Raw genomic sequence first — 576,716 nt, 5'->3', positions numbered from 1 at the left:
GTAGAAGCCTCCTCCAGTGATGAAATGCCCCATGCAGCCAGCCACCCCCTACTGATGAAATGCTTCATGCAGCCAGCCCCCTCCCAGTTATCTAATGCCCCATGCACCAGCCACCCCCCTACTGATGAAATGCCTCATGCAGCCAGCCCCCTCACAGTTATCTAATGCCCCATGCAGCCAGCCACCCCCCTACTGATGAAATGCCCCATGCAGCCAGCCACCCCCCTACTGATGAAATGCCCCATGCAGTCAGCACCCCAGTTATGAAATGCCCCATGCAGCCAGCCACCCCTCTACTGATGAAATGCCTCATGCAGCCAGCCCCCTCCCATCTATCTAATGCCCCATTCAGGCAGCCACCCCCCTACTGATGAAATGCCCCATGCAGCCAGCCACCCCCTACTGATGAAATGCCCCATGCAGCCTGCCCCTCCACTGATAATGAAATGGGGACATCGCTGCATTATAGTGTGCACCGGCAGAGCGCATGGATGTGCCTCTTCCCACTGTTACATGCAGAGAGAAGAAAGAAGAAGAGCCGCAGAGAGCATTGGGAGCTGCGCGGAGAATCAGGAGCACCGAAAGGTGAGTATGTAAGCTATGTAGGCCCCATGAAGAGTAGCAGTATAACAATGTGGCCCTTGGACCAAAAAAGTTTTTGCAACTCTGCATTAACTGGTAAATATTTTCATATACTCATACATACATAATGTCACGGGCACCCCCGTGATCCATGTCACAGATTGCGGGTGCACCGTGCCCCCCATGCTGGCCCTGCTTCTCCGGCAATGGACTTACCTCTCCACGCTCCAGCTCCCATCTGGACTAGGCCTCGCTTGCGTCCCTGCTCCCTAGGGCGTGCGCCGGCAGTGCTCAGAGATTTGAAGTGCCAGCACACAGGTGATTGGCGCTGGCCACTTCCGGGTCTGCATTTATTCCAGCGTCTTCCATCATTCCCCGACGGATCTTCAAGCTATTCCTCTGAAGAGAAAGCCCTCCTGTGTATCCAAGTGTCCATGTGTATCCAAGCGTTCCTGTGTATTCCAAGCGTTCCTGTGTGTCTCCACCGTTCCTTAGTGTCTCCAGCAGTCCTGTGTGTCTCCAGCGGTCCTGTGTGTCTCCAGCATTATTCACTTTAAGTTTATACATACATACACATGTGCAAATACTAACATATACATCAGGTCAGTTAATATTGACCTACAAATATACTGACCTTGAATTGTTGTGCAGACTTCCATCGTATGAAACTTCTGCAGAAAGTAAGGAGAATAGGAAGCAATGCCTACATTGAGAGAAGGATGAGAGAGGAGAGCACACTTTAGCATTCACTGTACATGCTGCTTCTAGCTCCTCATTTGTGTAACTCGGTGTTTGCGCTGTGACCTTTCCCCCTCCAGATGCATGTGCAACATCCCCCACGGGGCCTAGCCTTTCTTCGGTTGCGGTAGACAGCCAGGGCCCATAATATCGGAGTGGCTGCTTTAACCGTTTAAGGACCGGGCCCTTTCCTGTTTTTTCATTTCCATTTTTCACTCCCCACCTTCAAAAATCTATAACTTTTTTTATTTTTACACGTAAAGAGCTCTGTGATGGCTTGTTTTCTTCGTAACAAATTGCACTTCATAGTGATGGCATTGAATATTCCATGCCATGTACTGGGAAAAAAATTCCAAATGCAGTAAAAATGGTGAAAAAACACATTTTTGCCATTTTCTTGTGGGCTTGGATATTAGGGCTTTCACTGTGTGCCTCAAATGACATGTCTACTTTATTCTTTGGGTTGGTACGATTACGGGAATACCAAATTTGTATAGGTTTTATAATGTTTTCATACATTTACAAAAATTAAAACCTCCTGTACAAATTCATGTGTATCCAAGCGTTCCTGTGTATTCCAAGCGTTCCTGTGTGTCTCCACCGGTCCTGTGTGTCTCCAGCGGTCCTGTGTGTCTCCAGCGGTCCTGTGTGTCTCCAGCGGTCCTGTGTGTCTCCAGGGGTCCTGTGTGTCTCCAGCGGTCCTGTGCGTCTCCAGCGGTCCTGTGCGTCTCCAGCGGTCCTGTGCGTCTCCAGCGGTCCTGTGCGTCTCTAGGGGTCCTGTGTGTTCTCGTGGTCCTGCTCCTGCGATCCTGATCTGTGTGCCAGTCTGTTCCTGTGTTCCTGATCCATGTGCCAGCTCCTGTGTTCCTGACGTGAGTCCTAGTGTGCCTTCCTGTGCTGTTCTCCCGCTGTCACCCCGGGTACGGACTGTCTCCTGTATTGCTACCTTGGCTGCCACTGCGGGCTAGTCACACCTGTGGAACGGCCTGGTGATACCCCACCGTAACAAGACCATCCCGCTTTGCGGCGGGCTTTGGTAAAGACTAGGTGCCACTTAGACTCCAGTCCCAGGTGTAGGCTAGTACCATCTCCCACGGTGGCCCAGAGGGTCCACAGACTCTGAATCCTGACACATATATACACACATACATACATAGACACACATCATGCACATACAGTTTACACATACATATGGTAAAACATACATATACACACATACATTGGGGCAGATTAACTTACCTTGTCCCATCGCGATGCCGCGGTGCATTGTCCGACGAGGATTCGGGTCCGGCGCGATTCACTAACATCGTGCGTCCAAGTTCCTGCATGTGTAGCTGCTGCACCGAGGTCCACCGGAGTTCACCTGCTTCTTCCTGGTGCATGTGAGTTCTTGATCTTGCGATTGATTCTGCGGTTTGTCCGAATCCGTCCTGTTGTCCGATGGCCACGCCCCCAGATTTATGTCACGTCGCGCCGATCCCGTGGGCAATTTGGCATTAAACCGAAATATTCATGTCTACTTTATTCTTTGGGTTGGTACGATTACGGGGATACCAAATTTGTATAGGTTGTATAATGTTTTCATACATTTACAAAAATTAAAACCTCCTGTACGAATTTTTTTTTTTTATTTTGCCATCTTCTTGCGCTAATAACTTTTTTATACATTGTTGTACAGAGGTGTGGGTAGTGTCATTTTTGGTGACATTTAATATTATTTTCAATTATATCATTTTTAGGACTGTACGACCTTTTCATCACTTAAAAAAAATGCCATTTTCGAATTTGGCCGCTATTTTCCGTTACGGGGTTATACGCATTGAAAAATTGTTAGTATATTTTGATAGATCGGGCATTTTCGAATGATTTGAATTTTTAGGTTTTTTAATATAATTTCTTTTTTTACTTTTTTTTATTTTTATTTTTACTATTTTTCAGACTTTAACCCTAGGTTGTCTGATCAATCCTATCATATACTGAAATACTACAGTATGGCAGTATATGGGGATTTTCCTCCTCATTCATTACAATGTCCTATCAGCACATTGTAATGAAGGGGTTAAAACGAAATAGCCTCGGTTCTTCGGAAGAACCGAGGCTACCATGGAGACGGATCGTCGCTCCCCGATGACGTCACGGGGAGTGACGATCCTAGGCAAGATGGCGACGCCAATGCGCCGCTATCTGTTTGAGGCTGCCAGCAGCTTTGCCGGCAGCGATCGCTGTTACTGGTAAGTCTTTGCTGCAATATGCAGCAAAGACTTACCGGCTATGGAGAGGGCTCAGCCCGTGAGCCCTCTCCATGCAGCAGGACCTGACCGCCGCTTGAATACACGGCGGGTGGTCGTGAACCAGTTAAACGGCCTTGGGCACACTGGACATGTTTCTCACACTGCTGACTAAGATCCAAGACCATGTGCTCCAGCCCACCAGGAATTTTTATACTCCCCTGGTCAGGTGGCAGCACCCTCCAACCAGCTTCCAGCTTGCTTTACAATAGTACAAGGTATATCATTGGATAACAACATTTCACAGGCTAAACTCACATGCCTACCAGGCAGTGGCTACGGCTGCAATTACTAAGTTTACCCAGCAGCATCTTCTGATTGAGTTGCGCAGGCTCACCAGGTAGATCCTGACAAGGAGAGGGCGCTATTCGTCTATGTATTGACAGGGGTGTAGCACATGTAAGTGGATTGAAGGGTGCAAAGCGACTGGGCAACTCAGATAAAAGCATGAGGATTAGCCCCCAAGCCAAAATACTGGGGCACATTTACTAAGAATGTAGGAAACTGTACTAAAAGTGCTCTGACCGTGTATAATGTTTGGTGCGCCAAATTCATTAAGAACGTGTGCCAGAAATCATGAATCTGTCGGTTCCCTGCATTGGCCCGATGGAGTTCACCAACTTTTTTGTGGTGCACCTTTAACATACGTCATGCAACAGACTTTGCATGTTAAATCAAGCGGATGGTCCGAAAGAGCAGCGGAACGCCCCTAATTTGTGTCGCATGTTGCCTAGTGCAGCGCACCGCACAATTGTGTCACATGCGCCACAAATGTTCTCAGACACTTCTTAAATACCCGTGCAAGCAGTTTGCACTGAAAAGAACAGCAAAGTCAGACAGTAAACTGGAGCACAGCCCTTAATAAACGTGGGCCACTGTCTTTTATGGTGCTTAAAAGAAGCAGGGGCAATGCTACTCAGTTTCCTTGCAATCTTACCAGACTACATTATTGCATTGAGAGCACCCATTGGAATTTGTGACAATTGTTTTCTGTCAGATTTCTAAAACTTCTGCCACTGCCTGAAATACAATTTATACAGTTTCATACAGCTTTTACATTATAGCTCTTCTCAGAAAATAACAAGCCGTTTGTGAATGCTGTCACATTCCTTCTTCGGGGCTTAAGGCCAATTTTGTTTCTGACCACTGAGCTGAATCAGCCCACAAAGAGCTGATTTGCTAGGCAACTCATATATGTGGATTATTATTTCTTCTTTCAGCTTGTCAGTGACTTATCACTGGAACAAAATGTAGAATCATGAGGTTGCCTGGCACTGAACCTCTCAAGGGGAAGGTATAGGGTATATTGGTGCATTGTATATTGGTACATGGTATATTCTTAGGCCCCTTTCACACTTGCATTGCAGATCACGTCAGAGTTAGATCATGGTGCGATCAGGGTTCAGTCAGTGAAAAACGCACATTTTGCATCAGAGTGCAATCAGTTTTCAGTCAGAATTTGTTCAGTGTCTCAGTTTTTCACACGCGTTTTTGATGCAATTTCAATGCGTTTTTCACGCGCAGAAAATGCGCGTGAAATGGACTCAGGACTGAGCTCTATCTTTTCTATGGCAATTGATGCGTGAAAAACGCATTGGATTTGCATTGCACTTGCATGTGTCTCAGAGTGCAATGCGTTTTTGATGCATCTCCATAGACTTGTATGGTGCGTTTTTCACGCGCTTGACTTGCAAAAATAGAGCATGTCGAGATTTAAACGCGCATTTAAAAAAAACACGTGTGTGTGCGTGAAAAAGAATGCAAGTCATTGATTACAATGGGTCAGAGTGCAATGCAAGTTCTGCGCGTCAAAAGCACGTGCAGAAAACGGGCGTGAAAAACGCAAGTGTGAAAGGGGCCTTAACCACAACAACATTGGAGTCGATTTATAAATTTGCCTATGAGCTGAAAAACTGTCTGTATCACGTTTATAAAGGATTTTCTTTTTAAAGTTTTCTGGAACTCCTATGACTTGTTTGACAAAAGGTGTGTATCCTATAAAATGGGTGCCAAAAATAATACTGATCCGACATTTTTCATAAATCCACCCCTATGTGGTGAATTTATTAATGCACTTGAGCAAACAATTCTAGTGGTTTTGTGCCTAAAATGCCTTGCACCACATCTATCAAGGCTTTCAGACCTTTTTTGGCACTTTTCTGACTTGGCATATTAAGGGGGCATGGACTTCGGAAAATGTGCGTGGCCCAATTGAGTAAGGGGCGTGGCTTGCGGAAAATTTCCCAAGCATCCAAAACTCTGGCACACAGTTTAGACCAACTAAAAGTATGTCTAAAGTAGAAACCAACAGTCTTACATTGTACCAGAATTCATGATCACAGTGATTAATCTGGCGCAGCAAAAGACTAGTGATTTCCAGTTAGAGACTGCATGAAGGAAACCATGACGTTTTGGACCTCTGAAGGGTACGCAAAGTCACTTAGTTGTCCTTTTTAGACACTTTCAGAACAGAGAGAGGCACAGGAAGTGATTTAAAAATTTCCACACAACTTCCGAATATGGCACAACAATAAATCACAACCCTGAACCCAAGCAGCTGCCACCAGTTCTCCTTTAATATAAGCCCAGAGCATAACGGGATTATATAGGGTGAGGAACCAACCCGGTAGACTGTATAGAAGCGAGAAACCCGTGTTAGGATCAGTGGATCCTCTGGACCACCGCGGGAGATGGAACTAGCCAACACCCAGAAACGGAGCTAAGGTACCTTAGCGGATGACAATCTTATAAACAGGTCCAGGCACAGGGTCAGGGAAGGCGGCAGAGATGCAACATCAGGTCCAAGTCCGGGGTCAGCAACAGGAGGTCCAGGCAGGTGGGAACGGGCACACGGAACACAGCAACACGGAGGAACTCAGGTAACACGGCAACACAGGACTCAGGAGCGGGAACACACAGGAATGCAGGAATACAGGAATACGCAGGAATACACAGGAACACAGGAATACTCGCTTGGAAGCTTTCTCTAAGGCTATGAGGCACAAAGACCCGGCAGGGGACACAGGAAGAGGCAGGATTCTTAAAGGTGAGGTGTTCAGCCAGTGCACCAATTAGCGGTGCGCTGGCCCTTTAAATTTTCGGCAGGAGCCGCGCGCGCACCCTAGGAGGCGGGGACACGCACGCACGGCAGTCCGGGGAAGAGCAAGAGCCGGGAGAGGTGAGTGAGGAGACCGGGCTGCAGCGGGGGCACGCGGGGGAGCACGGATGCGCCCGCGATCCGAGACAGGGATCGCGGGAGCACCCGTGAGAACCCGGACTTGAGATCCGTGATAAAAGAGCAACATAGGTTAAATTTTATATTTTATACATTAATCAATACAGTACACACAATAGATATATACAGTAAACAGAGTACAAAATACACAATTAGTTACCTTGTGTTTGGGCCTAATGAGGATGGATAGTCCACACTTTAAGAAACTCCCTGCGCTTGGTGATGGTAAGATTTCGCCCAGGTTAAAGACAAGCAGCATCAGGGCTTTTTCTATATCAGGTGCAGACACACCTCTGTCCACCTCAAGGAGGGGTCATGGGTCCCTCCCACCTGGTATTCCATCCAGAACCCTGGAGGAATCATAGCTTCTCAAGGGGAAGTTGTAGGGTCATGGTTCTGGTACCGGGTGAATCTCTTGATAACATTTATACCAAACCTTTTTTCTATGGTCCTACCCAGATATATTTATGTCTCAGAACTCGAGGATGCGAGAGCCCCAGGTATTGGACCACTGCGATCTCCTGAAGATAAGAAATTCAAAAATGTAGTTGCCCTTGGGCTGAGATGGACCATAACTCCATAACTGTCCCTATTCAACTTATTGGTCTTATGAGTTTTATGGCTCTTTGTCTGTTGGAAAATTGGAGGGAAAATTAGCTCAAGTCTTCAGGGACAATGTGGCGGGGAAATTCTTTGAAGCTCAACACCCTACCGAGCCAGATAACACTCTGCTAGCTCCATTAGGTTAATTAAGCGGAGGCTGGGGGAAAGTGGGGAATTTGAGTAGGATAAGGCCCCATTTCCCTGGTCACATTTATCACAGACTGGGGTAACCTGGGACACATTGTTAAATCCCCCCCATTGTGCTTTTAGATGAACCTGCACAACTGAAACGTTTCTCTTTTCTATGACTTAGAGTTTTACTTAACGAACATTTATCATCAAATTGACTGATTGACTACTCACATGCTCCTTTAGATTTCTTCTTCTAGTAATTTATTTTATAACAATATAGAATGTTGAGTTTTTGGCAAAAATTAGTTTTAAAAATTATGCAAATTAGTCTGAGGCACTCTGGCATACGTCACCAGAGCAGCTCTCAGCACCTTGGCTTATAATTTATTCACTCGCCCTCACTCGTCTAGTCCTAAATGAGGGGGAAAACTAAAAATTCATTAAATAGACTATAGCAGGGAGTCTGCCTGATGATAAATAACCCCCACAGTCTTTATAGTCCAGCAGTTCTTATCTATGAAGCCTCAGCCTATATTTGCAGAGAACTTTTAGCTACAGGTGGAAATTTGGCTGCCTTGAATGTTACTATATTGGCTACTGTGAGGACACTGTGACAATATTGTGCAGCACTGTGACCATACTGGCTACTGTGGGGGACTGTTACTACATTGGTTACTGTGAGGGCATTGTTATTATTGGGTTCTGTGGTGGCACATTACTATACTGTTTTAAGAACATTTTCTCACTGCAGCTTTGAATATAAGAAGGCTGTCCTCATTTTAAAGACATTCATCCTGGCTTTCTAATACATAAATTTGACTGTATGAAATTATTTCTGTCATGGTGGTAGAACAATCCTTTTCTTCTTGTATACTACAAATTACAACCTGTTCTCATATTCCCTTAGCTCATTGACCCACATTTATTAAAGTGCTTACACCAGTTTTCGGTCTGACTTTGCACTAGAAAGAACGGGCAAACTACTTGCACATGTATCTATAAAATGTCTGCGCCAGTTTTGTGTTCTGTTCCCAACAAGTGTGCGCCACAAGGGGCATGTTAGTTGGACTCTGCTCCACAATTCTGCAGCATGAACAAAGTGCACCAAAAACAATAATAATGGTGCATTTTGGTGGAGCAGTGCACGGGGCGCCAGATTCGTGAAGAACGGGCATCACAATTCATGAATATGGCGCACTCTGCACACGCAAACAGGCAAACTGCATGTAGTGCAGTTTGCAATGTTTTGATGAATATGGGACAATGTGTAATTAGGTTGATTCCCAAGCCAAAGGTAACTGGTTTAAATCAAGGTGCAACCAAGAAAAGAGAAGTGGCATCAGCAAGCTCATTGATAGTTATCTATTGGCCAAGAAAATTACCAAATCACAATGATGTGATTGTAACCATTTAAAATTGAATGGCGCAGCAGGATGCAAGCTCCATAATACTAGTCCCATGCTCATAGCTGTAGTACGTGCTTAGATATAGACCCTGAAAGGCAAATCTTCGAAACATTGTCACCACTTTGCTTGTGCTGGGGGGGTACTGTGACTATATTAGCTAAAGTGTGGGACTGTTTCTACATTTGGTTATTGAAGGGGGACACTCTTACTTTATTTACTTCTGTGGGGGAATTGTGACTATATTGCAACCTGAAGGGGGCAGTGTTACTATACCCCACATGGGTGTAAAATAAATTAAACCTTCTACTGACCCTTGGAGATGAAATATCATGCATTATATTTCGTACAAGCCATGAATAAGTTTTCTCCCCTTGCACCACATCCATGACAAGTTGATGGGCGGGGGCAGAGATGTTACCACGCCTCTCACTCTGTACAAGCTTCGGCGGCTTCTCCGGTCCTGTCCCTTAGAAGCCCCGCCCCTGCACTCTCTAAGCTCCGCCTCTTCACTCTGTACACAGGCCAGGAGCAATGACTTCCTAATTATAGGGAGGGGGTGAGGCAATGAAGAATTGTGGAGGCCGCCGCCCACCCCTGTAACTCGGCCCTGCCCGTGTGCACATATCCCAATACTGACCATTGCCTTTAGATTTAGTAACAGGTAGAATATTATCCCAGTATTAGATGACTACTCTGATACGTGTATGAGTGAGTCTGCTGTAGTACAGCTCCTCCATACTAGGGGGCAGCACTGTGTCTCCGGGCTGCCCCGTACAGTTCTCGGAAAAGTTATCTGAGAATCCGGAGTCAGCCAGAGATGTATTCCCGGTTATGTCCGGCGGCTGTCCTGGCTGTGACTGTGCAGAGTAGGCGCCTAGCGGCCACAGCACAGGAACATGCGCCCCTCACCCAGTACGTGCAGGACGCGGGGATCAGGTACGAGCAGGTGACCTGAGGGACAGCAGGGGAAAGGGCACATCATAATCTACTGGGGTCAGGGACGAGTCTCCCTAAGCCTGTGCTGTATAATGGCATTAACTCGTCACACAAGCCTCCTGCTCACATCATAATCCACTGTGACTTCATAGGGAGGCAGGGATCATTACATCTCCACCTGCCAGTAGTAATGATAATGCATGGGCACACTATAACCATACCCCCTGTGTGCCACATCATGTGTGATCATATGGAGGCTGGCATCATTAAATCTCCACCTGCCAGTAGTAATGATAATGCATGGGCACACTATAACCATACCCCCTGTGTGCCACATCATGTGTGATCATATGGAGGCTGGCATCATTACATCTCCACCTGCCAGTAGTAATGATAATGCATGGGCACACTATAACCATACCCACTGTGTGCCACATCATGTGTGATCATATGGAGGCTGGCATCATTACATCTCCACCTGCCAGTAGTAATGATAATGCATGGGCACACTATAACCATACCCCCTGTGTGCCACATCATGTGTGATCATATGGAGGCTGGCATCATTACATCTCCACCTGCCAGTAGTAATGATAATGCATGGGCACACTATAACCATACCCCCTGTGTGCCACATCATGTGTGATCATATTGAGGCTGGCATCATTACATCTCCACCTGCCAGTAGTAATGATAATGCATGGGCACACTATAACCATACCCCCTGTGTGCCACATCATGTGTGATCATATGGAGGCTGGCATCATTACATCTCCACCTGCCAGTAGTAATGATAATGCATGGGCACACTATAACCATACCCACTGTGTGCCACATCATGTGTGATCATATGGAGGCTGGCATCATTACATCTCCACCTGCCAGTAGTAATGATAATGCATGGGCACACTATAACCATACCCCCTGTGTGCCACATCATGTGTGATCATATGGAGGCTGGCATCATTACATCTCCACCTGCCAGTAGTAATGATAATGCATGGGCACACTATAACCATACCCCCTGTGTGCCACATCATGTGTGATCATATGGAGGCTGGCATCATTACATCTCCACCTGCCAGTAGTAATGATAATGCATGGGCACACTATAACCATACCCCCTGTGTGCCACATCATGTGTGATCATATGGAGGCTGGCATCATTACATCTCCACCTGCCAGTAGTAATGATAATGCATGGGCACACTATAACCATACCCCCTGTGTGCCACATCATGTGTGATCATATGGAGGCTGGCATCATTACATCTCCACCTGCCAGTAGTAATGATAATGCATGGGCACACTATAACCATACCCCCTGTGTGCCACATCATGTGTGATCATATGGAGGCTGGCATCATTACATCTCCACCTGCCAGTAGTAATGATAATGCATGGGCGCACTATAACCATACCCCCTGTGTGCCACATCATGTGTGATCATATGGAGGCTGGCATCATTAAATCTCCACCTGCCAGTAGTAATGTTAATGCATGGGCACACTATAACCATACCCCCTGTGTGCCACATCATGTGTGATCATATGGAGGCTGGCATCATTACATCTCCACCTGCCAGTAGTAATGATAATGCATGGGCACACTATAACCATACCCCCTGTGTGCCACATCATGTGTGATCATATGGAGGCTGGCATCATTACATCACAACTGGAAGGTGGTGGTGATAATGCATAGGCACACTATAACCAGACCCTATGTGTGATCATATGGAGGATGGCATCATTACATCTCCACCTGCCAGTAGTAATGATAATGCATGGGCACACTATAACCAAAACCCCTGTGTGCCACATCACATGTGATCATATGGAGGCTGGCATCATTACATCTCCACCTGCCAGTAGTAATGATAATGCATGGGCACACTATAACCATACCCACTGTGTGCCACATCATGTGTGATCATATGGAGGCTGGCATCATTACATCTCCACCTGCCAGTAGTAATGATAATGCATGGGCACACTATAACCATACCCCCTGTGTGCCACATCATGTGTGATCATATGGAGGCTGGCATCATTACATCTCCACCTGCCAGTAGTAATGATAATGCATGGGCACACTATAACCATACCCCCTGTGTGCCACATCATGTGTGATCATATGGAGGCTGGCATCATTACATCTCCACCTGCCAGTAGTAATGATAATGCATGGGCACACTATAACCATACCCCCTGTGTGCCACATCATGTGTGATCATATTGAGGCTGGCATCATTACATCTCCACCTGCCAGTAGTAATGATAATGCATGGGCACACTATAACCATACCCCCTGTGTGCCACATCATGTGTGATCATATGGAGGCTGGCATCATTACATCTCCACCTGCCAGTAGTAATGATAATGCATGGGCACACTATAACCATACCCCCTGTGTGCCACATCATGTGTGATCATATGGAGGCTGGCATCATTACATCTCCACCTGCCAGTAGTAATGATAATGCATGGGCACACTATAACCATACCCCCTGTGTGCCACATCATGTGTGATCATATGGAGGCTGGCATCATTACATCTCCACCTGCCAGTAGTAATGATAATGCATGGGCACACTATAACCATACCCCCTGTGTGCCACATCATGTGTGATCATATGGAGGCTGGCATCATTAAATCTCCACCTGCCAGTAGTAATGATAATGCATGGGCACACTATAACCATACCCCCTGTGTGCCACATCATGTGTGATCATATGGAGGCTGGCATCATTACATCTCCACCTGCCAGTAGTAATGATAATGCATGGGCACACTATAACCATACCCCCTGTGTGCCACATCATGTGTGATCATATGGAGGCTGGCATCATTACATCACAACTGGAAGGTGGTGGTGATAATGCATAGGCACACTATAACCAGACCCTATGTGTGATCATATGGAGGCTGGCATCATTACATCTCCACCTGCCAGTAGTAATGATAATGCATGGGCACACTATAACCAAAACCCCTGTGTGCCACATCACATGTGATCATATGGAGGCTGGCATCATTACATCTCCACCTGCCAGTAGTAATGATAATGCATGGGCACACTATAACCATACCCCCTGTGTGCCACATCATGTGTGATCATATGGAGGCTGGCATCATTACATCGCCACCTGCCAGTAGTAATGATAATGCATGGGCACACTATAACCATACCCCCTGTGTGCCACATCATGTGTGATCATATTGAGGCTGGCATCATTACATCTCCACCTGCCAGTAGTAATGATAATGCATGGGCACACTATAACCATACCCCCTGTGTGCCACATCATGTGTGATCATATGGAGGCTGGCATCATTACATCACAACTGGAAGGTGGTGGTGATAATGCATAGGCACACTATAACCAGACCCTATGTGTGATCATATGGAGGCTGGCATCATTACATCTCCACCTGCCAGTAGTAATGATAATGCATGGGCACACTATAACCATACCCCCTGTGTGCCACATCATGTGTGATCATAGGGAGGCAGGAATCATTACATCTGCACCTGCCAGTAGTAATGATAATGCATGGGCACACTATAACCATACCCCCTGTGTGCCACATGTGTGATCATATGGAGGCTGGCATCATTACATCACAACTGGAAGGTGGTGGTGATAATGCATAGGCACACTATAACCATACCCCCTGTGTGCCACATCATGTGTGATCATATGGAGGCTGGCATCATTACATCTCCACCTGCCAGTAGTAATGATAATACATGGGCACATTATAACCATACCCCCTGTGTGCCACATCATGTGTGATCATATGGAGGTTGGCATCATTACATCTCCACCTGCCAGTAGTAATGATAATGCATGGGCACACTATAACCATACCCCCTGTGTGCCACATCATGTGTGATCATATGGAGGCTGTCATCATTACATCTCCACCTGCCAGTAGTAATGATAATGCATGGGCACACTATAACCATACCCCCTGTGTGCCACATCATGTGTGATCATATGGAGGCTGGCATCATTACATCTCCACCTGCCAGTAGTAATGATAATGCATGGGCACACTATAACCATACCCCCTGTGTGCCACATCATGTGTGATCATATGGAGGCTGGCATCATTACATCTCCACCTGCCAGTAGTAATGATAATGCATGGGCACACTATAACCATACCCCCTGTGTGCCACATCATGTGTGATCATATGGAGGCTGGCATCATTACATCTCCACCTGCCAGTAGTAATGATAATGCATGGGCACACTATAACCATACCCCCTGTGTGCCACATCATGTGTGATCATATGGAGGCTGGCATCATTACATCTCCACCTGCCAGTAGTAATGATAATGCATGGGCACACTATAACCATACCCCCTGTGTGCCACATCATGTGTGATCATATGGAGGCTGGCATCATTACATCACAACTGGAAGGTGGTGGTGATAATGCATAGGCACACTATAACCAGACCCTATGTGTGATCATATGGAGGCTGGCATCATTACATCTCCACCTGCCAGTAGTAATGATAATGCATGGGCACACTATAATCAAAACCCCTGTGTGCCACATCACATGTGATCATATGGAGGCTGGCATCATTACATCTCCACCTGCCAGTAGTAATGATAATGCATGGGCACACTATAACCATACCCCCTGTGTGCCACATCATGTGTGATCATATTGAGGCTGGCATCATTACATCTCCACCTGCCAGTGGTAATGATAATGCATGGGCACACTATAACCATACCCACTGTGTGCCACATCATGTGTGATCATATGGAGGCTGGCATAATTACATCTCCACCTGCCAGTAGTAATGATAATGCATGGGCACACTATAACCATACCCCCTGTGTGCCACATCATGTGTGATCATATGGAGGCTGGCATCATTACATCTCCACCTGTCAGTAGTAATGATAATGCATGGGCACACTATAACCATACCCCCTGTGTGCCACATCATGTGTGATCATATGGAGGCTGGCATCATTACATCTCCACCTGCCAGTAGTAATGATAATGCATGGGCGCACTATAACCATACCCCCTGTGTGCCACATCATGTGTGATCATATGGAGGCTGGCATCATTACATCACAACTGGAAGGTGGTGGTGATAATGCATAGGCACACTATAACCAGACCCTATGTGTGATCATATGGAGGCTGGCATCATTACATCTCCACCTGCCAGTAGTAATGATAATGCATGGGCACACTATAACCATACCCCCTGTGTGCCACATCATGTGTGATCATAGCGAGGCAGGAATCATTACATCTGCACCTGCCAGTAGTAATGATAATGCATGGGCACACTATAACCATACCCCCTGTGTGCCACATGTGTGATCATATGGAGGCTGGCATCATTACATCACAACTGGAAGGTGGTGGTGATAATGCATAGGCACACTATAACCATACCCCCTGTGTGCCACATCATGTGTGATCATATGGAGGCTGGCATCATTACATCTCCACCTGCCAGTAGTAATGATAATGCATGGGCACACTATAACCATACCCCCTGTGTGCCACATCATGTGTGATCATATGGAGGCTGGCATCATTACATCTCCACCTGCCAGTAGTAATGATAATGCATGGGCACACTATAACCATACCCCCTGTGTGCCACATCATGTGTGATCATATGGAGGCTGGCATCATTACATCACCCCCTGCCAGTAGTAATGATAATGCATGGGCACACTATAACCATACCCCCTGTGTGCCACATCATGTGTGATCATATGGAGGCTGGCATCATTACATCACAACTGGAAGGTGGTGGTGATAATGCATAGGCACACTATAACCAGACCCTATGTGTGATCATATGGAGGCTGGCATCATTACATCTCCACCTGCCAGTAGTAATGATAATGCATGGGCACACTATAACCAAAACCCCTGTGTGCCACATCACATGTGATCATATGGAGGCTGGCATCATTACATCTCCACCTGCCAGTAGTAATGATAATGCATGGGCACACTATAACCATACCCCCTGTGTGCCACATCATGTGTGATCATATGGAGGCTGGCATCATTACATCTCCACCTGCCAGTAGTAATGATAATGCATGGGCACACTATAACCATACCCCCTGTGTGCCACATCATGTGTGATCATAGCGAGGCAGGAATCATTACATCTGCACCTGCCAGTAGTAATGATAATGCATGGGCACACTATAACCATACCCCATGTGTGCCACATGTGTGATCATATGGAGGCTGGCATCATTACATCACAACTGGAAGGTGGTGGTGATAATGCATAGGCACACTATAACCAGACCCTATGTGTGATCATATGGAGGCTGGCATCATTACATCTCCACCTGCCAGTAGTAATGATAATGCATGGGCACACTATAACCATACCCCCTGTGTGCCACATCATGTGTGATCATAGCGAGGCAGGAATCATTACATCTGCACCTGCCAGTAGTAATGATAATGCATGGGCACACTATAACCATACCCCCTGTGTGCCACATCATGTGTGATCATATGGAGGCTGGCATCATTACATCTCCACCTGCCAGTAGTAATGATAATGCATGGGCACACTATAACCATACCCCCTGTGTGCCACATCATGTGTGATCATATGGAGGCTGGCATCATTACATCACCCCCTGCCAGTAGTAATGATAATGCATGGGCACACTATAACCATACCCCCTGTGTGCCACATCATGTGTGATCATATGGAGGCTGGCATCATTACATCACAACTGGAAGGTGGTGGTGATAATGCATAGGCACACTATAACCAGACCCTATGTGTGATCATATGGAGGCTGGCATCATTACATCTCCACCTGCCAGTAGTAATGATAATGCATGGGCACACTATAACCAAAACCCCTGTGTGCCACATCACATGTGATCATATGGAGGCTGGCATCATTACATCTCCACCTGCCAGTAGTAATGATAATGCATGGGCACACTATAACCATACCCCCTGTGTGCCACATCATGTGTGATCATATGGAGGCTGGCATCATTACATCTCCACCTGCCAGTAGTAATGATAATGCATGGGCACACTATAACCATACCCCCTGTGTGCCACATCATGTGTGATCATAGCGAGGCAGGAATCATTACATCTGCACCTGCCAGTAGTAATGATAATGCATGGGCACACTATAACCATACCCCATGTGTGCCACATGTGTGATCATATGGAGGCTGGCATCATTACATCACAACTGGAAGGTGGTGGTGATAATGCATAGGCACACTATAACCAGACCCTATGTGTGATCATATGGAGGCTGGCATCATTACATCTCCACCTGCCAGTAGTAATGATAATGCATGGGCACACTATAACCATACCCCCTGTGTGCCACATCATGTGTGATCATAGCGAGGCAGGAATCATTACATCTGCACCTGCCAGTAGTAATGATAATGCATGGGCACACTATAACCATACCCCATGTGTGCCACATGTGTGATCATATGGAGGCTGGCATCATTACATCACAACTGGAAGGTGGTGGTGATAATGCATAGGCACACTATAACCATACCCCCTGTGTGCCACATCATGTGTGATCATATGGAGGCTGGCATCATTACATCTCCACCTGCCAGTAGTAATGATAATGCATGGGCACACTATAACCATACCCCCTGTGTGCCACATCATGTGTGATCATATGGAGGCTGGCATCATTACATCACAACTGGAAGGTGGTGGTGATAATGCATGGGCCCACTATAACCATACCCCCTGTGTGCCACATCATGTGTGATCATATGGAGGCTGGCATCATTACATCTCCACCTGCCAGTAGTAATGATAATGCATGGGCACACTATAACCATACCCCCTGTGTGCCACATCATGTGTGATCATATGGAGGCTGGCATCATTACATCTCCACCTGCCAGTAGTAATGATAATGCATGGGCACACTATAACCATACCCCCTGTGTGCCACATCATGTGTGATCATATGGAGGCTGGCATCATTACATCTCCACCTGCCAGTAGTAATGATAATGCATGGGCACACTATAACCATACCCCCTGTGTGCCACATCATGTGTGATCATATGGAGGCTGGCATCATTACATCTCCACCTGCCAGTAGTAATGATAATGCATGGGCACACTATAACCATACCCCCTGTGTGCCACATCATGTGTGATCATATGGAGGCTGGCATCATTACATCTCCACCTGCCAGTAGTAATGATAATGCATGGGCACAATATAACCATACCCCCTGTGTGCCACATCATGTGTGATGATATGGAGGCTGGCATCATTACATCTCCACCTGCCAGTAGTAATGATAATGCATGGGCACACTATAACCATACCCCCTGTGTGCCACATCATGTGTGATCATATGGAGGCTGGCATCATTACATCTCCACCTGCCAGTAGTAATGATAATACATGGGCACACTATAACCATACCCCCTGTGTGCTACATCATGTGTGATCATATGGAGGCTGGCATCATTACATCTCCACCTGCCAGTAGTAATGATAATGCATGGGCACACTATAACCATACCCCCTGTGTGCCACATCATGTGTGATCATATGGAGGCTGGCATCATTACATCACCCCCTGCCAGTAGTAATGATAATGCATGGGCACACTATAACCATACCCCCTGTGTGCCACATCATGTGTGATCATATTGAGGCTGGCATCATTACATCTCCACCTGCCAGTAGTAATGATAATGCATGGGCACACTATAACCATACCCCCTGTGTGCCACATCATGTGTGATCATATGGAGGCTGGCATCATTACATCTCCACCTGCCAGTAGTAATGATAATGCATGGGCACACTATAACCATACCCCCTGTGTGCCACATCATGTGTGATCATATGGAGGCTGGCATCATTACATCACAACTGGAAGGTGGTGGTGATAATGCATAGGCACACTATAACCAGACCCTATGTGTGATCATATTGAGGCTGGCATCATTACATCTCCACCTGCCAGTAGTAATGATAATGCATGGGCACACTATAACCAAAACCCTTGTGTGCCACATCACATGTGATCATATGGAGGCTGGCATCATTACATCTCCACCTGCCAGTAGTAATGATAATGCATGGGCACACTATAACCATACCCCCTGTGTGCCACATCATGTGTGATCATATGGAGGCTGGCATCATTACATCACCCCCTGCCAGTAGTAATGATAATGCATGGGCACACTATAACCATACCCCCTGTGTGCCACATCATGTGTGATCATATTGAGGCTGGCATCATTACATCTCCACCTGCCAGTAGTAATGATAATACATGGGCACACTATAACCATACCCCCTGTGTGCCACATCATGTGTGATCATATGGAGGCTGGCATCATTACATCTCCACCTGCCAGTAGTAATGATAATACATGGGCACACTATAACCATACCCCCTGTGTGCCACATCATGTGTGATCATATGGAGGCTGGCATCATTACATCACAACTGGAAGGTGGTGGTGATAATGCATAGGCACACTATAACCAGACCCTATGTGTGATCATATTGAGGCTGGCATCATTACATCTCCACCTGCCAGTAGTAATGATAATGCATGGGCACACTATAACCAAAACCCCTGTGTGCCACATCACATGTGATCATATGGAGGCTGGCATCATTACATCTCCACCTGCCAGTAGTAATGATAATGCATGGGCACACTATAACCATACCCCCTGTGTGCCACATCATGTGTGATCATATGGAGGCTGGCATCATTACATCACCCCCTGCCAGTAGTAATGATAATGCATGGGCACACTATAACCATACCCCCTGTGTGCCACATCATGTGTGATCATATTGAGGCTGGCATCATTACATCTCCACCTGCCAGTAGTAATGATAATACATGGGCACACTATAACCATACCCCCTGTGTGCCACATCATGTGTGATCATATGGAGGCTGGCATCATTACATCTCCACCTGCCAGTAGTAATGATAATACATGGGCACACTATAACCAGACCCTATGTGTGTGTGATCATATGGAGGTTGGCATCATTACATTAAAACTGGACGGTGGCGATGATGATAATACTTGGGCACACCACATCCTTGCCGACTGTGTTCTAGTTCACGGTGATATAGTTTGAAATTTGTTCTACAATACCAAAACATTGTAATGCAGTATTTCTGTTCTACCATATAAATAAAGCTGCTGGGTCTTGTGCCCCCTCTATAGCAGGTAATCTGTGGGTGGGGTTGTTTGTTTTGATTTTTCTGTCTTTATATGGACAATGACATCACTAGAGACCCAATCCTGCTGAGTGGAGGCCATTGGAGAACTCAGTGGAGGCCAGGGGGAGGTGTAGTAATGCTGCATGCGCCCCACCTTAGTGAACTCCGCTGTATGTGTTCCTCAGCAGGAGGCAGCAGGATGGAAAGATGTTGCTTGCTGCATCTTTCCATCCTGCTTTTTACACAATACAGGCGGTCCCCTACTTAAGGACACCCAACTTACAGACAACTCATAGTTACAGACAGACCCCTCTGACCTCTGGTGAAGTTTTCTGAATGCTTTACTATAGTCCCAGACTGCAATAATCAGCTGTAATATGTCTGTAATGAAGTTTTATTGATAATCCCTGGTCCCATTACAGCAAAAAATGTTTAAACTGCAATTGTCACTGGGGCCAAAAAATTTTTTTGTCTGGATCTACAATTATAAAATATATAGTTTCGACTTACATACATATTCAACTTAAGAACAAACCTCCGGACCCTATCTTGTACGTAACCCGGGGACTGCCTGTAGGCTCTGGTAAATGTTAATGTTTATGCTCAGCGTATACAAAAGGCAAAGTGTGAACCTAGCCTGAGTGTAATATGTTATGAATGCTGTGTGGTGGGTACTACTGACTGACAGGAGTGCCCAGGTCACTACTGATTACACATCATTCATTTATTTTTCTTTACAGGAAAATAACCTTAAATAATCCTCAGAAGAGAAATGCGCTGTCACTCACGATGATTCAGTCTCTGCAGAAAGACATCCTACATGAGGTTGATGACACAAATCTGAGAGTCATTGTGATTGCAGGTATTCCCAGGATTCCAAGCATCATTATTAAAAATACATTCGTACATGCCATGAAGTCAATATGAGTGATATTATTAACCCCTTCACGACTGCCATACGGCTATATACATCCTATTTGCACATGCCCCATGCAGAAAGGATGTTTCACGAAAAAGTTCACGAACATATATGATTTTATAATCCATGTTTTATAATCTATGCTATTTTTATAGTTTTCAGCATTTTCAATCAGTTTCACACTTTTTGTAGAGGTGGCCACCTGGGCCCTTCAGTGCCACCCTACCTCTCGCCCAGTCTGTGATCTTAAAGGAAACCTACCACTTGAAGTGGCAGGTTTCCGATGGCAATACCGAGCACCAGATCAGGGTGAGCTGGTGCCGGAGCTTATTTTAGTTAGTGTTTTAAACCGCGGTATCGCGGTTTAAAACACTTTTTAAACTTTATAGCCGCGGCGCTTACCGTGCACGCGGCTCTCATTCACTTCCTATGTAGCCGCGTGCACGGTAAGCGCCGAGCGCGTACCTGCCTGCGCTGGCTATAAAGTTTAAAAAGTGTTTTAAACCGCGATACCGCGGTTTAAAACACTAACTAAAATACGCTCCGGCACCAGCTCACCCTGAGCTGGTGCTCGGTATTGCCATCGGAAACCTGCCACTTCAAGTGGTAGGTTTCCTTTAAACGCATTTAATGAGATATGTTTACTTAGGTCACATAGTATACATCATAGAATTTAAGTAAAGATTTAGGTATTTATTTCTTGTTTATGTTGCAGGTACTATCCGTTCTCACATTTTGAACATAGAATTGTACGTTTATATGTTCCAGTTTTAGATCCAATAAACATTTATACTGTATATCTGGTGTACAGTCTGAGTTGGTGCTAGGTGTTTTCATTTCAATCTTTTTTTTGTATATTGGTACAGGTTAGGCACCTGTATATTACCTGTTAGCACCTCCACTGTCCCACTATTACTTAGTCTGCGGGGCAAGGCTAGTGCAGAGATAACTGTATATATAAGTAAATGAGCATGTTGGAATGCTTATGTAAATTTGGCGCAATTATTTAAAAAATATTCTGACAATTTTTTTATGCTTATAATTTCTTGTTTCTTTTCTTTTTATTTCCTTTTTTTTATTCTTTTTTCCCCTTCCTTCTTTTTCCTTTTTTCTTTTCTCAATATATATGCATGTAAGGATGTTTGCTTGTCCCATGTACATATATAATTATAGTAGGTCTTTTTAGTGTGTTCATATGAGAAATTAAAAAAAAAAAAAAAAAAACACTTAGCAGAATGTCAAAAATTAACCTAGACATTCCAACTGTATCACGGTTTCTCATGTTATATATATGTTTACGTATATTCTTTACAAGTTACTGTCTTATGCATTCTTCCAATAACAACACCCACACCCTCAAACATATCCACTTCATACTTCTTATATATGCCATATATATTTTTACCTACACCTCTCAGACACCTTGCTAACCAGATGAGTGAGAGAGAGGCTCCTTCCCATCCTTGCATGAAGCTATGCATAGTGTGGGGAATTGCTCTGGTAGATGCCTTGTAGCAGTGCAGGAAGCAGGGACACACGCAGGGTTAAAGTCCAAAATCAAGTGTTTATTCACACTTCTTTGTCAAAACACAAACTCAGCCTTGGCTTAGGCACATACAAAAGACAAAATAAACCCTGCCCAGCTGGACACTGCCTAATACAATTACAGCACCTAACTATACATGTACCAGGCTGCCTGACACACGCTTTTGGCCAGCAAAATATCAGGAGGCACTCAGTTACCTTTGCTGTGTGAACACGGTCCAGCCTTCAGCTCTCCTGGTAGTGACTCTCTTACTGCTTCTGGCCTGCAGTCTAAATCAGGCTCTAACGAGGTCTGTGACCCGCACCTGTGGGCTATACAGAAACCCAGGACCAAAGCCCAGATGGAGTAGGAGTCCCACTACCAGCCTTACAACATTACAAAGGTGTCTATGCTAGCTAGGCCAACATAGACCACACAGACTTCTCCTGCTTACCTCATGTCTGCATTAACCCTTGGGTTACTGCAGACATATCCAGGGCTTTTACCATGTACTTTTTATCTGCCTTTTTATCTGCCTGTAGGACAGATAGCAGTTCTCCCAAATGACACCTCTCACTTTCTCACAATAGACACATGTTCCAAATTACTATGTTACATAATACAAGATATATATTGCAAAGTTGAAAATATTGCTGTCAACAAATGTACAATGTATTTATATTTTCAAATAAAGCTATTTGAAAACTAAAAAAAAAAAAAAATTGCCTAGACATTCGGGCACCAATGACCATGGGTCACAGAGTTAATTTGAATTCCAGTTGTATTTTCTTATGTTGTCAAAAGTTTTTCTAGCTAGCTAGATTCAGTTTGGATTTGTTTCCTTTATTGGAGGCCATATTGCATACAAATTTGCCTTTGTGTGTAGACCTGAATGCACACTGTCTGACCCCCAGGTCATTACTAGTTAAACAGGGGAACCTGTCAGCAAAAATTGACTTAATTAACCACTAACAGTATGTTGCCGAGTAGCTTAACACCTTACAGATCATGTTTCTATTATGGTCCAGCATGATGGCATCATCCAGAAAATCTACTTTGAAGTGAGATATAAATTGGTTGTATAAAATCATCGAGACAGAGGGTTTAACATGTTGACATTACGCACCAGACTTCCGGAGAGCCGATTATTTATATCCCTGAGTAAAATAGTCGTTCTGAGGCTTGAGAGCGTAACTTCAGTGCTAAACTCTCCACCACCATGACTTTATACAACCAAACATCCCATTTCAAAGTTGATATTCTGGATGTCCATTAAACAATTATGAACTGGAAAGTGTTACGATGCTTGAAAATATTCTGGTTGTGTTTTGTTAGGTACTTTTCTGCTGTCAGTTTCCCTTTAAAACATGTTAGGAAATCTACTATCAAAAGCAAGCATGACAAACCAGGGACACTTAATCATACATCCAGGCACCAAAACTATGGTAATCGTTTTATATTTGTTATCCATGGCTTCCTTCCTTATCAACTGATCAACTTTTAAAATTATGCTAATGAGCCCAGGGGCTAGCCTAGCCCCTCTGTGATCTGGCTATACAAATTGTTACACCGTCTCCGGACCACTTCCACAGCACCGTAGTGCTCACCGCTCAATGTAGTGCTCACTGCAAAAGTATTGACGGAGCAGCAGAGGGGAGGTTGAAAGAGTGTACACAGTCTGTAAAGCCAGATTACTTAGAGGCTTTGGTAGCCCCTCAAGTTCAAAAGCTACATTTTTAAAGTTGATTTTAGAAAGGAGGTCATGGCAAACAAATATAAGAAGATTACCACAGACATGATGCCTGTATCTATTTGTACGTGTCCCTGGTTTGTCCATACTTGATTTTGATGGTAGATTTTCTTTAAATTAGCATGTTGTATGCCAGACAATAATTGGATGGATGCAATAATGGTCTCATGTAGCATGATGCACATAGTAATGTGAATAATTAGAATATAGCTGGGCTTGGTGCCCTCGTAAAATCTCTTCACAGTTCCTCCCCTTTAGGCTACATTCACACGGACGTATAAAAACGGCCGTATACGTACCGTTTTTTTACAGGTTACATACGGCCACATTCATTTCAATGGACAATACGTCCAACCATTTATATTGCCGTTTTTGACACTGGAGTGTACGGACCGTATACTGGCCGTATAAAAATATAGAGCATGTCCTATTTTCTCCCGTATTTCAGTTCTGTATGCCCTAAAAGTCTATGGGCATGTATAAAATACGGGTTAAATACGTGCTGCATACGGATGAAAAACGTCACGTATTTATACAGAAATACAGCCTGTAGATACAGGACTGGAGAAATACATGTCCGTGTGAATGCAGCCTTACTCTGAGTAAGAGCAGTGGCATGCCTTTGGTTAGATATTACAGCAAGGGGAGAGGCTGGTGAGCAGTTTGAATGTAGAGATCAAGGAAGACTTCAGTGTAAGGAGACTCATTTTGTGTTTCAATTCCAAACCTGCAATATAATTGAATGTTTGAAAGTTCTGCTGCTGCTACTAACAACACAATTAAAGTTATTTTTACACAGATTTCCAAGGCTGCTACCGAACACTGTCTGAAAAGCTCTGGGTAGATCCTCTTTAACTCCAGCATGATTAGCTTCATCCACTATGAAATTGATTTCCGCAGGGCTTTTATGCTGTATTAGTACATTATTGAGTAGAGAGTGGTTTATAGAGTTTATTTATTTCACAATAATACATATACTTATATATCTTAAAGGACACCTGTCATCAGGTCCCTGTCACTATTTCTGTCACCTCTACCTGTTGGAGCATCTCACAAAGATTCCATCCCAACCTTTATCTAGTCAATTCATACATTTATCATTATAAAATCATCTTTTCTTTATTTTGTAAATGAAGCCTGTCACATGGTCAAAGGCAGTGATGTCACCCCTCCCCTCTCCTCATGTCTGTGTGTAATGTATAGTAAAGCATTGCTAGTGTCTCTGCTTTATCTGCTGACATGCTCTATCCTCCCATACACATGTGAGAGACAGACATCAGCTACACAAGTACCTGACATGCTCTGCTATAACATGACTGCATCCTGGAGCTGTTGTATCTCTCCTATACACACACAGGGTGCAGGGGGCGTGGCCTCCAGCACCAGGAAGCTTATGGAGGAGCCATTACACCATTATACTTCACATCATTATACAGGCTGTCAGTCATGTGTATAGTAGTATCTCATACACACACAGGCTGCAGGGGGTGCCAGCACCAGAAAGCACATGGAGGAACCATTATACCTCACATCATTATGCAGAAAATAATTGCACAAAAAGTGATATAAGAGTATGTAGAACCAAAATATTACCCACTCAGCTTATACCCACTCGGGTATATAAAAAAAAATAAACTCAGTACTCACCATTCCGACAGCCCGAGCATCTCCTCTCCCATCTTCCTGTTCGCGGCAGGTCCGTGACAGCTCTGTCTGCAGTGCCTCTTCTTTCTTCCTGCCGTTTGCAGGTCCGCGAAATCCCAGTGCGCACGGCCCGGCAGGCGCACAACTGTGACATCAGCAGCTGCAGACCTTGCTGTCGCGGACCTGCCGCGAACATGAAGATAAAAGAGGAGCTGTCCGGGCCCTCGGAATGGTGAGTACTGAGTTAATTTTTTTACGGGCTGGCTATCCACTACAGGGGGCTAGCCCCTGTAGCATACAGCCAGCCCCCCAGTAGTATATAGCTTGCTAGCCCCTGTAGTATATAGCCAGCCAGCCCCTTGTAGTATATAGCCAGCCCCCTGTAGTATATAGCCAGCCCCCTGCAGTATATAGCCAGCCAGCCCCCTGTAGTATATAGCCAGCCAGCCCCCTGTAGTATATAGCCAGCCCCCTGTAGTATATAGCCAGCCCCCTGTAGTATATAGCCAGCCCCCTGCAGTATATAGCCTGCCAGCCCCCTGTAGTATATAGCCTGCCAGCCCCCTGTAGTATATAGCCAGCCAGCCCCCTGTACTTTATTGCCTGCCACCCCCCTGTAGTGGATAGCCTGCCAGCCCCCTGTAGTGGATAGCCTGCCAGCCCCCTGTAGTGGATAGCTTGCCTGCCCCCTGTAGTGGATAGCCTGCCTGCCCCCTGTAGTGGATAGCCTGCCTGCCCCCTGTAGTGGATAGCCTGCCAGACCCCTGTAGTGGATAGCCTGCCAGACCCCTGTAGTGGATAGCCTGCCAGACCCCTGTAGTGGATAGCCTGCCAGCCTCCTGTAGTGGATAGCCTGCCAGCCCCCTGTAGTGGATAGCCTGCCTGCCCCCTGTAGTGGATAGCCTGCCTGCCCCCTGTAGTGGATAGCCTGCCAGCCTCCTGTAGTGGATAGCCTGCCAGCCTCCTGTAGTGGATAGCCTGCCAGCCCCCTGTAGTGGATAGCCTGCCTGCCCCCTGTAGTGGATAGCCTGCCTGCCCCCTGTAGTGGATAGCCTGCCTGCCCCCTGTAGTGGATAGCCTGCCTGCCCCCTGTAGTGGATAGCCTGCCTGCCCCCTGTAGTGGATAGCCTGCCTGCCCCCTGTAGTGGATAGCCTGCCTGCCCCCTGTAGTGGATAGCCTGCCTGCCCCCTGTAGTGGATAGCCTGCCAGCCCCCTGTAGTGGATAGCCTGCCAGCCCCCTGTAGTGGATAGCCTGCCAGCCCCCTGTAGTGGATAGCATGCCAGCCCCCTGTAGTGGATAGCCTGCCAGCCCCCTGTAGTGGATAGCCAGCCCATAAAAAAAATTAACTCAGTACTCACCATTCCAAGGGCCCGGGCAGCTCCTCTTTTATCTTCATGTTCGCGGCAGGTCCGCGGCAGCTCCGTCTGCAGCTGCTGACATCACAGTTGTGCGCCTGCCGGGCCGTGCGCACTGAGATGTCGCGGACCTGCAGACGGCAGGAAGAAAGAAGAGGCACTCCAGACAGAGCTGTCACGGACCTGCCGCGAACATGAAGATAGAAGAGGAGATGTCTGGGCCGTCAGAATGCTGAGTACTGAGTTTATTTTTTTTTATATACCCGAGTGGGTATAAGCCGAGTGGGTAATATTGTGGTTCTATATACTCTTGTATCACTTTTTGTGCGATTATTACTACTTTTTAGAAATTGTTAGTTTTTAATAGAAGTTAGTGTTCAGCTCCTCTTTCTGTTACTACGAATGTTCCTTTAGTCCGTTTGACACCCACACATAGCTTGTTGCACATCTTCTGCATTTCTTTATACACCCAGATTGTAGAGTTATAGTGCTGTAACAACGCCTTTTATATTTCTGTACTTTTGGTGAAAAATACTTGCAAATAAAGCTGTCTGTGCCCACAGCATACACTGCTGGTATTTTTGTTGCTTTATTTAATTTGCACAAGATAATATTTGAACAGTATAATATTTTCTCCTTTTATTGATTGAACAGCAAATGGACCTGTCTTTTCCTCTGGCCACAATCTGAAAGAATTTACAGCTGCCCATGGAAAAGCATATCATGCTGATGTATTTAATGCCTGTGTTAAGGTGAATATCTCATTTTTAAAATCTACTACATTTTACTAGAAATGCAGCATAGATGTATTTATAAAAGTAAAATGTATTCAAAGTAAACAAATTACATGCTAGCATGATTCTGTTTACAATGTTACACCAAGGTCATATGTGCTATCTTATAATAAAAAGGGGGGCTGAAGGTTCTTTTTTTTGCTACCATTCTTATTACTCAAACAGAATGTAAGACACAGAGAAACGACATTATTTGTGTGGTAGACTACCTCTTGATTAGTGTATAAGTGGTATAAAACAGCACTGAAATGGTTACATTAAGTGTATATTTTGTGCTGTGTGAGCACTAAGGTTAACAGATCCCTGTTGGATACAAAGTGTCCTAAGAGCAGAAGATGGAGGCAGGGGCTACAGAGGAGTGTATGACACAGCTTGAGGGGCAGAGACAGAGAAAGTTCTGTATGAATCACAGACTGTGGCGGAGGGACTGATTGGGAACGGGGGAGATCTTGTACCTCGCTATTCTTTGCAGGGGACGTATGTATCCCTAAAGCAGCATACATTCAGCTTTCCTGACACCTACACACAGAGCAACATCACATGAACTCTCCTTCCAACAGACTCACAGGGATAATCAGCAGAGCCAAGGGAGACAACTTCTGCAGGAATAGCCTAACCTGAGGAGAATAGCAAAGAAACAGCTGGACATAGGTAATCAAAATAATAAGCAAAGATGTTATACATGGCAAGAGCTATTGATTTTTAATAAAAAAATAAATGAAATGGTTGCACTTTTAAGTAAGACTAGACAGTTTTATCCTGAACAAGATTTAAAGCGTAACTGTAAAGCTATAGCAGTTTTACCAAATTATTATATGTGGTTCCTTTGAAAACAAACAGAACGATGCCTACATTGTGCTGCTCACCTTTTTCTTTCCAAAGTTATGGCATTTTCTGTTCTGAAAATGTTTGATAAAAATCTTTTTCACTAGAAGTGAAGTGGGCGGAGACTAATGTCTATTAGTCTATGCCCTCAGGCTGGGGCCAGTTAGCTTGCCCGCAGATCCCATGATGCCTTTTGTTCTCTCTCAAAGCAATTTAGCATTAAACCGATTTAGTTTCCCACAAGTAAATCCTGTGAACACTACACATATAGGATGTATATGGTGACAGCCTGGCAGCTTCCACATGGAGGAGCAGGGGACATGTAATAAGGGAAAGAAATCATAAGTAACCCAGTTACATGAAGTCTATAGCCTGTGCTGTGTGAGCACAAAGGGTTAATAGCTTATCTGTACATAGCTGATACTGTCATTTACAAGGTGGGGGAGGGGAACAGTGAGAAGAGCACGGACAGACAGATAAAGTACAATAGAATCACAGACAGGGATGGAGGGACTTATAGGGAACAGGGAAGACTTGTACCTCACTATTCTGTGCAGGAGACATCTGAATACACACCTAGCTCTGCTGCACTCACTGTTACATAACCTCCTCCTCCTCCTAGTTTGTTTACACTTTGTTTCTCTGACGGATTCCATGGCTTATCAGCACATGGAGAGGAGGCAGCCATTGCAGCACTAAAGTAATCTGAGGGCTATAGCAAGGAAACTACTGCATACAGGTAATAAAGATAATAGACAACATTGTTTTACATCCAAAGAGCTATTTATTTGTAAACCTTTACAGTTACTCTTTAATTGCCTGATTCTGGATGATGTAATTTGGTGTAATTTCAGACTATCCACTCTGTCGCTTTCCTTAGTTTACACCATAGATCTGCGCCATAATTCTGGTTTATGGTCATAATTTTTGGAGGCTGCCCCTTTTCTGAGATCATACCTGTTTTGATGTAATTAAGACTTAAGACTCAGTCAAGATTAATCTGCCCCATTCTGTGTTGTTTTGCAGCTTATGACCACAATCCAAACCATTCCAGTTCCTGTTATAGCCCAGGTAAATGGTCTTGCCACAGCAGCTGGATGCCAGCTTGTTGCCAGTTGTGATATTGCAATAGCATCTGACAAGTCCAAATTCGCCACACCCGGTGTCAATGTAGGACTGTTCTGCTCTACACCTGCCGTTGCTTTAGCAAGAGCTGTGCCAAAAAAGGTTAGTATGTTTGACTCTGAAAGAGGACAATTTTGTTATACACTAATATGGTATGTGTTAAAGGGTTTTCACAGGAAAAGTAAATGGTAGAAAATGCTGTAATAAATCCAATATAAAACCTTCTGAACTAAATAGGCAACTACTCCACTTTTCGTTAGCACTAGTTGTTATCAAACTCCCTCTTTTGTGTTTATTTTATGTCTGAGTTCTGTACTATTCCATTTGTTCGTATAGGTTGCCTTAGAGATGCTGTTTACAGGTGAACCCATATCAGCACATGAGGCTTTGATGCATGGGCTAGTTAGCAAGGTGGTACATGAGGAGAACTTGGAAGAAGAAACTATGAAAATAGCACAAAAAATATGCCAGACAAGCCGTACAGTGGTAGCCCTTGGAAAAGCAACATTTTACAAACAAATTTCACAAAGCTTAGAGGAGGCATACCGCCTTACATCTCAGGTTATGTTACAAAACCTGATGCTGAGGGATGGACAGGAGGGAATAGAAGCCTTCACACAGAAAAGGAAACCTATATGGACTAACTCAGTGGAATGATCATCAGAAAGTTATCACTACAGAAGAGAAATCAATGCCAAATTTGACTGAAATAGAAATAAACTGATTTTACTTTCCATTTGCTTATATTTTCATGTATTACTTGGAATTTACCTGTATGGATCTCATGTTGCCTCTTTGATTATACACATACACATTGATTATACAAATTTTTCAATAATTTAATAAAGTACAACATGTCACAAAAAAAACTGTCTCAAAACCACCTGGGAAAGTTAAAGCTCTCTAAAGTTAAAATACATGGGGCTTAGTCCTCAAGGCAAAAATGAGCTTGGACACTAAGGTTGTTTTTTTTTTTTTTTTTTTACAACGTTCACCATGTGGGTACAAAAGCAATTCTGTTTTATCACAAAGATTGTTACAGGTTTAAGTATTTGTGGTTTTTATACTTTATTAAGTGTTTGTATGGAAATGTGTAATTTGGGGGCTTTTTTATTTATTTTAATGTTTTAAACTTATTTTTTGACTACCGTATTTTCCGGGCCATTAGGCGCACCGGAATATAAGGCGCATCAGTCTGATGTGCCTTATACATGGAATTATTCCATATATAAGGCGCATCGGACTATAAGGCGCAGGGTCCGGGGGCAGAGCGGATACCCAACGGGACGAGACGCAACGAGATGCGGAACGCGGGGAAGGTGAGCAGGGAAGGTGAGGGGGAGGTGGAGAATGGCATACTTCCATAGGTCCCCGCTACCGGAGACAGCAGATCTCCAGCGGGAACTGCAGACCACGCGGCAGAAGTTGTTCGTGCCGCGTGGTCTGCAGTTCCCGCTGGAGATCTGCTGTCTCCGGTAGCGGGGACCTATGTAAGTTGGGTCCGCTGCCCTCCTATAGGGCGCACCGGACTATAAGGCGCACTTTGGATTTCCAAGGAAATCCAAGGCTTTTATGTGCGCCTTATAGTACGGTAATTTTACTTTACACAAACTTGGACTTGAACTAGCAATGCTGTGCACTAAAATACTAATGCATGCACAGACACATGTGCAGACAGTTTACAGTCAGACCCAGAAGGTGTCCAATTGCAGAAGACACTTGGCAGACCAGTGGGCTGCCTTGAGGAGGATCGGATCCCCCAGCAAGTGGCACAGGGGTTCCGATCCCTAGAAGGAAGACCCTTACACGCTACAGTTACACTTGACTGTGGCGTGTAAGGGGTTAGAATGCAATGTTAGAGTGCATATACAGCAATATATGTGATATACAGCTGACACTCCACCCAAAGGCAGTAGGGGTGAGTGAAAAAAGCATGCACCAAAAAAGGAATACAATGTACTGAGTATACTGCAATAACCTTTATTATACACATATAAAAATGTAAAACTTATGTCCCCTATAGACATGCATGGGAACGAGTGGTAAACAATACAGGAACAACAAACAGACAAAAGCAAAGCTCTCTACCTTAATCAAAGATGCTGATAAATCCCTATGTACATGCAGACATTAAATCAATACCAGTACATCCAAATAAGACAATACAGTATATAGGGCCTGGGTAGTGGTAAAGTAAACAATGCCCAGGAAAAGCAAGGGAGGGTAGTAGGTACAAACCACAGGTAGGAGCGGAGACCTCCGACACGTGTTTCGCCAATTCGGCTTCTTCTGGGGGAGTGCCAAATGTTACAAGCCATGCTAATTTATACCAGGGGCAACCAATCACGTATTGGAGGAGGGATGAATAAATGCAACACACATGTGCTCACTGGTGGCTCCACACACGTTATGGGATCCTGGACTCGCTCGAGATCCCGGGGTGATGACATCACATCACACGAAATCACAATGCCGCCCGGGCCATCGGGAACCCCAAGTCTCGCGATCATATGCGTGACAAGGGGAGAGCGTCCTAGGTGACCAAGGACGTCACACCTAGTATATACAAGAAAGTGCTTGTGCAATGGGTAGTAACTAAAACTTAATTACAATAGTGAAGGTTACAACTGAAATGATACATACATATCACACATACCACATGTGTATATACATAGTCTTATACAGTTACAATTCATAAAATGGTGAAGACAAGTAGTATGAATACATAGAAGAAACAATTATACACATAGTTTTTCAAGGGAAATTGTTAAAAATACAAGTAAACAAATTCGTGTAAACAAATTCGGTATTAAAGTGAGAATATTCAATAGTGTAGTAATCCATTATTTTAGACTATTTAGACGCATTGATACAATAAAAGGATATATATATTGGTTGTCAGTGCACATGTGAAAAAGTGACATGCAATGTGAACACACCATGCAGTGATCAAACGTGAAAGTGAGGGTGAACAATATGTAAAGATGAGCTCAGGGTAGATAATTTAATTTAGTGGTCCATGATCCTAACAAAGATGAAGAAATATTTCCTCCCATTTTGATCGAACGTGGGTCCCCCCCGTGTAGAATCAGCTGAAAAATAATAAAACATAAGAAATAATAATAATAGTGGAGGATAAGACAAACAAATGAAAATTGATAAAAATTAATAAAAAATTAAAATGGGGGTTATCCCAATTGGCTCCTACAGGCACTTGGACCCAAACACAGGGATACTTTTCATAGGAAAGACACAAAACTCAAATTCTCATTGAGGCCATGGGGGGCAATTGTATTAAGTTCATAGATCCATCTCGCCTCTCTTTGTGCAAGAGTACGTTTCCAATCGCCCCCCCCTGTGGTCAAACAATATTCTGCCAATGCCTCTTACCTTCAGGAGGGACCCATCACTATTGGGGTATAGCTTAAAGGGGTATTCCAGGAATCAGCATAATTCATATGCAAATACATACTCAAAATATAAGCTAATGTGTAATTAGTTGTTATTTAAAATTTTGCTCCCCTTAGCAGAAAATGCTGGTGACATAGACTGTAATGAAGAATTAAAATGCTACTGGCCCTTTAATCAGTCCGTTAATTTCCTCCGCGCGGTCCGTCGCAGAACAGAAGATGGCCGCTAGTCACATGTCCACATCACATGTCCTGCACCTGCCTGGGCAAGGTCATGTGATCACAAACTAAGTTTGGCTGTAGTCAGTTGGTTGCAGTGCATCCAGTATGGCCAGTGTTGTGGTGATGGCAGTTACACATCATTACTATGGTAACAGAGCAAGAAAACCTGTTACATCATCACTGGGAGCAGAGCATAAGAGGGAGGAGGAGTTACTGAGAACTAAAGGATCATGGGACTTGTATTTTCCAGTGGCGGCCATCTTGGTGATAACTCCACCTACTTTATAGAGGACATAATGTTGTGAATCATAAAATCAAACTATTTAAGCTCCGTTCTGTGACTAATGACATTGAGTATTGTTGTATTCATTTATTTATAACATCATGGGTTTTTGTGTCAGACGTTCATATTCCCGGAATACCCCTTTAAAGTGACGTGGAAGGGTTTTCAAATTTCTTTCGGATTCCTCATCCTTGGCTGCCTCTATCCCTAGAACGTGCTCCCGAAGTCTTCTTCGGAGTTCTCTAGAGGTCAGGCCTACATAAGATAAACCGCATGGACAGGTTGCCAAATATATCACCCCCACCGTGGTAGAATTTATTGTGTGTGTTATGGTGTACTCCTTATAGTGGGAGGAATTCCAAAAGGATGTTGATGTTTCCACACTGGGACATGCCACACACGATCCACATGGTTTGCATCCCCACTTTGGTCCTCTCGACCCAAACAGTCTGTTTGGAGTTAGACCTCTGTGGTAGCTTCTCACAAGACAGTCCTTCAGATTTTTTGAGCGTCGATATGTAATAGATGGTTGCTGAGGAAGGTACCTATTGAGCGTATTGTCAATCAATAAGATTGGCCAGTGTCTTGCCAAAACATCCCTTACTTCATTGCTCTGTGAATCAAAGGTGGTAATGAATCTTACCTGGTTGTTGTCACCCTGTCTTTTTGGTTTTGATAGCAGAAGTTCATCCCTTTTTGACCGTTTGGCTCGTTGGTAGCCACGTTCGATCGCTTGCATGGGGTATCCACGTTCCTGAAAATGCAATTTCATATCAGTAGCCTGTTTTTCAAAGTCCTCATCGGTAGTGCATTTCCTCCTAATCCTCAGCAACTGACCCACTGAAATATTGTAGATCAATCTCTGTGGATGTGCAGAGGATGCGTGTAATAAAGAGTTGGTCATTGTCTCCTTCCTATAGGCGTCACAGACAATCAAGCCGCTGTCATCAACATCAAATGACACGTCCAGGAACTCGATGTTATGTCTTCCCATCTTATAAGTAAGTTTGATGTTTAACTCATTGTTGTTCAGTTCTTGCATGAAATCGCGTAGTTCATCCGCAGAGCCCTGCCAAATCATAATAATGTTGTCTATGAATCTAGACCACATATGTACCTTCTCTGCTTTTGGCTTGGGATTAACTAGGAAGATGTCTTTCTCCCACAGCCCCAGGAACAGGTTAGCATATGAGGGTGCGCAAGCAGCCCACATCACTGTTCCCTGGAGCTGTAGGTAGAAAGTCTCCCGGAAAATAAAAAAATTATGAGTCAGAGTAAAGTCCAACAAAGCCACCAGGAAGGCAACCATTTCAGACATTGTAAGGAAAGATCTTGTGCCACTTATACTTTCACAGTGGCAGATGGAGGTGTAAAGTGATTCAACATCACACACCACCAACCACATGTCCGGCTCTAAGTGAATGCCCTCCATTTTCCTCAGGCTGTCTGTAGTATCCTTGAGGTAAGATGGGAGGGTTTCAACCAATGTGCGGAGATAATGGTCCACATACTTACACACAGGTTCACAGAGGCTTCCCGTTGCTGATACAATAGGACGTCCAGGGGGGTTTGTTAGTCCCTTGTGTATTTTGGGGAGCAGATAGAAACTCGACACCCTCGGATGTTGGGGTAGTAATGCCATCAGTTGATTTTTTGTAATAATATTTGTTTCCATCGCTTCATTTAGGATCACCGATAGTTCACCTGTAAATTTTTTGAGAGGATTAAAAGTTAAATCTCCTATAGCAGGCTGGATCCCTTAACTTGCGTAAGGCTTCCTTCTCATATGATTTCACTGGCCACACACCACATTACCCCCTTTGTCGAACACGAACAAGAAGCCCTAAGAACATTGGAAGGACTGCTAGAAGAACAAGAGATGAACACAACCACACAGAGTAAGTTCCCCTCCTCTTTAATACCCAAAACAAAATTCTTTCCTCCCTTCTCAGGACACCCAAATATAGATCTGTTTGTGAAACTGGTGTCTAGGGATTTACAGAGAATATCAAGGAGGGGCAGAGGGACCAACTGTACGCAGGCACAGAAGGAAGCGATTAGTCAACTATCTAGAATGAGAGAAGTTGTCATTAAACCCTCAGACAAAGGGGGTAATGTGGTGGTGTGGCCATTGAAATCTTATGAGAAGGAAGCCTTACCCCAGTTAAGGGATCCGGCCTGCTATAGGAGATTAACTTTTAATTCTCTCAAAAAATTTACAGGTGAACTATCGTTGATCCTAAATGAAGCGATGGAAACGAATATTATTACAAAAAAATCAACTGATGGCATTACTACCCTGTAGGGGTTCAGCTCAAATGTGGGGGTCAGCAATGACAAAGCTCTCAGGCTCTAACTAAACATTTGGCAGCCCTCACTAGCCACTGGAGGGCTTCTCCCTGCCAGCATGAAACATACGTTCAGTAACCCCGTGTCACTCTCGTGTGGCTCTCACACAGTCCAGCCTCTGTGTCTACAGGTAGAGAGCGACTTCTGACTGCTCCACACCCTTCTTTAAGGGATTGCACACCTGGTGCATTGTTAGACCCATTGTAGTGTGGAAGCTTTGGTCTGGAGCAGTGATCACACTTGTCTCCACTCCTGCAATTAGAGTCCTGTACCGGATCTTCCAAGAGACCAACACATGGAAAACAGCTTCCAGTTTGACCCAATTCACATTGTGTTCGCTGTAATACACAAAAACCTTCAATTTCTCGCCAACTCAATAGTGACTTTGTCACATACCCCAACATCTGAGGGTGTCGAGTTTCTATCTGCTCTCCAAAATACACAAGGGACTAACAAACCCCCCTGGACGTCTTATTGTATCAGGAACGGGAAGCCTCTGTGAACCTGTGTGTAAGTATGTGGACCATTATCTCCGCACATTGGTTGAAACCCTCCCATCTTACCTCAAGGATACTACAGACAGCCTGAGGAAAATGGAGGGCATTCACTTAGAGCCGGACATGTGGTTGGTGGTGTGTGATGTTGAATCACTTTACACCTCCATCTGCCACTGTAATGGTATAAGTGGCACAAGATCTTTCCTTACAATGTCTGAAATGGTTGCCTTCCTGGTGGCTTTGTTGGACTTTACTCTGACTCATAATTTTTTTATTTTCCGGGAGACTTTCTACCTACAGCTCCAGGGAACAGCGATGGGGGCTGCTTGCGCACCCTCATATGCTAACCTGTTCCTGGGGCTGTGGTAGAGAGACATCTTCCTAGTTAATCCCAAGCCAAAAGCAGAGAAGGTACATATGTGGTCTAGATTCATAGACAACATTATTATGATTTGGCAGGGCTCTGCGGATGAACTACGCGATTTCATGCAAGAACTGAACAACAATGAGTTAAACATCAAACTTACTTATAAGATGGGAAGACATAACATTGAGTTCCTGGACGTGTCATTTGATGTTGATGACAGCGGCTTGATTGTCTGTGACGCCTATAGGAAGGAGACATTGACCAACTCTTTATTACACGCATCCTCTGCACATCCACAGAGATTGATCTACAATATTTCAGTGGGTCAGTTCCTGAGGATTAGGAGGATATGCACTACCGATGAGGACTTTGAAAAACAGGCTACTGATATGAAATTGCGTTTTCAGGAACGTGGATACCCCATGCAAGCGATCGAACGTGGCTACCAACGAGCCAAACGGTCAAAAAGGGATGTACTGCTATCAAAACCAAAAAGACAGGGTGACAACAACCAGGTAAGATTCATTACCACCTTTGATTCACTGAGCAATGAAGTAAGGGATGTTTTGGCAAGACACTGGCAAATCTTATTGATTGACAATATGCTCAATAGGTACCTTCCTCACCAACCATCTATTACATATCGACGCTCAAAAAATCTGAAGGACTGTCTTGTGAGAAGCTACCACAGAGGTCTAACTCCAAACAGACTGTTTGGGTCGAAAGGACCAAAGTGGGGATACAAACCGTGTGGATCGTGTGTGGCATGTCCCAGTGTGGAAACATCGACATCCTTTTGGAATTCCTCCCACTGTAAGGAGTACACCATAACACACACAATAAATTGTACAACTTCGGGAGCACGTTCTAGGGATAGAGGCAGCCAAGGATGAGGAATCCGAAAGAAATTTGAAAACCCTTCCACGTCACTTTAAGCTATACCCCAATAGTGATGGGTCCCTCCTGAAGGTAAGAGGCATTGGCAGAATATTGTTTGACCACAGGGGGGGGCGATTGGAAACGTACTCTTGCACAAAGAGAGGCGAGATGGATCTATGAACTTAATACCATTGCCCCCCATGGCCTCAATGAGAATTTGAGTTTTGTGTCTTTCCTATGAAAAGTATCCCTGTGTTTGGGTCCAAGTGCCTATAGGATAAATAATATAACCCCCATTTTAATTTTTTATTAATTTTTATCAATTTTCATTTGTTTGTCTTGTCTTCCACTATTATTATTATTTCTCATGTTTTATTATTTTTCATCTGATTCTACCCGGGGGGACCCACGTTCGATCAAAATGGGAGGAAATATTTCTTCATCTTTGTTAGGATCATGGACCACTAAATTAAATTATCTACCCTGAGCTCATCTTTACATATTGTTCACCCTCACTTTCACGTTTGATCACTGCATGGTGTGTTCACATTGCATGTCACTTTTTCACATGTGCACTGACAGCCAATATATATATATCCTTTTATTGTATCAATGCGTCTAAATAGTCTAAATAATGGATTACTACACTATTGAATATTCTCGCTTTAATACCGAATTTGTTTACACGAATTTGTTTACATATATTTTTAACAATTTCCCTTGAAAAACTATGTGTATAATTGTTTCTTCTATGTATTCACACTACTTGTCTTCACCATTTTATGAATTTTAAAAAATTGTAACTGTATAAGACTATGTATATACACATGTGGTATGTGTGATATGTATGTATCATTTCAGTTGTATCCTTCACTATTGTAATTAAGTTTTAGTTACTACCCATTGCACAAGCACTTTCTTGTATATACTAGGTGTGACGTCCTTGGTCACCTAGGACGCTCTCCCCTTGTCATGCATATGATCGCGAGACTTGGGGTTCCCGATGGCCCGGGCGGCTTCGTGATTTCGCGTGATGTGACGTCATCACCCCGGGATCTCGAGCGAGTCCAGGATCCCATAACGTGTGTGGAGCCACCAGTGAGCACATGTGTGTTGCATTTACTCATCCCTCCTCCAATACGTGATTGGTTGCCCCTGGTATAAATTAGCATGGCTTGTAACATTCCCCCAGAAGAAGCCGAATTGGCGAAACACGTGTCGGGGTCTCTGCTCCTACCTGTGGTTTGTACCTTCTACCCTCCCTTGATTGATTTAATGTCTGCATGTACATAGGGATTTATCAGCATTTTTGATTAAGGTAGAGAGCTTTGCTTTTGTCTGTTTGTTGTTCCTGTATTGTCTACCACTCGTTCCCATGCATGTCTATAGGGGACATAAGTTTTACATTTTTATATGTGTATAATAAAGGTTATTGCAGTATACTCAGTACATTGTATTCCTTTTTTGGTGCATACAGCTGACACCCGTTGCTTCTGGTGCCGGCTCCGTTCGTGAGACATTTGCTTCTATACAGCTCAGATACTGAACACATGGGACAAATACTAGAGACAATACTGGCTACAGATCCATTGTTTATGTCTTGTAGAACACAACATCCTGTGTGCATGTAGCCAGTGCTTATGACAATACCATGAGCATCTCAATGGTATATGATGCAAGGAGTCCCTGCTTGCTTGCAAAATGGCAGCGCTGACACTGTAATCACGATTGTAGTTTAGAGTGTTACTCAGGTAAGAAGGGACCACTATCATATACCACTATGATTCTTAAAGTCCAGACACTGGATGGTTCAGGATTCGGAGGCTGAGCATATCTATCTGATTTAAGCCTTAAAAACCCCCAGGTATAATAATTTTGTTTAGATGTGGCTGGGGACGGGTACCATACATTCTTGGGGGTGTTTCATATACCGAAAATACTATAATGTATGCAGGGGTGTAACTAGGAGAGCGTGGGCCCCATAGCGGATTTCTGCATAGGGCCCCCTACCGATTAAAAAAAAATATAAACATATTTGTATTGTATTTGTGTTTTTACAATCACATACATTTACACACTCATTTACTTTCGTTTGAGGATTACACTGCTTGCACAGGTATTTAAGAAGTGTATGCAGTGGAATTTTGGTGCACGCAATCCTTTTTTGGCGTTGCTGTGCTGGTTTCCATGTGACACAAATTGCGGGGGGGGGGGGGGGGGCATCTGACTGATTCGGACTGAGCGCGGGATTTAACTTTCAAATTGTGTCGCAAGCCCTAGACCTAATATGCACCACTTAAAAGATGGTGAACTCTGTCAATAGTATACAGCACTGCCCCCAGTAGTATACAGCACTGCCCCCAGTAGTATACAGCACTGCCCCCAGTAGTATACAGCCAGCCCCCAGTAGTATACAGCACAGCCCCCAGTAGTATACAGCACAGCCCCCAGTAGTATACAGCACAGCCCCCAGTAGTATACAGCACAGCCCCCAGTAGTATACAGCACAGCCCCCAGTAGTATACAGCACTGCCCCCAGTAGTATACAGCACTGCCCACAGTAGTATACAGCACTGCCCAGTCTGCCCCCCCGTAGTATACAGCTTGCCCAGCGTTAAAAAAAAATAATAAACTTATATACTCACCCTCCGGTGGCCCCGACGTGCAGCGCTTCTCCCCCGATGTCCGCGCATCGGGCGCCTAGTATGACGCGCCGCTGCTGACGTCATACTAGGCGCCGCCTGAAAGAAAAACATGGCGGCACCTGGCACGAAGTTAGAGAAGCAAGAAGAGGCGCGCGGAAGCCAGAAGAGGACCCGCACGGACATCGGGGGAGCAGCGCTGCACATCGGGGTCACCGGAGGGTGAGTATATACGTTTATTATTTTTTTAATATTTTTTAAGTGTATATATTAAGTATTGACTCGTGTATAAGCTGAGGGGACGTTTTTCCGCACATTTTTTGTGCTGAAAAACTCGGCTTATACACGAGTATATACAGTATGTTTTAAATGATCCTTTAGGCAGGAAGAAATTATTTTTGTAGTCCGTAGTTCGGTCACATGACCCTTCACCTGGGTTTGCGTGCGGAACCCAAACTGAAACTATGGGTTTGCTCATCTCTACTTAGGATATCAAAACTGCTGTAGCTACTTCACTACTGGTGATGTCACTGCAAACACCACTGTCTGGATTCCCAGGGGCTTTCCGGTGAGACGGGAATACTCCTTCAATATTTCTGCTCTAAAATCATATGGGTCTTCAATCTGATTTCAAAGAACAGAGAATGATAGAATGAATAAGATGTTGCATAAACATTTTCAAGAAAATGACTTCAGTTTCTATTGAATTTTTAAGGTGATATTAACATGTTTTGTGTGGGAGAAGCTTAGTTACCAGAAGCCGTCAAAGAATTACATTTTTCATTAAATACCCCAGAGTAAACTGGCACTTCTTCAAAAAAGGTTTCTTGCAACCATATACTTGTTCTCATGCTCTCATAGAACATAAGCAGCGAAAACAGATGAAGATCTGTTCACAGAGTATTCGCTAGTGTAATGGAAGATGCTGAAAAGAAGATGAGTGTAGCAAAATAAATTATACTGAAACACGCTTTTTGCCTATCATCAGTACGAGTGCGGCTTTCAGATGTCTATAGCATTACTTCTCATTATCATAGAAATAGTTACGGATAATAATAAACAACATTCAAAAAGACTCCATGTATTTTAAAACAGAACAAAAAATGTCACAAAACTGCAGCTTTTGTATTGTAGACATCAAATCCATATCTCATGTAAATATGGCTGAGCATATTTTGGTATGGCAAAGGAAATTTACCTTCAAAATCCATCATGATAAACCTAGGAAATACACTCATAGATCCAGACAATGACTGTGGTAATCTTCTTATATTTGTTATCCATGGCCTCCTTCCTTCTAAAATGAACTTTTAAAATTATGCTATTAAGCCTGAAAGACCATTGGGACAATACCCAGAGCCCTCTATGCTGCAGAGGCTGTTACAGTGTGTAGGGCTCACTTTCCCCTTCCACTGTGTACTCAAACATCTTCTGCTGCAGTAAGATTACATCAGGCAGAGGGAGGGGAGAGTGCTGAGTAGGAGCCTAGGGGGAGGGGAAACAATGTAAAAGCCTGTGAATTTGCAGCATTGAGGGGCTCTTGAAACCGCCCCAGTAGCCTTTAAGACTAATTAACAATATTATAAGTTGATTTTAGAAAGAAGGAGATCATGTATATCAAATATAATAAGATAACCACAGTCACAGTACCTGGATATAGGAGTAAGTGTTCCTGTTTTTTTCATGCTTGATTTTGATGGCAGTTTTCCTTTAAAATAATATTTCATGTCACAACAAATAGCAACAGGAAGTGGCAAGCTTATATAGCATTTTGAGGAAATGACCTGCGCCAATTAATGGGACACAGGCCCTTTACATTAAGAGAAGCAGGGGCACGTGCCCTAGGAGTCGGGGATGCACGCACAGCGGAGGGGAGCGGGACAGGAGCCGGGACAGGTGAGCTGCGCAGGCGATGCTCTGGTGGGGGCAGAAGAGCACGGGTGAGCCCGCGACCTGCGATATGGGTCACAGGACCACCCGTGACAGGGTTGAAGGGCATTTCATCATTGGGGGGTCTGCATCGGCATTTCATTACTAGGGGGCTTGCTGCAGGGTATTTCATTACTCAGGGTGGCTGTGACCAATGCATTTCCCACCCTAGGCTTATACTCGAGTCAGTAAGTTCCCCCAGTTATTTGTGGCAAAATTAGGGGCTTTGGCTTATACTCGGTTCAGCTTATACAGCAAACTAATAGGTATTTAGCTGGTTAATGTTTAGCTCCACGTAGCAGAAAAATGTTGGGGACATACATTGTAATGAAGCATTAAAATTTTCTCCCAGTGGAAGAGACACAAGACAAAAGATGGCTGCTTGTCACATGTCATATCACATGTCCTCCACCTGGTGAAAGATATCAGTCCCAGGTGTTGGCTTATGTCATCGTCCGCGGTGGTCCAGTGGGTCCAAAACCCCTGGAGCCTGACAGCAGCTCAGCAACATTAAGTTTTAAACAGAACAAACTTAGCTAGGTGTGGAACCATGCCAAATGCCAGAGAGGTGGGACTGTATGTTGGTGGAGAGATTGTTTTTCATGGAGGGGACTGGTTGATGATATACATGGAGACAATCAGCACAAAGCAGGTCATACTGATATAGGGTGTTGCATGGTGCACCAGTAAAGTATGTGATACATCCAGTGTGGCCAGTGTTGTGGTGAGATGCCATCTTAGTAGGGTAATGTGTAGTATACAAGTTACACACACACACATCATTACTATGGTAACAGAGCAGGACCGTCTGTTAGATCATCACTGGAAGCAGTACATGAGAGGGAGGAGTTGTCTCTTAGAACTGGGGGGTCATGAGAGTTGTAGTATCCTGTGGTAGCCATCGTGGAGATTACCTACTCTGACTACTTTTGGAAGCCCATTAAATCATAAAAGCATATAAAAGCATCATAAAAGTATTTAAGCTCAACTTTGTGATTAATGAGATTAAGTTTTGTTGTATGTATTTATCAATATAATTGTGGGTTTTTGTATCAGATGGTCATATTCCCAGAAAATACCCCTTTAATATTGTGTGCAGGGGAATGTGTGAACATTTTTTTAAGATACTTTATTACCAAATTCTGTTTAGTTTGAAAAAAAATCAAACTCCCTCCCATAAAGATGCATATTCTAACCTCTACAGGGTCTCTATGGCGACTGTATGAGCTCACATCTAATCTCCCTGTGTGTACTTAAACAGCTCTGGCAGTGATTAAAGCCCTTTATCTTCAGCGTGATGTTTTAATATAGTGCTCATAGCGTACTACAGTCAGGGTAAGAGAAGGAAAGGTTAACAATGTTTTATAAATAATAATAATAAATAATTCTTTATTTATATAGCGCATCCTATCCTATCCTATCAGAGGATTGTTTGTTCAATCCAAGCGGTAAGAAAAAATGTTTAAAACATTTAATAAAAATAATTAGTAAAACAAAGTAAAAGTCCCCTAAACACCAACATTCCCTTAGGCCCCTTCCACACTAGCGAGTGTGATGCGATGAACTCGCATCACACTCGCAACGCAAGCTGCCGGGAACGCACGGCCCGAACGCTGCACCGCGGGAGTGAACTGACATGCTGAGTTCACTCCCGCGGTGCAGCGTTCGGGCCGTGCGTTCCCGGCAGCTTGCGTTGCGAGTGTGATGCGAGTTCATCGCATCACACTCGCTAGTGTGGAAGGGGCCTTATACATATCTAACAAAGTGCAAAAAATCATAAAATCACAACAAAACCCCCACATATTTGGTATTACCGTGTCCATTATAAACTGTACAATAAATCGGAAACATTAATGGACCCGCTTGGTGAACGTCATAAAAGAAAACTGAAAGAATTGCCAAAAATATAAATTTTAATTAAATCCGTTCACATAAATGTTACAAAATGTGACCAAAATAAGTTCAGTGTGCCATAATGGTACCACTGAAAAGAACAACTCAACACATAAAAAATAAGCTCTAAACTAGCTGTCAGCCAAAATATATTAAAGTTATGTCTACGAAAACAAAAGAGATTTTCCTTATATTAGTTTTTCTTCAGTAAAATTGTAAAAATATATGAAAAACTATAGAATCAAGATAACATATGGGGCTTATTTACTAAGGGCCCCGCGGCCACATTTTCATCGGGTTTCCCAACGTTTTTGGGAATCGCACCACTGGAGCAGGTATTTAGTAGGAGATTGTGTCGCACGTGATCGGATTTAGTTGCAATCGCGCTGGCTTACATGCGACAAAATTGGGGGGGGGGGTCAGACGATCCAACGGATTCGGACAAACCGCGGGATTTATCTTAAAAATTGTGTCGCAAGCCATGCACTTGCATGCATCGGGAGGAAGATGCTGAACTCTGGCAGACCTGTGCTTGAAAGCAACACATGCATGATATCGGGCACACAATCTTCTTGAATCGCGGCACAGTGCATTGTTGTTGGACGATGCACTTTCGGGATCTCCACCGACCGGATTAGTAAATGTGCCCCATTATTTTAAATGTACGGCCCCCAAAAGAATGCAAAAAAAAAATTTAACGATTTTCATTTCCTCCATACATTCAAGAGTTAATAAAATCTCATCAATAAGCTTATGACTCACTAAAATGAAGTATTTGTAAAGTGCATCTAATGTTGCAGAAAATAAGCCGTTGTATCTCCAAATTGCCAAAAAAAAAAAAAAATTATACATATAAATTTTGAAAAATAGATTCATTCAATTAAAAAAAATTGAATTAAAATCACTGAGGAGCTCAATTTGATGTAACACCACAAACTATGAAGTTAAAATGGAGTTCCAAATATAGTAGGTGGGGAATAAAATATAACTTTTAATTATATTTTTAATATCACTCCAATGTGTGAATATGTGTGTCCATGCAGGTCAGCAGTTTTTACACAATTTCAGAAATGATAAAAAGGACTTTATAGTTCAGTGAGCACGCCTTGCACATCTGGCGTGCTGCACAGTACTCTGATTAGCTCACTGAAAATGCAGTAATGCGCAGGAATATTGTAAGGTCTGGGGATGCTCGTGCTTATGTTGCCAACACAATTTAGTGCAGTTTAGCAACTGCCAGATTCCCTACATATACCTGCGTTACACAGAAGTCCTAGTGTGCTACTAATAGTTGGCAGTATGTCCTATCTCTCATGTGTCAACCTCTACGCGTTTCGCCCCCAGATAACAGGGCTCCCAGATATGTAAGTCTCTCAAAGTGACTTGAAATCTGAGCAGGCCCCTCAAAAGTATGATTTTGCGGTTTTTTGAAAATGTGAAAAATCGCACTTGAAGTTCTAAGCCTCATAACATTCTACAAAAATGAGAGGATGCATAAAAACCATGTCAACATAAATCCCCGAAAAGTCGGAAACCCGACGAAAATGCAGCCGCTGGACCCTTAGTGAATAAGCCCCATTGTTTTTTTTCATAAATAAACACTAAACATATTATCCCCTAGGGGACTCAGCCTATTTTGGCCTTAAGGACGCGGCCCCATTCTTCAAATCTGACCTGTGTCACTATAAGTGGTTATAGTTTTGGAACGCTATGAGATATCCAGGGGATTTTGAGATTGTTTTCTCGTGACACATTGTACTTCAAATTAGTTTAAAAATTTGGATGATATCTTTTGTGTTTAGTTATGAAAAAAAACTAAATTTGGCAAAAATTTGGAAAAATTCTTTATTTTCAATGTTCTAAATTCTCTACTTTTGATGCAGATAGTCATAGCTCCCAAATAAATTCATAACTTACATTTCCCAAATGTCTGCTTTATGTTGGCATGGTTTTTTAAGATTCCACATATTTTACTAGAATGTTATGAGGCTCAGAATTTAGGTATCATTTTTCAAATTTTTTGTAAAATCACCAAAACCTGTATTTAGATGGACCTGCTCAACTTCTAATTGACACTGAGAGGCCTAAATAATAGTGGGACTCGTAAAATACCCCATTGTGGAAACTACACACCTCAACGTATGAAAAACCACTTTTAAGAAGTTTGTTAACGCTTTACGTGTTTTAAAGGGGTTAAAACAAAATGGAGGTGCAGTCTGCAAATTGTAATATTTTTTCACAATACACTCATTTTGGGTGGAAAATTAAACATTTACAATGGATTAAATGAATAAAGGCTCCACAAAGTTTGTTACCCAATTTCTCCCGAGTACACAGATACCCCATATGTGGTGGTAACCTGCTGTATGGGCGCACGGCCAGGCATAGAAGGGAAGGAGGCGCCATGCAGATCAGATTTGCTATGTCACATTGTACAGGCTATAATTTTTTTCTTTTTTTTAATGTGGACCTATAGGGGCTTATTTATTTTGCCACATGAGATGCACTTTTCTGGTACGTAATTTGGGGGAATCTATAGGCTAATTGGTGAGATTTTATTAACTCTTTGTTGGTGGAGGAAATGAAAATCATCACTTTTCAGGAAGATTTTTATGGGGTTTTTTTTGGCTGTTTACCATACCATAAAAATAGTATATTATTTTTATTCTATGGGTCGCCACGATTACAAAAAGACCTCATTTATATAGATTTTTTATTTTTTCCCCATTTTTAGTGCATAAAAAGTAATTTGGCAAAAATGTTGTTACTTTTAGCATCACCGTCTTTCATATGCATAACTTTTTTATTTTTCGCCTCACAAATCTGTTTAAGGGCTTATTTTTTGCGAGAAGGATTGTTCTTTTTAGTGGTCTTATTTTAGAGTGCATAACATTTTTTAAATCCCTTTTTAGAGCATTTTTATAGGGTATTAATTGAAAATGATCTTTTTTCTGGAGCTTTTTTTTGTTTTGTTTTTTACGGGGTTAACTTTGCGGATCTAATAACGATTCTGTTTTATTATGCAGATTGTTACGGACGCAGGGATACCAAATATGTGGGGGTTTTGTGTATTTTATTCAATTGTACTGAATAAAAACCAATTTGGAGAAAATCTTGTTCATTTTAGCATCATCATCTTTTCATATGCATAACTTTTTTATTTTTCGGCTGACAAATCTAGTTAGGGGCTTATTTTTTGCGAGAAGAGTTGTTCTTTTTAGTGGGCTTATTTTGGAGTGCATAACATTTTTTAAATTACTTTTTAGAGCATTTTTTTATAGGGTATTAATTAAAAATTATCTTTTTTCGGAACGTTTTTGCGTTTTTTTTTCTACGGCGTGTACCGTGCGGGTCCAGTAACGATTCTGTTTTATTATACAGATTGTTACGGACGCGGCAATAGCAAATATGCGGGGTTTTTTGTGTTTTTGTGTTTTTTATACTTTATTAAGTGTTTTTATGGGAAAGTGACATTTTAGGGGCTTATATTTTTATGTATTTATTTTTTATTTATTATAATGTGTAGTGTTAACTGTTTTTTCATATTTTTACTTCTACATACTTGAACTTAAACCAGTGATGCTCTGATCACTGGTTTAAGTCCAATACACTGCTCTACAATACTATTTTATTGTAGAGCAGTGTAAACTGTCTGAGCAAGCTTGCGCATGCTCAGACAGTTTACAGTCAGACCCGGAAGGGGTCTGACTGCCATGGAAACCGGGCAGCTCCGGGGCACATGCCAGTCCCCGGAGCTGCCCAGAAGTGGATCGGATCCCCCGGTAAGCGGCACGGGGGATCCGATCCACAGCGCAAACACCCTTACACGCCGCGGTCATGTTTGACCGCGGCGTGTAAGGGGTTAACACCCGCGATCGGAGCCGGCTCCGATCGCGGGTGTTAGCGCAGGCTGTCAGCTGTACTAGACAGCTGACAGCCGCTGCTTCTGGTACCGGCTCCGTTCGTGAGCCGGTGCCAGAAGCAGGACGTTATAGAACGTCCCCGTGCGCTAAGCATCTAGCCCCGGGGACGTACTATAACGTCCTGGTGCGCCTAGGGGTTAAATACTAAACCAATCACAGCTCCCTTTTAAATATTCATGAGCACTGGTAAAATGAAAGCTGAGCTGTGATTGGTTGCCATGGGCAACTAGAAATATTTTGACTTTCAGACAGCTTGATAAATCTTCCCCATTGTGTCAGGAGAAAACAAATCTCAAAATTGCCTGGATATGTTAAAGTGTTGCAGAGTTGCAAACTTATATTGACACATGGCAGATTTGAAAAAATGGGAAGGTGGAAAGTGGCTTCCCAATGCACACTGTCTCTTTTTAATACATTTATTACAATGTGCAAATCGCAGATGATGTAGAAATTACCCATATACCCCATGTATTTGACAGGATCAATCAGACAACCTAGGCTTAAAGAACTGATATAAAAATAAATAAACAGAAAAAAAATCATTAAAAAGTTAGGTATCACTGTGGTATAAAAATGGTTATTCCTGGCATTTAATCTCATAATAAAAAGTGTTCAAAAGGTCATATAGTCCTCAAAAAGGTAGCATTGAAAATGTTATCTCATCCTTCAAAAACCACACACCGCTCCATAAACTGAAGTGTGAAAAAGGTTTTAGCGCCAGAAAATGGCAAAATGAAGATTTTTTTTTGTACAGGAGGTTTTAATTTTTTTATAAATATATGAAACAATATAAATTTGGTATCCCAGTGATCCTACCGACCTAAAGAATAAAGGAGACGTGTCGTTTGGGGTGCACAGTTAAAGCTGTAAAATCCAAGCCCACAAGAAAATGGCGCAAATGCATTTTTTCACCAATTTCACTGCATTTGGAATGTTAAATACTGTAACTATGAAGTGAAATTTGGTACACAGAAAAAAAGCCCTCATACAGCTCTTTACATGAAACAATAAAAGAGTTATGGATTTTTGATGGTGGGGAGAGAAAAATTAAAACACAAAAATGAAAAAGAGCCTGGTTGTTAAGGGTTGAAGGTAGTTAAGTGAAGCCTATCATCAGGAATATATTATCTGAGCTATGCAGGTTGATAGGGCTCGCTTGTCATCCCAAGAGTGTTCCAGACAAAGACAGGAAAACCTCTGCCTCTATTGTCACAACAACCCGGAGCATCCACACCTAGGGTTCTTGGGAGAAGCGTCCCTAGGTGAGCTTCTCCTTGTATGAATGTTCCTGCTCTTCTCAGTTTTGTAACAGGCAACATGGTTCAAGTTTCAGCCTTCCTGGACTCTGGCTCTGCAGGGAATTTCGTGGATGCTGCCTTGGTCTCCCAGCATCACTTTCCTGTGGTTCACCGTCAGTGTAAAGATTCTCCATGACCTGGTCCAGTATCGTACTAAGCCTCTGTCTCTGCAAACTGGGGCTTTGCACAAGGAGAGACTGTCATTTTATGTGTTCCCCCGTTCTATGTTCTCAGTACTTTTGGGCTTCCCGTGGACTGCCCCATTGACCTGATGTCGGGTACATCTTCTCCATGAGGTCAAGTATACCCGTTATCTGTGCCCAAAACTGCGGCTATGTTGGCATCAAGGAGAATTTGCAGAAGGGAATCATCCACAAGTCGTCTTCTCCTATCGGTGCTGGATTCTTCTTTGTAGCCAAGAAGGATGGAGGATGGTTCCCTCCGTCTGTGCATCGATAACTGCGGTCTCAATAAAGTCACAGTGAAAAACCACTAACCATTTGTCTCTCTCATCACTGAACTTTTTGATCACCTATGGGGTACCAAGGATTTACCAAGCTAGATCTGCGGGGGGGAAAATTATCTCATCCGCATGCGAGAAGGTGATGAATGGAAGGCAGCCTTCAACACTCGTGGCGGGCATTTTGAGTACCTGGTAATGCCCTTTAGACTCTGCAATGCTCCAGTAGTGTTCCAGGAATTTGTCAACGATATCTTCAGAGATTTGTTCTGTGTCATTGTCTACTTGGACCATATTCTGGTGTTTTCTCCTGACTTACAGTCTCATCAGACCCACGTCCGGCAATTTCTCAGGCGCCTAAGGGCCAATCGCATCAGATGAGGACAAAGGACTACAGATGGAAGTTGGCTGCAAGTACTTCAGTGGCCTCGCCCAGTGGGACTACAAGCCATACAGAAATTTCTGGGCTTCGCCAATTATTACAGGCAATTTATTCCACATTCTCCTCTCTTTTATCTCCTATTGTGGTGCTGACCAAGAAAATTGGGTCTCCGGCGGCTGAAGAAGCTTTCACTAAGCTGAAGTCTGCCTTTGCCTCTGCCCCAGTTCTCACATGGCCATTCCAGCTGGAGTTTGACACCTTATCTGTTGGTGCTGGAGCCGTTCTCACCCAGAAAGGGCCCAAAGGTCGACCCCTCACCTGCGGCTTCTTCTATAAGACCTTGGTGATTGAGAACTTCTGGCCATAAAGCTAGCTTTGGAGGAATGGCGCTATCTTCTGAAAGGAGCTCATCATCCAGTCTATACAGTATCTACGCTGACCACAAGGGTCTCAAGTATCTCCAGACTGCTCAACTCTCATCAGACTCACTGGTCCCTCTTTTTTTCTCGATTCAACTTCCTGATTCACTTCCGTCCAGCCGAGAAGAACGTCAAAGCCGATGCCCCCTCTCGTGCCTCTGATGTTGTTGGGGACGAATCGGCTCCTTGTCAAATCGTTGTTCTGGAACACCTGGTTGTTGCTGCTTCTGTCGACCTACAGCAGCTTCCTCCTGGCAAGACCTATGTCCGAACAGCTCTAACTTGGTGACACTGCACTTGTGTGGCCTGGCACCCGTGGGTGCAGAGATGTATTGCTCTCATATCTCGATACTACTGGTGACCATATCTGGTCAACAATGTTGGAGTTTTTGTGGGTTCCGGCGCTTTTTGTGTCCGTAACAAGTCGTCACGTCTCAAGACAGCAGGTCTGCTCCTGCAGTTGCTGATACCCAGTTTCCCGTGGACTCACACAGCCATGGACTTTATTACGGATCTTCTTCTGGTAATACAGTTATCTGGGTGGTAACAGATTACTTCTATAAAATGTTCCACTTTGTTCCTCTGCCAGGTCTGCCCTCAGCTCCACGCCTTGCCAGCCTGTTCTTCCAACTACATGGACTTCATGTGCACATTGTCTCGGACTGTGGGGTCCAGTTTGTTGCCTGTTTCTGGTGGTCCCTGTGTGGTCAACTGCAAGTTAAACTGGACTTCTCTTCTGCATAACGTCCGCAGACCAATGGTCAAGTGGAGAGACTCCGACTCTCCTACCTTGGGCAGAATTCTCATATAATTCTCTGGACTCCGAATCTGCTGGTGCCGCTCCATTCTTTGTTGTCTTTGGATGACATCTACGACCACCTCTTCCTCTGTCTGAGCCCTCTGATGTTCCTGCCGTGGAGGAATTGGTTCAAGATCTCAAGTCAATCTGGGAGCAAACACAGCAGTCTCTACTTAGGGCGTCTGCCCGCACCAAAACCCAGGCCAACGAGAGATGCAGGTCCCCTCCAGTCTTCTCTCCAAGTGATAAGGTGTGGCTGTTTTCTAGATACATCCGGCTGAAGATCTCCAGCTACAAGCTTGGTCCTCGCTATCTGGATCCATTTGAGATGCTGAAGCGCATTAATCCCGTGGCCTACAAGCTTTTTTCCTCCCACCATGTGCATCCCGAAATCCTTCCACGTCTCCCTATTGAAACTCGTCATCCTGAACCGCTTCTCCTGGTAAATACCACCTCCAGCTCCTGAGGTGGATTCCACCGATGTCTATGAAGTAAAAGAGGTTCTGGGTATGAAGTCGTTCGGAGGGAAGCGGTAGGGGCCGGAGGAGAGGTCTTGGAAGACAGAAGACAACTTTCTGGATTGTGGCCTTCTGCAGAAATTCCTCCAGTCCAAGAAGAGAGGGAGGCCGAAGGGAAGGGGGGGGGGGGGTACAGTCACGGGTGCACCTGCAACCTACGACTCAGAAAGTAGGCGCACCCTTACTCCTATCTGTGCCCCCGTCTCCCCACCAACTGCTCTTACCTCTCCACGATCATGTGCTCACTCCGGCGGGCCAGGGCCAGCGGGCGATAATTGGCACTGTTCGGTTGCCAATTCTGATCCTGTGTTCCCTGCCAGATCTTTGTGCCTCATAGCCTTAGAGAAAGCTTGTCTGATGCCCTGTGTGATTATCCTTATTTCCCATTGTGACCTTGATTCCGTTCCTGACCTTTCTCCTGTGTTGGCCGTCTTGACCTTCTCCTATGTCCCAGGTGTTGGCTTACGTCAGTGGGTCCACTACCCCTGGTCCCTGACATCTCTTTTTATTGAATTTTTTTATATTTTTAAGTAAAACAAGTATACATAACATATGTTTAAATGAAATGCCAAATACATTGCCGACAGTAAGAACATCCAATCAGATACATTAAAAATAAAGTAAGAGTCTCTCAGACAGAGCACTGGTATTGCAAATATATGCAGGATGCTTCCAACTATAACATCAAATACTGCATAATATATAAAGATAAAAGTATCAAAGACATCTAGGAACCCAGTCAAGAGCATTAGGTAACAAAAATACAGAGGCAGGTCTACTATGTGGTAAAAAGTAGAGAAAAGGGTCAGGTGAGGCAGAGAATGTAGGATGTCAATCCATGGGGACCAAGTTTTAAAATATTTTAAATAATTTTAATTGCTGAAGTAACAGATCTCTTCTAGGCTACAAAGTTGTTTGCTGTACTTTGTTCACCCAGTGTGTGGGAGATGGGGCAAGAGGAACGCAGAGGAATTAAGGTTTTGAAGATAGAATCAACTGTAGTTTATTGCAATGCTTAGGCCAGGAATGTCATTAATATATAGAAACATACAGCATGAAGGCACATTTTAGATCTTTTCTTTATACATCAGTGCCAGTACACGTCACCACTATGCCTCCCTTACCCACAGCCTTCTCTTGAATAGCTTAAAAAACTGTCTGGAAGGTACAGCTTCATAAGCCTAAAGCAGACAAAGAGCCACTGAGGGCTTTCATAGAATTCCCCCCAGGTAACACAAAGGAAATACGGCTAATAACTTAATATACCATTTATGGACTTATGATCTACCCCAGCGCGATACCGGGTACATTTTTGGGATCAGGGCAGCACGGTAAATACCCAATCCATCCCAAAGGCCTTGGTTGAGGAGATACACAGAACTCTGAATGGGAGCATAGTAATTGGGTCTTTGTCAGTCTAAAAAGATACAGGAGTTCCATAAAGGTCCCATTAAAAAGTCATACGAGATCCTGGGTCTGGTCCAGGTAAGAAGTTTTTGAGAACACCTCCAATAAAAGCAAGTCACCCGCATGGTCCTTGTTCGTTCCTGGAGGGTTATTACCACAACATCAAGAGGCAAGAAGAGTGATTTGCCATACCGGAGGTTGTGTGAACTACTCTATCTCACTTCCTGTGCCTCCTGAAACAAGTGTTCAGGAAGTGTCTATGAAAACAATACTACCATCGTTGCCAAAAACGGGCAAATGTCAAGACAATCCCACCATAATGTACCTTTGCTCTTTTGGCTTTTCGAGTAGTGGCACAAAGAGCCGGGTCATTTGCGTGAACGACGTAAGCCAGCTCTCCTTAGTGAGTCAATGGCTCCCTAAACCCTGCCCCTAAACGGCTCACCACGCCACCTTTCACCCAATAGAATTGGGTTAAAAGTGAAGTGGTGTGGAGTTGGCCTGAGGCTCCTTACAGGCAGTCCCCGGGTTACATACAAGATAGGGTCTGGAGGTTTGTTCTTAAGTTGAATTTGTATGTAAGTCGAAACTGTATATTTTATAATGGAAGTTCTAGACAATTTTTTTCTTTTGCCCCAGTGACAATTGGAGTTTCAAAATGTTTGGTGTAATTGGACCAAGAATTATCAATAAAGCTTCATTACAGACACCTTACAGCTGATCATTGCAGTCTGGGACTATAGTAAAGCATCCAGAGAGCTTCACCAGAGGTCACATGGGGCAGAGGGGTCCGTCTGTAACTATGGGTTGTCTGCAAGTCGGGTGTCCTTAAGTAGGGGACCGCCTGTATTATACATTTAATAAGGAGCAGTTCAGGACCCGAAAGAACTGGCTCTTCTTAGTGAGCGGAGCGTAATGAGCCAGATCACTAAGAAGAGCCGTAATTCCCACCACCAGCAGGTAGTCTAACTATAGTAACTGCACTTTGGTACAGCTTATTACATACACACTATAAGCTCCTCCCACATGGTAACATAAGCACCAATTATCGACCTAAAAATAGCAATAACATAGCCGGACTCTGAGCGTGACTCCTCCCACACTTCTGATCACATGATAACGCCAAAGCGCCTTCAGCCCGGTAGTTTGTAGCCTGACATTTGTCAGATGACGTCATCGTGACATCATCCAAGGTCCTCTGCCTCACTAGGATCTGGTCTGCTTTCTTGACGCACGTGACTCATCACGTGGCCATGACCTCATCACAGGTCCTGTAGCCGAGCAGTCCGTATCTTGTATCCTTTGTTTTTCGCCATCACTTCCTGCCAGGCTGCACTTACAGGGTGAAATGTGTTCGTTCCTCCAGTGAGAGGCTTGCACCTACATCCGGTCACCTGCCCCTGCGCTCACCGACGGTCTGCAGCCAGGTACGTGAGGAGTGACCGGTGCTGCACTGCGCTCTTCTAACGAGTCACCTCAGAGCATTGAGCTGACGTTTATTGTCTCCTATTCACGGATAATGTCACGTGTCCCCGAGGAATAAAATCAGTGTACAGTAGTCACAAGTCATGTCTCACACAGAGAGGAGTGTGGTCACTGTCATGATAGCCCCCACCCTCCCTCAGGCAGGTGCTGTGGTAGTACTGCAGACCTGGCACCCAGGCACTGTTCTCACACTGGAAACTATTTATTCCTAGCAGAGTAAACACATAAGAGCCCGAATTCACTCTTCCGACATAACTGTCTAGAAAACATCAAGTCACTAAAACATAAACCTACCATAAGGGAACAGCAGCCACATATGAAGTGTTAGATCACTTGGGCTGGAATGTAGGATATTAGGGTGGTGCAGACATAAATCGATTGGTCCAAATCATCCACTATTCTTAAATTGGTGAGTACCAGTCAGACTGCTAGTACCCCAGTTTATCATGAGCATGGGTGACAATGTCTCCTGTCAGAATAGTTATCTTTTATTCAATAGGTACGGAATAACTATTTTAATGGCATTAAAATAGCTATTAAGTAACGAGGCTTATTCCCTATTCACAAGAAGGGGCACTTTCAGTGATTTTGTATAAAGGTGTCTCTGAGTCACCTATGTGTCAGTGCCTGTTCTTTTCTTTAGTCATTCTTATGGTACTCTACTTGGCTTCTCTACTTGAGTTCTCTTTACTTTTAATCATTTAAGGTTCTTGAGTAAGAATTCAGACACACCATATTATGTAGAAGGTTGAAGTTTCATTAGTAAAGGGCCTTAAGGCAATAGAATATTGGAAATATAACAGTTCCAAATTACTGCATTTTATATTAAAATGGAATTAAACTAAGCTGTAGTAACCTGGTATGGCCACTTCAGGAAAAAAATGCTTCCAGTTTTGCTCTCTGTGTGAGACCCAGTGCTGATGGCTGTTGTGAACAGAAGTTCAGTGGAGTTGAATGGCGTCAGACCCTTACCTTTCTGATATTAAAGGGTTGTTTGGTTTATTCTTAAGCTGATATAAAATTATCTCCATCCATCTAGTTCAGTGCTATAACTCAGGAGCATTTAAGTATCTTAATTTCTTTTTGGTGTTTACTTTAACAGGCCAACAAATTGCTTGAAGGTGAGATGAACAGGGACCTGGTACAAGTGAATGGTGAGCTCTTAACACATAGCCTGGAAATTATCTGTCTACTGACCGGGGAGGTGAGTCTCTAAGCTGTTCATTCCTAACAACACGGGACGTGTGATCATTGGTTTATTCTACAAGTACCTATGTCTTCAGTCCAGAAGAACGCTGGATACATACAGACAGGTTTTATCAGTAGAACTTGCCTGTTTTTCTTTCTTTAGAATTATACAATTGTGAAGAAGCATGGAGAATCAGCGGCTGACAAAAACCCTCCTGCATCGGAAAGGTCTTCTTCTAGTGTGGTAATACCACAGATAATCCTTGACCACCAGATGATGAAGAATATGCTTAATTTAGCGAACAAAATAATCCAAGTAGTTAAGGAAGAGGTAAGTGTGTTGCTTTATTTACAAAAGTTACTATCCACATATGTACACACCGGAGATCAAAATTAGAGAACAATTTCTGATCACTTGATTTTTACAGAAATAACATAATCTACAATGATCGACAGTTGAAGGTGTACACCAAGGCACACCATGCCTATAGAATAGTGTTTTACAGAATTACACAAAGTACTGTAGTATCATCTACAAATATTGAAACTGTGTAAACCCACTACAAGGTCATTAATAAAAATATTAAAAAGAAGTGGCCCAGATACTGCCCCTGACCCTCTGTTTTCTATCACTAAGCCAATTGCTTACCCAAATAAAGATTCCTCCTAGTCCAAGCAGACTAATTTTATATACCAACCTTTTATGCAGCACTGTTTCAAATGCAGCTATACAACATCCACAGCCTCCTCTAGGTTCAGTCTGGAACTTACCTCCTCATAGATGCTGGTCAGATTAGTCTGACAGGACATAAAATCAATCTCCTATCACTTTGATAAGTGTTCAAAAGTTATAACCATATACAGCAACACAAGTCAGAGACCACCATATAACCACCGCGTCCCCGAGCTGTCTGTCACAGGCACCATGACGTCATCCGCTTGCGGACATCATAGTGTGTGTCGATGCCAGAGCACATAGTAGAATGTCACCGGAAGGCTTACATCATGTTCCCGGCGATGGTCACCGGGGGGACACGGAGCCGATGCCGGAGCATCGCTGTATAAAAGAGGACCTGCCAGGGGGGGTGTTGGAAGGTGAGTACACTTTTTTTTTTTCTTGACTCTAGTATAAGCCGAAGTGAGGTTTTTTTCAGCACATTTTTTGTGCTGAAAACTCTGCTTATACTCGAGTATAAACGGCATACAATTTATGATCTGTTTTACACATGTTAGGAAACATTCACATAGATCTACACAATAACCTTGACGTTTAGGAAATTGTGTGTTTTACTTTAGTTATGATCTCCAGTATGTAATTGTGTGTGTATAATATATCTAATATATAAAGCTGAATGTAAATGTGTGTGTGTATGTATGTCAGCTTAAGGAATCTGCACTGTCGCATTTACAATCACCAAACTTTGCACAGCCACTCTCTGTGACTCGGGGAACGTCATAGAGCACGTTTTGAGCCGAATTTTTCACCCGGCGCTTTCCAAAATCCACCTATTACCCACCATATACAGGAGCAATTGTCTGCTGCTGCTGTGGCAGTTGAAAGCTGAGCCCTGATTGGTTGCTGTTCTGCCACAGGTCATTAATATGGGCTCTGAGCTGTGATTGGTTACTATAGGAAATGAGAAGAAGACAACATATGTGTGAGGCAAGATGGATAGGGATACAGAGATAGGGGGAGATTGACTGAGGTGATACTGTTGCAGTTGCCCATGGAAACCAATGAGAGGTCAGCTGTAATTTTATAAACAGCTGTGCAAAAAGGGAAACTTGACCTCTGTGACCTCTTGACAACTAGAGCAATTCTGCTCTCAAACACTTAAGATAAATCCCCCACATAGACAAAGTGACAGAGAAAGTCACTGAAATGAGACTGGTGGCAACAGTCACTGAAAGAGACAGTCTGAGACATTTTATTTTGTTGTAGCTAAGAGCAGTTATTTACTATCCTGGGCAACGCCGGAGCTACAGCTACTATATAATATATATATATATATAATAGGTTACCGCAATATTTCCCGACATACACTTCTGGCTCACATGATGTGTTCTGATGGAGGAGAGTAGAAAAATACATAGGGAGATATATCACCCATTCTACACCAATGATGGCGGCACACACTATGGTGTCGGCAAGCGGCTGACTTGAGGTGTGTGCGACGGAACCGCACGGGGAGCCAAAGGTGGAGCTGAAGACAGAAGAGGGCCTGCAGGGGCATCGGAAAGGTGAGTACTTTTTATTTTCATAGACTTGAATATAAGCCGAGTTGGGGTTTTCCATCACAATTTTGTGCTGAAAATTAGGCTTATACTCGAAAATATATGGTAAATTTAAAGAAATAGCAGAGAAACATAGTGTACTCAACTGACTTCATAATCTTGATGAAAAAGCATGTGTGCATGGATTTTTACATGAATAAGCTCATTGCACTGGGCTTATATATGTGTAAACATAGTATGAGTTTCCATTATGGTACTCTAAAATTAAATATGTACTATTCTGAATGAAAAATAAAGTGTGAATATTTCCTTACTTCTTTATGACTTGTAATAATCTTTATTTTGTGTGTTTTTTTGTGTACTTTTTTAACACTGCAATTATTTTATCTTTCTTTAATAGTTATCTGGAATGTCTGGTCTCTTTGGAGGCAGTTGTGGGGGTAAGTTAATGGTATTATTATGTTATTAGGCTGGATGAATTCTATTAAAGCTAAAAATCTCAGTTTAGGTCCATTTCTGAATACTGAATCCTGCGGTTCACCAGTTTGCCCAGGAGAAGAGGGCTGTTAATGCAGGGATGGGGAGATCAGAAGGAAGGCAGATATTCAGGTTGAGTCCGAGCAGGTGTGCCAACAGCCAACAGATCAGTGGTCTGTTCTTTGCTGCCGTCTATACCTGGTGTGTGAAGTCTGCTCACACTAATGACCACAGTAAAGACAGGGATATGATTTGCTTTTAGTTGTGCAGCTCAGTTGTCTTGGAGTCATGGAAACCAGATGTGCATGAGCTCATTGAAATAAATGTATCCAACTGCTATAAGTTAAAGGGGTTTTCCCACCAAGAAAGTTAGGCCCTATCCACAGGATAGGGCCTAACTTGCTGATCGGTGGGGGTCTCAGTGATGAAGCCCCCACAGATCACGAGAACGAGCTGTCACACCATGAGTGGAGAAGATTGCCGTGCAAGACCATTCAGCTCCATTCATCTCTATGAATCTGTTTATGGTTCAGTATGGTTCAGTGAAAACAATTGAGCACACAGTGACTGCTTCTAGGCACAGCCCCTGATTAAACATTTACAATTTGAGATGTAACTGCTGTATATTAAAACTTTGTCCTTATTCTATATATTTGTTTTTTTTCTGTTGCTTTCCATAGGCAGCAACTCTCATGAGGATAATCTTCAAATATCAGAACATTTAACTAACTTGGCAAACCTAGTGAATAAGCTGACCAAAGATAAAAGTCAGGTGATTGGAAAGATCTCAAATCATACTCTGGAACTTATCTACCTACTGATAGGAGAGGTGAGCAGATAGGGAAATAAGGTATGTACTTCTAAGACATCATGCAAGAAAAGGCTGCAAAAGGGGCAGAAGCTACATTTATATATGAGCAGAAGTTGTGCCTCTAGCTCCTTTTATTGTGAAATCAGTAAAGGGTTTTTCCAACTAAGCAAGTTAGGACCCATCCACAGTATAGGGCCAAGCATGCTGATTGGTGGGGGGGTCTCAGGGACAGGACCTCAAGAATCACAAGAACGGGTATCCAATGTACCCCGTTGCACCTTGAGATGACCATATCAGCTGGTTGCACATGTGCAGGCTGCCCTGTTTATCTCTATGGAGCTCACAGAGAATGTAGAGAACGGCCCTCGGCAATCTCTGTCAGCCCTATTGAGATGAATGGGGGAACATGCGCGACAGGGGTATATCGGACCCCTGTTCTCTTGATCCATGGTGGTCCCATCATTGTAAACCCCCCCCCCCCCCCCCTACGATCAGCAAGTAAGGCCCCATTCCTTAGGATAAGGCCTAACTCGCTTTGTGGGAGAACCACCTTAAAACTGTTATACTGTAACAAAAATACTTGACTACCTGCTAGCTGGCTCAAACGCATTTCAAATGTTATCAAGTCATCAAGCAAAGCATAACTCTTGTCAGAGAAGGAAGAAATTGTTTATTACCACTCAATACACAGATAAGGAAGCAGTTATGACACTTTCTTCTCCCAGCCTGTGGATCTATGGGTGCTATACAGATCAACTGGGCAATGTGCCTCAGAGGACTGTATTCACCATTTAGCTGTAACTAACATATCAGTCCTATATAGTAAATCGGCAGAAATAACAAAAAAATCCCCTATGAAAGAAAGGGGGACACATGGTGTATGAAATAAAAATAAAGAATAAATAGAGGCAAACAAAAAAAAAGACCAGACCAGAAAAAGGACCATTAATTGCTTCATAATGTTTGATTTTTTTTTTTTTATCATTTCACACCATTAAATTATTTGTTGATTTCCTTTGTTTAGGATTATATTGTTGTAAAAAACTATAATGATGCCACAGAAGACAGCAATATTGCATCTGAAATGTCTAAAGAAGACCCCAGCTCTGTGATATGTGATAAAAACAAAGCAAAGAAGGTCTTGCTACATGCCACTAAAATTATTAAAATTCTCACTGAGCAGGTAGGTGTCTTATGTTCCTTGAACCGTGGGTTTATTGAACTGTTTTTACAGATCTTTGAGTGTTATTTCAACAAAATCTGCATTGGAAAACATTTTGGTATATAAAGAATTATTATTACTCATTTAATCAGTGGCCATTTCTGCAGGGAATCTTGCTTACATCAAGTCACACCACACAAAAAACAATGAGAGTAAAGTTTGATTTCAACATTAATGATTCCAAGTCTAAATCCACTGTGTGAATACAGGCGGTCCCCTACTTAAGAACACTCGACTTACTTACGACCCCTAGTTACAAACGGACCTCTGGATATTGGTAATTTATTGTACGTTAGTCCTAGGCTACAATAAACAGCTATAACAGTTATCACAGGTGTCTGTAATGAAGCTTTAGTGTTAATCTTGATTCTTATGACAACCCAACATTTTTAAAATCCAATTGTCACAGAGACCAAAAAAGTTCTGGCTGGGATTACAATGATAAAATATACATTTCCGACTTACATACAAATTCAAGTTAAGAACAAACCTCCAGACCCTATCTTCTATGTAACCCGGGGACTGCCTGTATACCCTTACAGGGTTTGGGTTGATTTATCATAAAGGGCAGGTTCCATTATTTAACAATCTAGAAATATAAGTTTAAGACTGCAAAAGCTACTTGGGCCTTTGTCACTGTTGTCATTCTGTTCATGTGAATATGATAATAATTAGAAAAGTCATGTTTGCTATATTTTATTACCAGGCACAAATGTATAAGTCGATAAATCCTTTAAATAAATCAGTCAGTAATGTCTCCTACTTTTGTGAATCTGTAACAATTCACAGATTTTGAAAGTAGTCTTAGGGCAGTGGTGGCGACCTTATGGCATGGGTGACAGAGGTGGCACTCAGAGCCCTTTTTATGGACGCCTTAGCAATCAACTTAGCACAGAGTTCAGAGAATCTTCCTGCAATCTTCCTGTGGCAGACTCTACTAGACTGATCTGAAAAACTAGCAAGAGGGAATATTTATAATCTCCAAATCTGAGGGGAATTCCAGCCTTTCAAGCAATAGCTGACCTCATAGCAGAGAAGGATAAACACAGTAGATAACCTTATGTCAAAATTAGTATCGTTCACCCTTTCGCTCAAGTCACAACAGCTGCAATAACAGAAATGAGCGGTAGATGGCGGCAAATGCTAAGTAGTGATTCTTCTGATTTTTCTTTAAATGATGTACACAGGTGATCAAGGTCTGCCTATCATATAGGAAGCTATACGATGGGTTAAGTGCCGTTTTAAAGTGACACATTCTAGTCTGCTTGAGACTGTAGGAAGGGAAAGAGTGTGTGGAAAGGACCAGATTATCTTTGGAGCTACTGCTGGTCCCACGTTTCTTGCTGTACAAGTGGACCGAAGCTACAATGATAGTCCGAATTTGCCCTTCTTCTGTCAAATGTACTGCTGTCCTCAAGAGGCCGATATAATTCAAAGTTGTGGCAGTGTTAGCACTTAAATAAGTGGGCTTTTGTTGTAGTTTCGTCAGTCTCAATCTCTCTCTAAAAGATTTGGCATCACTGTCCTAGGGTAGTCAATGATTCCATTAATGTTTAGACAACAAAAAATAGAATTTTATTCTAAATGATTGTTTGCCTGTAGACAGACTGATTTGCTTAATCGCATAACTTTTTTTTTCTCTGAATTAGATGCCTATAAAACCTGAGGATATTGAAGTATATTCTACCATGGAAGAGTATCTGAAAGGTTATAGAGAGTTTTTTAAAGATGTGTTAGTGGTGAATGATAAAAGCCAATGGACAACAGGTGAGAAAATTTAATCTGCGTATAGCTATCTCTAAACCAATTTAGTCTGACTGTCAGGGTGCATTCACATGTGGCGTTTTGGATACTTTGAAGCACATGCAGTTTTGAATGTTACAATGCGTTTGGCTACTCTGAATGCGTTTTTCTTCTTTGCTGCAAGTGTAAGTAGATGTGAAAATGTTTACACAGCTGCTTACAATAGAGAGGGAGAGTCAGCTCACATGGAGGCTATGCTGTAATGTGTGGCATGTTGGAGCACAGACAACTTTGTTCCAAGTCCACAACATAGAAACACACGCTGGATTCAGCTTCAAACAAACAGAAAATCCATAGAGCGTAGAAAATGTATTTAAAAATTCATAGGAGGCAGTGAACATGTTAGGCGCATAGACACACAAGGTTATTGCCACGCGTTTTGGAGAATTCCTTTTTCATGGCACCGTGTAAGCAAGAGGAATAAGCAATAATTAAGGAATTCTCCAAAACGCGTAGGCAATAATCTCATTTTTGTCTATGCACCTAACTTGTTCACTGCCTCTTGTGAATTTTTAAAGAGATGAAATAAATTTTCTACGTTTTATGAACTGTTATTTGAAGCTGGACCCAGTGTGTGTTTCTACACTTACAGCAACGTAGCCCAACGCAGTGTAGCATTTAAAAATGCATATGTTCTGACGCCTTTAAAATGCCACATGTGAATGCACTCTGTGATTCCTGTGTCTATATTCACTGAATAAATAAAAGTAAAATGCTAGTTGCTGTTGTTTCCACAATTAGTTTTGGTTTTAAATGATGTGTTTATTATTTTATACAGATGATAAATCAAGCTTAAAAAATTGTCTTGATAAACAGTCGATGGAATCCACAAGTGGAGACTTTACTAAAGAAGATGGCACATCTATCAGAACTGATCTTAATGCAAATCTGTCAATGCAGGCTAAAGTAAGCAAGAGGAAGAGTAAGCCTGTAAGGCTTTTGTGTACAGAATTTCCCCCTCGGAAAGAAAAAAATGTTCCTTTTAATACTTTTAAAAAAGAGGAGATCTCTTATGAGCCATCTCTCACCAGTGATGAAAAGCAAATCGACTTGACAGTGCAGAAATCTGTAGACCTAATATTAACCTCGGAGAATGACTCATTCAATAATTTAAGCATCAATGGTTTGTCTTTGTCTCATGAGCATCAGATAGCAGACGTAACAAATGAGTTTTTAAAGGAAGATGACATGGGAAGCTTCTCTGAAGATGGTGAAATTGGACAATCAGAATTGTGTATAAATCCTACACAAGAAAAGCCGTACGTATGTGGCCTTTGCGGCAAAAACTTTACAAAAAAGTCACACCTTGTAACACATCGTCGAGTTCACACTGGTGAAAAACCGTATTCCTGTCATGATTGTGGGAAACGCTTTACCAGCAACTCAACGCTTGTTGACCATCAAAGAATTCACAGAGGAGAAAAACCTTTTGTCTGTACAGATTGTGGAAAAAGCTTCACTAAGAACTCCAATCTCATTGACCATCAGAGAACTCACACAGGTGAAAAACCTTTCACCTGTACAACCTGTGGAAAAAGCTTTGCCAGAAGCTCAAACTTAGTGGAGCACCAGAAAATACATACAGGCGAGAAGTCATTTATATGTTCTGAATGTGGGAAAGGTTTCTCCAGAAGTTCAAGTCTTGCTGAACACCAGAAGATTCATACTGGAGGGGAGTCTTATATATGTTCAGAGTGCGGACAATGTTTCACAAAGAACTCCAGTCTGGTCAGACACCAGAGCATTCACACAGGAGAGAAGCCATTTATCTGCTCCGAATGTGGGAAAAGCTTCTCTAACAGCTCAAATCTTGTCAGACATCAGATAACTCACACGGGCGAGAAACCATTTACTTGTCCCATATGTGGGCGGAATTTCAACCAGAACTCAAACCTTATTTCACATCAGAAAACTCATCGACATAAGGCGACAGAAATAAATTAATTGTTGTAGAAATCTATACCATATTCTAAGTTAATCGTTTTATTACCATAAAACAAGTATGTATTTTATTTAAAACGTGCCTATATTTTCACTAAACTTTGCTTATCTCAATAGTATACTAGTACATGTGGAATAACTATTCCTATCTGTAATGGAGAGGGCTGTAATAATCCCTTCATTACATTTTGCACAGAAAATAGAAGAGAATCTCCTGTAGAAATAAGTATTTCACTTAGAATGACCAAAATCATTTATCAGCCTATATTTCTATGAACAAAGCACTTGGGATCAGATACAAAGTTCACTTCTATCTGCAGATGTGCCAGTCTCTCTTCTCACTCCTGCCCCTCTAAAGACAGGTGATAAAGACAGAAATCAGATGTTTTGGTAATAAAATGTTAGTCAAACAAGTAGTGGGGAGCAGGAAAATATCAGCACAGTGGAGAAAGATGAAATTTGCTCTTTTGAGGTGTTACATTTCTTTACTTTTTACTATCGATTTATGCAAAGTTTGTTGAAAAGTGACTGTTTAAGATGTATTGGTGTAAGGAAAGCTTTACATTAACAGTGTAATATCTTGAGATAAGATTGGAACCTCTACACTGCTTTTCCAAGTTGTGTAGAGGAAATAAAATGTTAACTGCTCACATTTGAGCAAGCATTACAAGTTCTGCAGTCAGTCACATAACAGTAGCTTGTGTATAATCACGTTACTAGTGATCCTATCAGATGCCTGTGTATGTCTTGTCTGTGCTCAAAATGGTTCCTTTTATTTCTATTGATTCTGGAACGCTGACTTGATTTAGGAACAGGCCATCACCACAATATGGAAGGCTGAATATAACACTAAAACACTAATTGTGGTGGCATTTCTATACTAATATTAACATTTTCTTTTTGTGATTGGACATATTAAGGCATATTTGAGTAAATCCAGTTTTATGAGCATTAAGCAAATTTTGCACTTTAAAAAGTAATAGTGAGGCTTGTCACTACTATGTGTGCTACCATTACAGTATAAATACTACAGAAATTGGTGCATGAATGAATTTTGGATATTTTACTATTTGCTGTTGTATTGTCATGGTTATTCAACCTTGATAAGTTCTTGAAGACTATTAACCCCTTACTGACTTGTGATTCATCAGTACGTCAAAAGTCTGTTATGGGAGTATGGAGAGTCCTCTTCATACAAACTGGGTGTTTGCTGCATTTTGCAGCAAACACATACAGGCAACAACCGCGATTAGTGCTGGCACCTGGTGTTACTCCTTTGATTGCCACCAACAAAGCCGCAAGCAGCATTCAAAAGCCTGCATCATCTGGGAGTGATGATCAATTGCTATGACAGCCTGGAGCCTTTGTCATTGCTGAAGTATGCATTAGTATTGCAGTACAGGCAGTTTGGAAGTTACATAGATAGGTTCTTTGGGTTTGTTCTTAAAGGGGTTGGCCACTTTTCAATAAATCTGTTCCATTAGACAGGTCTTTGCGTGTATATGTACCTGTACTTTTGCCGCCTGTGAGAGATTCAGCCTTTTGCATCTCCATACAACTTCCTGTTTCTCACTCCTTCAGTCCGTCTTAATGGCAGCCTCCAGTGTGTTTTTTTTTCCCTCTGTCCATCTTACTGACAGACACAGGGAGGTGGAGGGGGAGCTGCAGGATGAGTTATAGAAGATCCCACAAGAGGTGATGCTTTGTTAGACCTTGTGATTTCAAACAATGTGGAAATTGTCCAAAATGTCACTGTCTGGGAAACCCTTGGGAACAGCGTTCATAACATAATTATTTTCCTCTTAAACTTTAAAACCCAAAAACATTTGGGAAAATCGAAAACGTTGAATTTTAACACAAATTTCCTGAAATTCAGGGCTGCACTACAGGATATAGACTGGGATCAGATACTGTAAATGGTAGACATTCAAATCTATACTGAGTTTTTTAGCTCCATTTATACAATAGAAGAAAGAACTTCTGACGTGGGTGGTGCCAGTGCGGGTCATGCATCCTGTAATATACTAGACTGGCTGAATGTAGACTTGATCCAATCTAAGCTCAATAAGATCAATGTGTACAAGGCTACTGGACCAGAGTTCTTAAATAATTCAGTTCTGTTATTGCTCTACCAAGAGATTCCCTAATGACTAGGACGGTGCAAAGTGACTGGTGCAAGGCGAATGTGGTGCCACTATTTAACCCTAGAATGCATACCTGGGGCCTCGCAGGCCCGCTCTGTTAGTTGTTTTCTTTTTACTGCAAGATTACTTTAGGTAGAATTCTGAAACTCTAGGTATTCCTCAGTTATTTAGTTGTTAGTCATTTCCAGTTGTTCATAAATTTTTATGTTACAGGCATTTCGGTATAATAACTCTTTTTTGTGAATACCCCATATTTACATACCTGGGGCCTTTTAGGCCCGTACTAGGTTTACATGTAATCCTAAGTCTTTTTGTCTTTTCTGTTGCTGGGGAAAACTTTGACTTAGGCTGCATTCACACTGCCGTTGCCCGCCGTACCATAGCGGGCAACGGCAGCGCGCGGGGAGAGGAGGAGGGGAGAGCGCAGCTCACCCCCGCCCCTCTCCATAGGGATACATGGCGCACGGCGCCGTATTACGGGAAAAGATAGGACATGTCCTATCTTTTTCCCGGGTATGTAGCGGTACTGTGCCGCGCGCATGTACCGCTCCCGTAGGGCGCTGTGCGCCCATCGCCATCCATGGGGGACGTATATCGGCCGTATATACGCCCCCCATATGGTCGTGTGAATGTAGCCTTAGTCTTTATGACTCTGCTGTTGCTGCGCAGAGTGTGGATTGTGCCTACCTACATGGTCATGTGATCTTGGGAAGGAGGCTACCTCATGATGTCATGCGTCTCTGACATCATCATAGTTCCTGAACAGGAAGGAGGAAGGAGTCAGCTTTCTTGTTTCTTGAAAAAAAAACTCTGAGCTCCAAAAATCCAAAGATTTCCACGTCACGTAAAAGAAAGTGGTGACCTGCTGAAGGTGAGAGGAGGGGGCTGCACAGACACTAACAAAGAGTCTACAACCCTTATTGTAATAATTTTTTTTCATTAGTTTACTGACGTCTAAGGTTACAATGGCACAGTCTACATCCAGGGGTTTGACTGACCAAGAAATCAAAGCAATCATTTTTGATAGTGATGAAGATAGTGAACTTTCTTTGTCTGATGAAGAGTACATGCCACCAGCTAATGTCTCTACTTCATCATTGAGTGATTCTTCAGATGATGAAGAAGAAATGGATCCAGCAGAACGTACAACCAGAACATCCAAAACAAATGTTTTTTGGGACAGTTCTCCTAGGGTTCTTGGGTGCACCCCATCACATAATATTGTAATAGTTGCTCAAGGAACTGTAGGAATTCCACAATTCTTGTCCAAAAGAGAGATTTTCTGTAAGCTATGATCAGATGTGGTATACGTTTTCAGGAACATCCAGAGCCGAGAGATAAAATAAGAAAACAATGTTACATTTGTCCAGCAAAGAAGGACAGGAAATCGGAGCGTGTCTGTACCACTTGTGGACAAAATGTCTGCAAGGATCATTCTTGCAAACAGATAACATGTGACAGATTTTGCGGTCATTAGTAAATTCGAAAAGGAAACTTTAAAAAGGGATATTCCTGCAGCATGTTTACTGCAACTTTTATATATAAAAAAAAACTTTTATACAAAAAAACATTATTATAAAGAGTTATATCGAATGAGTATATTGGCCGTTTTAAGCCCATTCAGTTACTTTGGGGTTTTATTGCACAAAATGTTTTGAATTATTCACATCTTAGGATGCATTCTCACTAGTGCTGGTGTTTGCCAGGAGGTGATCCGTAATGGATATGATCTCTTGGTAACTCCAGTTAAGGCTGCCGGCATGCCCAGATTCTACCAGCCTTAGCTGGGGACAGCAGGAGGTCAGATCCATTACAGATCCACTCCTGGCAGACACCAGCGCTAGTAGGAATGCATCCTTACCTTGCATTTTTCAAATAAACTTTGAAAAGTAATTTTATTTGAGTTATTCCATGTTATTTGCACACGGGCCTAAAAGGCCCCAGGTATGTAAAAGTGTAGATTTTCATGGTCATGCATTCTAGGGTTAAAAAAGGCTCTAGAACTTCAACAGGCAATTACAGGCCTGTAATCTTAACTGCAATTGTGAGGACAATATTGGAAAGGTTACTAAAAGACTACATACAGGAGTATGTGACATCACATAGTATAATAAGTGAAAGCCAGCAAGGGTTAACTAAGGATAGAAGTTGTCTGACTCGCCTGATCTGCTTCTATGAAGAGGTGAGCAGATGCCTGGATGGAGGAGCTGCTGTGGATATTGTGTTCTTGGACTTTGCAAAAGCATTTCACACTGTCCCTCATAGACGCCTGATGGATAAAATAAGGTCTATTGGTTTGGCAGGAATCATTTGCAATTGGATTGAAAACTGGCTGAAGGATCGCATCCAGAGAGTTGTGGTCAATGATTCCTACTCAGAATGGTCACCAGTTATAAATGATGTATCCCAGTGTTCTGTGCTTGGCCCACTATTATTTAATTGTGTTAATGATATGACCAAGCTGTGTAGTGTAATACAGTCTATGGAAGACGTTCATAGGCTGCAGGGTGACTTTAGACAAACTGAGTGTTTGGTCATCCACTTGGCAAATGAGGTTCAATGTGGATAAATGTAAGGTTATGCACATAGGAGCTAATAATCCACATGCAATATTTGTCCTTGGGGGAGTAAATCTGGGAGAGTCCGTTGTTGAGAAGGACCTGGGGGTACTAGTAGATCATAAATTAAATAACCGTATGCAATGTCAATCATCTGCCTCTAAAGCCATGTCATGTATCAAAAGTGGTATGGACTCTCAGGGCGCTGTCACATGTTGCGTTTTCAAACGCAGACCAAACCGCGCCCACCGGGCGGTCCGCGGTCCAATCGCATCGGCGTTTTCAATAGAAACATAGAGAAACGCTGATGCGATTGGACCGCGGACCGCCCGGTGGGCGCGGTTTGGTCTGCGTCTGCGTTTGCAAACGCAACGTGTGACAGCGCCCTCAGGATAGAGATGTAATATTACCACTGTACAAGGCATTGGTTCGGCCTTATCTGGAATATGCTGTCCAGTTCTGGGCACCGGTCCATAAAAAGAAAGGGCAAGGGTAGCTGGAGAGGGTACAGTGAAGGGCCCCAAAAAAAACGATAAGAGGTATGGAGGGTCTTTGTTATGAGGAAAGATTAAAACAACTGGATTTAATTAGTCTTGAAAAGAGATGACTAAGAGGGGACATGATTAATTTATATAAATGAACGGTCCATACAAAAATATGGTGCAAAGTTGTTCCAGATTAAATCAAAACAAAAGACAAGGGTGCACTGTCTCCATCTTGAAAATACAAGGGGTATTCCCATTTCAGCAAATTAATGTTATTGTTTGTATATTAAAAAGTTATACAATTTTCCAATAGACTTTCTGTATCAATTCTTTGCTGTTTTATGATCTCTGCTTGCTGTCAGTCTATAGGAAGCTTCTATGTTTACTTCCAGTGGACAGGAATCTGACCATGGTCACACAGGTGCACTTCTCATTAGTATCACAGAGTAATTAGAGCCGTGCACCTGTAGTCAGATATCTGTTCATTGGAAATAAACAAAAAAGCTTTCTATAGAATGACAGCAAGCAGAGATCTAGAAAGCAGTGAAGAATTGATATAGAAAGGAAATTGAAAAATGGTATATCTATTCATTATACAAACAATAACATATATTTGCCTTACAGCTAATGATTGTAGCCTGGGACTAAAGTAAAGCATTTTCCGTTACAGGATTAAACGCAGTGAAAAACCGTTATCATATTTTGATAGATCGGCATTTTCGGACGCGGCGATACCTAATGTGTTTATGATTTTTACTGTTTATTTATATTTATATCAGTTCTAGGGAAAGGGGGGTGATTATAGTTTTTAGGGTTTTTTATTATAATTTTGTTTTTAAAACTTTTTTTTTATTTTTACTATTTTTCAGACTCCCCAGGGTACTTTAACCCTAGGTTGTCTGTACGATCCTATCATATACTGCCATACTACAGTATGGCAGTATATGTGTATTTTACTACTCATACATTACAATGTGCTGATAGCACATTGTAATGCATGAGTTAACCCGAAGTAGCCTCGGGTCTTCGTGAGACCCGACGCTACCATGGCGACAGATCACCGCTCCCCGCTCAGCCCATGAGCCCTCTCCATGCACCCGCGGCCGACCCGTGACGTGCTGTTACGTCACGGGTCGTGAACAGGTTAAAGGTTTCCAACTTCATTTTTCAAATGATAAAATTCATTTCAATACAAAAAAGCGCATTAAATCTCACATGGCTCTTAGTCATAGCCAACGACTTATGTTTTCTAGCTATAGTTTGTATAACACGAAGGCTCTGCATAAATTCTGCTGCTTTCTGAATTTACATTAACCCTTTAACGACTTGGCCGTTTTTGCTTTTTCACATTTCAATTTTTCATTCCCCACCTTCAAAAATCTGTAACACACAGAGCTGTGTGAGGGCGTATTTTCTGAGTAACAAATAGTATTTTACAGTGACAGCATTTATGTACTGGTAAGCGAGAAAAAAACGGTATGCTTTGAAATTGGTTAAAAACACATATGCGCGTTTCCTTTGAGGCTTGGTTTTTACAGCTTTCACTGTGCACTTCAACTTACATGCCTACTCTATTCTTTGGGTCAGTACGATTGCAGGAATACCAGATTTCTACAGGTTTTGTATTTTAATACATTTTACGAAATTAAAACCTGTACAGAAAAAAATGTTTTGTCTTCTTCTGATGCTAATAACTTTTTCATACAAGATGATCTGACGTTTCCATTGCTACCATTTTGAGGACTGTATGAGCTTTCGATCTCTTGTTACACCACTATTTTAGGTGTTCATATTAACCCCTTCACGCTCTGCGACGGATATATCCACCACAGAACTATGAAGGGTGTATGAAGAGGGCTCACGGGCTGATATATTAAAGGGGAGATTCTCCTGTTTAATATGACACATTCGTGCACAGTGACAGTTTTTTTACTTCCCATAAGGGCCCAGTTGTAGGATTTGGAGGAGGGGGGTAAGCTGTAACGTCTTCTTGTTTTTGGACTTATATTGACGTCTATAAACATCATGGCTGTGGCCAACTTCAAACAACTATAACCCTGGCAACGAGAATCTCCCCTTTTAATATTTCATTAAAACTTAATAGATCTCTGGTTCTGTGAAACGCCCAAACATATTTTTATTTCAATCAATTTTATTCACATTTTATTCAAATATTTATGGATGGTAAAATGGCCAAATATCAATTTTGGCACTATTTTCCATTAAATTGTTTACTGTATGTGATGATCGTTTTTACATTTTCATAGTTCGGACAGATGGGGTAATGCTTAACATATTTATGGTTATTCTTGTTTATTTTTATATGTGTTCTAGCGAAAGGGGGCAATTAAAATGTTTTACTATTATTTCAGACCCCCTAGGGTACTTTAATCCTAGGGAGACTGATCGGTCATACAGTTTACAGTACTGTACACAGTATTGCAAATTTACTACAGGCAGTCCCCGGGTTACATACAAGATAGGGTCTGTAGGTTTGTTCTTAAGTTGAATTTGTATGTAAGTCGGAACTGTATATTTTATCATTGTAATCCCAGCCAGAACTTTTTTGGTCTCTGTGACAATTGGATTTTGAAAATGTTGGGTTGTCATAAGAATCAATATTAACACTAAAGCTTCATTACAGACACCTGTGATAACTGTTATAGCTGATCATTGTGGCCTAGGACTAAAGTACAATAAATTACCAATATCCAAGGGTCCGTTTGTAACTTGGGGTCGTATGTACGTCGAGTGCCCTTAAGTAGGGGACCGTCTGTACTGATCTATAACAGTCTGCCATCAGAAGCATTTGTTAGGTGCCGTGGTCGGAAGTATACGATGAAGCTTCCTATAGAATAACAGCAAGTACAGATCTAGAAAACTGTGACAAATTGATACAGAAAGTATATTAGAAAATTGTAAACTTTTAATCCTATAAACAAACAAATAATCATCTTTATTTATATAACGCCATCATATTCCACAGTGCTTTACAAATCATAGGGGACATATATAAATAAAATAAGACATTCTAGAGCACTGTCAGTCATATGGAACAATAGGAGTGAGGGCCCCGCTCACAAGAGATTACATCTATTACATCTATCTGATGAAAATTTAGTTGCATGTTCTTCATGTTTTTCAATCCCTACATGGATTTCATTGTAAAAATTACCATTTTCCTCCCTAGTTTAGTGAGAATGTGAAACACTGACATTAAAGAACAGTGTGTCATTTTTGTTCTTTGTCCTTTCAAGTGTTGTATTTCATCTCTGTTCTACTTAAGTCAACGCCATTATATGGCAATTCTACATACAACAGTGCCACACGTGTTTGGACCTAAAATGTGTTTTTCTAATCCCGGAAACCGTTTTGAGGTTGGTTTAAAGTGTGGCACATAAGGGAACAGATCCACCATCCAAACAGAAAAGTGCAAGTTCTATGAATGGGGAATGTTTCTATATATAACTTTCATTACACAAACCAGAATCTCAGTACTGCAAAAGACACTGCATAAAAGCTACAAAATGACACCTCCTCAATAACTTCATGGTGATATGAACTTCATACCCGATTTTTTCAGTAAAAGCAGTCTGTGAAATTACTTTAGATCAGTGGTGGCGAACCTATGGCATGGGTGCCAGGCCTTCACCCAAGCACAGAATTTGGCAGACAGGAGTCAAGGCTTACTGCAGTCCAAGACAGCCCAGAACTTGCCATGCTCAGTGCTATTTTAAAGTGACACCTCCTTGGCTGCCAGGACTACAGGAGGAGCAAGAAGGTGTGAACAGAGATGGATTATCATTGGAGCTCCTGCTCTGGGTTCCCTGGAAGGAAGCTACAATCCATATTTGTACATCTTCTTTCCTTTGTATTGGTGTCCTCACCAATTTTGCACCTTATGTATGATGTCTTTTTTCTTGTGATACATGTTCAGTTTTTCCTATCCTGGCATCTGCAAATTTTGGCTTCTTTTTGAGACTTTTTGTTGCTAATGACAAAAGTAATGTGAGGGGGTTTTATACAGGAGTGGATGCTACTGTTAATTTGGGATTTGAGGCTGTGTCCAGCATTTTTAAGCCGTCTAGTCACACCCCAGGGAGATGAAGACATATGAGGCTGCGGTCACATGTGGTGTTAAGGGTGAGGTCACACGTTGCATTTTGATTGCGTTTTGAAACACATTAAAACAGCTGAGGAGATGTGATTTGTCTAATTACATTACTGTCAACATTTGCATTTACAAAACGCATAGTAAACGAGATGTTAACACATGCATTAACGTCGTGTTTATATTTCCTTTTGTAAATGCAAATGTTAACAGTAATGTAATTAGGCAAATCAAAACGCAACGTGTGACCTCACCCTTCGAAGTAACCAATACATTTTTTAAAAAAGTAAATGCTAAAATTTCTGAATTTTCAAAAAACTGGTTAATGTGCAAAATGTTAAACATTTAAAGCATGTCAAATAATTCCAATTTACATGTTAAAATAGGGTCGATGAAAAAAAATCCTTCCTTTGCACCTGCCCTGGACCAGGTGCAAATTTGCGCCTGAAAAGTCGCAAAAAAAGTGATACATAAGTGAATAGTTGCACAGAACATCTGGAAAACAAAGATACATAAGGCACTGCACAAGGTGCAGACCATGGCGTACTTGAAAAACCATAGCAAAAGTTCCAATGAAAAGACGCAAAAACTATAAAAGTTTCACCATCACCGCCTTATATGAATAGAAGTGGTATATATGGAAATGTATATTGATTTGTTATGTAACTCCAGTTTACCTATTACATGATGTACCCTCAGGCTGCTTGAGGACATGGTTACATTAGGTCCACACTGTAATTGGTTTTATGTTATGCTGTCACTAGTATTGATAGTATATGTTAAGCATTTGTTGCAGATGCTTAATATACTGAAATACATTTTTCCCACACAAACATTTTCTGCCATGTAAGCTGCTGTCTTATAGTTTGTGGTGTTATTGTTGGTGATCATCTATTATGGGAGAAGAAATAAATATTTTGGTAAATACTTTATTTACTTGCTTCAACAACAGGTTTTTTTTTGTCTTTTGGAATTTGTCTGCTGTGTTGTAACGGAAGGTGCAACTCCTTTACGGCTGCATGTCACAGCTGTAATTGTAGTCTGCAACATGATGCTGTCACGTATGGAAGCGCTTGTATGCAATCCGTACCGTACCGTTGTAGTACGAGTTGCATACGTTCCCATGCCTTTCAATAGGCAATAAGTCCATCCATTTTGATCGACGTATTACCCACTGTACCCTACCATATCGCACGGGCGTGCAGCACTTCTACCTATAGAAAGAGGAGGGGTGAGCAGCGCTCAGGGCACTGCCCGGGCGAGCACACATCATTGTGAAAGTGCCCTTATTTTGTAACTAGCTGTGTCATACAATGTTGAAAATATGTTAAAGGCAGCACACGAGAAAATACAGTTATGGCTCTTACACCACTATACCTGCATATTCACTAAATGTGACTGTTCATTAAAACATTTTCAGGCCTGTCATTAAGGAATTAACACTTTAATATTTTAACATATTTATAAATAAAAATTTAATTATTATGGAAAACATTTTGTCATACCTCATTCTATGTATCACGCAGATTGTCTGTGATATTCAGGCTCTCCAGTTCTATCTTGTGCAGTACCCATACAACATCAATAGATTGCAGGGGCGGATTCTGGCTTCTTAAAGGGGTTGTGCGAGACCTTAAAAAAACATTGGTTAAGAGGGGGTTGCTTAAAAAAAATAAAACATTTACCTCTGCTGTCCCTCCCAGGTTCCCCACTGCAGTCTCTCTCTTTGTTTACAGGAGCTTGGAAGCTGCAATGGGTTCAGATTCTGGCCAGCCAGGCCCACCAGTCCAACACTATACAGAGCTGGGAATAAGGATGGCAGGGGCGGCCTCCAGTTACTTAGTTCTCTCTTATGCAGTGCACATACAGTACCACTAGATGGAAGGGGCGGCCTCCAGCTTGTTAGCTCTCTCTTGTGCAGTACACATACAGTACCACTAGATGGCAGTGGCGGCCTCAGCTTGTTATCTCTTTCTTGTACAGTACACATACAGTACCACTAGATGGCAGTGGCGGCCTCCAGCTTATTATCTCTTTCTTGTACAGTACACATACAGCACCACCAGATGGCAGGGGCGTACTCGCAGCTAGTTACCTCTCTCTTGTGCAGTACATATACAGCACCACTAGATGGAAGGGGGCAGCCTCCAGTTTCTTAGCTCTCTCTTGTACAGTACACATACAGTACCACTAGATGGCAGGGGCAGCCTCCAGTTTCTTAGCTCTCTCTTGTACAGTACACATACTTTACCAATAGATGGCAGGGGCATACTCGCAGCTAGTTACCTCTCTCTTGTGCAGTACACATACAGCACCACTAGATGGAAGGGGGCAGCCTCCAGTTTCTTAGCTCTCTCTTGTGCAGTACACACAGGGGCGCACCTGCCATGAGGCGAGTTGAGATTCTCGCCTCAGGCGGCGCACCTCCTGCTAGATGAGGGGGCGGCGTCGGGCTCCCGCCTGCCGGCATGTCCTCCTGCCGCCAAATGGACCTGCCCATCGCATCAACCCGCCCGCTGGCCGGCACACTCCCCCGCCCATCACATCCACCCACCCGCACATCACATCCACCAGCATGCCGGCACTTCTCCCTGCGGCCCGCCCATCACATCTCCCCGCATGCCCGCACTTCCCCCTGCGGCCCGCCCATCACATCTGCCCGCCCCCAACACGTCCATCTGCGCGCGCATCGTCCCACGGCCCGGCCATAACATCCACCAGCATGCCGGCACTTCCCCCGGCGGCCCGCCCATCACATAGACCTGGCCGCCGGCACTTTCCCCCGCCCTCCAGCACAGGTACCTACCCCAGCCCAAAGTCCCCCGCCCTCCAAACGCCTGCCGGCACAGGTACATGCTCCAGCACAAAGTCCATGCTGGTTCCCCCCAGGCTCCGATTAACCTTCCCCTCCCTCCCCCGACCGATTCCCACCTCCCCGGCAACCCCCTCCCCCCACTCCCTGGAGGACAAGGCCGATGATGAAAGAAGAAAAAAGGTAAGGTAACTTCTATGTATGTTTGTATATGTAAGTATGTATAGATGTGTGTTTGTATATATTTGTATATATGTATATTCTGTGTGTGTTAAATGTATGTGTGTGTATATTTGCTGCATATACTGTGTATATATGTGTATACTAAAATATACTGTATTATATGGTATATGGCGGCACGCTGTATGTATTATATGGTATATGGCGGCACGCTGTATGTATTATATGGTATATGGCGGCACGCTGTATGTATTATATGGTATATGGCGGCACGCTGTATGTATTATATGGTATATGGCGGCACGCTGTATGTATTATATGGTATATGGCGGCACGCTGTATGTATTATATGGTATATGGCGGCACGCTGTATGTATTATATGGTATATGGCGGCACGCTGTATGTGTTATATGGTATATGGCGGCACGCTGTATGTATTATATGGTATATGGCAGCACGCGGTATTAATTTTATATTGTATGGCGGATTGTTGTATGTGTTTTGTGCTTTGTAGTAGCTCGCCGTGTGTATTATATAGTACACGCTGGGATGCTCTATGTATTTTGCATTGCTTTATTTTCACATTAAACCAATATGATTGCGTCTGGTCATGACACTCCATGATATATTACATATTTGGAGTCGGGGGGGGGGGGGGCGTCTTTTTATAGCTCGCCTCAGGCAGCAGAAAGGCTAGGTGCACCCCTGAGTACACATACAATTCTGCTAGATTCAGGGGGGCCTCCAGTTTCTTAGCTCTCTCTTGTGCAGTACACATATAGTACCGCTAGATTGCAGGGGCGGCCTCAAGCTTTTTATCTGTCTCTTGTGCAGTACACATAGAGTACTACTAGATGGCAGGGGCAGCCTCCAGCTAGTTCTCTCTCTCTCTTGTGCAGTACACATACAGCACCACTAGATGGAATGGGCGGCCTCCAGCTAGTTATCTCTCTCTTGTGCAGTACACATACAGCACCACTAGATGACAGGGGCGGCCTCCGGTTTCTTAGCTCTCTCTTGTGCAGTACACATACAGCACCACTAGATGACAGGGGCGGCCTCCGGTTTCTTAGCTCTCTCTTGTGCAGTACACATACAGCACCACTAGATGGCAGTGGCGGCCTCGCAGACCCCGTGTCACCTGCCCGGTCAGGTTGTGGTAGGAATGCTGCAGGAGCCACTCCCGTGTCACGCTGACCCCGCCCTGTTACTTGTCACTATACACCTCACCCGGTTACACCTGCTCCATTCACCTGGAGGCTTTCTCATCAGCCACACGCTCTGATTTCTCTGTAGGGGCTATCTACCTGCTGGGCTCTAGGAGGTAAGTGACATGGTAACTCACTTGTTTGTGTGACTAGATTAGGGCACGTGTCTACATGGCAGGGCATGCTGGTCTTTGTAGTACATAGTTCATATGGCATCTCTACAGTTCTAGCAGCTCTCTGCCCCTTGCACCCTGTGGGAGCTAGTACTGACCTCTCTTCATGGGCACAGGCTGGGCACATTACTAGATGGACATCACTGTCACATCACCCTCACCTTGGATTCAAGAACAGATAGAAGCATGTCTATAGATATATACTGTATGATAATGTTTTCTTGTATATGGAACATATATCATATCATATACCTTATATTTACCACTAAAGAATTCAGTATAATTCCTTTACCAAATTACCTTATTACACTAGTTGTTTGACAGTATCAAATGTTTATCCTTATTTGCTTCTTGCTGTCTCCTGCTAGGTCTTTGTGTAATTTTACCAACCCCAAATGACACAGTCATACACTTCTAATGTGAGGGATCCTAGTGTGATCAGATCCTGAAAATATAAACAATTGTTATAAGCCACCATAAGGGGTGTCACCAAGTATACACAGCAGGTTTAAAGGGCATTGCCAAACAAACGCAACATTTTGGGTGTAGTTGGATGAGCTGTAATCTTCTCTGATCCTGTGAATGATCTATTGTTAGCTGACCCTGAAAACCAAACAATAGTAATAAAATGGCTATGGGTAGAGTAGGGATTGTGCAGATCTTATTAGAGGTTATGTAGATAATTGTAATTAAAGGAAATCTACCATCAAAATCAAGCATGGTAAACCAGGGGCACTAACTCATAGATCCAGCATCGGAACTGTGGTAATGTTGTTATCCATGGCCTCCTTCCTCCTAAAATCAACGTTTAAAATTATTCTAGTAAGCCAGAAGGGCTCTGACAAGTGTTACCAGAGCCCCTCCGTGCTGTAGTTTAAAAAGGCTGAAACTACAACACTCTGGGGCTCTGGGGACTGAACACTGCACAGAGGACAGGAGTCAGAGAGTCTAAGTGATTTACAATGTACAATATTTGACATTTAATTGAATTAATCTGATTGAGATACATATCTATATTCTTCAAATGGATGTTCTCCAAAAATATACCTGTGTGAACATAATTTCTCATACATGTAGTCATATGGTCCCTTAGAAACAAGATTATTGTTCTTGGATACAATCACCTTTGCTGGAGGGATTGCACACATAGTTTTTACACATAACATAGAAAGAAAGTTTTTGCATATGAAATGTCCAGGAGTTACCGCATGTCCCACAGCCATCCTCTGGTAATGGAATCCAGGTGGTCAAGCAGGGCCCAATAGCGCTTGGGTGGCCACAGCTGGGGTGGTTGTGTTCAAGGACGGTTATCTAATTTCTAAGGGACAACATGGCTACATTTATAGGAAATTATCTGCACACTCGTTATTAAACAAATGTTTATTAAGAGCAGATGAATTAAATTAAATTTGAATGCCCAGTTGAGAATAGCCCTTTAAGCAGTGGATTTCCCGCTTTGTAATACACCCGCAATGTGTCCAATATAACCTCACTTCTACCATATCACTTCATAGCCAGTTTAACTCATTGGTTAGAACTTTCAATCACATGAGGGGGTGATCTCTTAGAAAGATAAACCACAGATTACATTTTTTGGCTGTGACGGATAGATATATTAACACATAGTAGGTCATATTTGACTTAAAATGCATGAGAACCTAGCATGAGGTTTGCAATGCGTCCAGTAGCCATGCAGGTTATACAGGTGAAACAAGTCCGCAAGCAATGGAAAACTGGATGTAGACCATAAAGGACTAGTTTAGGAGTAAATGGAACACTGTTTTTTACTCTTTCATATACCAGGACATACTATTACGTCCAGGTGCTGCGGGGGGAGGGGTGGGGTGTGTATGGACCGAGCTCACAAACTCAGCTCTCTCCATACACAGAGGGTGCTGGCTGTATAACACAGCTGTATGGAGCGAACTCACAAACTGAGCTCTCTCCATACACAGAGGGTGCTGGCTGTATAACACAACTGACACCTGCCTGTGACTGTCGTGGTCGGTGCTGGCAGTTAACCTGTTAAGTGCCGCGATCGAACGTGACCGGTTTGGCACCGCCATCCTGGATGGCCAATTGACGCCCCTGTAGCAGCATCGGTTGACGCCAATAGGTTGCCATGGCAGCCTAGTGTCTCAAAGGGACTCATAATCCTGCCATGGATAGTGAGATCAGCAGTAAGTATACTTTATAGTGCAATACAATAGTAGTATAGTAAGAGCATCCAGACTTAAAAAAAGTAAATGTTTAAATCGCCCCCCTTCCCTAGAACACATATAAAAAGAAATAAACAGTAAATATCATAAACATGTTAGGTATCGCAACATCCCAAAATGCCTGTTCAAAATATAAAAAAGATTATTCCCGCAGTGAACACCGTAACATAAAATAGCGCCCACATTTTTCCATTCAAGACTGTTTGAATAAAAAAATCATTAATAGGTCCCAAACTGGTATAAACTAAAATGTCAGCGCGTACCTCAAATAATGACACCTTGCATAGGTCCATACACCAAAGTGTGAAAAATTTGGCAACATATTTTTTGTACAAAAGATTTAAATTTACTAAAACCTATAAAACCTATATAAATTTGGCATCCCTGTGATCATATAACCCCAATGAATAATGGAATCATTTGGAGCGCAGAATGATAGCCATTTAAAAAAGACTGCAAATGTAGGGGTAATTTTCTCCACACTTGTAATTTTTTTTCCAGATTTCCAGTACCTTGCATGGAATATTAAATGGTGCCATTAAAAAGTACAATTTGCTCTGTAAATAACAGGCCCATATACAGCTCTGTGAACGGAAAAATGAAACACTATCGCTTTTGGAATTAGGGGAGTAAAAAAGCAGAAACGCAAAACCAAGTGGTGGTAGTAAAAAGTTTTTTCCTTGCAGCCAACACCAACAATCCAGATTGTAAAAACACACTTTTACGCTATGTTGAATAGCACTTTTAGTGTAAAATCCAGAAATTATACCACAAGAGACCTTAGTGAAAAACTGGAAAATCCAGAGATTAGAATTATGGTGCAAATGACGATCCATCCCTGTAGCAGATGTGTCTGGTGTTTCTGGAGTCAGTCTTACATTCACTTTATCTATGAGTTTCCATTCACCCAAGACAAAGTGTGTCAAGTGTACCCCTAGAAGGTGTTTATTTTGATGATGGAGCATCACTCCTTTCACACATATCACACTGTTTGTTTGGCAAGAAGCCAGGCAACTACATCTTCAAATAGCCTTTTTTTCCCAATAAAATCTTCACAGTTCACGTTTCCTTGATAAAGGGCGATTTGTGTGGCAATGTGGTTGATTTCCTTTAAAGAGGAACCACTCTCAGGTCCTTAGAAAATTTAGTGTCCCAAAGAGCCCAGACAGGTCTTCTTTAAAGGAAATCAACCACATTGATTTAGAGGTTTTAACCCAAGGACACTTGTACTCTGACACGTGTCTCCTGCAACAGGATCTGTTAATGACTTATTTTTGTGAAAAAGAACTGTTAGAAATATGAAAATGAGTCTCATGTTAAGCTCCTGTATAACTACAAAAGCACCCACTGGTTCCACTCGCAGTCACCAACTATCTGGCAGGGGCTCATTGCCATATTTTTAAAAGTTATTTTTCACAAAAAAATGAGCCATTAACAGCTAACTAAAGAAGAGATTCTGTTTCAGGGTTAAAACCATTAAATCCATGTATATAGGTGCAGTGGGTTTGTTATAAGGAAGTGTGACATTCTACAGTAGGAGATGGAATTTAACTAAACCCCAGAACTGTTCTCTCTCCTTAGAGTAGTGTGTAGAAATAATCATAAAATATTCTCTTTTATGTGCCGCCTTTTCTGTAAAAACAATAGTGTGAACACTTACAGTTCTTTAATTCCATGTTTTTCCAACATTTTTCTCATGTGTAGATAATTTCCGATAAATGTAACCATTTTGTCCTTGGATACCCTCACTCTGGCAGTTGTGGGCAGACTTGACTCTACTGATGCACCCGAGCACCTGGATACGGCTTTCATTAAAGCAAGACGGCTATGGGACATGTAGTAACTAATGTTTTTTGTAAAAACTATTTGTTTCTTTGTAAAATCACTCCAGCAGCGCTGGTCGTATCCAAGGACAGCTGTGCTTTATGTATAAGAGACAATTTTGCTACATTTATGAGAAATTATCTTCAAACAGGTACATTTTATAACACCCTATTGATGAAATATTTATAAATAGCAAATTAACTAAACTGTGAATATCCAGTTGGTAATATCCTTAAACTAAGCGAATCCCTGAGAGAAAGCATGATTGTTTGAGCTTAAGTATTAAAAGGTTATGTCTTCTTTTTTTTTTTTTTTAACTCAGAGCTTAGTGAGCAGCACCATAATCATGCACCAAGTCTATAGTGCACAGTTAGTATGTGCCCTGGATTTCTGAAAGATTATGATGGTTAAACATTTGCCTAAATGTTCTTTTGGCATCTATGTGAAATTCAACTGTTCCTACTGTATTTTAAAGTGTAGTTGAAAGTAATGGTCAGTGACTGTGTGCATTTACTTTGATGCCATAAGCTATAAGCCATGTCAGGTGACAGATGCTCTTTAAGCAGCTTGTATATCCATCTGGAAGGAAGGGAATATGAGTTCATAATGTTGAGTACTATGTACGTAATATGGATGGTGACAAGAAGTCCCTTCCTGGACTGTCCTTGATCTATCTACATTAAAAGGGTTGTCCCCTTTCAGAAAATAATTGATATGGCTTGTATAAAGAAAAGTTATACAATTTCCAATATTCTTTCTATATCAATTTCTACCAGTTTTTAGATCTCTATTTTCTGTCCTGCCATAGAAAACTTCCATGTTTACTTCCAGTGGATAGAATTCTGTCAATGGAGATGTGATGGTCACGTAGGTGTACAAACCATTATTATCACACGGCTCTGATTACTCTCTGTGATAATAATTGATCGTGCACCTATGTGTCCATCACAAGACCATGGACAGATTCTTTCCACTGGAAGTAACAATGGAAGCTTTCCATAGCAGGACAGCAAGCAGAGATCTACAAAACCGTGAGGTATTGATACAGAAAGTATATTAGAAAATTTTCATCACAGCAACAATATTATTTGCTGAATGTCGACAATCCCTTTAAGTCTGAAGTCCTATGTTTTTTTTTTTTTTTTTTAATCATATGTATTCCTCTCCATGTATGATGCTTGATTTATGACTGTAATTTTGAGCTATTGTAGGTGTGGTCCTAGGGAGACTGATGTGACATATCTTCGATTGCATAGAAACACCTGTTGACAAGTCATTGTGTACGTGTGTAGACAGAGTTCATGAACGGCCATTCTCTAACTTTTTCTAAGAAAGGACTTAAGTCATATACCTCTACAGTCCCCAACAACTAGTCCCCAGGACTTTAACCCAGTAATGACAAGTGTGTTTGTTTAACACATTCATTCTGTAGGTATCTGAATCCAGTATGACCAGTTAGTGAAGAGATCAGATCGGCAGTATACTAGAGTTTATTCATGAATGACTCAACTAGTTGTCAGCTAATCGCTACTTTACTTGACAGGCCACAATATATTGACACTACAATATGACATCTAAAAATGTTACCAAGAGCAGACAGCTGCTCACCAGGAATTCTACTGATCAGCTGCTCTGTGTGGAAGCGTCTACTGGACTCAGCTCAAGTAGGGTCAAAACTTGGAAAACTTGTTGATAACATATTATCATTGATAGTGTGGATCAGGGTGAGATAATTATGTAATACCTTGTACAGTGTGTAATAATCTTCACTACTTTTACCCTTATAGGGGTTTATAGACGACAGGATTTTATTAAGGATTGTTACTTTATATCATTATATGAAATATGACAATAATAATCATTAAAGGGGTATTCCCAAAATGACAAGATTCTTAAATATACTCAGTATAACAAAATAACACATTCTCTAATTCACTGTTATTAACAAATATAAAATTACAACATTTTACTCATATAATTCCAAACTGTCTCTATCAGTCCTGGTGTTTAAAATTTTGTTTGTCCCTGGATACAACTGTAAATCTTCTGACCATCTTCGGATTCTTCTCATGAATAGCTTCTGCTGTCTGCACACTGCATTGCTCTCTGCCTTCTGCCCCTCCCCCCTGCATTAAAAGACCAGCTCAGATGCAGACACTTCCTGCCAGCAAGCAGCGTGTAGAGACTTACTTTACAAGCTACAGATGGATAAGAGTTCTTTATAGCAGAGTTGGCTCTTTGTGTGTTATAAGTGAGTTAGCAGAGCAGAGCTTAAAATTGTGTTTTATACCCATCGCATGGATCTCATTATCTCTTATCTGCCTCATCTCTCTTTTTCTATGTGCCAGATGCTAATAGAAAGTTTAGAAGCTAAATAAAAGTTTAGATAAACCTTCTACTATGACAATCTAAGCACATTGTCAGAACACAGCATCTCATAGCACAGAGGAATTGTGAAGTGTCTGCTTCGAAAGTCCACGTCCACACTCTGGATTCTTACACTGACCATCACTGAGTTGTAAGAGCTAAACAGCAATAAAACTAACTAAAATTGGTAAGTAAGGGGTTTAAAATGATCTTTATTGTGTAAACATCACTAGGGGAAACCCCTTTAATATATTTTCAAGTTCTCGGCAATATCTTCACAATGCTACACCACAAAATAGTGCTGTATAACCACAAAAGGGAAGCGGTATATCTTCTACATGTCCATTGCCACTACCACTTGTACCCTATATAAATTACAAATTGATAACCAATACCTCTATGCAGTGTGCTCGCTCCTGTGCCTCTGCTCAGTAATACCAGGAAACCAGGAGCATGTCTGCTGTCTCCTTCTTTGGCCTACCCAGCTCCCCTGCAGCTGCTCAATTTAATAAGGGATCCAGTATACACAGCGTATTATCCATAAGCCTAGTCTTCACACCACCCAGTCTCTCTTGGCTTTGGCAAAGCTACAGTTGGGTCAGTGGGGAAAAGGCGGAAGAGGCAGTACAGTGGGTTGCTGTCCTGGTGTCAGTTCCATTGGCTATTGTCACAGCCAGGAAGTGCTCACCCACTTCAGAAGAAGATGGAGAGGATTTTACAAGTAGGGCTGATAGATATACCATGCTGGATCTCAGCAGGAAAAAGCCAGCAGCATGATATAGGTATCATAGGAATTACAGGTAGTGTCAAAAGCTCTCTCTAGTAGTTCTAAAACTATCTTTGGCCAGGTAACTTCAGAGTTACACTTTAATCTTAGCCTCCTGTCTTTATCTATTGACTGTGTATTGACTTGAGGAAGCTTGATAACACCTTGCTCATTACAGAAGAAAGAAGTAAAAAATGGACTGGAAGCTTTTATAAGATTACTATTTTATGGTTTAGTTACACTTTAAATATGACTGCCAGGATCATCTGTGTAGTAAAAGTCACGAGGTCCCTTCCATACACATTAGATATATGAGGGATATGATTTGGGAATCAGCTCACCTTCCAGCGTGAGTGTCCTTGTACGGCACGGATTGCCCCTCTGTACGGGCGAAGTATCATGGAAAAGAAATCGGATATCCAGCCGGTTCCGGGACACTGAAAAATTCTTTATTGAGGCATGTGTTTAAAATCCACAGCAGGGAATAAACGCTGACGCGTTTCGGACGGGCTAGCCGTCCTTAGTCATGAGCCATGACTAAGGACGGCTAGCCCGTCCGAAACGCGTCGGCGTTTATTCCCTGCTGTGGATTTTAAACACATGCCTCATTTAAGAATTTTTCAGTGTCCTGGAACCGGCTGGATATCCGATTTCTTTTACATTAGATATATGACCAGTCCGTCAGAATCTGTGTTTGGTAATTTTTTCTGTAATGTGTATTAGACATTAAATACTGTCAACAGTAGGTTATTGCCTCTATTCAACTCTAAAGAAACGGCATGGTAGATGTAGAGACTAAATTTAGTGATCATAGTCCCCCGCTGACATCCAAATTGAAAAGGCTTAAAGGGGTTTGTACATGAGAAACTTTTTTCAAATTTTGTTCCCTTTGTGAAGTTTACACAATAAAGGTCATTTTTAACTTCTTAATTTGCAATTTTACTCAGTTTTATTGCTGTTTTTGGTCCTATCACACAGTCGTGGTCTGTGCTATGAGATGTTGTGTGCTGACAAAGTGCTTGATTGTCATGGTACAGCACTGCTATGCTTCCCCCCTCAAATCAAGAGCTTATCTCGTCTGTAGATCTGCTGCTTCTTCCTCCTCTGCCGCAGCTGCTGGACAGGAAGTGCCTCTATTTGTAGTGCTCTCTGTCTCATTCCCCTCCCCCTGCAGTACAAGAGAAGCTATCCATGCCAGAAGAACCTGGGGACCATAGTCATGGTCGTATCCAGGGACAACCAAAATGTAAACATCAGGACTGATAAAGACAGGTTGGAATTATATTTGTGAAATGATTTAATTAAATTATTGTTAATAACAATGAATTATAGAATGTGTTATTTAGTTACCCTGAGTATATTTAAGAATTTTGTCTTAGTGGGAATAACCAAGAAATCTGGATTTTTTTATGTGAAATAATTTTGCCCAAAACATTGGCAGCCACAAAGACCAGAATAGATCACTACTTATGGTATGCAGTTTTAAGAGGCAAAAGATAAAGTCACTCTTGCTCCTGTCAGCTTATTCATTGTGATATCAGACATTCCTTCTACACACTGGGTGCTATACTGCCAAGATCAATACACAACCCATGTGTGCCAGCTACTCAGAGCCGAGCACCACAATATAAAGCATTCTCTATAGATGCTTTTGAATAGTCAAGCAATTGAGCACTTCCAGTTTCTGTTAAAAGAGGGATGACGTTGCTGTTTGTACTAGTCAAAAGCTTTCCAGGCAACAAGAGGAACATGTAAACCTTTGTGTATTTGAAGCATCTAACTTTTGGGCTTATATGTGTCACTGACAGGGCAATGCACTTCCTATTCATGGTTCATATTGAATACATTCTGTTGTATCAATAAACACACCTGCCTATTAATCTATTATGTCTATACCATTAAAGCCTGAATTATTTATTGACATTCTGTGTAAACAATTACATCTTTTTATGAGCAATTCCATGCTTTACTGTGTTAGATGATGGATAGCATAGAATTCTTTTTGCAATGGTAAGCATTTGTTCAATGAGCTTATATCATGAGAAAATGTCACTACAGGAAACTCTATGCAGATTTTGCTTTGTTCTATTTATTATTTTTTATTATTATTATTATTATTATTATTATTCCAGCAAAATACCATTAAAGAGGGTTGGTTTTCCAGCAAATTAAGTCTCTGAAGGTCATACCATAAAGGTTCCCTCATAAACATGACATGTAAGTCAACTGAACTGGATAATTACATTAAGATAAGCTAAAGGTACCTACAACTATTGTTTGGGGCTGTCATTCATTTTTAACATCTGAAACATTTGATCCACTGGAGGAAATAAGCTGTCGCCAGTGGAGTGCTGCAGCTCATTCCACTATCCATGGCTACATTGAGCAAGCACTAGCGGTCCCCTACTTAATAACACCTGACTTACATATGACCCCTAGTTACAAACTGACCTCTGGATTTTGGTAAATTACTGTTTAATCGGTATGCTAATGAGGCAGTTGGTGCATCAAGGTCATGTACCTGAGGCACTCCTATTCCCACCCAAATCACTTTGCTCTTCTTCTAATGCTGCCCAATGCTTCTATCAAGACAAATCTCCTGCTTATCTAAAGGAAAGAGTAGTGGTCCAGGCAGGAATAGCAGTACTCCAGGTGCTGAGGACACAACCAGGTACCTCAGTAAAATATAAATTAAAATGAAAATAAAAAGGTATTTCTGAAATCATAATGAAGTTCTCTACAATATGCTGCTAACAGATTACATTGTGTTAATATATATATATTAAACCTGCATAGTTAAAAATAAAAAGACTACAAGATCATTGTCCATTCTTACCTGTTTTTATTTTCTCCAATTTTATAGTACGGCATGGTTTTTTGTGAAGAAACGCATATCCTCTAAGCTCAAAAGTATCCTGTTGATAAAATGCCGAGTAACCTGTTGAAACTGAGCTCTTCAAGCATGGAATCGGAGTTCCATAACCGCGGTGACTTTGTAAGAAGTGAAAGTTTTGATAGTCAAAGCAGCCAAAATTCACGGACTAAAAGCTCCAGCTTTGTAAGTTAATTGAATAAATGCATAATTATAGCATGGTCCAGAGTAAATGTACTTAGTTTACTAATTGTATAAATGTACATAGTTTTACCTTTTAATAATACACTACTCATCTGCATATGAGTCATGTTACTGTTTTCTGTTACTGATTATATCTACTTGCCTGACTTTTTTTTTATAAATAGATTTTAATTATTGTTCAAGTTGTGAAACTTTCCAGTGTACATTATCATTTCCAGTTTTCTTCCTGGAAATTGACCTGTACTGTCAATGAATTTTTGTTTACAGTCAGTGGCAGAAAACCCTTTCCGGATATACTTTGAATATTTAATTGAACAATAGCCAAGCCTTTTAGAATATGTATAAGAAGGAATAGTTAGTGGGTAACAGCTGTTGAAGGATTGTAGCCAGATTTAAGGTGTTTCATTTTTACCAATGCAATAAAAAAAAATGTAAGGCTTACACATTAACATAACACAGTAACTTATCTACTCCTAGTCCTCTGCCACTTTGGTTCAGACACTGCCCCACAGACAGTGGAGATGCCCATTCGGCCAATCAGTATTTTTGTACTTTTTTTCATTTCAAATTGTATATTATGTTTCATTCATAATTACATTTACTTTACAATGTGCTGAGATTTGTATTGATTTAGAGTAAATAATAATCTTACATCCAAATGCATAGCCCATGAACCACATGCTGAATCACATGGGTTACATAGCAGGTATAATGTCAGCTGTTTCCGAGGATACAAGGAGATCAGAATGTTACATAGAGACAAATTAGTAATTATCACCTAAGTGTCAATCAGTCTGTGCATCCTACATGCTGGCTAGGTGACATGTGCGTAGTGTCACTGTTGTCATGATTTCCCCATACAAGTTTTTGTGACATGTAGGAAGTGCAATCTGTCGAACACACAGCAAAACAGTAAAGGTTATGAATGATAGTCATAAGTACATTGTTGTAAATGGGATTCTTTATAAAGCACTGTAAACCTGTTGGTGAGCTGAATGCTGCTTAATACCTTAACAAGCTTTGATGTGACCAGACTGCTCTGTAGTTTCATCTATTATCCATCATCTATCTACCTATCTATTTACCTTCTATGCCTACATAAGAATTGAAAAAATGGAAACTATGAAATACTATACTGAAAAACTAAATACTATTACTATGAAAAAAAATACATTTGGTTGAATACAGTAATGTAAAGTAAGATTGTATAGAGTATTCTGCTTATAAAAATTCTGAAAGTAAATTCCTACAGACTTTTTCTTTGAATAAAATACTGTTATCCGCCCATTTGAAGACTGAGCTGCTTATATTTTCATTGTGGATCACATTAAGATGAGATCACATTACGTTGTGTTCTTAATAAGACAGATATCAATGAGGCGAGACACTACTTGATAGACTGGTGTAAGATAAACATGTTTTTGAAATGAACATCTTTTTGGGTCTAAGGGTGTGTGTTGCTTGTTGGTTGCATGTGTGTTGTATGTTGTCTCCATTTTGCCTCCATTTTTGTCCGCCAATGATGCTCCGAGCTGTCCAGCGTCCACGCTGACACGTGTTTCAGTAACAAACAAAGGGGTAGTTTGGTAACTCTTCCCCTTACACATGTCACAACCTCAGCATCTGTCTTACTGCTGGGCACCTGCTTCTGTGTGCCGTCCCTTGTTCTCATTTAGCGTTGACACAGTGGCACTCAGCACCTCCACTATACCAGAGACCCTGACACGTCCGCCTGTGCACCGCACTTATTCATCCCTCCTGTCTTCAGCGTGAGAGCCAGTACAGTGCAGCCGAACACAAATACTAACTGTGTTTAATGTGTACCGGAAGCACTATGTCATCCTCAAAACACTTCCCTGCTGCCTGTATCATGAGTGACTTGTGTATAAGCCAAGTTGGGGTTTATCAGCACGCTTTTTATGTTGAAAAACTCGGCTTATATATGGATATATATGGTATTTCCATTTGAGACATTGGGGCAGATTTACTTACCTGGTCCATTCGCGATCCAGCGGCGCGTTCTCTGCGGAGGATTCGGGTCCGTCCGGGATTCACTAAGGTAGTTTCCCCAATGTCCACTAGGTGTCGCTGCTGCGCTGAAGTCCGTCGAAGTGCACTAAAGTTCACCGTCCTCCGCTGGGTGCAGGTAAGCGCGTGTCAAGCGACACTTTTCTAAAAAGCGCCAGTTTTTCCGAATCCATCGGGTTTTTTTACGGCCGCGCCCCCCCCCCCGATTTCTGTCGCGTGCATGCCGACGCCGATGCGCCACAATCCGATCGTGTGCGCCAAAATCCCAGGGCAATTCAGGGAAAAATGTCGCAAATCGGAAATATTTGGATAACCCGTCGGAAAAACGCGATTCGGGCCCTTAGTAAATGACCCCCATTTAGTTTTTGTTGAAAAATTGTGGAATTGTCAGCTCACCTGAGAACTGCTCGTAATATTTCCCGTGTGTATTCTGAGCCACACAAAGTCCAGCTTGCGAGCACACATCCGATACATAATAGGGAAATGATCCAGCTCAAAAGAACCACTAGTTGAATAGAGTAAAAATGTGATATTCCTTTATTCGATCATGATTAAAACATGGAGTGCCAGGATGTACATGTAACGTAAATCAGAGAAAAAACCTACATGTTTCAGATATAAACTATCCTTATTCATGGCAGAAAATTTAGTTTTTGTTGTAAGAGTTTGTCAAACATATCTCATCTCATACATATCTCAGACTTGAAAACGTTTACCAATAGAGGATAAATCTAGTTTTATTGGACAAAATTCCCAATCAATTTTTTTTTCAAAATGAGAAGACTCCGCCCTGTTACAAATTATTATGCAAAAAAGAGTTACAAAACATTTAATTGGTTGTAGAGAACTGACGATTCTTTTGCTTTCTTACACCACTCTTAACTTCTGTGCATCACAAGAGAGTTATTTGTCCATTCAGAGCCAGGACTCTGGCTATAGCAAAATAACAGCCGGGAAAGTTCTTCCATGTTAAGAACATACACCAATTTAGATTTTTGCCCACAGCCCCCCACAAAGAAACCACTATGCATACATAAATTGACCACGATAATAAAAAAACAAGTATGTTTGTGGATTTAATTCAGATTTTCACAAGTTTGTTGATTTCAATGTAAAAAAAAAATACACAGAACTTGTGAAATATATATCCAAGAAAAATAGAAGAAAAAGGGTGGGCACTGTATCATTAAGACAGCAGCAGCATAAGAATCGTTAGCTCGTCTCTCCTACCTAGCTCCCTGGACAATGCTAGCATAGTACTAGCAGAGGATAGCGGCAGATGATGATTGGTGGGAGATAATTCCTATCTATGTCCTAATATGTTTAGAGCAAATTATTAGACCATGAATAGGCGGTGCAGTCGAACTAAGAGGTTAATTCAGTATTTAAAACAGGCTTATTAACAGGCTTACTAATAGCCATATTTATTTGCATTTTATGGAGTTTATGATTCTTTCAAGATTACTAATTAGCATTTGTGTCTTTCTCGTAATGATTTTTGTGAATCATTGGTAATCGCTGACTTACTCATAATAAGAAGAATGAGATTAATTAGTTAGTTATGTTATTGCCATTACCCTGTGCATGGAATTCAGTTGTAGCCAGATTGTGTGTACGTGATAAATGCGCTGTCTGTGGAGTAACAACAAAGCCTTAAAAGGAATGTGTAAACCTAGCCACTAATTAACAAAATGCGCTACCTGACTTGTATGGTGTTGTAAAACACTCTTCTCTTCCACTTGACACCGGCGGACAATCCAGACTGACCGATTGCCGCACTGCTTTTGGAATAAGAGTTTTTAGAAATCATGAACTTACAAGTGGGGTGGAACAGGCTTACGGACCTCTTAAACATCATGACAGAAACATCTAAGTTGAAGTTCATGTGACTATTCTCCTTTCAGCATTCACACATCTGTTAACTGCAGGCTATTTTATCACTGATGGTGTATTAGCTACTACTAAGTGATAATCAACCTGTAATAAATATCATGAATTGACCATGTAAATGATTTTCTAAAAGAAAGGAAAACATTCTGTTTTACCACTTGTTTCTTTAGCTGTACAGATTCACATCCCTTGATGCAAATCATGTTTATTGACATTGATGAGGCTTTTAGATGTTTTTGGCATTGAAAAACTGCATAAATTTCATGAAATAAATGATAAAAAAAAACCTGATCACTTGTATTTATTATCTTTTTGTGCTATGTTTTTTGTAAACATAACACTAAGTTCACATATACAATGGTTTTTCTTTTTCCCTGCTCCTATATAGGAACAGAAAAACATAATGATAGACCTCAAAAACAAAACCTGTTGCCTTTTTGCAGGGTGAAAAAGTGCAGATTACTTTGCTGTTTTGTCCTTGATGTTTGATGAATTCTGTTAAGATGTTTTCTAAGTTTAGTATATATTTCTTGGTAAAGTTGTGTCCCTGCATGTGACTTCTGAACTTTTTATGATCATATATAAGATCATATGTAATCTTTTGCGCTTTGAAATATGTTTCATAAGGATTAAGGGCAGCGAGTGGGAGTCTTTGTTTCACGTCTGTATATTTTCGAGAAAAAAAAAGTTTCAGAAAGAGCATGCACAAAAAAATGTTTTAGAACATCCTGCATGTTTTGAGAATTGTGTTTGTTTGCAATACGTATGATATTTTCACTTAACCTTTATGCCTTTACAATGGTGTTTATTGAAGCATGTTCAATTATGGCATAGAATCCTATATCATTCTCTGTAGAAATCACTGATTGACTTTGATTATGTTACTTTATAAGGAACATTAAAAACTTGACATTGCAATTTTGAACAGTGACCATCCTTGGTAAAGCTATGAAAAAGACCACATGATGCGTTGCCATGACCATTGCTGAGTTTCTTGTTTTTTTTCATTAGGAAGATGAAAATCTGAAATACTTAACAAATGAAGAGAAGAATGCCCTCATGTTTTTTGAAAAAACATTATTTGCTTTTGAAGATGAGATTGAAGAACCACCACTTTCTGCAAATTCAAGTTTTAGCTGCTACTCTCCAAGGTCACTGGAATATAGTCATTCAGATACTGAAGACATCATTGACCTAGTGCAGACTGAGCAAGTCGAGATTTCCCCAGAAGGTAAACATTTGAATACATTTCTTTTATATTCTTTAAAACTATAAGTATTAGAGAAACAGTACACATTTAAATTTACTTTAAGTGCTCAAAGAAAATGAAAACCGCTGATCTTTATATAGTGCTAAGACTTTTAAAATATATTTATTTATGTATTTTCCATAGACTCTGGAATTGGACTAAGCAGTTCTAGCTGGAATCAACCTGATTTGTGGACCTCACAGTCAACTATGAGAGTAAGTTCACCGCTGGGTGTTCCAAAAATGAACACTGAGAACCTCTCTCCTGAACTCCCAGCAGAACATAAGAAACTACATGGTGCTATCCCAACACCTGTAGTTATAGCACAGAAAATATCAGAGAAGAAAAGCGATAATGAAAATATGTCACCTATGTCACCCATGTCACCTAAAGATGAGAAGTCACCAGAACCGAAAAAAAGTGTGGGTACCTCACCTTTTAATGAAAGTCATTTTATATTTCCTGGATCACCAAATACAAAACTGAATCGTTTTCCAAACAATATTATTATTAAACCAGTTGGGAAACAATATAACAAAACTATTGCCAAGGCAGCTGTCAACGTACAAGAGCGGAAAGCTCAAGTACTGGCTAATTTACATGGTCCAGGATTATTTGCAGATGAAACTGATGCTAAAAATCCGTTAGGACGGAGGACTTCATTTCGAGATGTGCCATCCGAGCAGACAAGATATGAAGCCCTGACCAAACTCGGCTTACTTAAAGAAATCCCTGTTCAAGCTGAAGTCCCTTCTGTTACTGTATGCAAATCTTCTCTCTCAAATGGAGAGCATTATCCTAAAATAATGCCCCTCGAAACAAACAGAAGGAGTTCAAATGAGCATGAGAGTATAAGCAAAATCTTGATGAGTGAACCAAGCGCCTTTGTACCCGTGGGTAAAACTGTTATTATAAAAGGCGAGGTGAATGAACCAAGCTCCTTTGTTCAATTGGGGAAAACTGCTCTTATAAAAGATGAGGTAACGTCTTCTTTAGAAAGGAATAAACGACACAGTAGTGTACCAATTCCTCAGGAGAAAAAACAGACAAATGCTCATCAGGACATCAAAAGAACTTATTCCATGCCAAGACCTACCGGTTTACCATATCATGGGATTACAGTACAGTTCTCCGGACGTGATTCTTCAGAGGAATCTAGAAAAGATGCTCTGAGAAGACTTGGCCTACTGTCTGGACATTGAAATCATTTCACATTTACAAGATTCAGATGACATTTTTTTCTGTTATATACAAGGACAGTGTTTCATAAATACAGATCATTGATTTTATGATATATTTACTGTAAAGTAGGTTTAATGTATATATTATAGTTGCGCATTTTTTGATTTGTTTCATGTAATCACATTGTTACATATAATAGTTCAAATGCTAAAATGACCACAAGTGACATATGTATTTAAAGAGGACCTGTCACCTAGTCTGAAATGCCAAATGACATACATCATTGCCCCAGTGCCAGTGATCACCTAACCGAATAAGTCATCCCAGCAATGTAGTTGAAGGTTTATATCTTTATTTGTATCCATTAAAGCATATCCATGATCAACATAAAAGGAAACTGCTGACACTTTAACAGTTGCCCTTATTCAAAGCCAACAGAAGTGCAGGGTGAGCAGTATTAAGCCCATCCCTGATCAATTTGTTGTAGATTTTTGTTATGAAGCTTCAAGGGGTGTTACTTTTCTTTTCTTTTCATACAGTACTTGCCCCTTCTTAGAATGAACATATTAACATCTAGACTTTCCAGGGGCATATTTTTGACTTGGTGTATAGATTTTAAAAAATGCAGTCAAATGAGTTATATCATTCATTTTTAGCTACTTGGCGACAGGTCATCTTTAGGTATAAGGATTCTTCCTCCTTGTACTTCACGTAAGTATTGGGGAAGCACACGGAAGTTAGGATTTTAGCTGTGAATTCAAGATTTCTTTTCCTGAGAGAAATAACTATGATTTGTAAATACGTTTTTTCATATTTATTCACATTTTAAATCTTAACTTAATAGGATGTCCAATAATCTTTATGTAATTAACACATTTAATGCTAATTATTATTATATTTATAGTACAAAACCATTGCGATTATAGTTTAACATTAACATAGAAAGCAGAATACAGCATTTACAGTATGGCTCTGGATCGTCTTATGTTATCTTTGTAAGAGGTTTCAGTTATACATTTGATTTACTGATTTTATAACATTTTCCAGACATTCCAAAATGAATGTTTGTGTTCACAGATGTTTCATATAACCCTCAACAAGAAAACCTGAATCTGAAGAATGTTGGTATTCAGATGAATTAATTATTCACTAGATGCCTGTAGCAACCTTGTGTTCAGTGGAAACACAGATCAACAGATTGGAATAATTCCACTGGAGCGTGTAAGCAGCTATACGTTCCCAAATACCACGTAGAGCCTTCATGATTCAATGTATCAGGAGCACGATACATCTACACATCCTATGCATATGTTAATGATCTCCAGAAATAAACTTAACCTCATTTCCATGCAACTAGTTCTTTTTGAAAAAGGTGCCTTGAACATATTCTTAAATAAATCATTCCATATTTTCTGTTCCAGTATATAAAACTGACTGCTGGATTATAAGTAATCTCAAAAAATTGTCTTCAGGCAGTTACATGCCTGGGGAAAGTTAATCCATTTTAAATATCATATACTCTTTGAACACAATACTTACAAGTACAAGGTAAATAACTTTAGAAGACGTCTGTTTGAACTAAAATTCCCTCTTTTGAAATAAACAATGGACTTGTCCTTACAGATTTGCTGTGAAAAATCACTATAATTAGTGTCTGGCTTCACAAGCAGCACATATGTCTGCTATTTTAGCTTGCACAGTATTCATTCTGGGCCACCTAGTATCACAAGAATAATTTGATACCCTATCAACATTATATTATATTAGTGGATCTGATACATACCTCTTCCTCCTCTCAGGTAAAGCACCAAAGAGTAAGTATTCACTTTTCAGGTTATATTGCCCAGTCAAGAACAGAATTTATATCCTAGACAACCTGTTTTAATATTAACATAAAATGAGCTTTATGTATAAACTCTCAACCTATTTTTTACCTTAAAATAAAATATACTATATTATGTTTCTAACTTTTTATTAAATTGGGTTACAATAAATATTGGTTTCCAATATAATCTGATGATCTCTGCATGTATAATAGGGTTCTGTGGTAAATGCTGTTACAATGGCATTGTTAGTATCTGCGAATAAATATTGTATGTCTAAATATGACTGTGTCCATCCATTCTCTGTTAGGTTACTAAGCATGTATTGATATTCTGTCATTGTGTTTGTTGACATTTGGTGTATGCAGTATTTTACAAGTGCTCACACACCTCAGAGTGACAAATAAGGGGTGGTGCTTTATCAGTAATCGCAGTCAGTACTATGGTGCATATCTAATGTGTTTTGAGTTTTCATACACAGTATGGTATTCATAGACCTTTACTAGGTGTAAAATATATATTTTTTCAAGCATTACTATTTGGTGAGTAAATAAAAGTGGGTTGGACTTGGTGTCCAAAGGTCATCATTGTGTTAAAAGAAATCTACCAGTTGTTTTTATGCATTATGAAGTAAACATACCTTGAGAATGCTGTAACTACAATGATACAGAAACATATATTGTTTAATCCATGAGCCGAGTGGTTCTGCTGAAAAAACAATTATTAAATTCAGGACCTTGGGAGAGCAGGGTTAGTACATAAACACATTACACACTGAGCTTCCTGAACTCTCCAGACAGATCTAATCAACCTGAGCAGGATGACTCATATACAGCAGCTGGGGGATGGAGCAGCCATTGATTACTTCTGCCTGTGGGACAACACAGTGATTACGTATTCTAAGCTTATGCTGGGCAGGACAAGGCTGAAGCAGTACCTAATTAGGGCGAGGAGAAGCACTGAAGCTGCCACAGGAGCGCCAGAACCTCATTAACATAATTATATAATTGTTTTTTCAGCAAATCCACTCGGTTCAGGGATTAAACAAGATATGTTTCTGCATTAGTGTAGCTACAGCATTCTCAAGGTATGTTTGGTTCATAATTTCCTTTCCTTTAATTTCCTTTAAAGTGTGTGAGTATAATTTTGTCCAATCTCATTAAAACTTTTTCATGGAGTCCTAGGAAAGCAAACACAGTCTAACTGACCACTTTTAATTGTTGAAACCAGATAGTGCCACATATCACTTTTTTCTTATTTAGTTTATTCATATTTATTAATTTATTTTTAGATGTTTTCAAGTCAGTATTTTGCTACTATTCTCATGATGTGACATAAGATGCACATGACCTCTTTGGGGAAAGGGACTGATGTATATGATAACATATTAACAATGCTGCCATTTTATGCTCTTACTAGGGCAAACATGGGCAGAAGACATGAGGTATTTATTTTTAGACTTTTTTTTTGTCTGAACTGCGACAAAAAAAAGGCTCAAAAAGAACCAGGCAACATGCTGAAAAATCCCGCTATGGCGAGTCATTTCAGGTTACATGTTCAAGCTAGTGGTTGCTACAGTGATATTTTTTTTCCCTTAATAAAAATAATAGGGCATCAGCTGGAAAGAGTGAATGAAGATGCTTGTGGTAGATCATGATTGTGGAAAAAGATTCCTCTGTGTTGAGATCCTACACCATGCCTCCTTTCTTCAGTATAAACTACCAACAACTTACGTCCCTCTGTTAAATTAGATCCCTTTGCTTGCATTTACCCATGTCTAGTGACTCTTGTTATTGCTTTCGTTCTCTAACTTCCATTTAACTTTTTAATGACTATAAAAAAGTCAGGCATCTAAACAATTCATTCATCATTTATAGGCCAGCTTTGGCCAAACCAATGGTTTTTAGGAATGTCACTATAGTTGTACATCAGGAGTTTGTACATGACATGGTAAAAGTGTTTAATTTTTAGTAATTTTCATGAATGTTATGAAACTGCTAACACACCCATGTCCTGTGGTTCACCAGTTCTGAATGTCCCTTACATAAATACTGTACATCACATTCCACACTGAGATGATGTAAGGGCTTGGAATCTTAAGGACAGAGTATTTCTCAACTGAATGTTTAAGAAAACAAATATGCAGCAAGGTATTCACCAGATTAACCACACATCAAGGAACTATTTTATGACTCTAGAGTGTGAATCACAGAGGAAAAGTGTCCCTTATGTAGTCATACTATTTACTAATTATAAATATCAACCTCAATTACTCATTGATAGATACCACATTTTTGAACAAGAACATCCTACATTCTAGGTGCATTAAGCATAATACAAGAAAAGAACTTTGAACTTTCAACTTAGCTCTAAGGAGTCATTGGGAAGAAGATTCACACTGGATAATCTCCTTTTGGCTTTACTGATGTCATTGTTCACGTTCTTCACAAGCTATTCCCTTAATATCACAACCCTCTGCTTTTTGTATATTTTACCCACTGCATTCCAAAGCCTCTTTAATTTTATATCTACTGGAGAAATTGTACTGGTTCTGGTACTTAGTGTCATGACTTAAGTCTTAGTTGGCTGAAACACCTCAATCTATTTTCTTGTGCCTATGGATTTTTGAATGTCTGTATTTATGAAGATGTAGAAAAAAAATGGAAATTTTTTTATGCACATCGGAAGGTGCTGAATATCGGTCATTGTAAAGGAAACCCGTCACCACATTTTTCACATATACAGCAAGTGACTGGTTCCCATAGAGCCCTAACTAAAAGACACACTTTACCTAGAAATTGTTTCCCTTACATGCCCATAAATAAACTTTGTTACAGGGGGCATGTTCTGCTTGGCTGTCCCCTCCCATCTACTCATCCCCATGTCCCATGTCTTCTAAGTATTCAGCACCTCATGTCATGTGAACAGGGCGATGTTATCTAAGGTCCTGTTACATCTACAACTACTACTCCATATACGAACTAAAGGCGTTTAAGGCAGCACATCCGTGAGAATAAAGGTGTTTATTCACCCAAGGTACAGGTGCGATGTTTCAGCTCCTCAATGGAGCTATTTTCATGCTTGGTGAACACCCATTTTTTGGCTATAGGGCCAGGGGTCCCCAAACTTTTTACATATAGGGGGCCATTCACTGTCCCTCTCAGACCGCTGGAGGGCTGGACTAAAGTTTAAAAATAATTAGCGGTACATATGACCGCATCCGTAATACACTGGCTCCCCCCTCAATTAATTATTTAAAATACTGAACCCCCTCGCGAACTATTTTATATATTGGCCCAATGAATGAATTAATTGGGTTAATTAATTATTTAATATACTGGGACCCCTCCCCATTAATTATTGAATATGCGTCCCTCCCCCCACCCTATTAATTACTAGACTGCCCCTCATAATTAATTATTTCCTATGCTGCCACTCACCAATAATTATTTCCTATGCTGTCCCCCACCAATAATTATTTTCTATGCTTCCCCCACCATCATTATTACATATGCTTCTCCCCTCCATCATTAATTATTACATATGCTTCCCCCACCATCATTAATTATTACATATGCTGCCTCCCATAATGAATTGTTTTATATGTTGGGCCCCAGGGAGGCACAATGTTTTTGCTGCTCAATAATAAATAAATAAATAATCCTATAGTCACCTCTGGCTCCTTCTGGCTCCCGCATCTTGTTTCTTCTTGCTGCGGCCAGACAGGAAGGGGTGCGCAGCCTGGTTCATGGAGTGATGTGTCCCGGGGTGGTCTTCCGGCCACATCACTCCAGTAATAGTGCTCGAGCGGCCGTTTCCAGCCGCACTGAGCACTATACAGTGACGGGCAGGAGCTTCCTGTATGGATGGATGGAGGCCCCAGCCCATCTACCGGAGGCTGCGGCCAGCCCAGGGGCCCCCAACTAATAAATCCGGATCCGGGGAGCTGGCGCTGCCGCTCCAAGAGCGCCAATGATGACGGGGGCCGGAAAGAAACGGTCCGAGGGCCGCACGTTTGGGGACCCCTGCTATAGACCGTTTGTCCACAACTGTGCAGCTCCATTCAACTATTTCAGTGGTGCCGAACCTATGGCACGGGTGCCAGAGGTGGCACTCAGAGCCCTTTCTGTGGGCACCCAGGCCATCGCCCCAGCACACCAGACAGTTCCAAGCAACTAAGCTTTCAGTTATATTTTCATACTTTCTTCGCTACTTGGGACAGTAAGAAAAGGGAGAATGAATAGACCTCCTGCTGGCACCACGATTCTCTGTGTACAGAGGGGCACTGGAAAGAAACTAAAATTATGCAAATTTTCCATCTTTCTACTGTGTTGCTGTCTTCAGGAGGCCAATATGATGATTGAAGAACAGGGAGCAGTAAGTTACTGCTTTAATTTTTGGTTGGCACCTTGCGATAAAAATGGGGGCTTTTGGGTTGCTTTCTTGGCACTTGGCCACTTAAAGGTTTGCCATCACTGAACTATTTGATTACTACTCCATTTATGTATTTTATCACATGAAATCACAGCATGCCTCCATGGATTTCTACTCCTGCCCATGCTTCCATGGACTTGTACACCTCCCAGGCATGCAGTGATTTAATGTGATCAGATGTAACAGGATCTGTGAGTTTTATTGAACTGAGTTCAGGTGATTTGCATAAAAGTTTACAAACAGTTTTTTTTACATTGCAGTGATTGAAAGGAGCCATTTATTATGGCAGGTTCTCTTTAAGTCATATAATGTAATATATGAATCCAGTATTGGCATTTTATTATGATACTACATCTAAAATTTACTTCCACTAAGAGTGAGGGTAAGACTTTCTACCACATGATGCTGTGATAATTAATTGAACAAGTTAAAGATGGACCTGATTGCATTTCTGACCAATATGTTCCATACTAGTTTTCAGGAGATAATGATTTCTAGTTTTTGATTAAGGGCTTGAGTTTATATGGGATCATTTTTTCCAATAGTATAAATAAGATATTTGTCATCCACCCCTAACCTGGAACTATAGTTTTGAAACTGTTTTATTAGGTACAGCAGGAAGTACTCATTTTTTTATTATAACTAGAGATACAATTGGCTGAACATACCATCAACAGGAAAATATGCAAATTTACAAGGTGGTAAAGGTACACTAACAAAGGTAATGTGGGTGGGAGAGGTAAAGGGATAAGCAACAGTTGGAGGGGTATAGGAATGGGGGGGGGCAGTTGGGGAAGCGTTTAGAAAAGATGAGTCAAGATATGTTTTTAAATATACAGATCTCAATAATCTTCTCTATTCATTGAGCTAAAGAGGGAGGAGTAGTCAACTTCCATTGACTAGGGATGATCAGCTTGGCCGATGACAGTAGTTGCAGACAGATGCAGGGTATAATTCGGAACCAGATTTTGGAATGCCTAAGGGTATAGATATTGGAATTGAGAGAGCGCATATTTTCCCTGTTGCCTTTAGCACCGCGTTCCAAAAGTCGCTTAGTACTGGGTAAAACCACAAAAAGTGTATCATATCTGTTAGGGATATCCCTAACATATCTCTAGTGTCGGGAATTTCATGGTTGATTTTATGCAACCAAGCAGGGATCTTGTACCATCTTATAATGGTTTTCTTTGTAGCAAATGTACTTATAGACACTATTAGAGTTACGTAAAATCCCCTCATTTTTGAGCAACTTCACAAATACCGTAGTCTTGATTCATCTCTAATGCCTATGGCGTCCTATGTCTATAGCATCTATATAAAATTATCTATAGCTACAGATTGTAATCAAACCTTGTCAAACTCTGACAACCACAATAAAAAATAACTTTTTAAAATTGTATTTCCTTTTTGTGTTTTGTTGTAGTGGACTGATACACTGAATCATTAACTACATTCCTAAAATGGGAGTTGTGGGTAACACATTGAGCTGTCATTATTTGTCTAATATAAGTTACATTTCATAGAGGTTGGACTTTAGTTCCAAAGGTGAAATAAAAATTATAAGTAAGTCACTGATGGATGTTAGTTAGAGATGATGTCTAAACAAATGTAACGCTTTGCAAGGCACGATTTCATTAAATTAGTTTGTGGGTTATTCATAAAGTAAGCCATAATGTAAAAATCTGATACTATGACCTGAATAACATTGGGTGTCAAAAAGCTAAACTATTCTATTTTAAATATCTGTAGTTCCAAGAAAAACAAATATGGTTTGTGGTGCTTACATAAATGTAAAAGTGTATCCTAATTTTCATGTTACATATTCAATACATTTTAATTTTTTTAGTCAAAGCTTGTCATAATTCACTATGTATCTTGAGCTAACAGTAAAACTAATAGTTAACAATTATAAGGTGGATAGATGTAAATTCCAAGAATCAAAATAAATGCCCTTTTATCACACACCAAACCATGTTGCAGTTTGTAGGAAAAGTGCTCATCAAGCCACATTGTTGAAAGGAATTCTATTAGACAGACAAATTCTACCAAATATGTGTAGTTATTGTCTGTTTAAACCATACTGTCCAGACGAAAGAGGGAGAAAAGATGCTTTAAGCCATGCCTTTTGCCCCACCACTTACTCCACCAACACATAGCATGAATCCCCCCTCACATTGTGTCCACCCAGTTGCCCCTCACATTGTGCCCCTCAGCTGCCCCTCATATTTTTGCCCTCCCTGGAGCTTCCCTTCATACTGTGGCTCTTTAGCAGTTCCCCCTCATGTTGTGGCCCCCAGCAGCTCTTTCTCCTGTCACGACCCCCATAGCTCCCTCTTCTATTCTGCCCCACCAGCAACTCCCCCACCTATCATGGCCCCCCCACAGATTCCTCTTCTGTTGTCACCCCCAGCAGCTCCCCTCGTATTGTGCCCCCCATAACTGCCTCTTCTATTGTGTGCCCCACAGCTCCCCTTCCTACTGTGACTTATCAACCCCCCTCCAAATGCGCCCCCCTGAACAGCTCCTCCTATAATTGTGGCCCTCCGAGCAGGCCCCCTTCTATTGTGCCCCCAGCAGTTCAAACTTCATAATGTGCCCCGTCTTCTCCTTGCTGCTCTTTATTAAAAATAATAATAATCACAGATACTCAACTCTCCCCAAGTTTTTCTTCTCTTCTCTGCTGCTGTTATTAGTACTGAATCCAGGAGACAGGATGACATCATCACATCACCCCTTCCATCTCTGCTACACAGTGCCAAATTAAGGTTGGTGGAGGCCCCTGGGCGCAAAATCTGGTGGAGGCCCCCACTGAGTGTAGCATACATACGCATCCTCCTGCTCCCTATCAGTAACACAGCTACATACAGGCACCTCATCCCAAGTAACACAGCTAAATACAGCCGCCTCGCCCCCAGTAACAGCTACATACAGCCACCTCCCCCCCAGTAACACAGCTACAGACAGCTGCCTCACCCCCAGGAACACAGCTACATACAACCGCCTCACCCCCAGTAACACATCTACATACAGCCACCTCGCCCCCAGTAACAAATCTACATACAGCCGCCTCATCCCCTGTAACACCGCTACATACAGCTGCCTTGCCCCCAGTAACACAGCTACATAGAGCCGCCTCGCCCAAATAACACAGCTACATACAGCTGCCTCGCCCCCAGTAACACAGCTACATACAGCCCAATAACACAGCTACATACTGCCGCCTCACCCCCAATAAAACCTCTACATACAGCAGCCTCGCCCCCAGTAACACATCTACATACAGCTGCATCACCCCCCAGTAACACATATACATACAGCTGCATCATCCCCCCAGTAACACATCTACATACAGCTGCATCATCCCCAGTAATACATCTACACAGGGCCAGAATACAGGCGGGTGTCCCCACCACTTCGCCCTTTATAGAGGACCTGTCAGCCCGAAATAGCCCCCACCAAATGTGCCCCCCATAACCCTCTCCCTGCGGCCGCGCCGAGCTTATTGACAGTGCGGACGAATGTTATATATATTCATCCGGCACTGTCAATAAGCAAGGGGTGGCCACAGCCGCTGTCAGTGCAGTGCAGTGGGGAGTGTCGGACGGCCCCCTTATGAATAACGCCGACTACAGCCCACGAGATATGAGGATCCGACCTCTTATTTGGTAAGAGGTCGGATCTGTTTAACCCACCTTTCCAACCATAAATTTAAAAAATGTAAAATTTTAATTCTGGGGAGAAAGGGGCTAGGGAGCGGGTTATGGGGGGCACATTTTTTTTGGGGGGGGGGCTTTTTCGGGGTGACAGGCCACTACCAAACGTGGGTGATTCGCCCACAAATTTTTTTTTTTCGGGTCAGGCTCCCCGGGCCATATGCAGATTATTATTATTATGTTCCCCGAGGCCCCCAACTTCAGTCTATGGCAGAGCGAGGGAGCAATAAGTACCCGGCTCTGCCATAGATGATTGGAGGCATACTATACAAAGACTGCCGCTAGATGCGTAGCGTGTGACATCACAGTGCTGCAATGGGACGTCTCTGCCTGTGGCCGGGCGACGCCATCTTGGTACACCTCTGATATCCAGTAGCGAGGGAAAGGAAGGAGGTTGGCGCGCTTCGGGGCAATGATGGAAGGCGAGTACAATTGTATTATTTTACCAAGGACTGTATATAGTTAATAAGGGGGGTGTATAAAGGTATAAAAGGAGTCTGTATATAGTTAAGTGGTTATAGCGGTACTGCATATAGTTATTATAGGGGACTGTATATAGTTATAGGAAGGCTGTATATGTAGTTGTTAAGGGGGGCTGTATATAGTTATAGGAGACTGAATATATTTATTATAGGGGACTGTATATAGTTATTATAGGGGTCTATATATAGTTATTATAGGGGACTGTATATAGTTATAGGGAGGCTGTATGTAGTTATTAGAGGGGGACTGTATTTAGTGATAGCTGCTATAATTGCTATAATGATTAAGTAGGTTCTGTTATAAAATCACATACATCAAACACAAAAAATACATTTTTTGGTTCGTTCTGTTTTGTCTTTTTCTTTGACAGTATCCTCACTTAATCCACACTCCCCTTCACTCCCCTTGTTTTCTCCTTTTTAGGAGTACAATATGTAATATAATTATGGTCTTTTGAGGTAGCTGACTTGGTGCTTCTTACTATATAACTATACTCTTTAATTTTGCTAGGAACAGGCTCAGTCCCCCCTCTTTCTCCCCTGATTTTCCTGTTCCTTTCTTTTGATTAACCTGGAAGGATCTGGAACGGTCTGGTGATATGGTTTAAACCATATTATCTAACCTTTACTAATAATAACAATAGGCTGTAACAGTAAAAATGTCACCCTAATACAGTGGTGGCGAACCTATGGCATGGGTGCCAGAGACGTCACTCAGAGCCCTTTCTGTGGGCACCCGGGCCATCGCCTCAGCACACCAGGCAGGACTCAAAGAATCTTTTTTTGCAGTTCCAAGCAACATAAAAGATACTGCTTTCAATCATATATGAAAGTCATATTAATTTTGCTACTTGGGAATGTAGGAATAGGAAGAATGAGTAGACAGAGGCAAAATATCTTTGGAGGACCTCCTGCTGGCCCTACGATTCTCTGTGTACAGAGGGACACTGGAAAGAAGCTAAAATGATGCAAATTTTCCTTCTAGTCCTGAGGAGGCCAACATGATCGAAAGCTGTTGAAGAACAGGGAGCAATAAGTTTTAATGATTTGATGATTTAATTTTTGGTTGGCACCTTGCGATAAATAAGGGGGGTTTTGGATTGCAGTTTGGGCACTCGGCCGCTAAAAGATTCGCCATCACTGCCCTAATAGATGTCATAACAAAAAAAGGAACAACAATAATGGTGATAGAGGGATATTCACTCTTTGTTTTATTGCAGCCAATTGTTAAAATCATTTAATGTGCACTCTGCACCCAATGTAGATATTTTGCTAATTTATTAGACAAGAAAAACAAAAATAATAAATAATCATAAGTATTCAGACCCTTTGCTCAGTATTGAGTAGAAGCACCTTTTGAGCTAGTACAGCCAAGCGTTTCCTGGAGAATGAAAAAGTTTTTCACACCTGGATTTGGGGATCCTCTGCCATTGTTCCTTGCAGATCCTCTCTAGTTCCCTCAGATTGGATGGTGAACGTTGGTGGAAGCCATTTTGAAGTCTATCCAGAGATACTCAATTGGGTTTAGGTCAGGGTATGGTTTAAGTGGCTGGGCCAGTAAAGAATGGTCACAGAGTTGTCCTGACGCCAATTCTTTGTTATTTTAGCTGTGTGCTTAGGGTCATTGTTTTGTTTGAAGGTGAACCGTCCGCCCAGTCTGAGGTTCAGAGAACTCTGGAAGAGGTTTGCATCCAAGATAGCTCTGTACTTGGCCGCATTCAACTTTCCTTCATTTACATCCAGTAGTCCTTTCCCTGCAGCTGATGCCCCCCCCCAGTCCATTGCATGATGCTGCTGCCACCACCATGATTCATTGTTGAAATTGTGCCAGATTTTCTCTGCTCATACAGCTTAGAATTAAAACCAAAAAGTTCAATCTTTGTCAGAGACCAGCCAATCTTGTTTCTCATAGACTGGGAGTCCTTCATGTGTTTTTTTGAAAACTGTATGCAGGCTTTTATACTCTGCCATAAAGCCCTGACTGGTGGAGGGCTGCAGTTATAGTTGACTTTGTGGAACTTTCCCATCTCCCTACTGCATCTCTGGAGCTAATCCACAATGATTTTGGGGTTCTTCTTTATCTCTCTCACTAAGGGTCTTCTCCCACAAATTCTTTGTTTGGCTGGAAGGCCAGGTAAAGGAAGAGTTGTGGTCATCCCATACTTCTGCCATTTAAGGATTATGTAGGCCACTGTGCTCTTAGGAACCTTGAGTGCTGCAGAAATTCTTTTGTAACCTTGGCCAGATCTGTTCTGTGCCACAATTCTGTCTCTGAGCTCCTTGGGCAGTTCCTTAGACCTCTAACATGCATTGTGAGCCGTGAGGTCTTATATAATCAGGCGTATGACTTTCCCAATCAAGTCCAAATCAGTTTAATTAAACACAGCTGGACTCTATTGAAATAGTAAAACTATCTCAAGAAGTATCAGAAGTAAATGTTAAATATGAGTCTCACAGCAAAGGGTCTGAATACTTTTGCGATACCATGCAATATTTCTGTTTTTCTTGTTTAATAAATTAGAAAAAATATCTACATTTAAGGTTTTCTTTCTCTCAAGATTAGGTGTAGAGAGTACATTTATGAGCAAGAAAATAAGTTTTTTGATCTTACCAATTGGCTGCATTAAAAAAAATGTGTAAAATTTAAAGGGGTCTGAATACTTTCTGTACTCTCTGTAAATGAGACTCTACAGAACTTAAAGGCTTAAAGGAATCCAGCCACCTCAAAAAACATAAAAAAAAACTATTAATTCTTGCCTAGAAAAGACTCTTACAATTAGCAACATGAAGCACTCTGGGCTGCTAATTATGCATGGCTTCGCCACCTCCCTCTCCCATACTGGGCGCATGGGAGAGCAAGGTGACCTCTAACGTAACGCCACCTCCCTTTGCCAACATGGGAGGGGAAGGTGGCGAGGACATGCATAATTAGCAGCCAAGAGCGTTGGACATATTGTCCCTGCACTGCTAATTATAACTTTCTTTTCTAGGTGATCCCTGTGTGTCAAGATTAGCTCCTGGATCAGCTCCTGATCAAAATGAAGACTAATGGTGGTGAGAATTAATAGAGATTTTTAAATTCTGATGTGATCAGTTTCCTTCAATAAACAGGGTTTCTTTTTAAATGAATGTATATATTTTGTGTTAAAAATAAAAATTCTAGTTGGGTGTGGTTCAGGAGAGAAGTGGTTCTCCTGCTAGCATGTAATGCATTTACAAGCAACCTACAGTAGCCAAAGGAGGAATTATTTTTAGTTACTGGCAATTTTTAAAAAATACATAAAATTAACTTATTTTGAAAATGTTACAAAAGTACTGTATACAATGGGGCTTATTTACTAAGGGTCTGCGGCCGCATTTTTGTCAGTTTTATGACATTTTCGGTGATTGCACGGCCGTAACAGGTATTTATCAGGGGATTTTGTCGCACGCAATCAGATTTTGGTGCAGGCTTTCATGCAACAAAAAATAAGGGGGTGGGTCGTCGGACGATCAGACTGATTCAGACTACGTGTGGGATTTAAAGGAATTCTACCACCAGGATGAAGATTGCAAACCAAGCACACTGACATACTGGTGTGTGCTCCCTCTGACATAAGCTGCTCTTCTTGTAGCTTCATATGGCTTTGTTTTTAAGAAAAAGAGGTTTTAAAAACTATGCAGATGAGCCTTTGGGGCTCCAAACTCCATTGACATCTATAGAGCATGGAGCCCCTGGGGCTCATTTGCATAATTTGTGAAACCTTTTTATTGTAAAAACAAGGTCCTAAGAAGCTAAAAGAAAAGCAGAACCTGCCAGAGGGGGCTCTCACCAGTATGTCAGTGTGCTTGGTATACAATCTTTCATCCTGGTGGCAGATTTTCTTTAACATTCAAATTGTGTCGCAACCCAATGCACTTAGATACACCAGGAAGAAGAAGGTAAACTCCGGCGGACCTGAGCAGGGAAGTATGCAGTATATTGGACGCACGATCTTAGTGAATTACGACACAGTGCATTCTCGTCGGATAATGCACTCTCGGTGAACAACTCCGGACGGGTAAGTAAATGTGTCCTGATGCTATTAAACAGAATCATTATATTGATCTGTTTATTATTTTATCATTGAGAAAAGCATTGGTGATAAATATGTAATTCCAAATGTGATGAATAACAAAAATTTTATGTTCTTTCATCAAGGAATATGTGCAATGTGGACTAAAATATGTGAAAAATCTATACTTCTACTGCTGTATTTCTGCCATTTCAGAAGCCACAGAAAAATGTCAAGCTTTACTACTCTAATTTTGTTAAATCTGGCTTATCTTGGAGTTGTTCAGAAAATTTCTTGATTTATTTTGTATCCAAACAGTTGCCTGGCATACCATGAATTTTAAAGTTTAGGTTCCAACAAGCATTCACTGGAGCAATGAGGTTTGTTTGGAAAATGGTCTGGGGATCACAAGAAGACAACAGTAAGGCCTGTCAGTGCACAAACTGGTTATAGAAGAGGGTATGAATATATATAAAAAATAGGGTAAGAAGTAGAAAAGGGACTCATAGGATAATCATTTTTGTTGTTGCATGACTTTTATCAGAGTTGCTGACCTTGAGTGTCTATGTATATACCATGCATAGCTCTGACGATCACATGTATAACAGAAAAAAATGTGTTGTGTGTTCCCAGGAATTGGTCAACACAATGGTTGGAATAGTTTAGACAGAACCGTCAAAGCAAAATTAAAGGTTATAGTTTAGTCTGGAGTTTTTTTGCACCAAAAAGGCACAAAAATTGGAATGCGCCAAAAAATGTCTCAAAAAGACATAAAAAACAAGAAGAAAAATAAAGATAAATGGCCCCCTTTGACTCAATGACCTCCTATAGGCTGCCATAACCTTCTTCACATATGTTGCTTATGGATTCACTGAAATGGAATAGGAGAAAACATATAGCGACATATATGTATATCTAATATATAAAGCTGAGTGTATGTGTGTCCACTAAAGGAATCTGCACCACCGCAGATTCACCAAAATTTGCACATTCACGATCTGTGACGTAGGGAATGTCATAGACTTTTGAGCCAAAATTTTCACCCTGCGCTTTCCAAAATCGATTTATTAACCACCATATAAAGGAGCCATTGTCTGCTTCTGCTGCTGTGTTAGAAGCTGATACGTGATTGGTTGCTTTTCTCCCACAGGTCATTAATATGAGCTCTGAGCTGTGATTGGTTACTACAGGCAATGAGTATAAGATGCTTATGTGTGAGGTAAGATGGATAGAGTTACAGAGAGACAGACAGGCTGTGACAGGGACTGAGACAGGCTGTGACAGGGACTAACAGACAGGCTGTGTCAGGAACTAACAGACAGACTGTGACAGGGGCAGACAGAATGTTGCTCAATGTTTATTGTATACCATAACTGATTACTACTAACACACCAATGAAATAGTAATTTAAAGTCCATGAAAACCAATCAAAAGTATATCATAGATAGTTGTCTGCTGATATGACTGGCCAGAAGTTATTGACTTACACGCTATCTTAACCTTGTATGATCTAAGTGTTATATTTATAGTCTGAGCAGTTATATGAACGCATCAGCTGAAACTATGAACTTGTATTTCTGGTAAAATTGAGTGTTCTGAATCAGGATATGTCATGCATGATCATTAACTTCTAATCAATGACTCATAGGGAAAGCATGACCAGTGCCTTAGTGATCATCTATGCTTTCCTTTTTTTAGTGGTAAAGGAAAGTAAGCTCAGTGTGCCAGCACAGATGTAGCAAGCAGTAACATTACAGTTAAGTAAACAGATGTTCAAACTTTAAATAAAAAATAAGGACGTAACTTGTGTCCTATAAACTTCTGCATAGACCTTCCCCTCTGCTCCGAGTAAGAGCAGTATCATGCTTAATATTACTGATCGGAGAGAGGTTGAGGATAGGTTTGAATGCAGATATAAAAAAACATGGCAGTGTGATTACACCCAATGCTGAAGTCCAACTGCAATCCTGGAACATAAATGCATATTTATACAAATGATACAACTAGCAACACACACAGGGATGGACACACACCTATCCAGAGCTGCTAGATAACCCCGCCTGCTGTTTTTTATGGTGAAATATGCTGGTAGAGTCCCTTTAGAACACACAAAATTCTTTATTAAAGCGTAACTGTAAAGCTATAGTGATTTTACCAAATTTTTATATGTGATTCCCCCTTTGAAAACAAACCGAGCGATGCCTACTTTCTGGCATTTTCTGTTCTTAAAGTGTTTTCATAAATCTTTCTCACCAGAGATGCCGCGGGGGGCGGAGACTAATGTCTGTCAGTCTATGACCTCAAGCTGATGGCCAGTTAGCTTGCCCACAGATCCCATAATGCCTTGTGTTCTTTCTCAAAGTAATTTAGCATTAAATCCATTTAGTTTCCCAAAAGTAAATCCACTGAACACTGGACAGTACACATACAAGATGGACAGACAACATGTCTGTCTGATGAATGTGTAACGATAACAGTATGTCTGTAATTGAAGTATATGTTATATAGGCACTCACAGTGAAAGATTCCAATGAATTGCTTCCAGGTTTTAGACTTTATTTTATGAAAGTAGACAGACCTTTTCAAGCCACACAAGACTTTGGGTGTGGCCTATTTGATAGGCAATATCTAAATTGCTTTATCGTCAGGGTCAGATTAAAACTGCCATGGGCCCTGGTCTGTATAAATATTATAGCCACTACTATAGAAATCCCAAATTCACTTCCCACATATGGTACTAGAATCATCTTCTTGGTGAATGCAGGATGTGTCCCTTCTGCCTGCCTTCAATCTGCGGTTTCAGGATCGTTGGAGGACCTTCAAAGGTCCTGAGCTGGCTTTTGTGTACATGTGTATTGAGAGCAAGAACAGATGTGCAAGAATTTAATGAGTAAAAGCCTTTTCCAGCATAAACTTTGGTGGGTGGTTTGGGTGGCCATGGAAGGCTTAGTCCCTAGCTACCGCCCAAACCGCCTATAATATTATAATCCACTACTGCATATTGTCAATGCCTACAAGCTACAGACCCAGTATGTTTAATGTTACCCGAACATTATTAGTGGAAAAGCTTAATAGTTTCTACTGCACAATAAATCTTGCAGATTGTATAAACAATTGTTAGTACCAAATTCTAGCTATAATATAATACTTAGCTGGGAAAGAAAAATATTAACAATAATTAAGGTTTTTTAAAAAGAGATGTAATCGCTCAGACATATAATTTTATCTGTAGTGTCATAATAATAATTATATGAGCACTACTTGATTTGCTAGATCAATGCTTTAAAATATATGCCCTTTAATTTGTAATGAAAGAAAATAAATGAGGAAATCATTTTTAAAATTAGACTTTAGGCAAAGAAAATCTCTCTAATGCTAAAATCATTTCTAAAGTTTTCAAATGTAATTTATCTAGCAGAAAAGTTGGAAAAAGTAATAGATTCAGTGCTTGAAGATTTGTCCAATCTGCAGACAACATTTTGGGTAAAAGCATGTTTGTTTATATTTTTTGGACCAGTCTACAAACCTTCAAAACACATGCGGTAACCTGTCCAACTTTAGGCATAATTATTGAACATGGACATAAGTGGACTTGATGTTCTATGGGGAATAGGGGCTTCAGGTATCCCTCAAGGTGCAAGAACATCCTTCCTGGTTTTGACTTCAAACAAGTATGTGGTTTATGACTTACTCATGTGCATTGCAATACCCATACCTTACCTCCTTCTCAAGTTAGTAATCTCCTGTGTACTTTACTACAGTTCAATTCCCATCAACCAAGTGGTGGGGCTAATTCTTGACTTTGCTTTGGAACGCTACATTCCATAGAAATATGTTTGAAATATTTTAACACTACTGTTTGCAGCAAAACAAGCATTGTAGAAGAAGTAAATGTTGTTATACACTTGTGTACATGTTGGTATGCGAAGTAACATACATTATGCATCAAATATCTAGTACAGATTGGTGAAACTGGTACTCTTTTTCTTCAAAAAGTCTAGGAATCAAGACTGTTGCCATTACTACACCAATAAACATACTTTAAAAGGTTTATAGAAACAAATTTTATGTGCAAAGAAGAAAATGTCAGCTTTCAGTATGCCTCCTACAAATATGCTCCTCAAGAACCTAGTATTAGAGCTATGAAGTCACATTATAAGGAAATGCCATGTCATTAGCAAAATGCTAATAAGCTTATATTGAAATGTCAACTAAAGATTATAATTACCCGGAGGCCTCCATAAGAATTACAGTGATGGCCTATGTTAGATGTACGAAATTACAATTACCGATATTGCTTTTTAATACGCTATGGTAACCAATGACTGAATTATACATATTATTCTTTATTGTGGTTACTACTTCTTTAGTTGAACAGTATATTCTTTATGCGACTCAAGTATTAAGGTATTTTTCCAATAAAGGGGTATTCCAGGAATAAGCATAATTCATATATAAATGGGTCCTTAAAATATAAGCTCATACGTAATTAGTTGTTATTTAAAATTTAGCTCCCCTTATGAGAAAAATGTTGTTGACATACCCTGTAATGAAGAATTAAAATGCCCTTTAACCAGTCCGTTGATTTTCTCTGTGCATAAGATGGCTGTTGGTCACATGTCAACATCACATGTCCTACACCTGCCTGTGGCAGTGGGCAGCTGAATATGTTAAAGGTATGTTGTATGGGCTCAGCCTTTGCTTTCTGCCCTGGATATAGACATTTCTGGATCAGTTTATGAGATGGGCTACTGACTCAAAATTGGATTCAAAACCACAGTGTCTGTCTGACCTATGATTCCTATACACTACTGGTTGGCGAACCAGTGCCAGTCGTAGTCCTTTCTGTGGGCACTCAGGCCACTGCCCCCGTGCAGAGTTGGCCTGCCAGGACTCAAGGCATCCTCTTGCAGTGCCAGGATGTGACATGCTCAGTGCTATTCCAAAGCAAAACATTGTGGGACTGCAGGAGGAATGAGTAGGCATTGAGCAAGCTGGTTTATGTTTGGAGCTCCCAGCCATTCTTCCTGTTCATGGGGACCCTGGAGGGAAGCTACATTGATGATGCAAATTTCTTCTCTTTCTTTCAACTGTATTGACATCTTCAGGATGCCAGTACGATTGAATGATGTGGCAGAGCAGTTAGCAATATGTTGATACTGTGTTGGCACTTTGTGATAAATAAGTGGGTTTTGGTTGTAGTTTGGAGACTCGATCTCTGAAAGATTCTCCATCACTACTATGGACTGAGGATAATGTTTCTTGCAATCTGTATGATACATCATATGCAGTCCATACAGTTAGGTGTACAAAACGCATTATCTCTCCAGTCCTGCATTTCTGTGCCGTATGAGTCCGTATATACATGATGTTTTTCATCCATATCTGTATGTATGTCACTGTTTCCATACCGTATCGTATGTGTAAGAGCCTTTAGCCATGTGGTGGTTTGTGATTTAGGTTTACTGTCAAGGAGAAATCATACCTCCTACTGATGTGGCTTTTTATGAAACAAAACGGCACCCCCTTTGTAATATGGCAAACAATTTTCCGTCACCTGTAAGGACTGGTAGATATTTTTTGATAATCTTCACAATGTCATAATAGTCTCTGCTATATAGTGTAGAAAACAATACCTGTTCTTACTGGTTATTGACAGGTGACTCTTTGCCCTGATCTTCTGCTCTGCCACAGACTTTGATCCTGTGCTGCCTGTCCCCGACCACGATTCTGCTCTATGACTCTGTACTTCTCCTTGGCCACCACCATGAGCAAAGTCGCGCCTGTGGAGCGACCTGGTGGTATCCTGCAGCAGCAAGACCAACCCGCTTTGCGGCAGGCTCTGGTGAAATCCGGGTGCCACTTAGATTCCGCTCCCAGGTGCTGGCTTATGTCATTGCTCGCGGTGGTGCAGTGGGTCCACTACCCTTGATCCTGACATTAAGATCCAGCTATGGATCCCGCCAAAGTTCAGCTACCTGAACTGGCTGATCTTACCACGATTGTGGCCCAGCTGAACCAGCAGATTGTTGTGCAGGCCCAGCAACACGGACAGGTCACCACCATGTTGCAGCAATTGTTGGCTACTCAGCAGCAGCGTCAAGTTCCTGCACCTCCTGCTACACCGATTAATCCATGCCTTCCAAGTATAACAGGGATACGAAATTGTGCAGGGGCTTTATCACCCCTGCACATTGAACGAATGCCTACGCAGTTCATCATAGAAAGGTCTACAGTGTCTTTCATTATCATCCTTCATGGCCGGCATGGGCTACTCCCCTCTGGGACAGGAACGACCCGGTTACAGCTAACATCACCACATTCCTCGCTGAGTTCCGGTCTGTCTTTGAGGAACCAGCCCAGGTGTCATCTGCTGAGACTGCCCCAATAAACTTGCGGCAAGGGAACTTGTCTGTCGTTGACAATGTGGTTCAGTTCCGTACCCTAGCTTCTGAGCTGGAATGAAGTGGATTTGGTCACCACCTTTAAAAAAGGACTTTCTGGACAGATTAAAGACGCCCTGTCTGCATGAGACCTGCTGTCTTCTCTGATTGGTCTCATCTCCCTTGCCAATCGGATTGACATCCGGTTCTCAGACCGCTTGGAGGAACAGCATCTTGAACAAGTGCAGACCAGGACTCATGGACTGCCCCGTTTGGCTCCTGTCTTCCAAAAACACCTTTGCTGTCCTCCGTCCCTGCTGCAGAGGAGCCCATGCAGGTGGATAGAGCTCGTCTGTCACCTCAAAACCGTTCCAGGCAAAGAAAAGAGAATCTCTGCCTCTATCGTGCTAGCCTGGAACACTTTCTTGAGACTTGTCCAGTCCGTCCTCAGTGTTCAGGAAATGTACGCAGCTAGGGTTCTTGGGAGAAGCGTCTCTTGGTGAGAACAAAGCTTCTCTATGCCTGAATATGCCAGTTCTACCCAGCTTTGGAACAAGTGGAAAGGTCCAGGGTTCAGCCCTCCTGGATTCAGGCTCTGCATGGAACTTCTTGGGTACCTACTGGTCTCCCAGCATAATTTTCCTGTGGTTTGTATTGAGAAGCCACTGGTCTTTTCTTCCATCAGTGGGCAGATCCTCTGCGATTTGGTCCAGTACCGCAAAAAGCCCCTGTGCCTACAAGTTGGCGTTTTTCACAAAGAGAGACTGTCGTTCTTCTGTTCCTTCTACATCTTCCTTTTTACTGGGTCTCCCGTGGTTGCAATGACATGCTCCTGTGCTGAACTGGCGTACCAGTGAGGTTCTTTGCTGGGGACCAGAATGCCAGTCTCGTTTTGGTGGCACTTCATTCCGTATCCACCACGGCTTCTCCGGTGTCCACTAAGCCACTGATGAGTATCCACACTTCATACATTCATACTTTGCAGACGTCTTCTCGGAGAAGCAAACTCCACACCGGGCACTTCATCTGGGTGGTTACAGACTGGTTTTCTAGATGTCCCACTTCGTTCCTCTGCTTGGTCTTCTCCATCTTCTCCTTGTCTTGCCAGCTTGTTCTTTCTCCACATCTTCCGGCTTCATGGTCTCCTTCTGCATATTGTGTCGGAACTGCAACTTTGTGGCTTATAAGCTTCATCTTCCTCCCACCATGCTCATTCTGAAATCCTTCCATGTCTCTCTTCTGAAGCCAGTCGTCCCAAACCACTTCTCCTGGCAAGTACCTCCTCCTGAGGCTGATTCCACCGATGTCGAGAGGTCCTGGATATGGAGTCGGTCAGAGGGAAGCAGTTCTTTCTCTTCGACTGGAAGTGGTTTGGGCGGGAACCATTGTGACCCTGGTTCCTGTTCTGACTATGCTACTCTGCCGCCAGCCATGACCTTCTGCTCTGCCGTTGACTTTGATCCCATGCTGCCTATCCTGACCTCCTGCCTGTACCTGACCATGATTATGCTCTACAACTCTATACTTCACCTTGTCCACCACCGCGAGCAAAGTCGTACCTGTGGAGCGACCTGGTGGTATCCCACCGCAGCAAGACCAAACCACTTTGCGGCAGGTTCTGGTGATCAAACATTAGTTATTGCAGATGTGAATGTTGATTCTTTTATCATTTAATTAGAATTTATATTGAATGGTAACTGTTTGAATGTCTTGGAATGTCTTTTTCCATAGGGTAGAGGGTAAAACAGCATCATGACTGTTCAGTGCTATTCAGGGACTTGCACAAGCACTGTACTACGTCTGTGAAACACAGCCTTTACAGGCCTGGCACAGTTGTGTGGCACCGGCCTTAGCCTTTGATTAAAAAGCTACTAAAATCAAATGAGAAATGAGATATTACACATAAAGTACTATGACAATGCCTGCTTAACTAAAAAAGACATGGGAAGTGCACAGCATAAGGCCGAACTCAAATGAACGCAAGTCTGCCCATAGCTGGCTGTATGGCTGTGCATACGCTCTGTGTGGCCTTTGGCGTCTATGGGGTACGTATGTACGGCCACAAGCTTGCAGCCATACATACGTCCCCCATACATCCGTGTGAGTATGGCCTAAATATGTTATTTATACAGCATATAATATATGACTTTATATTATAAAGGAGATCTAGGAAATCTACTATCAAAATCAAGCATGCTAAACCAGGGACAATTACTCATAGATCCAGGCACTGTGATTGTTGTAATCTTCTAATATTTGTTATCCATGGCCTCCTTTCTTCTATAATCAACTTTTTAAATGGTTTTAATGAATCTGATCTGGCTTTACAGACTGTTAAACAGTCTCACCCTCCTCCCTGCTGCTGAAATAATTCCAATTTACATGTTAAAATAGGGTCCATGAAAAAAATCCATCCTTTGCATCTGTCCTGGACCAGGTGCAGATTTGTGCCTGAAAAGTCGCAAAAATAAGCAAAAAAGGTGATACATAAGTGAAAAGTCACACAGAACATCTGGAAAACAAAGATACATAAGGCACACTGCACAAGGTGCAGACCAAGGCGTACTTGAAAAAACAGTAAAAAGTCTCAAAAATGACAAAAGTCTCAAAAAAGACACAATTTTAGTAGCAGAAATAATGATACCTGTCCCCCACAGAGCCAGCACTGCTATATGCTTCCCTCCCACTCCCCTGGAAAAAGACCTTATCTGTCTGTAGCTTCTAGAGTAAGTCTCTGCGCACTGCTTGCCAGCAGGAAGTAACTGTGTCTGAGCTGGTCTTGCAATGCAGGGGGAGGGTCAGGTGGTAGAGAGCATTGCAGTGTGCAGACAAGAGAAGCTATTCTTGAGAAGAATCTGCCTTGTCCAACCATAGTCAGAAGATTTACAGTCAGATCCATTGGCAACCAAATTGTAAAAACCAGGACTGATAGAGACAGGTTGGAATCTGTAAAATGCTGTATTTTTGTAAATAACAGTGATTTAGAGAATGTGTTATTTTGTTAACCAAAGTATGTTTAAGAATCTTATCTTCGTGGGAATACCCCCTTTAAAAACCTGAACAGGTCCCAAGGACTTAAGTCTTTGCAATTTTCTTGAAAATGTGAAAAATCGCACCTAAAGTTCTAGGTCTCCTAACAGTTTACAAAAATGAGAGGACACCTAAAAAATCATAGCAAAATAAAGCAGGCAATCAAGAAATGTGATTCATCAAGTTATTTTGGTGGTATGAAATAGAAAATGTTTCTTAATTTTCAACAAATTTCTATTTTTCTTTTATAAAAACCTGCAAGGCATATCACCCAAATATTTCCACTAACATGAAGTCCGTTGTGTTATGAGAAAACAATCTCAAAATCACCTGGGTATATTATAGGGTTCTAAATTTATATCCACAAAAATGGAAAAATATCATATTTTTTTAAAAATGGGCCATGTTAGGAAGGTGCAAAAAGGTCAAGTGGTTAAGCGGTTAATGACCTGCGCATACACAATGGAAGTCTCCGTAGTGCTGAAGTAATCCATCACATGGTTGCACTTGATGGACAAATGTCTTATTTCAACCGTACTAACTATGTAAATAGCTATGTACATAACTACATTTTAACAGTTTACTTTGTGAGTATATCATTTATTTACCTTTTTTTAATAAAAAGTCCTACCCCTATTGTTCCATATTACTATTAGTACTCTGTAATGCCCTAATTTATTTTTATATGTCCCCTGATTTGTAAAGTGTTACAGTAAATGATGGCACTATATAAAAAAGATTATTACTACTTGTCAAGTAGTTAGCCTTTCTACTACTATTAATGCAAGTTTAAATACACAAGCTTAGTGATGTCTCTTCCACTCTATTGACTTTAAAAAATAAGATTTTTCTCAGAATTTTATTCCTGTTGACACCAAAGTTCAACTGTCTTCCACAGACAGATAGGTAACTAGTGGAACCAGTCAGGTGTCTGAAAGTTGTGAGCTGAACCATAACTGTGTTGCTTTTTTGTGCATATTTCTATACCTTTGTTTAGTTTCTAGGTTGATTTACCCTCTTAAATAAGCAAAAACAAAATTCCATTGTCAGTATGAAATGAAGAAATAAACAAGATAATACTAAAATTCCACTGCAAAAGGCACGTACTAGAATTGTAAAGACTCTTGTTCTCCTACTCCGCCCAATCTTAGCTGTGCTGTTAGTTTCTGTTGAAAAAAAACTTGCCTAAATCATTAGAAGATTTTAATTTTGATTGTTACCAATATCTTTCTTGGGTGTTGGCAGCTTCCATGTGATTTAAGCTTTTCTCAGAATCATACAAATTAAAAAATGGTATGCTGATATGGTGGCTCTCCTGTGCTTCCATTCAAAGAGTGGGTTGTCCCTCCTATCCACTTAGAATTTCATAAACTGATTAGGTTGTAGCATTAATTCAGTAGTTGTGGACCTCTTATCACTAGGGGCTACCACAATATTATTAGACACTACTTTAATACCTGGCCCTATCACCTCCTAGCACAGAAATTATGTCAAAGTATACAGGAATAAACAAGCTGGACAGCCTTATTCTGCATCAGATTCATATAAGTGTCTGGTGCTGGGTGATAAAATTGTCTAATCGCACGCTGCACCTTCTATTAGTTTGTATCATGGGTGTCCCCACGATCCATGTCATGGATCGCGGGCACACCCCTGCCTCTCTACGATCCTGCTCCCGTCCCTGCTAGGTCGCGCGAGTCCCAGCTCTTTATGGCGCGCACGTCGACACTCAGAGATTTGAAGGGCCAGCACACCACTGATTGGCGCTGGCCACTTCCGGGTTTCTATTTAAACCGGCCGCTCACATCACCCCCTGTCAGATCTTTGAGCTGTTGCGATAAGTAAAAGCTTCCATTGCTGTTCCTGTTTCTGCAGGATTTCCTGTTGTCGACCCCTGACTACCTGCCCGTGCCTGACTTCGAGCCTGGACTGTGATTCTGCACTTCAACTTTGGCTGCCATCGCGTGCTAGTTGCACCTGTGGAACGACCTGGTGGCACCCTGCCGCAGCAAGACCATCCTGCTTTGTGAAGAAGGTAGAGAGCACAAGGAGGGGGGCACATCCTGAGAACTTAGGCCGCCGGAACACAAACATGTGCAGGTCTCGGGTCATAAACAATAATCCCATGTCCCGTGTGTCATTAATAATGATAATAATTCTTTATTTATATAGCGCACACAGATTATGCAGCACTACACAGAGCTTGCCAAATCAATGGGGCTCACATTCTATGGTGGTTGAGTGCTGCTCTTAAGCTGTTGACAATAATAAGAAAATGCTCAGGCTACAAAACGGGTAGTAATATGATCTGCCCTATGTTTTGAGGCCCGGGCAGTCAGAAATTGGCTAAGGAAGTTGCCAAGAAAATAACTCCAAGTATACAAGAAACTGTTTCCTAAGCTACATAGATGCTCACTCTAATCGCCTAGAGGATGCAGAAAGATGCATATCTACTCTGGAAGATGAACCATATGATCTCAATAGGGGAGCAACGTATTTAACACAACTTCATCTACCATGCCTGACGGAGGAGCAAAAAAGCTACTTCAACACAAGTATCACTCTGGAGGAAGAGTCAGCAGAAAGCGGGGGTCTAGCATCAGGGAAATCACCAGGGCCTGATGGCTTCCTCAGCAGAGGACAGGTCTCCCCTATTCTTGCTTGTTACTTTAGCACCCTCTCACAGGGCACCATACCAGGGCCGGCGCTATGGGTAGGCAAAGTGGGCAGTTGCCCATGGCCCCCTGAAAGGGGAGAATCTCTTCTATCAAATGAATTTTGAATTGTGTTTCTAGGTGCCATGGATCCAGAGATATTCAGGTTTAAAGTGAGAATATCAGGTGCCATCTGTATATATAAAAATCACTCCCAACGGCAGTTTAACAGTTAATATCTCAGTTTTCCTAATACTTAGAAACAAATTCATAGATTCATATAAAATATGACACTCTCTTCTTGCTTAGAAGTGAGGTTCTATGTGTCACAGAGCCAGAGATATAGCCCTCTGAAATGTACCCCCCTCCAGATTCTTAGCCGGCAGCTACAGGGAGAATTTGCTGCACACAGGAGCTGCTGAACATCACAGATAATGGAAATATTCACTTTATATGTTACTACATTTTGATAAGGGATAATATCAACTAATATTAATATTTTTAGCCCTTCTCTATGCAAAACTATCTAAGAACACACTTTCTCTCTTATTGCCTTTTATTACGTGATTGTTTTTTTTTTTTGGCGAAAATTACGAGATACGATGAACATTCAATCCTCTTCGCCTAATGTGACTGCATATTAACACAACAACCAGAACATGTCCATAAAGTTATATGTAACAACAAAAACACACACATGTTCTGGAATACAGTTTTTATTTCACACCATCCTCTATTATTTACACCTACACTCACCGGCCACTTTATTAGTTACACCATGCTAGTAACGGGTTGGACCCCCTTTTGCCTTCAGAACTGCCTCAATTCTTCGTGGCATAGATTCAACAAGGTGCTGGAAGCATTCCTCAGAGATTTTGGTCCATATTGACATGATGGCATCACACAGTTGCCGCAGATTTGTCGGCTGCATGTCCATGATGCGAATCTCCCGTTCCACCACATCCCAAAGATGCTCTATTGGATTGAGATCTGGGACTGTGGAGGCCATTTGAGTACAGTAAACTCATTGTCATGTTCAAGAAACCAGTCTGAAATGATGATTCCAGCTTTATGACATGGCGCATTATCCTGCTGAAAGTAGCCATCAGATGTTGGGTACATTGTGGTCATAAAGGGATGGACATGGTCAGCAACAATACTCAGGTAGGCTGTGGCGTTGCAACGATGCTCAATTGGTACCAAGGGGCCCAAAGAGTGCCAAGAAAATATTCCCCACACCATGACACCACCACCACCAGCCTGAACCGTTGATACAAGGCAGGATGGATCCATGCTTTCATGTTGTTGACGCCAAACAGCAGAATATCGCAGCAGAAATCGAGACTCATCAGACCAGGCAACGTTTTTCCAATCTTCTACTGTCCAATTTCGATGAGCTTGTGCAAATTGTAGCCTCAGTTTCCTGTTCTTAGCTGAAAGGAGTGGCACCCGGTGTGGTCTTCTGCTGCTGTAGCCCATCTGCCTCAAAGTTCGATGTACTGTGCATTCAGAGATGCTCTTCTGCCTACCTTGGTTGTAACGGGTGGTGATTTGAGTCACTGTTGTCTTTCTATCAGCTTGAACCAGTCTGCCCATTCTCCTCTGACCTCTGGTATCAACAAGGCATTTCCGCCCACAGAACTGCCGCTCACTGGATGTTTTTTCTTTTTCGGACCATTCTCTGTAAACCCTAGAGATGGTTGTGTGTGAAAATCCCAGTAGATCAGCAGTTTCTGAAATACTCAGACCAGCCCTTCTGGCACCAACAACCATGCCACGTTCAAAGGCACTCAAATCACCTTTCTTCCCCATACTGATGCTCGGTTTGAACTGCAGGAGATTGTCTTGACCATGTCTACATGCCTAAATGCACTGAGTTGCAGTTGGACAGGTGTACCTAATAAAGTGGCCGGTGAGTGTATTTTGCAGCTTGTGGCTGTCTTAAAATTTCTAGCTGAAAAGCAGATATTTAGTTATTTCAGTTTTAGTGATATTATGTGGATTTATTTATGTGAACATATCAATAGGGCACATTTGTGAACTCTACACATGTCCATCTATTACATTTAGGAGATGTGAAGGTAAATATTTTCTGTTTGGAACAAATTTTTTGCCATCACAGTAAAATTTTGAGTATTTTTTATAAAATGTTTTGGTTTGAATCAAAATTGCATGAAGGCGGCTATGTCTATAAACTCTTTAATGCAATTTTGAAAATGGAGCAATTGTCTGCTTTCATAAAATTTGTGGTTTGTTGGGTTTTACTTTGATTCTGGTCAATTTTACTTTGATTCTGGCCAAAACGTGACAAAATATCCAGAAATGCCGGGGGGTGAAAGGGTTGATACTCCTTGGTTGAATTCCCGGGTGAAGATGCTTATCATCTATCTCCTGTCTATGTATCTAACTTTCTAGTTATCCATCTCCTATAATCTGACCATTTTTATAACTCGCATTTTCTCTATCTATTTATTAATCAATCTTCTATTTCTCTTCTACTGTATTTATCTCTCATATCTATCCACTTTATAGTTCTGCATCTAGAAATCTCTATCATCTTTCATATTTATCTTTTATCATAATAATAATTAATAATTTCTTTATTTATGTAGCGCACACAGATTACGCAGTGCTGCACAGAGCTTGCCAAATCAGTCCCTGTCCCCAATGGGGCTCACAGTCTAATCAACCTACCAGTAATTTTTTGGAGTATGGGATGAAACCGGAGGACCCGGAGGAAACCCACGCAAACACACAGAGAACATACAAACTCTTGGCAGATGTTGACCAGTGCTGCAAGGCTGTAGTGCTAGCCACTGAGCCACCATGCTGCCCATCAATCTCCCTATCATCTATCTCCTATAAAATTCTCCAATATTACAGTTTGTTTTACCATACTAAAGGGAGCCTCTTGCTGACTGTGACTGTTCATAAAATAGTTTTATTTTGGGGCCCCACTTTTAGTTTTTTTGCCCAGGGCCCCACTTTGTCTAGAACCGGCCCTGCACCAGACTACCACCTTTTGCGATCCTAGCTCACATAAGAGTCTTTCCTAAAACAGGAAGAAACCCCATGCTGGTTAGTTCATACAGACCCATCTCCCTGATTAACCAGGATCTCAAACTGGTAGTGAAAATATTGGACAAACACTTATCGCCCTTCCTACCTTGCCTCATAAGTAGTCCACAAGTTGATTTTATCAGGAACAGGGTCCTTGCAGTTTAAGATTCAGTAGAGATCCCTAGAGGTGGCTGAGATGATCATTCGAACTTTAATAACAACTTTAACAAATAACTACTCTTTACACAGATACAATGGCGGCAATATATTGCCCAACTTTCCACAAAATCGAAGCAGAGTTATTACATATCTAATCTATTAGATTCGCCATACTCCTCTACCCCTTACAAACCTTACCTTTATTACTTAAATCATCAGATATATGTGCCCTATTAAAAGCATTCACTTAATTTATCTGGCACGGCAGGAGACCTTGCATATCCTTGCAGAAATTAATGATACATTAGCACTTAGGGGGCCTCAACCTTACAGACCTTAAACGATCTGGCATCTAGGTATATTATTAATTGCTTAAATTCCACCAGTCATACCTCGAATTTCAACTAAAAGCAGTCAATGCTGCATCCCTGTGGGCTCGTGGCAGTGCTTCATATTCCTTCCCGTAAGCAGCTACAAATGACAAAACAATCATACTGCAGAGGGACACCATAGCGGTATGGAAAACGGTACTTAAGAAGAAATGCCAACTTTCCTTTCAAATATCAAAATATCTTATGCTATCGGATAACCCTGTATTCCCAGCGGGAAAGGCAAGGAGGCTTTTTGTAACATAACATGCACAGGGCATACAGGTGATGCATAACACTGAACCTCAACTGAAAACCCTGTCAGAATTAACTACTGAATTTGATCTACCACAGAGGCAGGAATTCCAGTACGTTCTATACTGTACCTCTAGGTTGCGCAATCTAGCAGGAGAAATATTATCTAATATATTTGACAATATGGTCCAAACTAACTGTATCATAGTTTGGTAGAATTAATATACTAAAAATGGACATACTACCACGCCTCTTGTACTTGTTTCAGACCATCCCCATTCCTTTACCAAGGTCTTTCTTCTACCAACTTAGACTGCATTCACACGACCGTTGAAAAACGGCCGTATATACGGGCGTATATTCGTCCAGAATACGCTACCATTCATTCCTATGGGAGATACGGTGATACAAAGAATTGCCCTGTTTGTCACTGTAACGTACCGTACCGTATGTGAGCCGTATAAAAAGATAGAGCATGTCCTATTTTTTCACGTTCTTGCGGCCGTATGCCCCATTGAAGTCTATGGGAACGTATAAAATACGGGTGACATACGTTGTGGCCACCGTATGCTGCCGTATATACGTTCTGTATCTAGGAATACCAGGAACTAGGGGAGGGGAGGGGAGGACTTTCCTGGGAGTCAGAAGCAACATGGCTTATGTGCAGATGGAGAGGCTCCTGGCTCTGGTGCAAGCGCACCCTATCCTATGGGATAAGCGATTGGAAGACTTCCACAACCGTGCCCTCAAGCACAAAAAGTGGGAGGAGATTACTGCAATAATGTTGCCGGATGAATGGGCTAGTAGCAGTACCCGGGAACGTGCATCTCTTGGTAAGCTAATTACCCTGCCCTGCAGCCATGTGCATACCCCACCCCTGCGGATCCCTGCAGCCATGCGCATGACCTTCCCCTGCAGACATTTGTAATGCATAATCCCAGCATCCATGTAGCCTGTATTAGCCCTGCAGCCATGTGCCCTGTATCACCCCTGCAGCCATGTGCCCTGTATCACCCCTGCAGCCATGTGGCCTGTATCACCCCTGCAGCCATGTGCCCTGTATCACCCCTGCAGCCATGTGCCCTGTATAACCCCTGCAGCCATGTGCCCTGTATCACCCCTGCAGCCATTTCCCCTGTATCACCCCTGCAGCCATGTGCCCTGTGTCACCCCTGCAGCCATGTGCCCTGTATCACCCGTACCTCTACACAAGTTTCTTGCGTTTTTTGGATACGGTGATAGACGTTGGAGAGTAAGTTATCAAAATATATTTTTACTTTAAAGCATTATTAATAAAAGAATTGTAATGTCCTCAGAATTGTCGTTGCATCAATGCACTATAGAATATGTGCACAAATTTTAAATTTTTTTTTTTTCTCTAGAACTGCGGATAATTTAGAGGAATCAGCCTCTATGCAGACTGGGGAAGATGTGGTGGAGGAGTCCTTTGAAGAGCAGCCAGAGGATCTATCCACCCAGTCACCAACACCTCAACCTCCATCTACACCACCACCACCACAAGCACCGATACGTTCTCGTAGAAGGAGGCAGCTGGGATTGTCAAGTCTCAGTATTGCTGCTGAGACGGAGGTCTTGGATCAGTTGAGGAGGAGGCGCGATGAATCGGCGGAGGACATCTTCATGCGCTCCATGGTGCAAGACCTTAAAGGAGTGCATGAGGATGACAGAATGAATTGCAGGGTAGCCATGATGGCTGTCCTGCAGATTTTTCAAAAGGGCACACCGAAGGACAAGTCCGAGGTGGCTCTTTTTTTGGAAAGACGGCGCCAGCATGTGGGTGGACTGCTACCTCCAAGCCCACCTCCATCCACCAGATACCCTGCCATGGCCCCTGTGTTCCATGGCCCCTACGAAGGCTCTTCAGCCATGGCTCCTCATGGCCAATCAACATCAGGGCCATATACTAGAGAGCTGTATGAACTCTAAATACAGCATTTTGAATTGTATATATTGTTAATATTTGTTTATAAATTCGTTAAAAAAAAAAATCTTCTTTCATTATTCTTTACTCCATCCACTACCATCCTGTATATGCATGCAAAAGAGACAGATGGGTGCAGGGATCAAACAGCAAAGTAGCCTTGCACTCCTCTGTCTCTTCTTCTTACAGACGTACTTTTAAATCACCATCAAATCAAGCATGGATAAACCAGGTACACTTGCTCATAGATACGAGCACCTTGAATGTGGTAATCTTCTTATATTTGTTATAATACCTCCATCTCACTCACACCTCCTTTACTTACCCCTTTGTTAAAATTTGCAAATGTGCTTGAGGAACTCCAAGCTCCATTAACGACTATGATACCTGGAGCTCCACATGTACATTTGAATTATATCCTAAATATTAGGAACAAAGAAGCTAAAAGAAGAGCAGATACGGCCACATTTTTAAAACAATTTTTGAAGTTTATTACATCCAAATTCAAATGCACACATAACCATCCATCCACATTGCTAATGTCTTTGAAAAAAAAACACATGACAAAGTATTGTGTATATAATTTTATTTAAAAAAAAAGATTGGATGAGGTCTTAGTTTACTCCTTTGACTCATTTTCCAATGTCAGCCAAAAAGCAACTATTCGGGGCGTGGCTTGACTATGGCGGAGACTGGTCGCACATCTGAGTAGCTCCTGCATTATACCCCCGTAAGAAGCTGTACTGACTGCTATCCAGCACACCATTGCCCTACAGATGGGACCCAAAAAGCGGGGAGACCCCAAAACATCCTCTACCCCCCTCACCAGAACGGGAACCCGTGGGATTGGGAGATACCTGACTCCAGGCGCGACCTCCTCCTCATCACCGCGTGGCTCCAGCATGGCGACCGGCGCGGATATGCCGTCCACCTCCAACCCGGAACAGCACCACTCGCCTCCTCAGAGACGCACAGCCGTGGCGGAGGCCTCCGGAACGCAGGGAGACCCAGCGGCGGGACTGCCCCGGGCCGAACCACGTGGCATGGCCGGGTCCAAAGTGGCGGCTCCCGTCAAAGTCGCAGAGACGGTGCGACGGAGCGGAGCGCCCGTGCACCCGAGGCGCGCAGCTGGAGAAGAAGCTCCCGGGAATTGCGGGGGCTCCCGACCCGGTGTCCAGCCGACAGCCGCAGCCGCACAGTCCGTGGCGATGTCAAAGATGGCGGCGCCTCCTGCATCACCAGACGCCGCAACACAGCAGTGCCTGCCTGCACTCCAACGGCAGCCTGTGAGCGCGGTCTAGTTGTTTAATCTTATTTCTAGCAAGTCTGTTTAATTGTAATTTACCCTTGTCTCAACTTTCCTTGCAGCTTCTCCCTCCTCTTCCTCCTCCCCTCTTCTCTCTCTTTCTCTCTCCCTAATTTTTATCTGTCTCTTCTTCTCGGACAACATCATGAATAATCTGGCTCTATCTTTCTGTTCATTTAATGTCAAGGGACTTAATGCCCCCGCAAAAAGAGGACAAATCCTGTACAGACTCAACAAACAAAAGATTCTCATAGCCCTCTTTCAAGAAACTCACTTTGTAGCCAACGCTGTACCTGCCTGCTCGACGAATCTATACTCCAAGTGGTTCCACTCTCCACATCCTGACCGAAAGGCAGGCGGGGTCTCGATAGCATTCCATAAGTCCCTTCACTATACTCTACTAGACTCAAAATACGACCCGGATGGTAGATTCTTGTTTCTGAAAATCAGTATTGGAGGTGCTGTCTTTACCATTGCTAATGTATATTTTCCCAACTCCAACCAGGTCTCCTTTGGTGTCTCGACCCTACAGATCCTGGCAGAATTTGCTAATGGCTCCGACATCATCATGGGGGGAGACTTCAATATGGTAATGGACGTGGACTTGGACACATCCACAGGTAGGTCCGCTGTCTCCTTTGCCAAACGTCGAAGACTGAAAACTGAGCTGCGTGCCCTTCATCTTGTTGACATGTGGCGCACATTACATCCTTCCACGAAGGAATATAGCTACCATTCTTTAGCACACAATTCGTACCACAGATTAGACTATTTATTCCTCTCACATAGACTGCTGGACATGTTGCCTAGATGCTCCATTGACACATTTTTATGGTCTGATCATGCCCCGGTATTTGGATCGCTAGCGGGCTCCCCTTCTACAAGGCGAAAGGGCACATGGAGGCTAAACGAACATCTTCTTGATGATCAACTATGTATAGAGGAGGTGAAGGCCGCAATTCGAGACGCGTCAGAAAGTTTATCCACAGATAACTCCACCCTTGTTTCTAGTTGGGAAAAACAACTGCAAATCATTCTCACATCACATGGGTCCAGACTGAATCGGGAGAGGGCCCACAAACTTAAAAGCTTACTACTTTCCTTAGCGGATAAAGAATGTGTTAACAAATCCACCCCCTCTGAGCTTCTAAAGGCTGAAATTTCCACTATAAGGCAGGCAGTTCTATCCATTCTGGACCAAAAGTATCGCTGTGCTAGGGAGCGTATGCAAAAAGGTTTTTTTGAATATGGGGATAAGTGTGGAGCTTGGCTGGCCAAAGCAATTCACCCACGTACTCCGACTACCCATATATTTTCCATAAACTCACCGGAAAAGGGCCTAGTATATAAAGAATACCAGATATTAGATGAATTCTCTAAATTTTACTCAGAACTATATAACATCAGAGACATCCAACAGGGGCCCCCTAACTCCCCAACTCCTGCAGTAAATAGTTACCTGGAGGCAAATGCACTTCCCACTATCCCAGAAGCAGAGGCCTCTTCTTTGGAGGATGACTTTTCCGAGGAGGAGGTGGCGCATGTGATTAAAAACCTTAAAAACGGGAAGAGCCCGGGCCCAGATGGGTTTACTTCTAGACTATACAAAATGTGTAAACTGGAACTGATACCTTTATTGACTAAGGTTTTCAATGCTATCTCTGAGAACTGCCCCTTCTCAAACCAAGCTTTGCAAGCTTACATTACTGTGATACCCAAGGCGGGGAGGGACCAGACACACTGTGGCAACTTCCGCCCGATATCCCTCTTGAATGTGGATACCAAAATATTCTCAAAACTTCTAGCGGTCCGTCTCCAACCTCTTATCCCCTCCTTGATCCATCAGGAACAAGTCGGATTTGTCCCGGGCAGAGAGGCCAGGGACAATACAATTAAAACCATCTCCTTGATAGCAAGGGCACAGACCTCCGGGACCCCCATGTGCTTGTTATCCATTGACGCTGAAAAGGCCTTTGATCGAGTGCACTGGGGGTTCCTGGAGGCAACCTTGCGTTCCGTCGGCCTGGGCCCTCATATGCGGGAGAGAATCTTGGCTCTGTACCGAAGCCCTTCTGCCAGGGTCAAGGTCAACGGGTCACTCTCATTACCATCTCCAATGGAACCAGACAGGGGTGCCCGTTGTCACCTTTCTTGTATCTGCTCGTGATGGAGTCCCTGGCCATCGCTCTCCGGAACAATCCTGACATACAGGGCATCAGAGTCGGACATGCCCACCATAAGATGTCTTTGTTTGCAGATGATCTGCTCCTTTATGTATCCAATCCCCAGATCTCCGTCCCGGCAATTCTGAAGGAGTTTGAAATTTATGGGAAACTCAGTGTTAAGGAGGTCGCACTGGTTTTGGACGCCATCTTGACTACTGTCCGCCATCTTAGATACAGCGGCCACCTTGGGGGGGGGGGTATGCTTCCCTCTTAGAAGCAATAGGGTTAAATGTTTTAATTCAGCTATTTTTCTCATTTAAACTGTTGTTTGACTTTTCACAATATCCTTGGCATTTCTTACCGTCCTTCGGGCCTCTGTATTCTTGTTATTTATTTTGGTTATGAAGAAGCTTCTAGGAGCCATTGTGTAGATAAGCATGGCTGTAAACAAGGCCTAGTCATTTTTCTCAGAATGTGCTGGTACAAAAACATAATGGCCAATAGAATCTAAGTGTCTTATCAACATCCCAAATGCTGATCTTCATGTGTTAAAATATAGCGGTATTGGTTTGAAATAAACAGTTTGATTTGAGTGCATGGGAAGACCGACTGTGTTTTTCATTCACTCTGTCAGCTCGCTGCCGGCAGCTATCTCATCCTCCCTCAAAGGGTTAATTAGGACTCACCTTACAAAAGTCAAGAGGGCTGTTGGGGCCCTGCATAAAAATCCCTAACAATATTTAGGAGTAAACAACAACAGCACCGAGACAGCCTCCGTGAAGTGTCCCCGCCGGCTCGGTGAACAGAACTGACCAGAGAGCTCTCAGGGTAAGAGATTAAATTTTTGGTTGGACGGACCGGGTAAGACTGTCTCTGTGTTATGTATTTGCCACTGTTGTTCACTGTAACCTAAGCTCATAGTTTTTGGCAAATAACCACTTTGTAAGGTGATGGACAGAGACTGGACAGAGACTGGACAGTGACGGATGGTCAGACAGTCTGTGATGTTAGCTGAAGCAGTGAGACGGGAAGAGTAACCCTTAGATGTCTGCAATGCTAGAGTGGGAGAGTGGGAGATATTATGTTGTGATTATCATAGTGTCTAGTACTGTTTGACTGGTGCCAATAGGGTTGCCCATAGAGGTATAGAGCTCAATTTGTGCACGTGCAGCGGAGACCCGCTCTGATCAAGTGTGTGTTTAGCTTTCTTTTTTTTGGGGAGTCTGAACAGCCTCGTGGGACTGTAAGAACTAGTAGTGACTTAGTAAAGAGTCGGTAAGAGAGTGGACTTGGTGTAGTCGGTGAAAGAGTAGTGACAGGTCAGAGTTGACTTGGTGTAGAGTCCTCTGTGGAAGTCTGGTATCTAGTTTCTTTGGGGTCAGTAAATCGAGGTGTTGGCATTCGCTGTTTCTGTGGGGACAAGTTTGGTTGTGTTGCAGTAGTAGGCATTTATGATGAGTTGTGAATTGGAATTGAGCCAAGTGCATTGCAGACAAAAAGATGTAGGTTGACAGAAGATTGGCATGATGTAAGTAGACAAAAGGTTGTTGAGTTAAGTAGGACTGATGGAAAAGTGCAAGTTGACATGATCGGACATAAGGGCTGGTAGTTTTGGGTTTGAAGTAAAAAGTATTGAAGGTTTGAAGGTTTTGGGATGTGTCAGATGATCTGATGATTGTACAACTTGTAAACATGCAAACAGACACTTATAGCCTCTGACTTTGACGGACGGACCCAATGAAGAAAGAGACAGGCGATAAGGGACATTTCAAAGTTTTTGATGTGGAAAGAATTTGAGAAAAAGAGATTTTATTATATTTTCCTTGGAGTGAAAAATGGCCCCTGTAATCCAGACTCCACCCCTGTATCTGGTGGTTAGAGAAGATGACACGCCCTACCATTCTTCAGTGGCGGCCATCTTAAGTCAGTTTATTTTTCAGTGGCGGCCATTTTAAGTTATATTCCCTTCAAGTCGATGAAAGTTGATTGCTGTTGGCAACCATAAAAGCTGTTGTGGGGCTTTGTAGGATAACAGCTGAACCCCCCCCCTCAGGATTCCGGGCAGACGTTTGAAAACAAATGCCGGCTGGTGATATTTCACCGTTTCGGGCCTCTGCTGGGGGTCTTGGAGTGTGGGAGGTTGTTTGAGTATTATTAAAATTTATTGATCCCAACAATTAGAGAAAAATTACTATGAAAAAGTATTACAATGTCTCCGGTACCTGCTTTCTGGCATTTAAGGGGTTAACAAAAGGGTGGGGGCTGTTGGAGCTGCGTTTTGTTTTGTGAAGACATGTACATGGCCTTGATGCTGAAGTTCTCCAAAAATCTAGGGCTCTGTCTGAGTTGTGTTATCACTTTGTGTTCTGTTCTGACCTTGACGCTACAGTAAGCTGAAGTTGTTTACATTTGGGAGGGGTAGATCGCTGCGTTTAGAGTTCTCCCTGACAAAAAAAAAAAAAAAAAAAGACTTGAAGGAATTTTTTTGGTGGTGGAACAGGGATACAGTGTGATGTCACCTCCTCCTGTGTATCCCATGAACAGACTAAGCAAGAATGAGCCCCCCAACTGTATTACAGAGCCTATGACTGACTTTTGTTGCTTTTTGATTAAAAACCATCTTAAGTGTACCTGGATTTTATTGAGACGTTGGAGTCTGGCCAGAACTTTATAGGTAGCACAGAACACTGGACTGGAGATGTGGTGGAGGGACTCTGACATTGACGTTCAGAGGGAATAGAGGATGTTTCACAGACCACGCCAAAGTGAGACTGACAACATCTCCGGAAGTCTCAACCGACCAACCCAAGTGGGCGTTGCGGGGAGGAGACATTACTGTAGTGAGTGGCGGAGACGGCCCCCACAGGGCAAGACAAGGGGGGTGGTTACAGACAAGGATGTCAGCGAGAACAGCCCCCCCAGACAGAGTTAGTGCCTTTCATTGTAGAACTCTCCCCTGCTAGTCCGATGATGGTTTTAGCCCATTTCCGGTCAAGAAAAGACTCAGAAAGAACAGCCGGATACATGTAGCATGGTCCATGACCTCCAAGCTGCCAATGAGTGTACTGAAGCCCAGTGGTCCCTAGCCCAAACTGGCAGCAGTCCCTGAGAGTGACATATTATTCACTGTTATTGATTTGGCAAATGTTTTCCTCTCTGTGCCCCTACATGAGGATTACCAGGACGTATTTGCCTTTACCAGTTCAATATTCCAGTATACCTGATGTAGACTCCCACAAGGGGGGTAAAACTCACCCAGCCAGTACCCCATGGCCCTACAGGGAGTAGACTGGCAGACTAGCCCCTTACTGGATGTTCTCCTCTTCAGTATGCGGATGACCTACTGTTGTTGTTTGCCAGGATGCATTTATTGACCTTATTTGTTTTCTGTTCCAGAAGGGTTGCAAAGTTTCCTGAGACAAACTCCAGTACTGCCAGGAGAAGGTGGTCTTCCTAGGCCACTGATCCTCAGCCACAGGCAGCCACAGGCAAATACCTGGCAGAGGAAAGAAAGCTGGCAGTCCAGAATGTGCCCCTGCCCTGAGGCCCTAAGCCTCTTCACATGTTTCTAGGACTGGCCAGCTCCTGCAGCCTGGGATAAGGTCTGCTACCTCCAGCCCAATGCTGCCCCTTTCTGACTGAATTGCCTCTTCCCCATTTGCCCTTAGTCAGGAGGCAGTTGATGCATTCCATAGCCTTAAGCTGGCAAATCCTGTCTGCCCCGGCCTTAGGCACATGCCACTGAGCCAGACCTTTTATTTTATTTTGCACGGAGTATCTAGGAGACAGGTGTCTTAGCCCAGGAACGTGGTGGCCTCCCCAGTGGCCCACTATTAGGCCCGATTAGAGTCAGTCGTGAGGAGCCCCTCATGTGTCAGTAGCTGCAGCCAGCAATCTGCTCAGCAAGGTCAGTGAGTTGATCCTAGACCCTAGATCACTCAGTTACTGTGCAAACCCCACATACCTTGCACAGTGTCCTCACCCAAGTACAGCCCAAGCATCTGAGCAAAGGCCAGACAGCTCAGACTCCAGTGTGCACTCCTGATGCCTCAGGATACACTGATAAGGTGCACAGCCCTGAATCCTTCATTCTATCGCCAGTCTTCCAGGATTCAGAGGGGGGGGGAGAAGGGTGATTAACCCAGATGTTGAGTTTTTTCTCATAGATGGCTCCAGGTCTGCAGGAGAAGACGGTTCTACACTGGATATACAGTGGTCAGTGGCGCACATGAGGTAGTACAAGCAAAACCACTCCCTCCACACAGGTCAGCGCAGGAGGTGCAGTGACGGCACTCAGGGAAGTGCTACAGCTGGTGGAAGGTAAAAGGGCGAAAATCTATACTCAAGGTATAGTTCTGGGGTCTAAACACGACTATGAACCCATATGGAAGGCTAGAGATTTCCTCACCTCTGCAGGGACCCCCTTTAAGCATGGCACACTGGTTATAGAGCTCATGGATCCTCTCTTACTTCCACAAGAGGTGAGGATAATAAAAGTTAAACCACACACAATTTGGTAACTCCACAAGCCAAGGGCCAGTATGTGGCTGACGGGATGGCGAAGGCAGCTGCACAGATGGAGCCTAGAGACTGTCCTGAAGTCTCAGCGGTGAGTTCTGAGCTAAAAGTTTGATCCACAGGTGTTCCAGTCCCTGGTGGCCCGAGTGTCATCAGAAGTGAAGGAAGTGTGGAGGAAAGCTGGAGCCCAGATGCCGATGGGACCTGGATGCTGGGAGAGAGGGTGTGCCTGCCCAGAGCCCTGCACCCGACAGTAAGTCAAGTAGCCTACAGACACATCCAAAATGGCCATGCTAGTGCACATAAACCGCAAGTGGTTTCCCCGGGCATTACTACCCCTGTCACTAGACTAGTGAAAGCCTGTATAGTCTGTGCCCGCCACAACCCGGGTAAGGTGGTAAAGTCCCCACAGAAGGTGACACCTAATCTGCTGTATCCCTTCCAGAGACTGCAGATGGATTTTATCCAGCTACCAAAAAGTGGTACGTAGGAGTACGTGCTTGTGTGCATTGATCTCTTTCCAGGGTGGCCAGAAGCTTCTCCCATGACCAAGGCTACTGCCAGAGCTGCAGCCAAGAAAGTGGTGAGTGAGATTTTTCTGCAGGTTTGGACTTCCGGAGACCATAGAGTCCGGTCGCAGAACCCACTTCACTGGACAGGTAAAGACCTGAAACCTTGTCCCTCCTGGGTGTAGAACAGGCCCTGAACACCCCTCAGCATCCCCAAGTTAGTGGTGGGATTGAAAGACTAAACAGCACTCCTAAGTTAGAGATCCGGGAGGCCATGGAAGAAACAGGGAAACCATGGCATGAGTGCTTTCCTGCTGCCCACTATTCAGTTAGGACCACCCCCAACAGAAAGATGGGATCGTCCTCCTTTGAAGTACTTTTTGGCTGTGCACCCAGGCTAAGCCCCTACTTCCCACAGACCCTATAACTGATGGCAGGAAACCAGGTGGAACATGTCACACAGCTGAGCCAGGCCTTGAAAAAGGTCAGCAAAAGTGTTTCTGATTCCTTTTTCAGATGCAGACAGAGACCTCAGGACGCATAACCTGAAGCCTGGAGACTACGGGTGGTGAAGAGACACCAAAGAGAGAGTCTGGAGCCTCGCTACGATGGTCCTTTCCAAGTCCTGCTGACCAGTGCCACGTTTGTGAAGCTAGAGGGAAGTCAGCACGCTTCCACGCTTTCCATGCTTTCTATTGTAAACTTACTTCTTGCTAGCTGGTCTCTTCTGACTGACTGTATGCTCAGGGACACCCCAACCATGACTATCACTGTATCTATAGGGCTGACCAGGATGCCCCCAGGGTAGGAGACTTTACCTACGGTTGGTGCAACAAGACAATGACCTTCTTTAACATTGACAGCACAGGTAACCCTGTATCAGCAGTGTCTGATGTGTAACGGATTTGTGGGGATAGGAGAGTCAGGTCAGGCCTAGAGGCTGGGAAGGTGAGTGTACGGTGATAAAATTTGCACATTCCTTCCTCGTGATCCCCAGGGATAAGGTTGATCAGACACATAAGAAAAGGTAGAGAATCCCAAAGGATTCTGGAGGTCTGAGAGAGAAGCACCTAGATGACAACGTTTATATAGATACAGTGGGAGCACCAAGGGGGGTCCCAGATGAGTACAAGGCCCACAATCAGATATGGACAGGTATTCCCCATGACAGATCATTATTCCCCAGAGAGCTATGAGCAAAGATGTTGGTTGGGTAACTGTTTTTTATTGTAATCAACAGAGATTTGGGAATATATTGGAGATGCTTCCCAGAACCGCATGGCTTTGGACACGACCCTTGCTGAGAAGGGAGGAGTCTGTAAGATGGTGGGAGTGGCTTGTCGCATATACATACATCCCAGATGACATCGCCCCCTATGGATCCATTACCCATGCTCGTGAAGAGATTGAAGGACTGTCCAGGGAACTCAAGAGAAACTCTGGGGTGGACACTTTGTCCTTCACTTTGTGGTTGGGGGATTGGAAGGGTTTCCTATGGCCGTCCAAGCGGTAAGAACCACGACAGGAGAAGTGCCCGGAGCGGAGGATGATGCTGCCTGTTTACAAACCAATGGACTATGGGAACTCAGTGATGTGATTTGAGTGTGCGGGCCTGTAACCCCTGAGTGACTGGCCTCCAGGGGATCTGGTGAAGAGTTAACAAGTCCAGCAGGTACGGGTTTAGCCTACCTGTGGGTACCTGGAGCTTGAGGAGGTCGCTCAGGATGGAGTTACAGGCCAGCAAAGCTCAAAAGGGGGGAATTGTTAAGGAGGTCGCACTGGTTTTGGACGCCATCTTGACTACTGTCCGCCATCTTAGATACAGCGGCCACCTTGGGGGGGGGGGGTATGCTTCCCTCTTAGAAGCAATAGGGTTAAATGTTTTAATTCAGCTATTTTTCTCATTTAAACTGTTGTTTGACTTTTCACAATATCCTTGGCATTTCTTACCGTCCTTCGGGCCTCTGTATTCTTGTTATTTATTTTGGTTATGAAGAAGCTTCTAGGAGCCATTGTGTAGATAAGCATGGCTGTAAACAAGGCCTAGTCATTTTTCTCAGAATGTGCTGGTACAAAAACATAATGGCCAATAGAATCTAAGTGTCTTATCAACATCCCAAATGCTGATCTTCATGTGTTAAAATATAGCGGTATTGGTTTGAAATAAACAGTTTGATTTGAGTGCATGGGAAGACCGACTGTGTTTTTCATTCACTCTGTCAGCTCGCTGCCGGCAGCTATCTCATCCTCCCTCAAAGGGTTAATTAGGACTCACCTTACAAAAGTCAAGAGGGCTGTTGGGGCCCTGCATAAAAATCCCTAACACTCAGCAACTTTAAAGTAAACCTACAGAAGTCAGAGATGCTGAATGTATCACTCTCATCCAATGAGGCGTCTCATCTAGCATCCGTCTTCCCCTTTCGCTGGTCGGACACATCTATTAAATATTTGGGTGTCCACATTCCCTCGGACCTTTCACGCCTCTACTCCCTCAACCACCAACCATTATTGACAAACATAGCAGCCGATTTAACTAAGTGGCAATCGTTAGCCTTGTCCTGGTTTGGGAGAGTTAACGTACTAAAAATGGACATTTTGCCTCGCCTCCTATATTTGTTTCAGACTGTACCCATAGACATACCTCGAAGCTTCTTTATGTCGCTTCATAAATTGGCTCGCCACTTCGTTTGGCGCGGCGCCCTTCCTCGTATACGGAGGAGCCTCCTCACGCGTCCCAAAATAGCTGGAGGGGTGGGAATGCCGGACTTTACATCCTACTTTAGAGCAGCTATAGGCAATTGTGTACTGGACCTCTTCCACCACCAATCAAGAAAACTCTGGGTCAGAGTAGAGTTGGAGCTTTCCTCCCCACACGCACTAGGTTTTTTCTGGTTGCCACAGTCTATCACACTACAGTCTCTCCAGATATCCTCGGCCCTGAAAGGTATCCTACAGGCTTGGAGGAAGTTTGCATTCAAACTTAAAATAGTATCTGTCCCGGGCCCCTTGACCCCACTGTTGGGTAACCCACAGTTTACTCCAGGAGTCCAGGCTCACTCTCTTTTGGGGATTGATTCCGCGCTCCCTAGAATTAGGGATGTGGTGGGTGAAGGGGGACTGAGGCCCTTGGTGGAAATAGGCGCTGGACACATGCCTGGTTCCTGGCTCAAATATCTCCAATTGCGGCATTTCATCTCCTCTCTGGCACCTGTTCCAACTCTCACATCTACCCTCACTACATTTGAGGAACTATGCCTCACTGACACGCATCTCACCCATACGGTCTCATTACTGTATGGAGTATTCTTGGCAAAGGAGACAGGGGATTTGACACCATACTATGCTAAGGCCTGGGAGTCGGCTCTGGGTAAAGAACTTACCACAGAGCAATGGACTACTGTCTTCACTCTAACTCATGTTCTCTCATCGTCTTGCAGATTGCAGGAACTCAACTTTAAGATTCTTTCACATTGGTACCGCACCCCGGTTAAGCTGAGGCAAATTGATCCTCAGACCTCGGACCAGTGCTGGCGATGTGGAAATGACACGGGCACGATGCTCCATATTTGGTGGAGCTGTCCGCTCATCGCCCCTTTGTGGCAGAATATTAACCAGCTATACAATACTTTGACCAAATCTCTGGTCACCCTGACAGCAGAGCAGGCTCTGCTCTCGGCTCTCCCGGGACCAATCTCAAGAATAAAGAAAGATCTCTTGAGACATTTTCTTGTAGCTACTCGCCAGATTATTCCTCGCTGCTGGAGATCTCCTATTCCCCCCTCCAGAGCGGACTGGGTTCCCGCCCTCAATCATATCTTCAGAATGGAAGAGTTAAAGGCTATTGATGACGGCAAAGTCACGCAATTCTACGCTACATGGTCCATATGGATAACTTTCAGGGATTCACCCTCTTTTGCGGCCTGGGTTACATCTGGGTCAATACCGTAAGACAGCTTCACATGCTACCTTATTTTCCGATCTTCTTTATCTACTCATTCTCCCTAGCTTTACTCTTTTTACCTACTCCCCCCCCCCCCCCCGTCAGTGTCCAACCCCTGTCTTCCTTGTTTGTATCTGTATTGTCGTGTTCTACATATATTTTTGAACTATTGCTTCCTGAGTAGTGGCGACAGATCCTCGCCTAAAATCCAACCGCTTCATCTGCTTTGCTCTATGCAACGACTATTATCTCCTGACTATCAATCTTGGAAGTACATCATTTTCTATGACTTCTTATTCCTAAAACACAGGTTGATGATATTGAGCATTGTCCAAACGCCTTCTGTTCTGTAATGGATATTTTTGCCGTTTATTGTATTTTATTTTGTTCTGTTTCAATAAATGTTTATTGACTCTAAAAAGCAACTATTCGAATATGGGTCAAAGAAGTAGTAAGCTCACAACCCACGTCAAGGGGCCCCATCACTTGCGAGTCCCTACACTAAACTACCAAAACAAAAAAGGTTCAAAATAAAAAAAAAACACTAATCTAAAAGTCCAGAGCCTCAACGTCCACTAATAGCATCCATCTGCCAGGGAACAACACCCTCCGAAGAAACAAAGTAGGAGGCAAACTGCTCAAGAACAAACAGTCCAGCCACTCCGGGTCGTCCTTGGAGAGTGTTGTCCAGGGGATAGACGCTGTTGGATGTTGTCCCTCCAGGTCACCATCTGAAGCACCATCGTGGATCCGAACGAAGTTGTGAAGAATAACGCAGGCTTGCACTACCTTCTTAACATTGTCCGGGTCCATCTGAATAGAGCTATGTAGAACCCGCCACTTGCTGCAAAGAATCCCGAAGGCACACTCCACATACCGTCTTGCTCGGGTGAGCCGATAGTTGAAAATGCGCCTCTGTTCATCCAAACCACGCCGTGGGAATGGCCGCAGCACATGACGGGAAAGTCCAAAGCCTTCATCAGCGACGATAACAAATGGTGCAGGAGGTCCAGTAGATCCAGGTAGACATCTCGGCTCGGGCAGGGTCAGCTGGTTGGAGCGAAGTCGTTCACCCATTCTGGAAGCCCTGAAGACCGCTGCATCCGCAGAGCTTCCATAGGCCCCAATATCAACAATTATAAACTTGTAGTCACTGTCAGCCAAAACCAACAAAACCACAGAAAAATATTGTTTATAATTGAAGAATTGGGACCCTGAGTGAGCTGGCTTCTTCACACGTATGTGTTTTCCATCCAGCGCCCCGATGCAATTTGGAAACTGTGCTGAGTCCAGGAAACCATCAGAAATCCGGATCCAGTCTTCAGCAGTTGGCACAGGCATCACCGCAGCTCTCAGTCTCACGATCATCGAAATGGTGGAAACGCCCAGCAGGAACTCATAATGCAGCGAAGCGAACGAGTTCCCAGTGGCAAGAAACCAAAAAAAAAAATACATTTAATATTTAAAGAGAATGTCCAACTTGAAATAATGAAATGTATATACTTGAAAAAACTTACCGCAGTGTCACAATGAGCCGTTCCTCTGGTGTCACAGACCGCCCCATGTTGGTATCCTGAAACCGGAGCCCCGATCGCAGGTCCGCCAAAAGACGATCAAATGAAGTCACAGTCATCCGAACGTAGTTGTGAAACTTGTCCGGATGCTGGCGCAGGTCAGTGTACAAGTTCATGAAGTGACCCCTCCTAGGCCGATCGGCAACAATGGGATGAACCCAAAATCGCCTAGTCGAGCGCCGCTCCTCCTCACGCATTGCAGAACACCTTCGGAGAAAGCGCAGAACAACCCAGTCCAGGAGCAGATCGTCTGTGGGATTGTATGCCATCGCAAAAGATAAGAAGTGCCAGAAACCAGAACCAGAAGCAGCAATGGAGACTAAACCTTGCTCTCAGAAAAGTCAAAATGGAGTCTGGGCCGGTCAGGTGACCAAATTTGGGGATGGGCAAGCTTTTGTCATCATTTGTCATTATTTGCTGGCCCACCGTATTTTATACAGACACGGTACGGATACGGTGCAATACGTGCGCATACGTGCGCATACGGGTAAAAACGGCACGTATATACAGCACAATACGCCAGAAATATACAGAACGTGAAAATTTAAAAGATCGTGTGAATGCACCTTTAGGCGGATATCACAAGCCTTTGTCTGGCACTCCTCAAGGCCGCGCATTAGACAATCTATACTAAGCCTCAACAAATTTTGACGGGGGCACTGGACTACCTGACTTTCGCTCTTACCATAGAGCCTCCATCGCCACATTCATACTTGACTTATTCCACAAACGTACCTCCAAACTATGGGTTGAAATGGAACTAGAGTTAAATCACACACATGCCCTTTGAGGTTTCTGGTGGTCCCCAAGGACCTCAATACGAAATATCAATGTCTCCCCCTCATAACGCTTTTACTTAAATCTTGGCACAAATTTATGCGACTTACTAACTTAATTACAGTATCAGGCCCTCTCACCCCGCTCATAGGCAATCCTGACCTGCCAGACTTACAAAATGCTTCCTCAGATCCACAAACTCCGCTACCTAGGGTGCGTAGTGTAGTTAACGAGCAGGGGAGCGTTGAAACAACAGCACTCGGCCTAGCTTCTTCCAGATGGTTACAGTTTTTTCAGGTCCGTAAATTTGTCAACGCCCTGGGCCCATCTGCATTCTCTACCACCCTTGAAGAATTGTGTATGGACTCCTCCCCTCCTATCCACACGATCTCCTTGGTCTATGCTATGCTGGTGCGGGGAGGTGCGGGGGACGAGCTGCCATCGTTTACTGCTTTATGGGAAAGGGACCTCGATAAGTCTTTATCACTCGAGCAGTGGCAAAAAGCACTTATGTTAACCCACAAGGCCTCAGTCTCCTGCCGCCTCCAGGAACTTAATTACAAAATTATATCTCAATGGTACAGAACACCTGCAAAACTGCAAAGAATGTTCCCAGAGGTTTCTCCCCTGTGCTGGCGCTGTGGAGAATCAGAAGGCAACATGCTACACTTATGGTGGGATTGCCCTCTGATTCATAAACTTTGGAGGGAAATCTTCAATCTGTACAAAGACATATGCCCACCAGGCATAGATCCGTCACCTGAGTTAGCCCTTCTTTCTATATTCTCAGGGACTATCTCCAAATTCAAAAAAAGTCTACTTTGTCACTTTTTGGTGGCACCTATGCAGATAATCCCAAGGCTATGGAGATCCCCCAACTCGCCTACTAAAGCGCAGTGGGTGGAAACACTCAATGCAATCTTACATATGGAGGAATTAAAGGCTAATGATGAGGGTAAACATGACAATTTCCATAAAACATGGATCTCCTTTAGAACCCAACCGGCCATGGAAACTTGGCTACAGGCTAGTGACCCAGCACCCTAAAAGCTCTACTCCTGGATATAAGGCAGCCTCTTACCCCTCCCCCCCTGCCTTTCCACACACATCCCTCTCTACCCTACCCTACATGTTGTCTTGTGTCTCTATGTTGTCTGTGCATGTTAATTGAGTTATTGTTCATGGTCTCTCTTGTTCTGGACCACAACAGTTTTTCTCTTTTGTTATTTTTCTGTTCCAATTCATTCAATCTCATTATGCACTCAATTCTGTCATTCTAAGCATTCAACATAATGATACCTCTACTCTTGAATTGCTTGTCACAATTTATTATATATGTCAATGTGCATATTAAATAAAAACGTTATTGAACCATAATACATTTGACAATATTATGGGGGGGGGGGGGTCAAATTCCAAGAGATCAACTTCCACTCTATATTTACTACCAACACCATGAGGGGAAGAATTAGATGTAGCCATGAAATTCCCATATTGGGAGAGTAGACTAAGGACAAACAATGTATCCTCCAGAATTGTTCAGGGTTGGGCAATGATATGCAAACACATCCTCAATAAAAATTGGAGCAAAACATTCTTTAAGTTAATGCATTGCGCAACTTACGCTTTGAATATCCCGGTCACTGAATTCTGATCGAATAGGATCACTAAGTGTCAAAATGTGTTACACCCTGGTCGATTTGTTTTACTCAATGTGGTCAGTGCAATCCTTCTGGAAAGACATCCAAAGATTTATTTTCAACTCCTATTGAAGAGGACGAGAAAACAGAGATGACTTTAGCACCCATTATTAATATACTCCTGCTGATAGCCAAACAATGGTGGTGAAGATTTATCACCAACCACCTGTTCACAGGATTGAAAAAAGAATTCGGTAAACTGAAGATTTCTTCCTGATACCTTGTCCAGGACCTCAGGGGCACGTTGGGTAGGTTTCGAGTTAATCAGTTCGAGATTTAGATGCTTCTTAGAAGTCAATAACCATCACATAGACACTCTGTTATGTGACATGATATTTACCCTAGCCTGTGTTCTACAGTTAGTCTTGGTGCTGCAATTAATGAACAGGTTGGAGGAAAATGGAGGAAAAAGGCGAAGCCGTTTTGAAACTTTACAAACGTATGTTTTACCTGTGGACAATTCTTATTGTACTATGTGCAAGTGTAGGAGATGCTACCTGTACTTATTTGCCCTTTGTAAAAACATATACCATATGGGGAAAAAGTATAATAGAAAAAAGATAAAACCAATATGGTTCACTAGTACAGTAAGGCGAGCAATAAATGAGAAATATTAGGCTATAAAGATAAGGCTTAAATACAAAGGTAGCTACGAGGCGTTACAGGATAGAAAGAGAAAAAAAATCATTAAAAAACAACAGATAAAGGCAGAAAAATGAAAGTAAAAGCACTCCTAAATTATTCTTCAAGCATATAAATGACAAGAAGCTAGCAAAACATTTCCTTAGAGGAGAAATCTATTTATCTGGTTTTTTTTACGGCATTTAGCATACAGTTAAAATAATTTTAAAGGAAATAACTTCGCTTGTGAGGAAAATATTTGAGGGGTTTGTTAAAGATGCTATCCTGGACTATCTCATTGTACAAAATCTTATAACACAGCATCAGGTTGTTGAGGGATCGGTCCTAAAACACTAATCTGATCAGCTTCTATGAGGAGGTAAGTTCTAGACTGCACCTTAGGGAGGCATTTTCCAAGGCTTTTCCAAGGCATTTAATACAGTGCCGCATAAAAGGTTGGTACATTAAATGAGACTGCTGGGACTGGGGGAACATCTGTGCATTTTTGGCAATATAAGTGTACTCATGATAATAATATTCCTCACTCCCTTTTCCCTTAACCTTTTCTTCTCTTTTCCCTTTTATTGTTATTTTCAATATTCCTGTCAGGCTTACGGGATGTGGATCCACTGGACCACGGCAGACGATGACTCAAGCCACTACCTGGGACCGGAGTCTAAGTGGCACCCGGTTTTCACCAGAGCCCGCCGCAAGGCGGGTTAGACAAGCTGCGGCATGCTACCACCAGGTCGTTCCTCAGGTTTGACTTGTCTGCAGTGGCGGCCAAGGTTGAAGTACAGAAACAGCAGTCACACTCGAGGTCACAGTCCAGGGTCAGGACAGGCGGCAGAGATGCAACGTCAGAGTCCAATCCGGGGTCAGCAACAGAAGGTCCAAGCAGAAGGGTACGGGAAAACAGCTTACACAACAGCAGCACGGAAGAACACTGGTACACGGGAACACAGAGGAGGTCAGGTAACACAGGAACACGGAGGGAGTCAGGAACGCACAAGACACAGGAACACAGGAGACACTGGAATGCAGGCAAATCACAACAGAGCTTTCTCTAAGGCTGTGAGGCACAAAGATCCGGCAGGGTTAGATGGGAGAGGCAGATATAAATAGCCTCCTGGGAAATTACCAGCGCCAATCAATGATGCACTGGCACTTTAAATTTCCTAGAAGTGCCCTAAGGTACGGGGCCGCACGCACACAGAGCAAGGCCGGGACTTGGGAGCGGGGAGAAGTGAGATGCGCTGGCGTGGCAACTGCGGGGAGTGAGGGGCCCGTGACCGTGACCCGCGATGTGGGCGCGGGTCCACCCGTGAAGATCACGATCCAGGATATTGTCCTCTGGCTCCCAAGACCTCTCTTCCGGACCGAACCCCTTCCAGTCAACTTAGAAGAACCGCTTCCCCCTTACTGTCTTCATATCGAGGATGTCCTCATAGGTGTCGGTGGAGTCAGCCACAGGGGTAGGAGGAGGTACTTGCCGGGAGAAGCGGTTCAGGATGACAGGCTTGAGCAGGGAGACATGGAAGGAAGTCGGGATGCGCATGGTGGGAGGAAGGCGCAACTTGTAGGATACAGGATTAATACGGGACAGGACCTCGAAAGGACCCAAGAATAGAGGACCGAGCTTGTACCCGGGTATCTTCAGCAGGATGTACCTGGAAGATAACCAGACCTTGTCCCCAGGAGAGAAGACGGGAGGAGGTCTGCGTCTCTCGTCGGCCTGGATTTTAGTGCGAGCAGACGCCCGAAGTAGAGATAAACGAGTCTGTCTCCAGACAGAACTGAGGTCCTGCACCAATTCTTCCACCGCAGGAACATCCGAGGAAACTGAGAGAGGGAGTGGTAGGAGAACTCTGCCCAGGGCAACAAAGTGGACCAGTCGTCCTGATGGGCAGAGACAAAATGACGAAGGTAGCAGCCCAGACTTTCCACTTGACCATTGGACTGAGGGTGGTAAGCTGAAGAAAAGTCCAATTTCACCTGAAGTTGGCTGCAGAGTGAGTGCCAGAAGCAGGAGACAAATTGAACTCTATCAGAGACGATGTGCAAAGGAAGCCCATGTAGCCGGAATATATGTTGGAAGAAGAGGCTGGCAAGACGTGGAGCAGATGGTAGACCTGGAAGAGGGACGAAATGAGACATCTTCGAAAACCGGTCTGTCACCACCCAGATGACGGTATTGCCCGAGGAAGATGGAAGATCCGTGACAAAGTCCATAGCCAAGTGTGACCACGGGCGACTGGGTATCGGCAACGGAATCAAGAGACCAGCCGGTTTTAGACGAGAAGGCTTATTTCGAGCACAGGTCTAGAGAGGACTGGAGCTTTGGCAAAGGCGGATTTTAACTTTGCAAAGGCCTCTTCAACTGCTTGAGGCCAAAGGCGTGGATTAGCGCCCTTCCTGGTGAGTGCCACAATGGAAGAAACAAGAGTAGAAAAATGTGGAATGAACTGTGGGTAGTAGTTTGCGAAGCCCAGGAACCTCTGAATTGCGCGAAGACCCTCTGGACGTGGCCACTGCAGAACCGCAGACAATTTGGTAGGATCCATCTGGAGACCCCTGTCGGAGATGATGTAACCGAGAAAATGTAGACTCCATTGATAGAAGAGACATTTCTCGAGCTTGGCGTAGAAACAATTGGCTCGAAGGCGGCCAAGGACTTGCTGTACGTGAGATTGATGAGTCTTGAGATCTGGAGAGAACACCAAGATGTCATCTAGGTAGACCACTACACACGTATACAGAAGGTCTCTGAAGATGTCATTGACAAACTCTTGGAAGACAGCTGGAGCATTGCATAAACCAAAAGGCATCACAAGATACTCGAAGTGACCATCTCGGGTGTTAAGTGCTGTCTTCCATTCGTCTCCCTTGCGCATATGAATAAGATTGTGGGCCCCGCGAAGATCCAACTTAGAGAAAATCTTGGAACCGCGCAGGCGGTCAAACAGTTCTGTGATCAGTGGCAGAGGGTAGCGGTTTTTAACCGTGATCTTATTAAGTCCACGATAATCAATACAAGGACGCAAGGAGCCGTCCTTCTTGGTAACAAAGAAGAATCCTGCACCCGCAGGAGAAGAGGACCTCCGTATGAAACCTCTTTGCAAGTTCTCCTGGATATACTCCGCCATGGCAGTGGTCTCAGGAACGGAGAGTGGATACACAAGGTTGAAGTACAGAAACAGCAGTCAAACTCGAGGTCACAGTCCAGGCACAGGGTAAGGGCAGGCAGCAGAGATGCAACGTTAGAGTCCAATACGGGGTCAGCAACAGGAGGTCCAAGCAGAAGGGACATTTGAGCGAATTTTTTTTACTGGATTTCGTCCAGGATTAACCGTTTTTATATCTTTATAGATTGGACATTTTGGGATGCGGTGATTGCAGTGCATTAGAAGGCAGCTACTCGGTCCAGCCCCTGGTATGCCCAGCAGGCATGTGCCGATGGCAGACCCAGAGACCTTCATCAGGTCCCCGGAAGCTTGGAAGTTCGTGGGGTGCCAGAATGAGTGGGAGCCACTTTCCTCTGAAGGGGGTTAATAGCCGGATGGGAACGGAGTTAGAGCAGAGTAGTATAAAATGTATACAGTGTGCCACTATGTAGTATAAAATGTATAGTGTGCCACTATGTAGTATAAAATGTATACATTGTGCCACTATGTAGTATAAAATGCAAACTGTGTGCCGCCATGTAGTATAAAATACATACAGCGTCCTCCCATGTAGAATAAAATGCATACAGCGTCCCCCCATGTAGTATAAAATGCATACAGCATACCACCATGTAGTATAAAATGCATACAGCATATCGCCATGTAGTATAAAATGCATACAGCATATCGCCATGTAGTATAAAATGCATACAGCATATCGCCATGTAGTATAAAATACATACAGCATATCGCCATGTAGTATAAAATACATACGGCATATCGCCATGTAGTATAAAATACATACGGCATATTGCCATGTAGTATAAAATACATACAGCATATCGCCATGTAGTATAAAATACATACGGCATATCGCCATGTAGTATAAAATACATACGGCATATTGCCATGTAGTATAAAATACATACGGCATATTGCCATGTAGTATAAAATACATACGGCATATCGACATGTAGTATAAAATGCATACAGCATATCGCCATGGAGTATAAAATGCATACAGCATATCGGCATGTAGTATAAAATGCATACAGAATAACGGCATGTAGTATAAAATGCATACAGAATATCGCCATGTAGTATAAAATACATACAGCATATCGACATGTGGTATAAAATACATACAGCATATCGCCAAGTAGTATAAAATACATACAGTACAGCATATCGCCATATAGTATAAAATGCATACAGCATATCGCCATGTAGTATAAAATACATACAGCATATCGTAATCTAGTATAAAATGCATACGGCATATCAGCATGTAGTGTAATATACATACAGCATATCGCCGTGTGTAATAACCATGTAGTATAAAATACATATAGTATACAGCCATGTAGTATAAAATACATACAGAATACTATGTCTCCAATTTATACACACATGTAAACACATACATATACACATCACATACATATACACATACATATACTGTACACATCACATACATATACACCAGTGATGGCAAACCTTTTAGAGACCAAGCGCTCAAATTTCAACCAAAATCCAATTATTTATCACAAGGTGCCATCAAAGTAGTAAGTTATTACTAACTGTTCTGCCACAACTTTCAATCATTTCGGCCTCTTGACGACACCAATACAGTTGGAGGAGAGGCGGGCGGTGCATAGGGGGGAGTGGAGCTGATCTGAGGGAGGAGTGGAGGGGAACGGGACGGAGGGAGCAGAGCGGAGAGGGAGGACAGAGCGTAGCGGGGGGGAGCCGTCATATGACAGCCGGGGGTACTGCTCTTCCCTGTATAGGGGGCCCGTGCAGACGATAGGTTTGGCCAACAGAGAAACCCATCGGCCTAGCCCAAGGCCCCCTTAGTGACCGATGGAGAAATCCATATGGGTGGTCACTAAGAGATTAAGGGGCGCTTCAGTTTGACTCACATACAGAAAGTATGAAATGAACTCTGTTAATGTAATGTATTGGTTTTTATACTGGGACATATCACAGAATGTGCATCTCTTTCCAGGAGCTATTTCCCTTCTTCCAACTTGATTGCTAGTAACTCTCTTATTGTCATTGGTGTAATCTGCACTGGAAGAAAGAAGAGATTAGAAAAGGAGTCACAATCAAATGACCAGAGGTCATCTACCTCCAAGAAAAACTGCTAGGAAATATCCAGGTGGTTCAGAATGGAGGCCTATGAAAAAGATTTTCCTATATTATTATATTATTTTGATTATATTTTATTAAATTAGTATTCCCACAAAGACAATATATACTCAGGATAACCAAATAACACATTCTCTAATTCACTGTTATTAACAAAAATACAGAGCTTCACAGAAGTAAACCTGTCTCCATCAGTCCTGGTATATACAATTTTGTGCATGCGATTCTTCTCATGAATGGCTTCACCTGTCTACATAATCCTATGATGTTTGCCCGTCTCCCTTCATTACAATAGAAGCTTTTCCTTTCTACACAGACACTACACAGACACTTCCTGCCAGCAAGCAGCATGCACAGACTTACTTTACAAGAAATATAAGAATTTTATAGAATGGGAAGGAGGCATATAGCAAAGCTGACAGGGTGTAAATGTGTGTTATATCCATCTCATGTATTTTAACATTGGTCATCTCTGATCCGTCTCATCTCTCTTTTTCTATGTGGCAGATAATAGTAGAATGTTCAGAAGCTAAATAAAAATGTATATAAACCTGTACTCTAAAAATCTAAGCACATTGTCCGCACACAGCATCTCATAGCACAGAATAACCAAGAAGTGTCTATTAGAGAGTCCCCTCCCACATTCTGGAATCTTACACCGACCATCAGTTAGAGGAGTTATAGGAGCTAAAACATAAATAAAACTGAATAAAATTGTAAATTATGGGGGTTAAAAATTATCTTTATTGTTTTTGGTCGTGTCCCTCTCTCCTGGGGTTTTGGAATCAAGCAGAGGCAATGATAGGGGGAATCTTAATAACAACAGTTAAACTAAACCCAGATGTAGTCTTGCTGGGACTAGGATTGGAGGAGTTGATCCCTAAAGAGAGGAAAGTTTTTTTCACATAACTACTACGGCTATCACACTTATAGCCTCAATGTGGAAGTCTAAGTGTATACCATCATTTGCTGAATTGTCCAGAAAGGTAAATAACAACTGCGTCCTAGAGAGATTATTAGCTTTTACTGAGGGCACACCTAAATAAATGGGAATTGTGGATGTCATCTATCTATTATAAGGCATCAGTGCATTTTGAGATTGAGGACCAACCTACATCTAGCGTTGAAAACCATTCATCACCATAATAACATTTTAAAAAATAAACATAAGATACCTCCGAACCCTTAACCCTTGGGAATATAGCAGTTGGTTCTGACAGTATGTTAAGTTTAAGTTACTGTATAAGTATGGTTGCAATGATCATTGTATTATGTATACGAATATAAGGAAGCCGAAGGGAATCCCACTGTATGTGACTAAGTATATCGCAATGTAAATATACATGTATGCTTTTTGGCTTCAATAAAGATGGTATAAAAAAATATATATCTTTATTGTGTAAACATCACTAGGGAATAAATTTGAGAACTTTCTTTCATAGGCAAAGCCCTTTAACTCTTTCCTGGAGCTCAGGGGTTTGAGGAAGAGAAGCAATTCAGCCACAAGCTTCCAAATGCAGTGAAAATGCGCCCCAAATGACATGTCTGCTTTATTCTTTGGGTTGGTGCGATTACAGGAATACCAAATTTATATAGGTTTTATAATGTTGTCATACATTATCAAAAATTAAAACCTGCTGTAGAAAGTAAATATTCTTTAATTTTGCCATCTTCTGGTGCTAATAAAACGTATTCTTTTTCATACTTCAGTGTACAGAGCTGTGTTTTGATGATGATGTTTGATGATGAATGCTACAGTTCTGAGGCCTGTATGGGCTTTTGATCACTTTTTAATTAATTTCTTTATATTTCTCAAAATGGCAAAAAAGTGGCACAATTTTCCATTGTGGGGTTAAATGCCTGGAAAAAACATTACTAAATATTGGATAGATCGTACATTTTGAGATGCGGCCATACCCAACATGTTAAGAATCTTTACTGTTTATATTTATATCAGTTCTAGGGAAAGGGGGATGATTTGAATTTTTAGATTTTTAAATAAAAATTTTTCTTTTACTATTTTTCCTACCATTATTGTCCTACCATATACTGTCATACTACAGTATTGCAGTATATGGGGATTTACCACATCATTTATTACAATGTGCAAATTGCAATGTGCATTATTACAATGTGCAAATAAATGTGTTAAAACAAGACAGCCTCTGGTCTTTGTACAGTCATGGCCATAAGTTTTCAGAATGATACAAATGTTAATGTTTTCAAAGTCTACTGCACCAGGTTTTATAATGGCAATTTGCATATACTCCAGAATGTTATAAAGAGTGATCAGCTTAACAGCAATTAATTGCAAAGTCAATATTTGCCTAGAAATTTTTTTCCCCCAAAACACATTTCAACTTCATTGCAGGCCTGCCTTAAAAGGAGCAGCTAACATCGTTTCACTGATTGCTCCATTAACACAGCTGTGGGTGGTGATAAGGACAGGGCTGGAGATCAATGTGTCATGATTAAGTAAGAATCACACCACTGGACACTTTAAAAGGAGGCTGATGCTTGGCATCATTGTTTCTCTTCTGTTAACCATGGTTATCTCTCAAGAAATGCATGCAGTCATCATTGCACTGCACAAAAGTGGCCTAACGGGGAAGAGTATTGCTGATAGAAAGATTGCACCTCAGTCAACAATCTATCGCATGATTAAGGAATTCAAGGAGAGAGGTTCCATTGTTGCCAAAAAGGCTCCAGAGAAGGACCAGCAAGTGCCAGGATCGTCTCTCAAAAGTTTTTCAGCTATGGGATCGGGCTACCAGCAGTGCAGGGCTTGCTCAGGAATGGCAGCAGGCATGTGTGAGTGCATCTGCACATACTGTGAGGCGAAGATCCTAGCCAATGGGTCTGACAGGACTTTTTTCTTTAGCATGAACCTTTCAGCATGCAATGGTTAGAGTATAAATCTAATTTTATTAAACAGATCGCCCAATGATAACAGTATATTCTTCAAAATTAAAAAAAAAAAAACCACAAACTCAAAATGCACAGTCCATTTGTTGAAGTTGTAGCATTCGGAGTTCACGGAAATCAAAAACATCCTAACAGGCCAAGTTACATGTTAACATAGGAACTAGAGATGAGCGAACATACTCGTCCGAACTTGATGCTCGTTCGAGCATTAGCGTACTCGAAACTGCTCGTTGCTCGGATGAGTATTTCGCCAGCTCCCTGACGTTTTGCTTTTTGGCGGCCAGAAACAGAGCCAATCACAAGCCAGGAGACTCTGCACTCCACCCAGCATGACGTGGTACCCTTACACGTCGATAGCAGTGGTTGGCTGGCCAGATCAGGTGACCCTGGAATAGACTAGCCCCTGCCCGCGCTGCTTGGGAGAGAGCTGCTGCTGGTCAGGGAAAGCGTTAGGGTGTTCTATTAGAATAATGTTAGAGAACACTATATTTGAAACAAAGAAGATGGGATCATTGAGTAATTGTACACCAGTGTGGATCCCTAAGTATTGCACCTAAACATATGGCTGCACATACTATTGTCCTGGAGGGGAAGAATCCCTTGCCAGGATGAAGAAAGAGGCAGACTAAAAGGGGTATGAAGAAATATAAAGACCTTTATTACGTACAGTACATTTTAAAACTATTAAAACATCAGGTGATGAAAAAGGAGGAATATAGGGGACATCACCGGACAATACATGGAGGCCAGTGGATGTATATATAAATGGGAATAGACAAACTTAAATGTTGGTGAACATTCCAAGAAAAGTCATATCAAAGGAAAGTACATATTCAATAAAGTAAACACCTAACATAAAGTTAAACTGTTGTAAATGTCTTACCCTGGTAGATAGATAACGCACTCCACAGTCCGGGATGGCACCTTCCCCGACTCGCGTTTCGGCTCTATTGAGCCTTCGTCTGGGGGTGGTGTCATCCGGGTCAGGGGTTACACTTTATGCGCATCTTGGACCAATCTGAGAGGTTATAGATAATCACGCGATCACTGTACCTGCGCGTGCGCAAAAAATGCGCGCAAATTGGCGCATGTGCAAAAGATGTGTACAAATTGGCGCATGCGTATATTACGGCGATACGCGGCTTTATTTTTGATTGACAGTATTACCTCCCTCCCTTTGTTCTTAGCAATCTTCATTGACATCGAGGCTTGTATGCCCAAGTATCGCTGCGATTACTCAAATCACACTGAACACATTTGATTGGTCGGCTGTGTAAGCGCCCACTTTTTCGTGTGGCGCCGTAATATACGCATGCGCCAATTTGTATGCATCTTTTGCACATTTTTTGCGCACGCGCAGGTACAGCGATCACGTGGTTATCTATAACCTCTCAGATTGGTCCAAGATGCGCATAAAGTGTAACCTCTGACCCGGATGACACCACCCCCAGATGAAGGCTCAATAGAGCCGAAACGCGCGTGGGGGAAGGTGCCATCCCGGACTGTGGAGTGTGTTATCTATCTACCAGGGTAAGACATTTACAACAGTTTAACTTTATGTTAGGTGTTTACTTTATTGAATATGTACTTTCCTTTGATATGACTTTTCTTGGAATGTTCACCAACATTTAAGTTTGTCTATTCCCATTTATATATACATCCACTGGCCTCCATGTATTGTCCGGTGATGTCCCCTATATTCCTCCTTTTTCATCACCTGATGTCTTAATAATTTTAAAATGTACTGTACGTAATAAAGGTCTTTATATTTCTTCATACCACTTTTAGTCTGCCTCTTTCTTCATCCTGGCAAGGGATTCTTCCCCTCCAGGACAATAGGATTTAGAATAGTGTTAGGCAGGAGTGATTCTACAAGAACCCAACAGTCCTTCTTAGGGCTACAATAACGTTTTATTTTCCTTTTTTTTGGTTTGCTTGTGGCTGGGCTTGATGCTATTAGTAGTGCAGCTAGTACCATATTGTGAGTAATTTGCAGGGAGACTTGTGTTTAGCTCTTAGTGACACACATATCCACCTCAAACACCGAAGTGGGACAATTTATTAGGGGTTTGATTTGAATTAGGCAGAGTCTGCTGATTTATTTTTTTTTACGTTTATTTCTTTTTAGAACTCACAGTAATCTGCCAAAGCAGTGTGCTTTGAGTGTGGGCTAGAAAATAGCCATAGGAGAACCCCAACGGCTTATTTAGGCCTACAATAGCGTTATATTTTCCTTTTTTTTTGTTTGCTTGTGGCTGGGCTTGCTGGCATTAGTAGTGCAGCCAGGGCCGGATTAAGGATGGTGGGGGCCCCTGGGCGCAAAATCTGGTGGAGGCCCCCACTAAGTGTAGCGTACACACAAGTCCTCCTGCTTCCTTCCCACTATCCCAGCAGTAACACAGCTACATACAGCCGCCTCATCCCCAGTAACACAACTACATACAGCCGCCTCATCCCCAGTAACACAGCTACATACAGCCGCCTCATCCCCAGTAACACAGCTACATACAGCCGCCTCATCCCCAGTAACACAGCTACATACAGCCGCCTCATCCCCAGTAACACAGCTACATACAGCCGTCTCGCTCCCAGTAACACAGCTACATACAGCCGCCTCATCCCCAGTAACACAGCTACATACAGCCGCCTCATCCCCAGTAACACAGCTACATACAGCCGCCTCACCCCCAGTAACACAGCTACATACAGCCGCCTCATCCCCAGTAACACAGCTACATACAGCCGCCTCATCCCTAGTAACACAGCTACATACAGCCGCCTCATCCCCAGTAACACAGCTACATACAGCCGCCTCATCCCCAGTAACACAGCTACATACAGCCGCCTCACCCCCAGTAACACTTCTAGATACAGCCGCCTCACCCCCAGTAACACTTCTAGATACAGCCACTTCACCCCCAGTAACACAGCTACATACAGCCGCCTCATCCTCAGTAACACAGCCGCCTCACCCTCAGTAACACAGCTACATACAGCCGCCTCGCCCCCCCAGTAACACAGCTACATACAGCCGCCTCATCCTCAGTAACACAGCTACATACAGCCGCCTCATCCCCAGTAACACAACTACATACAGCCGCCTCATCCTCAGTAACACAGCTACATACAGCCGCCTCATCCCCAGTAACACGGCTACATACAGCCACCTCATCCCCAGTACCACAGCTACATACAGCCGCCTCACCCCTGTCACACAGCTACATACAGCCGCCTCGCCCCCCAGTAACACAGCTACATACAGCCGCCTCATCCCCAGTAACACCGCTACATACAGCCGCCTCATCCCCAGTAACACAGCTACATACAGCCGCCTCGACCCCGGTGTATGTATACACTGATACATAAACGCCTTTATATACTTATATACACACACATAAAGTTCTACACTCGAATACTTGCATATATTATCACAAGTATAGACTTATACACACACATTTGTGCACTCATATACATTTAGGCACTAATACACAGAGTATATACAAACTCATGAAGTATATACACACATACAGCAAATACACACACATTCAGTACATACAGCATATACACACACATACGGGAAATACACACACATTCAATATATACAGCATATATATACATACCATATACATAGCATATACAAAAACCACATCATTCACACATATATATATATATATATATAAATGTACACACATACAGTATATGCTTATATAAATATATGCGTGTATAAATACAGTAGATGCATATATACACAGTAGATGCATATATACACAGTATATACATATATACACAGTAGATGCATATATACACAGTATATACATATATACACAGTATATACATATATACACAGTAGAAGCATATATACACAAACCAAAGTAGGGCAAAGGAGCAGCACCGTGTACAAAGGAAAAAATTGGGTGCAGGTCTTCAGAAGAGGGTCCGACACGACCCATACATCCAGGAAAAAACCGCGATGAAGCAGCACTCCGTAAGATAAAGTCAAGTGAATTTATTCCACCTTAGTGATGCAACGTTTCGTCTTTTCAATCAATTGTCTTGATTGAAAAGACGAAACGTCGCATCACTAAGGTGGAATAAATTCACTTGACTTTATATTACGGAGTCGCAATTTTTTCCTACATATATACACAGTAGATGCCTATATACGCATATACACACTGTATATACACACTGTATATACACATATACACACTGTATATACATAAATACACATATACACACTGTATATACATAAATACACATATACACACTGTATATACACTGTAATACACATATGCACACTGTATATACATAAATACACATATACACACTGTATATACATAAATACACATATACACACTGTATATACACTGTAATACACATATACACACTGTATATACATAAATACACATATACACACTGTATATACATAAATACACATATACACACTGTATATACACTGTAATACACATATACACACTATATATACATAAATACACATATACACACTGTATATACATAAATACACATATACACACTGTATATACACTGTAATACACATATGCACACTGTATATACATAAATACACATATACACACTGTATATACATAAATACACATATACACACTGTATATACACTGTAATACACATATACACACTGTATATACATAAATACACATATACACACTGTATATACATAAATACACATATACACACTGTATATACACTGTACATACACATATACACACTGTATATACACTGTATATACACATATACACACTGTATATACACTGTATATACACATATACACACTGTATATACACTGTATATACACATATACACATTGTATATACACTGTATATACACATATACACACTGTATATACACTGTATATACACATATACACATTGTATATACACTGTATATACACATATACACACTGTATATACACTGTATATACACATATACACACTGTATATACACACATAAATACATATGTATATACTTACCTTTTACGATGACCGGGTGTCTGTTTGGGCGGGTGGGTGGTCTTGCCGGTGCTTGTTCGCGGGGGGGGGGGCGTGGGTCCTTTGATTGCTTGTTTGGCCGGGAATGGGGGGTTGGCGGTGCTTGTTCGAGCGGGGAGCGGGGGGCGGGTGGGGGTTTGAGCGCGGAGCGGTAGGGGGCGGTGGGGGTTTGAGCGCGGAGCGGGGCGGGTGGGGGTTTGAGCGCGGAGCGGTAGGGGGCGGTGGGGGTTTGAGCGCTGACCGGGGGGCGGGTGACGGTTTGAGCGCGGAGCGGAAGGGGGCGGGGTCGAGCGGGGGGCGGGGTCGAGCGGTGTCGCTTGTTTGTGTGGGCCGGCTCGGGCATACACGGCGCCGGGATGGGCGGGCCAGGAAGCCATCACCTGTGCCGGGGGAGGGGGGGCCTGCGCGGAGGCGTAGGCGGAGTCGCCTGTGGGTGGGCGGGGAGTCCATGCAGGGGGGTGGATGAGCTGGGACGCGGCACGGTCGTTCATAGAGATGGCCGGGAGGCTGCGGACGGCATGCGGCTCATAAGGGGGTAGCGGGAGGCGAGATCTGGTGGGGGCCCCTAGGGGGGGCAAGATGGTGGGGGCCCCGGGGCTTGAGCCCCGGGAGCCCCGCCTATAATCCGGCCCTGAGTGCAGCTAGTACCATATTGTGAGTAATTTGCAGGGAGACTTGTGTTTAGCTCTTAGTGACACACATATCCACCTCAAACACCAAAGTGGGACAATTTATTAGGGGTTTGATTTGAATTAGGCCGAGTCTGCTGATTTATTTTTTTTTACATTTATTTCTTTTTAGAACTCACAGTAATCTGCCAAAGCAGTGTGCTTTGAGTGTGGGCTAGAAAATAGCCATAGCAGAACCCCAACGGCTTACTTACGCCTACAATAGCGTTATATTTTCCTTTTTTTTGGTTTGCTTGTGGCTGGGCTTGCTGGCATTAGTAGTGCAGCTAGTACCATATTGTGAGGGATTTGCAGGTAGACTTGTGTTTAGCTCTTAAGCCCCTTCTACACTGGCGTTTTTCACGCGCGAGTTCTGCGCGTGCATTTGACGCGCAGAACTTGCATTGCACTCTGTCCCATTGTATTCAATGGCTCTTTCTTCATTAGCGTTGTTTTTGACGCGCGTGCTTGCGTTCGTTTGCACGCGCGTCAAAATCACAGCATGCTCTATTTTTGCGTTTCACGCGCGTTTTTCACGCCCCATTCAAGTCTATGGGGACGTATCAAAAACGCATTGCACTCGCGAACATTGCAAGTGCAATGCGAGTGCAATGCGTTTTAAACGTAAGGGTTGCTAGGTGACCAGAATAACAGTATTTCCCCTGCTCGCGAACGATCATTTAATTAAAAAAACACAATGAAGGACAGTGAAGAATAGAATAAAAACAGTGAACACAGTGAACACAGGATCATTTAAGAGAAAAACACAGTGCAGAACACAGTGCAGAATAGATTACAGATGTTCGGCACATCTGCTTACTTGTCGGGAGATACGCGCGGAACGGTGCGCCCAAAATAGCATGTGAAGAACAATATATATGTGTGAAGAACACATTGCAGATGTATTTAAACATCTGCAATTTGTTCTTCACACACATATATATTGTTCTTCACATGCTATTTTGGGTGCACCGTTCCGCGCGTATCTCCCGACAAGAAAGCAGATGTGCCGAACATCTGTAATCTATTCTGCACTGTGTTCTGCACTGTGTTTTTCTCTTAAATGATCCTGTGTTCACTGTGTTCACTGTTTTTATTCTATTCTTCACTGTTCTTCACATCTGCTAACTTGTCGGGAGATAATATACACGGGGAACAGTGAAGAATAGATCGCAGATGTTTGCAACTTATCAGAAGACATTATTTTTCAATTAAATAACCCATTTTAATCCCAAACCATGGTCCCTTTGAAAAATGCTCGATTCTCCCATTGACTCGCGCGTGAAAAATGCGCCGAAAACGCAAAAAAAACACTAACAACACGCGCGTGAAAAACGCAAAAACGCTAATTACTCCAAGGAAAAATGGAACAAAAACGCAGCCAAAAACGTCAGTTTTTCACGCATTTCACCCTGACGTGAAACGCAACGCTAGTCTGGAAGAGGCCTTAGTGACACACATATCCACCTCAAACACTGAAGTGGGACAATTTATTAGGGGTTTGATTTGAATTACGCCGAGTCTGCTGATTTATTTTTTTTTACGTTTATTTCTTTTTAGAACTCACAGTAATCTGCCAAAGCAGTGTGCTTTGAGTGTGGGCTAGAAAATAGCCATAGGAGAACCCCAACAGCTTACTTAGGCCTACAATAGCGTTATATTTTCCTTTTTTTTGGTTTGCTTGTGGCTGGGCTTGCTGGCATTAGTAGTGCAGCTAGTACCATAATGTGAGTAATTTTCAGGGAGACTTGTGTTTAGCTCTTAGTGACACACAAATCCACCTCAAACACCAAAGTGGGATAATTTATTAGGGGTTTGATTTGAATTACACCGAGTCTGCTGATTTATTTTTTTTTACGTTTATTTCTTTTTAGAACTCACAGTAATCTGCAAAAGCAGTGTGCTATGAGTGTGGGCTAGAAAATAGCCATAGCAGAACCCCAACGGCTTACTTACGCCTACAATAGCGTTATATTTTCCTTTTTTTTTGGTTTGCTTGTGGCTGGGCTTGCTGGCATTAGTAGTGCAGCTAGTACCATATTGTGAGGAATTTGCAGGGAGACTTGTGTTTAGCTCTTAGTGACACACATATCCACCTCAAACACTGAAGTGGGACAATTTATTAGGGGTTTGATTTGAATTACGCCGAGTCTGCTGATTTATTTTTTTTTACGTTTATTTCTTTTTAGAACTCACAGTAATCTGCCAAAGCAGTGTGCTTTGAGTGTGGGCTAGAAAATAGCCATAGGAGAACCCCAACGGCTTATTTAGGCCTACAATAGCGTTATATTTTCCTTTTTTTTGGTTTGCTTGTGGCTGGGCTTGCTGGCATTAGTAGTGCAGCTAGTACCATAATGTGAGTAATTTTCAGGGAGACTTGTGTTTAGCTGTTAGTGACACACATATCCACCTCAAACACCAAAGTGGGGCAATTTATTAGGGGTTTGATTTGAATTAGGCAGAGTCTGCTGATTTATTTTTTTTTACGTTTATTTCTTTTTAGAACTCACAGTAATCTGCCAAAGCAGTGTGCTTTGAGTGTGGGCTAGAAAATAGCCATAGGAGAACCCCAACGGCTTACTTAGGCCTACAATAGCGTTTTTTTTCCTTTTTTGGGGGGGTTTGCTTGTGGCTGGGCTTGCTGGCATTAGTAGTGCAGCTAGTACCATATTGTGAGGAATTTGCAGGGAGACTTGTGTTTAGCTCTTAGTGACACACATATCCACCTCAAACACCGAAGTGGGACAATTTATTAGGGGTTTGATTTGAATTACGCCGAGTCTGCTGATTTATTTTTTTTTTACGTTTATTTCTTTTTAGAACTCACAGTAATCTGCCAAAGCAGTGTGCTTTGAGTGTGGGCTAGAAAATAGCCATAGGAGAACCCCAACGGCTTATTTAGGCCTACAATAGCGTTATATTTTCCTTTTTTTTTTGTTTGCTTGTGGCTGGGCTTGCTGGCATTAGTAGTGCAGCTAGTACCATATTGTGAGTAATTTGCAGGGAGACTTGTGTTTAGCTCTTAGTGACACACATATCCACCTCAAACACCGAAGTGGGACAATTTATTAGGGGTTTGATTTGAATTAGGCAGAGTCTGCTGATTTTTTTTTTTTACGTTTATTTCTTTTTAGAACTCACAGTAATCTGCCAAAGCAGTGTGCTTTGAGTGTGGGCTAGAAAATAGCCATAGGAGAACCCCAACGGCTTACTTAGGCCTACAATAGCGTTATATTTTCCTTTTTTTTGGTTTGCTTGTGGCTGGGCTTGCACCGAAGTGGGACAATTTATTAGGGGTTTGATTTGAATTAGGCTTAGTCTGCTGATTTATTTATTTTTTTACGTTTATTTCTCTTATAACTCAAAGTCATCTGGCACAGCACAAAATCCAGTTGTGTGCTGTCAGTGTAGGTTAGAAACTAGCCATAGCAATAGGATAGCTAGGATAGCTAACACAAAAAAAATAAATTTGAAGTTTACACTTTAATTTTGAAAATGTTTAACCCGAGGGCTAGGGGTAGAGGACGAGGGCGTGGACGTGGGCATCCAACTACTGCAGGGGTCAGAGGCCATGGTCCTGGGCGGGGTGAGACACCACCTGCTGATGAGGGAGCAGGGGAACGCCGCAGAGCTATACTCCCTAGGTTCATCATGTCTCAAGTTACTGGGACTCGTGGTAGAGCACTGTTGAGGCCAGAACAGTGCGAAGAGGTGATGTCGTGAATTGCGGACAATGCTTCTAGCCATTTGTCCACCAGTCAGTCTTCCACGCAGTCCACCCATGTCACCGAAATCAGCACTCCTCCAGCTCCTCCACCTCAGCCTCCTTCCCCACAGTCTGCCCCCTCACAGCAAAATTTGGCATTTGAACCGGCATACTCTGAGGAACTGTTTTCTGGACCCTTCCCACAGTCACAAACCACTTGTCCAGTTGCTGCTGAGCAATTTTCCGATGCCCAGGTTTTCCACCGGTCGCAGTCTGTGGGTGATGATGACATTATTGACGTAGTGGAAGAAGTGTGTAAAGAGGTGTCGGACGATGAGGAGACACGGTTGTCAGACAGTGGTGAAGTTGTTGTCAGGGCAGGAAGTTCGAGGGGGGAGCAGACTGAGGGATCGGAGGATGATGAGGTGACAGACCCAAGCTGGGTTGATAGGCCGGGTGAACACAGTGCTTCTGAGACGGAGGCGAGTCCTATAGCAGAACAGGTTGGAAGAGGCAGTGGTGGGGCCAGACGGAGAGGCAGGGCTAGAGCTGGTGCATCAGCGCCAAATGTTGCCCGTAGTCAAGCTCCCGTGGCGAGGGCTAGATTTTCAGAAGTCTGGAGGTTCTTTAAAGAAACACCGGATGACCGACGGACTGTGGTGTGCAACCTTTGCCAAACCAGGATCAGCAGGGGTTCCACCACTACTAGCTTAACTACCACCAGTATGCGCAGGCATATGAATGCTAAACACCCCACTCAATGGCACCTAGCCCATTCACCTCCGGCCGGACACACCACTGCTCCTTCCCTGTGTCATCTGCTAGTCAGCCCCCTGCCCAGGACCACGGCCCAAACACCTCCCGTGCGAAAACCGCATAGTATCATAGTATCATAGTATATAAGGCTGGAAGGAGACGCAAGTCTATCAAGTCCAACCTTTAAGAATTAAATAAATGTTTTATCCCCATAACCCGTGATATTTTTTCTCTCCAGAAAGGCATCCAGGCCTCTCTTGAACATGTACATAGAGTCCGCCATAACAACCTCCTGCGGCAGAGAGTTCCATAGTCTCACTGCTCTTACAGTAAAGAACCTTTGTCTATGGTGATGGTAAAATCGCCTCTCTTCTAGGCGTAGAGGATGCCCCCTTGTCCTGGTCACAGGCCGAGGTATAAAAAGATCTTTGGAGAGATCCTTGTACTGTCCGTTTAGGTATTTGTACATTGTAATGAGGTCTCCCCTCAGTCGTCTTTTTTCTAAACTGAATAATCCCAAATTTTTTAATCTGTCAGTGTATTCTAGTTCCCCCATTCCCCTAATAATCCTGGTTGCTCTCCTCTGCACCCGTTCCAGCTCTACTATATCCTTTTTATACACTGGTGCCCAAAACTGTACACAATATTCCATGTGTGGTCTGACCAGGGATTTGTATAAGGGCAAAACTATGTCTTTATCATGAGAATCTATTCCTCTCTTGATACATCCCATTATTTTATTTGCTTTAGCAGCAGCCGCCTGGCTCTGGTCACTACAATTAAGTTTACCATCCACCAATACCCCCAAGTCCTTTTCAGCTTCAGTTTTACTAAGTAATTGACCGTTTAGAACATAATTATACTTTTTGTTTCCATGGCCCAAGTGCATAACTTTATATTTATCTACATTAAACCTCATCAACCATTTCTCTGCCCACCCCTCAAGCTTCCACAAATCCCTCTGTAATGCTAAAATATCGACCTCAGTATTTATTACTTTACACAGCTTAGTATCATCTGCAAATATTGAAACTTGACTGTGTAAACCCACTACAAGGTCATTAATAAAAATATTAAAAAGAAGTGGCCCCAATACTGACCCCTGTGGCACTCCACTGGTAACATCAACCCAATCTGAGAATGTGCCATTAATGACCACCCTCTGTTTTCTATCACTAAGCCAATTACTTACCCAAATACACAGATTTTCTCCTATTCCCAGCAGTCTCATTTTATATACCAACCTTTTATGTGGTACGGTGTCAAATGCCTTTGAAAAGTCCAGATATACAACATCCACAGCGTCCCCCAGATCCAGTCTTGAACTTACCTCCTCGTAGAAACCAATCAGATTAGTCTGACAGGACCGATCTCTCATAAACCCATGCTGACGCTGGGTTATAAGGTTGTGCACAGTGAGATACTCCAGGATAGCATCTCTAATAAACCCCTCAAATATTTTCCCCACCACAGCAGTTAGACTCACGGGTCTGTAGTTTCCAGGATCGCTATTTGATCCTTTTTTGTATATTGGTACCACATTTGCTATGCGCCACTCCTGTGGAACATAACCAGTCCTCAGTGAATCTTCAAATATTAATAATAACGGTTTGTCTATCACCGTACAGAATTCATGCAGAACCCGGGGGTGTATGCCATCTGGCCCAGGTGATTTATCTATCTTAGTGGTTGCGAGGCAGCGCCGTACCTCTTCCTGGGTTAAACTGTTGACATTATAAAAAGAATTAACATTATTCCTCATTGTGTCTTCCACCAGGGGATTTTCCTGGGTAAAGACAGTTGAGAAGGCGACATTCAGTACATTGACCCTTTCCTCATCTCCTTCCACCATGACCCCCATGTTATTTCTAAGGGGACCCACACTCTCTGTTTTTAGTTTCTTATCATTTATATACTTGAAAAATAATTTGGGATTATTTTTGCTCTCCCTGGCAATATTTCTCTCAGTCTCTATTTTTGCGGCCTTTATCTGCTTTTTACAGGATTTATTTTTCTCTCTATAATCCTGTAATGCCTCATCGCTACCTTCACATTTTAGCACCTTAAACGCTTTATCTTTCTCGCTTATTGCTTTCCTTACAAGACTAGTTAGACACATAGGGTTTTTCTTGTTCCTTTTATGCTTTTTCCCATACGGTATGTGTTTCTCACAGGACTTTTTCAAAATATATGAGAAAAAGTCCCATTTTTGGGGGGGGGCTTTTGTCTTTGAGAACATTATCCCAGTCTATGCCTTTAAGGTCTTCCCTTAGTTGCTGAAAATTTGCCCTCCTGAAGTTTAGAGTGTTGGTTGCCCCTTCACTAACGCTCTTAGTAAAGCGTAATACAAAATCAATGATATTATGATCACTATTCCCCAGGTTCCCCCCAACCTGTAGTTTTGATACCCTATCAGGTCTGTTGGTAAGGATAAGGTCCAGCAGTGCCCCCCCCCTCTTGTTGGCTCCAGGACTAGTTGCGACAGGTAATTGTCTTTTGTTGTTGACAAGAACCTGCTGCCTTTGAAGGACCTGCAGGTTTCTGCCCCCCAGTCGATATCTGGGTAATTGAAATCTCCCGTGATAAGTACTTCACCTTGCTTTGGAGCCGCATCCATTTCACTTATCAGCATTTCCTCTGCTGCCTCCATTATATTTGGAGCCTTATAACAAACCCCTAGTAATATTTTATTATTCTGTTTCCCTCCCCTTATCTCAACCCATAGGGACTCCACATTTGCGTTACTGATGTCATCTCGCAGGACGGGCTTGAGGCACATATCGGGCTTGAGGCACATAATTCACATATAAACAAACCTCTCCACCTTTTTTATTTATACGATCCTTTCTAAAAAGACTATAACAATCTATAGTAACAGCCCAGTCATAGCTACTGTCCAGCCATGTCTCGCTGATACCCACTATATCATATTTCCGCTCCAACATCAAGAGTTCCAGTTCCTCCATTTTGTTTTTGAGGCTTCTGGCATTTGTGTACATACATTTTATATGGTTTTCCCTGTCCGTATTCCTTTTGTCCTTATTCCCCAATCTCATTCCAGCCCCCCTTCCACCCCCATGGACTATGACTCTTCCCAGCTCTCTATGTACACTGTCTATTTGCCCTGCACAAGTGTAGTTGCCCTCCCCCCAGGTCTCTAGTTTAAACACTCCTCCAACCTTCTAGTCTTTTCCCCTAACACAGCGGCCCCCTCCCCATTGAGGTGCAGTCCATCCCTACTGTAGAACCAGTAACTTTTGAGCCACTTATTTACCTCCCTGATCTCCCGCTGCCTTTCTGGTGTAGCACGTGGTACAGGCAGTATTTCGGAGAAAATTACCTTTGAGGTCCTTGCCCTGAGCTTATGGCCTAAATCTCTGAAATCATTTTTAAGGACCTTCCACCTACCTCTTACTTTGTCATTAGTGCCAATGTGGACCATGACCGCTGGTTCCTCACCAGCCCCTCCCAGTAATCCGTCAACCCGATCCGCAAGATGCCGAACCCGAGCACCCGGCAAACAACACACTGTTCGGTATGCATGGTCTTTGTGACAGATTGCCCTGTGTGTTCCCCTAATAATCAAATCTCCCACTACCAGCACCTGTCTGACCTTGCCTGTGCTCCCATTAACCTTCTTACTGGAGCAGACATTCCCCTGGTTGCTAGCGGCCACGTCTTTCTGCAGCATTGCTACCCCAGAGCTGATATCCCCCTCATCCGCCAGCCTGGCAAACTTATTGGGGTGCACCAGATCAGGACTAGACTCCCTACAACTCTTCCCTCTACCCCACCTTCTACATGTTACCCAACCAGCTGCCCCCTCACTCTGCACCTCCATACTTCCCTCCCCACACCCATCTTCCCCAGAGAGTTTGTGCTCCAGGAGCAGCAAACTTCGTTCCATATTATCAATTGCCCGCAGCCTTGAAACTTGCTCATTTAGATCCAGAATCTGGGCTTCCAGATGAGCAATTTTCACACACCCCACACAGCAGTATTCCCCCTCGAACGGCTGTTCAAGGAAAGCATACATGGCACAGGATGTACACCGTGTAGCAATGCCACTTATGGAGTCCATTATTCTAATGGGGATTACAATAAAAATATGCACAGAAAGAAGAATTTACAGTCAAAGTAACACAAAACACAGCAGTTACCTGCTAAAGCACCTCAAACTTAAGTCCCTTAAACCTAAGTCACACTTAAGACACTGCACACACTTGGGATCAATGCACACTCGCCACCAAGCTCCCACACTCGCTTTTCTGATGCTTTTTTTTAAAGGTTATCTGCCACAAAAATCTGCAGAGCTCACTGCAACAAGATCTGGCTGCAAACGATCTTCGCCTCCACGATCCTCCACAGAATCCACCAGCGTTCAGCTCTCCATACCGCAGACGCTGGAGCGCAAAAGGAAGTATAGCGCAACCCACCCACACGCCCAAGCCCTCAACGTCCACATCTCCAAGTTGCTTAGCCTGGAGATGCTGCCTTATAGGCTGGTAGAGACCGAGGCCTTTCGAAACCTCATGGCGGCGGCTGCCCCACGGTATTCGGTCCCCAGCCGCCACTACTTTTCCCGATGTTCCATCCCAGCCCTACACAAGCACTTGTCAGAGAACATCATCCGTGCCCTGACCAACGCCGTTTCTGACAAGGTCCACCTGACCACGGACATGTGGACGAGTGCTGCCGGGCAGGGCCACTATATATCGTTGACGGCACTTTGGGTTAACTTGGTGGAGGCTGGGACCGAGTCTGACCCTGGGGCTGCTCATATACTGCCGACGCTGAGGATTGCGGGGCCTACCTCGGTCCAGGTCTCAAAGGCCTACATACCTCCTCCTCCTCCCACCCGTCCTCCACCTCCTCCTCCGAATGACCATCCGTGGGCATGGCGCCATCAGTTGGTAGCTCTAGGCACAGCAGCAGTGCCGTTGCTAAGCGACAGCAGGCGGTGCTCAAACTGCTGAGCCTAGGCGATAAAAGGCACACCACCCAAGAGCTAATACAGGGCATCACGGCGCAGACCGATCTGTGGCTGGCACCGCTGAACCTGAAGCCAGGCATGGTTGTGTGTGACAACGGCCGTAACCTGGTGGCAGCTCTGCAACTCGGCAGACTGTAACATGTGCCATGCCTGGCCCATGTGTTAAATCTCATAGTTCAGCGTTTCCTCAAGACATACCCCAATCTGTCTGATTTGCTCATGAAGGTGCGCCGCATCTGTGCGCATTTCAGGAAGTCCAGCACACATGCTGCCACTCTCAGGGCAGCGCAGCACCGCCTCCAACTGCCCGCTCACCGACTGTTGTGCGACGTGCCCACGAGGTGGAATTCAACATTAACCATGTTATCCAGAGTTTACCAGCAGCGCAGAGCGATTGAAGACTGCCAGATGTCAACTTCCACCAGAACTGGTAGTCAGGTCAGTCAGCTTCCTCAAGTCTACAATGAGGAGTGGACGTGGATGTCTGATATCTGTCAGGTGCTGAGTAACTTTGAGGAGTCAACACAGATGGTCAGTGGCGATGCCTCACCATCCCGCTGCTTAGCCTGTTGAAAAACTCTCTGGTCAGCATGAAGTCGGAAGCTTTGCGCTCGTCACAAGAGACGGGGGAAGAAGATTCCCTTGTTGATAGCCAAAGCACCCTTAGGTCTGTTTCTCAGCGCATATCGGAGGAGGTGGAGGAGGATGAGGAGGAAGAGGAGGAGAATGTTGGCGAGACAGAAGAGGGGACCATTGTTCAGTCCTTCACTGTTCAGCGTGTATGGGCAGAAGAAGAGGAGTTGGAGGAGTTGGAGGAGGAAGAAATGGGCAGTCAGGCCAGTGAGGGGAGTGAATTCTTGCGCATTGGGACTCTGGCGCATATGGCAGATTTCATGCTAGGCTGCCTATCCCGTGACCCTCGGGCTATTCCAGCACCGATTACCGGGTATTCACTCTCCTGGACCCACGGTACAAGCAAAATCTTTCCAATCTCATCCCTGGAGAGGAAAGGAGTGTGAGAATGCATGAATACCAGCAGGCCCTGGTGCACAAGCTGAAACACTATTTCCCTTCTGACAGCGCTAGCGGCAGAGGGCGTACTTCTGTGGGACAAGTATCGAGGGAGAGTAGGCGAGCAGGCAGCTTTTCCAGCACTGGCAGGGGTGCGCTTTACAAGGCCTTTGTCAGTTTTATGTCACCCCAGCAAGACACTGTCACCTGTCCCCAGTCTCGGCAGAGTAGGGCTGATCTTTACAGAAAGATGGTGAGGGAGTACGTAGCTGACCATACCATCGTCCTAAATGATCACACAGCTCCCTACAACTACTGGGTTTCAAAGCTGGACATGTGGCACGAACTGGCGCTGTACGCCTTGGAGGGCAGGGCCACTATATATCTGAGCGGGTTTTGAGTGCAGCTGGTGGCATCATCACTGATGAGCATACACGTCTGTTGTCTGACAGCGCTGACAGGCTGATGCTTATCCTGGATTTCTCAGGATTTCCATTCTCCACCAGGTGAAAGAAGCTCAACCTGAATAATGTATGCACTCCTCCTCCTCATTGTCCTCCTTCTCCTCCTCTTTGTACACTAAAGCAGAGGAAACTGGCTATTTTTTGCCAGGGCCAACTGGCTCTAGCTATAGTACTTTATGTATTTAATTTTTCTGGAGGGCCACCTACCCGGTCCTCTGTTTTAAGCAATTTTTGGGAGTGCCACATACAGGCACTCAATCTATTTAATTTTTCTGGAGGACCACCTACGTGCTCCTCTGGTTTGAAAACTTTTTTGGACTGCCACATACAGGCACTCAATTTATTTAATTTTTCTGGAGGACCACCTACCTGCTCCTCTGGTTTGAAAACTTTTTTGGACTGCCACATACAGGCACTATCCAAATTAAATTGTCTCCATAGCAGCCTCCACATGTCGTCTTTCTAGCTGACTCCACACGTTGTCTCCATTGCTACCTCAACACGTCATCGCCATAGCTGCCTCCAAAAGTCGTCCATATAGCTGCCTCCATACATGGTCTCCTTATCAAACGAACTATGTCAGGCAGAATTTTGGGTTGTTTTCATGGATTCCACATCAAACTTGTTAACTTTGTCGCCACCCTGCTGTGTAATCCACAAAATATACTGGCAAACTTTTATCATTTACCGATATTATTTCAGCGCTTCTTGCGCATCTGTTTACATTCACCTCACCTGCCATATCCCAAACTTATAAGAACGCTACTACACTTGATCTTATACAAAAGGTTCTTAGAAGTGCTGTTTGGGGAGTAGCCGAGAGACAGGGGCTTGGATAGGCGAAAGCTCGCCTGGCAGCGGAGCGCCAGCTCCATCCCAAGATCCAACTAACATAGTTTTAACTGCAGCACCTTTAGTCTACTACTAGTTCACTGCCTCCATACATCGTCCCCTTATCAAACGAGCTGTGTCAGGCAGAATTTTCAGGTGTTTCACCAGATACATAGTGGAACGCGGCCCATCTGTCGCCGCCATGCTGGAGACCTGAAGTTGCAATCATAGCAGTGCAATATGGATGCCCCATACTGTCACTCTTAATCATGGAACCATTTCCGTAAAAACAATTAAAAATAGAACCACTATGCTATTCCATTATTCCTAGGTGAAATATTCAAACGACCCGGCCTGCTTTGAAAATTATAATTTTTTCAAAGTAAACGCTTCTGGCCCCCAGGCCCTTTTTGGGTGGGGAGGAGCCGAGAGACAGGGGCTTGGACAGGCGAAAGCTCGCCTGCCAGTGGACCGCCAGCTCCATCCCAAGATTAGGCAGCCTCAGAGGCATCCATGCATGCTGCCCCTGCTGTTTCCTGTCCATTTTGCCTCCACGATCCTCCACAGCATCCACCAATGTCTCATTTCAACTCTCTATACCCCAGACGCTGGAGCACGAGAGGATATGCAGCACATCATCCCCTTATCAAACGAGCTGTGTCAGGCAGAATTTTCAGGTGTTTCACCAGATACATAGTGGAACTCGGCCCATCTGTCACCGCCATGCTGGAGACCTGAAGTTGCAATCATAGCAGTGCAATATGAATGCCCCATACTGTTGCTCTTAATCATGGAAGTCGTCTCCATGGCTGCCTCCACATGTCGTCCCCTTATCAAAAGAGCTGTGTCAGGCTCATTTTTCGGGTGTTTCACCAGATACGTTATGGAACTTGGTCACTATGTCGCCACCATGCTGTGTTATCAACTAAATATACCGTCAACCTTTTGTTCACATAGGAAATCATTTCAGCGCTTCTTGCTCACCTCCTTTGGTTCCTCTCTGCCACCCATTGGTTTGAAGCCTGAGTCCATTTAGGGTATGTTGCCATGACACTCTCTAGCCTGCCGCTGCTGCCGCTGCCTCTGCATGCCGTCCCCTATAGTGTCAGGGTCAATTATTGCATGTTTTAGATGCTATCTAGCCTCATTCGGTCACTCTGTCATGGCCATGCTGTTGCCCATAATTTTGGCATAATGGTACGATTAAGCAGCCTCAGAGTCATCCATGCATGCTGCCCCTGCTGTTTCCTGTCCATTTCCGTGGTGTTTCCATCCTTTTCTGCGGTTCCCAGGTGTTTGGCCAAGCTTCCCTGTGCAGAGCCTTGGTCCCCTTAAAAAAATGCTCGAGTCTCCCATTGACTTCAATGGGGCTCGTTATTCGAGACGAGCACTCGAGCATCGGGAAAAGTTTGTCTCGAATAACGAGTACCCGAGCATTTTAGTGCTCGCTCATCTCTAATAGGAACCCATCTTTGATATTACCTTCACGATTCTTGCATCCATTGAACTTATGAGTTTTTGGAGAGTTTCTGCTTGAATTTCTTTACATGCTGTCAGAATAGCCTCCAGAGCTGCTGTTTTGATGTGAACTGCCTCCCACTTTTTTTCTTGATGATCGGGTTAGTAGGCCCAGATATACATGAAGATTAATTTAAGTCTTGTTTACTTTTGAGTGTCATGCAACCCTGGATGGTCCAGATGGATGGAGAAGTGGATGGTTGGTGGATGGCCACCATGTCCAAACACGGCTGCAATATTAGCAAGGAGGTGGCAGAGTCATGTGGAGCTGGTAGGCTCCTTTAGGGTTCCTGAAGGTGTGACAATGACCTCCGCAAAGTATATAGAGATTTTGACTGACCATTTTCTTCCATGGTACATAAAGAAGAATCTTGCCTTCCGGAGCAAAAGTATCTTCATGCATGACAATGCACCATCTCATGCTGCAAAGAAAACCTCATTGGCTGCTATGGGCACAAAAGAAGAGAATCTCATGGTGAGGTCACCATGTCCCCCTGACCTCAAACATATAGAGAACCTTTGTAGTATCATCAAGCAAAAGAAATTCAAGCAGAAACTGTCCAAAAGCTTACAAGTTTAGTGAATGCAAAAATTTTGAAGATTATATCAAGGAAGGGAACATGTTAACCCCATCACACTCACCGACTGATACTGTATGTCTGTCAGCCATATATGAAGGGTGTATGAAGTGGACTCCTGGGCTGAGCACTCTAATATAGAAATGGGGTTTGCTGCATATTGCAGCTAACCCCCACGGTCAGTGTCAGCACCGTTTGTGGGTGTTAACCGCTTGTTTGCCGCCTAAAAGGCGCCGGTGGCATTTGAAAGACAGCGGCAGGTGGGCACTGCCACATTTGATGAAATCCCTGCTCCACCTGATGTCATCGAGGGGCCTTGATCGGTTGCCATGACTTCGTCAGACCCGAGGGCTGCATGGTTAGCCAGTGGCTATGTAAGAACGCCATATACTGCAATACAGTAGCATTGCTGTAAATGGTAGAAGCAATCAGACCATCTAGGGTGAAAGTACCCTAGAGCAGAGATGGCGAACCTTTTTGAGATTGAGTGCCCAAAGTACAACCATAAGTCACATATTTTTCACAAAGTGCCAAAATGCCAATTTAAAGTGGCTTATTGCTCCCTGCTCGGTCACAGGTTTCAAACATATTGATTTCCTGAGCACCAATACAGTAGAAAGAAAGATAGATTCGTATTATCATTATAGCTTTCCTTTAAGGTCCACTTCACAGCATGAATCACAGGCCTGGAGAAGGGGCACCAATGATAATCCGTCTCTGTCCACATGTTCTTGCTCCTCTTGTTACTTTAAAATAGCGCTTAACATGGCAGGTCCTGGGCTAATTGTGACTGCAGGAAGAAAGTCTTGAGTCCTCAATGGCTGGGTAATGGCCCGGGTGCCTAGAGACAGGGCTCTGAGTGCCACACGTGCCATAGGCTCGCCACCACTGCCCTAGAGGATCTACGAAATGCTGCGAAAAAAAGTTAAAAACAAAATACAATATTAAAAATTAAAATTTTTCCCCTTACCCTAGAACTGATATAAAACTAAATTAACAGAAATCTCAAACATGTTAGGTATCGCTGTGTCCCAAAATGCCACATCTTTCAAAATATAAAAACTGTTATTGCCGGCGGTGAACCACATAATGAAACAACTTTTACACCATTTTACAGAACACAAAAATAAGGGGCATGGCCTTCATGAGATGGGTGTGATCTTGGGAGAAAGGGGCGAGGCTTGTGGGAAATCATCTGTGAGCCCCAAATCCTGGCGCACAGTTTAGACCAACTAAAAATCGGTCTAAAGTAGGAACCGACAGTCTTATACTGCACCAGAATTCATCATCACAGTGATAAATCTGGCGCAGCAAAAGACAAGAGATTTCCAACTAGAGACTGGCAGGACCTGAGACATATTGTTAAATCCCCCGCACCCCCCATTGTTTTAATTTGTGAAAATGTATGAAAACACAATAAAACCTATATAAAATTTTGTACCACCGTGATCGGACTGAAACAAAAAATAGCCGTATAAACTGAGGCCACAAGAAAGTGACACAAATTTGTTATTTTACCTTGACACATTTGGAATTTTTTTCCCAGCTCCCTGTACACCACATGGAACAATAAATACTGTAACATCCCAGAGAAGTAAAATTTGTTTTACGCAGAAAATAAACCCTTACATAGCTTTGTACACGAAAAAATTTAAAGTTATAGATTTTTGAAGGTAGGGAGCGAAAAAAAAAAGTCTGCGCCCTTAAGGGGTTAACATGTAACTTGTTTAACATGTTACATGTGTCCCGTTTTGGATTGAAATACCAATGATTTTGACCTCTTTATTGATCTAAATAGGTACATAAAAAAAAAACTTAGTCAACAAAGATATTTTCACAATAAAAAGATCAAACACATCACCAACTCAATTGATGTACCGCAAGATCAGTTCACACACCAAAAGGTGTGTAAAAAGTCTTCTTTCAACCCTATCCATCATAGAGGTCACTACATAGAAACTTTCTTCTCATTAGTTTGATGAATTTAGGAACATCCAATCCTTGCAGAAACCAGAGAACAACCTGTCCAAAAACGAAAGAATTGCCTTAAAAACTCTAAAGGATAATACAGGTATAGTCATCCCCTCTGTGGACAAAGGTGGAGGAGTGGTCATTCAAGATCGATTGGATTACATCACGGAAGCTCTGAACATACTATAAAAGATTCTAAATATTTTGTTCATCTCAATACAGATCCTACTCCTTTGTTCCTGAAAGAATATAGGTCTATAATCCAAGAAGCTTATGAAGCTGAAATAATAAATAAAAAAGAACGTCGTTTCCTCATTGTGTCTCACCCCTAGCTCCCTATTTTTTACCACCTTCCAAAGATTCATAAGGACCAGAAAAACCCTCCAGGACGTCCCATAATATCAGGAATCGGATCTTTGACGTGCAACCTCTCTCACTATATAGACCTGTTCCTACAGCCTCTGGTAGTTCAGCTTCCATCCTATTTACGGGACTCCACCAGCCTGATCATTGATTTGAAGGATTTTGTATGGGAGGATGATTTCCTCTTCCTCACTTTACTCTAACATCGCTCGCTCATGATTTGGGTCTAGAGGACACAAAATGGTTCCTTCAAGAACAATCGGACCTTTTGGAAAAACAAATCCAATTCCTCATCAGAGGACTAGAATTTGTCTTGAAACATAACATTTTCAACTTCCAAGGGAAATTTTACCATCAAACCCGTGGAACGGCCATGGGGACTCGCCTCTAGCCCCTAGCTATGCTAACTTTTTTTATGGGGCGGTTCGAGTCCCTCTTCATTTACAGCTCCACCTTTTGGCTAAAGAATATAGCCTACTACAAACGCTATATAGATGATTTATTCATCATATGGCGTGGAAGTACTTCTGAGGCTGAAAACTTTGTAAAAACCCTGAATACGAACCCTTGGGGTCTCAAATTCACTATGGATCTCAATAACGAGAGGATTGTATTTTTGGACCCCGAATTGACAAAAAAAGGAAATAAGATCATCACATCCACCCACTTCAAAAAGGTTGACAGCAACAGCTTTTTGGAGTACAATAGTGCACATTATCCCAAATGGCTTAAAAATGTGCCTTTCAGCCAATTCCATCGGGTTTTGCACCACTACTGAAAGCTATGCACGTCAATCTGTCATCCTTAAAGAGAGGTTCAAGGAGAAAAAATACCCCGGTAAATTGATAGAGCAAGCCCACAGAAAATATTCACAGATATCCCAGCTTGACAGCTTGAAGCCGAAGAAAGAACCATCGGAGCCAAAAGAATCTAGAGATAGATCACTCAACATCGTGACGACTTTCGATAGGGGCAGCAACAACATCAGAGCTATCCTTTCAAAACACTGGAATATCCTCATGAAGGATCCCCTCCTCCAGAATCTACTACCAAAGCAACCGGCAATAACATATAGAAAATCAACAACGATCAAGAACATGAGCTGCCAGCAAACTGAAAGCTGCTAGCCCTATAGGCCCCGTCAATACAGTTTCAGGGGTATCTAAATGTTATCACAAATTATGCCTCTTGTACAATAATCAACCACGGAGCTAAGACCTTGGTTTCCAGGACAACCAGAGAAACCTTTAAAATCCGAAACAAATTATCATGTTCCTCTGACTTCGTGGTATATCTGGTGGATTGTGCGTGTGGTAAACAGTATGTAGGTCGCACCATCCAGACATTAAAAATGAGGATTAATGGCCATCGCTTTAAAACCAAAATCGGCTTCTTGAAGCAAAGCCTCTCAAAACATCTCACAGTGGAACATAGTGGTAGCTTTGATGTGATTAAAGTCACCCCTATAGAACAAATTCTGAAAGAGTCATTTGATGGAGTGGGTTCTTTGAATCGAAGGGAATTATACTGGATCTATAAATTAAACACATTGTCCCCAAACGGCTTGAATGAAGCGATTGAAATCGGTTTAAATTTATTCCTAATCTGCTCCACTAATTATAGATAATAACTATGCAGCTAATACATTCTATATTATACCCATAAATGACACAGCTCAATTAATCACAAAATGTGAAACCATCCAAGCACACTCAACCATATATGCGGAATATATAAAATGTAAACATTTCTATGATGCAGTAAACACCTACTGCCTGCTGATTATCACAAAAGGCTGTAAAATCCACAGTGTCGGCACTATCGTATCCAGTCGGCTCGACCATGGCAGCTTTGGTTTTCTTTATTTGATCCTTCCCGCTTTACGTAGACCTGCTATTGCCCGGGTCTCATCCTCTGACAATCTCCTTTTTTGAATGCGAGCGCATCCAATTCTTGGCAGCCCCCCAATAAACCACGAAAATGGGGGTATGTATATATAGTTTTTATTCATTCTTATTTTTAAACACATATTGCTATTTATGATTATTATACTTATCAGCCATCTATATATATATTTTCAGAATTCATGTAATATGTATACATTTTATTTTTTTATTTTATTCGCACTTTTAACATTGTATATGCTGATGAAATAATTATATATATCTATATTTATATATTGATTTTAAATTCATTACTGTCCACCGGAGAGATGAACTTTGACCTCCCCCGGTCACCTGGCCGTGATGTCAACATAGAATCCGGTCTCGGTACCTTTTGTATGTGTATATATTTGTAATGTTCACCATATGCTTTTATGCCTGGTGAAAGCTCCGGTACGGAGCTGAAACGCGTCTCAACAGTGTAACATTAAAGCCTTCATTTCGCTACATAAGGCTGTACGCATTTTCTTCACTGATTGAGCGCCGGTCCGTCACCACCTTCCTTCACTACGGGATTTAACACATTCTCCACCTCGACTAAGTGGTTCCCTGGGTCCACCCGTGACGAGGCTACAGGCTGGACAGGCTGCCATCATCATTTCAAAGGTTTGGCTCATCTGAAACTAGGTGAGAGTCTCCACTATACGTGTTGTCAAGTTTGCATACCACCTACACATTATCACGCTAGGGTTGCGCCCTTTGTTTTGTGCTTCCTCCCAGGGGTTATTAACACACGGAGAAGCCAGTGTGTCCCCATCTTCCAGGTTCACAGCATCTCATGATAATATACACAGGAGGATTTATAAAGCAGGGCCAGGACAGGAATGCCAACCCCTTTATGTCACTGAGCACAGCCACAGACTTGACATGGAGTTATTCTCAATATCCTCACTATCTGATGACAGACACTATTCACAGCCATCGACGGTCATACAAGCTGGTTAAATTACTAAGACATTGAAACACCACAACACTATTCCCTCCTCCTCAACATGTTTGTCCATTACAGCACCATCAGGAGACTGAAGCTTGGTAGCACCAGGAATACAATTTAGAACCTCCCCTAACATCACGGTGAGAGGCAACTGTAATCCTCATCTCTGATTGCCATTTCAATTGGCTACAAGGGTAGCAGCGATGTAATGGGATAGACACTACTCTAATTAAAATCATGTGGTCGGTAGATCGTGGTGGTCCATTAATTCTTATCCATGATTAACATTTTAATTAGCCAATGATTTTGGTAATGCTACAAGGGGAGGGGCACTCCCTGCTAGTGTTACAGTGGGGACGGAACTGCCCTAGGTTTTATTTACTTACGCAAAAGTCTCTAGTAAGCTATTCATCCTTTTAATGATCATGTTAGTATGTGGCCTGGCATTGCGGGTGGTGTGGTAACTTGGTGAAGTAATATCAAAGCAAAAGTGTTGCGTTACACTGTAACATTGAGATTGAAATGAAGCATTTACCAGGCGCCATGAATGCGGAATCAGGTCATGTGCTCATATACATTTATTCATCACAGAGGGCATCACCAAGTTTCTACATTTTGGACAACCCTTTTATACACCACAATAAAATGAATGCAAAAGAGGAGTCTAATCTACAACTCTTTATTGCAGCGCTGGCAAGGTTTTCATAAGCTGGTGAAGATCGTGCAGCATTTCTGTTGGAAATGGTACAACTTTACATGTTCCCAATGTGATTTTCCAACATGCAGAATTACCCAAAGGGGTAAAAGCAAGACATAAAAAGGAAATCTGTCAAAACAGCATTATGTGCTTTTTTTTACCAAATATATTTACAAGATAAACTGAAAAGAAGAAAGTGCCAAAAAAAAAACAGAGGGGAAAAAACCAAACTCCAAAGGAAATTAGAAAAAAAATAAATAAATCCCAAAACGTGTTTTATCCGCCTACCCCCCCCCCACACACACACACAATTATGTACCATGGCATACGCCACATCTTCATTTTTCGTCAGAAAGCCAGCACCCTGCTACGAATTTCAAAGAAGTGATGTGCGGAGACATTTCTAACTTTCAAATATAATGGGTAATGCTGCCTTTCCCATAGATTAATCAGACCAAATAAAGGATGCAACCGAGCAAGTGCCTTTTAACAAATAATTCAATGTATTCCTAAACACAAAAAAGCTGGAAATTGTAAACAAAATAATAGTTTTTAATTTTTTTTTTTTTTAGAGGTTCAGCTCTTTCCATTTCTAACGTTCACCACAACATGGCGTGCGTCAAAGTTCTCATCTTTTCTCTCCATTGGCGTTTATCAGCTGCCATTTGAAGTTCTTTGCCTGTTCTGCTCCAGAGACAACTTCTTGTTGATATCACACTATTTGCAAATCATTAAAAACAAATCGTTCTACAATAACGGTAATCCGGTTCACGCTCTCCCTGCAGTGTAAGGCCACTGTGATGTCTTATCAGCAAATAGTGCCACTCAGCTTGTGTATCGCTTGTCTAGGCTGGAAGCTTCTTCTGATCAGGTTGAAGTAGAAGTTGGTATTCCTGCCTCTCCTTATAACCAGCTCTGTTCCAGGTTTCTTTCCTGAACATGCTGCCATGTGCTGCTGATCTGACGCAATATTCGTAGGACTCCACTAACCATGTTGTCAGATGTAGGTTCAAATAGGCACTTGCTGGATCAACGTCTCCTGTTTAACAGAAGAAAATATCATAGTGAGTTTATGGTCAGCAAAAACTGCATATAATGTTATCTAAGGATATTCTTATGACAAGTATGCTTTCTACTGAAATCACAAGAACTTAACAACGAAAATTCTCAGAACAGGTCAAGGTCAGGATCTCATCAATCCCATCAATCAATCCCAAACATGTGAAGGAAATCCAGAGACCACCACAATTCTTCTACCCACTTTATTATATTACACAGTAATCTCAAGTAAATGGCCCTTAGTGTTATTTGTAATAAAAATAAATAAAAAGTACATAACATTCAGCATTCCCTCGTAACTCATTTTGAGTGCTTCTTGCTGCATGGATCCCTAACAAGGGGAAATACATTACCAGAAAAAATAAAATAAAACCAAAAGAAATTGCATTTGTTGTATAATACAACTGTGTATATTTTCATCACACTCCTATGTAAGAGGCCATGTAGTATAATAATAATTATGAGAAGAGACACTTAAAATGTGCTATGTTACTTAGAGATAATAAATGGAGGTGGCACGATTTTAGGTTGGAAGTCCAGGTGTACCCTGGCAATTCAGGAATATTGCAAGTGGTGGCAGATAAAACTCATACAACAGAATCCTAAGAGGCTGCTCAAAATAAATTAAAGTGAACATGTCAGGACGATTTGAGCACTAAACCACATACAGGTCCTTATAGACCTGTGGTTTTGTGTCTGAAATCACTTCATACCATTTCTCTATGTTACCAGTGCAGCTACTCCAGGTATACCGCACATTCATTTGTGTAGTCACAAGAAAGGTTGATAGGTCTCCCAGCCCAGTCTCCAAAACAAAAAGCACATACCAGGACATGAAGTGTTAAATAAAGCAACCCAGACATGGCTGTAGGTGATCATCAAACCAGAAGCATAATCCGTAGCTGAACCTTAGCAAGGAGGAGCTATAGAATAACCACCAGGCTGCCAGTACTGTATACATGCGTCTCATCGAACTCTCAGAAATAGAATCCATGGGGGAGGAGTTATCAATAGGCGGCTCCTTGGAACAGTTCTATGTCAGTCTTTGGAGCTCAACTGCTTGTCAGATTCATTAAAGTGGCTTTGGTCCTTTAATAAATGTCCTTATGATCTATGTGTGTCCAGGATTTTTCTTTCACAAAAGGCGCATAATGCAACAAAGAGTCGCAAGTCAACCAGTTAATCAGATGCAGGCACTGCGACTATGATAATCATCTTCTATTTGTTATCCATGGCTCCCCTCTAAAATCAACTTTTAAATATGCCAATGAGCCTGCAAGGCTACTGGGGTGGTTCACAGAGCGCCTCAATGTTGCAGATTCACAGGCTGTTACAGTGTGCAAAGAGCAATTTCCCCTCCCACCGTGTGCCAAAACTTCCTCAAGAAGTTTCAGAATTCTGCAAGAATATATTTTTTTTTTTTGTAGATAAGGTTGCCTGCGGAATTATAGAGCTTAAAGGTGTATTCCCATCTGGGCATTCACATTTACGGTAATTTAATTCATTTGCACAATATGTAAACATTTCTTCAATTGGATGCAATAAAAAAAAAAGTTCCTGTATGAAGATAATTTCTCATAAATGTAGTCACGTTGTCCCTTAGAAACGAGATAGCTTGAGGGGGCGTGGCCTGATGCCGGACTGAGGAGACGTGCGCCGCGGAGCTCCCGGGACCCGACACCCCATCTCCCTTCTAAGGCAGCCATCCCCCACCTGTACCTGTTCCCTCCAGCTCCGGGGTGCCCCACACGCTTGCCGCTGTCCTCCGGTCCCGATTTGGAGGCGGCTGCGGACTCCGCGCCGCTCCTCCGTACTTCGCCGCGGCCGACCACGTGACCCGCGCGGCGGCCCGCTCCTGGCTGCCCGGTGCTGCTACACCGATCGCCGGGGAAATCATCCTCCTCTCCGGCAGCCTGAGACGCCGTTCCCACTACCGGAGGCACCGTGACAGCGCTCCAGCTAGCACTGCATCCTGCTGGAGGCGCCATCCTGTGGACTCCCCTGCGCTGCCTGAGGCCTAGGCGCGCAGGGTTAACCCTGACACTGCTGGACCGATCCAGGACCAGGTAGGGAAGAAATTCCCCTGCTGCTGCCCACCTCTGCCCTGGGGACCCTAAGCTATACAGCCCAGCACTGAGTCCTCCATACTCCCAGTGATCCCCTGCTCCTGGGTTCTGTTTTATATTAACCCTTGCAGTGCCGCTGCAATACTTCACGTGGGTTTGGACTGTATCTCTGCTAACTACTGGACGCTAGGCTCCTTGATTGTTTATCACTGGCCCCCCCCTGCCCAGACGCCATGGGTAACCGGAGGAGGACGGCTAAAATGCTCAAAACAGCGTCCGGGGTGTCTGCGCCTCCATCGGATGATGAATCCGTCCATGAAGATCCTCCATTCCAGTCCCTGGAACCCCTGGATGCGCAGGAATGCTCCACATCCCAAGCCGTTCTTGCACAGATACAGACGAACGCTGCCAAAAAGTTAGGGAGATTCTCCCGCACACAGCCTTGCTCTCCTCAGGGGTCCCCAAACTCCTCTCCCTCCCTCTTTGAAGGCTCCCAGAGTCCGCCGCAGCTTGTAAGCTATGAAGAGGGTGTTGATCCGTCTGACGCGGCCACGGAGTTGGATCGGAAATTTGCAGAGGTGCTGGCGGCCATTAACGGATGCCAATCCAAACTGGTCACCAAGGTGGATGAGCTGCGACAGGACTTTGTTCTATTACGACATGATGTCCACAAAGCTAAAGAGCGAATTACTGAAACTGAACGCAGAATATCTGAGGTGGAGGATGTCCAGAGGCCTATGCGACACAGATCAGAGAGCTTCAGCGCCAAATGTCTGCTTCCATCGACAGAGCTGATGACCTCGAAAACCGCCTGCGACGGAACAACGTCAGAGTGATTGGCCTCCCCGAAAAAGTGGAGGGGTCTGACCCGGTATCCTTTTTTGAAAATTGGCTCAAAAATATGCTTCCTGCAGGTACCTTCTCCCCGTTCTTCACAGTGGAAAGGGCCCATCGTGTGCCATCCCGCCCTGGCCCCCCAGGGGGCAATCCAAGACCCTTCCTGGCCCGGCTGCTGCACTTTAGGGACAGGGACTCTATCCTCAGGGCTGTCCGTACCAAGGGAGAAATTCTCTATGCCAACAGCAGAGTGTCCTTCTACCCTGATTTCTCTGCATCCGTCAGGAAACAGCGAGCACAATTCACCGAGGTCCGTGCCCGTCTCCGTGACAAGGGGTATAAATACTCCATGATGTACCCTTCCAAGCTCCGAATTGTGGATGGCCAGAAGACTCGGTTCTTCACCTGCCCAACCGAAGCACTTCACTGGGCTGATGCAGCCCCTCGGGCTCCTGCTGGAAGGCCCGCACCTCCTGAGTGACTGGACTCATATATCCTTTTATCTGATATGCAATGACAGTGCTAGACTTAGTCCTGAATAGTTATCCAGGGGTCCCAAATCACTGTTACAGTTTTCTAATATTTGTTTACACTTTACGTGCCTCACAAATGTACCCTGTGATTGATTTGCGCTTTCTTCTTGGTCATCTTGACCAGTGCGCCATTTATGGCACTCCACTCTCTCCCTCCTCCCCTTCCCCTCCCTCCCCCCCCTCCCCCTTACTATTACCTCCCTGCGTCTTCCTCCTCCCCCCCCCCCCTCCCCTATTCCCTTTTGGTTCTCTCTAAATATGGCTGCCTAATAACCTCCTGATCATATATACATTAAGGGTTGAAGGTCCCGGGACAAATGGTGTAGGTTTGTCTTGAGTTAGGGACCACTGTTCTACTATTTGACTGTTATTGGGTATAGGTCTACACTACTGCTGTTAGGGTGTTAGACAGGGGGTTTGTATTCTTGGGATTGTTAGTACAGTTCTGTTATATTTGTTATGCTCACTGTTGTCTGTCTGTCTATGTCTCTGTGGTATGAAAGGATGAATGCTTGGTTGCTCACGTCTCCTTCCCCACACCCCTTTCCCTTCCGCTAAGATGTCTTCACTTAAGGTAATGAGTTGGAATGTGAGGGGACTTAATTCTAAATTCAAGAGGGCCCTGATGTTAGATGTCATTAAGCGTCAGGCCCCCCATATTGTATGTATCCAAGAGACACACCTTACGGGTCAGAAGGTCCTCTCTCTGAAGCGGGCCTGGGTGGCTAGAGGTTACCATTCCTCCTACTCTGTCTACGCTAGGGGAGTATCCATACTCATATCCAAAGCGCTTCCCATAGAGGTCATACAGGTAGCACCGGATCACTTTGGCCGTTATGTAGTCATACATTGTGCCTTGTGGGGCTTTACCTTTACTATTGCGTCTATTTATGTCCCCCCTCCCTTTGATCCAGCTGTATTGCACCTAATATCCAGTAAGCTGGCTGCTATGCCTCCAAGTCCGATACTCTGCATTGGTGACTTCAATGCTGTCCCTAACCCCTCCTTGGATCGTACAAGTGGTCTTGACACAGGCTCGGTCCGTCTGAATGAGTGGCTCACCTCTCTAGACCTCGCCGATGTTTGGCGTAGTAAACACCCTCAAGAGAGAATATTCATTCTATTCCTCTGTTCATAAGAGCTTCTCTCGGATTGACCTGGCCTTTGTCTCCCCTGATATGATGCAGCACGTTGACCAGGTATCCTATTGCCCGCGCAGTGCGTCAGACCACTCCGCCTTGCTCATCAGTTTCCTTATAGGCCCCCCCAGCGACTCCCGCTTATGGCGCCTGCACCCGGCTTGGCTCCTATCCCCAGCGGTCCAGAGTACTGTTAGGGCAGCGCATGGCGAGTTCTGGGATGTACACTCAACCCATCCTGATCCCCTTCTAGTCTGGGACTCGTACAAGTCCTCTGTGCGGGGGGCATTCATGTCGGGGGTAGCTGGCCATAGGAAGTCCTTAAATGCCCAGGAGGAAAGGCTGACGGCGGTACTGGTGACTGCAGAAAAGGACTATCTGGAGAAACCTACTCAGGGGAATAAAAAGACTTGGGCTCAGGCGCAGAGGAACCATCTAGCTGTGGTGAAGGAGCGCTCCAGTAAGCGCCTGCTAGCCAGGGAAGCGTCCATCTTTGAATTTGGAGATAAAAACGGGAAGCGTATTTATCGCGGGCTGAACGCCCCTGTGCTTCCGTTCCCTCTATTATTGATGGTAACGGAACATTGATCACAGAACCCCGGGCCATTAACATGGTATTTCATGAATACTATTCATCTCTTTACAGCTCCAGATTGTCCGCCTCTTCCGTCGAGATCTCCGGATTCCTTGACAGTCTTCCACTTTGGAGGCTCACACAGGCACAGTCATCGGAGCTTGATGCTCCGCTCTCGGCAGAGGAGGTGGAACTGGCCATCCAATCGTTGCCCCCCGGTAAGACACCTGGACTTGATGGGCTGGGAGGTGAGTGGTATAGGGATAACTGTGAGACTCTGGTCCCCCTTCTCCTCAGCCTGTACTCCGATGCGCTTGATAGCGGTTCCCTCCCCGACTCCATGCGAGAGGCCCTTATTGTAGTTCTTCCTAAGCCTGGCAAGGATCCCCTGCTTCCCGACTCGTACCGCCCAATTTCCCTCCTAAACTCAGATGTTAAAATACTAGCAAAAATTCTGGCAACAAGGCTTAACAAAGTAATACTATCATTGGTTCACCCGGACCAGACAGGCTTTATGCCTGGGAGGGGAACTGACATAAATATACAAAGACTACACCTGAACATTGCAGAGGCAGAGCGGTCTCCAGACCCTGGGTTTATATTATCCTTAGACAATTGTAAGGCATTTGATTCTGTGGAGTGGCCCTATTTGTGGACCCTTTTGCCTAGAATGGGTTTTAGCCCTCGATTTACAGCATTGGTTAAGCTACTGTATAACGATCCCAAGGCTAGGGTACGGACTAATCTTAACATCTCACCTACTCTCCCTATGGCCAGGGGCACTAGGCAGGGTTGCCCACTATCTCCCCTTCTCTTTGCACTCGCCATTGAACCCCTTGCTGTGGCGATCCGCCACTCTGAGGGCATTAAGGGCATAACTAGAGGTACTATTATTGAAAAGGTATCTCTCTATGCTGATGATACACTTGTATACCTTGGAGACGTAGGCCCCTCTCTGGAATCCCTTCTGTCCCTGATAGAACGTTATGGGGGGTTCTCAGGCCTTCGGGTTAACTGGGACAAATCGGCCCTCTTTCCCTTATCTGATGTAGGGGTACACTCCCTCCCCGTCCCAGTCCGGGTGGTGTCCACCTTTAAATATCTGGGAGTCCAGGTGTCACGCAAGGTCCAGGCATTTACGGAGTTAAACATTACACCCCTGATAGCTGCAACGGAATCGCGCCTAAAAGCCTGGTCCACTCTCCCCTTGTCTTTGTACGGGCGTATTAATATATTTAAAATGATTTTTCTCCCAAAATTTCTATACCTTTTTCACGCTTGTCCTATACTGCTTCCAAAGAGCCTGTTTAAACGCATAGACGGCATTCTCAGGTCCTTCTACTGGCAGAGTAGTGCCCCACGATTCAGTCTAGCGCTGCTTCAGGCTCCCAAGTCTAGGGGTGGACTGGCTGCCCCGGATCTGTATCTTTATTACCTGGCTTCCCAGCTAGTATATGCCCAGTGGTGGATAGATATAGACATGGGTAATGCAGCTACTGCACTGGCTGGTGCCCTGGTGGGTTCCTACGAGGCCCTTACAAACCTGCTGTACAGATACAAGTCCCCATCTGATACCCCACTTCCCCTACGTACGGTAGCGGTGTGCTGGCGTAGGGCGCAATCCCTGGTAGAAATAGGCAGCCCTCCCCCTCTCTCGCCTAGGACTCCATTGTGGCTCAATCCGTGGCTCTCTCACTTCCTCTCCCTCCCGGGCTGGACAATGTGGGGGGCGGCGGGGGTGAAATTTGTAGGTCAGCTCTTATCCCCGGAAGCAGAATTACTCAGCTTCAACGAGATAAGGGAGAGACATACGGTACCCAATACGGCTAGCTTCCATTACACGCAACTGCGACACGCATTCAAAGCCCAATTCGGCTCCTTCAGCCTGACAGTGAAATTCTCCAAACTAGAGACTCTGATGAGTACCCCGGACCTCCCTAAGCCACTCACTCAGTGCTATGCTCTTCTACAAGAGCAAAAGTCCAGACCGTTTGATAGAGCCTGTGAACGCTGGAGACAGGATATCCCTGACCTGTCAGATGATGACTGGAGGGAGGTCGAACTGTCCTACTTCACATCTGTAGTGAGTGCGAGGGACTTCCTGATCCAATCTAAATTCCTCCATCGAGTATATTTCACCCCTGCTAGACTATTCCGCATGGGAGCAATGCCCAATGACCTTTGCTTTCGCTGTCAGGCTGAAGTCGGATCCTTCCTGCATTGTGTCTGGTCCTGCCCTAGGGTCCATGTCTTCTGGTCCGAAGTGCTGGAGTTCCTAAACTTACACTTTGATTTCCCACGATTACTGTCTCCCTCTGTGTGTCTCCTCGGCATCATAAACGAAGTTGTCAATGGCCACTATGACAAAATTTTCTTTAGGTTTGTCCTATACTACGCCCGAAAAGTGGTGGTGATGACCTGGAAGGACCAGGAGCCCCCTCCATTAAAAAGATGGATACTACTCATTAATAGTGTCATTCCCCACTACCGGTCTCTGTATACCAACCGGAAGTGTCCCCAGAAGTTTGATCGCATCTGGTCCAGATGGTGCGCGACTCCCCATACAGCCTTATAATCACATGTGATATATACTCCTCTCCATGATGAAGGAGACTGAGCGTGATGGTATGTGTGTGTGTGTGTGTGACTGATTGTCTATGTGTCAATAGTTATTTGTGTTGTATCAAGATGTCTGGCTACAGTATCCTGCTGTTATCTACTGTGTAATATCCCTCAGTTAGTTTTGAAACGCAGTAAGAACCTGACTGTTACCATGGCTGTTGTATAATAATCCTGTATTGGGGGGAAGGAAATATGTAACAGACAATCTTGTTCTTCGGTTTTGTTTATTATGTTTGTATAAAAATTAAAAAAACTGCAAAAATAAATACTTTTAAAAAAAAAGAAACGAGATAGCTTCCTCGGAACGACCACCTCGCATTTAGGCAGCAGTGGCCAGACATGCTGTATTGACCCCTGCCTGACTACCAGGCTTCAGCAATCATTACCACAGGACAGCTGTGGGACATACAAAAACTTCTGCACATTACAAATATTACAAAATTTTGTTTCCTTGTGCAATCACTCCAGCAGAGGTGGTCGTATCCAAGGACACAGTCTTGTTTCTAAGGGACCATATTAGTACATTTATGGGAAATTATCTTCACAAAGGAACCTTTTCTTAGTAACATCTAATTGAAGAAATGTTTATATATGGCAGATTAAGAAAACTGAATGTGAATTCCCAGACCAGAATACCCCTTTAAGCTTGGACCCCTGCTTATTACCCACAGAGATCACAGCTGTTCAAAATCTTTTAGCAACATTGAGAGATTTCTGACCAGGGAAATAGTGCAAATCTCAGGATAAGTGCATTGATGTTAACTAGTGGTGGATGAAAATCTCTACATTTCCCTAGAAAACAGCAATAATATTCAACAGTACAATCTATACAAACAAGGTCTCCGGAAATTTTTACCTGGATTTTCCATGTAAAGAGAAAAGGAGAACAAGGGCCTGTATTTTCTTCATTTACAGTAAATGAATAACAGTTTCTGGCTAAAATAAAGCAGCTTCCAGAAGTTGATAACAATCTCACCTGCCACCTGTCTTGAAGATGAGATCTGCATTTGGTGCCCCTTTAGGATGCTGGTAACGTGGTCGACGGTCCCGGTTTGTATTTGCTGGAGCCGGACGTTGCGCCAGAGACTGAAGCATTTCTGCAGATGAAACAGGAGATAAAAGTTAAGTTTTATAAGTTTTTATTTATAAACAAAAAGAAACATTGCAATACCTAAGCGATATATATTGGACGCTGAGCTGATGCTGATTCAGCTTGCAATGGGAGCTGGGCCAGCATCATAAAACACGGGATGTCAGCTGAAACTAAAAGCCCCTCGCGCTGTCTTTAAGGGACACAGATAGTTTCTCTTTTAGCCCTGAGGTCCGGTCAGGGCTGTCTGCAGGTAGTGCCTGTAAGATCCAGTCTGACTGTGACTGAGCTAATACCCTGCAATACATCCGTATTGCAGGGTATTATCGTGAACAAGCAATCAGATGATTGCTTGTTCATGTCGCATGGTGGAAGAAATAAAAAAGGAAAAAAAAAAAAAGGAAAAATATAAATTAGCCTCAAATCCCCATTAACACACAAAATGACATAAATGTGAAAAAGGTCAAAATCATAACACAATCCCAGCACGTATAGTATTAACATGTCAGTAACAACCTGAAGAAAAAAAATAAATCACTATTGAACACACGTGTTGAACGCAGGGGAAAAAAAAAAAATCTGTTAAAAACCCACCAAAATTATGATTTTACCCATTTCATCCCACAAAAAATGTAATAAAAAGAAATTAAAAAAAACATATCTACCAAGAAAAAGAGGCTGAGCCCTAACAAGCATACTGGCTACATCTTGAAAGGGTTAATTAAATCATTAAAACAAAACAGCTTTGAATATAGAACAAATCCAGTTAGTCCATTTAGTCAATTAACCCCTTAGGTGACCAGTATATTTTGGACCGCGATTTCTAAACACTATTGTTTCTCCCTCATCTTTAAAAGTGTTAAGGAGGTCGCGCTGGTTTCGGTCGCCATCTTGACTACTGTCCGCCATCTTAGATACAGCGGCCATGTTCCCTGACCATTGTCAAGTTAAAGGACACCTGTCATCTGGTCTGTGTCACTAGTCCTGTCACCTCTACCTGTTGAAGCAGCTCACAAGGATCCCATCCCAGGCTTTATCTAGTTATTTCATACATTATTCATTGTAAAATCATCTATTTTTTATCATGTAAATGAGGCTGGTCACATGGTCAGAGGCAGTGATGTCACCACTGTTACCCCTCCCCTCCCTCCCCCTGCTCATGTCTGTATGTAATGTATAGTAAAGCATGGCTAGTGTGTGTGTGCTGCATCTGCTGACATGCTGCATCCTCCTAATATACAGGTGAGAGACAAAGACATCAGCTACACATGAATCTGACATGTTCTGCTGTAACATGGCTGCATCCTGGAGCTGTTGTATCTCTCCTAAACACACACACATGCACACACAGGCTGCAGGGGGTGTGGCCACCAGCACCAGGAAGCACATCATTATACAGCCTCACACCATTATACAGGCTGCCAGTCAAGCACTGGGGGTGTGGCTGTGCCTCCCACTCATGAATAGAGTGGACAGCTTGAATATGCTAATGCTTCATTGGACATTTCACAGGTCATTTGCATACAGCTTTAGGACCTCATTGCTTGGGTTTACAGGCATGTAGAGGGACAATGAAGGGATAGGGGCAATGCTCTCTAATGGAAGTTTATGAAAATATATTTAGTTTAGGGGGGTTATTTTGCATGACGGGTTCTCTTTAATGTCATGATTCAAACTTCATTTTATGCAACATGTTTGCTCGCCTGTCAGCTAATACCCTTTGACATTTAATGAGAAGCCAGTCTGTCCTCGATGCTGCATAATAATATGATTCTGGAGCCACTTATCATCTCCTTCTCAGCATTAGTATAAACAATATCTGTGTACAAGGTCTCTGAGAACTGAGCACAATTAATTCACTTTTTTCCCAGAATGTGCTGATGTCCAATAGCTTTGCAGTATACTATTCACACCCCTTTGTGGTACACAGAATTTATTGGGGAACTTTTATTAACCCTTAAGTGTTTTTTTTCCATGTATACCGAGTGTTCTCTCAGTAAAAGTGTGGAGACCACTAGAAGATAAACAATAGGAAAGTGATGCCAACTCAAACAACTGTCTGATAGACTGCGTGCCACTAACAATGCAACCATTCCACTCGGAGAGGAATAAGAGGAGGTCTACATGGGGTTTAAAACACATTTTTCATGACCCACTGGGGTATGGGAGGAGATTAGAGGGCTTGCATGAGCGAAGCCCCTAAGTAAAGTGAAGATGTTAATGCTTCAATGCCAATTGAAGCTTAAAGAGGTCCTGTCACCTATAAATTGGGCACTAGGAGCTGCTTACTAAACTTGTTTAAGCACCGAGCACAATTTATGGGTGACAGGTCCTCTTCAAAGAGAATAGACAGCGCTGGTATTAGGCCCATTAGGTAACTTAAATCAGGGATATAATCCATTCCAACATGAAGTACTAAAAATCCAGGAGCCAGAGGAAAAGCCCATCAACATGCTTAGCTGAAAGTCTGCTTTAAACCAATGTAAAAAAAAAAAAAAAAAAAAAAAAAAAGGTTGTCCCGATGACAAATTCTCCTATATTAGGGCTCTTTCACACTGGCATTGTTTTGACATCTGTGGTTCAGCGGATTACACGGATGCCTTACTGAGCCATTGTTTTGAATGGGAGTTTTCACACACACCAATGTGAATCTGCGCCTAGCATGACCAATAGTCCGTACCTTGATAATCCTCCTGCTCCTGACGTTCATTGATGTCTAGGGTAAGCTTCTTCATCCTCATTCGTTCTTCCTGCTCTGCCTGCTGCTGATTCCAGTGATTTGCAGCTAGTTGAGACGACATGGGCACATTGAGAATCTTAAACTGTGGGGGGAAAAAAAAAATTACAAAATTAAATTCTCTAACCACCCTGCATTCCTGCAGAATGACAAATGTTGCCGTGTTAAAATGCACATTATACAGCAAATACAAATTTTGCCTCAGAGGGCCATGTGCTCTTGTCTGAAGGTTGGGATTAATGTGACAAGGGATTTATTTTCTCCCAAAATCACTGTTCCTGCCAAGGAAAAACCAACACAGAAGTGAGCAGACAATCGCCTTAAGTTTTGGACCAGAGAACACTGAAGCATGGCGTTTTTCCTGCTGTAATCCCTTCCATATCCTAAACTATTCAAGTTCTGTTACATGAAGGAGTTTCCGTTTTAGTAAATACTTGGTGGAAAAGATAATCCTTCATGTAAAGAGTCTTTATTTGCCGTGACTGCAGATACCAGATTGCCGTTTCTTTTTCTGTAATACAATACTCTGAACATCTTATCCACCACTGATTTAGGAGTCAGGAAATGAAACGCTCTCTAAGCTTCATTCCAATGGACCCAACATTATTATTACAGTATTTTAGTTGCAATTTTTCTTCAGTTTAGAAGTTTGAAGAAATTAGACTGGAAGATTAAAAAAATAAATAAATAAAGAAGTTCGGCAAGTATCTTAAAGCACCCCAGCAAAAGGGGAGAACATAGATAAAGGAGCCATGTTCTCAAGCTGTACAAAGAAGTTAAGAAAATGTTCAGTAACATCCACATATTTTCTAAACAGAAATCTTATTGCAATGGACTACGTTATGGCTTACTTTATCCACCTCGAATTCTGCAGTATGGGAATTTTTACAAGTGGATTTATTTAGCTATGGATGAGGCTTTTATACTGCACAGTGCTATAGGAACTTTTTCATGTTTTAATATGGATACTGAAATACTTCCTTATTGTATAACATATAAAAATTCAAGTTATTAAAATTCCATTCTAAACATTAAAGGGATTTCTGGATGGAGATTGGCATCAGTTGTGGTCTGAGACTCAATGGAGGATGCTGTGTTCGTGGTAGTATTTAGCATCAGAAAACTTTGTAAGCAGAAAAAAAAAATTGTATCGTTTTAAAATATATACCGTATTTTTCGGACTATAAGGCGCACAAAAAATCCTTTGATTTTCTCAGAAATCAAAGGTGCGCCTTATAGTGCAGTGTGCCATATATATGAACCGTACTTACAGACAACAGTTGCCTTGAACAGTGCACAGGTCTGCCACCTGCTGGTCATTCATCCTTATAATAAGGTGCGCCTTATATATGAACCTAAACGTTTTAGCAGGCATTAATTGATGGTGCCCCTTATACTATGGTACGCCTTATAGTCCGAAAAATACTGTATTTTTTTTTTTTTTTATATTTTGGGTTTAGGTTTAGATTCTGATTTGGCCTACTAATACTTCTGTCCAAAATACTGCATTGTGAAGCTTGCCTGAGGTTTGGAGAAACCTTTTAAAGTCTGATGATATGTGACATAAAACGTACCTGCTGTTTGTTGCCTCTTCTGGTTAACATAACAAATGGCATTGTATCTCCACACTCCGTTTCTCCCTCGCCGCTTCCCAATGTCTGTCCTTTCTTTAGTTGACTCTTCAGATGTAGGGGAATCGCAACATCTAATTGATGCACCTTCACAGACTCTCCAGTACGCTGCTAAAATTATGTAGAGGAAACAAGATCATATTTAACAGGATATAATATGCATGCAAGACCTTGAGCTGTCTTCTTTTAGAGCTGTGCACCAGTACAGTACTTTGTACAAACTGTCCTCAGGAATTTGTATATCTAAGTGCACAGACACAAAAGCTATATGAAAGCTGCAAGAGCCCAGGAGAGACTGTTCTTATAATAATATTCTTTAATGTATAGAGCGCCATCATATTCTACAGCGCTTTACAAATCATAGGGGACATATACAAACAAAATAACACACTACAGAGTAAAAACCTAGTCATATGGAACAATAGGAGTGAGGGCCCTGCTCTACTCCAATGGCCATTCAGCGTTAAAGAAGTTTGTCCTAAGGACTGCGGTGACCCCCCATTGATCATGAGAGCGAGACCGTACCTCTGGCACTCCTATAGAATAGAACTCAGTCTGCCACACCACCCATTAAAGAGAATGGGATCTCCGCTCTCTGGATCACAAAGGTCTCAGCAGTCAGACCCTCCCCAATCACCTTGCTTTCCCCCATTCTGTGCATGCATTCAGCAGTGGAACCTAAACTTGGGACAATCCCTTCATCACTGTTTGCATCCCTTAGACCAGTGATGGCGAACCTTTTAGCAGCCGAGTGCCCAAACTGCAACCCAACCCCCCCCCTTATTTATTGCGAGGTGCCAACCAAAAATTAATGCAGTAACTTATTGCTCCCTGCTCCTCAACAACCTTCGATCATATTGGCCTTCTGAGGACAAGATGGAAAATATGCATCATTTTAGCTTCTTTTCAGTGTCCCTCTGTACACAGAGAATCATAGGGCCAGCAGGAGGTCCTCCAAAGATAATTTGCCCCTATCTACTCATTCTCCCTCTTCCTACAGCCCCAAGTAGCGGAGTAAGTATCACTTTCATATATGACTGAAAACAGCATCTTTTATGTTGCTTGGAACTGCAGCAAGATTCTTTGAGTCCTGTCTGGTGTGCTGGGGCGATGGCCCGAGTGCCCACAAAAAGGGCTCTGAGTACCGCCTCTGGCACCAGTGCCATAGGTTTGCCACCACTGCCTTAGACTCTTTAGATCTCAGTCAATACGGACATCTGCATATGGAATGGATGAAAAAAAAAGGGGGTTCATCCTAAAATGTTTGATAAACTGTATGGTGGATGAGACGCGCAGTTTGGAACCTTTGTGCTGTTAAAACCAGTATGGGGGAGAGGGGAGATGGCTCTCAATGTTATAGTATAGGTTTTTTTAACATGGAAAATTTGGAGTTTAATAAAAATGAATTAGATTAAAAAAATAATCTGTATGACGCATGTCATTAAAAAGGCAAAAGGAAATATTTCTTGAAAGTTATATCACTCAAAAGGAATACCAGGAAACATTTGAAAAAACCACATCCAACACAGATACAATATAATGCTTGGTGGAAATATTTGTCATTTAGCCACATACCTGAAGATTTTCCAGCATCATCTTATCAAGAGCCTGAATAAAGTCTTCATCCTCTGCACAAGCTACATGTTTGATCCCACCTCCTTTAATCATCACCTCCTGTAAAAAATCAAAAGCAACGTTTAACAGTCTCTGAAAGATTGGAATTCAGTTGAAGACTAAAAGAACGCACAATCATTCCACTCATCCAGACTTGTGACAGAACAGCCATTTGTTGGAATGATAAAAAAAACAAAACTACACTACACTGATCAAAGTACTTTAGGGAATGAAGACATTCTGAAGAATGCATGTGAAATCTGTTCATAGTGTGGAGTAATTTCTCAGGATTTAACCCATAGTGCAGAGGTACAAAACCTTTAGCATTCCAGACGTTTTTGAGACTACAATTCTTATCATGCATACTTATTTGGCCATCATCAAAGCTACCCTAGACACCATATGGGAGTTGTGATTTTACAAAGCAGGAATGTGTATGTTCAGCTAAACTCAAATTCACAATCACAATTGTCTTAACAAGACATCACACAAGATGGGATACATAGGGGAGATGTGCCAATGTTATATAAATAATACAGATAGCTAAATATTATATACTGTATAAGCTTTAGTAAGGGTTTTAATAATACATGTTCTTCTACAATAGGATATACAAAATGGCTGCTTACAGCATTTTCTTCATCGGTCTCATTTTCCTTGTTAGAATCAGTCATATAATCTGTGTTTTCCTCCTCCTCCTCCTCCCTTTCTTCTTCTTCATTTTCTGAAGCATCCTAAAATAGAAGAGTACATTTTACTCTGCCGAACAAGAAGGCAAATATATTGTGACATGGGAGTGCCTAGGTTTGGTTTATATTGGTGTCCTTATTCTATACTTATATCATATTTTATTTACCGTATAAACACGAGTATAAGCTGACACAAATATAAGCAGAGGCTCCAAATTTTGCCACAAAAAATTGGGAAAACCTATTGAGTGTGATCCTGTGGTGGGAAATGAATTGATCACAGCCAGTATATAGCCAGCCATCGCCCTGCCCCCCTAGTATATAGCCAGCCATCCCCCTGCCCCCCTAGTATATATAGCCAGCCATCCCCCTGCCCCCCCTAGTATATATAGCCAGCCATCCCCCTGCCCCTTTAGTATATATAGCCAGCCATCCCCCTGCCCCTTTAGTATATATAGCCAGCCATCCCCCTGCCCCCCTAGTATATATAGCCAGCCATCCCCCTGCCCCCCTAGTATATATAGCCAGCCATTCCCCTGCCCCCCTAGTATATATAGCCAGCCATTCCCCTGCCCCCCTAGTATATATAGCCAGCCATTCCCCTGCCCCCCTAGTATATATAGCCAGCCATTCCCCTGCCCCCCTAGTATATATAGCCAGCCATTCCCCTGCCCCCCTAGTATATATAGCCAGCCATCTCCCTGCCCCCCTAGTATATATAGCCAGCCATCTCCCTGCCCCTGTAAATAGCCGACCATCCCCCTGCCCCTGTAAATAGCCGACCATCCCCCTGCCCCTGTAAATAGCCGACCATCCCCCTGCCCCTGTAAATAGCCGACCATCCCCCTGCCCCTGTAAATGGCCAGCATTCCCCCAATATAACCAGGCCCCTACCCCTGTAAATAGCCAGCACCAGTTTTCACAGACCTGCGGGTTGCATCGGAAAGGTGAGTTTTGACTATTGTTTTTCTTGACTCAAGTTTAAGCAGAGTTTGAGTTTTTCAGCAAATTCTTTTGTGCTGATACTTGGGTATATATGGTATTTGAGAAATTAATTGATTAGGTGATATTTCAAAGGTTACTATTAAGTGAATCAGAAATTCTCCCAAATACAGAAAATAGATATGGATAGGAGGTTATGATTAACACTTTTTATACCTAGAGAATATTTCCCTTGATTCAGGGACTATCATTAGACACTTTCAAATATCTTCAACTCTCAGTCAGTGGATACAGGACAGAAAGATTTACACAAACTTTACCAATATCATCTGCACTATTCATTTATAAAATGTTAAAAGCTTGCTTACACAAATATATTGACCAATGTATTGAGGCTTAAATGTTCAGGAATTTTTTGTTGTTTTTTTATACCCTCGCCAAAGCTTCTGCCATGTTGGGTCAGCATAGCTATATGGGTGTAGATTTTTTTGTGTTGAACAATAAACTTGATCACTTTATTCTCTCAGTACACATCCTTTTTTTATTTTTGTGTGTTTTGCACAATGGTTAAGCAAAACTATAGAGAGGAATAACTGAAAGCTAATTTGATTTTTTGATTTTACAGTTTTTATTCATCTCACATGGGGGGAACTTGCGATCATTCGATTGGTTGTATGAAACACTATACTATGCATGTCGGTTTTATAGACAGGCACCTTATATAAGACACTGCCGCTGTTGTCTGGAATCTCCTACTGTACTAGCAGCAGGTAGGAGATAAATTTGGCTACCCTTTCCATAGTTCTGTGATCCATTTCTTTAGAACACAGAAGTCAAGTAGCCAGTTTTGGCCAAATTGCGTACTATACTAGCAGGAATAAGTGAAATTGGCGGGGCAGCAACAATAATAAAGCACAGAAGAAAATAATTTTTAAAAAATCTGATATACGATAACACAAAATTGTCATCTCTTCTCTTTAAGGGAAACAAAAATGCAGTTGGTATGTATTGTGTGTGGGGCTGGGCGGTTGGTCAGGAGAACATGGTATTTATAGCTCTGCTCTTGACGTTTAAAGAGCATCTACCACTAGGATCAAGGATAGTAAACCAAGCACACTGACATACTGGTATGTAGCCCCTCTGGCAGGATCTGCTCTTATTTTAGCTTCTTATGCACTTGTATTTAGAAAAAAGGCTTTAAAGATTATGCAATCTGAGGGGCTCTAGGTTTCATAGGTGTTAAGTGAGCATGGAGCCCTGCAGGCTCATTTGCATAAATTGTAATTTTTTTTTTGTAAAAACAAGAGCATGAGAAGCTTAAAGAAGAGCAGATCCCTCCAGAGTGGGGGCACACACCAGTATGCTTGGTTTACAATCCTTCATCCTAGTTGTAGATGTCAAGGGGGCAATGTTACAAGTGTCAGATTTTGGATAGAGATTGAGATTTTATAGTGTATTTAGGTTAGAACAGAAATAAACAAATATACTGACATCTTCTTCAGGCTCATTCATTTCACTCTCATTTCCAGATTGTTCCTCTGTTTCTGCCCCGGTCTCCTCCTCTTCTTCATCATCCTCGTACTCTAGAGCTCCACCTTCAGCAATACAATGTTTTGAATCTTTATCATTTACCAAACCTTAAAACAGAAACTAGTTGTCAAAACATAGGGTATAGAACCGAAAATCCAAACATATTGTAACCTTCTATTATGTAACACAATCCTGAAGTGAAGACGTTTTTTTTTGTAACATAGAAAAACAAGGCTCTGTTCAAATGTGTGTTGTGCCTTCCACTTATAACAAAAGACACAGCTGGATTTTTCAGATTTTGCTATGGTGCGTCATCTTGTCCACATTTCTCACACATGTACAGCTTTGCTGTTGCTCAAAACTGAAACTCCTTTAAAGCTCAAACCGAAATTGGTTCTCCAAACTAAAATAAATTCTGGCCCATCATTTGAATAGACCATTGTTTTTCAGTGCCTACTAAACATTGACAATGTAGCAAAGTAGACTGACAGGTGTGCCTACTGATCTTACACTAATCTAGGGGTATAATAAAAGAAACAAAGGTAGTCATATTTATATGTGCTTTAACCCCATCCCACCCCAGCCCTTTTTTCGTTTTTGCGTTTTACTTTTTCACTCCCCCACCTTCAAAAATCCATTACTTTTTTTTATTTTTTTCCATGTACAGAGCTATGTAATGGCTTGTTTCCGGCGTAACAAATTGCACTTCAAAATTGTGGCATTTAATATTCCACGCCATGTACTGGGAAGCGGGGGGGGGGGGGGGGGGGGGGGGGAGGGAATCGAAATGTAGTGTAAATGGTGGAAAAAAATTGTATCGTTTTTTTGACGTTTTCACATTTACAAATATTAAAACCTCCTGTACATTTTTTTTCCTTTCATTTTGCCATCTTCTGCCGCTAATAACTTTTTTCTACTTTGGTGTAGGAGCTGTGGGTGAAGTCATTTTTTGCGACTTTTGAAGACTTTTTCAATGCTATTTTTTGTGACTGTACAACCTTTTGATCACTTTTTATTGAATTTTTAACATTTTTCAAAATGGCAAAAAAGCTTCATTTTCGACTTTGGGCGCTATTTTCCGTTACAGGGTTAAACTCAGTGTTGTAAAACAACCGTTGTTATATTTTGATAGAACAGGCATTCTCGGACGCGGCGATACCTAATGTGTTTATGATTTTTACTGTTTATATATAGGACTGCTAGCGAAAGGTGGGATGGTTTGCATTTTTATTATAATTTTTTTTTTCAACATATTTTTACAATTTTTCAGAATCCCTAGTGTACTTTTAACCCTAAGTTGTCTGATCGATTCTACCATATACTGCTATACTGTGGTATGGGTCAAAACGAGACATCTTGGGGTCTTCGGAAGACCCGAGGCTGTCATAGCAACAGATCGACGCTCCCCGATGATGTCACGATGGTGGCAGCCATGCATCGCCATCTTTTTGAAGCAACTAGCACCCACGATCGGTGCTAGCACCGTGAGCCTTCTCCATGCACCCACATACGTGCGTCGGGAACAGGGTAATTTACAATTCTTGGCTCCCTGCTAGCAGCATGTGGTGAGTCATTGGGGAGGGGTGACAGCTGCCGCCTGTGTGTGCCTGTATCAGTCTTTTATCCTCCAAGCTCATGCAGTTCTCCCCACTTCCGGTCATGTGCATTGAGCAGGCAGAGGTATGAGGAAGAGAGTGTGGAGAAGAGGAAGAATTCATGAGAAGATACAGGCACACACAGGCTGCTGCCCTCTCCCTTCACGGTACTTGGGACCACACGCTGCTCACAGGGAGGCGGGTAATGTAAATCAAACTATTAAAACTAAACTACCCAAATGATTCAAAATGCTGACAAACACCTTTTTACAATCAGCATTACATAGCCTATTGGAACCTGTCACCAGCTATAAATAGCATTCCTGGTGACAGGTTCACTTTAATAGAAAACACTTTTGGGCTTTTAATATTATGGATTTAAACATAGGCAAAGACATGTAAGAAATGTTACCAGGAACAAAGCAAAGAACACAGCGAGAGGATTTCAAGATCGGTCAACAGCAGAGAATTGTACTAAGAAATTATTTTTTTTAAACTTGGGTTGCTTATCGATTGACAAGAGAATGGAAGAGTAACTGTCTGCTAAGAAAAAATACAGAAGGATCAAGAAGGTACAAGAATACTGTTTCTACACCTCTCACCTAGTTTAACCAGAAACTCTCGTTCCAGATCTTGAACTTGTCGGACAGCTTCATTTAAAGAATTGCACAGTTTCATCTTGGGCCTCAGCAGTTCCAGGGTATCGCTTATCATATAGTCAATGTCTATGGGAAATGGGTGGTCTTTTGTCCATACATCCAGGCTTTTTTTCCACCAGACATAGCGCTACAAAATGAAAAAAAAATGTGGCAAATGCATCTGATGTGATAAAACTACACCCAGTAAGGGCTGACAAAACTAGGAGTGGGGGGGGGGACATTAAACAATATGACCCCATAATAATAAAAATCATATCTAGCATCATTTTATCCCAGTACCCATGAAAACTACAAGAAAATTACATTTCTGTAGAAAATGACAACCTTTGCTGTTGGAGACAGAACGCAACCAGATTAAGTCTAGTGAAAATCAATACTATAGGTAGAATAAGCATTATTGGTATGATCAGAAGTTTAGTGATCTATAAAATAAAAAAACTGTGAAAAATGTAAAATGAATTCAAACTGCATACAAAAAGAGACTTTTAATGTGTACGTAGCAGACACACATCTGCAAGGCACATGACAAGACCTCCTGGTGCTTAGTTACAGCTGTGCGATGTCCTGTACACCATTATTGATGTACCAGCTTTCACACAACATCAGTTACTTGGCTCCTCCTTCTCTCTTCCCTACCTCACATTTCAGAAGCAAAGAGGAAAAATGAGCAAAGCTTGTACAGTATGGGTGCTTTAATATTAAAAGGAGGATTTCTATTTCTAATTTTTCATGATAACTCATAACGCAACTCCTGCAGTTTGGCGGCGACAACTCCGGATGAAAGTGCTGGTACGTTATCGTGGTGAAACAGCACCTTCTTTTTCGACAAATGCAGCCGTGTCTCCTTCAATTTTTCAACTATAGTATTGTCCAGTGATCGTTCTTTTTTCTAAAAAATTAATGAGGATGACGCGGCTCGCATCCCAAAAAAAATCATCGCCATGATCTTTCCAGCCGATGGGACAGTCTTTGCCTTCTTTGGAGCAGATTCACCGGGAGAAATCCATTGTTTTGATTGTTGCTTAGTTTCTGGTGTGTAATGATGAATCTAGGTTTCATCAACGGTGACAACTCGATGCAAAAACTCGAATTTCGCTTAAATTGCTCCAAACACTGCTTTGAAGTTAACAGCCTCATCCGCTTGTTGTCCACCATGAGCAATCGCGGCACCCATCGGGCCGACAATTTTTTTTATCACCAACTTATCATGTAAAATATTAATTGCCGTTCTGGTCGACATACCTACGGCCTCTGCTACTTTGCGCACTTTCATTAGTTGATCAGCAAGTATCATGTCGTGGACTTTTTGAATGATTTCCCCAGTAACCACGTCTGCTGGGCGTCCTGGTCGCTCCACATAAAATATGGATATGTTCGCCCATGTTTAAATTCGATGAACCAATATCTAACTGTGGTCATAGTCCCCATAAACAGCATCCAACTTTGCTTTTATCTCCTCTCATTTTTTTTCCATCCAAAAACAAAAAGTGAATTACCGAACGATACGGTATTTTTTCCATCTTGGCGAAAATCACAAAAAACGTCTTACTCAAATGGCTGCCAAATCCAAACTAACCTATCAATCAGTCTGCAATTTGTTTTGCAGTCGTTTGATAGATGGCAGCACACGATGATAACACCAACTTCCCTCAGGAACGCCCTCTGTCATTAAACACGGGTACTTATTTAACCGCCCTTATATAACACAAAGGAAAAGGGAATGTGCCTGCAGAATTATGTGCATTATCTGTTGAAATAATCACAACCGAAACTTGAAATATAGAAGATGGTGCAATGTGGAAATGATGATTTATGAATGCAAAACACGAATAAAAATTAGCCAAGTGCATCCTATTTTACTAAAGGAACTTACAACCATATAGTCAGCAATTGAAGAAAAAAGGATGGCTGCAGCTCTCCTTTTAAAAGATTGAATTCTTTATTTGAATCTTGGTCTTTGGTGTGTATGCAGCCTACGCATTTTAAGTGGTACCCGGCTCTTAATCTTGCCACGTGTCAGAGCCGGGTACTACTGGAAACCATGCTTTTAAGAAGATTCAAATAAAGAAATCAATCTTGTAAAGGGAAGTGCTGCAACAGTCTTTTTGACTACATTTACAGAATACATAACCTGCAGTCCTAGCATGCACCGCATTTGCATTCCCACAGGAGTTTGCTGATACGCCAGAACATTACTACATAGCACCAGGGATATTCACCTGCAAGCTTCAACAAACAGGGTGCGCTGTATTGCCTCTTTTCATTGTGAAATTACTACTATATTTGTTTGTTTCTCTTGCACAAAAGGTGTCCATAGCCTTTATGTTTATTATTTGATTTATAGGGGCATTGAAGAGAACCCGTCATGCAAAATAACCCCCGTAAACTAAATATATTTTCACAAACTGCCATTAGAGAGCATTGCCTCTATCCCCTCATTGTCCCTCTACATGCCTGTAAACCTAAGCAATGTGGTCCTAAAGCTGTATGCAAATGACCTGTGAAATGTCCAATGAAGCATTAGCATATTCAAGCTGTCCACCTTATTCATTAGAGTGGGAGGTACAGCCACACCCCCAGTGCATGACTGACAGCCTGTATAATGATGTGAGGCTGTATAATGATGTGCTTCCTGGTGCTGGCACCCCTGCAGTCTGTGTGTGTATAGGAGAGATACTACAGCTCCAGGCTGCAGCCATGTTATAGCAGAACATGTCAGATTCATGTGTAGCTGATGTCTGTGTCTCTCACCTGTATATTAGGAGAATGCAGCATGTCAGCAGATGCAGCACACACACTAGCCATGCTTTACTATACATTACACACAGACATGAGAAGGGGGAGGAGAGGGGAGGGGTAACAGGGGTGACATCACTGCCTCTGACCATGTGACCAGCCTCATTTACATGATAAAAAATAGATGATTTTACAATGAATAATGTATGAAATAACTAGATAAAGGCTGGGATGGGATCCTTGTGAGCTGCTCCAACAGGTAGTAGTGACAGGACAAGTGACACAGACCTCATGACAGGTGTCCTTTAACTGGCTAGCATTCAGACATTTTTAAGAATTGTTTTTAGATCCGTGAACTATTAAAGTAAAGAAATTGTGCAAAGCATCTCATACCTGAAAGTAAACAAGGAAACAGTCAAGTTTCCGCTTGCTAGATCCTCTGTCAAAATACTGGCCACATGTATCAAGAATGGTGCAAACTAATCGAATACGAAACAAGTGCTCAGGAGGATCAAGGAGACTTGAGCTGCCGTCGGTGTTCACACCAAAGAAAATAAAGGAATAAAGTGTACGGAAAATAACTGCAGATTCCACCATTCTGTAGTTGTACAGCTCTCCAAGAAACTTAGCACTGCTTATTCTGCGTTGGTTAAACTTTGGCTGATTAACCTATTTGAACAAAGAAATAAAAAATAAATAATCGTTCAAAGGTAAAAAGCCTTGTTTTTAGAACAGGAACAGTCCAATAAACAAAACCATCTTCTAATTCTTACTTCCATCCCAAGACGAATGTCTTCTAATACACCATCAACCACATGAATTCCAACATCCTCTTGATAGAGCACGAGACCTGCTAGGAGGTTGGCTACACAGTGGATACTGTTGTACTTCACGTTCCAAATGTTGATCATGCAGCAAATGACATATTCTTTCACCTCTGGATCCTGCCATGGCAACTTTCTCATCTGCCGCAAAACCTGAAAAGAACATTATTCATGTGTACCATTGATTTATGCAAAGTTATAGACATTAAGGCTCAATCAGTCTTGAATCAAAGCTAAATTAATTATGTCTAACCTTTTCTGTTGTGACTTTGGAGAGATCTTTATATAGAAGTTTCCTAATGTACTCTTGCAGGGGTGGCCTCTTCTTTTTCACGGTCTTCTCAGCTGGAGGTGGATTGCAGTAATAGTACGCATTCTCCACCATGGTTACATATCGTGCATCCAAATGCATGGCTTGCTTTTTGCGCATCATTTGTTCCTAGGGAAAGAAAACATTTATAAATGTCTAAGAAAAAAAAAAAAGTGTTGACATTATTTCAGGTGATAAAGCTATTGCATTTGTTCATAAATACCAGGTGAGGTCAATCCGGAAGCTCCCAGTGATACTATTATGTCACTTTAACAGGTATTTCATATAATACTCATTGTCCATCTGACTTTACCCTTCTCCACTATGGATAATATACTTGCAGAATAACTTATCTGGATGGTAATTTCTAATAGGGCTTATAGATTATCTTATTGGGAATGTGTGGGGAAACCGTTTCGCTAAGGGCATCCGTTAGTTAATAGGGCTCTATGGGATCCTGTCTTGTGGTGACAATTTCCCTTTAAAGGAAATCTGCCATCAAAATCAAGCATGATAAACCAGGGACACGGACAGTACTCTTATATTTGTTATTCATGGCCTCCTTCATTCTAAAATCAACTTGGGGGACTATGGGGACATTACTTGAGCCCCTCAGTGCTGCAGCTTCACAGCCTGTTATTGTCTCCCCCTCTGTTCCCAGAGCAACCCCCCCCCACCCCCCAACTTGAGTGGGCCTCCTGGCACACTTTAGCAGCCCTTGAAGCTATAGCATGGAGGGGACCTTCTGGCTCATTAGCATACTTTAAAAAGTTGCATTTTAAAAGTAAGGAGGCCATAGATAACAAATCTAAGAAGTTTTCCACAGCCACAGTAAGTGGTTTATTCATGCTTGATTTTTATAGTAGTTTTCATTTAGTGAAAATCTGTGATAATAGCATGGTAGCTGGACACATCCAAATTGTTATGTGAAGTATTTCCCCAAAGCAAAGAGATTGCTTTAAAAAAATCCATCCTGATATCTATTAGTTTGTATGGGTATATATACAAGTCTACTGCTTTGGTGCGTGCGAGTACTTGGCTGTAATGCATGTCAAGTGAACTTTAAACTTCTTGCTATCATTTTGACTACAAGGCACCAAGCTTAGAAAAGCTCGCCCTGCTAGAACATTCTTTGGGAGCAAGACATAAAGCACAGATTTCCTTGAAGAAAAATATTTTAGTACAGCTTGTAAACACCCTGGCTTTCGTATAATCTGACTTGTGTTTATAACATAGATAAGGATTCTTGTTAAGAAACAAAATAAACTCATTGCACAGATTCTTCACCCCTCGAATAGGAGTCAAGTAAATACCTCACCGCAAAGAATGTGACAGAACGTCAATTTGAAAAAATAAATGTGAAAGGGAACCTGTTATCAGGTTCATGCTGCACCCAACTAGGGGCATAATACAACCCCTACAGGTTTCCTCAAAGCAGAGTCTCATGTTTTACACTACGGCCTCTTAAAGAACACTCCGTAGAAGTCACCAAAGCACATGGAGATCAATGTGTGACAACTGCTCCCTCTTTATTTACCACACTCTCCTTATTGACATTAAAGGAAAACAACCATGTGGATTTAGTGGTTTTTAACCCAAGTACACTTACCGCCTGATAAGGACGCCTGATAAGGATGCCGCCTGAAACGGGATGCCCTCTTCATTTAGCCATTTACTCCTATTGTTTGTGAAGAGGGTCTTTTAAAAATGTGCAAATGAGCCTCAGGGAAACCCCTTCTGGCACAGCAAATTATTGCGCATATGCCGTCTGTGTCTGTGCCAGAAAATCAGTGATAGTCGAAGGAGCCAGATGGGGCTTCTGTGTAGTACACATGAGGCCCTTAAGGTCATTTTCCATATATAAAAAATCCTTTAAACACGGAAAATGTCCTTAAAAGCCAAATGAAAAACGAATGCTGTCTCAGGAGGCACATGCCAGCATATAAGTACACTTGGGTCAAAACCACTAAACCCATATGGTCGATTTCCTTTAATGATTTGTATGTAATTTAAACCCATTTTTGTTTGGTATACTTAAAGGGGTTTGCCCATGAAAGAAGGTTCTCAAATTTTAATCCCCTATTCAATGAAGATTTTTTAACCCCTTACTTTGCAATTTACGCAGTTTTATTGCTGTTTTTGCTCTCTATCACTCCCTAGACAAGTCAGTGTATGTGAGCCAGGTAATCTTATTCTGGGGATATAACACGAACAGAGGGGAGCACAAATGCCATTCTAACTGTTATGTAATGTGCTCTGCAGTGCCTATTGGGACTTGTCACCAGTGAAAGTCTGCCTGCTGGTGACAGTTTCCCTTTAAGTCTAGTTATGAAAAAAAAACACTGAAATTCGGCTAAAATGTTTTGCTTCTAAGACAGATAGTGATAAAAAACACAGCAAAGTGTGATACCCAATTTCTCAAGAGTATGCCAATATCCCATATTTGGTGGTGAACTGCGGTATGGGCACACAACAGGACATTGAAGAAAAGGAGTGCCTTTGCAGACCAATTTTGCAATGCCACATTTTACAGGTATATTTCTTTTGGCAATGTGGACATATGAGGGCTTGTTTTTTTGCAGGAGCAGATAATCTTTTTTGGCAAGTTTTTCAGGTTTTTGTTTTTCCACATTGTTATCACTGTTTTCTATCATTGTCAGAGAGTGTCAGATATACACTGCCACTGTGCTGCCCAAATCTTTGACCTTACTTCCTCATTGCCACAAAGAAAGAAGACACAAACTTACAGGCATCAGGAAAAGTTTGTAACTATAACAAACTTTCACGTGAACCCCATGATCAATTCATCGTGTTGTTTACAGTACTTATCCATTCCCACTGACTTACCACAATACTTGAGCTGCTGATAGCATGAAGTACTGAAGCCACACAGAGATGTTCTGTCAGCACTGTGATCACTCCACGTGAATTAACATGCTTCAGACACAAAGACCATCTCTACAGCCCATTAATTTACATGGGGTCAGCATCAAGGGGTTAAACACGATTATTATTTTTTTTAAGAGTTTATCAATTCAAGGAGAAGTATAATAAATAGATTATTTTTACCAATAGTACACTTGTGCGCAAGTGGGAATCAGGAGATCGAAAGAGAAATCTTCCACAGGTTTCCAGAAGTGTACAGGCCATTTCAATGTGGTGATGGGAGAAGTCAGACAGCAGCATCTGTGAACATAAATTATACATGTTTGAAAAGGTTGTGTGCAGAAGACAATTGATTAAAAAAATGCTCACATTTCTAGGTCTAATAAGCAAGCCAAAAGCCAGTGCAGGATTCACCTAATTTGATCCTTTTCTACAAGGCTCCCTGCCTGCTGCTAGTATGAGCAGAAAGAAGGTAGGAAATGTCAGCACAACAATACAAGCTGTACAATAGAGTATATAATAGGCTATCAGCAATACTGACAATGTAGACAATGTACACTGCACTAATATAGCTGTGTAACTGAAAAAATTATTATGGTCTTGTAATGTGGCCATACAAGAATAAAGTTATCATGTTATAAATACAACACCATAAATAAACGTCATATAATTTTTGTAAAACAATAAGTAGACACACCATTTGTGATCATCTATCATTCATTTGTTATTCCAATAAGCTAACCATGTACATCTGATTAGGGTTGCACAATGTATCGAAACCTCGGTACTCGTTTGATAATTTCAGAATCTGGAAACGGTTAAACAGGTTTGCCCATGAAGGAAAGTTCTCAAATTTTAACCCATTAGGGATGTTTACACAATAAAGATCATTTCGTTACCCACTTACTTACTTTACAATTTTACAGTTTTATTGCGGTTTTAGCTCATATAACACATAATAATAGTGATTGTCAGTGTAAAATTCCGGAGTGTGGGCAGGGACTCTCTAAGCAGACACATTATGAACCTTGTGTGCTGACAATGTGCTTAGATTAATCGGGGTCCAGGTTTATCTACACTTTCATTTAGCTTCTGAATATAACACACAATGACACACTCAGCCTTGCGAACTCACCTATAACACACACTGTCAGCTCTACTATATCTCAGCTAGAACACAAAGTCAGCTCTGCTATAGCTCCTTCCCTTGATATAAAGATCTTATCTTGCTTGTAGAGAAAGTCTGTGCATGCTGCTTGCTGGAAGTGAAGTGTGTGCGAGTCTTAGCTGGTCTTGTAATGGAGGGGGGGCTGGGGCAGAGATCACAATGCAATGTGCAGACAGCAGAAGCTTTTCATGAGAAGAATCTGTCCTGCCGACCATTATCAGAAGATTTAGTCTGATTCCAGAGCAAATGAAAATGCATACACCAGGACTGAGAGACAGGTTGGAATTAGAGCTGTGAAATGCTGTATTTATGTTAATAACAGTGAATAAGAGAATGTGCTATTTTGTTACCCTGATTATATTTAAAAGAATCTTGTTTTCGGGGGGAATACCCCTTTAACCCCTTAAGGACGCAGGGTATTTTCGCTAATTTCTCGCTCTCCATCTTTAAAAATCCATAACTTTTTCATTTTTCCGTGTACAGAGCTGTGTGAGGGCTTATTTTTTGCGTAACAAATTTTACTTTCCCATGATGTTATTTATTATTCCATGCCATGTAGTGGGAAGCCGCAAAAAAAATTCCAAATGTGGAAAAATTGAAAAAAACTGCATGTGCGTCATGTTCTTGTGGGCTCAGTTTTTACGACTTTCACTCTGCGCTCCAAATAACACCTCTACTTTATTCTTTGGTTCGGTGCGATCACGGTGATACCAAATTTATATAGGTTTTATTGCGTTTTAATACATTTTCAAAAATTAAACGAATGTGTACAAAAAAGAAAAAAAAAATTTTGCCATCTTCTGACGCGAATAACTTTTTCATACTTTGGCGCATGGAGCTGTGTGAGGTGTCATTTTATGCGAAATGAGCCAATGTTCTCATTGCTACCGTTTTGAGGACTGTGCAACATTTTGATCATTTTTAATTACATTTTTTATGTCATCTAAAAAGGTGTAAAAGTCGCGTTTTGGACATTTGGGCGCCATTTGCCGTTCCGGAGGTCACCGCCGTCAATAACTGTTTTTATATTTTGATAGATCGGGCATTTTGGGACGCGGCGATACCTAATGTGTCTGTGATTTTTACTATTTATTATATTTTATATCAGTTCTAGGGAAAGGGGGGTGATTTGAACTTTTAATATTTTATTATTTTTTTACATTTTTTAAACTTTTTTTTTTCTTTTTTTTCCCACTATTTCTTAGACCCTCTAGGGTACATTAACCCTAGATGGTCTGATCGCTCCTGCCATATACTGCAATACTGCTGTATCGCAGTATATGGCATTTCTGCTCACTATACATTACAATGAGCCACAGGCTCATTGTAATGCATATGCAGAAGCCATGTATCCTCGGGTCAAACGAAGACCCGAGGCTACCATGGCAACCGATCGCCGCCCCCCGATGACGTTCGGGGGAGCGGCGATCGGAGGTAAGATGGCGGCGCCCACGCGCCGCCAAATTTAAAGTGCCACCGGCGACTTTGCCGGCGGCAAAGAAAAGGTTAACACCCGCGATCGGTGCAAGCACCGACCGCGGGTGATAGCGATGGGTCTTTGCTGCGATATGCAGCAAAGCCCATCTCTGTATGAAGAAGGCTCAGCCCGTGAGCCTTCTTCATACAACCTTCACAGCTCCGTGGCGGATATATCCGTCACGGAGCGTGAAGGGGTTAATACTGAGTTTCTGTCATTTATGGTTCTGTGACTGCACACTTAATATTGAATTCAGATAATATGATACTTTCAAGAAAAGAAAAAAAGTATCAGCATCGAGTATTGTGAAACTTCTCTGGGTTTCATATCACACTCAAAATTCTGGTATTGGTGCAGCTCTAAATCAGATTTGATAGCAATTCATAGAATAAAACTGTTTAAGGGCCCATTCACACTGCTGTTGCCCACCGTACCATAGCACGGCGTGCACACAGCGGCGGCGGGGAGAGGAGGAGGAGGAGGAGGAGGGAGGAGGTGAGCTGCTCACCCCAGCCCCTCTCCATAGGAATACACAGGACATGTCCTATCTTTCTACGGAACGGTGCAGCACACACAACGCCGTGAGGCCATAGAAGTGTATGGGGGACTTATATACGCCATCTATACGTCAGCCGTATATACACCCCCCATATGTTCGTGTGAAGTTGTGTTAAAAAGGACAAACAAATAAGGGAAGAAATATAGCGTTCAACAGCAAACCTTTAAGCAATGCAGGGTGTCTGTTCTGCTAAACATCTTGAATTTGGCAAGTTCACCGATGAACCTCACAGTCTTGTTCTTGGTTTCAATGTTGATCTGGTCCTTCTTTCTTACCTGTATTATTAAAGTATCAATATTAATTTGTAATGCATAATATTGTTCAGAAAAAAAAGGATTTCTTCACTGATCACTTACATGGAATCTAAAATCCCCCTTAAGCATGGAACAAAGATCTTCTGCAACATCTGACATACATGGGTGCAAGGTAGCAACCAGTCTTGCGTAAAAGGGCAATAAATCCAACCTAAAAACAAAACAGAAACTAATTAAAGCAGTAAGTAGCACGCATGTTTTCAAGGTGCCCACAAGAATTTTTTCTAACATGTCATAAAGACACTGGAAGTTCTCAGGACATGTAGGTGTTGAACTTCACAGCAGCGAAAATGATGGATCAGAAATGCTCATCTGATATATCTGGCCTTTGGCTGCAATGCAGTAAATCTGAATTGAAGGTCTATGTAAATAAAGGGGTTTTTCCAGGAAAAAACAAATCTCACATGTCAATTCCCTAGTGATGTTAACACAATAAAGATCATTTTAAGTCCTTACTTTACAAAGTTACTCAATTTTATTGCTGTTTTAGCTCCTATCACTCCCTAGGCTGCTCAGTGGAAAATACCAGGGTGTGGGCGGGGCCTCTCCACATTATGCTCCATCTAGCTTTGTGGGGTGACAATGCGGTTACATTATCAGGGTACAGGTGTAAATACGCTTTCATCTGCTTCTGACATTGTACTAACACACTGATAGGAGGAGAGATGAGACAGATCAGAGATTATGAGATGCCTATTACACATAGGCTGACAGACACTTACACTGCCAGCACTGCTACATCTCACAGATATGTGCCTGCCTCCCCCTTGTAGTTTGCAGCTGGCTGGCAGGAAGTGAATCAGTGAATGTCAGCGAGAGCTCTGTGCTAGGACTTCCAGGCTCAGAGCAGAGAGACACATACTCAGCAGCACAGCTGTCAGACCTCAAATCAGAAGTTACAGGGTTCTGCCTAGGGGTAACTGAAATTGTGTACACCAGGAGGATAGATACAAGTTGGAACTATATCTGTGAAATGCTGTATTTTTGTTTATAACAGTGAATTAGATAAAGTGTTAATTTGTTATCCTGATTACATATAAGAAACTTGTCTTCATGGGAATACCGCTTTAAAGAGAACCGGTCTCCAGCTGAATTGCTTTTAAACCACAAAAAGTACCTCATATGGTTGATTTCCTGTTTGCTGGACATTTCTTTATAAAGGGCCAACGCTGCTTGCAGCCAAAAAATTAAGTTATATGCACAGTCTGCTTTCAGTCAGGGGGGGGGGGTAGGGTTCTGGACACAAGTTAAGAAGGCACTCTTCCTTTAGCCGCATTGTCATAAAACCACACCTCCTTATCTCCTTGTAGCCGCAGCCAGCCCTGCAGCCTCGTCAACTTCCAGTAGTGCTGCGGTCTCGGCTGAATTCTTGCGCATGTGCAGTGGGACAGTCATCTCCAGGCCTGTGCGTACCTGGTGGGGAAAAGGCGCACTGTGCATGCACAGAAATTCAGTTAAGACCGGTGTGTCGATGAGGAGCCAGGGACGGCAGCAACTACAAGGAGGCGGGTTATATGACAATGCGGCTATGAGTAGGGGTGCCTAGTTGACTCTTCCGCCCGGAACCCCACCCCCTAACTGGAAGCGAGCTGTGGACAGAACTTCTTATTTCTATTGTCCTTCCAACAGGATGTAACTTCTCAAAGCATTGTCATGATTGGTTAAACCGCCAAGTCATTAGAAGTTCAGGTGTGGGTTTAGCCCAAGCAGCCCCCCCATTGTTGTTGATGTCATCAGGAGACACGACCCTCCTCAAAACGGCAGTAGAAGACCACAGTAATTTAAATGTTGATCGCGACTTTGCCAAAGGAATTTGAACTGGTGGGGAATTTTTAATTTTAACGGGTCCGCTCATCTCAAGTTAAAATAATACCCATGATTGGTTAGTTTTCAATCCATCTCCTGGTTGGTAACACATACCGAGGTCCATTAAGTCTTTCTCTGACTGGTTAACGCTCAATAGAAACTTTACAAAATGCATATAGATATTAAATAACTGTTTAGCAAGTACACAACTTATCTTGACATAAGGATACTAGCATCTATAGTTTGAGTGAGGCAGACTGGCATCCCCATCTTATTGTTTATGTAGTAAGACATTAGAAACATGTGGTTGTAATATATTTGCAGTACAGATGGGAGGTAACACAATTATATGAACTCAAATCTGCCAGCCTCCTGTTTTTCTTGCACATCTGCAAAAATGGTTAACATACAGACTGCTTTTGGGGCCATATGCCTCAGAATAAGATAAAATATGATTGAGAGACGTCCCTCAAAAACGATTAAGAGAACGTAGTTTGCAGCCATAGGAAAAATATTTTTGTGTGCAGAAGGCCGTTGTGCCACATGTTTTACATTGCCTATTTACACGGTAAGGACCATTTCAGTTATTTCCTTAGCGGTTTTTATTTTTTGTTTTGTTTAATAAAACCCAGGTGTGGAGTCCACCAGTAAGTTAGCATCCACTGACCTAAAAGCACTTGTAGCCTTTCCAAGGAAATGTTTTCTAAAAAGAGATGAAGGTTGACTTTTTTTGATTCAAAGTTTAGCTAATTTGCTTTCGCTTTCTTCGAGTCTTGGGTATTTAGGTTTTTGTTGTGTAACCCAGGCCCAATACAAATTAGATTTTTTTTTACCTTTGTCTAGGAACAATGAAAAGCGCTCTAACTAGTTTCCGTCTATTTGCTTTTGTATTCATATTCATGCAGAAATCCATTGCAGCCTAAAATTTCAAACAAAATAAGAAAACACAACAGCAGCTTATTAGACTAAGAACTAATGCCGAATTCTATAACATAACATGTCCATAAATATTTTCCTGTCGTTTTCCCAACTAAACTCTTAATACCTTGTCTATGAGATCACGATTAACACAGTTTGGCAACTGCTGAATGAAAGCATCAACAATAAGCTTTAAATGAGACCCAGTGCTTGCTTCCTCGTCTTCTTGCTCTGTAAAAATAAAAAGAGGTGAATATAAAAGAGGTGAATGTATATCAACCTAGGTAATATATGGAGTGTTTTAATAAAAATATGCCATCCACTTGCTAAGCTAGCCAATGATGTTGTGGGGAAAATCCCCAAATCACCAGCATTACAGGTCTACAAAAAAGTGCTGCTGCATCCTGCAATTACCTGTCTAGCAGCGCCCTCCTGAAGAATTTTCCATTACTACAAGTACCTGAACAGGTTCTGTTGAAATTTTTTCCAGACTTCAGGATCCCAGCACAATTTTTGTATTAAACTAAGCCAACTAAAAGAGGTGGAACGTTTGAGTCTTAAATTATCAACACATTTTGATAAATCTGGTGCAGACTTTTTAGTCTAAATTTTAGACAGCCGTGAACTTGAGTGGCAGTCAACCACCTTAGACAAACTGGGCCTAAGGGTGCATCTATATATACATATAGATTTTTTTTAATCCTCAAATCTGGACAACTGTTGATCAAACTTGATTTTGAGGATAAAAACGGATGCAGACAATATACTTTTTTATTTATTTATTAAGTGTGTTCTATGCATATCCATGAAGAAACTACTGTTAAATAAAAAATCCAATTGTTGGCCATGAACAAATTCAGTCCCTAATTTGAGAAAAGCAAAAAATTTTAATCTAGTAGACTTTAGAATAGCTAGCCATTTCCACATATATTCTACTCACCACAGCTAACTCTAGGTTTTTGTTACCTTGCTCATCAAGTAGTTTTTTGGTGAGGTCTTCTGCTTCTTCAACTCCTTCTAGCTCCATGGTATCATCATTTATATCCAAATTTTCCAATTCCAATTCTAGCTCTTCTGTAGTAGAGACATCCCTTTCTTTACAATCTTTAGAATCTGAGGAAGTCAGATGTAGAGATTGTAAGCAGAAAAACAAACAAACACTTTACAGCAATTACAGGCTACTTTCACACTGCTGTTTGCTCATCCAGCCGTAGCCCAGGCGAGTTCCTTGGCAGTGTGTTGGATAGGAGGCTGCTCAACCATCTCCAAAGCCATGTATGGCGCCCAGCCAGATGGAGCATGGGTTCTCTTTTCCCGTGCAGGGTAAGGTGCCACACGTTTGTGTGATTACCGTACTGCCGACAGAAGGGTAGATATCTCTGGTTCTATAAAGCATCCATATACAATCCAGATATCATATTAACCCCTTAAGGACATAGGTTTTTATTGCTAATTTCTTGTTCTCCAACTCCAAAAATCCATAACCTTCATTTTTCCGTGTACAGCTCTGTGTGATGGCTTATTTTTTGCTAAACAAATTTTACTTCGCAGGGATGTTATTTATTATTCCATACCGTGTACTGGGAAGCTGGAAAAAAAATTCCAAATGTGGTGAAATTGGCAAAAAAAAACCAATGCGTATCTTTCTTGTGGGCTCAGTTTGTACGACTTTCACTGTGCGCTCCAAATAACACAACACCTCTGTGTGTTCGGTACGATCACGGTGATACCAAATTCATATAGGTTTTATTGCGTTTTAATACATTTTCAACAATTAAATGTGTATGAAAAAAAAATTATGCCATCTTCTAACCCTAATAACTTTTTCATACTTCAGTGTACGTATCATTTTTTGGTAAATGAGCCGACGTTTTCATTGCTACCATTTTGAGGACTGTGCGTCATTTTGATCACTTTATGTGATGCACTGTTGGGCACTGTTTTAAGTTATGGGGTTCATCACTGCCAACAACTATCATATTTTGATAGATCGGCATTTTAAGTTGCGGCAATGCCTAACGTGTTCGTGACTTGTACTGTTTATCACGTTTTATATCAGTTCTGGGGAAAGGGGGTTGATTTGAACTTTTAGGTTTTTTTACATTTGTATTTTTTTTTTTTTAACCATTTCTTACACCCTCTAGGGTACATTAACACTAACATTAACACCATATATGGGAGCAAGCACCAGTAGTTTCACATAATTATACAGGCTGTCAGTCACGTGTATAGGAGTATCTCATACACACAGGCTGCAGGGGGCGCCAGCACCAGGAAATATAAAGGAGCCAACACCAGGAGTGTCATCATTACACAGGCTGTCATTCACATGTATAGGAGTATCACACACACACACAGGGGGCGTGGCAACCAGCACATATGGGAGCCAAAACCGGGCTGTCAGTCAGTTGTATAAAATTATCTCATACACACAGGTTGCAGGGAGCTTGGCCTGCAGAAGCAGGAAGCACATAGAGAAGCCCGCACCAGGAGTGTCACATCATTATACAGGATGCAGTCATGTATATAGGAGTATCTACTAGACATACAGGCTGCAGGGGTTTGGCCTTCAGAGCCAGGAAGCACAGAGGCAGCCAGCAACAGGAGTGTTACATACACAGGATGCAAGGGGCGCCAACACGAGTAAGCACATAGAGGCAGCCAGCACCAGGAGTGTCACATGATTATACAGGCTGTCAGTCAAGCACTGGGGAAGGTGTGGCTGTGCCTCCCACTCATGAATAAGCTGGACAGCTGAATATGATAATGATTCATTGGACCAATCTCGGGTCATTTGCATACTGCTTTAGGACCTGATTGTGTAAGTTTACAGGTATGTAGAGGGGCAATGCTTTAGAATGGCAGTTTATGAAAATATATTTTGGTTTGAGGGATTAAATTTACCTTAAAGGTTCTGTGAGACACTGAAGGGGTTAACTGTGGATGGGCGGTATGTTTCCCCTAGGTTTTGCTTCTATGCAAGGCCTTAGTGCTGAGGTGGGTTTGTCCAGCACCTTGGACACAGGTGATGGGAACACCCTAATTAGCCTGGATAAAATGACACAGCAGAGTTGAGTTGACCAGATACGGGGTGAGGAGGTTGAGCAACTTGTAGTACCCCAATCTCACCGTAGGCTGGTGCTAGAGTTGGCACACAAACATGTGCTGGGAGGGCACTTAGGTGCTGAGAAGACCCGAGAAAGGATCCTGCAGAGATTTTTCTGGCCCGGGGTGTGGGAGGAGGTAAACCGGTATTGTAGCTCCTGCCCTGAGTGTCAACTTACTGCCCCGGTCTCCCACTTCAGGAGTCCTTTGGTCCCGCTTCCGATCATAGAAGTGCCCTTTGAACGGATTGCAATGGATCTGGTTGGCCCCATAGTCAAATCCTCCAGGGGGCACCAATACATCCTAGTTATCCTGGACTACGCTACGCGGTATCCCGAGGCGATTCCATTAAGGAACACCTCCTCCAAAAATATTGCTAGGGAGCTGTTCCAGGTGTTCTCACGCACAGGCCTCCCCAAGGAAATCTTGACTGACCAGGGTACCCCATTCATGTCTAGGGTAATGAAGGAGATGTGCAAGTTACTACAGGTAAAACAGCTCCGCACCTCTGTGTATCATCCTCAGACAGATGGCCTGGTCGAGAGGTTTAACAAGACCTTGAAGGGGATGCTTAAGAGGGTGGTCAGCAAAGATGGGAAGGACTGGGATTGTTTGTTGCCTTATTTGATGTTTGCCATACGTGAAGTTCCCCAGTCCTCCACGGGTTTCTCACCCTTTGAGCTGTTATATGGCCGTTCCCCACGTGGGCTTTTGGATGTAGCCAAGGAGACCTGGGAGCAGGAGAGGACCCCCCACCGTAGTGTGATAGAACACGTCTCCCTTATGCAGGACCGCATAGCGGCGGTAATGCCCCTTGTAAAGGAGCACATGACAAGGGCACAAGAGGCCCAGTCTAGGGTCTACAATAGGTCAGCCAGACTCAGGACCTTTAACCCAGGCGACAGAGTGCTAGTTCTGGTGCCCACCGTGGAGAGCAAGTTCTTGGCCAAATGGCAAGGGCCATATGAGGTCATGGAGAGAGTGGGGAAGGTAACCTACAGGGTATCTCAGCCGGGGAGGAGGAAACCCGAACAGATATACCACGTGAACCTCCTAAAGCCATGGAGGGAAAGAGAGTCCCTGATGGCCATGGGAGTAGAGAAGACGTCTGTCTCCAAGAAGGGGACACCGGAGGTAGGTGTACCCGATGCCAAGGTGCCTGAAGTACGGATCTCGGAGTCCCTCTCCAGGGCCCAGATTCAGGAAGCGAGGGAGTTTGTGCTCCGAAATATGGAGGTGTTCTCTAAGTTACCGGGACGTACTTCAGTCATCAAGCATGACATCATAACCGAACCCCACATCCGGGTACACCAAAAACCTTACCGGGTCCCTGAAGCGCGCCGGCTTGCCATATCCGAAGAAGTCAGGCAGATGTTAGACCTGGGGGCTACCACGGTCTCTACTGGGCCAAATCCCCACAGTTCTCTTTAAATCAAGTAGACATTCCATAAATAATTTAGGTTATACCCATTATATAAACACCTGTACCTGCTGTGATTTATGCGGCTTCCATGTAAAAAATAAGCAATGTTATACAGCATCAACCACGTCTATGACTTACTAAATCTCTTCTGTGTGCAAAAATGGACATTTGGAGCAGACTTAATATCTGTCTGCTGCGGAATTACAGATTTTCATCAAGTCAATAATAAAATTTTGAACATTCTGCATGTATTTTGGACGAATAATCTTTTATATAATTTTATATAATTTTTTATCTCAAGTCTTTTATGTAGATCTATAGGTAGTTTCCCTGTATAACAGATCTACATCATATGCAGTTAGCTTAAAGTGTTGTTCAGTGGAAAAAGGGTGAAGGCTTTCAAACCCAAGACTTTTATTCTGTTTTCTGGCTCAGCTATTGGACTGCAGCCATTTTCTTCAACCTCTGGACAATCCCTTTGAGCTTCACAAAAGGTTTACATTTGAGGTTTCACAAATATCCAGAAAAGAACTAGAAAGCAGTGGGTGTGATAATCCACATATCCTGTACTCTGCAGAGGTCTAGATTTACATACCTTTGAAATCATCCTTGCCACTGTCCTTCGCTTGAGAACTTTTTTCATTGTCTTTAAACAAAATTGCAGGAACAAAAGCTTTGAGATCAATCAGGTTTTCATAAAAGTTTCGTGCATCTTCATCTTCCCAGATGCCTCCTTCCAAGTCATAATCACCAGGTTTTCCAGGTGTAAATATGTCAATGCCAGGTCCATGTTCTGAAAAAAAAAAAAAAAAAAAGTGTCAAGGCATACGGTATATTAAAAGGACACAGATTAGTGCCCGAAAATAAGAATGATAAAACTTGGCTAATCAAAAATCAGAAAAAGGATGAAAAATAGCAAGGTTCTGTCCACTCTGCTATTTGTTGATGGCAAAAAATAAAACCAAAACGGTGACCTAACACTCAGCAGCACAAGTCCACCCATTCAAAAACTGATCATCATAGCTACAAATACCATATGAGAGGGGTTTTTCTACTGATGGTCTTTCCTTAGGACTGACACCACGCTTCCCAACATATATTACTAGAAAGTTAAATGTTGAGTGTTAATAGTTATATATTAAGTATCTGCATTTTAATAATCAATCTATGCTACTATTGCTATTTATTTTTACCCTCTTTCATCCTCTTTGTGACTACTGTGAGTGTATATGGACTATCAAGGAATGTGCAGATTAAAGTGGTCAACGTGCATATCCTTTCAAACAGTACAATTTTATTGTACATTATTTTGAAATTGAAAGGATTGGGCCGATAATATATGAGACCAAACCTATATAGAAAGTTGAAATGGTAAAGCACTCTTAAAAGTCAGACAATACACCTGCTTATTGTTTAATGAAATTCGTTTCACTAGCTTTGTTCGGATGCATAATATATGTCACACTTTAAAAAATTTAAATAAAATGAGTATTAACCCCTTAGTGACCACCCATACGGGTTTCTAAGTCACTCACTAAGGGGCCTTGGGCTAGGCAGATGGGTTAGGCCGACAGAAAAAACCTAAGTTCTGCACGGGAAAAGAACAGTGAACACGGCCCTGGTTGAACTGAGCTGTCTGCCTGCCAACCTAAGCTCGTGCATAGGTACCCAGGCTGCAGCTGCCCCCTTTTATGTTAATCAAACTTATATAAAGTACTGAAATGTTCAAAATGGAGACATTTTTTTAAAAATTAGCATAGCATAGGCTATTGGAACCGGTCACCAGCTAAGAATCACATCGCATTGACAGCAAAAAAAGAATTTTGATGTGAATATTCAGACATTAAAAGTATCTTTGGTAATGAATGGGCTGACATTCAAAACATTACAATGGATGCAGGTAGCATTTGTCTTGCTCAACCTCTCTTTTACTGATGCCTGGTTAACTAGGTCTCTTGGGTCTCCGAGACGGACTCTACTGTGCAAACATTTTATGAATTATACATTTTGTTATGCACATCCATCATCAAATACCTTCTGGAACAGGTTTGTCTTGAGGCAGCTCAGGCATATTTTCATCTAGAAGATCAGCAAGAGATTGCGAGTTTGCCAATAATTTCTGATAAGAAGTTGCAAATTCCTCATATTGTTTGTGTCGATCTTCACTCAATTCTCCCTTTGTGTGAAGGATGCGCCTGCCAGAGAAAGGAAAAAAAAAAAGAAAACCTTGTATTATTAATGAAGTGAACACTTATGTGCCCGTTTCCGAAAATTCTTGTATTCTGCATAAAATAATTCCAGGCATCCTTTCTGCTAACTAACTCTGCAACGTGTGGTTTCTCTGTTATTCCTAGAAAGCTATAAATTAATACTCAGTCTGACACAGTGAGCTTTGACTGGATAGCCTGTAACACTCTCCTATGAATTTATACATGAACATTTAAAGAGGACCTGTCAGGTGAATAAAACATTGTAGCAGCACTTACTAAAGTAAACCGCTCCCTAGCCCTTATTAAATCTGTAGCTTTATCGCAACATAGCGATAAGCAAGGAAACAATCCACTACATCCGGTTTATTCATAAGGGGGCGGTCTTAGAGGTATGTGACTGCATTATCGAGCCTGGAAGTCACTGCCAGCATATGGTATGGGAGTGACACACCCGGAGAAAGGCGCCTCGGACAGCCTCCTCATGAATAAGCTGGACCACTGTAAGCTAGGTCCGACAATCAGTCCGCTATGTAGTGGATTTTTTAACTTGCTTATCGGCATGTTCCAATAAAGCTACAAATTTAACAATGCGATAACTGGGGGAGGGCTAGGGAGATTCTTACTTTAGTATGAGCAGATAAAGTGCTTTATTCAACTGATCGGTCCTCTTTAAATATTAATGTACAAATTCATAGGAGAGTTTTATAGGCTGGCTACTGCCCTCTGCCCTTTCTTGACTATACCAGGGGATGGGAGATGGCTAACTAGGCCGATACTGTTCCTCCTCTGCAGCTGACAGATCTCCAAACTCATCTTGAGACAGGGAGCTCATCCTTCACACACTGATCCCTTTTTTGAGCTCCCCTCCTGCTGAACTGTAAACAGTCCATGTTTCATCTCATACTTAACAAAAAAAAAAAAAAAAAAAGGTGCGAAACAAAAGAAAATATGTGTCATATTCTAGGTTCTTCAAAGTAGCCACCTTTTGCTTGGCATTCTCTTGAGGAGCTTAAAGAGGTACTCATCTGAAATGGTCTTCCAACAGTCCTGAAGAAGTTCCCAGAGATGCTCAGCACTTGTTGGCCCTTTTGCCTTTACTCCACGGTCCACCTCACCCCAAACCATCTCGATTGGGTTCCAGTCTGGTAACTGTAAGGCCCGGTCATCTGGCTTAGCACCCAACGCTCTCCGTGTTGGTCAAATAGCCCTTACACAGCCTGGAGGAGTGTTTGTGCTCATTGTCCAGGTGAAAAATAAATTATGGCCCAACTAAAGGCAAACCGGATGGAATAGCATACCACTGTAAGATGCTGTGGTAACCATGCTGGTGCAGTATACCTTCGATTTTGAATAAATCCCAAAGTGTCACCAGCAAAGCCCCCCACACCATTACACCTCCTTCTCGATGCTTCACGGTGGGAACCAGGCATGTAGAGTCCATTGATTCACCTTTTCTGCTTCGCACAAAGAAACGGTGGTTGAAACCAAAGATCTCAAATTTGGACTCATCAGACCAAAGCACAGATTTCCACTGGTCTAATGTTCATTTCTTGTGTTCTGTAGCCCAAACAAGTCTTTTCTGCTTGCTGCCTGTCCTGAGCAGTGGTTACCTAGCAGCTATTTTACCATGAAGGCTGCTGCACACAGTCTCCTCCTAACAGTTGTTGTAGAGATGTGTCTGCTGCTAGAAGTCTGTGTGGCATGACCTGGTCTCTAGTAATCTGAGCTGCTGCTGCTATTAACCTGCGATTTCTGAGGCTGGTGACTCAGATGAACTTATCCTCCGCAGCAGAAGTCACTCTTGGTCTTCCTTTCCTGAGGCGGTCCTCGTATGAACCTGTTTCTTTGTAGCACTTGATGGTTCTGCAACTGCACTTGGAGACACTTTCAAAATTTTCCCAATTTTTAGGACTGACCTTCATTTCTTAGTAATGATGGCCACTTGTTTTTCTTTACTTAGCTGCAGGCCATCATACAAATTCTAACAGTCTATTCAGTAGGACTATCAGCCGTTTATCTACATGACTTCTGCACAGCACAACTGATGGTCCCAACTCCATTTATAAGGCAAGAAATCCCACTTATTAAACCTGACAGAGCACCTGTCACGTGAAAACCTTTTCTGGTGACTACCTCTTGAAGCTCATAAAGAGAATGCCAAGAGTGTGCAAAGCATTGATCAAAGCAAAAGGTGGCTACTTTGAAGAACCTAGAATATAAGACATATTTTAAGTTGTTTCACTTTTTTGTTAAGTATATAATTCCACATGTGTTAATTCACAGTTTTTATGCCTTCAGTGTGAATCTACAATTTTTATAGTCATGAAAATACAGAAAACTCTTTGAATGAGAAGGCGTGTCCAAACTTTTGGTCTGTACTCTAAATGAACCATATCCCATCCAGAATTACAATTAAATAATACAATTAAATGAATCATGTGGGGCGTGGCTTAGGCATGGCGGAGTAAGGACGCTTCCTGCAGGAGCTCCGTTCCTGAAGGCGCCATTATCGGTCCCCTAGCAAGATTTCCCCGACATACCGGCATGTCCAACAGGAGGGGAAGAAGCACAGCACGTTCGACCCCGGCAGAAGCCCGCGACGCGGCAATGGAGCGGAGTCTGGAGCGATTCCGGCACCAGCCACGTGCAGCGTCCATCACGCCGGCCGGATCCAACATGGCGCCCGCTCCACCTACAGCACGTCACCGGACCGGGGGAGCCGGCAGGGGAGCTAAGAGTGGCGCGGACTCAGCGCAGGGAACCGGCAATCCCCCTGCAGGTCAGGAGACAGCGGAGGAGCACAGGTACTGGGGACCGGGGCAGGGGCGCAGGGACCTGGCTTATTGCCAGAAACTGACATGGCGCCAGTCCCTGTAAGCTACTGCCCTCCAGACACCATTACTGGGAGACAGGGGCATAATGACCCATCCGCCCCACAGGAGAGCCCACACTCCTCACAAGTTGGGGAAGATGCCCAGCCACCAAGCCCTGGATGGATAAGCCAGCAGGCAAGCCCCAGGAGCCATGCTACTTCCTCCCCTCCTCCCCTAGGCGAACACAGAGGAACGATTCACTCTGAACTGCAGCTCCTTAGAGAATTGATTCAGGCCCTCCCTACACGACAGGACTTGGATTCTGTGCTTCAGAGAGTAGAGGCCTCTCACCAGCAGGCTCTTGAAGGCATTAGAGAGGATATTGATGCGCTCGCCACCCGTACTGGGAACACTGAGAATGCCACTGCCTCCTTGGAGGATAGAGTCTCTGCCCTGGAACAAGAGGCCAGTAGCTCCAGACAACATCTACAACGTCTGTCCCTCCTCTTAGATGATCAAGAGAACAGAGGCAGAAGGAACAATATCCGCATTAAGGGCCTACCCGAGAATCTTCCTCATGACAATCTCCCAGAGAGGGTAACGTCCATCTTCAACAAACTGCTAGGCCGTCCACCTGACACGGAACTACTCATAGATCGTATTCATAGAGTATCTAGGATGTCAACTGCGGATCCTCCCGTACCCAGAGACATACTTTGCCGTCTCCACTATTTCACGGATAAAGACAAAATTATCCGAGCTGCTTGGTCCGAAGGCACATTCCGGATTGATGGTTCAGAGATCAATGTCTATCCAGATTTCTCCACCCGCACACTCAGCATGAGACGCATGCTACAACCGCTGCTACAACGTGTCAAGGAATTGGGAGCCACCTACCGCTGGGGACACCCCTTTCACTTAATAATCAGATATAATGGGGACAATTTTTTCCTAAGAAAACCGGAAGATTTGCCAGACCTTTTTCTCTTCCTGAACATGGCTCCAGTTGAAGTTCCTAACTGGCTGTGTCTAGACCAAATTAGACCTGGAGCCGGACCTCCTGGAAGAAGGAGAGATTCTCGGAGAAGAAGACGCTCCTCACTTTCAGGGTCAAATGCGCTCCCCACCCAAGAACCGGTGGAAGGAGATACACGGATGGGCCCGGACTTATCGATTGCCCTCCCTTCAGAGGCCTGAGAGTCTGTCCCGCTGCAATGGACTGTCCTAGGAGCAAGATCAACCCCCATTGTCACTGCAGCTTAACTTTGCCCTGACCCTGAAGGGTTCCAGATACCACCACACTAAGTCTATGGCACCAGACCTATAAAGGTTCTTTTCTTTCTTTTTATGTCGTTATTTGGAACTGTTAATGTTGGTCTCTCCATGGCTATCAGTGATGATTATTGTCATGTAAATTACTAGTTCTTATATATCTAATGTTACCATGCAATGCTCCTTGTTGTTGTTTTTTAAGCCTGTGCCTCCCCCTCTAGCCGGCCATATAACACACCGGTTTTTAAGGCCGTTGCTATGACGGGGATGATGTTACTGGACCATGATATACACTTTATTGAAACTTACTGCCTTCTAGTTCGCAAGCTCCGCCCACGCTTTTCTACGCTTCCCACTCACACCAGTCACTGGTGTTCCCTCGTGCGTACACTTGGGAGTTAGGGGAACTCTCCATTCCCCCTCATACTCACTCTTTTCCGTCTGTGCCTCTTCCAGCCCAGGCTTTGCCTCTCCTTTTGTCCTACATAGTTTCCTGTCTTCTTCCCCCCCTCCCTTTTTTTATTTCTTATTTCTGCTCCTCTTCTTATTGCTCTCCCCTTACCTCCTTCCTTCATGTCTCGCCCAGGGGGCTCCGTGGGCTCACTGACTGTGGGCTCCCTGAACGTGAAGGGGCTTCACAGCCCTGAAAAGAGATCTATTCTCTTTAATCTACTCAAACGCAGAAAGATTCAGATCGCTTTTATCCAAGAAACCCACCTCACTGAATCCAGGCCATACAATTTTAAACACAGGTGGTTCCCGCACGCGTATCATAGTTATACTGAAGATGCGAGATCCAGGGGAACGTCCATCCTTGTATCAAGCTCCCTTCAGTGGACGTTCATAGACACCCGCAGCGATGATGAGGGACGCGTTGTCATGTTAAAGGGTAAAATAGTGGACACCCTATTCACCTTTGCATCTCTTTACCTACCGAACACAGGGCAAGCGCAAGCTATCAGTTCATTCCTTGACATGATAGATGAGTTTGCGGAAGGCACTGTAGTAATTGGGGGAGACTTTAATGTGGCGCTCGACCCTCTGATAGACACGTCTACTGGTACTTCAGCAGTCTCACATGCCAGTCTACGTAGAATAAAAGGCCTTCTACATGAACATCAGCTGATAGACTCTTGGAGACTATTCCATCCCTCCGACAAAGACTTTACGTTTTACTCAGCAGCTCACGACAACTATTCCAGACTGGACTACCTGTTCGTACGACATAGCGACTTAGGCCTACTACAACAGGCTACTATAGACAACATTACTTTCTCCGACCACGCGTTGACTTCTATTACCATCTCACTTCCAAACTCTTCAGACTTCCAGTGGCAATGGAGACTCAATGCCTCCCTGCTGGAAGACCCTTTAGTTTTAGAAGACATTAAGAGCTCGATAACTACCCACTTTGCTAGAACTGTGGCAGAAGACATAGACCCATGTATAGCTTGGGAGGGACATAAGTTCAATGTCCGTAGTGTGTTAATCACACATGGTAGCCGGCGTAAAAGAGAGAGGGCCCAGGCCATTGTCTCCTTATTGGACAGAATTAAGACACTAGAGCTTTCTCACAAGAGATCGCCTACCTCTGATGTTAGAGTTGCCCTCCTGACAGCTAGAGAATCCCTGCGAACGTTACTGATAGACAAGGCTAAGAGTACCCTTGCAAAATGCAAACGGCATTTTTATGAGTACAGCAATAAATGCGGTAGAACCCTCGCCAGGGCGTTGAGAGAGCAAAGAGCCCACACCTATGTCCCCAAAATATCTTCCCCAACTGGTAGAGTTCTACACCTCAGTCGAGACATAGCAGCAACCTTTAGGGACTACTACCAATCCTTATACAACTTAGAACAGCCGGCATCCCCGCAACTCAGAGAAGAACTTCGACGCAAAATACGTTCCTATATAGCGGAGTCCGGTCTGCCTTCCTTGACGACTGAAGAAGCAGAGACTCTTGAGACACCCATAACGGGAATTGAATTCACTACTGCCCTTCGGGAAACGCAAACGGGTAAAGCCCCTGGTCCAGACGGCTTCTCGTTACCTTACTATAAGACCTTTGCGGAACAGCTTGAACCACATTGGACGAAGGCATTTAATGCCGTGGCCTCTGGATCCTCTCTCCCTAGAGAGGCACTACATGCTACCATCACTGTCATAGCGAAGCCGGGGAAAGACACAACCTCATGCTCCAGCTATCGACCGATTTCACTGCTGAATCAGGACCTCAAGCTGTTCTCAAAGGTCCTTGCAATGAGACTGGCCCCGTTGTTAATGAAAACCGTCCATTCAGATCAAGCGGGATTTATTCTAGGGAGAGAGGCCAGGGACAATACCACAAAAGCTATAAATCTCATACATAAAGCACATCTGAAGAAAATCCCTCTCATGCTTCTTTCTACAGATGCTGAGAAGGCATTTGACAGAGTTAACTGGGCCTTTATGTCTGAAGTACTATGCTGTTTCGGAATACGTAACCGTATGCTTGCTTGTGTGTTGTCCCTATACTCCTCCCCTTCGGCGGCAGTCCGCGTGAATGGTATCTTGTCAGATAGCTTTCGTATCCAGAATGGTACACGACAGGGCTGCCCGCTCTCTCCATTATTGTTCGTTCTGTCGATAGAACCATTCTTGCGCAGAATTCGCGATAACTTAGACGTCTCGGGCATCACAACTAGCGGCTCCACGCATAAAATAGCAGCTTATGCAGACGACCTCCTTTTCTTTCTCTCCAACCCGCAGGTATCTCTACCTAACCTTATGAAGGAAATGCGCAACTTTTCACTGCTCTCCAATTTTAAAATTAATTGGGGTAAATCTGAAGCACTCAATGTATCGCTTCCCACCCCTTTGCAGGAGACGCTTCAAGCCTCCTTTGGTTTCAAATGGGCCGCAGACAGCATCAAGTACCTGGGAATTAACCTTCCGGCAGTACTATCCAAGTTGTATCTGCTTAATTTCCCGCCCATACTTCAAAACATTCAGAGGGATTGCTCTAGATGGTCCAAGGGACTTTTCTCGTGGTTTGGGAAATGCGCCATTTTCAAAATGAATGTCCTTCCACGCCTCCTATATTTATTCCAGGCCATTCCAATCCACTTGCCCACAGCCTTCTTTCGCTCTTTGAACGCCCTACAGCATGGCTTTGTTTGGGCAGGCAAACCAGCGAGAATCAGCCGCGCAACCTTATTTAGACCTAAAAGAAGGGGCGGTCTGGGACTCCCTGACCTTCGGAATTACTATAATGCAGCACATATGGCGAGGGTTCTTGACTGGTGCTGCAATCAGAACTCTAAACCCTGGGCCCAACTAGAGCAGTCCTTCACTCAAACGCCCCTTCAGGTCTTACCTTGGCTAGAACCTTCTAAGACCTTACCTTTGAAACGCCACCCTACTATTGGCCCTACTTTGTCAATATGTCAGTCTAAGTCAGTTCGAGAGAGATTGCTGCCACTGAAATCTCCTCTTACTCCGATCCTTGGTAATCCTGACTTCCTGCCTGGTTGTGAAGAAATAGTTTTTCAACAATGGAGGAGGTCTGGGAAGTTCAGAGCGGAACACTTCATTAAGGACACGGCCTGGGCCACGACCCAGGAACTGACTGAGCAAACGGACCCCTGCCCCCTGGACATTTGGAGAGCTGGACAGCTTAGACACTACTTGACATCCTTACCCCCATGCGAACAATACGCAAAGGAGAAAACCTCTTTTGAGTGCCTTTGCGCCAACACAACTGGCCTGAGACATAGACTATCTTCGTCCTACTCATGTCTACTTTCAATCCCAAATGACCCAGGCCCTCCTTACCTCCAGCGTTGGGAGGAAGATCTAGACATATCATTGACGGACGAACAAAAAGACCGGATCTATGAACTCTGTCACTACGCAACAATCAGTTCTCGCTACCAGGAAGCGGGTTACAAATTACTGGCAAGATGGTACAGGGTGCCCACTAGGCTACACACAATTTTCCCTCAAGTCTCTGATGTCTGCTGGAGATGTGGCGAGGAGGAGGGTTCTTTCCTACATATGTTCTGGTCCTGCAGAGTTTTATCACAGTTCTGGCTCGATCTGGGAAATGTAATATCCCGCTTATGCGGAGAGTCAATTGTGTTGGAACCAGCCCTCTTCCTCCTCCACCATTGTGATAGGTCAGTCCAGCGATACAAGAAATCTCTGGTTCGCTTCCTCATCATCGCTGCGAGGGCCTGCATCCCACTTTTATGGAAGCAAACGGTACCACCGACGATGGCTATGTGGACAGCGAAGGTGAACGATCTGATGTATATGGAAGATCTCACCTCCTCGGTGCATGGTACACATGATAAGTTTCTCAAAACATGGCAACCCTGGATCCAATTCAAGCTATCTCCCGAATATAGGGAGCTACTGTAAAGCATTGCGTGACCCTCATCCCTCCTGGTCGAGACAACCCCGCCCCCGTCCCTTTTCCTTTCCCCTTACTCCCTTCCCTTATCACCTCTTTCTTCCTCCAATACCCTTATTGAATGTTCCCCCTGCACCTTTGCCGGCCTCTCCCGGCAAAATGCAGAACTTTCTCTTTGTTCTTATCCTTCTCTACTTCTTATTTCTTTGTGCCCCTGGTAGGCCACTATGGGGCCACAGGAGCCTACTGTTCTAACTCTCCTCTCGTTGGAGAATAACAGAAGGACAGGCAGATTCAATGTGATTACACAATTTTTGATGTTGAACCTCACAATAAGGTGCGGAAACTCCTCTCATTATTGTATTCCACAGTTACTACTCATCCTTTGGCATTCAGATTCTAGATTGTTTTTCTGCTTGACAGCTTCTGCTCTGTAAACATTATGTGAACTCATGTTGCTGTAATCTGCTCTGTTGTTCGTCAAATAAAGAAAATTATTAAAAAAAAAAATGAATCATGTGACTAGATGAATGGTGGCATAAAGTTAATTACCGTATATACTCGAGTATAAGCCGACCCGAGTATAAGCAGAGACCCCTAATTTTACCACCAAAAACTGGGAAAACCTATTGACTAGAGTATAAGCCGAGGATGGTAAATGCATTGGTCAAAGCCTCCCAGTATATAGCCAGCCGGCCCCCTTAAGTATACAGCCAGCCCAGCCGGCCCCCTTAAGTATACAGCCAGCCCAGCCGGCCCCCTTAAGTATACAGCCAGCCCAGCCGGCCCCCTTAAGTATACAGCCAGCCCAGCCGGCCCCCTTAAGTATACAGCCAGCCCAGCCGGCCCCCTTAAGTATACAGCCAGCCCAGCCGGCCCCCTTAAGTATACAGCCAGCCCAGCCGGCCCCCTTAAGTATACAGCCAGCCCACCCGGCCCCCTTAAGTATACAGCCAGCCCAGCCTGCCCCCTTAAAGAGAACCTACCACCACGAATCTACCTATAAAGGTAGATCGGGTGGTAGGTGGATGTAAGGGACGTGAGGATAGCCCTTTTTAGAGCTAATCCTTACGTCCCCGCTAACTTTTGGGAAACTTTATTGACCGAATATGTAAATTTAGTTATGCGGCTACTGGGGCGTGGAGTAGCCGGCACGAGGCTACACAGCGCGGCTACTCCACTCCCCAGTAGCCACATTACTCCTCCTACCCTGTTGTGTGCGGCGCGCAGCCCCGATACCCCCTGAGGACGCCATAGATATGGCGAAACATGTCGGGGGGGCTGCATGAGCGCCTACATTTTTAACGAATGGTGAAAATAAGTGGGACGAATCCTATCACAGCAGAGTGTCGATCTGCAGCGACACACTGCAATTAGGGACAAAATAAGGAGAGATTGTATGGGAATTTCTGGGTTAGCAGAGTAGCTTAGAAATAGCGGCATCCACATTAGCCGTACAACAACAGGGCAGTCTGCACCTTCAGTTTAAAAGGGTTGTTAAGCAACCTTCCATCTAAAAGTATTCACTACTTCCTTGAGAGGATATTTAGACTATACTCCCTGCAAAAATACACCAGGGCGTATATATCTATATATCTCTACTCTGGCCAGTACCTGATACTCCCATCTCCTAACCTCAATAAAATTAAGTACCTACTCTCACCATGACACGATTTTAATTCACTTCTAAAGTAGGCTAGCACCCATTTCTTTGAACAAACATTAAATATAATAATATTAATTTGTTCCTAATAACTAAGAACATTAAAAGTTAAGTTTTAAACATTGGTCCAAGGACCTCTTTTTCCTTGCAGAAATGCAAGAAATATGAGAATACAATTTTGAATATAGGTCCCGACCACGAGAAGAAATACCCTCAGACCTTTCCTCTTCACTCCAGAGTTTTTTACGGCGCGCAGCTACGGCGCGCAGCTGCATGCACAGTAGCACACAGCAGGGTCGGAGGAGTAATGTGGCTACTGGGGCGTGGAGTAGCCGCGCTGTGTTGCCTCGTGCCGGCTACTCCACGCCCCAGTAGCCGCATAACTAAATTTACATATTCGGTCAATAAAGTTTCCCAAAAGTTAGCGGGGACGTGAGGATTAGCTCTAAAAAGAGCTCTCCTCACGTCCCTTACATCCACCTACCACCCGATCTCCCTTTAAGTATACAGCCAGCCCAGCCTGCCCCCAGTAGTATACAGCCTGCCCAGCACTAACAAAAAAAAAAAAAAAAAAACTTATATACTCACCCTCTGGTGGCCCCGATGTCCGCGCGGGTCCTCTTCTATCTTCCTCTGTCTTCCGTCTTCCGCAGGGCGCCGCCATGTTTCCCGGGCGGCAGGCGCTTGGTATGAAGCGGCCGCTGCTGACATCATACTATGCGCCTGCCGCCCGGGAAACATGGCGGCGCCCTGCGGAAGAGAGAGGAAGACCCGCGCGGACATCGGGGCCACCGGAGGGTGAGTATATAAATTTTTTTATTTTTTTTTTAATGCGCTGGGCTGCCTATTGACTCATGTATAAGCCGAGTTGAGGATTTTCAGCAAATTTTTTGTGCTGAAAAACTCGGCTTATACACGAGTATATATGGTAATGAAAATAAAGCAATTCACAATCATTTTGCGGTGTTTGTACATACAAGTCAGGTTCACATACATTGCGCTTTGACATGCAATTCAAGTGCAATAGGGAGGAACTTTTCCCAATCGCAGATGTGTTTAGACCTAAAAACTTGCCTTCATCAACTGCTCGGGGAGCAGAAGGGGAGAAGAGACTGTGTAACAGTTCCTGAAGTTACACAGAGCGGCCCTTCAGCCTTTTTAGCATAATTGATTTTAGAAGGAAGGGGGCCATGGAGAACAAAAAAGATTATCACTTTCACGGTGCCTGGATCTATGTAAGTACCCCTGGTTTATCATGCTTTATTTTAATGGTAAATAAATAAATTCCTACGATGCACTTGACTATTTAGCAAGCAATATGTGACGAGATGAGGCCCATGGGCACTAACTGGCCAGTTTGAATCCTAAAAACAAGTTTCCATATTATTTTATTCCAAAATTATAAGAAAATGTAATCCTTACAACTGTCCTGTCACAGATTGTCTCCATCTCACCTGTTCTGTCGTTCTATGTTCTGCAGCTCTCGATGGTCCCTCTTTAGGTGCTTTGTTAGCGAAGTGAAGTATTCCTTCAGCAAGTTCTGAAAAGGCTGCTGCTTCTCTGGGCTAATGATCTCACTTGGTGGAAAGTTTAGATTAAATTTTTCTGACGCACATTTCACTTTTCTGGGAACCAAACCAGCAATATCATCACCACAGTGACGACAAAAGCTTATGACGACAGAAACATGAGTGTGGGACTCACGGTCAGCATTTATGATGTTTTTCAGCTGCTCATAGATCAATGAGAGACCTTCTTTGTCAGTGAAAATGCCAATAATGGTTAGTTCTGCAATAAAGCGCAAATCTGTTCTCAGTTTAGTAATATTTGGGGTTTTATCTTCTTTACGGGCTTCAAAGTGTTTCTTCCACACCTGAAGCAGTGACTGGGCAAAATCAGCATATCTCTGGTGGAAAAGAGAACACAAGTGTACCGCACAGTTGACATCAGAGATTTTCAGTTTTGCTTCTACTATTGAAGCTGCTGCTTCTGCAATGTACTTGCTCAAATTAAGGCCATTAAAATCATGGGACAAAGAATCTCGTTGCTGCTCAGTTATGGTTTTAAGTTTTTTAACAAAGGCAGTGTTTTTCTTGAGACTTGAATCCAGCCTGCTGAAAAAGTGCTCCTCAGGCCGATGCTCAGAAGCATTTTGATTTTTGCTGCGGAGCTCCTTCCTGGCCTGATGTCTTTCCCAGGCTTCCTGGTGCAACTGGTGAGCTTCTTCTTTCTCCCTGTTAAACAAACACAAATATATATATAAAAATAAATTACCATCCAATTCTTTTTCACTCTACCTGTTAGGAGGTTGATTGACCATTTAACAGGGGTCGCCCAAGACCATCAGAAAACACATTTGATGATGATCTTGGGAGCAGAGACACTGGCCCTCTAGACTCCAGGTAGGTCTGCCCACATAGGAGTACCTGGCGCCAGGGGAATCGCATGGCTAATAAATTAAGGGCATTGAATGTTTTCTTCTACCGGCTTGTGACATGTGCAAGAAGTGAAGCAGCAGGAGTGAGGATCAGAAGACAGGCAGGCACGCCAACAAGATTTGGATAGGTGCTGGGCTGAGCTCCAATCATCTCCTTCCTGCTCTCTGCAATGTAAAACTCTTCTTCTTTTACACAGATCTCCTTGTATATGACCGCTTTACCGCCAGTCTGGGTTTCTGGGGGTGTAGTGGTCAGATACACACACATACAAAGGGTTCTTTGGTTATAGTGGAGTCTTAGTGGTTAAATGCAGTATATTCTTGGGGAAGTCAGGCACAAGGGGTTTGGGGGTCTATTCCTGTAAAACCCTTTGGGTCTGACCACTGTACCCTCAGAAGCCGTTGTATCTGACTATTGTACCTCTGGTGCCTGAAATGTAGCACCATAAGGTTCCACAAAACCCTTTGTATTTGACATTTATATCCCCAGTTGGTGCCCAAACTGCAACCCAAACCCCCCACTTATTTATCACGAGTCGCCAACCAAAAATGAAAGTAGTAAGTTATTGCTCCCTGTTCTTCAACAACTTTCAATCAGATTGGCCTTTAGCTTTTTTCCAGTTTCCCTCTGTACAGAGAATCGTGGGGCCGGCAGGAGGTCCTGCAAAGATAATTCGGCCCTGCCTACTCATTCTCCCTCTTCTTACAGTTCTATGTAGAGAAGGAAGTATCAAAATACGTCTGAAAGCATCTTTTAAGTTGCTTGCAACTGCAGGAAGATTCTTTGAGTTCTGTCTGGTGTGCTGGGGCGATGGCCCGGGTGCCCACAGAAAGGGGCACGTGGTCCCTGCCCTGCAGCCCTCCCGACACATCTCTCAAAAGGATTCCCTGGCCAATGTCTGCAGATACAAGGAGTCTGTAGAAGTCATTCAGTATCGCATGTAACAGAAACCTGTTATTGAACCGCTCTGGCTTTGAAAGTATCGTATACGTACCGTCATTTTAAGCAACCCTATTCAAAACCAGACCAAATTTAGCAGTATCGGTATGCTTCAAATTATCTTAAAATAATTTTTAATTAACCAGCATAGATAAATAATTTTTTTTACAGTCTTTTAGTGACAATAGAGGCTTTCTTTTAGAATATTAGGTTTATCAATATTTTATTTATATTTTTCAGTATCTTAAGAAAGAATGAGGAAAAAAATTGAAAAAAAATCAAGTTGTTAGCCTGCCATTTTAAGTTCACAATTCAAGGTCCAGGAAAACCAGTTGATCATCATTTATTTCCCCAGAAAATGATATTCTCCAGTTGTGGGCATATGACAGGCCTAGTGAAACGTTACGTGAAATAGTTTTTATTATTGAACTAAATATAGTTCCATAAAACAATTTCTAAAGGTTAAGAAAATTTCAGAATCTTCAATAATATATATAGAGAGGTGCACTCTATGCACATCAAGTATTACCCTTAGGAGGTATTACCCTTACACTCCCCTACTACAGCAATTTCAAACAGACTTAAAAAACTGATATAAAACCTCCCTTTGGGTCATATTCACACAATAAAACTGGTCACCCTACCAAGATTTCTATACTTATTTAGATCACTACCCATCCCCATCATAGGGAAAACATTCAAGCATATCCATTCCAAAATTTCCAAATTTGTATTGAACAATAAACGTCCACACATAGCACTTTCCTCTATGTTTAGGCATAAACACCTGGGCAGATTTTCACTGCCTAACTTTGCCCCCTACTACAAAGCAGCGCACTATTCGCCACTATTGCCACTCATAGAAATACCCAAAGATGGATCTCCCTAAAATATCAATTATTTCATCCTATGTCTCTACCGAGTCTGTTCTGGATAATATATGTATTGCACTGTGTAATGTAATACACTGAGCATGCTGCACATGCTCATTGAACTACAGCAGGGAAGGACCCGGCTCCCGGATATCATTGTGCAGCCCCGGGTCACTGGCAGACCCAGGGGCTGTCATTGGAGGATTGTACCCCCCGGGTAAGTGTTGCAGGGGGGTCCAATCCACTTCACAAGCTTGACCACGGCATATAAGGGGTTAAAACCAGCAGAAGAATCTCCAATCGCAGGTTTTACAGCAGGGTGTCATCAGCAATATTTAGCTGGCATCCGTTCTTTATGTTGTTTTACATCTTTCACTGTGCACCAAAATTATATACGTTTTAAAAAAAATTAAACCCTTTGTACAACTTTTTTTTTTTAATTTTGCCATATTTAGACGCCAATAACAATTCATACTTTGCAGTTTTCATACTATAGAGCCGTGTCATATTCTGCTGGATGCGATGACGTTTACATAGATACCATTGGTTCAACTGTAGAACCTGGTTTTGTGGAGAATTGTCTAACTACATAAAGTTTAGGTAAATGCCACGTTATCGCAATGTAAACAAGTAGCGCCAACATTGCATTTGTGTAAAAAGAATGTAAATGTGTGTTTACAAAATGGAGGAGATACATCAACCTATCTATGCCAGAATTCTCGGTTAAATTTCCATCTGAAATTAAGAACGACAAATTTAGCAAGGGTTTTAAACATCAGAAGGGCCTCAGAAAGAAGAGAGTAGCCTAGCCCAAGTGACAGAAGATTTAGTTGGACTCCGAACACTCCTTCTCACCATATGTTCAATCTCTGGCTCGCTCTTGCCGCATGCATCTCAGAAACCATTTCTGACAATTAAAACTTCTAAAATGCTAATCGTTGTGCTTATTCACTCTCGACGAGACGACTGTAACTCCCTACTTAATCGGTCTCCCACTCACTAAATTCTCGCCTCTAAAATCTATTCTTAAAGGGGTATTCCCATCTTGGCATTTACATTTAATCTAATTCATTTGCCAGATGTAAACATTTCTTCAATTGGATGTTATTAAAAAAAAAAAAAAATGTTCCTGTGTGAAGATAATTTCTCATAAATGTAGCCATGTTATCCCCGAGATAGCTTCCTTCGATACGACCACCTCACATTTTGGCAGCGGTGGCCAGACATGCGCTAAAGAGTCCTGGCAGACCACCTGGATTTAGCGTTCATATACAAAAACCTTTTGCTTCTTTGTGTAATCACTCCAGCAGAGTTGGTCGTATCCAAGGAGTTAGTCTTGTTTCTAAGGGACCATATGACTACATTTATGAGAAATTATCTTCACACAGGAACATTTTTTTTAATAACATCTAATTGAAGAAATGTTTATGTATGGCAGATTAATGAAACTGAATGTGAATGCCTGGACGAGAATACCCCTTCAATGCAGCAGCCAGGCTCATCTTCAGACCGAATGTTACACGGATGCCATCACTGCACTGGATGCCTGTCTCTCCAAATTCAATTTAAAATTGTAACCCTCACTTTGTAGGGTCCATACCCTGAGGCACTGCCACAGACTCCCGACCGGTATTTGAAAGCATTTGCCCAAATAACCCATTCGGGGTCCCTCTTCTACATTATCTTTAACATTCCTCTTCCAGTCAAGTCATGCTTTATGGATCGGTGGGAATCAGATTTAGGCTGTGAACGATCCTTGGCGAGATGGGGACATTGTTGCTCCACTCTGGCGAAAAGCAGCCAGCAGGTATCGCTGACTGAGACCTCCCTTAGATTACTACATAGAGTAGTATTAGTATTACATTCCGCTCCTCTGGCCAATATGTACCCCCACCTTCCCAATACCTGCTTCAGAGGCTGTAATGCTCTGGGTGATATGGCCCTTTTATGGTGACACTGCCCCCTGGTAGCCTGTCTCTGGAATATCGTTAAGACCCTTACCCGCTCTGTATTAGGTAATGCAACCCCGGTAACCCCAGCTGTACTCCTTCTAGGGGATAAACCAGTCAAAAATAAAACTCATAGATTGAGTCAATTTAAGGCGTTGGCAACTAGAATCCATATAGCGGCAAAATGGAAAACACCAAATCTGTCATTTACCGCGGTGAAAAAAAAAAAAAAAAAAAAAAAAAAAGAGTAAACCTATTGATGTATCTTGTTCGAGAGGATAGAGGCGACCAGGACAGACACACTATCTGTATTTGAAGGTATTTGGAACCAATGGATCACTGCACAGGGTTCACCTACCCTTGAGAGGGCTCTAATTTTGTCGCATTAAGGACATTGGTAGATTACACATGGCTCACCAATACATATGCTTGTTACGACGCTCACTTTTAGCGACCACCTAGACTGATCTTGTGCTAACTCCGTTCTCAGGTTAATCCAACCCTCCTCCCCATTCACTTGTTCAGTTATTTTAATACAGTATCTGGCTATGCATCACCCTAAAATTACTTCTATGAGATCCCCCTGCAAGGGGCATATGTTATGCCATGACCCATTGTAATGCACCTTTATGCTTTTAATTCAATAAAATTTTGCTGAAACTAAAATAATAACCCTCATCCACAAAGGGATGCTGCACCTCTCTACCTCTCTTCTCTCATCACAGTCTACCGCCCAACCCGTGCTCTTAGATCTGCCAGTGATATTAGATAAATCTCTACCTTAATCGAACCTCTCATGCATGTCTCCAATTCTCTGGAATGCCCTTCCCCGGACTCTGAGACTTATACCAACCCTCCAAAGTTTCAAACTTGCTCTTAAAGCCCATCTTTTTAGGCAGGCCTATCATACTCAATAACTGCATGAAATGTCAACTCTCTTTACTAATCCATCCTGTGTTCTCCTCCGATCTGTTATCCGGCAAACACCAGATATACACCAAGCTCCAGGCTTCTCTGCAGTCACTTTCACCTTGGTCTCTGTATATAAGATGCCGTCTGATGACATATTAAATATGTTCCCTTATAAAGAATGGCTGGACCATTATACATGCTTTGTAACTCTTGTCTCACCGATTCATCCTCATAGATTGTAAGCTCTTGCAGGCAGGGCCCTCACTCCTGACTGTTTGTACTCGTAACATATTATTATATTTGTATATTTCCCCTATGATTTGTAAAGCACTACGAAATTTAATGGCGCTATATAAATAAAGATGATTATTATAGTTGTTGCGGCAGAAAATTCAGATGTGAGGCACAAAATTCTTGCTTAAATGAAACCGGTCAGCAAAAATTGACCTAATAAACCACTACCTTTAAGTGACATGCAATTTGGTTGTATAAAATCAAGCAGGCGGAGAGTTTAACTCTGAAGTCAAACTTTCCTTACTGCAATTCATGGCCCTACATCCAGACACATCACTATCCAGATCTTCATTCTCAAGTCAGGAGAGCTTGACTTCAATGCTGATCTCTCCACCTCCATGACTTTATGCCATCAATTTAAAATTCACTTTAAAGTTGATTTTGAGTCATGAAAGAAACATGATGTGGAAGGTGTTAATCTGCTTCAAAACATACCGGTAATGGTTAATTAGTTCAATTTCTGATGACAGGTTCCCTTTAAACTAGACCACCTAATAACTGTTCTAAGGTCCAACTCCACAGTCTTACAATGCACCAGATAAATCAACCAGAATCATTTATCTGGCGCAGAATAAAACTGTAGAGTCGGACACGGCACGGGTCCCGTCACCAACAGTTTTAATAAATTTGCCCCAATGTAAACATAATGCAATAAGGCAAATCTTCTCAAAAGAGCCTAACCATTGCAATTACAAAGCAATTAAAAATACACAATTTCCCCAGTGACATTGTACAGGATATTTAATGCACCTGAAAACAAACATTAAAAACCTGCATGTGCTTACTTTAATAAAACAGCAGCTTGTTGAACACTGATCTCTTCTTCACCCTTTTTCCTCTCTTCCTCTTGAGCTCCTTTATCTTCCTCCATAGTTTTCCCTGAATCCTCCTCCTTCTTCCTACCATCCTTGTCATCCTTCTTGCGTTTTTCTTCTTCAGGTTTCTTCTTCTTCTCATCTGTGACCTTTGATGCTTCTCTTTTGCTTCCTTCCTTTAGATCATCTTTGGCTCGCTCCCTGCCACCTGCTGCCCGTTCTTTGGAAACATTTGCAGAATCTCTCTCTTCCATGGTAGATGGATTTTTACGTTCTGCTGGCATTCTCTAAAACAGTGATCCTTTTAACAAAATTTGGAAAAGAAACAATTAATATAAGTATTCAATGATTTAAGCCACCTGCACAGGCCCTCCCAGCTCCAGATTTACACTGCTGTTACACTGTCTCCCTGCACCTAGTGAAATCTCACACAGTGGGAGGGGGAAATACTACTGCACATTGCAGCAGTCTGTGAAGCTACAGCATGGAGGGGCTCTGGTAACCCCCCTTCCTCCTCACCAAATATAAGAAGATCACCAGAGATACGTTGGATCTATGAGTAAGTGTCCCTGGCTTATTCATGCTTAATTTTGATGGTAAATTTCTTTAAACTAAAGTTTGCGGATGCCACAATGGCCTCATGTACACAAGTGTGGAATGGGGCCATAAACTAGTGTTTTTTTCCTCAATTCCCCATTTACTTCTATGGGCTCATAAACACTATTATGCAATTGCCAAGGCCACAAAAAAAATTGCTACCCATTTTTTTTTGCCATCGGTCCAGTCTTTGTCCATGCCAATGAAAGATGGGCCACAAACAATGGAACAAGGCTCCTTGTTTGCAGGCCACAAGTAGCATACGGACGGTAAATATGCATGAAGCATCCTTTAAAAATTCTAAACTTTTTTAAAGCTTGATTAAACTTGATTAAAGCTTTCACTGTGCACTCCAAACGACACCTCTCATTTATACTTTGGGTCGGTACAATAACGTGGAAGCCAAATTTATATAGTTTTAAAAAAGTTTTGAACCTTTTGAAACAAGACAAAAAAAATATCACTATTTTGTCATAGTATAATAGTAATATTCTGATGCCAATAACTTTCATACTTTAGTGTACAGACCTGTGAAAGGAGTAATACTTTGCAAGAAGAACAAATGTTTTGATTGATGCCATTTTGGCGACTGAGATCTTTTTATGTGTTGCAAAAAGTTGAAAAGTGGCAATTCAGACTTTTGGAAGCTATTTTCCATTACTGGGATCACCAAATATTCTTTTTTATATTAAAAATTTGTAGTAAAAAATGTTTTATTTTCCATTCTTTTAGAATATTATGGTTTTTCCTAGGTATTTTAACCCTAGGGGGTAAGAAGGTACCTGCCAAATAGAAATGCTGCAATACTACTGTAGTGATCTGTATCTGTCTGTCAGATTCAGACTATTACAGATGTGCAGACCCTCCATGCTCCTCTTTCTACCTGTCAATATACTATTACAGCAGTTGGCTGGAAAGGGGTTAATTGTAGTGCAACAGTTTAAAAGTCACAGCCTGTACAATGCCAGCACATACTACAACACAGCAGGGTACAACACTGAATAAATATGACCCTAGATCTTATCTTTTACTCCCATGTCCTGTGGTTCATTGTTTGTGGCCTGTGATGCGAGGTCTATTCAAACACTCTCACTAGAAAAGGGATTCAGCTTATATATGGGGCCATGAAAACTATGGCCATGAATATAAACCCATAGAAATACATGGGAACGTGTGCTAGTACACATCCCCTAAACAACTTCCATATGCATGGGGCATCAAAGGGGTATTTCCATTGCTGCAAATAAACATTATTGATTAAATAAAGTTATACAATTTTCCAATATACTTTCTGTATCAATTCCTCACAGTTTTCTAGATCTCTGCTTGCTGTCCTTCCATAGAAAGCTTCCATGTTTACTTCCAATGGACAGAAATCTGTCCATGGTCACATAGGTGCACAGCTCATTAGTATCAGAACGTAATCAGAGCTTTGTGTTATAATGATCCATGCACCTGTGTGACCATGGTCAGATTTCTGTCCACTTGAAATAAACAATGAAGTTTCCTATAGAATGACAGCAAGCAGAGATCTAGAAAACGGTGAGGAATTGATACAGAAAGTATATTGGATAATGAGATTACCAAGAGATTCAACCAATAACATTTATGTGCTGAAATGTGAATAGCTCTTTAATTTGTAAGTCAAATAGTGCTCCTTCCTTTCTGGCCCAGTTTTGTGCTCATAAAGCAGTTTAGGCTTATACACATGACATTATGTGTATAACATTGTACCCAATATAACAAATGTTTATGTAGGCATAAACTGCTGTTTTGGCACCCAGTAAGAGGAAGGAGCACTATCTAAATGGAAAATAGGTGCATCAGGTACAGTAGATCGTACACTACTCTGATGATGAGCAACAGGCTCAAGACCCTTTGTCACACATATGCCAACCATGAAATAAATGACATTTTTGGAGGATCATAACAGATGGGTAATGTGTAAACGGACAATTTCATCATATGTTAGATCTGTTTTTCTGCCCAGCTTTATAATGTACAGGCCACAGGGGGTGACATTTCTGCTGATACATATTGCTGGATTAACTACACCAGCAGGAAGTCGAGCAATAACCGTACCAGCCATCTGGGCCAAGCTCGTGCCTCCACTGGCCTCACCAGCACATAACATTACCCTCCTCGGAGCCCCAGGCGCCCACTACTAGAGAAATGTCACCTTAGCAGCCTCGTACCTGTCACACCCCCGGGGACGTAGCAGTAACCATGTGCGGCCCAGGATGTGACAGGAACCAAAGTGATCGGGAAACGCGGCTAACCCCGGATTCCCTTGTACTGAGAGAAAACCAGGGTGACCCGTAACGGCCTCACCAGTGAGTGCAAGCGCGGGACCGAGGCGTTTACCTTGCAATTTGTAAACACTCCGTTTCTAGCACGACTCCCGCACTAGGACCCCGCCACTGAGCTGCCCTTGGAAGCGCCGGTCAGCAGCCGGTACACCATCAGGAAGTCCCCACCGAAATAATCCTCCTGGGATACCTCTCCGGCCCACAAGCAGTGCAGCAAAACGTTTAGGAATCCCTTGCAAAATTGATATAGGCTTATTATTTATATGGTACGTACAGGCAGTAAGTAAGGCATCTATAAGATGGGCCCCTGCTTATCAAGCTGTGGTGTGAAGGAAACGGAAGTGTGTGTTTTATGCAGCAGCTGTTATCATGGCTATTTCTTGCTCTAGTATAGGCTGCTATCATATAGCGGTATGCTCGCCAGGACCTAGCACGGAGGGGTGAGCTTCCCTCGCCATAGCGCCCAGCTTTTTCTTCCCATGCACGCTTCAGTACCCCGGGGCTCATTAACATGGGGGCCGCAGCAGCCACTATGGCCACTGGCTGCCTTCACAACTGAGGAGAGGAGATTTGCATTGTTGATTACATTGTCAACATTGAGTTAACAAAACACTGGTTGCGTTTTCATTGCATTTTACAACAGCTGAGATGAGGGGATTTGCCTAATTACATTACTGTTAATGTTTCTGTTTACAAAACGCATTGTAAATGTGATGTTAACACACGTGTTAACAACGCGTTAATGTGTTAATCTCCTCAGCTGTTGTAATGCGTTTCAAGCACAATGAAAATGCAGGACAAAACGCAATGTGTGAACGTGCCCTTATTAACGTGTTAACAAGGTGTTAGCCAGTTGCTTACTGCTGTATAACTATATACTTTGAACAGCAGTAAGGGGAGTATGGAGAGGGCTCGCGGGTAGTTTAACTATCTGCCTGGAAAGAAGAATTTTTTAAATGAAAAACCTATCACTTAAAGAGGACCTGTCACTTAAGGAGATCGCACTTGTTTTGGACGCCATCTTGACTACTGTCCGCCATCTTAGATACAGCGGCCATGTTCCCTGACCACTGTCCAGTTAAAGAGAACCTGTCATGCAAAATAACCCCCCTAAACTAAATATATTTTCATAAACTGCCATTAGAGAGCATTGCCTCTGTCCCTTCATTGTCCCTCTACATGCCTGTAAACCTAAGCAATGAGGTCCTAAAGGTGTATACAAATGACCTGTGAAATGTCCAATGAAGCATTAGCATATTCAAGCTGTCCACTCTATTCATGAGTGGGAGGCACAGCCACACCCCCAGTGCTTGACTGACAGGGTGCGGTCACACGTCGCGTTTACCGCATGCGTTAAAAAACGCATTGGAATAGCTGGAGAGTGATTTGCTTAATTAAACACCTCTTAACACTTGTGTTTACAAAACGCATGCGTTAACCGCGATGTTAACGCATGCGTTAACAACCACATGCGTTAACCGCGATGTTAACGCATGCGTTAACAATGCGTTAACGGTTGCGTTTTGTAAACACAGGTGTTAGCAGCTGTTTAATTAGGCAAATCACTCTCCAGCTATTGCAATGCGTTTTTAAACGCATGCGGTAAACGCGACGTGTGACAGCACCCACAGCCTGTATAATGATGTGAGGCTGTATAATGATGTGCTTCCTGGTGCTGGTGGCCACGCCCCCTGCAGCCTGTGTGTGCATGTGTGTTTGTGTATAGGAGAGATACAGCAGCTCCAGGCAGCCATGTTACAGCAGAACATGTCAGAGTCATGTGTAGCTGATGTCTGTGTCTCTCACCTGTATATTAGGAGGATACAGCATGTCAGCAGATGACATACACACACTAGCCATGCTTTACTATACATTACACACAGACATGAGGAGAGGGGAGGGGTGACATCACTGCCTCTGACCAGCCTCATTTACATGATAAAAAAAATATGTGATTTTACAATGAATAATGTATGAAATAACTAGATAAAGGCTGGGATGGGATCCTTGTGAGCTGCTCCAACAGGTAGTAGTGACAGGACAAGTGACACAGACCTGATGACAGGTGTCCTTTAATGTCATGATTCAAACTTCATTTTATGTAACCTGTTTGCTGGCCTGTTAGCTAATACCCTTTGACATTTAATGAGAAGCCAGTCTGTCCTCGATGCTGCATGATATTATGATTCTGGAGTCCACTTATCTCCTTCTCAGGAAATTAGTATTCTTATAGATTTATATCTGGGGCTCAAACCCCTAATCATTGTAAGGTGACTTCCAAATTAAATGAGTCTGTGTCCAGCGCTGGAATTGACTAACTTGAATGAAAAGACAAGACCTGTCCTTGCAGGAAGTTAGCAACAAGACTGATAAGTTTATTGAGGGACGGACATTTATAGAAAACCATAAGGCACTTTACATAAGGCGTGTAATTAGGAAAGCGGCAACTATAATTGGGTGTTCTCACCCAGGAAATGTAATACTATTGGATGTAAGCACACAAAGGAGTCTAATACTATTGGCTACATGCAAATACTGAAACTTCACATAAACCAAATGTCCAGATGTCCACCTGGATACCTTCCACTAGGTGGTGCTAGTGAGCACTAAGTCTTTGTGTGCTTTTCTAAGGAATGAGACCCACACCCAAACTTCAGTAATCACTACACAAAGTTATATGAAATGAATGCAGAATCTTTAAAATGTCTGACAGTACGTAAGATGGCGTCTGAGTCCAGTGTAATATCTTTAACAATTCTCCCCTTTTGAGCTTTGCATGGCCTGTAACTTTTGTCCAGGGTGACCTCCTCAAACTCCAGGTACCCACAGGTAGGCTAAGCCCTTACCTGCTGGACTTGTTAACTCTTCACCAGATCCCCTGGAGGCCAGTCACTCGGGGGTTACAGGCCTGCATACTCAAATTACATAATTGTGTTTCCATAGTTTATGGGTTCATTAACAGGTTGGTTCTTCAACAAGACGGTATGCTCCACACCGGGACTTCTCCTGTCATGGTTCTTACCACCTGGACGGCCATCTGGGACATGGTGGACTTGATGAGGGAGACCACACAACACGCAATAAGTGACGAGAGCAAAATCACAATCCCCAAAATCACCCCCACTTAAAGGAAACCCTTCCAATCCCCCAACTACAAAGTGAAGGACAAAGTGTCCACCCCAGAGTTTCTCTCGAGTTCCCTGGACAGTCCTTCAATCTCTTCAAGTGCATGGGTAATGGATCCATAGGGGGCGATGTCATCCAGGATGTACATGCGACAAGCCACTCCCACCATCTTACAGACTCCTCCCTTCTCAGCAAGGGTCATGTCCAAAGCCGTGCGGTTCTGGGAAGCATCTCGGATACAATCACAAATCTCTGTTGATTACAATACAACCAGTTAACCCAATCAACCTCTTTAGGCTATATTCACACAAACGTATGGGGGACGTATATACGGCCGATATACGTCCCCCATACACTCCTATGGGCGCACGGCACCCTACGGGAGCGGTACGGTGCCGCACACGTGCGGCACCGTACCGTTCCGTACCCGGGAAAAAGATAGGACCTGTCCTATCTTTTCCCGTAATACGGGGCCGTGCGCCATAGGTTGCTATGGAGAGGGGCGGGGGTGAGCTGCGCTCACCTCCTCCTCCTCTCCCCGTACACTGCCGTTGCCCGCTACGGTACGGTACGGGCGGGCAACGGCAGTGTGAATATAGCCTTACTCATAGCTCTCTGGGTAATAATGGACTCTAGACCTGCCCATATCTGATTGTGGGCCTTGTACTCATCTGGGACCCCCCTTGGTGCTCCCACTGTATCTATATAAACGTTGTCATCTAGGTGCTTCTCTCTCAGACCTTCAGAATTCTTTGGGATTCTCTACCTTTACTTTATGTGTCTGATCAACCTTATCCCTGGGGATCACGAGGAAGGAATGCACAAATCTTATCACAGTACACTCACCTTCCCAGCCTCTAGGCCTGACCTGACTCTCCTATCCCCACAAATCCAGTACACATCAGACACTGCTAATACAGGGTTACCTGTGCTGTCAATGTTAAAGAAGGTCATTGTCTTGTTGCACCAACCGTAGGTAAAGTCTCCTACCCTGGGGGCATCCTGGTCACCCCTATAGATACAGTGATAGTCATAGTTGGGGTGTCCCTGAGCATACAGTCACTCAGAAGAGACCAGCTAGTAGGAAGAATAAGTAAGCGTGGAAGCGTGCTGACTTCCCTCTAGCTTCACAGGCGTGGCACTGGTCAGCAGGACTTGGAAAGGACCGTCATAACGAGGCTCCAGACTGTCTCTCTGGTATCTCTTTACCATCACGTAGTCTCCAGGCTTCAGGTTATGTGTCCTGAGGTCTCTGTCTGGATCTGAAAAAGTAATCAGAAACACTTTTGCGGACCTTTTCCAAGGCCTGGCTCAACTGTGTGGCACATTCCACCTGGTTTCCTGCCATCAGCTATAGGGTCTATGGGAAGTAGGGGCCTAGTCTGGGTGCATAGCCAAAAAATACTTCAAAGGGGAACAATCCCATCTTTCTGTTGGGGGTGTTCCTAACTGAATGGTGGGCAGCAGGAAAGCACTCACGCCATGGTTTCCCTGTTACTTCCATGGCCTCCCGGATCTCTAACTTAAGAGTGCCATTTATTCTCTCAAACCCACAACTAATTCGGGAAGGGGTGTGCAGGGCCTGTTCTACACCCAGGAGGGAAAAGGCTTTAGGTTTTTACCTGTCCAGTGAAGTGGGTTCTGCGACCGGACTCTATGGTCTCTGGAAGTCCAAACCTGCAGAAAAATCTCACTCACCAACTTCTTGGCTGCAGCTCTGGCAGTAGCCTTGGTCATGGGAGAAGCTTCTGGCCACCCTGGAAAGAGATCAATGCACACAAGCACGTACTCCTATGTGCCACTTTTGGTAGCTGGATAAAATCCATCTGCAGTCTTTGGAAGGGATACAGCAGCTTAGGTGTCACCTTCTGTGGGGTCTTTACCACCTTACCCGGGTTGTGGCGGGCACAGACTATACAGGCTTTCACTAGTCTAGTGACAGGGGTACTAATGCCCGGGCAAACCACTTATGGTTTATGAGCACTAGCATGGCCATTTTGGATGTGTATGTGTCCGTAGGCTACTTGACTTACTGTCGGGTGCAGGGCTCTGGGCAGGCACACCCTCTCTCCCAGCATCCAGGTCCCATCAGCATCTGGGCTCCAGCTTTCCTCCACACTTCCTTCACTTCTGATGACACTCGGGCCACCAGGGACTGGAACACCTGTGGATCAAACTTTTAGCTCAGAACTCACAACTGAGACTCCAGGACAGTCTCTGGGCTCCATCTGTGCAGCTGCCTTCGCCACCCCGTCAGCCACATACTTGCCCTTGGCTTGTGGAGTTACCAAATTGTGTGTGCTTTTAGTTTTACTATCCTCACCTCTTGTGGAAGTAAGAGAGCATCCATGAGCTCTTTACCCAGCGTGCCATGCTTAAAGGGGTTCCCTGCAGAGGTGAGGAAATCTCTAGCCTTCCATATGGGTTCATAGTCGTGTTTAGACCCCAGAACTATACCTTGAGTATAGATGTTTGTCCTTTTACCTTCCGCCAGCTGTGGCACTTCCCTGATTGCCATCACTTCACCTCCTGCCCTGACCTGTGTGGAGGGAGTGGTTCTGCTTGTACTACCTCATGTGCGCCACTGACCACTGTATATCCAGTGTAGAACCGTCTGTCTTCTCCTGCAGACCTGGAGCCATCTATGGGAAAAACTCAACATCTGGGTTAATTACCCTTCTCCCCCCCCCCCCTCTCTGAATCCTGGAAGACTGGTGACAGAATGAAGGATTCAGAGCTGTGCACCTTATCAGTGTATCCTGGGGCATCTGGAGTGCACACTGGAGTCTGAGCTGTCTGGCCTTGGCTCAGATGCTTGGACTGTATTTGGGTGAGGACACTGTGCAAGGTATGTGGGGTTTGCACTGTAACTGAGTGATCTAGGGTCTAGGATCAGCTCACTGGCCTTGCTCAGCAGCTACTGACACATGAGGGGCTCCCCTCACAACTGAGTCTAACCGGGCCTAATAGTGGGCCACTGGGGAGGCCACCACGTTCCTGGACTCGACACCTGTGGCGTGGCCTAGATACTCAGTGCAAAATAAAACATAAGTTTGATCCAGTGGGATGTGCACACAGAATTTGTCAGCTTAAGGCTATGGAATGCATCAATTGCCTCCTGACTAAGGGCAAATGGAGAAGAGGCAATTCAATTATCAAGGGGCAACATCAGGCTGCAGGAGCTGGCCAGTCCTAGAAACATGTGAAAAGGCTTAGGGCCTCAGGGCAGGGGCACATTCTGGACTGCCAGCTTTCTTCCTGGTATCTCCCTGTGGCTGAGAAGCAGTGGCCTAGGAAGACCACCTTCTCCTGGCAGTACTGGAGTTTGTCTCAGGAAACTTTGCAACCCTTCTGGAACAGAAAACACATAAGGTCAATAAATGCATCCTGGCAAACAAAAACAGTAGGTCATCCGCATACTGAAAAGGAGAACATCCAGTAAGGGGCTAGTCTGCCAGTCTACTCCCTGTAGGGTCGTTTAGTATGGAGTACTGGCTGGGGGAGTTTTACCCCCCTTGTGGGAATCTGCATCAGGTATACTGAAATACTACACTGGTAAAGGCAAATATTTACTGGAAATCCTCATGTAGGGGCACAGAGAGGAAAACATTTGCCAACAGGGAAGAGTTCTACAATGAAATGCACTAACTCTATTTGGGGGGGCTTTCAGAAGAGGGGGACTGTTCTTGCTGACATCCTTGTCCATTACCACCCCCCTTGTCCCGCCCTGTTGGGGCCGTCTACGTTTCCTAGAGTGTGTCTCTTTGTATTCTTATCACAAGCAAATTCCTTTAAGTCTTTTAGATTGTCAGCTCTGTTTCCCCCACTCAACACAGATGCTTTCTGTGTGCTTCAAGGCCACTTCTCACAGACCTAGATAAGACAAAGCAAAGCCCAGCTGCACAGAGATCTCCCCCTGATTAACTCTTTCAACTCCAGAAAGCAGGTACCAGAGACATTGCAACACTTTTTCTACTAATATTTCTGCAATTGTCAGAATCAAATAAGTTTAAAAATAAAATAAACAAACAGCGTTGCACACTCAAGACTCTTAGCAAATGTTTGAAATTGGTGAAAATATTCACCTGCCGGCATTTATTTCAAAGATCCGCCAGGACACCTCAAGGGTGACTCAGCTGCTATCCTACAACCAGCCTACAGTGTAGAATCATAGGCAATTAACTTTCAGGGACTTGAAGGGAATATACTGTCTTAAGATGGCCACCACTAAAAGATGGTAGGGCGTGTCATCTTCTCTAAACCCCAGATACGGGGGTGGAGTCTAAGAGGGTGCTCTTCTGCATTCCAAACGATTTTTTTTTTTTCCTTTTTTTTAAATGAGCACTCTCTAGGATTCCTGTCCCTCTGCCCTGGTCCGTCCGTAGTCACTGGTCTAAGTCTCCAGTAATCGACCCCATCCACTTTCCTTTGTCATTAACTCTCTACTTACATCAAAACAACCTTCTGCCTGGGTGTGCCACTTTTGTCTTTGAGCCAGCCACCATTTACATCAAGTGCTGTCTCCCACCTCTGCACACTCAGGGGATCATCTAACATACCCAAAACTTCAATACCTCATAACTTCCTTTTACCCACTCTTTACCTTTCCTGTGTTACACTATGTCAGTTGCCTTTTTAGGTCTGCAGTGTCCAGCTACAGTCTTACTTTGCTCACTACCCATTTTTGGAATCTGTGGAATACCTGATTTTGTTCAAGGGCTATAGATATCCTCCGTACATACAGCTCCAGACTACCCCGCTACCTATCAGTAAGTACAAATTAGAGACCTTCACACAATATTTCAGAAATCAAGGAGTTAACGCTCAACTGTAAAATTCCCGTCAGTGTCCCTCTTGTCTCTACTGTCCTTTCCGCATCACGGGGCCGCATCAATCACGAAGGAACGATAAGTAAATTTGGCCAGAATTTGTCTCTGCAAACTTCCAGATTCTATCCGCGCTTACATGAACAAAATCTCAACACCATCACAAACTTTCTGAACTATCTCAACAATCCACAAGAGGGCACTGCAGACCTTTTTCTACAACATACATAGTCACGTCCAGTCTCTGTCGGTCACCGTACAAGTGATCCTTTGCCGAAATCATCGTGCACATACTATTATATATGGACATGTAAGGCAAAGTACATAATATCACACAAGGAGATGACCTTACCCAGTCCCTTTCAGCCAGTGAAACAGAACTACAGTCAAGGTAGACAAAAATAGACTTGACTTACCCCGACGAGCGCTCATTGTCAGTTCTGGTCACTGGCCGCCTGGACTCTTGCGGAGGTCACCTCGATGGTTAGATGTCCATAAAAGTATGGCCACCCAGGAGACGCCAATTCTTATAGATTTATATCTGGGGCTCAAACCCTAATCATTGTAAGGTGACTTCCAAATTAAATGAGTCTGTGTCCAGCGCTGGAATTGACTAACTTGAATGAAAAGACAAGACCTGTCCTTGCAGGAAGTTAGCAACAAGACTGATAAGTTTATTGAGGGACGGACATTTATAGAAAACCATAAGGCACTTTACATAAGGCGTGTAATTAGGAAAGCGGCAACTATAATTGGGTGTTCTCACCCAGGAAATGTAATACTATTGGATGTAAGCACACAAAGGAGTCTAATACTATTGGCTACATGCAAATACTGAAACTTCACATAAACCAAATGTCCAGATGTCCACCTGGATACCTTCCACTAGGTGGTGCTAGTGAGCACTAAGTCTTTGTGTGCTTTTCTAAGGAATGAGACCCACACCCAAACTTCAGTAATCACTACACAAAGTTATATGAAATGAATGCAGAATCTTTAAAATGTCTGACAGTACGTAAGATGGCGTCTGAGTCCAGTGTAATATCTTTAACAGTATAAACAATATCTGTGTACAAGGACTCTGAGAACTGAGCACAATTAATTATTTTTTTTTCCCCAAGAATGTGCTGATGACCAATAACTTTACAGTATACTATTCACGCCTACTCTTCTGTCTGTGATATTATGATTTTGAGATATTAAACGGGAGAAGATCTTGACATACACTAAGAGACTGACGTATGTCTTAGTTTTTATGTTCAAGCATGAAAGGGTTAATTAGGGCCTACCTTACAAAAGTCAAGAGGGCTGTTGGGGCCCTGCATAAAAATACCAATCAGTCACCGACCAAAAATACCCCCTCCAAATATGTTCCCCCTAATCCTCTCCCCAGCCCCTTTATATTTATTACATTTTTATTAAAATTTTTGTGTGCAAAGTTTGTTTTAATCGATCCGACCTCTTACCAAATAAGAGGTCAGATCCTCGTACAGGTCCCCTGGCAGTCGGCCGTATTCATGAGGGGGGGCGGCTGACACACCACCTCCACGTCCCTGTCAGTCGGGGGTTGGGGACCTGTAAGAATAGCTGGCAGCAGCGCGTGTATTGCTCTCTGTGATGCGGGGTACTGACAGCGCCGCCTGTGCCACACTGTGCTTATTCATGTTCGGCCGGCGCTGTGAATAAACACTGCGTGGCACGGCCGGTGCTGTCAGTGCCCCGCATCACAGAGAGCAATACACGCGCTGCTGCCAGCTATTCTTACAGGTCCCTGACTGACAGGGACGTGGAGGTGGTGTGTCAGCCGCCCCCTCATGAATACGTAATTTAATGCAAAACATCGGCGGCTTGTTCCCGATCACAGGTGTTTCCATAGAAACGCCGATGCGATCGGGCCGCGGCCTGTCCCGGTAAGTGCGGCTTTGTGGCATCCGCCTGAGGGCGCGCACACACGTTCCGCTATCGTCGTGTTCATAACGCGACGGTAGCGCACAGTGGACGGGGCTCGGGCCGATCACATATGCGTTTCCCGGGAAAAGAAAGCGATTAATAATCCGATCGCATGCGTTTCTCTGGAAACGCATATGCGATCGCCCCAAACTCCGCCACCCTGTGCGCTAGCGTCGCGTTATGAACGCGCCCTAAGGGCACATTCACTCGTTGCACGTTGGTTGCGTTTTCATTGCAATACATTCAACGCATTACAACAGCTGAGATGAGGTGATTTGCCTAATTACATTACTGTTAATGTTTCCGTTTACAAAATGCATTGTAAACGTGATGTGAACACATGCGTTAACTGTAAGTTAACAAATGCGTTTTGTTAACGCACGCGTTGACATTGCGTTAACAAATGTAAATAATAATGTAATTAGGCAAATCAACCAAAACGCAACGTGTGAACGCGCCCTCTGGCTGGTGCCACACGTAACGCTTTGTCTGCACTTGCAAACGCAGACAAAGTCGCGCCCACCGGGGTGGGCCTCAGCCCGATTGCATCGGCGTTTCTATGGAAACGCCTGCGATCGGGAACAAGCCGCCAGTGTTGCGAGTTAAATTAATGCCATAGAAACGCAGATGCGATCGGGCTGACGCCCGCCCCGGTGGGCGCGACTTTGTCTGCGTTTGCAAGCGCAGATAAAGCGCTACGTGTGGCGCCAACCAAAGGAGAAGGGAGATGCGGTTCGTTAACGCTTCTCCCTTCTCCGCCCCTCACAGCATTGCGCTGAATGAGCGTGCTGCATAGAAGAGTGAAAATGTCCCCCAGGGGTCTTTTAAGAATGTAAAAACACCCATCCACAAAAAATATTAATAAATATTCATAAAAATACAATTACATTTCCACATATAATGTAAAAAAAATCCCCCACTACACTATAAAAACCATCGCCATAGTCACCCAGATTGCTCGAGACTATACATGTAATAATGTTCATTTTGAGTCAATTAAAATAAAAAGTACTATAAAATTACAAAAAAAAGCCTTTTTTCCAATTTTAACCCAAGCCTTTTTAACCACTTTTAAAAATGTTTAAACTTTTATTACCTTTTTAACTAAAATTCACTAAAAATGCCCGGTCACTAGAGCCTTTTCAGGGCGCATCACTAAGGGGTTTAGCTGAACACATTGGTGATAAAATGTATGCACTGTAAACACATTTTGTTAACGCAATGTTAGAACATGTGTTAACGTTGCGTTAGCGATAGCATTTTATAAATGCAAATGTTAACAGTAATGTAATTGGGAAAATCACCTCTCCTCAGCTGTTATAATGCATTTTAAAATGCAACGTGGCGTTTTTCTCACGTTTTTAAACGCTTCCAAAACAAAACTGGGAGGGGGGGGGGGTCATTGCAAACGCATAGGCTGGTGCCACGCGCACTGCCTTGTCTGCATTTGAAAACGCAAACATAGAAACGCCGATGCGATCGGGCCGCAGGCAGCCCCAGTAGGCGAGGCTTTGTCTGCGTTTTCAAACGCAGACAAAGCAGTGCGCGTGGCACCAGCCTATGCATTTTGGACAAACCCCCTCCTAATTTCGTTTTGGATACGTTTAAAAACGCGAGAAAAACGCGTGGGAAGGTGCCCTCAGACTGTGCCATCCAGCAATTCCCTGCTGATTAGTTGGTTTTGCAATGATCTCCCCCACTGTTATTGTTATCTGTGATAATTATGCTCTGTATGTCTGGATTGTGGAGCTGTGGACCTCATTACCTACACACATACTCTCCATAGCATGTCACAGCTTTAGAACCTTGCACATGGCATATAGTAACCTCGTGCTCCATATAACCAGTCTTCAATTTCACTCCATTATCAGGCGATAACAAAAATACCGCACAGCTCCTCCCCCCAACACGGATCAAATGCACGAACCCATAGTCCTTAGTATCGCGCCCCCGGATCCAACCAATCGTCTGTAGGGGGAGTCGCCTGTCAGCGCTTTCCACGTTTTTCTGTACCGAGCTTGCGCAGCAGCCTGTACTTAGTTCTGTTAACTCTTTCGTTGCTGCAGTGCCGACGTTTGGTGTTCTAGTCACCGACTACTACACTATGTCGGCCTGGCTGAGCCTCTGCGCTCGTGGTGCTGGATTGTGGCGGCCAGCGCTGCATAGGTTCTACCGCACTGAGCGTGGGGTATACGGATACAGACCGAAAAAGAGCGAGGCTCCCGGCAGCCGTGTGAAGGAGCAGGTCTACGAGGTAGCGGGTATCAGTGCAGGTGTGTGGGGCCCGTCACCTGAAGTGACACCTGGTGCCTCGTCACGTGCTGTGTGTGCAGCGGGCTCCATAGGGCACTGTATGGCTGTATGATTTAGGGGTAGGATGGGGTGCAGACAAGGAGGATTAAAGGGCTCTTTTATTCTGAGGTGTCTGTAAAGGCCCTACTAAGTGTAGAATGTCATACGGCCATAGGGTTTATTGGTTAGACAAGTCTCTTCTGGTTACAATTCTTCTCTACTAACAATTTTCTTAGTAATGTTTAATCTATCAGCACGAAAATGTAATGTATTCTACCAAAAGCATGTTATAGAGCAGGAGGAGCTGTAGATTCAGTATAACTTGTCATATTTTATAATTTATTTGATCATCCTATTCATAGTATGTTGAAAAGGAGGTCAAGTAGGCAGTCCTGTCAGTGACTGACACACCTCTCCATTATAAAGAGCAGAACAGTAACCAGTCCACATTAAGTTATCAGACAGGGTTAAAATAATTTTACATCTGTGCTTTAGCCTTGTGACAGCTGTGACTGCCTGTCTCTTGCCATAGAGTGGATTTTGTTACATCCAGAGTTCAGTTTCTCTCTAAACATTGTAGCCTTTGTGGCATTTGGTCAGCCGTACTTACTGGAATGTGGACTTTGCATAGTTAAACAGTAGAAAGTTGTGGAGGTAGGCTATTGAACTGTTACATACTATCGAAAGTACATGCTGATGCTATCGTTCCAAAATAAGTTGTTTGGTACCACAGTATAAAATGATCAAATTTTACATTAACGTTACTTATATAAACAGCAGGAGACAAAAGTCTCAAGACTCTCTTTGATTTCAAAAGTGAATTGAAAAATGACATATCTGAATACCCCAAGAAGTAATGGGTGAGGTGATCTACCTGTTAAGTGATGTTCAGAACATGGTCACCATCTTGAAAGCTACCTTATTGGATCAAGGGCAGGTTTTACCAAAATGAAAGTGGTAACATAGCATATCAAAGAAAAACTGAATTATCTATGAAATTGATGGCCACAATCAATTTTGCAGCCTCTTTCGTGGTTCAAACAGTTATCAACACTAAAAGTTTCAATAAAAACCAGAAATGTCCCCTGTGATGACGTGTTGTCCATGGTGCTGAATGTAGAGCTGAAGGCACTGGATCCAATTGTTATGAACCTGCATGAGAATATATGAAGAATCTCTTAAGAACTTTAGATCTTATCTTATTGTGGTAATCAATTTCGGAGACAATTCTGGTCTTTGATATGCTAGATGTCCACCTTCCTATTGAAAAAAAAAACTTGCTTTTCATCCAATATTTCAGGATGGTGGCCATGTTTTGGACGTAGTGTAAAAGATGCGCCTCCCTCACCCATTACTTATTGGGGTATTCAGATATATCATTTTCTCTTATTTCTGATGTAAGAGGTTGTCTTTGGAATTTGGACACACATATTTGTGAACATACCCTGTTTCCCTGAAAATAAGACACCCCGCAAAATAAGACCAAGTACAATTTTTTTCAAGCTTACAAATATAAGGCCTCCCCTGAAAATAAGACCTAGCGGCAGCCATTGCTGCAGCTCCCCCCATGGGACACATTAGTATTAGTGGATTTGAATATTCAAATAGGATGTGACATGAAATACATTCATGTGATAAAATTTATGACTGTTCCGATGAAGATGTGCTACAAGCAGCTACCTGGACAAGAAGGGCTAATTTAAGGAAAGTTCTAAACAAGAGAGAGTGGGGCCAATGCTTCTAATAGAAATTGAGTCACAAAAAATTCAGCATGAAATTTAGGGTTTGGAGAGTTATGATCAAAAGATGATTATATGACTTAAAATACCTGAATTGGCAAATGTGCCATAGATTGTTGTACATGGAAATAGAGTCACAAGAAATTCTTGATGGAATTTAGTTTGTTATGATGATGTTTTGTTGACATGACTACAGTATATTCATAAATGTAAACTTTTTGTTGAACATTAAAAGTGAATGTTTGTTCATCGAAAAATAAGAGATCCCCTGAAAATAAGATGTAGCGTGTCTTTAGAAGAAAAAAAATAATATAAGACACTGTCTTATTTTCAGGGAAACAGGGTAAAAATAGAAATGAAGCACTGTTTTCTATAATAATAATCTAATAGTAATAGTAAGACATTACAGAGTAATAACATTGTCATATGAAACAATAGGAATGGGGTCCCCGCTCACAAGAGCTTACAGTCTATGACAGTGATGGGGAACCTTTTAGAGACCAAGTGACCATACTGCAAACCATAGTCTATTTAATCCTCCAAAGTGCCAACATTGCTATTTAGCCTAAAATCACTGACAATGCCACTCTATAAGGGACATATAATACTGCCACATGATGACTATTACAAGTACAACAAGATAAATACCACCATAGAAGGACCAACATCACCAACCACATCACTAAGCAGGAGCAAATACACCATACACAATACTACCCCCACCCAGTGAGGGACGCGACCCCCACCCAGTGAGGGACGCGACCCCCACCCAGTGAGGGACGCGACCCCCACCCAGTGAGGGACGCGACCCCCACCCAGTGAGGGACGCGACCCCCACCCAGTGAGGGACGCGACCCCCACCCAGTGAGGGACGCGACCCCCACCCAGTGAGGGACGCGACCCCCACCCAGTGAGGGACGCGACCCCCACCCAGTGAGGGACGCTACCCCCACCCAGTGAGGGACGCTACCCCCACCCAGTGAGGGACGCTACCCCCACCCAGTGAGGGACGCTACCGCAAACCTCCAGTCTCAACCATTTCTTTACAAGCCACTGCATAAATGAAATATTCAAACGCTGCTTTGCTTGAAAACTTTTTTCGTTCTTATGTAACTTTTGCAGCGGATCATGGCCTTGCAAGACTACTTACTGCTTACCGTGAACATGGCCACAAAGCTGCAAAAATTAATCCATTGTTTACTGGACAAGCGGTGATGGATATGGTGCCAGAAATACAGGCACTAACTGAAGCTCTCCATGGACCTTTTCGTACAGCAGGTAATTTTAAAATGATTTGATGACATTAACTGGACTTGGTATTAGAATTTGTGCAGAGATTGCTCCATACATTATCATGCCTTTTACACATTTAATTAGTACTTATTAGAACTTATAATAATACTAATATTTATTAAGATATTTTCATCATGGAGTACATACACAAGCAAAATAAGACATTACAGGACAAATAACACGTGTTATCATATGACACAAAAGGGATGAGGACCTGGCTCGCAAGACATTAGAATTTACAAATAAAACAAAGGAAAGAAAAGATACAGCATATGTATGAAGTACACTCTATTATTTTCTTTGAGTTCCATAACAAGCTACACTGTAACAATAATGTTAAAAATTGCATGCATGTCCTAGTAATGACATGGATTTACCTTCCCACAGATTCATTGAATTGTCTGCTTTAAGTAAAATATTGCACAAAATATCTGTAGAGAGGGATTGAGGTTTAAATTGATAAACCCAGCTCCTGGGGTAAAGGGAACACTGGTAACCATTTTACAGGGTTCATTTCTTGGTGATAAAAGTAAAGTTGCTACCCAGGAGTTAACGATTCTGACCACAGGCCTGAGATCATCTATTCTCCCTGACTAATAAGCCCATTTAGGAGGGAGATTTGGCAGTTCTTGTATTGTGTTAGAGTTGATAACAATATTAGATAGACATCCCCGCTATAACCGCGTGACCTGTTGACAAAGTTGCACAGACGTTGCCACCATATGCTATGTATTTCCTCTCTCTTTACAAATAGGTGTACTAAATATAGGAAAAGAGGAAGCAACGCTTGAAGAGGTGCTGGCATACCTGGATCACACCTACTGCGGACAGATATCTGTAGAAACAAGCCAGTTACAGAGCTTAGAAGAAAGGGAATGGTTTTCCAGAAGATTTGAAGAGTTGAAAAGGGAAACTTTTTCCACAGAAGAAAAAAAGCAGTTGGCAAGACTGATGCTTGAATGCCAGGTACAGGAAGCACATATGTTTTTTTTAAGTGCTTATTCTCCTTAATACAGGCATATAGCTCATTGCAGGAGGAGCTTATGCTTATCGTTTCTCCTAATGAGGTCGGCAACACATGTGGCGTTTGGAACCCGTTTTTGGGTCGTTTTTAAGCATTCTTTTTAAAAACCTATTCTTCTCAAAACGCATGCGTTTTTTGACCGTTTTTGTCCGATTTCCAATTATCCTCATTAAGATAATTGGAAAAAATTGTCAAAACGGATGTGTTTTCAAAAAAAGGATGCATTTTTTTTAACGGACTGCTTAAAAAGGGCCCAAAAACGGGTTAAAAACGCCACGTGTGCCGCCGGCCTCACTAGGAGCAATATAAGCTCCTCCTGCATCGGTACCATGCCCCGTAGGCCTTAGGGTGATGCCACACATGGTGTTTTGAAACCGTTTGCGGTCCGTTTTTAAGAAGTCTGTAAAAAAACGTATCCGTTTTTTATTGCGCAAATTTGGAAAACCTGTCAAAAACTGATGCGTTTTCAAAAAACGCATGCGTTTAAAAAAAAAAACTTTCGTTTGTACCAAAATTGTGGCATAACCTAATGCATGCCAGCACATCTTAAGCCATAACCCCTCTTGATAAGACTTGGTTCACATTGCTTTTTAGCCTTCTATTGTAAGGTTATGTTGGTGGGATTCCCAATGTATCCTAGCAAACGAGGGTTAGAATGTATCCCACTGTATATCCATACATTCATTCATCTTTTAGCTTGACACTGGGAGGAGTGAACAATACAGGAGCCAGTGATTGTTTGACAAACAAAATGGGGTCTAAAGGGTAAAACTGAGAAGGCCCCAGCATAGACATCCCAAATTCAGATAATAAATCACAGAAGCAAGACAGGATGTAAGTGAATCATATCAACTTCTTTATTGAGTCAAAAAATACATAAAAACACTTAAAAGGCACTGAATGTGCTGTGGTCCAGCAACAAACCCTGATCTCAATGCATAATGAAAGTTGAATATAATGTACATATTAGGCCATAAAACCTGATTAGGCACAAGACTACTAACAATAAGATATAACCATAGTAAGTGTACAGACATATGAATACAAGTAGCTTGGCCATGAAGAAGATAATAAAATTATTTACCTAAAGTGCATAGTGCAGTCAGGGAAGGTGCTGGAGGAAAGATGCCTATGTTCTGGGTATATATGTATGCTCAGGAGAGGGCAGGCGGTGGATACAATTGGCTATTATGGCCTCCACTGATCGTATACTGCACACTCCAGCAAGAAGCAGGATCGACTACACAACTGCATTTTTTTCATCCAGTCTATGTCAGACTATGTTAGGAGCTTTCCTGGTGTACATGCTAAATGTGCGCCAAAATTGAGATGTCAACCCATCCTAAGCTATGCATAATTGTTGAAAGTCTAAATAACATAATAAATATGGTAAAAATTGTAAAGTAATATTTGACTAAGAAAATGTTCCTAGTATGACTTTGTGGACTCTTCTTGACTTTTGTATCTTTTACACAGGAATTTGACCATTTTTTGGCTACCAAATTTTCTACTGTAAAGCGATATGGAGGAGAAGGAGCAGAAAGCATGATGGGTTTCTTCCACGAGATGTTTAAAATGTGTTCCTTCAGTGGTGTCACTGATGTAATCATAGGAATGCCACACAGAGGCCGTCTTAACCTTCTCACAGGACTTCTCCAATTTCCACCAGAGGTAATGGTTAAAATGTGCCAGGTTTAAGTTTTAGAATTTGGTTGTTTAAGGCCAGTAACACACTAGTGGGACTACAAGCCAGAATGCAGAGGAGCTAAACTGAATTCCGTTCAGCTGTTCTGGATTTGGGCTGGAAAATCTGGAAAACACAAGTTTGTTGGAGCATACTCACTCGTACAGCCTGCCTACAGCCCAGTTCACAATGGTACTTCCATTATGTATACAGCAGGAATGCTGTCAGTATTGTACAGCAGAGACATGCTATTAAAGAAAATGTACCAGCAGAATTGAGCATAAAAAATGGAAACACTTAATCATATTTGCAGGCTATGTGACTGTGGTAAACTTCTTATTTGTTTTCCATATTCAACTTGCTAATGAGCCGGAGGGCTATGGGCCAGTTTCCAGATCCCCTCTGTTCTGCAGCTGCACAGGGTTTTGTATCCTGAAGGAGCTCTCCCAGTGTGTGCTCAACTCTGCTGAGGTTACATGAAGTGTCAAGCGAGCAGAGGGGAGGGTGAGACTGAACTCCTGCACAACAGCCTGTGAATCCAGAGCACAGAGGGCCCATAGACCTTCTGGCTCCTTAGCATAATTTCAAAAGTTTATTTTAGAAGGAAGGAGGCCATTAATAATAAAATATAAGACGATTACCACAGTCAGTGGCTGGATCCAATTAGGTGTCCCTGATTTATCATGTTTGATTTTGATTTCCTATAAAACATTGGGGCAGATTTATCAAGCTGTCTGAAATTCAGAATATTTCTAGTTGCCCATGGCAACCAATCACAATTCTGCTTTCATTTTACCAGTGCCCATGAATATTTTAAAGGGGAGCTGTGATTTGTTGCCATGGGCAACAAGAAATATTCTGACTTTCAGACGGCTTGATAAATCTGCTCCATTATGTATTGCTGTTTCCAAAAAAGCTATTAAAAATAAAAAATTATCCTGTGTGGTGAATACAGTTTGGGGGGGGGGAGCTAGTTTCCGCCACCAATAAAATTGGAACAAAAATTTATCAAAGGATCACAGAATTTGTATCAATAAAAACTGCAGCTGTTTCTGCAAAAAGTGAACCTTTAGGGTGTATTCACATGTGGTGTTAAGCGCATGCATTTAAAAATGCAATGGATCAGCTGCGTTAATGTGAAATTAACACATGCGTTAACACGTGTTAACTTTAGTGTTTTTGTAAATGAAAATTTTAACAGACATTTAATTAGGCAAATCTCTCTTCAGCTGATCATTGCGTTTTGAGACGCATGCGCCCTTAGGTTGATGCCACACATGGCATTTTTGGTCCGTTTTTAGTCCGTTTTTCCCAATTATCTTAATAAATAAACAGGTTAAAAGCAGCCAAACGCATGGTAAACTGCCAAAAACGGACTGAAAACGGATGTTTAAAAACGGACCAAAAACGCCATGTGTGACATCACCCTAACTCAGCTCCCCACACCGAAGTGAAAAAAATATACTGGTGTTATAATATAGCAACTCAAAAGCATCTCCATGATTGTATTGACCAAAAGAATAAAGGACACCTTGTAGAAATGGTAATATTGGCAAATTTCCGTTTGTTTATTTTATACTTTTTATGGTTCGCATCTTTTTGTCATGACTTACCAGTAACTGAAGTTTTGATAACTATCCCCAATGTTCTCTATTTCCAAATTGTAAATTGTTTTGTAACATTTCATTTGATAGTTGATGTTTCGTAAAATGCGTGGCTTAAGCGAGTTTCCAGAAAACTCCCCAGCAATTGGTGATGTTCTCTCCCACTTGACGTCCTCTGTCGATTTAGATTTTGGATCAGATAAGCCCCTCCATGTCACAATGTTACCAAATCCTTCACACTTGGAAGCAATTAATCCAGTCGCTGTTGGCAAAACCCGTGCAAGGCAACAATCTCTGTGTGAGGGAGACTACTCTCCAGATAGCTCGGCACAACCAGGTGACAAAGTTGTATGTTTACAGGTCAGTTCTTTTATTTAAAAATCTTATTTACAAATAATAACTAAAAAAAAATCATTGTTATGGCTCTGACTGTACACAGTCACTAAATAGAATAATTTTCAATGGAGCAATGGTTATGGCTGTTTAATGGACTATGTGTCTGTTCTATTAAGAAGTATAATATCTACTAGTCTAAACCATTTTTTACATATGACTATAGTTCATGAGGATCCATGAAAAATTATAAAGCAAGGATGCAACAGCTGAGAATTGTCTCGGTGTGGGCCTCTAGCCTAAATGTCATCTTAACTTAACTTAATTTCATGATGTTTAAAGATGCAGGATTAAGATAGAATTAAAAGGGAGTGTAGTTATCTGACTCTGGCTCCCAGAAACAGTGTTGCAGGGGCCATCTGTGCACTGGCAGGGTCAGAAATAACAATGCTCATGGGACCTGCTGCAGCCAATTGGTAACCTCTGCAAGGCTTGGTGATGTAGCGCAAGTGACGACCCCAGGAGCTGACTTATCTATTGCTCTTCTTCTTACTCACTTTCATAATGGTAACTGATATGTCTCAGTTTCATTGCCATATAATGCAAATTTCATTGCCATATAATGCAAATTAAAATTAATTTGTACTAATCCTTCAATGTCCCTCAGCTTTCCTTCAGTTCTAACTTACAAATCTGTAACTGACATTTTGCACTTCAATAACCAAGATGGTGCCATGAGAGGCAGGAGCCTGTACATCTGCTCTGGTTCTTTTTACCACTTTTACCTGGCCTACCTTTCTCTTTTTCCCTTCTGGGTTTTTTGACCCACACTCGCCATTCCGATATCAGGACTCGAGACACCACAGAATTGAGATCTAGCGGCTCATGGATGAGCTGAGCTGCAGCACGTTCCCACCCTACAACTGCACGTTCCCACCGTCAACAACTTCGAAACCCATTGTGCCACACAAAGGAAGCCTGCATTGTTGCTAAGCCACCTAGAAGACACACATTGTGAGGGCCCTCTCCTCCGCCCTAAACCCTGGCAAGCACATATCACATCGGTCAGCAGTCAATGACGGGACAAGGAGATACAGAGACTGATGACATCACTCCACTGTGGATGCCCAAATCGCCGCCAAGCCAACCTGGAGACAAATGTAGTGCCCTTGCTGCTGGTGGTGTCTACTGCTCAGCACCTGGATCTGTTAAAGACCAAGCCATAAGGAGAAATCTACCAGCCCCACAAAAGCTACAAATGAGGACGGACCACACACCCTAGTAACAGAACCAACAGGATCGGAGACACACGTCGGTCAATGGTCAGAACTTCAGAGATGCTCAGTCCGTATGTAAAACGGCAGCATGCAACAAGAAGCACCACTATCCCCCAGCTGACCCTACTAACCCCCCCCCCCCTCCCCTCCCGACCAAGTTACCTGGGCCCCCAGCATCAACCTGCTTGGAGCACCCGTCCCAACATGGCACAGTTAGAGCAATGGCACCTGGCAGCTCATAACGCTTACACCAAGTGCTATAAGAGCTCCAAGAAGCACAGCACATCTCCCAACAATAATCTACTAGATACAGTAGAATATTTGTACCAGGTCACATTGATCTGGCGCATAAGAGCACCTGCAGCTGGTGGCACACAGCCTGAACCAGGCTGGGAGATGCCGATATACACCGTGAACCAATGGCTTGGTCCACCAGCAATTCGCACTGAAAAAATACTGTAGGATATGACCGGACACTGTGTACAAAACTATTTCCTTATGGGATCAATAAAGTCCTATTGTATCGGAAGTGGAAGTAACTGAGGAACGCATGAAGGGGAACAAAACTTTTCTTTGTACTTTATCTCTTTTTAAAAAAATTCTAAATAAATTAAAGGGGTTGGCCAATTTACCTTATGTTTTTATAATGTGTGGGGGACAGAATATTGAGTAATTTACCAATATTTTAATTTACCAATTAAAAGTTCTGCACCAGGTCTGCACTTTGATTGGTTACTATAGGCAATGAGTAAGATGCTTATGTGCGAGGTAAGATGGATAGGGATACAGATATAGGGGGAGATTTATCAGAAATGTCTAAGGTAAAGCTGTTCCAGTTGCTCATGGCAACCAATCAGAGGTCAGCTGTAATTTTTAAACAGCTGTAAGAAAATGAAACTTGCGCTCTGATTGGTTGCCACAGCCAAGTAGAGCAGTTCTGATAAATCTTCCCAGACAAAGTGACAGAGACAGACCATGACAGAGAAGGCCAGGGACAGATATATAAATATAAAATATTTTTTTTAACCCATTCTATATTATTTTAAGTCTCCAGAAAAATATCAACCACAAGGAATTCATCATACAAATAGTAAGGGGCTAAATAGAGGATCACTCAACTAATATTTAACCAAAAAATGTGTATCTCTTTTAATGGGGTGTTTTTAAATCCTTTTTTCTGGTCATTGTGTATGACTGATGTGATGAATAAAGATTAATTATGTGTACCATATGAAGTATTGGTTACTCTACTATTTTGTTATAGCAGCTGAGAGCAGTTATTTCCTATCCCGGGCAGCGCCGGGATTTACAGCTACATAATATAAGGAGTCCCTTCTTCCCCACAAAACAGCGGCAGCGAACTGTAATTATGAAAAGCCTAAGCTTTCATGTCTCTTCTAGCTATGATAATTTTATTCCCATTTGTGATAAAGTTGTACAGAGAGTGATCCCTACATTTCCATCCGTCAGGTATCATATCTCCGTCTTTAGGGTGTGTTGGAAATAATATTCATATATTTTTCTGTTTGTACAAATCTAGGAGTTTATTTGTTGTTGTATCTTTTCAAGGTCCACGGTGATGCATCTTTCTCTGGTCAAGGTGTTGTTGCTGAAACGTTCACAATTTCAAACCTACCTCATTACCGAATTGGAGGAAGCATTCATTTAATTGTAAACAATCAATTAGGATATACTACTCCCTCAGATCGTAGTAGATCATCATTATATAGTAGTGATATAGGTAAGTATTCGGCCCTATAAAGTGGACCAAGTATATAATGTGAATGACATACCTCATTTAAGTGCTGCTGCACTCTTGATCCATTTACAAAATCCATTCAAAATGATGGTCCCTGGAAGTTTTCATGCAAATTATCTCATAATAACTTTTGGGAGTGGTAACCTTTTAAAAATATTTTGACTTTGGCATAGAAGATTGAAACCCTAAATTATTCTGGGAAAACGTATTAACTTGTAATAAATGTCCAGTAGTCTCCCCTCACGGCCAGGAACCAGAAGACGTGCTGTGCGGAGAAGAGGATGGGGGGGGGGGGGGGTGTCAGTTCAGGAGGGTGAATACTAAGTTTATTTTATATACTTGAGTATAAGCCGAGTTTACGGAAAAACTCAGCTTATACACGAGTATATACGTCAATTATTGGTTCTATTTTCAGAGGTTCCTGCACAGTCTGTGCATATAAAGCTTGCAGTTTATTGATCTGCATTAAAAATTTATTCACAAGTATGAATGTTCTCATTCTCATGTATGAATTCAGAATTATTTGTCTGCGTATTGTATAAAGCACAAGTAATTATTTCCTGGTTTCTTGGGATTTAGGTAAAATAGTTGGTTGTGCTGTAATTCATGTCAACGGAGACTGTCCAGAAGAAGTTTTACGAGCAACACGGCTAGCAGTAGAATATCAAAGACTTTTTAGAAAGGATGTGATTGTGGATTTATTGTGCTATCGTCAGTGGGGCCACAATGAGCTGGATGAGCCCTTTTTCACTAATCCTGGAATGTACAAAATTATCCGGTGGGTTCACATTTTATTTTATTTGACAACATGATTCATGCCATACGTACTGTCTGCATTCTAGGGAAAATTGGTAATATTGACTAATATATAGACCCTGATAAAATTGATTAATCTTTAGATGATTGTGTCCAATGTTACACTATCTACTATATTGCTTAGTTTAGAGGACATGTACCATGATATTACCTGATGGTAGATTCTTACTACTCACCTCCACGTTCCATCCCCATTTGCTTTAAACTTCTTTTGGTATGTTTTTAGAACCACCACATATAGTAGAAACAAATCTTGTTAAAATATGCAAATGAGCCAGAGGTACTTTGCAGAACACCTCTTGGATTTGCTAAGTAATTTAAATATGCCCCCGACCCCACCGGCACGCTTACAGTGTTCAGAGAGCCGGTAATGCCACCGGCTCTCCCTCTGCAATTGTCGCTATTGGAATGCGATGATCGCACATAGCGTGCAAATTTCAGAAGATTATGTCACCAGATCTCAGAACACTGTGTAGGCGTAAAAGTCGTGCTGGCGGACATGAATAAATTACTTCGCGGCGGAGCCGAGGGGTGTTCTGCAGAGCACCTCTGGCTCATTTGCATATTTAAAGAGCTTTTTTTCTACTAAAGGCGGCCAATCAAAAACATACTAAAAGAAGATTACAGAATATGGGCACATGACTGGGAGGTGAGTAAGTATCCTGATGGTAGATATTCTTTTAATTTTATGTTAAATTTTGAGACCATTTTTGTGCACTACTATATCTAAAACATATGTATCAATGAAAAGGTGAAAACCAAGACAGAATTTTGGCACACCTAAAGGGGCTTCGCTGCAAATATCAACTGATCCTGAGGGTTCAAACCAAAGGACCCTCACCGATCTGATATTAACTACATAAATTGAGGCTTGGTAATCATAATAGCCAAATATCAATATCAAAGAGCCTTTAAAGGAAGTACGGGACCGCTTGCATGTATGTAATTTAGTCCATAAGTGCTTCTCTGGGGCACTGAAAGACTCCTGCTCCACTGAGGTAATCCTATCCAAAGCAGTTTAGCACATCCCTCAATACTAGCTCTGCACTCCCCTAAGCCCTAAAGAGAAGGGAGAGAAAAACCAGGGACTGAAGGCATCTTTAGGAGAATGTGTTATTAGCCAAGGTGTGTGTAAGACAGATGATAAAGCATTGGTTGATCTGCGAATGGAGAATATGCAGTAGCCACAGTAGAGTGATATAAAATCTATGCAAATATTATATTACATACAAAATGCTGTGCAAACATGTTGAATATCCCTTTGTTATATCTAAGTGGATTGACAATGTTAGAAATTACAGGAATTGTATACAAAACCTCTTCATGGTGGTTTGCTACTATAACTACATATGTTTTTGTTCAGGTCACGAAAAAGTATCCCAGATGTATATGCTGAAACTGTGATATCTGATGGACTACTGACCACAGAAGAGGTTGAAAATATAAAAACTACTTATTACACCAAATTAAATGACCATCTTGCAAATATGACCCTATACACACCACCACCTACCAACCTTCAGGCTAACTGGAGTGAAATGGTTGAACCGAGTGCACGGATAACAAAATGGGACACCGGTGTTCCTGCTGATTTACTCAGGTTTATCGGTGCCAAGTCTGTAGAGGTTCCTGAAGAAATAGAAATGCACAGCCATCTTCTAAAGATGCATGCACAGGTTGGGCTCTAATGCATGTCTCTCTAAGCCTTAAAGTAAATAAGAGGGAATATTACAGTCATGTATTTTTACTGAAGCTGTGATTCTCTGTATATTTATATGCTTAGTCTAGAATACAGAAGCTACAGGAAGGAACAAAGTTAGAGTGGGCTACGGCTGAAGCATTGGCATTGGGCTCTCTGCTTTGTCAAGGTGAATATGGTTTTTTTCTTTACCAATGCTTTTCCCAGTATTTTATATTTATGGCAATCAATAAGTTATCATGGAAAGCCATCATGTGAACACCCCTTTCAGCCTCTTTTCCTATCTAATATAGGATCTAATTTTGGATTTCTGTATTTCATATGCTTCTTATTTTCTTTTTCTTCTTTCTCTCAAGGTTTTTATGTTCGGCTAAGTGGACAAGATGTAGGACGTGGTACATTCAGTCAAAGACATGCCATGTTGGTATGTCAAGAGACAAATGACACCTTTATTCCTCTTAATCATATCACGCCTGAACAGAAAGGCTTTTTAGAGGTATGTTTGCCAAAAACCTTAAAGGAAATCTACCATCAAAATCAAGCATGATATACCAGGGACACTAACTCATAGATCCAAGTTCCATGACATTGGTAATCTTCTTATATTTGTTATCCCTGGCCTACTTCCTTAAAAAAATCAAGTTGTAAAATTATGCTAATTAACTTATTACTAAAAACTTCAGTATTTTTGGCTGTGTTTAAGCATTTGTATTCCCTTTCCCTGCAGGTAAGCAATAGTGCTTTATCTGAGGAAGCTGTCCTTGGCTTTGAATACGGCATGAGTATAGAAAGTCCAAAGTTGCTGCCAATTTGGGAGGCACAGTTTGGAGATTTCTTCAATGGAGCACAGATAATATTTGACACGTTCATTTCTGGAGGTAGGATGACATTAAAAATCAAAAAAGAGACAACTGAAAACATTGACCATAGTTTCCTTGTTGGTCAGAAACATGTGATATCAGGTTTTTAAGCATTTCAATACCGGTTGTAAAGTAATTTGCTAAGAACAGATTTTAATGGCATTTCATAACCACTTGTCCATTAACCGTTATGTACGACGTTCATACAGTGTGCAAAGAAGTCCCATTTTTGTGAAAAGTGAGGACTCCAGCAGTCTGTTCCCCATTGATCTAAGACATGCTAGGCATAGCAGCACATGTATCATTAGGAAAAAGTTTTTGTTAAACATGATCTGCCTCACCTGGGGATGCATGATCCTAGAGCTGGCGTGCTAGCAGCACGTGCAAACGGAGGCAAATTAGAACATACGGATCAGCAAGTCCACCACATTTGGATATAAAATGTTCAGTTCTTCATTCCATTTTTCGTTAAAACACAGGACTAAACATAGGACAAGGAGAGCCACAAGACTTGTGCGTTTCGAATCATTACGACTCATAATCGGGTTAAACACCCGTGAATAGCGGGAGCCCGCGTAGTAATAGTGCGTCGCTGAGCGGTAAGGGGTTAAAAAGCCCTTCCTCTTTACTTTCACCAGTTGTGTTTCCTGTTGCTCAGGATTCTGGGAGCTGTGGGCAGTGCTGCCTGTTCCATTAACATGCAGCCTAAATATGCCCTGAAAGGCTGCATAGCAACCAGAGGTTCCACGTAGCTAGGCTGCCTTCTCCGGACCTTGGCATAAGTGACGTAAGGTCAAGGGTTTCAAAAATGTTTGAAGGTAATCTACCATTTTTTTTAATTTTTTTTTTATGCATTGTTAACCAAACATACCTTGAGAATGTTGTCGCTACACTGATGCAGAAAGATATCTTGTTTAATCCCTGACCCGAGTGGTTTTGCTCAAAAACAATTGTAAAATTCAGGACCTTGGAAAAGCTGGGTTGCATGCTGGATACCGTTCATAAACAAATTACATTGAGCTATTGAGCTTCTTGAACTGTCCAGACAGGAATAATCAACCGGAGCTGGATGACTCATACACAACAGCTGAGTGATGGTGCAGCGATTGATAACTTCTGCCTGTCGGGGACAACACAGTGATTACATCATTCTCTGAAGCAGTACATAATTGGAGTTAGAGGAGAGGCGCCGAGCCCTAGGAGCGACAGAGCCTCATTATCATAATGTTATAATTGTTTTTTCAGCAAAACCACTCAGTTCAGGGATTAAACAAGATACATTTCTGAATTAGTGTAACTACAGTATTTTAAAAGTATGTTCTATTGCTGTTTTAGCTCCTATCTCCCTTGGTTGCTCTATGCAAAATCCCAGGGTGTGGACATGGCCTCTCTAAGCAGACACATTATGACCCATCTAGTTTTGTTGGGCCACAATGTAGTTACATTATCAGGGTACAGGTGTATATAAACTTTCATCTGACTTCTGACATTGTACTAACACACTGACACATAGAAAGAGAGATGAGGCAGATCAGAGATGCATAAGATGATTAAACACAGGCTGACATTTTACACCGTTACACTCTGGGCTCTGCTATATCTCACAAACATGGTACTGCCTCCCCCTTCCCCCTCTCCTTGTAGCTTGTATTTTTCAGCCTCTCTCTCTGCACCATGTGCTGACAGGGTGTGATCAGTATGAGCTCCGTGCAGGGGGCGATGCTACAGCCACACAGCATAGACAGACAGTAATTCTCATCTGCATGACCTCATCCAAGAGACAGGTTGGACTTATCTGTGAAATGCTGCATTTTTGTTTATAAAAGTGAGTTAGAGAATGTGTTATTTTGTTATCCTGAGTACAAATAAGAAACTTTTCTTCATATGAATACCCCTTTAAAAAGCAAGTTTATTTGCAAAGGAAAATGCAATGTTGTGGGCCGCAGCTTCAAAGTTGGATATACCTATTGCCAAGAAGTGTCTGTGTCTTTTCCATTGAGGAAAATTGTGCTAATGGTGCTGAATCAAAAAGCAAAATATCTTCTGTAAAAATCATGGGAGATTGACACAACTAAGACTATTTAAGACCAGGTATTACAGCAATATGTACATTGCAAATCCATGAAGAATCACTTTGCGGCTTGAACACCCAGTGATCTTGTCTTCACTTACAGCTGTGTCTGTAAGTTTTTAGTTTTTAGTTATTGATTTAGGTTTAAGTCTGCCGGATCAGCTACCCTAGAAAATGCTGGACATGGAGCCATGTGGCTGAAATTATATAATGGAGATGTGTGCTCCAAGGGTAGACTATGTTTACTACTCTGTAAAGTGGGTATTCTGATGACATCTTGAAAAAGCCACTGGATACAAATTTAATATTTTCTCACTATGCATCAGTCTTTTGTGGCCAAAAGAAAATGGCCAAACACTAGAAGGGGTATATCCGACAGAACACAGAAGAGTCTTGTTCAACTCAAGATTAACCAAAGGCCATAAAACTGACAGATTTCACTTAGGAGGCACAGTTTAAGATGGTCCCTCCAAGCCTGGAGGGGTCATTCCCTTTGCCATTAATCATTGAGCTGATCTTGCTACAGAGCCCCAATACAACAAGATATATGGCAATATGGAATCAACCAAGCAGCTTTGAAAGCATCAGAAAGATTGTTATTCATCATTTTTTTCTGATAAGTGATATGACACACACTCAGCTATATTCAAGCTGCTGGACATAAACTTTTATATGCAGTACAAGAAATTCAAACATAATCCTGAATAAACACAGTTTTACCTGGCAAAATTGGATCAATGTGATGGGTACTGCTATGTGCCGATTCATCATTACTCTCTAGGATAGCTCTTTGGAACTGTAAATGACCAAGATTCCCCTGAATCTAAACTCCATTTGCCCGTGCTTTGTATCCCAGTGATTTTGCAAAATCGATGTCTACCGTATTTTTCGGACTATGCGGTGCATCGGATTATAAGGCGCACATCAATAAATGCCTGCTAAAACATCTAGGTTCATATATAAGGCGCACCTTGAATGACCAGCAGGTGGCAGACCTGTGCCCAATTGAAGGCAGCTGTTGTCGGTAGGTACGGTTCATATATAAGGCGCACTGACTATAAGGCGCACCTTTGATTTCTGAGGAAATCAAAGGATTTTTTGTGCACGGCATATGTGCGGCATATGGGTGATCCCTTACCTGTACAACCTGTTGGTTGATGTCCCTATAAAATTGACATTACAGGATCACATGTCAAGTGAGTGATATATTAACCAAATTTGGGCTGGTTGATACATCATCAAAAATCTAAACTGGTTCCAAATCAACTGAAGGGTTTTTTTTTTTGGGGGGGGGGGGGGGAGGTTATCATGCTGAACTCCAGTTGAATGCTGTTCCTGTTAGAAGAGAAGATTGTAGGATAATAGGAAGTTCTTACAGTTATTTGGACTCAAGATTATATGAGACCTTCAAGTTTTTTTTTTTTACTTTTATCATCCTGGGGCAGATCTCTGGAAATAATCAATTTATTATGGTGGAGGGTCCACAGAAACCTACAAAGAGTAGTATCTCCACTAGTAATCATAACAATGGATGACAGTAATTAGGGATGGGTTGCCCATCCAGAGGCATCTGTAAGTGTTTGGGGTTACACCTTAGTATTGGCCCCCTCCTTATGTAAGTGAACTTACGACTGTCCTTCAGGCTCTACTAACTCCTGTAAAAAAAAAAAAATGGAATTTTTTCAGTGAAATTTTTAATTGGAGAGAAAAGGGGTTGGGCTTTGGTTTTTTTGGTTTTGATGCTTTAAAAAAAAACATATGACTTGTCTATGCTGCAGACTGCACAGGTATTGGCCTCCACCTTTGTTCTCCTGTATAGCTCTTCCCTCTCCCACTGATGTCAGCTCACCACACTGTGACCTCTGTGAAGAAGCAGGAGGGAGGAGCTGTACAGGAGCACAAAGGAGCACATGGCCTTGCTCTCTATTTTTCATGAAGAACCTTGTTAAAAAACAATTAGGTCCCAGTCTAGTTTGTACAGCCTGTATTAGTCATCTCTCCTTTTTTGAACTTCTGCTGGGAATGTCTCTTCTATACCTTAGATTTAGAACAGTGTTTTTACTACCCATAACTATAGCCAAGAAAATATGAGAAACTCATTCATTGTATCATGCATGCCGCCTTTTTTTTTTTTTTTTTTTTTTTTAGTTCTTGAAGATCAAAGGATTCCGCTAGAGCAGTGTTTGCTCCCTAAGTAGCCCTGTCCTCCATATCCTTGGATAAGATTTACGGGGCTGTTCCTGGTCTAATCCTAATATACTTTTGCCACTATAAACTTTATGTACTTTCAGATTATGGCTTATCTTTTGTTAGAAAGGTTTGGTCTTCTGTGGTCGCACTCTTGAGTTTCGCCATTATTCCTCCTAGTATGCCGCTGTGGATGCAATTACATTTTTCCAGTAATTAGTTTTCCCCTGAAGCCTCCACAGCCACAGGTTTTCCCCACCCCTGTTTGACATATGCAGGTTTATGTTAAATGGAACCTACCACCACGAATCTACCTATAAAGGTAGATGGGGTGGTAGGTGGCTCAATAGGACGTGAGGATAGCCCTTTTCAGGGCTAATCCTCACGTCCACACACTGTTTCGATAACTTTTATTATCTTTATATTCAAATTTCCTTATGCGGCTACTGGGGCGTGGAGTAGCCGCATCTGAGGTTACATGGGGCAGCTACTCAACGCCCCGGTAGCCTCTTTTCTCCTCCTACCAAAAATCTTCTGTGCGCAGCTACGAGGACCTGCGCGCCCTCATCCGACGATTCTGCTGCCTGCGCATGCGCAGAACAGCAGGCCCACGCCTGCGCATTCACTGCTCCGGAGCTGAACAAGCACGGGCCAGCTGTTCTGCGCATGCGCAGACAGCAGATTCGTCGGCTACGAGGAGCTGCGCGCCGAAGATTTTTGGTAGGAGGAGAAAAGAAGCTACTGGGGCGTGGAGTAGCCGCCCCATGTAACCTCAGATGCGGTTACTCCACACCCCAGTAGCCGCATAAGGAAATTTGAATATAAAGATAATAAAAGTTATTGAAACCGTGTCTGGACATAAGGATTAGCCCTTAAAAGGGCTATCCTCACGTCCTATTGACCCACCTACCACCCGATCTACCTTTTATAGGTAGATTTGTGGTGGTAGGTGCCCTTTAAGTGATATTTCTAATGACTTCTTGTTTGCATCCAAGTAGGTCCTCTGAAATTAAACTGGTGAAGTGGTGATGAGGGTTTTTTTAAATGGTTCCTGGTGTTTGTTTCCTGTGACTTGTCTGTGCTGCAGACTGCTCTGATCTTGGACCCCGCCTTTGTGCTCTTGTACAGAGGTCACAGTCTGGTGAGCTGACATCAGTGGGAGAGGGAGGAGTTATACAGGAGAACAAAGGTGGAGGCCAAGACCTGTGCAGTCTGCAGCACAGACAAGTCACATGTTGTTTTTTGAAATGCATCTAAACCAAAGCCCAACCCCTAGGACTACACAGAGGATTCTTTCAGGTTGCAATGAATGTTATAACACACAATTAAATTGTAATGCAAATGCTTAGGGAAAGCAGAAAGGCATATTTGCAATGCAGCTGTAATGGTGTTTTGCAACCTGTCTTTAGTGAAAATTATGTCCCTGATGACAGGTTTGTACAGGCAGTCCCTGGGTTACGTACAAGATAGGGTCCGGAGGTTTGTTCTTAAGTTGAATTTGTATGTAAGTCGAAACTGCATATTTTATAATTGTAGATCCAGACAAAAAAGTTGGCCCCAGTGACAATTGGAGTTTAAACATTTTCTGCTGTAATGGGACCAAGGATTATTAATAAAGCTTCATTACAGACACCTTACAGCTGATTATTACAGTCTGGGGCTATAGTAAAGCATTCAGAAAGCTTCACCAGACGTCAGAGGGGTCTGTCTGTAACTATGGGTTGTCTGTAAATCGGGTGTCCTTAAGCAGGGGACCGCCTGTACATAGAAGTTTACAAGGTTCCATGCAGATTTTATACTTCCTCATGGGACTTTTTGCTTTCTCTTTTTGTTTTTAGACATAACATATATCTCTTAAATTCAACAGTAGTACTTGAGTATTTTAGCGTCTAATGTTACATATGTGATAGCAGTCTTATTACTACATGTTTCTTATTACTACTTATTTCTGTGTTTCTGAATCAGGTGAGGCAAAGTGGCTTTTACAGAGTGGAATTGTGATTCTACTTCCACATGGATACGATGGCGCTGGTCCTGAACATTCTTCCTGCCGCATTGAACGCTTTTTACAGGTATTCCAGGATAGAGCAGATTGTATAATTGTGTTGTGTTAATTACCAGATTGCCCAGATAATAGTACTATACTTTTGTATTTATAAAATAACTGCTGGAAACATTTGGATTTCTTTTCTATACAGCTATGTGACGCCACCGAAGAAGGAGTAGATGGGGATACTGTAAATATGTTCATTGTTAACCCCACAACACCTGCGCAGTATTTTCACTTATTGCGGCGACAAATGATAAGAAATTTCAGAAAACCCCTGATTGTGGCCTCTCCAAAAATGTTGCTAAGATATCCGGTAACTATTTTTCTTTATTTAAAAATTATATATTGGTAACAGTTAAAAGAAACCTGTCCTACTATATGAGCCTTTTTGCTTACAAACAAAAAAAATTGCTGAAACTGGACAACCCTTTTAAAGGAGTTTTCTAGTTATGCATTCATAAAGCTTGCCCATGAAAGAAAGTTCTCAAATTTAAATCCCATAGTGATGCTTACACAATAAAGATCATATTTAACCCCCTTCCTTTACAATTTTACTCCAGTTTTATTGCTGTTTTAGCTCCTATAACTCAGTGATGGTCAGTGTAAAATTCCAGAGTGTGGGCAGGGACTCTCTAAGCAGATACTTCATGATTCCTCTGTGCTATGAAAAGCTGTGTGCTGACAATGCTTAGATTATCATGGTACAGTGATTATGATATGGATATAAAACACAATGACACTCTCGGGCTTGCTAACTCGACTATAACATACACAGAGTCAGCACTGCTATATCCCTCCCTCCCAGATAAAGACCTTCTCTTGCCTGTAGCTTGTAGAGTAAGCGGTAGGAAGTGCCTGTGTCTGAGCTGGTCTTGTGATGCAGGGGTAGGGGCAGGAGGCAGAGAGCATTGCAGCAATGAAGAAAAGAGAAGCTGTTCATTAGAAGAAACCGACCATAGTCAGAAGATTTACGGTTGTATCCAGGGACAACCAAAATTGTAAACACCAGGACTGATAGACAGGTTGTAATTATATTTGTGAAATCTGGGTTTTTGTTAACCCCTTAACAACCAGGCCCTTTTTCTTTTTCAATTTTCACTCCCCACCTTCAAAGATCTATAACTTTATTTTTCCATGTACAGAGCTGTATGAGGGCTTGCTTTCTCAGTAACAAATTGCACTTCATAGTGACGGCATTTAATATTCCATGCCATGTCCTGAGAAGCAGTGAAAAATGCATTGAAATTGGCGAAAAAATGCTTTTGCTCCATATTCTTATGGGCTTGAATTTTACAGCTTTCACTGTGCGCCCAAATGACATGTCTCCTATATTCTTTGGGTCAGGGATGCCAAATTTAAATAGGTATTTTAATGTTTTCATACATTTACAAAAATTAGAACCTGTACAAAAAAAAAATTCTTCATTTTGCCACGTTCTGGCGCAGATAACTTTTTCATACTTTGGTGTACAGAGCTGTGGGTGGTGTCATTTCTATGCGACCTTTGATGACTTTTTCAATGATACCATTATGAGGACTGTACAGCTTTTTGATCACTTTTTATAGAATTTTTTTATATTTTGTAAAATTGCAAAAAAGATTTCGACTTTGGGTGCTATTTTACATTACGGTTTTAAATGTCTGGAATAAATATATTTATATTTTGATAGATCAGACATTATGGGACCTGGCGATACCTAACATGTTTATGATTTTTACTGTATATATATTTTAGTTCTAGAAAAATGTGCATATCGCACATTGTAATAGATGGGTTAAAAGGAGACATCCTCGGGTCTTTGTATGACCTGAGGCTGTCACAGCAACAGATCGTTATCTGATTATGTTACAGGGAGCAACGATTTAAGCCAACATGGTGGCGCCCATGGGTCGATGGCAGATTTGATGACAGGGATCGATGGGTTTTACCGGTGGGTGTTTTCTGCAATATAACCACAAAAAAGGAACGGCATAGCAGAAAGCAAATGCTCACCTGCTAAAATGTACTACATTTTAGTATTATAATAATTATTTTAATTTATCAAATAATTTAAAATATTTGTTTGCCACTAGTAAATGAGATCACTGTTATTTTGAAACTAAGGCCCCTTCCACACTTATGAGTGTGATGTGCTGAACCAGAGCTGAACTCAGCATGTCAGTTCAGTTCCGGTTTGCAGCGTTCGGGCCGGGAGATCCAGGCAGCACTTGCTGTGAGCGTGATGTGAGTTCAGCACATCACACTCGCAGGTGTGGAAGGGGCCTTACAGTTGCATCTACACTAGGCAATTTGTATGTGCTGATAGGTTGTTTGCATTGCAGGCTGTTTTGTTCACAAAGAACAGCGATAAAGCATTAACAACTTTGCATTAAAACTCACTCCATTTAACAAATTCTAAAACTGGTGACTCGTATCACTAAAATTAAATTTACCATCTACCAATACCCCACAAGATTTACAGCTATAGCAAAGTATTTAAGTACCAGACTTCAGAGAACACATGGAAAATTGTGGACAGTTTTGGGCACCAGTATATAAAAACGACAGTAGGACTGGAACGGATGCAGAGGAGAGCAACCAAGATTATTAGGGGAACGGGGGGACTAGAATGCAATGACAGAGTAGGTTATTCAGCTTAGAAAAAGACGACTGAGGGGAGACCTCATTGCAGTGTGCAAATACCTGAACGGCTAGTACAAGGATCTCTCCAAAGACCTTTTTTATAAAAAGGGGCATCCTCTACGCCTAGAGAAGAGGTGGTTCTACCATCGCCATAGATGGGGATTCTTTACTGTAAGACCAGTGAGACTATGGAAGTCTCTGCCGCAGGAGAGCAATAATATCACATCTTATGAGAATGACGCTTTCTGTAAGTAGATTTTGTTGAACCGGTGGGTTATTCTGATCACAATATTAGGGGCCAGGAAGGGATTTTTCCCTGTTGGGCCATTTGCCATCAGCTTTGTAGGGTTTTTTTTGTCTTTCTCTGGATCATCATAGTATAATTTAAAAAAAAAACAAAAAACAGGGATTTATTTTCGAAATTAAAAAAAAAAAAAAAACAACAGTTATACTTTCCTGTCTGCAACTGCTGCTTTCCATTCATTTTAATTGCCTTTTTATACACGTTACTGCTGCAGCCAACTACTGACCTCGGCAGTATACTGCATCTTATGTGAATATTTACCCTAAAAGTAGCGGAAGTTTAAAAATCTCACAGATATTCAATAAAGAAGTAAAGAAAACTAAACATTATGCTTAAAAAAAAACTTGCAATATATTTAAACCTAGTCATTGGAACACTACAGTATTTAAGTATCTGTGCAAACCAAAATGATCAAGAACTCAATTTTAATCTTCTGTTTCCATGTGTGTGTGTGTAGTATACATTCATAGATGTGTATAAATTTGATGTGCTTTCTGTTTCATCTATGTTTTTTATTTCAATATTTCTGCAGGCTGCTGTGTCAAGCTTTGAAGATATGGCGCCTGGAAGTACATTTAAACCTGTTCTAGGAGACACTGCTGCAGAATCTAAAAGGTACATTAACCCCTTCGTGACCACTGGTCATTGGTGCCTGAATGTTCAGGTCAATTTTTGATGTACTGCTATGTTTTTTTTAATGACAAAGCTTTACAGATCATAACAATGTTGACTTTTTTTCATGACATGTGAAACTCTAACTTGATTGGATAATTTTATTAACAACATGATTTTTTTCTTTATAAAATTTGCCAAAAAAATTTTCCTATTAAAGTTTTTTTTATTAATAAGTAGTAATTCTTTCCAAAAATGTTATAAATATGTACAATATTATTCCATCACCCTTTCCCAGGTTCAGCTACAGATCTAGAGGGTGCATGTACTTTTGCAAAGTGAAAGTCTGTCCTGCAGCTTCTTCTATATGCTGCCTTCAGCTGACAGGCACACTTCAAACACCTATATCTCCTGAACCCGTGCACCTAGAAACCCATATATGTTAAACAGGAGAGTCTCCCCTTTAATATGATATAACAATTGTGTATGGATGTTTTACAGAACCAGAGATATCCACTCTTCAAGTTACAATCAGAAATAGAAAGCTGTACATAAAAATCTAAAAATGTTATTACAACTTTAAGGGTGGATATATCTGGTTCTGTGAAGCATCCATATATCATATTAAAGGGGAGATTCTTCTGTTTAATATGACACCAAAATTTTGTTTCTATGTTCAGGAGATATAGGCGTTTGAAGTTGGCCATGGTCATGACGTTTATATACGTCCTTTCTGCACCGGGTATGTGCAAATAGTACGTATGTAGCCATATAGCAGTCATAAAGGAGTTAATTATATCCCCCTCCATTAAGTAAGCCATTTGTATTTTGTAAAGTGCTTTACCTTTAAGGACTACACCTGGTTCTGGCTTCAAACAATGGCAGCTGTGATGCACTTAGATAATCTTATGTCTTCTTTTTTGTGGAGCGCTCAGCTGACCTTCTTGTCATGCAGCCGTCTTTGAATGCTTACTTACCCCATTGATGTGAAAAGACAGTTTAGTGCCCCACATGACTGAAGTGTGGGGCACTTCTCCTTTCTTTCTCTACTATTGGGTCTCTGTGCAGTGTGTAGCAAGCTAAGAGCAATGGTTTACCCTTCAAATGTCACAGTCAATAGTGACCATTCAAAATGGTTCCAAAATGGCAGCTTAGCACAAATATATTTATCTTGTTTTTTAAGTTACAGATTATAGTGTAATGATGGTGGATTTAGTGTTGGTCTTTAAAAAAAAATGTATTTGTTTTTTGTTTTTCTTATTCCCACACAGAAAGAGTTAAGGGGTCAGGGCTGGGTTATGGTAATAAAGTGTGTTTGCCCAACTGTTCCACCCAGCATTATAGGGGTCCCCATGACCTTCAAAACTATTACAACTGCCATGGCTTTGTTGGTGGAAAACCTCTTCAATAAAAATGTATCATTGAGATATGTGGTGCCATTCAAAACTACAACTCACACAAGCAAGCAATTGCTAATGTAGCTATATTCATGGGAAAAAAATAAGTTTTCCTCATGCTACAAAGGATTAACCGCTTAGTGACAAGCATTTTTTTAAAGTCTGCAAGTGTTTAATGTGCAGGTGATGATGTTCATTCTTGCTTTAGTTTTACATGCTATATATATGCTCCATTTCTATTCTTGAAATGTTCTGAAATAAACATTTTCTGGCATAATTGTACCTTTATTATATAGCACATTCATACAATTGAAATGTAGAACTCTATTAGTTTCATAAATTGATCATTAGTACTAATGGCTTTTTTTATCCCATGACACAGTGTTAGCACAGTGATTTTCTGCTCTGGAAAACACTACTATGCTTTGGCTAAACAAAGAGAAACATTGGGAGAACAAGGACAAAAATTTGCAATCATGAGGATAGAAGAACTCTGTCCGTTTCCATTAGAATCAATCCAGCATGAGATGGGCAAATACCCAAAAGCCAAAGGTAAATTCAAGTGACAAATTCCTCTTTATGTTTAAAATTTGTTCCAGGCGCTACTAAAAAGTTTGAACAATAAAAATTAAGCATATATTAAACCTCCCCAATCTATTGATTTGTTTATTCTCCCAAAGTATTCTTTGAAATTAAGTGTACATTTGGGAGAAATCCCCCACATATAATTCTGATGAAAGATTCAGATGTATGATATATATATCTATAAACCTCAACAAAATTGTGGGTCCTTGACAAATTCTAAACAAAACAAATTGTGAGACAAAAGTATAATGCACAGTATTATACTTTCAGTATACCGTATATACTTGTGTATAAGCCGAGTTTTTCAGCACAAAAAATGTGCTGAAGAACGTCCCCTTGGCTTATACACGAGTCAATATCCAGCTATAAAGAGTAAAAAATACTTAAAAAATAATAAAAATTATATACTCACCCTCCGGTGGCCCCGATGTGCAGCGCTGCTCCCCTGATGTCCGCGCCGCTTGTCTACAGGCTTCCGCGCCCGTCTTCTTTCTTCTGCCGGGGGCGCCGCCATGTCTTTCCCCCGGGCGTCGCCTAGTATGACGTCAGCAGCGGCGCGTCATACTAGGTGCCGGCCGGGAGAGAGCAGTGGGCACAGAAGCCTGAAGACAGGCGCGGACATCGGGGGAGCAATGCTGCACATCGGGGCCACCGGAGGGTGAGTATATAAGGTTTTTTTTTTTTTGTTTTTTTTTTTAATGCTGGGCAAGGTGTATACCACTGGGGGCAGGCTGTATACTACTAAGGGCAGGCTGTATACTACTGGGGGCAGGCTGGGCTGGCTGTATACTATAGGGGGCTGGTTGGCTATATACTGGGGGGGGGGGCTGTGACCAATGGATTTCCCACCCTCAGCTTATACTCGAGTCAATAGTTTTTCCCAGTTTTGGTGGTAGAATTAGGAGTCTCGGCTTATACTCGGGTCGGCTTATACTCGAGTATATATACGGTAACTTATATTTGAGAGTTTTTTTTTTAATGGGCTTTGCTACTTATTCTTGGGTAGTTTGTGTCACACTTTCAATACCGTATTCATTTTACTAGTGGTGAATGCTTAATCTGTAGTGGTGACTAGTGTTGTAGCTGTGCTTGGTGCGCTCTGGTGTGTGATATCTCTTTACTAAATGTAGCACAGCTCTTCCCTTCTACCTCGGGTCACAGCTATAACAGGCATAACTCAGAAGGGAATGGCAGCGCTGTGTTTAGTGACGAGATCTTGCAACCCAGTGCACCCAAGTGCACTGAATCCAGATACAATCTTGAAATATAAATTCTTTTTTTTTCTTCTCGGTCCTACTGCTACTAACAACACACACAAATGTATGTTAACACAGGTCTTCTAAGGCCGATACTCAACACTGTCTGCAGCTTTGAATAGTCAAACTGAGCTGACCCCACAAGTAGTCCTGTTAAATAGAAGGTTATAAAGTGTTTCCTACATGGCATCAGGGCTGGATGATACGCAAGGCTCCCAGGATGCACTCCCCAGGGCCCCACTATCTTGCCCCCCCATGGGCCCCCCACTAGCTGACAATGTCTTCCGACACATACATTGAGTAACAGCTTGTTCGGGTCCCAGCATCGGCACCACACACTGGCACGTTGCTTCCTGTCAGCTGTGAGACAATTGCCATTCTCTAAGAGCGACATACATTTGTATGTTTCATGTGCGCGGTTGGCACTCCCATATAGTGGGGCATTGCACATTGCTCCCTGAGATTTTGGACAGTCGGATGGCAGTGAGCAGATTAGTTGCACAGCGCTGCTGCTGTCCTGCGAGTCTGTGCCTTGTGTTTATGCTGTGAGCTGAGCTCACAGCATAAACACAGGGGACACAGACATCTCACAGATCTTCCGGTGTGTGAGGTGTATGCAATTTGATATCAGGTGATCCCGTGATGTCAGGGAAAGGGGCGGGGGCCTCCTGGAAAAGCAGGAAGTAAAGGAGCTGCAATGTGTGACTACAAGTGGAGAATTGAAAAATCACAGGGACAGAGTGAGTCATTTGTATGGAGATGTGGGGGCCTGACAGGAAAGAATAATATGATTTCTTAGTGTCAGGGGAGCTTAACTGGAACAAGATTTGTATGTTTTGTGGGAGTGCATGGCTGGTGTGGCTGAGGTGTATGTTACATGGGACTGCATGGCTGGTGTGGCTGGTTTGGTTGAGGTGTATGTTACATGGGACTGCATGGTTGGTGTGGCTGAGGTGTGACTGTTACATTGGACTGCATGGCTGGTGTGGCTGAGGTGTATGTTACATGGGACTGCGCGTCTGGTGGGGGACTAAAGTGTATACAGATGTATTACTGGGGGTTGGCGGCTGTATGTAGATGTATTACTGGGGGTAGACGGCTGTATGTAGATGTATTACTGGGGGGTTGACGGCTGTATCTAGATGTATTACAGGGGAGTTGGAGGCTGTATGTAGATGTATTACTGCGGGGTATGTAGATGTAGTGCTGGGGGTATGTAGATGTAGTGCTGGGGGGATAGTCGATAGGGAGCAGGAGGATGTGTATGTATGCTACATTCAGTGGGGGCCTCCACCAGACTTTGCGCCCAGGGCACCTTACCAACCTTAATCATGCCCTCTTTTGAGCAAAAAAAATAGAGCATGTGCATACCATGAAAGACGTGTCCATACTGTGCATATTCTTGATGGTCTTGCTGGCCAGGAGACCTCTCATGGCTGTGATTCTGCCATTGCCTATAATATGTCAATAGCTAGCTTTGAATGGATGGATAACTCCCCGGCGGTGTAGAGAACATGGGAGAAGTGGAGGTGGGCAGAGGAATGGGCAGCTTACCGCACTTTCACTTGGCAGCAGACATGGCTGAGTAGGACGGGAGCAAAGGGCATCGCAGCTTTGCCCTGCACCTGCCCACATGATGAATTGTGGTTGGCATGCCATGTGGGATGCTATATTCATCCAATATGATTCCCTGTGGTCAGAGTCTACCACTGCCCTCTAGGAGATTATTATGGCATTGAACCAGGGCTGGTTTTAGACAGTATGCGGCCTAGGGCAAAACTAAAATTGAGGCCCCAAAATATTAATCTTCAAGCAGCAGACATAGGTTTTAAAACCATGTGGACGAATGCTACCTTGGCACTGGGCAAGCAAAGCCCTCCAGAAATATATGTATATGTATAAAAAAAATTAGCAGCGCTTTATTCCAGGTATCAGGTGAAATAAACTGCAACGTTTAAAGGGGTTTTTCTGAGACCCCCACAGATTGCAAAAATGCTGCGCTCGGCGACCTCCGTCAGCTCCATAGAGATTAATGGGGCAGAACTGTCTTGCACGGCCGCCTGCTCCATTAGTCTGAGTAGCCAAAAGGGGGAGTTAGGAAGAATACCATATACTACTATGAGACCTGAGTTGTGAATTTATTTTGGTAAAAGGAATTACCTTATATACTCGAGTATAAGCCTAGTTTTTCAGCACAAAAAACTCGGCTTATACTCGAGTAAAAAATATATAGGTTTTTGTGGTGAAATTAGGGGCCTCGGCTTATACTTGGGTCTTCTTATATTCGAGTATATACGGTACTGTAACAACTGTTGCTCCTTATACACCTCGATTACTTCCTTGAGGGATGTAGTTTACAAACTTTATGGTTTTATTTTTTTTATTTAGGTTTTCTATTTCCCCTTCAAGCCTCTGGATTTGTTAGCAGATCCTTTATAATTCTCCAAGTTCTTTATTTATTATTATAATTTATTTGTAATCCAAGTGCTTTATCATTGCGGAGCCCTGCTGTATTTTCTGGCTAGTGTTTAGGATCATATGTAGGGTCTTTCTCACATTAGGAAACCTGGCTTTACTAGTCACAGAGCTGACATTTCACAGTGGCACAAACCAGGGTGTTACATAACAGGCCCCAAACTTTCCAGAAATAATTGCAATTTCCATCTTGGGCATCCATTGCACGTCATATTTGGAAACCACCTGTATGTTCAAATTGCTCATTTCACTATGTGTATTACACTACACCACATATTATACCGTGCTAAATTCTCTAAGGAGTGTGCATTCAAAAATTAGGGACACTTTTCGGGTTCTCTGTTATATACCACTAGGGCTCTCCAAATGCATGTAAAATATTTCTGTCAAATTTGGATTCTAAAAGGCAAACATCCCTCTTTCCCTCTGCTGCGCGCCCATACAACCTTTTATATGCACACGTAGGGTACTTGTACACTCGGGAGAAATAGTTTTACATATTTTTGAGGGTTATTACATTTTTTTATCCCTTGTGGCTATAAAAAATTACGGATAAAGTGAACTTTATAGAAAATTTCTCACCTTTTTCCTTTTTAGGGCCTAATTGAATCAAACACCTTTTACGGGCAAATGTATTACACCTTGCTAAATTCTCCAAGGGGTGCACTTTCCTAAATGTTGTCACTTGTTGGGGTTCTCCTCTGTTTTGTACCACTAGGGCTCTCCAAATGCATCCTGACACATGTAAAGGATTTCCGTAAAATTTAGCTTCTAAAAGGCCAACATCCCTCTTTCCCTTCTGAGCCCTACTGTGTACCCATACAACCTTTTATATTCACATGAGGGGCTATTCTACACTCGGGAGAAATGGTTTTACACATATTTTGGGGGGGGGGTTGTTTCATCTTTTATCCCTTGTGGCTTACAAAAATTAGGGGTAAAAGGTTTTTTTTTGGGGGGGGAGGGGATTTTAATCATTTTCCTTTTTGGGGCCTTATTGAATGAAACACCTTTACAGGCAAATACACAAATTACACCTTGATAAATTCTCCAAGGGGTGTACTTTCCTAAACGGTGTCACTTGTTGGGGCTCTCCTCTGTTTTGTACCACTAGGGCTCTCTAAATGCATCCTGACACATGAAAACTTTGTCAGCTATATTTGTCCTCCAAAAACGAAACAACGCTCTTTCCCTTGCAAGTGCCCCCTTGTGCCTGTACAGCAGGCTACAGTGACAAAACGGGCATTGACATACTCAGGAGGAATTGCAATAAAAATTGCAAAATGCATTTTCCTTTTTAACCCATTGTGAAGGTGCAAATTTTAGTGTTCAATGAATATATTGTTAGATAAAATTACATTACTGTAATTTCACTTCCATTTATTTTTCACCCTCCATATAGGCCTTTTAAAGTCACTTTTAACTAAATTGGCCCTGCAAAAATAGGTTTTGATGATTTTTGTGAAAAAATCACACCTAAAGTTATAAGCCTCCTAACATCCTAAAAAAGGAAAGGATGTTTGAAAAATGATGCAAAGTTAAAGCAGACACATGGAAAATGTTATCAACAAAATAACTTGATAACTAAATTTCCAAAAATAGAACATTTTTAATTTGGAAAATCAGTTTTTTTAAATAATTTTGCGAAATTTCCATTTATTAAATAATTAAATATTAAACATATTGCTTACATTTCTCAACCAACATGAAGTACAATATGTCACAAAAAACAATCTCAAATTCACCTGGATATGTTTAAGTGGTTATAACTTAGGAACGCTTTAAGTGACACATGTCAGATTTAAAAGTAAAAGACTTCATTTACATATAATAGTTTGATGTAATGTGTTGCCCCTGTGAATAATTGTTTGCAATGTGTTAGTGTGGGCTATTACCGTAAGTATGAAATGACATCCATTAAATTAAATCTATCACATAGATGCAGCGCTTCGAAACCAAGCATACTTAAATGCTGGTGTGTGCCCCATGAAACAGGATCTTTTTTCTTTTTACTTGTAATAGCTTAGTTTTTGAGAAAACTGCTTTTTAAAATGATACAAATGAGCCTCAGGAGCTCCTGGCACAGAAGCCCCTTCTGGCTACATTACTTGCTAATTATTCAAGCCTCTTTTCTTAAAAAGGAAGATTAACACAACACTATTTATCAATCTGTTTTACTGACTTACCATTATCTTTACCATATTGTATCAGTGATTAAGTACTTTACCTTAAACAACATAATGTTAAATTCTAAGTTAAAAAATTTTACTCTAAATTTACAGATTTCATTTGGAGTCAAGAAGAACCACAAAATATGGGTGCTTGGACGTTTGTTGCACCTAGGTTTGAGAAACAGTTGGGGCTGAAGGTAAGTCCTCTGTATAAGTCCAGTTTCACATTAGTCCGTGATCAGGGATGTTATTAGTCCGTGGCATGGCACTTCTCACACCTTTGATCACAGACTAATATGAAACCTTTTATGTGCTATAAAATCTAAACTTGATGAATAGAATCTCACAAACAAGTTGGAGATGAAACTGTAAGTTATAGAAGATGAACAGTTTATCCTGATAATCTTGGTTTACCAATTACATGGGCAAGCAACAGATTTCTGAAGAGTTTTTGTGCCATATTATTTGTTAAATCGTACAGTTAAAATAAAATTACAAATCTGCAAAAAACAATATGGCCCAGAATACAGGAAGACGTTAAATGCAATAAAGTAATTAATTCATATTTGGCTGTTAATGTTTTAAATTAAAAATAAGCTTTTTAAAAATAGTAAGCAGTTTTTTAAATTATCGACATTTGTTAATAGGTGTGTAACTAGAAGAGGCTGGGCCCCATAGCAGATTTATGCATGAGGACCCCCTTCTCCTTAAAAAGGGGCATATGTTATGCCATGACGTTTTGTAAGGCACTATTATGATTTAAATTCAATAAAATCTTGTTGAAACTAAAAAAAATATACCGTATATACTTGAGTATAAGCCGACCCGAGTATAAGCCGAGACCCGTTTACCACCAAAAACGGTGAAAACCTATTGACTCGAGTATAAGCCGAGGGTGGGAAATGCATTGGTCAGTCCACCAGTAAATGGCCAGCCAGCCTCCAGTAGTATATGGCCAGCCTGCCCCCATGTGGCATACGGCCAGCCAGCCCTCAGTTTCCCAAGCCCATAAAAAAAAGAAAATGCCCTCCGGTGCCCCGATACTCATCACGGCTCCCTATCCTGACGTCATCAGCTGCAACACCGCCGCATCATAGTGTGCGCTGGCCGGCAGATCGCATGGACGTGTCTCTGACGGCTAATACAGCAGAGAGAAGACCGAAGAGGAGCCGTGCCGAGGAACGCCCCTTTCTGTGCATGGGATTGTGTTGTGGCGTGCATTGTGCAGCCGTGACACAATACTAGCTCAGACACTTCATAAATACATGTGGAACTGCTTTGCACATGTATTTATGTCTAGTTAGTAAAAGTGGGCCACATTGTATAGTATGTACACATTATATACACACATAGTATATATACATCAAATACTTAAACATACAGTATATAATCATACAAATCTACATACATTATATACACACACCATACATCAGGTACACACACGTACAGCATATACATACAGTATATAATGCATATACACATACAGTAAAAACACACGTATATACAGCATATATATTATATATACAGCAGATACACACACACACACATTAAGTCCAGCAGCACCAAGATTGCCAAATAACTCCAATATCCTGGTCTTGACACACCAGACAATTATATCCAAGAAAAAAATGAGACTGCACTCCAAGGTAAATGTGAAAAAACGGATGGGAGCTTTATTAGCCCAAGTGCAACGTTTCAGACCCTATTCCAGATCCTTTTTCCTGAATAGGGTCTGGAACGTTGCACTTGGGCTAATAAAGCTCCCATCCGTTTTTTCACATTTACCTTGGAGTGCAGTCTCATTTTTTTCTTGTGTATGTATGTGTGTATATATATATATATATCTCTTGCACACATGCATGAATGTCTAAAATAAATCGCACAGCATGAATAAATTATGACATGACCATGCCTCCGGGTCCATTAACATGGCGAGTAGCGGCTGCTACAGCGGTAGTTACTCCACTGATGATCACACTGTATTGTTGTGTAATTGGGAAGATTTCCCACCACGTATAATGAATGCCATTTGTCACTCCCAGAGTTCTAGGTCAAAGTCTATACCTCTTTTTTTTGTGTACGTGTTTATATGGATTTTTTATTTTACTGTAGCAAAAAAATGCTTCTGTATTTTATACAGAAAAAACCCCCCAATACAATGTAAACCAAACAAATGGATGCAAATAGCATACACTTGCCCTTAACTGGGTGAATTGAGGCCCACTAATTGTTTATGCTGAGAAATCTTTCTGCACATACATTGAGACACTACAGAACAGCTTACATGAGTTCTTGTATACGCAGTAATTTCAAACTAATATTTTACTTTCATTTTAGCTGCAACTTGTAAGCAGACCTGCTCTTCCTGCGCCTGCTGTGGGAATTGGGACTCTACACCAGCAACAACAAGAAGAAATCATTAGGAAAACCTTTGCAAAACTAGAATAAATATTTTGTCCTGAGTCAATTTTGGACCCTATCCAGACCTGCTCCTCTTTTCAACTATTTTACCAATTGGATGAAACAAGCTAATTCTGGTCTACATAACTTTTTATTCCTCTCTGAACTGGGATCAAAACTTGTCAGTTGTTTGTCTGCTAAAATGAATCTTTTCAAGCTTCTAGTGTTAATAGAATTATAAAATGTATAAAGACAACCATCTAGACTGCAACCTCTGTAATATGTACTATAGGGATTGCCTAGTTTTATTGGGGGAAGAAGGAACATGTCAAGTGGTTTTTCTTCTGGAAACTGTTCCCAGCCTGTGAAACATCAAGTAATGACTTTTTCTATGGTTCTGCTCACAAAGCTTTCTGTTGCCTAAAAGTCAAACTATGAGATCGACATGGGCATTAAAAGCTTGTATGGTACAAAAAAAGGCTACGCGTTATGGACTATGTAACAGTCCTTAATAAGGACTACATGTAGTAATGCAGTCATTGTACTATATTATGCCCTTATTTGCATAACTGACATGTCCCTCACCGTCTGACCGCAGTCTCCCGCCCTGCTGAAGTGTCAGTCAATCCTGCTACCTGGTGACCGCAAAACTAGATAAAGCTGCGCCCCAACCACCATGACTAGTTAAGGTTAATTTGCATATGTTAATCTAAGCTTTTAATGATTATATATTAGCTTTCTGCTGCTTAAAATTCAAGGCCAGTTTAGGCTACTTAATATGTTCCTTTGAAGCTACCTACACAGTTCAGTGCTGCTTTGACCTCTACCACCCTCTTAGCAGTTACTTTTTACCTGCATAGTCAGCAGCTTGTCGGTCACTTTAAGAAAGGCACGATGACCACTGCACTCCTGACTACAGCAGGCTCATAAACTATGTGTCTAGTATAGAGCTCAGTGATCAGATGTGATGAGAAGTGCAAGTATTGGAGAGTATAAAATGTAACAGCATGCAGAGCTCTAGTCTCTACAACTGATCAACACTTCTGACATACCAGAAGACTTTAAAATGATGGCTCCCCATGACATTTTTTCATAACAATGATTTTAAGTTTTTTCTCCTACAATAGGAAAACTGGATCTCGCCAGGGAAAAGAAGAAAATCATCAGCCCCACCTTGTTCTTAAATACATTAGAGATAACCAGTGGCCTCTAAACTCGGATCAATTATTTGTCTTCCTTCTTCACTTACCATATGTATCACTACTATATCTTACCATATTGTAAAATGGGGAAAGCCACTACGCGTCTGGTACATAAGGATCAGGTGTTGGTTAAATGTCCCAGATTAATAAGACCATTTCCTTTAAGGAAAGGTACTTGTTAGTCTTTTGGCTACAGCAGGGGTCTCAAACTCGCGGCCCGCGGGCCAACTACGGCCCGCGGGACAACATTTTGCGGCCCCCACCTGGAAAAGCACCGCCCGCCGTGTATTCACGGCGGCGGTCGGGTCGCGCTGCATGGAGAGGGCTCACGGGCTGAGCCCTCTCCATAGCCGGTAAGTCTTTGCTGCATATTGCAGCAAAGGCTTACCGGTAACACCCGCGATCGGTGCTAGCACCGATCGCGGGTGCTTTCACAGCGATGGCTGCCGGCAAAGCTGCCGGCAGCCTTAAAAAGATAGCGGCGCATGGGCGCCGCCATCTTACCTGGGATCGCCGCTCCCCCGGGGGCAGCGATCCGTCTCCATGGTAGCCTCGGGTCTTCCGTAGACCCGAGGCTATTTCGTTTTAACCCCTTCATTACAATGTGCTGATAGCACATTGTAATGAATGAGGAGGAAAATCCCCATATACTGCCATACTGTAGTATGGCAATATATGATAGGATCGATCAGACAACCTAGGGTTAAAGTACCCTAGGGAGTCTGAAAAATAGTATAAATAAAAATAAAAAAAAGTTTTTAAAAAAAAAATTATAATAAAAAAACATTAAATTTCAAATCACCCCCCTTTCCCTAGAACTGACATAAATATAAATAAACAGTAAAAATCATAAACACATCAGGTATCGACGCGTCCGAAAATGCCCGATCTATCAAAATATGATAACGTTTTTTACAATGCGTTTAACCCCGTTACGGAAAATAGCGCCCAAAGTCGAAAATGGCACTTTTTTGCCATTTTGAAAAATATAAAAAAATCTATAAAAAGTGATCAAAAGGTCGTACAGTCCTAAAAATGATATAATTGAAAATATTGTCATATTTCGCAAAAAATGACACCACCCACAGCTTCGTACACCAAAGTATAAAAAAGTTATTAGCGCCAGAAGTTGGCAAAATCAAAAAAATAATTTTTGTACAGGTTTTAATTTTTGTAAATGTATGAAAACATTATAAAACCTGTACAAATTTGGTATCCCCTTAATCGTACCGACCCAAAGAATAAAGTAAACATGTCATTTGGGGCCCTCAGTGAAAGACGTAATATCCAAGCCCACAAGAAAATGGCGCAAATGCATTTTCATTGCATTTGGAATTTTTTTCCCGCTTCCAAGTACATGGCATGGAATATTTAATACCATCACTATGAAGTGCAATTTGTTACGCAGAAAACAAGCTGTCACACAGCTCTTTACGTGTAAAAATAAAAAAGTTATAGATTTTTGAAGGTGGGGAGTGAAAAATGGACATGAAAAAACAGGAAAGGGCCCGTAACCGGTTAATCCCCTTCCCTCCGGTACTTGAAAAAGATGAAGTCGCCGCTCTGAACGCACTTGGTGCAAGTCAGAGCGGCGACTTCATCTTCTTCGATGGGAGGGACACGGGGAGGCAAGTACCGGGGGGGAGGGGGGGATGGAGTGTCCCTGACTGGGCTCAGTGCGGTAGGAGCTTGGGACCCCTCGGTGCACAGGACGCGTTCATAGAGAGAACACGTCTCCCAGCTCGGGGCTTTCCTTGCGCTGGGAGACGCCATGACATTTGAATCTGAATAATGATATTTTGTAAGCGCATTTTGTGTGGAAAACTTGCGGCCCAGCCTTACCCAGAATCTACCTCAAGCGGCCCCCAGGTAAATTGAGTTTGAGACCCCTGGGCTACAGGAAATGTTAAGTACTATATACTGCAAAATATCATGAAGAAACTGCATCAAATTTCCTCAAATATGGAATGTGTGAATACAACCGTATACATAGGAAACCAATAACTTGGCTACATAAATACTTTTCAGGGAGAAATTATTTTTATTGATCCGACTAATTTTTATTATAAAATATCAACTATGTGTCTCCTATACAAAGTGGCCTAATCTATGTCAAGAATATATATGTCAAGTTTTTGGCTACACATCTATGCAAAAGAGATTTTTGCTCCAAAGTTATCACCTGATTTTGTCAAAATTACAAATAGAACAGTATAAGCAACTGTTAAAGGGGTATTCCCATCCCGACATTCACACTTTAATTGAATTCAATGGCCATATATAAATATTTCTTCAATGACATGTTATTAAAAAATATCCCTGTGTGAAGATAATTTCCCAATAACGTCAGCATGTTTCACTTTAGAATAAAGTTAGTTGTCCTTGGACCACCACCGCACTCTGGCATCAATGGCCAAGCATGCAGAATTGATGCCTGCACAACAACCTGGACTCTGCTCCCCAGGCACCACCCCCCCCTTCCTCTGCTTGATGTGATCTCACACAGTGGGAGGGGGAAAGGCTCTTTCACAGTGTAACAGCCTGTGAATCTGACTCGTTAGCATAATTGTAAAAGTTGATTTTAAAAAGGAATATTATAAGAAGATTACCACGGACACAGTACGTGGATCTATGAGTAAGCGCCCCGTTTTATCATGCTTGAAAGTGGTGGTAGATTTTCTCAAAGAAACTGGACAGATCTGATTTACCTACTCCACTTACTTAATCCCAAGAGCGTGTTTTAAAAATGATAAAAATTTGCAATTCTGTTTGGTTTTCCAATAGAACAAAAACTGAACTGCTCACCTCCAGGTGCATCATCAAGGGGGGTATCTTAGAAAAAGATAGATCGGCACTCACCTGTCCAAAAAAAATGTGTTGTAAGTTTTATTGATCTAAATTAACAGGACAGCACTATATACATACAGCCATGCAAAACTGATCATGTTGTCTGACGCAACATAAGTTTTCATGGCTGTATGTATATAGTTCTGTCCTGTTAATTTGGATCAATAAAGCTTACAACACATTTTATTAGACGGTGAGGGCTAATCTATCTTTTTTCTAAGTTATTCTGTTTTTATTGTTTATATAAATATGATATCTTCATAATATGTTGTATGGTATTTAAAAAAAACAAATACACATTTCCTTATGAAATTTACAGCAATTTTAAAGTCAATATGATCTTCAATTTACGGTATTCAATACATGCAGGCTTAATCTAGGCATGAATGTATTCACTAGTGAAAACATATACTGTGCTATACTGTTACCCATTACCTTGTGACTGAAGGTTAAACCCCACTCATAATGCAGACTGTCTAAAGCCTCGTGCACGCAAGCTGTGCTTCACCTGGGCCAGATTCCAGGTAAAGCACACAGCTAGACGGAGAAGGGGGTGGGAGTGGGTGCTCTTCACGCTTCTCCTCCAAATTAAAAGCCTAGTAGCGAAACCGCAAATTGGGACAAAAACAGGACCTTCTCAATATTTTGTGGCATGGGCATCCAGCAAGACGAGGTGTACTCCCTGCACTGTGACCGCTTGTCGTACTTCTATGGGGGCCATGATCGGCCGGATTACGGCCCCCAATATGACCATGTGCACTCGCACATCTTTTTATGTTCCTTAATTCTCATGTTGAGTGCCTGCACAGTTCAGTAAAATATTAGATATTAATATTAGCTACTACACTGTATACTTTTACTCAGATCAGGCATTCAAGAATGTTGTCGACAAATAAGTGAATGCAGCATAATGTTTGTATGAATGTGCTTTCCTTTTTTTATTGATTGCACATAGAATGTAATCTTTACATTGGGGCTCCAACACATAATTACTGTATATGCAATTCTATTTCAGAGTTTATGAGTGTTTCAAACAAACCTTTAAGTAGAAATATTTTGGAAAAAAATGTTAGCCATTTAATAGAATCCTATAGCTTGTTTGTTACAGGAGTAGACCTGTTACCATATATTACATATTCACCCTGTATTTCCAGCTGTGCTGTACCAATGCTGAATTTGTACCAAGAATAGTGTTTTTTTTAATGTACTGTGTTATGTGACCTTTTACTGCCACAGTTCTGCATTGTAATAATAAAACCATAAAGCAGTGCTCTGGGTTTGTTTTGAGTTATGCTTTTCAATTTTAGCACCGATTGTGCAGGAAACTCAATGGGGGAGATTTATCGCAATTATTAAAATATTTACACAGTTTTTAGGCACTTTTACAACTAGCATGGAAACGGTGCATAGCTTTGCAGAAGACTTACTAATAGATTGTGTAAAGTACATTTCAACAGTCTTAAGTTGGTTTCACATTGCATTTTTGGTATATGCCAAGTGCACCGTTGAAATATACTGGCAATAGTTGTTGCCTCTGTCTGACCAGTAATCAACGTATCCACTGAAAAAGGCAGGATGGTAAGACGCCGCAAGCCACGTCTTTCCATCCTGCTCCCTCCTGCTGAGCGAGATATAGGCTTAGTAGAGGCAATAGAAGGCTCTGGGGATCGTACAGCATATTGCATCCCTCATCTCGGCTAGCTGGGCAGATATGTCACTCAGCAGGAGGGAGTATGCCAGTGAGGTCATGCCTCATATAAGGACAGTGACATCACTGGGGAAACATCCCACACATTGGCAGTAGCAAATTGCTGCCTTTGTTCACTTCCCCTCCCACATACACGTATTTCACTGTATAAGCATACCGTAAGGACACGTCTAGTCGTACACTACACTGTTCCTTGTCTAATGTGTGACACATTGATACATTTTTTTAAATCCCCTGGAGTGATGCCTGACAAATAGCTTTGACTAGGACATGCTCTACTTATTAACCTCTTCATGCTTTGTACCCTAATAGTAGGGCACAGAGCTGTAATGATGTTTGAAGAGGGCATATATACATCAGTATGGCAGGGTATTATCATGAACAAGCAATCAGATGATTGCTTGTTCATGTCCCATGGTGGAAACAGTGAAAAAGTAAAAAAAAAAATTCAAAAAATAAAGCAATAAATCAATAAAAATGCCCATAAGCCCCATAACATATAAAGAGACATATAACACACAAAAAAGTCTAAATCATAACAAACCCCACATATAAAGTATCACCGCGTCCGTTACAACCCGTAGAATAAAAGTAAATCAATCATTATTAAACCTGAACGATGAACGCTGGAAAAAACTAAAAATTGACTTACCTGTTGAATCCCACAAAAAATGCAATAAAAAGTTAGCAAATAAAACATATGTACTCCAGACCGTTACCGTTGCAAAGTACAACATGTCCCGCAATAAACAAGCCATCAACCAGCTCTGTATCCAAAAAAGTTAAAATGTTATGCCACTTGGAAGACGGCAATGCAAAAATTATAGATTTTTCCCTACATTAGGGTTTTATTTGTCAAATTTAGTAAAATTAAAAAAAAAATATTCGAGTCTGGTATCCCCATAATCGTATCAACCCATAGAATGAAGATAACATGATTATTAGGCTTTATGGTGATGTGATGCCGTTCACTGGATGTTTTACGCATGGCAATTATTTTGGGGGGTAATGGCGCCTCATCATGCGTCTATAACACGTGATGAGGCGTTAATGCGATCTCTGATTGCAACGATGCTCAATTGGTACCAAGGGGCCCAAAGAGTGCCAAGAAAATATTCCCCACACCATGACACCACCAGCCTGAACCGTTGATACAAGGCAGGATGGATCCATGCTTTCATGTTGTTGACGCCAAATTCTGACCCTACCATCCGAATGTCGCAGCAGAAATCGAGACTCATCAGACCAGGCAACGTTTTTCCAATCTTCTACCCTTCTCTGCCCATTCTCCTCTGACCTCTGGCATCAACAAGGCATTTCCGCCCACAGAACTGCCGTTCACTGGATGTTTTTTCTTTTTCGGACCATTCTCTGTAAACCCTTAAGATGGTTGTGCTTGAAAATCCCAGTAGATCAGCAGTTTCTGAAATACTCAGACCAGCCCTTCTGGCACCAACAACCATGCCACGTTCAAAGGCACTCAAATCACCTTTCTTCCCCATACTGATGCTCGGTTTGAACTGCAGGAGATTGTCTTGACCATGTCTAAATGCCTAAATGCACTGAGATGCCGCCATGTGATTGGCTGATTAGAAATTAAGTGTTAACGAGCAGTTGGACAGGTGTACCTAATAAAGTGGCCGGTGAGTTTATGTCACCAGCATTTTTCTGCTAAGGGGAGCAAAATAAAAAAAAAAAACTAATTACTTATTAGCTTCTATTTTACTGACCCATTTGTATATGAATTATGCCGATTCCTGGAATAACCCTTTAACGACCCATGACGCAATCGCTCGTTACGGGTCGGTTACAGGTGCATAGGGAGGGCTCACGGGCTGAGCCCTCTCCATAGCCGGGAAATTCTTTGCTGCATATCGCAGCAAAGACTTACCGGTAACACCTGCGTGTGAACCAGCACATCGCCGCTTTGCTGGTGGCTTCAAAAAGATGGCGGTGCCCTTGCCGAGGATTGTCGCTCCCCTTGACGTCATCGGGAATTGGCTATCCGTTGCTATCACAGCCATCCAAAGACCCAAGGTTGTCTCGTTTTAACCTATACATTACAATGTGCTAATTGCACATTGTAATGTATGAGGAGGAAAATCCCCATATACTGCCATACTATAGTATGGCAGTATAAGATAGGATCGATCAGACAAACTAGGGTTGAAGTACCCTAGGGGGTCTGAAAAATAGTATAAATAAAAAGTAAAAAATGTTTTTAAAAAACCCTAAAAATTTAAATCGCCCCCTTTTCCCTAGAACTTACATAAACAGTAAAAATAAAACACATTAGGTATTGTCGCATCCGAAAATGCCCGATCTCTCAAAATATAATAATAGTTTTTCATTGCGTTTGACCCCGTAATAGAAAATAGCTCCTACATTTGAAAATGGGACTGTAGCCAACCTTCCTGGATGTGGCCGTGGGAGGAAAATTGATGACAAATCAAATTAATGCAAATGTTAACAAAAGAGCCCAGGAAACTTTAAAGAGATTAAGGGTTAACATTCGTCGCTGTTTTAGAACAAGTGGAATTAACAGGAGACGACCAAGGAGGACTTAATTGCTGAAAACAAATCATAAAAAAAGCAAGACTGGAACATGCAGAACTACATGTTGACATGCCACAAAGCTTATGGGAGTGGGTCACAGATGTGACTTAAATCGAACTTTTTGCACATCAGCTCTATGTTCACAGATTTTCATAGAAATTTTATTTATTTTTTGTCAGATTCAAGTTATTTCTGTAACCATTGTTATTAAATGAGGGGTACCAACAATTTTACCAATATATTTGTTATTTTATTGAGCAAGCCTCATATATACTTTATATACTTTTATATACTTTTTACTCTGTATATACTTGCTGTTCTAACTACTGCTAGCTGCTAAATAAAATCAATAGAGAGACATGTTTGGCCAGAAAAGTGTCCTTTTGTGTGCGAACCATGCTCAAGTGTGCCAAGATTCTCCTCCTTAATTCCTGGATTGTCTCACCCAACATCAACCTAAGGGCATGCACATCCTGCAATTTAGATGACACATGTACCTTCACAATTAAGGAATTTTTAAATGGCAAACATTTTTCCGTTTACATAAACTGCTTTGTTTTAAGCATTTACTTGCGAAAGCTACAGTCCCCAAATGGCAAGGAGCCCATAACTTAGTGTAGATAACCAGGTTGTCAATTGTAAAAAAAAGAAAAGCACACAAATGATTTTACCGGTTTATGCATCTGCCTCATTCAGACAAGTGTTGTGGGGATGTATTCCCGCCGCTAATTATACGTCCCCATAGATGGCGGCCTGGCGCAGTACAGCGAGTACAATGTGTGCTCACAATAACGTGCCGTTGCTGCAAAAAAGCGCTCTTTCAATCTTCGGCCGCAGGGATCTGTTGTGCAGTGCTATTTCCTATGGAGAGGGGTGAACAGCACTCATCCCTCCTCTGCAGCCGGAATATACCCCAATACCTACTATTAAGCCATGAGATGGGAAGGGGTTGATGATCGTAGCCAAATTACATTTTATTTTGTTTAGTATTAAAAGGAACCTGTCACCAGGGACCTCATTTTTCACTAAAGACAGATTGTAAAAGCCCATGACACCTGCAGTGCAAATCTGCCTTTCTGCCTTTTCTAAGCATTAGCATTACATAATTGTGTGTTATAACTTACTCTTGCATCCTGACAAAATCCTGGGGTAGTCACAGAGGCTGGACTTTGGTTTGGATGCATTTCAAAAAACAACATGTGACTTGTCTGAGCTGCAGGCCGTCTCCATGTTTGTGCTCCTGTATAGCTCCTCCCTCTCCCACCAATGTCATCTCACCTGGGTGTGACCTCTGAGAAGGAGCAGGAGGTGGAGCTGTACAGGAGCACAAAGGTGGGGGCCAAGCTCTGAGGAGTGAGTAACACAGACAAGTCTCATGTTTTTTTGAAATGCATCCAAACCAAAATCCAGCCCCTGAGACTACCCCAGGATTTTGTCAGGGAGCAAGGAAAGTTACAACAAATGCAAATGCTTAGAAAAGGCAGATTTGCACTGCTGGTGTCATGGGCCTTTACAATCTGTCTTTAGTGAAAAATGAGGTCCCTGGTGACAGGTTTCCTTTAAAGCTTATGCAAAAGTTTACTAAAGTAAAGTACAAGAATCCTAAATCTACATAAGTCATTATTTTTCTTCTGAATAAAGAAAAGATACTTTTATATTTTGAAAATCCTTTAATCTTTATAAAAAGTCAGTTCCTATAGTGAGTTAATTCATTTATACCAGTACAAAAATGAGCATAAGGGCTTATACCCCAACAGTCTAGCTATGCTAAATAGTGTTCAGAGGTAGGATTTATTGTTGTAGGACAACACTGAAAGAGAATCTATAGAAAAAAGAAACATCATGAAAAATGAATCTCCTGCTGTGCACTAAAAAATGGTAGATGCCAGAAGAACATAATAAAGCACTTAGGTAGAAGAATAACATTTTGACACTTTTGGGTATCTGCATATTATGAGAATTTCTATCCATGCTATACACATTCAAAAGTCTCTATTTGACATATCTATAGAAGATTTATATCCTCAATCTTAGGAAATCTGCACCAATTTTTCTAAAATATTAAATTAACCACTAATGGCAGATTCACATGGTCAGATTAACTCCATGGAAATTTTGTAGAAAAGAATCTTCCTAAAAGAGAAAAGGTTAATGCAGATTCTAATACAGAAAATGTTACACCTTACACATAGCCAATAGGTTTCTACCTTTATTATACATAGAAAAGAAAAAAAATGAATAACTGAAGTGCCTAAACCAGGTCCACATGCAGAGTAAGAGAACGATTTATCCCTTCAGAAATGGAAGCTCATAAGGTTTTGCCACAGCATGTTCCAGGGCCAAGGCATAAGTATAGACCCGGGCATCCACCACCAAGTTTTCTTTTGCAACCAACTCTGAAAATACAATTAAACAGGATATTATAAAAACTGCAGGATTATGCAAAATTCTTGTAATTCTTGCACTACTGTGTCTGCAAGATTATTATGGTTTGTATGCTTGTTATTGCTGCATACATACAAACAATAATAATCTTGGAGGGGAATGCTGAGAACACCCTAATCATGAGATCTACTACAACTCATTATAGTACAAAGGTCTAAATGTCAAAGGCATTTTCCTCCATTGGAGAGACACTCAAATATATCATACATATGAGCCGATAGCCAGCTCCATGTAATGACGCTGCACTATACCAAAAAATTCTACTTAAGACAGCGTATATTTACATTCTAATAGCACCTGCGGCATCAGCTCCAAATCTTTTATCTAGAGCCCTTAATTTATGTGAACCTGACCTAGTAACCACCACGCCATATTATAGCCTACCTGAGGTAGCCAATACAAACGATGCTTATTTATAACTGACTGTACATATTTAAATGTATGCATAAACATATAGGGGGAGATTTATCATAAGGCAGGATTTTGCACAGTTGTCTATGTGTTAGACTGGCAGGTTTCCAACAGTCGGATTTATAGTCCAGTTTATGTGCAGTGTTAAACGCCTTCCTATGTGACTATCAGCTGTGTGTTCTCTATGCGAATAGACTGCACCAGTCGCACTTATGTTTAGCATCTGCTCAATTTCTGCCTTTTAACCATGTTTTTGCACAGAAACAAAATTTGCAGATGCCTGAAAACATAAAATTGAGCATAAACATTAAAATTGAGCAGTTTTTCTGTCGCAAGCTTGGGTTTCTCCATTGTGCTGCATTTATCTTCCCGTCTGTTGTTTTTTCAGCATTTTTTTAAACTTGGGCTTATGCCGGCTCTAAAATATACCTACTCTAAGTAGCTTACAGAGCACAGGCCGCCTGTCCAAGGCCAGCAATTCTAACTGCACGTTGTTTTTGTTGGGATAATGCTGTGTGTTTCCGGAGACGTGTGCACACATTGGGGCACATTTACTAAGAAAAGTGCCTCTTACCTGCCGCAAACATTACCTAGACAATGAGCATGTCCTTCTCCCCCTTGGCAATGAGCATGTATGTCAGCCTCGCCCTATGGCAATGAGCCATTTTTGTGTGTGTTTGTCCTATTTGTCTTATTTATCCTACAGGACCGTACCTGCTGTGGGCTACTTCGGATTCAAAGCATTACATTGATGACCAGCATTTTATTAACAAATAAAATAGGCAATGAGGGTGTGTCTGCGTTTTTGTTTCAATAAAGTCTTCTATATGTTAATAAAAGTGTTTTTTTTTCCCTTTGCAACATTCTTCATAGTTTGCCATGGTAGTGGTGCTGTCTAGTTGACGATGTTCATTACTAAGGGCTAGCCTTAGAGGGTTTTTTTTTTTGGCAAATTTACACGAATGCCAATACCATTACCCAAGTACCCACCAACACCAGGGGTGTCAGGAAGAGCCAGGTACAAACAAGTCCCAGACCACCTATAGATGGTCAGGTAGTGGGGCGTCTGTAGGCTGTTATTGTTGCAACTGGCATAGCAACTGAAAAAAAAAAAAAAAAACGTGTGAGTTCCCCCCTATTTCCAAATCACCAAATACAAAAAAGCAGCACACTGTGGGATAGCCCACTGTTATGTTGACCATTTTATTTGTTATTAAAATGCTGGTCATCGACGTGATCTTTTGCATCCAAAGTAGTTCACAGCAGGCACGGTCCTGGACAAAAAAAACCCCAAACACAGACACAAAAAAGGGGAGTGGGGAACATACTTGTTGCCAAGGGGGAAGGGGACATGCTCGTTGTCTAGGTAATGTTTGCAGCAGGTAAGGGGTTAAACAGAACTATGAAGGGAAAAAAAAAGGCAGTAGGAACAGATACACGTGTATGCAGGAAGAAGATTTCATGGATGATGGGTGAGGAGACAGGAAGAAGAAGATTACAGAGAAAGGTGATGAAAAACACAGAAGCACTTCACAGCAACATGGCCAGCCAAAAGATTCATGCAGAATGTGCGCCAAAAATATGGAGCCCCCTGCACACTACACAGGTAACTGCACATAGTGCACACTGCACTGTTCTTAGTAAATGTTCCCAACATGTGCACAGGTCTCCAGACTTGTCCTACACATCCCCCGCAACACACAGCACTATCCAAAACAAAACAAAAAAAAAAAAAACGTGCAGGTAGAATTGCTGGCCTTGGACAGCTGGCCCGTGTTCTATAAACTGCTTAGAGTAGGTGTATTTTAGCGCCAGCATAAGTGCAAGTTTAAAAAACCAGTGAAAATAAAACAGGTGAACACAAGGAAAAAAACAACAGACGAGAAGATAGATGCAGCGCAAAAGAGAAAACCGATCTTGCGACGGAAAACAACAATGCCAACGCCCGCAAAAATAGGAGCAAGTAATGAGCAGTAAAGTAAAAATGTGCAAGAAAAACGTGCAAAAAAAAAAACAGCTCACCAAAAATAAAGATAAATCTCCTCCCTGTAGTATGACCCACATACACCACCTGCTATGTGGTGTAGTTTTGCAATTAAATTTGCATTATTTTGGAAGTTCTCAGTTGATAAATGTGGAGTTGCACATTCAAGTAAGTTGATATATGCCTCTGCAAAAATTTGCGACAATTATACGCAAAGAAGCTACAAAGGACTAATGATAAATCTCCCCCATACTATATAGCCTTGTATATAAATGGGTCCACGTGATAATATGGGCGTGTATGATCCTGTAAGGGCTAATTCATACGACAGTATTTTACCAAGATTTCCTTCATAAATACAGCTCTAGACACAGACTTAGAAACAGAAGGACAGCATGAATACAAGATTAATACATTTACAAAGTTAGAAGACTTTGTCAATTTTTAAATTGTATTTTAAAAAGGTACATTCATGCTTTATATGGAAGCCAACCCAAAAGAAAATCATTGGAACATTCAACAACATACTACAGTTTATATACATACCATCAATACGTTTTCGAAGTTCTAATTTAGGAATCAGTATGGTCTCTGTAAATTCTTGAAACAAAAAGAAAGTAATATAAAAATATTTTTTTTTCCAAAAAAATGCATACAAAAAGGAATTACTTGGTATTAAAAATATGACATACCTCCTTCCGCTAATATGGTAGGGATGTAGAACATGAAGGAAAAAAAAAGAAAAAAAGGAATATGAAACTTTTTTTTATTGAAAGAACAGTATTTTATAAGTACTATAAGTAGGATTGTACTCAAGTATGTCACATCAAGCATTTAAAGGGGTATTCCGGGAATATGAACATTGATACAAAAACCCATAATGATATAAATCAGTGGTTCTCAACCTTTCCAATGCTGTGACCCCGCAATACAGTTCCTCATGCTGTGGTGACCCCAAACCATGCAACTAGCAGTAAAAACACAGTAAAATTGCGGCTCCGATGGCTTTAGGCGACCCCCGGTTTTGGTCGTTCGACCCCCACTGGGGTCCCGACCCACAGGTTGAGAACCACTGATATAAATGAATGAATATAACAAAACTCAATGTCATTAGTCAAAAAATGGGGCATAAATAGTTTGATTTTATGATTCACAAAATATTATTGGCTTTCTAAAGTATGAGGAATTATCACCAAGATGGCCGCCACTGGAAACTACAAGTCCCATGATCCTTTAGTTCTCAGTAACTTATGCTCCCTCTTATGCTCTGCTCGCTCCCAGTGATAGTCTAACAGACTGTCTTGCTCTGTTACCATAGTAATGATGAGTGTAACTGCCATCATTGCATATTACATCACTGAGATGACATCTCACCACAACACTGACCATACTGGATGCACTGCAACCAACCGACCGACTACAGTCAAACATAAAATAGCAATATCCAATCACACTCCAAAGAAGAGCTGTGGGTGCTCTAGGAGGGAATCCCACTTCCATGCATAGAGTGAACAGATCCCAGCACACCAAAGGTTTGTTTGCAACATGAATTCTTCTTTTGTTTTGTTTTTGCGGCATAAAAGTGCAGTGTGAACGTTTTCGGCCTTTATCAAGCACATGTCATCACTGGATAAGAAAAATGAAAAAGTGTGGCACGAGGAAAGTGTCTTTGTTTCGGCAGTCTCTCCTTTCACCCTCCATTATTCTTAACCAGTGGCAGAATTGTTTTTGGATACAGATTATGTACTCACCAAGTTTGGGTTTGGGTTTGATGTTTGCAGAATCATCCCCATTAATGTGAACCGTTATAACATATGTTGTGCAGTTTGACAATCCAGGGTCTAAACAGGACACTAAATAACAGAAAAGAAGAAACAGAAATATTTGTAATAAAACTTTTTTTGTAACTCATGTACATGATTTAAGAATACTTACATCCACTTGTACTGACCTACCCAATGTGGATTACAGACCCAAAGATATTCTATGGCTGATTTTCGCATACACTGAACATTTTTCAATATGAAACAGGTTTCAATAAAATTGATTCTATGAGGTTATATGCTGATAACTACTCACACTATTCCTTAACTACTTCATGACTGCCATATGGCTACATACATCATACATTCGCACATGCCCCATGCAGAAAGGACATTTATAAAAGTGACCAACTTTGACTGTGACCAACTTCAAATGCCTATATCTCTGGAAACCTGGCACCAAGAAACACAATTATATATGTCATATTAAACAGGAGAATCTGCCCTACAATATATGCGCCAGATATACGCTCTTATTTTTGATTTTCATATACAGCTTTCCATTTCCTAGAGTTCTGATTGTAACTAAGGGTGCATGCACGGCGGGCATACCGCTTGTGAAGGTATACCGTCGTGTGCTGGAGAGGAGGAGGTGACCCCCTCCTCCCTCCATAGAAAACAGCGGCGCACGGCCGCACACCAGGGAAAGGATAGAGCATGTTCTATCATTTTGTTGTGTGTGGCGCAGAACCGCCACCATGCTTCCATTGCCGTCTATGGGGCCGCATATATGTCCCCCCCAGACAGCCATGTGAAGGGTGGATATTTCTGGTTTTATGATACATACACAATTCAGATATCATATTAAGATAGGGGAGATTATCCTGTTTAATTTGACACCAGAATTATGTTTCTCGTTACCAAGGTTTAGGAGATTGTGACAGAGGACCTGGAAAAGATGTGGATGGGGTATACATTTGCCCAAGGAACCTCACAACTACATGTTTCTAAAAGCAACCAGGATGTGTTATTTCTTTTGCAGACTATTACTATTGTTATTTCTTTTTTAAATAAAACCTACTAGGGATTGCTGAAGTGGGGAATTAAGGGTGGGCCCCACTCCAACCTCACTGTGCAGGTTTTGGGCTATTCATATTATTAGCTTACAGCCATGCTGGGCTGATATAAGCTGAACAGTGCTGACCCAAAGGACTCACGCTGCTACTGAAGAAAACCTCCTCCTGAGTTTACTTCTGTGGATTGTTTGGAAGGCTGTGCAGAAGGTGCAGTCTCTGGTAGTTTGTTCGGTGCAACTGGCTGCAACTACCTAACGGTTTCATTGCTGTGTCTCGAAAAAGTGCCTGTCTACTCAGGAGATGACTACCCTGCTACCTAATCCCATTACTGGAGGGGGACACATTTCAAATGCCTATAAATATTGTTTGTCAGCTGGAGGCAGATCCAGAAAAAGCTGCAGGAAAGACTTAGCGTACAGTTTGCAGAACTGTAGAAGTACATGCATCCTCTGCGTCTGTAGCTGAATTTCAGTTATGGTGATGGAATGATGCTGTACATATTTCTAGCATATTTTGGTAAAAATTTTGCAGTTTTACTACTTAAATATCACTTTTATCGGAAAAATGACAAAAAAAGCTTATTATTAGGAAGTTAATGTCTCTCATGTCATGAAATGCATAAATTTTTTTTTACGTAAAGCGTTTCCAAAGATCTTGTCATTTAAAGAAGTGCATAACAGAACTGCAAAAATTTACCTAGAATTCAGGAATCAATGACCCTCACTCAAGAACGGCTTAAGCAAGCGGCAACAGAAATAATACATGCGCAATATTCAAGCCGCAAAAATGGGCTCACGCCACCCATGTAAACTGAGTGCCCAGCCACGCCAGAAAAAAAAACCCTGTTCTATATTTTGCACTGCACAGTTACTGTGCATAATATTAGTCAACAGGGACCGTGAGCCAGCTGCAATTTGAGCGGCTAGCTCGCGGCCCAAAATACGGTAGTACAGTGTGTCGTTATTTTCAGTCAGAAGTAGCATACTGTAAAGTCTACACAGTCTCAGAATATAAAATCAAGAAACTAAAAGTATGTGTCAAATATTTTTCATAAATATACCCAGACACTGATCAGCAAGTTAGGCCCTATCTCGTGCATAGGACCTAGCTTTCGTTTGTGGGAAAACGCTTTTAAGTAGGGGACTGCCTGTATATATTTTTTTCTCTTTACAAACTCCAAGGAGATTGTAAAGGAAATTGCAGGCACAGAATTTTACTGTAACTATATAAGATGTAATAATACAAATGTAACAAACCAGGGGAGCGCTCAATGACTTCTCCTTTGTACCCAGTTTCTTCTTCCAGTTCTCGAAGTGCTGCTTGCTCTGCAGTTTCATTTTCATCTATGAGACCTAGAAAACCAATTAATAAAAAGATTAAATAAAATATTGGAGAACTGGGTTATTTCTCTTTTTATGAATGTATGTACATAAATTTCATATTGTTCAACATTTGCTACTCGGGTTAGTTGTTTAACTGTATTTGATGGCACAGCAACTTTATGTCAACAGACTGTCTAACATGCTTTGTGACAAAATCAATCAATCATAAAGGGGCATGACAAAAATGAGAGCAGTGTGGCTTAAAAAGCTGTGTGGTGTAAAAGCTAAGCACTGCCTATGATTGCTGGTTTCCCAAGGGGAAGAAGATGAACTCTGTTCCTTCCGGGCAATCGAATCTTCTTCCCCCCGGGAAACCAGAATGCCGTGTAACCGGAGTCTTTCTGTCGGCAAGGACTAGGCAGCACCGGAAGAGCATCCAGCAGTGTTGTGCCTGCATGCACAACTATCGTAGGTGAGTAACACTACCGCATTATTTAGGACACCAGTTTGCTATCATACCTATTTGAACCAGGAAGTGCCTGTCTTTTCTTCTCTCCGTTGTAGTGCTGCCTATGTTTGACACCATGCACTAAAAGTTTGGTAACCTATCCTGGCATATACTAAGCCAATAAATAAGTGGTGAACTAACACCTTGTCTAACTGAACATTATGAACAACCTTTTCCTCTATAACAGATGTAAAGGAGATCAGTAATTTTTCAGGTGTAAGTGCAATACTGCCAGATTGTTCATTAAAAGTTGCATTCCCATAAGGTTCCGTTTATTCCAACTATTTGGAGAATACATGTTTTTAGCTAAAATGATGGGAGGCAACATGTGCCAACATCTGTAACTCATTCCTTCTGCTTAAGAGTGTAATGAGTCAGATGAATCCTGTTCTCGAGAAACATTGCATGATGGAAATACCCCAGGTGATTCTTATTTCTAGGCCCAACGACGACATTCAAGAAGTCTCGAATTAAAAGGAAATCTATGACCAGGTAGAGGATTGTAAACCAAACACACTGACATACTTGTGTTGAGCCCCTCTGCCCTTCTTTTAGCTCCTTATGCCCTGTTTTTTTTTTTTAAAAGGCTTTTACTATTATGCCCCTTAAGAGCTCCGGTCTCCATAGGTGTTAATAAGAAACTAAAGAAGAGCGGATCCTGCCAGAGGGGGCACACACCGGTATGTCAGTGTGCTTGGTGTACAATCCTTGATCCTGGTGGTAGATGTCCTTTAAGGATGCCAGTCGACCATTGATCCCCCCACTAGACTAAATACAATTAAAGTTTTGGCTTCCTCTACACCAGTTTTGGCGAACCTATGGCACGGGTGCCAGAGGTGGCACTCAGAGCCATTTCTGTGGCCACTCAGGTGGTCACCCCAGGACAGAGTTCACCAAACAGGAACAAATCCACCAAATCTTCCTGCAGTCCCAGGCAACTTAAGAGATGCTGCTCTCAGCGCTATTTTAAAGCGACACTTCATTGGCAATTTGAAACTGCAGGAAAAGTGAAAAAGTTTGGCCAGAAGTGCATTATCTTTGGAGGTTATCCTGCTGGACCCCCATTCTTCCTACAGAGAGACCATGGAGAGAAGCTACAATGACAGTCTGAATTTCAACTGTATTGGTGGCCTCAGGGGGCCGATACAATTGAAAGCAGTGGAAGAACAGGTAGCAATAAGTTACTGCATAAAATGCTCTGTTGGCACTTCATGGTAAATAAGTGGATTTTAGTTGTCGCTTGGGCACTCGGTCTGTTAAAGGTTCGCCATCACTGCCCTACACCCTAAATAAGGAAGAGGCCAAAGGCTTCTTCTCTGTCCTGTGAGAACTACAATAAGAGTAGGCAAAAAGGGAATGCAGTTACTGCAGTCCTCAGTGTCGTAAAATGGGGTTGTTGTCTTTTGAAAAAAAAAAAAAAAAAAAAGCAGGAATGTTTGGCCCCAATGTTTGGTAAGCAAATTTCTGTAATAAAAACCTCTTGTTTATTTGTATTAAACACAGAACAATCATTAACCCGTTCACGACCCGTGACGTAATAGCACGTCACGGGTCGGCCTCGGGTGCATGGAGAGGGCTCACGCGCTGAGCCCTCTCCATAGCCGGTAAGTCTTTGCTGCATATTGCAGCAAAGGCTTACCGGTAACACCCGCGATCGGTGCTAGCGCTAGCTAGCGCGTGGGCACCGCCATCTTTTCGAGGATCGCCGCTCCCCGTGACGTCATCGGGGAGCGGCGATCCGTCGCCATGGTAACCTCGGGTCTCACGAAGACCCGAGGCTACTTCGGGTTAACCCATGCATTACAATGTGCTATCAGCACATTGTAATGTATGAGTAGTAAAATCCCCATATACTGCCATACTGTAGTATGGCAGTATATGATAGGATCATGCAGACACCCTAGGGTTAAAGTACCCTAAGGAGTCTGAAAAGTACTAAAAATAAAAAAAAGTTAAAAAAAAAAAAATTATAATAAAAAACCCTAAAAACTCAAATCGCCCCCCTTTCCCTAGAACTGATATAAATATAAATAAACAGTAAAAATCATAAACACATTAGGTATCGACGCGTCCGAAAATGCCCGATCAAAATATGATAACGGTTTTTCACTGCGTTTAATCCCATAACGGAAAATCGCGCCCAAAGTCGAAAATGGAACTTTTTTGTCATTTAAAAAAATTAAAAAATTCTATAAAAAGTGATCACAAGGTCGTACATTCCTAAAATTGATAACATTGTAAACGTCATCAAAATCCGCAAAAAACGACACCACCCACAGCTCAGTACACCAAAGTATAAAAAAGTTATTAGCGCCAGAAGATGGCAAAATCCCCCCAAAAATTTTTGTACAGGAGGTTTTAATTTTTTTAAATGTATGAAAACATTATAAAACCTATACAAATTTGGTATCCCCGTAATCGCACAGACCCAAAGAATAACGTAGACATGTCATTTGGGGCGCACAGTGAAATCCGTAAGATCCAAGCCCACAAGAAGACGGCACAAATGTGTTTTTTAACCAATTTCACTGCATTTGGAATTTTTTCCCCGCTTCCTAGTACACGGCATGGAATATTCAATACCATCTCTATGAAGTGCAATTTGTTACGCAGAAAATAAGCCGTCACACAGCTCTGTACATGGAAAAATAAAAAAGTTATGGATTTTTGATCATGGGGAGTAAAAAATGAAAATGAAAAAACAAAAAACGCCCAGGTCCTGAAAGGGTTAATATTAGAGATGAGCGAACATGCTCGTCCGAGCTTGATGCTCGGTCGAGCATTAGGGTACTCGAAACTGCTCGTTACTCGGACGAATACTTCGCCCGCTCGAGAAAATGGCAGCTCCCGCCGTTTTGCTTTTTGGCGGCCAGAAACAGAGCCAATCACAAGCCAGGAGACTCTGCACTCCACCCAGCATGACGTGGTACCCTTACACGTCGATAGCAGTGGTTGGCTGGCCAGATCAGGTGACCCTGGGATAGACTAGCCGCTGGCCGCGCTGCTCGGATCATTCTGTCTCTGGATGCCGCTAGGGAGAGAGCTGCTGCTGGTCAGGGAAAGCGTTAGGGTGTTCTATTAGCTTACTGTTAGGCAGGAGTGATTCTCAAAGAACCCAACAGCCCTTCTTAGGGCTACAATAACGTTCTACTTTTTTTATTTTAATTTGCATCTTTTACCATTTTGTGAGGAATTAGCAGGGGGACTTGCTACCGTTGTGTTTAGCTCTTAGTGGCACACATATCCATAGCAAAGACCGAAGTGGGAAAATTCAGTAGGGGTTGGATTTCTATTAGGCAATAACTCAGTGTCATCTCATCTGGCATAGTAGTGTGCTTCCTTTGATACTTGGCTAGAAAATAGCCATAGGAGAATACAAACAGCTTCTTGAAGCCTACAGTAGCGTTCTATATATTTGATTTCTGGTTGATCTGCTGGTGGCTGTAGTTTCTGCAGTGCATGTACTTGCCAATTCTGAGCAATTTGTAGTGAGACTTGCGACCGCTGTGTTCTGCGCTTAGTGGCGCACATATCCATAGCAAAGGCCGAAGTGGCAAAATTCAGTAGGGGTTGGATTTCTATTAGGCAATAACTCAGTGTCATCTCATCTGGCATAGTACTGTGCTTCCTTTGATACTTGGCTAGAAAATAGCCATAGGAGAATACAAACAGCTTCTTGAAGCCTACAGTAGCGTTCTATATATTTGATTTCTGGTTGATCTGCTGGTGGCTGTAGTTTCTGCAGTGCATGTACTTGCCAATTCTGAGCAATTTGTAGTGAGACTTGCGACCGCTGTGTTCTGCGCTTAGTGGCGCACATATCCATAGCAAAGGCCGAAGTGGCAAAATTCAGTAGGGGTTGGATTTCTATTAGGCAATAACTCAGTGTCATCTCATCTGGCATAGTACTGTGCTTCCTTTGATACTTGGCTAGAAAATAGCCATAGGAGAATACAAACAGCTTCTTGAAGCCTACAGTAGCGTTCTATATATTTGATTTCTGGTTGATCTGCTGGTGGCTGTAGTTTCTGCAGTGCATGTACTTGCCAATTCTGAGCAATTTGTAGTGAGACTTGCGACCGCTGTGTTCTGCGCTTAGTGGCGCACATATCCATAGCAAAGGCCGAAGTGGCAAAATTCAGTAGGGGTTGGATTTCTATTAGGCAATAACTCAGTGTCATCTCATCTGGCATAGTACTGTGCTTCCTTTGATACTTGGCTAGAAAATAGCCATAGGAGAATACAAACAGCTTCTTGAAGCCTACAGTAGCGTTCTATATATTTGATTTCTGGTTGATCTGCTGGTGGCTGTAGTTTCTGCAGTGCATGTACTTGCCAATTCTGAGCAATTTGTAGTGAGACTTGCGACCGCTGTGTTCTGCGCTTAGTGGCGCACATATCCATAGCAAAGGCCGAAGTGGCAAAATTCAGTAGGGGTTGGATTTCTATTAGCCAATAACTCAGTGTCATCTCATCTGGCATAGTAGTGTGCTTTGATACTTGGCTAGAAAATAGCCATAGCCATAGCAAAAGTTATAACTCTCATTTTAAAAATGTTTAACCCGAGGGCTAGGGGTAGAGGACGAGGGCGGGGACGTGGGCGTCCAACTACTGCAGGGGTCAGAGGCCGTGGTCCTGGGCGGGGTGAGACACCACCTGCTGATGAGGGAGCAGGGGAACGCCGCAGAGCTACACTCCCTAGGTTCATGTCTGAAGTTACTGGGACTCGTGGTAGAGCACTGTTGAGGCCAGAACAGTGCGAACAGGTGATGTCGTGGATTGCTGACAATGCTTCGAGCAATTTGTCCACCACCAGTCAGTCTTCCACGCAGTCCACCCATGTCACCGAAATCGCCACTCCTCCAGCTCCTGCACCTCAGCCTCCTCCCCCCCAGTCTGCCCCCTCCCAGGAAAATTTGGCATTTGAACCGGCATACTCTGAGGAACTGTTTTCTGGACCCTTCCCACAGTCACAAACCACTTGTCTGGTTGCTGCTGAGCAATTTTCCGATGCCCAGGTTTTCCACCAGTCACAGTCTGTGGGTGATGATGACCTTCTTGACGTAGTGGAAGTGTGTAAAGAGGTGTCCGACGATGAGGAGACACGGTTGTCAGACAGTGGGGAAGTTGTTGTCAGGGCAGGAAGTCCGAGGGGGGAGCAGACTGAGGGATCGGAGGATGATGAGGTGACAGACCCAAGCTGGGTTGAGAGGCCGGGTGAACACAGTGCTTCTGAGACGGAGGAGAGTCCTCGACCTGAACAGGTTGGAAGAGGCAGTGGTGGGGCCAGACGGAGAGGCAGGGCCAGAGCTGGTGCATCAGCGCCACTGTCAACTAGTGAAGCTCCCGTGGTGAGGGCTCTTGCGGCGAGGGCTAGATCTTCAGAAGTGTGGAGGTTCTTTAAGGAAACACCGGATGACCGACGGACTGTGGTGTGCAACATTTGCCAAACCAGGCTCAGCAGGGGTTCCACCACTACTAGCTTAACTACCACCAGTATGCGCAGGCATATGAATGCTAAGCACCCCACTCAGTGGCAACAAGCCCGTTCACCTCCGGCCGTGCACACCACTGCTCCTTCCCCTGTGTCAGCTGCTAGTCAGCCCCCTGCCCAGGACCCTGGCACAAAAACCCCATCGTCGCCTCCACGATCCTCCACAGCATCCACCAGCGTTCAGCTCTCCATACCCCAGACGCTGGAGCGGAAACGCAAATATAGTGCAACCCACCCGCACGCCCAAGCCCTTAATGTGCACATCTCCAGATTGCTTAGCCTGGAGATGCTGCCCTATAGGCTAGTAGAGACCGAGGCCTTTCGCAACCTCATGGCGGCGGCCGCCCCTCGGTATTCGGTCCCCAGCCGCCACTACTTTTCCCGATGTGCCGTCCCAGCCCTGCACCAGCACGTGTCAGACAACATCATCCGTGCCCTGACCAACGCCGTTTCTGACAAGGTCCACCTGACCACGGACACGTGGTCGAGTGCTGCCGGGCAGGGCCACTATATATCGCTGACGGCACATTGGGTTAACTTGGTGGAGGCTGGGACCGAGTCTGACCCTGGGGCTGCTCATATACTGCCGACGCCGAGGATTGCGGGGCCTACCTCGGTCCAGGTGTTTCAGGCCTACTATGCCTCCTCCTCCTCCCACCCCTCCTCCTCCGAACTACCATCCGTGGGCACGGCGCCATCAGTCGGTAGCTCTAGGCACAGCAGCAGTGCCGTCGCTAAGCGACAGCAGGCGGTGCTCAAACTGCTGAGCCTAGGCGACAAAAGGCACACCGCCCAAGAGCTATTACAGGGCATCACGGCGCAGACTGATCTGTGGCTGGCACCGCTGAACCTCAAGCCGGGAATGGTTGTGTGTGACAACGGCCGTAACCTGGTGGCGGCTCTGCAACTCGGCAGACTGACACATGTGCCATGACTGGCCCATGTGTTAAATCTGATAGTGCAGCGTTTCCTCAAGACATACCCCAATCTGTCTGATTTGCTCACGAAGGTGCGCCGCATCTGTGCGCATTTCAGGAAGTCCAGCCCAGATGCTGCCACTCTCAGGGCAGCGCAGCGCCGCCTCCAACTGCCCGCTCACCGACTGTTGTGCGACGTGCCCACGAGGTGGAATTCAACACTGACCATGTTATCCAGAGTTTACCAGCAGCGCAGAGCGATTGTAGACTGCCAGATGTCAACTTCCACCAGAACTGGTAGTCAGGTCAGTCAGCTTCCTCAAGTCTACAATGAGGAGTGGACGTGGATGTCTGATATCTGTCAGGTGCTGAGTAACTTTGAGGAGTCAACACAGATGGTCAGTGGCGATGCCGCCATCATCAGCCTCACCATCCCGCTGCTTGGCCTGTTGAAAAACTCTCTGGTCAGCATGAAGTCGGAAGCTTTGCGCTCGTCACAAGAGACGGGGGAAGAATATTCCCTTGTTGATAGCCAAAGCACCCTGAGGTCTGTTTCTCAGCGCATATCGGAGGAGGTGGAGGTGGAGGAGGATGAGGAGGAAGAGGAGGAGAATGTTGGCGAGACACAAGAGGGGACCATTGTTGAGTCCTTCACTGTTCAGCGTGTATGGGCAGAAGAAGAGGAGTTGGAGGAGTTGGAGGAGGAGGAAATGGACAGTCAGGCCAGTGAGGGGAGTGAATTCTTACGCGTTGGTACTCTGGCGCATATGGCAGATTTCATGCTAGGCTGCCTATCCCGTGACCCTCGCGTTCAAAGAATTTATTCCAGCACCGATTACTGGGTGTTCACTCTCCTGGACCCACGGTACAAGCAAAATCTTCCCACTCTCATCCCTGGAGAGGAAAGGAGTGTGAGAATGCATGAATACCAGCAGGCCCTGGTGCACAAGCTGAAACAGTATTTCCCTTCTGACAGCGCTAGCGGCAGAGTGCGTAGTTCTGCGGGACAAGTAGCGAGGGAGAGTAGGCGAGCAGGCAGCTTGTCCAGCACTGGCAAGGGTACGCTTTACAAGGCTTTTGCCAGCTTTATGTCACCCCAGCAAGACACTGTCACCTGTCCCCAGTCTCGGCAGAGTAGGGCTGATCTTTACAGAAAGATGGTGAGGGAGTACGTAGCTGACCATACCATCGTCCTAAATGATCACACAGCTCCCTACAACTACTGGGTTTCAAAGCTGGACATGTGGCACGAACTGGCGCTCTACGCCTTGGAGGTTCTTGCCTGCCCTGCCGCTAGCGTCTTGTCCGAGCGGGTTTTCAGTGCAGCTGGTGGCATCATCACCGATAAGCGTACACGCCTGTCGACTGACAGCGCTGACAGGCTGACGCTTATTAAAATGAATAAAGGCTGGATTTCTCAGAATTTCCAATCTCCACCAGGTGAAGGAAGCTCAACCTGAATAATTGATCCACTCCTCCTCCTCCTCCTCCTCATTTTCCTCCTTCTCCTCCTCTTTGTACAGTAAAGCAGAGGAAACTGGCTATTTTTTGACAGGGCCCACTGGCTCTTGCTATAGTACTTCATGCATTTAATTTTTCTGGAGGGCCACCTACCCGGTCCTCTGTTTGAAACAATTTTTGTGAGTGCCACATACAGGCACTCAATCTATTCCATTTTACTGCAGGGCCACCTACCTGCTCCTCTGGTTTGAAACATTTTTGGGACTGCCACATACAGGCACTCAATCTATTCCATTTTACTGCAGGGCCACCTACCTGCTCCTCTGGTTTGAACAATTTTTGGGACTGCCACATACAGGCACTCAATCTATTCCATTTTACTGCAGGGCCACCTACCTGCTCCTCTGGTTTGAACAATTTTTGGGACTGCCACATACAGGCACTCAATCTATTCCATTTTACTGGAGGGCCACCTACCTGCTCCTCTGGTTTGAACAATTTTTGGGACTGCCACATACAGGCACTCAATCTATTCCATTTTACTGCAGGGCCACCTACCTGCTCCTCTGGTTTGAACAATTTTTGGGACTGCCACATACAGGCACTCAATCTATTCCATTTTACTGGAGGGCCACCTACCTGCTCCTCTGGTTTGAAACATTTTTGGGACTGCCACATACAGGCACTCAATCTATCCCATTTTACTGGAGGGCCACCTACCTGCTCCTCTGGTTTGAAACATTTTTGGGACTGCCACATACAGGCACTCAATCTATTCCATTTTACTGCAGGGCCACCTACCTGCTCCTCTGGTTTGAACAATTTTTGGGACTGCCACATACAGGCACTCAATCTATTCCATTTTACTGCAGGGCCACCTACCTGCTCCTCTGGTTTGAACAATTTTTGGGACTGCCACATACAGGCACTCAATCTATTCCATTTTACTGGAGGGCCACCTACCTGCTCCTCTGGTTTGAAACATTTTTGGGACTGCCACATACAGGCACTCAATCTATCCCATTTTACTGGAGGGCCACCTACCTGCTCCTCTGGTTTGAAAAATGTTTGGGACTGCCACATACAGGCACTATCCAAATTAAATTGTCTCCATAGCAGCCTCCACACGTTGTCTCCATTGCTACCTCCAAAAGTCGTCCATATAGCTGCCTCCATACATCGTCCCTTTATCAAACGAGGTGTGTCAGGCAGAAATTTGGGTTGTTTTCATGGATTCCACATCAAAGTTGTTAACTTTGTCGCCACCCTGCTGTGTTATCCACAAAATATACTGGCAAACTTTTACCATTTAGGGATATTATTTCAGCGCTTCTTGCGCATCTGTTTACATTCCCCTCACCCGCCATATCCTAAACTTATAAGAACGCTACTACACTTGATCTTATACAAAAGGTTCTTAGAAGTGCTGTTTGGGGAGTAGCCTATAGACAGGGGCTTGGATTGGCGAAAGCTCGCCTGGCAGCGGAGCGCCAGCTCCATGCCAAGATCCAACTAACATAGTTTTAACTGCAGCACCTTTAATCTACTACTAGTTCACTGCCTCCATACATCGTCCCCTTATCAAACGAGCTGTGTCAGGCAGAATTTTGGGTTGTTTTCATGGCTTCCATGTTAACTTTGTCGCCACCCTGCTGTGTAATCCACAAAATATACTGGCAAACTTTTATCATGTACCGATATTATTTGAGCGCTTCTTGCTCACCTCCTTTGGTTCCTCTCTGCCACCCATTGGTTTGAAGCCTGAGTCCATTTAGGGTATGTCGCCATGACACTCTCTAGCCTGCTGCCGCTGCCTCTGCATGCCGTCCCCTATAGTGTCAGGGTCAATTATTGGATGTTTTAGATGCTATCTAGCTTCATTCTGTCACTCTGTCATGGCCATGCTGTTGCCCATAATTTTGGCATAATGGTGCGATTATGCAGCCTCAGAGGCATCCATGCATGCTGCCCCTGCTGTTTCCTGTCCATTTCCGTGGTGTTTCCATCCTTTTCTGAGGTTCCCAGGTGTTTGGCCAAGCTTCCCTGTGCAGAGCCTTGGTCCCCTTGAAAAATGCTCGAGTCTCCCATTGACTTCAATGGGGTTCGTTATTCGAGACGAGCACTCGAGCATCGGGAAAAGTTCGTCTCGAATAACGAGTACCCGAGCATTTTAGTGTTCGCTCATCTCTAGTTAATATACATGGAGTAGGAAATGGATATCTCCAACATATGCAATTTATGTCCGCCAGACAATTAGTCTGTGCATTTTGATGTCTGTTCTGTGTGTCATATCTTTGTTTTCATTGCTGGTAACTTTATTTCCTGGTTTTTGCTACATCTGCTGTTCATAGATCAGTCACAAGACCTTGTATGTGGAAGGCTATGATTACCTATAGTGCTGTTCTGACAGCCTTGCTTTTCTGTACTATCAGGGCAAAGAGGAGGCATATATCTTAAATGCGGCAGGCTGTGTAAAGGCTGTAAGATGTATGACAAATCAGTTATCCAATGAATTCATGAGTAAATCCTGTAAAAAGAACATACAGCACAAAAGATCCCATAGAATATAGCACAATTTCTGATGCTTAATTTGATAATTTAAAAGCATCAGGGACTAACCATAATTGCCAAGGTTCTGATGTTGTTTGTCTCATGATCTTTACGCTGCCAGGCAGGGCTTAACCTTTACACGGCTAAAGTGGAATGTCCCAAGCAATTTAATGAAATGCTGAAGATCATACATTTTCCCCTATGTGTGTATGCCATTTTCATAAATCCCGTACATCAGTGATTTTCAACCTGTGTGCCACGGCACACTAGTGTGCCGCGACACATGGTTGAGTGTGCCGCAGGGAAAGTTCCCCGACCCATGGTGTCCATGTGCAGTGCTGCCGCCGTGCCCCTTTATTTCAGCCCCCATACTTACCTACAAGCCCCGCGTCGGCGATCCACCCATCTTCTGTAGGTCCTGCACCGCGCGGCCCATGTCACGTGACTGACGCGACCTGACATCAGGACGCATCAGTCACGTGACCAGAGGTGCGCGGTGCAGGAGCTACAGAAGGTGGATCACCATTAGGAGTGAAGGTACGCGGAAGAAGACATCACGGGTAAGTATATAGGGTTATTATTTGTATAGGGAAGGCAGCTAGGGTCTTTTTTTTTAATTAGTCAAGGGGGGCCTCTAGGGCCTTTTAATTAGTCAAGGGGGGCCTCTAGGGCCTTTTAATTAGTCAAGGGGGGCCTCTAGGGCCTTTTAATTAGTCAAGGGGGGCCTCTAGGGCCTTTTAATTAGTCAAGGGGGGCCTCTAGGGCCTTTTAATTAGTCAAGGGGGGCCTCTAGGGCCTTTTAATTAGTCAAGGGGGGCCTCTAGGGCCTTTTAATTAGTCAAGGGGGGCCTCTAGGGCCTTTTAATTAGTCAAGGGGGGCCTCTAGGGCCTTTTAATTAGTCAAGGGGGGCCTCTAGGGCCTTTTAATTAGTCAAGGGGGGCCTCTAGGGCCTTTTAATTAGTCAAGGGGGGCCTCTAGGGCCTTTTAATTAGTCAAGGGGGGCCTCTAGGGCCTTTTAATTAGTCAAGGGGGGCCTCTAGGGCCTTTTAATTAGTCAAGGGGGGCCTCTAGGGCCTTTTAATTAGTCAAGGGGGGCCTCTAGGGCCTTTTAATTAGTCAAGGGGGGCCTCTAGGGCCTTTTAATTAGTCAAGGGGGGCCTCTAGGGCCTTTTAATTAGTCAAGGGGGGCCTCTAGGGCCTTTTAATTAGTCAAGGGGGGCCTCTAGGGCCTTTTAATTAGTCAAGGGGGGCCTCTAGGGCCTTTTAATTAGTCAAGGGGGGCCTCTAGGGCCTTTTAATTAGTCAAGGGGGGCCTCTAGGGCCTTTTAATTAGTCAAGGGGGGCCTCTAGGGCCTTTTAATTAGTCAAGGGGGGCCTCTAGGGCCTTTTAATTAGTCAAGGGGGGCCTCTAGGGCCTTTTAATTAGTCAAGGGGGGCCTCTAGGGCCTTTTAATTAGTCAAGGGGGGCCTCTAGGGCCTTTTAATTAGTCAAGGGGGGCCTCTAGGGCCTTTTAATTAGTCAAGGGGGGCCTCTAGGGCCTTTTAATTAGTCAAGGGGGGCCTCTAGGGCCTTTTAATTAGTCAAGGGGGGCCTCTAGGGCCTTTTAATTAGTCAAGGGGGGCCTCTAGGGCCTTTTAATTAGTCAAGGGGGGCCTCTAGGGCCTTTTAATTAGTCAAGGGGGGCCTCTAGGGCCTTTTAATTAGTCAAGGGGGGCCTCTAGGGCCTTTTAATTAGTAAAGGGGGGCCTCTAGGGCCTTTTAATTAGTAAAGGGGGGCCTCTAGGGTCTTTTAATTAGTAAAGGGGGGCCTCTAGGGTCTTTTAATTAGTAAAGGGAGGCCGCTAGGGGCTCTTAATTAGTAAAGGGAGGCCGCTAGGGGCTCTTAATTAGTAAAGGGAGGCCGCTAGGGGCTCTTAATTAGTAAAGGGAGGCCGCTAGGGGCTCTTAATTAGTAAAGGGAGGCCGCTAGGGGCTCTTAATTAGTAAAGGGAGGCCGCTAGGGGCTCTTAATTAGTAAAGGGAGGCCGCTAGGGGCTCTTAATTAGTAAAGGGAGGCCGCTACGGTTTTTTTTTTATTAGTAAAGGGAGGCCTTTTATGACTGTTTTAGTGTCATTTTGTGCTATTTTGGTTGGTGGTGCGCCCCAGGATTTTCTAAGTATAAAAAGTGTGCCGCGGCTCAAAAAAGGTTGAAAATCACTGCCGTACATTACACTGCTGTTCCTAATCAGCAGGTAATATACTATGTGTGGGGGTACCCCTAGGGGCAGTTCACACAGAGTTTTGCATGCATTTTCCACTGTAAATTGATGCAAAAATTTCTATTTTGACTTCTTGCAGGGAAAACTACCCCCAGCTGTATAAAAATACCCATACGTCAACATTGTTTTTATCCCTGAAGGTTTTTTCTTCATTTCTCCATGACAGTCCTACACAAAAATGTCAGATCCCACTTCAGTGTTGTTGTACTTCAATCAATCTTTGATTTTATATACTACCTGAACTAGAACTGAAATAATAAGAAAAGCATGTACCTGCAGGGAATTCCAGACAGTAGCAACCCAAAGGAGGTCTAAACTGTTTGATGAGCACCATACATTCATAATGCAGAGTTCTTTGTAGTACTGGTATTATCGCTACACCTATGCAGTGACAAAGGTAATGCATGATAAATTATAACATATTTTACATCCCTCAAAATACCCCCAATACAATGACAACTACTTACCATCCACTGTATTGCCATCTCTTCTGGTTGTACGCTTTACAGTTTCCCATGTTCTGGTGAATGACAAAATGGTAATATACAAGATTTATAAGAAAAGTTATTCGGGCACATTAAAAGTGCTGGAATGTTTAATGTTTTTCTCCAGTTCATCCTGCTATTCACTGTGTCCAAATTCAATTTCCCTGTATAGTTTTACTGATTACAAAGAGAAGCTGCTGCGGTTTTAAAGGGGTTGGCCACTCTTTTACATAAGTTGCCAATATGCCTTTACAAGAAGTCCTCTGATTCTTTGTTTACATGTCTGATTGCTGATGAATAGGAGGAGCTGCAGACAGCAGAGTATGCCTCATCCTGCTCACTCCCCTTCTTCTGTGCCAGTGAGTCAGACTGTGAGAGACCCCATGAGGACGGGCTGGATCAGCGAGAGGCAGGAACTTGTGTATATATAGATAGGGTATCATGGTGAGAACAGGGAAAGGCTGAAGCAAAGACATGTCTAAATAATTGAACAGCTTTATTAAAAATTAGCCACCCCTTTAACTCCTTTAGGCCAGGAAAATATTTTACATGGTAATTCTGCCATTTCAGGTAATGAGTTTAACAAGTGAAATATTATAGCACTGCTTTCAATACACTGCTCCCTGCATAAGAAGACGGGAAGGGGAAAAAAAAATAGGACTTTTTCCGCACTATTGTCACACGCATAGTTTATTTATCAAATTAAAAAAAAAACTTTAAAGGGAACCTACCACCCCGATTCGACCTATAAAGGTAGAAGGGGTGGTAGGTGGATGAATGGGACGTGAGGATAGCCCTTTTTGGGCTAATCCTCACGTCCCGGCTATCTTTTTATAAAGTTTATTGCGGGCATATGCAAATTTATTTATGCGGCTACTGGGGCGTGGAGTAGCCGGACATGAGGCTACTAGTCGCGGCTACTCCACGCCCCAGTAGCCACGTTACTCCGCCTACCATTCAATCTTCAGCGCGCAGCTCCTCATAGCTGCGCGCCCTCGTCTGAGTCCCCTGCGTTCTGCGCATGCGCAGAACCCAGGCCTTTGGCTGCGCAGCCGCGGCTCCGGCAGTAGGCCGCAGATGCCGGGGGACTCGGACGAGGGCGCGCAGCTACGAGGAGATTAAATGGTAGGCGGAGTAATGTGGCTACTGGGGCGTGGAGTAGCCGCGACTAGTAGCCTCATGTCCGGCTACTCCACGCCCCAGTAGCCGCATAAATAAATTTGCATATGCCCGCAATAAACTTTTCTAAAAGATAGCCGGGACGTGAGGATTAGCCCAAAAAGGGCTATCCTCACGTCCCATTCATCCACCTACCACCCCTTCTACCTTTATAGGTAGAATCGGGGTGGTAGGTTCCCTTTAAAAGTTTAGCCAAATACATGATATGAATAAGAATATCTGTCATTTTTCGAGTACTACCGTATATACTCGAGTATAAGCCGACCCGAGTATAAGCTGAGGCCCCTAATTTTACCACAAAATACTGGGAAAACCTATTGACTCGAGTATAAGCCGAGGGTGGGAAATGCATTGGTCACAGCCTCCCCAGTGTATATAGCCTGCCAGACCCTGCCCCAGTGTATATAGCCTGCCAGACCCTGCCCCAGTGTATATAGCCTGCCAGACCCTGCCCCAGTGTATATAGCCTGCCAGACCCTGCCCCAGTGTATATAGCCTGCCAGACCCTGCCCCAGTGTATATAGCCTGCCAGACCCTGCCCCAGTGTATATAGCCTGCCAGACCCTGCCCCAGTGTATATAGCCTGCCAGACCCTGCCCCAATGTATATAGCCGCTGCCGGACAGATCGCACAGAAGATATACAGGGGTCGCCGGAAAGGTGAGTTTAGATATATTTATTTTTTTGACTCGAGTATAAGCCGAGTTTGGGGTTTTCAGCACATTTTTTGTGCTGAAAAACTAGGCTTATACTCGAGTATATAAGGTAAATTAAAATAGCAAAGAAGCTAAGAGAAGCAATAAGCATTAAGCTATACACTGCAGATCTCAGTAGGTGCAATGTTCATATCCTATATCAATGTTATTGCTAAAGGAACATAAATAAAGCGAGCGGAACTTGCTATATATAATTAATTACACAGTTCTCCGAATACCATAAGATAGCAAGCACATGATTTCACATGGCCTTTTACTATGAAGTTCCCTCTATATACAGGGAAGCTCTTCAAAAAGACTTGTAGTATTAAAATAAAAAATATATTAAAAAAAAGGAAACAAACCTGGTTTTTCCTTCATGGTCAACATACGTTGTTTCTTCAAGCTGCACCCATTTGCCTTTCAACAGGGTCTTAATACATAAAATGAAAAATTATACCCTTAGCAACTAAGCAGATTCTGTATACTGCACCCCTCCCTGTTGCCACTAATCCACACTGGGAAAAGATTAAAAGATTAAAATTAATCAGAGTATGTTCAAATAGTATTTTTTTCACAGACATTTTTTCTTGCAAATTAAAGTTTATAAAAGAAAAGCCACAGAAACCTGCAACAGTTAAATTGCTAAATTAGCACATACCCAAGGCTTAACCAAACATTTCTGCTGCAGAAATATCTACATGGGGCTATCTTGCTGATAGGTGGGGTCTCAGTGATGGGACCCCACAGATCATGAAAACAGGGGTTTGTTGGACCGCAAAAAGGAAGGAGCAGCAGGTCGGACATGCATTCTATCGCTCCATTCGCTCTCAATGGAACTGAGAGACATAGCCAAGTACAGTGCTCCGCTGTCTCCGTGAGCATTGAAGATATGATTACTGCAGTGGGGGGCAAGTGCGACTGGCTGCTTTTTTTCATCCAGGGTACAACATGGTTATCCTGTGGATATGGGATGACTTTTCCTGACTGGACAGAAACCATTTCCATACAGCTTAAGAATGTGGGACAAAAATACAAAATCAAATCAGCTGCAAAATGTACACGCACAATGCTAAAAACATTCCTCATTGGGCTACTACATTAAAAAAACAAGCAATTAAATAAAGTACTAACATGCAAAGTTTAGAACTAAAAACTATAAGAACAGAAATATACCTCTTCTTTTAAGATTGTGTCTTTATTAACATTGGCAGGACCTTCCAAAACCTGGTTATCCATTTTCTAAAAGGAAAAAAAGTTTAAAGTTATTAGCACATTTTCTCAATGAAAATAATAAAGGAAAAGTACTAAAAAAATCTCTCTCAAGAACACCATTTTCTTACAGGCTTTCTTTTTGGGCCTTTCATTGCAGAATCCAGATAACACATTTCTGATAGAGATGGGGAGATTAAGACTGGCAGTCAGTATGCCAGTCCTAATAAATTCCTTCCCTTGTGTTTTACATTCAGAAAACGCATTTGTGAATGCAATTCACACACTCGTATGGGGTTACTAGTTTGTGCATTAATTTCACTTTTTAAAAAACTTGTATGGAGAGATTTATCTAAAGTCTCAGAGCAAAACTGTTCCAGAGCTCATTTTATAAACTGCTCATCTTCTGAATAAAGAGAGTCTGGGGGATACTTATCGTACACCGACATATGATAGGCTTCCACCTCCTGATGCAATGGGCAGACAGCTGCTCAGTATTTATGCTACTGTAGAAATAAATGCGGCTGGAAACTTATCACATGTAAAAAGTCGCTAAAAGCAGCAAGTGTGCCGGCGCGGGGACAGTAACGCCTCGAGCCAGCCCACTCCCGGCCAAGCCCCCCCCCCTTGGCGCACCACTGTTGTGAAGGTGGCAGATTGGGGCAAATAAACGCAAGTGCTAGCAATAAGTTAGCATTTACGCTTATTTCAGGGCCTTTGCGCCACTGACCCGTTTTATTGAATAACATTTTGTTTTTACTTTTTTATTAGTTCTACCATTGGAAATGAATAAGCAATCATCTGATAGCTTGTTCATGATAATACTCTGCAATACTCCTATCCAGAGCTGAGCGGGCATCAGCTCAGAGTCAGATATATCCGCCGCTGACCGCTATGTCACTGGAAGGGGTTAAAGAAAATCTACCATTTGATTTCATGCATTATAAACCAAACATACCTTGAGAATGCTGTAGCTACATTGATGTAGGCACATATCTTGTTTAATCTCTGTGTGGTTTTGATGAAAAAACAATTATAAAATTATGATGATGAAGTTCTGTGCCTCCTTTGCTCCAGCTTTTCCTCTCACATTAATTATGCACTGAACCAGGGAACGATGTAATCACAGTCTTGTGTATGACAGAAGTAATCAGTTGCTGCACCATCGCCAGCTACTGTGTATGAGTTATCCATCTCAGGTTCATTAGTCTTGTCTGGACTGTTCAGAAAGGGTGTAAAATATTTATCAATGGCAGGCTGAAGCAATTCAGCTTTCCCAAGGTCCTGAATGCTATAATTGTTTTTTCAGCAAAACCACGCAGCACAGGGAGTAAACAAGATATGATCATGCATCAGTGTTGCTACAGCATTCTCAATGTATGTTTGCTTCATAATGCATGGAATCTAATGGTAGGTTTCCTTTAAAATTACATTTTGAGAAAAAAGAAAATGCATTAGTGAAACCTGCAATACTTCCAGAAATATGCCATTTGAGTGCATAAATATGTGGTATCCAGCTTTATCTACAGAGCAGGGAAGAACGGGCTTTCAGTTCCACAGACTTGATGCTTTCTGCGTATACATTAGATATAATAATCGTCAGGTAACATCTGCATCGGAGGGTTCCCTTACACTCTGTATTAGGAGTGTAACGGAAATGAATGATGGGTATTCATAGATAACAAAACACTTCGTTATTATATCATCAAAAAACGTGGACCGTTGCACTATTTTTTCTCTAACTGAACTTCTCCTGTAACGTGCAGAAATGCCGGTGTGAACTTAGTCTAAGTTTCTGGATTTTGAACAGCTCATGCTGCTCGGCCTACCTTTAAAAAAAGCCAATTCAGAACTGCTACACCCAGGTGAGAGACGGCGTGCAGCTACCAGGACACTGACACACGAGCCCCGCCCCCTCCACCCGGAACACACAATCAGGCGACTGAGGACACACCTACCTCTAGCTGCAGTCAGAACGAGGCGTGAAGCGCTGCGGTCACGTGCTCCCGTGGGGGCGTGGGGCAATGTAGTTGTGTTTAGGAAACATTCCGGATGCTCCACTTGCTGTTACGGAGTTACATTATTCTCCGAATCTGACCTTTCTTACTGGCGATTGTCTCCATGTGTTCCTTTATCACATAGGATCTGTTATATAAGTTTCTCCAGCGTTCTACGCCTCGCCAATGCAATGATTCATATACGTCCTGCGTCTCACACATCACTGGGAAGGGGATCGGTGTTGTCTGGTATTGGTTTCCCCGGAAGATGATAAAGCGGGGACACTTCCTGTCCTGCTTTTAGCATGAAGAAGGAACAAGTAGTAAACTGCCAGTTCTCCGTGTGGTATCCCAGGTTTAAAAGACTGAGCATCAGGAGGTGAGACTTCTATTACACGACATTACCTGTGTCTAGTGCATGGACGTGCATCCCCTGCACAGGAATCCAGTCAGGGCTGGCATCTTTATAGGGGACCCAGGAGACTGTGTCTGGTGTGGATGCACTATGAAACTTCCATCTCATCATCCGCTGAATAGATTTGGCTGTGGTTTTGTGGGAATATTTACCAGTTTAAGGAATTCTGTAGGGATTTGTGGGGTCTTAGTCATATGTGTGTGGCCTTGCTGTTGTTGTATGCAATGTGTATGTGGAAGATCTTCTGATTTGGATTGCATCTAGAAATGCAATTCAACTGGAATACGGAGTTACTTGGCCTTATTGCATATGTCAGCTGAAACGCATGAGAATATAATGAGAGCTGTGGCCATAAAACAGGCTTGCACTTTTCCACTGTTCCTTACATCCGCACATCCGAAAAACGGATGTTTAAAAAGCGACCAAAAACGCCATGTGTGGTATCACCCTTATCGTTGCAGTGTATTGCTCTTTCCACCCTGACAAACCCATAGGGACTAATACAGTTTCTGTCTTTTTAGTGTTATTATCCCTCTACCTGAAAATGTAAAGGACTATTTGCTTGATGATGGCACACTGGTGATCTCTGGAAGGTGAGACTTTTTCTATTTCATATAGGGTTGCACCAATACCAGAATTATGAGTGTCACGAAAGGCCCTCATGAACAGAGAAGACGAGCACTGATCAATATTTCTTGAGTTTTATTCCAATACAGCAATCAGGTTACATATCAGCCAAGTCCTATGGAAGAGCGTCGCAGCTTGCTCTCCAAACAACAACTGCTTCTAAACAAGTTTTCAAACAATAGCCCCACAACCAAATCCTCCCCCACCTCCTCTGCTATCTGGTTATCACCTAGTGGGGGGTGGTGGGAATTTATTACACTAGAACAGCAAACCCCCACTGGAGCTGTGGTGTCACTGAGACTTCTGGAGGAGAGTAGAACATTCAAGGACTACAAACTTTCAGAGGTCCATGTTACACACATGACTATATACAAATACACATGAAACACACTACAAAACACCATATATTGATACATATCATAAATACGTCATAGCCTACCGTGACAATGAGTGTGATATTATCTTCTCAAGATATAAATAATGCTGATACAATACTTTCAAGAAAAGTTGATCAGTAACAATCAATTAGCGTTTTGCAAGGAGAGCTTTATTTTTAGACAGTTTATTATATGTATTATAATGGTTGTTCTGGTAATGTTAAAGGGGTTATCCGGGGCTGTTTTTCTCAAACTCGGCTAACCCCTTTAATGTAAAATGTATAATTTATTTTGTGTCTTATACGTTTTTATTCAGTTTAAGTTTATTATATGATTAAAAAAAAAGATAATGTAGTAATATATAGAGAAACCTATGAGAATATCCATTTGTATACACCATTTCATGGAGATTGTGGCACAGTGTAACTTTATGGAAGCTCTAGTGAGAAAAAAAAATCCTCTACTTGACAACGAGTAAGCCCATAGTCTACTGCAGTGATGGCAAACCTTTTAGAGGCCGAGTGCCCAAACTACAACAAAGACCGCTTATTTATCGCAAAGTGCCAACACAGAAATTTTATTAGTGATTTATACTCCCTTCTCTGTCACTGTTTTCATTGATACCAGCACCCTGAGGACACCAATAAAGCAGAAAATAGTCCCAGGTAGAGCTTTAAATTACCTCTGTGCACAGCAAGTCCAGGCTGTCTGGGACTGCAGGAAGATACCTGGAGTCCTCTCTGGTGATGGCCTGAGTGCCCACAGAAAGGGCTCTGAGTGCCACCTCTGGCACCAGTGCCATAGGTTAGCCATCACTGGTCTAGTGAATAGAGGTTCTGTATCTCTATGGTAGGTAGAGAGTGGAGGTTTCAAATCCCTGTCTGAACAAAAACAATATTTGATTGAATAACAGGAAATAACTTCACAACATTTGGGAAGATTTATCACTGCTTCTATTCTAGTTTTCTGGCGTAGAAGTAGCGTAATAGTCTCCTATTCTTGAGCAGTGCAAGAATTTGCAACTTAATTTCTGATACCTGCCGCAGGACAATTCTGTTGCAAATTACATGAGTTTTCTGGCATAGACAGATTTATAAATCTCCCCCATTATTATTGTTACTGTAGTGCTTACATCAGACAAATTTGTGATGTATATTATCACTATAGTTAATCCAGTATACCTACTAGAGAGGTGACTACATGTAGGGAGGCATTGACACATCCCATAATTCCCAGTGGGTAGGGTGTTTTATATACTGTATCTATTCATGGTTTGTCTTTTAGGTTGTACTTTTCTTTCCCCTTTTTAAGACGGCATTGTTAAAAATCAAAACTCGTGTACAGTAGACACATATACAGAGAAATATTGTACTGCCTCATTAGCTTATCATAATGATTTTTTTTGTGAATTACACTGTACATCCACAATTTCCCCTCTCTTATAGGCAGTGTGTACCAAAGGGTATTTTTATCCGTATTTACGATCTGTGTATAGGCTTTGCAAATGCATTGAGAAAATCTATCCTATTCTTTTTGTAACCTGGAACCACCTCTTTCTGCTATTAAAGTTACATTGTCTAATAAAGGCAGAACACTGGCATAATCAGAGTTCGCATTAACGCCTCATCACGCGTCATAGACGCATGATGAGGCGCCATTACCCCCCAAAATAATTGCCATGCGTAAAGATACGCTTGGCAATTATTCCATGTAGCGCGCAGGCTGATAGTAGCACGATTACAGCGCACGCGGGACCGCTCAGCAGGATGCAGCAATCTCTGGGATCTCTGAGTGCCGGCCCCGGGGGAGACATGTGAGCCGTGAAGCCGCTGCTCCTTGTCCTGCTCCAGCTCTCAATGCCCGCAGCAGCGGCCAGCAGTTATGTGATTCCGGGAGAGTGTGAGCTGCGGTACACTGCACTCTTAGTGCGTGAGTGTGCTCTGTGTTGTGCCAGTGAGTGTGCTCTGTGTTGTGCCAGTGAGTGTGCTCTGTGTTGTGCCAGTGAGTGTGCTCTGTGTTGTGCCAGTGAGTGTGCTCTGTGTTGTGCCAGTGAGTGTGCTCTGTGTTGTGCCAGTGAGTGTGCTCTGTGTTGTGCCAGTGAGTGTGCTCTGTGTTGTGCCAGTGAGTGTGCTCTGTGTTGTGCCAGTGAGTGTGCTCTGTGTTGTGCCAGTGAGTGTGCTCTGTGTTGTGCCAGTGAGTGTGCTCTGTGTTGTGCCAGTGAGTGTGCGCGTCTATTAACATTATAAACACCTATGAGATATGTACATGTATTACCAAAATTTTCATACTCCTCATCGGCTAAAACTACTCCTCAAAAATAGTAAGAGGAGTAAAAATGTTAGTGCGACCTCTGGGCATAATTACAAAAGGAATACTTTTACAAAAAAAAAAATTCCCCCCCTGTGTTTGCAGTGCTTGAAAAAAAACTCTAATGCTGTAGGTGGCAGTACTTGCACTCACAGCCAAAAGCACCAAGCAAGTACAGACATTTGTTATTGGTAATATGCCTGAGGGTGTTGTCACACATGACGCTTGCTTTGCGTTTAGAAACTCAAGCGAATGGAGATGGCCTCAGCCCGCTCCCCTATGTGTTTCCAAGAAAATGCTTTCGATCAGTAAGGCTGGTTTCCCATCACATTTTATGTGCATGCATATACATGGGAAAGCTCCCGATAGATAAGCTGAGCATATACATTGACATATAGTGACAGAGGCATGGTTGTTGCCTCGTGTGACTGCTATACGTAAAATCCAATGAAAAGGTCAGGATGGAAAGAAGTAGCAAGCTACGTGTTATCATCCTGCTGCCTCCTGCTGACAGCAGAGACAATAAAAGGCTATGGGGAGCGGATACAGCGGATTGCATCCCTCTCTCAAGCCTCGCTGAGAGGATACACTGCTTAGCGTGGGGGGGGGGGGGCGGGAAGTAATGTCACTATCCATGTTAGGACAGTGACATTACTAAAAAAAACACCCTATACATTGGCAGCAGCCAATCTCCAGCTTCTGATGTACACTCCTTCCACTGCATTCAGGGGTCACCAGGCAACGTATCCCACTGTATAAGCATGTGCCAAAAGTATGGCCAAAAATGTAGCCGGTGTCTTCCATTAAACAATGCATCTAATTCTGACTGTTATGGAAGCACAGGATATAGAGGCTGGAGATGGCCCATGCTGGAGCTTTAACTTGGGCCTTAACCACCAGCCATCTCCAGGGTCTCTGCCAGGTGTCCGAGCTGTATAGTAATATTCTATCTTCTACCCGATAGCAAAACCAAGAGCCTGCACTTTCACCCAGTGCACCTCTTTATGTGTACTGTCCCTTGCCTCTGTAATGTCCCTCTGAAGCCCACACACCCACCTTAGTCCACTGCAGCATTGGATCGGGTAGCACACCACCAGCCTTGTCCTTTTCATTACAACTGCAGTTCTTGAGGATAATTTATTTTCTCCCCTTTTTTTGCTCAGGGAAGACTATGCTGGGTGTTCCCAGCATGACCTCAACAGTGATGATGAAGAAGAGGTACAGGTAAGATGCAAATGTACTATTTCATAACTTATGTTAAGGGGGGAAACAAAGCAGGAGCTATGCTTGTTCATGTGAGATACAAATAGACAGCACATAACATTTGACTAGAGGTAGGGAACGCCATCAACCAAAAGTCTGAATGTAGAAGAGCCTGCAATTTTGGAAATGATGATTTATGACTTCATTACATTTACATGTAAAAATCAGTTCAAGTGCATTTAATTGAACCCTTTCCCTGCTAAGGATGTATCTAATATGAGTGGCACCTCTACAGCCAAGAATGTTTGAGATACATCTTTGATTCTAGGAGTCATAACTTTGGATCCTTGGCACCTAGAATCTCACCTTTTTAATCTAAAAGATGAGATTCTCCTCTTTAACATGAATCGAATATTGTGTTTCTAGGTACCAGGGATGTGGATATAGTTACATTTAAAGTGACAATTGTGGGTGCAATTTTTATTTATAAAAAAAAAAAAAAAAAACAATCCCAACTGCTGCGCTTCCCTGGCACCTACAAACACAATCCTAAAATCTACTCTTTCAGAAAAAAAACTCCTGAAATGGCTTGATGCCAGGGATCCAAAGTTATAGCCCTCTGATGTGGTTGTAACAATCCCTTCCCAGAATATACAAATGTGGGGTATGTATGAACTCCTCACATGTTACTGTTTTTAGGAATGTACATTTTCTTCATACAGGTGGTCTGATTTTGTACATATTTTAGTTGTAATTTTTATGTAATTTTTGCATTTTATAACTGTTTACTTCAAAGTCGGTGTATGTGTATTAATTATTATTATTGGGACAAGTGTCTGCTTTTGGAAAATATATGGATTGCTTGGGCTTAGTATAATGCTTTACGCTGTAATCTCAGTTTTATTTTTACCCTTCAAAATTGTAAAAATTTCTTTGGCCAATAACGCCACAAGAAACGCCTGACGGGGAAATGAATGAGACCCCGCTGAAGTTACTGGTGGCGAGGAAAGATAAAAGTGAATGTGGCACCAAGTTAAAACTCTGGCCCTTCTGTTCTCAGTAGCCGTGGCATTTCGTCAGTCAAATATTCGGAGTCATGAAGTGGTTGCACCCACTATTGATAGACAATTACATTATGATATCTGGGAAGATTTTGAAAGCGTAAATTACCAATTATCAATTTCTAAAGTGAAATTTTTTCTTAAAACTTCTAAATATCCATTTTGTGAGAATGGTTACGGTCCTCTATCTGTGTAATGAAATCTCCTTTTTTCCCCCCTTAGTGGTCGGACGATGAGAACACAACAACGCTTACGGTTGGTGTTTTTTCGCCTGCATACATGAAATATTCTGGTGTAATTGTGTGGTAAAGGAAATGTAATGTCTGGATTGCAGTTATTACCAAAGCAGCTCTAGCAGTAGATTCCGGATTTGCCCACAATTCAGGACTGGGCAGCAGTGGCGATTACCCACCCCCACACTGCTCCCCGCCCTGTTCTCATGCAATAGCTCCTTCAGCAGCATGTGTGGGAGTAGAAAGCTACTGACCTGGGTTGTTGCATGCCGCAGGAAAACAAAAACGCAGGAGTGGGTGTGAATTCTGTGCTCTGGGGAACAGTAATTGCCACTTCTGCTAGAGCCTAAAGAGGTTCTGGTGAGATCCCCAGAGAACTTGCGCCTCCTTTACATATTATTTAGAAGCTTTAGTTTAACAAAAGGAAGAAAATTTATAAGATATAATTTCAAGGACAGATCCTGGATGGTGGGAGCTACAGGGCTCTACCGCGGGAGCTGCTTTACCAAGTACAATCCAGACGGCAATTTCCTTTAAGGTTTTATAACCATATCTTTTTGGGCTCATTTCTTACAGGCACCTGAATTTCCTGAATTTTCAACTAAAGTACAGGAGGCAATTAATTCCCTTGGAGGCAGTGTTTTTCCCAAGCTGAACTGGAGTTCTCCCAGGGTATAGTTTTTACCATATTTCCTAATTTACATACTAACATTCTGGACATTCAGAATTACTTTCTTGTCACTATAAATACAGGTCTTCCATTCAAAGAATTAACCACGTAGTACCTTTCTTTGTTTTACTTGTAGGTATTGTTTTTGTTATGTTGAATGGACACATGTTCTACCCTTTGTTAATTTATAGAAACAGTTTAGCGGATGGGTTTTGATTAAATTTACTTCACCTACAGTATAATAAAAAAATATTGCTGCCAATTCAAGTACAAAATGCTAGTTTTAGTTCTATTAGTACTTGTCTGCTCTGGGGGAGGGGTCCAGTATTAGCACTTGTCTGCTCTGACTGTTTCAGACTGTTTTCACTAAATGCAGTATTTGGTTGCTGGGGTGGTATTTATTGCAGAACTGTGGTATTTTTAAATTTTTTTTTTCCTTCTGTACTCTGGTTGTTGTTGCTTCTTGGGTGCTGGTTACTGGTGTGGTACCTTAAAGTTCAGTGGTATGGCAATGTTTGTTGTTCACCCCATGCCTCAATCATTAGATCAAGAACAGGTCAGAAATTTAAAGGACATGTCATAATTTTTATAATTTATTATAGATGTATGGATTCAAAGTTGGTCCATTTTATTACAACTTAACCAAAATGGTCACGGACTCCAACTCTTTGGCTCAGACTAAACAGCCCAGGTGACATTAAATTTTTATTTTTTTACTATATAAATTCTATATTTTAGGTAAAAATTCTTCCTTTAATGCTATGCCCCTTCCACTAATTAAACAGGAAAGAGGGAAAATTGTTTTAGCTTTATTCCACTGTTAAGTAAATTATGTAGTTCTTTCAAATCTTTTCCTTTATTGCCAGCTGAATGTAAAGATACCAAATGTTTTTTTTTCTTTTATTTTTTTTCTTCCTTTTAACTTGCTGGGAAGAGGTACAGCTGTGCTCAAAATGCTTATGTATTTTTTTTTTTTTTTTTAAACTTTTATTTATAGATTTTTAAATATAGATATCAAACAGTTCATCAAGGGTAATAACAAGCAGAATTGTAAAAAAAGGGAAAAAAAAAACATATTGTAATATTACAACAAGAATGCATATGTTGCCTAATTATAAATCCTATTACCATACACTGTATTATAGCATCATATACACATATACATTAACCATTTAGTCATCCAGACCGACTAACAGATATATATTCTGCTTCCAACTTATTAAATACCATCCAACCCCCACCCCCCCCCTCCCCCCCTTCCCCGCCCAACCCCAATAAATGTTAACAATTCATCAAAAATGGCCAGTAGTATTGTAAGATAGCACAGCGAAGAAACATATGTTGCCTGGTTATAGATCTTATTACAATACATACTGTGTTATGATATTAGCATCATATACCTATATGCATTAACCAGTTAGTCATCCAGACCCACTTACACATACATTTTCTATTTACAGCTTATTACATATCATCTAGCCCCAACCCTCCCCCCTCCCCCACCCAGTCCAATCCCGGTAAGAGGAGAGAGAAGAAAAGAAAGAAAAGGAAGAAAAAAAAAAAAAAAAAAAAACACCCTCATATTTCCTCCCCACCTTTACCCAACCATCTCTTTAGCCATACTTCTTCCTTCCCTATCTCAGCGTATTTAATTCTTTCAAATCTTTTTACTCTATTTAGTCTATTGTACCAATCTCTGATCCTCAGAGACCTAGTTGATTTCCATCCGTAGATCAGCATGCATCTTGCTGTTTGTAATGCCATCACCAGCCATTGTACTTGGTCTCTAGAGCCTTTTATATCTAAGGTGTTCCCAAGTACCATCACATCCGGTGATTTATGGAAAGTCAGCCCGGAGATCTTTTTTGTCTCTATAAATATTTCCTCCCAAAATTGTGATACCTGCCTGCAGTTCCATAACATATGTAAGAAATCTGCATTGATTTCCTGGCACCTTAAACATTTTTCTGTTCGTGTTTTCTTAAACCTATTAATATTTTTGGGAGTATAATATAACCTGTATAATATTTTAAGTTGTATTAGTTTAGCTGATTCAGACATTGCCGGGTTACAGGCATTCTGGTATATACTTGCCCATTGTCTCTCTGATAGGGGCCCAATATCCTCTTCCCACTTTCTTTTACTATTAGGATACAAGCTATCATAAAAATTTATTGAGATAAGTCTATATATTTTGGACAGTGTTTTTTTCCCTCCTTTTATTTTCCCCAAATGTTCCACCACCTGACTCGTTTCTATCTTTAAATAGTGCTTTCTTCTTATAGTTTGAATTCTGTGTGATAATTGAATATAGTGAAAATAGTGTTTCTCCTCTATTTTATACAATTCCTTAATCATATTAAACGACATTAATTTCCCATCCACAAAAATTTGTGCAATTAGATCAATACCCATATTTTCCCAAAATCTCCGATCCTTAAATTGCTGCAGCTCTTTTAGGTGATAGTTACTCCATAGTGGTGAGTATATTATGCTATCATTCAACTCGTGTTGATTTTTTACCCAATTCCATATTTTACTAAAACACCTACAAATTGGTATCCGTGCTAATTCTGTTAATTCCAATACCCCAGATTCCAGAAAAACAAGCCCATTATTAAATTCCATATTTACCCTTTGTGCCATAGCTTGCATTATTTCATCATCTTTCCCCCCTAATATATATTGCAGCATCGAGGCCACGAAATAGAGAAAGAAATTTGGTAATGCCCAGCCCCCCTTTCCTTTGGGCTTATAGAGATATTCCAGTTTGAGTCTCACCCTCTTCCTACCCCAAATTAACTCATTCAAGAGTCTCTCAATAGTTTTAAAAAAATTGCCTTTTATCCATATAGGTGTCACTGTTATAACATGAAGCAGTTGGGGTAGCACGATCATTTTAACCAGGGCTAACCTGTCTGACTGTGATAATGGTAATTTGGTCCATGCAAATATTTTTTTCCGGATTTTTTGGATTAATGGCATTAAATTATGTCCAATATACTCTTTTGGTTCAATAGATAATTTAATACCCAGATATTCAATGGTGTCTCCTTTAGCCAACACCGTCAGATTCCCCCTGCTTTTAAATAAAAATTCATCCACTGGGAGAAGAGAGGATTTACTCCAATTCACTTCTAGTCCAGAGTAATTCCCGAACTCTGCTATTATATCCATAATAGTCGGGATAGATTTTTCTGTATGTTCTACTGTAAACAGTATGTCATCAGCATACAGTAGCATTTTGTCCTCTAACCCATTACGACCCCATCCTAAAATCCCCCTATCGTTCCTGCACCTTATAGCTAGAGGTTCCAGAAAAAATACAAATAAGATCGGGGAGACTGGACATCCCTGTCTCGTACCTCTTAAAATGTTAAATTCTTCCGTCAACCCTTGACCTATTCTAATTTTAGCCTTTGGTTTTGAATATAATAGTCGGATATAATCCACAAACTGCGCACCAAACCCAAATTTCTTCAGGACCTCCCAGAGAAAAACCCACTCCACCCTGTCGAAAGCCTTAGCTGCATCAATCGACAGGATGGAGCGCGTTCCCCCCCGGCCCAACTGTATACCTGCCAGGACCCTCCTGATATTGCTAGACATATATCTCCCTGGGAGGAAGCCGGACTGGTCAGGGTGGATCAGCCCCCCGGCGACAGTTTGTAATCTTATGGCTAGGGCTTTTGCATATATTTTAATATCTGTATTGATAAGGGATATCGGACGGTATGATTCTATTTCTGTATTAGTTTTATTTTTTTTGGGAATGAGTGTTATTATTGCCTCATTCATCGACGGTGGTAACCTTTCCTCTACCAGTGAGTGCCGCAGTACATTGGCTAAAATCGGGATTAACACCTTACCACATCTTCGATATAATTCAAAAGGTAGTCCATCCGACCCGGGAGTTGTGTTCCCCGTTATGGTACCAAGGGCTACCTCTAACTCTTTCCCCGTGATTGGTTCATCCAATTGTCCCTTTTGGTCGGGGGTTAACTGCGGAAACTCAATCCCGTCGAGGTACTCTATGATCATATCTTCCCCTTGTGTAGAATTAGAGGAGTATAGCTCCGAAAAGAAGTTAACAAACTCCCTCTGAATTATATTTAGTTCACCCGTCAAATTCCCCTCTCTAGTCCTTATTACATTTATACCAGGGTTGTAGTCTTGACTTTGTACCACCCTAGCCAACATCCTGCCGGGTTTGCCCCCCTCATAATATTTCCTGTATCCTGCAAAAAAATTGGCGTGTTCTGCTTTATTCATCAGTTCGTCTGACAATTCCTTATGGGCCGTATTCAATTTTTCAAAGTTCTCTACATTTGATGTTATTCTGTAGTTTTCCCTACATTTTTTAATGTTCTCTTTTAACTTCTCTTCCTTTACTCGTTGACTTTTCCTAACCCAATGAATTTTATTATATAGAAAACCCCGAATATGAGACTTTAATGCGTCCCAAACGGTCCCTATGTCCATGTTCCTTTTATTGTCTTCCCAGAATAACTCTATCTCCTCCATCAGGGCCTGATCCATATCCAATATTGTCAACCAGTGAGCGTTGATTCTAAATGGTAGTGTACTCCCTCCACTAATGTGTTTACTCCTTACATCTAATACTGTGAGATAGTGATCAGATATGGTATTAGGCTCGTATGTCATCCTTATTATATGTTCCATACAGGTCCTATTACCCAGGGCAAGATCTATCCTAGACATACTTTTATGTGATTTACTAAAACACGAATATGCTTTTTTTTGTGGGTATTTTTGCCTCCAAATGTCTAGCAGCCCCGCCTCGTCGCAGATCCTTTTCAGGGGTGTCTCCCCTTCTATTTTTTTGGCGGGGTCACATGCTATTCTATCTATCTCAGGGTTCATTACACAGTTGTAATCTCCACAGGCCAATACTGGACAGTTTGGACAATTGTCCAGAAAAAGGAGCAAATGCCTAATGATCTCCGAAGAGTATGGTGGTGGAATATAGACAAAGGCCAGGATACATCTCAGGCCTTCCAAAATTCCATCAATAAAAATATACCGGCCATAATCGTCAGATTTGTGTTTCAGTACTTTTAGATCTATTCTCTGATGAATTAAAACACTAACTCCCCTAGAAAGGTTGGTGTGATAAGAGTGAAACTGTTTTCCTATCCATTTACGCTCTAATCTGCTAGTTGTTTCTTGTGTTAGGTGGGTTTCTATTAAGGATACAATAGCTGGAAGATGCCTGTTTATACAGTCAAAGATGGCAGTTCTTTTGATACGTTCCCCCATTCCTCGGACGTTCCAGGTTAATATCTTAGTGGTCGCCATGACTCAAGGAGGGAGAAAGAAAGAAAAAAAAAAGAAAAGAAAAAAAAAAAAAAAAAAAAAAACCACAAACCTCCCCCTCTTACCGGGTTCCCTACTCCTTTGTTTGGCCTACAAACCATTTCTGTAGGTCTCTCCACCCCAACCTCACCTCTCCATCTCTCCCCCTCCCTCTGCCCTGCTAACTCAGCCTTCCCAGTAAGTAACCACAAGGATAAATATTCACTCTAGCAGTCTCATAACCCTTTTAACTCCAGCCATTCCGACACTTGTTCCGGGGTTTCAAAAAACAGAGCCTCATCCTGATATATAACCCTCAATTTAAAAGGGAATAGCAGAGCGTATCTTAAGTTAGCCTTCTGCAATCTCCTTTTAACCTCCACGAAGCTCTTCCTTTTATTTTGCGTGTTTTTAGAATAATCCGGGAATAACATAATTTTTGAATTTCCATAAAACACTTCGCCTTTCTCCCTTACTCTCTTTAACACGGCATCTCTGTCTCTGGACAATAATAGTTTCACAATAAGATGCCTTGGCCCCACTCCAGGAGGGGGCGCTTTACCTGGTACTCTATGTGCCCGTTCTACACAGAATAAAGGAGATACGTTTTCCTTTCCAACTATCTCATTGAGCCATTTCTCCATGAACTCGATAGGCTTCCCCCCTTCTGATTTTTCCGGCAAGCCGACCACCCTTATATTAGCCCTCCTGGACCTATCTTCCATCTCATCTAGTTTTTTTTGGATTGAACTTCTACCTTCCTTGAGGTGATTTATCTCTTTTTTCAGACAGCTCACTTCTTTTGTTAATTCATCTATCTTATTGTCATTCCCTTTGAGTTTCTCCCTTATTCCTTTTAACTCTCCCTTCATCGAGGAGATTTCTGTCTCGAATTTGTTCGTCAATTCCAGGACTGAGGCTTTACAGTCTTTTATAGCTTGCAAAATTTCCAGGACCGAGTCCTTATTCAGTGTCGCAGTTGCCTCTAACCCGCTGTCTTTTTCCACATCCTCTATTCCTACTCTATTAGACCCAGTCTCATCTTGTATAGTTCCATCTATGTTTGGTCTACTAGACCCCTTAAGGTCTGACCCTTGTTTCTGGCTCACTTTAGTCCTCGTCTGGGGGGATTGCCACATTTTATCCAGCTTATTCTCTCCCTTTAAGGTCCCTTTTTCCTTTGGTGAGACCAATCCTTGAGACTTCCTTTTTTCTGACTTGTCAGCTTTAGGCGCCATTCCGCCCTCCTTTTATCTCACAGGTATATTTAATGTGGACCTTTAACATTAATCGAAAAGGCCAGGGTTCTAAACAGCACTAGTTTATACAAACATAACGTGTCGAGTTAAACCCAGAAATATTCCATTTCCACTATTCGCTATATGATACCCAGCAGGTACACATTTCCTTTTATATATTACCTTGTTATATCAAAAAAAAAAAAGGGCAATATCAATTACATTTACATATCCATAGATATAAAGCAGCCGGCACTGTGTACACAAACCAAACAAGAAGGGGTTAGTGGCTAAAAAGAAAGAGTTAATAAATGCAGACAGAGGTGACTAGTATACAGATTGTAGTATCAACTGTTATCAACTTTTCTTATTGCCTTAAGTCACGAATAGTATAGATCAAACACTACTACGTGCAAATGGGAAGGGAATTAATAATTGAAAGAGTAGGATTTATGACTACAAATTGTCCAGTTAGCGAAGGCCACAACGTATCTTGACAGCAGCGCTTTTGCCCAGCCACGTTTCTTCAAGGGCAGATCTGATCAGTGTCTTTCAACGCCAATTATATTTGCCAATTGTTCCATGGGGACACAACATTGGTCTACTCACACCCAGTGCCTACAGACGGCAACCTTCAATATAGTTGCCTCAATATCAACAGATAGGCAGCGACAGCTGGAGTACCAGTTGAATATCAGCCAGTGACAGTTTGCTTTTTGTCTCATATGGCAGTCAGGCAGAGCACGCATTCCTAGGTAACTATTCCTCACTTCAGAGCGTGCACAGCTACATATGGCCAGCTACAGCCCCTTATCACCTGGCACACATTAGATAGATATTGATAGGCGCGCTCAAGGTAAATCCACAGGGCACGTTAAGTAGCAAATATTTAAACGAGGACAGGCTGATACAGCTGGAATGCAGATCAAATATCAACCATTATTTTGCTTCACGTCTTAAACAGTTGTATACAGTCAGCTACAGCCCCTTCTCGCCTCGCACACAGTAGAGAGTTGTTAATAAGCGGATTGAATGCAAATCTAGCGGGAGGGGTTAGTAGCCAGCATCTCCCGTGTTAGGCAGAGGGCAGAGGGCAGAAATACGAAAAAGCGAAGGTAGAGACAGTTAAGTTCCAATATATGGTACGGTATCTCACCACCTTCAGCCTACTGGCCACAGATTCATGTCGCAGGCATCCACAGGTGGTCGTTAATTCCTACTGATGTAATTCCATCTGGTAGTCACTCCGATCCTTGGCTTCCCCACAGAGTTTCGGATGGTGTCTGCTGGCCAACCTAGGTCCCACTCGCATGGCAGGGACTCCACCGCATGTATCAGGTGCCAAGTGCCAGCCTCCGCACCAGGTACCGCCAAGTTGTCTGACGGGACCGCGCCAACACCACGGTCCTCAGCGGACGTCTTCCCCCCACTCCACCTGCATCGGAACTCCGGCCTCCGTTACAGACCACGTGACAGTCACAGACCGGCGCCGACACGGGAACAGTGCTCTCGGCGCCCACGTGTCCAGGGGAGAGGCCACTACAGTCAGCCGGCTGCTCTCACAGGGCTACGGCGGGAGGAGGAGGAGAGGTGAGCGGCATCCTCACGTCATCACGTCATGCCGCTTCCGGTTTCAGTCTCAAAATGCTTATGTAATCTGTGGCACTTCAAGCATACTGCTAGTTTCATGTCACCAGGCCCAGTGATAACATGACAGACAATTGTGCTGTGTAAGATCTTTTTTTCTATCTTTCCCCATTAGCCATTCCGCCAGGGCCAGGGATTTACTGCACGGTATACAGTTCATTGGCCACAATGAATCTGATGCGGAAACATAAGCATGAAGCTGCATATTGCTGAATGCAAATATGTCTCTAAATAAGCACTTAAGATTTTATAAAATAGTTAAGTTATTTATAAGGGAAATGAAACTAATAATGTTTTTAGCATAAATGTTAAAAGAAATCTTCTATCAAAATCAAGGTTGAACCCGGGACACTTACTCATCATGACACGGTGACTGTGGTAATCTTTTTATATTTGTTATATATAGCCTCCTTCCTTCTAAAATCAACTTTTAAAATGCATCTAAAGGGCTCTAGGGTATTACCACAGCCGCTTTGTGCTGCAGGTTCATAAGATGTTTCTCTTTCTCCCCCTCCCTCTGATTTATGTAATCACACTTCAGCAGAGGAGGTTTCAGCACACAGTGGGAGGGGGAAGTGCTCCTTGCACAGTTTATTAGCCGGCAAAGCTACTTAACCTAGAGCGGTGATGGCGAACCTTTTAGAGACCGAGTGCCCAAACTACAACCAAGACCCACTTATTTAGTGCCAACACAGAAAGTTAATTTGTGATTTATACTCCCTTCTCTGTCACAGTTTTCATTGATATTAGCACTTGAGGACACCAATAAAGCAGAAAATAGAAGAAATTTGGATGATCATTGTAGCTTCCCTCCAGGGTCCCATAAACTGGAAGAATTGTCAGGGCCGGAGCAGGAGCTACAATGATGATCCAGATCTGTCCACACCTTTCCACTCCTCCAGTGGTCCCAAGTAGCGCTGGCACATTAAAATACCTCTGTGCACAGCAAGTCCTGGGCTGTCTGGGACTGCATGAAGATACCTGGAGTCCTCTCTGGTGATGGCCTGAGTGCCCACAGAAAGGGCTCTGAGTGCCACCTCTGGCACCCGTGCCATAGGTTGGCCACCGCACCACACTCCCCAGAGCCCTTCTGGCTTATTAGCACAATTGTAAAATTTTATTTTAGGAGAGGGGCCATGGATAATAAATATAAGATTTCCACATTCAAAGGGCCTTGATTTACACAGAACAGTGTACCTTATCTCTGTAGAGTTGTTGGAAAGACTGGCACCAGTTCTGTGCGTTTCATCTTTCTTGGTTTTGGCTCAAAATAACTGAAGGATTTAACTGAGATGGGAAGTGGCCCAAACACTGACACTGAAGACTGAGCTTGTTTGATGCTGTGGCCAGTAGCATCTATGCATCTAAGGGGATCACAAATGTCATACAAACATGCAATTACATTGCAGTTCTAAAAGAAGTTTCCGATCCCCGTTCCCCATGGAGGTTCGAGATGTCCATTCCAAATGTATTTCTTAGATTACAATAAATTTGTTTCCCCCCCCCCCCCATATGGCTGATAAAATTCTGTAGTATGGCATATGCAGAAAACATTAGTGGTATAATATAGACACTTTAGCCATGCCTGCTGTTGTTGGCTACATTTTAATATATATGTTTTTTTGCTAATTTCACCACATTTGGAATTTTTTCCAGCTTCCAGTACAAGGCATGGAATAATAAATAATGTCACTGAGAAGTAAAATTTGTTACACAAACTAAACCTTCACACAGCTCTGTACATGGAAAAATTAAAAAAGTTGTAGATTTTTGAAGGTGGAGAGCAAGAAATGAGCGAAAAAACCCTGCGTCCTTAAGGGGTTAAGCTTATTTCATAACATGTGTATATATTCTATACACATATATACATTCATGAGTAAAATGACCATATAAGAATGATCTTGCTCTGTGCAACAATCATAACTGTTCCCTAATTATGATCATCACATTTTTTTCTAACTAAAGATTTTATATATACACTTTGGTTATTTTGTAAGCAAAAGTATGGTATCCCTATTTACAAAAAAAAAATCCATTAATGGAGATTACATTATTGATGGGGGGGGGGGGGAAAGGATCATAAATTGTTCTCCAATTTTGATCTCTAGCGTACATACAGGGCATCTACAACCAGGATAAAGGATTGTAAACCAAGCACACTGACATACTGTGCTTTAAAGATTAGTCTTTAAAAATTATGCAAATGAGTCTGTGGGGTTCCGGGTTCCATCAACACCTAACGCCTCTCAGGCATAACGTGCATTCACGTTAATGCAACTGAGCTACAGTACCACACACAACCAGTTGACGCTATTAAGGCAGTAAGCAGTAATTTGGAAGTGATTTCCAAATCACCTACAACCCCTTCAATACTATTGGAGCAATTACTGCAGAGTAGTAGCTCACCTGTACTTGTCTACTTTCCATTGTGCACTTTAGGGGGTCTGACCTCCGCTTTAGGCCTCTGTAACATCAACGTTGACATGAATGCTCGCCCGGCCCGTAGCCTGGTTGGGCATGAAGCCGTGCGCTGGCGAGAGGAGGGGGAAGCGCTGTTCACCCCTCTCTTCTCAATAGGGAGGAATTCAGCGCGGCCATACACAAGGCAAAACATAGAGCAAGCAGTGGTACTGTGGGCAATACTTCCATTCGTTTGGATGGATGTATTGCCCATTGAAATGCTATATGCTATAACCGTACCATGTTAGAAACATTTGTGTGAAACGGCCTAAGTGATGCCATTTTTTCGATTGTTTTTCAAGGTAACACCTTTGCCATGATTTCATTGTGGTTATTTTTATGCTCTGACTAGGACGCCTATTGGATTGCAATGAACAGCTCACTGAAATGTAAAAGCTTGAGTGACATCTTTTTACTCTTCAAGAGCTCGGATTTTGTGACACATGACTTCACACAACCGTGAGTAGCTTGGATTTTAATTGAACATTTTCTGCTTGATGAAGTGCACAGCCGCCTGCTAATAACTTGAGTGCCCAACAATTGTTGGTGAGGTTGCATCTTCTAGTCACAAGTGATTTCTTGTTACATAGCCTAAATGCACATCATCAGATCTTGCTTGTGTTAATGTAAAATGGAAAACTAGCTTTTTGCTTTCTGTAACGTGTATCTGCCGCAGTCTTTTAATAGATGTGCTAAGTGGGAGCACCACCACCACCGGGGTAAAAATAAACCAAGGCAGCAGCTCCCATCCTTCTCCAGCAGATGGATCATTGCTGCATCCTAGCATATTCAGTTTTCTTTTACAGCTATCCTCTATCAATAAACTATATACAACTGTCAAATGCCTTTTATATAAGCTAAATAGAAACCAATACTATAATCTCTGGAGTATTGGTTTCTATTTAGCTTATATAACAGGCATTTGGCTTGAACAGGCTTGAATTATTCCATTCTTTAGAATAAGATGCTATACAATCTGATAAATTCCCCTCCAACTTGCACCATTTGGGGTAAACCACAGTCATATTGCTCAGTGTATAAGTACAGGCCTTGAGTAGTCTTTTAGGTTATGTTCAGTTGGTGGGTTAAATTCTGCGTTAATACCACATCCTATCGCTTGTTTTTTTTAATTTATTTTTATAATCTTTTATGTCTTTCACAAGGTCATAGTTGAATTCTGTATTGTAGTGGGGAAAAAAGAATTTACATGTCAACTGTTTTTGATTCCACTGTGGGTTGCCACATGTGCATGACTCCCATTGAATGGAGCTAAATGTGTCTGAATCTGTGACAGAATTTATAGATGAGAAAATCATTTGATCATTTTCTATATGCTATATTATATTTGTTCCTTTTCTTTTTTTATGGCTCATTTTACCTCTGCTTGATGGCTATTTACTACATGGGAAATGTTGCAGCTGTAAAGCTAACTAATAAGTGATTAGTATTTAATATAAAAAAAATAGAATTTTAACCCCTTCCCGTCGATGCCCTTTTTCGTTTTTGCGTTTTCATTTTTCACTCCCCAACTTCAAAGATCTATAACATTTTTTATATTTCCATGTGCAGAGCTGTGTTATGGCTTATTTTCTGCGTAACAAATTACACTTCAAAATGGTGGTATTTAATATTCCATGCCGTGTACTGGGAAGTGGGAAAAAAATTCCAAATGCAGTGAAATTGGTGAAAAACTGCATTCACGACGTATTCTTGTGGGCTTGGATTTTACGGATTTCACTGTGCGCCCCAAATGACATGTCTACTTTATTCTTTGGGTCGGCACGATTACGGGGATACAAATTTGTATAGGTTTTATAATGTTTTCTTACATTTACAAACATTAAAACCTCCTGTACATAATTTTTTGGGGATTTTGCCATCTTCTGGCGCTAATAACTTTTTATACTTTGGTGTACAGAGCTGTGGGTGGTGTAGTTTTTTGCGGATTTTGATGACGTTTACAATGTTATCAATTTTTTTTAAATGACAAAAAAGTGCCATTTTCGACTTTGGGCGCAATTTTCCTTTACGGGATTAAACGCAGTGAAAAACAGTTATCATATTTTAATAGATCAGGCATTTTCGGACGCGGCGATGTGTTTATGATTTTTACTCTTTATTTATATTTATATCAGTTCTAGGGAAAGGGGGTGATTTGAGTTTTTAGGGGTTTTTATTATAATTTTTTTTTTTTTAACTTTTTTTTTATTTTTACTATTTTTCAGACTCCCTAGGGTACTTTAACTCTAGGTTGTCTGTACGATCCTACCATATACTGCCATACTACAGTATGGCAGTATATGTGTATTCTACTACTCATACATTACAATGTGCTGATAGCACATTGTAATGCATGGGTTAACCCGAGTAGATGTTGCAAATGTAACTGGAACTAAGATGAGATCACCCTGGTCACATGACCGGCTGAGAAGAGGTATGGGACATGGGGAGGTGTAGATAGGAGGGGTGGGCAGAGCAGGACACACCCTCTTTGATGCAAGCTAATATAAGGTAGTTTGTATAAGGGGATGTAAGGAAAATAATTTTTAGCTAAAAGAAGGATTAATGGGGCTCTATGGGAACCTGTTACTAGATGTATTTATGAAATTGTGTTGACAGGTTCCCTTTAAGGTAACTGCTGAGTAAGTGAATTCATCAATTGCTATATTGAGATCTTTCAACAAATAAACTATAGTTTATGCTATTTAAAACATGCCAGGGAAAGCTGACATTGTATGAGAATGAAAGTTGGTTAAGGTTTTGCATTCAGGTGACGAAAGTTACAGTCATCAATAATAATTTATAGAGCTGTGTTTAGAATGTCCACCAGTCAATATAGGTATGTCAAGTGAGCAACAAACAAAGTCAAGTATTATGTAAACTAGCCTCACTGTTGAGAATACTGTAGAAACTGGTATTACTAGACTGTGAATAACTTCACAGGAAAATGGCCCATCATCTACAAAGAGTCTGTGAGCTTCAAAGGAAAGACGTCTTGTGTAAGATCATTTGCCAGGACAGTACTTCTGACTGTTCTAGTACATATCAATAGTATTGTATTGCTAGGTGCTGCTGCTGAGAATTTATTAGGGCTAAAAGAATCTGTACACAAGAAAAACAATATTTAGAGACCTCTAGTAATATTACTCAACGTCTATATGAAAGAGGATACAATAAAGCCCTTATTTCACGTATAAAAGATACCCTAAGAAACAAATCCAAGTTTCAGTTACTTTATACTAATCGTTCCACCAACACTAAAACAGAAAAAATAAAAGTACTGATCAGGTAACTTTTTCCACTGATTACACTTGCCAATATAATCAAGTAATACATATAATAAAAAGACATCTTCCCATTTTATACCAGGATTCCATTTTGAACACAATATTAAAATCTGGATGCCGTTTTTCGGCTAGAAGTTCCGCCACCCTTGGTGACGTTTTGTCTCCCAATTTATTTTCTTCTTCACATACGAATCCCACATGGTTAAACAGTAAAGGTAGTTTTAAATGTGCTCAACCTAGATGTGGCACATGTAAATACATCTCCAAAACCCAATTTGCACCATCTATACAAAACAACACTAATTACAAAATAAACTTGTTTATAAATTGCAACTCTACATATGTAGTGTATTCTATTATTTGTAATGAATGTTCGCTGCAATACATAGGTAGCACTAAACGGGCTTTAAAACGGAGAATAGCAGAACATATATCAGGGGCACGCTAGGATCCATCCACCATGCATGTAGGAAGCAATATACGTAACATTTCAGCAGTTTCCAGACACTGCAGGGATTTACACAACCGAGACACTTCACATCTATCAGTAGTACCCATAGAACGGGTTAATCGCCCTAAAAGAGGCGGGGATTGGATCAAAGCTCTAGGGAAGCCTACTGGATATTAACCATGAAAACTAGAATACCACTAGGTCTAAATTCCAGGAATGATTTAATGTACATTTACTAATAATGTTTTAACCATGCTTTTCTTTACTCAGTTTTTTTTTGTTTTCCTGTTGCCACTCGGCTGCATTTAATTTGTGACATATTGTCGACTCCCTTTTCCGCCCACTTCCTTTCCTTTTTCTATATAACTTTTTACATGGTATGGTGATGTGTTGACTATGATTAAGAACGGCATTTAGTTCGAAACACGTCAGTTTCTGTCATTACCATGGTACCTTTTTAACCTATTTTTTAAAAGGATGAAATAAAAACTAAGTTTTATACTTATGATTTAATATATTTTTTGCCTGGTTGCTGGATTCACCTACTTTTTCGCTGCTGCTGAGAATTCTCCTCTCTTATATCGGAGAACAGCGATGCAGGCCTTTACAATTAAAATATATGGATGGATAATTGGATGAATGTTTTACTATATACAGGGGTGAAAAAATATTGAAGTCAAGCTGCTATTGACATGGAACTCTCATCAGATGTTGGTGAACAATCCACACTGGCACAGAAATCAAACTATAGATGTCCTTAAATTATCTGTAATATTGAAGAATGACACATTGCATACCATACTTTCTACAAAAGCCTTTGTTTGGCATGACCGCATCAAGATGCCTCCTGTATGGAGAAACAAGTCGCTGGAATTGCTCGGGTGAGCTTCTTTCACATAAAGGAGGGATGTTTGGATAGTCGCAAAGTCACTCTCACATAGACCCTCCTTGCACAAAATTCATTATTAGCATAGACTAGTTTTTTTCAATAGGACTGAATTCATGAATTGTGACTTTGTTTAGGTGCAAGTTTTGAAGCAAATTGACGCCAGTCCCTACTGGTGTCTGTGTTCTGTGACTTTTGATGTTATTTTGCACCTTTTTAAGCTACTGTCACAAACAACCCACATAGCATAAGACACTGCCAACAGATTTATCAAAGGTCAAAGCCACTTTAATAAATCCAATGCCAACTGAGCTTCATAGACCGTATAGAACTGTTGTAAGGCGTCGTCTAATGATTACCCCCAAAGAGTTCAGTTTGGCGCTCTTTACCTGACTAGATCCCAGTATTTGAAAGCTCGTCTAAATGTCAATGAGCAAATCTTTAAATGCAATTAAACATGCTTTTTGTTTAGCAATGGAGTTGTGAGTGTTTATTCAGGCCATAGAGGTTGAGTGCATTACTTATTGTTTTCTTTGATAGTACCTGCTGTTATTCTGTAGCTCTTCATGGCTGGTTCTTGGCTTGTGGACAACTCTTTTGAGAATTCCTTTCACTCCTCTGTGCAGGAAGTTGCCGGTATTCCGTATTGTGGCCCTGCCAGTGTTTACTGGAAACTTTAGTGGTTTAAAAATCCTTCTGTAACTAATGCCATTATTATGTTTTGCAACAAGACTGCGAAGAGGTTTCTTGTGTGGCACCTTGGCAATGAGATACCTTTGCCACAGACTGCAAACATTGCACAGGAAAGAGTCATTGCATCATCCAGAAATATGAACTACCATCCATGCAATGCGTTCAGTCCATGGGATCGGACTAATATATGAGTGCAGTCAGCCTTGGTGGCTGGATTGCTTTCTAATTACTCATAGATTGCAGCAGGTGTCATGACTTTCAGTGAATTGATTCACATTAGTCTTCATATGTTCAATCTTCAATATGTGCCATTTTTTATTATTTCACATAAGTTAATTCATGGACATGTATGTTTTCATTTCTTTGCCAGTTTGGATTGGATGAGTTGTTACAGACCTCAGGAGATAATTTCATGCCAATAGCACCTTTGCTAATATATCTACATATATTAACCTGTGCTCTGATCTAATTTATTAAAAGATGGTCACAACTGTATTCTGGAAGAACATTTTCCTAATGTTATCCATATCTGTCCCAGAAATACTGACAGACAGCACATACTGAGAGACTGCATTATCATCTCCTTCATTATAGAGATAAATTTTGGAGAAGAGATTATTAGAATTAATTCAACCTCTAATTTCCCCCTTCAAACCAGCTCCACGCCAACGTGCAGAGTTGTTAGTTGCCGCAGTTGGGTTTGACTGCGGTACTCAACAGGTTAACTGCCACGATCAGTGCCAGCAGTGGCTGTGGCAGTTAGAGGCCGGAAGTTGTCAGCTCTATGGGCCCTCCTCCGCAGCACTACAATGTTATAGTACACTGTGGTGCATGAAGGGAGTCTACCACTTCCACAAAGCATTATAAATAATGTGCTGGCATGTTGCAGAGAAATGCACTGTGATGTCAAAACTACTTTAATTATTTCTCTCCATTATGCTATATCTGGAATATTCTAATTTTAATCCATTTGGAAATAAACTGTTGGTCCATCAAGGTTGTGTTCTCCTCTCAATTTGGTCTCCATTGCTCATATTGTAAGCAGGATCAATTTGAGTCTTGAGGGGAGTGATTACACGTTTTAGGTGTATATTGGAGAATTGGTGATAGTACATGCCTGCCATAGATATAGTAAAAGTGTACATTTAATATAAAACATGTCATAAGATTTCTTCATTTCCTTACTTAAAGGGGTATTCTCGTCTTGACACTCACATTCAGTTTCATTAATCTGCCATATGTAAACATTTCTTCAATTAGATGTTATTACAAAAAATGTTTCTGTGTGAAGATAATTTCTCATAAATGTAGACATGTTGTCCCTTAGAAACGAGATAGCTTTCTCAGATACGGCCACCTCTACTGGAGAGATTGCACAAAGAAACAAAAGTTTATTGTATATGAAATGTCTGGGAGTTACTACATGTCCCACAGCCGTCCTGGGGTAATGAATGCTGAATCCAGGTGGTCTGGCAGGACTTTATAGCGCAAGTCTGGCCACCGCTGCCAGAGTGACGTGGTCGTATCCGAGGAAGCTATCTGGCTTCTAAGGGACAACATGGCTACATTTATGACAAATTATCTTCACACAGGAACAATTTTTTTATTAACATCCAATTGAAGAAATTTATATAAGGCAAATGAATTTAATTAAATGTAAATGCCCTGATGGGAATACCCCTTTAACACCCTGAAAATAAATTAATAATCAATAAATACATGGACTATTTTCCTTATGTCATATGCTGTTGACATTGTTGCAGTAGGGCCTTTATGTGGTGTCAGGAGTATAATAACGTGGGTGATTTCTGTAGTTTAAATGATTCCGTTTTCATGTTTCTTCTGCATAGAAGGAAAGGAAGAAGGACTGTCTTTCCATTGCCCGTGCTTATCAGCACAGGACCAGCAGTGAATGGAGGATTTAATGTTGTATAATTACTGTTTGTTTTGATTACATATCATACATCTGTGTAATGAGACCATGAACCGTGAAGTAATTTTGCTGTTTACATGGTGTTATGCTGTCTCTATATTTCTTAAACCTGTTAAACTACAAAGTAATGTATTCTGAATATCCATATTATTGAAATCCTAACATTGGGGGGAAAAAAATATAAAAATTTATTTTTAAGATAAGTGATGTTTAAACCACCTTCTAGCTTGCATCCCTTGTCTTGATTTAACATTTAGGCTTGTTGTGGTAAATGTTGCATTTGTATTATTGTCTCATACCACATTACTTTTATTTACTACCATATATACTCAAGTATAAACCGAGGTACCTAATTTTAACAAAAATTGGGAAGACCAATTTACTCGAATATAAGCTTAGGGTCGGAAATGCATTGATCACAGCCTACACCCAGTATATAGCCTGCCAGCTCATGCCCCCAGTATATAGCTTGCCAGCCCCTGCCCCACCCCCAGTATGTAGCTTGCCAGCCCCCCCAGCATATAGACATCCCCTGCCTCAAGTATATCCAGCATGTTTAAAAAAAAAAAAAACTGTGCCACCATTATACCCTTTGGCTGCCAGGTAAGGACACTGGTATCAAGCATGTATTACGTTCACAGTGTGCCAATGCCTTACAGACCTATGGACACTATACTGACACAGCAAACCAGAGACAATTGTGTGGGTTGTAGAGTCCGTCTCATGCTACCATGAGTGTGAAAGCACCACCAACATTCAAAATTGACCAAAACATCAGCCAAAGCATTGGTACTACGAAGTGGTCTGTGGTCCCCACTTGCAGAACCACACACTTATTAAGTGTTTCTTGCCAAATGTAAACATTTCTTCAATATGATGTTATTAAAAAAAAATGTTCCTGTGTGATAATTTCTCATAAATGTAGTCATATGGTCCCTTAGAAACGAGATGGCTTCCTCTGATACGACCACCTCACATTTTGGGAGCAAAAGCATTTTGTTTCTTTATGCAATCCCTCCATCAGAAGTGGCCGTATCCAAGGAAGCTATCTGGACAACATGGCTACATTTATGGGAAATTATCTTCACACAGGAACATTTTTTTAATAACATCCAATTGAAGAAATGTTTACATATAGCAAATTCAATTAAATGTAAATTCCCAGGTGGGAATGACCCTTTAAGGAGTTAACAAGTGAGCCATCTGTAGAGGGGACCTGGTACTCCTGTTCCGATCCAATTCTTATCTTGTGGGTATCTAGTTTGTGGTAAAACTACTGTACTTTAATCACCCTTCTCACACTATCCATTGCCCATTTTATATTTTAGACCCGAATTTTGGATTTCAGGCAGTGTAGTTTTATTGTATACAAACTGGCATTGAAAAGGCAATGAATGTGTTATATATAAGACTTGTCTTCGATCTGATATTTTTACACATTCTGTAATTCGCAGTCTGATATTCCATCATGCTTTAGTTATGACCTTCAATTTACAAAAACTTAGGGTTTGTTAAAGTCCTCTAAGGATTTTTAGAATATGAACAGTTACACTAAATAAACATAATATGTTTCTTCACAAATGGTTGCTGTGATGTATCGTATTGGAAATCCCCATTTTTCCTCATAACATAGTAGTTCATGCCATTAATCATATAAATTGACTGCAAGGAGACAACCATGCAAGTTTTAAAGATGGTGGAGAAATCAGATGGATATTCTGTTAACCCAGTGCACTAAACCCAATGCACTCAAAGGGTATCTGCCATGCACAGAGTTGCTTCCAGATTTACCCACAGTGACCTGTGACCTGTTTCTGCAATGTTCACATGGTGTTGTCATGAATCTTCCAATACTGTTTCTATATTATCCCATGTGTGGCAAATCCACACATGCTGCATAATATGTCCAGATACCCGAAAGTCCAGTGATGCTAACATTGTATAAAAGTGATGCATATATTCTATTGGCATGATTGATGTTTACTGGATGGTGCAGGTTGTCATTTTTCCATGGTGTCTATTTTGTGGCCATTTATGTAACTTTCTTTTGTAGGTTTATTAACTGTACAGACGATTCTCCTGATCCGAGTGTCACGTATGAGGTAAAAAAAAAAACCTAGTATGTATTTAATTCTGGTGACTTGCATCTTTACTTGTCATTCTGTGCCACTGCTTTTTTGTCCACTATTGTCTATATAGATTTAGCTAATCACAGCTAACCTATTAGATATATTAGAAGGACTGGTTTGTTTAGGATCTTAAAAAAACATAATTATATCTCGCTGGGAGGAGCTATAAAACCATAAACTCCTCAGTCACCTCCTCCGATGCTCCAATTCTCCCGCCACGTCCCCCGGAACTGGCCTTCACTTCTTTCTTGACTGCAGTGCAGTTGAAATGTTGCAGTGGTCATTTTAGAAAAGGTACACAGTCGTGTTTGGATTGCATCTTTGAGTGTTGTCATTTTTACATTTTTCTATTTGTTTGATGGACTTTGTCTATCTACGCCTGAGCACCTGAGTAAAAAACATTTTACAAGTGCGGCTATATTTTTGTATGTATGTATGTATGTATATATAAAATCTATTTACCAGTATTATTTTCTTGTAATTGCTAAGATTGCTAGTGAGACTTTTGGCGTAGGAAATTCCTCAGTCGTCTGCATGTATTGTCCTGATGAAACGTCTAATTTTTCACCTTTTTATTTTATTTATTTTATTTCTCTTTAGCTTGTTCTCAGAAAGTGGTGTGAACTCATTCCAGGTGCAGAGTTCAGATGTTTTGTTAAAGAAAACAAACTCATAGGCAAGTACAACCATATAAGCTATGTGTGTGTAACCAAAAAAAGCTGTATTTGGAAAATTTTGAATGTTTTGAACAACTAAGTTTAATGTAAAGGGTGTCATTATTGAAAAACCCTTTACCACATTGGCAACAGCCCAAGTGCTCCTGCAATCAGCCTGAGAAAATGATAGCAGTTTACAACTGCTCGTTTCCTATTCTTTATACTTCATTATTCCTTATTCCTTTTCTTGCCATCTTGTCCCTTTGCACCCCAAGAAGTAAACGTTTTTAACCCCTTAGCGCTCTGCGCCGTAGCTGTACTGCGCTGAGTCCCGCGAATAGCGCTCAGCGCAGTACAGCTACTGCGCAGAGACGATGCCGGTTCAGCGCTGTATAGCAGCCGAACCGGCATCGTTAGCCGCGGGATTTCAACGGTAATCTACCGTTGACATCCCCGGCTAACACCCGCGGTCGGAGTGGGCTCCGATCGCGGGTGTTTAACCCGTTAAATGCCGCGGTCAACGCGACCGCGGCATTTAACATGCCTTCTGGGGGTCTTTACCCCACGATCGGCCCCCCCGCACCGTTTTCGGGGGGGCCGATCGCTGTTTTGGCACCTCTGGGGTCCGATCGGGACCCCAGAGAAGCCTGGAGGGTTTACCTTTAAGATGGCGTCTGTGACTTCATCTTAAAGGCAAAGTGTCAGCCTATGCATCTGCATAGGCTGGCACTGATAATACCCTGCAATACATTAGTATTGCAGAGTATTATCAAGAACAAGCAATCAGATGATTGCTTGTTCATATCCCATGGTGGATCATGTAAAAAAAATGTTTTTCAATAAAAAATACCTTTATAAATCACTAAAAATGCCCATAAACCCCAAAACACATAAAGAGACATATAACACTCAAAAAAGTCTAAATCATAACACAAACCCCACATATATAGTATCACCGCGTCCGTAACAATCCATAGAATAAAACTAAATAACTATTGAACCCATATGATGAACGCCGTAAAAAAAAAACGTTAAAAACCTGCCAAAAATTATGATTTTTACCTATTATATCCCACTAAAAATGCAATAAAAAGTGATCAACAAAACATATGTACTCCAGAATGATATTGTTGCAAAAAACAACATGTCCCGCAAAAAACAAGCCATCAACCAGCTCTGTAGCCAAAAACGTAACAATGTTATGCCACTTGGAAGACGGCGATGCAAAAATGATAGATTTTTCCCCACATTAGGGTTTTATTTGGCAAATTTAGTAAAACATAAGAAAAAATATTCATGTCTGGTATCCCCGTAATCGTATCGACCCATAGAATAAAGATAACAGGATTATTAGGCTATACGGTGAACACAAAAAAAAAAAAAGTAAAAAATCCAGTACAGAATTGATGCTTTTCTACTCATGACCTCAAAAAAAGTTCCAAAATTTTCAACAATAGGTGATACCAACCCCAAAATGGTAACACTGGAAAAAGCATCTCGTCCCGCAAAAAAAATGCCGTCACATGACCCAAATAACGGAAAAGCGAAAATGTTATAGCCTTCAAAAGGGGGCAACCAGAAAACTAAAATCCTGGCAGCTGCAGGGTGCTCCTTCCCTTCTGCGCCTTGCTGTGCCCCCATAACACAAGTAATGTCCACATGTGGGGGGTCTCTGCACTCAGGAGAAATTGTAGAACAAATTTTATGGTGAGTTTTCTCTTTTTATCTTTTGGAAATGTGTAAATTTTAGGGCTAAATGAACGTATAACCGACAAAATTTGACCATTCTAAATTTCACCGCCATTTTGATTCAATTACTATGAAGATCTCAAGGGGTTAACAATCTTTGTAAATGCTGTTTCTGATAGTTTGAGGGGTGCAGATTTGAAAATGGGTTGGTTATATGGGGGGTTTTGTTGCTAAATATGTAAAATTTGATTTCAAACAGTATTTATCCCCAAAATAGTCAATTCCGAAAATACGGAAAATCGCTATTCGATTTGTAGGCCGCGTGACGTCAAAATAAATTATCCAAACATTTCAAAAATTATGAAAATGTAAAGTAGACAAATGGGAAATGTTATTCTGCAAGTTATTTAGGTGGTAAATTTATCTGCCTGAAAACGCGGTGATTTTGAATTTCGAAAATGGCAAATTTTTCTAAAAATTCATCATTTTTTTCTTTTTTTTGTAAATAAACGCAAAACGTATCAGCCAAAATTTACCACTAAAATGAAGTACAACATGTGGGGAAAAAACAATCTCAGAATCGCTTTGATAAGTAACAGTGTTCAAAAGTTATAACCATATAAAGAGACGCAGGTCAAATTTCAAAAAAAAGTTGCGAGCCTTAACCTGCAAACAGGCTGCGTCCTTAAGGGGTTAATAACCATACACTTTGTTGACTTTGCGTATGTAGTGGTAGAAGACCTTTTCATGTCTGAACAATAGGATGTTCCTTTGACAAACCAGAGTAGAATGCTAGCAATATAATGAAAATAACATATTTAAGAGCTTTCCAAACCATGGTAATGGAATGGTGAACCTTCCCTTATATTTTAGAGCATTGCAATTTAGAATAACTTCACAAATTCAACTAATTGAGGTGAAGACCACAGGGAAATTACATCTGCCCAAGCCTGCTGTCTCTCAACAGCAAAATATATTTACTCATTTACTCATGACTTTATTAGCAGGAGCTTTTTTTGGCTTTTTAGTTCTTTTACATGTCTAAACAGATAGAGGCTTCGTTCTGAAATCTGTACCCAGAAAGCACTCATACTATAGCTGTAGAGGCCTATGGTTGGCTGCAGAAGCGTGTCCTGAACTGTGAACAGAGCAGAAGGAGCAGAAAAACTTCTTTCTTGAATGCCTCTTCCCTGTTGGTCATTAAAGAGAAACTGTCATCAGATACTGACCTAAGAAACCACTACTAGTTTGTTGTCATGAAGCTGAACACTTTCCAGATAATGTTTCTTTCATGGTCCTGTATGATGGCATCATCCAGAAAATCAGCTTTCAAGTGAGATGTGAATTAGTTGTATTATGTTAATGAGAGGTGGAGAATTTAGCACTGAAGTCAAGCTCTCCTTGCCCAGATCGCCCCCTTCACTGTAATTGAGTTCTTGCATCCAGAAACCTCACTAGGCAGATCTCTTGAAGTTCGGTGCATTATGTCAATCACATAGGAGGATGTGGGGATTTTAATGTTAAACTCTCTGTCTCCTTGACTTTATACCAGTTTACATCTCACTTCAAAGGTGATTTTCTGCATGATGGAAGCACGCTGAGCCATAAAAGAAGCATGATCTTTGAAGGTGTTAAGCTTCTTGACAACATACTGGTGTAGTGGTTTATAGGCCCATTTCTGATAACTGGTTCCCTTTAAAGATTAAATAAAGCAAGTAAAAAAATGTTTTTCCAGTTTCACATTTAAACATATTAAAACCAAAAAATATGAATTAGCAAAATTTTAGTCATACAGTTTTCCTTATTTTTACTGTGTATAATATTAAATGTAAGAATGTATTAGAATGTAATTCTAATAAACAAAAAATAAAATATACTTGTTGCAGGTATATCTCAGAGAGATTACACACAATATTATGAACACATCTGTAAGCAAAAGGAAGACATCCGCAGAACAGTCCAGGATTTTTTTAAAGAAAACATCCAGTACAAGTTCTTTGATGAGGACTGTAAGTAGTCGATTTCAAATACTTATTCTTCTCTATACTTATTCTTCTCCCTACAATTTGCTGGTGAGCAAAACTGCATGAGATAAAAACCTCTTGAAATGTATTGGCTTTCTATAAATTACATGCATTAGACTGGTCCTCAAAGGAAAACCCTTTTCAGTTTAAAGGGAACCTGTCATCGGGGAGGTAATTTTTAGATCATGACAGGTTCCAATAGCCTCCTGGCATGTTGATTTTATACAAGCTATTGTGTATCTCTATAATTCCAGTGCTTTTTAATTGTTTCTGTAACATTACCTGGCTCCCTGCAAGTAGTGTGTGGCGAGTCCAAGGGGGCAGTTCAAGAGGCACGACTCATCTTGCCGTGTCCTTTCCTGCTACCTTCCTCTGTTAACATCAGCTCACCACCAAAAGAAATTCTGTTTTGAACTGCACTGAGACTCCACTCACACTGCTGGCAGGGAGCCATGTTCTGTTAAGGAAGCTACTAAAAAACATTGAAATTATTCAAATGCACGACAAAGGCATTTTTTTTTAAATTGACATGCCAGAGGCTATTGGAACTTGTCATCATGTAAAAGTCATATGCCTGATGACAGGTTCCCTTTAAAAAAATAAAATGATAAAAAAAGCATATATGCAATTGATCCAGGCATATGCTCACACTGTGGTTTTTGCAGTGGCATTTGGAGGGGGGGGGGGAGTGTAAAATGTAATAGGTTGTGTTTCTACCTCAGTTTTGCTAAAGGACTAGCCTCAAACAATGTGGATAATCCACCTGTTGGCACCTAGCATAGTTTCATTGTGATTCTGCTGCGGATAAAGCATGATACTACCTTTGCCAGGTTTCTGAAAAACACAGACATCAGTCACTCCCTTGCTTGGGATATAGAAAGGGGCTTGTTGCTTATCTTTTTTTAAGCAGATTTTGGAGTGAAATATTGCAATTTTTTTAGCTTGTGTGATGATGAAAACTTGTTCCCATTAATAAAAACCCAGAAGGAGAATATTCCAAAAAGGTTATGTATTACTCTTCTGAGCTGATCAGAAGGTGTGTAAAGGCAGGGTTAAAGGAATGAATCTTCTCCATCTAATATGTTTTTTTTTTCTAGGTCTGCCCTCCTTCATAATATGATGGGTGTGGTGAGAAGTGCCGCTCTACCAGTCCCTGCATGTAGTTTCTGTGTACAAATATTAATGTTATGCTCAGTGAACAGATTAATAAAAAAACAGTACATAGAGCTTCCCTTAAACTATAGGATGTAGAAGATTACGGCACGCTAGGATTCAAAAATGTGCAGTCAGTAGTCTGGAAAATACAAAATATGTGGTTTTTCTATATTCAAACAAAAGTACATTCTGAATCTAATCTCTGGTAGAGGAGAAGAAACTGCTAAACAGTTTGGGAAAAAAGTACATGTTCATTTTATATAATCTCTGAAGCAAGTAGAAGAATTTGGGGCTATTTTGTCTACAAGTATAGGGGTTTTTGAGAATATACAGAAGTAATTTTCAGCATCACACTGTAGTGGTAGTGAATTTCAATTCTCATTAGCCCTTTTTTTTTTGGCTTGATTTGACCGGAATCTGATCTTCTGTAAAATTAGCAAAGACATATGACTTGAACACAAAGCAAACATTCTGGTATTAGTTTATTTATAGCACTTTTGCTAATTTTACTAACTTTTTTTTTTTTTTTAGATGTTTTTGACATTTACAGAGACAGTGTGGTAAGTAAAATATGTCTTTTGTTTTGAAGTTGAATGAAACAAACTCTTAGGCTTTGGTGTAATCGCCTTCTTTTAATAAAGGACCACATGCATGGGTCTACCTGCAGTTGAGGCCCCAGGACACGCTGGCTTTATTTGTGAAGTGATTTAGTAGCCTTTAATGGACAGGCTGAGGTCAGAGCAAGCAGATTTTGTGTCCGTGTTATCCAAGCAGAAGTTGGGGTAGCCAAACAGATATGGAGTCTGGTAACACAGGGAGATGTCATACCTAGGTAAAATGGAAAACAATGGGGGACAGCACATGGAGGAAGGTGACTTAACCCTTTAATGCAGTGTGCAGTAATAGTACGTCACTACTTCCTGGTGTAGCCTGTATTCAGTGACCGCTGACCCAGGTTGTTCGATGCCGTTGTAGAGCACCATAGGTACTGGCAATGATGTAAATGGTGGTCAGGGTAGATTGGTAATCTAGAAGAGTTCAAAACGGTGTGAATTGATCCTAAACCATGATGGGCCTGTGGGTCCCATAATTCTGCTAAGCAGTTTGGTGATAATGGAAAATAGGATGCCTGTGAAGCAGAAAAATGCCTTGTAATTTCATGTAGGTTTGCCTGTCACACAATTCTTCTTCTATGTTTTTTAGTTACACCTTCATTCAAAAGACATAGTTTGCAGTGTAATTGTACTTTTAATAGGTTATTTTTTTTTTATACGCCTTGTATGACTAGTGAATGAAATACCGCAAGCTAATGTTAAAATTTTTAGTAAGGTGATAATTTGCTTTTGTGTCCTCCTTACTTAGAGGAATGTTTAATAACATTCTGCATTTTAATTGCAAACCTAGTTCTCACATATGTGATATATTTCATATAGTTTTTTTGATAGAAAGTCTAAGAGCACTGTTAACTAAAACATCATGTGCTTTAATGAATATGATTTTACATATCAACTAAGACATTTACCAGTGGTAACCTCCTGCATGTGTTATTAACTAGCAAGGTCATGCTATGATAGTATTCTGAACAATGAGAATTCTAAGAATATCTCTGTATTTATTAAATTATCAAAGGGATTAGAGATCATTGATTTTAATAATATAAAAAATAGTGTAATGTTTCTTTTTTATTTTGTAGGATAGTAAGAGTTCAGGGGTAGAGACAGTGGAAGTGCCACCTAAGTAAAGTTTTTATTTGTGGACAAATTGCCCACCATCTGGCCTGTGCCAGCCTGGCTGCTGTAGACCACCTATAGTATTAGTTGCCATCACATCTTTGATAGACACAACTTCATGTTTTTCATTTTGTAACTGTCATTTTTATGATGTACAGTAATGCAGTCAATGTTTTTAGGGAAAAATATGGCTGATTGATTTCAACCCATTTGGAGAAGTAACAGACTCCTTGCTGTTCACTTGGGAAGAACTAATTAATGGTCAAGTGTCTGGAGATGAAGACCGAGATCAGGTACAAATGAAATAACATTTTGAATATAATTCTTCAAATGTATTACGAGCTAAACAACTAGAATCTATTTACTCTTTAACTTTTTTTTTTTTTTCTTAAGGACTTCCCAACATTCTACTGTACAACTAGTGAAGTCACAGTCCAGCCTAGTCCGTACTTGAGTTATCGCTTACCAAAGGATTTTGTTGATCTTTCCACAGGCGAAGATGCACATAAACTTATTGATTTTCTTAAACTGGCAAGTAATGGTTTGATATGTCATCAAGAGATTTTTCTCAGTAAACATTTTTCTCAGTAAAAACTCAAATTTAAAATGTTTAAAGAAAATGTATCAAAAGTAACAACCCGGCTAAATAAATTACTGAAAAAAAACTAATGAAATGGGAACATATACATGAAAAATCGCTAAGTTTATTAGTCTTATCAGATGTAAAAACATGAGGTATAAAACCCAGCAGAACAAATACAGACCATGGATCAAAGACGCGCCCCAACAAGTTTACACCCAGCATCTTTGTCAGGGGATATGAAGCCACTGGCAAAACACGTGTCAGGGTTATATCTTTATTACTGTACGTGTATGCTTAATGCTAGTGTTACAAGTTTTCTCTTATGTACGTTCACTCACCTGACTTGGTAATCTTTTGTGGTATACCTTGGCATACCTTGTTAATGCTCAAACACTTGTACTTCGTTGTTTTATGTCTTATGGTGACTAATTGTCTTTGCTATTTTTAATGTACAATGGAGTGTAGAAAGTTATTTTTTGTACACTCTGCACCACATCTTCACAGAGAAAAAAACATATGTAGATATTTTTGCTAATTTATGACCATGTGATATTTCAATTTTTCTTGTTTAATAAGTATTTAGACCCTTTGCTCAGCAGTGAGTAGAAACGCCTTTTGAGCCAGTACATCCATGAGTTTTCACACCTGGAATTCGGGATCCTCTGCCATTCTTCCTTGCAGATTCACTCCAGTTCCCTTAGGTTGGATGGTGAACGTTGGTGGACAGTCATTTTTAAATCTCTCCAACGATGCTCAATTGGGTTTAGGTCAGAGCCCTGCTGGGTCAGTCAAGAATGGTCGGAGTTCTTCTGAGGCCACTGCTTTGTTCTTTTAGCTGTGTGCTTAGGGTCAATGTCTTGTTGGAAGGTGAATCTGAGGTCCAGAGCACTCTGGAAGAGGTTTTCATCCAGGATATCTCTGTCCTTTGCCGCATTCAGCTTTGCTTCAATTGCAACTAGCTGAAAATCACTCCCATTGCATGATGCTGCCACCACCATGTTTCACTGTTGGGAATGTATTTGGCAGGTGATGAGCATTGCCTGGTTTCCCCACACATACCGCTAAAATAAACACCAAAGATTTCAGTCGTAATCTGATTTCTTATAGTCTATACAGCTCTGGGAAGGCACAAAAGACCCAAGCTTTTAGTCTTTCCTCACTTGGAGATTCCAAAACACATTGTGTTACCGAGACACCAATAAACAGTTTTGTGAAGAACTCTCCGAATCACTCTTGACTACCAGTGTGCGCCGCAGTGACAATCACCCTGTCACCCCATTTCTCATAGTCTGGGAGCCCTTCATGTGTTTTTTTTTTTTTTGCAAACTGTATGCAGGCTTTCCTATGTCTTACACAGAAGAGAGTCTTCCGTCGGAACACTCTGCCATAAAGCCCCGACTAGTGGAGGGCCACAGTGATAGTTGACTTTGTGGAACTTTCTTCCATCTACCTACTGCATCTCTGGAGCTCAGCCGCAGTGATCTTGGTAAACTTCTTTACCTCTCTCACTACGGCCCTTTTTCCACAATTTCTTAGTTTGGCTGGATGGCCAAAGAAGAGTTATGGTCGTCTCAAACATCTTTAGTTTAAGGATTATGGAGACCACTATGTTCTTACGAACCTTGAGTGCTGCAGAAATTCTTCTGTAACCTTGGTCAGATCTGTGCTTTGCCACAGTTCTGTCTTGGAGCTTCTTGGGCAATTCCTTAGACCTCATGATTCTCATGTGCTCTGACTTTTTTAAGTGCATAATGTTTTAATTTTGTAAAATGTATTAAAGCTAACAAAACCTATATAAATTTGGCATCACTGTGATCATACAGCACCAAAGAATTATTTTAACTTTACAGTGAAAGCTGTAAAAACTGAGCCCACAAGAAAGTGATGTGAATGCATTTTTTTTTTTTTGCCAATTTTGCCATTTTTGGAATTTTTTTTTTCCCAGCTTCCCATTTCACAGCATTGAATAATAAATACCTTCTTGGGGAAAACAAAAATTGTACAGAGCTGTGTGAGGGCTTATTTTCCACATAACAAAGTTAAAAAGTTATTTTTTAAGGTGGGGAGTAAAATAAAAAATGAACAGTAATAGGCTGTGCTGTGAAGGGGTTAATAAGCAAAAAAAAAAACTTTTGATCTTGTGCCCCGCCGCTCAGCACTTACTGGTCTGCAAGAATGTGCTTACACAACGTCTTGAATTAGAGTATGAATTTCCTTCCACTCCCTTTACCAAACATCTGTCATTGCCCCAAGATATGGTCACAGGGAGCCTTTGCTTCAGATCCCTGCACTGGGTCAAAGTGTTCATGTTGTGCAACTGGCAAAACATGGAGTTGCACCATTAGGCTTTAAATGTAACTAAACGGTTAAACAGTCTGCCTGATTTCACATGCAATAAAGTTTCTAGCAACACGTAGCACAAAACTACAACCATATAACTGTTTTGTTTTTTTGTAAACCTGACATTTTTACAAATGGAAGTTTGGTTCATCATTTGGGACTGGTCTTTACAAATAATATATATTTTTTTTTTTCTCTTCTAGAAACGAAATGAAGAAGATGACTCGGATGATTAGGTTAATTTAGGCATTCTATGTGATGTTCAAGGGAAACACAGATCCTGCAATTTCTGAACATAAGAAACACTTCCAATAGGAAACCTTTTTATGTCTTCCCTCAGATGTTTCTACCACTGGATATGTAAAGAATTCGTTTTTTATTCTTACCAGATTGGAGTGAGAGTAAACTTCTGCAATTTCATGCAACACTTTTACTTGCTTTACTTAAATTATACTTATGTAAATGAGTAGACTTTGGGCCGATGAACTGCTCCTGTCCTTAACTTCTGGTACTTGTAATAAACTAAAATAATATTTTGCTTGTCCTTGTTTTTTTATAGTGTCTTTGTAAATCTCAAGAGCAGAGCTTTACACAAATTAGTAACCACTTAACAACCTGGTCCCTTTCTGTTTTTGTGTTTCCATTTTTTCTCTCTATCTTAAAAAAATGTATCCATAACTTTTTTATATTGGCGTGTACAAAGCTGTGTTTTATGGCTTGTTTTTCTGCATAACACATTGAACTTCCTAGTGTCAGTATTTAATATTCCATGCCATGTTCTGGGAAGCTGGAAATGAAATTGCTGGAAAACGTGTGTGCCATTTTCTTGTGGGCTCTGAATTTATGGCTTTAATGTGCACTCCAAGCAACACCTCCACTTTTATTATTTGGGTCAGTATGATCATGGAGATGCCATTTATTTATATTATTAGGTATTAAAATATTTACAAAAAAAGTATAACTTTACCAAATTCTGACCCCAATAACTTTTCATGCTTTGTTTTATGGAACTGTGTAAGTTGTGTTTTTTTTTGTGCAGGACGAGCTTTTTCAATGCTACCATTTTTGGGACTGTTTGACCTTTTGATTGTTTTATTCAAATTTGTGATTCAGATATTTTCCTCTATGTGGTTCACTGCTATGAATAGCTGTTTGTTTTTATTTGTTTATTTTTATATCTGTTTTAGGCAAAGTGGGTGTTTTTTATTCACAATCTGTAACTATCTGCCACAAGCTGATTCCAGGGTGTCAAAGCAACCGATCGCTGCTCCACATTGACCTGACAGGGCGGGGGGCACAATCTCTGCTAAGATGGCGGCATTGCATGCTGAATGGTTAACACCTGCACTCTTATTAGACTTTTCCAAACCCCAAATTCTCAATGGAGCATGCGTGGTATTTGGTACAAATTAAATCTCCTAAAGAGGAGTTCTTCCTAATGACCAATATTACATTAATTTGGTATCTCTCCAAAAAAAAAGAATATCCCATAAGAAAATGGCACAGCTATGATTAAAGGAAACCTACCACTTGAAGTGGCAGGTATAAGAAGGAGCTTATTTTTGTTAGTGTTTTAAACCACTGTATCACAGTTTAAAACACTTTTTAAACTTTATAGCCAAAGCTGCTTCGGCGCAGGGAGGGCGCTTACCATGCATGTGGCTCTCCTTCACTTCCTATGTAGCCGCGCGCACGGTAAGCGCCGAACGTGATCCTCCAGGCGCCGAAGCAGCTTCGGCTATAAAGTTTAAAAAGTGTTTTAAACCGTGATACAGCGGTTTAAAACACTAACAAAAATAAGCTCCGGCACCAGCTCACCCTGAGCTGGTGCTCGGTATTTCCTTCTTATACCTGCCACTTCAAGTGATAGGTTTCCTTTAATCATTTCTACCAATATGAAATTATTTACGGCTTCTCTATATACTGCAAAGACTTTAGAGGACATCTACCACCAAGATCAAGGATTGTAAACCAAGCACACAAATATGCAGGAGCGTGCCCCCTCTTCAGGATTCACTTTTCTTTTAGCTTCTAATCCTCTTGTTTTTAAGAAAAAAAACTTTTAAAAATTATGCATCAACACCTATGGAGCCTGAAGCCCCTCAAGCTCATTTGCATAAACCAGGGTATAAGAACCTAAAAGAAGAGCAAATCCTGCAGAAGGGACACACACCAGTATGTCAGTGTGCTTAGTTTACAGTCCTCCATCCTGGTGGTAGGTGTCCTTTAATATGGTGCGACAAGGAAGTACATTCTGTCTGCAAAAGACTTTTTTTTTTTTTTTTTTTTTTTAGTAAAAAAATAAAAATGGGGGAATTTAGACTGCAAAATGGAAAAAGGCAGGGACTAAGATTATGGAGCAGTGAGGGTCCCTCTACCATCCCATCAGTGGCTGTAGAAGGATTTTGGACTTGGTATTATAGCATATTTGCCATTTAAACCAAAAACCGGAATAATATATTTACAATATATTTGTCAATATAACGATTAATTTGGAGATCACCTTACAGTTTTAGAAGGGTTGTTGGAGCCCTGGATAAAAATCTCCATGATCAGAACTATATATACAATAGAGATATATACAGTTAACTGAGTGTAGATTACAAGTGGAGTACTACAAGTATAAGCAATTGTCCTGGATTAATGGGGAATAAAGTTAGTCTACAGTTGAAGATCCTTCCTCCTTTTGATGTGATGGTAAATATTACCACCAGGCAAATGGAGGAATTGCTTATATTAGGTGTAGACATCCCACATTCACATCTCCCAGGTGCCTTTAGAGGACACCCGAGGACCTTGGATGAGCTCTAACATCTCATTGGGAAATCATAAAATCGTGGTTCTGGTTTACAGTCTACAGACCCACTTACTATGTTCTCATTGAGAGTTCTGTATATCTTTTACCAAGAAAGCCAGAACAAACCGGACCAGGTACTGGCATGTGGTGTTATTGGATTATTACTTTTTGTCTCTTTGTATAAAGTAGAGGAAACTCTGTGAAAATTGTCGGTGCCAATACGACTAGTCTAAGCCTTTGAAGCTCATACCACAAAGAGTTAATTAAGGTATTCGGATAAGGAAGAAAGTGAGTAATGGCACAAATGAACAAAGTGCCCCATCCCCCTGGTTGTATGGTCTATACTATCATCACAGATGTGCAGCAATAAGAAAAAAAACTCTGAAACACAATTCCCCAAGTTATGGCCAAAATAGGGTTGCACGGTGCTTTGAAATTTTTGAACCTTTTTGCTTTTATCGAAGGGACAAAACGGTTCAATACCAGGATTTTTTGTGGTGCGAGTTGGAGCACGTGACCACTGCTCCACCAATCAGAGAGAAGGCAGTACATGAGTGCAGTGAGTGTGGGCAGAGCCAGGGAGATTCTTTGCTGTGCTTGTAACTGCAAATGAAGTCTCCTAACTTCTGGACCTTGGAAGAAAAATGACCTGCTCCCCATGACAAATCTCTGACCAGGTGTCCATCTGAGCTAATTTGCAGGTTACCAATGCCATGATGATTGCCGGAGAAGATTAACTCGCTCAGCGCTGGTCCAAGACCTGTAGGGCACTCAGCTTCTGTATTGCTTGTGCCAGAGAGGTCTGTGCCCGTAGCTTAAAGGGTTAAACTTCTCCCTCAGTAAAGATGCTGCAGCCATGTGTCCAGTCATATCAGTAGTAATTAGGGATCCTCAGTGCAGGCCGCCTGATCCCTGATAACTTCAACCTGTTAAGCCCCAGACTTGTGTAGCTAAATATGCTTCTGTATTCTTAGTTAGGGTGCATTCACTTGTCGCGTTTGGCTGGTTTACATTTTTCATTATTGCTGAAAGTTTGAGCAGCTGTTTTAACATTGAATGCATTTTTCTTTATTGCTTTAACAGCTTTCTCCCAAACCAGCCAAACACATGGTAACATGTAAAATGCATGTGTTTCAGGGATACGCTTAAAAACTGCATCCAAAAAACCGCACATTTGAACTCGCACTCAGAGAGGTTAGGAAGCGTGGCGCTAGAATTGCATTTATAATGCAACGCTAGCGCACAGGGGGTGGGCAGATTACATATACTTTTTCAGGGAAACACATGTGATGGGTAACCAGACCCTGATGCAATGTGCAATATGGCTGAATCCCCCCCATTGCAATAGCGTTGCATTATAAAACACAAGGCTGGTGGCACGTGTGACTGCAAAGGTTTACAGCGGTGTGTCCTGGTGATGCAACCTACACTTAGAAATGTTAGTCCTGTACTTCTAGTCCCCTGGTTTTACTAAAATACCCTCATATTTGTTATTGCTGCATTCGTAACTCACAATCTATAAATCTAATCCATTATTCCATCATTATTTTAGTCAGCGCCATAAAAAATCTCCAACAAATTTAGCAAAAATGCTGTGTTTTTGTGACAGTGTTTCAAAAATAAAAAGTTGCACGAACCCCTGAATGGAACCACAGAAAACAGATAATGACCCCCAAAAAGCCCTCAACTAGCTCCATTGGTGGAAAAACTACAATTTTTCGATATTGGGAAGATGGTGATGCAAAAAACAATGTTTTAACAAACATTTCAGATGCAGGTAGTGCCTTTTTCTTTTTGTAAAAAGTATTGTATCTGTATCATGATACCTTTCCAAGAATCGTATCACACTTAAAATTCTACTATCGGTAGAAAGCAACTTACACACTTCTGCATGTCTTGTACTGAACAGCCCAAGAAGGTAATGGGATGGAATACTGCTCACAAACAAGAAAGCAACAATTTGGTTGCCCCTAAATGTTACAGTAGGGGAAGGATAAGCCACTATTTGATCTTGCATTATAGATACATTACCTATCCTAAAAGCATATTGTGTGTTCTGGTTTGCTTGGTGACAAATTTGCAAGATTGCAAAAGCAGCATCCAATCTCTTTCCTTTATTGGAAGGGAATACATTATTTAGGGTACTGTATATTGTTAATTATAAATGTAATGGTTTGGGTTTTACTGGTAAAAAGAGGTTTTGAAAATGATACTGACTATACTAGGCGAAAAATTTTAAAATACTGTCAGTGTAAAATCTAAGTGATTTTTACAAATGAAGACTAATAGAAAATCTAGAAATGATCTTTTTTAATCATGTCTCTCAAGGGAGATTTATCAAAATCGAGCTAGTAAAAACAGTACTGCTGTCTGTAAGAGCTGAGCAACGTGTAACTATGTATTTCTCTTACTTTCTAGTCAGCTTTTTGTGTATGAAAAGATGTTTTACATTTATGCAAATGCTTCAGGAGGTGTTACTAATGCCCCTCTGGGCTCCCGCTTCACTGGCTAATACAAGCTTCGTAAAGCATTTCTCTTCCCTAAGCCGGTGGTGCCCGACCAAGTGCATTGCAGAGCTGTCTGTGTGGCTTCAGGCAGCTCTGAACACACACGCACACGTCACTTCTGGGTTAGGTTGTGCAGGTTGGGTGTAGCAGGCGGGTGTGCAATGCAGATGGTTAGGCACACACGTGGGGACTGACAAGAAGAGGCTCTCGGGGAAGGTGGGGAGGCAATGGGAGTGAAAGATGTGAGGGGGGGGGACATGTCTCCTGAATCTTTTCTGCTTAATTTATATAAATATAACATGTCTTTTTAGAAAAAAAAATGAGTAAAAAGGAAGACAAAAACATCATTACAATCTCAGTGCGGTGATGTTGGTTTATCAAGCTAAATTTTAATGATAGATTTCCTTTAAAGTAGAAGATGTTTTAAGAATGACAATTCTGTGGAAGTAATTCCTTGTGACATGTTAAGAAATCAAAAAAGGTATTCAAAAACTTGTAGATTCATTAGTGTTTTACCATGAATACTAAAGATGGAAGCAACCGTGATCCCGAGAATAGACTGTGACTCATGTGGGTTACTCATAATAACTAAATAAAGCTTCTGACTTTTATGTACTGAGGCTACAGCTGAGAATGAACCCTTTAACTGCCCTTATCTATACCAAAATAGCACTGAACAATATTGTAAGAGAATAAAAATATATTGAGTCTGTTGTACCTCATTAACATAAAAGTAACATTGTTTTTATGATGAAAATACAGGAGCAGAGCTCCTTATACACACATATTTAGGAGTGTGAAGCGTTCATTTTCCATAAATATAGTGGTAGATTTACTTGAAGACACCAGTACAAGGCTGGGAACTGACTGGTTCCCCTAAACCAACTATTAAAATGACAGTCAATTTGGGTAAGTGGGAAGAAGGCAATCGACAGGCAATCGACCTCCGGTAATAACATTTGGATAGTGTGAAACAAAATAGGACCCCCTGTGTGGTGCTCATCTGGAAACCACTTGCTATGAGGCATCAAACTGTAAATGGGTACGTAGAGAATGTTAATTCTCTACAACGTTGGACAAATCTCTCCTATTTCTGATGAAGGGTGTGCACAGCCAAAAAGCATTATAAGGACTTTTTACAACGCAATGTAATTTTACTTGTCTAAATAAATATATACTTGCATAGATAAAAATAAAGAAAACAGAAAAAGCGACAGGATAGTACCTTGGTTAATAACATCTAGAAAGTGTTAAGAAAAATGGACTTCTCTATGTGGTTTGATCAGCTAGGGACCACTTGCACTTGCATCACCTGCAACACGTAAATAGGAATGTGTTCTGTGTACATTCTTGAAATAGTAAGTGCCCTCATAACCTAATACTCCTTCCCCCCTGATAGCTTAAGTAACCTCTTTACCTCTCCATACATTACATTCTATTAGTAACATCAAATCATATTATTATCTTGATTGGTTGAAAAAACAACTTGTATAAATATTACATCACAGTAGGGGTAAGGTCTGAAAGTTATGCAAAATGATTATTAAAGATCTAGTAAAATTATATACGCCCTCTCATTTCCTTCCTATTAATTCACAGTGCTTACTTTTGATGAACTTGCAGAATACAAGTACTACTTAATTTTATAAAAACACATTAAGTTGGAAAATGTCACATTTTTATACAGTTTTTGTCACCATAGCTGCTTTATGTGCTGCTATAATAAAGCAAATGATGCCCCAAAAAATGAAAATACGGTAATTATGGGATGGAAAAAGGGTACAATACAATAAAACTTCTTGGCATTCTGCTGCCTTCCAAAGCTTATATTGATTTTTTTTTCCTCTATATGAAAAATGTAAGACTCCTGATTTTGCTGGAGTAATTGAACATCACTCACAATGTGGTTGACATAAAAGGCCAATGGACACAAAACAAATATCAGCAAATGTTCTTTCAGATTAACCATTCTGTTCACCAAATCTATTCTGTAAACCTATCGTAAAAGTGACCTGTCAAGCAAAATCTAGTGAACATTTATTATAAAACATCAAAAGTATATTAAAATGTCAGTGTATGATTCTTCTAAACTAACACATTTGAAATAATGAGAATAAAAAACCTTTTAAATCATTTAATCCAAAATCACCAATGGAACCAGAACTATTAACATCCAGACACTGATTAAGATTTTCATAAATCCTCTGGTAAAAGAAAGGAAGATGTTGCAGGAATTTTTTGAAGCAAAACCATTCCTCGTAATGTGTTTCAGGTATACAGGACCTAATAATATTAGTGTGTGGCATTGTTCACACTCTTATTTCAAAATTTGATACATTTTCTTAAATATGCAATTATTTTTTTTTCTATTCATATTAATATGCATTTCCTGTATAGAAGCTATTTAGAAAAAAAACATCAAGAAAGCACTCAAATCTTATATAACGTTTCCATTGAAACGCATGCGGTCGGTAACAAGCATCTGGTGTCTTGTATTGTTTAAATTACTGGGGGGCTGTGTGAGGATATTACTGAGGGACTGTGTGGGGGACATTACTGGGGGGTTGTGTGGGGGGCATTACTGGGGGGGTATGTGTGAGGATATTACTGAGGGACTCTGTGGGGGACATTATTGGCAGCAGCAATGTTCACTGTCCCACCCATCCAACACTGTCAACAGAAATCTGTCCCACCCTCCTGCAAAATATTCAGGAATCTTTATTCTTTGACCAGGTCCATATCTCACAAACTGTCTCTTAGTCTAAAAACAGAATTCTTTGGTTGGTCTGTGAACCATGGACTGTACACTGGCCGTATTCCATGGATTGCACGCAGTGCTGAGACTGAGAATCTAAACATATACAATGTATGCAGTTTCTTCTTCCCTGAAGAACAGCAGCAGTGAACTGTAGTAATGCCTGCAGTTCGGGGCTACTGTGCCATGCGGAGCAAGGGATTTCTTGCATCATATATCACTATGATGCTCTAAGTTCTGTCCATGGCACAGTGGGGGATCTGTGAAATCTGACTGCATAAGTCTATGTGCATACAAACAAGCGCTAGAAACGGGCCACTAGCCGGGAGTATTTGCAGCATTTGGAGATGGAAGGGTGAGCCCTCCTCACCCATCCCACCTCCATAAGGAGCTGAGCATCTGTACTGCAAATCAGGTCAAATCTGCTATATAATTTGCAGGGTAGCCGAACAGCTCAGTTTGGGTGACCATGCATAATGTGAGTAAATGGCAGCTTTAAGCTGGCTGCAGTATTACAATTACTATGTGTTCCTGTTTTTTTTTTTTATTCTTACACTGGTCCTAATGCCATATTCATGGAAAACTCCTTTAACATTTTCTATGACACACCGGTCCACTAGGAATTTTCCAAGTATATAAAATGGTTCACTGTTGATATTATAATGTTATGGGTCCAAAATAGTTGCCCTGGTATGAGAGCAGGACCTGATACTTCTGATTGCCTATTTTCAAGTGGTAAGACGGACTCTTAAAGGGGTTTGCCCATGAAAGAAATTTAGCAAATTTCAATCCCCTAGATTCTGAACATTCCCTTGGGTCTGACTCATAGAAAGAGAGATGAAATCCATGAGATGCATATCACACATGATATTTTCAGCTCTACTATTACAGCCGTAACATACACAGCTCTGCTACCTCCCTCCCCATCCCCTGGATAAAGACCTGATCTGCCTGTAGCTTGATTAGCGTGTGTCTGTGTGAGCTCCTACTGGAATGCAAAGGGTGGGAGCCAATGCAGAGAGCAGCTCAGCTCAGTGCAGCGTCAGGCAGAAGAATAATATGCCTGCAGACCCTAAACTCAGAAGATCCAGGGGCAACCAAAATTGTATACACAAGGACTGATAGAGACAGGTTTGAATTATATCTGTGAAATGCTGTATTTTTGTTAATAACAGTGAATTAGAGAATGTGTTATTTTGTTATCCTTAGTGCATTTGAGAAACTTGTCTACGTGGGAATAACCCTTTAATGCTATCTCCCAACTGTCTCAGATTTCAGGCTCTTTTCTGCCCAGGAGGTATCAACTCTATCAGTTTCTGCTGCTGAAAGCTGCTGTATATAACAGAGGCCTTCGGGCACAATGATATGATGTCATCCTGTCTGCTAGCTTCAGTAATACACACAGGAGAGGAGGAGAACTCCTGCAGGGGAACGGGGAGAGGTAAGTACATGATGTTTTTTATTTAATTTTCTTTACTAAGCAGTAACATGTAGAGGAGGAGGGCCGCAGTATAAAGGGGATTTGTAGGGGGGGGGGGTCACAGTATGAAGGGGAGCTGCTGGAGGAGGCAACAGTATGTAAAAGAGCTGCTGGAGGGACACACTATGAAGGGGAGCTGCTGGGGGGGTGCAATACAAGGGGGAGCCACAATATGAGAAGTAGCTTCTAGTGGATCCAAAAAATCAGGGGGGTCTGCATATGAGGTGACCACAATGTAAGAGGGTATTATACTGTATGGGGGGTGGACAAAGGTCGGGGCAAAAGATTTGGCTTAGGTCAAATACATTTTCTTCAAGCGCTACAGGTTCTGCATCTTTTGTCCCTCTTTCGCTGCTCCAAAAGTTGGGTGGTATGCTATCAGTGACCCACTGTGGCAAATCAAGGGCACAAAATGAACTAAAAATGATCTGTTACATGGTCCATACAATATATTTTCAGGGGTTCTCCATGTAGAGCAACTGTGTTTGCTCTGTATTGAAGACCTAAAAAATGGGGAGAAATAAATGAATATATAGTTTAATAAATTACAGTTTTTATTCAGTATTATTATACATTGTCAATTCTATGTAAATTTTGTCTAAAGCCTATGAATTCTTCTTGGGATACATGAGAACAAGCTTTCTTTTCATCTAGTAAGTACTGCACATATGCTGCATATACAGTATATCATCTCCTCTACCGGCTACCTGCGTGTGTAGTTGCATGTAGCTGCCAGCAGATGGCGCTCTTCCTGAACGCTTGTCAGAACGACTCTTGTCGGCTGTGTAGTCACTGGCCAGGCAAGGAGCCTCATTGACGTGCACGGGGTTTTGGTGCAATGCGAATTATCTTTCAAGTCATTATTGAGTTAGTGCTGTCAGGCTGAGCAGGGAGCTCACACACAGCTTCAGTGTGATATCCCCATAACAACATGCACTAATCCTCCTCTGATAGCACAGGAGCAGTAGGGGGAGCCCAGCCTGCAATTGGCAGCACCACCCCCTGCCATGCATCGCTGTCTATGACAGGGGATACCTGCTCTCAGTGCAGGACTTATGCCCGGCTGCTCAGCTGCACATCCTTCATCGCCTGCAGTGTGACAGAGCTGTCTCCCACTAAGACTCATTGCTTCTACTAACCAGGAAGTATTTATTGAAAGAGGATCCGACTAGAGGAAGGGGCATCGCGAGGTGAACTCCAGCTTTGTGCTTTTCCTCCCAAATCTTACTTGTTGCCATGGCTCGAGAGAACGGGGAGAATAGCACCTCCTGGAAGAAGCAGGTGGAGGACATTAAGAAGATCTTTGAATTCAAGGAGGTTCTTGGCTCGTAAGTAGAGAATTGTGTTGGGTGGTACATTGTGTGCGGGTGGTACCTGGAGTCAGGGAGGAAGTGATGTGTGCGATGAGCCAGTGGTGTGGCACATGGGGAGAAGATACCCGGAGGGAGGGCACTAGTGGTGACACCAGGAAGGATGTGGCATGATGGTGTGGTACCCAATGGAAGGCAATTCACTACCGGAAATGAATGTGGCTGTGGTGTTAGGGTGACACACAGGGTCAGGGAGAACTGGCAGTGGGTAGAATATAAACTGTGGCAGCAGGAAGGTAAATGGGGTGAGGGGAGGTAGTGGGTGATTTTCTGTTATATGGTGATAGAGAACAGAAGAATGACAGTGCTGGGGTAAGGGAGGACAGCGTATTAGTGCACTGCATGATGAAAAAGAGTGATATTATACATACTGTGGGAAATAGGGCCATGATAAGGTACATGGATTGTAATAAAGACGGTGGAGGGTGGACAGAGGGATTCCACATGGAGTGAGGAATGACAATGGTGTGGTACATGGATGAGAGAGGAGAGTGGTGTGTTACAGGGATGAGGGAGGATAGTGGTAGTATACTGAGGTTTGACAGGACATTGGTGCGGTACATGGTGGGAGGACAATGATATAGTAAATGAGTGAGGGATACACTGGTATATATATGGTAATAAAGTGCAGTGGTGAAGTACATGGAGTGAGGTAAGGCTAATGTGTTGTACATGAGTTGAGGGAGGGCAGTGCTCATGTGGTACATGAGATCTAGTGTATGTACTTGAACAATGGAGGGCTGGTACATGAGATAAGGAGTGATAGTGGTATACATGAGCTTAAGTGCAGTGGTCTGGTACATGAGGTGAGGAAGGACACTGGTATGGTACACTAGGTGGAGAAGGACACTGTTATGGTACATGAGGTAAAGAAGGACAGTGGTATGGTACATGAAGTAAAGAAGTACAGTGGTATGGTACATGAGATGAGGAAGGACACTGGTATGGTACATGAGGTGATGAAGGATACTAGTATGATACATGAGGCGAGGAAGGAAACTGGTATAATACATGAGCTTAAGTGCAGTGGTGTGGTACATGAGGTGAGGAAGGACACTGGTATGGTACATGAGGTAAAGAAGGACAGTGGTATGGTACATGATATGAGGAAAGGCAATGGTATGGTACATGAGGTGAGGAAGGACACTGGTATGGTACATGAGGTAAAGAAGGACAGTGGTATGGTACATGATATGAGGAAGGACAATGGTATAGTACATGAGGTGAGGCAGCACACTGGTATGGTACATGAGGTAAAGAAGGACACTGGTATGGTACATGAGGTGAGGAAGGACACTGGTATGGTACATGAGGTAAAGAAGGACAGTGGTATGGTACATGATATGAGGAAGGACAATGGTATGGTACATGAGGTGAGGCAGCACACTGGTATGGTACATGAGGTAAAGAAGGACACTGGTATGGTACATGAGGTGAGGAAGGACACTGGTATGGTACATGAGATAAAGAAGTACAGTGGTATGGTACACGAGATGAGGAAGGACAGTGGTATAGTACATGATATGAGGAAGGACAATGGTATGGTACATGAGGTGAGGAAGGACACTGGTATGGTACATGAGGTAAAGAAGTACTGTGGTATGGTACATGAGATGAGGAAGGACAGTGGTATGGTACATGATATGAGAAAGATCAATGGTATGGTACATGAGGTGAGTAAGGACACTGGTATGGTACATGAGGTAAAGAAGTACTGTGGTATGGTACATGAGATGAGGAAGGACAGTGGTATGGTACATGATATGAGGAAGGACAATGGTATGGTACATGAGGTAAAGAATTACTGTGGTATGGTACATGAGATGAGGAAGGACAGTGGTATGGTACATGATATGAGGAAGGGCAATGGTATGGTACATGAGGTAAAGAATTACTGTGGTATGGTACATGAGATGAGGAAGGACAGTAGTATGGTACATGATATGAGGAAAGACAATGGTATGGTACATGAGGTAAAGAATTACTGTGGTATGGTACATGAGATGAGGAAGGACAGTGGTATGGTACATGAGGTGATGAAGGATACTAGTATGGTACATGATGTGAGAAAGGACAGTAATATGGCACATGAGGTGAGGAAGGATTCTGGTATGGTACATGAGGTGAGAAAGGTCAGTGGTATGGCACATGAGGTGATGGGGCGGGGTTACTGTGGTATATGACCATATGAGGGAGGTCTGGTATATGTACATTAGGTAAGTGAAGTGAGGTTTAGAGTGGTATAAGACTTGAGGTGAGAAGGACTTTGGTATGGTACATAAGCGACAGAGAACAAGTATTATTCATGAGACGAGGAAGAACAATACATGATGTTAAAGATGACAGTCATATGATACATATGATATGGGGGACTGGTGTGGTACATGAGTTGAAGAAGCACTTTGGTATATAAGGCAAGAGAGCGGAGTGGTACATGAGAATAGGAGAAGCAGCATTGTGTAGGAGATAAGGAATGATGGATGAGGTACATGAGGTAAGGGTGGGAGGAGGTAGTTTTGAAGTGTTAGGAGGATAGTAGTGTGATAGATATGTCACAGGATGAGCACTTGCCTGACTGAACTGTTACTGCATAAGGTGAAGATCACCGTCTGATTGACAGATAATCATTATGTTCTGTATAATATATCGATAGTTATGGGCAGTACACAGATGCTGTTCTTTCCAACTTTCCAAACACTATCCCTCTGTTGGATCAATGTTTTATATGAAAACATGGTTTAGTATTTTAAATAAAAGATTATATTGTACGGAATATGTTTTTCATGACAAACATTCTATATGGGAAAATTCTATATTGTATTCATGTAAATGTATTTTATGTTGGATCAAGGACTAACTATTGATCATGTGATTTTGTGTAATACAATAGACTGTACATACGTTTGTGTCTAGGGCTTACTTGAATGTTGCAGACATGTGTTACAGTTCCTACACAGTCTTGGAATCAATGAGTTTTGGTACAATTGGCCCCTGACATTCAGACATTGATGTTCTATATATTTAGTATATTATTAATGGGGAATGTGCTTTAGATAGCTCCTATTGGAGAGATGTAGACGAATAAGTCTTGAATGGACATTCTTTTGTCTGCAGTAGGTAGGTGTGTATGGGGTAGGTGTGTATGACAACTATGATGCATTCCCATGTAAACTTTGGTTTAGATTGAAAGGCTCTCTTCCAATTTTTGTTGAGGTAGAGACCTGTAATTTTAGCTGAGGCCATGGACTCTTTCAACATTCTCACTTTGAAACAAAATGGGAAGATAAATGAAAACTCTAAAATGAGACAGTATTATACTCCACCAGATTTTCACTGTCTAATCCTGAATGATAAATATGTTGCATTTTATTACTGTCTAGTCTTTTGCGCCTCCTATTAGTTGGTTTAGTTATATTACAGAAAATGTTCCAAAACCAGCATAGCAAAGCCTACTTCTACAGACAGAACATTTCCCTGATGTTAACACTAGTTGTAAAAGCCTCTTAAAGTGTCCTAAACACTGTGAAGCAAAGCACATGAGACAGGTTTTGGTGCAAGTGTTTCTGGCACATTTTTCTCCCCAATTCTACAGGGTAGATAGATGGCCAAGTAAAATACAGCTCTTAGCAACTAAGGACCCATGGTTCAGGGTACTTGGAAGCCCTGAGTACCAAACTACAATTAAAACCCACCTATTGACCGCAAAGTGCCAACATTGCCCTTGCTCCCTGCTCTGTCAATTGTATTGGCTCCCTGAGGACTCCAGTACAGTAGAAAAGAGTGGCAATTCAGATTAAGAAGAAACTTGCGACTTGGAACAGGAGCTACAATAATAATCCAGCGATGTCCATGCCTTTAGTCCTAGGCGTGATGATTTAAAATAACAATCAGCAGGTATGGACTTCCTGCAGGAAGATTCCTTGAGTCCTGTCTGGCAAACTCTGTCATGGGGTGATGGCCTCTAGCACCTTGTCATAGGTTTGCCACACCTGTGTTAGTTCATCTTTAAATTAAGGAAAAATATTCATTTTAAGGGCTGCTAACAATATCAATTTTTTTTTGCAAACTCTATAAACAGTTTTAAACAGAATGCAAAATTAGGTGATATAGAGTAGTATGTTAATTCTTTTACTCGACAAATTTTAAGTTTGGGCTGGTGCATTTCCTATAATGCGACATGTGCTGCAAAATCATGTAAAAATACAGTAATGAAGTCCCTGGGAGTCATGCTCACTTCTGGCTTTGCTTCTACAGGTACCATGGAAATAAATACTTTGGTGTGTTTCCAAATCACTGGCTAGGTTTATGAGGGGATAAAGTATGCCTTTTGTGGGAAGCTAAGACCCATTAGTTGTGCTACGGATATTAACTTCTAACAATGCACTGATTTTGGACATCCTATTGGATCTTCCCAACTGTCATAAATTGTCATAATTATTATTTTTACTCTCTTCTTAGGCTGTGATAACTGTTGTGCTTGAGATGTGTTTTTGAACAGAGTTTCCATTTGTACAGTGATTGAAAAGCAAATTTTTAAAAGCAATTCTTTAACCTCTTCACGCTCTGCGCCATACATGTATGCATATTGCTCTGTATGCATATTGCAGCAAACACGCACCGACCGGGGTATTAACCCTTCCGATGCCGCCGGCGAAGCCCGGCACTGAGCCCCATGAGGGAAAATAGCACCCGAATGACCGAAATGTTCCTTTTACAGCATTTGACGTCATATTAAAAATGTAATAAAAAGTGATCAAAAGGTTGCACAGTCCTTAAAATGGCAGCAATGAAAACATTGGCTTACTTCACAAAAAAAATTACACCTCACACAGCTCCATACACCAAAGTATGAAAAAGTTATTAGCTTCTGAAGATGGCGAAACAAATTTTTCTTTCATCCACATTTGTTTCATTTTTGAAAATGTATTAAAACTCAATAAAACCTATGTAAATTTAGTATCCCCATGATCGAACAGAACCACAGAATAAAGTAAATGTATCATTTACAGTGCACAGTGAAAGTCGTTAAACCTGAGCCCACAAGAAAGTGACGCAAAAGCATTTTTATTTTCAAATTTCTCCACATTTTGATTTTTTTTTCCAGCTTCCGAGTACAGGGCATGGAATAATTATGTCACTGAGAAGTTAAATGTGTTATATAGAAAATAAACCCTCACACAGCTCTGTAAACAGAAAAATTAAAAAATGATGGCTTTTTGAAGGTAGAAAGTGAAAAATGAATGAAAAAACACTGCGTCCTTAAGGGGTCAATCATTTCTTAAGATGTAAACATATGGTGGGAAAAAAATAGTGTTATAAAGGGAAACTGTCATCAAGAACAGACACAGGCTTCCCAGATTAACTCTGCCTTATCCAACCAGTAAAATCGTTCCCCAAACTTTTACTGTCTTTGTTTATGTTGGATCTGCCCACTCATGTGTGGCTCTGCCCAACACCGCTTTGCCCCGCCTATCACAGGGTGTGTGAAATGATGACAAGATCTTCAGTTCCCCACACAGTGCTCACTGCTAAATTTTCCATGCAGTGAGAGGGACAGCATTCTTGTAAAGAGAGGAAGTGGACAGAAAAAAGACCTTCCTGTCTGCTCAGGCCAAGATTTGAAGAGACACTGAGCAGTCAATCAAAAGAAGATAGTGGGGTTCATTGGCAGCCTGGAAAAAACATGACTCTTCTTTCTGAAAGTAGAGTAATGTCTACTCATTTGCATATCAGAAAAATGGCTCTATTTAAGGTACAACGCCTCAGTGGAAGATAATTTTAGGTGATGCGGAGAGGACATTTGCAGGTATTACTGGTGTGATGGGTAAAATTCAGGTGACAGGTCTTTTTTTAAAAGCGTAAAGTCGAATAGTTTTAGCACAGCTGCAGAGAGCCTTTGACAACAATTCCAACAATACCTATGTCATGCTTCTGGCTTCTTCATATCCTGAGATATAGGGCTAATAGATATATGATGCTATCTCAGTTTTTCCTGAAGTGTGCGGAATTTCCTGGTTGTGACATCAGCTAAGGGCATTAAGGCTACAGCATTGAGAACATTCACATAAAACTGCACAAACCCGGCCAATCAGGGCAGTTTTTGATGCCCAAACACGGAATGGAGTAAAATTTCTATTATTTTTCTCAACCTGTTATCATCCACACCTGCTTTTGACTTCAAAAACGGCATCTGAAAAACTGAAACATGTGGACGCACCTTCAAAACTGGAAAACGCATAGTAACATAAAAATGCATGCAAGCCAAGGTAACTAATTTTGACACAAAAAACTGTATATAGCCTGCCAGACCCTGTAGTGTATAGCTTGCCTGCCCCCCAGTATATAACCTGCCAGCCCCCCCCAGCAGTATATAGCTTGCCAGCCCCTGTAGTGTATAGCCTGCCAGCTCCCTGTAGTGTATATCCTGCCAGCCCCCTGTAGTATATAGCCTCCCAGCCCCTCTAGTATATAGCCTGCCAGTTCCCTAGTATATAGCCTGCCAGCTCCCTAGTATATATAGCCTGCCAACCCCTCCCTGTAGTGAAAAAAAATTAACTGTAGTCACCTTTCCAGCGAAGGCCCCCCGTTGGTCCTCTTCTGCTTCCAAGGCTCGGGTGCCTCTTTGGGTCATTCCGCTCCTCTTTCCCCTCTTCGGGTTCTTCCACTCCTCTTCGGCTCCTCTTCTGGTCTTTCTGCTCCTCTTCAGGTCTTCTCGCTTGGCCAGCACACAGAATGATGTCAGTTGCTTACCGATGTCATTGTTTGTGAGCCACCGGCACCTGAAGAGAAGCGGAATGAGCCAAAGAGGAGCAGAAATACCAGAAGAGGACCCGAGGAGGCACCGAAGCATCAGAAGCAGAAGAGGACCTACAGGGAACATCGGAAAGGTGAGTACAGTGTTATTTTTTTAATAGACTCGAGTATAAGCCGAGTTAGGGTTTTTCAGCACAAACTTATACTCGAGTATTTATGTATTATTCATGGAATGTAATTGGATGGCCTGAAGCATGCTTGTGACATCACTCAAGGTCCTAGAGTTTTTACATGCTACCGGGACTAATATTCTCCTGCACTCAGCAGGCTATTGATAAGGAGCGTGCGCGCCTTCTCGTACCCCTCCCAAAAGCATCCACCCACCCTCCTCTCTATATCCACCATCTAGATACGGATTCCCATGGCACCTGATCAAACAAAGACACCCAAAGGGACAAGGTAAAAATCCTGCTAGCAGGCAAACGGCTGCAGATAGCTAACAAGAGTAAAGTAGACGCCCTCCAACAATGTTAAAACACTGTTCCAGTGCATTTCAGTCACAACTTAAAAACGCAAGAGGCCAGTTTCCCTGCAATTATCATGGCTGACATTTTCCCAGTTTCAACCTTTGTTAGTATTTGACTACATTTTTGCTGTAATTGTGGCAACCAATTAAGCCCACATAACAAAAAACGCACTTTCTCATATCTGTCTTATCTGTATTTATCTAGCTTTACCTATCTTAAGCTACTTTATGTATATTAAGGACATCTACCCTCAGATTAACTGATGGTTGATCCATCGTGCTGATATTGCCCATCGTGCTGATATTAGCTGGAACAGCTGCATTTTTCAGTAAAATACTTTTATTTGTTATTAAACTTAGGACCCTTTCACACTGCATGTGTAGAGATGGCTATGGCGCCTGATGGCGGTACTGTGCACTGTGGAACACACAGCAGTGTAAAAGTAGTCTTAGTCTGAGTTGATCTGAAGAGCACCTCTTGGAGATGCAGGGAATTTATTTATTCACTCCCCCGGCCCTGCTTTGTCTCACCTACAGTATTTGCAGAGAGCAAGTGACGTCACCAGCCTCTGCAAATCTCTCCCTCGCCGCTACTCAGGTGGCTGAGCAGGCTGTAGCAATGCGCATGCTAGAGATTTCCTCAAGCTGTAAAGTTGTTGCTGAACCAAGGAAGACTCTATCCTGATTGAAGTGGAAAATTAAATGGTGCCCACCCTCATTTTTCTTTTAGAGTGCCCGTTAGGGTGTGTCATTTACAGAGCAGGAGAAGAGAACAGTACAGTGCTCACATCCACCACTATTTACATGCTACTTTCATAATCATCTCAATTTGCGTCTTAAAGACTTAGACACAGTTGAATTCTATTTGGTGGTAGCCCTAGACATAACTCCCCCCTGAATATGTGTAGCAGAGTGGTAGCATCTGATAGCACTATCAAAAAAAACTTGATTGTGAAAAATTGATTGTGACACTTAGGCCGGCGCCACGCGTAGTGCTTTGTCTGCACTTGCAAACGCAGACAAAGTTGCGCCCACCAAGGCGGGCCTCGGCCCGATCGCATCGGCGTTTCTATGGAAACGCCTGCGATCGGGAACGAGCCGCCGGTGTTTCGCGTTAAATTAACACAAAACACCGGCGGCTCGTTCCCAATCGCAGGCGTTTCCATAGAAACGCCGATGCGATCGGGCCGAGGCCCGCCCCAGTGGGCGCGACTTTGTTTGCGTTTGCAAGCGCAGACAAAGCGCTAAGTGTGGCGCCGGCCTTTGAAGGTGACAAAAAAGGGTTTTGTTCCACAAAAGGATTTCTTTACGCAAACAAAGGTCATTTACAAAAAAAAACATTACAAATTTTGTATTGTTGTTTGCGTATTGACCCAGAAAAAAAATGTGGATATGGATAGTGTAAGCAGGACCAATGTTATATTATATAATAGGTCTCTGGAGAGATCATTTAAAAGGATAGGTTTAAGGACAATAAAGCATCATTTAGGAAATATATTTTATATTCACAGAGAGCATAATTGTTGTCCAGTAAAATGTGGTGTTGTTACTCTTTCAGGCTCTGCAGTCTGTTAGTTTGTGATATTCTTATTTCCTCTCCAGTGAAGCATCCCATGTTTATATTTGCCTGCACTTTGCACATCATGCTCTGTGTATGTGTAATTCACTCTGACTTCAGTGAATTGCCTAGAGCTGACTAATGATTGCAGAAAAAAAAACAGGCATACGTCGGAAGTAGAGTGGATATGGGGTTTTTGCTCGAAGATAAATATACGCTTCTTTCTGAAAGGTAGAAAATGTTTTTCCTGTTTATGGCAAACACATTTTCCTTAAACTTTAAAATCATGAGATAAACCCTCTCAGTACAAAGAAGGTATATGCTATATTACACAGCAGGCACCTGCCATTAAGTACCCCAATCTGGGCTGCCTTTTATCACATAGTTAACCTGCTTTGTTTGCTAAAGGAATCTGTAACGTTGCATTTTCAATCACCAAAACTGCTGTGGCAGCTAGCAACCAATCTCGGATAAGCTTCTGTTTTGCAACAGGCCATTAATATGAGATCTGAGCTTTGATTGGTTACTGTTAGGATCAGTGGATCCTCTGGACCACCACGGGAGATGTAACTAGCCAACACCCGGAACCGGAGCCTAGCGGCACCTGGTATTCACCAGAGCCCGCCGCAAAGCGGGTTGGACTTGCTGCGGCAGGATACCACTAGGTCGTTCCCAGGTGTGACTAGCCCACGGTGGCAGCCGAGGTTGAGGTACCTTAGCGGATGACAAACTCGTAGTCAGGTCCAGGCACAGGGTCAGGGCAGGCGGCAGAGATGCAACGTCAGGTTCAAGTCCGGGGTCAGCAACAGGAGGTCCAGGCAGGTGGGAACGGGAACACAGGCACACAGCAACAGGGAGGAACACAGGTAACACGGCAACACAGGACTCAGGAACGGGAACACACAGGAATACACTGGAACGCAGGAATACAGGAATACGCAGGAACACAGGAATACTCGCTTGGAAGCTCTCTCTAAGGCTAAGAGGCACAAAGATCCGGCAGGGAATGATGGGAAACAAAGGGTTATATACAAGACAGGAAATGACCAGTACTAATCACCTGTGCGCTGGCCCTTTAAATCTTGAGACAGTGCCGCGCGCGCGCGCCCTAGGGAGCGGGGCCGCGCGCGAGACCTAGTCCGGACGGGAGCGGGAGCCAGGAGAGGTGAGTGCACAGGAGCGGGACCGGGGCAGCGGAGAGAGGCACGGGTGCACACGCGATCTGCGATATGGATCGCGGGGGTGCCCGCAACGGAGGCACGGGTGCACCCGCGATCCGTGGTATGGATCGCGGGGGTGCCCGTGACAGTTACTATAGGCAAGGAGTATAAGATGCTTATGTGTGAGGTAAGTTGAATAGAGATAGAGAGACAGACAGATAAAGACAGAAAAAGGCAGACAGACAGAAAGAGAGACAGACAGATATATAGAGATAGTAAATTTTTTGTTAACCCATTCTATTTTGTTGTAGCTAAGAGAAGTTATATACTATTCCTGGCAACACTGGGAGCTACATTTCATTAGATAAATCCAGCATTTAAGTAATATACACTCACCGTCCACTTTATTAGGTACACCATGCTAGTAATGGGTTGGACCCCCTTTTGCCTTCAGAACTGCCTCAATTCTTCGTGGCATAGATTCAACAAGGTGCTGGAAGCATTCCTCAGAGATTTTGGTCCATACTGACATGATGGCATCACACAGTTGCCGCAGATTTGTCGGCTGCACATCCATGATGCGAATCTCCCGTTCCACAACATCCCAAAGATGCTCTATTGGATTGAGATCTGGTGACTGTGGAGGCCATTTGAGTACAGTGAACTCATTGTCATGTTCAAGAAACCAGTCTGAGATGATTCCAGCTTTATGACATGGCGCATTATCCTGCTGAAAGTAGCCATCAGATGTTGGGTACATTGTGGTCATAAAGGGATGGACATGGTCAGCAACAATACTCAGGTAGGCTGTGGCGTTGCAACGATGCTCAATTGGTACCAAGGGGCCCAAAGAGTGCCAAGAAAATATTCCCCACACCATGACACTACCACCACCAGCCTGAACCGTTGATACAAGGCAGGATGGATCCATGCTTTCATGTTGTTGACGCCAAATTCTGACCCTACCATCCGAATGTCGTAGCAGAAATCGAGACTCATCAGACCAGGCAACGTTTCTCCAATCTTCTACTGTCCAATTTCGATGAGCTTGTGCAAATTGTAGCCTCAGTTTCCTGTTCTCAGCTGAAAGGAGTGGCACCCGGTGTGGTCTTCTGCTGCTGTAGCCCATCTGCCTCAAAGTTCGATGTACTGTGCGTTCAGAGATGCTCTTCTGCCTACCTTGGTTGTAACGGGTGGCCATTTGAGTCACTGTTGCTTTTCTATCAGCTCGAACCAGTCTGCCCATTCTCCTCTGACCTCTGGCATCAACAAGGCATTTCCGCCCACAGAACTGCCGCTCACTGGATGTTTTTTCTTTTTCAGACCATTCTCTGTAAACCCTAGAGATGGTTCTGCGTGAAAATCCCAGTAGATCAGCAGTTTCTGAAATACTCAGACCAGCCCTTCTGGCACCAACAACCATGCCACGTTCAAAGGCACTCAAATCACCTTTCTTCCCCATACTGATGCTCGGTTTGAACTGCAGGAGATTGTCTTGACCATGTCTACATGCCTAAATGCACTGAGTTGCCGCCATGTGATTGGCTGATTAGAAATTAAGTGTTAACGAGCAGTTGGACAGGTGTACCTAATAAAGTGGCCGGTGAGTGTATATTCCAATATGTTAGTTTTGCAGTATATTGTAAGAGCTATCAGAGTCCTTAGAGTTCAGACACCTTAGAGAACCAATAAAATACGTTGAAACTGATTAAAACAAAAAAACAAATGGTAAACACTGTAATGGAAAAAAACTCCCAAATGTTCAAATGGAAATTTTGTCATTACAGCAACCATAAAATTTTTAATACAAATTGATCCAAAGGTTGTACCGTTCCCAAATTTGGATTAGTGAAAACGTCACCTTTTCCGATAAAAAAATGACCCTTTACTTTGCAAGCTGAAGTAAGATAAAGTTACAGCTGTCAGAATATGGTGATACATTGACTTTTTTTCCAAAGAAAAAAGTAGACGAGTCATTTAGAACACACAGCGAAAGCCATAAAAACAAAGCCTGTGACTGCGTTTTGTTTTTAATTTTTTACAGCTTCACAGTACACTGCACAGAATATTAAATGGTGCGACTAGGAAGAACAATTTGTCCTGCAGAAATAGAAAGTATTTGGTTTTAAACAGAAAATATAAAAAGTTTATCTTTTGGAAGACGGGATATACAAAAAAAAATGGAAAAGGACATTCACGTGGAGGTCTGAGAAGTGTCATTTGATTTCTAACATAAATGTCTGATTGTTGTTTCTTTACTCTTTCCCGGGTAAATTTACAGAAAACATAATTATGTTATAAATGTCAGTCATCATAATATACCACCATATTCTAAATTTCCAAATTTACCTGCTTGTGCCGAGATATTATGTTCATAAATGTTTCACATTTTAGTAGATAAACAGGAACAAAAACACTTTCATATAAAGGTCCAGTGAAGGAGTTAATAATTACTGTATATCTTAGGCGGTTCCTGGTAGAAATACTTAGTCATTTCAGGCTTGTTTCATAATATATAGATTCATAATAATGTCCTTCACTTAATGCACAGTAGATAAATATATTGAGTAGGCATCCTAGTATTGCAAAATTATTTAGAGGAAAAAGCTTTGAGTGCATAGGTAGTAGATTTTATAGTGCAGAAGTCAATAAGGAATTGGCATTTCAGTGACCTACATCAGTTCTATACTGTAATATCATTATTTATAGCTGAAGGCTACTGTGTTTCTGTCTCTGGTCAGCAGCAGTGTATTGTTCATGTTATGCAGTGGGAATGTCAAATTGATTAAATCCAGTTTATAGTCGCTATGTAAGCATTTCTTTTGGGAGCTCGTGGAGGGGTCATAAGTATGTGTTTTGTGTTTTTTGTATGTGTTTTTTCCTATTCACAAACAAATTACCATATATTTTTTACTTCTCCCATATTCATTAGAAATTAAGTTTAGACTGATTCTATCTGTCTATATAATCTGTCTATAATATCACGTTAAGTGTTTTTAAGGATAACAGCAGTATATGCTGTTTATTTCATGTGTTTATTTTATACTTCCATCTCAAAAGTTTTAAAGACTAATGAGGTTTCCAATGTTTTTAACTACATTGGTATTGCTTTAGGCATTCACCATGCAGTATGAATAACATGATAACTTTATTTTCCAGTTCTGGAGATCTAAGGCAGACAAATTAATCTACACATCCACTACCGCTTAACCAATCTACTGATTAAAATTTCCATTTGCTATTCTCATTATTATTTCTATTTTTTAAAGAAAACCTACCATCAAAATCAAGGATTATGAACAAGGTGGGCAGTGGTACTCTTTTCATATATGTTATCAATGTCCTCCTTCCTTCTAAAATCAACTTTTAAAATGATGTTTATGAAGGTGGCACCAGAGCTGCAGATTTACAGGCTGTTAAACTGTCTCACCCTGCCCCTCTGCTCATGCTCAGCACTCTTCCTCCCTTGGCCTGATGAAAAAAACGACCTGGGAAAATTGGAGAATAAGAGGGTCTATCGACCTTTGGATCTTATATCTCCAGTGACAGACAGAGGAGACACAAAGAGCACAGGGGCGCTTTTCTCGTGCAGTATCGTTAAAAATATGTTTGAAGTAAGAAATCCAATTTAGTTGCTCACCTGATGGCACAATAACATGTGCATGTAGATTAGAGTCCCTGGCGCCGATCTTCGTTTTCTATCTACCTTTTTCCGTCCTTGTGGACTAGCAGGTAGTGTGGTATAATGGATAAAAGTTCTGAATTCCAGACTGGAGTAGCTCGAAGAAGCGCTCAAGGGGATCAGGACAACAGAAAGTTACTGATTCTTTTTATTGGTTGCTACACGGTTTGGTTCAGAACTTGAACCTTCGTCAAGCATAAGTTACATTTACTTATATACATACACTGGAATGAAAACGAGGTGCCCGCAGCAACTTCCGGTCATGTGTTCACCAGGCCTCCGTTCGTAGATAGACAGTTATCAATCTAAATCATAAAAACTTTTTTCACTATAAAACACATATTATGCAGTACATTGTTATTAAAAAATATAAAAGAGGGAATAGAGTTTAAGAGTGAATTGCAAGTGACAGGCTGCGTTCCAGGACGTCGGGCTCATTGCCTGGCAACCAGAGTTCTACAGAAGCCAAAAACGGTAAAACAACCTAAAGCTTGTTTGTTGATTCCCAGAAGTTTAACTTCCTGCGGAGAAACGAAGGTGTATTCCGGCAACCAGGAATCCTCTGAATGCCGTGAGAGGTGAGATAGCAGGAAGTCTTTTCATGGCCGCGTGAATAAAGGTCTATCACCTTTTTCATTATATTGGAATCTGTGGCCTTTTCTGCTTTCTTGTTTGGACTTTTGGATCCTGCACACCAGGACCTTGGGCCGCATGCATCAAACAGAGTCAGCGTTTGGTAACTACATAGGTTGCTGTCTTTTTTCTTTTTTTTTTTTAAACCAATTCTCCGCTGCTTGACAAATACAAAAGAATCTATAATTCCGGGTTCCACTCTGATCCAGCATGACTGCTCCCGTCACCAATAGTCCCTGTTTGCATACAGAAGCTCAGGTGTGGTGATTGGTCAACAGTATGCCCCCCCCCCTACAGCCTGTTACTATCACTGGCCTCAGCTGTAATGTGTAGCGGGTACACTCTGACCCCATGTAATGAAACATCTAGTAACTTCATGGAAACATATAAACAAAAAAAAAACAAATAAAAAAATAAAACATCTTTCCACAATAAACCATAGTATTCCCGTTTGTTTAAAGGGCACCTACCACCACAAATCTACCTATAAAGGTAGATTGGGTGGTAGGTGGATCAATGGGACTAATCCTCACGTCCCCACACTTTTTTGTTAACTTTTATTAGACATATACTCAAATTTACTTATGCGGCTACTGGGGCGTGGAGTAGCCGCATCTGAGGTTACACGAGGCGGCTACTCCACGCCCCGGTAGCCTCTTTTCCCCTCCTACTCACCCATCTTCGGCGCGCAGCTCCGCGTAGCTGCGCGCCCTCGTCAGGCGATCCTGCCGTCTGTGCATGCGCAGAAGAGCAGGCCCGCGCCTGCGCGGTCACTGCTCCGAAGCTGCGCGCCGAAGATGGGTGAGTAGGAGGGGAAAAGAGGCTACCGGGGCGTGGAGTAGCCGCCTCGTGTAACCTCAGATGCGGCTACTCCACGCCCCAGTAGCCGCATAAGTAAATTTGCATAAATGTCTAATAGAAGTTAACAAAAAAGTGTGGGGACGTGAGGATTAGCCCTTAAAAGGGCTATCCTCACGTCCCATTGATCCACCTACCACCCGATCTACCTTTATAGGTACATTTGTGGTGGTAGGTGCCCTTTAAGAGTCAACTAAAAAAATGGATTAGAATTTTTTTTACTTTTTTTTTAAGCAGTCCACCAAAAAGTTTGGTTTGGTAAATAAACACATCCTAAAAAAAATGCTATGAAGTATCTGGTTATTAAGGCCTTTCCGTGTCTGGTAACACAGGAATTCAGCGAGAATACACCGAGTGGAATTTCACCATTTTTCTTGTTGATTGTGGACACCGTTTTATACATTTGCAAGAAATCTTCTTGGATTAGTGTACTGTGTTCCCATGGTTACTTGAGGTTGAGCTTATAGTAGAATAAAGTGATGTTAAGGAAGGAAATAAATTGCAATATAATAAATAATGGAGCGCTTCTTTATATGATTAAACCGAGTGAGCTGGTGCTTTATTAGTGTAGGCGGGTGTCATATAATGTAGAAACCACTATTAGTGTTATATAGGGTTACAGCAGGGCTGCTTATGATTAAGACTATATTTCTATGGTTCCCCATTTACATGGATTTCCTATTAATGACATTTATCCCCTATCAACAGTGGATCCGACCTCTGGGACCCTCATTATTGGCAGAATTCTGCCATAGGCTGAGATGAGCGACTCGGGTGAATCCTGCACAACCAGACATATTGCGAGATTGGTGGCTGAGCAGTAAATCCAGCAAATTGATGCTTCTACCTACTAGCTATGGCTGCAATTGACCAGATGTGTCTCCCTGGCCAATCACAGACATAGCTAGTAGGTAGCGGCAGCAATTTGCCAGCAATTTGATCTGCTGTCAACGTGTTCAGGATTGCACACGACGTACCCAAACCCCAGACCTGAAAATAAAGTTTGGGTTTGCTCATCTTTACTTGTAAGCCATGTCAGAAGTCCCATAGTTAATGGAGCTGCAGGACAAGTTCATCCTGGGCTCCATTGGTTTCTATAAGACTTCTGGGATGACTTACCAGATGAGTGAAGCCATACATCTGTAATACAGGGTAGCTAAGGGTGATCTGCCTTCCACCTTTCATCTGACTGCAAGGGGTCCATCCGGCGTGTGATTCACATTCAGACCACACTACTTCTACTTGTGACCTTGTCATGTTAAACAGATACATAGACAGGAGGGATTTGTGGCACGCCATGCCGTGTGATCTCTGAACATGTCATATATAGCATATAAAATAAAAGATTTATTGGAAGACATAAAAATTAAAACAAGATTATTTATATGTCAATCCATTTTTATCAGTTCTCACAATCATGCTGCCCACCAGTGGAGTAACCAGGAGAGGCAAGGCTCCATAGCAGGGTTCTGCATGGGGCTCCCATTCCCAATTAAAAATATTCATAATTTTGCACTCTGTAATGTAGTTTTTTAATCGTATATATCCCCTATGATTTGTAAAGCGCTACAGAATATGATGGCGCTATATAAATAAAGATTATTATTATTGTATACTCACACATGCAAATCACACATTTATACACTCTTGCGCACACATATAGAGCATATACACACACATACAGTGCCATATACAAGGATACAGAAAATATACATACAAACAGTATATACAGACACCATACTCTGTATACACATGCAGCCTATACACATCACAGATACAGAATATATACATCAAATATATGTTATATACCGTATATTCCGGTGTATAAGACGACCTGGTGTATAAGACGACCCCCCTACTTTCCTGTTTAAAATAAAGAGTTTAAGATATATTCGCCGTATAAGACTACCCCTTTTCCAACGCATACAAAACACCGGTAAAAATTAAAAAAAAAAAAAACATTTGAATTTAACATGGTCCTTTTTTTAATTTAAATTCTTATGACATGCAGGTATATAGCAGGAAAACTGTTGCTCATAAACATAAGGCATACAACAACAACATTACCATTACAGCACAGCCCCCAGTAGTATACAGCACAGCCCCCAGTAGTGTACAGCACAGCCCCCAGTAGTATACAGCACAGCCCCCAGTAGTATACAGCACAGCCCTCAGTAGTGTACAGCACAGCCCCCAGTAGTATACAGCACAGCCCCCAGTAGTATACAACACTGCCCCCAGTAGTATACAGCATTAAGCATTAAAAAAAAATTAAACTTATATACTCACCCTCCGGTGGCTCCGATGTGCTGCGCTGCTCCCCCGATGTCCGCGCGGCTCGTCTTCAGTGTTCCGCGCCGTCTTCTTTCTTCTGCTGGGCGCCGCCATTGATCTTCCCCGGCAGGCGCCTAGTATGACGCGCCGCTGCTGGGAAAAACATGGCGGCGTCCAGCAGAAGAAAGAAGACGGCGGAACACTGAAGACGAGCCGCGCAGACATCGGGGCCAACGGAGGGTGAGTATGCGCCCCGATGTCTTTTTGAGGCTGCCGGCAGCCATCGCTGTGAAAGCTCCAGCACCGTTCGCGGGTGTTACCGGTAAGCCTTTGCTGCAATATGCAGCAAAGACTTACCGGCTATGGAGAGGGCTCAGCCCGTGAGCCCTCTCCATGCAGCGCGACCCGACCGCCGCCGTGAATACACCGGGACTTACCGGCTATGGAGAGGGCTCAGCCCGTGAGCCCTCTCCATGCACCGGGAACCGACCGCCGCCATGAATACACGGCGGGCGGTTAGGATTACCGGCGTATAAGACGACCCCAGAGAAGACAGAAGATTTTTCTGTCTTCAAAAGTCGTCTTATACGCCGGAATATACGGTACATATTATGCTGTACAATGTGCAGCATAATATGTATATAATGGTGCACACCCTCCATTCTTTAATGTGTGCGGTCAGATGTTGGGGCCCCCTGACACTGCGGCCCCATAGTGGCTGCTATGGCTGCTACCACTGTAGTTGCTGCCCACCCCCAAGTAAGCTTCTCTTCACCATGCAAACAAACAAAAAAATATTTTTTTTTGATTCCCTTGAATTAGTACAATATCAAAGTGTTGTCCTCAAACTAAACAGATTGTACATCACTGTTTGAGACATATCTGGGTGTTTGGCAGCCGGTTTATAGCAAGTGCCAACTGCAGGGAAAGAAGAAAGAACAGACTGTAGACTGTATTAGTACCTGCATGTTATATATTTCATATGGGTCAGAGATCAGTATTCCAACCTCAAACAGAAGCCAGGGGTCACGTGCCTTTATCACGTTGTTAGGAAATGAACGTTTCTTCCAGGAGGTACTTTTAGAATTCTCCTTTCTGTTTACTGCCTCAGTCTTTGTACTATGGAAACCTTTCGTGTGTTAAAAAAATAAACGTACAGTTGTCACCTGAATCAATATGTGTTCAGTATTTGTATAGTTAACTCTGAGAAGGCAGATATCATGTTACTCTGGAAGTCAAGAACAGATCATTCATCATTCTTTACTGTTGAATTATGCTTATAATAAATGTCATTTTTTTCCTTGCTGTTGGATTTTAGGGAGGATTTCAATCTCTACTAACAGGATATGTCATAAATGTATGATAGTTGCAGGGCACAGATTTTCAGTGCTCCCATAAAGATGAATGGAGATAAACATGCACTTCCATCTCTTCGTTCACAGCAGTCACAAAATGAGGGGTCTTGTGAATCCCTTTTATAAGTCACTTGCAAGTCCTAGGGTGGTACTTACATCAATCTCACAATTGAATATATTCTCATTATGGAATATCCTGTAGATATGCAGAATGGAATGCTATAATTTATTAACCCCTTCGTGACTGGGTGACATTGGTGCCTGAATGTCCAGGTCAATTTCTGCTGTTCTATTCTGCTCTTCCTTAAATGGCAATATCTTTGGAAACACTACCAATTTTTATTTATTTTTATGGCGTGACCAGTTAGAGCCATATAATGTATGATTCAAGTTGCAAATTAAGGAGCCAGTTTTGCACCAACACAGCCATTTTCAGTTAACCATGTTTCTTAAATGTGGTCTTGAGGGGAGTGGGCATGTCTTCCTGCAACCACACCAGAGTAGTTTACCTAAGAGAGTGGAGAGAAATGTAGCTTTAATGTAGTGTATAGTAGCCCACTTAACAGGATGGCATAACATTTCCATATATTAATGGATTAATTTTAACTATCGTATATACTTAAGTATAAGCCAAGTTTTTCAGCACAAAAATGTGCTGAAAAACTCTAAGTTGGCTTATACTTGAGTCTATAAAAAAAAAAAGTGTACTCACCTTCCGACGCTCGCCAACCCCCTGAAGGTCCTCTTCTGTCCAACGATGCTCCGGCTCCCTCTCTCCTTGTGGTGCTGTCGCTTGAGCTGTGACGTCAACGGCTCGCTGACATCACAGTGTGTGCTAATGGCCACACACACACACTAGAAGGTCACAGCGAGTGGCTGACGTCACAGCTTGAACGACGGCACCACACGGAGAGAGGGAGCCGGAGCCGGAACATTGATGGACAGAAGAGGACCTCCCGGGAGGGGGGGGGGATGTCGGAAGGTGAGAACACTTTTTTTTCTTATAGGATGGGCAGGGACTTTATACTGGTTGAGGGGGTGTATACTGGGGGCTGCAGGCTGTATACTAGCGACAGGGGGCTGCTGGTTGTATACTGGGGACAGGGGGCTGCTGATTGTATACTGGGGGGCAGGGGCTATGTAACAACAGTTTTTTCCATTTTTTTGTGTTAACATTAGGTACCACGGTTTATACTCAGGTCAGCTTATATACGCAACTTAACAAATTTTATAAATAAAAAAAAAATTACAGACAATAACTAAAATACAGGGCCATCAGGTTCATTAGCAAAATTTTAAAGTTCATTTTTAGCAGGAAGGAGGCCATGGATAACAAACATAAGAAGATTACCACAGTAGCGGTGTAAGGGTACATTCACATAACCGTATGCCCGCCTGACCGCAGCCGGGAAGGCATAGCACTGTGCGCTGGAGAGGAGGAGGAGGTGACCCTTCCCCCACCATAGAGAACAGCGACGCATGGCCGCACACACGAGGAGTAGAGAAGTAAAATTTTAGTTAGGTAATGCACATTGTAGAGTATTCAAAGAACACACACAGCACTTCATGCATCTGGATGGAGGACACTAAACTATCTTCAAGGGCACAGTGCTGACAATGCCAGGAGTTGAAGAATAAATACCTGACTTGACATATGCTTTCTTGCTAACTTTGTTGTCAAATTTCCCTGCTTTACCATTTCAATTGTCAATTCCTTACTCCCAAGGTCTACATTGTACATTTTATGTTGTATGAAGTAGTTAGAAATTTTGCTTTTGACCCATTTATGTCCATTTATGTCACAATAAGTTTACACTATCCATTGGTGTTTTTCCACAATTTTCTTTTGCAATTTATTTTTTAGGTTGTTTTCCTTTTATAATGCTTTTCATTCACGTTTTTCCTTTTTTCCAATAGTATTATTTTTAAAAACTTTAGCATAAAATCACTAAACCTCCCCCCTATACACAGTGTAATGTTAGTGCAGCATGAACCCCTTTAATTTTACGATCCCAGGGTGATCCTGGATTACAGTTTTTTAAACACCATAAAGTGAGAGCATATCCTAATAATATTTGATAAAATATTCAAACCATCATAAATGTCTCAGATATGTAGAGAGACTAATGTACTTATTTACCCAATTTAGCGATCTCTAAAGCAATAAATAATGGAACTCATTGAATAAATGCTATCAGGTTTGTAGGGATAATTCCTGCAGATGATGTATGGTGGTCCCGTAGGCAGTAATTTTGAAATAAACCAAACCTTTGCATTAGATGTGAAACAGACAGGAAAATGTGCTTATTACAAGCAAATCACACCCATGGGAGGTCAAAAGACCCTGGGTGAATGTGATTATGTTGCTTCTTTCCCTAGAGTGCTGTTTTTGTTATACTGCAACAGCCTGTAGTTTGGTGACAAATGGATGGTGCTTGAAAAAGCACAATTCTCATTTTCATGTAATGGTTTATTCAGGAAATATATATTTGAATACATTTCATCTGCATTTGCCTTGTGGCTCAACACAATCATTTTGAGAATGTATATTTTCAGATTTGAAGATTTTATTACTCTCTTACACATGATTTAGTCCCCATTCACTCCAGTATGTTTGGGGTCTTAGTTGTATTGATTGAAGTATATTTGATGTTTACATGAGTCCACCCTGTGACTTACATCTGCTTCCGGTTGTCTCTCTGTATTGTGTTCATAAGGCCTAAGGTTTTGTTCATTTTGCATTTCATTCACATTACAGAAGCTCTAAATAGTAACATATGTTGACAGTAGCCTCCTAAAATAAAAAGAATATACACCACGTTCTATAAATTTGTTTACATAAATCCTTCTCTGCATGGAATAGTGCGGTCTAAAATGTGATGTGAGTGGTCTAGGTCGGTAGTTGCTATTCTACTACAATTGTATCCAATTTTTTAAAGCACTGTTTACCTATGGCCTCATGCACATGAACGCGTACCATTTCCCGTCCAGAAACAACATGCTCATGTTCACTTGTTTGCGTTGATGCAACCAATAAAAAATAATTTTTTCTCTGCTATAAAAAAGATCAACAGCAAGATCTATTTCTGACTAGTGTTAGCTTATATGTAAGAAATCAATTAAAAAATAGTGGTGGGGGTAGAATTATTAAGTTGTTTATATGCACTAGAAGAAGGGATAAATTATCAGGCGAGACAGTGTGTTTTTTTTAGGTTTGTGTGTTTTCCTTTTTTAGGGAAGGTAAATTTTAGGTACTGCACTTAGCAAGTCACATTAATGTCTTTTTGCCCTTTACCAAGGTTTCATGTACACATTCACACACATCTTTGCCTACTATTCCCGCGGTGTGCTTTTAGGATTGGATTAGGGTTAGGGATACACGCACATTTTGGCTGATCCTGCGGTAGGATTCATACACACCCTAATAAAAAGACCTGCCTGTTATCCCTATGCCTGCCGTATGCTATCTGTATGAATGGCTGTGCCATGGCCAGAAAGAGGATAGAGCATAGTGTCTCATTCATCTTACCTACGGCTCGGCTGCACAGCTCCCTGTGAAAAGGGTAGGGTGAGGAGCTCTCCCCATCCTTCTCCAGCTGCCTGTACACTATTCCCAGGCTCTGGCCCGGGCGTACCATACATTCATGTATAAGAGGCCTAAGTTATTATGCTAAATGTTCCAGTTCAAGATGATTCAATGAGAGTTAGAAGTATGGCAGCAGAAACTTCTTTATTCCAAATCGGAAGTGGCATCATGGATTCAGTTTGCCAAGTTGCATTTGAACAGACAAGATTTTTTAAACATTGTCCTTTTGACAAGTTTCTTAAAGGGGTTGCTCCACGATAGTCATCTACTATCCACAGATTAAAGGGAAAATGTCTGAGAACCAGGGGCTTTCCCTCTGGGGTCCCCAGTGATTGGGGAATAGAAAGTCCCTTGAAGTGTCCCTTACAAAATGGAGTGCAGATACTTATTTTCCTACATGTGATGTTCTGTTTCAGATTACCATAGCAATTTTTTTATGCCGAAAAAGCCCCACTTAAGCTTCATTTATTAAAGGTTTTTAACAATTTTTAGATTGTTTTCTGGCTCCTCAGTGGTGTGTCCTCAGTAATTAGGATGCATGACCGGAAAGTAAATAGTCTGTGTGCCAGAAAATTCACTACGGTGTTCCAGCAGACGAGATCAATTAATAGGAGGTGTAAATTACAACTCACCAGTCTTATACTGCACCAGAATTATCATCCAGCATCAGACACTATGAAGGAGATGTATTAATGTGTCCGTCTTTAGACCAGTGCAGAGTAGAACTAGACAGATCTCTGCTGCACCAGATTTATCACTGTGTCTTATGCTTGATGATATTTCTGGTGCAGTATAAGACTGGTGAGTTGTACTTTGCACCTTCTATTAGTTGTTCTAGTTTACTGCCCCACAATATTGAATTTTCTGGTGCTCGGGCTAATTCTAGTTACTGAGACCCTTTTTCAGAGGACACGGAAAACAGTGTGGTGCTGGGCATTTTAGGTGAAAATTACTCAAGTTTTCTGGCAAGGAAAGATTGATACATCTCCCCCATAATCTGTCTAGTTCTACTCTGCACTGGTCTAAAGATGGAGACAGTAATATATTCCCCCAATAAATTTTTCCAGGTTTTTGTGATAAAATTAGGTAACTCGGTTTATATTTGGGTTTGCTTATACTCAAGTATAATATCTATTTTTATCCCTATACAGGCGGTCCCCTACTTAATGACACCAACTTATAGACGATCCCTAGTTAAAGATGGACCCGTCTGCCCACTGTGACCTCTGGTGGTGCTCTCTGAATACTTTACTATAGTCCCAGACTGGCATGAATAGATGTAAAGTGTCTGTTATAAAGCTTTATTGATAATCCTTCGTCCCATTATAGCTTCAAATTTTGAAACTCCAATTGTCACTGGGGCAAAAAATGTTTTTGTCTGGAACTACAATTATAAAGTATACAGTTTCGACATACATACAAGTTTAACTTAAGGACTAACCTATGGAACCTATCTTGTATGTAATTCGGGGACTGCCTGTACTGGGAAAGAAGCAAACCAAGGGAAAAAAAAGTAATATAAACTTTATCATACCAAACGTGTAAAAACATGTTAAAAGATAGCGAGACAGTCTGAGGCAGACAGTAAATTACCCTGGATACGCCATATTTCAAAAAATTATGTGACAGTCTTTGATTTCTCAGATAATAGTAAACAGAGTGGACGGCATCCCAAATAACAAGAGCAAGTAGTGCAAATATACAGGATCCAAATACTCTGCCCATAAATTACATCAAAAGGAGATGAAACTCACCCATATTACAAAAGATGCACAGAAGTATCCAGGGTAACGCTTAGTATATACTCGAGTATATACGGTATAACTGTTATGTGCACATCCACCATCTAATTTGTTAAAAGATAAGGTAAAAATGTAAGTAGTAGTGACATTTTATTTTTTTCTGCTACAGTACATATACTAAGCATTTGTGTCAGCTTATATTTATACGATGGCTATCAGTTATCTACTGAGTAGATTCTCATTTTGCCACAGATCTTAAACATGGACCAGAGACTTATTGTTCTTTGAAATAGAAATAAAAGAGCGAAAGATGTGACTCACAGGAGGCATGTGCTGTCCTCGTGATCTTTCTAAATGATTCAGTCACTATTTACACACGGTGGTGATTTGGATCTGATATTGCTGGCAGTTCACTTGCTTTCAGATTGATTTGTCGTGCAAGAGATAAGAATGTTTTGTTGCCATCAATGAAAGATTGAAACGTTATAATTTTTAAAGGGAAGCAGATAGCTTAATGAATAGCCCCATCTTTACAATGCTTATCTGCTTTTTGTTCATCTAATGGATAGTGACGTAACTTCTCTATGCACTGTTTGCTAAGAGACGTGTATTATCTCTGGTTAAGAATGCTCAGGTTTCCCCCAGTCATTAATCCCTTCATTCATCCTTAGGAGAGAAGAAATTGTGTGCAGTTATTACAAAGCGAATGTGACATTAAACAGTTAGGAATTTTCCCATCTTGCCTTTGAGACTCTATAAATGTAGGGTGTGTTTCATGCATCCAGGGAAACAATATGATTCTGTAACATGAGATTGTTCAGTTAATATTAAGCTTCACATGCGCTGATGTTCATATGCTGCTTTTCTTCTGCCTTCACAGCGTTATTCCTCTGCCACAGTCATTTGTTGTGATCACCATATGCAGTAATGAGCAATTTTCTTTCTGGTATTTTTTATTACTCAACAAATAGTCAGTTGTGGAATCTGTGATGTAACATAATATGAGCCTTCTGAAAACACAATTGCTTATCATACTAGTATGCAAATGCAGCATCTGTTTTTTAAACTAAATATATGTATCTAAGATGGAACCTGCAGCTGCCAAGCCCAATGCAAAATGTGCACCATTGCATCTACCATTTTCTGTTCACAAAAATCTGAAAAATCAGTTTTCAATTTTGGCCATTACATTTAACTTAATATCCACTCATGAGGCAAAGTAGTTTATTTTGTTTTGATGGAACGCATTTCTTTAAAAAATAAGGCCACTATGACATTTTATTAACTGTACTGTCACCAAGTAGCTTCTGCTTCATAGTGATGAAAAAATGTTGAGCTGATCCTGATGTAGTATGTCCTGATCTGTCTCCTGCACTGTCATTAAAGGCACATTTGCACACATACAGCCAGTGACAGGCTCTGATAGACCCCTATTATCTACATGACATCCTTGTTTTAGCTAAAAATAGTTTCCCTTACATCCACATAAATCAACTTTATATTATATTCCATGGCATCAGAGGGGGCATGTCCTACTGGGCCCATCTACTCCTTCCCATGTCTTTTCTCAGCATGTCATCACAGTGACATCATCACAGGTCCTTGAGCCTTCTACCATTAGCAAACTGTTCACTATACATATATCTGTTCAAATTAAATCACATCAGCCTCCAGATACATACATGATTTAGACATTGCATATGTAAAAGGACCTTTGATGATGTCATCATGGTCACATGACCTTAAGTCCCCAATGATGCAACAAAGCTTTCCATACAGCAGAATATCATAGCCTGTCAATCAGGAACAAGGAGGCGGGGCAATACAATTATATTTATATGCATGACTGTGAATGCCTCACATCAGGTGAGTTGCATATATGTTTACAAACTGATTTTTGTAACATTGCAGCCATGGAAAGGAACCATTGTTGGATAAGACCAATGCTTTTTCATCATAATTCTTAATTAAACCTTTATTTTGTCTGAGTTAATTTGCATGACTCTTTAAGATTTGAATATTTAGGCTTTCTCAGCGATCAGGACAATTGTCTCTCACTCCGTCACCTGCTCAATATCAATATCGAGGTGCGAAAGTCCATCTTTGCAATGCAAAGGTTAAGCTTGTCCTAGCCTATGAAAGTGGCTGCTGTTTGACATACTCCAAATTTCTGCTAGAGACATTCTGCAACTATTCCATAAAAGGCGTCCTCAGCCAATGGCAGTGGATTAGTGAAAAATAATACTGTTCCAGTGCTGTCTTTTTTTGTCACTGTCCAATGGACTTGAATGGGCAGGTCTAATGTGTAAAAATACATCAAAGGAAATTTTGACATTTTCTCTTTACATTAAAAAGTAAGTATAAAAATACATATTCAGTTTAAAGGATAACTGTTAGGGTGATGTGGGGCAATAAATCACACACAGGACCCAATGGACCAAAATGATTCAGTGTCTTAAATCACCCTATATTATTTCTGTCCTTGCTTACCTTGTTTCGGAGCTCTCTGTGCAGTCATCCATTGAAGCCAGCAGAGTACAGCCTGGCTGCACAGTGCATGTGTCATATGTATAGCGCATGTGCAGTGAAGCTGGGGTGTACTATCTAAGAAGGCCTCCTTTACACTGCCGTATGCTCGCTCAGCAGTAGCCCAGGTGAGCGTACAGCAGCACGCTGGACAGGAGGAGGGGTGAGCATAGTGATGCATGGCTTCTGGCTTTTAACAAGGGAAAATATAGAATATACTCTATATTTTTCCTGTGCACGGTATGGCATCATAACGCCGCTGGGTGCCATAGCCATCTATGGGGACATATATTGGCTGGATATAAACGTCCCAACATCGGCTGTGTGAAAGCAGCATCAGCTTTGTGCAAGAATCGGAAGCACCTGAGATGAGTCAACTGTGGCTTATCAGTCTCCTCTGAGGGTGATATGGGACACAAAACCAAAGGTCCATAAAAACCTTCACCCTGATAGGTTCCCTTTAATTTGTCAGTGTCCAGTTATGCCAGATTTTTGTACATGTTGATGAGATAGATAAAGGCTTTCATTGAAGAAATATTTGTTTGTAAGACCAGTAGAAGGCCAGTCGAGGACCTTGCGCTGGCCAGAATTCACAGACCCGCCTTAGTACAGAGGACGGGAATGTGCATAATTGTGATATATTATAATCACGATTACAGTTCTGTGCTGCAGGGAAGCAGGGATTCTTTGCATCAAGTCTCTTTCTATGACATCCGCTGCGCTGTGGTGGGACAGTGAAATCTGGTCACCATTGTCTGTGATTTATGGACAGACCAAGTTCCTGTGCTATTGGTCTGAAAGTCCATTCCACACATTAATGAGTTTATTTCTGCAGTAAGTGCATGGATTTTGGTAGCTCCATTCAGGCAGTCACATCCACAGATGTTTCTGTGATGAATCTGTTAAAGTACACTGTATACAATTTAATGCTGTGGTCTCAGGGTTAATAGATACAACATTTATAAATGAGTGTGATCATTTCAGATTTAGGTCATTTCCACACTGCAGTATTTTTCTCACTATTTACTATCAGTACTTACAAGCTAGCATTAGGAATGGGTCCTTTACAAAGAACTTGTACAAATGTTTAAATTCTTTTATTTTTCAGTAGTGTTCAATCTTGATTTTGGCTTAAAAACAAAGCTGTAGACTGTAGATCAGAATACTGTCATGTGTAAATAGCCTTTTGCGTTTTCCAATACATCTGGGCAGGAAGGTCAGTGTTTTATCATTTATGCACAACAAGTTTTAAAACATTGCAGCATCGCTGGAGCCCTCTTTTGCTATTTTTAGCTAATCTCTGTAGTTTCCCCAGCTGTTCTACTTGCCCTAATACAGCTTATACTAATGGACAAAGACAGATCTAGAGAACCTCATATAACAGTGACTGAGATCTCCCTCTTGTTTTCGAGCATGCACCATGTCACATAATGTAATAATCCTTTCCCACCATGTGCAAGAATGTAGTATCATCTCCACAGAAGAGTAAAGAATGGAATAAAGCATTTCATAAAGCTATATGCCGTATTTGTTTACGCCTATCATTGAATCAGGAATTTAGATTTACAATATATACTATATATTACAATATATTTCTAGAGATAAGCTATTATACAAAATAAGATTCTGAGGTTACTCCTGATGATATTTTAAAATCAGACCTTGGCCTTCTGATATCCAAATGTCCACAACTAAATTTCACCTTTTGTAATGACACATTGTAAACGTAAGATTTTATGTTGTTTAACCATTTCTTTACCGCTATACCGAGTATAAACATTGTAAGGCATCGTAAGAGTTGTATGCAGAGGGTTCACGGGCTGAGCCCTCTGCATATGCAGCAGTTGTCAGCTACATTATGTTAAAGGCTCCCATAGCTGTCATGAGGCATTTGTAGTGCAGTACATTGTACAGTGGGTACAGAAAGTATTCAGACCCCTTTACATTTTTCCCTCTTTGTTTCATTGCAACCAATTGGTAAAACTCAAAAGTGTTTTTTTTTTGCAGAAAACAGAAATGTAGATATTTTTAATAATTTATTAAACAAAAAAAACTGAAATATCACATGATCTTAAGTATTCAGACCATTTGTTGTGGCATATTTAACTCATGTGCTGTACACTTCCTACTGATCCTCCTTCAGATGGTTCTACTCCTTCATTGGAGTCCAGCTGTGTTTAATTAAACTGATTGGACTTGATTGAGCACACACCTGTCTATATAAGATCTCAAAGATCACAGTGCATGTCAGAGCACATGAGAATCATTTGCTAAGGAACTGCCCAAGGAGCTCAGAGGCAGAATTGTGGCAAGGCACAGATCTGGCCAAGGTTACAAAAAGAACCATGCAGTGGCTTCAGAACAACTTTTACCATCTAACCTGAGGGAACTGGACAGAATCTGCAAGGAAGAATAGCAGAGGATCCCAAAATCCAGGTGTTAAAAAAAACTTGTTTAATCATTCCCTGGAAGACTCATGGTTGTACTAGCTCAATAGGTGCTTTTACTCACTGCTGAGCAAAGGATTTAAATACTTATTCAGTTTTTCTTGTTTAATTATCAAAAATATTTACATTTCTGTTTTTTTTTGTGAAGTTGGGTTGCAGTGTACATTAATGAGCAAAAAAATTAACTTTTTTGATCTTACCAGTTGACTGCAATGAAACAAAGAGGGAAAACTTTAAAGGGGTCTGAATACTTTCCATACCTACTGTATGAGTGCTCAGAAACCTTTGGATTAAAGTACCCAAAGGGACCAGAAACAATAGTAAAAAAAAAATTAAAAGTTTGAAAAAATATTTAAACAAATTATAACATTTCAAATCTTTTTCTAGCACAAACAGATCACAAAAATGTATCCCTTTGTCCCAATATGTGAAAATATAAAATTAAAATATTCCTTCTGGTGAACCCTGTAATGGTAATTAGGGCCCAGACGTCCAAACTGCCAATTTTTTACCATTTCACTACACTTTTAATTTTAATAAAAAGTGATCAAAAGGTCACACAGTTCCCAAAATGACACCTTACACAACTTCTTTCACCAACGTAAGAGAAAAAGTTAATGGCATCATAATATATATAACTAAGCAAAACTTTTTTTTCATACAAAAGATTTTCATTTTTTGAAGTATGAAAACACAATAAATCTTATATCAATTGGATATCTCAAACCCACCCAAAAATAAAGGGGAGGTATAATTTTTGTTAATTCTATTAAAAATATGAACAAAATAAAAAATGGTGCCCTTGTTGAAAGAGCGGAGTTAAAAACGTAAAATACAAAAATGGAACAGGGCTAATACTGGTTAATATTTAACCCCTTGCTGACATGTGACGTATCTGTACGTCACAGGTCGGCTGCGGGTGTATGGAGAGGGTTCACCTTTTAATACAAGGTGGGCGTTTGCTACATTTTGCAGGAAACATCCACCAGTAACACCCGCGGTTGGTGATGGCACCGATCGCGGTTATCAACACTGTAAATGCCTCCAAGAATCCATTTTCGATCCGATAAAGTCATCAGTGGGTGGTGATTGGGTACTATGACAGCCTTGGGTCATACAAAGACCCGAGGCTGTTTGATTTTAACTCAATGCTATTTGCACATTGTAGTAGATTATGTGTAAAATTCCCATATACTGCCATACTGTAGTATGGCAGTATGGTAGGATCAATCAGACAACCTTGGGTTAAAGTACCCTTGTGTGTCTGCAAAATAGAAAAAAAAAAATAACAAAAAAGTATTAAAAAATTAAATTAAAAAAACCCTAAAAATTAACACCCCCCCCCCTTCCCTAGAACTGTTATAAATATAAATAAACAATAAAAATAATATGTAAAAAACATGTTGGGTATCGCTCCGTCCCAAAATGTCTGATCTATCAAAATATAACAACAAATTTTTCTGGCTTTTAACCCGTAATGGAAAATAGTGCCCAGGTGAAAATGCAGCTTTTTGGCATTTTGAAAAATACGAAAAACAATTCAATAAAAAGTGATCAAAAGCCAATACAGTCCTGAAAACATCATAAAAAGTCACAAAAAATTACACCACCCACAGCTCTGTACACTGAAGTATGAAAAAGTTATTAGCGCCAGAAGATGTCAAAATGAAGAATCTGGGTTTTAATATTTGTAAATGTATGAAACATTATAAAAACTATATAAATTTGGTATCCCCGTGAAATTTTTTCCCGCTTCCCAGTACATGGCATGGAATATTAAATACCAACACTATGAAGTGCAATTTGTTATGCAATGGATTTTTGAAGGTGGGCAGTGAAAAATTAAACCGGTGAAATGAAAAAGGGTCTGGTCATTAAGGGGTTAAAGAGAGACTTCCAGTTTCCAACTCATCCAAGTAAAAGCAACATTTTGCACTTTATCATTTTCAGTTGTGCCTCTTCTATTCTTCTTCCCCATAAATCAGCTACTTAAGGAAAAAATAAGATACCATCTGAGCGCACCAGGTTAGTGGTATATCTGCTGGTGCACAAAATTTCTCCTTTCTACACCTTCTTTCTGCAATTAATAACCAGTTTTGCAAAGAAGAAGTCAATATTAAAACAGAATTTACTCTTAACCCCTTCCATGCGCCGGGAGTAGTAGTAGTAATATGTATAGTAGTAGTACGGCACACATCGGCTGCGGGTGCTTGGAGAGGGCTCACGGGCTGAGCTCTTTCTATAGCTGGTAAGTCTTTGCTGCATATTGCAGCAAACACTTACAGGTAACACCCCTGATCGGTACTAGCACCGATCGCAGGTGTCAACCCATCCAGAGCTCTATACATGGAAAAATTAAAAAGTTGTAGATTTTTGATGGTGGGGAGTGAAAAATGGAAATTCAAAAACAAAAACGGGCCACATCATTAAGGGGTTGAATAACAGATCACTTAGAAACAAGAAATGTGTGTCTTGAAAGCGTATAAAGTGCCTTGAGGGCAGATGGGGAGGTGGGAGACTCCCTTTAAACTGAATGTTTTTTTGTTCAATTTGTTGCTCAAACAGAGCCAATGTAGAGTTTCATATATACGGTATATATTTTTAATTGAAATACATAAAGTTGCAAGATGGATCAGTGTGTGGATCAATTTACATTAGTTTGTATTGTGTTTTATTTTTTTGTTTTTGTTTGTGGCAAGATATTAAGCAGAAAATGTACCTTTGACATATCACTCTGCATTATAATGCCTTTACAGTAATTACTGAAGATCTGACTGCACAGGACATGGAGGTATGAATTTGCAGGTAGATCTACAGATTGGAGGCAGGAAGTGGTAACATTTTTGTTTCTGTATGTTCACTCTTTTCTTGCTCAGGTTATTCATTTTTGCAACTTGGCTTAAACTTTTTTTTGTTTAGTATAACAACTTTTCTCATTCTGTTTTCATGGATGTTATATTTTCCTATATTGCTGTATAGTCGATCAAGTTTCATAACACTTGTATACAAATCAAATTTCTCTTTTTCATATGCGTCAGAGACTTCAGCAGCTTTTTCCATTGAGTGTCATCCTCAAATGTTCTTGTAAAATGCACATTAGATGTGTACAATACTCTTGAACCATATACATTTTAGAATAGAAATACTATCATTTATGTAGCCTTTGTAATGTATCATAAGATGCCTTTTTGTTGGAGAACTGCTCTAGTTTTTGAAGCATTTTATTGCTTTGCAGTTTTGTTAGGTATGCAGAGTGATCTTATAAAATGATAACCTTGAATAAAAATGCATTCTAACACATACATCCCAGCCAGGAGAATCCATTATCGCTGCACATCTTCGGGCGAGAGGTGTTAAGTAACTGATAATATTTTTGACACCAGTGCTGTGGATTGCCATTCAAATAAAAAGAAAGTGTATTTTTCATCGTGTTCTACACATCATTTTTCTCTAGTATTTGTTTCTTTTCTTGGTTATTATTTTTACATTGGAAAGTTTATGATAAATTGTTTAATGTCACATATTTACAACGCAATGCTGCCAGTCTTCTGGTGAAGATGCATTGACAACAGTCATGGTTAGTCTGAAGGCCATTTTTACAGGGCCTATTTTTCTCAACACTTGAAAAAATCCTGCAATAAGCAAAGGGTGATATAAAACACCAAATAAACTCCCTTGCCTTCTTATAGTCTGTGTTTGTACACAGATCCTGCGATGGTAATTATTCACATGTTAGTCATGTCATTTGTGACAAACTCCTACTCTCAAGTGACCCAGAGTGCACCTATGCTAGAGAGCAAATTTAGCACAGAAAGCCCCGCCCACCTACACAGGATGGCACCTTTACTCTATATCTTACTTTTCTTAGCCCTGGCGCTCACTCAAACCATGCATTGCATTAGCATAGCCCCATAATTTACAGAGCAGCTACCCCAAGCAGCTAGTTTGGAAATTTACAAGGCTGGTAAACTAACATTCTTTAAAGAGAACCCGTGTGAGCTGCTCCAACAGGTAGAGGTGACAGGACTAGTGGCAGAGACCTGATGACAGGTGTCCTTTAAGTCTACAAGAAACACCTCAGGATCCAGCTTTTGTTTGGGATAAAACCGCCTTTATTTAATCCTTCATGGCATCCAACAGGTAAAATACAGGTGGAGTGGTCAGGTTTGTCAACGCGTTTCCAGCACAATTAAGTTACTCATGACTGAGGGGTAGGGTTGATTAGCCGGTTTAAATATCCGCACTGAGTTCATCAACTCCTCCCCTCCAGCCTTGACCAATCAAATATAGTCTCAATATAACTTTTTAACACAGGTAAAATACATATAATTTCTGTACATACATATTAAAACTTCCATTGTGCCTTGCATAACATTAAGCGCTATCTGCAGTGTAATGAATAAAAAGTGTATCGACATGGGCATGTTACGGAGTTCCGTGCTCCGTTGTCTTAGTGACCCGATGCCATTCTCGGGATCCTGGTCACGTGACATCATCATGTGATCCGTCACTCGACTCGTATTGCCCTGCAGCGGGGCGGATCTGTGCTATGGAAAAAGACCTGCCACGATCTTGGTGAGCTGGAGAATAATCTCAAATTACTCATAACTACAAATTATGTTCCAAATTATTCAATAGATATGATTTTCCATTGTCTACTTTAGGAGGGAAAGAGAAACACCAAACTTATTGATTAGATTCATCCCTTTGATAGGCACAGGACATGTGCTTTGGAGTGTTGTAAAATGACACACTTCAGGCCCCCATGGTGGGAAGCCGGCACCAGCCCCTGGTTTATCCCTGACTTCTAGAGTCATTTAGATTTGCAAACGAGGGTTTGTACTACAAAAGGGGAGTTTATTGCTGGCTCTGATTATGAATGTAAATGTAGGAAAGTTGTGGCTATATTTCATGCCTTTACCACATTATTCGATTAGTGTTTTGCCTCTAAATAAGACATACCTTGGAGTTGAGACAAAGAGACAAATGGAGACAAAACAGAGGTAAGGTATTATATAAAATTTGCACTTGTTGTGTGCCTTCATCTTACTCCTGGTTTGGTACACAATTGCTGATACGAGGATAAGGCTTATTCCTGGAAAGTCTGTCACATTTGTCCCTAGCCTTATTCAAATGTTTGTTGATCATTCTCCTTTATGGCCAACAGGGATATCAGGCTCAGCGGTATTGGATCCTCTGAACCACAGCGGGAGTTCACACAAGCCGACACCTGGGACCTGAAAAAGGTACGCGGTTTTCACCAGAGCCTGCCGCAAAGCGGATTGGACTTGCTGCGGTGTGGTACCACCAGGTCGTTCCACAGGCGTGACTTGTCCGCGGTGGCAGCCAAGGTTCAAGGTACAGGAACGGCAGGCAATCTCATAGTCGGGGACAGGCAGCAGGTCAGGAGAGGCAGCACAGGATCAGAGTCAGGGCAGAGTCACGTAGCAATAGGTCAGGGCAGGCAACAGAGAAGCGTAGTCAGGAACGGAACCGGGGTCACAATGGGAAATCTCAATAACAGCTCAAGGCATCAGACACAGGTTTCTCTAAGGCATGAGGCATGAAGATCCGGCAGGGTGTGCAGGAAGAGGCTGGCTTATATGGAATTCTGTAAATGGCCAACGCCAATTAATGGCGCACTGGCCCTTTAAATCTCGAGAAGCCAGTGGGAGCAGAGGGGCACATATGAGCCCGCGACCACCCGTGACAGTACCTCCCCCTCTTTTTGGGCTGGAGGAATCTCTGCAGGAGATCACGGTCCAGGATATTGTCCTCTGGCTCCCAAGACCTCTCTTCCGGCCCAAACCCCTTCCTTCCCACCAAGAAGAACCGCTTCCCCCTCACTGTTTTCATGTCAAGGATCTCCTTTACCTTATAGGTGTTGATGGAGTCAGCAACAGGAGCGGGAGGAGGTGCTTGCCAGAAGAAACAGTTCAGGATGACAGGCTTGAGGAGGGAGACATGGAAGGAGTTCGGGAAAAGCTGGTGGGAGGAAGGCGCAGCTTGTAGGACACCGGATTGATGCGTGTCAAAACCTTGAAAGGACCCAAGAATCGCGGACCAAGCTTGTACCTGGGAATCTTCAGCCAGATGTACCTGGAGGACAACCAGACCTAATAACCAGGAGAGAAGACAGGAGAAGGCCCGCGTCTCTTGTCAGCCTGGAGCTTGGTATGGGCAGAAGCCTGTAACCACGAAAGGTGAGTCTGCTCCCAGATGGACTTCAGATCTCGTACCAACTCCTCAACAGCAGGGACATCCAAGGACATAGGCAGAGGAAGAGGAGGGCGTGTAAGCTGTCCATAGACAATGAAGAAGGGAACGGAGACGGAAGATTTGGAATCCAGGGAATTATAGGAGAATTCCGCCCATGGCAACAGAGCGGACTAGTCATCTTGACAGGCAGAAACAAAATGATGGAGGTTACATTGGACTGAGGGTGGTAAGCTGAGAAGAAATCCAGTTTTACTTGTAGTTGGCTGCAGAGAGTACACCAGAAGCGGGAAACAAACTGGACCCGCTGATCAGAGACAATGTGTTGAGGAAGACCATGTAGCCGGAAAATATGTTAAAAGAAGGAAGACCTGGAAAGGGAACAAAATGAGGCATCTTAGAAAACCAGTCCATCACCACCCAGATGACGGTATTGCCCGAGGAAGAAGGGAGGTCCGTGACAAAGTCCATAACCACTTGTGACTACGGCCGACTGGGTATCGGCAACGGAAGCAATAGACCAGCCGGTTTCAGACGGGAAGGTTTATTACGGGCACAGGAGGTACAAGATCCCACAAAGTCCCGAACATCCTTGACCAAGTCAGGCCACCAGTAGTAGCGGGAGATGAGGGCCACGGAGAGTTGCACCCCAGGGTGCCCAGTCAGGCGCGAAGAATGTCCCCAAAACAAAATCCTCCTCTGCAGTGCAGTTCGGACATAAGACTGGGACCGGAGTCTAAGTGGAACCAGAGCCCACTGCAAAGCGGGTTGGACTTGCTGCTGCGTGGTACCACCAGGTTATTCCACAGGCGTGAATTGCCGCGGTGGCAGCCAAGGTCGAGGTACAGGAACGGCAGGCAGTCTTGTAGTTGGGGGCAGGCAGGAGGTCAGGACGGCAGCACAACATCAGAGTCGGGGGGACGTAGCAACAGGTCAGGGAAGGCGGCAGAGGTGTGTAGTCAGGAACGGTTCCGGGGTCACAACAGGAAATCTCAATAACAGCACAAGGCATCAGACACAGCTTTCTCTAGGGCACGAGGCATGAAGATCCAGCAGGGTATGCAGGAAGAGGCAGGTTTATATGGAATTCTTAAAGTGGCTAGCGCACGGTGGATGTAGCTGAGACAGGAGCCGGGACTGGTAAGACGTGCCAGCGGGAGCAGACAGGCACAGGTGAGCCTGCGACCAGCGATATGGGTCGCAAGACCACTCGTGACAAGTGAGAAACATATCAACCATTTCTATTCCTAATACTTTCTATAGTGTGCCCTTGACTTTCACTGACCTAGTTACTCTAAGAAGTCTTTACTCCACAAAACAAAATAGAGCATGTGTCTTCTGAATAGATGTGATTGACACAGACAAAATATATCTATAAAAAACAAAGTTGTGAAAAAAGCTGGGTACTCACTGTGAATTATAGGGACACAAAGGGCACTATTTTTGGTGTTGGTCATAAGCTGCAGTTGGATTTCAGATTATATATTCCTTTACATATGCTCCCTTGTGTGTCCTGCCATATACACATATATTTCACTTACCCCATTTACAATGTATGAGGATTAAGATTTAGGCTACACATAATAATCTCTGTCAATCCTAGTATGTAAAAATCAGTTTTTATAAGTGTCTGCAGTTGACTGAAACATGATGCCAGAGAGCTACAGGCTAGCTTCCTTATCTCAGATCACATTTACCAAAGACATTTTTTGCTGAGCAATTAGAAACACTTTGTGTTTTTCCCACACTTGTGACAAATATTACTTTGTAATGGTCATGCCAAGTAATATTAGCATCAGGACAATACATGTGTGATCTGTGTAAAATGTTGCATTATTCATTGTCATGATAGCATAATTGTAATTATTATCTATTACAGTCTCACATAGAAATCATTGCCCTGCCCACATGTGGGCAACAATGCCAGTTTGGTTTTTATTTGTTTGATTAGATGCTTTTATGAGTCACACAAGGTTAGGATTGTACTGAATGGAGACTCTTCAGATTGGTTTGAACAATCCAGGAGTTCGAGGCAGGGCTGCCAATTGTCATCCCTGCTGTTTGCTCTTTTCAATGAACCTCTATCCATTATGAATCAGGAGCATAAGGGCATATGTGGGGGAGAAGATGATAAGCTACGATTATATGCGGACAACATAATTTTGTATTTGAAAAATTCATACTTTGATAATTGTAGTTGGAGTATTTCTATAGTGGTCTGGTTTACAGATTAAGGGTACAAGACTGCCCTGTCCTCGGCCGATGCGGATCCTGGGTGGATGCAGGGTCGGGAGGAGGAGGTGGGGAGATGAGCACTCTGCACCCATCCTCCCTCCAGAGGCAGACAAGCGCCCTATACTCCTATATTTTGCGGTGTGGTCTTCTGAATCGGTGGTGGTGGAGTGGCATGTCGTATGCTCAACGTAAGTCATAGAAGTCTAAGGGCGCTGCAATCTAGTTACAAATCATGTGACTAAATCACGGTCCCCATAACGGCCATGTGAATAACCCCTGGCTATGTGGTTTTGGATTTGTACCTGCTGACTGTACCTCCCTCCATAGCTGCCCTGACAGACGTTACTTGTTATAGATTGTGCCAACCTTATTTGCTCACTCTTGGATTTGTGAATATGGCAAAACTGTGTTTTTTTCCAGATTCTCAGTACATGGCGCTGAAGATTAAATAGTGGCACTAGAAAATGAAATTTGTTTAGCAAATCTTAAGCCAAAATATAGCTTTGTAAACTAAAAAATGTAAAAAAATGGAAGCGTAAAAAGAAAAAACTTGGTCTTGAAGGGGTTAAAGTAAGACTGGACAGTGCTCCACCAGATTCAGATCAAAGCGTCTGATTCTGAATGATAAATCTGGTGTAGTTGATGACAGTGGTCCACATTTATCAAATGTAGTTTGCCTGTGGAGTGTGCAGAATGCATGTTCTTCACGAATCTGTCACCCCCTGCAGTGCACGGAAAGTGTGCACCAACTTTTTTTTGGTGCACCTTTAACATAGAGCGCACAACACAATTCTGGCGAGTGGTTGTAATAAATGTGTTGCACGGTCCGGCTCTGAACTGGAACTCCCCTTTTGTGTCACATCAGGCATAGTAAAGCTGTGACACAAATGTTTTGCGGACACATGTGCAAGCAGTTTGCACATTCTTTCTAGTGCAAAACCCAACAGAAAAATGTGGCCCTGTAAATCTTAGTTTGCACCTCCCATTAGTTGGCTTAGTTCAAAGCAGAAAAAATAAGATAAGGCTTTGGTGTAGCCAAATCCAATGAGAGGAGTTTTATTAGTGGTCCGTTCTGATGTGAACAGGAGGGTTTCTGCGCTGGAAGGATAAAGGATTGTAGGGAAGGTGAAGCAGTAGATAGATTTGTTGCCTGGGGTTCATGCACCCAGGACAAAATGTTAGGGTGGGACGCCTTCTGAAAACCTTATGAATGGTGTGGTATATTAGTAACAATATTTTGGGTACATGAATAACATTGTACCCTTGTTTTTCCAAAAGAATTAAAAAGTATGTTTCATTGTCTGTGTTTTCTGCTACTGTAACTTACTTTTCCAAATAACTGTTCCCATATTTGTTGACCAGGATGTGCCACATATACCAGGCGTAACATAATACATTTGTACAGTATGCACTATAGAAATCTCTCTATCTTACCACATATTAATTGCTTCTGGGCTGTTGCCTCTTTGGGAGAAAAGGCATCCCTAGAAAAGATTGATTTCTCTGCCATCAGTGAATTGGTTTAATTTTAAAGTCATTTCTCAAATAATGAGGAATATAAATCAGTGTTGTAGCAATCACAATCTATACAAATCAGTTAATAAGTATGGCTCTATAGCCCTGTTATGTAGATCCATATACAAACCTATTTCATGAAGCATTTCAGAAAATTTACAGCAAAAACCTCCACACGCTAAAAAAATAAAGCATAACTTTGCATCAAATTATATGCACACTAAGTGAAGTGTTATAAAGGTGCTTTTATAATGGGCTCGACAAGCTAGTGAAGCTGGCCCACCTCCTGATGGATGCTTGGACTGAGCACCCCATCCTCTTTCATCTATGCCCTTCCTCTCTTCTCCCACGTGATTCTCTGGCCTGCCAGAGTTCTTGCACATGCGAAGTGTGGCTGTTCTCTCTACACGTACTTGGTCAGGGTCACAGGAGCACAGCGCATGCAGTGCTTTACAGCAACTCAGAGGGGAACGGGAGCTCTGCCGGCTAGCTGAGATGTATGCCACAGGGGCGGTAAAGTGGCGCTTATGCTGTGCGCCCGTGACTCTGGCCAGGTACGTGTTGGGCCAGAGCAGAGAGTACAGGCACACTACCAATGTGTGAGAACTCGGCAAGCTGGAGAATCACGCAGGAGGAAGGATGGTGCAGCTAAGAGATGGAACAGGGTGGGGTGCTCAGTCCTAGCGCTCACCAGGAGGGGGGCCAGCTTGACTACCTCGTCAAACTCTCCACCTGCTTGACTGCACAAGACTACAAAATATAAGTTCTTTTTACAGGCATGCTTCAGCACTGGCCCATTATAAAAACACCTTCTCAACACATCAAAGCTGCCAGATAAGGTAATTTTTTGGTTTAGGGTTTCAGGAGGTGACAGACATACATTTTTTTATTTCTGCATTGATATAAACATATGTGCATTTAAGATGAATTGTATTTTATATTGCGCATTTTTTGTGTCACAGTTTTCTTTAGCTTTACCAATGTTATACAGTTTTTTTGTAGCAAAATATTCTGACATCCAGAATAGTATTTTCATTTGTGGAGGATTTTTGAGGGGCATATGTAACTTGATAATGTTATTCTAGCATCTGTTCCCGTTCAGTCTTATGTGCCATCCCCTGCCTATAAAGTATAAGTGTAATTTTGTTTCATTCTGTCCTCACTGGTCTGAACACTGGTTTACACCCTTCCAAACTTAAGTCTTAATTTGCAACATGACAGTCTGTCTACTGTGGATTTTACTGTTGTTTGCAAGCAGTTAAGTTAGCTGTGTCTGAAAGAACCTTTCTCCACTCATATTTCTGCCATGTCTGGATGTAAGAGAACTGATCCAATCATCTTCTGGACTTGACATCTCATGTATGGTGTGGCATATGGAATCTCCACAGGAAGAAATAAAATTCAGCTGCAAGATGTCCAGATAAAAGTTTCTTTGTTTATTAATCAGCATTAACATAGTATTCATACACAGAACATGCTATATAATGGGCAACCCATTTAAAATGATCTCCATATTACAGGAATTAAATATTTTGTATGATAAGTTTAAGAACGCCCAGTGCATGCTTTGTCACTGGACGGTGTTTTATTGTGGATTATTGTGGATCAATTTTTTATTGTGGACAATGGAGCTTTTATCAGGAAACTGCCTTCTACTTGTTTGCTGTATCTAGGTACCTCGCTGTAGGTTATCCATGTACAGCTGGATGGCTTGATTTGTCTTCATTATAGTGTAGCAGTGAGAAAATTGCATCAGCCTTTCAAGAAGTCCCTGATACATGTAAAGAAAACCTGTGTTTCTGTAATTGTCAAGGAAATAATCTGCTTTTTATTTGTATTTGCGAAAAAGTCTCTTCATTGCAGAAAAACACGTGCCAATATAATATCATAAGATCTCCTGTCTAATAGCCCCACAACATTTAGATATTTGATAGTGAATTAAATTGGCAATTATAGTGGTCACATGACGGTAACACAAAAAACTGTGAAAATGGACCATTTACAAACCAGATTTGATGAACTGAGCACAGTGGCAGTGACGGGACTCCTTGCCTCATAGCTCTATAAGGCGAAAGGAGTCCTTGTTTCCCTGTAGAATTTGTTGCAGCTTAATTCACTAACCAAAGAGAAAGATCAGATTTAGGCCAGAACCCCAAGCTTATAATATATTCTACATGTCTCCTTTTGTTGGGGGATCCAAAATCATGGGAGCATTATAGAAATGTCATAGGGTAAATTTAGCAGCAGTATTGCTTGGATATCTTTCAAAATTGCATATAATGAAAATACTGCTATACATTGTGGCCATGGAGAATAGGCAATATTGTCATTTGTAGGACCCACTCCTGTGTTGTTTTCATTTCAGATAAAAGTAACATGCATGAATATGTGGTGAGATATAGAGTTTTTTATGTTGCTTCTTTAAAATAATGTTCCTTCTTTTTACTTCTATAAATATAAATTATATCTGATTTTTAGACATTTTCCCATTGTTTGTATTTGGAATCTTGTGTTAATTTACATGGCAGAAAGGTTTTTTCCTCAACAGTGTGGAAATATATTTGATATGTTATACAGGCAGACCCCTACTTAAGAACACCCGACTAACAGATGACCCCTGGTTACATGCAGACCTTTGGATGTTGGTAATTTACTGTACTTTAGCCCTAGTCTACAATGATCAGCTGTAACAGTTATCAGAGGTGCCTGCAGTTAAGCTTTATTGGTTATCCTGGTTCTCATGACAATCCAACATTTTAAAATCCAATTGTCACAGAGACCAACAAAAAATTTTGGCTGGAGTTACAATTATAAAGTATACAGTTCCGACTTACATACAAATTCATTTTAAGAACAAACCTACAGAACCTATCTTGTACGTAATCCAGGGACTGCCTGTGCTAAGATATAAACAATGCCTCCTTTTGCTACCTTGAAAGGCAACACCCTTAACACCAAGTATGACCTACAAGAAGTCAGAGATATCACTGAAGTAGAGATAACTAACATGTATTAACAATTACGGAATGGAGATTTAAAACGTGATTGCTAATCCAGATCTAAATCTATGTTAGTTCAAATCAGGATTATTAAAAGGATTAGAAAGATTATCAGGCAGGTTCATAAGAGAGTCTCTTGAGTTCATCACCGTATGAAGTCTGAGGCAGATGAGCAAGTTCTACAGTCAGGAATCAGATGAGTTTTATGGTCTGTCAGGATCACAACTGAGTTTCTGTTTCCTGATATATGACAACAAGAATGTAAATTTCTCTGAAGACAAATTGTTTTTGCATACAGAATTAAAACAAATATTGTATGTAGGGTCACACAATAGGGTAACATGATACAGAAAATTGCACCAGATAATAATTAAACTCTAGAGATATGGTTGGATCATTAGACCTATTAAAATATTTTCCTTATATCATTGTTAGGACTCCAAATGTGCTGACACAAAGTAAACAAAAATATACTTAATCATTCAGTAAACTGAAATAATTGAGAGATGCATGGGAGACACTTGGAACATTAGCAGCAGCAAATCACTGCCGTCTGCTGATGTTCCCATCTCTCTATTTCAGGAGTAGATGTGGAATTGGAGGATGTATCCTGCTGTATTATCTTGAATTCAGGATTATTAATTAAAAAGCGTTCAAAAAGTCAAAAGGACCCTGTAGTAAATTATGGGTTATGATGCACCCTCTTCCCCAGAGGAAATCACCTTTACCTTATAAGATAATAACAATAGATAATAACAATTATCTATTAGGCAAATGCTTCACCCCCTCTGTGATTCCCCTGTCCCATTAATAGAAATGTTAATTGACACAGACTTTTGTAACTCCAGCTTACATGGGTATTTGCTATGCACCAAAGAAAACCATAAATCAAATATTTCAATTTCTGGTAAATGAATCTGTGATTAACATCCTCTGTCGAGCACCAAGGATTTTGTAGTTGGGGAGCCAAGAGAGCTATTAGACCATTGGGCCAACATTTCATAATGGTGTTTGATTTGCACTGAAATGTGCTTGGCAGGTCTTCTACTTAAGAGACCTATGGCAGAAGAAATGGCATAATTAGTAAATATGTCCCCATTTTTCCACCTTGATTCAGGTATAGCCACACTCCTCTCCCATGACAAAGGGGGCATGTTAGGTGGTTATTCAAAACAGCATGCCAGCATCAATTCATGGTTAGTTTTCAGTAGATGCAAACAGTTTTGCAGATCTGTACCAGAATTTTCAACGATTCTCATCTGAGGATCTCTATGCCAATCTTCATTTTATCCCTTTTTATCTTACTGTTCTTGCTTTTATGTATGTCCATTTATTTCACTATTTTTGGAACCTACAAGCATTGTGCCCATTGGCATATTAAATTGTCATTTAATACGTTTTTCCTTGTGCTCTATACATTCCCATAATTCTGGAGAGGTGAATTACCTCTAAGCCATGTTACCTTGTGTGTGTCTGTATGCTAACAGTATCTATAGGTTGTGTGTGTCCAGTTGAACTGTACGGAACCTAGAGGAGTGGGTATCTAGGTGTATGTGTGCGTCCCTGGTGTAGGCGTCTCGTAAGCCATAATTTAGAATGGTGGCAGCGAGCAGAGTGGCTCTGTGCAGTAGTAGTGTTCCAAAGCCCCTGGGCTGTGCGTGCATGGTGTGTAGTGTCTGGTATTCTGATGCGTTTGGTTTCCTCAACAGAATAAGGTTCTGTGTGCAAGGGGAGTAGTAATTAGAGTAAGGATGCCATGTTTGCAGAGCTTAACCCCTAGGGGACACAGCCTATTTTGGCCTTAAGGACGCGGTCCCATTTTTCAAATCTGACCTGTGTCACTATAAGTGGTTATAGCTTTGGAACGCTATGAGATATCCAGGGGATTTTGAGATTGTTTTCTCGTGACACATTGTACTTCAAATTAGTTTAAAAATTTGGATGAAATCTTTTGCGTTTAGTTATGAAAAAAAACTAAATTTGGCAAAAATTTTGAAAAATTCTTTATTTTCAACGTTCTAAATTCTCTACTTTTGATGCAGACAGTCATAGCTCCCAAATAAATTCATAACTTACATTTCCCAAATGTCTGCTTTATGTTGGCATGGTTTTTTAAGATTCCACATATTTTACTAGAATGTTATGAGGCTCAGAATTTGGGTGCCATTTTTCACATTTTTTGTAAAATCGCCAAAACCCGTACTTAGATGGACCTGATCAACTTCTAATTGACACTGAGAGGCCTAAATAATAGCGAGACTCGTAAATTACCCCATTGTGGAAACTACACCCCTCAACGTATGAAAAACTACTTTTAAGAAGTTTGTTAACCCTTTACGTGTTTTATAGGGGTTAAAACAAAATGGAGGTGCAGTCTGCAAATTGTAATATTTTTTCACAATACACCCATTTTGGGTGGAAAATTAAACATTTAAAATGGATTAAATTAAAAAAGGCTCCACAAAGTTTGATACCCAATTTCTCCCGAGTACACGGATACTCTATATGTGGTGGTAACCTGCTGTATGGGCGCACGGCCGGGCATAGAAGGGAAGGAGGCGCCATCCAAATCAGATTTGCTATGTCACATTGTACAGGCTATAATTTTTTTCTTTTTTTTAATGTGGACCTATAGGGGCTTATTTCTTTTGCCACATGAGATGCACTTTTCTGGTATGTAATTTTGGGGCATCTACAGCTAATTGGTGAGATTTAATTAACTCTTTGTTGGTGGAGGAAATGAAAATCATCAATTTTTAGGAAAATTTTTATGTGTTTTTTATTTGGCCGTTAACCATACCATAAAAATAGTATATTATTTTTATTCTATGGGTCGCCACGATTATGAAAATACTTCATTTATATAGATTTTTTATTTTTTACCATTTTTACTGAATAAAAAGTAATTTGGCAAAATTTTTGTTAATTTTAGCATCGCCGTCTTTCATATGTATAACTTTTTTATTTTTCACCTCACAAATCTGTTTAAGGGCTTATTTTTTGCAAGAATGATAGCTCTTTTTAGTGGTCTTATTTTAGATTGCGTAACTTTTTAAAATCACTTTTTTTTAGAGCATTTGTAAAGGGCATTAATAAAAAATCATCTTTTTCAGAGAGAGTTTTTTTAGGTTGTTTTTTACGGGGTTCACTTTGCGGATCTAATAACAATTCTGTTTTATTATACAGATTGTTACGGACGCAGGGATACCAAATATGTGGGGGTTTTGTGTATTTTATTCAATTGTACTGAATAAAAACTAATTTGGAGAAAATCTTATTCATTTTAGCATCACCATCTTTTCATATGCATAACTTTTTTATTTTTTGGCTGACAAATCTGGTTAGGGGCTTATTTTTTGCGAGAACAGTTGTTCTTTTTAGTGGGCTTATTTTAGAGTGCATAAAATTTTTAAAATCACTTTTTAGAGCATTTTTTATAGGGTATTAATTAAAAATTATCTTTTTTCGGAACGTTTTTTGCGTTTTTTTCCTCCGGCGTTTACCGTGCGGGTCCAGTAACAATTCTGTTTTATTATGCAGATTGTTATGGACGCGGCAATACCAAATATGCAGGTTTTTTTGTGTTTTTATGTTTTTTATACTTTATTAAGTTTTTTATGGGAAAGTGACATTTTAGGGGCTTATATTTTATGTATTTATTTTTTATTTATTATAATGTGTAGTGTTAACTGTTTTTGCATTTTTTTTTACTTATACATACTTGAACTTAAACCAGTGATGCTCTGATCACTGGTTTAAGTTCAATACACTGCTCTACAATACTATTTTATTGTAGAGCAGTGTAAACTGTCTGAGCAAGCTTGCGCATGCTCAGACAGTTTACAGCCAGACCCGGAAGGGGTCTGGCTGCCATGGAGACCGGGCAGCTCCGGGGCACATGCCAGTCCTCGGAGCTGCCCGGAAGAGGATCGGATCCCCCGGTAAGCGGCACGGGGGATCCGATCCACAGCAGGAACACCATTACACGCCGCGGTCATGCTTGACCGCGGTGTGTAAGGGGTTAACACCCGCGATCGGAGCCGGCTCCGATCGCGGGTGTTACAGCGCGGTGTCAGCTGTGATAGACAGCTGACAGCCGCTGCTTCTGGTACCGGCTCCGTTCGTGAGCCGGTCCCAGAAGCTAGACGTTATACTACGTCCCGGTGCGCTAAGCATCTAGCCCCGGGGACGTAGTATAACGTCGTGGTGCGCCTAGGGGTTAAGGGCTGTATTGCTAGGCTCCCTATTCAGGTGCAACTAGTAATTGAACTCCAGAGTGGGGGTTCATCAGATTCCTCGAAATAGAACTAATAAAAAGTACCGTTCATCACACAAAAGACAGTGCTTTTACTAACTCAGTCAATTAAAATGAGGAAAAACTGTGGCTTCTAAAGTTCCTGTATCCTTAAAAGGGTATTCCCATTTCAGGAAATAAATGTTTTTGTTTGTGTGATGAAAAGTTATACAATGTTTCAATATACTTTCTGTATCAATTCCTCACGGTTTTCTAGATCTCTGCTTGGTATAATTATATAGAAAGCTACATTGTTTATTTCCAGTGGGAAGAAATCTGACCATGGTCACACAGGTGCATGGCTCGTTATATATCACACATCTCTCATTACTCTCTATGATACTAATGAGCCGTGCACCTATGTAACCATGGTCAGATTTCATCTGAATCTTTCTACAGAGGAATCTTTCTACAGAGGAAGGAAGCAGAGATCTAGAAAACTGTAAGGAATTGATACAGAAAATATATTGTAATATTGTATAAGTTTTCATCATATAAATAATAACATAAATTTGCCAAAATGGGAGTACCCCTTTAGGAGTCCAATAATATGGTTCCATAGATTTAGGTAAGTGGATGTAAATGTTTATAAATAAAAGAACAGGACATATATTGTTTATATTTTAAAGGACATCTACCATCAGATTACCTGATGGTAGATGCTTATACTCACCTCCCAATCGTGTCCCCATCTCCAGTAACCTTCTCTTTGTATTTTTTAGAAGCACTTTTCAGATATGCAAATGAGCCTGAGGCGCTCTGCTGAAAAGTAATTTATGCATGCCCCTCGGCGAACTGTGCTAAGAGAGCTGGTGACATCCCTCTGCTATTCTCGCGCTAAGTGCGATCACAGCAATAACTCTATACACTTAGCTATGATCACGCATAGCTTGAGAACAGCAGAGGGAAAGCCCCTGACGTCACTAGCTCTTTTCGCACAGTATCGGTGGAGCCAGTCGCCGAGGGGCATGAATATATTACTATCGGTGGAGCCAAGATGTCCTCAGTATATCGCCTCAAGCCCATTTGCATAGTTTGTACAGTTTTATTTCTATGATATCCGTGACTTTTAAAAGATACAAAAAGACAGTTACTGGAGATGTGGGCGGGACGGGGATGTGGGTAAGCATCTATCTTCAGGTAATCTGATGGAAGATGTCCTTTAGGAGCAGTTTTGGAGAATTTTAAATAGAAATAATGTGACAGCAGTACCACCAGTGGTCCATAGGACTTCCATAGATTTTAATAAATTGCATGAAGCTTTTTGTATTACAAGGTTATTTGCTGTAAGCATAGAAATAAATATAAGCAAGGCATCTGACGGAGCATTGTGTTCATCATTCCATGTTCTGAGAGAATTAAAGGCGGCCTTTTACTAAAGCTCATGACAGAGCGTTGTCTTTGGCAACTGTTGTTTAAAGCCAGGATAAATTAGCTGAGTGGAGAAAGAATAATCCAGTCTAACCTATTTCTGTATAAATTCTGGAAACCTTTACCCTTGTGTTCTCCTTGTACCACAACTTTCAGCGTTTCACTCAGCCCTGGAGTTATTGCCAATTCATCCAAGTAATCTCAGCTATTTCCATTTAATTTTTTTGCTTGGATGCCACCCAGAATTTTTGTCCTACGCTGTAAAATACATTACATAGATGAACAGAAGTAAAATAAAAGCAAAGCCATTATAGAAGATCAGCCTCAGTATACTGTAGTCAATAAATCAGGGAACAGATTAGCTAGCATTTTTAAAGCATGCAACCATCATGAAACTTGCTAGTTTTTTCCAATGTATCTTTGAGAAAATAATTCATTAAATGCTACCGGTAAAATGCAGTGCATATTTGCTGGCATCTTGTAAAATAAATATCAACCACATCAGTTTTTATTGGAAGGAAGGATAAAAAGAAGCATACATTGATGTAAAGAGACGAAGTGGAGATGTATCAGGACTTCTGCTTTGTACGCCAGTATTATTGGTGATCCAAAAGGTATGAAAAGCCACGCCAGTGGCTTGTACCACAACTTCTTCATACCTTCCACATCAGGCTTGATACATTGGCCCCATTGTATTGCATAATGTGACATTTCTGCTTATATATTTCAGGATATGCAGATTTACATTACAATGGTATCAGCATATTTTTGTGGGTCATGTTATTACTGAGGGATGTGCTAGACAACTCATTATTCAAAGATGAGCTGCCCAAATTTTCGGGTTTGGCATTCAAGTCTGCCTGAACTAGGCATATTGCTGGATTGGTGGTCGAATAGCCAACCTGGCTAATGAATGCCTCTATCAACTACCCATTATGATTGGTCAGGGGGAATCCAGCAATATGTCCGGGTCAGATGGTTAAATACCGAACACGATAGTTCTGCTCATCGCTACCAATGTCACACTTGCTTAAAAATATTTGTTTAGCTAGAAGGCTATTATTCTTATTGTATTTGATGCCAGAGATTCTTAACCCCTTAGTGACCTAGCTCATTTGTGCCTTGATGACCAAGCCCTATACTGCAAAACTGCCATATGCCACTTTATACAGTAATAACTTTTAAACGCTTTAACTTACCCAATTGGTTTTGAGATTTTGTACTTCAAGATAGAGGGAAATTTTGGTTAATATATTTTACATTTCTTTATGAAATAAAGGTGAATTTGGCAAAAAAAATTTAAAAATAGCTTTTTTTAATTTTCCAAACTGATAGTCTAACTACCTGAGTTACTTACTAATCAACATTTAACATAAATCGGTTTTGTGTTGGGGTGATTTTATAAATAAAAATCAAAAAGCTGAATAAGGGCTTGTAGTTTTGTACTTCATAGTGAGAGTATTTTATATTCCATGCCGTGTATTGGTTAGTGGGAGAAAATTCCAAATGCAGTGAAATTGACAAGAAAACGCATTTGCATCATATTCTTGTGGGATTAGTTTTTTCAGCTTTCACTGTGTGCTTAAAATGACACATCTAACTTAATCTTTGGTTTGTGAAGATTCGGCACAAGTTAAAAAACGGGTTGTGCCGTTCTGCACAACTTACCCAGGTGAGCAGCACACCACCTTTATATGCATTTTTACCAAAGGGGACCCTATTAAGTGAAAAAAAGAAGTTGTGGCGACCTGCAAAACTCACCAAGGTGAGCAGCACCAACACACCACCTATTTATGCATTTTCAACTGTATTACACTATTAGCAGCGTGGGTGTATCTTCCTCTATATCCCTACAGTATATTGCATTGTGACAATCAAAGCGATAGTAATTTTATATAGGTTTTATTATTTTTTGATAGATTTAACAAAATTAAAACCTTTTGGTGCACTTTTCATTGCAAACTGCTTGTACATGTATTCATAAAGTGTCTGCGACACATTTGTGTCAGGGCTTTACTATACCTGATACGACACAAAATGCTGCACTGAAAGGGACCTTCTGGTGCACAGTTGGGCCGTGCTCCGCATTTATTATGCAGTTTACGACAGAATTGTGACGTAAGCTATAAAAGTGCAGCAAAAAAAAAGTTTGGGTACTCTGTCAGAGCAGTGCAGGGGCACTAGATTCATGGAAAATGTGCGCCGCAATTCATGAATCTGGCGCAATCTGCACACTACACAGGCAAACTGCACCTAGTCCGTGAAGACGACCGAGCCCCCTCCCTCACCAGATACATAGAACCCGCGGGATCTAATGGTTTAACACTCTAGATCTGATGTCATTCCGATCCAGACTGTTAGAGTAGGGGCTTGGCTGTTCCTGCACTTCCTTGCATGGTGGAGCCCTGCAGAACTTGGGCTGGTCCGATGTAGAAACCCGTTGGCCTAGCCTAATGCTCCTTAGTGACCGACGTAGAAACCTGTATGTGTTGTCACTCAGGGATTAAGCTCTACGGGACTCAGCCTCTTTTGGCCTTAAGGACGCGGCCCCATTTTTTCAAATCTGCCCTGTGTCACTATAAGTGCTTATAGCTTTGCACGCTATGAGATATCCAGGGGATTTTGAGATTGTTTTCTCATGACATATTGTACTTCAAATTAGTTTAAAAATTTGGATGAAATCTTTTGCGTTTAGTTATGATAAAAAACTAAATTTGGCAAAAATTTGGAAAAATTCTTTATTTCAACGTTCTAAATTCTCTACTTTTGATGCAGATGGTCATAGCACCCAAATAAATTCATAACTTACATTTCCCAAATGTCTGTTTTATGTTGGATGGTTTTTAAGATTCCACATATTTTACTAGAATGTTATGAGGCTCAGAATTTAGGTGCCATTTTTCACATTTTTTGTAAAATCACCAAAACCCGTATTTAGATGAACCTTCTCAACTTCTAATTGTCACTGAGAGGCCTAAATAATAGCTAGACTTGTAAATTACCCCATTATGGAAACTACACCCCTCAAGGTATGAAAAACCACTTTTAAGAAGTTTGTTAACCCTTTAGGTGTTTTATAGGAGTTAAAACAAAATGGAGGTGCAGTCTGCAAATTGTAATATTTTTCACAATACGCTCATTTTGGGTGGAAAATTAAACATTTACAATGGATTAAATGAAAAAAGGCTCCACAAAGTTTGATACCCAATTTCTCCCGAGTACACCGATACCCTATATGCGGTGGTATCCTGCTGTATGGGCGCACGGCCGGGCATAGGAGGGAAGGAGGTGCCATCCAGATCAGATTTGCTATGTCACATTGTACAGGCTATAATTTATTTCTTTTTTTATTGTGGACCTATAGGGGCTTATTTCTTTTGCCACATGAGATGCACTTTTCTGGTAGGTAATTTTGGGGCATCTATAGCTAATTGGCGAGATTTTATTAACTCTTTCTTGGTGGAGGAAATGAAAATCATCAATTTTTAGGAAATTTTTTTTGTGTTTTTTTTTGGCCTTTAACCATACCATAAAAATAGTATATCATTTTTATTTTATGGGTCGCCACAATTACAAAAATACCTCATTTATATAGATTTTTATTTTTTCCCATTTTTACTGAATAAAAAGTAATTTGGCAAAAATGTTGTTAATTTTAGCATCACCGTCTTTCATATGCATAACTTGTTTATTTTTTGCCTAACAAATCTGTTTAAGGGCTTATTTTTTGCGAGAATTGTTCTTTTTAGTGGTCTTATTTTATAGTGCATAACATTTTTTAAATCACTTTTCAGAGCATTTTTTATAGGGTATTAATTAAAAATTATCTTTTTTTGGAGCTTTTTTGGTTTTTATTATTTACGGGGTTCACTTTGCGGATCTAATAATGATTCTGTTTTATTATGCAGATTGTTGGGGACGCAGGGATACCAAATATGTGGGGGTTTTGTGTATTTTATTCAATTGTACTGAATAAAAAATAATTTGGAGAAAATTTTGTTCATTTTAGCCTCACCATCTTTTCATATGCATAACTTTTTTATTTTTCGGCTGACAAATCTGGTTAGGGGCTTATTTTTTTGCGAGAACAGTTGTTTTTTTAGTGGGCTTATTTTAGAGTGCATAACATTTTTAAATCAGTTTTTAGAGCATTTTATATAGGGTATTAATTAAAAATTATCCTTTTTTGGAACGTTTTTTGTGTTTTTTCTCCGGCGTTTACCGTGCGGGTCCAGTAACGATTCTGTTTTATTATACAGATTGTTACGGATGCGGCAATACCAAATATGCGGGTTTTATGTTTTTGTGTTTTTATACTTTATTAAGTGTTTTTATGGGAAAGTGAAATTTTAGGGGCTTATATTTTTATGCATTTATTTTTCATTTATTCTAATGTGTAATGTTTAGTGTTTTTACATGTTTTTACTTATACTTACTTGAACTTGAACCAGCGATGCTCTGATCACTGGTTCAAGTTCAATACACTGCTCTACAATACTATTTTATTGTAGAGCAGTGTAATCTGTCTGGCATGCTCACGCAACACCCTTGCAAGCATGACTGCGGCGTGTAAGGGGTTAACACCCGCGATCGGAGTCGGCTCCGATTGCGGATGTTACAGCGCGGTGTCAGCTGTGATAGATTCTGGTGCTGGCTCCGTTCGTGGGCTGGTGCCAGAAGCAGGACGTTATAGCACGTCCCCGTGCGCTTAGCATCTAGCCGCGGGGACGTACTATAACGTCCTTGGGCGCCTAGGGGTTAAATAAAATAAATTTCAATACTCTGCCAGTCATCAACTTTTTAATGCCTCATGTAAACACAGGTGGAAATAAACTAAGGAAAATATGCCATCTGTGTAGCGGTCTTTTGCTGTTCAGCTGAGAAGGTGAATAGCAGTAAGGGTTAAGGCTTGCACACTTTCAGAGTTCCCCTCTCTATCACATGGTGCACTCTGATTTAAGACCAGAGTGTTCCATCTTTCCTGTGCTATTGTTGACCGTCTTGATGCAGGAAGGGGTGGGTGCACAATTATTGGCCACTGTTTAGGGTAGACCCCATAAGTTGACAGTTTGGGGGGACTCAAAATTAGGGATCACTGTCCTTGTCCTGCCCTCACAAATGCTCTCTGCCACATTCAGACATTTTAGTTGAAAGTCTTACACTATACCTGATATCTATCCAGCATTAGGCAGTTTGAAAATCTGGTACAGTATTAGATGGTCTATTCTAACTTTTACTTTTAATTTCTCTCCTTTACTGTTCTATTGATTTACAGTATGAATAGTTGTAGAGAGGTCAGATATACTTTAATACTAAAATAAACTTTAAGAATAATAAGATTTCTTTAAAATAAACTTTAAGAAATCAGAACTTTACATGCACCACTATATGGAGCCCTTAAGAATGTATTTAGATGTTTTATTTTCAATGTAGGCCACCTAAAATGTTGAACCCAACCAAAGAAATCCAAGACAGCGCACATATTACATTCCTTGTAAAAGCATAAGTTCATTAGATAACAAATCTAAAACCACATAAAAAAGAGGAATAACACAAAAAAAATACAAGGCCCACATAAGGTTATAATATATACAGGCGGTCCCTTACTTAAGAACACCCTATTTCCAGACGACCCCTAGTTACAAACGGACCTCTGGTAATTGGTAATTTACTGTACTTTATCCTTAGGCTACAATAAACAGCTGCAACAGTTATTAAATGTGTCTGCAATAAAGCTTTATTGTTAATCCTGGTTCTTATGACAATCCAACTTTTTAAAATCCAATTGTCAGGGACCAAAAAAAATTGTGCTACTCTAGGTGACATACTTTCTCCAAATCTATTTACCTGTTCTCAGGTACAACAGTCATGGTTAAATCACAAAGGTAGTTACAAATGTGCCCAGCCTCGATGTACTGCATGTAAATTTATGTCCAAAACACAATTTGCATTATCTATACAAAACAGTGAAAAATACTGAATTAATTCCTTTATTAACTGCAACACTACATATGTAGTATATTCTATCATTTGTACTACATGTTCCCTTCAGTACAAAGGTAGTACCAAACGAGCGCTCAAACAAAGAATCGCAGAACACGTAACTGGAGCACGCCCTGTATTATCCTTTCCTATATAGGTACACACACTCGCAATATCTCAGCAGTGTCTAAACACTGTAGAGATATACATAAAGGGGGAAACTTCGCAACGTACGGTTGTACCTATTGAGCGTGTCGTCCACCCCAAAAGAGGCGGAGACTGGGTAAAAGCCCTCCGTAATAGAGAGGCGTTCTGGATTCTAACTATGAGAACTAGAGTCCCATTTGGTCTAAACTCAAGGACTAACGTATGTATATTAAAATCCTTACCTTTGTTTCTTTCATTGCATTTCTTCTTGTTTGTTTCTTCTTCTCCTGTCCAATGATGTCGTAGCCGCCTACTTCCGCCCTATGTTTGAATATAACCAGTTTATGTATTGTCAAGTTTAGATTATGATTAAGAACCATGCTTGGTTGGAAACGCGTCAGTTTTTTTCTATGATGATACCTATACAGAACCTATCTTGTACGTAACCCGGGGACTGCCTGTACTACGAAAATATGTGTGCAGACTCACTCCTACTACATTGAATCCAATAGCCAGGACTCCTAGTATATATCAGCAGAAATACTGCTATGTGGACAAAATCAGTAAGGGCAGTGTGAAAGTAAATATCTACAGACCAAAGGAGCCGATCCCTACCTATTATAAATCCTGATTCAGACCTGGGCAGCATCACTGGTCTGTGATCTTAGTAAATCCTTTCTTTTATTTTAAAAACTAGTTTGCTGCATTTGAAATATGTGTGTAAAGGGCTTTCAGTAAGTAATATGACATTTTGAGCGACATTTCTTCAGGCAGTTGACCTATAGTACAGGCTTTACTACCTTGGTTGGTCTCTCCTCCAGCCCGATCACTAAGCCAATGGAATTCAACTCTTGTGAGCTTGTCAGTTCATGTGCGGCCAGGACATTTCAACCAGCACTCACTGCGAATAGGATGCATCACACTGGCTAGTGTGTAAGGGGCCTTACTTTTCAGGATGCCACCAGGGATGAAGGCTAAATAATTTGCTGAGTAATTATATGTTAAAGATATTTTGCTGACTGACCAGTGTCTATAACTATTTTATTTCACTGTGACCTTCATCCACCTCTGTCTATTTTCTCTCTTTATACTCCCAGGAACACAGTACAGTAGCAGTCCTAATGTTTTATAATACAATTATTTCATAGAAAAAATATCTCTTTTGTCTTCTAAATGTCATTTGTAGTATCTGATTTAGTGGGTTTGATTGGAAATTAGGTTTTCTAAAAGGCAATATGGTCCTTAGTGTCGTTTTACTGGCTGAATGGTATTATGCTTCAAGCACATCCCAATTAATGATAAGTGCGCAGCGCATATACATGATGACATCATAGTGTGTGCATGGGCAGAGTGCATGGACCTGTCTCTACTTGTGCTGCTACACAGGAAGCCGAGAAAGAAGATGACCTGTGAAGAGGTAAGAACTAAGTTTATAAAAAACATAAACTTAGTTGTCACCTCCTGTGCTCAAGTATAAGCTGAGTGGGGCTTTTCAGCATACAGTATTTTTATATTTTTCTTACAGGAAATATACCATCGTAATCAATGATGATAATATGCCAATAAATCTGGTAGGTGGTAAAAAGGAAATAAAAAATAAATCAAAAAGTGTGACAGTTGAATGAGATCTTAAGGCAACAATTAGAAATGTTACCTCATATATACAAATATCACACTATATACTGAAAACTTTGATTCTGCAACTAAATATTATCTTTTATGCAGTTATTTAAAAAAAATCATTCTAAAATTCTACTGATTATTAGCAAACTTGTTTTAGTTTTGTACTGACACTAAAAGAACATATGGACTGTATTTTATTGTAACATCTGTGATTCTGTGGCTCTGTTTAACCAACTGTCTCTCAGTTGATATTTTGATTATTACATGACTAATATAGATATGTATTAAAGTGTGGGTAGGTGAAGCCTTCTGCTAAGTAGCAAACCTTATGTAAAACCTTGTTGCAAACAGCAGGGGTTCTAGGTGTCATACCACCTCCATGACCCGTTTGGAAGAAAGCTTGGAAAGCCCCTTTAAAGTGTACCTTGTAGCTCTACCAATATGTCTATTTTATATTTCTCACAATATAACAGTAATGGGTCAACTTTTCTTAATAATTAAGTGTTATGCTAGTTTTTGTTATCAGAACTAAAAATAAATAAATAAACAATTTTTTTTTGTAGTTATTAAATGTACTGGGACATAAAGTTCAGTGAGCAAACTCAGGCCACTGATAATAAGAATAATTCCTTTATTTATATAGCGCACACAGATTACGCAGTTCTACACAGAACTTTCCAAATCGGTCCCTGTCGGTCCCAGTATGTATTGGAGTGTGGAAGGAGACCAGAGGACCCGGAGGAAACCCATCAAACACGGGGAGAACATACAAACTCTTTGCCGATGTTGACGCTGGGACTTGAACTTGGTGGATTGTCAGTATTATTATTTGGATTGGAGGTTGGTTGGTGGGGGCAGAGCCATAACAGATCATTGGGGGTCTGACATCTGTAACACCCACTGATAAGCAGTGGCCACCTGCTTTTGGTTCTGTACACCTATGTAAATTATTAGCAGTAAAGGCTGTCAAAAAAGCTTAATGAGTGTACCAGGTGTCAGTTTTCAATACAATATACGGTTCTTCCAAATTGTAGATATTCACTTGTCATTTAGCTCATAGGGCAGGTTACATTTTATGCAGATTTTTAATGGGGATTTTACTGCAGTTCCTCTCCATGTGCTGCATGTGGATTTAATTTGCCGTATATTCTACTATAGGCATTGCAAAAAGTGACATTACAGTGGTTAGGGGGGCATCACCTCAATGACCCTAGTGATCAATTGACTGTTCTCTCTGGTGCATCTCCTCTTACATTTATATCATAGTAAAAAAGCTTCTGCTGAGGAGCACTGCCAGGTGCCTGCTTTTTTATTGGACCAGCACTTTACTTTGATTCTAGCAGATAACGGCTAAGATGCCATGACAAACTCACTGGATAAGTAGTAAGTAGTTGTCCATGGCTCACCCCCTAAACCCTTCTACATACATGTGTGACAACACCTTTGTAGCAATTACAGAACCCTGACATCACTATAATTAGAAAAACAGGGCCTCCTTATTCATTGTAATTACATATATTCCTTAATAAAAGTAGAATTAGAAGCAGGAAAACTTTCATACAGTTGTTTTCATCAGACATTTTGAAGACTGTATAGCTGTATTTAGCTGTACCAGAACCAGGGAGCTAATATTGGTGTGGGAGTAAAAAACCTGTTTAACCTCTCCATAGCCAGTAAATCTTTGCTGCATATAGGAGTGTTATCCCTGCGATAGCTGCCGCCGGGAGCCGCCATCTTACCGAGGATTGTCGCTTCCCGTGACGTCATCGGGGAACAGCGATCCGTCACCATGACAGCCTCTGGTCTTCTGAAGATCCAGGGCTGTCTCCTTTAACCCATTCATTACAATGTGCTAATTGCATATTGTAATAAATGAGGAGGAAAATCCCCATATACTGCCATACTGTCTCGATCGATCAGACAACTTAGGGTTAAAGTACCTTAGGGAGTCTGAAAAATAGTAAAAATAAAAAAGTAAAAAAAAATTATAATAAAGAAACATTAAAATTCAAAATCACCCCCCTTTCCCTAGAACTGATATAAAGAAACAGTAAGAATCATAAACACATTAGGTATCGTCGTGTTCGAAAATGCCCAATCAAAATATATTAACGGTTTTTCACTGCATTTAACCACATAACAGAAAATAGCGCCCAAAGTCGAAAATGGCATTCTTTTGCCATTTTGAAAAATTTTAAAAAATTCAATAAAAAGTGATCAAAAGGTCATACAGTCCTACAAATGGTAGCATTGAAAAATTCATCAAAAGTCGCACAAAATGACACCACCCACAGCTCCGTACACCGAAGTATGAAAAAGTTATTAGCGCAAAAATGGCAAAATGGCAAAAAGGAGGTTTAATTTTTGTAAATGTATGAAATCATTATAAAACCTATTTGGTAACCCAGGGATCTTACTGACCCAATGAATAAAGTAGACCTGCCATTTGGTGCGTACAGTGAAAGCTGTAAAATCCAAGCCCACAGATTTTTGAAGGTGGGGAGTGAAAAATGAAAAAAAAAAAAAAAGGCCCAGGTTGTTAAGGGGTTAAAGGAACACTCCAGTCAGAGTTGATTCATTGAAGTTTCTTGTGCAGGGCCTAAAGGGAGGAGCATGACTTTAGGTAAGGTTCTAGGACTACAATGAAAATGAGTTATTCTCCTCTCTTCAGGCATTAATTGATGAATCAACCTTGACTGGAGTCTTCCATTAAAGGGGTTTTCCCACAAATCAAAGTTAGGTCTTTTTGACAGGATAGTACCCAAGTTACTGATCGGTGGGGGTCTCAGTGATGAGACCCCCACAGATCACGAAATGAGGGGTCTGATTGGGTCCCAGTTACCTCAGTCGGATCCCTCGTGGCTCTGGGGGAGTAATGGAGCAGACGGTCAGGCATGGCCGTTGACCATTCCAGTAACCATTCCAGTAAGTAGAACAAATAATAGAAGATGATGTATTATGAAAATCTGCTTACAAGAAATAGACACTTTTGAATTGCAAATAATGGTCATAAACACTGAAAATTGATACTAAGTTATGTTTATGGGCTCTATGGTTTGCTTTCTGGCTGACATTTCCAGTAATTGTATTTTTAATAATGATGTTCTTTCCAGACTTAGCCATTCTATTTGTAATCTCATTGTTCCTTACTTTATAGAAGAAATAGAAATGTTTTTGCAAACAGATAATTCAGAAAGTAATCAAATAGCTGCAAATTCAATGTGCAGAATGTTTTGGGATATTTTAATAATATAAGTGCCATTTGTGATTATCATTTTTCAATATGTACATAACGATTTATCGAAATGTTTCTATATGTAGCTGTAGCTAATAATTTAAATATATATATATATATACATATATATATACATATATATATATATATATATATACACATATATATATATATATATACAGGCAGTCCCCGGGTTACATACAAGATAGGGTCTGTTGGTTTGTTCTTAAGTTGAGTTTGTATGTAAGTCGGAACTGTATATTTTATCATTGTAATCCCAGACAGAACTCTTTTGGTCTCTGTGACAATTGGATTTTAAAAATGTTGGGTTGTCATAAGAATCAGGATTAACACTAAAGCTTCATTACAGACACATTTGATAACTGTTACAGCTGTTTATTGTAGCCTAGGACAAAAGTACAATAAATTACCAATATCCAGAGGTCCATTTGTAACTATGGGTCGTATGTAAGTCGAGTGTTCTTAAGTAGGGGACCGCCTGTATACACATACACATACACACACTGGAGATCAAAATTAGATAACAATGTATGATCTCTTAGAAATAAATCTACATTTTGCTGGATAATTTGTAAGGGGTACACCATGCCACTAGAACAGTGTTTTTCAAAAGAACTGAAGTATGTTAAAATAAAACCACTATTTAGCAAAAAATGTGATTATCATAATTAGAGAATAGCAATGCCTGTAGCACAGAGAAAGATTATAATGACATTTTCTGAAGGCTACAGTGGTCACTTGAGCACATCTGTAGCCACAGGACATCACACTGGTCTCTCACACTGCTCTGGTGGGATTTTAGTCCGTGCTTCTTCCAGTCTCTTCCACAGTCCTGTGACAACTTTGTCACCAAGGATTTTCCAGAGGTTTTTACTGGATTTAGATCAGAACTCTAGGCTGCCCATGTCATTGTTTTAGTGTTTTCTGTTTCAAGGAACTGCTTCACCTGTTTTGCTGTGTGGCATGGGTATTGTCCTGCATAAAATATGCTTGCTGATCAAGTGAAGAATGCAAGGAAGAACGTTGTTGTAGAAAAAGGTTCTGATACACACTTGAATTCACTCTGCCATGTTCCTGTATAAGAGGTCCAACTCCTACTCCAGGAAACATTCCCCCCTGTAACACTTTCTCCACCAGCTTTAACCGAATTCTTTACAGTCTTTGGCCAGTTTGTCAATGAACATAATGGGGAACATTTACTTACCCGGTCCTGTCATGATCCCCGCTGTGCATTGTCTAGTGCATAGTGCTTTCTGACGCGATTCACAAAGATTGTGCACCGGGTATCCTGCATGTGTCGCTTCCCCGCTCAGGTCTGCTGGAGTTAAACTTCTTCTTCCCGGTGTATGTAAGTGCAATTTCTGTCACATGAATGCCGGCGCAAAAATCCAGTCGCGTGAAACCCAATCCCCTTCTAGATGCCTGTCCCAGCAACGTGATCCCCAAAATAGTCAGAAAACCCAACGGAAATGCAGCCATGGGACCCTTAGTTAATAAGACCCAATGTTTCCCATCAGATCCAAATAAATTAAACTCGCTTTTATCACTAAATTTAACTGTGGACCACTACTCCTCTGTTTACAAAACATGTTCCTCAACAAATGTGAGTCTAGCCTTTTAATTTTTTATACCAATGAGAGGTTTGGTCACTGCAGTATGGTCTTCAACCCCTTCCAGCTGCAGCCCTTTTTCATTTTTGCGTTTTCATTTTTCATTCCCCACCTTCAAAAATCTATAACTTTTTTATTTTCTCATGTACTGAGCTGTGTTATGGCTCATTTTCTGCGTAACAAATTACACTTCAAAATGGTGATTTAATATTCCATGCCGAGTATTGGGAAGCTGGAAAAAAATTCCAAATGCAGTGAAATTGGTGGAAAAACGCATCCGCGCCGTATTCTTGTGGGCTTGGATTTTAGGGATTTCAATGTACACCCCAAATGAAAAGACTACTTTATTCTTTGGGTGGGTATAAATACAGGGATACCAAATTTGTATAGGTTTTATAATGTTTTCACACATATACAAAAATTAAAACCTCCTGTCCAAAAAAATTTTGGGGGATTTTGCCATCTTCTGGCGCTAGTAACTTTTTTATACTTTGGTGTACAGAGCTTTGGGAGGTGTGTTTTTTTTGCAACTTTTGATGATGTTTTCAATGCTATCATTTTTATAGAATTGATCACTTTTTATAGAATTTTTTAAAAAGGAGAAGGGTGTCAGTTAATAGGGCTCTTTGGGCACATGGTGACAGGTTCAACAAGAAGGTGAGTTAAAATCACATCACAGCTGCTTACACTGCATATAAGAATAATGATTCTGCAGGTGCATACTGACAGTTTTTTGTGGCTTGTAATTGTATATATGTATGGACAGTGTAAAATGCACTATGTGCAGTTTGGCTGTGTATACTGCAGACTATGCCAGTTTCAGGATTTCTGGCGCACGCTCTGCATGAATTTGGCTCCCTCTGCACTGCGCCAACAGTGTGCAGCTTCTTTTTAGTGTAACTTTAACATGGGGCGTTCAACACATTTCTAACGGATTTTACATGTTAAATCTGGCCCACGGTCCGACTAAGCACCGGAATGCCCTCTTTAGTACAGAAATTTGTGTTGCATGAAGAGCCACAAAACGGTCGAGTGGCATGGGCACTTCTTTAATACCTGTGCCAGCAGTTTGCACCCAAAAGAACTTGCAATGTCCGAAACAAAATATGCCCCACTGTGTTTCCTCCGGTTTAGTGCTCTTCCAGGCCTTTACTGCAGCGGTTTTGAGTTGCTGTTTGTTTGTGGGCTTTTCTGTCTGATGTTTAGTCTTTTACAAGTAATATGTGGCTCAATTCGGTTGCGATCGGGTAAATGACTTGGCCATTCCGGAGTATTAAACTTCTTTTCTTTAATAAACTCCTGGGTTACTTTGGATTTATGTTTTTGGTCATTGTCCATGTGTATTATGAAACGCTGAAGAATTGGTTTGGCTGGATTAGAGCATGCAGTGGGGGAGATGTATTAAGGTGTCGGTCTTTAGAGCAGAACGGAGATAACAAGCCAGTTTCTTTAAGGGATTGTGCTCTAAACAGGACAACCATGAATACAGTTTGTATTACAATATTGTATGGGCTCAATTCATTTAACATATATAGAGTTTAATATGAAGGGTCATATTGTTGTTATGGAATTGAGCCTGTGAATTTTTTCTGTTTATTAAATTGTAATTATTTCAGTGAAAATTATATTTCTTTTAACTTAAATAATTTTATACTGGAAGTAAAAAACAAATAGCAACATTTACTGGACTACATAACTCTGAATCCCTGGCCTTGAGTTGAAGTGGTACATTTGTATTCATAGCTGTGTGTACCACATAAATGGTAGCCCGTATGGCCTTTCTGCTTCACACTTTAGGGCTTAAAAGATTTAGTGCTTGTGAAAAGTACTCATGGGACTTTACAAATCCACTTATCGGTCAGACATACCACATACATGCCTTGGAATCTCAGTGTTTGCCTTATGTTGCTTGCAATTTAATAAAGGTTAAATCAGCAGTGAAACATGTTACCAACTTGTTGGGATTTCATACTAAAGAAGAACAAATACATGCAGTACATAAAAAAAACCCACAGAATGTGTTCACAAACTAAGCAACAATTGGACCATATATTTAGTATATCTATTTCATTTATACTTCTTGACAGAGATATTGAAGCTGGCTTGCTAAGGGTCATTATATTACATTATAGGCACTAAAGTGTGTTCCTACACCAAAGAGTACAGGATTTGCTGTAATTTTTTTTCTTTCCTAAAATTTAATGGTAGTGGTAGTGTTCTGTACCACCAGACATAGAGTGATGTAATATGGGTTTCCCAAAATTGAGTTTCAACAACTACATGGAAAAATTGCCTCTGAGCAGCGGTCGCATTAACCGCTGTACAGGAGTCATAGACGCTGGGATATGCAGTTTTATACCTCTGTATAATCACGCATTAAACTTTAACCTCCTCCTTCTCTGCAAGGGCAGCATGATCAGCCATATTGTGGTCTGGGGGAAGGGGAGGGTAGGTGGAGTAAGCCAACATCTGATTAAGGCAGGGGTCTGTGGTGTCAGCAGTAGTCTGGTTCCGGGAGGGTCTGCTGGGTCAGCCATAACCTGGTTTGAGGGGGTCTGTGGTGTAGCCTAGCCTGGGGTGGGTGGGGTCTGTGGTGTCAGCAATAGTCTGCTCTGGGAGTCTATAGCCTACTCTGGGAGTCTGGCAGTGGTGGCAAACCTATGGCAAGGATGTGAGGGTGGCAGTCAGAGCCCTCTCTGTGGGCACTCAGGCTATCACCCCAGCCCCATCCCCACTGCATCCCCCTCTCCTCTTTATAGACTTCTATGTAATTTGATATCTATATGAACTCCGGTCCTGCCATAAAATATTAAGAAGAGATTTTGAAATGAAGTAAGGCTGGGTTTACTTCACGTTTTGTGCCATACGTTGTTAGAACACATTGGGCGGATTACGACGAGTCCTTATAATGTATGGCACAGATGTACAAACTGTATGATTATACAGTGGGATACTTCACCCAGGGACCCCTCCTCCCCCAAGAATGCAGGGGGAGGAGTGAACCTCAGCAGCAGCCGTGATTGGCTGCTGGCCATGTACAGGTGTATCCCCAGTGATGTCACTGTTCTTATATTGACTGTGGCAGCACTAGTGTCCTGCCTCCTGCTGAGTATGTCGCTCAGCAGTAGGGGGTACACTAGTGTTGTCACTGTCAATAAAAGAAAGCAGGGGGACATTGCATCCGCTTCCCATAGGCTTCTATTACCTCCGCTGAGCGTATACGCCGCTCAGCAGGAGGAAGCAGGATGGAGAGACGTGGCTTGCTATGTCTTTCCATCCTTTCTTTTTTACCTGATGTGAAATATACTGGTCAGCTGGAGGCAGCAACTATGCCTCTTTCTTCTATTATATGTCAATGGGTACGCTCAGCGTATATATAGGGAGCTTTCCCGATGTGTGCGCTGAGCGTATACAAAAGACATAATGTGAACCCAGCCTAAGTGGATAAAGAAGCATTTTCCTCAAATTATATATTTTATACAGTTTCTTATATTAATTTTCTACTTCTGATTTATGCAATATTTCTTGAAAAAGTTGGAAACAAATTCTTACTGTATATACTCGAGTATAAGCCGACCCGAGTATAAGCCGAGACCCCTAATTTTAACACAAAAAACTGGAAAAATCTATTGACTCTATTATAAGCTGAGGTTGGGAAATGCACTGGTCACAGCCTCCCCAGTATATAGCCAGCATCCCCCTGTAGTATACAGCCTGCCAGCCCCCTGTAGTATACAGCCTGCCAGCCCCCCGTAGAATATAGCCAGTCAGCCCCCATGTAGTATACAGCCAGCCCCCATGTAGTATACAGCCAGCTCCCTGTAGTATACAGCCAGCCCCATGCGGTATACAGCCAGTCCCCTGCAGTATACAGCCAGCATCCTGTAGTATACAGCCTGGCAGCCCCCTGTAGAATATAGCCAGCCAGCTCCCTGTAGTTTACAGCCAGCCCCCTGCAGTATACAGCCAGCCCCCACAGACAGCCAGCCCCCTGTAATATATAGCCAGGCAGCCCTCTGTTGTATATAGCCTGCTAGCTCTCTGTAGTATACAGCCAGCTCACAGTAGTAAATTGCCTGCCAGCCTGTAAAAAAAATAAACTCAGTACTCACCATTCCGATGGCCCGGGGAGCTCTGCTTCCATCTTCATGTCTGCGGCAGGTCTGTGACAGCTATGTCTGCAGCACCTCTTCTTTCTTCAAACTGGCGCCAGGACCATGACATCTCCGTGCGCACGGCCCTGCTGTCTTTTTGTTTTTTTTTAATTACCTGAGTATAAGCCGAGTGGGGAATTTTCAGCACAAAAATTGTGCTGAAGAACTCGGCTTATATTCGAGTATATAATGTATGTTTTAAAATAAGGGCTGCAGCATATGTCAATATCTGACATACAACTCTTATTGTGCCAGATATTGATCCAGCTCTGTTGTCCATTGCTGGCACCTCTAGTACTCAAGAAAGTCTGGACTCCATTTTACGTAACATACAATTTAAAATGCAGGATACGGTCGCTCCCCTGTTATTAATGCTGTCCAAGGCAGAACAGAAGGGAAGCTTAGAGAGCAACGCCCAGAGACTACTAGTGTTTAAGATAGCGCTGCTAAAAGCCATAAGCAGAGCAGTTCTCATTGTGGACCACACTTTTAATTTTGTCATTAATGTGAGGAGACAAAATGGCTCAGTGCTGAAGGGATGTTAGACTTGGCCCCAAAAGCAGTTTCCTAATATGGAGATTGCTAACCTCTTTGGACCAGAATTTATTCAGGAGGTCAAAGAGAGAAATCTTTTGTAGATCTAAAAAGCCTACCCATAATTTTAAACATCCCTTTCGTGCATTGGGTCGGTCATACAAGTCCCAAGGACAGACCCAAGACTATACCCAGGGACCATATAAGAAGAAGTCCAAAAAAGAGTTCTATTCAGCCAGAGGTCATTCCTACAGACCCGGAATCTCAAGAAGAGGGCAATCAGGTAAATTGGAATACCGTTCATACCGAGTAAGCAGTTCAATACAGATTGTTGGATGTCTCATCATAAAAAATGGTCTAAATCTGCCTTTGAAAAAATTTCCTTTCCAGAGGGAAAAATCTGCTTTACCACAAGTGACAAATTGAACGAGGTGCTAGATTCAGCATTAAAGGGGGGAAATTTTCAAAAGCAGTGGTAGATCGGAACAGTTGGATAAGCCACATGTTTCCGGTAGTAAAGTCAGATAGCTCACTTCGAACAGTGTTAAAACCACTGTGGGAGATTTGGCCCAGTAGAGACCGTGGTAGCGGGGTGCTGTGATGCAGTTCAAGACAGTGACACCAAAGTACAGTCCAAAACAGGTCTCGCCTGCGTTTATTGTAGCAGCAAAATAAAACAGCCTTTACATTCAGGCATTAAACAAACAAAATCCTACCCGTCAGGGTGCTAACTATACAGGTGTTCACTAACTCACCACTATACAAAATCACTTGGCTGCTCCAGGCACAGAGGTCAGGGCTGCGTGCTCTCCAGCCTCCTTTCAGAGAGAGACAACACTTCCAGCTCTGCTGAGTGGTTTAAAAAAAAGACTCATTGGGCTGCTCCCATCACCTGTGTCCAAGGTGCTGGACACCCAACCTCAGCACTAAGGCCTTGCATAATAGCAAAACCTAGGGGAAACATACCGCCCATCCACAGTTAACCCCTTCAGTGTCTCACATACCCTCCCCCTCTGTTTGACCCTGTGGGGGCGAACACTTTTGGCCATCAGACAGTGGGTACGAGACAGGGCATCGGCATTCCCATGCAGCTTTCCTGCTCGATGTTCTACCGTGAATTTGAAATTCTGCAACATTAGGAACCACCTTGTGACCCTGGCGTTCCTCTCTTTGGCCTGACTCATCCAGGTGAGGGGAGAGTGATCGGTCACTAGTGTAAACTGTCGCCCTATCAAGTAATACCTCAGGGATTCCAGAGCCCATTTTATCGCCAAGCACTCCCTCTCAACTATGCTATAGTTCTTCTCAGGAGGTGTGAGCTTGCGGCTCAGGAAGGTCACGGGATGTTCCTCACCAGGGGTGCACCTAGCCTTTCTGCTGCCTGAGGCGAGCTATAAAAAGACGCCCCCCCCCCCCCCATTCCATATATGTATTACATCAAGGAGTGTCAGGACCAGACCCAAATCATATTGGTTTAATTTGAAAATAAAGCAAAAGTACATAAGAGTGTGCCACCATGTACTATATAATGCACACAGCGAGCTACCATATAGAACAAAATACATACAAGAATCAATACATCATGCCACCATATATTATAAAATACATCCAGCGTCCTCCATGTAATATATAATAGATCCAGTGTGCCACCGTATACCATATAATACATACAATGTGCCGCCATATACCATATAATACATACAGCGTGCCGCCATATACCATATAATACATACAGCGTGCCGCCATATACCATATAATACATACAGTGTGCCACCATATATCATATAATACATACAGCTTGCTGCCATATACCATATAATACATACAGCGTGCCGCCATATAATACATACAGGGTGCCGCCATATACCATATAATACATACAGTGTGCAGCCATATACCATATAATACATACAGCGTGCTGCCATATACTATATAATCCATACAGTGTGCCGCCATATACCATATAATACATACAGCGTGCCTCCATATACCATATAATACATACAGCGTGCCTCCATATACCATATAATACATACAGCGTGCCTCCATATACCATATAATACATACAGCGTGCCGCCATATACCATATAATACATACAGCGTGCCGCCATATACCATATAATACATACAGCGTGCCGCCATATACCATATAATACATACAGCGTGCAGCCATATACCATATAATACATACAGCGTGCAGCCATATACCATATAATACATACAGCATGCAGCCATATACCATATAATACATACAGCGTGCCTCCATATACCATATAATACATACAGGGAGCTGCCATATACCATATAAAACATACAGCGTGCCTCCATATACCATATTATACATACAGTGTGCCGCCATATACCATATATTACATACAGTGTGCCCCCATATACCATATAATACATAGTGTGCCCCCATATGCCATATAATACATACAGCGTGCCTCCATATACCATATAATACATACAGGGTGCTGCCATATACCATATAATACATACAAGGTGCTACCATATACCATATAATACATACAGCGTGCCTCCATATACCATATAATACACACACTGTGTCGTCATATACCATATAATACATACAGCGTGCCGCCATAAACCATATAAAACATACAGCGTGCCTCCATATACCATATTATACATACAGTGTGCCGCCATATACCATATAATACATACAGCGTGCCGTCATATACCATATAATACATACAGTGTGCCGCCATATACCATATAATACATACAGCGTGCCTCCATATACCATATAATGCATACAGTGTGCTGCCATATACCATATAATACATACAGTGTGCCGCCATATACCATATAATACATACAGTGTGCCGCCATATACCATATAATACATACAGCGTGCCACCAAATACCATATAATACATACAGCGTGCCTCCATATACCATATAATACATACAGCGTGCCGCCATATACCATACAATACATACAGCGTGCCGCCATATACCATACAATACATGCAGCGTGCCGCCATATACCATACAATACATGCAGCGTGCCGCCTTATACCATATATTACATACAGTGTGCCCCCATATACCATATAATACATAGTGTGCCCCCATATGCCATATAATACATACAGCGTGCCTCCATATACCATATAATACATACAGCGTGCCTCCATATACCATATAATACATACAGGGTGCTGCCATATACCATATAATACATACAACGTGCCGCCATAAACCATATAAAACATACAGCGTGCCTCCATATACCATATTATACATACAGTGTGCCGCCATATACCATATATTACATACAGTGTGCCGCCATATACCATATAATACATACAGTGTGCCGCCATATACCATATAATGCATACAGTGTGCTGCCATATACCATATAATACATACAGTGTGCCGCCATATACCATATAATACATACAGTGTGCCGCCATATACCATATAATACATACAGCGTGCCGCCATATACCATATAATACATACAGCGTGCCTCCATATACCATATAATACATACAGCGTGCCTCCATATACCATATAATACATACAGCGTGCCTCCATATACCATATAATACATACAGCGTGCCTCCATATACCATATAATACATACAGCGTGCCTCCATATACCATATAATACATACAGCGTGCCGCCATATACCATACAATACATGCAGCGTGCCTCCATATACCATATAATACATACAGCGTGCCGCCATATACCATATAATACATACAGCGTGCCGCCATATACCATACAATACATACAGCGTGCCACCATATACCTTATAATACATACAGCGTGCCTCCATATACCATATAATACATACAGCGTGCCACCAAATACCATATAATACATACAGCGTGCCGCCATATACCATATAATACATACAGCGTGCCACCATATACCATATAATACATACAGCGTGCCGCCATATACCATATAATACATACAGCGTGCCACCATATACCATATAATACATACAGCGTGCCACCATATACCATATAATACATACAGCGTGCCGCCATATACCATATAATACATACAGCGTGCCCCCATATACCATATAATACATACAGCGTGCCTCCATATACCATATAATACATACAGCGTGCCTCCATATACCATATAATACATACAGCGTGCCTCCATATACCATATAATACATACAGCGTGCCTCCATATACCATATAATACATACAGCGTGCCGCCATATACCATACAATACATACAGCGTGCCGCCATATACCATACAATACATGCAGCGTGCCGCCATATACCATACAATACATGCAGCGTGCCTCCATATACCATATAATACATACAGCGTGCCGCCATATACCATACAATACATACAGCGTGCCACCATATACCTTATAATACATACAGCGGTATGCTGTATGTATTATATACTATATGGCGGTATGCTGTATGTATTATATGTACATTGTATGTATTGGCATGCCGCCATGTTATATAAAATACACACATTGTGCCGCCATATACCATACAATACATACAGCGAGCCGAGATAGATATATATATATATATATATATATATATATAGTATACACACACTCATACAGCATGTACACATATATACAGCAAATATACTCATATAGCATGCATATACACACACTCACCACACACAGTATAAACACACTTATATACAGTCATACAGTATACAAACACACACACTCACCGTACAGTATATACATGTACACAGAGATGCATATAAATATACATGTGTGTGTATATATATGTGTATATACATGTATCCACATGTAAATTTAGATGCATCTTAGGATATAATAAATACACACTTACCATGACAGCGGCCGCGGACGGGTGAAGCAGGCGGCCGGGAGAGTCGGGCGGGCCGCGGAGGCATGAGGCTGACGGCCGGGAGTTGTGGGCCGAGGAGGCTTGAAGCGGGCGGCTGGGAGAAGTGGGCGAGCCGCGGAGGCGGGTGGCTGGGAGTAGCGGGCCGCGGACGAGTGAAGCGAGACACTGGCGGCCTGCGCAGGTGTGAGGCCAGCGGCCGGCCCGCGGACAGTTGAAGTAGGCGGCCGGGCCGTGGAGGCGGGCGGCCAGGAGTGGCAGGCCGTGGATGGGTGAAGCGGGTGGCCGGGAGACGTGAGCAGGCCGCGGAGGTGTGAGGCGGGCGGTCGGGTCAGGGACAGGGGAGGCGGGCTTCAGATGGGAGACGTCGGCCGGCCAGAGGCAGAGAGGGAGGGGGGCGGACCACGGACTGGAGAGGCGAGCCGGGGGTCCGGGAGAGGAGGGTCAGAAGGCGGCCGCAGACAGAAGGGGCCGAGCTGTGGTGAGTGACCTACCTGATGCCGCCCCACCGTCCACCAGGAGGCGGTGCCGCCTGAGGCGAGTTTCTCAACTCGCCTCATGGTAGGTGCGCCCCTGTTCCTCACCCTCCACTACTTGGGACAGGACAGCCCCTAAGCCCACGTCAGAAGCGTCAGTCTGCACAATAAAGGTCTTGGTGAAGTCAGGGGTGATCAGTACCGGTCCCTCGCACAAAACCGTCTTAAGTCGCTGAAACGCCCCCTCAGCCTCTTCACTCCACTTTACCATCACCGCCCTGCTACCCTTGGTCAGGTCAGTCAGGGGTGCCACTATGGTAGCAAAATCGGGGATAAATCGGCGATAATAGCCCACTATGCCTAGGAAAGCCCTCACTTGCTTCTTGCTCATAGGTCGTGGCCACTGCTGGATCGCCTCCACTTTATTTACTTGGGGTTTGATGACACCTCGCCCAATACGGTACCCCAGGTAACAGGCCTCTTCCAGACCCAGAGCACATTTTTGGGGGTTCGCTGTCAACCCTGCTGCCCTCAGGGAGTCTACCACTGCTTGCACCTTGGCCAGGTGACTCTCCCAATCGTTACTATAAACTATGATGTCATCCAGATAGGCCGAGGCATATCTCCGGTGAGGTTTTAGCACGAGATCCATTAACCTCTGGAATGTGGCGGGAGCCCCATGTAGCCCAAAGGGGAGTACCACGTACTGAAAAAGCCCATCAGGAGTAACAAAAGCGGTCTTCTCTTTGGCCCTGTCAGTAAGGGGTACCTGCCAATACCCTTTCGTCAGGTCAAGGGTGGAGAAGAATCTAGCCTGTCCAAGTCGTTCTATCAACTCGTCAACCCTGGGCATGGGATAAGAATCAAATTTGGACACCTCATTCAACCTCCTAAAGTCATTGCAGAACCGTAGGGAACCATCAGGTTTGGGAATCAACACAATAGGACTCGACCAGTCACTTTTAGACTCCTCGATAACCCCCAGGTCTAACATCTGCCTGACTTCCTCGGATATGGCAAGCCGGCGCGCTTCAGGGACCCGGTAGGGTTTTTGGTGTACCCGGATGTGGGGTTCGGTTATGATATCATGCTTGATGACTGAAGTACGTCCCGGTAACTTAGAGAACACATCCACATTTCGGAGCACAAACTCCTTCGCTTCCTGAATCTGGGCCCTGGAGAGGGACTCCGAGATCCGTACTTCAGGCACCTTGGCATCGGGTACACCTACCTCCGGTGTCCCCTTCTTGGGGACAGACGCTTTTTCTACTCCCACGGCCATCAGGGACTCCCTTTCCCTCCATGGCTTTAGGAGGTTCACGTGGTATATCTGTTCGGGTTTCCTCCTCCCCGGCTGAGATACCTTGTAGTTAACCTCCCCCACTTTCTCCATGACCTCATATGGTCCTTGCCATTTTGCCAAGAACTTGCTCTCAACGGTGGGCACCAGAACTAGCACTCTGTCGCCTGGGTTAAAGGTCCTGAGTCTGGCTGACCTATTGTAGACCCTAGACTGGGCCTCTTGTGCCCTTGTCATGTGCTCCTTTACAAGGGGCATTACCGCCGCTATGCGGTCCTGCATAGGGGAGACGTGTTCTATCACACTACGGTGGGGGGTCCTCTCCTGTTCCCAGGTCTCCTTGGCTATATCCAAAAGCCCACATGGGGAACGGCCATATAACAGCTCAAAGGGTGAGAAACCCGTGGAGGACTGGGGAACTTCACGTATGGCAAACATCAAATAGGGCAACAAACAATCCCAGTCCTTCCCATCCTTGCTGACCACCCTCTTTAGCATCCCCTTCAAGGTCTTGTTAAACCTCTCGACTAGGCCATCTGTCTGAGGATGATACACAGAGGTGCGGAGCTGTTTAACCTGCAGTAACTTACACATCTCCTTCATTACCCTAGACATGAATGGGGTACCCTGGTCAGTCAAGATTTCCTTGGGGAGGCCTGTGCGTGAGAATACCTGGAACAGCTCCCTAGCAATATTTTTGGAGGAGGTGTTCCTTAATGGAATCGCCTCGGGATACCGCGTAGCGTAGTCCAGGATAACCAGGATGTATTGGTGCCCCCTTGAGGATTTGACTATGGGGCCAACCAGATCCATTGCAATCCGTTCAAATGGCACCTCTATGATTGGTAGCGGGACCAAAGGACTCCTGAAGTGGGACACCGGGGCAGCAAGTTGACACTCAGGGCAGGAGCTACAATACAGGTTTACCTCCTCCCACACCCCGGGCCAGAAAAATCTCTGCAGGATCCTCTCCCGGGTCTTCTCAGCACCTAAGTGCCCTCCCAGCACATGTTTGTGTGCCAACTCTAGCACCAGCCTACGGTGAGATTGGGGTACTACAAGTTGCTCAACCTCCTCACCCCGTATCTGGTCGACCCTGTATAACAGCTCCCCAGTGTACCCCCTCCCAACCTGACCTGTTTCCCTTTTTCTGCAGTAGCAGTCCTACCAGATGGTTTAATGGCCTTGTCACTGGCACTGCTTCGTGTGGGAGGGATAAGTAGAAGATCCTCCGTAGCCCGATATCTCTCTACTAGGGACACGAGTTCCTCAGCATTTGTGGGACCGGCCTGTCCAACCCACCGCTGGAGCCGAGAGGGCAGAGAACGGGTGAACTTGTCAAGAACCACTCTCTCGACCATCTGTGCTGGGGTGCAGTCATCGGGTTGTAGCCACTTCCGGACAAGATGGATCAGGTCATGCATTTGGGAGCGTGGGGGTAGTTTTTCAGAGTATGCCCACTGGTGGACCCGGCTGGAACGAACTTGAACGGTGACCCCAAGACGAGCCAGAATCTCCGCCTTTAGCTGGGGGTACTCACGGGCCTCCGTTTCACTCAGGTCGTAGTAGGCCTTCTGCGATTCGCCTGTCAGGAACGGTGCCAGGACATCTGCCCACTGCTCAGCCGGTAACTCCTCTCGCTCAGCTACTCGCTCGAACACAGTGAGATACGCCTCCACGTCGTCGGTCGCCGTCATCTTTTGTAAAGCCTTCTGCACTGCAGCCCGTGCGGAATGCTGGACAACCGGGTACCCTTGCAAACCAGTATGGGACCCCTGAGTAGTCGTCGCTTGCGGTGCTGCCATAACGCCAGAAAACTTTTCCATCATCAGCTGGAACATGGCTCGGGACTCTTCCTGCTGTTGCTGGAGCATGGCTTGCTGCTGGCGGGACCTCTCCTCCTGCTGCTGGAACATGGCTTGCTGCTGACGGGACCTCTCCTCCTGCTGCTGGCGGGACCTCTCCTCCTGCTGCTGGAGCATGGCTTGCTGCAGCTGTCGATTAGCCTGGGACTCTTCCTGCTGCTGGCGGAACCTCTCCTCCTGCTGCTGGAGCATGGCTTGCTGCAGCTGTCGATTAGCCTGGGATTCTTCCTGCTGCTGGCGGGACCTCTCCTCCTGCTGCTGGAGCATGGCCTGCTGCTGCTGCCGATTAGCTCTGGCCTCCTCTTGCAGGTATTTAATAAAGTCCTCCATCTTGGCTTTATCCTGCAATTTGCCTGCTGCTTTCACCCAGGCCATGCAATGTTGCAGGATGTAGCGAGCCTTTCAGGTGTGTGTCTTTTGAACTGCCCGCAATCCGAAGCACCATATGTGGGAGATTTGGCCCAGTAGAGACCGTGGTAGCGGGGTGCTGTGATGCAGTTCAAGACAGTGACACCAAAGTACAGTCCAAAACAGGTCTCGCCTGCGTTTATTGTAGCAGCAAAATAAAACAGCCTTTACATTCAGGCATTAAACAAACAAAATCCTACCCGTCAGGGTGCTAACTATACAGGTGTTCACTAACTCACCACTATACAAAATCACTTGGCTGCTCCAGGCACAGAGGTCAGGGCTGCGTGCTCTCCAGCCTCCTTTCAGAGAGAGACAACACTTCCAGCTCTGCTGAGTGGTTTAAAAAAAAGACTCATTGGGCTGCTCCCATCACCTGTGTCCAAGGTGCTGGACACCCAACCTCAGCACTAAGGCCTTGCATAATAGCAAAACCTAGGGGAAACATACCGCCCATCCACAGTTAACCCCTTCAGTGTCTCACACCACTGAACAGATTTAAGATGTAAAGCATAACAGACTTAAGACTTTTGAGAAAGACATGTTTCTAGTAAAGATAAACCTAAAAGATGCTTTCCACACAATTTCATTTGCCCCTAAACAAAGAAGGATACTTCAAGGAAAGACGCCATCTATCACTGGAATGTCATGGTATTCGGCCTCTCGAACTCTCCATATACGTTCACACGAGTGTTAAAACTCATAATAACACAAAGATCAAGATGGTATATCTCATGAAATGCACATTTTTGGGCAATGAAAGCAATCCAAATCTGCAAGGAGGTAGGGTAAAATTTATAATTGAAACTAATAATTTACAAAAAATATTTGACACATATATTTTTAATTTTTTGAGCCAATGTTTATTTTGAAAATATTCCACCATCCCAAGCTTTATGTTACAACTTTCCACGGAACATATAAAAAATGCCACATTTATTTAATCCATTAAAATCATAAATCCAGAAAGAGACCAGGGTACACAGAAGATGCAAAAATCCCAAGGCATCAGCCTATGCATTTTGGATAGTAGCTCAATCCTTTCTCATGGCTCAATAAGTTACTGAAACGCGTAGGCCGATGCCTTGTGCTTTTTGTGATTTATGCCTTCAATGGATTATGTAAACATAACAATTTTTTTTCAGTGGAAAGGTCTTTTGTGAGCTGGATATTACTTATTTTGGATGGTGTATCCACAGAAGCTGTTGGATTCTGTGCGTACATCTCCCACAGGTGATATAGCTTTTTGATCTTGGTGAGCTGAATTAGACTTTTTTTGTTAGTAGACTTTTTTGTTACACTCTGTATAACTTTTCTATATGATAACAAAGTATATTTTATTAATGAAAGAGTATTTTCCTATAGGACACCAGTATTTCTATGTGGAAGATCTGCAGATCTGTGGGGATGCTTTATTGACTTTAGTTGTACATTGATAGTGGTTTTGTAATTATGATCTGTAAATCCCCCCCCCGAGCTGACTGGCGATACAGGAGGCAACCCCAGAGCTGACTGGGTTACTTTTAGACCCTTTTGACAAATCTTCCCTATTTTAAAATGTTCATAGATTCAATCGATCTTGTTAGATACATATGTTTTATCCACACCATCTGTATTTAAACACCATCTAGATTATTATCATATATAATTTAAATTTTTGAAAATTAACTGCAGTTTTCTGGGGAATAACAAGCTGCAGTTTCAGGACCAGGTTACCTGTTTTCATATTAACTTAATCTGCCACATGTTTTCTGGGTTTGAGCTGTTGAACTTGAAGCCTTACTTTGACTTATCCTACCTTCATAAAATATTAATGCAGCAAAAATTCAAATGAATAAATAAAGAAAGTGTTTTCAGTAACAATAGTTTGTTTAACGTGGAGTAGATATGAGATTGAAGAAAGCCATAGAGAAGGGAATAAGTGATGATTGACGGAGGAAACACAAGCCAGTTTATACACAGCGCAGTGCTTGTTGGTCAGCTCAGTGGAAAATGAGAGATTCAACTCAGCACATTTTGCACTGAGAAGTCAGCACTTCACAAACCTGTACAGTGTAGAGTTTTCCTGTTAGCTCTTTTCTGCCTCAGTAACTCCAATGGACCTAACTATGGAGAAAAGTTGCAGTCACCAAATTGCAAATACGTGGAAAACATGGATCAATACCAGTATGCACATTTGAGCTAAAGATATCTCATGTTTTTTTTTTGTAATATACTGTGACATTTACAGATCATAATTACAAAACCACTATCAATGTACAACTAAAGTCAATAAAGCATCCCGACAAAAGTGCAGGAGGAAATCTAGACTGATATTATGCAGAAAGAAAAAAAAAAATTTGTTGCAGAAATGTTATGGATTAGGTTCAGATTTCACCTTAGAAAAGTTTTGTGAATTAAATGTTTTAAAATCTAATTTTTGCTAATAATCTGCTTCTGCAGATCTTCCACATAGAAATACTGGTGTCCTATAGTAAAATACTCTTTCATTAATAAAATATACTTTGTTATCATATAGAAAAGTTATACAGAGTGTAACAAAAAAGTCTACTAACAAAAAAAGTCTAATTCAGCTCACCAAGATCAAAAAGCTGTATCACCTGTGGGAGATGTACGCACAGAATCCAACAGCTTCTGTGGATACACAATCCAAAATAAGTAATATCCAGCTCACAAAAGACCTTTCCACTGAAAAAATTGTTATGTTTACATAATCCATTGAAAGCATAAATCACAAAAAGCACAAGGCATCGGCCTACGCGTTTCAGTAACTTATTGAGCCATCAGAAAGGATTGAGCTACTATCCAAAATGCATAGGCTGATGCCTTGGGACTTTTGCATCTTCTGTGTACCCTGGTCTCTTTCTGGATTTATGATTTTAATGGATTAAATAAATGTGGCATTTTTTATATGATCCGTGGAAAGTTGTAACATAAAGCTTGGGATGGTGGAATATTTTCAAAATAAACATTGGCTCAAAAAATTAAAAATATATGTGTCAAATATTTTTTGTAAATTATTAATTTCAATTATAAATTTTACCCCACCTCCTTGCAGATTTGGATTGCTTTCATTGCCCAAAAATGTGCATTTCATGAGATATACCATCTTGATCTTTTTGTTACACCCTGGTAAAGATTATGCTTGACATTTCATGTGGAATTGCAAAGTTAACAATGCCAAAGTTAACAAGGGCAAACCAGTGTGGAAATCAATCTTTATATTTGTTTTATAACAAGTATAGTACATGTCCTGGTTAAATCAAGATATGGTCAATTTATAAACTAAAAGGATTTGACTAAATAATTTATGTTAATTCAAAGTCTGCTTTTACCTCATGCAAAATTCATGATTCCACTATCCTCACACAATGGGTAACATGAACAAACATGGATGCAAATTAGTATTGTTACCTGTGGCATTTCGCCACTGGGGAAGATTTATCACTTCTTTTACCACAGTTTTAAAATCATGAATATGCCATTTCCATGCCATGTGGCCTTGGAGGGGACATGGAGGGTGGAGAGGGCGGAAACGTCTCATGTCCGCCTGTGTCTGTGTTCTTTTGCAAAACCAGAGAGCTTTCGTTCAATGGTGGCCCTTATCATACATCGGTGTATGATAAATCTCCCCTACTCTCCCCTATGTATCTAAAAAGAAAGGGAGAGGTGTGAAGAGGGCTCACACCTCTCACACCTGGTTTCTGCAGATTCATTACAATGAGCTCATTGTAATGAATACAGGCAGTCCCCGGGTTACATACAAGATAGGGTCTGTAGGTTTGTTCTTAAGTTGAATTTGTATGTAAGTCAGAACTGTATATTTTATCATTGTCATAAGAATCAATATTAACACTAAAGCTTCATTACTGACACATTTGATAACTGTTACAGCTGTTTATTGTAACTTAGATCTAAAGTACAATAAATTACCAATATCCAGAGGTCCGTTTGTAACTAGGGGTCGTATGTAAGTCGAGTGTTCTTAAGTAGGGGACCGCCTGTACTGTATAAAAATGCCATATACTGCAATACATAAGTATTGCAGTATATGGCAGGAAACGATCAAACCATCTAGGGTTAATGTACTGTAGAGGGCCTAAAAAATAGCAAAAAAAAAATGTTTGAAAACTAAAAAAAATTCTAAAAACCTAAAACTTGAAATCACCCCCCTCCCCCTTTCTATAGAACTGTTATAAAAGTTAATAAACAGTAAAATCACAAGCACGTTAGGTATCGACACGTCTCAAAATGCCCGATCTGTCAAAATATAAAAATGATTATTACCGGCGGTGTACACCATAATGGAAAATAGTGCCCAAATGTTTGAAACACAACTTTTACACCATTATCACATAAAAAAATGTAATGTAATAAAAATGTAATAAAAAGTGATAAAAATGTTGCATAGTCCTCAAAATGGTAGCAATAAAAATGTCAGCTCATTTCACACAGCTCCGTACACCGCAGAATGAAAAAGTTATTAGCGTTTTCGTACACATTCATTTAATTTTTGAAAATGTGACGTAAATGTGTTTTTTTCCAATTTTACCACATTTGGAATTTTTTTCCAGCTTCCCAGTACACGGTATGGAATAATAAATAACGTCACTGAGAAGTAAAATTTGTTACACAAAAAAATAAGCCATCACACAGCTCTGTATTATTCTTTCATTGTTCTTATCCACATAAATGTGTACATACTCACCCACATAACTAGCAATTTGATGTGAAAAGTGATTTGACTTTATAGATTGGTGTACTTGAAAACATACAAGCCAGGTGAAAAAGAAAATGCAAATATTTAACCCCTTCCGGACGCACGCCATAATAGTACGGCACACGTTGGGTGCGGGTGCTTGGAGAGGGTTCATGGGTTCCATAGCCAGTAAGTCTTTGCTGCATATTGCTAGCACCGATCACAGGAGTTATCCCGTAGATCGCCGCCAGTGAAGCTGCCGGCAGCTTCAAAAAGAAGGCTGGCTCATGGGCCTTGCCATCTTGGTTTCGATTGTCGCTCCCTGTGATGTCATCGGGGAGCGGTGATCGGTCCTCATGACATCCTCGGGTCTTCCGAAGTCTCGTTTCATCCCATTCATTCCAATGTTAGATTTGCACATTGTAATGAATGAGGAGGAAAATCCCCATATACTGCCCACATAGATTACATTTATTGGGTATCCCAAGTACAACACTTTAATGTCGATGCAAACAGCTGGTTGCAAAGGGGTATTTAAGGGGAGAAGCGAGGCTTTTAAAAACATTTTTTAAAGGTTTTGTTTTTGAATACATTTTTAAAATACAAAATTTTGTGATGTTTAAAGCTTATTGATTATGTTTCATTAACCCCTTGCCACTGATACCCTTTTTATTTTTGTGTCTTTTATTTTACCATTTACAGAGATGTATTATGACTTATTTTCTGCAAAACAACTTGTTTTTCCTATGTGTACGTATATCACTGTATCTGTACCACATCTGTATAAAATACTGTGAGCTGGCAAATTATGGCTGACTGATGGATGGCTAACTGTTGGTTTGCTGACAGAATGCACCTCCAGTATTTTATACAAATATGGTACAGCTACAGTGATATACGTACACATAGGAAAACAAGTTATGGTCTTTCTGGATACTGCACACATATACGGCACCATACAGTGCACAATCGGAGAAAATAGGACATGGTCTATATTTTTTTTATGTCTTGCTCACGGTACAGTGCGGTACATGGATGGCAATGTAAATGGATGGTCATATTGCCCATGGAAATGAATGTGGCCGCATCTGTATGGTACAGGTATGATATAAACGTTTACATACATTCGCACGAAGAGGCCTTAACGACAGTGTGACATACTAACGCAGTTAAATTGCTAATTCTTTCTGGGGAACAGGTGAATAAAAACATCAACTCTGTTTTCATTCAGTCCGAATAATATGTTGTCTTTGTTCAGTAGTTTGGTACCTCATTTATACAGTTATTTTTAATATTTTACAAATTACTCTGACAAAAAGCCTTGGAGAAAATCTTATTCATTTTTTGCATTGCCAGTCATAACATTTATATTTTTCTGGTGACAGAAATGGTTGAGTGCTTGTTCTTTAGGTGTATCTTTTTTTAATTTTTTTTAAGTGGAGTTCACCATGAAAGTTTAATAATAGTTGACATTTATCTCGCAATTGACAGGAAGATCTCTAATTGCAGCTGACACACAGCTAACCAGGAGCGTAATTACAGGGGTAGCAGCCATAGCAGCTGATATGGGGCCCACAGTGTAAGGGAGGCCTGGTATCTGACCTGACACTAAAGAATGGAGGATGTGCACCATTATATACATATTATTCTGCCCATTGTACAGCATAATATGTATATAACAGTGAACATCTTCCACAGTACACAGCATGAATATGTAGCTTAGATAATAAATGTTGGTGGAGAGGGGGGAGCAGAACAACATCACTAGGGATCTCTAATCTCTAATTCCTCTGTGTACTCCCCCAAGCCGTCTCCAGCTACTGGGACAGATCTGTGTTAGTGTATAAATTTATATATCAGTGCATACATTTCTGTGCATGAGTGTATGTATACAAATATGTATATTTTCTGAGGTAGCAGGGGGACCCTATGCACGAGTCTGCTATGGGACCCTGCCTCTCCTAGTTACGCTCCTGCAGCACACTTATTATAGTGCCAGCTTTGTGCATGAGCCAGTTCCATAATCGGGTTGTAACAGAACAGGGTGTCACGGGTGCTCCTGCGACCCATGTCCCTGGTCAAAGGTGCATGTCTATGCCTGCCTGTCCCCCTGGATCATGTTTGTAGCCTCACTTTCCTTCTCTGGATCCAGCGGCAGTCCCCCCACTCCGTTGCGTGCTGCCCCGCCTCCTAGTGCACGCAGCCCCGCCTATTAGTGCGATAAAATGCCATCAGCAAGCTGTGAAAGGCGTTCACCAACTTAAACTAAAAGCCATGCAGCAGTTAAAGGCAGCACTGGGGTAAGCTAAATAAAGAAAAAATACCTCACCCCTCTGTTCTAGTGAAGTCACCCAGTTCACAAACCTTAGTGGTGGCCTCCCCACATTGCATGTCACTGCATATACTTGTCACTAACATGCTGTATGTGTAGAGGTCACCTCTGAGGATTGTTTTTGGCTGCAGCAGTTACTTACCCTTGAATGATACATCAGAGAAATGCACAGGTGCTGCTGCAGTTACTTACCCTTGAATGATACATCAGAGAAATGCACAGGAGCTGCAGCAGTTACTTACCCTTGAATGATACATCAGAGAAATGCACAGGAGCTGCAGCAGTTACTTACCCTTGAATGATACATCAGAGAAATGCACAGGAGGTGCAGCAGTTACTTACCCTTGAATGATACATCAGAGAAATGCACAGAAGCTGGTGCAGCACGACCTTGGTGGCTGGGTGAGAAGGGAAGGGTGAGCTGTGTTTTTTACATTTAGTTTACCACATTTCCCCATGCTAGCAGCTTTTAATTTGAGTCAGACATCCTCTGTAAGACAACACTGAACTTTACAGAGATTAGTACAAGAAATGTCACAACAGAGCAGTCTCAGACATTGAGCATGTTGCTTCAAGCAGTTTTACAGAAGGTCATTACTGAAGGAAGCTATAATATAATACATATTTTCTTCATGTACACTATAGTGCATTTTATATAATTATTGCTATGTCTTCTTTAAAGCAATTGTTAAATTTTGTCCATGGAAACAGAGATAAAGAGGAGTGGAAACACTTATAGCTTGCAAGCTTTCCAAATTTTTTTTTTCCATTTCCATTTTATAAATTGTTTGAAATGCAATATGAAAAAAATTAAATATTGCAATATGCAATGAATTTAAAAAGTCAATGAACAATCTGTATTCTTATAGCATTGATGTATACAAAGCATTATCCTATTCAGTCCATGATTTTCTTTGCTGTTTGATTGCACTTAAGTTGCATTCCACAAATATTTAGTTCTGAAATGTATTCTATGCTTATAATGTAGCTCATTGGTCTCCAATCTGAGGAACTCCCATGTAATGCCTATTCCAGTGGTGGCGAACCTATGGCACCGGTGCCAGTGGTGGCACTCAGATTCCTCTCTTTGGGCACCAAGGAATTCCAAGACATGTTGCGCTTTTTTAAAGTGGCTCATCGTCAGCTGGAGAAGGTGTTGACTATCACTGCTCTAAGAACCAGTGATTCTTCTTCTCAAGCTACTGTATTGGTATCCTCAGAATGCTGATACGATTGAAAGCTGTGACACAGTTAGGAGCAATAAGTTACTGCTTTATCTTCTGTGTTGGCACTTTGTGATAGATAAGTGGGTTTCGGTGGTAGTTTGGGCGCTTGGTCTCTACAAGGTTTGCCATCACTGGCCTATGCTGTCAGGGCATTCTGGAAGTTATAGTTCACAAAAGCCACAGTTTAAATCCCTAAATATGATCTTTAAAATTACCCTTCACAACATAGAGATTAGGCTGGTTCACATCATGTTACTTGCCATACATCGTAATTATGCGTCAGGAGGATTCTGAGGTATCCTTACAACAACGTATGGTACAGGCGTATGCCTACACAGTACATCGCCCGGGGACACCCCCTAAATGCAGGTAGAGGAGTGTACATCGGCAGGGTGTTCCCCCAGTGATATCACTGTCCTAATATGCACATCACGGGTTCTTCTTCTTGCCAAACAACGTATCTGTTATGCGCATACATCACCCAGACAGAGGCTGCAAGATGAAAAGACAAAGACTTCATCTTTCCATCCTGCATTTTTGACAGACAGAACGTTTAGTGGCCAGACAGAGGAAACAACTATGCCTCCTTCTTCCCGAAGTATACACTTAGCATATAGAAGTAGCGTGATGTCAACCCAGGCTTAGAATCATAAAATATATTTCACAAAACAGAACATTACATTAAGAAAAGCTGCTCCAAGTATGAGTTGAATTTATAGTTACATGTTGTAATTATATTTCTTTATTAATTTAAAACTATACATTTAAATTATATGGGTTCATTCCAGGTTTCTAGGACACTGCGTCATACGGTGGGGTCCACTTATACATTCTAAATGTAGATCCATTTGTGAAGTACAGATAAATTTTATTCGAAATGACATACAAGTGTCCCTTTTAAAGCTGTTCATGTGCAGCCGATTGCTGCATCAACAGTAAACAGATCAATGATCTGCACTGATTTGCGAGCAGAAGCTTGGGACTAATCCATCATGACTGTGAATACCTTATCATTTCTTTGTCACTCAGCAACCAAAATGACACAGAATGCACTGTTTTTGTCTGAATCATTTTTAAAGTGGTATTAATTTTGTAATCGACAAAAGAAGCATTTCAACATTCATACATAATAATTTTTTTTATAAATACTGAGTGGCAATGATAGTTTATCAAGATATGGAACGTGTTGTTTGAGACTGAAATCAGCTTATCCTTTTTTCTCTTTTGGGAGCTAAGGTTTTAACATTTGCAACATAGCTCTAAGGCTGCATGTACACGCCGGCGCACGGAAGAGGAGGAGGGGGTGAGCGCTTCTCGTCCCCGCCCCTTTCCATAGAGATACATGTCCTATCTTTTCCCTGGATACGGACCGGTACGATGCCTCACGTGTGCTGCAACCTACCGCTTGGTACCGCTGCATAGGCCCATTGCCGGCCTAAGGAGGACGTATATTTGACCGCAAGCTTGCGGACATATATACGTCCCCCATGGGTCGGTTGACTGTAGCCCTTACTTTTGCTATATAGATGTAAGCTAGATGACTTTAATAACTGCTATCACATGTAACAGTCAGTCAGTTATTTAATCCTGAACCGTGCTTATACAGTGAAATATAATGCAAGGAGACCCTTCTGCCCCCCGCGGAACACCAGTGTCTTATAGAGGTTGGATCATGTTTGATTGTTATCCCCTATTCACAGGATAGGAGATAACTGACTACTGGGAACCCTACCAATCTCAAATACAACCCCCAGCGTTCACAAGAACATGGGTCATGTTCTCAATAATGAATGGATTGGCAGGTGAAGCATGCTTCTTGATGTTCCATACAATACTATAGGAACATAGTTAGTTGCCAAGCACAATGCTCAACTATCTCTGGCACTCCTTTACCAACACTTCCATAATATTGTACGTAACAGAAGGATGCATGCTTTACCTGGCACTCCATCAATCACTGAGAACGGTCCACTTTTTCGTGATTGCTGGAGGTCACAGCAGTCGGGTCCCAACTGATCAATCAATTGCTATGTGGCATAGCTAACACGCTACCTTTATTCACAGTGGTTATACCAATAATATGCTACATTTTTAAGGTATAACTACCCTTTGCACAAAGGAAATTTTATAGCAAAAATATTTTGCTAGTATGTTATTAGCAAAAAAAATTATTTTATTTGCAAAAAAAAGTAATTTAATTGATAGTGTTGGTTTTGGACTAATATAGTTAATATTATTGTGTACGGACTAGTATATAGTGTTTGTGATGGTGGTCTCTGCCTCATAATGTCAGGAAGGACCAATAATGATAATGGTTAAGGGAAACACAGTCTAATGAACTGCTTCGGCTCTGGGTGCAGACTTCAGGACTCGAGTGGTTTGCTGCACGGTGATCAAAAGCTTCTGATCAAGGTGAGTTATTAGATTAGATACGGACCACTTTGGATGACATCTGTGTGCCATCAGTATTTTTTACAACTCCATAGGCTTGTATGGGAGGCCACAGACCGCAAATAAAGCCAGAATAGGACCTACTTCAAAATTTACATCTCTGCAAATTGTCTCAGATACAGGACTGATGAAAATACGGTCATGAGCATGCTTACATACAAATACATTAGGGCTTTTGGTAGCCAAAAAAAATATGGCTATCACATGCTATATTTAACTAGTTGTGTGCAGGAAAGTTTAGGGTAATTTCTGTCGTATTGATTCCATATTGTGTTGAAATCTAAATAGTACATGACTATTTTACACTTTAATATAGAATGCATATTATTATGGACAACTCTAACAATATGCATAATAAATATAACTGTTTTCTTTCTCCACAGGGGAGCATTTTCAGAAGTCGTTCTAGCTGAAGAAAAACAGACTGGTAAACTTTTTGCTGTGAAGTGTATTCCGAAGAAAGCACTAAAAGGGAAAGAAAGTAGCATAGAAAATGAAATTACTGTTCTAAAAAAGTGAGTACCTATGATATTATAAATAGAAAAGCGAAATGTCCATGATGACGTATTAGTGAAAATTTGTACTTCTGTAAAGCTTAACTACAGCCATATTAACCGCTTCGGGGCCCGCCAGGAACAGTGTCCTGTTGTGCCCCTGGTTGTAGTAATGCCTCTGGATGTAATGGGCAGCGCAGCGCAATGCAGCAGTATGCAGGGTTGGATTAAGGGGCGGGCAACACCCTCTCCCTCCTTGCAGGAAGCTCCTCCGTGGGGAGGACACTGTCTGCTTGTAGCCAATGCACGCTCTGGTTGTCGGAAGCACAGGAGACTCAGCTTGTTACAGAGGTGAGGGAGAATATCAGCACCTGAAGAGATGAAACAGTCTGCAGTGCCTTCTATAACAGATCAGAAATCAGCCAGAGATACGTTCTCCTCTCCCCTAGTGTATAATGAGGTTCTGCAGCAGCTGAGATATGTAATAGTAGATCCCACAACTCAGTCGTGCCCCATACCTGTAATAAATGTGTCGCAAACTCGGACTAAGCACTAACACGCCCCTTTAGGTGCACCTTTTTCTGTCTTGTCGGACACAGTGCAGTCGTGAACCAAAATTGGCGTGGACATGTACAAGATCCAAAGACGTTCTGTATAGTGCAAAATCTGACAGAAAATTGGCCCAAACACTTGAATAAATGTGGGCCTCTTAGTTGTGTATTTTAATGTTCTGCAACAGCTGAGGTGTGCATTGGTGGATTCTGCGTTGGCTGGCACGTTCATTGGGACGGGACTGGTATGGGATACTTAGCAGGAAGCTGCCATACTGCTAGGTTCTCACCACCATCAAGTTTTTCCATTACCTTCTTTCATTATAGAGAATAACACAGACAGGGAGTAAATGGAAGCCTCTCCCCTACCACCATTTTTCATAGGTTTAGACACAGAAAGTTACCTTCTACCATTACTTATAACAGAAAAACATGTGCAGCTATCAGCATTATTTTTACAGCTATTTATACAGAAGATATAATATAAGGAAACCTGCAAAGCCTCCATCTGCCTACTGGTATCCATTATTCTCCTCCATAATTGGAAAAGATAATGTAAAACTAAGAACCTGTTGGGGGAGGGGCAGAGAAGAAGGGTTTTGCAGGACTAGAACATATATGTGTGGGACTGAAGAGACAGGTGTATCTTTTCAGGGAATGGGGAGTTAAAGGAAGTGAGAAGATCGGCATGTTAGCAATCTATTTTGAGGGACTTTAGGCAGATGAGCATTTTATTCTACATGGAACTGTAGGTTGGTGGATGGAGGGACAGGAGTAATGTATTTACATGCAGGGTGTGTTCTGTCTGGTTGAACATTCTACTTTTAACCCCAAAGGTCATAATACTGAAATCCAGAAATTTGGCAGTATCCACAATGGGTGTAGAATTAATTCATTTTTTATTGGCTCCAACAAAACTACACAATGATTCAGCCCTATGAATCGATCCATAAAATCTGTGTGATTAGCCAGATGGACTCTCCTTTTGGCAAGTCACTAAAGGAGTATCCAATCTCGGACTGCACGGAAACAGACTAAGACGTATCTTCTACCCAGTTTCCAAAACTCACATAGAGATGAATAGAACACCTAGAACACATAGAACACCTTTTAGCTGCAAAACCCTTTAAAATGCCCAGCATGTCATTTTTCTACTGTTTAATGGCAGAGGAAAAGTCGCCTAAAATCAAATGTAATCAGAGCAGATTCACAGGAGGTTAAAGTGTTCAAGAAGAACTCCCCCCTCCCACTGTGTTCTAGAACTTCCTTTGGTAAAGGGAACCTGTCATAACACATTGACCTAATAAACCACTACTAGTATGTTGTCAAGCACCTACCAGATCATGTTTCTTTCATGGCCAGTGTGGTGGCATCATTCAGAAACTTTGAAGCGAGATGTAAACTGGTTGTCATTGTCATTGAGAAGGAGAGCTCAGCATTAAAATCGATCTCTCCTCACCTCAAAATGAAGGAGTTCTGGTTAGTGATGTGTCTGGGTGCAGGACCATCAAATACCGTAAAGAGGACATTCTGAAGTGCGGAAATCTTGACTTCAGCCTCCTTGACTTTATACAACCAAATTAAATGTCACTTCAAAGTGAATTTTCTGGGCGATGCTACGACTCTGGGCCATGAAATAGACATGATCTATAAAGCGTTCAGCTGCTTGATGACATACTGGTAGTTTTTTATTAGGTCAATTTCTGCTGACAGGTTCCCTTTAAGATTACATAAGGCAGATGGAGGGGGAAGTGCTGAGGGAGCAACAGTGTAACAGCCTGTGAATCTGCAGCACAGAGTGGCTCTGGAAACTGCCCCAGTAACCTTTCAGGCTCATCAGCATAATTTTAAGAGTTGATTTTAGAAGAAAGGAGGTGATGGCCTGGTTTATTCATGCTTCATTTTGATGGTAGATTTCCTTTAAGTAGTATTGCGCAAAGAACACAGTTGTATTCCTCAAACCGTTTCGGAAGGTTTTTTTTAAAATGTTGCTGTAGAGCAATGTTCAGGTAGATTTTACCTGTGAAAGTAACACCCGAATGTATACCAGAACCGCAGGCTTCCCAGCAGAACCTTGCCCAGAGTTTCTTATGCCAGCTTGCCCTAATTCTGTAGGGATGTGCCTTGTTTATTAATTTAATTTAATTGTAGCCGGCATTCTTTTTTTTTTTCAGCAAATTGTGCTACAGTATCTTATTAGTGTTACAGCCTCATTTAACCAGTTTTTCTGCCTTGTATTACTTTTGGCAAGTACTATCTACTGACTTCTAGGAATACCCCACTGTACTTTCGTACGTAAATATGTATTATACTTAATTGTTAGGTGTAAGCATCGTTAAGTAGAAATATAGCATCATCACATAGGAGGGCACATAGTATTTATCTAATTTATCTTGTTCATCTTTTTTTTAATCAGAGATTTCTTTACTTATTTTCAATTTTTATGAACATATGAACAATAAAAGGAAAACAGTCCCCCCTCCCCCATCCCCATCCCAGCCAGGGCTACACTTGTTCATCTTTAACATATCTGAAGTCATTTTAATCTTATGAAGCCCTACACTGACAATCTGCATTTCCTGGCTTCACACATTGGGCTCATGCTGTTTTATAAAAGCATGGCTAGTCAGAGTGCATATGCTCAAGTGGATTTATGTAAAAAATTGAAACATAAGCACAACAAGTTCTTATTTACATATCTTGTTCCAGAATCTCCCACTTCAGCAGATGCTCAGTATGATTAGAGTGCCCATATGTGACTATCTGCCTCATATGCAATTTTATGTTAGAGTATCTATAATGCAGACTGCATGTCCATGAAAATGACTACATGAACCTCTTTACCACAGGCAGTATCTAAGTTACGTACAAGATAGTTTCTGTAGATTTTTTGTTAAAGGGGTATTCCCATGAAGACAAGATTCTTAAATATACACAGGATAACAAAATAACACATTCTCTAATTTAATAATAATAATAATTCTTTATTTATATAGCGCACACAGATTACGCAGCGCTGCACAGGCATGTCAAATAGGTCCCTGTCCCCATGGGGCTCACAATCTAAACAACCTAACAGTATGTTTTTGAAGTGTGGGAGGAAACCGGAGTACCCGGAGGAAACCCACGCAAACACGGAGAGAACATACAAACTCTTTGCAGATGTTGACCTGGGTGGGATTTGAACCCAGGACCCCAGTGCTGCAAGGCAGATGTGCTACTCACTCAGCCACCGTGCCGCCCTGTCAGCCACCGTGCCGCCCTGTAATTTACTGTTATTAACAAAAATACAACATTTTACAGATATAATTCCAACCTGTGTCTCTCAGTCCTGGTGTACCCAATTTTGGTTGACCCAGAATTTTACAGTAAATCTTCTTCAGGGTCGGACAGGACACATTCTTCTGATGAAAATCTTCTCCTGTCTCACACTGCAGCCCCCCCCCCCCTGGGAAAAAAAACCATTTGTTTCCCTTGCATGACATCATCATGTGCGCATACAGCAGGGGCACAGTTTTTGGGGAGCGAGGAAAGGTGAGGTACTAGTGAATGTTCAAAAGCTAAATAAAAGTGTATATAAACCTGTTCCCTGATAATCTAAGCACATTATCAGCACACAGGGATCATAATGTGTCTACTTAGAGAGTCCACACCAAAATTATGATTATTGTGTAAACATCAGTAGGAGGTTAAAATTTTAGAACTTTCTTTCATGGGCAAACCCCTTGAAGTTGAATTTGTATGTAAGTCGGAACATATTTGGTATAGTCGATATATTTCGTAATTTTATCACCAGACAAATTTTTTTTTATCCCTGGGACAATTGGATTTTCTGAATTTTGGAACGCCATGGGAAAAATAATTAAAAATAAAGCATTCATTTCAGGCATCCTTCATAACACTTACAGTTGATTATTGCAGCCTTGGGGTAAAGTATAGCAAATCACTAGCATCCAGAAGTATGTCTGTAAGTCTGAGTCACCTGTAAGTCAGGTGTTAAGTTGGGCTTTAAGTACTGCCTGTACTTTAGGTAAAGAGAACTATATTAAGTTTTAATGTTTATCTTTTTTAGCTACCGAAAAAAAGTCTTGCCTACCTTACCTCCAATCCATTTTTCCCAAGGAGTGAGATGGGCCTATACGAGCCACACTCCTTTGGATTCTTTCCCTGTTATAATAAAACCACTATAGGGGCATAGTTGAGGGTGTACAGGAGGCAACCCCTATCAAATGCCGCCTGGTACATGCTCAGTAGGTGGGGAGTTAAAGATGTTACATTTTGTAAGTAGAGCTTTTTTCCCTCACCCCCCCATGTTAAGTTAAGGATAATAGAACTGTGGTCCAACAGGCAGCGGGGAGGGTGGGTAATGTCTGCTGTATCTGCATGGATACCAGGGGTAACAGATATGGAGTAAATTCTGGATAAAGGCTTTTAAAATGTTAACCCCGAGATAGGAGGACTGTTTGGAGGAGCAATTAGACTCTCACATGTGCTCAAAACGCAATGAAATCTAATTTCAGAAAGTCAATGCTCGACTCCCTTTGAAAGAACAATTCCAACTGTTAAAAAGGCTGATCTCACCAATCCATTTTGCTCAGAAATGGAAGACGTTCGGTATTGCCTTGTGTATAAGTTCCAGAATTTGATCCTTATGGTCAGGCAGAGGAAACACTCTCCTGTCCGGAGTCTATAATGGATCCTATAAAGGAACAAATAGATTGTGCAGATCGCTCTTGTATAAAGGTAAAAAGAGTTGTATTCTTGTACTCAGAAAAACAGATAAAAATGTGCATATAAATCCTTAAAAACGCCAAATGCCTCGTCCGACTTCAGGTTTCGCTTCTTCGAGCTTCTTCTGGGGCATAGCATTTGACATAATTATCAGAAGTAGTGCGAGACTGCAGTTCAGCAGTTGGGACAGTAGATGACGAGGTGTGGCTCCAGGTGCATACCGCATATGCAGAGGAATATGGGGCATCTGGAAGAAGCTTTTTGAGCCAACGCTCCACAAATTTAGCTGGTCTTTGGCCCTCATCGCTCTCAGGGAAGCCCACAATGTGCAGATTATTTCGCCAAGACCTGTCCTCCAGGTCGTCACCCTTTTGCCGCCAGAACTTGACCTTGCGTGACAGTTCTATAAATCTAGCGCCAAATCCCAATTTCTCCAGAACGACCCACAGATAATTCCATTCCACGCTATCAAATGCTTTTACCACATCCAGGAAGACAATGACTCAGTTGCCTGGGTTATCTGGGATTGCCTGGAGATTCAAAAACAGTTGTCTTATATTAATAGCTGCAAATTTAGAAGAAATGGCGTACCGATCGCTGTCGCAATGGGGTGCAACAGCGACAGGGCCCTTAACAGGAGAGAGGCCCACGGCTGTCACCATTCATATGTGCTTCGAGCTTCCAGCAGACAGCCTTTGATGCAGGGCACGGGTGCTGCATCAGCTGGTTTCTTCCAGGCAGACAGGGACGGTTTTAATGGAACACAGTAGCTTGCTGTGTTCCGGAAGTGTGCAGCCTCTCTCTACAACTTTAGGGCTCCTGCCCCTCTCCTCCTGCTATACAGGAAATGGCAGAGGTATGGGACAGAGAGGGAGGCGGGTGCAGGGACACTGGGCTTCATGATGCTCTGCAGCTGCTGCTCTTCTGATGCTGAAATCCTGTCTGACATGTAAGTATGTGTATTTAGATGTGTATATTGTAGTGTATTTGTATATTGTAATTGTACTGCATATATCTGATTTGTGTGTATTTCATATATTAATGAGTTTATTCATGTGTTTTATAGGTTTATATGTGGGAATTGTGTGTACTGTGTGTTAATGTGCTTGATTTATATTGTATTTTGCATGTCTATGTAGATACATATATACAGTAACCAGCACCCCGTAACTTGCATAGTTTAGTGTGCAGTCACATGTGCCACTAGCGCACAGGGGTGAGCCTCGGCCTGATTGCACATGCGTTTCCAGTGAAGTGCATGCGATTGTTGTGTTCCACTGGAAACACATATATGATTGGGCTACGGCTTGCCCCCCTTGTACTTGTGCTGTGTTTCTAAATGCAGCTCTAGAAGCACATGTGACTGCTCTCTCAAACACAATGCAAGCACAGCATGTGACCACATCCTAATAAAGTTTTGGCCCAATCACATGCCTTTTCAGTAAAAAAAACATGCTATCAGGAACAAACACGCAGTGTTTTGCATATGCAAAACATGTGGTGCTTGATCCAATGGAAACACATATTAGGTTACACCCCTTTCTGTTGACTTAAATATACATGTGGCATTTAACGCATGCGTTTCAAACCACAGCGCAACAGTTGAAGAGAGATTTTCCTAATTAAATTGATGTTTACGTTTGCATTTACAAAATGCTAATGTTAACACAATGTTAACTAATGATTTAACAATCTGTTAATGTAGGTGATTGTTAATGCAATGTTAACATACACATTAACACATGCATTAATAATTGCGTTTTGTAAATGCAAACGTTAACAGCTATTTAATCAGGCAGATCTCTCTTCAGCTGTTGAATTGCGCTATGAAATGCATGCATTAAAATGAAATGAATGCATAGGCCCCCTGCACATGAATGTTGTTTTTTTTCCTATAGCTAGCACACATCCCCACCTACTATTGGTATTTTTAACTTAGGCCACACTCACACGGTGCAATTTGCTTTGAGACAGATTCCAAAGGCTTCCGCTATGATCACATGTTGAGGTAACATTGCTTTTCCATCACATTTGGTTCAATGAAAACTTAAAGGGCACCTACCAACAGGCTGAAGAAATGTATGCAAATGAGGCTGAGGGGCTCCAGGCTCCATAAACACCTATGGAGCCTGGAGCCCCTCCGGCTCATTTGCATACAGCCCTTCATACTGGTGGTAGATGCCCTTTAAAGGGGTTGTTTACTTGTTGTCCACCAACATTTGATGTTGTTTGTCTAATGAAAAGGTATACAATTTTTCAATATACTTTCTATATCAATTCCTCACAGTTTTCCAGATCTGTGCTTGCTGTCCTTCTATAGAAAGCTTCTGTGTTAATTCAAGTGAATAGAAAGCTGTCCATGGTGATGTGATGGACATGCAGGCGCAGGAGCCGTTATTATCACAAAACTCCTATTACTCTCTGTGATAATAACGGCTCGTGCACCTGCATGTCCATCATATCACCAGGTTTCTATTCATTGAATTAACATAGAAGCTTTCTATAGAAGGACAGCAAGCAGAGATCTGAAAACCTGTGAGGAATTGATATAGAAAATATATAGGCAGATTGGATAACTTTCTCTTAAGCAAACAATATCAATTATTTGCTGAAAGTGAACAACCCCTTTAATGTTACATCAGCATGTGATCACAGTTGGAACCTTTGGATTGCATCTCAAAATGCACCTTGTGAACGCTGCCATATTGTTGTTCATGGCTAGGGGTGGTTACCCACTGCTTAGAAAGGATAAACCCCACCTGATCTGAATGAACAAGGTCGGTAATAACAGAGCTCAACCGAATCACCAGAATTTTGGCTCACCAGATGATTTCAGTGACATTGTAGAATAACTGATCTGCCTCTTATTTTCTGCTGCCTGCTGTTCTGTAAGCAGCTTAATAAAAACACAAATCCTGTTTAATATAATTCGGTCCCTTCTAAATAAATAATTCCAGAATGCGAAAGACATCTTTCTTCTTTAAATCTCAGAGCCTTTGTCTTATGGGTTTATTTTAGGAACATACCTGAGACTAAAACAATCTGTATCCACATGAGGCTATAAAATAAGCCAATTACTGTCTGCAGAACCTATTTACTCCTGTGAATGGAGTCAAATGCAGCACTTTGTAGAAGAGCATAGCGCTAGCAGAATAACTAATACAATTATGTAGAATAGCTAACAGTAATTATGTAGTCAAGTACCTAAAGTAATATTTAAGAATACATGATTAACAGGGCCCATGGCCCAGATTTACCAAGACCCTGTGCCAGTCTTCTTTTGTCCTTTGTGGCACACACTGCACGCATTGGGACACAAAATTCTGCCCTGAAATGGCCGTTTCGGTGCACAGTCGGACCGTGCGTCACATTTGCGTAACATGCAAAGTCTAACAGAATTGTGTTGCATGCCCCAAAAATAAAAATGGTTTACTCTGTCGGAGTAGTGCAGGGAGTTCCAGATTCATGAAGTACGGGCGTCACAAATCATGAATCTGGCGCTCTCTGCACACTTCACAGGCCAACTACACATAGTGCAGTTTTCACTTGTAAATGTGTACCTTTTTAATTTAAAGTTTCCGTTTTTTATTTTTAAAAGGTATAAATAAGCTGATGTTAAGAGATTAAATGCATATTTATTTTGTTCTTTTAAATGTTTTTTTTTTTTTGATAAACCAAGAATCCATAAAATAATGTACATTTTTATTTTTGTACAAGTTTATTTTTACTACACTTAGGCCTCATGCATACAACTGTTCTGTAAGCTGTGATCTGGCTGCAAAATCTGGCTGCAAAATCTGGCTGCAAAATCTGGCTGCGACTGGCTGGCTATCTTTGGAGAGGGGAGTGGTGAGCTTGCCTGGATGAGTGCTAGCCCGGGTTACAGCTCCAAAACTCCTTGTGGCTGGAGCCTTGCAGGTCAGAATAGCCATAGCAATAGAAGCGCAGTGGGTGGCATCCAAACTATTTCATCCCTGTGCCTCATAAAAAATGCAGCAATAAATGCATTGCGGTATTTTCATATGCAGCTTGTCAACAGGCTGAATTGAAATTCTAGAAATTTTGCCTTCAGATTTAAAAGCAAACACTGGTTCAGGTCATCTACAAAACTGAGCTAGGAGAAAGTCTTTTTTCTTATTTCCCAATGATCGCAGAAATTACAAGCTGAAATGAGAATTGCGCTTTACACTTGAGAAAATAGAACAAAACAAATCATTAGTATCCTGACTGTCTCCAGAGAATCTTGTGATTTTAAACTCTACTACCATAAAAATTGTTTTATTCTGTTTTATACCAAGGCAGAACATTTCTACCCTGACCAGGTTCCTGTAAATTCTCTAAATAGCGTGTGAAATCCTTTCCCTATGGGAATATAGCAAGTGGCAATTTCTTCCCTAAGCATTTCTTCACATTTGTGCTTCTCTGGGTTATTCAGCCAGTTAAAAAAAGTATTATATTCTACTTCTCCTACCTCTACCATAGTTATAACATTCCATTGCTAGATATGACACATTTTACATGTGGATTTATTTTACGAAAGTGAATACTAATACGATTAATTAGATAAAATTTCGTCCTTCATCTTGCCTATATATTTTTTAAGAACAGTGACTAATGGTGACTAATTAATTGATATTTCTGTAAATTTAGAGGAAACTATTGCACTCCCTTTATTGTAGTTGTTTTAGTTAAAAATTACTAAATTGCAAAAAAAATGGAGCAAAATAAACTTTATGTGATAAAAATCTTAAAGGAGAATTGCCTTTGTTGCCCAAAGGAGCCAATCACCCCACATATTTTAATTTTTCAGAGCAGTATATTTAAAACCTGCAATAGGCAGCTATAGCCAATTTTATTTAAGGACTTGCATTTTTACCGATCGGGGGGGGGACGGGGGTGTGCGTCCACCATGGGGGAACACCTGGGAAGCGCAACTAGAGACTATGGCCCCTTCCACACTCGCGTTGCATTTCACGTCAGAGTTTGATCAGGGTGCAATCAGTTTTTGGTCAGTGAAAAACGCACATTTTGCATCAGAGTGCAATCAGTTTTCAGTCAGAGTTTGTTCAGTGTCTCAGTTTTTCACGAGCGTTTTTGATGCAATTTCAATGCAATTTCAATGCGTTTTTCACGCGCAGAAAACGTGCTTGAAATGGACTGAGCTCTATCTTTTCTATGGCAATGGATGCGTGAAAAACGCATTGCACTTGCATTGCACTTGCAAGTGTCTCAGAGTGCAATGCGTTTTTGATGCATCTCCATAGACTTGTATGGTGCGTTTTTCACGCGCGTGACTTGCAAAAGTAGAGCATGTCGAGATTTAAACGCGCGTTAAAAAAAAATGCAAGTCTGAAAAGACCCATTGGTTACAATGGGTCAGAGTGCAATGCAAGTTCTGCGCGTCAAAAGCACGCGCAGAAAACGCGCGTGAAAAACGCAAGTGTGAAAGGGGCCTATGTCTCTTTACACATATGCACTTAAGCACTTTTTTCACAGTCAAGGTTAGTGTTGGGAATCCAACTTATGTCACTGATCATGGGGAATGCCCCACATGGAAAATTTTAACACTATATATATGTGTATTGTATAATATATGTACTATCAATGTGCACTATGTTTATTGTTTATTGTATGAATTTTTGTATTTTATCACAATTATGTAAAAACGGTGGGCGTGGATTAACATGTCATGTGACCACTTGCTGTATGTATATATATCCAGGGCCGGCGCAATGGGTAGGCAAAGGAGAATCTCTTCTTTGAATTTTGTTTCTAGGTGCTATGGATCCAGAGATATTCAGGTTTAAAGTGAGAATATCAGGTGCCATTTTTATATATAAAAATCACTCCCAACGGCAGTTCAACAGTTATTATCTCCATTTTCCTAAAACTTAGAAATACAAATTTAGATTCATATAGAAGAGGAGACTCTCTTCTTTCATAGGAAAAAAAAGAAGTAAGGTTCTATGTGTCACAGAGCCAGAGATACAGCCCTCTGAAGTGTCTCCCCCCCTTCTCCAGATTCTAAGGCCCCTTTCACACTTGCGTTGCATTTCACGTCAGAGTTTGATCAGGGTGCGATCAGTTTTTGGTCAGTGAAAAACGCACATTTTGCATCAGAGTTCAATCAGTTTTCAGTCAGAGTTTGTTCAGTGTCTCAGTTTTTCATGCGCGTTTTTGATGCAATTTCAATGCAATTTCAATGCGTTTTTCACGCGCAGAAAACGCGCGTGAAATGGACTCGGGACTGAGCTCTATCTTTTCTATGGCAATTGATGCGTGAAAAACGCATTGCACTTGCATTGCACTTGCAAGTGTCTCAGAGTGCAATGCGTTTTTGATGCATCTCCATAGACTTGTATGGTGCGTTTTTCACGCGCGTGACTTGCAAAAGTAGAGCATGTCGAGATTTAAACGCGCGTTAAAAAAAACGCGCGTGTGTGCGTGAAAAAAAATGCAAGTCTGAAAAGACCCATTGATTACAATGGGTCAGAGTGCAATGCAAGTTCTGCGCGTCAAAAGCACGCGCAGAAAACGCGCGTAAAAAACGCAAGTGTGAAAGGGGCCTTAGCCATCAGGCTGCAGGGAGCATTTGCTGGACACATGAGCTGCTGCACCTCACAGATAATGGAAATATTCACTTTATATGTTACTAAATTCTGAATAATATCAACTAATCTTCCCGTTTAACCCTTCTCTATCTAGAACTATCTAAGAACACACTTTCTCTCTTATTCCCTTTTATTTTGTGATAGTTTTTTGTTGTTGGGAAAATTGACTGATACAATGAACATTCAAACCCAGAACATGTCCATAAAGTTATATGTAATACCAAAAACACACACATGTCCTGGAATAAAGTTTTTATTTCACACCATCCTCCATTATTTACACCTATGTTATGAGGTTCTCACTCTCATTCTTATGATCCACGGAGGGTTCTGTTATTGTGCAGCTAATACAATGGCGCACATCTAAACGTGACTTTATTATCTCATTAGCTTGGTTTATGGATATATAGTTATTTATTTGGGTGACCATTGTGTAAGGAACATACAATGATAGATTTGTGTGAATTTTCTAGCTGAAAAGCAGAAATCTAGTTATTACAGTGTTAGTGATATTATGATGATTTATTTATGTGAACATAAATATGGGACATTTGTGAACTCTACACATGTCCATCTATTACATTTAGGAGATGTGAAGGTAAATAGTTTCTGTTTGGAGCACATTTTTTGCCATCAAAGTCAAATTTTAAGTATTTTTTTGTAAAATGTTTCATTTCGAATCAAAGTTGCATGAAGGCGCCTATGTCTATAAACTCTTTGATGCTATTTTGAAAATGGGGCAAGTGTCTGCTTTCAGAAAATATCGGTCCCTCTTACCAACGGGCCTCACAAGTCTAATCAGCCTACCAGTAATTTTTTGGAGTGTGGGAGGAAACCGGAGGACCCGGAGGAAACCCACACAGACACAGAGAGAACATACAAACTCTTTGCAGATGTTGATCAGCGCTGCAAGGTTGTAGTGCTAACCACTGAGCCACCATGCTGCCCATCAATCTCCCTATCAGCTATATATCTCCTATAAAATTCTCCAAAATTACAGTTTGTTTTACCATACTAAAGGGAGCCTCTTGCTGACTGTGACTGGTCATAACATAGTTTTAATTTGGGGCCCCACTTTTAGTTTTGCCCAGGGCCCCACTTTGTCTAGAACCGGCCCTGTATATATCCACCATGTTCACTGTTTAAATGGCTTGAAAAAGGCTCTTACAGGGCCGAAATGTCGCTGTTACTGTTACTCACCATGGAATAAAAGACACCTTGTAATTTTACCTATTTTTGGAGTGCTGCCCGCTTTCTTCATACTTTAACTAGAGGACTTATGGCCCAGTCCTAGGACGACTGCACCCACTTTTTTCGAACGAGGTTTGTGCTGCTTGGACTTTCTTTTGAGCAATTTTATTTAAGACCATCAAATATGACTTCCCCCCTACCCAGTTTTTTACCAAACCCATAAACCTTACAAACTCTAATTCTAAAATGTAGTGTGAAGTAATGTCAAAGGCATTTTTAATGTATTACATGAAAAGACCGCACAAATTAAACCAGCTCTGCCATATTTATTTTTGTATAAATTTGTCTAATTGTACTTTACATTCTTTATACATTTTGAATCAATGTTTCACATCCTTAGAAATATAATGTATAAATATGAATTTAAACTAAAGATATTACCCAGTGCATGACACATAGGATCATAAATATGTATCAGCTTTCACCAATAGTAGGAAATCTACTATTTTTTTTCATGCATTGTGAACCAAACATACCATGAGAATGCTGTAACGACACTGATGCAGAAACATATCTTGTTTCATCCCTGATCTGAGTGGTTTTGCTCCAAAACAATTATTATTATATTGAGGACTTGGGGAAAGCTGGATGCTTCTGGGTGCAGTACATAAAAACATTACACAGAGCTTCCTGCACTGTCCAGATAGGACAGATCAACCTGAGCTGTAAGACTCATATACAGCAGCTTGGGGATGTTGTGGCGAATGATTACTTCTGCCTAGTAGGGACAACACAGCCACAGGACTGACAAAGCCTCATTATCATAATTTTATAATTGTTTTTCAATCAAAACCACTCAATTCAGGGATTAAACAAGACCCCTAATTTTAACACAAAAAACTGGAAAAACCTATTGACTAGTGTATAAGCCGAGGGTGGGAAATGCATTGGTCACAGCCTCTCAGTCTATAGCCAGCCCCTGTAGCATATAGCATGCCAGACCCCTGTAGTATACAGCTTGCCAGCCCCCTGTAGTATACAGCCTGCCCAGCGCCCTGTCGTGTACAGCCTGCCCAGCCCCTGCTTGTAGTATACAGCCTGCCCAGCCCCTGCCTGTAGTATACAGCCTGCCCAGCCCCTGCCCATAGTATACAGCCTGCCCAGCCCCGGCCCTTAATATACAGCCTGTCCAGCCCCTGCCCGTAGTATACAACCTGCCCAGGCCCTGCCTGTAGGAAAAAAAATGAACACTGTACTCACCTTCCGACACCCCCCAGCAGGTCATCTTCTATACCGCGATGCTCCGGCATCGGCTCTGTGCATCAGCCACTCACTGACATCATTGTGTGTGTGGAGCGGCTGACGTCACGATCAATGCGACGGACAGCACGGGGACACGGAGCCAATGCCGGAGCATCACGGAATAGAAGAGGACCTGCCGGGGAGTGGGGGAGGTGAGTACAGTGTTTGTTTTTTTCCATGACTCGAGTATAAGCCAAGGTGAAGTTTTTCTGCACATTTTTTTCAAGGTTTAATCACCAAAGGCGACAGGGCTTTTTTACTATGAGAACTGTCAATTTGTGGAATAGCCTGCCTCAGGCGCTGGTCACAAGAGGGACAGCGGAGAGCTTCAAGAAGGGTCTAGAAGGGCCTTCTTACACCTAAATAACATTGATGGTTATGTTATATAGAATTGTTTCCCCTAAATCCCTTCCTCATCCAACCTTTCCCTTCCTTGGTTGAACTTGATGGACAGGTTTTTTCAACCATATATATTATGATACTAAGATTTTTTTGTGCTGAAAATCTCGGCTTATACTCTAGTATGTACGGTATGTTTCTGCATCAGTGTAGCAACAACATCCTTGAGGTATGTTTCCTTGGCAATGCATGAAAACAAAAGGTAGATTTCCTTTAAATCTGAGCATAAAGGATCATAAAAGGGAAAAGGGGGGAGCATTAGACTAAAACAAAATTAAAACTCTCCTTTCTTGTGTGTGCTTTTTCCCCTTTTTTATAAGAATATTGTTGGGGTTGTGGTCTTCACCAGAGCCTGCCGCAAAGCGGGATGGTCTTCTGCGGCGAGGTACCACCTGGTCGTTCCACAGGTGCGACTAGCCTGCAGTGGTAGCCAAGGTAGCGAAGCAGGAGACAGTAGGAATCACATCAGGAACCTGGAGCTGGCACACAGGACCGCTGGAGACACAGGACCGCTGGAGACACAGGAACATGGAGAAACACTGGTAACGGTGGAGACACATGGACACGGAGGAACACAGGTAACACTGGAGACACAGGAACACGGAGGGCCCCTCTACATGGGAATAGCTTGAAGATCCTGCAAAGGTCACAGGAAGGGGCAGGAACTAATGGCAGGCCAGTGGCAATTATCTTATATTATATGATATATTATATATAATATATATATTTACCAAACAAGTTTATGGAGCAGCATTGTGACTGGATAGGGTGCAAGCTTCAAAGAGATCCGACTCAAGATTCTGTAAGTTGCAATCCTCGATGTGGAAGCAGTACTCCAGGGTTAATGAAAAAATTCTTTATTCTTTATGACGCGAAAGATAAATTCTCATTTAAACTCTGAATATCCATAGTCTCTTGGGCTTGGGGTCACCACATCAATGCCCATAAATTTGATATGGCTAGTATCACCAGCATGACTTATGTAACAGTCTACTGGGGTGTCCTGATTATGGGTGATGTCAATTAAAGTTTGGTCTTACCAATGTACTCTAGACCACAGGTACACACTGCCCTATATATGACCCGACACGTTCTGCAATTGATGAAAGGATGGATGAAATAGGTCCTCCCGGTAACATTGGCTGTAAAGCTTTTGCATGTCTGCATTACATGACAAGCTATGCAACCGCTACGTTTTTAATTGCCACTCACATTGCAGGTCAGTCAGGTGTCTTACACCGGTGCAACAAAATGACTCTGCACTAGACGATCTCTTTAAGAGCGACCCCTCCTGTATGTCACCTGTGTGGTGGGACCTATCACATCCTGTAGATCTGGGTCCACACCCAAGATCGAAAGGTAACTCATTTTCATGAATCTCAAAAGTAAACCGTAAGCCAATGTTATTATGATTAAGTGATGCGACAAATTCCTCAAATTCCTGTTTGGGTCTACTCCAGACAACATATACCTGAGCCATATTTCTATGCCTCACTTTCTCAAAACACCACATTCTCCTCCCACTAGCCCAGGAGCAAATTGGCATAGGTGGGTGCACATGCCCACCACATTGCTGTGCCCCTGAGCTGTTGATAGATCCTCCTATTGAATAGGGAAAAACTGTGGGTTAGAGAAAAGTCCAGAAGGCGTAGAATTAGATCATTACGAGACTGGTACTGTGTACCATGTTTCTTGAGGAAATGAGAAGTAGCTCTAATGCCAGACTCATGAGGGATAGAGGGTTACAAGCCTCAACCTCTATGCTTACTGGATAACACTCTGTTCCCAAATTTACATTGTCCAACCTCTTAAGTAAATCCAAAGTATCCCTCGTATATGAGGGTAAGGATACTACAAATTCTCTCAAGGTCAGATAGATGCCAATATTTTGTATTAGGCTATCTATCCCTGAGACTATGGGTCTCCCTTTAAGTGGTTGAGTGGTAGCACAAATTTGTATTCACTCTCATGTAGCAGTTCTCGATCTTTAACAATTTCCAAAATCTGTTTGAGTTCACTATAAAAAGTGGACAGTGGCTTAGATGGAAGTATAACATATGATTCCCTATCTTTTAATAAGTCTAAGCACATCTGTCTGTAATTTGTGGTGTTCATGACTACAACATTCCCCCCCTTAACCGATGGTTAAATTGTGACACACTTATCTTTTTCCAAAGTAGTTAGGGCTATATTTTCTTGCCTACTCAAATTAGATGATAACTTAGGAGACATGTATTGGCATAATTCCTCACTCACCATATTGAGGAATGCATCAATAGGCGATGCATCGCCCGATGGAGGCATCTGTTTTTATTCTTTAGAAATGCCTAGTTCTTTTCTTATGATACTGGTCCGACTTAATTTTTTCGGACAAATAGATTGAGGTCTTTTACAACTTCAAAAACATCTGCCCGTTGAGTGGGCACAAACAATAAACTCTTGCTCAGGAGGCACATTTCTGCTGGATCTAAGGTTCTCGTATCTGGGTTGGGTTACCGGTAGTTGTTGTTGTTGAGGGGCTGATGTAAACTCTCTTTGCTCCTTAGTGGGTAATGTTCTAAAAAACATAATTTTTTTTTGTGCTGAGATAGTTTGGGTTTACCTTCATGTAGAGGGAGAATGAAGGGATACGGGCAATGCTTTCTAATGGCAGTTTATGAAAATATATTTAGTTTCAGGGGTTAATTTGCCCCTCTCTTTAAGAGTTTTTGGTGCATCTATCTCCTGAATTTCAAGAATCTAGCTAGGTGAGAATGGGTTAAAATCACAAAACATCCCTGATTTTAAGCCTAGCCATCCCAAGATTGGTATGGGGTGAGATGTAGTGAGATAACCCATTGATTGGCGGCAATAGCACGGTTGTGACATTTGCCAATCAAAACTTATGGTGTATCCATCAAAATCATCCACAAAAATGTTACTTGCTGAAGGGAGGGGGTTATGGTTTGTATGTATTTTATGTATATTGTTTTATAATCTTTTTATCTGACAAGTGTATATTTTATGTGTGCATTGTACTTCTTCGTATTATTAATAATAATACTATTTATTTATATAGCGCCATTACATTCCTCAGTGCTTCATAAATCAATCAATTAAAGTTTAACCTTAATAAGTCTCTGCTTGTAGCAGAGTTTCTAAAGAGATTTATGTTACCAAGTTTAATAGCATGATTAGTTATTGTATGGTCTGTGTGATTTACCAGTGTGAGTTGTCCTTTTTAGTAGATTTAGCGTAAATATGCCATTTTGAATAATTCGGCGGGATTTATATAGTAAATTGGGAGGCTCTCTAGTTAGTTTTGCTGTACCCTGTGATTGAACTAAAGAGTGGGGGTTCATCTCACCAACCAGTAACTTTCATCAATGTTTTTGGATGGCTATTACCTTTATGTGAATTACTGTGAGAAATCAGCTTTAAGTGGTTTATTATATGTGGTGCTTTGGTTCTAGATTTTCTTGCACCTTTTAATGCATAATGAGTAAAAATTACAATTTCATTTTTATAATCTGGAACTATTTTGGTTGATTTTTATGCTAACATTTTAGCAGAGTAGTGCATACTACTGGTTCCCAGCTACATTTAATTTTCTTTAATACATATTTTTGCCTAAATATAAAAATATTAGTTTTACTGTAATGAATAATTACATAATTTATTTCCAAATAACACAATGGCTATAACACAAAAACTTTACCATCTAAAGTGTTTGGCGGGATTTGGTTTTAATGGAGAATATTACATTGTCAACCTGTTTATTAGTTCTCTGTTGCTTAAAGCAATAAAATTGATGAGCATTTGTTCAATTTTCTTTACACCACATTCTGCCTGGGCTGGGAAGATTGAAGTTAAACAGGGATTACTAGTTAACCTTTGTCAGATGAAGCTCCAACTGAAGGTCAGCACTCAGACTGATTATGATGTGTTTCTCAGAAATTATTTCAGGAATAAATTGCTGCAGTGGCCTTGCTGCGAGTCTCACAGGTAATTACTGTGGAGAATGATATGTGAGTTTAACCTTAATTCTTTTAAATGGAGATGAGCACTTTCTTTTGATTCTGTGTGAAAATGTATTCTTTTAGCTTCTGTTTATTCATAAAAAAATATTAATTTAATTAAAATTTAAAAGAAATTGTTTAATGCACTAGAAGATCAATAATGAATCAAAATAAAATCTTAATTTATGGAAAAAATATTCTATAATTATAAAGATCTTCAAAATAAGGCATTACCAGTAGATATTATTATACATATCTTTTTGGAACATAATAACATTATTGGAAAAATAGATAGCTGCACTGGTTGTATTAGTTGTACTTTTATTGACAAAAGTGTATATGATACCTATAAAATACTTCCTTTCAATTTTTTTTAATATATTTAAATACATAATATGGTCACCCATAATAGTGTATACATTTTCTGTTGATAATTGTCATACTCTGTGTGGTAATGGTACAGAATATGGCCATAGCTTACTGTTTGAAATCCTCTGGTAATTACATTTAGATTTTGAATAGAGATAGATGTCAGCCATAGCCCAACTTGGCGGGGAAACCTGTACAGCAGGGACTACATCACATACACTAAATCAAATGAGTGGTAATGCAGGAGAAGTGGAAATGTTCACACATCCAATGAGTATGCATACATTTGACGCTCTAGCCAGGGTAAAAAAAGATATGTTAATTACTATGTAGGGCAGCCTTTCCTGGGGATTCCCTGCCTAAACTAGAACAAAGAATCACCACTTCAATACAGGGAAATTACATATCTCTTATGAGCCCTTACTAACAGGATAGGGTCAGAGGGAATTATTCTGCTTGCCTTTTATATCTCTATGTGGTGATAGAGAATGGGGTACCCAGTCAATTGAAGATAGTTGCATCATTGTAACCATTTTCTGCAAAGAATTATGAGTTTTTATAACAATTCACTTACAAAATGTGCCTCACTGAGGGAGCGGTATTGTTCAAATTAGCATATGAACATACCCTTCTCAGTGACGTCAAATAGGGGGGCAGGTGGAAAACCATGATGTATAAATTACTAGGCGGAGGCATGACACACACATACTGGAGAGCTTAGTTCTTGTCTATGTCTGTTGGCTGTTGGCGTTATTAGGTCCACAAGAGACTATTTTTTTGGTTGATATAGGTAGTAAGCTCAGGAAACTGCCTTGACTTATTGGCTCGGATTAATGGTTGCCCTAATTCAAAGTGGCAGTGTATCACATGTTGGCAGCCTATATGGCACACAGTGTTAGACACAACACTGTCCAACAACACTCGGCTTCCACCTTGCCCTACTCTGTACTTGATGCAAGATGGAGAAGATGGCTACAATTCTCTATACGAGACGCTGCTGCCTCTGTCCTACTATATTGAACTTCGGAGCTCCAAGTTAGCCTGTTAAGGGCTAACAAACTAAAGTTTTGTGAACTATTATATTATGACAATGTTCTTGCATTGACTGAGCTGTTTTGTAATAATTACTTTGGAAAATCAAATAAAATATTTAGGAATTTTTTTTTTACTGGTCTATGCAAATGCCCATTGTCCATCATTCTGAGGCTCCATTACTACCTTTAAGGCAGCCCAAAATTCTTATGCTGGGTTGCACAGTGCAAGTAACTTTCAACTTTTCACTAGTATGTCTATTTGTTTTAATCCCTTTTTATTTTATACCTGTTTATGTGTATTTCTGTCTATCTATCTAATATATATATATATAGTATATTTTTGATATCTGACAATTGTTATCCGTTTACTAAATCTTTAAAACTTAATTGGTCTCTGCTTGTAGCCTCAAAGAACTTCACTTTCACAAGAGATAACGTTAACAATATCAATTTTAAGTAATCTTATAGCAAATTGGATAATCAGTCATTTGCAGTGGCGCAACTTAAAGCTGCCGGGCCTCAGTGCAAAAATTGTTACAACCACATCTTCTGCAACCCCTCAAGTTACACCCCTTGTAAATTGGATTTCTAAATTGTTGAGAGGTTTATGTAGACACAGGTGCTTATTTGCTTTCTTATTATAAATAAATAAGTAAAGTATAGGTGGTGGTAGTGAAAGGTGGAGGGAGTGCCAGGGCTAAGAGAATAAAATTTAGTGTAAAGGCACCATCTTGCATAGGTGGGCGGGGCTTTACGTGAGGCTCTCTGTAGCGTAAATGCACCCTGTGATGTGACCTGAGAGTGGGGTTTTTATCACACTCTATCTTGATGCTTTTCTCAACAAAAACAAGCACTTATCCGATATATTGGATTTGGAGCTGATGCCAGTTCAGCTCGTAATCGTAAATCAGCTTGTGATCAGGACCCCGGGGCTGTCCGCAGGCAGTACCTGTAAGATCCTGTCTGTGACAGGATCTTAAAGGCACAGCGTCTGCCTCCGCATGTGCATAGGCTGACTGAGCTAATACTCTACTATAAATCGGTATTGCAGAGTATTATCATGAACAAGCAATCAGGTGATTGCTTGCTAATTTTCCATGGTGGAAGTAATAAAAAAATATAAAAAAATGTTATTCAATAATATCTAAATTAATAAATTACTGTATATACAAGAGTGTAAGTCATCTCAAGTATAACCCGAGGTCCCTAATTTTGTGAGGCGACGGGCAGAGGGCATCTGCCCGCTATTACATGCAAAGGGAAGGTCGAAGAGGAGCTGTGGGGAGCATCGGGTGCAGAGTGCCAAAAGGTGAGTATATACGTTTATTTTTAATTCCACTCATGTATAAGCCAAATTGGGGTTTTTCAGCACATTTTTTGTGGCAAAAAACTTGGCTTATACACGAGTATATACAGTGCAGGCAGTCCCCGGGTTACGTACAAGATAGGTCCTGTAGGTTTGTTCTTAAGTTGAATTTGGATGTAAGTCGGAACTGTTTGTAACCCCAGCCAGAATTTCTTTGGTCTCTGTGACAGTTGGATTTTTAAAATGTTGCGTTGTCATAAGAACAAGGCTTAACAATAAAGCTAAATTACAGACACCTTTGATAACTGTTACAGCTGATCATTGTAGCCTAAGACTAAAGTACAGTAAATTACCAACATCCAGAGGGCCGTTTGTAACTAGGGGTCGTCTGTAAATCGGGTGTTCTTAAGTAGGGGACCGCCTGTAATAAGAATGCCCAAAATCCCAATTAACACAAATGACATATATTGTGAAAAAGGTCAAAATCATAACACAATCCCTGCACATGTAGTATCACCGCATTTGTAACGACCATTAGAATAAAAATAAATCATTAGTGCGATGAATGGTGTAAAAAAAAACCCAAATTGATTTTTAAAAATTTCATCCCACAAAAAATACAATAAAAGGTGATAAAAAAAACATATCTACTATACTGGTACAAAGCACTACATGTCCTGCAAGCTATCAACCAGCTCCATAGACAAAAAAAATAAAAGTGTTATGCCACTTGGAAGACAGCGATTCAAAAATGATAGATTTTTCCCTATATTAGGTTTTTTGTTTTGAGAAATTTTGTAAAAAGTAAGAAAAAATATCTCAGTATAGTATCCTTGTTATGACACTGACCCATATAATAGAAATAAGACGGTTATTAGGCTATATGGTGAACAACAAATAACATTTAAACAATCAATTACATAAATTTATAGCCTACAAAAATTCACTAAGTTCTATAACACAAACCTGGCAGCTGCAGGGCGCTCCCCCCCTTCTGCAGTTCACTGTGTGCCCGTACAACAAGTAATGTCCACATGTGGGGTGTCTCTGTACTCTGTCTCCGAAATTGCATAACAAATTTTAAGATGGGTTTTCTCTTTTTGTCTTTGTAAATGTGTAATTTTTAGAGCTAAATAAATGTATTACAGACAAAACCAGATAATTCTAAATTTCAGCTCCATTTGTTTAAAATTACTATGCAGCACTCAAAGGGTTAAAAATCTTCCTAAAAGCAGTTTGATAGTTTGAAGGTTGTACTTTTGAAAATGGCGGGATTCATTTGGTGATCCTAATCATTTTGTGTTTCAAACTCATTTAAAACAAAAATTATCCCAAAAATTTCAATGTAGAAATTTTGTCAAAAAATGATAAACTCTATTCTATTTGTAAGCTGTCTAATGTCATACAAGAATAAAATGACTTTTAAAAAATTATGAAAACATGAAGCTGAGATATAGGAAATGTTAGTAAGTAACATTAGTTACAAGTAGTATGTTTTGAAAACAACAGATGAGTCACATGTCGTTAAGGAAATCTACCATCAAAATCCATCATGACAAACAAGGGACACTTGCTCATATATACAGTCACTGTGACTGTGGTAATCTTCTTAAATTTCATATTCCTACCTTATAAAATCAACTTTTAAAATTATTTTAATCAGCCAGAAGATTACCACTGTTGCTCTATGAGTAAGTGCCCCTGGTCAATCATAGTTGATTTTGATACCATTTGTTTTTATGCATTATGAACCAAACATATCTTGAGAATGCTGTAGCTACACTGATGCCGAATCATATCTTTTTTAATCCCTCAATTCAGTGGTTTTACTGAAAAAACAATTAGAAAATTATGATAATGGTGCTCTGTCGCTCCTGGGGCTCGGCGCTTCTCCTCTTACCCTACTTATGCACTGCTTCAGAGAATGATGTAATCACTGTGTTGTCCCTGACAGGCAGAAGTAATCAATTGCTGCACCATCACTCAGCTGCTGTGTATGAGTCATCCAGCTCAAGTTGGTTAGTCCTTTCTAGACAGTTCAGGAAGTTCCGTGTAAAGTGTTTATTTTATAATTGTTTTTTGAGCAAAACCACTAGGATCAGGGATTAAACAAAACAGGTGTCTGCATCACTGTAGCTACAGCATTCTCAAGGTATGTTGGTTAACAATACATAAAAACAAATGGTAGATTTCCTTAAACTGCTTTTACTTTTAGAACAACTGTTAAGTTTCCCATTTGAACAAAGTTAGGTTGAGCAATTTAATTGCTGAAAATAGAAAAAGTTTTGCATGTCCAAACTGTCACAGTGTATTTGTTATTTTTACTAATTGGACATTTGGTCGGGTTGTTACATAAATTATTTCCTTTGTTCATTAAAGCAAATACAATATAGCTTATAAATTGGACTATTTAAAGAGAAGTATGTCCCCTCAGTATACTTTCATACAATGCAAAAAAAGATGTGACAGCACCCAATTAGTGTTCAAATTTAACAAAGGAAATCTTTCTTCCTGCAACAAAAAAAGTGACCATGCGCAAAGAAGACTGTGTACAGCATGCATTCTATGGTTACATGAAGTACATAGAAAAAGTAAACCAACAATACTTTCACTGACCCCAACCTTTATTAATAGTGCTACACCGCTGTCTAAAGAATGCAATTTGAGGTATGGTAAAACATGTATCGTAATATATATGTAATATATAATATAGTATATAATATATAGTCAAAATGAAAAAAGTGGTCCAATATCTAACGTACAACCCTGCTTTATTGTCACACACAAGTAGATTGACAACCCAACTAATAATACAACAAACAAAACTTTGTCAGGCTAATATTGCTTTTTGTGAATTAGGGCTAAACATTTATGTGGCATATGAATACAGGAGTTATACTCAACTATTGCTTATAGAAATGATAAGCAATAGTTATAGTATTATATAGTATTATAGAAAGTATGAATTACATAGACGAGGACCAATAACTTATTTTGTTTGAAATATATTTTGGAAAAAAATTTGAGACCCTCTGATGTGCCAGTGATTTTCCAGTGGTTATAAAATAAACACAGTCTTGGTTATATCATAACAGCCTGTTTCAGAAAAAAGCAAGCGGCTAAATATAATCATTTTTTTGCTGATTAGCTGGAGGCTTAATGCCATTTTAGAAAAAAAATCTCTTTTTTGCGTGTGCTTTAAGTTTTGTGATATTTTCCTTTGCTGAGTATGGTTCCCAATCCGAGCAGCAACAGTAATGTATGGAGCATGCTGGTTAAGGCAGTAGTGTCTATACTTCTAGGGTGGTTGAGAGTCTACCAAGGGTCCTTTATAGGATATTTCCTGTTTTTCTGTGATCTATCATTTCAAAAAATAATTGATTTTTATTTTTGTGCACGTGAGCTTCTCAGTACACCAAGGTTGGGAGCACACATGCTGGTGCACCCCAACACTTTTAGCTAACAGGCTGTGTTGCTTCCTTTCAGAAGTAGTAAAAAATGTTGTCTTTATAGTAAGGGTCTATAGCATGGCTATAAAAGTAGAGATCACTTTGCTTAGAGGAAACCTGTCAGGGTAATTCAGGACACTAAACCACCCTAAACAGCTCCTTACAAGAGGTGATGCGTGTCGGCGAGAACTTCAGATGTGAGGAAGTATATATGGTTTTTTTTTTGTTTGTTTTTTTAACATTGCCCCCGCCCTGTGAGCTCATAGCTGCCGTTTTGGGACCCTAAACCACAGGTCCATACAGACCTGTATTTGGTTTAGGGTCCCAAAACTGATGACAGGTCCACTTTAATGCCAATGAAAAATGCCAATGCCTGTTAAAAATGTAAGCAACTCATCTTATCCTCTTGAGAGCATTCTTAACGTCACAAAAGAACATCTGAAATGTGCGGACACTTTTCTGACTATTGTCAGCACCTTTCACAACTCACAATTAACTTGGAAAAGACATCGCACCACAAATTTTATTGCAACATGCTATTTCAGATGACAAGGTGGCTAATCATCGGCCAATGTTAGTACCAGACATGAACAAGAATTCACTAGGTGGTGGTACATTTACTCCATTTTCTAAATAAAACACTGATCCAATGGGTCATGGAAGAAATTTACTGTCCCTTGGGTGCATTTTGCTTCACATTTCTACAATTTCTACAAATGTATATAACAACAGTGGATATGTCTCTGCTACTTCGCCACAGAAAATACTCTAAAATACTATACCTTTGCTAGTAGCAATTTATCCTGAAATCGTATATAATCTGCCATTTAACCACAGAAAAGAAATTAGATGATAGAGACGTTTCCTACACAATGTTTATAATAGCAGTCTGCCACTTAGCCAAAGAAAATATGCTTAACTTTGGAGATGCTACCTCCAAATGTATATAATGGCAATGAGTAGTAGTACTTCTCCTCGAAAAAAAGCTTTAAAATTACATACATTATGAAATGTACAGTGCAGACTAAAAGCTTGGACACAGCTCTTTCAAAGTTTTCTGTATTTTCCTGAGTTCCCAGAGATGGTTAGCACTTGTTGGCCCTTTTGCCTTCACTCTGCGGTCCAGCTCATCCCCAAACCATCTCGATTGGGTTCAGGTCTGGTGACTGTGGAGGCCAGGACATCTGGCTTAGCACCCCATGCTGGCTCAGTATACCTTCAGTTTTGAATAAATCCTCAACATGGTCACCAGCAAAGCACACCCACACCATCACAGCTCGTCCTCTATGCTTCACGGTGGGAACCAGGCATGTAGAGTCCATTCGTTTACCTTTTTCTGCGTTGCACAAAGACACAGTGGTTGGAACCAAAGATCTCAAATTTGGACTCATCAGACCAAAGCACAAATTTCCACTGGTCTAATGTTCTGCAGTAGAGGCGACTCTTGGTCTTTCTTTCCTGGGGCTCTTCATGTGAGCCAGTTTCTTTGCAGTGTCGACGGGTTTTATAACTGCACTTGGGGACACATTTAAAGTTTTCCCAATTTTTCCTTAAAGTAATGATGGCCACTCATTTTTCTTGTCTGTTTTTTTTCTAGCCATAATACCATTTCTACCAGTCTATTCAGTAGGACTACCAGCTGTGTATCCACCTGACTTCTGCACAACAGAACTGATGGTCTTGCATCCCACTTATTAACCCCTTAATGACCGCCGTATCGGCTTTTTACGGCGGTCATTAAGGGTACTTCTTCTGACGCGTGCGCCTTTGTATGGCGGCGCGTCAGAAGAAGATTTCGGGACACCAGGTCTCGCTGGTGCCGGTGTCGGGCTGTGATATCACAACCCAGACCCGGCACTAACATCCGGGATCGGGTGACCCGAGGATGCAGGCTTCTCTCCCCGCCGGGTTCTGCCTTCCTGGCGGCATGCTCAGTTACTTACACTATACACTGCAATACAAGTGTATTGCAGTGTAAAGGCTTGAATAAGCGATTGGATGATCGCTTATTCCAGCCAAGAAGTAGAAAATTTAAAAAAGTAAAAAAAAAATTAAATCATTTTATAATATAATTAAATAAATAAATAAAATAAAAGTCCCATAATCTTCCCAGTAACACATAAAATGTAAATAAAGTAAATAAAACACAAAAACACGTACATATTTGGTATCACCGCGTCCGTATTAATCTGTACAATAAATCTAAATCAATATTGAACCCGCTCGGTGAACTACGTAAAAAAAAATCGAAAAACTTCCCATAATATACAATTTTTTATCAAACACCATCACAAAAAATGTTCTAAAAAGTGATCAAAAAAGTCATGTTCCCTAATATGATACGACTGAAAAGAACAACTGTTTTAGCAAAAAAATAAGCCAGATCTGACAACAGAAAGATACAGAAGTTATGGCCCTGAAAAGTTGTCAATAGTAAAAACAATGCGATTTTCTCCAATATTGGTTTTGCTCAGGATAATTGAGCAAAAATAAGAAAAACTATATAAATGAGGTATCACCGCAATCGTAGTGAACCAGAGAATAAAGATAAAATATTATTTTTACGTTACGGTGAGCGGGGGGAAAAAAATGCTAACAATCCAAAATAAAAATTGATGATTTTGTTTGTGTCCCCCTTGAAATAGTTAATAAAATCTCATGAATAAGCTTTAGACTCCCAAAATGAATTATCTATACATTGTATCTCATCCCATAAAAAATAAGCCCTCATATGTTCGCATTACCAAAAAAAATAAAAATTTATAGGACGTACAATGTGAAAATACAAATCTGCTGTGAATGGCGCCTCCATTCATTCTATACTCGGCCGTGCGCCCGTACAGAAGTTTACCACCACATATGGGGTATCAGTACACTCGGGAGGAATTGGGCATCAAGCGTTGCAGTGCGTTTCATCATTTAATTTATTCTGAAAATGTCAGTTTTGGCCTAAATGAATGTATTTTTCAAAAATATTCTATAGTTTCTAAATCGCAAGTCCATATTTTTTAACCCATGTGAAACACTTAAAGGGTTAATAGACTTAATAGAAGTTGTTTTACATATGTTGAGGGGTGAAGTTTCTATAGTGGGGTCATTTATGGGGTTTTACTATTATTTAGGCCTCTCAAAGTCACTTGAAAGCTGAGTTGTCCCTCAAAATGTGAGTTTTGGCAATTTTCATGAAAATAAGAAAAATCGCACCTAAAGTTCTACACCTCATAACATCCTAGAAAAATGACCGGAAGCATAAAATATCATCCCAACATAAAGGAGATATTCTGTAAATGTTAATTATCAAACTTTTTGGGTAGTTTTACATCTTGTCTGGAAACCAGAACATTTCAAACTTGGAAAATGAAGAATTTTTACAAACTTTTGCCAAATTTTCACTTTTTTTCAGAACGAAACGCAAAACTTATAATTTAAATTTTATGACTAACATGAAGTACAATGTGTCACGAGAAAATATTTTTTTTCACAAATATACCTAGTGATAGGTTTCCATCGAACCCTATTGACTAAATGACACCCCTATTTTAGCAAAACTTTATTGCCCTCCCATTCCCATAATAATCAACTTTGTTGATTTTAAGGATGACTTTTTTTTGAAGATATGTTGCATGATAAACACACTGTGAAAATGACTGTGGTGACAAATTACATCCTACTGTATACCTCCTCAAGGATGCCTTTGTTCATTTTAAAGAAAATATCTATACTAAGCATGCCTCTTCTGAAGAAAACTATCATGATGTAAATCCTGCAATATACTGTACAGGCGGTCCCCTACTTAAGGATACCGGACTTACAGACAACCCATAGTTACAGACAGACCCCTCTGACCTCTGGTGAAGCTTTCTGAATGTTTTACTATAGTTCCAGATTGCAATGATCAGCTGTAAGGTGTCTGTAATGAAGCTTTATTGATGATCATTGGTCCCATTACAGCAAATAAGTTTAAACCCCAATTGTCACTGGGACCAAAATTTTTTTGGTCTGGATCTACAATTATAAAATATACAGTTTTGACTTACATACAAATTCAACTTAAGAACAAACCTCCGGACCCTATCTTGTACTTAACCCGGGGACTGCCTGTATATGACTGTTTGGGAAGTTTTGATATCAGAAGAGATATGCTGTCAGACTAGGATACAATATATGTGCCATTGAAAAACTTTTCACATTATAATTAAATATCCATCCTTGAGATCTCTTTAAAGAAGAAAACCATGTTCACCCGGAGGCAATATAAATGATCTCCAAACAATGGCCCACATTTATTAACTGGTGTGCGTCAGTTTTCTTGTGCAGTTTGCACATAAATACATGCGCTCACTGCTTGCACATGAATTTCTGTAGCTTTTTTTGCTAGTATTGCAGTAATAATACTCTGCACTGAAATGGGCCTTCTGGTGTGCATTCGAACCAGTTGCCACATTTATGTAAGCAAGTCCAATATACCATATATACTCGAGTATAAGCCTAGTTTTTCAGCAAAAAAAAGTGCTGAAAACCCAAACTCGGCTTATATTCCAGTAAAAAATATATATCAAAGCTCACCTTTCTGGCTTCCCCCGCTGCTGGCTATATATTTGGGCAGGGGCTGGCTATATACTATGGGGCAGGGTCCGGCAGGTTATATACTGGGGAGGCTGTGACCAATGCATTTCCCATCCTCGGCTTATACTTGAGTCAATAGGTTTTCCCAGGTTTTTGTGATAAAATTAGGGGCTTCGGCTTATAATTGGGTCTGCTTATACTCAAGTATATACGGTAATTGTTATGTTAAACTGAGTGCGCCAGAAAAAAAGAGATGCACTCAGTTTAAGTGCGCTTCGCATATTAATGAAATCCGTGCGCCGGTCTTCATTAATCTGGTGCGCTCTTCACATTAGTAAATGCACATTAGTAAATGTGGGCCAATGTGTAGATTAAAAAAAAAAAAGATAATATTTGTCTTCAGACATTAAAATCAGTAACTCAAAGTCTCAAAGCTGCTTGACAAAAACATAGGTGTGGAAACAAGGTAATTATATGGAGAGAGGGGCGGTGTCTTTTACCTAACTTAATCATAAAAGCTTATTGTGATGATTTTCTATGTTGACATGTTATAACCTAGCCCAGCTTCTAAATTCTATAAAAACAAGACATATGGAAGCTATTTAATTCTTACTTTACTGGTTTCATCCCATTATAGAGAAAATTATGTCATGCTGCTTCCTTCTTCTAATTTACTTACATGGGAAAGTCACTGTAAATTTGCTTTCAAATATTAACCACTCCCTGTCCAGAGTTTCTTCAGTTTGGACTTGTACAACATTGTACCTATCTCATTTTATGGCATATAAAGCGTGCAGTGTGCATCGAGAAGGAAAAAAAAGTCTCACTGGGGGATGTGCATGTGTCGTAAATATATCTCCTCCATACAGTGTGCAATCAGAAGATATTGTTTCATTAAATTATTTTCCTCCTTCCTTTATTACCTATGCCTTTAAATTTATTATCCAATCTACCAAACATTTTTACAAGAATATTAAAAACAATATGTTATCATTAAGAACTGCGAAGATTTTACAGCAGGAACACTGTCAAGCGTCCATTTTAATAAGCAGTATAACATTTTCAAATGTTGTATGCCTTCATGGTAATTTGACAATTCTTATGGTAATTTACAATTACACAATTTGTTTCCTTGGTTGAAATAATTAAATTTGAGTTTTAACGCCACCCATGCTCCAGGCTGGTCCTGCTACTCTACCTATGTATCGTTAAACCTGTCTCCTGCTGTGTAACAGTCACCTAAACACTATGTACAAAATAACCCCCCCCCCCCCCCAGGGGATCAATAAAATTATATTACAGGCAGTCCCCGGGTTACGTAGAAGATTGTAACTCGACACAAATTTTTTTCCGTCTATGTGACAATTGGATTTTAAAAATGTTGGATTGTCATAAGAACCGGGATTTACAATAAAGCTTCATTACAGACACATATGATAACTGGTATAGCTGATCATTGTAGCCTAGGACTAAAGTACAGTAAATTACCAACATCCAGAGGTCCGTTTGTAACTAAGGGTCGTCTGTAAGTCAGGTGTTCTTAAGTAGGGGACCGCCTGTATATCATATTAGTTAGAAGGGACAGTGGTTCTCCAGTTCACAGGGGGGTCCTGGGGATCCCAGTATTCTGGGAGGAGGTATAATATATATACATATTTTGGGCAACTATATGCGGTCAATGTTGTGGGGACAGTTTAGAAAAGGCTTTCCTCTATTCCAGCATAACTCGACCACTGTGCACAAAGCAATGCATCAATTCACATACTTCATTGTAACTGTTTAAACAGCCTGCAGAGATGCAACTCTATCAAGAACCTATAGGAGAAATTCAAAAAGTATCATTTGGATTTATGACCGAAGGGTGTGCCATATATAATACTTAATCAGCTATGAATATAAATATCTCATTTAATAATTAGAACAAATATCACACAGAGATGAGACAGGTGTGTCATGTGTAATTATTTACAGCCTTTAACTATTTAAACACTATAAAAGGAACAAGCAAGTACATGTTAAAGAGCATAGTGAGATGGATCATTTTATAAAAGGATTTGTCCTAAGAGCATATACATTAGTCTGTAATAAAGACAGCTAAAAGAATGGAGTCTTATGTTCTTTATCAATTTATTACCTCTATATGGATTCACATATCGGTTAAGGTTTGTGTCAAGTGTATTTTTATTAGCTGTTAAAACACCATATATACGTCCCTTATACGGTCGTGTGAATGTAGCCTTAGTCTTTATGACTCTGCTGTTGTGGATTGTGCCTGACTACATGGTCATGTGATCTTGGGAAGGAGGCTACCTCATGATGTCATGCGTCTCTGACATCATCATAGTTCCTGAACAGGAAGGAGGAAGGAGTCAGTTTTCTTGTTTCTTGAGAAAGAAACTCTGAGCTCCAAAAATCCAAAGATTTCCACTTCACCTAAAAGAAAGTGGTGACCTGCTGAAGGTGAGAGGAGGGGGCTGCACAGACACTAACAAAGAGTCTACAACCCTTATTGTAATCATTTTTTTTCATTATACTTTACTGACTTCTAAGGTTACAATGGCACAGTCTACATCCAGGGGTTTGACTGACCAAGAAATCAAAGCAATCATTTTTGATAGACAGTCCTGTGTAAAATACTACAATTTCATCTTCCAGATGTTGAATTACAGATAACATGTGAAAGATTTTGCGGTCATTAGTAAATTCGAAAAGGAAACTTTGAAAAGGGATATTCCTGCAGCATGTTTACTGCAATTTTTATATAAAAAATAACTTTTAGACAAAAAAACTTTATTATGAAGAGTTATATCGAATGAGTATATTGGGCGTTTTGAATTATTCACATCTTAGGATGCACTCTCACTAGTGCTGGTGTCTGCCAGGAGGTGATCCATAATGGATATGATCTCTTGGTAACTCCAGTTAAGGCTGCCGGAATGCCTGGATTCTACCAGCCTTAGCTGGGGACACCAGGAGGTCAGATCCAGTACAGATCCCCTCCCGGCAGACACCAGCGCTAGTAGGAATGCATCCTTACTTTGCATTTTTCAAATAAACTTTAAAAAGTATTTTTATTTGAGTTATTCCATGTTATTTGCACACGGGCCTAAAAGGCCCAGGTATGTAAAAGTGTAGATTTTTATGGTCATGCATTCTAGGATTGGTATTCTCATGGAATGTACTCTGGAATGTACTCTGGATAACAAAATAACACATTCCCTAATTCAATGTTATTAACAAAAATACAGCATTTCACAGATATAATTCAAACCTGTCCTGGTATACACAATTTCTGGTTTCCTGGTTTCCGACCCTGTATCTTCTGACTTTAGCGTCCGCAGCCATCTTGTCTGTAGGGAGCTGAGCTACACTGTAGGGAGCTGAGCTATTCTCTGCTCTCTGCCTCTAGCCACTCCCCCTGCATTCCAGGACATGATCTCACTGATACAAACTGGGGCACATGCAAGGCCGCATCTGCCATGAGGCAAGATAAAAATCTCGCCTCAGGCGGCAGAATGCAGAGCTTTTTATTACAGTGGCGAAAATTTGCCACTGTAATGTAGATGAGTCAGGCCTGATTCAGGCCTGTTGCCTGTTTAGTCTCACTTGCGATTATTTGTGGTAGTAATAGTAGTAATAGTAGCTCCCAAAAGTAAGTCTGGGTCTAGCATGCTTTGGTTTGGGACTTATGAGGTGCAAGAATGGAACAATTTCAGAACCCAAAAGTCGCAAAAGTTGAACAATGAATAACAAGATAAATACAGCACACTGCATTAAATCCTTGAGGCGGCTAACTTTGGTACGCTGCTTGATTCTGCACCTAAAAAGTGTCAAACTGCAAAAAGTTGCACAAAAAAAGAAATAGAAAGCAATAAGAGTGATGCATGTGCCCACTGACTTCCTGCCAGCATACATTAGCAGCAGCGAGAGGAGAGCTACAAGCTACAGGCAGATAAGTTCATATCCTGGGGGAAGGGGGAGGGAGGCAAATCAGATCTGATAGTGTGATAGAGCAGAGATGTGGCAGTGCTTGTGTGTAATCGGCATCTCATCATCTCATCTCATCTCTGATCTGTCTCATCTCTGTTTCAGATACTAGTACAATGTTCAAAAGCTAAATTAAAGTGTATATAAACCTTGTACCCTCATAATCTAACCACATTTTCAGCACACATCATCTCACAGCACTACATGGATCATGATGTGTCTGCTTAGAGAGTATTTTACACTCTGGTATTTTACACTGACTATCAATGAGTTACCACATGTGTTGTATTGTTTTCTGTGTGAATACAGTTAACATATTTTGGCATAACTTTGCAATATGCTGCAGTATTTTAAATGGAAATACCTCTTTAATATGGACATAAAGAAGTCATCTAAAGGCATTCATTGTAGAAAGAATGACCGAAAAGCTAATGTGTTCTTTGTTCTATCTGTTGGAGAAACCAGTAGACAGTAATAAATATAAGAAGACTACCACAGCCACAGTGCCTGGATCTATGAATAAGAGTCTCTGTGTACACAAAACCCCTCTCTGCACAGTCTAATGCTTGCAGGTCAAAAATGACAAACGAACCATTATTGATTTAGAATTCAATAGTAGTCTGCGGCAGGAAGAAGCACTATTACGAATTATATCAAAGGAGCCTTTTAGTATATCCGGTGCAGTCTACAGGGTGGGGTTAATGCCAAGAATTTATGCAGCAGCACTTGCAAAATCCTCCTCAGATACAACTTTGTATTGTAAAACTATTAACAATTTCTCCACACACCTAGACTTTATCCTAAAAGACCTTGGTAACAATCTCTCCGGCAACTCTTTTTGTGCGACTAATGTTCCAGAGCTGACCCGTTCACAAAACAATAAATGCCATAGAATTTATCCAGTATATCTGCGCCTACTAAAGTTAACAAAGCACTAAATCACACAGCAACTATGGCACCAATACCTCAAATGCACTCATATACGTGTACCTTATGCGTTGTTAGTAGTATATCTCAACCACATAAAATTGTATAGGTACCTGTGAATGTAGTGGTGACTCGTTGCTTCCGGATGTTGAAATTTCCAAATGCTGTAATAGCACGGACCTAGGTGGGGATCAGATGTTAGAGGATTTGCTTCATCAGGGATTCCCTGACTAAGAAGACAGCTTGAGGTCTTCGAAATGCGTAGGAAACAATATGTTCCTCTGAACTTCCCGTACCTGGTGACGTCGCCATAACGGAACTTTGCAAACCAGCGATCGGAGTGTTAGCCACCGGCGGGGGCTCCACTCCTAGCAGGATTAAATCACACAGCTTGTGCATCCGCACACACTACGTGGGTCAACTGGGACGGAGCAAACCCTCTAACGTCTGATCCCCACCTAGGTCTGTGCTATTACAGCATTTGGAAATTTCAACATCCTGAAGCAACGAGTCACCACTACATTCACAGGTACCTATACAATTTTATGTGGTTGAGTTATATTACTAACGACGCATAAGGTACACGTATATGAGTGCATTTGAGGTATGGGTACCATAGTTGCTGTGTGATTAGTGCTTTGTTAACTTTAGTAGGCACAGACATACTGATAAATTTTATTCTAGTGGTTCACTCTTGTGATTCATAGTGTTGTTTGGGTGCAGGTCACCGACTAATTATATCAGCGACTACTAGCCGTTCGCATAATTTTTATAGTTTCTTTGGACGTGCGCCAATCTGATTGCATTTTATTTGTTTTAATAAATGCCATAGATCAGTCAGTCATCTAGTAACACTGGTCACTAGTTCTCCCAAGGTTGATACCTCACTCAACCCTCCTATAACCTTCCAGTCTCTCACTTGGTTAACCACAGAACTGATTTGCTCACAAACTTTTGCACACAGGCCTTCCAACAGGCTGACCTAGGCTGACCTCCACCAGGGCTTTCATAGAGCTAAAGATACACTTAGCCCTCATTACCTTTCAGCACTTATTCCCCCATCTTAAACCTACAGTGCTATACAAGAACCTCAGTCCTTAGGGTCCCTGCAGAGCTCCAAGGAACACCCTCTGAACTACTCACAGTCTGACCTACACCAATCACACTCCATGATGGGCAATAAATAACTAAAATTTAAAAGGGATTCTCCTATACCCAAATAAATGATGCTAAATAAAGTTGAAAATTGTAATTTTATTTCATCAATCAAAATTGTAGTAACATAACATGCAGTTAAGATTTTAATGTTTGATTCATTTACATTGGTTGGTCCTGCATTTTTATTGTTACTAAGGTTTCTCACTAAAGGTATTGAATTGATATACAACTACTTGTGCAATATTGGGCTATGTAAAATATTTATGTCTTGTATAGAGATAAGCAGACCCGAACATATTGCTTTCACTGAAGTAGATACCTGGGAGGTAGGGGGTTAAACACGGAGGAGCCTCTGACTAGGCACGCTCCCACAATAACCAGAAAATCTACAAAAGTTCAAAATGTCAGTGCTCTACTCCATCAATAAGTCATTAGCCACTATTCCAAAGAACAATCTCACCAGCCTCTTTTATATTGAAAATGGAAGATCCATCGAGGTTTTTTTTGTTCCTTTTCCGCTTCCTATGCAAGACTCCACCGCAGACCCCGCTCCACCTTGGTGTCCGAGGTCTGCTATAGGTCCTACATGGGAAAGTAAATTGATTGTGCAGATCACAGAGGCAAGTAAATAAAAAGCATTTATTGGTATACTGACAAACAAAAGTTAAAATTGTGCATATCAGAATAAAAAATGCCAAACACCTTGGATGATCTAGGTTTCGTCTCTTCAGGCTTCTTCCGGGACATGGTGTTTGACTTAATCTCTGGCGTTTAAATACAAAATATTTCCATCCTATACATCCAATTTACTCACTAAAAACAAATAAAACACTTTGTTACATCGATCTTTTCATCAGTACGGGATCGCTATCTGCATATCTTTGTGTGTATATCATATGTGTTTATTGCATAATCTCCATCAATATACTTTTTAAATGAAGAGGTTCATTCTCTTTAATATACATTCACATTCTAAAACATATTCCTAAAAATCTTATGAATTTCCAATTGTGTTCTCAGAGACCAATCACTAAGTAGAACGAAGACACACCCACATTTCACCCCTCTCCAATAACATCACAGACATATCTAGTTCTTCTTCCAATCTCCTAACAGTTCTCTTTCTAGTACGACAGAGCCAGTCAGGGAATGCATTCGTCCATGCATCTCTATTCCTAGTCCCCGTTCTGGTACGTTCATCGGTTCAGCCAATCACTATCCAAATTCTTATTTGGTAGAGCAGTAATAAAAGGAAGAGTTCCATTCTCATATCTAACAGTTATTTGTGACTTTATATGTTAATGAATTAAGTCAACCAATTAATGTCCCCAACTGGTATATCCAGAACCCCTCTCTGCATTAAGTTTTGTATTGATATCTTTACCCCTCCAGTGGTATTTAACAACTTCAAGACCTAAAAAAACCCCAATCCCTTAAGGTTTTGATTGTGTTTAGCTCTAAAATGTGCAGAAATGTTTTTACACCTTTTTTTAATATTCCTTATATGTTCTCCTATCCTTATTTTTAATTTTCTACCATGTATGTGGGAAGGACTGGTAGAAAATTTTTGGAGTAAAATCTTTGGAGTAAGTTGGAAGTATAGGATGGAAATATTTTGTATTTGAACACAGGAGATTACATCAAACACTATGCTCTGGAAAATACCTGAAGAGGTGAAAGCTAGGTCAGATGAGGTGTTTGGCACTTTTTATTCTGATATGTGCGATTTTAACTTTTGTTTGTGAGTATATCAATAAAAAGCTTTTGGGCATGGCTGTGATATGCCCTGTTATGTCGAGCCTCTTGGGGACCTGTCAATGTTTTGAAGGGTAGCCAAATTAGAAGAGCTGGAGTGGGAAGCAATCAACAGAGGCAATAAGAATCTGGGAGAGAGCTTATTTTTACACATCAACACCTTTGTGTCCAACAAGCCAAAGCTCTACAGTTACATAGGCATAGAACTTTTTTTGGGAGGGGGCAACAAAATTACTTCCTTCCTATCTGTGATGTGGCATAGCAAACCTCCCAACATTTATGAAAAGGAAAGAGGGACAAAATGGCGGCACGCGTAGCCACACCCCCAATCACTCCCTGGCCACGCCACAAATTTTAGCCATATTAAAATAATAAAAATCATCTCAATAAAAAAAAAAATGTATCCTCATTGGGATTTGAACCCAGAACCTGCAGTGTCCATGTACAATAATAACACAGCGCCCCAACCAACTGAGCTATAACCTCTGTGATTAACAAGGTGGAGAATTTTGGTAACTAAGATCTATGACTATATACTGCCTTGGTATATAGGGAGGGATCTTCTCAGATTATTGTAATTATTGAGACTATTATTATTATTATTTTTACCATTATTAATAATCATCTCCATAATAATAAAAATAATAAAATTTATAATAATAATAATAGTCTCAATAATTACAATAATAACCTCTGAGAAGATCCCTCTCTATATATCAGTGCATTAGTCTGTGTCACAGTGTAAATGGCAGATAACATGTCTTAGTTACCAGAAATCCTCAGCTCTGTATCACTGGGCTTATAGCTCAGTTAGTTAAGCTCCTGTCTACAGTGCAGAGGGCCCCAGGTTCGAATCTCAGCCTGGCCAAAACTTTATGTAATTTAATTAAATAAATATCTTGTGTCTGGGGAAGCCCTGGAGACCATATATGGACAGATGCTGATCTGACCTGATGACGTGGTCCCTGCTCTGTCTGCTAAGCCGACACTTCTCTGAAAAGGATTCCCTGCCCGATGTCTGCTCTGGGGAAGCCTAGGAGATGCAGTGACCATATATGGACAGATGCTGATCTGAAGCTGATGACGTGGTCCCTGCTCTCTCCGCTAAGCCCGACACTTCTCTGAAAAGGATTCCCTCCCGATGTCTGTAGAAGCCATTCTGTACTGTGAGTTCTGACTTTCAAAATATTTACTATGTGGACACAGCGCCGGGACCTGGGGGGAAAATCCGTAACAATCTCATAGCTGCCCGTGACGCGGGGCAGAGGTACGAAAAACGGGAAAGTCCCGTCAAAATCGGGACGGTTGGGAGCTATGGGCATAGTACATCATGCATATAGCAGTGTTAAATGTTATCCACAGTCATAAGACGTGGAGATACTGTTTCATAAACCTTTACAACTTAAAACCTCTAGGGTACAATAAAAAAGTCTTGACGATGCTTTATTATGGAAATGCTCCACTACTGACCATGTGTAAAATTATAGTACCGTAATTTTTTCCTCTTCTTTACAGATGTAGCAGGTGCATTTGTAGCAGTTTTTTATATTTCACTTGGTTGATTGCATAAGTTTAGATGAAATACAAAATAGTTGGTAACTATGCATTTATTTATGTAGGCACGGTGTCAGAATTCCTAGAATAAGTAATTGGGACCTATGTGTTTTACACATGAGTAATATGTGCGATGTGTGTCTGTGTTGTCTGAATTCTAGATAACAGACCATCTGCTGCTTTGCCGGAATAATCAATGCCTTGTTTCACTTTGTTATTAAGCACCTCTATTTACTGTGTTTTATCACAGTATTCTTGTCCTACCCCCTCTTTCCATGTACTTGATATAACGTACTTTAGACAAGCCATTTATTGCATGTTAATCTTGACTTCATTGTATGTTCAGTGTGCATTAAACTAAGCATTGTCTCATGTTCTGTGCAAACAGTAGAAAATATGTTTTATTTTTCTCATAACCCTTTCATGACGGTGGATGTTTTGGGCAAAATGTCACTAATTGGTATGTGACATTTTAAAGGTAAAATTGTTTTTAGGTTTTTTGTGTCATCCGGGGTTCAAGTGTCTCCTGCTCGGCCCTGACATATTGCTGGATTGGCTGCCATAAAGCTAAAGGAAATCTACCATTTTTTTTACGCATTATGATGAACCAAACATACCTTGAGAATGCTGTAGCTACACTGATGCAGAAACATATTTTATTTAATCCCTGAACTGAGTCGTTTTGCTCAAAAAACAATAAAAAAATTATGATAATGAGGCTCTGTTGCCCATGTTGCTGCCCTCGCCCTCTCCTTACCCTAATTTTGCTCTGCTTCAGCCTTGCCCCGCCCAGCAAAAGCCGACAATATGTCATCACTGAGTTGTCCCTGACAGGCAGAAGTAATCAATCGCTGCACTATCCCCCAGCTGCTATGTATGAGTCATCCAGCTTAGGTTGATAATTTCTGTCTGGACAGTTCTGGCATCTCTTGTGTATGTGGAAGTAATTTGTTTATGTACTGCACCCAGCTTCCCCCAGGTCCTGAATTTTATAATTGTTTTTTTTCCGTCCAGGCATTAAACAAGATATGTTTCTGTATCAATGTCACAACAACATTCTCAAGGCATGTTTGGTTCACCATGCATAAAAGTAAATGGTAGATTTCTTTTAACCAGTTACAGAGTAACTAAACCTTTGAAGCTAATTTCTTTTGATTTCAGAAATGAATAGAGCAGATGACAATAGTAAACCTTGTAATGTACTTCATTAAGGAAAGCAGCCACGGGGGGATTTATTATGCATGAAAATCTCCAAAGCTATTTTCAGCTTTTTAAACGCCACTTTGGTCATGTCAGGGCCGCCCTGCCGGATTCACTGTAGTCTCTATGCACGGGGGTAATTTTTGGATATGCCAGTCTACATAAATTTCCCCCACTGTGTCTTTTGCATCTGAATGCTTTGAGTGGCCACCTCAAGCAGATAAGAAGACTAAAGATTAACTATTTCAATAACTAGAGAATATTTCCCTTGATTATTCAGCTCTCTGAAGTGATTAGACTATACTCGATCTGTAAAGTCATTAGGAACATTATTAGTTTCTTATCTGATCAGCTGTCATTGGTGTATGGAGAGATGAATTTACGGAAATTGCTGAAATAACGCAGATGAAAAAGAAGGGCATATGAGCAGATTTCTTTAATAAAGTATATTGCAAAGCTTACTATTATTATCTGCACTATTCATTTAACCCCTTAATGATGCAGCCTGAAAAGGCTGTAATGACCAGGGTATTTTTAGCGAACCTCTTTTTTTGCGTGTTACCTTAAAATTTTTGCTGTCTTTTTTCAGGGACACATAGGGTAGTTAAAACATTATAAAAGTTTTACATTTTTTTATCATTTAAAGTTTTATTTGGGGTTAAAAGTGGAAAAAAAAGGGTTTCTTTTTTGTAAATGATTTGTTTTTTTACATTTCCAAATTAACTCAAAATGAACATTATTAATGAATTCCCTATTTTGTTTCCGTCATTTTGATATATAATATGTATAGTCTGGGCAAACGGGCAGATTATGGCAATATTTTTTATAGTGTAGTGGTGGATTTTCTTTATTATATTGGGAAAAGGGAATGTATTTTTATGAACATTTATTCATATTGTTTGTGTGTGTTTTCTATATTCCCCATGAGGTTATTAAAAAAAAAAACTTGGGAAATATTTTACTTTTTTTTTTTAATTTTTACATTTATTTTTCATTTACAAGTTTTACCCTATAACTGGGGCATCTATAAGAGCCCCAGTTAGTGGGGTAAACAACCCCCTGTGAAGGCTGATTCTGACCAGAGCTGTACTGGGTCTGATCAGATCCATCCGCTCTGACTAACTCTTTTATACCTGGCGATCACGTGATCGCACTACTTCAGGATTGGAGAAAGCAGAAGTAGTAATAAACCGCTCCTGCCTTCTCCCTAGGGTCTCCGGGTGCCTCTGACCCAATCCTGCTTCCGACTATTGCGGGAGCAGAAATAAAGTGCAGCAACGTTTAAAGTCAGTGCGATCTGAAAGGAGTTAAAAATGTTGTATTGCTCTATATTGTGTGAGGAATCATGCCCCATGTGTTCAATACACTATGGCAGTGATGGTGAACCTTTTAGAGACTGGATGCCCAAACTACAAACAAAACCTACTTATTTTTTGCAAATTGCCAACATGCTAATTTAAGCAGTAACTCATTGCTCCCTGCTCTGTCACAGTTTATAATTATAGAAGCGTCCTGAGGACTTGAATAAAGTAGAAAGAAAGTGTAGAAAGTTGGTGTATAATTGCTGGCCCAGAGCATAAGCTCCAATAGTAATCGAGCTCTTGCTACACCTTCTTAATTATCCAGCAGAATATTTGCTGAAAGTGGACAACCCCTTTAACTTTACTTTTGTGATATCATATATGAGGAACAAGACCTTTTCAGCCTAAGTGTCTTATAGTAAAAGCTGAAACTAGATGCGCCATGTATATCACGGTTCCATCTGTTAGTCCACACCACTTTGACATATGTGTTCCAAGAATATCTAACACACTTCAAGAATTTCACTTTTGATTAGCAAACCTGCCCCAAAATTTTTATTTCAAGCTACATCCTTTCCTACCTCATAGCTCTGATTCTACCTCATTGTATTTACAACTGTTTCATACTTTATAAAAATGAATGGTCTTATTGAACTTTAATGCTGCATGTTCTTCACAGATAGTAATTACTGATGTATCCCTGTAACGAATTGTTCACACTCTCAAATTGCATTTTCAAGTAGATCAGTTCACTACAGTTAATGATTTACCCAGAAGTTAATCTACTGTTTTTCTGTTTCCATCAGAATCAAACACGAGAACATTGTTGCCCTGGAAGATATCTATGAGAGTCCAAGCCATTTGTATCTGGTCATGCAGCTGTGAGTAGTCATTAATTATAAGTTTCATGTCTTGTCCCCTGCTGATCCCTCAAATTCCTCTCATAATAGCAATTCTACAAAGGTAATGTTGTATAAACATATACTTTGCTGATGTCAGAGCCCATTGGTATATTTTGCTATGTTACTATGACAACCAAAGTGTTGAATATCACGTTTCATTATAAAGATAATTAGCAAAGATAATTATGTACTTTTTTTCTTTACATGCATGACTTTTAGTCACTTAGCAATCATGATATTTAGATTCATATTCATTACTACATTGTAATGAAAAATATTCATCTATCTTTGAATAGCAGATAATGTAAAATGAATGGTCTCTAATCTATTACTGAAAATACATATACCACTACATCCTAATTGTAGTGTTCTGACTACAATAAAATATAGTGGTGCATCCAGTGGATGGCTCACAGTAGCCTAGTATCATTAGCCAAAATCCTGCTGCATAGGGCAGCATTGGAGTTACAAACAGGAAGAGAACTCCCTGTTTCATATTGTGGCCTCCTGTTCTTCACCACCCTCATATTATGGCGTCCTGTCCTCCATCCTCCCTTATATTGTGCCCTCTGTCCTCCATCCCCCCCTTTATATTGTGGCCTCCTGTCCTCCAACCCTCTCATATTGTAGGCTCCTCTTCTGCATCCCCCTCATATTATAGACTCCTGTCCTCTATCCTTCTTCATATTGTAGCCTCCTGTCCTCCATCCCCTTCATATTGTAGCCTCCTGTCATCCATCCCCTTCATATTGTAGCCTCCTGTCATCCATCCCCTTCATATTGTAGCCTCCTGTCCCTCATCCCCCTCATATTGTAGCCTCCTGTCCTTCATCCATCATAAGCTCAGGAGTAAATTACATATTAATCAATTCCAAGGCTACAATGCAATAGTGAGGAATATTGATTTTAATGTAAATGTTACATTTTATATTACTCTCTCTGTAGCGTTTTCCTTTATCCCTCTCATATTGTAGCCTCCTGTCCTCCATCCTTACTCATATTGTAGCCTCCTGTCGTCCATCCACCTCATATTGTACCTTCCTGTCCTCCACCCCCCTCATATTCTAGACCCCTGTCCTTCATTCCCCTCATATTGTAACCTTCCAACCTCTATCCCATCTATATTGTGGCCTCGGTCCTCCATTCTCCCTCATATTTGGTCCTCCATCTCTCTCATATTATGGCCTCTGCCCTCCATTCCCCTCATATTATGGTCTCTTTCCTCCACCCTCTCTCATATTGTGGCTTTTTTCCACCATTTCCCTTATACTGTGGCCCTCTGCCCTCCATGTTGTGGCCTCCTGCCCCCCCCCCTCTACCCCTCATATTATGGCCTCCTGCCCTCCATTCTCCCACATATGATAGTCTACTGCCCTCCATCCCCCGCATATTGTCCCTGCAGCCACTAACATAGCAGGTCGGATGAAATGGCGCTTTGCCAGCTTCCCTAAGCACCAGAGACCGCCGCAAAGCAGGTTCGGTTTTACTGCCAGGGACTTACAGGAAGATTAGCCAGTAGCGAAGTGGCAGATGATGAAACCTCGACTGGTGGTGACTGGTATGAAGCCGGGGCAAAGGACAGGCAAATGGAGGCAGGAACAGATTGGGGAGTAGTGGTCACAAATACAGGTTCTGGAACACATGAGTGCACAGAGCAGGCAGAGGACTGGAGCACACAGTAAAGACAAATGGTTCAGGAAACTCATTTATACATGGAAGACATTGTTGATCCGTTTGGATGGTGGCAGAACAAGATGATAAGACACAGGATTGATGACTTGAGTTATGGAGAAAGGACTAACGAAACGAGCAGCGAACTTCATCCTAGGTACGGAGAGTCTGATAAAGCAAGTGGATAACCATACTTTATCTTCAATAGACTATAATTGAACTGGGCATCTCTTTTTATCCCCATGAACTTTGTAGCAGTCTGATGTTTTCATGGAACAGATTATTGTGTGCAAACTCGTCCCATGGTAGTAATTCTATCCAATTATCTTGGACTGGGGAAAGGTACAGCTGCAGGAACTTCTGCAGGTCTTGATTTACCCCATTGGGTTCTGGATGATGAGTATAGGAGAAACTGAGTTTGATGATTTCAATTAGATCATTTAGAGCTCACCAGAATCAAGATGTGAATTGCGTTCCTTCTTGGGACACCCGTGAAGACGCAATATACCTTGAATGAAAATGGAGGCTAGCATAGCTGCAGAAGGTAACCCCTGTAAGGGGACAAAATGTGACATCTTGGAGAATCGAACCAAGATCGTGTTGTAACCCTTAAATGGAGGCAGATCTGAAATTAAGTCCATTGAGGTAGGTGTCCCTAGAGTATATGAAATTGGGAGTGGTTTTAGAAGACCAATAGGATGCCCAGGTACATTTTTATGTTGAGCACACTGAAAATAGACAGCAACATATGTACATCTGGAGCAATAGAGGGCCACCAGTATTTCCTTGACAGAAATTCTTTTTGACTCCTCCATGCCCACAGAAACGAGAAGTGCCCACCCCATCAACTATCATCACAATTCAGAACAAACGTTTTTTCAAGTGATGGAGTTGGAATTCCTTCATAAGCAGACCACGGAAGTGTTCTAGGGTGGCTTAAATCTCCTTATCTGCTGGTTCGTAAGATCTGAAAAACGCATCTGCCTTTCCTTTTTTGTGCCTGGGTGATAGGTGACTTGTAGGGTGAACCTGGAAAAGAAGAGTGTCCATCGAGCTTGACAGGGGTTCATACTTCAGGTTGAATGCAGGTGCAGGAGATTCTTATGGTCAGTGTATACTGTAACTGGATGTAAGGCTCATTCCAACTCTCCACTCCTCCAATGTCAGCTTGAAGCTTCTTTTCCCCAATGCTATGATATTTCTCTGCTACAGAGAATTTCTTGGAGAAAAATCCGCAAGGGTGAGTTTTCCCAGTAGGAGATGGTTGAAAGAACACTGCTCCAACAGCAAAAGAAGATCCATCGACTTCCAGAAAGAATGGTAATGCTGAATGTGGCTGGTTTAGAATAGCGGCCGAAAGGAAGGCTTGTTTAAGCTGCTTAAAGGCTTGGACAGACTCTGGAGGCCATTTCTGGGGGTTAGCTGATATTCCGGTGAGAGCAGTGATAGGAGCAATAATAGATGAAAATCCCTTGATGAATCTCTGTATCACCTTTCACTCTGTGGGTTGAGGCCAATTCTGGACAGCCTGGACCTTACTAGGATCCATCTTAAAGAGAAACTGTCACCGCTGTTTGAAAAAATTAAGTTGCGGGCAGGTTCCCATCGAGCCCTCATAGCATATGGGCAACCTTTCCTCAGCCAATAAAATCAGGCAGACAGTCTAGCGAGTCGAGGTGGGCGGATACATATGTGCGAGTCCCGCGGCTTGCTCACACCACCTTTCCCTACGTCATCCAGCCATGCCATGCGTCATCCATGCCATGCGCGGAAGCAGGAAGCTAAGCAGTAAAGCCGCGCATGTGCCGTAGGCATGTTATAATTCAGGTGACAGCCGGATGACGTAGGGAAAGGAGTTGTGAGCAAGCCGCGGGACTTGCAATTATGTATCCGCCCACCTCGACTGTGTGTTCAAGGTCGTTCAACATGCATAGTGTGGCCTCCTATCCTCTATCTCCCTCATATTGTGGCCTCTGTCCTCAATTCTCCCCCATATTGGGTCCTCCTGTTCCCCCATTTCCCTCATATTGTGGCCCTTATCTTCCACCCTCCCTCATATGGTAGTCTGCTGTCCTACATCTCCCTCATATTGTAGTCTCCTGTCCTCCATCCCCCTCATATTGTAGACTCCTGTCCTCCACCCACTCATATTGTAGCCTAATGTCGTCTATCCCTTGCATATTGTGGCCTCTTGTCCTCTATCTCCCTGATACTATGCCCTCTGTCCTCCATCTCCCTCATACTGTGCCCTCTGTTCTCCATCCCCCTTATATTGTGGCTTCTTCCCTCCATTCCCCATTCCAGCTACTATCCTATACATTCCCTCATACTGTGGCCCCTTGTCCTCTATCCGACTCATATTGTGACCTCCCGTCCTCCTTCCCCCTCATTTTGTAACCTCCTGTCCTCCTTCCCCCTCATATTGTGGCCTCCCGTCCTCCTTCCCCCTCATTTTGTAGCCTCCTGTCCTCCATCCCCTGCATATTGTGGCCTCCTCTTTCCAGCCCGCAATTGTATACACGCGTGGGCATGCATATGTTCATGTGAAACTTTAAAGTAGAACTTTAATAAGTAGAGTGAGAATATAGGGCTGTTAATTTATTGGGTGATAAACTTATGTTATATAGGGTATGTAGGAATTCTCTGTTTATGGATTCCCGTGTTAAAGGTTCAATGTGATTGGATCTGCTGAGCAATTTTACTATTATAGAAATCTACTGATGCTATGACTGGGACTTTTTGGTCTCTGTTTATGTTCTTTGTGTGATGGATCTGCCACTGTTCTACAGTAAATCCATTTTTTTGGATTCTATGGATAGAAAATTTAACTAAAAAGTAACAAAATGTGAAGTATTTTTTGAGCGATGAATCTGGATCAGGTGTTTTTGCCTTCTAATGAATGTAAACAATTAGATTTTTTTTGGAGGATATGAAAAGAAATAGATCGATAGCTGCCAAGTATACTGAATGGATGCGAACAAAAAACAAACAAAAAAAAAAGGACCCGAACGCTGCGAACCGGAACTGAACTGACATGCTGAGTTCAGTCCGGGTTTGCAGCGTCTGGGCCGCGCGATCCGAGCAGCATGCGTTGCGAGTGTGATGCGAGTTCATCACATCACACACGCAAGTGTGGAACAGGCCTAAGAGTAACACTGCCACTGAAGACCATGGTAACTTATCACAGCCATTATCATATGATGTTATGAGTTCAGCTAGGACACTTGGTAATAATATGGACATACAAATGTGCCCACAATGTAAAAGTAGCTCTCGTAAACTAGCATTGGCACGGCAGCGACAAACGGTGGTGCAGGAGAATGGGAGAGCCGGAGAAGGCAAGTATAAGTTTGTTGTTTTTAACACACTCAGGCAACCCCTTTAAGTCATAAAGGTGACATATATTTGTTCCAGGGGATCATATATCTTTGTGTACTGCCATACAAGTTGAGTGACATATGTACACATAATATATATATAAAGTCTAAGGCGTACAGATGTACAATAAGGAACTATATATCTGTATTTGTAAAGCCTTTTATATAGGGCAATAATGCATCTCTATTTTATTATTATAGGATCTGTTCATATGGATGGTAAAAAAAATTATAATCACTTTAAAACTATCCCTTTTTCTACTCTTGAATATGAGGTCAGTAGTTGTGGTAGTCCCCAGATAGGTAAAAAGCTTGTTGTAAATGCAAATTCATATTTGCAGCTTCAAACTAAAATATTTGCCATTCAGAAGCACTTACTAAAATGATTTCCACCCACACAAGTTACCGCTGAACCTCTTGACTGGTCTAAATTGAATTGTTTCATCAGCACACTTCAGTACACTTACAATCCTGCTGTGAATTTCACCCTCTCATTACATTACTAGATTGAGCAAAGACTGAAAAAAAACAGTTTAATCTTGCTTCAAAATCTGTTTTAGGCGAGTATAATCTGACTGTAAGAAGATTCTAAATAGCAGTTGGTAATAATATTTAGTCACTGTATACACATTAAAGGAAATCTACCACTCGGGTAGACATGATTTCAACTAAGTACACTTACAGGTGAGCCTTTTTTTCCTGGTTCAGGAACCTCTCTTCATTAGTCCTAAAACACCTGTATAAAGATTAAAAAAAGAACTTTGTAGAACATGCTAATAAGCGCTGGGCGCTTCTGTGGACATCAAACTGATTGCCCGTGGCTCCTTCAGTTCCTAATTATGCACGCCTACAGCTTGCGCTATCGTACCTACCCACTCCTCTCCCCCTCCCCGAGAGCCAGTGACGTCACTAGGCTTTCAGGATGTCCAGGTCTCAGTTAAGAAGCCAGCTCGCACTCACAAGTGTTCTGGCTCTCGGGCAGGGAGAGAAGAGTGGGTGGTTATAACAGCGCACGCTGTAGGTGTGCATAATTAGGAACTCAAGGAGCGTTGGGCTGCCTGTGTGACGTCCACATGGCTGCCCGCGCTAATTAGCATATTCTATTAAATCTTTTTTATCATTATACAGCTGTTTTAGGACTAATGAAGAGAAATTCCCAAACCAAGGAGTAAAGGCCCCCCTGTAAGTGTATTTAGTTCAAATGATGTATACCCCGAGTGGTAGATTTCCTTTAAATTAGGACAACAGGTATGAAAGATAAAAAGTAAAGTCAAAAGCAGGTATGGAAACATATTCATATTTGTCCAATACACTAAGGATAATACTGGGTGTTTATCCTGCCATGTGTCCTCATATAGTTCTAGTAGAAAACATTTCGCCCTGTTTAAAGGGAACCTGTTACCACATTTGTCACAAATACAGCTAGTGACAGGTTCCCATAGAAGCCCGAATCACTCAATGACACTCTTTATCTAAAATTGTTTCCTTCACATCCCCATAAAGTCAACTTTGTTATCTTAACCTTGCATCAGAGTGGGGTGTATCCTGCTTGGCCTGCCCCTCCCATCTACTCCTCCCAATGCCTTATGCCTCCACTATTCATGTGACCAGGGTGATGTCATCTAAGGTTCTTTATCCGGTAACATTAACATTTACCACAGAAACCTCACAGCATGGCTTCATGGACTAATACTAGTCTCCATGCCTCCATAGAGGTAGATGGAATGTATAAAATGTATAAAAGATGAAATGTGATTGTATAGATTTTTTGGAAAATATTAATTTAGCCAAAAAGGACAATTTCAAAATGGGTTTAACCAATGTGAAAGTAGACATTCAGGAAATGTTAGTTATGAAGTTATTTTGGTGGTATGACCATCTGTCAGGATGTTTGCCAAATTTTAATTGAAGAAAAAATTGCAAGGCATTTTACTCAAAGTTTTCAACTAATATGAAGTACAATGTGTCATGAGAAGACACAAAATCTCCTGTATATGTTATAGGGTTCTAAAGTTATAACCCCATAATGTGACGCATCAAGTTTGAAAAAAAATGGGCCATGTCAGGAAAATGCAAAATGGCCAAGTCATTGAGGGGTTAAAGAAGACCTATCACCAGAATTTTACAAATCAAGCCAGTAATACCTGCTGGTAAAGGGTGAAAAGTCATCCCCATATTACCTAAAATGATTTGGCACCGAGGAACTGTTCCTTAATTAAAGCTATATTTCTGATATGCAGATGAGAATTCATGAGTCAGCTTCTGAAAAGTAAAGTTTTCCTCCCAGACTGCCAGTCAGCCACACCTCCTTCTTTTGACTGACAGTTCAGTGTCTCTTCAAATCTCGATCTGAGCAGACAGGAAGTCCTCTCCCTGTCCTCACCAGAATGGTGTTCCTTTTAATGCATAGGGTATTTAGCAGTCAGCACTGTGGGGGAAACTGCAGATCTTCAACCATTTCACGCATCCTGTGGTGATCAGGCCAATCGGTGTTGGGAAGAGCCACACAATAGTGGGCGTGGCCAGCATAGACAAAGAGAGAAAAAGTTTGGGGAAATATTTTAATGGAAGGAGGAGGCATATTTGATCATTTCCCCATCAGACGTTTCTGGAAATTTTGGTGGGTTATTGGCCACAATTTTGATGGGTACAAATAAAATCAAAATTACAGCATGAAGAATTATACTATATCCCAACAAACCATATATTTTCTAAAAGAAGAAACTTATACCATTTTTGAAATTCCATTTTGACCGACAGTCTTAAATTTCTACTGCAGTATCCACTAAGAAGATGAATCTCCCCCTATATTTCCATAAATCAAGCTATTTAGATAACAAAAGTGACTTTTAGATGGGTGAAATATGTACGCCATTGTATTCGCAGCACAATAACAGGACCTTCCGCAGCTCTTAAGACTTTGAGTAAGAACGCCATAAATGGCATGGCATGGTATGGTATGAAATAAAAACTTTATTCAGGAAAGTTGTGTTTTTCATGTTACATATACTTTCTGATTTGCGGCGTTAATATTTAGCAACATAGAGGATTGAATGTTCATCCACTCATGCAATTTACTCATGCAAACTAAGATAATCAGAGAGCAAGTGTGATCTCAAATTGTTCTGGGTAGGCAAGGGTTCATAACATGAACATTACTTAAAGGGGTATTCTCGTCTGGGCATTCAATTTAATTAATTTGCCATAAATAAACATTTCTTCAATTTAACCTGGGTGAAGATAATTTTGCATAAATGTAGTCATATGATGCCTTAAAAACAAGACTGACTACGTGGATGCGGCCACCTCTGCTTGAGAGATGGCACAAAGAAACAAAAAGTTTGTGAAATGTCTGGGAGTTACTGCATATCCTACAGCCATCGTGTGGTAATGATCGCTGAAGGATGGTGGTCAGGGAGGACTCAATAGCGCATGTCTGGCCACTGCTGCCAGAGTACGGGGTGGTCGTATCCGAGGAAGCCATCTCGTTTCTAAGGGAAAACATGGCTACATTTAATAGAAATTATCTTCACACAGGAACATTTTTTTTAATAACATCCTATTGAAGAAATGTTTACATATGGCAAATGAATTTAATGAAATGTGAATGCCCAGATGGGAATGACCCTTTAAAGGAGTTTTTCTATGAACTAAAGTTAGGCCCTATCACTAACTTGCTGATCAGTGAGGGTACGAGCCATGGGGAGGGGGTCTTATGCTTGCTCTCATTTCAGGATATTTATTTGTTGTTTAGGGTGTTGAATGTTTACAAACAGCATCTCTGGAGAACCTGCAAAACCAATTAAAATTAAAAAGCTGTGAGTTGAGGGGAATGTTTATGGACCTTACTCTTTTATCATTCTCCTCATTCATTGTACTAGTGAATTCCACCTTTAACCCTCAGTGTAGAAGCATAGCAGGGAGTAAATAGCATGTTGACTCTCTCCCTGCACTCGTATACATCATTTTGCAAAACTGTTTATATTCTACAAATGCACATATTGATATTGCCTGCAGAACAGGGGAGATGTATTAATCTGTCAGTCCAGAGTGCATAGATGAATCATTGGGGCTCATTTCCTAAGGATCGCAGTGCATACTTTAGTCGGCCTGTGCACCTTTTTTGGGGCTAAAATGGCTTGCACAGGTATTTAATAAGTGTGTGCGCTGGGATTGTGGCGCAAGCAACCCGTTTTGGGGCGAAGCTGTGCTGGCTTACATGTGACAATATGCAGAACACAGTGCAGAATAGATTACAGATGTTCCATTTTTCACATCTGTAATCTATTCTGCACTGTGTTCTGCACTGTGTTTTTCTCTTAAATGATCCTGTGTTCACTGTGTTCACTGTGTTCACTGTTTTTATTCTATTCTTCACTGTTTTTCACATCTGCTAACTTGTCGGGAGATAATATACACGGGGAACAGTGAAGAATAGATCGCAGATGTTTGCAACTTATCAGAAGACATTATTTTTCAATTAAATAACACATTTTAATCCCAAACCATGGTCCCTTTGAAAAATGCTCGAGTCTCCCATTGACTTGGTGTGAAAAATGCGCTGAAAACGCAAAAAAAACGCTAACAACACGCGCGTGAAAAACGCAAAAACGCTAATTACTCCAAGGAAAAATGGAACAAAAATGCAGCCAAAAACGTCAGTTTTTCACGCATTGCACCCTGACGTGAAACGCAACGCTAGTGTGGAAGGGGCCTAAGACTGGAGAGTTGCACTTTGCACCTCCTATTAGTTGGTCACTTTTGCAGCACCACAATATTGAATTTTCTGGTGCATGTAATTAATTTTCTGACGCAAGAGTTATTTTTCCGCACAGCATTTTCAGGTTTTCTGGAATAGACATATTAGTATATCTCCATCGCTGCATTTTGAGTTTGGCATGTTTCTCTTGTCCCCCTACCTTTTCTGAGGGTCCTGGCAGGAAGGCACCTTGCTATAACATTATTATCAATAATCATTATTATCACATTATTATCTTTTTAACTTTATTCTGATTTTCAGATGGCCTTTTGGCTTTTGATTTCTCTATTCTAATAGTGTACTAAAATGTTGCTTTCAGACAGCAGTTATGGGGTTAACAGAGGTTCTGTCCAAAACATCTGACAATTGTCTATTAATTTCCTGCCTTACAAGTCTAAATTACTTTAATAACATCCTTTTTTGCAGAGCACAAATGTTCTAATAATAAGACAAATGCACCACTGACAGGAATTACTTTACAAAAGGTGTAAACATAGAAGCTTGTTCCTGTTTTCTGGATTTTATCTTCAATATAAAGATGTATCTTCCTAATAGAACAGATTGTTGGATTATTCTTTTTCCAGGAGGCTACTTTCAGCCTTTTATTGGAAGATGCTATTTTTGACTGTAATAGTCATTTTAAAGGGAACCAGGGACCTCATTTTCACTAAAGACACATTGCAGAAGCCCATCACACCTGCATTATAAATATGCCTTTCTGCTTTCTCTAATTATTTGCATTAGAATATAATTGTGTGTTATAACTTATCTGGCTTCTTGACAAAATCCACTGTTTAGACCCAGGGGTTGGCTTTGATTTGGATGCATTTCAAAAAACAACATGTGACTTGTCTGTGCTGCTCACTCCTCAGCTCTTAACCCCCTCCTTTTTGCTCCTGTACAGCTCCTCCCTCCCCCACTGATGTCAGCTCCCCTGTCAGTGAGCTCTGTTCCTGTGAAGGAGCACAAAGTTAGGGACTGAGAGCTGAGGACTGAGCAGCAAAGACAAGTCACAGTGTTGTTTTTTGAAATTCATCCAAACCAAAGCACAACTCCTGGCACTACACAACAAATTATGTCAGGAATTATAATTTGAATTACAATTATATGGTAATTCAAATGCCTAGAGAAAGCAAAAAGATGTATTTGCACTGCAGGTGTGATGAGACACGTTTGCAATACTTGTCTCTGCACCAATCGTCATTAGGGAAATAAGGCTCATTCAATTTTTAAAGCTGTACTTACAATGCATTTCCGGTAAAATTGACAACAAATGTTGGTATATGTCATAGGTTAATTGCAGTTTCTCTGGTTCTAAAGCAACAGATTAAAAAGAATGTCTCACGTTTTTATTTTAGTTTCGTTAATCAGATTTAAGTTTGTAAAAAGCAGAGTGTGCTTTATAGCTCCTAAAATGAATGTTTGTCAGCCCACCAACAGCCCAACAACGTGCAGGAAGCTTACCACTTGCCAGAGAACACCTGGATTGGCAAATTCTCTACTGGCACCCTGTGTTCTTCACAGATGAAAGCAGGGTCACACTGAGCACATGTGAAAGATTTGGAGACTCTGTGGAGAGCGATGTTTGGCAGTGGGTCAGTAATGGTGTGGAGTAGCATTTCCTTAAAGGACACCTGTCATCAGGTCTGTGCCACTTGTCCTGTCACCTCTTCCTGTTGGAGCAGCTCACAAGGCTCCACCCCAGTCTTTATCTAGTTATTTCATACATTATTCATTGTAAAATCATCTATTATTTATTATGTAAATGAGGCTGGTCACATGGTCAGAGGCAGTGATGTCACCCCTGTTCCCCCTCCCCTCTCCTCCCCCTGCTCATGTCTGTGTGTAATGTATAGTAAAGCATTGCTAGTGCATCTGCTGACATGCTGCATCCTCCTAATACTCATGTGAGAGACACAAACATCAGCTACACATGAATCTGTGGTAACATGGCTGCCTGGAGCTGCTGTATCACACACACATGCACACACAGGCTGCAGGGGGCGTGGCCACCAGCACCAGGAAGCACATCATTATACAGCCTCACACCATTCTACAGGCTGTCAGTCATGCAGTGGGGGTGTGGCTGTGCCTCCCACTCATGAATAGAGTGGACAGCTTGAATATGCTAATGCTTCATTGGACATTTCACAGGTCATTTGCATACAGCTTTAGGACCTCATTGCTTAGGTTTACAGGCATGTAGAGGGACAATAAAGGGATAGAGGCACTGCTCTCTAATGGCAGTTTATGAAAATATATTTAGTTTAGGGGGGTTATTCTGCATGACGGGTTCTCTTTAATGGGCTGCACAGCCCACAATGTGCTCACCAGAGGCTGACTGCCATTAGGTACCGAGAAGTACTGCTTGCTGTATTGCTATAGAAATCTTCTAACCTTCCTCTGGATAGAAATCTATCCAAGATCTTGTGCCGCTATCACACAGAGTAATCAGAGCCATGTGATACTAATAGCTCATGCACCTGCATGTCCATCACATTACCATGGTCAGATTTCTGGCCACATGGAAGCTTTCTACAGCAGGACTGCAATCACAAACCATAGCAATTTGCTGAAAGTGGACAACCCCTTTAACATAAGCTTAACAAAGTTTAAGTTTAACATTAAACTTTGCCTGCTGATACTAAATGGTAGTAGGTTCAATTATTGTTTTGTTGTGATGTACATAAAAGGCAGTTCAAATAGGTAAGAAGCAGGGCCCTCTGCTAAAAGACGTCTGAGGAAGGAATATAGTTTATATCCAAACACATTTTCTTGGTTTAAGCCAGGGGTAGGGAACCTATGGCTCGGGAGCCAGATATGGCTCTCTTGTTGGCTGCATCTGGCTCTCAGACAGATCTTTAATAAATAGTGACAGCTGCTGCTGTGTCTCTTAGACTGATCACTGGACACAGGCAGCAATGTTACCGCTGCCCACGTCCTTTGTACGACCCAGGTGCCATCGCCGCCATCGTCTAAGCCTGGGTCAAAGAGAAGAGCGTGGGAGCGATGAGGAGCTGGCCGCAGGGAGCGCTGGTAAGTGAATATTCTTTTTTTTTTTTTTTTTGTGACTACCTATCTACTGGGGGGGCATGTGCTGTGGCTATCTATTTGGGGGCATGTGCTGTGGTTACCTATATACTGGGAGTATCTGCTGTGGCTACCTCTCTAATTAGAGTATGGCTACCTATATACTGGGGTGTGTGCTGTGGCTACCTATATACTGGGGGATATGTGCTATGGCTACCAATCTAATAGCTGCCAGTCTTTATAGGAACCCGGGAAGTGGGTGGCACCAATCAGCGCACTGGCCCTTTAAATCCGCGAGTGCAGGAGCGCGTGCTGGCCAAGCGGGACAGAAGCCGCAAAGTGGTGGGATGAGTGAGCACGGAGAGGGGCACGGGTGTGCCTGCAATCCGCTAGCAATCTACTGTGGGGCATGTGCATATGCTACGGCTCTTATGGAATAACATATTAAAATATGCGGCGTTCATGGCTCTCTCAGCCAAAAAGGTTCCTGACCCCTGGTTTAAGCTGTGCAATTAATACTATTTTATCTGTTTATTGCACTTCCAATGACCAGTTACAGAGGTTTCAAAAGACTAAACAAAAAACAACTATTTTACAAATCCATCTATAGGTTGTTGTGCCTTATCATTGTTACCCCAGGAGAAGGACCACGGAGGACGAATCTTCACACCTACAGCATAAGCTCATTTACTTCCGAGCAGCTTGTAGAACTACAGGCTCCAGCAAACAACTCACCACGCACGTGCAGCCACCCAGCCAATACTGTGCAGACTGTGAGGATGCACTACGCATGCGTAAATGAATACCATCAGTGTGGTTATTTCAGAAAGCTGAAAGGACACACAGCTGTTGTAAACCCTAGATGATTGACAGGTGATCTTCACCTCACCACAAGAATATATTTCTTTACCTGTTTATACACGCTTACAGGACACAGCAAGTGAACTAAAACTTAATTTGGAGTCATTAATATAAACACAAAAACAAAAGAACTTCTCTGTATGTGTACTGCTGGAATTGTGGGACCCACTTCTCACCTATTACAACAGTTTTTTATTTACTTTACAACAAAAAATAGTTGATTCTACAATCATTAAAGGGAACCTACCACCACAAATCTACCTATAAAGGTATATCGGGTGGTAGGTGGATCAATAGGACGTGAGGATAGCCCTTTTAAGGTAACTTTTTTGGTAACTTTTATTAAACTTGTATGCAAATTTTGTTATGTGGCTACTGCGTCCAACAATCCTTCCGTCTGCGCATGCGCAGAACAGCAGGCCCATGCCTGTGCAGCTCCGGCTTCGGAGCAGTGACCGCGCAGGAGCGGGCCTGCTGTTCTGCGCATGCGCAGGTGGCAGGATCGTCGGATGAGGGCGCACAGCTATGAGGAGCTGCGCGCCGAAGATGGTGAGTAGGAGGAGAAAAGAGGCTACCGGGGCGTGGAGTAGCCGCCTCGTGTAACCTCAGATGCGGCTACTCCACGCCCCAGTTGCGCATAACAAATTTTGCATACAAGTTTAATAAAAGTTACCAAAAAAGTGCGGGGACGTGAGGATTAGCCCTTAAAAGGGCTATCCTCACATCCTTTTGATCCACCTACCACCCGATCTACACATTGTAATCCCTCTAGTTCTGTGGGATGACAATGTGGTTAGATTATCAGGGTACAGGTGTATATACACTTTCATCTGGCTTCTGACATTGTACTAACACACTGACACGTAGAAGGAGAGATGAGACAGATCAGACATGCATGACAGACAGAGGCTGACAGACTTCTACACTGTTACACTTTTAGCTCTGGTAAATCTGTGTTCTCACTGACATGTGCCTGCCTCCCCCTTCCCCCAAGATCACTTATCGCCTTGCAGATTGTACTTTGCAGCCTCTCTCTCTGCTCACAATGTGCTGGCAGGAAGTGATCAGTGGGTGTCTCTGAGCTACATGCATAGGGCATGGCTACATGCTGAGAGCAGAAAGAGACAGAAATCTACAGAAAGCTCCACTCTGTCACTTACAAATCCAAGATGGCGGCCATCCGACCTCAAATCAGAAGTTACAGAGTCGTGTCTAGGGGCAACTGAAATTTTGTACAGCAGGACTGATAGAGACAGGATGGACTTGTATCTGTGAAATATTGTGATTTTGTTAATAACAAGGAATTAGAGAATGTGTTATTTTATTATCCTGAGTACATATAAAAAACTTGTCTTCGTGGGTATACCCCTTTAACATTGCTAATATTGTGACTTATCAGGTTGTGTTCATAAAAGGTAATCTGACTGGCCAACAGATCATGACATATTGAGTTTATAACATACCTTGTGGATAAGACTATGTTGATACACACATAATAATAAATAAGAGTTAGTTCAAGTTGTTTGTATGATATTAAATACATTCTTTTTAATAATTTTTTTTACTGCAGTTAATACGGGACATTGAAGAATAAAGAAACATTTAAATACCATAAAGGTAGTTTTATGCAGACCTACTCACACATTCCAATCTTATAGAGTTTTCTAGAGCAAGCACCCACATTTTTCAGAACTAAACTTATAGTGAGCACAGGCCTATTTTATCGATGTTCCCCTTCAATTCGTTGGACCACTAACGTTGCAGACATGAAATCTTTCTGTGCCGTAAACCCCTGAAATGTTATTATAACCCATCTTCTGCCATCACTCATTATGACAATAATTTAACACTTTACTGTAATATTCCTTTGTCACTGTTGGTATTTTCCATATTAGTGGATTGGTAGTCACACAGCCAATTTAGACAACAACAGCATACAGTACGCACTTCAATATAGATCATATTTAGATCATATTTAGGTTTGGTCAAGTAGTCATGTAGGCTGCAGCGCCTATTAATGTCCACATCAAGGCACGGCGAGAAAAAATAGACCTAAAACACTTGTCAATACATATGTACAAGCAGGTCTAGCATGAACCCGATTTCCTCTGAGATGTGCAGGTTGTGAGCAGCATGCATTGCAGGGGGTAGGTTGTATGCCGATAGCTGGAACTAGAATTTCCAGGTGCCTTTTATCTTTACGTGTAATGCATGAACTTTACAGGAATCAGACAGCATGTTCTGTTACAGTTCACTGAAGCAAACACAAGATGTAATTTAGCCAATATTACTTCATAACTTGGACCTCGTTTTTATAATTGTGTTACCTAAAAACATATTCATCACTTGATGAGAGAAGAATTACTAAAGCAGGATGTTACTAAGCAAGAAGTAAGCTTTGCCAGTTAGATGGTAGCCCCACAGACATGTTGATCTATTTTTAAACCTCTATGAATTTTATGACTTCCCAGATGCATTTTTATATACAATACAAAAGAATAGAGTTGTCTCCTGTAAAAGCCATAACATTTTTACTTTTACGGGGCTTTATGAAGACTTTTTTTATGCATGACATATATTACTTCCTAATTGGCGCCATTATATTCCTTAATTAAACATATAATGTATTGGGAAATTGGAAAAAAAATTCCAAATTGGTGGAATTCACCATAAACAATTTTGCAGCTTTGCTTTGTTTTTATGGCTTTTACTGTCTGGTTGAATGACAACTCTTTATTTTTTAGCCATACCATATTTTATAGTTTTTTTTATCTATATAGCTTCAAAAACATTGAGGCAGATTTATCAAGTGTCTGCAAGTCAATTGAAAGAATATTTCTGGCTGCCCATGGCAACCAATCACAGCTCACCTTTAAAATATTTATGAGCATTGGTAAAATGAAAGCCGAGCTGTGATTGGTTGCCATGGGCAAATGCAAATATTCTGACTTTCAGACACTTGATAAATATGCCCCATTATTTTAAAGCCTATCTGTATCACCAGTGTTGGCTGAGCTGACCTTTTCAATGATACCCTTTTGCAACAGTATGACATTTTGATAATTAAAAAAATTTCATGCATGGCAAAATGGTGATAAAATGGCAATTTGAATGTTTTCCATGATGTCGTTGACCCTATGGAATCTTTATATTTTATTAGCTCAGGCATTGTGGGATGTGGGGATATCTACCACTTATCTAGGGGTGTAACAATATAGTTTGGGTCCCAAGGTGGAACACTACAGTTTAAATGTTGAGGAAGATTTATTACTCTTTATTTATTACAACGAATTTACGGTTAATTTGCACCACCAGAAACCTTGCATCTGCTATGTTATAATGACAGTAATACCTATGAGCTGTAATGAACCTGTCCAGTAATACCGCATCCACAACCAGGCATGGTGCTAGCTATCAGACTGAGTAATTGGTGGCAAACTCACCCTGCAACGTCCCTGTGGGCTATGGCCCTGCCTGTAGCAGATAAGCCTCCCTAACAAGGGCGAACACACTATCAGAAACCAACTAACGGTCCGTGAGTGACCCTACAAGGTGACATGATAGTCTGACTTTGTCTGGCAGCTGCTGGATGGTGGAGCGGACAGATAACAGGAATGCAGATATAGACAAGTGTTAACACTAGTACAAAGAGACTGAGATGGGGAAAGCGTGGTCACACTAGGAGATACATGACACTGAGGGAGAAACAACAGATACAGACAGACAAACAGACCAAGATGGAGGCAAAGGTACAGAATCGTATAGCAATAGAATGGTTGCTAAGCATAGCTGAAGTCAATAACAAAAAGTAGCAAAACAAAGCAATAGCACTAGAGAACACAGAATACTGAATAACCAGCAAGAATTCAAAAACGCAGTATACACCAGTTTTGATTTCACTTCATTTCATTTTTTATTCACGTGTAGTATGAAAACACCAATTTGCTAAGTATTAAAAAAACATACAAACTCTTTGCAGATGTTGACCCCGGGACTCGAACTCTGGTCCCCAGTGATATAAGATTGTAATTCTAACCATTAAGCCACCATGCTGCCCTTAAATATTGAGTAAATAGCCACTTACACAAATGCATCAGTGTCAGATTTAGATGGTGAGCCCGGGAGCTTGTGTGTGCCGATGGAGGCCCTGTTTATATCACACTGTCCTGTTGCACAAGCACGCCAAGGTGCATGCCACGCCCACCCGGAATAACCAGCGAGGTCTGATAGGACTGGGCATGTATATAAGGCAGTTCCCGGACACACCTCCAGCAGCAGACTGGAGGGTGTGGCTCAATAAATCCAAAGTTTTCATAGTACATGGGTAGTAAAATGGCATAAAGAAATTAAAGGGGACAAAAGTCCAAAATATTAAGATGAGTGAGAAAGTAAAATGATTGGTAGAAATGACTAGTTCAAAAGACTGATGTATAGCCCCAAATATGTATACAGCCCCAAATATCAAGAGCCTTATAGGTTAGATGGTATAATGGCATTGTCTATGATATTTGTAAGTAGTAAAGGGAATGGTACAGAAAAGGGCATTTTAGGATCAAAATAATGAGGAAAGAGTTGAGCAATAGGATTGACTGAAGCATTTCCATTGTGTTTATGAAGGGTATGAATGCTCAGAACAGATTCATTTAGGAAATGTTTCAAAGTTAGAAATAGCAGGGGGTGGTGAGAATGCAGTCGTGATTTTGTATGAAAAAGCAGCTTCAAACACTACTTCTAAGCAACAAGCATGGGAAGAAGGTGTTAGTAGGGTGTTATAAATAGCTTGTATTTTTTCAGCTGGGGAGAAGATTCTTAAATGTTCTATCTAGTCCATGCTAATTTTGCACTTTATGGTAGCTTAGTAACAATTTTGTTTCTGTAAATAAGTATCATGCCTACCTTAAATATGAAATACTTTTGAAATCTTGCTATTCTGGGTTTCTGGTACAACGCCAAACGTTGCTGAGGTTATACTGATCAGCATACACGCCCACTGAGATGACACCTCACCACAACGCTGGCCACACTGGATATGTCACACACTTTACTGATGTACCATGCACCAGCGTGTGATAAATTTCTCCACTTATATCAGTATGGCCTGCAATGTGTTGATTGCATCCATGTAAAAAACATCTATCCCATGTTAAAAAACACTGTCTTCTCTCTTTAAATGTTCTCTGTGATGTTTGGCTGCTTTCCTCTGCAAACAGCACCACACCTGGCTACAGTTTGTTCTGTAGCTAAGCTGCAATACCATGTATTACCTGTTTATAGAAGGAGGTAGATGTGTTTTACAAATCCAGGACAATCCCTTTAAATCCACCAACAAGCAAAGTAAAAAAAAAAAGAATCTTCCCTACATACAGTGCTACATATAAGGCACTCACTGAATCCTTCCAAGATGGTCCCATGTAAATGGGTCACTCCTGTCTCCCCAGCCTCCTAACATGCAGTCCCATGTAAATGCATCCCTCCGCCCCCCCCCCCCGCCTCATAACATCCAGTCCCATGTACATGCATTCCTCCTGTCCCTTCAGCCTCCTAATATGCAGCCCCATGTAAATACAACCATCTTGTCCCTTCAGCTGCAATAAATGAATTCACTATTGTCCATTCCCCCTGTATATCCAGTCCTGTTCACACAACTTCACTTTTCTCTTCTATGAACAGACCCTTCAACACAGATATCTGCAGCTTCTCTGCTCCTTCATGATGATATGGAATGGCTCACCAACCTGGTTGTAGATGCAGGCTGGGATGAAGCTGTGTCCAAACTGTGGAAGCTGGATTGGAGTCTCCTCCATCTGGTCCTGGGATTAGCTAAATGTCAGTACTGATGGTGTACTATCTCTCTCTCTCTCTCTCTCTCTCTCTCCACTCTCCACTCTCCACTCTCCACTCTCCACTCTCACTCTCCACTCTCTCTCTCCACTCTCTCTCCCCACTCTCTCTCTCCACTCTGTCTCTTTTTCCACTCTGTCTCTCTCTTTCTCCACTCTGTCTCTGTCTCTGTCTCTCTCTCTCTCTCCACTCTGTCTCTGTAGAAAGACCATGAGGTCGGGACATCTGGCCCCTCCCTGTCCAGAGGTTTTATTATCCTGGTCAGGTAGTGTCTACCTCTCCAATCACACTCCCATGTACAATACAGCCTATGATTGGTCAATAACTAACATCCACATTGCCTATCTACAGCTGCTGATTACCTAATTACCCAGTACTAGAACTTACTAGAAAGTTCATGACTCCTTCTGACAGCTCCTAACCTGGAGAGGGCGATGTTTGCAACTTCCAGCCTGTCCATGTATTGGCATCGGTGTTGCAGAACTACAACCAAACATTGTGTTGATCATGTGATATGGACATGTGACCAGCAGCCATTTTCAGTCCTGTGTCTGCTCCACTGGGATCAACGGACTGATGAAAGGGCCAGTATCATTTTAGCCCATTACCGACACGTGACGTAGTATTAAGCTTCAAAAAGATGCCAAAATGCCCGATCTATCTTTTTTGCCATCTTAAAAAATATTAAAAACTCTATAAAAAGTGATTAAAAGGTCGTACAGTCCTAATTATGATAACATTGAAAACGACATCAAAAGACGCAAAAAATGACACCACCCACAGCTCTGTACACCAAAGTATAAAAAAGTTATTAGTGCCAGAAGATGGCAAAATCCAAAAATGTTTTTTGTACAGGAGGTTTTAATTTTTGTAAATGTATGAAAACATTATAAAACCTATAAAAATGTGGTATCCCCATAATCCTAACGACCCAAAGAATAAAGTAGACATGTCATTTGGGGCGTACAGTGAAATCCGCAAAATCCAAGCCCACAAGAATATGGCGCTAATGCGTTTTTTCAACAATTTCACTGCATTTGGAATTTTTTCCTGCTTCCCAGTACAGGGCATGGAATATTAAATATCAGCATTTTGAATTGTAATTTGTTACGCATAAAATAAGCCATAACACAGCTCTGTACGTAGAAAAATAAAAAAGTTATAGATTTTTAAAGGTGGTGAGTGAAAAATGAAAAAACAAAAAAAGGCATCGGCGGGAAGGGGTTAATTATTCATTATAGTGTATGTCCACAAAATTTTTCTGTTGAGGGGAGCAAAATGTTAACGCCTTAATGACCAGGCCCTTTTTCGCTTTTGCATTTTTATTTTTCATTCCCCGCGTTCAAAAATCCACTTTTTTATTTTTCATGTAAAGAGATGTGTGAGGGCCTGTTTTCTGTGTAACAAATTGCGCTTCATAGTGACGGTATTTAATATTCCATGCCGTACACTGGGAATAGTAGGCACTTTCCACTTTTAACCCCATATAAAAAAAATTTTTAAAAAAGTTTCAACTTTTATTACGTTTTAACTAGCTCTATGGGTGACGCCGATATCTAACATGTTTATGATTTTTACTGTTTATTTATATTTATATCAGTTCCATGGAAAGGGGTGATTTGAATTTTTAGGGTTTTTAATTTTATTTATTTTAATTTTTTTTTTAATTTTCTTCTATTTTTCAGACCCCCTAGGGTACTTTAACAAGAGGTTGTCTGATTGGTCCTAAAGCCTAGAACTATAGTCAAACATTTATCTTTAACCGGTTCGCGTTCCGATGCATGGAGAGGGCTCGCGGGCTGAGCCCTCTCCATAGCCGGTAAGTCTTTGCTGCATATTGCAGCAAAGGCTTATCGGTAACACCCGCGATCGGTGCCAGCACCGATTGCGGGTGTTTTCTTGCTGATCGCCGCCGGCAAAGCTGCCGGCGGCTTCAAACAGATGGCGGCGCCGCCATCTTTCCGAGGATCGTCACTCCCAGTGACGTCATCGGGGAGCGGCGATCCGTCGCCATGGTAGCTTCGGGTCTCACGAAGACCCGAAGCTTCTTCGGGTTAACCCATTCATTACAATGTGCTATCAGCACATTGTAATGTATGAGGAGTAAAATTCCCATATACTGCCATACTGTAGTATGGCAGTATATGGTAGGATCGATCAGACAACCTAGGGTTAAAGTACCCTAGGGAGTCTGAAAAATAGTAAAAATAAAAAAAAAGTTAAAAAAAAAAATTATAATAAAAAAACACTAAAAATTCAAATCACCCCCCTTTCCCTAGAACTGATATAAATATAAATAAACAGTAAAAATCATACACATATTAGGTATCGCCGCGTCCGAAAATGCCTGATCTATCAAAATATAACGGTTTTTCACTGCGTTTAACCCCGTAACGGAAAATCGCGTCCAAAATCAAAACTGGCACTTTTTTGCCATTTAAAAAAAAATAAAAAATTCTATAAAAAGTGATCAAAAGGTCGTACAGTCCTAAAAATAATATCATTGAAAACATCATCTAAAGTCGACACCACCCTCAACTCCATACAACGAAGTATGGAAAAGTTATAAGCACAAGAAGTTGGCAAAATAAAAAAAAAATTTTTGTTCATGAGGTTTTAATTTTTGTAAATGTATGAAAACATTCTAAAACCTATACAAATTTGGTATCCCTGTAATCGTACTGACCCAAAGAATAAATTAGATGCGTCAGTTGTGGCGTGAAGTGAAAGCCGTAATATCCAAGCCCACAAGAATACGACACAAATGCGTTTTTTCACCATTTTCACTGCATTTGGAATTTTTTTCCCGCTTCCTAGTACATGGCATGGAATATTCAATGCGATCACTATGAAGTGCAATTTGTTACACAAAAAACGAGCTGTCACATAGCTTTTTACGTGTAAAAATAAAAAAGTTATAGATTTTTGAAGGTGGGGAGTGAAAAATGAAAAAACAGGAAAGGGCCCGGTCCTTAACCGGTTAAAACTGGTTCTTAAAAAGACATGCACAGCCTGTGTGATAGAGTGATTTCACAAACTCTGGTCACAAGGTACTGCTCCAGACAAAAACACCAGTGTAGGACTGGGAGTCCTAGGTCCCGCCAGTGATATAGGTTCTGGGGGCCCACCTACTGCTACATGGAAATATTACCTGTACATTTTTAGGTTGTTTACAAATAAAATATTTTCATTGCGTTTTGCAACAATTTGAAAATGCATCAGGCAAAACACATCCCAAAACATATCAGTATTAATGATGGTGAAAACACATATATTTTGAGTTGCATTTTCCCATTGTGTTTCCAATGAGTTTTAAAATTCAATGTAACACATAGGCCCACATTTACTAAAAACCCAGCGCCAGTTTTCTGCCTGAAGTTGCACATTCTTCTTAGTGCAAACTGAGACACAATTGTGCAGCACACTGCACTACACACTGCCATGTCTTCTGAATGTATCAAAATATAAGAGTGATTAATCACTGTGCTGAACCCTGAATGGGGGTTTTAACTTTTTTAAACCGTTTTTTGATTGATTTTCTCACATAGCAATAACAGTACAGAACAACAACAGTACAACAATATCATATGTATCAATAATAAACATTCCCTACCCCCTGCTCATATTCCCTCTTCTGTCTCTCGGGTTGCAACATCTCTCACAAGTTCTCTAAAACATTTGCCTCATGAAGGAAACTGTTCTGTTATCACATTGCAACCCATGATCTTACTGCACCAAAAGCTGTTTTAAACTTGTAAAGCCTTAAAGCCTTTTATTGGATTATAGTTTATAACATTGGAGAAGATTTTTGCAGTGGCGACTATGGACTTGGGGACAACAGATGCAACAGTGCACCCTAAAACTCCATCTCTCCGACAGCCATGCCTGCTAGCCTCTGTGTACCCTAGGCAATATGGGACAACCACAAAGACGGTCCCACCCTGCGCCAAAATGCAGACATGAAACAGATAGCACATAGGGTGCAAAATCACATACACAAGGAATAGTCTACAACAAGAGCCAAATATTGCTGCACAGAAGCACAGAAGTATAACAATGCATATGTGGACAATAAACATAGCATGAGAATATATCCATTAAAGAGTATAGCATATACCAGGTGTCTACTCCAGGTGAAAGGGGCAGAGCTGTGAAATCTAAGCGTGTTAAGCCTTGCAGGACCAGGGCAAAGCTGGCAGAGAGACGGGTGTGGTAGATTCAATAAGCAGCCCAGCCATGTGAGCACTGTTCAGACTGAAGTGAACCAGTAGAATTCAATGTTTTCTCAGCCTGACCATACGAACTGCAGAAGTTCTTATCTGATTACCATTAGAATATTTTAGCCCTTTTCAGCTGCTCCCTTTGTTTTCCACTTTAGTTGCTCTCACCTTTTGTTTCTCACTCAGCGTATAAATATGGAACTCATAAGGCGCTCACTTAAAATTATCCTCACAGATTCCCCAATATAGGTTCCAGGATTAGGGTAGGAAGGATGGATCTATCATCAGATCTACTTCTGATGGTAGATTCCACATGGTAGGTTTCCCTTAAAGTGCATTAAATAACAATGAGAGCACCTAGATGTCTTATTAGCTATGATTTCTTAAAAGTGTATCCCAAATGTTCCAGCTTGCTGTTCTGCATTAAGGATTGTTGAGAGGACAGTGTTCGTTGCAGTCATCTGTCACAAGGCAATGTGACAGAGAGTCGTAGAGCCCTCCTCGGGGAATACCATACAACAGCATTTGTCAGACTCAAGGAAACATCAGAACAAGAGGCTACCAGAAGGTTAAAGTATTTTATCAGTAGGATAGTAACGGGAGCTGGCAAAGACAGATATGCTGCAGGCACAGTATAATGTCCATAGACAAAAGGAGCAGTGAATTGATAACATTAGCACCAAGCATGAATCTGAGTCTTTCACATCAAGATCATTTCCAGTATAAATTAGAATAGAATTCTGTTATATGTAAAATACTTCATTCTGCATAAACATTATTATACCATATGTTGCCAGTTATTAGCTAGACATTTTCAGAAAAGCTTGCATTCTGCATAGTGTGTAGTAGATTTATATAAGATTAATATTGTTGGACCCTAATATTAATTGAATTAATAGTTTGACCTCAGAATCTACCAGTGTCCTTAGTCATGCTAGGCATGCTTTGTGCAGCTCTGCGTAATCTGTAGGTGTTAGAATTATTATTATTATTAGTTACTAATGTCCAATGTTAACATTGTGTTTACATTGCGTTTTGGAAATGCAAATGTTAACAGTAATGTAATTGGGAAAATCACTTCTGTTATAATGTGTTTCAAAACAAAACCTAAATGCAACATGTAACCTCACCCTTAGAAGTAACCAATAAATGTAAAAAAAAATTGTAAATGCAAAAATTTACGAATTTAAAAAAAAAACGGTTACTGTGCAAAGTTTTAAACATTTTGAAATAATTCCAATTAACATGTAAAAAAAGGGTCCATGGAATGAATCCTTTCTTTGCACCTGCCCTCCACCAAGACGCCAAAATAAGCAAAAAAAGTGATACATAAGCGAAAAGTTGCACAGAACATAAAATAAAGATACACAAGGCACACTGCACAAGGTGCAGACCAAGGTGTACTTGAGATATGATATCACACCTACATACATACATTCGGTTTATGAGGAACTTGAGCCTTGATAGATGGGGATTGTCCATAACAGTGATCTAATAAGCCATTTGCTGGTAAAGTAACTGTTCAAAGTCCAAATAGCCCATAATATAATATAGACCAAATAACTAAATTGAGAAACAATAAACCCTATAAATTAGACTTTAGATTAGGCCAAATAATTCAGAGCTCACACATATGGTAAATCACACACTTACTCATAGATTCAGGCACTGTGACTGTGGTAATCTTTTTATATTTGTTATCCATGGCCTCCTTCCAAAATCAACATTTATAATTATGCTAATGAGGGTGGATCCCAGAGACCCTAAGTGTTGCAGATTCACAGACTGTTACAGTGTGCAAGGAGTACTTCACCCTCCCACTATGTGCTAAAACTTTGTGTGTTGCAGTGAGATTATATCAGACAGAGGGAGGGAAAGTGCTGAGTAGGAGCAGAGGGTGAAGGTGAGACAGGGTAACAGAAGGAAAGAGGCCATGGAAAACAAATATAAGAATATGTCACAGTGCCTGGATCTATGAGTAAGTGTCTCTGGCTTATAAATGCTTGATTTTGACAGTAGATTTCCTTTAATATGGGTTGTTACATATTTGATTAATCCAATATAATTTTTTATGGACTGCTACTGTTTGTATTTCTAGCCCTTTTCCTTTTTGGTTTTTCATTTCAATATGGGCTTTGATTGCACAGCTTTCACATTGCAGTCCACATGACATATATCATTTATTCTCAGTATTATCCGGGGGATGCTTAATGTATATTTTTTTTAAAATTGGTACATTTTGATGTTTTTCCTATTTCAGAATCATAATCAATGTTTAGATGTTTTCATTTATGATGTCATCTTTGCATTAGCGTACAGCAGTGCATTCACTGTTTTCAGTTTTTCTCACACTTTTTTTTCCACACTTTTTTTTCATAAAATCATGGCAGGAATAGTAATTAGCTGTTTTTGGCTTTTACATTTATAACATCTTTTTCATATCAAATTATTTGATTAATTTTCCTAAATCATCTTTCTACTTTTGTCACAATTTGTTATGAAGACTGTGCAAAAAGTGTGCCTAATTTATCTATAAACTTCACAAGTCCAGATGCACATATTTATCAGTAACAGATGTTAACAGCTTTAGGGAAATCATGTCTTTACAAAATTGTCACTGGTTTCTCTAGCCACCAGCAAAATAGAGGCTCAGCTTTTACAGGGAGATTTATAGAGCGGTCATTCAGAGAGCAGAACGTTGTAAGTTCTCCCCCTAGTGTACAATTTTTATAACTGCATCCGTAAATTTATACAACAGAAGTCAATTCATGTAAAAAGTTACTTCTATGCATGTACAGACTAAACAGGTTCTTTCAGAATTAGAAACCTTTCTACAGGATAGCTGATGTTTGATCAGTGTCGTTCCCTTTGCTAGGACCACCACAATTAATTAAACATGACTCCTGTTCTTCCATTTAAATGAAGAACGTACAGACTTCACTGCTTTTATTCTCTATTGTACTGATAGGGATAGCCAAGAACTGTTCTTACTGCTATATTTGTCAGTCCTGTAGACTTTGGAGCAGGCGTGTACATGCATGACTGTTGCTCCATTTCATGGGATCACATGAGACCCCATAATCTTACAACCTGACATACCGCATACCTGCTGCACATAGCATGCATAATAAACAATGCACCTTGTCCTGCCCCTTACCCCAACCCTATAATATGCCCGCACAGTATAATACCCAGAAAAATGGATCTTATACTATATATTCTCACCTTGTACAACGCTCCATTCCCCCTCCCCTCTTATTGTGGTCCTATTATCTGCACCCTCTCTTATTATCCTGCACCCTATGCTCTTACATTGGTCCCCATTTCTCTGCTCTCCTTCCTTACTATGCCCCTTATTTGCTCCCCCTCTTATAATGCCCCTTATCTGCTCCCCCTCTTATTGTGCCCCCTCTCTGCTGCCCTTCCTTATTATCTTCCCCTCTCTGCTCCCCTTCCTGTTGTGCTCCCCCTCTTAAACTGCCCCACTTCTTTTTATGGTACCCACTTCTGCTTCCCCCTATTATTGGGCATTTTTATCTGTGCCCCCCCCCCACCATCCCCTTATGGTCCCTGTTTTGTTAAATAAAAATAAATAGGGTACTCACCTTTCCTCTTTTCCCCTTCTGTCTTTTTCTCCCCTTCTGTACTACACCAATGCCCAGCAGGCGCATTGTGATCATGTCACTGCGACCGCCAGGCTCTGCTGTGTACAGACATGGCAGAGACCCAGTAGGGATGCAGAGAGCTGATGGCTCTCTGTATCACCATAGATATTCATCCAAATCCATCGGTTGTCTGCTGGGTGGGACAAAGCATGAATTCCAGGACTGTCCTGCTGGGTCCGGGACGGTTGGGAGGTATACATACTGTTCTATTTTCTTAAACTATAAACTGTAAAGCTATAGGGATTTTACCAAATTATTATAGGGATTAGCACTACAGCCTTGCAGCACTGGAGATCTGGGTTTGATTCCCAGGGTTAACATCTGCAAAGAGTTTGTATGTTCTCTCCATGTTTGTGTTGGTTTCCACCGGGTCCTACGGTTTCCTCCCACACTCCAAAAACATACGGTAGGTTGATTAGATTGTCAGCCCCATTGGGGACAGGGACTGATCCGGCAAGCTCTGTGCAGCACTGCGTAATCTTTGTGGGCTGTATAAATAAAGAATTATTATTATATGCGATTCCCCCTTTGAAAACAAACAGAAAAATGCCTACTTTTTGCTGCTCATCTTTTTCTTTCCAAAGTTATGGCATTTTCTGTTCTGAAAGTGTTTGACTAAACTCTTTCTCACTAGAGGTGAAGTGGGGGGAGACTAATATCTGTCTGTCTATGCCCTCGGGCTGAGGCCAGTTAGCTTGCCCACAGATCCCATGATGCCTTGTGTTCTCTCTCAAAGTAATTTAGCATTAAATCCATTTAGCTTCCCACAAGTAAATCCAGTGAACACTGCACAGTGCACATACAGGATGTATATGGTGACAGCCTGGCAGCTTTCATCACATGGAGGAGCAGGGGACATTTAATAAGTGGTAGAAATCATTAGTAAACCAGTAACATGCAGTGTATAGCCTGTGGTATGTGAGCACGAAGGGTTAATAGCTTCTCTGCACAGAGCTGATACTGCCGATGACAAGGTGGGGGAAGGGAGCAGCATAAGGACAGGAGACAGACAGATAAAGTTCTGTAGAATCACAGATTGGGATGGGGGGACTGATCGGGAACAGGGAAGAGATCTTGTACCTCACTATTCTGTGCAGGAGACATCTTCATTCACTATCTTAGACACTTCCAGCACAGCTACATTCATTTTCACATGGCCTCCTCCCCTGTGAGCATGTAGCAGCAGCTCCTCCCCTCCCATGAAACTGTCTGAAAAACAGTGTAAACAAGATACAGTCTTATAGGGCTAATCAGCACATAGAGAGGAGGCAGCTATAGCAGCACTGAGGTAATCTGAGTGGGATAGCAGGGAAACTGCAGTATATAGGTAACAAAGATAATAGGCAAAGTTGTTTTACATACCAAGAGCTATTGATTTGTGGAAAACAAAAAAACTTTATAGTTACTCTTTAATAATGTAAACACACAGTACATTTTGTTTTAATAGATATGCATAATGTTATAGTATGTAGGAATAAAGATTAATGATGACTTTGGAATGTCACATCTGCTTTGGTGGTCAAGTTATGTGTCAAACAAAAGTCCAGTGTGCCGAATCTTGTCCACCTCCTTATTTTATCTGGCTCTTCATGGTTCTATAAAAGTAGAAAGTAGATTCAGATTCTGAACTCTTATTTAAAGCACTACAATGGTTCCAGGACATAAAGATAACATGCCATCTGCCATCAGCTAGGTTACGCAGATGCTCCCATGAAGAACCATAGCAGCAATGCAATCAGCCTTTTATGGAAACCATAAAAAATCTCATAAAAATCTCATGACACCCCTACATAAGAAGAGCAGTTTATCTAACCATAACACAAAAATATTAGCAATATTAGTGTACATCCACTTGTGCAAGATCTTGCTGTGCATTTCCTGCAGCATACTGCAATTAATATACGGCAAAGTCCCCATCTGTAATATGAAATTTCTTTAACATTGTTTGCTGATTGCAAATGCAAATTCAAATGGTGAAACCATCCGTGAAATTCTGCATCATGCAAAACAAATCCTCAGCACAGGACAGTTTCCACTGTAGATTTCTTCTGCAGTGTGTAGATAAAATTTGATAAAATGTTGACTTTGCAAATACTCCAGATTTTCCACCAACCGTCACTAAATTAAGGTTAATGCAAGCAGACTCCTTCAAGGCTTTATTGGGCCTCACATGTGTCCTGCTATTCTTTTCTATAAACAATTGTTCTCCGAGTTGAATAATTGCACATAAGGAACCCTACCTGAAGTATGCCACAAATTTTGTTGGACTCATATGTACGGCCAAATATAAACAGGCCGGAAATTGGGTGGGGCTTGCAAAATAAGAAAAAAGTTAAAAGGATAAAATCTGATAGTTAAAGGATCAACTTCTAGGGCCTTCTTTGATCACATGGACATAGCTGAGCGATAGGGTGGAGCCCCCATTTGAGCACGCATCCTGCCACTCCATTCAATAGTATGCGAGTGTCTGAAATGAATGAGCACATTACTCAGCTATCTTCGGCTCTCCCATTCATTGCCTATGGGAGTGTTGGAGATGGGCAAACACTGTGCTCGCCAATTTCAAACACTCCATTCTGTTGAATGGAGTGACATGATGCCAGCTCTACCTGCTTCTCCACCCATCAGTAAGAATGGACCCTTAATCTGTGGATCCCTAAAGTGTGTTCGTATGATAAGTAAGTAGTCAGGAATCATGTGCAAACCTTTTCCAACCCCTTTAAAGGAGTATTCTAGCCCAAATCAATAGTATATGGCCAATCAATAGTATATTTCATTATGTCATTAAAAGACCCCTTTCATTCATCGGATACAGATAGAGCCCACAAGCAGACGGCCCTGTCCATAGTGTAGCAGCTGTATTGAATTGCATGAGAGCTGCACCTCTATTGAGCCACAAAAGCCATAACAATGCTTTTGGCTGTCTGTAGTGTGAAACAACCAATCAGCTTAGGTTGACAGGCCTCCTGAGTGTTTCTCACACTAGGGCATCAGTATTCAATTGTGGGAGTCCAACATCCGTAACCCACACATTTAGTTGTGCCAATAAGAACTGTTCTTATATACAACTACAGACAACACAGGAGAAATCCTTATTTGTTACATCCAGTGACCGGAAGTTTACTTGCCGCCACATGTCTGTTGGAGTGGATATTATGTAATGCTATCAATGCTTCAATAAAGGAGGAAGAGCCCGACGAGAGGTTCAGGAAGGCGCTTGGTGCAAACAGCAGACGTAGAGATCCAATGGATAAAAGAATCTCTTTTATTATTGTTAAAAATATTTATCTCATAAAATGAGCATATGCATAACGTATTAAAAATACAGTGCGACGCGTTTCAGCTCTGGACTAGAGCTTTCATCAGGCATGGTGTAAAGAAACAATCCAACAGATTTATAGCTTACCTCGTTATGAAAATAAAGAAAAAAAAAAAAAAAAAATGTCACGTGACCTACCGGGGGTCAAAGTTCAGGGTTTTTCCGTTCGTATACGGAACCCTCCCGGTGTTCTAATGGTGAAAAATACATTTGATCTATATAAGTAGACAGGATTTATACATAGTATTGTTTTTAAGAAATAGCGGTTGCAATTTGAAGAGAACATGTACATTGTGACAATATCTATATAAACCAGCGATAGATGCATACAACAATCGATGTATAAACTTATGAATGAGGACATACTAGAAGAGCAGAGGCACATACATAGTGTGATGAAGCGAACCTAAGAGGATATAGTGTCTTGCTTCAATAAAGAAACTATTGTGTTTGGAGCCTGGCTGGACCGTGGATTTATTACTTCATACTAATGGCTCATGCACTTGTGTGACATCACATGACCATGGATAGATTTCTATCCAGTGGAAGTAAATGTAAAAGCAGGACAGCAAGCAGAGATTAGTGAGGAATTGATATAGAAAGTATATTGGAAAAGTGAATAACTTTTCATTATACAAGCAATATCAATTATTAATTTTCTGAAAGTGGACAACCCCTTAAAGTATCTAGGCCAAGACAAAAGCTATTATGTGCAGTTCCTAGAATAATCCAAACGTCCTTGTACAACTTCCCCTTTGAATAACAGAAAGATATGATGCAGAGGACTAAGTTTACCCCCTATATACATAAGTCCACTTGGGTTAAAGAGAACCTACCACCATGATTCTACCTATAAAGGTAGAACGGGTGGTAGGTGGATGAATGGGACGTGAGGATGGCCCTTTTATGGGCTAATCCTCACGTCCCGGCTATCCTTTAGTAAACTTTAATGCAGGTATATGCAAATTTTTTTAAGTGGCTACTGGGGCGTGGAGCAGCCGGACATGAGGCTACAAGTCGCGGCTACTCCACACCCCAGTAGCCTCTTTCCTCCGCCTACCATGTAATCTTCGTCACGCAGCTCTTCTCAGCTGCGCGCCCTCGTCTGAATACCTACTGTGCAGAACGCCGCAGATGCCGGGGGACTCGGATGAGGGCGCGCAGCTCCTCGTAGCTGCACGCCGAAGATTACATGGTAGGCGGAGGAAAGAGGCTACTGGGGCGTGGAGTAGCTGCGACTTCTAGCCCCATGTCCAGCTACTCCACGCCCCAGCAGCCGCTTAAAAAAAATTGCATATACCAGCATTAAAGTTTACAAAAGGATAGCCGGGACATGAGGATTAGCCCAAAAAGGGCTATTCTCACCTCCCATTCATCCACCTACCCCCCTGTTCTACCTTTATAGGTAGAATCATGGTGGTAGGTTCTCTTTAAGGATTTCCCACTAACAGTAGAGGTACCTTTTGTTTCCATGGAAAGAGCACCTGGTGAATTTTCTCTCACACTCTCAGCTCTCCTCATTGATCTCCACTTTCTCAGTTCCCCCTTGTATCTGTAGTGAAGTTTCAATGTAACCAATTTTCTGCCTGCCAATTACAATGGTACAAGGAATACATAACACATTTTACATGAGAACATGTTACCTCATGAAACATATAAAATAATACTTGTGTATACGGTAGATGCCATCCTAGGCCCAGCTGCCGGAATTGCACTCTAGCATACTAGAGCAGCTTCAGCTCTGTTGAAAATAAGGGGTGTTAATGATACATAATGTGTAGATGCTTGGAATGTGAATATAATGTGTAGGAAAGAATATCTCTGCTTTTTACATTGCTGATGGTATAATATAATAAGTTATATGCTATAATAAGTTGTAACAGCATTATGTTTTTTTCAGGTGAATATATAATAGGTTTCCATGATCCTCAAATTCAATTTAATTAACTGCAAATTATGTTTTAAAGTTATTAATTGTTAATATTCTTTACCTATAAACTCATTATGTTCCCTCATATTTGCAGATGTTAATCAAGTTATTGGTAGTAGGTTTACAGTGAGGTAAAACTTTAATTAAAACCCAGGAGCTAAGACATATGGTCATTAGTTTCTAAGGCATACACAATGAAGCCTGCAAACATCTATAAATAATACATAACTTGGACTCCACTGATATTGGTACAGAATAATAATGTATGATGATATGCAATTAACTGTTTAAATCCTGTTTTTTAGAGTGTCTGGTGGAGAACTGTTTGACCGAATAGTAGAAAAGGGGTTTTATACCGAGAAAGATGCAAGTACACTCATCCGGCAAGTGTTAGATGCTGTTTTCTATCTCCACAGACTCGGAATTGTACACAGAGATCTGAAGGTTAGTTGTCATTTATTTTCATTGAGAATTAAAACAACTGCATGCTCCTATTTATCACACATTTCCTTAATGGGTCCAAATTCATTTGTGCATGGCAGGCCTCTTTCTTCCAGTTGGGCAGGGTGGCAGAAACAGGGGGCGCAATGTCTGTGAGCTCCGCCCATCTCATGACGTCATAGTGTGCATGTGGGCCAAGCACAAGGAGCTGGCTCATCCCAATCTACCACAGAGGATGAAAAAGAAAAGCCACAGGAATATACAATACACTACAATACATCACAACTTACTTTGAGGTGCACTCTTAAGTTGCTAGTTCCTTGGTTGCATAAAAACAGTTACAGGACATTGTGATACAGTACAATGGAAGTTACATGACACATTCATTAAAAATAGGGAAGCAATTACGATACAAAAGTATACCAGTCACAATAACACATAGACACAGACTAGAGAGGCATGTGTAGGGGATATTACACTAGGGTTGCCATTGTGGTGCTGACACTGTTGTGATGAACTAGTGGTGTACTGCTGCTGCAGGTATTGGTTTGGCAGAAGACGCACTGTCCGTAGCTCCACTGTTGCCAAGTATCGGCACTTAAGCTGCCTGGGTGTGCCTGCCTCTGGAGCCACAGTGCAGCGTCCTCCTGACTTGCTGTAAGGCTTTGGTTGTGATCACTTACATTTCAGGTGCTCTAATGAAGCTGCTACTGATGCTCTTGGCTGCCAGAATCAATTAACGGCGCTCTGTTGCAACCTTCTGCTGATGATCCGTTTAGTGGAGGTTGATAGAGTGAAAGGCCAAGTTAATGCCACAGGGCTGGGTCAGAGGGGTGGATGAGGGGGGTTCAAAAGCCGGAGCCAATGCACAGGCAGCCGCCTACAGCGGTGCCATCTTGACAGTGCATCTTTTCTAAGTGCCACCACAAGTTCAAGATTTGGAGTGGAAAAGCGATAGAGGAAAGAGGTTATTTTGTTTTCTGGGTAACATTTCAAAGAGAGAGTTAAGTATGTTCTTACAGATAGTGTCGCTGTGTTCCCTTCTGGTTCAATTCTGGAATAATTCTGTACACTTAAATAGTTAAACTTAGAAAAGTTGTACTGGGTAAGACCAAGGTCAGGTATGACCTGTAGTCTCCAATTTATACTCCAGGATAAATTAGTTACAACTATCAGGGGTTAATCAAGAGGATGGAGAGACACAGAAAGGAGTCAGGAAGTCTCCAGGGAGAATAGGGAAACAGATTTGAAACAGAAAGTGGAGGCATGGTATATAGCTACTACAGGGGGCCCAGTATCTATATTTATTTACAGGGTGTACAGTATGAATTAAAAGGGGCGGCTGAACCTATTCATTCATTATGGGCTTCCTGTATACATGTAAATAACAGGGCTCTATTCATGTGTAAAATTATTTGGGATACTGTATATATGTATAAAAGGCCCAGGACTTGGTCCTGGTGCTGGGTACGAAGCTTGGTTCTAGTACTGTACTTATGTATTGAACGTCATACTGGTGCTGCATTTATGTACTAGTACTAGCTTTGTTCTGGTGAGTTATATTTGTAAATTGCTATTATAATAATTAATAATGACCAAAATGATAATTTAAAACACACTGTACATTTTAATTAACTGTATATGTTAGAATTAATTTGGGAGGAGCAATGTCTAAGCTGCTTTAGTGATGTAGAGGAAAACTTTCCATTCCTTGAGAGAGAAGATTGAAGTAATATCGCTCTTTATTCAGGTGAAAAAAATCAAAATAGTATATGCAACATTTCAGTCCTAAATCAGAGGAAATAAAACAGAGTTAGGAGTTACAAACCAGGGGTACAAGAACAATGAATAAACAAAATGCTGAGATTATAATAGAGCCCAAGGCCCAAAAATAATGCCCTATGGGTAAAACTCATATATATATATATATATATATATATATATATATATACTGTATGTATACTGTATATAAATATATGTAGAAAGCAAGATCTATTCTAAACAGGATCAACATACAGGAGTAAATTTATTAAGGTATATGAATCCAGGAATCAGGATACACATAAGAAAATGACAGGAACCGAAAATGACAATTTTGAAAACGGAGCACACATATGACATAGGCTATACTTACCGGATTGCAAGATGTAAGTAAGGAAATGTACGAAAAATGCACAATGACCGCTCTGATTGCACAGTCAACGGAGCATCAGGGAGAAGAGAATCAAGGACGCTAAAGGGATGAAGAAAGTAATGTAAAAAGAATAAAGCATGAAGGGAGTATGGAGAGGGAGTAAGAAAAGAAGGGAAGTAAAGAAAAAAAGAGATGAGGAGAAGGATACTTGAGAGAAAAAAGTAATGTAGAGAGACAAGAGAAGAATGTGTGAAATATATGAAATGTACAAGAGGAACATAAGAGAGAAAGGATATGAGATGTACAAAAAGGATATGATGTGTTATATGGGTAAAAGTACCATGGGGAGGAAGAAAAAAGATAGAAGATATACCTTTGCAATACGTGCTTCTATGATCAGTGTAACTGAAAAAAATGAACAAGAAAAGGGTTAGAAAAATTGACAAAATTGATATTACAATAGTATACAAGTCAAGCATTTCATCTCATATTCCCTGTTCAGTAAATGTGAGGCCATAACATCCAATCGGTGTATCCAAAAAGCTAAGAGTTGTTTTATCCGGTTTCCCTACATCTTGGAACTTGCTGAAATTGGTACGGTACAGGTAAGATTTTGTAGGGCTTGAAAACAAATGTGAGAAGTAGTACTACTGCGCAGGTCTGTTTTAACTCTTTGTCTGAGAGTATATAAAAAGTCACTCCCCAATGCAAATAAAGTGGAATCAACTTGGGAGACACAAGTGCATGTGTTAAATAATGGTTCTCTGAGTGGAGTGCTATATACACCAATTTGGACCCACATCACATGGAGATAGAGACAATTTCTCTAACACATGTAGACGTAAGTCTTTCTGAGATGGATCAGTAACAATCCTATGGACAAGTTGTATATGAGAGTTAGGTAAGAATCGTTTACATGGGTCTGGATGACAGCTAGAAAAGTGGAAGAGACTATTCCTATCGGAGGTTTTTGGTGAGTGAGCCTGACATATCTTGTAAGATGGCAGTGTCAAGAAAGTTGATCCTCTCAAGACTGTAAAGACTTTTGAAGAGTGTAGAGTGGCCCACCCCATATGCAGACAATGTCATCGATATAACTTTTCTATAGGATAGCATGAGCTTGATACAACAAATTAGGGTAAACAAAACTAGAACCCATGACCATACCACTTATTTGGAGATGGAAGGAATCATGGAACATGAATTAATTTTCATGTAGCACCAGAGTCAGGAGGTATAGGCGTAGTTGTCTGAGCATAGGTGAATGTTGTGACCTGTCCAGTAGTTTTGAGACTGCAAAGACCCCTTTATCGTGTTGGATACTGGTGTACAGGCTCGACACATATCATGTTGTAAAGTATAAGTCGGGAGGAATTTGTTTGAGATAAGGGATGTGTGTCAAGAAATCATTGGTGTCAAGAAGGAAAGAGGGAGATAGTTTGGTTAATGGGGGCCAAAAATTTTTCAATGAAAATGGCTAGGGTGAAAATAATGAGTCCGTTGAGGCAACAATAGGTCTGTCCGGAGGTTTGTCAAGCGTTTTGTGGATTTTGGGTAGAACATAAATCACAGGGATTATGGGGTTTATACAGAAAATTGTGCGTTTCATTATCTATTGATTTGGAGATAACCATCTAGTGTATGTTTGATTGTCAGGAAAAGCATGTGGTGGGATCCTGGCTAAGTGTGCCAGAAAATTTGTGTGTCAGAGAGTTGTGAAAGAATTTCACTGATATAATCATGTCTATCCATTACCCCTATTGCACCCTTTTGTCTGCTTGTTTGAATATGAGTTTTTTTTGTCATCAATAAGGGAAAAATTGCTTGGGTAGTGTAATGTACCTGATTCTATGTCCATCCTGAATTTTATGAAATCCATATTGACAGGAGAGAAAATTTTCTAGCTTTTTGATTTGAGATTAAGGTCCTGGGCTCTAATGAGGGCAGGTTGAGGCTCTGATGGGACGCATGTCTCTAAGCTTCAGGGTTCTTTTGAACCGCTGTAAGTCTAACTCTAGTTGAAATGTATTCAGCTTTTGGAAAGGCTTTTTTGTCTATGTCACCGCATAGTGGTGTGTCACATTATTGAGCTTTGATTTACATGATTGATTTATGTTATGTATTTGGTATCTTTATCTATTGCCTGATGTAGGTCTGATTTATTAAGACTTAAACGTTGCATAAACTATTAGGATTGCTACACCTGAATACAAAATGATATAAATTCAAGTAGTGCCAAGTTTTCCTTTACATGGATAAGTATGGTGTGGTAGTCTACTTGTGCACCCCACCTAATTAAATCCAAGTGACATGTCATCATCTACTAAGCCAACTTAGTGGGCTAGTGCTGCATACACTATAATCCATACAAAAATGTATGTCTCTAATATTTTTAATTTTGTGGGGAGCTGTTTATGCTAAAATGAGTATTGTATATATTTTAATGATCGGTGGGGGGAGTGAGTCTTTGAAATTTGCCCTGCACAGCAAAGTACCAAGAAACTGTTCTGGTGTTTGGAAAACTTTTAAAAGATTTGTCTCATCATATAAAAGCAGGGGCTTCTGGTATCCCTGGCATCAGCCACAGCCGAACATTTCAACAGTATTTTCCCTGCAATAAATAATATTTGGCACTGTATCATACATGTATTCATTCATATGGAATACTGTGTAGGTCTTAGTCCTGCTTCAGAAATATACAAATACAGTTTCTGTAATGGGTAAGGAAAAACTAAACCTCTAGTACTATTAATGTGTGTAGAAAGTGTACCCATGCTCACAACCCATGAACCAGCTCGTTTTTGGTGACATGCAAAGGCTGCAAAGGTTATGTCATGTTGACTTCACACAGTGATACAGTATATCACTGATGTCAGTGTTGGGCTCAGGCCAGGCTGCAGCCGGTGTACAAATTAGATTACAGGCAGTCCCCGGGTTACGTGCAAGATAGGGTCCGGAGGTTTGTTCTTAAGTTGAATTTGTATGTAATTCGAAACTGTATATTTTATAATAGTTCCAGACAAAAAAAATTTTGGCCCCAGTGACAATTGGAGTTTAAACATTTTTTGCTGTAATGGGACCAAGGATTAGCAATAAAGCTTCATTACAGACACCTTACAGCTGATGATTACAGCCTGAGACTATAGTAAAGATTCCAGCGAACTTCACCAGAGGTCAGAGGGGTCTGTCTGTAACTATGGTTGTCTGTAAGTCGGGTGTCCTTAAGTAGGGGACCGCCTGTAGTTCTAATCTATATAGTACAGCCTACACTCAAATTAATGCTAACATATACTGTATAGTGCCCATTAAGATAAATACAGTGCCTATACATTTTGTGCCCTCCTGCCTGCTGCAGCCTAAATATCTTACAGGTGTTACAGTACCCAAAATTAGGGTTCTCTAGTGTCAGATGTCATGCTGGGCTGAAGCAAACAGCCTGGTTCTACCCATCTGAAAGGGAATTGAAAATAATTACATTTATTACTTCGTGGCATTCATAGTGGCACCTATGAAAGGATGTAAAAATTTTGAGTTAAAAGATATTACTTTATATATCAATTCAAAGTAGATTCCTAATGTGATTTAGTTACACATTAGTATTACTATATGAATACAAAACAGACGTGATTCCAGGCCTTTATGCTGTGCACATCAACTATTTCTTCTTTCTGTCTTTTAGCCCGAAAATCTGTTATATTTTAGTCAAGAAGGAGAGTCAAAAATTATGATAAGCGATTTTGGTCTTTCAAAGATGGAAGGTAAAGGAGATGTGATGTCCACAGCCTGTGGGACACCTGGCTATGTTGGTAAGTGACATTATTGTACATCTATCATATTCATCCTATTACTGCAACATTGTTGTTGCTTTTCAGCTTACAGGCCACTTATAATTTATACATTACAAAAAAATGGACTGCTGTGCTACTCCGTTTACAAAACCATAATTTCTAGATTTCCGTACATACTCAAGTATAAGCTAACCTGAGTATAAGCCGAGGTACCTAATTTTAACACAAAAAGCTGGGAAAACCTATTGACTCAAGTATAAGCCTATGGTTGGAAATTCATTGGTCACAGCCTCCAACCAGTATATAGCTATCCAGTCCCCTTCCCCCCAGTATGTACCAAGCCCCTTGCCCCTAGTATATAGCTAGCTAGCCCCTGCCCCCAGTATATAGATAGCTAGCCCCTGCCCCCAGTATATAGCCAGCAGCCCCTGCCCCCAGTATATTTCCAGCAGCCCCTGCCCATATTATATATCCAGCAGTCCCTGCCCAAAGTATATATCCAGCAGCCCCTGCCCTCAGTATATAGATAGTAGAACATGCCCCCTAGTATATAGCCAGCTAGCCACTACCCCCAGTATATAGCCAGCTATACCCTGCCCAGAGTATGCCCATCCTATAAAACAGAAATTAACTCCTGTACTCATCTTTCCTGTACTCTTCTTCCGGTCCTCCAACTCCGTCTTCAGGTCTCAGCACACTGCTGGCAAACTATGATGTCAGCCTCTTGCCAACATCAATCTGTGTGGGCTACCAGTGCCTCCACTTCTGTCAGCAAGCGGCTGACTAGGGTTGCATTGATACCAGGGGTCTCCACTCCTGTTGTTCCATAGGACTGTTACTCATGTCCCCTATGATCTGTAAAGAATATGTTGGCGTATATAAACAAATATTATTATTACTATTAATTTTGAGTGTGATATTATACCCAGAAAAGTATCACTCAATATTGATACGTTACTCTTAAGAAAAGAAAAACATATTTATGTGGATGTTTGGGGTGCGGTCACATAGGGTGTTTACATTGTGTTTAGAAATGCAATGCAAATGTCTGATGGCATACGCATTTCCATTGAAACACATGCGATCAGTTACGGTCAAACTGTTTTGCCAGGAGAAGCATTATTGTTTTATGACAGTGTAGTATATGTGTTGTAAAGGTTATCCTGGCAATATAAAATAAAATAGTATACTAAATAGTATAGTTTAGAGCTCATCTAGACGGGCATTTTTGATGTCTGTATGCCATCCTTTTTTTTTGCGGATGGCAAACAGACCCATTGTTTCCTATGGGTCTTTTCACGTTTTTTTCACGGATGTGTAGACAGTGAGAAAAAAATTGCAACATGCATTCTTTTTCCTTGCATGCAGATCACGTACATCCATAGAAGTGAATAGATCCGCTAAAAAGTAGATGGCACATGCACTTTTCTCAAATGTTGCTAGGCAACAAACTGGGCAGGGCAATAAGTAGATTAGAAACCCATTAGATTTTTTTGCATTTTTGAATAAAACAGATGGCATACGGACGTAAAAAAGAATGGATACAATATGGACTGAACATTTTTTAAAGATGCGCTGCAGACACGCCCGTCTGAATGAGCCCTTTTTTTTTTAGACATTTTTATTAATTTAATTTATGCTGTATTATATGCTTCGGAAAGGTGAGTACAGAGTTAATTTTTTTATAGACACAAATATAAGCTGAGTTTGATTTTTTCAGCACATTTTTTATGCTGAAAAACTTGGCTTATATTCGAGTATATATGGTAAATTATATGGGATGAAGAAGGTCATGCTTTTTACCTACAAATGGGTGGGGAGTGTTGAACCTCATGTGGGTAACATAAAGTAATGAATTTACATTACAGTAATCCAAAAACATGTATTCCAAAAAGTCTTCATCTAGTATTTTATGTGATCTAAGTAATTGGTAAAATGTTTTATTGTGACACCAGAATAATATTTTCTTGGCCATGTAACATTCTTTGTAACTATGCCCAGAAAACTGGAGGACAGGGCATGTAAAAAACAGTATTTCAAATGCTTTTTCTGGCTTTCCACCCCAAACACCACTTTGGACATGAGTGGGGCGGGTAGGGGTGTGAAGGACCTTGCCTGCCATATTTACAATAGTCTCCGCCAAGTTACCAGTGGAGTCTACAGCTGAAATCTCAAGTAGGTTTGATCTGGTGAAACCTGGTGGAGGCTCATTCTTGTGCTCCAGAGCTTAGAATTACTAAGAGGCCAGTGGCGTACACCATTGAGGCTGGCATTGAATATGGCAATCTAAATAAAATTGTTTGTGACACCCCCTATCCCTACTAAATAGTAGCAGGAACATGTTCAGTCTTCCTTTGCCCCAAAATTTCCTATCTATTAAAATATTAAAATTCTTATTCTTGGCTGTAAACCCTATGATTGAAAATAACATCCAAAAGTCTGATTCAACACTTTTTTGTAATTTCACAACACATAAAAATTTTGACAAAAAGTGACCAGTAGGCTATTCAGTCCCCAAAGTGGTAGTTGCGACACCTTACATAGCTCTTTACACCTAAGTTTGAAATTTTTTTTATTGGCATCAGATTAGAGCAAAGAAATTTTTGTTTTTTGTACGAAAGATTTACATTTTTGTAAATGTATTAAAACATAAGAAAACCTATATAAATTTAGTATCTCCGGGATCGTACCAAAGAATAAGGGGATGTGTCATTTGGAGCTCACAGTGAAGGCCGTAAAAAACAGATCCGACAAGGTAATGGTGCAAACGCACATTTTTTGTCAGTTTCATCTATGTGTAAACATGTTGTGATGAACTTTATTACTTGTTTATATGTATGTCTCTTACCCTATAAATATAAACAAACAAGCTTTATGTTTTCAGCTCCGGAAGTTCTCGCTCAGAAACCATATAGCAAAGCAGTAGACTGTTGGTCCATCGGTGTAATTGCATACATTTTGTAAGTACAATTTTTTCACAGTCACTTTGATGACTTATTGCACATTTTCATTTGATTGAGGGAAATAAAATTAAATGCTAGGTTTTTTTTTTAATGAAAATTTGAGCCTTTTACGGAGTCATATTATTTTTACAAGTAACGGAACATCAGCCATTACTGTAAATTGTATGCACACTGTAATCCAAGAATTTACTTATACGAATGCAAGTCAATAAAGTATAATAATTTCCCCGTAGACTGTTTTATTTGGTTTATTGTACATTCTTTTAAATACACCATTGATAGAAAGGTTTGTTAGCCAGGCAGATTCTTTTGAGTTTATGACATTTCCTGTTATTTTATAACAAAAGCATGTTTTATATTAGATTGTTCTTATATTACAGTGTCTACATTGCTTTCTCAAATTGTAGAACATCGAATATACACATATTTTACATTGCTGGATAATTGTAGTTTATATAGAATTTAACTGAATTATTGAATGAGTATAAATTACATGTCAGCTATACATGATGTATCCAAGCACCTGCATTGACTTTTAATAGACCAATTATAATTGCATTATCAATAGACACACCAACTGTTTTATATGGTAAATGAATTGTATGCATGTGGTTAACGGGTAACTAAACCTGAACCTGAAGCATTTTTCTGTTGCCAAAGTGAATAGAGGAGGTAATAATAGTAAACTTTGTAAAATACTTCATTAAGGAAAGCAGCTTCTCTCTGCCTTTTTTAAAATCGAATGCTTTTGTAAAGAGTTTTGTATCCGAAGTCCTGTTTACAACATACAGACAAGATTAACTCTTTCCATAACTAGAGAATATTTTACTTGATGATTCAACCCTCTAAGGACAACCAGGGGCTGTCTGTAAAGAGTTAAGTCATAAGGAACATCATCTGGTTCCTTTATCTATAAGTTGTCATTGGAATACATGACAGAATTCTGATTTACATAAACAGATTTAAGGGAACCTGTCATAAGGTTTTAGGCATGCTATACAGGACAATGACAGGATCACAATGATGCCCTTTTGGGAGACTCAGCATAGAAAAGAAAAAGTTGGGGGTGATGAAAAGTCACCCTAGTATGCCTCGTCCTGACTCCACTTGTGTATTGTGGCACTAGTTCATCATCATAACCCACCTTCTGCAGATGCCATTGAGATAGGGCGTGATGTACCCGGATTATGGGACATCACTTAAAGACAATCTACCATCAGAATTGAGCATGCTAAACCAGGGATACTTACCCATACATCCAGATGCCATGACTGTTATAATCGTCTAATATTTATTATCCATGGTCTCCATCCTTTTAAAAACAACTTTTAAAATTATGCTAATGAGTCTAAAAGTCCATGTGCTGTAACTTCACAGGCTGTTACATTCTGAAGGAGCACTTCCCCTCCCGCTTTGTGCTCACAGCTGCTGAGATAACAAGAAGGGGAGGGGGAGACTGAGACAATTTGCTCACCCAATCAAGCCTCCTTAGGGACCTCCTCAGGATCACCTTGAATATACATGTGCACACAGATCCTAGCAATATGTTTACAATATAAAGGCTTTACCAAATATATATAATTGTTTCCAATCCCAAATTCCTTCACAATTTTCCATAGATAATGCCACTGTTCTCAAATGTTTCTGCAGCATCCAATGACAGCACAGGGTGGACCCCTTTTTTCTTGACCAAATTGAATATTTGCATGTGCCTGACGGATGTTGTCCCGGGTAAAACCATATTGGGCTCTGTGTATCAAAAGATGGATTATTATTAATGTATGAAAACTTCCATAATGTATGTAGTAGCTGTTACTATTTGGCCCCTTTTATCTATAATTTCTCCAATAAAATAATTCTTTCTTTGTAATGTTAAATGTCCCAGGACAAGGAAGTACATCATTATGATCCTGACATTGTCCAGGATAACAAGTTGGTGTGGTTTGTGTAAATCTTCATGACAGGGTCACTTTAATTAGGACGAAAGCCATTAACAAGAAATCAAATTCCATTAAAAATACCCCTTACTGGTATGAGTTACCCTTTAAAATGGATTGTACTGTGTTCACAGAAATAAGGGAGCTAGAGGCTTAGTTTGCACTAACTATAGTATAGAGGAGAAGATATGGCCTGCAAAAAATCTAACCATATTTCAATATGGGTGAATGTAACTATTTCCTTAGTAAATTATTATTATGGTTATTAATTAAAATACATTCTAATATTGTTTTTATGTTGAATACCTTTCCATGTTAATAATATTCTATGTATCTGTTGTGGCAGACTTTGTGGGTATCCACCTTTCTATGACGAAAACGATTCAAAATTGTTCGAACAGATTCTGAAAGCTGATTATGAATTTGACTCTCCATATTGGGATGATATATCAGATTCAGGTAAGCAAAACACATATTTGAATTTTTCAAGAATGTATATGTTGCCAAAATACTTTGTTTCTGATAAGCTTTGAAAATAGTAGGCAACAAATGTCAATCTTTTTAGAAGGGGGCACATCCAATTAGTTTTCTACAGGAATAAACATACTGGTTTGGCTTTAATCTTGCATCATGTCATAAGGATTTCTGTAAAAGTTATGCTTGATGTTGAGGGGGCTGCATTGAAACTCAGTGAAGAGGTAATGTTTCCCTTGTCACATCATGGAAAACATATTTGCTTATTTCCTAGAATCCACCGGTGTAGCATTAATAGCTATAAGTCTCCACATATTTGGAGAGATGGCTTTAAATGACAAAGTCTTCCTAGGGAGTCCTTACTTCTCGCACTGAAATAAACTTATACAGTCTGTTGTGTAATGGAAAGTTATGTAATGATAGTACATATTTAATAAGATTTTCTTATTGTGTGCCAGTCTTATTGAACAGCTGAGACAGAGGGGTATAGAGCATACACCTCTCAATTATTTTGGACCGTTATGGCATCTGAAAAACTTAGGCCCAACAGGGCTGACATGGATTTCAGTTATTATAGTGGTAATTTTCTGTACAATTAATGATAAATTTGTCAGGTTCATGATCAAGCCCAGCGATGGATACTTTTGAGGAAATTGTCGAGGTGATGCAAATAAGAAACGTCACAATTTTTGTCACAATTGCAGTCATGCCTCACAACACATGATAATTGTGTTTTATAGCGGTTCTTCGATAGCGATGACCCATGACCATGTCATGGGTATCAGCTCATCAGTATTAAACTGAATACCTATCCTTGAAGCTAGTCAACAAATTAGGCCTCACCCAGGCCCAAACCAAAGCGGAGCACATGGCTGGGGGATGTAGGGGGACAGCGGGTAGTGTAGTATGCTAAACACACCATGACATGGTGTAATAGACCTCTGTGCTGGCCAATATTTGGCAGAAATTTGTGTGGCCAGATCATGGTCCAAAATACGATTGTGTGAATTGAACCATAAAGGGGTGTTCCTGTTTCAGCCAATAAATATTATTGTTTGTATAATGAAAGGTTTTCCAACATACTTTCTGTATCAATTCCTCACAGTTTTATAGATCTCTGTTTGCTGTTATTCTATAGGAAGCTTCTACGTTTTAATTCTTGTGGACAGAAATTTGTCTGTGGTCACAGAGGTGCGCTGCTCATCATATCACACAACTCTGATTGCTCTCTGTGATACCAATGAGCCGTGCACCTTTGAGACCATGGTCAGATTTCTCTCTATTAGTAAACATAGAAACTTTCTATAGAATAACCATAAGCAGAGATCTAGAAAACTGTGACAAATTGATACAGAAGGTACACTGGAGAATTGTATAACTTTTCATTATACATAAAATAATATTTATTTGCTGAAATCAGGGAACCCCTTTAAAGTACTTTATTACTCACAACTTAAGATCATCTATTTTTCAAGATTAAAAACTTGACCATTAGACAGTGGACCATTAGACAGTGGACATCTGATACATTTAAAGCTAACAGCACCTTCCTTGTATTTTCACAAATACAGCTAGTGACAGGTTCCCACAGAGCCCTATTAACTAAATGACACCCTTCTTTTATCTAAAAAGTATTTCCCTCACATCCCTGTAAAATCAACTTTGTAATCTTTCCTGGCATATAGCCAGATATAGAGCAAGTGAGCGGGATGTGGCCTCCTCAGCTGAAACCAGCAGCTCCTCCCCATTTCCCTTTCCTCCTTCTAAGCATTCAGCACTTAATGTCATGTGACTGAGTAATGCCATCTAAGGTCCCTTTACCCCCTAACATTTATAAACTGTACCCTATGGATGTATATATTCTGATATGAAATCACAGAATGCTTCCATGGAGGATGAATTACAAAAACAAACTAGGGAAACGGCTACCTCTACCACAGCAAGTGTTTATTTTTATACATTTTATTTTGTATTCCAACAGCTAAAGACTTTATCAGTCATTTGATGGAAAAAGATCCCATTAAGAGATACACATGTGAACAGGCTCTGCGGCACCCATGGTAACTATACTTCACTGGATTTGTGCTGCTTTAATAGTAACGTATTATTAAATGTGTTATGTTATCAATACAACCAGTTTCCATATGTGCTTTTAGGCATAGGCATCTTATAGGGGACTCTCTTAATGCATAGATCAGGGGTCTCAAACTCAATTTACCTGGGGGCCGCTGGAGGTAGATTCTGGGTAAGGCTGGGCCGCATCAAGTTTTCCACACAAAATGCGCTTACAAAATATCATTATTCAGATTCAAATGTCATGGCGTCTCCCAGCGCAAGGAAAGCCCCATGCTGGGAGACGTGTTCTCTCTATGAACGCGTCCTGTGCACCGAGGGGTCCCAAGCTCCTACCGCACTGAGCCCAGGACACTCCATCCCCCCCTCCCCCCCGGTACTTGCCTCCCATCGAAGAAGATGAAGTCGCCGCTCTGACCTGCACCAAGTGCGTTCAGAGCGGCGACTTCATCTTCTTCAAGTACCGGGGGGAAGGGGATTAACCGGTTACGGGCCCTTTCCTGTTTTTTCATGTCCATTTTTCACTCCCCACCTTCAAAAATCTATAACTTTTTTATTTTTACACGTAAAGAGCTGTGTGACGGCTTGTTTTCTGCGTAACAAATTGCACTTCATAGTGATGGTATTTAATATTCCATGCCATGTACTTGGAAGCGGGAAAAAAATTCCAAATGCAATGAAAATGATGAAAAAAACGCATTTGCGCCATTTTCTTGTGGGCTTGGATATTACGTCTTTCACTGAGCGCCCCAAATGACATGTCTACTTTATTCTTTGGGTCGGTACGATTAAGGGGATACCAAATTTGTTATAGGTTTATAATGTTTTTTACAAAAATTAAAACCTCCTGTACAAAAATTATTTTTTTTGATTTTGCCAACTTCTGGCGCTAATAACTTTTTTATACTTTGGTGTACGGAGCTGTGGGTGGTGTCATTTTTTGCAAAATTTGATAATATTTTCAATGATATCATTTTTAGGACTGTACGACCTTTTGATCACTTTTTATAGATTTTTTATATTTTTCAAAATGGCAAAAAAGTGCCATTTTCGACTTTGGGCGCTATTTTCCGTTACGGGGTTAAACGCATTGAAAAAACGTTATCATATTTTGATAGATCGGGCATTTTCGGACGCGTCGATACCTGATGTGTTTATGATTTTTACTGTTTATTTATATTTATGTCAGTTCTAGGCAAAGGGGGGTGATTTGAAATTTTAGGTTTTTTTATTATCATTTTTTTTTTTTTAACTTTTTTGTATTTTTATTTATACTATTTTTCAGACTCCCTAGGGTACTTTAACCCTAGGTTGTCTGATCGATCCTATCATATACTGCCATACTACAGTATGGCAGTATATGGGGATTTTCCTCCTCATTCATTACAATGTGCTATCAGCACATTGTAATGAAGGGGTTAAAACGAAATAGCCTCGGGTCTTCGGAAGACCCGAGGCTACCATGGAGACGGATCGCCGCCCCCCGATGACGTCACGGGGAGCGGCGATCCCAGGTAAGATGGCGGCAATATGCAGCAAAGACTTACCGGCTATGGAGAGGGCTCGGCCCGTGAGCCCTCTCCATGCAGCGCGACCTGCCCTCTCCATGCAGGTGGGGGCCGCAAAATATTGTCCCGCGGGCCGCAGTTGGCCCGCGGGCCGCGAGTTTGAGACCCCTGGCATAGATGATATATAATCATTAGTGTACTCAATCAACTTCATATCTGGCTTCAGTCTGTAAAGGTGTTGTCTGTATGAGACTTCTGCTTCAATATAATTATGTAATAATGTTTCTTAAATTTTAATTCTAACTGATGTTAGCAGTAGAAAGGACTTTTTATCTCTAAATTATAGAATATGGACTCATTGTTATACAAGTTACTGTACTACTACACATCCAATTTAACTTAAGTCATAACAAACAAACATTTGTACTCTTCATGGCTTTTATTGAGAACATTGTGTAAATATCATCAGTTGAAGGGAGGTGATGCCAAGAACTAGTTGACAAAGGTGTTTCATTGGTTTAGTTTCAGGTGTTTCAAGAGATTGGTGGGTTTTTTCCTTTAAATAAAGATATATGAAAACTCGTTATTGACCAATCTGGTCTGCTATAGAAAGAGTACCGAAGTTATTGTGAACTATGCTTTGATGCAAATAACTTTTAGAAGAGTTATAGATTGCTACACAAACATTGCTAAAAATCTGAATGTAAGAACTATTGCTTGAATATTTTTCAGGATTGCTGGAGATACAGCCCTCTGTAAAAACATACATGAATCTGTTAGTGCTCAAATCCGTAAAAATTTTGCAAAAAGCAAATGGAGGGTAAGTCTTTACCAGTTGTGATGTATTAAAGGTAAAAGAAAAAAATAGGTAGCTACTAAAGTATGGTTCATATCTTATTAAAGTGTTTTTTTGGGGAATATAGAAACCTCAGTGGGGCTGGTGTGGGAGAAAAAATAATGCATACCTACCTTGCTCTGACTCACAGTTCCGCTGTTGTTTTCAGTTCATGAGACCTGCTTCAGCCAATGAGTAGTCCTTTTTTCTTTCTTAGCCTTCAAGGCATTTTCAAGATTCCTGGAAAACCCTTTTATGCTTATATGTCTTTGTGCAGTCCACTCTGCTGAGAGCTAAAAAACAGGTTCTTTAAGATGAAATTTGATTGAGAAACTTGAATTTTCAATTTAATATAAAAAATTATGATTTATTGAATTATTTAAATGAAGTCTTACTCTGGTTTTGTGTGATAATGCAATGAATTCATACAGCCTCTTTCCTTTGTTGATATCCTCCTCTCCCTTTTGAATATTTGAGCTTAACCCTAAATCACCCAATGGGTTTGTAGACCTGTGGTTTAGTGTCCCAAATTGCCCATTCGTTTTTTCCTCTGTGCCCGCTAATGCATTGGTCCACCTTGCCAGAGCTCCTGGCCTCTGTGCAGTCACGCATTGAAGCTGCTGTTGTACATTGTACACTGTGCCATAGATATGTGCCCTATCAGACTCATCTATAGGTAAGTATAAAAGTTTATTTTATTATAGTGGCCATGTAGAGAACTCTTAACAGGATGATGCATAAAAACTGTGTACAATTGAAGTATTTTAGTAGAAACTACCCAGAAGAATAGCAACATACACAGCATGTGTATTTTAACATGAAAGAAAATGAGAGTGTTTACAAGTGTAAATGTGTAGCTCATAAATTGTTTAGTATGTATAGTTTTTGTTGAATGGCAGGACATTGAATAGTATAGAACAGTGATGGCAAACCTTTTAGATCATGAGTGCCCAAACTTCAACCAGAAGCCACCTTTTTATGGCAAAGTGCCAGCACAGCAATGTAGGCAGTAATTTAGCTTCTCTACAGGGTCCCTGTGTACAGGAATAATCGTTGGCCCTGCATTCTTTGAGCTCTGTAAGGTGAGCTCTATTCTGGGGTGATGGCCTGGGTGCCCACAGAGAAGGCTCCGAGTGCCGCCTCTGGCACCAGTGCCATAGGTTTGCCACCACTGGTATAGAAGGTTGGTTTGTTGTACTTATATTAAGAACAGTGCTTTGTGTGCTGCTTTTGTTGTCTGTCTGGCCTGCTGCCACAAGCTGCACCAGAATTATTAAGGAGCTCTGGTCTCTTAATGATTTTACTCATCCCTCATTCAATGAACAGCAACTACCATGTAACTTGTGCCAGTTTTCTGCTGCAGATTAGAATAAATCTGTTGGGCCTAAGCATTTTTTTCTAAGATGCTCCAACCATTATTTTGGGGTGGTGGTGGTGGGGGGGGGGGGGCAAAGTTTACAAAGTCATAGTATTAAAGTTGTTGGACAAAAATTGCAACTTTTTCCATGTCTTGCATGTCCCTTTAAATTACCACCACTCTTCTAAATAAAGATTGATGATGATCGATATGACCTTTTCTATGGTATTTTTAATCATGCATTCTTAATGCTGATTATTCAATAGTTTTCATACAACTATTTAAGGTGTCTAGCAAATGTCCTTTGCTGACATGTTCATTAAATTAAGTAAATTCTCTTCTGTTTCAGCAAGCATTTAATGCTACTGCGGTAGTGAGACATATGAGGAAATTGCACCTTGGAAGCAGCCAAGACAGTTCAAGTATGTCCAGTGGACACAGCCCTGCAAGCCCACTTCCAGATGGAACAAGTCGTAAAGACTGTGAGTACAATTTTCCAGCAGGTTTATTGAGTTTAATAGTCTTGATTATAAATAAACTTAGCTTTGGAGCTCTTTAGTGCTACGACTTTGCTGTCTATTGTTGTCGGAAATGCCAAACCAACTTGGCATTAGGTAGTGCCAATGTCCCTGTGATTGTAGGATTTGAAGGGATCTGAAAAAAAACATTTCCAATCCAACCCCCACTTTACTAGAACACACATGTATAAAAATAAATAAAATAAATGTAAAAATAAAAAAGTATTCTCTTTTTCCGAAGTATTATTTTTAAGATTTTACGAAGTAACAAAAAATATATAGTGGGGAAGATTAATATTTGATACAAGGCTGACTTTGCAAGATTTCCTATCTACAAAGAATAGAGAGGTCTATAATTGTTATCATAGATACACTTCAACTGTGAGAGACAGAAAAAATCCAGAAAATCACAACGTATGAATTTTTTAATTATTAAATCGCATTTTATTTCATTAAAATATTTGATCACCTATCAAAAGGCAAGAATTCTGACTCTCTCAGATCTATTAGTTTTTCTTTAATAAACTGCTGGTGTCTGCACCAGTTTTTTGTCTTAGTTTGCAGTGGAGCTTGCACATAAATTTATTAAAGAGGTATACCCACAAAGGCAAGATTCTTAAAAATACTCAAGATAACAAAATAACAAATTCTCTAATTCACTGTTATTAAGAAAAATATAGCATTTCACTGATATAATTCCAACCTGTCTCTACCAGTCTTGGTGTCCCTGGATACGACTGGAAATCTTCTGACTGTGGTTCTTCTCATGAATAGCTTCTCTTGTCTGCACACTGCAGAGCTCTCTTTTCCCCCCTCCTGCAATACAAACCAGCTCAGACACAGGCGCTTCCTGTCGGCAAGCAGAAGTGTGCAGCGACTTACTCTACAAGCTACAGACAGATAAGGTCTTTATACCAGAGTGTCAGATGCTAGTAAAAAGTTCAGAAGCTAAATAAAAGTGTTGATAAGTCCTGTACTATGAAAAACTAAGGAAATTGACAGCACACAGCACCTCATACCACAGAGAAATCATGAAGTGTCTGCTTAGAAAGTCCCTGCCCATACTCTGGATTGTTACACTGATCTAGGGAGTGATAAGACCAGAAACGTCAATAAAACTGACTAAAATGTAGAATTTTATTAGTAAGTCAGCAAACTTGTGCAATCTAGTATTAATGAAATGCTAAATTGCACTGCTTATTCTGGGATCGACGCTGTCGCGTCTTAGTCATGATCTCCTTCTATCATTCCATGTAAATATGCACCAGCAGAGTTGGAATAAAGGACAGCTGAATTTGCACAAGTACGTCATGGTTTTCTGGAGTGCCGCATACCATTACATTTTCTTTGCATTGTTTTTGTTAATTACAGTGCTGGAGGCTGGCAGAATCAGATGATAGGTATGATAGGATATATTAATGTAGTATATATGCTGTCCCCGACTTATAGATGACCCCTAGTTACAAACGGACCTCTGGTAATTGGTAACTTACTATACTTTAGCCCTAGGCTACAATAAACAGCTATAACAGTTATTAAAGATGGATGCAATTAAGCTTTATTGTTAATCCTGGTTCTAATGACAATCCAACATTTTTAAATTCCAATTGTCACAGAGACCTAAAAAATTTGTCTGGAGTTACAATTTTATATATATATATATATATATATATATATATATATATATATATATATATATATATATAGTACAGACCAAAACTTTGGACACACATTCTCATTCAAAGAGTTTTCTGTATTTTCATGACTATAAAAATTGTAGATTCAAATCTATGAATTAAGACATGTGGAATTATATACTTAACAAAACTGTGAGACGACAGAAAATATGTCTTATATTCTAGGTTCTTCAGAGTAGTCACCTTTTGCATTGAGTACTAGTTTGCACACTCTTGGCATTTTCTTGATTAGTCACCTGAGAAGGTTTTCTCTTTGTCTTTGTATGAAGTAGAAAAAGTGAACAAATGGACTCTACATGCCTGGTTCCCACCGTGAAGTGTGGAGAAGGAGGTGTAATGGTGTGGGGGACTTTGCTGGTGACATTGATGGGGATTTATTCAAAATTGAAGGTATACTGTACCAGCATGTTACCACAGCACCTTGCACCGTTTAGTTAGACCATCATTTAGTTTTCAATAGGAAAATGACCCCAAACACACCTCCAGGCTGTGTAAGGTGCTATGCCAAATGACCTGGCCTCCACAGTCACCAGACCTGAACCCAATCGAGATGGTTTGGGGTGAGCTGGACCGCGGAGTGAAGGCAAAAGGGCCAACAAGTGCTAAGCATCTCTGGGTCTTTTGGAACTCCGTCAAGAATGTTGGAAGACCATTTCAGGTGACTACCAAGAGAATGCCAAGAATGTGCAAAGCAGTTATCAAAGCAAAAGGTGGCTTGCAACAGGGGTGGGCGTAAATTAAAAACTGTGGAAGACGAGAGACGCTTGGGCACTGTCAGCCTGAGTGCCTCCGACACTTTTACAAAGTTAATATTTCGTTAATAAAGAGGCAAGCCAACATCTGCAGCCACAGGCAACACAGGCAACACACTGGTCTCTCACACTGCTCTGGTGTGATTTTGGTCCAATCTTCTTCCAGTCTATTCCAGAGTCTATTGCTAGCTTTTGCGATTATTTGCCCGATCCGCCACCTTCACGCCAGGCCCTGCCTGGTGTAGGATAAACGCTGCGCTGCAATCAGCCCCGATACATCAAGAGGCAGAAGCCTCTTGATGTATCGGGCTGCGAATTTGCAGCGGGGGGCGCCAGCGTATGATAAATATCCCCCAAAGGGGTTAAAATGAATAGACAATATTTACAATAAGTTTTGCCCAGTATCTGTTGTCTATTTTATTTAGGGTATTAAATAGGTATTAAATGTACTCATGATTTTATATTTTGCTTCAACTTAGCCCTTCTATAGTTCTGCTATGTCCTGAAATCTCATTAAAATACAAGGATTAATGATATAATAGAGACAGTGCTGTTTGCCTTTTCTAAACCTATTCTTAGTAAACCTTAGCCAACAGGAAACCAGACAATTTTTCCAATGACTGTTCACGGCATAGGAAAATATTATTTTCACTTGTTTGTCCAGCTATTGCTAAGGTAATTTTTTTACTGGTTTTATTTAAAGCGGAAAAGAAATTAAAAATATTTCAAAACATTTGAAAGCTTCTCTTCGATGCCCTGGCGTGCGCCCATACAGCAGGTTAACACCACATATGGGGTATTATTATACACGGAAGAGATTGGGTATCACATTTTGTGGAGCGTTTTGGTATTTTATCCACTGAGAATTTGTACATTTTTTGTTAACCCTTTAATTGTTTTACAGGGGTTAAAATAAAATCGGATGTAATTTTGAAAGTAAAATTTTTTTGCATCCGATTTTGTTTTAACCCCTGTAAAACAATTAAAGGGTTAACAAACTTCATAAAAGTTGTTTTACGTACGTTGATGGGTGTAGTTTCTATAATGGGATAATTTATGGGGTTTTCTTTTATTTAGGCCTCTCAAAGTGAGTTGAAACCTGAGCAGGTCCCTCAATAGCAGGATTTAGCGTTTTTTATGAAAATGTGAAAAATCGCACCTAACGTTCAAAGGCCCATAACATCCTACAAAAATAAGAGTATGCATAAAAAATCATGTCCACATAAAATAGACATTCGGTGAATGTTAGTTATTATGTTTTTTTTCGGTTATGACTATGTATGGAAAAAGTAGAACATTTTGAAGTTCGAAAATCAAGAATTTTTCCAAATTTTCACCAAATATCTGATTTTCTCATAAATAAATGCAAAACATACCACCAAAATTTTTCAACTAACCTGAAGTACAATGTGTCACGAGAAAAGAATTTTAAAATCACTTAGATATGTTAAAGCGTTCCGAAGTTATAACCACTTGTAGTGACACAGGGCAGATTTGAAAAAATGGGCCGTGTCAGGAAGGTGAAAAGTGGCTTCAGCGTTAAGGGGTTAATGGCAACTTGTCTATACACTAAACCTACTTCATGTTTATGGCTTCTTTAAGCAAATGAAAAACATTTATATTTACCTAGAGATGACTTTGATAAGATGCATTGGACTCATCTCTGGTGCTGTCAGCACCTACACCGTTCAGTGACCCCAGCTTCATTACACATGCACCATACCTGGTTTTCCCTTTTAAGGCTGCCAATTATTGCCTTGTGTTAAGTTGTGCAGAGTTAGGCCCCTTCCACACTAGCGAGTGTGATGCGATGAACTCGCATCACACTCGCAACGCAAGCTGCCGGGAATGCACGGCCCGAACGCTGCACCGCGGGAGTGAACTGACATGCTGAGTTCACTCCCGCGGTGCAGCGTTCGGGCCGTGCGTTCCCGGCAGCTTGCGTTGCGAGTGTGATGCGTGTTCATCGCATCACACTCGCTAGTGTGGAAGGGGCCTTAGAAGTCAGTTAAATGCAATACAAACTCATTTTTAATGGTTGCACTAAACTAAGCAGAAAAAGTAAGTTATAACTTCGTATTAGGCCAGTAAATTATGCTTACTAAAACATATAACACCAAACAACACGTGATGTATCTAGACTACATAGTGTCATTATGGGTGTATGGAGAGGGCTCACAGGCTGAGCATTTTTCATACATGGTGCGCTGCAATATTGGCTGTGACCGTCCATTACTATGACAGCCATTAGGCTCTCCAGGTCATTAAAGCGATCTGAATTAGACCCTGCTCGCAGTAAAATCACAATATAATGCAATACAGCAGTACCGCTGTATATTGTATGGGCACTAAAAGAAATTGTAAAAATAATAATAAAAAAGCTAAAAAAACACAGAAAAGATCAAATCAATCTCCTTTTTCTGGAGCAGAAATAAAAATAAATAAACAAACATAATCATAAACATTTAAGGTTTCCAAAGTTATGATCTATCAAAATATAAAAATGATTATTCCCTACTGTGAACTCCATAACCGAAAATAATTCAAATGCCCGTCCTCCCTGTTTCTACATTTTGCTACACATAAAAATTTGAATACAAAAATGATCAGAATTTTCTCGTTCTGGAAAAAAAAATGAAACCTATACACATACGTACACTGAAGTATCAAAAAGTTATTGGAATAACACTACGGGAAACAAAAATATTTAAATTTATTACAGCATATTAAAGCCTATATAGATTTGGCATTTCCTGATTGTACTAACCCAAAGAATAAAGGAGAGGTGTAATTTTGAGCTCACATTGATAGCCTTAGAAACAGAGCCCACAATAAAATTGAAAAAATGTGGGAAAAACGCATTTGCGGCAACTTCCCAATACATTGCATGGATTATTAAATACTGACACGATGAAGTACAATATTATACACAGAAAGCAAGTTCTAATTTTAATTGTAGTTTTCTACTGATAGTATGAAAACACTGTATGGTAATGAAAATATTTTTCACATCATTGCTTATAAATTGTTTTATAGTTCTTTAGGTTTGTTGAAGTTGGAACTTGTATATTTTATATTTGTAAATCCAGACAAAAATTGTTTTGGTCTCTGTGATAATGGAATTTATTCAATTTTGTGCTGCCGGGGGAACAAGGATGATCAATAAAGCTTATTACAGAAACCTTACAGCTGATCATTGCAGCCTGTGACTAAAGTGAAGCATCCAGAGAGCTTCACCAGAGGTCACAGTGGACAGAAGGGTCATCTGTAACTAGGGCTTGTCTGTAAGTTGGGTGTCCTTAAGTTGAGGAGATGTTGGGAACCTGTATTACCCTTCTCCCATTTCATACTCCCTATTTATACTTGAAAATTTGTCTTTCTTTAGCCAGAGCACATTTACAAAACCAGTGAATGGCATCTTGCAAAGGCAATAGTACTCCATATTACATAAGCTAATAATGACATAAGATTTTTGTAAAAAGTGTGCACTATAATTCACATGGTAAGCTATTATTTATGTGTTACTTTAAAACAAACTGCTGCTTTATTATTCAATAACATCTTTATTTGCACTTTTTCCACAGGTAAGTCTCCATCCAGTCCATATAGCTTCCTGTCTGGAGTAACCTCATCCTCAGCTATTACAGCAGTAGGTGGAGATCGCAGGCCGAGACCAGCCTCAATCACAACAGTGCATTCTGGTAGCAAATAAGAAGCCAAAGATTGAGTCAGGGAGCAGACTCTCTTCATTTGATTAAATTCTGAATTGTGCACTGCAGGATGGACTCATAATTTAAAAAGGAAATTTTTTATGGCCATATTTTATATTTCAACAGATGGTTTCATGTATTATAAACTGCAATGACTCCAGCTCCAATGAGGCAAAATAGTTTGACTGGTGCTGCATGAGTCTTGCAATATTCTTACTACTTGGACATTACTTTTTCTGATAATTTGCTTTATTCTCAATATGTGTATTAGTATTGTATATGTTTTTTCATTAATTGAGGTCAACTGGATTATTTAATTAATACTAATTTAGGTGAATTACTTTATATTTTTATGGTAATATGATATTTTGCATTGAAATCATGGTGTTTATTTTTTCCTTCTTGCGGAGATAGAGAATGTAGTAAGTAAACAATGAGATTCTGAAAACAAACGAAAACACATTGAGGTAATGTATGTACAATGAAAGCTCTTTAAAAATAGGCATTCAACTCTTGCCCCCTCCCATGATATCCCATTTGTGCTCCAAGCACAAACATTTTCAACACAACACATTGATGGTCGGCCTATGAGAACAGCCAGTGACGTGCTAATTTAGTAGTACCCCATACAGCTGCATATGCAGATGCACCTCAGTGCCTGGATGAATAATGAAAGGTTGCAATGCTTCCTTTATTATAAGTAGTGCGATTTCTAGGATCATAATTTACCACTTTTAAACATAATTATAAACCATGGGGGTAATTTATCAAGAGCTGGTGCATCGTGCTGGTGTATTGTGGTGTAGAGGTCAGAAATTGTGAATTTTTGATGGCTTATACACCAGAAAACTTGCCTACAAGCCGTGATAAATTCCTTTATAACACTTCAATGTCTGCTTTCAAAAAATATATACTGCAGATTGGGGAGTGTGTTATTATACAAAACTTTTTTCTAGGTGCAGGTATATCCTTACAAAGCACATACTGTAAGTATAAAATGATAACACCATTATTATATCAGAGTTTACTTTCTCCACTCTCTGTTTACCTGCCAGTGTAAATGTAACAATTCTCTAGAAGATATTTCCTAAGCATTCTCTTTCTAAAACTGGATAGAGAAAAGTGTATTTCAAAGGGCTTTGTAATTAAAAGTTAGGGACTTGCCATTACTTCTCCATTACAAGCCAGTGATATGCCACAGATTAAAAAAAACAAAAACTTTTTAATGATACTACTAGGCCGTCTACACACGAAGTGTAAGATAGTGGATTTTATGTGTGGAATTTCCATGCCGAAAATCCACAATATAATGCAGTAGAAGTAGTAGCAGATGTCCGCTGCAGATTAATCATACATAGCATGTCATTTATATGCTGCACATTCTGGTGCTGAATTCAAGCTATAATACAAAGATTAAGGTCGACCTTCCTGCAACAGCAGAATCACAACATAAAACTGCTAGTACTGTGTTACCGTGTTAGAGAGCAGAAGAAGGGTGAAGAAATCAAGCGATACCTTTTTGAGGCTAACATATTTTATGGTGAGCTTTCGAGAATAGTAGATCTCTTCCACAGACATGATGTTATGCATGAAACAGAAAATTCACAGCATTTTATACACACTAGGCAGTGATCATCAAAGGTCACAAAATGAGAGAAGAATTTGGGAATACAGCAAGTTAAGGTAGCTAAGCCATTAAAATGTATCACAATCTCATGAAGGTTACTTTATCTGACCTATCAAAAGCAACAGAATTTCTTCAACTGTCTAACACGGTACAAAACTTTTTTTCTTGTCTGTTTCATGCCTAAAATCATGTCTGATGAAGAGAACCAGTTTTCTCAAAATCTCATCATGAAATATACTCAAACAAGGGAGAGTCCTGAGCAGCTGAAGCAGTGAGTGCAGTAGCCGGTGATTCCTTGGCAGAGAATCCCAAATATATCAAAGTGAGAGAGGCAGCACTCCAATTTGCTCCAAAAAGCTGTCTGTGCCACATTTATCAAGGGTTTTAGGCAGTTTTCTTGCGCATGTGTGTCTAGTACAACAAAGGGGTGTGGCTAAGTGCCAAAAAGTCAGTGCATCAAAAATAATGCTAATGTCCCACAAGTTTGGCGCAGTTTTTTTGGCGTAAACTAAGTCAAGTAAAAGGAGGTGCATTGTATGACCAGTCTTATACTACACTTTGATAAACCTGGTGCAGCTTAAGAATGTTTAGTCTAACACTGTGTTACCTTGAGACACTTTTGATAAATCTGCCCTTTATTGTGATTATTTTTTAAATAATGGGTTTTAGCATCAAGCCAATTTTGAGTACTAACAGTAGGTTTACTGACATAAAATATAACTCCATACCTTCAAGCAAACGTATTTCATTACAATATCAGTAGTCATTCCTTTTTATTATTACGTATGTGTTATTTTAAACATGCAAAATTAATTTTGCATTGTGTTTTTATTTCCTTTTTTAAAATAAAATGTCCTATTTTTAATATATTTTCTGTTACTATTAACCTATAAACACAAGTATTTTAAATATGCAAATTATTTTTGTAATTGTAAATTATTATGTACAACTGAAATTGAAACACTTGTAGCGTAGAAAATTTTGCTCACTTCATAAATTTCATGCACAATATTTCTGCTTAAACTAGTTCCATGTGATGTAGAAAAAATGATGAAAAATTATCCATTACCACTTCTGCTTTTACAAGTTCTTTTAATCTTTATTATTTTGATATAATAGGGATATGTAATTTTTCAAAGGTTTATGTAATAAATAAATGATAATACAGGCGGTCCCTGACTTAAGGAGACCTGACTTGCAGATGACCCCTAGTTACCGACGGATCTCTCTGCCCACTGTGACCTCTAGTGAAGCTCTCCAGATGCTTTATTTAGTCCCAGGCTGCAATGATCAGCTATAAGGTGACTGTAATAAAATTTTATTGATAATCTTTGTTCACATGACAGCACAAAATTTTGAAAATCCAATTGTCACAGGGAGCTACAATTGTAAAATATAATGTTCACATTTACATACAAATTATAGTTAATTACAAACCTAAAGAACCTGTTGTGTATGTTACCCAGCCTGGAAACTGCTTGTATAAAAGCTATTTAATAGGTTTAAAAATGAATCCTTACCAACACTAGATTGGTTTATGAAGATTCAATCAAACTATTATGTGAAACTATTATCTACTGTACTCAGTACAAAAATATTACTTTAGGATAATGAAATAGATTTTTTAAAAATAATTTATACACTGGATCTTGAGGTGGCCTATTTAAAAATGCATATTGTGTACTAGGTTTGAAGCAACATCCAGTATTGTTTTTTTATTTTATTTTGTCCCCTTAATATGTACAGGTATTTAGCTGGCATTTAATTAATTAGTTATTCCTGTCTATCTGAAAACCCATGTGATTCTTCTCTTTCATTGGGTCATGTTATCTCATGGTGACCCCTTTTGAAATATATTTCTTTCTGTTGTCTTGGGGTGGGGAAGACTCCCTTGGTGGCAGAAAGATTCCAAGCATCAGAAATAGTCATGAAATAGGTATCATCTCATTTCACAGCCACTTCTCATAGCTTAATAGGTTCCTAAAATACAGATATTATACAAAATAGTGCAGCCTCCATGACTGCATATATTATAGTATTTTCGATTTTTTATAAGAATAGATACAGGAGAAGTGTCTGGTTGTTTCCCCAGCAGGTATAAACGGAACTATCTTTAGTATGGCAGTATATGGGGATTTACCCCCCCCCCCCCCATTCATTACAATGTGCAAACCACATATTGTAAGGAATGGGTTAAAACGAGACCTCGTAAGACCCGAGGCTGTCATGGCAACCAATCACCTTCTCCCCCCATCACATCACAAGGAGTGACGAGCGACAAGATGGCGCCGCCCATGCGCAGCTACGTTTTTGAAACTGCCGGCACCAATCTCCAGTGTTACCAGTAATTGTTTGCCGCAATATGCAGCAAAGACTTAATAGCTATGGAGAGGCCTCAGCCCTTGAGCCCCCTCATCCACCCGACATGTACCGTATTATTACGGCGTGCATCGGGAAGGGGTTAAAGCCTGTAAACAATGGCAGTTAAAACTTAAGAAGAGCAGATCCTGCCAGAGGGGCACACATGAGTATGTATGTGTGCTTAATTTACAATCCTTCATTCTGGAGGTAGATGACCATTAACTATGGCTAAAATAGACTTTTGTTAAGAGTTCATTTAAATGAAGCATACAATTTAAGAAAAAACTTCATTGTTTAACTATTACAGGGTAAAAGGGTTCCTTATAGGGGGAAGTCCTTTACATGAGACCTCTTTCAAGAGCCAAAACAGGGTTGTCACTCGGAGTGATAGGTTGGATCTGCTGCAGCCATGTGTTATAGTTAACTAACTGTTCAGTATGCAGTGTTATATTTCCCCTACAGACTCCACCAAAAATAACTACTAATCACCAAGGATTCCAGAATCCAGATCTGCTGCTATCTTTCTTGCTTGGCAAAACAAAAATGTATTTTGTTAAGTAAAATCCAAACTTTTGATTGGGTGGACCTCTGAAGGCTTTCAGATACACTGCTCACTGCAGGAGAATTAAAGGGAACCCGTCACCACTATTTTCACAAATACAGGTAGTGACAGGTTCCTATAGAGCTCTAATAACTATTTGACACCCTGCTTGTAGCTAAAAATTATGCCCCTGAGATTCCCATATATTCAACTTTATAGTTTTATCTGGTAACTAAGCATGGCTACAGCGAGTCCAGGTGGGTGTGGCCTCCTCGGGCTGAATCCAGCAGCTCCTCCCCATCCCTATCTCTGTATGCTGCTATAATGTCATGTGACCAGGGTGACATCATCGTAGGTCCTATAGCTTTTGTAGCATTAGGAACAGTACACTAAGCATATATGTCATGAAATCACAGCATATTTTATCACATGAAATCACAGTAGCCTGCATGGGGAGGAGTAGAAGTCCATGGAGGCTGCTGTGATGGTTTTATGTGGTCTGATATGTATATGGGGTACAGTTTTCATATTAAGTAGCCCAAGGACCTTTGATGATGTCACCCTGGTCACATGACATTAGGCCATGCCCCCCGTGGACTCGCTCCAAAGCTGCATAGATACCAGGCAAGATTATAACTCTGATTTTATGGGGATCTGAGGGGAACAATTTTTAACTAAAAGCAGGGTGTCAGATAGTTACTAGAGCTCTATAGGAACCTGCCACTACCTGTATTTGTGAAAATAGTGGTGACGGGTTCCCTTTAAGTACAGAAAGCCACAGAGGAGCTGCTTTATTTAGTGAAGTATATGAAATTTACTGTTATCACCTGCTCTATTCAGTTCTGAAATAGAAAAAAATATTAGAAAACTGTGAAGAATTGATACAGAAAGTATATTGGAAAATTGTATAACTTTTTATCATAAAAAGAATGACATTGATTTGCTGTAATGGGAATAACCCTTTAAATCATGTACTGTATTTAATAACATTTAACTATATACATTCTATTGGAGCTTCTAAGGATCCATATACTATAGAACAACAATTGAATGATGCAATCCTTTATGAATATCTTTGAATATCTCCTAAAAATGCTGTCCTGGAAAAGGGAATTATTTCACAGGCATCAGTTTGTTCTTAGCCAAGATCTAGTCAATATTTCAAATAATAATAATGCTTAATGAACACCACCATCCCCTTCAGTGTAGTTTAAGTAGTCAAATAATGCTTGCATTAGTTTTATCACTGAAGACGTAATAATAGCACATTTCATTAGACATTGAACGGCTGCTTACTAAAATTCATAACGTTTTAAATTTTAAAAAATTATTGTCATTCCTTTTGGAAAAAAAATCTTCCATAACTGCTATACCGTTGGTTTATTAAAAAAAGAAAAAGAAGAAAAGTCCCTGTTATTATATTGTGTTATGACAAATATCAGCAACATGCAGGAAGGCGTGTTTTTTGTAGTTTACATTTTTTGTAGTTTACTGAAATGATACTTCTACTACCACTACCACTACTACTACTACTAAGAATAATAATAAATCTTTATTTATATAGTACCATCATATTCTGCAGTATGTTATATCATGGAGCACATATACAAACAAAATAAGTCATTATGGAGTACTAACATGGTCAGATGACACAATAGGACTAGCCTTGCTCACAAGAGTTTACAAAAATATTAGGTATTTCAAAAAGGAAATATGTCATGAATATGAACATTGAAACTTAGTGTGAATTGGTGTCATATTTAAAAAAAAAATGGATATTTGTACATGCCAAGCAGATGCTGGTTCAGTAAAGTTCCTCTGAGGGAACATCTATGTATGAATCAGTATACACCCTGATCATCTGTGTTTCACCATGTATAGGGCTACCCTAGCTTCAGTATACAGGCAGTCCCCGGGTTACATACAAGATAAGGTCTGTAGGTTTGTTCTTAAGTTGAAAAAGTCAAAACTGTATCTTTTATCATTGTAATCCCAGCCAGAACTTTTTTGGTCTCTGTGACAGTTGGATTTTAAAAATGTTGGATTGTCATAAGAATCAATATTAACACTAAAGCTTCATTACACACATTTGATAACTGTTACATCTGATCATTGCAGCCTAGGACTAAAGTACAATAAATTACCAATATGCAGAGGTCCGTTTGTAACTAGGGGTTGTATGTAAGTCGAGTGTTCTTAAGTAGGGGACCGCCTGTATAGTGAAGCCCAGATCCAATCAATAGAAGTGTTTCCAACTACTGTAATGCATTGTTGTTACATGTTTTCCCAGTATATAGATTGTTCATCATATAGCCAGTCCAGAGAAACACGACACAGGGCCCATCTCAATGTTCACTGTGTCCTCAAATTAAGAAAAAGGCCACTTCTATATGGAGGTTTTGGTTGTTTTCCCTCTTCGTACTGTCCTGCTCCAGCAGCTCAATTAAGTTGGTGTCACATTCTAAGGAAACCAGTGTATTTTCACTGCTAAACATAAACACTTACTGAACATTTCAGCAGAACACTCAAAATGTTCTCCAAGGATGGAACAGCACTACAGTAAGATCCTACTTTAACAATAAAGTCACAAGCAACAAAGTTCTGCAGCAATGGAAATGTAAACATAGTGCAGCAATTCTGCCACTACAGTTTCATCTGGATTGTAATATAAATTTTGTATTCAGAAAGGTTTTTGTCATCACCAAAAATTACAGCAATTTTTCCTTATATGTACATAAACAAAATTAACTATTCTCTCTACAACTCCCGATACTGCGGTCCACTGGCTGTTAGGGTCTAGGCTGAGGTCTCTTTCCTGATGTCTCCAGACACAACAAATGAACAGGCAATCACTGCACTGAGTGATGACCAACCTTAGCCAATAGTAAACTGGAGAAGAATCATGGAGAGGTATGTGTTATATGAATTTGCCAGTATCCATATTGTCATTTTGTGCGTCTGCAAATCCTCTCTGGACCTTCCATTCACTTTGGGCCTCTATTGTTAGAAACTGGAATGTTTTTATACTTTCCTAATCTTAGATTCTGCAACTTGTACCTGCTCAACATGGAAGCAAACATTAAATGAAACACACTCGTGACTCATTTTACTTATCATATCCCGTAAACCGAAGATTACTGATTGTCTTTGCATCTTGTAGGACAATGCATATGATTTGCAACCAATACAATGGTCCTACTGATTTTATTGCAAACCAATCTGGCAAGACCACAACAGAGGATAGATACATTTTACATCTCAACATCATTAATGTTATTACAAACACAACATGAAATTTAGATAATTGATTACTTAGCATATAGTGCAGACTGTGGATACAGAATTTCCAGACATAGTTCAAACATTCATGCAGTGCACACAAGTGCAATTACTTGCTTGAACAACCTATGCAGTATACTAATAACCAATACACATAAATTATGTTAATAATCTGTAGGCAGCATGTTGTATGGCATAAGAATCAGATTGATAAATAGCTGATGTATATTAGTCAATAGATTCCAAACTTCTTTCTCACTAGAAAAAACATACAGTATATGAATCTGCTCAACTCCTTCTGCTCTAAAGATGGGAACTCATGATGAACATGACAGGTTTCCTAACCATGCAACATATTCCAGAGTGATCCCAACTCTGGACACAATATAAGGCTATGTTAATACCTTACAGTAGAATACGTCCTCCAGGCTCATCCCTACTGAAAGCCAATGTTCCGGGTGTCTCCGAGTGATGTAGCTGTCCATATTTGGTCAGTGGAGGCCAGGAATGGATGCTATACAGTCCTCCATAGCCTCACATGGCTTACACTGAGCACACACTGCATCTCTCCAGGATGCCAAGTTTACTGAGCAGACAGGCAAAAGGATGCCTGTTTCTGCCAGTCTGTGTATTTGTATACACCAGAAGCATTTTTGGTATATACTCTGAACATGTCCAAAAACGAGTTGTAAATGTTGCCGAAAGTAGCTCAAATATAATATTAATTTTATAGTAAAACACCAAAAAGAAATGTGGATTTAAGGAATAAAAGGCTGTAAACAATATATGAGATTATGTATTAAGCAGGGATATCTACTTTCTTACTTCTCTCATTTGGTTATTAAATAAATGATTTGTCCATGAGTCATTTTAAGGTAAGAATGAGCAAAAAGTGCACACAGAAGAGATCAATGTTGCAGTCTTCTTAAGTAATGTAACCTCTTTGGCACCGTTTGGGCCTACATTGTCTGATATTAAGAACTTAAATCTTAAAAATAAAATAATGAGAAATAGATATGAATAAAACTGCATGAAATTCAATGCATGTTTAACTATATAACAGTCTATTCCCTAATTCAGTTGCCTTTTCCTTTTATTTGGAACAATTTCCAGGCCAAAGTACTGCTTAATGGAAACAATCCACACAAATGAAATAGTGTCTGTTCTTACTAGAACTATCATTCTGAGAACTCCGTGTATGAAAGTTATAGCTTGAGAAGATGCAACAAGTTCTTGTGGCAAATGCCATGTGTTGAATATCTATGCAGTGTGTCACGTGGCTAAATTCTCTTGCCACAATTCGTCACTTTTGTGTGTTGACAAATGTGTTCCATGTTTTCTATGCACGTTTCAGTATGTCTGTGTCTTTTTGCCTTGTCTCACTGTCCTGACGATAGTGGCTGTCTTATTTCACTATTATGTGTATCTAATGATTTTATGACTGTTTGTATACACCTTAATTGCATGAACTTGGTAAGTTAAATTGCATCTGTTATGCAGCACCCTCTATATTTTTGGGTGGGGAACATGGGCAATCAGTACCTGTAAATTAGCTCTGTGGCAATTAATGTCAATAAAAGTCTCCATAAATTGGGTCTTATTTTGGCACAGTTATGATACCACGTGCCGAATTGATTTTTGTTTTTTACTTTCCACGTAAAGTGAGTATATAGCAAATGTCGCAATATCACCTGCATGTTATCGGACACTTAAAAACATGAAGGTGACCAATGTGCAGGTTGAATATTTACACATTTCTTTCAGTTAAGGTTTCATGTCTTTATGTTCATTCCCATAGTTTTTATTTATGTACCATGAACACCGTGTGTACTAATATGTCACTGACAAAATGTCATAATGCGGCCTAAATCTACAGAAACCATTGCAAAGTAATTTTGTGGTTTGTTTCTGTTTGCTAGAAAGATTATGACACTATTGGCTTAGAATAGTAAGATGCAGCATGCACTGCAGTATGTTGCATGTTTAACTGTCAAATGGAAAGCTACCAAATTAATGCAAATATTGCAAAAAAAAATAAGTCTCAATTATATCTCTATTTCAGTAAAACAAGGGGTTATATTCAAAAATGCATGCAAAGATAGCAGACAGCTTCCAAACTTCCACACATGACTAAAATTCACAACTGTAATGAAACTGTATGTAGCAAATTATTTCCTGCCTTGACAATCATATTAACATATCAATTTTTTTCATTATAACAAGAAGCTAAAGGGATGCCAGACTGTTTCCTTAAATAAATCCAGTTTATTCACCTCAATATGAAGTGTCATTATTTTTTGGTACTACCTTTAGTCATAGTAATATGGTTAAAAAAGACATATGTCTATCAAGTTCAACCGAGGAAGGGAAGGAATTGGATGCGGAGGTAATGAAAGGGGAACTATTCTTCATTATAATATAACCACCAATGTTAGTTTGTTGTAAGAAGGCATCTAGACCCTTCTTGAAGCTCTCTGCTGTTCTTATTGTGACCAGCACCTGAGGCAGGCTATTCCACAGATTTGCAGTTCTCGAAGTAAAGAAGTCCTGTCGCCTTTGGTGATTAAACCTTGTTTTAATCTTGTTTTGATTTCACCAGAAACAACTTTCCACCAACTTTTTTGTGGTATGGACCATACATATATTGATGCAAATCATGGCCACTCTTAGGTTTATTTAGCCTCAAAAAGAAACAACTAAGTATTTTAATCTTTCCTCATAACTGAAACCCTCCATACCCGTTATCATTTTTGTGACTCAACGTTGAACCCTCTCCAGCTCCAGGGCATCCTATTTATGGACAGCATATTCCAGGTAAGGCTAAACCAATGCCTTGTACAGTGGTAATATTACATCCCAATCCAGAGAGTTTTTTTGCATGCTGTTATTTAATCTATGATCTACTAGTACACCAAGGTCCTGTTCAACAAGGATTACCCTAGATTTACTCCCCCAAGGACATATGTTGCATATCCAAAATGTGGATTATTCGTCCCCATGTGCATAACCTTACATTTATTCACATTGAACCTCATTTGCCAATTGGATGAACAAACACTCAGTGTGTCCAGGTCACCATGTAGCCTATGAATATCCTCCATACATACTCCTGTATGTAGTCTTTTAATATCCCTGGAAGTTACACTTATAGGTTGGAGGGGGAGCATTGATTTAGATATACCTATATTATGGGCTCTACAGCAGCTAAAACCGTAGTTCTGGATTCTTATTGAAGATATCAAATTAAAGAAGAGGACATCATATTTCAAATATCTTTCAGCCTGTGTTTCTGTGATCAACAGTGCCTTTTTTTGTTATTTTGCGTTTAACCCACCCAAAATAAATACTTCATTAGAAACTAAGAACAAAAAGCAATGCCCTTATCACTAAATGGTTCCTTACCATGGCTGCAATGTTACATAAATCAGTTTGTAAACTTATATCCAACTCACCTGATCACAGGCAACCATGGGCCCTGGGCGGTATAAAGATTATGGGCCTCCTACCGTTCTTGAGTTTGGCATACATTGATACGGCCCGTTACCCCTTATCCCCAGCTACATTTGGTTCACTTAATTTACAGGCAAGCCTTTAAAACATGCCTACATTATTGTATAATACCCCCATTAAATAGATTATTTTAGTAAATTTATAAGGTTTCATAAATTCATTATCCTACATATAGTCCTCCAGAAAAAAATTGCAGTATGTACAGGAACTGGACCCTCCTGAACTAATGACATACAGAACCCCCTAATTATTTTATAAATATGTATCATATACAGCACCCTATAATTAATTAATTTAGAACTCTAGGCCGGTTTTACATGATGTGTTTGCATTGTCTTTTAGTCACTACTTACAAAACTAATGTATGGTAATGCATTTCAAAACACAACGCAAACGTATCATGCAAGGCCAGCCTCAAAAATACATTGTGTCCTCTAATTTATATATACCACCCCATTACTATTCATTTACATATAGCACCCTCCTAATTTATATTTAGCACCACCTAATGATTTTATTTACTTTACCACCTTGACTAATAAACATCTATAGACCCCAATTAGTTTATATAGAGCCTGTTTTTTTATATAGCACCCTTCCTTTATACCAATTCCCTGCTTTCCTCGTATAGAGCCCCTCAAATGGTGACCAGTATAAGGGACCAGTGCCCGGCAACTGCTAATAAAGCAAATAAAATTATGGGATGTATCTAGAGAGGAATAGATTCACATGATAAGGACATAGTTTTCCCCTTATACAAATCCCTGGTCAGACCACACATGGAATATTGTGTACAGTTTTGGGCACCATTATATAAAAAGGACATAGTAGAAATCAAAAGGGCGCCAAGGAGATTAACCAATATTATTAGAGTAATGGGGGGACTAAAATGCAATGGCAGACCTCATTACAATGTACAAATACCTGAACGGACAGTACAAGGATCTCTCCAAAGATCTTTTTATACCTCGGCCTGTGACCAGGACAAGGGGGCATCCTCTGCGCCTAGAGGAGAGGCGATTTTACCATCAACATAGACAAAGGTTCTTTACTGTACGAGCAGTGAGACTATGGAACTCCCTGACTCTGCAGGTTGTTATGGCCGACTCTATGTACATGTTCAGGAGAGACCTTGATGCTTTTCCGGAAAACAAAAATATCATCACATTTCTTTAATTCTCAAAGGTTAGACTTGACAGACTTTTTCCAACCTTATATACTATATACAGTTCCTCCTATTTCATTTTATACAGCCCCCCTATATACAGTTTTCCACATTTTATTGTATACAGCCCCCATATGCTGCTCCCTCCAGTTTCTTTATATATGGCCCCCATATACCACTCCAGGGGCGTTGCTAGGGTGGTAAAAGATCCGGGGCACGGGCCCCAATGCATGTGTATGGCACTTTCAGTAATGCCCCCTTCTGTACATAACCCCCTCACATGTGGCTGTGCCAATAACAAGGTTACTTCTGGTGTATACAGCTACAGAGAACAAAGGAGGAATCCCCATCACCACATCTTATGTTCCTCATTGTCCCTACATCTTGGTTCCCTGGCAGTGTTATCCTGCTGCCGCCCCTAACAATCTCCCCAAATACTGAAAGGCTGCGCTCACATGTTTGTCTTGCATTTAAACAAAACCAGGTGGGTGTTACCCATCACATGTGTATTACTGGAAAATATATGTGATCAAACCAAGGCCTGTCCTAGTGCCATGTGTGAACACGCTCCAAGAAATGTCCCCCACACAGCCCCCCAAGTAAGTAATGTCCTCACACAGCCTCCCAGTAAGTAATGTGCCTCACACAGCCCCCCAGTAAGTAATGTGCCTCCCACAGCCCCCCAGTAAGTAATGTGCCTCACACACAGCCCCCCATAAGTAATGTGCCTCACACAGCCCCCCCAGTAAATAATGTGCCCCACACAGCCCCCCAGTAAGTAATGTGCCTCATACACAGCCCCCCAGGAAATAATGTGCCTCACACAGCCCCCCAGTAAGTAATGTCCTCACACACAGCCCCCCCATAAGTAATGTGATTCACACAGCCCCCCAGTAAGTAATGTCCTCACACACAGCCCCCCAGTAAGTAATGTCCTCACACACAGCCCCCCAGTAAGTAATGTGCCTCACACAGCCCCCCAGTAAGTAATGTCCTCTCATAGCCCCCCAGTAAGTAATGTCCTCACACACAGCCCCCCCATAAGTAATGTGATTCACACAGCCCCCCAGTAAGTAATGTCCTCACACACAGCCCCCCAGTAAGTAATGTCCTCACACACAGCCCCCCAGTAAGTAATGTCCTCACACACAGCCCCCCAGTAAGTAATGTCCTCACACACAGCCCCCCAGTAAGTAATATCCTCACACACAGCCCCCCAGTAAGTAATGTCCTCACACACAGCCCCCCAGTAAGTAATGTCCTCACACACAGCCCCCCAGTAAGTAATGTCCTCACACACAGCCCCCCAGTAAGTAATGTCCTCACACACAGCCACCCAGTAAGTAATGTCCTCACACACAGCCCCCCAGTAAGTAATGTGCCTCACACAGCACCCAGAAAGTAATGTGCCTCTCACAGTCCCCCAGTAAGTAATGTGCCTCACACAGCCCCCCAGTAAGTAATGTCCTCACACAGACCCCCAGTAAGTAATGTCCTCACACAGACCCCCAGTAAGTAATGTGCTCCACACAGCCCCCCCAGTAAGTAATGTCCTCACACAGCCCCCCAGTAAATAATGTGCCTCACAAAGCCCCCCAGTAAATAATGTGCCTCACACAGCCCCCCAGTAAGTAATGTGCCCCACACAGCCCCCCCAGTAAGTAATGTGCCTCACACACAGCCCTCCCAGTAAGTAATGTGCCTCACAAAGCCCCCCAGTAAGTAATGTGCCTCACACAGTCCCCCAGTAAATAATGTGCCCCACACAGCCCCCCAGTAAATAATGTGCCCCACACAGCCCCCCAGTAAATAATGTGCCCCACACAGCCCCCCAGTAAGTAATGTGCCTCACACAGCCCCCCAGTAAATAATGTGCCTCACACAACCCCCCTAGTAAATAATGTGCCTCACAAAGCCCCCCAGTAAATAATGTGCCTCACAAAGCCCCCCAGTAAATAATATGCCTCACACAGCCCCCCAGTAAGTAATGTGCCTCACACAGTCCCCCCAGTAAGTAATGTGCCTCACACAGCCCCCCAGTAAGTAATGTGCCTCTCACACAGTCCCCCAGTAAATAATGTGCCTCTCACACAGCCCCCCAGTAAATAATGTGCCTCACACAGTCCCCCCAGGAAATAATGTGCCTCACACAGCCCCCCAGTAAATGTGCCTCACAAAGCCCCCCAGTAAATAATGTGCCTCACAAAGCCCCCCAGTAAGTAATGTGCCTCACACAGCCCCCCAGTAAGTAATGTGCCTCTCACACAGCCCCCCAGTAAGTAATGTGCCTCACACAGCCCCCCAGTAAATAATGTGCCCCACACAGCCCCCCAGTAAATAATGTGCCCCACACAGCCCCCCAGTAAATAATGTGCTCACACAGCCCCCCAGTAAGTAATGTGCCTCACACAGCTCCCCAGGAAATAATGTGCCTCACACAGCCCCCCAGTAAGTAATGTGCCTCACACAGCCCCCCAGTAAATAATGTGCCTCACACAGCCCCCCAGTAAGTAATGTGCCTCACACAGCCCCCCATTAAATAATGTGCCTCACACAGCCCCCCAGGAAATAATGTGCCTCACACAGCCCCCAAGGAAATAATGTGCCTCACACAGCCCCCCCCAGGAAATAATGTGCCTCACACAGCCCCCCAGTAAGTAATGTGCCTCACACAGCCCCCCATTAAATAATGTGCCTCACACAGTCCCCCCAGTAAGTAATGTGCCTCACACAGCCCCCAGTAAGTAATGTGCCTCACACAGCCCCCAGTAAGTAATGTGCCTCACACAGCCCCCCAGGAAATAATGTGCCTCACACAGCCCCCCAGTAAGTAATGTGCCTCACACACACCCCCAGTAAGTAATGTGTCTCACACAGCCCCCCAGTAAGTAATGTGCCTCACACAGCCCCCCAGTAAGTAATGTGCCTCACACAGTCCCCCCAGTAAGTAATGTGCCTCACACAGCCCCCCAGTAAGTAATGTGCCTCACACAGCCCCCCAGTAAGTAATGTGCCTCACACAGTCCCCCACTAAGTAATGTGCCTCACACAGCCCCCCAGGAAATAATGTGCCTCACACAGCCCCCCAGTAAATAATGTGCTCACACAGCCCCCCAGTAAGTAATGTGCCTCACACAGCCCCCAGTAAGTAATGTGCCTCACACAGCCCCCCAGTAAGTAATGTGCCTCACACAGCCCCCCAGGAAATAATGTGCCTCACACAGCCCCCCAGTAAGTAATGTGCCTCACACACACACCCAGTAAGTAATGTGCCTCACACAGTCCCCCCAGTAAGTAATGTGCCTCACACAGCCCCCCAGTAAGTAATGTGCCTCACACAGCCCCCCAGTAAGTAATGTGCCTCACACAGTCCCCCACTAAGTAATGTGCCTCACACAGCCCCCCAGGAAATAATGTGCCTCACACAGCCCCCCAGTAAGTAATGTGCCTCACACAGCTCCCCAGTAAATAATGTGCCTCACACAGCCCCCCAGTAAATAATGTGCCTCACACAGCCCCCCAGGAAATAATGTGCCTCACACACAGCCCCCCAGTAAATAATGTGCCTCACACAGCCCCCCAGTAAATAATGTGCTCACACAGCCCCCCGGTAAGTAATGTGCCTCACACAGCCCCCAGTAAGTAATGTGCCTCACACAGCCCCCAGTAAGTAATGTGCCTCACATAGCCCCCCAGTAAGTAATGTGCCTCACACAGCCCCCAGTAAGTAATGTGCCTCACACAGCCCCCCAGTAAGTAATGTGCCTCACACAGCCCCCCAGGAAATAATGTGCCTCACACAGCCCCCCAGTAAGTAATGTGCCTCACACAGCCCCCCAGGAAATAATGTGCCTCACACAGCCCCCCAGGAAATAATGTGCCTCACACAGCTCCCCAGGAAATAATGTGCCTCACACAGCCTCCCAGTAAGTAATGTGCCTCACACAGCCCCCCATTAAATAATGTGCCTCACACAGCCCCCCAGGAAATAATGTGCCTCACACAGCCCCCCAGGAAATAATGTGCCCCACACAGCCCCCCAGTAAATAATGTGCCTCACACAGCCCCCCAGGAAATAATGTGCCTCACACAGCCCCCAGTAAGTAATGTGCCTCACACAGCCCCCAGTAAGTAATGTGCCTCACATAGCCCCCCAGTAAGTAATGTGCCTCACACAGCCCCCAGTAAGTAATGTGCCTCACACAGCCCCCCAGTAAGTAATGTGCCTCACACAGCCCCCCAGGAAATAATGTGCCTCACACAGCCCCCAGTAAGTAATGTGCCTCACACAGCCCCCAGTAAGTAATGTGCCTCACACAGCCCCCCAGTAAGTAATGTGCCTCACACAGTCCCCCCAGTAAGTAATGTGCCTCACACAGCCCCCAGTAAGTAATGTGCCTCACACAGCCCCCAGTAAGTAATGTGCCTCACATAGCCCCCCAGTAAGTAATGTGCCTCACACAGCCCCCAGTAAGTAATGTGCCTCACACAGCCCCCCAGTAAGTAATGTGCCTCACACAGCCCCCCAGGAAATAATGTGCCTCACACAGCCCCCCAGGAAATAATGTGCCTCACACAGCTCCCCAGGAAATAATGTGCCTCACACAGCCTCCCAGTAAGTAATGTGCCTCACACAGCCCCCCATTAAATAATGTGCCTCACACAGCCCCCCAGGAAATAATGTGCCTCACACAGCCCCCCAGGAAATAATGTGCCCCACACAGCCCCCCAGTAAATAATGTGCCTCACACAGCCCCCCAGGAAATAATGTGCCTCACACAGCCCCCCAGGAAATAATGTGCCCCACACAGCCCCCCAGGAAATAATGTGCCTCACACAGCCCCCCAGGAAATAATGTGCCTCACACACAGCCCCCCAGGAAATAATGTGCCTCACAAAGCCCCCCAGGAAATAATGTGCCTCACACAGCCCCCCAGTAAATAATGTGCCCCACACAGCCCCCCAGTAAGTAATGTGCCTCACACAGCCCCCCAGGAAATAATGTGCCTCACACAGCCCCCAGTAAGTAATGTGCCTCACACAGCCCCCAGTAAATAATGTGCCCCACACAGCTCCCCAGGAAATAATGTGCCTCACACAGCCCCCAGTAAGTAATGTGCCTCACACAGCCCCCCAGTAAGTAATGTGCCTCACACACAGCCAACCAGTAAGTAATGTGCCTCACACAGTCCCCCAGTAAGTAATGTGCCTCACACAGTCCCCCAGTAAGTAATGTGCCTCACACAGCCCCCCAGGAAATAATGTGCCTCACACAGCCCCCCAGGAAATAATGTGCCTCACACAGCCCCCCATTAAATAATGTGCCTCACACAGCCCCCCAGGAAATAATGTGCCTCACACAGCCCCCCAGGAAATAATGTGCCCCACACAGCCCCCCAGGAAATAATGTGCCTCACACAGCCCCCCAGTAAGTAATGTGCCTCACACAGCCCCCAAGGAAATAATGTGCCTCACACAGCCCCCAGTAAGTAATGTGCCTCACACAGCCCCCCAGGAAATAATGTGCCCCACACAGCCCCCCAGGAAATAATGTGCCCCACAATGTTCTCCCCCTTCCCTAGTCCCTGTCATGTTTCTCACCTCACAGATGCAGCACTCTCTCTCTTTCTGTGCGCTGCTTTCCCCTGCAGGTCATGTGATCATGACATCATCACAGGTCTTTCAGCCTCTGGAACTCCCGGAGGTAAGGTCCTTGCAGGGGAAAGCAGCGCCTGCACTCGTTCTCATCACGATCTGAGGACACAGATCGTGATGAGAACGAGAGGGAAGGAATCTCCCGGGGCAGATGATCTGCTGACCCGAGGAGATTCGGGGCACTGGCCAAAAGATCCGGGGCACGAGCCCCGGATCTTTTGACCCAGCGACGCCCCTGTACCACTCCCTCCTATTTTATTATATACAGCCCTCATATGCAGTTTTCCTTGTATCCTTATAAACAGCCCCTTATAATTCAGTCCCCCGAGTTTCATAATATAATATATGAATTATATAATATATTTTTCATCTATAATTTCCCTTGTTTCATTATATACAGCTCCATGTTTAATTATATACAGGCCTATATACATTTTTCCTGTTTCATTACATACAGATCTCTGCACTTTTTATATACATACACATATATAGCCCCCATACACAGCTCCCCTCAGGTTTCAATATATACAGCCCCCATGTATAGTTTTCCCTGTTTCATTACATACAGCACAATATTAATAGCATATATATATATATATATATATATATATATATATATATATATATAATTTATTAAGCATTCTGCACAAAGATGACTCAGACAGCACATCCCCCACCCCTTATGACTAACAAATCTCTTCAACAATTCAGGCTTTCTGGAATAGTGATGGGAATTATGGTTCTTCTTAGTGAGCTGGCTCATTAGGTTCGCTCACTAAGAAGAGCTGGCTTTCTAGCTCCTGAATGGCTCCCTATTAAATATATAAATGGGAGCCGCAGGCCCGTCTTTCCCACACCATTCGACTTTTAATGCGATTTTATCGGGTCAAAGGGGGCGTGGTGAGGCGGTAAGGGGTGGGGTTAAGTGAGCCACTGATGGAAGCCGGCTCCTGTCGTTCTCGAACAAGAGCCAGCACTTAGAGCCGGCTCGTTCACGAACTACACATCACTAATTTGGAATACATGCAGCAACTATACCTTTGGTAGTTCAGTGAAGAGTGATGAAGCGTAAAGCCTGGCAGCAGAGTCACACAGGAAGCAGCATGAGGATATCTGTGGGTCATGGGTCATTCAGGGGTCATTTTACATGAAGGAATATTTGAACACTGTCTGTATTGCAGCAGTATTAACAGTTTCCTGGCTGCCCTGCACACTGTCCGTGTCCAAAACTTCCACACACAGGGCCCTGAATGTACTGTCAGTGTCACTGCTGCTGGCATGTATATATTATTAAAGCCTGACACATTTTTACTATGGGGTTTGGGTCAGTCATGGGCCCGTCCCGAGATGGAGACCACCCATATTGCCTATCTGATATTGCCTATCCGCCATTGAGTCCAATCTGGCCCCGCATATTCAGTGGTTATTGCACGGAGCTGCCTACTTGTTCCTGATTGACAGATCTCACTAGGAGAGACTGCCGCGCGAAACATTCAAAGAGAGTTTTGTTATATTACTGATCATATCAGATACTTATATGGAGTAGATGTTGCAAATGTAACATACCTCAGATGACATCACTCTGGTCACATAAACATTAACCTTTTTTTCTTCTGAGAAATCAGAAAACTTTTAAAAAGTTTGTGGTAAGATTTAAATACTTGCCTATGTACATCATAAAGCTTTACCCAAAAAACAACTTCCTATTTTAATTATATAAAACGGATGTTATCACATATCCGATCTGGCACTAGTATTCATCTCTGTTATGTTATGGAATTGAATAAGTGACTCTCCCACCTAGAGGGAAGATGGGGGAATGTCCAGTTCAGGTGGGAGAGAATCCATGGTTGCAAGGTCTTGTGAAATTTGACATACGTACCATGGATTGATGAGGTAAGGCCTTCCATGTGCATGATGTCGTTTACTTTGGCAATTCACATGCCTATTGTCAGAGGAGAGGTCTACTTCCACAGGATTGCGAGGCACTGATCAAGAAGCACAATAAGGAGTGTTTGTAAGTGTGAGCCTAGACATCACAATGATAGAGAAGTAGGAAAGGTGGATCCAGCCTTTTAAAATCCCCACAAAGCAGTAAGATAAGGTGTTGTAGTTCCTGCTCGGCAAGACCAAAATACATGTAAGAAGGTTCCCTCCTCTTTCCCACATCTCCAACAGGGACTTGCGGGAAAAATAAATTGTCACCTGCTAGGCACCCTATACCATCTTGCAAGAATTTTATATCCTACTTCCTGAAATCGGGAGCTGATGAGGTACTGTAGCACACCCCAAATAGGAATGAGTCCTCTGTAAATGATAATACTCTGCAAATGAAAATGGTAGTGACTCACATTAACCAGTTCGCGACCGCCCGCCGTGTATTCACAGCGTCGGCCGGGTCGCTCTGCATGGAGAGGGCTCACGGGCTGAACCCTCTCCATAGCCGGTAAATCTTTGCTGCATATTGCAGCAAAGGCTTACCGGAAACACCCGCGATCGGTGCTTGCACCGATCGCGGGTGTTTTCACAGAGATGGCTGCCGGCAAAGCTGCCGGCAGCCTCAAAAAGATAGTGGTGCAGACCCGAGGCTATTTTGTTTTAACCCCTTCATTACAATGTGCTGCTGGCACATTGTAATGAATGAGGAGGAAAATCCCCATATACTGCCATACTGTAGTATGGCAGTATATGATAGGATCGATCAGACAACCTAGGGTTGAAGTACCCTAGGGAGTCTGAAAAATAGTAAAAATAAAAATAAAAAAAAGTTAAAAAAAAAAATTATAATAAAAAAACCTAAAGTTTCAAATCACCCCCCTTTCCCTAGAACTGACATAAATGTAAATACACAGTAAAAATCATAAACACATTAGGTATCGACGCGTCCAAAAATGCCCGATCTATCAAAATATGATAATGGTTTTTCAATGCGTTTAACCTTGTAACGGAAAATAGCGCCCAAAGTCGAAAATGGCACTTTTTTCCCATTTTGAAAAATATAAAAAAATCTATAAAAAGTGATCAAAAGGTCGTACAGTCCTAAAAATGATATCATTGAAAATATTATCAAATTTTGCAAAAAATGACACCACCCAC

General features: G+C 41.5%; 8 protein-coding genes and 2 long non-coding RNA genes across 29 annotated transcripts; 6 read left to right on the top strand and 4 right to left on the bottom strand.

Moving 5' to 3' along the window:
* Positions 1-9,687: 9,687 nt before the first annotated feature.
* On the top strand, positions 9,688-30,988 carry ECHDC3 (enoyl-CoA hydratase domain containing 3). Of its 2 annotated transcripts, none has more exons than XM_072147369.1 (5): positions 9,688-9,920; positions 20,925-21,046; positions 28,034-28,131; positions 30,025-30,225; positions 30,460-30,988. In XM_072147369.1, the coding sequence occupies exons 1-5, from the start codon at positions 9,802-9,804 to the stop codon at positions 30,778-30,780; spliced, it is 861 nt and encodes a 286-aa protein (XP_072003470.1). In that variant the 5' UTR covers positions 9,688-9,801; the 3' UTR covers positions 30,781-30,988. The 2 variants fall into 2 exon arrangements, with proteins under 2 accessions (XP_072003470.1, XP_072003471.1); XM_072147370.1 differs by having other exon boundaries at positions 9,717-9,930.
* Positions 30,989-44,014: 13,026 nt separating this feature from the next.
* LOC140127103 (uncharacterized) lies at positions 44,015-65,632 on the top strand. 4 transcript variants are annotated; one of them, XM_072147367.1, is made up of 8 exons: positions 44,015-44,036; positions 56,388-56,489; positions 56,637-56,804; positions 59,109-59,148; positions 59,866-60,014; positions 61,021-61,179; positions 62,868-62,985; positions 63,800-65,632. In XM_072147367.1, exons 2-8 carry the CDS (start codon positions 56,412-56,414, stop codon positions 64,963-64,965), a joined length of 1,878 nt encoding a protein of 625 aa, XP_072003468.1. In that variant the 5' UTR covers positions 44,015-44,036; positions 56,388-56,411; the 3' UTR covers positions 64,966-65,632. The 4 variants fall into 4 exon arrangements, with proteins under 4 accessions (XP_072003468.1, XP_072003469.1, XP_072003466.1 ...); XM_072147368.1 differs by lacking the exon at positions 44,015-44,036 and adding an exon at positions 54,958-55,227 and having other exon boundaries at positions 59,866-59,957; XM_072147365.1 differs by lacking the exon at positions 44,015-44,036 and adding an exon at positions 54,960-55,227.
* A 12,764-nt stretch (positions 65,633-78,396) lies between these two features.
* Positions 78,397-97,390, top strand: PROSER2 (proline and serine rich 2). Of its 3 annotated transcripts, XM_072147362.1 has the most exons (5): positions 78,397-78,577; positions 87,943-88,027; positions 88,674-88,868; positions 93,816-94,035; positions 94,198-97,390. In XM_072147362.1, exons 3-5 carry the CDS (start codon positions 88,737-88,739, stop codon positions 95,253-95,255), a joined length of 1,410 nt encoding a protein of 469 aa, XP_072003463.1. In that variant the 5' UTR covers positions 78,397-78,577; positions 87,943-88,027; positions 88,674-88,736; the 3' UTR covers positions 95,256-97,390. The 3 variants fall into 3 exon arrangements, with proteins under 3 accessions (XP_072003463.1, XP_072003462.1, XP_072003465.1); XM_072147361.1 differs by lacking the exon at positions 87,943-88,027 and having other exon boundaries at positions 94,198-97,389; XM_072147364.1 differs by lacking the exons at positions 78,397-78,577; positions 87,943-88,027 and adding an exon at positions 82,542-82,828.
* Positions 97,391-178,859: 81,469 nt separating this feature from the next.
* UPF2 (UPF2 regulator of nonsense mediated mRNA decay) lies at positions 178,860-252,550 on the bottom strand. 7 transcript variants are annotated; one of them, XM_072147354.1, is made up of 22 exons: positions 252,528-252,550; positions 237,763-238,093; positions 231,028-231,807; positions 219,257-219,417; positions 217,818-218,015; positions 213,661-213,807; positions 212,822-212,925; positions 212,610-212,695; positions 210,013-210,121; positions 209,818-209,931; positions 206,636-206,752; positions 203,510-203,695; positions 203,206-203,409; positions 202,826-203,101; positions 199,640-199,823; positions 197,404-197,549; positions 194,911-195,015; positions 194,243-194,341; positions 192,611-192,778; positions 190,980-191,121; positions 188,186-188,306; positions 178,860-179,418 (listed from the first exon to the last, which is right to left on the bottom strand). In XM_072147354.1, the coding sequence occupies exons 2-22, from the start codon at positions 238,074-238,076 to the stop codon at positions 179,409-179,411; spliced, it is 3,771 nt and encodes a 1,256-aa protein (XP_072003455.1). In that variant the 5' UTR covers positions 238,077-238,093; positions 252,528-252,550; the 3' UTR covers positions 178,860-179,408. The 7 variants fall into 7 exon arrangements, with proteins under 7 accessions (XP_072003455.1, XP_072003454.1, XP_072003453.1 ...); XM_072147353.1 differs by lacking the exon at positions 252,528-252,550 and adding an exon at positions 240,973-240,996; XM_072147352.1 differs by lacking the exon at positions 252,528-252,550 and adding an exon at positions 240,721-240,927.
* On the top strand, positions 240,748-288,640 carry DHTKD1 (dehydrogenase E1 and transketolase domain containing 1). 3 transcript variants are annotated; one of them, XM_072147360.1, is made up of 17 exons: positions 240,748-240,964; positions 255,754-255,909; positions 256,679-256,890; positions 258,425-258,619; positions 260,327-260,596; positions 263,416-263,587; positions 264,185-264,383; positions 265,785-266,097; positions 266,205-266,289; positions 266,477-266,616; positions 266,848-266,998; positions 273,204-273,310; positions 273,437-273,601; positions 276,747-276,829; positions 278,606-278,775; positions 284,822-284,907; positions 287,048-288,640. In XM_072147360.1, the coding sequence occupies exons 2-17, from the start codon at positions 255,846-255,848 to the stop codon at positions 287,156-287,158; spliced, it is 2,523 nt and encodes an 840-aa protein (XP_072003461.1). In that variant the 5' UTR covers positions 240,748-240,964; positions 255,754-255,845; the 3' UTR covers positions 287,159-288,640. The 3 variants fall into 3 exon arrangements, with proteins under 3 accessions (XP_072003461.1, XP_072003460.1, XP_072003458.1); XM_072147359.1 differs by lacking the exon at positions 240,748-240,964 and adding an exon at positions 241,050-241,138; XM_072147357.1 differs by lacking the exon at positions 240,748-240,964 and adding an exon at positions 252,615-252,873.
* An 8,433-nt stretch (positions 288,641-297,073) lies between these two features.
* Positions 297,074-323,285, bottom strand: NUDT5 (nudix hydrolase 5). 4 transcript variants are annotated; one of them, XM_072147349.1, is made up of 9 exons: positions 321,150-321,215; positions 320,339-320,406; positions 318,083-318,135; positions 317,889-317,996; positions 304,359-304,454; positions 302,015-302,116; positions 300,956-300,964; positions 300,810-300,863; positions 297,074-297,819 (listed from the first exon to the last, which is right to left on the bottom strand). In XM_072147349.1, exons 1-9 carry the CDS (start codon positions 321,210-321,212, stop codon positions 297,710-297,712), a joined length of 663 nt encoding a protein of 220 aa, XP_072003450.1. In that variant the 5' UTR covers positions 321,213-321,215; the 3' UTR covers positions 297,074-297,709. The 4 variants fall into 4 exon arrangements, with proteins under 4 accessions (XP_072003450.1, XP_072003446.1, XP_072003448.1 ...); XM_072147345.1 differs by lacking the exons at positions 297,074-297,819; positions 300,810-300,863; positions 300,956-300,964 and adding an exon at positions 322,650-322,700 and having other exon boundaries at positions 301,774-302,116; XM_072147347.1 differs by lacking the exons at positions 297,074-297,819; positions 300,810-300,863; positions 300,956-300,964 and adding an exon at positions 323,144-323,285 and having other exon boundaries at positions 301,844-302,116.
* Positions 323,286-323,420: 135 nt separating this feature from the next.
* CDC123 (cell division cycle 123) lies at positions 323,421-360,836 on the top strand. The gene is made up of 13 exons (XM_072147344.1): positions 323,421-323,561; positions 324,119-324,190; positions 328,072-328,132; positions 329,395-329,427; positions 329,982-330,077; positions 341,089-341,195; positions 350,040-350,088; positions 350,716-350,791; positions 354,347-354,469; positions 356,171-356,199; positions 357,549-357,662; positions 357,763-357,900; positions 360,496-360,836. Exons 1-13 carry the CDS (start codon positions 323,488-323,490, stop codon positions 360,526-360,528), a joined length of 1,005 nt encoding a protein of 334 aa, XP_072003445.1. The 5' UTR covers positions 323,421-323,487; the 3' UTR covers positions 360,529-360,836.
* A 9,777-nt stretch (positions 360,837-370,613) lies between these two features.
* CAMK1D (calcium/calmodulin dependent protein kinase ID) lies at positions 370,614-560,141 on the top strand. The gene is made up of 11 exons (XM_072147343.1): positions 370,614-371,159; positions 456,221-456,352; positions 498,527-498,601; positions 531,601-531,739; positions 537,550-537,676; positions 540,543-540,618; positions 542,905-543,017; positions 545,014-545,092; positions 547,346-547,433; positions 549,155-549,287; positions 555,357-560,141. Exons 1-11 carry the CDS (start codon positions 371,068-371,070, stop codon positions 555,482-555,484), a joined length of 1,182 nt encoding a protein of 393 aa, XP_072003444.1. The 5' UTR covers positions 370,614-371,067; the 3' UTR covers positions 555,485-560,141.
* Positions 531,504-537,972, bottom strand: LOC140127095 (uncharacterized). 2 transcript variants are annotated; one of them, XR_011854948.1, is made up of 4 exons: positions 537,254-537,972; positions 534,244-534,275; positions 533,871-533,969; positions 531,504-533,524 (listed from the first exon to the last, which is right to left on the bottom strand). It is a non-coding gene; the product is annotated as an uncharacterized lncRNA (long non-coding RNA). The 2 variants fall into 2 exon arrangements; XR_011854949.1 differs by having other exon boundaries at positions 537,346-537,972.
* Positions 538,089-550,136, bottom strand: LOC140127096 (uncharacterized). Of its 2 annotated transcripts, none has more exons than XR_011854950.1 (3): positions 550,027-550,136; positions 547,583-547,741; positions 538,089-538,513 (listed from the first exon to the last, which is right to left on the bottom strand). It is a non-coding gene; the product is annotated as an uncharacterized lncRNA (long non-coding RNA). The 2 variants fall into 2 exon arrangements; XR_011854951.1 differs by lacking the exon at positions 538,089-538,513 and adding an exon at positions 547,074-547,169.
* Positions 560,142-576,716: the final 16,575 nt, after the last annotated feature.

The sequence above is a fragment of the Engystomops pustulosus genome, chromosome 4, assembly GCF_040894005.1.
Source record: "Engystomops pustulosus chromosome 4, aEngPut4.maternal, whole genome shotgun sequence".
In the NCBI taxonomy this organism is placed as follows: Eukaryota; Metazoa; Chordata; class Amphibia; order Anura; family Leptodactylidae; genus Engystomops; species Engystomops pustulosus.
Note: the sequence above shows the minus strand (reverse complement) of the source record. Positions and strands in the feature narration are given on the sequence as shown.

What these genes read in the sequence shown, in the direction of transcription:
- NUDT5 (XM_072147349.1), bottom strand. Translation starts at nt 321,212, where the DNA reads ATGGATAACCAGGTTTTGGAAGGTCCTGCCAATGTTAATAAAGACACA. An exon ending in ACACAATCTTAAAAGAAGAG is followed by an intron (nt 320,407 to 321,149) that starts GTATATTTCTGT and finishes TTATGTATTAAG; the next exon opens with ACCCTGTTGAAAGGCAAATG. An exon ending in ACTTCGAAAACGTATTGATG is followed by an intron (nt 297,820 to 300,809) that starts GTATGTATATAA and finishes TTGTATTTTCAG; the next exon opens with AGTTGGTTGCAAAAGAAAAC.
- UPF2 (XM_072147354.1), bottom strand. Translation starts at nt 238,076, where the DNA reads ATGCCAGCAGAACGTAAAAATCCATCTACCATGGAAGAGAGAGATTCT. An exon ending in CAAGCTGCTGTTTTATTAAA is followed by an intron (nt 231,808 to 237,762) that starts GTAAGCACATGC and finishes TTTGTTTAACAG; the next exon opens with GGAGAAAGAAGAAGCTCACC. An exon ending in ACATTCGTCTTGGGATGGAA is followed by an intron (nt 203,102 to 203,205) that starts GTAAGAATTAGA and finishes TTGTTCAAATAG; the next exon opens with GTTAATCAGCCAAAGTTTAA.
- ECHDC3 (XM_072147369.1), top strand. Translation starts at nt 9,802, where the DNA reads ATGTATTCCCGGTTATGTCCGGCGGCTGTCCTGGCTGTGACTGTGCAG. An exon ending in GAGAGTCATTGTGATTGCAG is followed by an intron (nt 21,047 to 28,033) that starts GTATTCCCAGGA and finishes TTGATTGAACAG; the next exon opens with CAAATGGACCTGTCTTTTCC. An exon ending in TATTTAATGCCTGTGTTAAG is followed by an intron (nt 28,132 to 30,024) that starts GTGAATATCTCA and finishes GTTGTTTTGCAG; the next exon opens with CTTATGACCACAATCCAAAC.
- PROSER2 (XM_072147362.1), top strand. Translation starts at nt 88,737, where the DNA reads ATGCCGAGTAACCTGTTGAAACTGAGCTCTTCAAGCATGGAATCGGAG. An exon ending in GGACTAAAAGCTCCAGCTTT is followed by an intron (nt 88,869 to 93,815) that starts GTAAGTTAATTG and finishes TTTTTTCATTAG; the next exon opens with GAAGATGAAAATCTGAAATA. An exon ending in AGTCGAGATTTCCCCAGAAG is followed by an intron (nt 94,036 to 94,197) that starts GTAAACATTTGA and finishes TATTTTCCATAG; the next exon opens with ACTCTGGAATTGGACTAAGC.
- DHTKD1 (XM_072147357.1), top strand. Translation starts at nt 252,705, where the DNA reads ATGTCGGCCTGGCTGAGCCTCTGCGCTCGTGGTGCTGGATTGTGGCGG. An exon ending in GGAATGTACAAAATTATCCG is followed by an intron (nt 264,384 to 265,784) that starts GTGGGTTCACAT and finishes GTTTTTGTTCAG; the next exon opens with GTCACGAAAAAGTATCCCAG. An exon ending in GGGCTCTCTGCTTTGTCAAG is followed by an intron (nt 266,290 to 266,476) that starts GTGAATATGGTT and finishes CTTTCTCTCAAG; the next exon opens with GTTTTTATGTTCGGCTAAGT.
- CDC123 (XM_072147344.1), top strand. Translation starts at nt 323,488, where the DNA reads ATGAAGAAGGAACAAGTAGTAAACTGCCAGTTCTCCGTGTGGTATCCC. An exon ending in TAAAGAAAACAAACTCATAG is followed by an intron (nt 350,792 to 354,346) that starts GCAAGTACAACC and finishes TACTTGTTGCAG; the next exon opens with GTATATCTCAGAGAGATTAC. An exon ending in GAGATGAAGACCGAGATCAG is followed by an intron (nt 357,663 to 357,762) that starts GTACAAATGAAA and finishes TTTTTTCTTAAG; the next exon opens with GACTTCCCAACATTCTACTG.
- CAMK1D (XM_072147343.1), top strand. Translation starts at nt 371,068, where the DNA reads ATGGCTCGAGAGAACGGGGAGAATAGCACCTCCTGGAAGAAGCAGGTG. An exon ending in TTGTACACAGAGATCTGAAG is followed by an intron (nt 531,740 to 537,549) that starts GTTAGTTGTCAT and finishes TCTGTCTTTTAG; the next exon opens with CCCGAAAATCTGTTATATTT. An exon ending in GGATGATATATCAGATTCAG is followed by an intron (nt 543,018 to 545,013) that starts GTAAGCAAAACA and finishes GTATTCCAACAG; the next exon opens with CTAAAGACTTTATCAGTCAT.
- LOC140127103 (XM_072147367.1), top strand. Translation starts at nt 56,412, where the DNA reads ATGAACAGGGACCTGGTACAAGTGAATGGTGAGCTCTTAACACATAGC. An exon ending in CTTTGGAGGCAGTTGTGGGG is followed by an intron (nt 59,149 to 59,865) that starts GTAAGTTAATGG and finishes TGCTTTCCATAG; the next exon opens with GCAGCAACTCTCATGAGGAT. An exon ending in TAAAAGCCAATGGACAACAG is followed by an intron (nt 62,986 to 63,799) that starts GTGAGAAAATTT and finishes TATTTTATACAG; the next exon opens with ATGATAAATCAAGCTTAAAA.